The sequence below is a fragment of the Thamnophis elegans genome, chromosome 4 (genome assembly GCF_009769535.1).
Source record: "Thamnophis elegans isolate rThaEle1 chromosome 4, rThaEle1.pri, whole genome shotgun sequence".
Classification (NCBI taxonomy): Eukaryota; Metazoa; Chordata; class Lepidosauria; order Squamata; family Colubridae; genus Thamnophis; species Thamnophis elegans.
In genome coordinates this window covers 85,809,822-86,314,882 of record NC_045544.1, presented here as the reverse complement: position 1 = coordinate 86,314,882, position 505,061 = coordinate 85,809,822, and the positions used below count along the sequence as shown (strand labels likewise).

At 39.0% G+C, this 505,061-nt stretch overlaps 4 protein-coding genes across 6 annotated transcripts; 2 read left to right on the top strand and 2 right to left on the bottom strand.

Annotated features, from left to right (window-relative positions):
* The first annotated feature begins 11,934 nt into the window (after window positions 1-11,934).
* Window positions 11,935-72,882, top strand: CNIH3 (cornichon family AMPA receptor auxiliary protein 3). Its single transcript, XM_032216983.1, is given in 6 exon segments — window positions 11,935-12,015; window positions 38,805-38,876; window positions 42,269-42,316; window positions 69,265-69,377; window positions 70,438-70,581; window positions 72,855-72,882. Coding segments are annotated over 6 exon segments (486 nt in total).
* Window positions 72,883-135,722: 62,840 nt separating this feature from the next.
* On the top strand, window positions 135,723-362,740 carry DNAH14 (dynein axonemal heavy chain 14). Its single transcript, XM_032216059.1, has 86 exons — window positions 135,723-135,731; window positions 136,181-136,345; window positions 140,088-140,217; window positions 148,446-149,315; window positions 149,957-150,067; window positions 150,623-150,786; window positions 157,563-157,694; window positions 159,898-160,154; window positions 160,791-160,902; window positions 161,362-161,650; window positions 165,163-165,338; window positions 165,380-165,619; window positions 169,267-169,482; window positions 177,311-177,504; window positions 178,572-179,008; window positions 180,027-180,643; window positions 182,747-182,912; window positions 183,646-183,818; window positions 185,134-185,481; window positions 189,098-189,439; window positions 191,628-192,021; window positions 196,853-197,043; window positions 203,802-204,047; window positions 204,340-204,461; window positions 206,306-206,477; window positions 207,706-207,810; window positions 208,000-208,118; window positions 216,309-216,383; window positions 216,857-216,944; window positions 218,204-218,451; window positions 220,049-220,277; window positions 223,372-223,425; window positions 225,351-225,496; window positions 234,365-234,433; window positions 234,961-235,147; window positions 235,440-235,451; window positions 239,727-239,782; window positions 240,674-240,830; window positions 242,046-242,168; window positions 242,338-242,363; window positions 242,983-243,184; window positions 244,622-244,691; window positions 250,390-250,607; window positions 258,307-258,559; window positions 259,561-259,612; window positions 262,666-262,895; window positions 264,103-264,219; window positions 264,867-265,019; window positions 273,681-273,850; window positions 275,532-275,660; window positions 277,353-277,493; window positions 280,786-280,953; window positions 282,254-282,424; window positions 282,665-282,832; window positions 285,426-285,512; window positions 285,966-286,163; window positions 286,518-286,679; window positions 287,322-287,510; window positions 289,070-289,251; window positions 291,711-291,819; window positions 295,283-295,408; window positions 297,696-297,790; window positions 298,200-298,359; window positions 299,156-299,287; window positions 301,732-301,827; window positions 304,196-304,336; window positions 308,903-309,118; window positions 309,383-309,613; window positions 313,942-314,063; window positions 315,681-315,925; window positions 317,469-317,887; window positions 317,995-318,190; window positions 325,446-325,655; window positions 327,435-327,538; window positions 327,925-328,081; window positions 329,869-330,079; window positions 331,278-331,380; window positions 331,927-332,154; window positions 334,718-334,915; window positions 342,993-343,186; window positions 344,344-344,522; window positions 346,154-346,350; window positions 352,131-352,243; window positions 359,293-359,423; window positions 360,591-360,739; window positions 362,543-362,740. The coding sequence occupies exons 1-86, from the start codon at window positions 135,723-135,725 to the stop codon at window positions 362,738-362,740; spliced, it is 15,687 nt and encodes a 5,228-aa protein (XP_032071950.1).
* Window positions 362,741-366,162: 3,422 nt separating this feature from the next.
* LBR (lamin B receptor) lies at window positions 366,163-406,436 on the bottom strand. Its single transcript, XM_032216360.1, has 14 exons — window positions 406,275-406,436; window positions 393,094-393,271; window positions 386,274-386,468; window positions 378,767-378,850; window positions 378,082-378,262; window positions 377,665-377,861; window positions 375,678-375,732; window positions 373,890-374,084; window positions 373,644-373,747; window positions 373,182-373,307; window positions 371,269-371,437; window positions 370,295-370,375; window positions 370,044-370,166; window positions 366,163-368,931 (listed from the first exon to the last, which is right to left on the bottom strand). Exons 2-14 carry the CDS (start codon window positions 393,256-393,258, stop codon window positions 368,771-368,773), a joined length of 1,836 nt encoding a protein of 611 aa, XP_032072251.1. The 5' UTR covers window positions 393,259-393,271; window positions 406,275-406,436; the 3' UTR covers window positions 366,163-368,770.
* A 19,172-nt stretch (window positions 406,437-425,608) lies between these two features.
* Window positions 425,609-497,074, bottom strand: ENAH (ENAH actin regulator). Of its 3 annotated transcripts, none has more exons than XM_032215366.1 (14): window positions 496,632-497,074; window positions 461,104-461,269; window positions 455,327-455,504; window positions 453,340-453,424; window positions 448,610-448,965; window positions 437,469-438,230; window positions 434,167-434,453; window positions 433,760-433,893; window positions 433,396-433,450; window positions 433,131-433,179; window positions 431,624-431,690; window positions 430,980-431,058; window positions 430,490-430,547; window positions 425,609-428,523 (listed from the first exon to the last, which is right to left on the bottom strand). In XM_032215366.1, the coding sequence occupies exons 1-14, from the start codon at window positions 496,634-496,636 to the stop codon at window positions 428,486-428,488; spliced, it is 2,319 nt and encodes a 772-aa protein (XP_032071257.1). In that variant the 5' UTR covers window positions 496,637-497,074; the 3' UTR covers window positions 425,609-428,485. The 3 variants fall into 3 exon arrangements, with proteins under 3 accessions (XP_032071257.1, XP_032071258.1, XP_032071259.1); XM_032215367.1 differs by having other exon boundaries at window positions 437,469-437,579; window positions 496,632-497,070; XM_032215368.1 differs by lacking the exon at window positions 437,469-438,230 and having other exon boundaries at window positions 496,632-497,068.
* Window positions 497,075-505,061: the final 7,987 nt, after the last annotated feature.

Sequence of the window (505,061 nt, the reverse complement as noted above, 5' to 3'; positions counted from 1 at the left end):
ACATGTTCTTCTTGCGGCCTTCAGAAAGGCCCGTGAGGTCATTGGCCTCGAGGAAGCAGTCAAACCATAGCATATATGAGTCCCAGTGCTCGGTGCCTGGGTCATATGGAGTTGGTGGGCGTGCCTGGCCATTTTGTGTCCTGCGGGCGTTTTGAGTTTGCTGATCAAAAATGGCTGCTCGAAGCCGCACTGAGCTCCGGGCTGGATGTACTTGCTGGATTGCTACACTCTTTTTGGTTCACCTAGTTGCCAATTCCACCCTCCTCGCCAGTGTTAGATCAGGTAATGGATAGGCACACACAGGCTAATGGTAACAACAGCTCTTTATTAAATGCAACAAGTGAGAACAATCCAGTGAAGGTTGAGTCTGACAGCAGCCCTTTTATAGAGAGCTGTCAGACCCTTTGACCAATGAGATTAAACCTCTGTTCCCGCCGGACAGAGGACCTTGGTGGAAACCACTATAGTTGAAGCTACTATGTAACAGTGCTAGTACAAATAAATGGCTTAGGCTTATGGGAAAGAAAAGTCTTATGCCTCCTAACTATGGAAGCTGAAATTTCTAAGTGTGCACATGAACATTACTGAGAGCAGGAATCTGAAACTTTTATAACTGTAATAGAACGTGATTTATTTACAAACCATGGATAATAAGAATAGATATAAGAATAATAATAAGAGTCTAGCACTTGAGGTAATTACATAATGAGTTTCCAGAAGAAGAGTCCAAGAGCATGTGCCCTGTATGTGACTGTATATTTTTGGGAAGAAAAACAGAAAGTAGTGGAATCATCGATCTTGTGAAACAAAAGAGCAGCATGACAGACAAAATGGGGCTCAGAGAAATTCTTAGCTCTGTATTAATACCACTCTGTCCCCTTACAGTCACTAGGTCATGAAGTATTGAAATATCAGTACTATTGGATTCACACCTCCAACAGTTAGAGAATGGAATGGAATAGAATTGATGGAAGACAAGACAAAACTTTATTTGGCCAAGTGTGACATACAAGGAATTTGTCTCAAGAGCAGAAGCTTTCAGTGCAATGCAAAGCAGCAGCAGCATCGTCGTCGTCCCAATATGAGGGGGTACTAAAGAAGATAAAAAGGATAATAATAATGCCATAGCTATACAACATGGGCATATAGATACTACACAGAAACTATCTTACTAGAAAACTGTTTTACAAAGGAAAGTTATAGCTAGAATATCAACTACGATGTTGCATATAAAGAGCTCACTTGTTTAAAGCTACAATCAGCATCCATGAGGCTATCTAGTCCAAGAAGCACTCTCAGGTTTCAGATTTATTTGGTGAAAATGGAGCCCATCCCAAAACAATAATTTATGTCTCTGGAACTGTGTGGAAATTATTGTTGTACTCCATCCTATGTACAATCAGATACATATTTAGTGAACTCATGTTCAGAGAACAGTGTTACTGGAATGAAAATGAACTTGGTCACATTCAAAAACTAGATTAGAAGCCAGATGGGTTGCCTGGAATTTTACTTACAAAATAAGGGAATGTGAGCTTAGGGAATATCTGAATCTATATTAGTAGGACAACATTGTTACAATAAAATCCATATTTTACTATGAATTTTCATACTTGCAGTACAATCCTATGCCTTCTTTGCGGTTTTAAAAAAAGTTCCTACTGTCAATATATTAAAAGAGCTTAGTTCCTAGCTCTGACAATGTGTAGATACAAGAGATTACATTGCATTTCACAAAGTATAGCCCTTTTTAGGAATTTAAACAAGACTCAGTGAATATACAGAAAGTACCTTCCCATGGACAGCTCTGTGATTCTTCTTACATAGCTTATGAAAAATTAGTGTAGGGAATAAAAGAAAGAAATGGCATTGTTCAAACCTGTTTGGAACTTTGAATTCATTATATATAAACTCAAGATAAAAAGGAAAATAGATGTTGAGTGAACAAGATTGTAGACCCCTGCCTTGAGTAATATATACTTGAATGCCTCCATAGAATTTACAGAAATACATTGGTATGTGGATAGGGCTGTATCTCTACCACCAAGAGTCTTGAAAATGGTGTTAACTGTATTCCTTGATGTTTTCTGCATATTATTCAAATAAATAAATATAATTCAGAAAGCAGAAATAGTTTGCTATTTGGACAATCATAGTCAAATAACATGCTTATTTAATATCTGTAAAAGGCAAAAGAAAAGAAAAACTCACATCCATTCCAAATAAATGCAGCAAACAGAAGTAATGTTGGAAGTGACAAAATGGCGGACTCTGGTGTGAGTCATGTCTGATTGAAGACATCTATGTGAACAAGTGGAGATGATAACCGCTGTGAAGATAAAAGGCTGGTGAATACACCAGTCCTTTGATTCTCCCTGGAGAAGGGCAGACTGGTTGTAAGTATTCTGTGGAGACTGTAAAACAGCCGTCTCCTGCAGTTTTGAGAACCATGAAACAAGGAAGAAAACATCTTTTGTCTCAACAGCAGGAATGCCTTTTATAAGGACATTAAACCAGCCTCATTTTCTGATCACATTCAGAAATGTTTAATTTCATCTCTTAGTGAGCATTATGGACCTTCAAAATAGTAATCTTAATTAGACATCTGGTTAGTTTTAAGAAATATAAATAATATACAATTGGCAAAAAGCCCAAAATATTTAACAAAATTTTAAATGGTTTGGGAGACTAGAAAGATTTGTAATATTAGTTATTTTTGTTGAAAGATTTGAAAAACTAGTATATAATTAAATAATATGTACTGAATGATTCAAATAGAACAGAGGCTTGATGGAAATTGCAAATGGACACTAGAGGGAACTAAAGAACCAAGCAAAAATGGCTAATCCAGTAATAATTTATCTTAGTTGTTTTAAACACGACTTGAAATATTAATAATTAATATCTTAGAAAAAATAAAGATTTTTTTAAAACTGACACATACTTTATAGAGTTTGAAGACATGGAAAATAACAAAGCTGAGATTATCAGAATGGAAATACAAATGACAAATTACTATAGGAAAAGAATCTGGATGTTTAACAGTTACAACAAGAAAGTCAGGATGATGCCTTTTTTATGGAAATTCAAAGTCGACTGATGAAAGTTTTGAACACTCCTTTTAAATGCCAGAGTGATAAAAGATCAGATCCCAAAATGAAATAGGAAATATGGATACTGAGCAGAGCAAAAAGAAGGAATATAAACGTGGATTATTTGACCAGAGATAAACTGTTTGATACTTCTGATAATTTTTAATGAATTTTTTTGCTGAACTAAATTCAAAAAAATGGATGCTATCTAAATTGTATATATATAAAAATTAGGCTATAGGCAGAAGATGTTTAATTTACTTGGTTACTTGTAATTTTTAAAAAGTGTGGATAATTACAATATTAGCTTATGCATAGTGTGCTAAAGGTTGGCAGCAACTTCTTTATTTTGTTTTTGTTGTCTTTTTCTTTCCCACATTTTTCTTTTTTTTTAGTTTCATTTGTATTATTTTTACTAAGTTTGCTAAAATCTTCAATAAAATTATTATATAAAGGAAAGTGACAGGATAGAGAATTTAATTGTATCCTGGATCAGATAGGCTTTTTAACTAAAAATAACTGGAATTATCCATTGATAAAAAAAATATTCACTTGTTTTAAGTGAAATGACAGAATGAGAGCAATAGAGAGGGGACTTGATTTCAGAGGAAACAAAGATATAGGCTTATACCAAGCTATCATAGTTTACTAATAAGAATGGTTAGTTCATACAATATGCTTAGTCCTTTCTACTCGGAAGAATAAGTGCTCTGTGTTATGTGTGACCCATGCCAAAGCACAAAGCACTAAATGTGATTTATTTTTATATGTCAGTTGGGTGTTCTAGATCTAAATCTTTTATGATATCCAATTGTTCCACATTTAAATGGTTTTAAAGGGCAATGGGGCATCAAATCTGTTTGTTTGGTCTACATTTTTTAAAGTCCAGGCATGGAACAAAAAGCAATGATTAAACAGTAGTGCATTGTCGCTTCTGGATTCTTTTGCTCAAATCAGGGGAAAAACTCTTTTGATTTTAAGTTTTGATGACTAGAAAAATCTTGTTGTTATAGAAATGACTTCAAATATTTAGAAATGTAAAGCAAAAGGTTGAGATTGCAATTTTCTTTATATTTATTCTACTGCACTGTTATAAGTCAAAAGTCGCTACATAAAAATTTCCAATTATTTTAATTCAAACATTAATGTATTTAAAACTATATGCAGGGGTGAAATTGCCCATATTTTTAAAGGGGGACCAGTGGTGGGTTGCATGCGGTTCGCCTCAGGACGGGCATACCGGATCTTGCCCAGAGCACCGGGTACCGTTCCGGTATGGTGCTCCAGAGGGCCCGCCTGCGCTACTTACTGTGTTTTAAAGCTGTCGGCGCCTCCGCACACGCGCATGCTGCATATAGCACCTGCACGACCTTCCACTGAGCAGCTGGAGCATCGCGGAGGCTTGCAGAAGCGTCATTTGACACTACAACGCATGCGTGCGCTGCACGCGTGCATGTGGGTAACGCCCACCACTGAGGGGGACCCAATATTATAAAGTGCCAGTCTTGTAATTTTGAATACAAGTGCTAATATTGAAAGAAATAAGAATAGGGTACTGATTTTCGTAAAGAAGATTCTTAAGTTTTAAGGCTTGGCTAAACAATAGTTGGTATCAGTGGCAGAAACCTTGAGATAAAAATAACAAGAAGATTGCACCATTTCATCTGAATGAACAAAATAGTGTATAGGCGATCATTATGCAATTCTTGGTAATTCAAATAACAGCATACATATGCAGGTCTTTATAACATTTCTCCAGGCAATGGTATTTATTGTCTCTTCATACTTCTAAAACTGACAAGTGTTATTATTCTGATTCAGGTAATGAATAGCTGTAATTATATTTAGCATATTCATTTCTCCAGAAATGATATTCCATTGATCTTCCAATCAACGTTTCCTTGAGAATTTAGAATGGAAAAACTCTTTAAGATGCTTTTAGAAAATTATTCAATATACATGCAGAGGAAAAGAACATGATGAAAAGAGATGATATGTCTGTGACAAATCATGAAAGTAAGACCTGTTTTCAACAGAAATGAAACAAAATCATACAAACTATTAACATTTACTTATGAAGATAGGTAATCATTTAATAGTTTTACTCAAGGTGTTTAAAACAAAACAAAATGAGAGGCATGGAGAGAATCATATTCCATTTGCATGGAAGGAATGATTGTGCTACATATAGACATAATGTTTATAGGTATCTGGACATTCTAAGAAAAGATGTGATTGCTTTGAATTTATGTTTGAGCTGTCAGATGCTCTAAAGCACCTTTCTGAAATTAAATCCAAAAATTGTATAGCATTAATAATTGGTAGAAAACTCACTGTAAACATTTTGGAGAGAACAGAGAACATCTGGATTTCCTGACACTCCTTTTAGTATTTGAAAAGTGTTCTCATTTCCCCCCTCTAGAGAAAATATTACAAGATAGTAAATAATATATTTAATATGTTATTAAAGTTTATAGTACTATCTTTTCTTGAGATAAGTATTTCTGATACTTCTAACTTTTCTCAGAGGACTTAATTTCTAATGCCTTGATTATCTATTGTTGAACCTGCTCCTGTTTGTCCAAAGCCTTCTTTAGATTCAATATCTAAAACTTGGCACACAACTTCAAGTGAGATCCGAATAGTGAAATGGGTTTTGTGATTTGGAAACAGTGCTTCTACTGGTACAGACTAAAATAGCATTTATTATTTTTTAGCAGTTGAGTTTCACTGTTGTAGTTCAAGATTCTTTTCACAAGTAGTACAACCAGATCAAATAGCCCTCATTCTAAACCAGTGCATTTGGTTTCTTTTTCCTAATGAAGAACTTTGCATTGTCTCTGTTAAGCTTCACTGTCTAATTTTGGTCCACTTGTCTAACTTACAAATTCATTTTGAATTATGTTTCTGTCTTCAATGGTGTTAAACAGCCCACTCAGTTTTGTGTCATCTGCAACTTTAGTAAGTCTAGTCATTAATAAAAATGTTGAATAGGACATGGGAAGACCAAACTATGTGGCATTCAATTTGATTCCACACTTTGGTTTAACATTGTTGGTTTAAACATTAAATAAGAAGGCATAATATGCTACTGGAATGGAAAGTAATGGATCTGAAGATACTTAAAGACATTTTAAATTTTAATTTAGTTTTTGCCTCAATCCACAAATTATTTATTTTATGGATATGATATGGATATTAGGGAGCCACTGGCTTTGTTTTCTTTTTGTCTGCTATGGCTTTATTTATCCAATTTTTCTCTCTCCAAGCTATTTGCATCAAATTAGAACAATGTTTGATTAAATGGCAAAGAACATGCCATATTGTTAGAATTAACCTTTCCATCTAACAGCAAAGAGTGCTAATTCCTTATGTGTACCAAGCAGTAACAGTTTCTGATTAAATGCACTGTATCTATAAGCCATTATGCAGTGAGTCAATTTGGTGTAGTAGTTAAAAGCACCAGGCTGGAAATTACAAGACTATAAATTCTAGTTCTGCCTTAGACATGAAGCCAGCTGGGTTGACTTTGGGCCAGGTTTTTTTTTTCAGCCCTAGGAAGAAGAAACTGGCAAGCCACTTCTCACTAACTTTGCCAAGAAAACTGTAGGGGACTAGTTCAAGCAGTTGCTACGAGTCCACAATAAGTGAAGAGTACACACATGTACAAGACACATATTAATGTACAAAAACTCAGCACTGCTACATATTTTTAAAAAAATTAAGACCCCCTACTTTTTTGTCGTGATATTTTTCTTTGCCTATGCAGGGCATATTGAAATTAAAAGAGGAGCACTGCCTTAGATAAAAGGAAACAAGATTGCATTCCTAAGAGTTAGAAGTAATGTGTGGATTGTTTGGTTTCTCCTTTAATTCAAATCAGGCCAGTATTTCTCTGCAAAAGTAAAGGATAAGAAAAGACAGAAAGTGTCATACATTTAAGCTAGTGACTTGGAGGTCCCATCAAGGGCTGGACTCAGTGTTTGGAGGAAAGTCAGATGAGGAAACCAACTCCACCAATTTGATTGGAACTCTATTCAGATTACCACACAGCCCATCAGAATTTCTTCCTCTTTTTTTTGTTAACCAGCTGTAAAATATATGTCTGTACATGTTTTTGTAATTAGTGCTACATAGTTTCTTCAAGGTAATTTCTCTGTAGCTGGGCTCCCACTATAAGCCTGGCTGATTTAGGGGCAGAAGATATGAAAGCCCAGCATTCAACAGGATTCTCACCTGTCCTAAAAGACGGAAGAAAGAAAGTAGTTGTAAAAAGAAATGAAATAAAACTGCAGAGTCTTGAGGAAAGAAACGTCCTTCTGGGTTCGGCTCCAAGTGGGGAAAAAGACACTGGAGACATGGAGGCTGCTTGGAAAGATGGTTTATTGGTGGACAGGGCTGTGTTTTGAATCCAGGTTTGGTTGAGTTCTCAGATGCCATATGGTCAGTTGGGGCCAATATTATCATGCTTTCCTGTAGCTGAAGTGGAGAAATCTTTATTATGTAAAATGGACTAGCTTGGCCTTCTTAATGGCCCATTAACAAAGTGGGGATGGGCAGGAAGCTACAGGCAGCTATTCTGTCTTTTAAAACATGTTTCTTTCTTTTCACATCGAGAAATATTGTGCCTTTTCAATATTTCCTAGGATATTTCATTTTTCTGGGAGAGGGCTGGATGATAACTTCCTACAATCTGACCTCATGAATTGCCCAGCAGGTGATTTAATCAAAGACAGAAAAAACAAATAAAACTGACCAAGTGTAGTTTGAGAGTGCAACCACTCATCTAAGGACTATCCGTCTGTTTTTATATGCTTGAAATTTCGGAAATGGAACAATATCTGGTTTCATCTCATTGTTGACATGTAACTATCACCAAGCTTTTATCCAAAAGGAAGGCAAAGAAAGGAAACTTTTTGACAGAAAAAATAGAACTTTCTGCAGCTATTATAAAATAAGATTGTAAGGACTTTTTTTGCATAAGTGGAATCAAAGTCTGCTTGATTCCATTTTTCACTCCTTTAAAAAATGTTCCGAAGTAATGTGAAGGATGAATATATGAGAACTAGTCAGCAACACCTACATTTTCTTTGTGCTTTTGGCCCCAAAATAAACAGAATATAATTTTTTTGGTTGTACCTTCAATTAGGGCAGGAGAAATATTTTGGTCCAGAAACAATCACTTTAATGTTTATTATGAGATATTTCCCAGCTGATATTAAGTCAAACAATGGCATGTGGGTTTTTCTTCCAGCTTTTTACAACTTAATGAGGATCCATGGTCAGATGCCCCTGGCCTAGCTCCAAGTTTGTTCTTTGCTTTAAATAATCTGTGTTCCTTTACCTTTTAATTGCTATACCCTGCTGGCAAAATATGCAACTTTTTATCCTATTTATCACAAATATTATGATCTGCTGGGGCTATATTTATTAATTACATTTATGTCCTTTTTCATCTCACACAAAATAACACTGGCTGGCTTACTGATAAAACCAAGGGTTAAAACAGTATACATAAAAGGATAAAAACAAATATAAATGCATTTATTAGATAGCTGAAATCTTATTTGGGCATAGTTAACTCTATTTGCAAAGATGAAGGGTAGTTTAAAGGTGATTTCAATAAACAAATTTACAAATTACAAATAAACTATGTTTATAGAGAGTCAGCAAATAACAACAACTTTCATACTAGTACATTGCTCTCATAACCTATATATTATATTTTAGTTGTACTATAGATTTACTTCCAGACAGAATGTTTATCCACAGCCCAGCTGCTGTTTTTCATTCATATTAATGTGGATGGTTATTATTTAGGAACTGATGGAGGTGTAACTTAACACTGTATGAATGAAGATTGTTTCTTTGAAGGCTGTATTAGAGTTCTTTTGAACTAAAAATGTAGTGTGATGCACATTTATGTCAATTTGCATGAAACAAGATGTAAAGATGTTTGCAGATATAAAGAAACAAAAAGAACTCTATGTATTGTATACATAGTTCTAGGTTTTGTGGTAGTTACCACAAAATAGGATAATTGTTAAAGTTCATCATATTTGTAATACTTAGCCTGCTATTTGGAGTTGTTTAATAATGCTGTTTTCAGCAAACAAAATTCTCTGGGTAAGTATTAATTTGTTGATTTTACCAATGAATCAATCAATAATATTTATCCAATCAATGACCAGCACAATTGGAGATGAAAGTAAGATATAGTTCAGGAGTATCAAATTGGCAGCCTATGGGCCAGATGCATCATGCACAGGCCAAAACCACCCCAGTTCTACAAAGGGAAAAAAGTCATGAAACTTCCTGCTGACGCCATGAGTTTGACACCTGTGATATAGTTGGTTAAGATGTAATTAACATTGTTTAAAACATTACTTTTAGTTGGATACATCTTAACTAATAAATTGACCTTCTCAATGAATTCAGATGAACTCTATTCTATTAGACAAAAATGCTGTCAAATTTGATTATTTGAGATCAAAGCTGTTAGAAGGAGGTAACTTAGAATCAGGTGATACCATGTAATGGCTGAACTTGATTTCTCTATACTGGTTTAGATCTAATTGCTAAATAGTTAAGTATTGAGGAAATTAACCAAAGTATAACTTTAGTAAGGAGTAAACAAGTAGAATAAGACTAGAGAACTTGAATACTTTTACTGCCATTCAGGCCAATATTCTAGTTTTGCCAGCGGTATTAGCTGAAGGGTGATTCCAGCACAATTTGTCCTATTCAAAACCATAATTCAGCTTATATAACAATTTGTCCCTCTGCCATAATTTGTTGCTATTGTATATCTCATTTAGTTTTAAATTTATGTAGCTTGTTTGCTGCACCTAGAAGGTTATACGAAATAGAGTCTATTTAAGCTCAAACTAAACAACTGGAATTTTTTTGTGAACAACACAGAATTAATTTTTGACTGCTGCCACAATTTGATTGTTCTGGTATGTTAAATTCTAGAGCATAATTTATATAATATAAAACTTTAGTCTTGTAATTTTTGGATCTTGATGATTGTTTGAGAGGAAGTCCAATAAGCACTAACTTCACAATCCATGCAGCCAGAGCTGAAAAATCAGATTTATGTCTGAATCCAAGATAAATAGATTCTGTAGAAGCACAAGCAAATATAGAAAAAAATTAATGAAGATCTGTTTCGAGTCTGAAAAAAATGGAGGAATTTCAAGGCATCTGTATTTTGGGAAGCCCAAAGATGAACATTAGATGACAAAGATGTACGTTGAATGTGGTGGATCCAAGCACAGTTGAGCATTCTGTGTGACAGATCCTTTTCCATGACTATATTTCTGAAAGTTTAAACAAAATAAAACATTGCTAGCAACAAGATCAATAATTAGTAAATAATTTAATAAAATCTACTTTTACTAAAATCCCAATGCAAAGTCCACTATGATCAGTAAGGTGTGCCATGGAGCTTTCTTCATGAATTAATTTACTTAGCAAAGGCAATCCACTACAATAACATCTGTTTTTTTAAAAAAACACTAACCAATGTCCTAAAAACATAGAAAAATAAAATTTCCGTAAAATAAAACGTTAAGATGTTTTCTTCCACCCGAGCCTTAGTCTTAGTGGGTCTTGACATTATTTTGCCTACTACATGGAGGAAAAGAGCAGCCTTCAACAAAGCAAGTTCCCACTTCTCTCTTGTCTGCCAAGAAGGATGTGTGAAACATCGTTTCAATCCACCGTGCCCTTGTGATTCCCCCCACCCCCCGAGGGACGGCGGCAGATGGCCTCGAGTGGGTAGAAACCAAGAACTTGGCTCAGAAGCCCATCTAGGCTGGCGCAATTTCCTTAGCCGTGTGCCAGAGAGAACGGGCGCGAGTTAAGTTTCGCCCCTCTGGAAGAGAGCGAGAAGCGGAGTCTCGCCTTGTTGCTTCTTTCGGACTTCCGAGAAGAGGCGCCCACCTGGAGGGGACCCGAGCAGGGTCGGGCTCCACTTCACGGCGTCCTCTACTTGCGCCGCGGCAGGTGGGAAGCGAGGAGCCGCTCCTTTGGAGAGGCGTTGAGGCATCCGGGAGCAGCAGGTGGACCGGCTTCCTTGCTTTCTTGCCAAACCGACGGGCATCCGCTGCCGGTGGTGCGGGGAAGATAAGACGTCCCTCTCACCACCACCCCCTTTTTTCCCCTCGTGGTCCGTCGCGGAGGCGATAATGGGGGAGGGGGGCGGATGACGCCACTGAACCTCTTCGCTTCGTGAATGTCGAACAAAGGAACTTCTGCTGAAGGAGAAAAGGTGGGAAGGGAACCGGTGCCCTTCTCCTGCCGGAGGCTCCTGCCATGAGCGAGAATGCGCGCGCTCCTTCCGGGAGATAAAAGCCACGAACGGACCGGTTTTCCGCCGCTCTGGTCGCCTTGTCGCTCAGATTCCCTGGCGGGTTGAGAGAAATTGGGTGCTCGGGACCTCCCCACTCCTGAGTCCATTCGTTTTCCATTGGGGAGAATTGGCTTTTGGGTTGCCTTCTGAATCATCCCTCCCCCCTTCTCTCTCTCACTGTCGCGTCCTCTTGGGTGGTTTCGAAGTGTCACCCATTTGGATGCGGAGGTGCTGGAGGTGTCCTATTTTCATGTGCTTCTGCCTTATCGGAAGGTGTTTAAGAGAGAAAGGCAAAAGCCAGAAACTACGTCTCACCGGACTTCGTTGTGCTCCGATCAGGGCAGTTTTGTGAAGTGAATTTGTCTGGAGCTCCCCTTTCATTGGGAAACAAGAAGCTCTTCGCGCCTTGCTTCGAGAATCTCTGGGCTTCCCAAAAGTAGGCTGGGAGGCGCGCCGCTTCCACGAGGTTCTTCTCCTGGTCCAGTCATGGCCTTCACGTTTGCTGCCTTCTGCTACATGCTCTCCCTGGTCTTGTGCGCTGCTTTGATCTTCTTCGCCATCTGGCATGTGAGTAGATCGTTTCTACAAGTTCCCCCAAGTCCATGCATTTAACTTTCCTCCCCACTTAGGACAGAGAACTTAGAATAATAAGAGTTGGAAGGGACCTCCGAGGTCTTTTAGTCCAATCCCCTGCTGGATCAGGAGTCCTTGTACCATTTCAGACAAATGATTGTCCAGTCTTTTTTTTTTTTTTGAAAGCCTCCAGGGATGGAACACCCTCAACTTCTGAAGGCAAGCTATTCCATTGGTTGATTGCTCTCACCATTACTTAGTTCTAGGTTGCTTCTCTCCTCGGTTAATTTCCAACCATTGTTTCTTATCGTGCCTTTTGGTGCTTTGGAGAATAGTTTGACCTGCTCATCTTTGTAGGAGCTCCTCAGATATTGGAACAGTGCTATCATGTTAACCCTAGTCCTTCTTTTCATTAGATTAGACATATACAATTCCTGTAACTGTTCTTCATATGTTTTAGCCTTCAGCCCCCCTATCATTTTTATTGTTCTTCTCTGCACTCTTTCCACAGTCTCAACACCTTTTTTGCATTGTGATGATCAGAACTGGATGCAAAACTTCATTCACACATAATAGTTACCGGTATATAGCTGGGAGATCATTCTGGGATCTGACCAAACTGGAATCTTTTAACTGCCAGTCAACTCAAGCATGACATAGATCAGTTAGAAATTAAAGGTCTTCTCCAAAAAAATGTTTTTCAGTGGAGAAGCTCAGTTTTCAGCTACAGAACACACCTTCCTATTCAGTACATGAGAGCAGGCAATAAGAGAGTGCTTTCTAGTTGCACTACCTAAGTGATTGTGTATTAATTTGGAACAACAGAAGCATGAAGCAACATGCAGACAGATGTACATAGAGTTTCTCCTTGTCATGTGTATGCAAATGCTGGTAGGGCATGGTTCCTTTTTACTTGAGCACACACTTTGGCATGAAAGGCTACATAAGATCCTAGTATATTTGTCACAAACTCATTCTTGATATGTCTATAGAGATTCTTGGTCATCCAGGTGATGGTTGCTCCAAAGATGCTTTTCCAAAGGGCAAATGAACTTTCTTGGTTTCTTCCTTGAAAATGTTTTACTTCTCATCCAAGAAGCTTTCTCAGTTCTGACTGAATGATGGGAAATGGAAGGATTTATATTCTTTGCAGATTTTCAGTCATTACCACTCTGAGAGACATTGAGGCCACTGAGGTTTATCAGTAACCACAGAGTCACCTGAATCACAGTGCAAATGGATGTGGAGCCTTCTTGGGACTGCTGAAAGGACTATGTTGTAGACAGGAGATAGATGGTGTTGTATGCCTCCCCCTCTGTTGAGAGAGGGTTGTTCAGTTTTAACATAGATGGCCTTTTTGACCCCCCCCCTTTCATTCTAGAGGTCCTCTATCCAGAATGTGAACTTTGCTGTCTTCAAAATAGTGACCTTTGTTTTTCAGATGCAGATGGACTGCTGAATCCGGTCTTGATGGTTTTTTTCTCCTATGTTATGCCATGCATTTGTGAAGAAACAACCACTTATTTATGAATTATTAAATTTCAAACCAGGACAGTTATTACTTAGAACAATCCCCCTTTCTTCTTCTGTTATGCTTCTAATGCAGCTCTCTATTTCCTTTCTCATTTCAAAGTGGCTGTTAGGGCCTTAAGGTATGGTTACTGAACAGTCAAGGTAATTTGGATGTCTTGGCAATACCTTATCCAGACTTGAATTTCTGAAGCTCTTCAAACAAGTTTGCTTAAGGAGGAAGGGGACAAATAATAGAATAAATAGTTGGACCTTGGATGTCTAGTGTTGAATGGATGTTCTATCCCCCACTCTGAATTCCAAAATGAGAAGTTAGTTTGATGCCTATTGTGCTAGCTGAATTATAATTTAGAAGACTGTGTGGAGTATCACTCGGATTTATCAAGAGATTACTGAAAACGAAACACTATTGTCATTCTGAATATGGTGTCACATTGCTTTTTCTCCTTTCTGCTGTATCAAGTGACTTACTTATGGCTGACTTACATTGCCACTTAGATTAATAGCTCTTAGGTTGTCATTGTAGTGTTGTTTCTCCTCAAGGTGTTCTAAACTACATCCACCACCCCCTTTTAATGTGATTGAATTAACAATTTCTTAATTAGCTATCTGCCAACTGTTATTTTCACATAGAAAGTTGGACAAGGTACTCTTCATATCAGGAAATGACTAAACACTAAATGTACTTGCTTTATGTTATCACATAGAGTAAGCATTTATATGTTCTGAATGACATGTGCTTAAGCCCTATAAATATCTTTGAATAGGGACATCTTGTTCTGACAATTGATACAGGCAGTGAGTAGGCTGAGTATGTTCCGCCTTTGCCAATTCTCGCATTGATGCAGAATTCTCAGAATAAACAACATCTTTAAAGAAATCATTTTGTTTGAAAGTAAAATCATAACAGAGACCAAGCTTATTTTTCTAAAATTTTATACTCGTCCATTGTATAAGTATATTGGAACATCTTTCCAAATAGCAAGTCATGATGTTTTAATTTCTGCTTTTAGATCTATTATACTTCAGCATATTCTATAGCAATTAGCTACTCAAAATTTTAGACAAAATTTTCAATTTCACATTTGCTACTGAAAAGGAAAAGTGTAATGTAAAATCACAGATTTGGAAAACAGGTGGACAGTAAAGCCCTATGAAGCGGTATATAAGTCTAACTGCTATTGCTATTGCTATTAATATATCATTCCACAGTGCTTTACAACACCGTCTGAGTGGTTAACAACAGCATATTTCCCCCAACAACCTGGGTCTTCATTTTACCAAGTTTGGAAGGATAGAAGATTGAGTCCTCCTTGCAGCTGTCAGGACTGATTTCCTGGCTGTGGGCAGAGTTAGCTTGCAGTACTGCATTCTAACCTGTCCTGAAAGGAGGCACTGGGCAATTATTTCAATATTGTTGCTAAGAAATGTGTATGGCGTAGATTTGGTCAACAGAAGTTGAGCAGCACCTAGCCAACTTTGGCTGGTTTTAAAAAGTGAAGGAGGGTTAGATCTGATTAGTGTTTGAATGGGTGATTATTAGAAATATCAAGAATGTAGACTTGGTTGCCAAGCAAATTACATATACTGTACTGTAATCACCAGGAGTCATGCTTGATTCAAAGCAAACTTAATTATTTTAAGGCAGTAAGTCATTTATTTAATACAATATTTTTACTCATTGTCCTATTTGAGATATTGAAATACTTCAAGTGATCTCCAGAGTATAAAGGGGAAAGGAGCAAACATATGACAGATACAATGGTGGGTTTCAAATCCCGTTCCAACCGGTACGGTTGGAATGGGGATGGCGGTGTCCTCATGGATGCGCGCAGTGGTGCGCACACACGGGCAGTGCATGTATGCATTCTAGCGCCTTTGTGATGCTCCGTGACACTCCAGCTGCTCCGTGGAGCATCATGCAGGCGCTGTATGCACCATGCATGTGCGCGGCAGCGCAGAAGCTTTAAAACACAGGTAAGGAGTGCGGGCGGGCGGGTGGGCCCTCCAAAGCACTGTACCGGAACAGTATCTGGTGCTCCGGGATGGCTCCGGTATGCCTGTACCGGGGCGTACTTCCAGCAACCAAGAGCTAGTGGGATTTATATCCTCTAGATTAACCTAGGCTCTATACAGGTTTCTCCTTTTGATGCTAGGAAGGGTATAGTGATCCACAAATGAAGCCATTCCATTTTGTTTTCTATTATAGCAATTCAGGGATTTTGAATGACAAAAAGGCTCTGCCTCTTTTAGCTACTGAATTTTTCTTGCAGTCAAAGAAGTAACATAATAACTGAATGCTTCAAAATGGCACTATACAGTATCTATGGGAATGAAAGCTGGACATAATAGGAAAGATATGAGCATCGTGGAAAGTAAGCAGAGAACTGTAAGAATTTTATGGTTAATAGATGTGCTCTTAATCGGTGCTCTGGAGTTTGAAGATCTACTTGCTTGATCTCCATTTGGTTCATGTGTGCTACCAAGTAAAAGCAAACTCACTGCTAAAGAACTATAGGGAAAAATGTAGCAACACTAAATTAATTCTTAAAATGAAAACTTGTTTTATAATGTAATTTATAATGGGACAGATGTTCCATTACTGCTTTTGGGTTCTTCTGAAAAATAATCTAGGATTGTAGGCCCATACTGACATCTAAATAGTACAAAATAATGTGCTCTTGAAATAATCTGCTTGTTGAACTGAAACAAAGTAAACACTTAACTTGCTTTAAATAATTTTGTTTAGTAATGTGCTGCCTGATTTCTATATCACATTTATAGTAGAATTCTAGCACTAATAAGACAATATGCAAGCTCTCATAAAATAATTATAGATATGGAATATAATGACCCAATTAAACTCATAGTGTCACCCATAAATACCAAACAATAACAGTTAAAAACTGCACTTACATCTTATAATTATAATTTTATAAAAACTAGATGCAAGTGCTATAAATGGAGACATTTTTTGCTTTAAGGAAGATGACATTAGTTTATTTATGCAGTACCAAAGCAAAGAGATATTTTTGGAAAAAATGGCATTTTAGACAGCTTATAATTGCATAGGCGTTCTGTGTATGTGTGTTTGTGTGTGTGTGTGTGTGAGAGAGAGATTTAAGTATTTGTTTTGCAATGCTGTGTCCCCTGATTTGTTACCTGTCAAGCTATCCTAATTTTTGAAATTTTCTTTCTCAAGTTTTCCACTTTCAACTTCCTTGTCTAATCTGAGCTTTGAACATATTTCCAATTATTCTTCTGTACTGTAACATAAACGTCCCTTTCTCATTACAGGTAGTCCTCGAGTTATGACCATTTGCTCAACAACAGTTTGAATTAACAACAGCGTTGTAAGGGGTCCTTTACAGCCTTTACAGCTTGTAAAGCACTCCTGACTGTTGCAAAATGTCACAAAGTCCCCTCTTCCCCTGCAGTCATGTGATTGTGATCTGGGTGCTTAGCAACCTGTTTATACTTAAAATTGCTTGGCAAATGTCCCATAATCATATGCTCACCATTTGGAAACTTCCTGACAGTTTCCACAGAAAATCAATGGTTGCAAGCTGCTGCCTGCCACCTGCCCTTCTTATCTCTCAGGGGTGGCTAAAAGAGCTTCCTGCTAAAGGATGATCACTTTGTGCCTGCTTGCATGGTGCTGAAATCCTTCATGCCTGCTTGCACAGAACTGAAATCCTTTAACGGGGAGCTCTTTCAGTCAGTCCCCAAGACAAGAGGGAGCTGAAATGCAAGCAGAATTTTAAACCCCTGAGCATAGAGGCAGTGCAGTAAGGAGTGCAGGATGCCGTGGGTGTGTGTGTGTCTGTAGGGGTCCCAGTGTATGTTAAATGCTAGTATCCAGGGGCTGAAAATCCTGCTTGGATCTTGGTGGGGAGAATAGCATGCAACCTATATGAGGTTTCCCAGCGTTTTCCCCAGTCCTTTGAGGCGCTCCACACTCCTTCCTTGGGATTCTGTCTACTTAATGGCCCGCAAGATCATTTAATGACTGGACTTGGGAGTGCTAAGAATGCGGTAGTTGAGCAAAGCAGTCATATGACCTCGTGCTTAACAACTGCTTCAGTCAACGACCAAGATTTCGGTCCCACTTATGTTCATAAGTCAAGGACTACTTGTATTATGATGAGTAACTTGTATGACACAATTAATTATACAATAAGAGAAAATGGCATTTCTGTTCAAATACATTTTTTCTCTTCACCATACATTATGTGTATTTTTCTTCAAAACACAATATTTCTTGTTTGGCAATTTTTAGGTTTATCCTTTTGTAACATGAAGCAGCATTGAATCTAAAGAAATAAACCTACAAAATAAGTTCCATCATTTACTTGTTTAAACTGTATATCCTGATTATTTGCTACTAAGATTGTGTACCAGACTGATATTAAGGGTGCCAAGCATACAGATTTAACATAACCTGAATATGTCTCTGGAGGCATTTTTCAGAATATGTAGCATGTACAGAGACACTAAATCCTTTTTGTGCTTTTATGAGTTTTAAAAGCTGCAACTTATCACAATACCGCATACATTGTATGAAAAATATTGCTCAAACTTACATTAGAGTGTGATAGGTGACTTTCTACATTTTCATTCTCTTTCACATCATAGAACACATATAAATGTTGCATTTTTTTAACTGCAGCACTCGTGCAACCAGTTCTAATGAAAAATATATAGAAATGTTGCTACATAATTAGAATGTATTTTAAAAATTAGTTTTATTGAATCCTAGGTTGCTTTTAACACAGCCATTACCTTTTGTCCAGCCTTTTGTAGCTATAGATTCCTTTTGAAATTAATAACAAGTAAATAAAAGTTCTTATTTAAATAAATTCTTTATTAAAACCTCCCTCTCTCCCTCCCTCCTTCATTTACTTATTTACTTATTATTTTATTTCTTCAGTAAGCCCTAGTCATCTCTCATCACACTATTGGGCTATTGCAATGCACTCCACATTGGGCTATCCTTGAAATCCATTAGAAAGCTTCATCTAGTGCAAAGTGCAACGAGAGCTGGCTTTGGGGCCACTAAGATGGCCAATACTCTACCTCTGCTCCATGAACTTGACTGGCTACTGGTCTACTTTTGAGTGCAGTTCAAGATGTTGGTTGGTTATGACCTTTAAAGCTCTTAATGGCATAAATCCAAGCTACCTGCTGAATTGTGTCATTCCGCTAACACAAGCCCATCATAGTCACATTACCGGAAAGGGCCAACTACAGATCCTGTTGATCAAAGAAATCTGACTATTGGAAATGATTATCCAGTGACTATCCAGAAGAAGCGCCTTCTCCGCCACAGGACTTGCCCTTTGGAACATTTTATTCCCTATGGTAAGATCCCCCCCCCCCATCCTATCCTTCTTCAAGAGCCTGAAGAGCTGCTGGTTGGCCTGAGGTCCAAATGAGGAAGTTCCACCCTAGAGGTGGCTGCTGGCAGACTCCCCCTCCCCCCTGGTTTCTGTTCTCTCAACCCATCCATCTTTTTATTACCATATTGATGTATTATCATTTTCTTTTCCAATACTGCTTATTTTATTGTTCTATTATTTTACTTGTGTTTTGCTTACTCTCTTTTCATTTCTTCCTTTTTATTGTTGTAAATTACCTAGAGTAGACCTACAGTGAGATACACAGTGAATAAATAGACCAAATAATAAAATAAATAAATTAAATTTCTGGGTATTTAAGTATATATAAAAATAAACTACATACTATCTGCAGTCCTTATATTTTATACGTTTGATTTTTAAAACTGCTTTTTGAAACATTGTAGTTTTACTGAATATACAGAAATACAAAGCAAATTCTTAAGGGGGGGGGCGATATTGTGTTAGTGTGCATAGAAAGTTATGTCCAATAAGTAACTGAGTTGGCCTTCAGTTCAAGTGTATGTGACTGCATAATTAAGAACAAGAAATCAAACAACAATGCAAGAAAAAAATTAAGACACTGCAGCCAAATTTTTCATTTTATGTACCCAGTATTCATTAGCTTCCATCCATTGCTGCTTGTCTTGCTTTCAAATGCTTTGGAGAATAAATTGACTCCCTCTTTGGGGCAGCCCCTGAGATATCGGAACACTGCAATCATGTCACCCCTAGTCCTTCTTTTCATTAAACTACTAGACATATCCAATTCCTTTATATGTTTTAGCCTTCAGTCCTCTAATCTTCTTTGTTGCTGTTCTCTGTTCTCTTTCTTGAGTCTCAACATCTTTTTTATATCATGGCAACCAAAACTGGATGCAGTATTCCAAGTGTGGCCTTACCAAGCCATTATAAAGTGGTATTAACACTTCATGTGATCTTGATTCTATCTCTCTGTTAATGCAGCCTAGGGTTGCATTGGTTTTTTTGGCAGCTGAAGCATACTCCTGGCTAAGTTATCGTCCAATAGGATTCCAAGATCCTTCTCACAGTTATTACTATTGGAGCCAGGTGCCACCTAGTCTACATCTGTGCATTTGTGGGGGGGGGGGGTTTGCCTAAATTTAGAACCTTACTTTTTCACTATTGAATTTTATTTTGATAGATAGTGCCCAGTGTTCAAGTCTGTCAGGAGTTTTTTGTATCGTAAACCTATCTTCTGGAGTGTTGGCGATTCCTGCAAGCTTGGTGTAATGGTGTAATTTTAGGACATGTCAAAAATGCTTGAGTGAAATGATTATTAGATAGCACCAATCTGAAAGCACTTCTTCCCTTCTTTACTTTCTAGAGAACTAAAGAGGTATCTTTCTGAGGTGTTATAGAAAAAGTTTGAAGATTATTTCTCAATAATTAGATATGAAAATGTATTGTCTTTTATTTATTATTTAAGCTTATAGTATATGCTTGATTTCCAAAGATTTTGAATGGTTGTATAGTTGCATAGGATGATTTAGGACATTGTTACTTTATGCCACATTCATTAGTTAAAATAAAAAAGTTAAATAAAAAATTGGGAGAAAAAAGTTAAATAGATAGATAGTTTGCAATCAAGTATCAAAAACCTCTGCTCCTACCATTTTTACCTAGATGATCTGAAGTTAGAGGGGAAAACAGGATCTGAAATACAATTGCCGCTTATTATTGTCCACATATACAGCCAGTATATTGCAATAGACTTTGGCCTGGACAAATGTGTCATGCTTACCATTACCAGGAGAAAAATAGTGAAAACAGAAGGAATCAAGATGCCCTATGGAAATACGGGCTTCTCCTGATGAAGTGGACAAGGCCATGGGAGCGGTGAGTGCCTCCACTTGTATACTGGACCCGTGTCTCTCCTGGCTGGTCTCGACCAGCAGGGAGGTGACACGCGGCTGGATCCAGACGATTGTGAACACCGCTCTCCGGGAGGGAATCTTCCCACCCCTCCTAAAGGATGCGGTGGTGAGACCCCTCCTGAAGAAATCGTCTTTGGACCCAGCCATCTTGAGCAACTATCGTCCAGTCTCCAACCTTCCCTTTGTAGGGAAGATTGTTGAGAAAGTGGTGGCCTCACAACTCCGACGGTCCTTGGATGAAGCCGATTATCTAGACTCTTTTCAGTCGGGTTTCAGGCCTGGTTACAGCATGGAAACTGCTTTGGTCGGGCTGATCGATGATCTCTGGCGGGCCAGGGATGGGGGTCACCCCTCTATCCTTGTGCTTCTTGACCTCAGCGGCCTTCGATACCATTGACCATGGTATCCTTCTGCGACAGTTGCGAGAGGTGGGGGTGGGAGGCACCGTTTTGCGGTGGTTCTCCTCCTACCTCTCGGACAGGTCGCAGTCGGTGTTGGTCGGAGGGCAGAGGTCGACCCCAAGGCCCCTCAAGTATGGGGTACCACAGGGTTCGGTCCTGTCCCCCCTCCTATTTAACATCTACATGAAGCCGCTGGGTGAGATCATACGCCGGCACGGGATTAAGTATCACCAATATGCAGATGATACGCAGCTGTATCTGTCTGCCCCGTGCCAACTCAGCGAAGCAGTAGAAGTGATGTGCCAGTGCCTGGAGGCTGTTAGAGTCTGGATGGGAGCAAACAAGTTGGCACTCAATCCAGACAAGACCGAGTGGCTTCTGATGTTCCCTCCCAAAGATTGTCCAACTGTTCCATTTCTCAGGCTGGGGGGCGAAATTATACGCCCCTCAGAGAGGGTTCGCAATTTGGGTGTCCTCCTGGACCCACAGCTGACTCTAGAACACCATCTGTCAGCTGTGACCAGGGGGACCTTTGCCCAGGTTTGCCTGGTGCACCAATTGCGACCCTACCTGGATCGGGAGGCCCTTCAGACAGTCACTCACGCCCTTGTGACCTCAAGACTGGATTATTGTAATGCGCTCTACATGGGGCTGCCCTTGAAGAGTGTTCGAAGACTCCAATTAGTCCAAAATGCAGCCGAGCGAACGATTGTGGGTGCGCCACGGTGCACCCACGTTACACCTATCCTCCGCGAGCTGCACTGGCTACCTATTAGTCTCTGAATCCGCTTCAAGGTGCTGGTCGCTACCTATAAAGCCCTACATGGCATTGGACCTGGGTACCTGAGAGACCGCCTCCTGCCGATTACCTCTCTCAGACCAATTAGATCGCACAGGTTGGGTCTCCTCCGGATTCCATCTGCCAGCCAGTGTCGGCTGGCGACTCCCCGGGGGAGAGCCTTCTCTGTTGCAGCTCCGGCCCTCTGGAACGAGCTCCCTGTTGAGATCCAGATCCTTACTACCCTCCTGGCCTTCTGCAAAGCCATCAAGTCCTGGCTGTTCCAGCAGGCTGGGGGGAGCTGAGAAGCATCTACCTCTATAGAAATTGTGAATGTTGGTTTTGTTTTTAATATGTTGTCTTTGTCTTGTTCCCCCCTTTCCCTTGTCTTTTGTGAGCCGCCCAGAGTCCTCCGGGAGTGGGCGGCATACAAGACAAATAAATAATAATAATAATAGTAATAATAATAATAATAATAATAATAATTATTATTATTATTAAAAGTTCCGGGGGCTTTGCAGATCATCCGCCCCTTCTGCCCCCCCCATGTCTGGTACCTGGAGAAGACCCTCAGGAGCTGAGCGTTGAGGGGCGTGGCGAATAAGTCGATCTCCGGGTGTCCGAAGCACTCTGCCAGCTCCTTGAAGATTGCTGGCTGCAGCTTCCGCTCCAAATTGTCCCCTTGGTCCGGTTGAGCCAGTCGGCTCTGATGAACCCAATCCTGCTATATGTTCTGCCCTCAGCGAATGTTGTCTAAATTCATAGGCTATCTGAGGTGCTTCTGCGATCTCTCATAGTCGGGCATCCCATTCTGAGTTTGTGGTGGGTTCTGGCATGGGGACCAGCCTGTCTGACCCTTTTTTTTCCCCCGGCCATAAGGGTGCTATGGTTCTATGGCTAGGATTAGCGCAGAGATATTCAGAATGTAAACACAGACGGAGTTTAATGCCCAAGAACTGGTTGAGAAAAATAAGGTCACAATCATAGACATCGCAATACCAGGTGATAGCAGGGTCGCCGAGAAGGAACATGAAAAAATCGCAAGATACCAGGACTTAAAAATCGAAATTCAACGATTATGGCACAAACCAGCAGTAATAATTCCAGTGGTAATTGGCACACTGGGTGCTATTCCAAAAGCACTGGAATTACATTTAAAACAGTTAAAAATTGACAAAATCACCATCAGTCAAATGCAAAAAGCCGCACTGCTTGGATCTGCACGCATATTACGAAAATACGTTACGACGTCCTAGGCCCCTGGGTGGGGCCTGACTAGTAACCAATGCCAAATCCGGCGAAACAACTGGCCGCTGTGATACAATTGTACAATAATAATAATAATAATAATACCACCATCAAGTGTCTGGATAAAGAAAATCATTACAAATATTGACAACATCAAATATATGGAAGTCAAGAAAAAGGTTAATACTGAATATATCAGGAGACTGAAGATCTTAAAATCCAATCTCAATGGAGAAATACCATCAAGTAATTAACACTTGGACAATTCTAGTCATTAGATACACAGCTGGAATAGTGGGCTGGATTCAAATAGAACTAAAAGTCCTGTATTGCTTGAGCTCTATTGAGGAAAATAAAACATAAATTTAGTAAAAAATAATCATGATACATTGACAGTACCTTCAACATGATGAAGCCAATGACCCAAACATTGAAGGCCCAAGCATTTTTTCTGTCTAATATATCACATACTTGGTTTCCAAGTCCCTATAATATCTTAAATTATATTATCCAATGGAGACAAAAATAATTAAAAATATCTTATTTGCTATTGCTGCAAGAAATCAATAATTTTAAAAAAGTTGTAAGTATGTCATTTGTTCAGAAATGTGATTTTTCTGAAACTTAATCCTATTTAGCTTTACTTTATGGCTATAATCTTGTAGTGTACCATATGTTATTCAAGACAATGGTTCAAATTAAAAATTCACTGTATACTGTTTATAAAACATAATTTATTCTTGATATCAATATTATTATAATGATACCTGCACAAAAGCCATGTATTAAAATTAGAAGTATGATAACTAGGCTGCAGAGTTTGAACAACCAGTAGATGACAGTTAACAAATACAGAAAAGATTATTTTTGTTATATAGAGGTAATCTGGATTACTACAACCCAGCAAGGGAGCTCTACTGAATATATTTAACTCCCTCACCTTGCTCCCATTTGCCATAAGTTATTAATTATGATTAACTATGATGTACACAACTTATTAAGTAGTGTATGAAGTTCCTTGTAACCTTGGGAACAACTTTACCATAAACAGGTTTCTGCATTCGTCTGAAAATAGTTCCAGATGTTCCAAAAGTCTGCATTTGAAACGAACCATGAATTTTCTTATAGTGTCATGTCTCTTTCATTGCAGAATATCAGCCGACACATTTTGTTCAACTCCTTTTATCTTGTCAGCAGTAAAAATGTGTTTACTGTTGGAGAGCTACCCCCAAAACTACTTTTAAATAAAAGTAAAGGTTTCTGAGTATAGAGAGAGGTATAGTAAGTGAAAAAGGTAAATCTGCAAATATATTCAATAACATCATTTGTATCATTATTTTTGTATTTTTATCTGCTGTGTCAATGTCAATTTTAAATATTTTATAATTACCAAGATGCATTTGGAACAAGAGAATATGAGGATGAGAAAATATAACATGTTTATTTTAACACAATACTTTTATAATTAAATCAGCTTTATCATCTGGTCTTGTGGTTAATCTTTATCAGAAATTATATAAAATCATTGAATCTCTGTTTTGATTGTTCTGACTCTTTTGAGCTATTTTCAATATTGTCTAATGCAGTACTTCTAAGGTTACTATTTAAAGAATTCTAGCATTCCTGGAGCTTTAGAGAGTTAGAGACCGTTCCTTCTTAATTATTCATGGGAAACTGTGTGGGGATGAGAAGCAAGTGATGAAACATACATCATAACATGGCAATGCAAACTATGCCCTTTGTATACTTGCACTGCAATGTCACAAAGCAAGTGCAAAAGGGTCTTGCAACATGTTCTATCATTTTGGCTTCAAGTTAAAGAACAGATGCCAATATAATTACTGCTGTTTAAGGACGAGAATGTTAAGAAATGGTTATTGTACCTACTATAAATCTTTCCAGATTCTCAGGAAAATATTGTTAATAAATTGGTACCTTGAGATATGGAAAATATCCATTACAAAACATTCTGATTGGATGCTTAGTGTGCTTCAGGTTGCAATCCTATATTCATTTGCTAGTAAGCCTCAACTTGGTGACATTTATTTTTAATTGGACATATATAGGATGGTGCCGCAAGGCTGTCTTGCAATTATTGCAACTGGCAGTAAAGGATAAATATGAAGTGAAACATATTTCATTTCAATGAAAAGGTGACAGTATGGAGGGCTCTTACTCCATGTATCAGTCAGCTGTCCCACTTCATGGTACTCCATATCATTCATTGTCAAAGCCTGGATTCCATAGCTATTTATACAACATAGTTTTTTATTAACCATTTGGGGATTTTCTCTCTTCCTGCTGAAATTTATTCCCAAATAGACTTGTTGAACTTCTAGAAAGTTTTGCTCATTTTCCCATGTGTGTAATCATTAAACAGTACATCCATAGGCTGTATGACATTACAATGATATCCAACTTCTTTTGGCTAGAGAGCTACAAGAGTATGGAAGGGAAGATATTGTAGAAGCATAGGCAGCAGCACAAACAGGCTGAAGAACAGTTTTTATCCATGGGTGGTCAGACTCCTGAATGAAAAATAACTCTACAACAACATAGTACGACTGACTTGCAGGGCCGGCGCGATGTGCAATAAGTTCACATGGTGCAATAGGACTGGGTGTTTGTTAATAGGATTCACTGGGCTAGGGATTTTTTGTCTTTCACTGTGAATTGCATTGTGTTGGGCACGAAGGGAGGCTCAGCCAATCTCATTGTATACATGTACTCTGACAATAAAGGTTTGAATTGAAATACTCCTTATTTATGTTTGTGCATGGAATACTGGCATTTAACACTGTTAAATTCCTTCCTCTGTAAATAATCTGAAGTTCTTTTCTTTATTGGTAACGGCCCTGGGACAAAATCCTTTTTCAGCATTTTAGTTCTCCTTTCTGATAAAGAGAAAACATTACAGCCATTTCTTGCTTTCCTTTTTTTTAACAGAAGGAGAAAGCTACTAAAGTAGAAGGGGGCCAAAGACCTGTTTACAATGCATTTTGAATAGTTTTGATCAGTGACGTGCGGTGAGGGATACCGTTGGTGAGGCAAGAGCGGTGAGTCCCTCCCCAGCCAGCCAGCCATTCCCCCCCACCCGACCTGCTCCCTGCCTGGCCGGCCAGCCGGCACAAAGACAAACCGCTCTTCTCCTCCCAGCCAGCCAGCCACCCGACCTGCTCCCAAGAATGCCAGTGGGGACGGAGGAGGTGGGGGGCGAGGCGGCAGAGCGCGGCAGCGGCAAGAAGCAACACCCCTGCCGCTGTGTCCGACAGGCATCTCTCCAATTTTGTGTAAAATTCTGGAGTGTATGTTTTAATTTCCTAATAGAGTTCCTTTCATTTTTTAATTTTCTATAGGTCAATTATTACTAATGCATTAAGCCAGATAAACACACTTTATCACTTCCTGCTAAGAAAAGTATCCATTCTTTTTTACATCTTTCTTCTACCTACAGGGGTTACTGATGTCAATAAAATGTATGTGTAACATCAATGTAGGCATTTAAACAGAAATGTAATGGATGTAAGGGGGAAAGAATGGATAAAAATCTGAATTAGAAAGAGTAGAAATTATGATGCTGGGAAGTACTTTAAAGGGCTTACTAATAAATATTTTTGAAGAAATTTAAGACAATTTGGCAAAAATTAATATTGCATGTTCATATTGTGTTTTTTTTTTGCAAATTTGGAATTAATAAATGAAGCTCTTACATGAATAGAAGTGTAAAACTCAAGCAATCTACTTCCTTTTAAATTATAATATGATTATGATTCAGAGTCACAGTGGTGCAGTGGTTAGAGTGCACTACTGCAAGCTACTTCTGCTGATCACCAGCTGCCAGCAGTTTGGCAGATCAAATCTCACCAGGCTCAAGGTTGACTCAGCCTTCCATCCTTCTGAGGTTGGTAAGATGAGGATCCAGATTGTTGGGGTTGATATGCTGACTCTGTAAACCAGGGCTATAAAGCACTGTGAAGAGATATGTAAGTCTAAGTGCTATTGGGTTAAGACTAGTCAATTGGAGTCAGTAAAAAGCCAAAGATAGCTGAGAGTTTGAAGTGATTTGAGATGTTTCATCTATGATTATTAGTTATTTTATTTTTAATAAGGCATTTTGTTTTAGTATTAGAAAATAATATTACTGTAAAATATAAAGTACAGGACTGAGTTGGGTATATGCTCCATGATCAGCTACTCTTAATTAAAATGCTGATTCAAAAGTTCTGCTTCTTGCCATTTTGTTAAAAATATCAAGTTAGAAATGACCAAATTAAAGCAAATAATCACAGTGGGTGAGCATTTCATATATTTAAGTATTCTGTATTTTCCATAAAAAACAGAAATATCCTGAAATTATTAAAACGTAACATTATGGTGGCTGTAATCATCCAATAGTTTCTTCCGGTGTAGATAAGTAACAATAGACAAACTCCCCTTGGTTTCATTTTAAAATAGGTCACTAAACTGTATGTTCTGTTAGAGAACTTTCAAGAATAAAAACTAGACTTTGGGGAGGAGGAATGTTCTAAATAGAAATATAAGTTCTACTATCTTAATTTGTTTTTCATTTTAATCCTTAGACATGTGCAAAGTTTACTGCTCATACAAAAGCTATGCAACTTCTGCAATTAACTTAAAACTGAAACCATAAGAATGTTTTTTTTGTATGTGTGTAGCAGTGGTGGATAAATGAATTTGTGTATCTCTAGAGTCTTTTAAAGCTGGTTTCAGTTCCATCCCCTGCCAGTTTTAAGTCTCCGGCAGATGGCCTATGAGTGAGTGGTCTAACAAAAAAAGTGAAGCACCCACCCATACTGAGGAGGATTATAAAGATTTCTGAATCAAGAAACAAGGTCTAGAATTACTAACTGGGACATGTACTTACCAGTGCTTCTAGAGAATACAATTCATTTAAAAATATTTGACAAGCATATTGACTTGGTGGCCTGGGAAATAAAATGCTGGAGTCTAATTGCTTAACAACTCAGATGATTTGTGACAGTAAAGAAATGCAGATAGAAAGAGAAAAGTATGAATGTCAAGATGGAGCTTATAGCTACCATCATATAATTATCTATTTGGGAATAAGCTGCATGAATTTAGTAAGGTTTATTTATAAGTAGACGTGTACTTGGGCAAAAGCTTTTCATGAACATTTATGCTGGGTTCTACATGCTGCATTAGAACATAACTGATACAAGGTGGAGTTTGAATTCTGCTTATTCCTAGAGAATCTAATAATAGGATTAACATTGGTAACATAGTGTTTTATATTTAGTATTTTGAGGACCACAACTGATCACTGAATAATATCTGGAAGCTATTATAGTTAGATGAAGAGAATGGTTGTTTGTTCTATTATAAGCATAGCATGAATACAATACTGCTTGTTCTTTTCCTGCTTGTTTTAACAATCTGCCCTACCATATCCTAAACAGTATGTCATTTTTGTTACCAGAATTCTGAATTAAAATTTCACAAACCAGAAAAAGTAGGGATGCAGATTTATGTTCTGTGAGTAGCATTCAAATGCCCCCTTTGCCCCCAGATGACCTTGGTTGTCTTCTTCCTGCTGGTGGCCGAGGATCATGGGGAGAGGGTGGTTGCAGATGGGTGCAGTCAGTGTGGCAGGGTGGTGGAATTTCATCTGCTGAAGAGAGCTTGCCAGGTACAGACAGAGAGAAGGCAACTAAGCTAATTATACATACATAAATTTGTCTCTTCAAATGAAAGGACAGCTTGAGTTCAGTTAAACCATACCTTTAGACTATTCCAAATTTAATTACTGTAAATAATCCCATGACACCATAGAATCTGATGCTGTTTTAGGGAAGCAAATAGGCAGTGGCTTTTGTTATTTTTTAGTAATAGAATCCTTTGCTAGACCTATTTTGATGGTGAACTAGAAGAGGGTTCAATTTGCTTCTAAGAACTGAAATGGTATAAAATTTTAGAAGGGTCACTTTCCCATTGGGGGGGAATGCTTGGTATTTGCTCTATCTTGAAAACATACATGTTTTTGCTAACTCTTGATTTCACTTGTCAGCTTCATGGATAATTCCATGGTTATACAAGGCATAATTCCATAACATAATTTCATGTTATGTTTCAGCATTGAAGTCCACATCCTGAGCATACAACCAGGTTACTCAAGCACATGTACAAGGCACCAATTCCTACTTCAGTGCATGTTATTATCCTTTATTCAATCTCAATATGCTAGGAAAGCAATCCATGCAATCTTTTCTTGTTAAAAAAATAGTTTTTCCAACTTGAGATAACTCATATAGAAAGGTAGAAAGATTCTTCTATCAGTTTTAAAACCTGAAATCCAATGAGATTATGTAGCACTTCAAAACTCTACAATTATGTTGAATTTATATTTACCAACAAAGAAATAAAGGGAGACTAGTATAGATCTAGGAAGACCTGGAGGAATGTTGTTCATGGGGTCACGATGGACTAACAACAACAGTATAGATCTATTTCAAGCTACTTAGTTCTTGTCAGCTAGCCATGCTCTTCTGGGATTTGAACCCAGGCTACTTACATATTAGGTAGATGTATTAACCTTTAAGCCATGGGCTCTTTCTTGGTTATACCAGAGAAACACATTAAGTGCTTTTTCTGGTGAGACCGATCTATCAGGGCAACTTGGTCTACCCAAATATGGGACGGAGCATACTGCTTCCACTTTCGCCTTTCAACCCCAATCCAGGAGCCTTTGCAGCAGTGGTGAGTTTCAAAAATTGTTCTAACCTACTCAGTGGGTGTGGCCTCCTTTATGGGAGTGGCTTGCTGCCCATGTGACCAGATGGGAGTGGCTTGCCGCCCATGTGACCGGATATGAAGATGCCGACGACACTTGTCAGAACCACGTTAAATTACCTCACACACAGCACTGGCATGCATAAGAATATGATGTAAACTTGTTTTTTAAAAGGCATATTTGATTTGCATTAAAACAACTTCAACACACGCAATGTTCTGATTGCACCACAAACACAGTAGTCATCTTTACCTTTCACAGAGGCATTGAGTTTTATAAATATGAGCATGATAGTATAGAATAATCATATCCAAGGACCAGTGGTGGGTTTCCAAAAAATTTTGGAATCTCTTCTGTAGGTGTGGCCTGCTTTCCGGGTCCACTGGTGGAACCTCTTCTAACCAGTTTGATAGATTTGACGAACCGGTTCTACCGAATAAGTGCGAACTGATAGGAACCCACCTCTGCTTTGCAGGCAGTTGCTTTCGCAACAACCTATTTTTGCCAGAAGCAGTGTGGAAGCAGTTTGCTCTGTCCTATATTTGGGTAGACCAGATTGCCCTGATAGACTGGTCTCACCAGAAAAAACTACAATCAGACATTTTGAATTATAGAATTCAATTTCTATAGAAATAGACTAAGCATTAGTAAAGCTTGCTCTAAATGAATTAAAGCAGATTATGAGATTTTGATACAAGGAAGAAATTATAGCTATATTAAACTCTTGTTGTCAAACCAGAATTTCAAGTGGAATGATGGCTTACATCCAGCAACCTCTTTTCTTGAGCTAGCATTTCATTATTCTTCCACAATAAAAATAAAATTCAAATTGTCAGTTCAGAGACATAGCTTTGCTGGGAGAGTGCCAAGAGTATCACAGACTTATGTTCCTCATCTGTGCATTCCTGACACTGTTAATATCTACCCACAAGTATGTTTTAAACAAAAAATGCACATTAATTAATTGCATTGAGAAAAAAGACAATTTGACCATTTGAAATCATCCACGACTTCCCATCTTCACGATCAGCTCATGCCATAGGAGATCAAGATAGAGGCCCTCTTTTTCAGTAGTAGATGTGTCATTGTGGAAAAGCTTGCCCCCATGGTTGATTTGGTTCCCAACTTGTTAGTTTTTCAGAAGATGTTAAGATAAGTACCTTTTGTGGTACTAGTGGGAGTGTTACATTACTTTTTTTTATTCTGGTCATAGCCTCTATGTAATGAGTGCTTGGATTGTATGAAGGGTTAGAAGGTGGCTGAGATTTGTTTTATTGATTGCTGTGCATTTTATTTCATCTGTTTTTGTAAACTGCTTTCAGTTTGTGTGATTGGAAAGAATAAAAATAATTGCTGCATTGGTCTTCAACACCTGCAATTTTTAATGAGTTGGGAGGGCACCAGATTGAAGAAAGTTTAATAGATGAGGCATGGTATTCAAGGCCATGAATTAATATTATTAGCAGCATGGATCAGATATCTACCTTTTCTGGTAAAACTGTTAAAAGGCTGAATTGTGCTGAAAATGGGAGGGTGTGATTCAGTAATACCATGCTTGGGTTTGTCAATTTTTTCATAACACTTTTTATGAAAAAGCTCAAAAGTTCACAGAAAGTTATACATGACAACCTACAAACTAAAATCTATGGGGGGGAAGCAATCTAGTTACTATGGAAACCAGGAATTTTGCATTGAACTGGCTAAGTAAGACATGGAATTATACATGAAGCTGACAAGTGAAGTCAAGAGCTAGAAATTAAAAGGACGAATAAATAGTGTTGCCAAGTTCCTCAAATCCGGGGACAAGAGGAGAGAAGCATAAAGCACAGGAAAGATTGTGATGAGCTAAAACATTTTATGGTAAGATTTGGGAAACATGAAGAACTTGATATTTACCCAAAATTGAACTTACTCATGTTGTGGGAGTAGTGGCACTCTTTAATTTTTCATTTTTGTTCCAACTCCAAATTAGGTCCAAGCTGATCTATATAAAAACAGTCCTTTTACCTCTTATATAATTGCCTCCTCATAAATGACAATGTAGGATTTCAGAAAAGAAGCTGGATCTTTATTGAGCAACAGTAGTGTGCTAAATGCCCTGATCTGCCCAAAACTTCGAATATCTTGCTAAAAATTAAAAAATAGTGAATATTATGGGTTGTCCTTGACTTACAACCAATCTTTTAGTGACTATTCAAAGTTACAATGGCACTGAGAAAAATGACTTATGATCATTTTTCACACTTATAGCAATAGCAATAGCAATAGCAATAGCAGTTAGACTTATATACCGCTTCATAGGGCTTTCAGCCCTCTCTAAGCGGTTTACAGAGTCAGCATATCGCCCCCACAGTCTGGGTCCTCATTTCACCTACCTCGGAAGGATGGAAGGCTGAGTCAACCTTGAGCCAGTGAGATTTGAACCGCCGAACTGCAGATAACAGTCAGCTGAAGTGGCCTGCAGTACTGCACCCTAACCACAGCGCCACCTTGGCTCAATTGCAGCATCCCCGTGGTCACATGATCAAAATTCAGACACTTGGCAATTGGTATTTATAATGGTTACAGCAGTGGTGGGATTCAGCCAGTTTGCAACTATCCAGGAGAACCGGTTCATAACTTTCTAAGAGGTTCATAGAACTGGTTGTTGGAAGAAATCTTCTGGTGTTTTTCCGCTTTATAGGGCTAATCCTGTAAGGAAGGCAGGAAGGAAACATTCTGGTGTTGTTTCTAGCTTAATCTTTATTGCCCTGCTTACAGAAACTGCCTCTCTGGTTAACCCTTATTACATTGTAACAGCTAAGACGAAGCGCCTATCAACATGAGTGATGTTGAGTTGGCCACGCCCACACGGTCACATGACCACTAAGCCCCACCTACCCACCTGGTCATTAGGAGAGAGAACCGGTTGTTAAATTATTTGAATCCCACCACTGGGTTACAGTATGCCGAGGTCATGTGATCCCCTTTTGCAAACTTCTGACAAGCAAAGTCAATGGGGAAACCAGATTCACTTAACAACTGTATCACTAATTTAACAACTGCAGTGATTCACTTAACAGCTATGGCAAGAAGGGTTGTAAAATGGGGCAAAACTCACTTAACAACTACCTTTGGGCACGATTGTGGTTATAAGTCGAGGACTACCTATTCTCCACAGTCAAATAACAGAGAGTCAGTGCAAGGTCAGCAGGCCCTTGAAGCATTTCTCAGGAGCAATTAGAGAGTAGCATCCTCTGTATGTTAGCTGAGTAATAACCACCCCAAAATTATTTTCTTGCTTTTCAGCTACTCTGTGAAATTGACGTATATAGTAAGCCAATGTGGACAGTAAATCAAGATATTTTCAACAAAGATTTGTATTGTATTTGTGCTTTATTCTGTATTTCTCTGTCATGCAGAATTGTTCAAGAAGAAAATGTCACTCTTCCTGAAACAGTGTTGGGTGCAACTGATGCCCTTAATGTATGATATAGCAATGTATAATACAGTCACATTCTTGAAAAAGAATGAAATAACTTTAAACGCTTATTGCCAAAATTTGAAGCTTACTCGTACTAGGAAGATACCTGAAATAAATTATAGATTTACATGCAGTTTACACTTCCAAAGGGAGACTAAGACAATTGAAGATTTTGTAACAGATACATGAGTATAGTTTGACTTTAGTTTGAAACATTCAGGGGTGGGTTTCAACCGGTTCGTGGCGGTCCCTGCGAACCGGTTGGTTGCCGAACCCGGAAGTAAGTAACTTCCGGGAACGGCGAAGAGCCCGCCCGCCCGCCCACGGTCCTTACCCGGTTTTGACGAGTTCTGCGCTTCCATGCATGCGCAGGACGCATACAGCACCTGCGCAATCGTCCAGAAGCAGCTGGAGCGTCGCGCAGACGCTAGTACGCATGCGTGCACCGCGCGCGTGCACGAGGACGCCGGCGGCCCCGTTCCAACCGAACCGGTTGGAACGGGGCGAGAAACCCATCCCTGGAAACATTGGTCCTAGCAAAGGTATTATTAGCAGGCAAAAGCATTTGAAAGCAGGGCACAGTGTATGTAAACAATGCTGCCCAAAAGGAATGAAGTATACATATACTGTAAAAGTCATAAGTGTTAAGTATAACCATAAGGTTAATATGCACAAAACAACAAAACAAGTCAAGAAGTATACAAAGAAGTGTCAAAGGACAATGAATCTGAATACAGTTTCTTCATAAGCTAAATTAATGTGGGTAGGATGCAATGACAGAAAGAAGACTGGGTTTGAACAATATCTCAATTGTTTTATCAGAGTGATGCTGGTGTGCAAGTTAATCTAATTGCCAAAATTGACTATAACAAATGGAATCCTTTGTCATGTTTATGCATGTATCTGAAGTCATGTAATGGGACCCAAAAGCTACATTGGGTGGCTATGAATATAAATGCATTAATACTGCTAAATTCACAAAGAAACAACCTGGGGCTACAATCAGACAAATTACAAATTACAAATTGTCTATCCTGTTTGCTCAATCAGTATAGAAAGACATCTTCATATCTACTTATCCATGAAGTTTTTTTTCCTGTGATAATTCCAATCTCCCAGTAAATTGTTTTCATTATTGTTAATTAAGATGCACAACCAGTAGCACATGCTATGAAAAATTTATCAGTGCTGCAGAATGAAAACAAAACTGGACTGAATGGAAATTCAGACAAATTTATTTTTGTCAAATTGAAAAACTAATAGATTTAAATCACAATGGAAGTCCAAGGTTTTGCCTGAAACCCAAAGTATTAAGTATGTGATTACAACAGATTTAAGCCTAAGCCAGAACTATATCTAGTAACTACATATATGAAGTCATATATTGTAATCATTTCAGATATACACTTCCCATAGACTCAAAGAGAACATTACTACACCCTAGCATCCTATGCTTAGTAGAATTCCAAATACAAAGATATTGTTCAGGGAGATGCAGTCAGGCTTTGACACAGATGCTGGATGAAGAAAAAAACATGTCTATGTACTTTTAATATGCTGTATCCTTAGTGCAGCTTTATTTATTTATTTATTTTTAAACTTTTTATTTGTTTATGCAAACATAACATCCTTGTAACATATTTCACTTATTTTACATAACTGTTGTGTTTCTTTTATCTGTACATGTAATTGTTATATAACTAGAAGCACAAAGCTGAGTAAACCAGCCTGAAGATGATGAATGAGACTTCGTTGAAACGTCGCCAAGACACTTCCAATTTTACGCGGGAGAAAACACACACAGTATACACACACAAACATTCATACACATATACAAACACATATTTTATTTTATATATCTTTTCTCTCCATTCTATATATAACAACCTTTATATACCTTTAAATCATCTTATATACATTTCTTATTGTTTATTTGCTACACTCCATTTTATATTTCTATCCTTTATTCATTTTCTGGTTTTGTAATTATTTTTTGATTTGTTGATCTTTCTTCTTTTCTTTTTGCTTTCCTGCTTTTCTCTCTCTTCCCTCTAAGCAATTATACCATAAGTCCATTCTAAGTAATATTCAGATTCTTCTTGTCTTTTAATTCTTTCGTAAGCATATCCACATTCCAATATTTTTTAAACTACATTTCTTCTGTTGGTATGTATTATTTTTCCAATTTTGCACAAATAAAATTTTCGCTGCAGTGGTTATATGTAACATTAAATATTTAATACTTTTCTTGTAATTTCCCTTTATAATTCCTAGCAGAAATAATTCCGATTTTAGCTCAGTTTGGTGTGTGGTGATCTCGTCCAGCCAGTCTTTTATTTTTTTCCAATATTTTTTTGCAGATGTGTATGTCCACCACGTATGATAGTACTTTCCATATTGTTGATTGCCTTAGTGCGGCTTTGAATGCATACTTCTGCTCCTGAAGTGTTTAATTGCATCATGGAACAACTGATAGAAGGCATCCATGAACCATGGATGATGTTCTTTTGTCAGCCACCAAAGAATAAAATCTTGATCTTCACTTCAGTTTTTCTAGATTGGTTTGGTTCCTCACCTGCTGCGTGTTGCTGCATTTTACATATTTTTATATTATTTTTAAATGTTATTAAGTCACACAAAGTTGTTATGACAGGGGTGGCTATATAAATAAAATATAAACAAATAAATAATAAAACTGATATCGCAAGAAGCCTGTTAGCGTTAGAAGGAAACTAGGCCATCAAAGAACACTGTGGCTAAAGAACCATCACTAGCTAGAGCATAGAAAAACTCAAAGAAATAGTACAAGATCGGAAGATGTGAAGAGGCATGGCCCACAGAATTGCCAAGAGTCAGACTCAGCTAAAAGGATAACATTACCACCTTTATCAGAAAAAGCCAGCTCCTCAAATATAAAATGAAAAAAGCAAATGTTTTAAAGTTCAAGAGAAAAGACAATATCTGTGTCAGCATTCCAAGTATCATGCAGAATTAAATCAGAGCCCAAGGCAAAACGATCCTTAAAGTTCCAATTTAATAAGTCAGACATCTTGGCACATCTGTGGAATCCCAATTCTGGAAGTTACCTAGGATTCCCACCCAGTTGAAAGTTCATGATCTTGTTCCCACACCCACAAATCCATCACATGGTCCAATCTTCTTCTTCCACACTGGCATCTCCACCCAGCTGGTTCCAGTCAGGTGCAGAGGTGTGGAGACAAAAGATGACTTGTGCTCCTAGAAAAGAATGACAACAACACATTCCACAATTCTACTCCTTTCTATTCCCCCTTCCCAACTACTACACTAATGAAACAGCATAATGAAATAAGAGAGATTATGGCAGGCCAAAGATCCTAAAAGGGATATAACTGCAGGCCTGACAATCTGTTTGTACGGAAATATCTAGCAAATTACTAATAAAGGATGTAATTAAACCAGGAAATACTAAAGTGCAGACAATAATAGATAAACCAAAACCAGGATGCCAGAAAAAAGTCCATAGGATCATGGAAATAGTAAATTATGTCTTGAAATGCATTCCTTTTGGGCTCAAATAACAAATTTGGGGACATTATCATGCAAAGATGTGTCTGCTATTGGGCTTTAGCATATAACAAAGGATATCCAGATGCCACTTTATATGTTACATGCAGCAGATGTGTAATCAAGAAGCTAACTGAACAGTGTTGACTATTGCACGAATAAACCATTTTGTTTAGGAAGAAGGATTCAACCAAAAGTTATGGTAAATAATGACAAGTTCCTTGCAATATGTTAAATTTCTTTTGTCATAGTCCAAGCTGATGTTAATAAACATAGTCAATTCATCTCTCTTTTCATTGCCTCCTTATATATAAGGAACACAGGAAATGGAGAACATTCTAGCAAAAGTTTAGAACAAAAGTAGGGAACAGAATCCTGATGGGCATTAATATTCCTGCCAAAATCTCTTCTGATGCCATTAAGCACCCTGCCACATCTGACTTTAATTGTCTGCTTCTTTTAATTAAACAAACAAATAAATCAGATTTTGGCTTATTGCAAACTAATGAATGAGTTTCCATCATCACTATTATTTCCATCAATACCTACAGAATTCACATAAATCTTACAGGAATTTTGAGAAAATAAAAAACAGATAATTGGCTACCGTCTGTGGAAATTTCCTCTAATATTTCTCCTATTTCCTTTTTATACAGGTTTTATATTTCCTCTTTCTGCAGTCATTCAGTTTTTTACACTAGTTATTTAACTTTTTTCTTTCATATTCATTTTACCCCCAAATCCAATAATAATATAATCTGTCTGCAATCACAACTTCTTTTCTTTGTATCTTTCATTATTTTCCTCAGTTTTCTAGCATAACCAAAAATGCAAGCATGTTTTAGGATAATTTCCTATGTATATACAAGACTTGAATAGATTATTTCATACTCTCTTATATATATTTTAGCCCTTTCACTCATAATTAAATCTACACCTTCATTTCCATACCTATATTCATCAACCCTGTTCCCCAAAATCAAACCAACATCAGTTGAATTTGTTACCTCATTCCTCTTTTAGTTTTATAACACAATATAACCATTTTCCTTTCACACATTGTATACATTAATTCATGTTGTTTACTGTGTACACCTCTTGCATTCCATGTCACAGCCTTACATATGTCACGGCTGTGCTAGACTGCTAGTTGGTACATCCTCATTGCCTATCATGGCTATGGTCAGTTGAGGCTTTGTGCACAATGGTTAGATACAAAAGATGTAGATTTGATTATCAGCCTTAGTTATAATGACGCCACATATAGATTAGTAAATAGGAGAGCCATGGCAATCAGTTTCATTACATTTTGGCTAATAAACAACAAGTACAACAAAGGTTTTACTTCAGATATCTATGCAAATTATATTGAAGATCTAGAAGTTAAATGCAGAATTCTAATACATGCTCAGGATTCAAATCATTTTGCATTGTGGATAAAAAAATAATAAGATGCAGTTCTGGATATTAACCAATGTTTGCAAGTATGAGAGTATTAGCAGACCCTAAACTATTAACAATATCACAATAAACCAATCTCCCCCCCCACACCAATCACACACACAAGTGTGTGTGTGTGTGTGTGTGTTTATATGTAAGATTTTTATGGCTAAAAAATGTAGCCATAAAATCTGTTTTTCAGACAGTAACACTGTGTGCTGCCTTGAAGAATTTTCACCACAGCAGAAGAATAAATAATTGTTAAAAGCACATATTTGAAAGTAGCATAATGGTTTGAATTTTGATTTTTGTAGATAATTGCATTTGATGAGTTAAAGACAGACTTCAAGAGTCCTATAGACCAGTGCAACCCAACACATGCGTAAGTACTATCTTTGGTTTAATAATAACCAACATTTAATTAAAACTATATTTCAAAAATGTAGTGTTAAATATAATCTTATGATTTTCAATACGCATTGAAAAATAGTATTCCTAGTGCCCTTCATGGACAGGCCATTATAGTTTTCTGGCAACCGTAGGCAAGTTGATTGCCATTGTCTTTGACCTCCCTGTCCAAACCTCTATAAGTGATTTTTATTTTAATATGTAAATATAGAGAGCCTGGTCTTGACATAATTATTTCTGATTCAGAAATGAAAGTTCCTGCAATAAAACCTCATAAACTAAAGGCTGATTCATGCAATCTATAATTGGCTAAGGTATTTATTGCTGGTTGTATGCTGTAGCTGAATGCTCTGTAATTCTTTTCAGAGAGACATACTTTCTATAGAAGCTATATAAATAAACATAATTTATAGGTGCACTTCTCAAGGAGAATATGTGGCCCCACTGTCTTCATTAGATTCTGAGATAAAAGCTAAATCAATCAATCAATCTTTAGAAAAGATTCCTTTGGAGGTCAAATAAAACCATGGTTTCCTGAGGATGAACTAGATACAATTATTTAACACTAACCTCTTATGCACTGAATGTTGAATGTTGACAAATGGCTAACAATATAAAAATAAAAATTAAAACATGATAAAAGCAGGCAAAGTAATATTGCAAGAGAGTAACAACTATAATAGTATTTTAATAATGTAAGGCTAGATGGGCATGCCTAAAGAAATGTATGTTGACCTCCCTAAATTCAGAGAGATGTATAGTATCAATAGCACACAATTTCATACAGAAGATATTCCATAACTTTGAAGTGATGTGGAACCTTGGTATTTTTTTAAAGGATACTAATAGCAGTCCAAGGCAGATAGTCTACAGCTATGTATTGAGAGAAGCAATTAACAGTCTGGCATACAAAATAAGTTTGGGAGCAGCCCAAGAGATCAGGAGTAGTTTGTGATTGCAGCAGGAATACAATAAATAGACAATAAATAGACAAAGAATGCAGATGTTCAGCATAATACAAGCATATTTTACAGTTCTTAAAATCTCTTCTGGAATTTCCAGGATGAGATTTGAATCATCCATATTCTGTTTTTAAGCAATCCACTGTTTCCTAGAATTCATGGAACTGTGTTGTTTAAATTGTAATGCACAAAACAGGATAATGTGCCATAGTTTGCCTTTGACTGTTTAACATAATTCGAGTATAAAATCTCCAGCTGAAATTAGTATCTTTTAATGTGGGATGTAGGAGTCCTGGTGGCGCGGTGAATGCAGTATTTCAGGCTGTTCACAGTCTGGAGTTTGATCCTCACACGCTCGAGGTTGATTCAGCCTTTCTTTCCTGATTGGAAAGGATCCTCTTCGTCCAAGGCCCTTTGAAGCTGTTGCACAACCATCTTCTCCACCACCTTCCTCAAGAAAGGGAAGAGAGAGACACTGGACAAAATTGTCCATTATGGTGGGATCCAATGATGGTTCTTGAGGAGGGGTGAACCAAGGCCTTCTTAAGAGATAAAGGAACAACTCTCTCACTCAAAGAAGACTCAATCTTCACCAGAACCCATTCACATGACACCTCCCAGGCCACTTTGACAAACAAGGCAAGGTATGGATCTAAAAAGCAGATGGCAAATCTTACAGTATTGAGGAAACCTGTCCACTTCCTCAGGTCTAACTGGTTGCAATATAACCAGCAAAGACTTCTCCCTGGGCATCTTCTCATCATATTTTTTTATCCTGATATGTGAGCACATATTGTCTAGCATGCACTAGATGAAAAGAGAAGTGGGAATGTGTGAGGCTAAGCCTTCCCACACTTTTTGCATGCAGTTGGGAATCTGTCTTCCTCGTTGTATTTAATAATTTAATGGCAAACTAGTGAGGTTTTTAAATTGCCTTGCACTGATCATTATCTTCCTCCTTTCTCCCAATTTTGTTTTCACTGACTGACAGCAGCTCTCAAATATTTCAGATATAGATCTTTATTAAAGCTGCGTGAAGCACCACAATTTCATTGAGTAAAGCATCTGTGTTCTTTGGAAAGCTTGTGCAGCTGGTTGTCTTTATATTTGTGTACATATGCTGACTACACTTTCTCTGGAATTACCAATGAAACGAAGCAGCTGCGCATGCATTCACACATGTTGACAGCCAGGGAAAAGGAGCTGAACAAGCCTTCCAAATGACATGCCTGCTCCAACATTTTAAGGATGGGGGGCTTTGCAATTTCTGATGTGCTTAGCAAAGCATTCTCTTTCAAATGCTTTGTGCAATCCCAGTGTTTAACATCCAGCCACTGGTTTTTTTAAAGCTTAAGTTGCCACAGATCACACTTGGATCTAAAACAGGGAAGCAATTGATCTGATTTGCAACTTTCCTCATAGGGTAGAGGACTAAACCTCTCAAAAGAATGTAATCTGGTAATCCCATCCATAGATATGGCCCTGCAGTTTGCTATGTAACATCTGCTCAAATTATGTAATGGGAAAACTGTTCTGTGAAACCTCAAGCAGCCCCAAGGTGATCCAGTTAAGATGTAATTGATATTGTGTATGCTTAAGTCTGATAATTATAATTAACTATAAACCTACTCTGCTGTTTCTAGAAAAGTACCGATAATTCAAGTTTCTCCTGATCTCTCATTTAGCCAACTGTACTGTACATACTAAAGAAGCATTTTTTCCCTTTAGAGAACATTTTTACCTTTAAACTCTGCAATAAAAGCTTAGCTACTTCAAGCAGCAGAAAAATACCTGCTAATCATGTAAGGAGAATGGTTGTTACATATATACTATATTTTGAGAAAGTAAGGTGGGACTTTCACAGCATAAGGAGAAAGTATAAGATAAAGCAAAATATGTGCCTGCACAAAACACACACTTTGCTTTTGTCTCATAATGTTCTTTAGTACCATTATGTGTTTCTGTCTTCCATAGTTCGTCCACTCTGTGGCAGCAAGCTCATCTTATATACTGTATCATCAAACTATAAGCTCCTTATTTTATCCCATGCATGAATTTCCAGGAATCAGTTGATAACTTTAAAGTTGCAGGAAAAAAATTGTAATTATCCAATCACTGCTGAACTACAGTTTCTAATATGCTGGGAGTTGCAGTTCAGAATTGGGGACTAACTTCAGTTGCCTTGGCAAAAGTAAAAAAAAAAAAGATATATTGATGTAATTGAAATATGTTTAGAGATGATCTCAGTGGATAACTAAGGCAGTACCATGTAAACTATACCAGAGGCAAGTATATTATAGGCTTTCTTTTGAGAGCAGGTAAAATATATGTTGATCCATGTGATTTGTTAATTTTAGGTCTCTTAAATGTATAGTTTTACTCAATCTTTTCCCACTTTCCTTTGACAGAGGGAGCGGTTGAGAAACATTGAACGGATCTGCTTTCTTCTGAGAAAGGTAAAAATTAATTCAGATTGGTTTTGTTGAAAGGAAGCAAACCATCATGTTCTTATGAGCAGCAATAAATTCTTTTTTTAATAGTAATTTTATTAAAATTACAACAACGATGATAAAAATGAATACAAATCAGAAGCATAAAATAAAAGGTTCAAAAAGAAAAAGAAAAGAAAAATAGAAAAGAAAGAAAAATAAATTATAGTAGAGAAAAATAAAATAAATATATAAATGACTTCCCTTCATCACAATATATAGTAGAAACTATTAAGTTAATGCCTTCTCTTAAAGTACAACAGTGATTCTTCCCTTATCACATTTCTCATCTATAAACTAATGCTTAAAACCTCATCATCTCAGTCCTGATGTCAGCAAAAGTCCATTAAAATTATCAGAGATAACAACAGATCTATTTTAACCTTGATCAAATAATCCACCTTTATATTACTTTCTTTTATTTTTAATGATTTTTAGTTCCTTCAAATAATGTTCTAAAATTTTATGTTGTTCCATTTTTCTTTGTCCCATCTCACAAATTCTCAAAGCTTTTATCAACCCTTTTTGTAGATCCAGTATGGGAAGATTATCCAGGTCATTCTCCTGGTTTGCTATTTATGTATCCCTTTTACTTATGCATTGCACTTTTGAAACAAACTTCTGGGTCCATTGTTCAAAAATACCCTTCAGTAAGTTGAATGTTATAATATTTTGCTCCATTCTGTATTAGTAAGTAAAATTTAAGTGTTCTTTTCTTTTAATTGTCATCTTTAGTTCCTTCAGTGTCCAACTTTCAAGGACCTAGACTTTTTTTTAAAGAATTCAAAATTAAAAAAATATTTCCCCACAGGAAGGATTCTTATACTTAATTTCAAAATCTTATTTCAAATTTATCTGGAACTCCTAGTCTGCTTGTAACGTTTGAAATCAAAGTTTTGTTCACCCTTGCTGTTTATTCCAGAATAATTTGTTTAAATCTTCTTTCACTGAGAAATGAAAGAAATTCACCCGGTATTGTAAAATTTGTCAATCCAAAAGTCCTAATAGCTAAAAAGCAGATAAGCAATTTCTAAAAATGATTAGAAAAGGAAATATGCAAACCCAGTGCCCTTCAAAGTTCCAAGTATGGGTTGAACAAGATAGCCATTCCCATATCTTGGAGAGCACTAAACCTACTGGAATGAAACTAACTACAAGGCACTTCCATTCAGTCTACAACATACCCACCCCAAACCCGAACTTTTGAGAATGTCATTCTGTTCAATCCCCTCATTTTTAAGACAATTTATAACTTTTAGAACATAATTGGTGTCTGACATCTATCTTTATCTTTCTGTACTTAGACATATGATTGGTGTAATGATCCTAAATTGGGATATAATAAGAGGAATAATAGATATATAATCGAATGTTATGCATGGTCTGAAGAAAAAAAAGATTATTTCCCTCATTTTCTCCTGTGGTTTTTAGTCATATAATGAAGCTGAGTCATATTATTTTTTACGAAATAAAGGGTTGCAAGGAGGCATGCTTCTTTTTTCCTTCGTTGTTTAACTAGCTGAATGGTAAATGGCCTTATTTTCTTCTGTTGTGTACTTTAATATCTGTTTTTCTGTATGGTTGGTTCATACAGCAATTTTGTATAACTGCAATGAAAAACAGCATAAGAATTATCTTTCCCTTCACACTTGTTGAAAATCTTTTGCATTCATTTTACACAGTGCTTGAACAAATTGGACACTCTTGGCTTACATGCCAAATTTTTAATAATGAATTGAGAAAAATACAAGGAGATTGGAGGAAATACTACATATATATAACACACACAAAAATACAAAAAATAAATCAGATTGTTTTTTTTAAAAATCATTGATTTTTTTCTTATTCACATGTGTCTTGCCATGAACACGCTAGAAAGGAAACCCAGGATCTATGCAAACATGGCTGAAAATAAGTGGTATTCCCTCCATCTCTCTTTGAACATTTTATATATCAAAAACCTTTTTTTACCTTCAGAAACCGCAAGAAAATATTATGCTGTATGCTTGCAAATATTTCTTTGAACCACAAAACATAACCTTTCTTCAGATTATATTTGTTCTAAAGGATTCTTTTAAAAATGGTAAATAATGTGGGCATATAAACACAGCCATAAGGATTTTTATACTTTCATTATGTATGTGGGGTCTATTTTCTTTTCATTGTGCCTCTTCCTTTTGCTTGTGAAAAAAATGACAAAACTTATATAAGAGTTTTAAAAATCAAGACAACTACTATATGGCAGAAAAAAATGCAAAAGACTCTTAATGCTTTGCCCCAACTGATATGTTTGCCTTGAGCACAGACCATTCTCCTTATGCCCCATTATGGGTTTAATTTGTTGCTACTTTTGGAAGGATTTGTTCGATTTAGATAAATCTGCTTTTGAGATACTCTGTTCTCTGCTTGGGTGGATTGAAGAGGCTAAGATGCCTTGGTTGGGTGGATGCTTTACCTTCGTTATAAAAATGGCAGACTCAGTATTAAACAAGTAGAGATTCTATCCATGTTCATGTCTTTTGTTTTTAGAATATGCCTTTCAGCTTTAATCTTCATAACTAGACAGCTGTATACAAACATGCTTAACATTTTTATATCTATTTAATCAATACAGTAAGATCTTGTTGGAGTTACACAATATGCTTGATAATCTTTACAATTCTGTTCAAAATGTAGTCTTCTACACTTCTTTATTATTGAAGAAGTGTATTTTCATAGTGACTTGTACTCCAATATCCACTTCCTAGCATTTCTACATTGGGCTTCAAGCTGCTTCTTGTCCTTGTAAGTGGTACCACCAATCACCTTAGTATTGAGATGAAGTCAAAAGCTCTTCTAAAAATAATACAACTGTTATTTGCTCAGCCACCTTTTGGTTTTAAGCTGTGACCCAATTTTTATAAAGCTAGCAACAGTCGGTGATCATTTTATTAATATATGCGCAAGGCATGGAGATGTCTTGCTGACATCAGCCTTTAATTTCTTTTGAGTCTAAATATCCTTACTTACAGCCGAAATGGCAGCTCTTGGCTAAAACAGACTAAAACTGTAGAAACAGCAGACTGAAAGGAATGAAGGATAGCATATATGTCATAAACTCATTGGTTAATGCAGCTTGTCTTTGCTGATAAGCTGCTTTTTAGTGGAGTTTTTTGCTTTGGGAAGAAAGGAAAACATGATAATTCAAGAAGCAATTGAATGGAATTGTTTTTGCCTACTTAGCAATTGTGAGGCATTCATGGTTTGGCAGCAGAGCTTTGGGGAGCAATTAGAACACAGTACTAATAAAACAAAAATTAGGACACATGCAGCTTTTAACAACTCCTGAAGATATCTGACCTCATTATAATATGGTTCCTCATGCCACCTCTGGTAGTCAGATAATTGTGTGTGCCTTTCTTCTTTTTAAAATGTTTGCCTGTCTGCCTACCTACCTACCTACCTATCTTCCATAATCGCAAGACTTTAAATGGCTATTTTTCCTTTCCCTGACTCAAGACATTATAGATTTTGAAAGGATCTTGGAGATCTTCTACACAAATAGATGTCCAATTTTTGCTTGAATATCTTCAAGGAAGCAAAATTAATGACTCCATGAGGAGGGCTGTTTTACTGCTTAACTGGTCGTGATCAGGAAATTATTCCTTATTCCCCCCTCCCTCCCCCTCCCTCCCTCTCCTTTCATCAATAATAATTATAATTCTTTTCACACTCTTGGGCATTATGAAAAATAAATCTACACTCTCAGTTACCACATCTACCCCAATTCTTAGTTTTCTCTTCTTTAGGCTAAATATTCTGACCTTCAAAAATGTTCTTTATGGGATTTAGCCTTGAAGTTCCTCACCATCTTTATTACTCTATTTGCACTCTTTATTATTCTATTTGCACTGTTAATGGTCATCAAGAAATTGATTGTGTTTTGGTCTTTTTGTTCCCTTTTTGGCTTGTTGATTGTCTCTTTTGCACAGTATGTAGATGTTGTTTATGTCTATGTGTCTATTGATGGCCAATATGTCAGAGTGCCAGGCTTCTAGGAATTCTCTAGCATTTTTTGACTTGGTTTGATTTAGGATGGCCAGAGTTTCCTAGTTGAAACTATGATTGATTTTGTCCATATGTTGTAAAATTAAGGAGTTTTATCATGTCTTCTGACTGCTAGTTGGTGTTTATGAATGTGTTCTGCTAATCTTCTGCCTGTTTGTCCTACATAGTGACTGTTGCAGTCTTTACACTTTATGTTGTATTTTGCTCCTGTTTTTGTTCTTCTGCAGCTGCTGGATCTTTTGGTTTATTTAGGATGCTTTGAAGGGCTTTAGTTCACTTGTGTACTACACTGATTCCATCTAATTGTTTCTGATGGTTGTTTCTAATTTTTTTTTATGGCAATGTTATTTTTACTACATGTGTCTTGGTTGTGCAATATGGGTTGAGTGGTCAGGCCCTTTTTGACAAAGTTGTGTGGATATCCATTTTGTTGGAAAATGTTGTATAGATGCTCTATTTCCTTTTTCTACAAGCTAACAACCAAGTTCAGAGAGCACCAAGGACTTCTCATTTCAACCTGAGCTACAAATATTCTCCTTTTTCACTTGAGAAATCCAATCTCACTATTTGTATTGCTAATATTTACTTAGGTGTTCAAGGGTTTTCTTAATTCATTATAGTCAAGTGAGGTAGGACTAAACATGTTTATTCAGAAATCAACATCTGTAGAATTTAATGGGTTTTACTAGTTTTAAATATATTTAGGATTCGGACTTATTTTTCCATAAAACCAGCCCTGTGCGAGACTCTGCGAGAAAGTAATAAATTTACAAACAAAACTGAAAATATGTTGAATATCCAAAATTAAAAGTAAAACCCTGGCACAACCTGTGTTATCCAAAGCTAATCCAAAGAGACTTTCTATCCTTTCTATGGAAAACAGTTGTGTGGACTAGTGTTTAATCAATTATCTGAAGTTCTCATCCACATTTAATTACTTAATTTCTACAACTGTTAAAAATAATCTTTTAGTCTATAGTGAATACATTTTAACTCTTTTATGAAGAATTGTTGGCTTTTATAGATATGAGCATTGACTCTGAGCAATGATGATAGTTCTGCTTTGATTAGTCATTCTGTTCTAAAAATAGAATTTGCGACAAAACACTGTGCAATGTTCTGCTTGGATGTAGGAGGCTGAGCATGAGGAAGAGGTCAAACACATCATCAGTCATGAATCCCTTCAAGTCGACAAGAGATCTAAGTCAGTCCACCTTGATTTCCTTATCTACCACCAAACTGCTTTGACTGTTAGTAGTTCAGATTCTTGTAGAGAGCTTCAGCTTGCAATAAATCTTTACATCCATTTGAATAGTCTGGATCCCCTGAATTCTCTGGTGCTTCATATTGGGTTTCCTATAACCATTTAATTCCAAAATCTTATTTTAAATTTATGTGGACCCTTAGTCCATTTATAACTTTCCAAAACTAATTTTCAAGCATCTTATGGCTGTTTATTCCCCAATACATTTTTACAAGTTTTTAAACTTATATTTAAAACTTATTTTGCTCATCATTGCTCGTGCAAGTTTAGATGCACACATATGCATGCTTGCTGACTGCTTCTGTGGCCTGGTTCTGAATGGACATGCCCAGTAGTGCATACTACTATATATACTATATGTAGTAGTGGCCTACTGTTAATGCCTGTGGGTTGGGGATCTTTGCTGTAAAATGTGTTGATTCAAAGGTTTCTAATAGCTGAAAAGCAATTAACAAGCATTTTCCAAAAGTAAATAGAAAAGGAAATATGTGAACTTAGTGTCTCCTTAAAGGCATTGACTGTGATTTGAGCAAGGTTGATATTCTCTTGTTTCCCAGAGCTCTAAACTCACCAGAGATACTATCTTGCAGTCTTCTCATGAGAAGCTGGTGTTTGGAGTACTTGTGAGTAATTTCAAGTCCTCTCCTTTTTTGGAGAGGAATTGTTGAAGATCTGGTTTATTTGAGGTAGGCTGCAGTACAGGTAGTCCTCAACTTGTGACCACATTTGGGGCCAGAATTTGCATCATAAGTCATTGTGGTTGTAAGTTGAGTTGGACCCAAATTTATTACAATTTTTATGACAGTCATTAAATAAAACTAGCTTCCTTTGCTGTTTTTGCTGAAAATTGGCAAAGAATGTAGCAAACAATGATCACATGATTGAAGAATGCTGCATCAGTTGTAAATGCAAACTGGTTGCCAAGCACCCGAGGTGGGGAGGAGGGAGAGAGTCTTAAGTACAGGTTGCAAATTGCTTTTTCCGAGGCTGTCATAACTTTGAACTATCATTAAGTAAACAGTCTTGAGGACTCCCTGTAACAGAATCTTGCAAGCTTGCCTGTGTTTTCCCTGGCCTTTTTATACCAGGGAGTTGTGGGGATAAATGAGTCAATTTCGCATTCTCTCCCACCTGCCTGGGCTTAATGCATGCTTCTTCTGCTCCTGATATTTTCCTAAAGCTTCTGGCTACTTTCTCCAAGGTCATCTCCATGGTTCCCTAGAGCATTTGAATAGCACTCTGTTAATTTCTGAATAATTCTCTACCTTCTCCTAGAGAAGTATGATGGTTTTTGTTTATTGCACAGGGATTAGGAGGAAGTTGTGATCATCCATGTTAGATAGGGTGAATGGATGAGGGAGACTCAGGCTTCAGCAACAAACAGCTCTTTATTAAGTGACAACTATGTACAATCCAGCAAAGACTCTGTTTGGCAGCAGCCCTTTTATAGAGAGCTGTCAGACCATTCAACCAATCAGATTTGAGTATTGTTCCCGCCGGAACAGAGGACCTTGGTGGAAACTACCATACTGATTGTCAGTATGTAAAACCCCTCCCCTCTTAGTTGGGCTTGTCCAGCTTGTAACATACTCACACAGGTAGGCGGGCTTTCTGGTAGCATGCTCAGTGCTGCGCAGTTCAGTTGGTGCTGGATCTTCGGTCAGGTCAGATGGATCTGTTGTCTCTCTGGCTTCGCCTGGTGGGAGCTCCTGGAACGTTCCACAGGGTGCGGCTGGAGTAAGTCTTGAATTGCATGGCTGCAAATTGAGGCCCATTGTCAGAGACTAGGACATCGGGCAGGCCATGAGTGGAGAAAAGTCTCTGTAGTGCCTTGATGTCCGCTTCTGCCGTGGTAGTGGTCATAAGGACTATCTTTAACCATTTCGAGTAGGCGTCCACAACTACCATGAATACTTGGCCATGAACTGGGCCGGCAAAGTCAATGTGCACCCTAGACCGTGGTGCTTGAGGAAGCTCTCACTCCTTAGCGGGCACCTCCGGGGCAGCTGGTTTGGACTCCTGGCACAATGTGCAAGTAGCCACCCATTCCTTAATCTCCCTATCCATGTTTGGCCACCACATGTAACTCCTGGCCAAAGATTTCATCTGGACAATTCCTGGATGCCCTACATGCAAAGCCTCTAATACTGTAACCTGCAGTTTGGTTGGAACAACAACTCGGTTCCCCCACAGTAGACAACCATTGACAACAGACAGTTCATCTCGTTTAGCAAAAAAATTTTTTTAATTCTGGCCCAACGGGTTTCTTGGGCTACCCCCTCCACACCCAGTTCAAATCCTGTGCAAGAGTCTGGTCTTTTGCTGAGTGGTAGGCAACTTCACTGGAGGAGACAGGACCAGCCTCAAGGCAGTCTATGAGTAGGATGGTGTCTCGGGTTGGATCGGTAAGCAGTTCTGATAGAAGGCACTGGCTGAGGGCGTCAGCATGCCCCAAAGTGGTGCCCGGTCGCTGAATGAGATGGTAGCTGCAGACCACGAGGAAAATAGTCCAACGAGTCATTTGTGGTAAAAACGATGTTGGGGTAGGCCGGTCCCCAGCCAAGAGACCCAAAAGTGGTTTATGGTCCATGATGATTTCAAAATCAATGAATGAAGCAGACTCAGGCTTCAGCAACAAACAGCTCTTTATTAAGTGACAACTATGTACAATCCAGAAAAGACTCTGTCTGGCAGCAGCCCTTTTATAGGGAGCTGTCAGACCATTCAACCAATCAGATTTGAGTATTGTTCCCACTGGAACAGAGGAGCTTGGTGGAAACTACCATACTGTTGTCAGTATGTAACAATCCATGTATTCTGTCCAGGGGTGGGTTGCTAATCCCGTTCCAACCGGTTCGGTTGGAACGGGGCCGGCGGTGTCCTCGTGCACGTGCGCAGTTCACGCATGCATCTTAGCGCCTGCGTGATGCTCCAGCTGCTCGCGGAGACTCGCGCAGGCGCTGTATATGCCATCCAGCTGCTCGCGGAGAATCGTGCAGGTGCTGTATGTGCCATGCTGCGTGGAAGCGCAGAAGCCTTCAAAGACCGGTAAGGAGCGTGGGCGGGCGGGTGGGCCCTTCGCCGTTCCTGGAAGTTACTTACTTCCGGGTTCACCGACCAACCGGTTCACGGGGACCGCCGCGAACCAGTTGAAACCCACCCCTGATTCTGTCCAACCTCTTTCTCATTTGCTCAGCTATGCAATAGTTGCTTAGAAGGATCACATATCTGACCGTTGAAAGGCTGCTCCACAGTGAGTGGGATTAAGATGAGGCTCCCTTTTCCTGTTAGCAAACGTACGTAGCTGTAACAACAAATTATGTTATTTGTGCATGATTTCATGAGAGGCATAAGCTATTAAAGTTTGAACTGAGCAAAGTCCTGAAAGGCCATTGCATAGTTTTTACAATGGTTACTTAACAAAAACTCTAGATTATTTATGAACAAGTTAAAAAGCATTAATACAGATGTCTGCGCAAAAAGCATTGTCCTTTATATCTGTTTTGCAAGAATAGTGTATTATTTTCATTCCCTGTTATGGGTTCTTTAATCAATTGCAGTAAAGTTTGGTTAAGGAGTGAAGGGATGTTTTCTCATATCTGATAACTGTCAAGCTTTTTAAATATATATTTTAAAGTAAGAAACTTTGTCTCCATATTTTCCCCTACTCTCTGTAGAGAGGCACTTCTAAAGATGAAAGGAAGGCCAGATTTAAGGATGATGCTAGGCATACATGGCTGAGTTGTTCATTTGGTTTTCTTCTGGTGTCATTTTGATATAAATCCTGAATTGTCAGCTAGTAATAAGTAAGGAAAATTGAAACTGTGGCAGTAGAAAGATGTATTTTGACAATTTTACTTACCACAGCATGGGAGAAATTCTTAGTTTGATAAATTCTGACAAAAGACATAATGAGAATAGAAAAAAAGCTCTCTGTGGGGCTTTTCAATTGACAGTGTCGAGTAAGAGAGATGGAGTGTGTGAAGTTTGCCACCTCTCATCATAGTCCAAATATGAGATTCATGGTTTTCAATTTGTCCTTTTTTCATATCTGAACTTTCCTTCCAAGACCATACTGAATCTGTCTTTTGTGATAGGAAAAAAACCTATTGAAGCCTTCTCCAACAGGAGCTAGTACCAAAAATTTGATCCAAGAGGCAACAAAAGGTTAATTACTAAGTAAAACTTATTAAAAACTGCAATGACCTTTCAGATGTTAGTTCAATTTATACTTAAATAGCTTAAAACTCCTATCAAATAATGCATGGATGCCAACATTTGTTTTTGCAGCAAAGGAAAATATGTACTCATTTTCAAAATAAAAGTCATTTATAATTAACTATGCAAGTCTTGTAACAATTCTCAGTGAAAAAGGAATATTGAAAAAACATTGTTATATAGAAGTTATATATTTTTTCCTGTGACAAGAAATGAAATGAACCTCGTGCCAGTTAAAGACAAATTTTGATTGATTGACTAAAATATTTAGTGACTCATGTTGGGCACAATTCTAATATTTTTAATCTTAAATAAAAAAATATTTGCTTTATTTTCTGTTTTGTTTGCCACCCACTCCAATAAGTTATGCTGCTGAACAAAGCAATGACATAGCTGCCTATTCCAATTGGCCAATATCCTGGAAGAGAATATCTATTGTTTGCAATGCAACTTAATAACAATGTATTTCTCAAGGCTGTTCTTGGAGAGAAAGTGTGAGTCCCTGTGAGCAACTTATCCAGCTTCCCTGAAAGTCTTCTAGAACTTTTACAACAATGTTAACTTGAACTTCAGAAATACTTTCTCCCTAAACTTCCAGTAATACTAAAAAAGCTACATCAGTTTGCTCCGGCACAGCAAGACTACTTAACTTGTGTTTCTGAATCTTTGTGTAAACCCATGGTTTCTAGAATAGACCACACATATATTGTGTGTGGTCTTTCATTTATATCATGAAGTATACAAAGTAAACAGGAGCCATATGCTAAATAAATAAAGTTAAACAGAAATAATTTGATTTATAAGACATTGACCATAGCTGAAGGTTTAATCAGTGATAGACAAGAGCAATTTAGTCACAAGAATAATGTAATCTCTAAGCTGACAGAATTCCGTGGGGAAATCAATAGCAGGGGTCTTTTCTTCAGAAATATAAACACCTACTTATGAAGATAGCTACTACACTAAAGGGGAGACATTTTAAAAAATCCACCCCTTTCTCTATTGGGGAAGAACCTTCAAAGATAAAGATAATCTTTGAGCAGGTTTTTCAGCATATTTGTCCCAGTTATTTTACAGACAATTGAGGCTTTATTGTCTGTAAACAATAACACAACAACAATAACAACAGCAGCATTAAAATCAATCCAGTGTAGTTGAATATTATCAGAGGTTTTTTTTCTGGTTCTTTTATCAAACCCCTGAATGTCCCATAATACTCAGAATAACACTGAGATTATTTTGGGAATGCAGTTTGTGACAGATAAGTTTCTTTCTTTTTTCTTTTTTTTAAAGGGAGGGGAGTGGGAGGCAAGAAAGAAAGGTCCTAGATGAGGTATTAAATAGAGTGCCTCCCTGGAGTATTGCAGATCCAGGTGTGAGACCCAAATCCTAGTAGCAAGGCTCTTTCTTAATGATGGCCCAGAAAACATCATTTCTTTTCTCCCTATTCATAATCCCTCCTCCCTTTCTGAGTGCACATGTTGTTGCTTGGATTCACTTGCCCTAGAAATAGCTTGAGAACATTCACAGTAAGCTTTTTCTCTGTGTACTTTACAGCTAGAGGACCAGCAGAAATGTTTTTAAAAAGTGAGTTTGAAAAGTGTTTATTATTTTTTTAATGCTGCTTTGGGAAAACAACAAATGTTCAGTAAACAACAGAACTTGGAGATGTTACTTATAAAATCTGATATGTGTGCTCAGTTTTATAAACTTATCTTATTTCATCATCCTTCAGAAATATTCTTGTGTGTTATCTGTGGCTATTTTCCTAATTTTGTTGTTAGCATTAAAATAATCCTTATCAAAAGAGGAATGTGGAACAGAGAGACATAAGCTTGAATAATGATAAAAATTGTTCTGTATTATATATCACCATTTCCCCTAATATGGATGAATTGAGAATATTGTATTAAAGACAATTGAACAATGTTAAATAAAAATAGATTTTTGTTGGAATAATTGGGTAGTACTTATTTTTAAGGCAAGGTACATGATTATATAGTATTTAGGACCAGTTTTCTCCTCAGGAAAACTACCAATCATTTTCTGTTTAAATGAAAACAGCATCTTGAAAACTGATGTGTGAAAACAAATACTGGTATTTTCTACTATTAAACAGTCTATAGTAAACTGCAACTAGGTCTGACTGATCATCAGTTGGGATGAACTTTATATTATTTGAAATGCTTCCAGTTTATATTCGGTTCTGTGATCTTTGCATTGGAACTTTAAATACTACTTACGTTCTACCAAAGTCTTGATTTTGTTCCATAACCTGCCCTAAGTTTGTTCACATTGAAAATTCAATTTTAAGCAATTCACTCTTTGCTGGTTATTGGAAATCCTTCCCTCCTGCATGAATAATTTATTTTCAGCCTATTTGGGGAAAAATGTCCTGCAGCTTGTCAGAGAAGAAATTGAATATTTTGCTCCCTCTTTTGGGTGAGTCATTAGAACAGGTTTCTTTCTCCCTTCCCCGTGGTTAAATGGATGGTAGCAGTGAAGAAGGTGAAACAATTCATTCTTGAAAGGCTTTGCTTTTAGATAGTTCAGCAATAACAATTCCCCTGTGAGAAGCTGTACTATGTGCTTTTCTTACTTTCTTCAGGACAAGCATTAATTCCAGTGTTAGAAGTAGCATTTACTTTTTAAAATATGTTTGGCAGATTATGGAAGTTTCTTTTATCTTGAGAAACTTCCCAGTAAAGCTACAAGAGACATGGACCAAGTTTAACAGATCATGTGTGAACCCTCTATTATTATATATAAATCATAGATTATAATCTATAGCATGATATAAAAATCATTTACTATGGCATAGTTAAACCAGAGTTAGCAAACTCATAATTTTTACCATATGTGAACCTTGCCAAGATTTAATTATGGCAATATGAAGCTTTACTAAGAAGAATTTAGTCTTACTTGAAAGTATTTTCTACCCTCTCCGAAGGATCGGATGTGTGATTAAGCAACATTCTTGGATTCAGCATTGGAAGTTGCACAGAACATCTTTTATCAACTGAGGCTGATAAATGAGGTTGTGAGGGACTGCTCAAAGCTTTAGAATTATTGAGCCTTAGCTAAGGATGAGATACAGTAGTTTTGCTACAATTCTGTGCTTGGTGCTCCCAATTTGATTGTTACACTTAAAAACCATCTGTAAACTAGATTCAAAATAGTGATGTAACAGAAGCAGGTTATCAACTTCTTTGGCCATCTTACTGATCTTCTGTTTTTAGGTTCTTAGAGGTGGTCTGATTATGTGCCAACCATTATAATTTATGTCACATGACTTTCTCCAGTGACTCAAGTAATTGTCAACTCTTAATGATCACATAAATAGGTTTTCTATATGATGAACTGCCCCTAACACGGTCCTTTTGGTCTTCCATCACTACATGCATCACTATTGTGACTATCCATCTTGCCAGTGGTCACTCCTTCTTCTCTTTCCTTCCATCTTTCCCATCATTAGAACCATTCCAGAGAGTTTTTGCATAATGCATACAAAGAAGGATCATTTGAGCCTGGATATTTGTGCCTCAAGTGAGAACTCTGGGTTGATTTGTTCAATGAACCATTTGTTTGTTTTCGTCCATGGCATTCAGAGGAGTCTTCTCCAATACCAAAGTTCAGCAGCATCAACATTTTTCCTGTGTTGCTACTTCGAGTCCAACTTTAGCAGGTCTTGCCCTGGGGAACATTCTGTTCTCTTAGCCTTTCATAAAGCTTTGAAGACTTAATTTTCTCCCCAAGCACTGGAATAAGATTGGATAATTGCACATTAGAAGATTGACCTGGCACAAGGTCTTTGTTGTTTTTCATCTTTTAATGCTTTAATCTATTTAGTTTTATAGTTTTAGTATTTTATATGTTATTTTAATTTTTTATTGGTAGCTACCCAGATTTTGTTGAAAGATAAGTGGCTGTATAAATTTCCTAAATAAAATAAATAAATGTTCATTTCCATAGACTGTCACATGACTTGCACAATTCCAATCCTTGTATGTGTTGAAATATTACAGTATTTGAGTAACTTACTAAATTCATTTTTAAAGCTCAATATTCAAATATTTTACTGATACCTTACTGTTTCATTAATATTTAAAGCTCTGAGAGACTTGGGCTCAAATTACATAAATGATTACTACTTTCTATATATCCCTACCCGGAATACAAGACTATACTCTGAAGCTTCCCTTTTTTAATGATTCCTGAATGAAGCATAATAGCTAGCTGACAGCAAGAAGGCAGTATCAAAATAAATGAATGAATAAAAAAACTGATATCAAACAGCTGAGTAGACTGGCAAGAGATAGAGGAAATACATTGATAATCACCAACAGAGTCATAATTTGAATGTTTACTACTAGAAGCTATTTGTACCCTCTGCCCTTGCAAAGAAAAAGTCCACCAATAAAAGCCTTAGCTTCTCAAATAATGTGATTGATTTTATGCACAAATAAAGAGGCTAAACAATCATTTGCAAGTATAATAGATTAGAAAAGTTAACATTGACTGGCTCATTAAACAAAGTATTAAAGGTATTTTCAGGAAAGTCAAATCCTGCCTCCAACATGGTATCTTCAGATGTGAAGGATTGTATTCCTTTCCTTCTCAGGCAAAATGGAGAAGAGACTGTGGACTTTACATTCTGTGCTAATAATATTTTTCCCTCTCTTTAAGTTGATAGATAGATGTTCTGTCCCCCTCCTCCGTCCAGTAAGGAATGCCGAGACAAGCTTAGCTGAAATGCCACAACTCTTTATTAACAGAAAACACAAATCTTGGTGGCTGAAAGTCCAGGCACAAAGAACAGATAAGAACCTTGGCAGCAACCCAGACTCCGACAGATACAGATAACAGCTTCTCCAGCGTGAGAATTAAGTTGAATCCTGCAAACCAGACTCCTCCCAAAATATCTCCTTAAATACTATCTTGAGAGGAGCCTAATTACAACCACCTGGGTCCAATTATCTTTTGTATCTGCGTAGCTGTTCTCTATGTTGGTCTGCCCGTCGTTGCCGAGCATCCAGGATCACCTCCCTTGTCTCCTCACCACTGCTCCAAGGCCTGAGGTCAGGAGCACACTCCCTTTGGCTTTCACCACTGATCCATGTCTCAGGCGCCTCCTGGTGGCCAACCAGCCTCTTTGATCCCTGCTCGGAGTCGGAACCCTGTCCAGGGTCCTCCACATCTTCCAGAGCCAACTCATAAGGCCCCTCGCTGTCGGAGTAGGTTTGCAGCTCCAGCGGCTCCTGCTGGGCCACAACAGATAGATATCTTTTCTGCATTTCCTTTTCCCCCGAGAAATTTTTTATTTTTTTATTCTCTTACATATCATTTTAAGTGTACATTCACATAATTATTTTTCTTCTTTACATTTATCATTCATACATTTATTATTCCATTTTATAGTTTATAACATACATATACAGTTTGGTTTGCTTTGTTTACAATCCCTTCCTCCTGTTGTAATACCACCTTATTTTCCCTTTCTTTTCTCCTTCTCTACTTTCCTCCTTCCTCCTCTCCTTTCTCTTCCTTCTTCCCTTACCTTTCTCCTACTCCTACTCCTCCTCTTCCCCCACCTACCCACTCTCCTTCTCTTCCTCTCCCTTCCATCCTCCTCTCCTTACCTCTTTCTACTTTCCCCCATCTTCCTTTCATTTTCAAGTTTCAAGTTTATTAGAATTTGTATGCCGCCCACTCCCATAGGGACTCTGGGCGGCTCACAACAGACAAGAAACATTTAAAATTAAAAAATAGAAATAAAAAATAAAAATACAGTATTAAAATTCACATCACCCATTCCATCTAAGCGGGGCTGGATATCAATCAACAGCCCCAGGCCTGCCGGAACAGCCAGGTCTTGACGGCTTTACGGAAGGCCAGGAGAGTGGTAAGGGTCCGGATCTCTGCAGGTAGGTCGTTCCACAGGGCCGGCGCAGCAACAGAGAAGGCCCTCCCCCAGGGAATCGCCAGCCGGCATTGTCCGGTTGACAGCACCCGGAGGAGGCCCAACCTGTGCGATCTTGTTGATCGTTGGGAGGTAAGTGGCAGGAGGCGGTCTCTCAGGTAGCCAGGTCCTAAACCATGAAGGGCTTTAAAAGTAATGACTAGCACCTTGAAGCACGTCCGGAGACCAATAGGAAGCCAGTGCAGCTCGCAGAGGATAGGTGTAATATGGGTGTATCTAGATACACCCCATATCGCTTGCGTGGCTGCGTTCTGGACCAGCTGTAGTCTTCGGACACTTCAGGGGCAGCCCCATGTAGAGCGCGTTACAGTAATCCAGTCTTGAGGTGACGAGGGCATGAGTGACTATTCGAAGTGCCTCCCGGTCCAGGTAGGGCCGCAACTGGTGCACCAGGCGAACCTGGGCGAAAGCCCCCCTGGTCACAGCCGACAGATGGTGCTCTAATGTCAGCTGTGGGTCTAGGAGGACACCCAAATTGCGGGCCCAGGCTAAGAGGTGGAATGTCTGGACTAACCTTGGGAGGCAGCATCAATAGCCACTCGGCCATTTTCTCCTCCTCTCTCTCTTTCTTTTCTATTATTATAGGTGTCTCTTTCAGGTCTCAATTTATGTTTCCTTGGGATGATATTTCAGCAAACCCAAATATAATTGGTATCATTTCTTGTTCCCTTATTTTCGCTAATCTATCCTAACTACATTCCCCTTTATATCACTCCATTGTATATATACTTATATATTTAATATTTTCTTTTCTGTTTTTCCCTCCCCCCCCTTTTCCATTTAACAGTGCATTGCTTGGGTTCTATATCTTCTTCCTACTTTCTTTTCTAGTTTCCTTTCTCTAGCTAATCATAAAATCTTCCCCATGTCTTGAAGTACTCTGATTCCTCTTTATCCTTTATTTTCATTGTTAACCTATTCATCTCTGCACAATCTAATATCTTTTTTACTATCTCTTCATCTGTTGGTAACTTATTTAATTTCCAATTTTGGGCAAATACGATTCTTGCTGCTGTAATTACATGTATAATCAACTAGGTATCCTCTTTCTTGAATTTCTCTGGGATAATACCTAGTAAAAATATCTCTGGTCTAAATTCTGTTTCTTGTTGTTAACATTTTCTTTAACTATACTCTTATCTTAGTCCAGTATTTCCTTGCTTCTGCACATGTCCACCACATATGATAGTAGGAACCTATATCTTGTTGACACTTCCAACATTTTGCTGATTTGTCATTAAACATCTTTGCTAATTTTTCTGGTGACATCTGCCATCTATAAAATATTTTGTATAAGTTTTCTTTGTAAGCTGTTGACATGGTTAATTTATAGTTCCTTTCCTATAGTTGTTGCACTTTTCTAACTTAATCATGTGGCCAAAATTCCTTTCCCAGGTTACCATTGTATCTTTAACCACCACTTCTTCTAACCTTTTCTGCATTTCCTTGAAGAGTTTAAAGTGATGTTTGTCATAGCCTCCAGTTTTATAGACAGATGCTAAGAAGGAGCATCAGCTTACCTTTTCCTCTATCCTATTAATGCATTGCCAGCTGTGACCTGGGGAAAGTATGCTGAAAGTTTGCCTTTTGTTTTTCTGCCAAATAATTGGAAACTGGACTGAAAGCTGCCTTTCCTTTTCTAAGAATTTTGGAAATGAGTTAAGGTGCCAATGGCTGCAAGCATTCTTGTTAAAAATAGAGATTTGCTAGAGTTACTCAGTGAGTGAAATGGGCAGTCTCCAGAGGTGGGATGCACTTACGTTCACAACAAGTTTGCTGGTTGTTAGTGCGTACAATTTATAGTCCTAATTAAGAGCAAAGACAACTATTCTTAATGATGAATAGATATTTTATTCATGAATGCATTCCATGGTCATATTATGTATTTTATATACTATACTGTATTACTATTGTTGTATATTATACCACTCATATGATCTAAGCTTAGGGTACATCCAGATGGAATTTTTTCATTAAAACATTGGATGAATGGATGACATTTCTGGATTGTAAATGAAATTTTTTAAATTTATTCTTGATTATGTCTCATGATAATTTTTCCATTAATGTTAGTTTGCATTATTTGTTCCTGCTGATACATAATATATAATTAGGAAATGAATGTACAACTCATATATCCATCTAGCTTATATCAGTTGCAGCTGATTAGGTTTCTGCTTAATTCAGCGATATTTTAAAATGCTTTTAATTGTGCATGTATGATTTTCCCTAATAAAGGGGAAATTGTTTTATAACAATTGTTCACAATATTAAACTGCTTAGTCCAAACAACCCAAAGCAGATCTGACAAGACTTTTCAGCACTTCTTAAGGAAGATATTGATCTAATTTGACATAGGTTTTCTGTGTGTTCAACCCAATTTGGATAGATTTTAAAGAAATTATTTGCATTAATGTTTAAAGGATCATGGGAATGGATCTCTCATGTAGAAAATAATTAATAATAAGATCTTAGACATAAATGTCATTTTCAAAATTCTAAGCACTGCCTAGAATACAAGAAGTCTTTTTTGGTAATGGGGCATTGCTGAATTAGCATTGCAGCGATTTACCCCATATTCAGAAGTAGTTAATGCTTTTGTGATTTGTCCATGCAGAATTTATTTGCAACAGCACAGTATGACAAATACTCCAGTAAAATTTGAGCCTATACAATTTTGAAAATATTGTCAATAATTTTGGGAAAATAATATTCTTAATGCTTATAGGCTATGAAATGTGCCTATTTTGTTGGTTATCCCAGATTTTTGCCAATAACAAATAGAGATGGATAGATTAGTATTTTATCCTATTATTTCTTGTAGATGTATTCTGTAGCATTTTAAGATCTACTACATAGGGAGGAAGCTGCCACCATATGTGCATCCCAGCTGGAAGCCTATTCCAGTTCATTGCACACATCTGAAAATGCTTCTCCATCTTGTATCATCCTGTCCTTTTGCTTCCCCTTGTTTTCTCTAAACCATCCTGCTTGTGCTCTATAGCTTGCAATTAACACCACTTAATAGCTGTTAAATAGGGTAATTGGCTGTTATCCTTGCAGAGGTGTTCCTTCAGAGCTGATATCTCTCAGTGAACCCAGGCTAACAGCCCTTGAGCTGCTGGAGGAACTGAAAGTGAAATTAGCTTATTTCCTTGCTCTAAAAAACAAGGATTCCTTTCTGATCTGTAAAGTTGCGGCTGAGGGCTACAAAGGGGTGAAGTGATTCTTTCTTTTCCCTTCCTTTCCTTTAATGTAGAACAAATAACAGTAGAACACAGATCTCCCCAGAGCTTTCGAGCTCTTTTGAGATTTCTAAAAAAAAAAAGAGAGATAAAGAGTTAAATGTTGCTCCTTACAGCTTGTCCTTCTATACTTTTACTATAAGTGAGTGGGGGGGGGGAAGCGGAGGGAAGTACAGCATCCTCCATGTATGATCTGAAGGGAAGTTTTTGCTTTTTGTATAAAAATTTTTTGCATGTCAGGTAAACTTAATCACATATCAATCTTCAAAATAACTTTAACAAAAAGGTTTAATCTGCAAGGAAAACATAATATACCAGTATATTCTCCCCACCATCTATAGGCTGTTACTGTAAGCCCTTTAAGATAGGCAAGCTCAAGAAGAAGTTGTAGCAGAAATTCCAGAAATGCTCTTTATTTTTGTAGAATAGAATAAGAGCATTTTGAATGTCTGCTCAAGTGTTTCTCTCCCCATTTAATGCTAAACAGAGGTAGAGTTTTTTTAAAAAAAATTCTCATGTTCCTTTCTCATGACTGAATAAACTTTTTCTCTTAGTTTTCTTGCAGTTTTCAGTATTAAATAAAACCATAAGCCAGATCAAATGCCTATTATATGTATAAATGCTTAGAAACATTTTGCTTTCTAGGAAGATTAGTTCATCAAAACTGAAAAAAAGATGGGTGTCAGGTGCATCCCAAGTGTCAAAATATTACTATAACACATTAATACAAGGAAATCCAGATCTTTAATGGTGAGATGTCTATCTAGCTCAAACTAAACTACTCTGTAAATGTTATTAATAGTACTATGCTGACACCAGGGACATGGTGGTTCAGTGGCTAAGACACTGAGCTTGTCGATCAGAAAGGTCAGACGTTCGGCGGTTTGAATCCCTAGGGCCACATAATGGAGTAAGCTCCCATTACTTGTCCCAGCTTCTGCCAACCTAGCAGTTCGAAAGCACGTAAAAAATACAAGTACAAAAAATAGGGATCAACTTTGGTGGGAAGGAAACAGTGTTCCATGCACCTTCAGCATTTAGTCATGCCGGCCACATGACCACGGAGACGCCTTCAAACAGCGCTGTCTCTTCACTTTTGAAACAGAGATGAGCACCGCCACTAGAGTCAGGAATGACTAGCACATATGTGCGAGGGGAACCTTTACCTTATGCTGATACTATGATTAAAGCATTGTACTTTGTCTTTCTATTTTTCTTTTTGATGAGTGCATCTCCAGTATGTTCTGTTTTTACAGGTCATAAATCAATGAATAGTTTCATGAACTCAAACCACTGGCAAAATTTATAACAATTGGACATTATTTTTCAGCACTGATTTATAGCATAACTCAGCAATAAAAATTAATTATGACCACAAATTTATTAAAAAGTACTAATATAAGAGAATCATTATTAAATAAGTATTATTACATGAATAACTAATTTAAAAATATTAAAGAATTAAATAATTATTATTCAAAAGTGTTTTAACATTTATCAGAACAAGCCACTCAACTTTCAAACAATTTAAGCAAATAATGTTTTTTTTTTTTTTGTTCCATTCAATTTTGTCCAATTCTCAGAGACTGCCTGAAGTTTTCTTGGCAAGGTTTTTCAGAATGATTTAGGGCTGAGAGAAAATGACTGGCCCAAGGTCACCCACTACCTTTTTGCTAAAAATGGGACTAGAACTCATTGACTTCCGGTTTCTAGCTTGATGCACTACATCTGATATAAACACTATACCGATTGTTTAGCAGTGGCTAAATGATTGCAAGACAGGAATGTCTTTTGGTATTGCTGGAAGAAAAACTCTGGAGTTTGTTCGCAGCAGGGACACATCACAGAGGCTGAGAAGAAATGGATGCAGAAGCCAGCTGCCAGAAAGCAGAATTCTTTTAATGTAGGAAGGCAAAAAGTGACACAGCTCAAGCATTTCTGGCTTGCAAGCAGATTGGGGAGGAAACCCATCTTATACTTGATTTTCCTTTGAAGCTCCTACAGTTTAATGGGCTTTGATGTGTGCCTTTGGTTGAAGTGGTTGCCCTGGATCCTGTCTTCCTGCTTTAATGGGTTAATCCTGTCCCAGGACCGTTATCTTTCCTATCCCGGGGGTTAATCCTGTCAAGGGGCAGGAAAAATGGAGTTCTGGTGAGTTATTTTTAGTTTTGAGCATTTTCAAGATCTCCTTTGTTATTTCTAGTAATAGCTTTTGGCAGTCTGCCCAGAGTTGCAATTGTCTCCTGAGCGCTTCCCTCCAGGTCTTTACTCTGCTAAGGGAAAAGACTGTTTTTATTTTCTGCGCTGTTTCAAGGGTTCCTGGTACTGTCTTCTTTGGGGTGCACTTCCCACAGAATAATGCTTTTGAAGAAAGCAATGTCCTTCTGGGTTCGGCTCCAAGTGGGGAAAAAGACACCGGAGACACGGAGGCTGCTTGGAACAGAACAGCCCTGAACAGAAAAGGTGATCACATGCTTCAATGTTGGTGGAGAAAAAGAGAAGGGCTGAAAGAGGGGCTTGCTAGGCTTTTTATAACTTGTTTAGTCCTACCTCTCTATTTCCTGTTCCTGTGTAAGAAATGTATTCTGATTGGTTGTCAGACTCCCATAGGGCCATGCAGGGGCAAGTCTCTGGGCTGTGTTTTGAATCCAGGTTTAGTTGAGTTCTCAGATGCCATGTGGTCAGTTGAGTAAAGCAGTGTTTTTCAACCTTTTTTGTGCAAAGGCACACTTTTTTCATGAAAAAAATCACGAGGCACACCACCATTAGAAAATGTTAAAAAAATTTAACTCTGTGCCTATATTGACTATATATAAAGTGTTTTTCCCACGGCACACCTTACACTATGTCACGGCACACTAGTGTGCCGCGGCACAGTGGTTGAAAAACACTGGAGTAAAGGACCAATATTATCATGCCTTTACTCCCATCCCCCCTGGGGCTGCAGTGGAGGAGTCTTTATTATGTAAAAGGGACTAGTTTGGCCTTTTTAATGGCCCATTAACAGTGGGGATGGGCAGGAAGCTACAGGCAGCTATTCTGTCTTTTAAAACATGTTTCTTTCTTTTCATATCCAGAGAAATATTCTGCCTTTTCAATATTTTCTAGGATATTTCATTTTTCTGGGAGAGGGCTGGATGATAACTTCCCACACTTTATTTAAAATGCAGTTCATAGAAGGCTTTCAGAAAATGGCCGAATAGAACTGTAATCAAAAAACATTTCAGTACTAAATACCTGATGTGATTATTACATGAAGTAGCAATTGGTCATTTGAGAGATTTCCCTATCTCCTTTCAACCATTAATTCCAGCATACTGAGTTGCAAAACTAGAAAATAAGATTTGAAAAATTAGGCTCATTTTAAGGATTTGCTAGGTAAATTATATAATTAGGCATGAAAAGAAATAAAATATTAAACCAAAAAACTCCAGAAACATTTTTTTAAAAAAATAAGGACCACCTTTGTATCAGTTTAAAAGGAAACTGTAGATTGAATTTTTGTAACTACAAATACCATATTGTAAAAATCCAGAGAATTATATGGTGACAGCAAAGAGTTGATGCTTGGTTTTTGCAGCCCAGCTATGGAAGTCTTAGGACTGCAAAGTGTAGCATTTCATATAAGTCAGTTACAGAGTACAGGACAAGATTAATGCTGGAGGATAATTTTATTAATGTTTTTGTGGAACAGTCCTGGAATTATACAGTCCATAGTCACTGTTCCCTCTAAGGTGCGCGGCTGCGTGGCCGCGCATGTGGCAAGAAAACACCGCGCAGCTGTTTCTAACTGCCACGCAGTGATTTCTGTCATTTCTATCAGTCACCCCGTGTTCAGCAAAGCAAACGCGGGGAAGTCCTTTGCAGGCGGCTAGAACTGGCTGCCCGCAAAGGACCTCCCCAGACTTGTTTTGATGAGCACAGAGTGACTGACAGTAGTTTGCGCTGGCCAAAGCTCCCGTCAGCACCCCCGCCCATGGCAGTGGTGCCTCTCCCTCCACGCGGGGCACCTGAGCTGGGCCCTGCATTATCCCTCCCCCTTCTTCCGCTGCCGTGCTTTTGAGGAGCCATGAGGCCGCAGGAGTTAGTAGGAAGGCGGCGGAGGGGGTGGGAGCAGGAAAAAAAGGCCTCATGGCTTCTCAAAAACATGGTGGAGGCAGTGGCAGGGGTAATCCAGAGCCCAGCTGAGGTGCTCTGAGGGAAGGGGGAGGCACCGCCACCGCTGCCATGGGTGGGGGCGCCTGCGGGACCTTTGGCTGCTTCACCTCGGCTGCAGCGCTGGGCAGAAAATGTGTTGTTGATGTTGGAGGAGGAGGAGGCGGCGGCGGCAGCAGTTATTCTAGTGGCGGCGGGGGCTCGTTGGCATCTTCAGCAGCAGCCCTGCCCCCTGTGAAAAAAACCGAAGATGGAGCAGATCCACGCAGATGACATCACCGCAACATGACTGGAGGAGGAATTCTGGGAGTCGAAGTCCACAAATCTTAAAGCTGTCAGGTTTGAAGACCCCTGGGGATTTTTTCCCTAAAGGGTTATGGGTGCAAGGATCTTGTAACTTGACAGCTTTAAGACTTGCATGCTTCACTGCCAGAGTTTCTGAGCCAACATGACTGGAGGAGGAATTCTGGGAGTTGAAGTACACAAGTCTTAAAGCTGTCAGGTTTGAAGACCCCTGGGGTTTTTTCCCCTAAAGGTTTATGGGTGCAAGGATCTTGTAACTTGACAGCTTTAAGACTTGCATGCTTCAATGCCAGAGTTTCTGAGCCAACATTTTGGTTGCTAAGCAGGAGTGTTGTTAAGTGATACTGATATTATATAACACTTTTAATTAAGCGGGTACCTTGAATAAACATAACTTTGAGTTTCAAATAATACTGATTTCGTTGTTGTCTTAGGTGACATCTGTGAAAAAAATTCAGGTGCTCAGGCATGAAAATATGCCGCTCAAACACTATACTTTTCTGCTCACACTGAAAAAAAATTAGAGGGAACATTGTCCATAGTTTATAACCTTTACCTCCAAGTTTACAGACTGAACCAGTAATGCTTTCACTACGTTTACCAAAGATTTATAAGGGACATGGCAAACTTTTGGTTGAAAATATCAGAAAGAAAAGGCAAGAAATAAAAATGAAGCTGGTATAGATTTGCAACAAATTGCAATCTAAGATGGATCATCTCTGAAACTATGGGAATTGTACTCAATGTGACACATTGGTAAGATTGTTAGACTCTAACCAAAGAGGGCCTAGTTTGTGGCTGTTCAGCTGTGTATGTTTTTGGCTTTGCATAATGTGTGTTCACAGCCATTATCTCTCCCTGATTGTTGGAAGGATAAAATTAGAAAGTGTTCAGGATGCAGCTTTGAGAATTAGGGTATGGGGGGGAGTAAAATATAAATGTAATAAGTTAAATAATCTAGTATATCTAAAAATCACCAGGCTGAATTGAAGATCTCTTGAATCAGCTGTGAAGATTGACTCTTGATGGAGGAAAAATGAGACTGCCAAATCATTCTTATGCCAGCAAATGCAAGCAAAATCACCTCTTGCTGGTTTCCCCAAGTGGGCTTCAGTAGTGGCCTTTATATGTCTTTATAACAATTAGTGCTTGGATTTGCTTGCTTTTCTGTTAACTCCATATCATCTCTCCCTCTTTGTCATCTTTGTATGACCTGTAGAAAATATTAGGCGTCTGATAAATGAATCATATAAAAGAAAGAACTCCAGGAACTTTTCATAAATTTTTCAGTAGACTTCTTAAGCTTGATATGGAAATCCATTTGACTTAAGGCCAAAAATATTTTTGTTATCATAGGTCATGTGTCTGTGCAATGCGCATATATTTTTCCTACTTGCTATTTGTTTACAAGGATCTGTTTAATATATAGATATGTCATAAAATTTTACATTTAAGCCAGAGCTGAGACCTCAGATTTTGGTAGGTCCCCTGAAATTAAAAAGAGTTTTTAAAAAATCTTCCATTTGTGTCTGATTCACAGAACATACTGCTGGCATGCCACCTGTTGAGAGATTGCAAAGCTGGCTACATGCTGTGCTGCCAGGTGGGCCAAGTGAAGTCACACACTGTTTATGCAGGCATCACTACTAGGTTGTGTTTGACAGATGACCCAATTTTCTTCACAGTAAACACTTCTGTCCCAAACATAAACAAATGCTGCAGATACAGCAAGCTATAGAAGCATATTTCAAATGAACAAGATATGGGATCAGGCTGGACCTACTGGCAGTGTCTAGGAGGTACAAAATCAGTTGCTGAGAGAGAAGAAAGGACTTTAGAGATGGGATAAGTTAGGAGGCAAAATTGAGATTCAGAGTCAGAATCAGAGAACAACTGACTCTCTCCAAACAAACCAGGCTAAGGACATCTTCGGGAAATGGCACTTTTCCCAAACAGCCACCTCAAATTGTTGGTTCCCAAAGGCATTCCTTGCTCTATCTTTCTTAATGGAAAAATTGAGGGGTGAAGAAGTGGTGGGGATTTCTGTCTCAAAAGCCACCTTGCAGCTTCAACAGAATACTTTCTCTGCTGCGGTTGGACAGTTGGCTGAGCAGCAAAAAGAGAGGTATGAGAGTAGGGAGTCACAGGAGACCCTTAGCTCCCTATTACTGGATACAGTGAAGCAAAGGCTGAACAGTGATGCTTATATTTGAGTTCTTGTTCTGAATAGGAAGTGGCTCAGTGGTCTAAATAGTTCCTTTTAACTTGGTGATGCTATGGCTTTCTAGCACTATACAGTACAGCTTATCATGCTTGCAACCAATTTTCTCTTCACTGTTGCTCATCTGTTGCCAAAAATTAAGCTATTCAAACTTTTTCAGGTTTTAATACTAACTCTTCATCTCATATCAGTTCTGGATATAGGCCAGATATATAGAATAGAATAGAATAGAATAGAATAGAATCATTGGAATCAGTGCAGATATAATCAACTTTATGAGTTCTGGCTCTCATTTTTAAAAGCTCAAAAAGGATTCATTTTAAGTAAAAAACACCAGTTAGTATTGATCATCCTCCAGATAATCATGTCATTTTTTAATCACAAATTGTAAGTTTCTTACTTATATTTCCATATAAAACAGAGGCAAAAATTAAGCATTTTAAATGTTTTTCTAAATAGTGAAAAAAATCCCTGGGTTATGTACAGGTAGTCCTGAAATACAGGTAACCTTAATACAGGCTTAAATACAGATAGTTACAATGGCAATTGGGACCAAAATTTCCATCACTAATTAACGTGGCAATTATGTACAACTATATCACTTTGCAATGCCAGTCACTGCAGTCTCAATTTCTGTCATTAACTGAATTGCAGTGGTTGTTAGGTGAGGGCCTCTTTGCAATTCCTGCCAGTTTTTCACAACTAAAATTATTGGGGAAGCCAGCAGGAAGTAACAAGACATAAGTGGCTCGCAATCAGGCTAGCATTCAAGTAAATGACTGCTGCTGGGTGGGGGAGAGCATGTGGGGTGCAGAGGTGGTGAAGGGTGAGCGCAGCTAGAGTGACTGTTGCCTGGCGGGGGAAGGAGTAACATGAAGTGGGGAAGGCATGGCAAAATTCAGGGAGAATGTGTGAGAGTGTGAGGAAGGCACAGCGAGGCTCAGGAAGGGTGTATGTGGGTGCACGAATGGTGGGTTTGGGGAGGGTATGTAGGTGTGTGCAAGTAGCTGGTGTAAGCACAAAGAAGCTTGTGTGTGTGGATGGGGAGACTTTCCCCAGTGTCTTGCATCTTTTCCTGGCAACTTCCCATTGAGTTTAGAGAAAGCTGGCATGGAAGATTGCAAATGGCAATTATGTGATTACGAGATGCTGCAACCAGTCATAAGTGTGAGCCAGTTGCCAATGTGATACTGAAGTACCAGGATGGCTGGTTGTAACCATCATTCATTCAGCGCTGTCATAACTTTGGATGGTTGCTGAACGAATGGTCAGAAGTTGAGGATGACCTACAGAAAGCAGGATAAATGTGGCCTGCATTCAGGATTTATGTTGCTTATGTCACAATATTATACAATAACTCTTCAATCATAAAGACACACTGTTGTAATAGACTAAAGATTTGCAATTATGATTGATCTTCTGGAATTTTTATGTAATTTATCTTTAACCTTATAATCCTGTCTTTGTTTCCTTTCTCTTTAGTTAGTGTTGCCAGAATATTCCATCCATAGCCTTTTCTGCATAATGTTTATGTGTGCTCAAGAATGGTTAACTATGGGCTTGAATATCCCCCTGCTTTTCTATCATTTTTGGAGGTAAATCTAACTCTATTTTGATTCATTTGTGTTCAAAAATTTGTCACTTCTAGCTCCCTGGCAGAAGTTCTTGTGTTGTGAGTAGCTGCCAGACAGGCAGAAATGTAATAAATAAATATCCTTCCTTACATGGAGATGATGTTGTGAAGAGAAAATTGTATCTGCGGTGAAGTGTAAGATTGTATGTGTTAATTTTTCCACCTGACATGGGGATATCAAGGTACATCCATCATGTAAAGCATTGTCTTCTGATGTAGTGAATGATGCATAGAATAGGGCAAAGTCTCATGACTTGGTGATAAAGTCCATGTTATACTTATATGTTAAAGAGACCAGGAGTGGCTAAAATATACTGTCTGGCTCTCCTACAGCATAAACTGTAATGGACCAGAAAGATAATTTGTTTAACATTTCATAAAACAAAAGAGTCATTTTGTTTTTGTTAAGATACTGGACTAGGTATGGAGAAAATTAGTTCTACTCTTGCCTTAGAAATGGAAGCTAGCTAGGTGACATTGAGGTAATCTTTCTCAGCTGTAGGAATGATGCAATGGCAAACTGCTTTCAAAAATGTTTCCAAGAAAACTGCATGGACTTTTTATATCATTGTCAGGAATCAAAATTGAGTCATAAGTAAAATAATTATAAGGAAACTCCATAATTTTACTTTAGTTCTCCATCCGTGTATGAAGAGAAAGAAAAAGGCACTCTACAACATGCAAGAGACCTTATTCTTATCCCTCATTGTGCCTCACAGCTTTCCCATAAGGAGTTAATTTTCTATAGCATAGAGCCTGCTCTTGTGGTGTAGGCTCTTCTTTGGACTTAGAAAGTTGTGAGAAGAGAGTTTTCTCAATTTTGTAAAGAGCTTTGCACAAATAGGAAAAAAATATTGCCTGTACTTTAGCCTAATTGTATAGAGGTCTATGACGTTGTGACAAGAATGAATTAAGAAAAGGACAATGAAGCACTTTGTGAACAGAACACATGATTAAAGACCTTCTTGTGGCTTGATATAATTTTAGTGAGAATCTTGAAGATTTCTTGTGTTCTCTTTTAGGTATTTCCATTGTCCAGCAGACAGCACAGAGCTAGCCTACGATCCACCTGCAGTTATGAATGCAGATACCTTGCGTTATTGTCAAAGGGAAGCCTGGTGTAAACTAGCTTTCTATCTCCTCTCATTCTTCTACTATTTGTACTGGTAAGCATGGCCTCATTTCTTCTAAAAGGCAATTGCTAACATTTAGAAATCTTTCTTTCCTCTCAATGTGCTGCATGGATGTGCTGCCATCCAACCTGTTGAAGGTTCCTAGGGGGAACAGCTTCTACTAGCTCAAGAGCTATCATGTTGTTAACAGCATTACCTAAATGTTAATCATTTAGGTTGCTAACAATCAAAGTCAATGATTGCATCTGTTTTTGAATATTCCTCAGCATAAATTCCCTCTCCCTTTCTGATCCCTTTTTTTATATCATCAGTCACTATAATGTGATCCTGCCTGCCAAATCTCATTAAGAAAACTAACTGGATCATTCAAAAGATCATAATTTATATTATATATTCAGGTCTTTTTGCCATAAACAAAAGTAATTATTAATTTACAAATATGATACTTGGGGGGGAAAGCCACTAGTTTTATGGATGATTTTTTAACAGCAGAATTTGGGAATGCTGTTTTTATATTAACTTTATAATGTTGTACGTCAGAGTGATAATTTTATTTTTCTAGTTACAGATATGAGAGCTGCCTAGCACCAGGCCTCAATATTTGTTCACAAACAATTTAGTGAATGTCTGTATGTGAAGCAGCAGACTGCTCCAAATGAAGCACCTTTCTTACCTCCTCAGCCAATAACACAGTTTCTGTAAATGCACTATAAAAACTAGCATTGTATATTTCAAAGACGGCACTTTTACTACTAAGGCTATCCATTATTGCTGCTCTATTTAAGTTTTTTGCAATCTCATTGTAAGAGCATTATTTGGTATATATGCCAATATTAATTATATAATGCTTTATATTTACATATGGGCTGTTTTTAGAGAGCATGATTCCAGATTGTGGATAAAACAACACAACTTATGGGAATCATATAATAAATACTGTGTATACATTAAGTGATTCATTAATTTACCTATGCAAATTGTTTATTAGCAGTAATAAATGGAGAAAGAACAAAATGAATTACATTACTGTCTGTCCTGCATTTGGGAGGGCATTTGACATAAACTAGCTTTGCCATAAACTATAAACTAGAACCATTCACTCAGTCATAGCTTCTTATTGTTCAGATCTGATAGCATACAATCATACTAACCAAACTAGGGGTCACCATTCACAGAAATTTCCTCCAATTATTCTTCATATCTCATGAACAATAGAAGAGAATAAATGTAGCTCAGGGTTAAACTGTGATGTGTTTGATATTCTCTGAGCTTAGTTGTTTGCTTGCCAGATGTTTTATTACCTGACTAGATAACATCATCATTGCTAGTGAGGATGGGGTTTACTCCCTCTTTATATGCAATAGCTTGCTTTAGTAGTATTGGCTTTCTTCTTGGTATTCTTTGATTAGGGCACTGTTCTTGTCTTGAATATTTGTCTGGTATTAATCGCTGTTTATCTGGATATTGGTTGCTGGGGAGGATGTGTTCTGATATTTTTGTTTCCTTATATAAACCACATTTACACAACATTCAAAAAAGGCAATTAAAAAAGCTACACGTGTTACAGTCAGAAACAGTTTTTGCTTATCCTTTTCTTTTGAAATCTAGATCACTTATCTCTCATGTTCTAGATAAGTGTATATTATACATACAAAAATCTTGCTAAAATTAAGGGAATATGGACAATTTCACAATGGGATATGATCTTATGATTTTATGCATGCAGCCCTGAGCTCCATGGAAGAAGTAAATGCAAAATTAGATGCCATCTACAATATAACAACAAAGCATCATATTTATAAATAGTCCTATCTCATTTAACACTACTGCTGTAACATTGAGTGAATTTCATTTTGAATTGTTGTACAAAGCAGTGTTTTATAATTAAGGGCATTTTTAATGGACTCCACAGTATAATTATATTTCAAAAAATTACATTGCAGCTCTCTAAAAAAAAAAAAACCCTCTAATTATTGTTCCTTCTGTCCCAGAGGAAAAAAGAGAATCAAATAAAGAAGCAATATTTAAATATAAATTCCAAATTCTCAGATAAAAATTCCAGAGATAATCTGTTGCATAAGGAATGCAGTGACAGTGTCAGATTTGTGAAGAAAATGGACATTGTAAAGAAAAATATATTTTCTTGTTAGCAGTGTTGAGTCCTTTGCAATTTAAATATAGCCTGATACAATGGTAGCATACTCCCCAAGTAAAGAACTTCATAGTATAAAAATTTATAAAAATATAAAGGATATGCATCTTTAAAGGAATCTTTTCATATTCTTCTTTTTTCTGTTTATGTTCAGCATGATCTACACTTTAGTGACTTCCTAAATTCAAAGATTATGTAAAAGACTGAAAACAAAGGTGACCGTATAAAGATCCACCCTACAATGATGCCTATTACTAAAACACAGCAAAGAAATCGAAATTTTAAATCCAGGAACCATACAGGATATAAAAGAGAGAGAGATAAAGCCCTATAAGAATAACAGCTGACAGCACAAGTGGAAAAAATATCAAGTGATGGATGGCTGGGCAAGCTCATTTTCTTCTTTCCTCCCTTTGTTTTAAAACTTGCATTTTTTTATATCCCTGGATAAAACAAACTAGATATTTATAATATGTGAACTGGACAGTTTCAACTGCATGTGATGGAGTATGACTTTTATTATATTAATTTGTCTTCAGAGTGCGAGTTCTGCCACAGACAAGATTGTTTCTGTAGCGTTTTTCGCAGAGGGACTTGAAAGCAAGGCAACTATCCTCTGGACCTGTGGTCAAGTAAATGCAGATAATAGATGTGCAATATTCTGCATTCAAGCATATGCTGAAGAAAAGTTGGGAACCATTTGGCTTTTTATGATTTTGGTGACTGAATAAAACATATCTTGGAAGAACACGTTCAAACTACACTCAGTTATTCTTCATGGTTGATGCTAATGTTCCAATTATGTTGAATAAGGATAGGTAGTGCGGTAAAATAATATTACGTTATGTATATATAATAATACAGTTATGTCAAGCATTCTATAATATTGCATTCCTCTTACTGGAGGAAAAACATGTCCTAGTAATGTAATAAATACCTCAACAATGTTCTACCCCCTGCAGTACATATTAAAAGGTCCAATTTACTTTTGTCTGGAACTCTGTCATATCAAAGTAATTATTTCAGTTGAATTAAAATCAATAGCCTTCCTTCCTTCCTTCTACATGGTAGATGTTGTAGAATAAAATGCTGGTTGTTTTTCATTTTGTGTAGTGTGTTCAAATTTTGTTTTGAGATACTGTCTCACAAAGACAGTAAAGATCTGTGCTGACATATTTAATGCTACATTCCCAAACATATTGATTGGGGATAAAACCAATGAATTTTTCTTCTGAATTCGTACAACTAAGATTGCTCCCTATACAAAGAACTGCCATAGATTATGAGTTTTGAAGAGAGAAAAGATAAATAGTATAGTAGCCTAAAATCTCAGCAGGTGCGGCACATTTTCATTAATTGATATTTTATGTTGAACAGTGTGGAACAGTTTAATAGATTAATAGAAGGGACCTTGCAAGTCATCTAGTCCAACCTCCTGCCCAAGCCGGAGACCCTACATCTGCCTCTACCTAGGATCAAACTCACAACCTCCTGATTGTGAACTTATTTCTTCAGCCCCTCTTTTTTCCCAACAATGTGCCAACTGAAAACTGAAAACACAGAGTACAAATGACTTCCTGGAAAGAAGGAGAAACTGGTAGTGCAACATGTATGTTTTTTTAAAAATATATTTTATGTTATTTTATTTTATTATTTTATTTTATTTTATTGTCTGTGTACCTGCCAATTGTATGTAACATAACCACAAGCAGCTCACAAACAGTAGTAACTACAATAAAAAAACAAAAACTAAAATACAAGTTTGCTGAAGTACAAACAAATGTAGAAAGATATTATGGAAAGAAATACAAGATAACATATATTCGTGTGTAAAACACAATACCATTATATGATATTATACACCATTATTGTTTGTACAAACCACAATACCATTAAAAAGCAGCTCAATTTGAACAAACTGAATCTTGACTGCACAGTCAAATGGATAATCCTTTATGTCTTGAAAGGATCAGTTTAAAGGTGGAAAGTGAACTCATTTATTCAGTTCACAATTTTACACTTGAGCTTTCAGTGTCTAATTGTGTATTTTAAGTTGTTTACTACACCTAAGCCTAATAGATCTTGATAAAACAACACATTCTAAATTCTTAGTAAGCATGTATGTTTTATGTTCTCAAAGTCATCTGTGAAAAGGCATAAAACATACTAACACAGAAATTAGCTCTATTATATTCATTGGTTCATATTCCCAGATCTATGAGTATAGGATTGTTGTGTAAAATGATATCACTGTGTAAATTTACTTGAGAACAAATACTATTGACTTCAGCAGGAATATTTCTCTCATCACTTACTAGAAATAGGGTCATTTTGTCAACAGATTTTCTGACAATGCCACCCAATAGTCATTCTACATTCAGCCTACAAACGTATTCTTGGAACTGTCCATTTACTGCATTTTTTTGCCATATTTTTGGACTTCATTATTTATACCTGTGTTATCAAAAATAAGACTGTGTCTTATTTTCTTTTGGGTCCCCAAATAAGCACTATGGCTTATTTTTGGGGTGGGGGTGTCTTATTTTTTTCCCCATGTGCAGGAGGCCCATTTCTTCTGCTTGCTCGGGGTGGGGCAGAAGACCACACAGTATGTTACTTCCACTGCTGTGAGGTGGGATGAAGCTGCCCCATGTGCCCCACACTGGCTTACCTCAAGGCCCCCACAGCTGGGCCATCCATACCCTGACCCCTGCCTCACCTTGTGGCCATGGCACCAGCACGCAGCTTGGACTCCTGCTTCATTATGGCCATGAGCAAGCAAAAGAAGTGGGCTGGCGACCATGTGGGCTCCTACTGCACATGGCTGCCAGTGCTGCCACTGCAAGACAGGTGTTGGGGGCATGGATGGCCTGGCTGTGCGGCCCCTGAGGTAAGCTGGTGCAGGGCAGCTCCACCACTACCCCACCTCTCTTCATGGCCATGGTACGAAGAGCAACCAAATAGAATGGTTGGGTGGGTGGCTGTGCAGGCTCTTAAATAGGGCTTATTTGGGGGGGAGTAGGGCTTATATTAAACACACACATAAAAGGTTGCTAGGTCTTATTTTCAGAATAGGTCTTATTTTTGGGGAAACAGGGTATCTAGCCTGCATTTTTTTCTGATGAAAAATTCTAGAGACTGAATAGCTTGCTCATCATTTTGTATTATCTTCCTTGTATGCTATAAAAGTATTACTCAACTATGGATTTGGAATATTTATATAATATGCTATAAATTAATTTTTATAGAACTGAATAATATTAAACTTCATGCTTTCAGTGCTTATCTTCAGTGAGGTACATAAGGTTAATGGGTGTTTGGTAAAGTAAATTAAAACACTAAATATTTTTAGCAGATCATAACAATGACAATATTGTTATATTGTCAAATGCTTATTAATAACTGCTGAAATTCAAAGTTGGAATCTGTATAACTCTATGATTTATTAAAATAAATCTTTGCATTTTTGTAAGGTTTGAGCTATCTGTAATAATTTTGTTAAATGCAGTTGGAATCATTTGTGTTTTGTTTAAAAGTAAAGTACTCAATTAAAAGGTGTCTTACTGTATTGTGTTGTGCAAACTTCAGCCTAGATGGACTTGGGTGCCCAAATAGTCCAATATGTTAATCATATTTGAAATACTGTCTTCCTTTATATTGGTCTTATTTTAAGAATGGGGAGAAATAGTGATGAATGGACACAAACAAGCTGAGATCCAAGTATGATTGTCCCATTAAGGCATCTTCTGCTTCCTATCTTTGCCCTTAAATAGAAGTGAGAGAAAGCTGTTTTGTATCTGCATTTCTTTGCATATGAATGCTTATGACCTTATGATCAGATCTATCATGTGTTTGTGTTGAATAAACTTTGAAGGATCTTCTATTGATAATTGGATACAATTAATGAACAATTAATGCATATAACCATATGGTTTTCCATCAGTTGCGATATACCTCTTTGTTCACAAGATTGGAAGCAACCCCAGAACATAGAATAATAAGTTGGAAGGTACCTTGGAGGTCTTCTAGTCCAACCCTCTGCTCAAGCAGGAGTCCCTATACCATTTCAGACAAATGGCTGTCTCTTTCTGAAAGCCTTACGTAATGGAGCACCCACATCTACATTGATCTACAACCATCTACACCTCCGGCTAGAAACAACTACAGATCTACAACCAGATCTATATTGACCTATATTTAGACTACAGTTCTGTGCATGGGCACTCAAAAACCCTCAAGGTAATCCCACATCAGTCACATAAGTAAAAAATACTGAGAAATAGGAAGAGTGTCTTAGACAGAAGGAACAGTTTTCTTAAATCTTTCTTTATACTTTCAACCTGGGAAAATATCTCAACTAGTACTTCAGATGTTCTAAATTATTCCCTTGTTATTGCTTGAGATGGAAGTATTTCCAGTGTAAAGAATTCAATGTATACTATGAAGTTTTCCATTCTAAAAATGTATTCTATTGATATCTGCATTAAGCTGATGAAATGTCAATGGTTAGAAAACTGAATGGGTTTTCATGAAGATGGAAGTTTTTTATGTTGCTGAATCTCATTTATTACCTAAGTTAGTAGTTTAATTAAATTCCACAAAAAGTCATGTAGTATATTATATAAATGCTATCAATTCCAGAAGCCCTGCTCAATTTCAGTGTTATTTAATTGCTTTTGTTTCCTCTTCTGTTATGAGCTTTTGGAGAACCTCCTTTTGCTGATCTATACAACATTTTGTATGTGTTGTGTTCAAATACTTTTCTGTCTTTCTTGGATCAGGTGTCTGTTTACTATATAATCTTGAGTGATAGTTAACAAATCGAGCCATCACATCCATCATTGCGAAGATAGTCTTAGTTCTAGCCCAAATAAAAATAATTATTATTTGGTTCTTTACACTATAAGCTAGCTATTTATTTGACTTCTTGATTTTTCCATAATATTTGGGTTGAACAAAAACATGTTATAGCTCTCATTTACTTTTTAAAAACTTTGTTCTAAGCCTCAAACTAAACATTCTTGGGTTTTAATTCTAATAGCTTCAGTTCATTCACTAGCATTGTTTTTGTTTTTGCATTCCTTTCTTTTTGATGCCAGAGATATAAACAATTCTGTCTCATAAATGCTTGTTTGGTGTCCCATACTGTAGTTAAACAAAATTTATTAAGCTAACAGCAACACAACCTCCTTTAGTCTGGAGTTTAATCTTCTAGTTATTGGGTTGCAACTTCTGCATCTACGTCTGTAAGACTGATAGGTTTTAGAGCAAGTTTTATGGACTGAATTTTATTATGTATATTCTTTCTCTGCAGGGGTATTTTTATCACCATGCTTTGAAAAGAAATGTAAGGACATATTTTGAGGGAATTTATGTATTTATTTATCTAATTTATATCTTATATAATTTACACTTTTATATAAAGCAGATTTGTCTATGTTTGGAGAGGAAAAACATGTCTACAAAAATATATTCCTCTGCAATTTGAAGAAGTGATTGAAAACAATGTTTGGCAGAACTTTATTTTGTTGCTATTTGAAGGCAATTGTTATAAAAGGTAGTACAAATCTTCCCTATTCATCTCAGATTTATTTTTCCACACAGATTTTTTAAAGACCCTGAGTACAATTATTCATGTGAAGAGTTCATCAAAAAGAAGGGGAAGAAGGCAGATTTTGCCCTCACCATGTGCCCTTCCTTATCCCAAACTCAACAGATGCAATACTGGTTAGCTTAAGCAGGGCTGAACCTGGTCAGAACTTGGGTGGGAGACCTTAAAGAAATAGCAGTACTGCAAAGTAAAGAAAATTGCCCCAAGCCAATTGAAGTCTGTCGGCAGATGATGATGAATGATGATGAATGATGATGATGATGATGATGATATAACTGGGAAGTAAATGCTGACTAACCAACTATTCTCATACTGCTGCATGCATGCATCCATGAATACACCAGGGATCAACTTCAGTTTGGATGAGAAAATTTTATTGGAGATAAAAAAGTAGGAATCCAATATGTTCAACCAACCCTATTGGTTTTGATATGCAAAAGTTGTATTCAAGTCATGTAATTATCCATTTTGAACCAGAAATTTTTGCCACTTAGCAGTTTTAAACGCTCTAATTAGAAGCAGACTGACATGATCTTGTGATCTGCCAGAATTTGAATTTGAATTTCTTGATGTTTTTTCTAGTGGAATGTTTTTATGCTGCTGTTGCTGATTTGTGTATCTGTGCATCTTTTATCTCCTTAACTACTGAAGTATTTTTATGTTCCCCTTTCCTTTTTTTAAAAAAATTAAAGTTTTATTTTATTTATTTGTTGTAAGATTGGCAAGGGTGGACAGTGAAAAAAGAGGATAATTTCTCTAGTCACTCATTTCAATTTTATTTATTCATTTAATTTCTATAGCCACCCATCTGTGATGGAATGTGCAGCTGAAGTGGGGGGAAATTTGGTAGTAACACTACAGCTTCCAAGGGTGGTGGCAACACATTCTGGAGAGGGGCAGAAAACAATAATTGCATATTTCTGAATGAAAGGTGGTGTGCTGGAGGGAGTAAATATTCAGGCTAGCCACATCCTAAAATAGGGATATATTTGTTAGGTCAGAAGGTTACAGCTCTAGTCTGGCAAGATTCTATCTGTTAGGTGCAAGCAAATGAAGTTTTGGACTTGAGCGGATATCACATGTCATTTCTGGGGATTAGGCCTGACACCATCTCAAATTCTGAATAGCAAACAATTCTAAAACCATTAATACAATTAAAGCTGTACAAGATAAATACATATAGCAGTTCAAAAAATTATAATTTTCAGTAAAGCCAAGAAATGGCCCTTAATGCATCAGGGTCCCAGGCCTGAGCCCTTAGGTAGGTTTTTAAAGAAGGCTAACAGGGCTGGGATTACTCTAATCTCTGAAGGAGAGGTGTCAAACTCACGGCCTTCAGGCCAGATGTGTCATGTACTGGCCATGCCCACCCTCATTTTAGTGATGGGGGGGAGTTGCGATGCATCACGTGATGACAATGTAACAACGTGAGTTTGACATCCCTGCTCTGAAGGAAGGATGTTCCAAAGTGCAAGAGCTGCAGCAGAGGAGGCCTGTTTCCTAATCCCTACCAGCCAACATTCCTTGTTGACAGGACCCTCAGCACACCAACCTGTCAGACTGGATGGGTAGAAACTATTGTGAAAAATCACCTTGAATTGTACCTGGTACAACCTTGAATTGTACCTGGAAACACACTGGTAACTAATGCAGCTCATGCAGGAGCGGTGTTACATACATGACATATCCAACCACCATTTACTTGGTGCAGCCAAAAATTCAATATAATGTATACATTTTATCTTTTAATATAGTGATTAGGGAGATGATTGTCACTTCAGTACTATGATACCTCTTTGGTATGAAACAGAAATAGTACATGTTGATTGATCACTTCATAATAAGATATAGTTTTCATAGGAATACTTGACCTAGTTACTTCAGAATTATGTGGCTCTGTGCTTCCCAACTAGACAATAACATTTTATCCATGGACATAAAATGCTTTGTAATTAACTTGAAGATGCAACATTTATAATTATAATAATATTTCATTTAAAATATTGCCTAGCTTCAAAATGATATTTTAAAGTATGTTGCACAGTGAAAGCAAAAGCCTTTAGAACAGTAGTTTGGAAATACCCAGGGTTTAGGCAATTGGAAATTCTTAATAGCATGGCAGGATTAGCTTTAATTCAGGCCTATACTATTTTGAATAAAGGAACTCATGTGCATCTATTTGCTATGTGGGTGTATTTTAATACCGACTGTGTAACAATTGCATGATAATTGTTCTTAGTAGAACTGTTGGACAGCAGTCAGAATTACTGAGGGTTACTGAAGTCTATAGACTATTGAGGAAGGAAAAAATATCCATTTCAGTTGACACATAGTATGGCTTGGCTTGAGATTTGCTTTGCAAGCTGACCTGATTAGTTCTGCCATGCTGAAGAAAAATCACAGGCTCATTTAAAAGTAGTTGTTACCAAGCACCCTTTAAAAAATATAACACAATTGTGATTCCACTGTTTTAAATATGCTTTCTAAACTTCACAATTCTATCTCCCAGTCTGGAGAATATAATACAATAGCAGAGTTGGAAGGGACCTTGGAAGTCTTCTAGTCCAACCCCCTGCCTAGGCAGGAAACCCTATACTGTTTCAGACAAATGGCTATCCAACATCTTCTTAAAGACTTCCAGTGTTGGGGCATTCACAACTTCTGGAAAAAGCTGTTCCACTGATTAATTGTTCTGACTGTCAGGAAATTTCTCCTCAGTTCTAAGTTGCTTCTCTCCTTGATTAGTTTCTACCCATTGCTTCTTGTTCTATCCTCAAGTGGCTTGGAGAATAGTTTGACTCCCTCTTCTTTGTGGCAACCCCTGAGATATTGGAACACTGCTATCATGTCTCCTCTAGTCCTTCTTTTCATTAAACTAGACATACCCAGTTCCTGCAACCGGTCTTCATATGTTTTAGTCTCTAGTCTCCTGATCATCTTTGTTGCTCTTCTTTGCACTTTTTCTAGAGTCTCCACATAATTTCTACATCATGGTGACCAAAACTGAATGCAGTATTCCAAGTGTGGCCTTACCAAGGCATTATAAAGTGGTATTAACACTTCATGTTATCTTGATTCTATCCCTCTGTTTATGCAGCCTAGAACTGTGTTGACTTTTTTGGCAGCTGCTGCACACTGTTGGCTCATATTTAAATGGTTGTCCACTAGGACTCCAAGATCCCTTTCACAGTTACTACTGTTGAGCAAGGTACCACCTATACTGTATCTGTGCATTTCGTTTTTGTTGCCTAAATGTAGAATTTTACTCTTTTCACCATTGAATTTCATTTTATTAGATAGTGCCCAATGTTCAAGTTTGTCAAGATCCTTCTGTATCTTTAGCCTATCTTCTGGAGTGTTGGCTATTTCTGCCATCTTGATGTCATTTGCAAATTTGATGAGTTCCCCATTTATTCTCTCATTCAAATCATTGATGAAAATGTTGAAGAGTCCTGGGCCCAAAACATAGCCTTGGGGTACTCCACTGCATACTTCCCTCCATGAAGATGCAGTTCCATTGAGGACTACACGTTCAGTGTGGTTGGTCAGCCAGTTACGAATCCATCTGGTGGTGATGCTGTCTAACCCACATTCTTCTACTTTATTAACCCACATTCTTCTACTTTATCTCGTAGTAGGTTATGGTCTACCTTATCAAAAGCCTTACTGAAGTCCAAGTAAACTATATCGACGGCATTCCTCTGGTCCACTAATTTTGTCATATTATCAAAGAATGCAATAAGATTAGTCTGGAATGATCTGTTTTTGACAAACCCATGTTGGCTTTTGGCTATTACCCTTGTTTGCTTCTAGGTGTTTGCTAATTCGTTGCTTGATTATCTTTTCCAGAATCTTTCCTGGTATTGAGGTCAGGCTGATAGGTCTGTAATTTCCTGGGTTTGTTTTTTTCCCTTTTTTGAAGATGGGAACCACATCAGCTCTTTTTCAGTCCTCTGATAGTTGCCCGGTGCTCCAGGATCTCTGAAAGATATAGTTCTGAGATCTCGTCTGCCAGTTCCTTCAGAACCCTGGGTTGTAATCCACCCGGTCCTGGTGATTTGAACTCGTCTAGGGTAGACAGGTGCTCACTTACCATTTTCTTCCCTATTTCAACTTGTGTTCCTAATCTGATTTTTGTGGTGCTGTTTTTGATAGGTTGGACTGTTTTATCCCTTTGTGTAAAGACAGATGCAAAACATGAGTTAAATAGTTCTGCTTTCTCCCTGTTGCTTGTCACCTTCTTGCCACTTTCTCCCAGCAATGGACCAATTGTTTTCTTAACCTTTTTCTTGTTTTTAACATGTTGGAAGAAGCTTTTTTGTTATATTTTACTTTTGTGGCAAGCCTTTCTTCATTGTGAGCCTTAGCTTTCCTCACTTCATCTTTACATGCTCGGGCTATTTGCTGATATTCTGCCTTAGTTATGTCCCCCCTTTTCACTTTTTATACTTATCTTTTTTTGTCTTTCAATTTGTCAGAGAGTTCTTTATGCAGCCATGCTGGTTTCTTTTGGGAGTTGTTATTTTTCTTCTTCATTGGTATTGTGCTAGACTGGGCTTTTGTAATGTCATTTTTCAAAATTTCCCAAGCTTCTTGAGTTGTTTTCCCCTTGAGGATTCTCATCCATGGAATTTTTCCCAAGCTCTCTCTAAGTTTATTGAAATTAGCTCTCTTAAAGTCCAAGACTCTAGTTTCATTTTGTTATACTACTTATGTTTGCATAATGTTGAATTCCAATATTGCATGGTCACTTACCCCCAGGATTCCTGTGGCTTCAACACAGGGGTGGGTTTCGACCGGTTCGCACCGGTCCCTGCGATCCGGTTGGTCGCCGAACCCGGAAGTAAGTAACTTCCGGGAACGGCGAAGCCCCCCCCTGCGCCCGCGCGCACCCGCACACCCGCGCCCGCTCCTTACCCGGTTTTTACGAATTCTGCGCTTCCACGCATGCGCAGAACGCATACAGCGCCTGCGCGATCCTCCAGGAGCAGCTGGAGCATCGCGCAGACGCTAGTACGCATGCGCGTGCCACGTGCGTGCACGAGGACGGCACGTGCGTGCACGTGCGCGCCACGTGCGTGCGAGAGGATGGCGCATGCGCGCGCGAGGACGCCGCCGGCCTCGTTCCAACCGAACCAGTTGGAACGGGGCGAGAAACCCACCCCTGCTTCAACACCTTCTATCATTTCCTCTCTGTTAGTGAGAATTAAGTCCAACATGGCTGATCCCCTTGTTCCCTTCTCTACTTTTTGGGAAACAAAGTTGTCTGCTAGGTTTGTTAGGAACCTGTTGGAACTTCCACTTGGTGCAGAGTTTGTTTCCCAGTTGATGTCAGGGTAGTTAAAATCCCCCATTACTATTGTGGTGTGCTTCCTACATACCTTAGTTAGCTGATTAGCAAAAAGCTCAACTACTTCCTCTGCTTGGTTGGGTGGCCTGTAGTATAGACCTATGGCAATGTCATTTCCCCCCCAACCTTTAATATTGATCCAAGTGCATTCAAGATAGTTCTCATCATTGTTGTGCTCTATTTCTGTAGAGAGGTAATTATTTCTTATATATAGTGCAACTCCACCTCCTCTTTTATTTGGTCTCTTTCTTTTAAATAATTTAAATCCTTCTAACTGTATGTTCCATTTGTCGGTTTCATCCCACCAAGTTTCTGTAATGGCAACAATATCGTATCTGCCCTCTTTTACTTGAATTTCTAATTCGCCCTGTTTATTCATTCGCCCTGTTTATTATTAATCATTCTGGCTACTACTATAAAATGGAGGTCAAGGATGGAGGTAAAGGAAAATGGTGTAATGATGAAGAGCATGGAGATACTAGATCAGAATCCTGATACAACTCCCCAATCCTATACTGAACTTGAAACAATTGGAATTCATTCATGCTGCAAGGAATGTACTCCGAATAACTGCCACTCTAATATTGCTGATGCATTCAATAAGATTTAGTGGAAATGTTGTGCTGTTTTTGCTTAAGAAGTAAGAAAATTGTCAAGATCAAGTAGCTCATAAAGATTCAGTTGGACACCTGAGCAGAATAGGCTGATAGCTTAGCATTAACTGAAATTCCACAAATTCAAAAAGACGTTATTGTTTGCCTCTATTGAGTATAATTTCTCTTTCCCAAGCTCAAATTCACAGGGAACTTTTATAACACGAATAAAAACAATATCAGACAGCAAAAGAATAGGAACAATACTGAACAGTTGCTATTTTAAATCTTTCTCTCTGTGTACAGTGTCCAGTAAAACACTTGAGTGTTTTTATTAGTGAGTGTTACCAGTGTTGTGAGAAGGTAATACACAGGTCATAACTGCCAAATATAATTGAAGCAAATGCTGTCATTTTCGGTGATAGCCATATGTTTAATGTAATGCCATCTTCCACTTTAAATTAGTATAACATTCTTACTGATGTGCTAACATGAGCACTCATAATATTACATTGTCACATCACAGATTTATGGTGAGCTGGTCCAACATAATTGCAAATATATTTTGAGGTTAATGCTTACATACCTAATTTAGTGCACAACAATCTTATTTATCAAGAAACAAAAAACCTCTCTACACAAAATATCTCAGAGAAGTAATTGCTAAGCTAGAGGAACATTAATGAATTCAGGCACTTACTTAGATGTTCACTTGAGGAGTCTTACATTATAACAGCATGAGCTATTATATTAGTTGTATGACATGCTCATGCCATGAGAGTGAAAGAAAAGGAAATCCCAATGATTTGTTTAGATCAAGGAAGATTAGATGGGCATGCCACCCTCATCCCAATCTGCTGAAGATCATCATCAAGTGTGATCAATAGCAATAGCAATAGCAGTAGACTTATATACCGCTTCATAGGGCTTTCAGCCCTCTCTAAGCGGTTTACAGAGAGTCAGCATATTGCCCCCAACAATCTGGGTCCTCATTTTACCCACCTCGGAAGGATGGAAGGCTGAGTCAACCCTGAGCCGGTGAGATTTGAACCGCTGAACTGCTGATCTAGCAGTAGCCTGCAGTGCTGCATTTAACCACTGCGCCACCTCGGATCAATGCAGTCTCAGCTTTGTAATCTAGCCTGAAACCTTACTGAAAAGAGTCTAAATACTCTATTCTTCCCCCACAGTCCTTTGGATGTGCAAGCCCACACCTTCTGGAAATGAAAGTTGTCCAGCTCTGTTGGATCCAATGATCACTTCTTGAACAGAAGGCTGACTCCCACCTCCTTCAAAGTATATGGCACCATTCCCCTTTTCATTGCTAATGTACTGTTAGGTGTGCAGATCAAGGAATTTTTCTTCTGCATAAGCTAAATCTAGCATTCAAAAAAAATGCAGTGAACAAACCAGAGTGATTTTCTGCCAATTGTATTGGAATCATTTACAAAACTCACACTTATTAAACACCAGCTCAGCAATATTTCCTAAGTTCCCGAAGACATCGTAGGATATAGTGTTTAGTATGTATGAGAATTTAATTAGGAAAGGGACTGAGAGATAGCTAGTATGTTTTTGGGCAGTTTACATTTGAGCAGAAATGGGAGAAGCTGGAACTGTTTAGTTGTAAGCTGCCTGTAGATGAAGCACCTAGGAGAACATTTGCTCCTTTTTGTAGAGAATGAATAAATAAAAGTTTATTAAACCAGTATTGCAAAGAGACCACAAACATTAGTGTTTTCTCAACCAAAGAAAATTAAATTACCTTGCATAACTTACCTTAGACCTCTGAAAACTCAGGAGAACGCATAACAGTAATTTGTATGTTTATCTTAGTATCTAAATTCAATATTGTTTATCAAGCAAGTTTGCTCAAAAACTCAGAAAATAGTTGTTAATCTTATAGGCAGCACACTAAGTAGCAGTTATATTGGAATGATTGCAGGATGCTTATAGGGAGGGGTGCAGCATCTTTCGTTAAACAAAGAGTTGGACTAGGAGATTTTTACATCTCTTCAATATTGATAGTATTTCTGATATGAAATATCTACAATGGAAGAGCTGTCTAGTTATCAGGTTACATGATATATTATCTGCTTTGTGAACCCAGACATTACAGATTTAAAACTATATCTTGTGGATTAGACTATCTAGTGCTTTCAGACAATTGTGGTTTAATCCATAAGATTTGGTTAAGCAGTCCACTTTATTATATGCAAATCCTGTTTTAATCTTTGCTCTCTATTTTCTATTTTCTACATTCAGTTTATTTTGTGTTTTCATGCTGTTTTATTGTATTGTATTGTATTATTTATTTGCGAAGGTTATTTAATGCATCATGCATACCACTATTTGCTCTGTCAGTGCTGTGATGTAGAGCTTTGTAAGATTATTGCAGAAGGGAAAGACAATTAGAGCAATAAAAAGGAAAGTGTTAATATCTTAATGACCTTTTAATCAAATCTATGGTGTGAATGACATTTCCCTTTTGTATGAATTGTAAATTAATAAACAATCTAGAAAAGAACAATCAAAATTATCAAAAGTTTTAATTAGGGAATATATGATAAAATAAAATTTTCAAGAAATTTTGTGGAGAAAGAAAACAGGGAGGAAATCCCGCTCTCACAAATGGGCTACCTAATAGGTTGCATAGCAGAAGCTTCATAAATACTTTATATTGCAAATAAGAGTATTTGAATATTAAATTGGTCACAAAATTATATTAATTGTCAGATGAAATTACGTACAAGCAAGAGCTAGGGGTATTTACCAACTCCTATCAGTTTCATTACTGTTTTTAATGATGAGGTGGTACAGTGAACTTCCCATTTCAGCAATTCAACAACTAGATTGATTAAACGGTGCAGGGAGGAAGACATGCAATTCAGTTGCTTTTCTGTGTAGATGTTTCTATTACACTGACTTGAGCATACAGTCTGTTAATGGCTCTGCCATTTCTTGTTACTGTTAATGACTCTATCTAGTTATTCAGGGCTTCAGAAGTGGCATTTAAAAAGACTTATTTCATGTTGATGTATGGAAAAATATTACCATGCAATTTACTCCTATAGATGATTGTTTCATTCAGAAATGCTCTGCTGCAGTTTTAGCTTTGCATTTTGTTTTTCTCTGTTGCATCTGGTTTGATAGTTCAGCTCCAATAATGAATTAATTGATGAGTAGGCCAATGTAGTTGTAGGAATGGCTTTGTTTCCCTGCTGCTTTTATTGCAGTTCAGCAATATCCTGTGGCTTCCTTAATACTGAACTTCTAATATAAGGTTATTGCATCAGATTTTATATAAATGGATCAGGGAATCCATATCTTTATAGTCTCTTATTGCTCAAAAGCACACCTCTTTGAAGAAGAAGCTATTAAAGTGCCATTGGGAACAACAGAATTTTCAGTCTAGAGGACTTTAAAATAAGCAGGGGCCAAATTTTCTTCATATTTTTGTTTTTAATGAAGTGTTTAATGAATCAAGGCTTTGCTAAACAATTAGGCACAATTCCTAATCCCATTCCATAAACAATTCCATTTTAGAAGATGAACATGTCATTATGTTTATTCCTTTTAAATGATAATTGCACTGAGGGGTATGGAGATTTGCACCACCAGAAAAAGAAAACAGTAGCCTTTTATACTGTGCATCCCTTTTTAATAGCTTGGACTACCAAATAGCCTTTACTAAGTAAATGTTTAGAGTTTTCATGTTTTCCTTTATCAACAATTCCTAGTAATAATAGTAGTAAAAAGGCAGAATAAAAATCCAATGAACAAATAATAAATTATTGCATATTTTTGTTAAGTTACTGAACCATGAATATATTACAGGTAGCCTTCAATTTACAATCAGTTTTTTAATGTCTATGTGGAATTATAATGGCCTCAAAAAGGGTATTTTACAGCCCCTGAAAGCACTTTTAAACATACTTGCCCTCCTCCCAGCAGTCAAATGATTGTATTTTGGACATTTGGTAACTGGCTTGCATTTACTTTTAGGTTTGCAGCATCCTATAGTCATGTGATCATATTTTGCAATGGTTTCTGGCAAAAAAAAACAGTCTTTCAGGGAGGGAATTAGCTTAGCGACTGCATAAGTTGCTTAATGATAACACAATTCACTTAATGATCACTGTGAAAATAGTTGTAAAATCAGGTCCGGTCATGTGGGTACCTTGACTTATGACTGCTATGACTCATAACAGAAAATTCAGTCTCAACTATGGTCAAAAGTCCCAGACCAGAGGTCTGACCAGTTCAGCATGTTCTGACAAGTTCTGGAGAACTGGTAGTGGAAATTTTGAATAGTTTGGAGAAACGGTAAATACCACCTCTGACTGGCCCTGCCCCCATCTATTCTCTGCCTCCTGAATCCCAGCTGATTGGGAGGAAATGGGGATTTTGCAGTAACCTTTCCCTGGAGTGGGATGGGAATGGAGATTTTACAGTATCCTTCCCCTGCCACACCCACCAAGTCATGGTATGCCCACTAAACCATGCCCACCGAACCAGTAGTAAAAAAATTTGAATCCCACCACTGTCCCAGACTACTTGAAAAACTAATAATCTTTACAACTGCCTCAAGAGATTACTTGCAATATAGTATTTCAAGAGTACTATACAAAATGTATTTCTCAGAAGAGCTTGGTTTGTTTAATGTGATTGGGGGAGAAACTTTGAGAATAGTCTACATTTGACTCTTCATTACACAGAAATGGGGATTCATAAATCATATCCACAAATAAAAGCTTTATTGCTCCCTTCCATATTCTCAGCTTAACCAAACCTATAGTGAGATCCAATAAAAACTCTCTGTGGATGGAAGACTATTCACTAGTGGAATAAAAACAGTAGATCCAGCCTATTATATGTATGTATGTATGTATGTATGTATGTATGTATGTATGTATGTATGTATGTATTTATTTATTTATTTATTTATTTATTTATTTATTTATTTATTTATTTATTTAGTGTCACAACCCCTGGTATGCCCAAATATGGGAGGAGGCATACTGCTTCCTTTCTCTGTCTATCGGCTCATCACAAGAGACCATCCAGAGAGAAAGCCAATATTTTTACTGTTGCCTTTGTTATCAGCACAAATACAATATATATATATATATATATACAATATATACAATATATACAATATATACAATATATACAATATATACAATATACACACACACACACACACACACACACACACACACACACACACACACACACACACATATATATATATATATATATATATATATATATATATATATATATATATATATATGATGTTTATGCTGATAAATAAATAAAGGAAGACTAGTATAGATCTATTTCAAGCTATTTAGCTCTCATCAGCTAGCCATACCCTTGCTGGGAATCGAACCTGTGCTCTATTGCCTCTTAGGCAGATGTGTTAACCATTGAGCTACAGGGCTCGACTCCTTATCAGCCAGGCCAGGGTGAAAGGTATATATTTAAAGTCACAACCCCTGGTTGTTATATATATATAATCCATTATTTTATATGGAATATAGGAAGCTCCTTTTCTTATCAACTACTTTTTGGGCTGAACTCATTTGAATAAGCAAGATTACATGATTGCATGACTTCTCCAGATAGTGAAGGTTGTATGCACAGAACCCATGTTATCCTCACGTCAGTTTTTAAAGAGATCTCTTAAGCCCTTTGCCCATTTAAGAAAAGTGCAAATATTCCAAACCACTTGTGAGAGTCTCATAGTAGTTAAATGTGAGAAAGCAAGCTAATGAGCTTGTAATTGTGATTCAAACATTGTCCCATATTCCTATATGATTGAATAATGTAGTAGTAGTCCTCGACATACAACTGCAATTGAGCCCAGAATTTTTGTTGCTAAGTGAGACATTCATTAAGTGAATTTTGCCCTATTTTACGAACTTGCCCTATGGAACGATCTCCCCGTAGAGATCCGGACCCTTACTACTCTTCCGGCCTTCCGTAAAGCTACTAAGACCTGGCTGTTCCGGCAGGCCTGAGGCTGTTGATTTTATCCAGCCCCATTCTAAGCTGTATGCATGTTGTGTAATTTTAATGATTGTATTCTTATTTTAATTTTTTATTTATGTCCCCTGTCTTATCTGTAAGCCGCCAAGAGTCTCTAGGGAGTGGGCGGCATACAAATGTTAATAAACCTTAAACCTTAAACTTTTTTGCCACACTTGTTAAGTGAATCATTGCAGTTGTTAAATTAGAACATGATTGTTAAGTTAATCTGTTTCCCCATTGACTTTGCTTGTCAGAAGGTCACAAAAAGGTATCACATGACTCCAGGACAGAGCAACCATCATAAATAGGATGCGTAAATTGCCAAGAATTTGAATTTTGATCACATGACTACAGGGATGTCACAATGGTTGTAAATTTGAAAAACGGTCTTAAGTGGCACTTTTTTCAGTGCCACTGTAACTTCAAAGGGTCATTAAATGGACTGTTGTAAGTCAAGGACTATTTGTATCTTTATTCTTGTCCATTAGGCTTCTCCACTATTAATTAAAAGTAGAATACATTTCCTTTTTTTCCATTATTGGACACTTCTTTTTTTTTTCAGATTTAAAATATATTTTATTCATTTTCACATTCCATTTTACAATCACTTATATACAGGGTATTTGCTATAAGAAAAAAAATAAAAAAAAATAAAAAAAAATAAAAAAATAAAAAAGAAAACACAACTCATCATTCACAACCCCACCTGACACTTCCATCCTCCATACACCCCATCTACCCCCTCCAACTTTCCTTTCCTCCCTCTAACGCTCCCCTCCTACTTCCCTTTCCCCTCAAACCTTCCTTCTCCCCTTACTCCCAACACGCCCTCCTTACATTCCCCTTACTCCTTCCTTACTCCTCCCTCCTCTTTCCCTCTACCTCCCTCCTTGGTGTATTCCTTTATTCAAGTGTTGTTTATTATAATCTAATAAAAAGTAAAATAAACCAAGGAAAAAAAAATATAAAGAAAGAAAAGAGAAAAAAAAAGGAAAAAAAAAAAGAACAACCGTATATAAGTGCATTCTTGTTCTTATTGAGACTATGTTAACACCCACCCACCCACCCCCCATAAATCCCCATCCCTACTCCTCCCGACTTCCCAGGGCCCACACCTGGCACTGCCTTCTATCTAAAGTATCTTATATTCATATGGATTAAAAATAAAAGCAATATATTAAAGGAAAAAAAAAAACAAAAAAAAAAAAGAAACTCTTTGTGTTAAGCTCAGCCCCCCATCTTTATATATGCTTAAATAGTGTAAGTCATTCTATCTATATTTTATTCTCGTCTCTTGCTTCTTTGTTATTTACCCCGACCTCCTGTAGACTCTCCCATTCCTCTTCCTTAACCTTGTATTCAGATAAACATTTATCCAAATTTGTATAGACATCAATATACAATCTAACTCAAAAATAATCCCTTCTAGTAAAATTTAAGCAGCGTGGATCATTCCACATATTCAAATATTACTTTACAGAAGAATAATCAAACTTTCCCTTTCTTAACCTTAATTTCAAACAATAATTCAAAATAATCTGACCAGACTTTCCCTTCTTGGTAAAGTTTAAGCAGCGTGGATCGAGTATTACTTTACACAAAAATCAGTTTGCATTCTATCTTGAAATGATCCCGACCAGCTTTCCCTTCTAATAGGATTTAAACAACGTAAATCATTCCGCGTGCATTTTGCCCGGGAGGAGCAAGGTGGCGCAGTGGTTAAATGCAGCACTGCAGGCTACTGCTAGATCAGCAGTTCAGCGGTTCAAATCTCACCGGCTCAGGGTTGACTCAGCCTTCCATCCTTCCGAGGTGGGTAAAATGAGGACCCAGATTGTTGGGGGCAATATGCTGACTCTCTGTAAAACCGCTTAGAGAGGCCTGAAAGGCCTATGAAGCGGTATATAAGTCTACTGCTATTGCTATTGCCCTCATCCCTTGCTTCTCTGATATTTACCACTATCAAATTTATGCAGACATTAGTTTAAAATTTAGCTCAAAATAATTTCACCAAGCTTTCCCTTCTAATACAAATTAAATAGCATAGATCATTCCACATATTCAAATAATACTTTCAACAAGAATCAGTTTACCTTCCGTTTTAAAATTATGTCATCCAGCTTTCCCTTCTAACAGAATTTAAACAACATAAATCATTCTGCATTCATTTTACATATATACATTCAGTATCACCCCACCAATATACGTAAATCATTCCGCGTGCATTTTACCCTCATCCCTTGCTTCTCTAATATTTGCCACTATCAAATTTATACAAACATTAGTTTAAAATCTAGCTCAAAATAATTTCACCAAGCTTTCCCTTCTAATAAAAATTAAATAGCATAGATCATTCCACATATTCAAATAATAGTTTCAACAAGAATCAGTTTACCTTCTATTTTAAAATAATCTCTTCAAACTTTCCCTTCTAACAAGATTTAAACAATGTAAATCATTCTGCATGCATTTTACATATATACATTCAGTATCACCCCACCAATACATTCCGCTTTTTCTGCCGGAGAGAGGTCGCAAACCCCCATTCAATCCACAACTTTGGTGAATATTTTAGAATGTCTAAATCCTCAAACTCCGCTTTTCTGCTTCTCCGAGGGAGGGGGAGGTACCCCCTCCATCTTGCAGCCATGTGGTCTGTTGCTTGCCTTCTCCTTCGGCTTGTCTCTCCTCTTTTCCAAGTGAATCAGGAAGTCCCGCCTTCAAAGTCTTGTAATAGAAATCTCGAGCCTCCGAAACAGAATTGAGACGAAGTCTTTGATTCTCAAATGTGACCGTAATGCCGGCTGGGGCCTCCCATTTATATTGAATCTGATGATTTCTAAGCTCTTTAGTTAAAAAGGTATAGTCCCTTCTTGCCTTTAACATCTGGAAAGGTATTTCTTTGAAGACAATCAAGTCCTGGCCATCAACTCTCAATCTATTATTGTAAAATTTTTGCATGATCGCGTTTCTGGATTCTTTTGTGGAGAAATATATGATTATGTCCCTCGGGAGCTGTCGCTGTTCCGCTACCAACGAATTCTGGCGATAGATTTTCCGAATCTGCCAATCAAAGTTAAGTCCCGGGCTTCCCACCGCATGGCTGAGGGCTTCAACAAAGGTCTGTTTCAGATTCTCTCGCTCCTTTTCGCGGAATCCTCTGACTCTTATTGCGAATGCCTTCTTATTAAAGTTTATCATAACGAGCTGTTCTTGGGTGTCTCTAATTTTTTGTTGTAATATTTGAATATTAGTAGTCAAATTAGGATTAGCCTCCTCCAAACTTTCCAATTTATTCTCTATTTCAGCGGTATAATCTGACAGGGCAGACACGGCTGCAAACGTATTCGCCTTCATTTGGTCAATTTTAGACTTTAAATCACCATATAGCTCCAATACAAATTCCTTAATTTCTTGTTTAAAATCATTAAACATTTGAAAAAAAAATTCCTGTGTTAAGAATTCTCCAGTAGAGGGCGTAGGAGACAAGGGCTGCGATTCCAGTGTAAATTCTTTAAGCTCATTCACAGATTCTTTAGGCACATTTGTAGAGAGACGCTTCGATTTTGACCTGGGTGCCATTATAAATAAACAAATAAACAGCGCTTTCGCTCCCCTCTGTTTCCCAAAAAAACAAAAAAAGTTATTTTGTTAAGGAGCGGTCTGCAGGAAGGTAAAACCGGCTACGTACTTCCCCTATCAGTCACCAACGGAGAGAAATCGCCATTTTGAAGTCCGTTTAAACAAAGAAGCCTCTAAGACAAATGGTGCTGATATTTAAGATAGTAATAAAAGCATAAATCTCACAGGAGTGGGACCCGCCCGTATTAATCCTAGCTTCAAACAACTTTGCTTTGTCCTGGGGGGGGGGAATCGCCTGTCTAGGGCTGCAAAAAAAGGCAGCTGAGAAGAACTGGCTGGAGATAAAAGCTCCGCTCACGCTGGATCTAATCTCTGTCCACAGCCAAAAAAAAAGAGAAAGGCTGTGAATTACGAATAGACCCTAGCACACAGAGCTACTCCCTGCCCCTTTATAGTCAAAAAGGGGTGATATCTATGATCTTATTTAGATATACAGACCAGATCTCTGAGAGAGCTCGGTTGAGCCCTCCTCGGCGACAGGCTCCGCCCCCCCCCCCCGGAAGCCATTATTGGACACTTCTGTTAGCCCTCCAAATCCTTTGAAGCTGTTTGATGCAGCTCTATGTTTTTTAGCTTTCTGTGAATTAATATGTATTTCCTCCAATTGACCAATGGCAGGGTGTAAAAACAATAGCCAGCCAGTGGCTCACTGCTATCCTTTCCTTGTTTTTACCAACTTTACCTATTTTTAGGAAAAGCGGGGGGGGGGGGAGCTGTGCTTCTTCATTGAATTTATTAGAAAGTAGTGGCATAGCACAACAGGGCTTTTTAACTTTGACAATAAGGGATAGAATTCAAGGAGCCAGAAGATAGAAAAAGAATTTCCATCAGCAGGAAATAGCCTAACCCAAACTCTAGAGGAAACACTGCAATTCTATCTCTGCAGCATTTCTTGCTCCCAGATCAGCAAAATGACTTTATGTGTAAAGACTTAAGGTTCCCTGGGGAATTTCTTTTACTCCCTGTCAAAACAAATACTGTGTTGAGACACATAGAGATTCCTGCAGTTAACTGTGAATTAGCTTGAACTTTTTGTGCAGTTTTCCATTTATCTTAAATGAGTTAATTGAATGTTTTAATTATAATCCTGAAACTCACTGAAGAATTCTTGAAAACAAATACTGCTTCAACTCTTACTTAAAATTATCTAAGAAAAGCATTAAAAAGAGAGGAGTCCTTTATCTCAGTAAGGAGTGACCTCATCTTTAACTGCATCAGAATAATTTTGAGAATGCAAACTCTTTTCATGAATACTAGACCATGAAGATTATCTCTCAGCTTCTCTTGCTTCATAAAATGTAGGTTCACGTGTACTTTTAAAAGTACATTTGTCTCAGATCTTTCTTTCTGGGAAAGAAATCCAATTCTGGATATATTAAATATAATATGTGAGGTTGTAAAAGTCCACTGCAATATATATTCACACAAGTCAAGTTTCTGAAATAGTTTCTTTTATAGGAAAGTCTCTTTATTGTTCCTAGAAATGAGTGAACCCACACAGCCTTCTAAAGCTGGGGTCTCCAACCCCTGATCCATAGGCCAGCACTTGTCTGCAGCTTACCAGAAACTGGACCACACAAATAAGCAAAGTCCTATCTACTGGATGAAGGCAGCACATAAAACCATGCCCCCTCTGGGCCACAGAAAAACCTCTCTCCACAGAAGCGGTCCCTGATGCCCAAAAGGTTGGGGGCCACTGTTCTAAGGAAATACTGAAAAGTACAATTTATCAATTGAAGAGAAATTGCAATTTGGCACCCTGCAGGCTTTATGATGTTTATTTTTTATGATTAAAGGTGATGATCTTGGCAATGAAGGTATTTTGTGAAGGAATCTTTTGACAAAATGGGAATCTCAATACCTTTTTCATATTTGAGTAAACTGATGTCTTTTGCTAATTTCATCTGTCAAAACATGCTTTTGTCAATTTTAGCTTTGGTGTTAAATTGCCTTAATTAATCTTTTGTTCTGTTGCCTGGGATTCACTGAAAGGTTAGGTAAGAAGTGGGGGAAAATGACTGATGGAAAGCTTGGTATTCTTCTCATAATACTAATTTCATTTTGTATTTCAAGCATTGAGACCATAGATCAAAATAAGTTCTGAACTTTCTATTACTCAAATTTGTTTAAACTCATTATATTCCAAGATTTGTGGAAAAGGAGAAAGATGATTTGAATGCTGTATCTGTGCATCTTAGCACCAATGGGTTTAAATTGGTCCAACTCATTTTTGTATCATTTCTCAAATGTGTGTCATCTCCATTTTCAATCTGCAGAGACAGTTACATTAGAGATTGTTGGTGAAGAAGAAAACTGATAATGGTATCAATACAACTGAAATTTATATTATTATTTATATCACAGAAAGCCATTATTAAAGAGGACTGATTTAAGTCAGGGTGATCAAGACAATTTTAATTTCTTTCTTTCCTTCCTTGCGTAAATAGGAAATCTGACCTCTAACAATGAAAACATATTCAATATATATGTCTCATTTAGTTCAATAGTCATCTCAAAAGAAAAGTGGATAAGACTGCTGCCTGAACAATTTTAATTTGTGACTAAATTGAGTCTTATTTACAGAATGGAATAATTTAAAGCCATTCTGTGAACACTTTCTCAAGAGGCAATAGTTCTTTTACTTATCCATCATCTAAGACATGCTCTGGAGGGGTTCTTGGAATGACATGTCATGAAAGAGGTAAGTTAACTCTCTGTATTAAGCAACTTCATGGCTAAATTCTCAATCTATCATTGTGAAGATCCCTTCAATCAAGATGGTTGGTATGATTGTGTGATCAAACCCCTCTCTATTGTATTGTAAATTTATTTCATTTCATTTATTAAGATTTATAGGCCGCCCTTTTCCCTGAGGGGACTCAGGGCGGCTTACAATCACAAGGGAAGGGGATGCAGTATCAAAAGACAAAACAAAATGTGAACAAAGAAAAAAAAAACACAACTTTCGTTCAGCAATCAACACTCGGGCGGGTAACTTGGAAACCTATCCCCAGGCCTGCTGGGAGAGCCAGATCTTGAGGGCTGCGCGGAAGGTCTGGATGGTGGTGAGGGTACGAATCTCAACGGGGAGATCGTTCCACAGGGTCGGAGCTGCAACAGAAAAGGCTCTCCTCCGTGTAGTCGCCAGTCGACATTGACTGGCAGATGGAATTCGGAGGAGGCCCAGTCTGTGCGATCTAGTTGGTCGAAGGGAGGTAATCGGCAGGAGGCGGTCTCTCAAGTACCCAGATCCACTACCATGGAGTGCTTTAAAGGTGGTCATCAGTACCCTGAAGCGCACCCGGAGACCGACAGGTAGCCAGTGCAGCTCGCGGAGGATGGGTGTAACGTGGGCGAACCGCGGTGCGCCCACTATCACTCGCGCGGCTGCATTCTGGATTAACTGTAGTCGCCGGATGCACTTCAAGGGCAACCTCATGTAGAGCCCATTGCAGTATTCCAGCCTAGAGATCACAAGGGCTCGAGTGACTGTTGCGAGAGCCTCCCGATCTAGGTAGGGCCGCAACTGGCGGACCAGGCGAACCTGGGCAAATGCCCCCCTGGTCACAGCTGACAGCTGGTAATCAAAAGTCAGCTGTGGGTCCAGGAGGACTCCTAAGTTGCGGACCCTATCTGAGGGGTATAAAATTTGACCCCCCAGCCTAAGTGTTGGTACATTAGCCAAATTGTTGGGAGGGAAACACAACAGCCACTCGGTCTTGTCCGGGTTGAGTACCAGTTTGTTAGCGCTCATCCAGTTCTTAACGGCCTCAAGACCCTGGTTCATCACGTCCACCGCTTCATTGAGTTGGCACGGGGCGGACAGATACAGTTGCGTATCGTCCGCATATTGGTGGTATTTTATCCCGTGCCTCCGAATGATCTCGCCCAGCGGTTTCATGTATATGTTAAATAGTAGGGGGGATAAGACCGAACCCTGGGGCACCCCACATGTTAGGGGCCTCAGGGACGATCTCTGCCCCCCGACCAACACCGACTGCGACCTGTCCGAGAGGTAGGAGGAGAACCACTGCAGAACAGTGCCTCCCACTCCCACCTCCCGCAGTCGTAAATGCATCTTAGTAAGGAATCTTCAGGGTATACAATTGTTTAGCATCCTCTTCTGTCCAGTATTTATTTTATCCCACCCTATCTTGACACAGAAACAAAGACTGAAATGCTTTTGATTGAGATTTAAAAGTAAACTCTGTAGGCAAATTAAGTTATTTCATCATGAGATAAATATGAAATTGCCTAAATTGGAGACAGTAATGTAATAAAGAAGAAACAAAACTTGTGTTTGGTTAACAGCATGCAAGTTTTCAACTTTATTAAATCAATTCTCCACTTATGCAAAAAAGACATTTTCACTCAGTAAGATGTTTGCTCTTTTCAAGTCTTCAAAACTGTTTGAGAATGAGCAGTACAGAAAACAATGAATGGCAGAAGAACAGAGTAGATGATATTGTAAACGATCAGATTATGGATTTTGATTATTGTTATGTCTTAAATTAATGCAACTATTCCAAAAGAAAAGAATATATGTAGCTCACGGTTGAATTTGTTATGATCCAGGTGGTCAAGGCAAGGCAGGCCTCTAGGAGTCAGTGACATGCAGTCAGGGGAGGCAGCGGAAGCACAGCCTCACCACTGTCATCATGAAAAGGGGAAAAAATATAAAAGGAAAAAGGTGAGTGCTGAGGTGAGGCTAGCTAGCTGCTGCCTCACTGTGAATGACTGCCTAACTGTCTAAAAAAGCCTCTAAAAAGCGCCCTCTACTTTGAGGCAGGAGAACTGTGTGCTTCATCTAGTCTAGTCTGACTTCTAAGATGTTTTATGATCGCTCAAGCAGAGTTAAGCGAGGGTTAAAAGCCTAAAAAATCCCGAGGTAGGTGAGGCACACAGTTCTTCTGCCTCATAATAAAGAGCGCTTTTTAGAGGCTTCAACTCGGTCATTCTGTTTAAAGCTGCAGCGTCGCGCCCACTCTTCCTCCTCTCTTTTTCCGTTTCTGATGCTCCCCCCCCCACGCTCCCTCTTTTCCTTCAGATTTCCTTTTTTTCTTTTTTCTTTAATAAATGCAATGCCAGTTGCCATTTGGATTGAGTCTTCTCTGTTGAGTTAACCTTGCATGAATTGCAAAGGGAGGAAGATTGGGGAAGGGGGGGGGAATGTGAACCTACCAAAGCTTCTGACAAATAGGTGGGTTAGTCAGTGGGCAATGTTCCCTTTAAGGTGCGCGCCTGCGCAGCTGTGCGTGTAACAAGAAAACATCGCGCACCAGTTTCCAACTGCCGCAAAGTGTTTTTTAATGTGTTAAAATTATTTAAAATATTCCCCCTCCCTCACTCCTCTCTCTGCACCGAACTCTTTCCTGAAGTCAAGGAAGGCTCTGCCCAGAGACTGATGATGCTGCAGAAAGGAGAATTCCCATTGGTCCTCTGGGGCTTCGTTGGTTCCTGAGAAAATGCGATTCACTGGTTATAGCCTGCATTTCTCTGCACATCTGGCATTTCTCGGGCATTGCGTCAACTTCTCCCTTCGCTTTGTGGAGAGAGGGAAGCAGCGTGGAATTGGACTGCCTGAGCCAAAGTGGTCAACAGGATCTTGAGACTTGATTTTTGAGCATACCAATCCATTCCACTCTTTCCTTTCCCTTTCTGTCCTTCTTCTATCTTCCTTTCTCTTTTCCTTTCCCTTTCCTTTTCCTTTTTCCTTTCCTTTCTCTTTTTCTTCCCTTTCTCCTTTCCTTTCTCCTTTCTTTTCTTTTCCTTTCCTTTCCTTATTTCCTTTTCCTTCTTTTTGCTTTTCCCTTCCCTTTCCCTCCCTTCTTCATCCTTTTCTTTCTTCTTTGCCATTTCCTTTCCTTTTTCCTTTCCTTCTTTTCTATTTCCTTTCCTTTTTCCTTTCCTTTCCCTTTCTTTTTTCTTCTTTCCCATTTCCTTTCCCTCCCCCTTCCTTTCCTTCCTTCCTTTCTGGGGGTCTGAGGGAGAGGGAATGGACCCTTTTCCTCCTTGTCCCCCTCCCCAACATCTGCTCTGATGGCAAATGTGTTTTTTTGTGTGCTACAGTATGTGTAAAGAATGCTGATATGAGATCTTAAACATAACCCTTTAACTGCTGCCAATCAAATATTGGATAAGATAATTTGTAGGATTTAAATCTTTGTAAATCTGATTGTGATTACATCAATGCCTCACCAGCCATAAACCTCACCGCATGTCACTGCTAGGAGTCCTTTATTTCTCTCAACAAATAGCGCTTCAATTGGTAAGGCTCCATATCCATGCTAACCTGAAGGCAGCTACCCTCAGTCCTGCAAATAACAGCCTCTATAGTACAAATAAAGTCCACTGAGTTGGAGCATACTCACAGGGCAAACTACAGGGTTCCACATCCAGTCCACAAGGCAGAGTCCAGACTCAAGACAATGGCTGTCCTTAGGGCAAAAAAAGGGGGTTCAAGACAAATAACAGTTCCAAGGAGACAGCAAAGGGCAAAAGCAGTCCATAGGACAAGGGCAAGGTTCAAGACAAAAAGCGAAGAGCAATCTTTGAAGCAAGGCAAGACAAACAGCAACAGGCATGAGTCAAAGCTGGAAAAGTATAAGCCAATGCAAACAATTGTTCCTGGCAAAGACTAATTGCCCATGGCATCTCCTTAAGTTACTCCTCTGCAGGTGTTCCTTGTGAGAAGGGATGGGCAAGCTCCTCCTGAGCACTCTTGAAGACCTTCTCTGGGCTTGCCTACGCTCCTTGCCCTTGGATTGAGTAGAGGAGGCAGCTGTTCCACATCAGAGGATATCTGTTGCCTATCAGCACATCTGCCTGTCAGCAGTGGATCCTCCACTATTCTGTGCAGGCAGACAGCTCTCTGTCTGGTCGACCACCTCCCCCAATGCCTGAGGGACCCAAGACAGAATGTTCTCAGCCTCTGGCCTCTCCAAATATGATAAGAGAGATGTACCAACCCTGTCAGACAGTCCTGGTTCTAACTGCTTTTCCAAACTGGGCTCCGATGGGGCCGTGACAGAATTATGGAGTGTTACATGCTCTCTGAGCTTGGTTATTTATTTTCAGACATTTCATTACATAATTAGGTAATGCGATGTCATTTGATCTGCAATATTAGAAAGATTGGAAGAAATAAACTTCTAATAAGATAGTACCCATCACTTATCCCACAAGAAACATACAGAGAATTCTCTTCTTTCTGGGCCCTCCAAATTTTAATGCAGCAATCAAGCCTTCTATTATTTCCCAGAATATTAAGAAGAAACTATTCTTATTTTTGGAAGAAAGAGAATAAGATATTTTAACATAAAGGGAGCCTTTCTTTTCACTATATTTTATAGGCAACTTGTGGGATTTTTAGATGCATTTTAAAGTTTTGTTGCCACGATGTAAAAAAGATGTTTAGACTCTAGAGAGAGTGCAGAGAAGAGCAACAAAGATGATTAGGGGACTGGAGGCTAAAACATATAGCGAACAGTTACTGGAATTGAGTATGTCTAGTTTAATGGTCAGAAGGACTAGTGGGTGACATGATAGCAGTGTTCCAACATCTCAGGGGTTGTTACAAAGAAGAGGGAATCAAACTATTCTCCAAAGCACTTGAAGGCAGGACAAGAAGTAATGGATGGAAACTAATCAAGGACAGAAGCAACCTAGAACTAAGGAGAAATTTCCTGACACTTAGAACATCAGAACAAGATTTAACTTAAAATTATAGCTCCTATAGTAATATTGTAATATAGCAGTAAGACTTGTGTACAGTTGAACATTTGTATGCTATTGAAGAATAATCCCAGAATGAGCAGATCAGGGGTGGGTGCCAGTTTGTTCATGGACACACTGCGAGCATGCATGCTTGATGCGCGCAGCGTGCACATATGCAGTACAATAAAAATTGTCCTGTGCATGCGCAGAAGCGAAAAACAAGATGGCGACGCCTATGGCACCGCCTGGAGAACCGTTCAGGGGCATGGCAGACCTGGGTTGCTGCCGGTTCCAGTGACCCAAACATTACTGGTTTGGCTGAACTGGTACGAACTGGTAGGAACCCACCACTGGTCCAGATGTGAGGTGACGAGAGCATGAGTGATTATTGTGTATGCTTCTATTTTAAAGAATGTCTGTAGCTCACATACCAGCTGAAGCTGGGCAAAAGTTGTCATAATTTTCACTTGCTCTTTGAGCAGGAATCTGTAGGAGAAAAGCAGACGGACCTGGAGGGTGGAATTAAACACATCAGTTTAGAGTCTTTGGGCTACCACAAGAGATCCAAGCCTTTCTCCCCTTGAATTCTGTTGACCCTTATCAAATACCAATTTAGTGATGAACTTCAATTGAATATAATCTTATCTATAGTCTTGAATGAATCTTCTATGCTGCCACTTTGTGAATGGTCCTGATTCACTGCACCTTACAGAACCACAAGCAATGATTTAGGTAGCATATCTGATATATAAAGGAGATAATTTTTTTAACATTTTCCTCCTCCATAGTTGAAATCCAATTTGGTGTAATAGTTAAGGCATCAGGCTAGAAACCAAAAGATTGTGAGTTCTAGTCCTGATTTAGCCACAAAGCTGGTGGTAGCTTTGGCCCGGTCATTTCCCTCAGTTTCGGAAAGAAGGGATTGGCACATCATTTCCAAAAAAGGCTGCCAAGAAAACTGCAGAGGGTGGTTGCAGTGGTCAAAACAGATTCAAACAGACAATTTTTTTACTTCCATCATTACTATGGTATGACTCACTACCAAAAAGAGCATCTATGAAAGGACAACAGAAACCTAACTCCATACCCATTGATAACTTTCAGAAGCAACTCCTAATTGTCTGTACTCAGGGTGGACCACTCTCTTGCACTCTTCCATAGTACTGCACTGGCCACAAGTTTAGGAAAATCCAAATTGCAGCTTTGCTGTTTCCATGGAATATGGCCCACTTTCAACCTGTAATTGGTACCTTTCCAGAACCCCTCAGCCTTTAAAAAACAGCTTCTCTATCTTGCTTGCACTGAGTCTGTTTTTCCCCATCAAGTCCCGTAAAAGTTTAAGAATGTATATAATAACATTCATGTATTATAATTCTACCTACAATCACATTTACTACACTCAACATAATAGGTAGTGCAATGTGTGTGAGTACGCGCGCTTCAGGATTGTGGGGAAAGAGATAGGATTATATTGCTCTAAGAGCTTTAATCATAGTAGCAGTCTGAAAAACTAATATTTGGGAGATAACTTTTGTCAAGCTATGCTATAACACACAGATAGCTCCAACCAAATTTTTTTAATGCAAAAATTTCTTAAAACAAATATCTACTCAATTATCAGCAAAATAAAAACATGTACCCTACTTTTTACTTGACACACATGCCTTTTCACAAAACTATGACATCCCCATTCAGGTAGGCAGGGGGAAGTGACAGAATGTGTCATAATGATGTATGCATCATTTGTGCAGTAATACCATGACATGTGTAACATCATTGCAATTTCTGTCAGATGCCCATACTTGACTATTTCTGTATTTTTAGTTAATTAACAATCCCTGCAGTCAAGTCTATGTTTTTAAGGAACAACTTACTGTGCACTGACATTTAACATAAAATGTTCAAGGGTTTTAAATTATGTAACTCTGACATTTTTAGTTATTATGTATTCATTATCTTGTCTGTTGCTCCTGTCTTTTTAAAAACTGAAATGAGACATTAATGCAATACTTCTTATGATTAAGTCTCCTAGCAACATTGAGCTACCTGTAGTCAGCTCAAGAGGAGAAAAAACATTAGACAGAAATGCTTCTATGTATTCAATGTTGCCAGAAGTTTAATTTATGGCTATTTATGTACTCTGTTAAGCCCTATGGCTTATATAACTGGAATTTATATTAATGAGTCCATAAATTGCATATAGAGAAGTGCCATAAGCAGTTTATTATTATGCAACACAGCATGAAATTTAAGGAAAACTCTTTTAATAAATGACTAAGGATGTTAACATTAGGCACAGAGTCATAGATTTGGAAGAGATCTTTTAAGTCATTGAATCCAATCCTCTGCTTGATGTAGGATCCAAATTAAAGCACCCTTGATCCTTCCTTGAATAGTAGGTAACACATCTTTTTCAAATTAGTGAACTATGTAAGCAAAAAAATACATTAGCAAGAGTACCGTAAAGAAACAACATATATTATAACAAATAAAATAAACACACAGGAGAAAACAAACGAAGGAAAAAGGAACCCATGTAATAGCAATATGAAATGAATTCAATATTTAAACCTATTATTAGATCTAGATTTTATGGAAACATATTGTTCTATTTCCATTTTAAAGACATTGCAAAAATTGCTGAAGAGCACATATATTGAATCTAAACATTGTGTCAATTTTTTTTCACCTACATAAAATAATTCACTTTGCTAAGCCTTGGACTTAAGAATGCTAATGTTTTTCCTAAAATGTCAAACTTCAAATTTTAGGGGCGTAATTCAATATCACATTTACATCTCTAATTACTATATTTCCCCCAAAGATATTAACATTTATTGTAATTTGAACCCAAAATGTATCTATAATTCATCATGAACGAAATCATGTGAATTAAATAATCTTCAAGTTTCTTCCTATACAAAGCGTAGGAAGCAAGTCTTGATCATCTTCTGATTAATATCCTTTCAGTTCAGTATTTGAAGAGTGACATCATATCCACCCTGTTCACTCATCTTACAGGGAATTAAACATTCCCAGTTTCTTATATATCTTGCCACAAGCCCAGCTTCTTCAACTTTTCCTGTTTGTTTTTGTTTTTCTTTAACATGCATAAACAACAAGCAACAATACAGTAAGGGCAGTTCTTGAGTTACAACAGCTTCTTTAGCAGCTGTTCGAAATCACAGTGATGCTGAACAAGGGGGACTTACAACAGATCCTCAAAATTGCAGTCACATATGCAAATACAGCAGTGATGTGCGGTGAGCTTTATGGCTGGTGAGGCAAGCGGGCAAAAGCCACCATATGTATACCGGCCTATGTCTGCCAGCACCGGGGCTTCAGCGGGGCTTTTGGAAATCCCCGCCAAAGCTCTGGTGCGGCTTTCCAAAAGCCCCACTGAAGCCCCGCCGCTGTGTCTGCCATACAGGCAAGATGCGTCCCGCTCTATGGCGGACACAGCGGCAGGGCTTTAAAGCAGCGACAATGTCGGCCTCGGTGGCGGTGTGGCACTTTGCATCGCGGGAACTTCATCGGCCGCCGCTGCCGCTTCCTCTGCTGCCGCCACTTTCCCCTCTACCCTGGCCGCGGCTTATGCCATATTCGGAGTGCTGCCCTTTCGAAAAGCCCCACTAAAGCCCCAGCACTGTGTCCACTATAGAGCCTGCAGTCAACCCAGCACCATACCTGGGTCTGCAGCAAAGGCGCTTGGCAGCTCCCGCGATGCAAAGTGCCCCGCCGCCGATCCCGCCGCCCGCCCGCTGCCCCGGTCTGCAGCCAGCCCAGCACCATACCCGGGTCTGCAGCAAAGGTGCTTGGTGGCTCCCGTGATGCAAAGTTGAGAGTTGAACTTGCTCGGAGCATGAACTTTTCCAACACAGGCACGTTTTACAAGCAAGGCTCCTGCTGCTAGATTGTACAGTCGCTCAACTGCAAGGCATGATTCGCTGCTCCCAGATCAGGAGGCGGGAGAATTACGTGCCTCCTTTGCATACGATTTTTCACTTTTTAACCCTTGCTTAACTCTTAAAAGGCGAAAAATTCCTTATGCAAAGGAGGCCCATAGTTCTCTCGCCTCCTCCCCCTACAGTTAACACTAAGCAGACTCAAACTCACTGTGACTTGGAGTCTGGCTGGCAGCAATGGCAGCCTTGGCCTTTTTAATTATTTTAAAAAGATTCTTTGAAATTCTTTCCTTTTCTTCATGACTGGTGAGGCCACGCCTCCCCTGCCTCTAGTGACTGCATGTCCCTGAAACACAGTAATATTGAGATACGAGTGCTTGGTAACCAACTTGCAATTACAATGGTTGCAGTGTCCCACAGTCAAATGATTGCCATTTGTGACCTTCCATGCTGATTTTTCAAGGACAAAATCAATGGGGAAGCTAGCAGGAGGTTGTAAGTCGCTCCCTCCATTATTTTGCCCATACCCTGCCTGCCTATGTTCCATAGACCTTGCTGCCAGCCTGTGTTCTATAGTGCTTGTTTGCAGCACCCATCTGCCTATATTCCATAAGAACTTGCCACGGAACTTGTCCACCTTCTTCTGCTCTATAGTTATCTGCTCACAGCATTTGCCTACTTGACTGTAGTTATCACCTGTGATCTGCTTGCTTGGGACTCCCACCTCTTCCCAAAATGTGGTCATGTGAGGTCTTCCCTACATCGTCCTGAGGCTTTGATGGCAACTGAAACTGGTGGGATTCTGGTAATCACTGAGCAATGTGATTCCCTGATGTTGTACTTTGCAACCACATTGCTTAGCAACAGAAATTCTAGTCCTAAATGCCATCATAACTCAACAATTATCTATAAAGAGTGTGGTGTTATTAAGCTTACGATACAAATCTCTATAACAAATAATTTAGTGCAGATTGCTTCTCTTTATCAATACTACATTCAGCTTTAAATGTATGATTTAAACTTTATTAATATTAATTATAATTAATAATGAAATGATTATTATATTTCTTAATATAAGCAACTTAGAAACTATAGTTCATATTAGTAATTATTCCCTCTTAGCTTTAACATTTTTTATTTTGATTTATTTGACTCAGTGTTGATTCCTAGTGACTACCTGGACAAATCCCTGCTGTTTATTTTGGCATTATTTCAGAAGTGGTTTGCGATTGCTTCCTTCCCAGGGCTGAGAGAGAGTGAGTTACCCAAAATTATCCAGATTAATTTGTGCCAAATTGAGATTAGAACTCAGTCTTCCAGGTTCTAGCTAGATGCCTTAACTACTACAATAAACTTGATCTATTCTTTAAAGGTTTAAGTTGCTTAAATTATCATGATATTCATAACTTCTCATTAACACTGTACAAATAAAACTGCATCAAAATAATAACACATATTGTGTCTTATAATAATACAATAAAACAAAAATTAAAACTTAAAAAAAGATGTTGGGGCTTTTATCCTGCAGTTATTGGTCTTCCAAGAGTTTGTCAAAGTTATAGGTCTCTTCTCAAATAGAAGGACAGAAAGTATTATATTACTGAACATAGATAAGAAAATGAAAATTATAGATGCACCAGAGAGAAATTTTTGAACAACATGGAATTTAAATTACCATATGGAGGACTGAATCAAGCTAGCTTCATATAATACACACATTAATTAATTGGCTGCCTGACTCTCATATGACCTTGAGCAGCCGAACTAAGAATCAAAATATATAAAAAGACACATATAAATAAAAACCTGATAAAAGAAAGTAAACCAAGCCAGATCAAAATAAAGATTTTGACAAAGAATATACCATTAAGATAAAAAGAAGAGCTGGCGCAAGCTTTGCAGATTCAAGTCACAAACAAGGTTAAATACTTGGGGATATACTTATCAGGTAGATGCAGCACTCTTAAGGAGGATAATTATGCTAGACTAAAGCAACAAACTGCAACTGACTTGATGAAATGGGAAAACCTACAACTATCAATGATAGGAAGAATTTCTACAATTAAAATGAACATTTTACCCAGAATCTTATACCTGTTTCAGACAATCCCAATCAGATTGGGCAAGGACTTTTTTGAAGATCTAAATAAAATAGTTTTGAAGTTTATTTGGCAAGGGAAAAAAGCAAGAATAAAATCCAAATTGCTACAAGATGCCAGAACAAGAGGAGGATTGGGTTTACCTGACTGGGAGTTATATTATCAAGCAACAAGCCTGATGTGGATTAAGGAGTGAATAACACTAAAAAAAACCTCCAGATTATTGAATGTAGAGGGTCATGATTTATTGTTGGGATGGTATGCTTTTTTATGGTATAAGGGAACTAAAGCACATGGTTATTTTAGAAGACATTATATAAGGGAGGCTTTGCTATTAAATTGGGAAAAGTTTAAAAGATTACACTACTTAAAAACTCCAGTCTGGATATCAATCATTGAAGCATTTTCATATCCAATAATATATAAAAAGGAACAACAGTTAAATATGCTGAAATACTGAATGCAGAGGGTGAACTCAAATCTATCCAAAAGTTCAAACAAGAAGGAATAGAAATGAATTCATATGTGCAGATACAATCTAGATATAATGAAGATAGAAAATCAAAAGATCTTTACCACAAAATGATTGAATTAGATAAAATTTTAACAGGTACTGATGAAAAAGTAATTAAAAAACTATATTGATATTTATTAGATGTTAAATTACAAAAGGAACAAGTTAAAGAAACCATGATAGTTTGGGGGGGAAATTTTGGGCAGGGGATTGATTTAGAGAAATGGCAGAAACTGTGGTCTCAAAATTATAAAATGACAATGTCAACTGCATATAGATAAAATTTGTATAAGATGTTTTACAGGTGGCATCCACACCCAACGAGAATTGCAAGAACATCCAAGAATAAATCGGAAAAGTGCTGGAAATGTCATCAGATACCGGGCTCATATTACCACATGTGGTGGACTTGTATTGAAGCCAAAAGATACTGGACTAAAATTCACATGTGGTTGGAGAAAATGATACACAAACACATAGACCTTAAACCAGAGATTTTTTTATTGGGAATCATAACAGAAATTTATAATAAAGACTTAAAATATTTGATTGTAAACGTTTTAACAGCAGTAATGCATCTTTTAAAGCAAGCATAAAAATGGTAAAATAACACGCAGCGAGGCCAAGTGAGAGCAGTGCTTCAGGAAAGCAGGTTTGAAGCAGGATTAAAGACATTGTCACTTATGTAAGAAATATTTCATTCGCGTTATACCAGGGCGGAAGAGATTTGGTTATTTTCGATTTCCGGAGCTCTGGAAAGAAACAACAACCGTTATTATTATTGTTATAATCGCGCCGCTCATGATTCTCTCTCTCTCTCTCTCTCACACACACACACACACACACACACACATCTCCGCCCAGGATGGTGTTGAAACGAAAAGCACCGCTATTCAATTCGCTTTAAACCCTCTCAAGAAATCGAGGCGTGCCTGAAGACCTCCCTCGAGCCACAGCGCCTCCTCCGCCCGCCTCGCGACCTTCTACGGCTCGGGCTGGCGCCTCAGCAGCCAAAGCGGTGCGTGGAGGGCATAAGGCGGGAACGGGCGCGAGCCTCTCCCCCCCCCCCCTACCCCGCCACTTTCTGTTGGAATAACGGTCTCTCTCGCCCGTGGCGGCGGCGGCGGCAGCGAAACAAGTGGGACCGACCGCCTGGCGGAGGACACGGTGAGCCTTTTTCCATCTTTGAGTAGGATACTGCCTGGGAAGAAGCAGCGCGGTTTCACAGACGGGGATTGCGAAGAAATGAAGACGAGAGGCGGCGGCGGCGGTGGAGATAAATAGTTGGTCAGGTCGTGCGTTTGGCATGCGGAGTAGGAAATGGGAGCTTTGTGCAGAAGTATTACCACCTGTTGAACTCTTAGTTATTTTGCAGTTGTTTGAAAACCGAGGAAATTAAAATTAGGAAAACAAAAGGGGGGGGAGTAAAACTGCTACGTAATTTTAATATGACTTGAAGAGAGCTAGATTTTAATGTGATTTTAAAAGTATGTGTAATAAAATACATGTACGTACATATATGGATAAATTCATGGGTTCAATATACCTCCACCCTTCCAGATTAGTATTTTTCTGCTGTACTGCTAAAAAAAGTCCAACAGTGATGAAATTGTGCGGAAAAAGAATTCATTTAGAACTTCTAGCTCAGGTTAAAAGGAATATAGATAAAATTGGTTTCTTTTTTTAAACATAGTTCCTCTAAATTTCATGTGACTTTTACCTCAGGTTAAAGGGAATATAAGTAAAATTGGTTCCTTTTATTCAAACATAGTTCCTCTAAATTTCATGTGATCATTTAGGTAAGCCCATCATTACATGTTACAATAATGTCTTTAATGCTGTCTATCATCCATCCATCCATCCATCCATCCATCCATCCATCCATCTTCTATTTACTTTTTACCCTGTCTTTATTGCAACACAGATATATAATATTCCTTTCTCCTCCTATTTTCCCCACAACAACCCTGCGATAGGCTGGGCTGAAAAAGAGTGACTGGCCAAAAGTCACCCATTTGGCTTCCATGTCTAAAGAGGTACTAGAATTCAGTCTCCTGGTTTCTAGGCCAGCACTTTAACTACCATGAAACTAGTTTCGGAGCTAGGATTTTTTATTTGATGGATTCATTTAATTTTATGGAACTAACCAAATCAAGCTTCACCATGGTATAAAACTGTGGATATTGTATCCACATTTTTTTTTCTTTTTATGACCCTGTAATCCCTTGCCTTGGGATGGGGTCTAGGAGACTGAATGGAGTTGGACATTGTATCCATATGAAGCTGACAAATCATACATTGAAATCTGTCTGCATACCCTGAATCATCACAATCACAAATTTAGCAGTCTAGACCAGTGATGGCAAACCTTTTCTGGCTCACGTGCCAAAAGAGGGGGGAGCGCAGGGGTGTCGTGCCTGGGCAGGCCACACCCATAATGCTATGCGGGTGACCCAGCATGCATTGAAGGCGTTGCACACATGTGCGCATGACCAACACACTCCCCCCTGCTTTTGGCGTGCTTTTTTTGCCATCCCCAGGCTCCAGAGGCTTTCTAGGAGCCTGGGCAGGGCGAAAACACTTCTGGAAGGCCCTCCAGAAGCCAGAAATGGATCATTCCCAAACTTCTGGTGGGCCCGTTGGGCCCGTTTTTCACCCTCCCTCTGGAGAGGGCAAAAACAGCTTCCCCCTGGCCCTCCAGAAGGGTGAAAAATCAGCTGGCCGGTGCGCATGCTGACGACTAGCGTGCTACCAAATATGGCTCTGTTTGCCATCTGTGGCACATGTGCCATAGATTCGCCCTCACAGGTATAGGCTTTTATTTTATCTGCACAATTTATATTCTTGAGTGTTATCTACTGATGACATTATTTCTGTAGTGTTCTGTCTCTTTTCAGCAACTAGAATGGGTAGACAGCAGTTATTGGATAAGTCATTTTGACATATATTTTTAACATTGTTACTATAATTCCAAAACAGCCATAGAAATTGAACATGGAGTAAATAGAGGTTAAAAAAGCTTCTTGTTAAGATACAAAACATGTTTTCCTCTTCCTTGTTTTCTTATTTCGATAAAATAAGGGAAGTAGAATTTTGTTGGTTCTACTATGTAGAAAATTTACGATCAGAAGAAAAAATATCTGATTTCACAATATAAATAGAAATCTATCTTTTTTTAAAAGTGTCTTATTAAAAAAAAATCTAATGTCTTTTTTAATAAAAAATTCTGAGAAGTGAAAGCTCTTCTTTAATTTTTGTTAATTCTCTCAACATTAGAATAAAACTTACCAAGTCATGATGGATGAGAAAACAAGACTTAAACAAAAACCTCTGATTTCCCGTCTTGAACATGGACCAAAAGACACCAAAATACCACATATGGAGAAAGGAAAATTTGTCAAGCCTGAACAAACTTCTAGTTCTGAAGAAAATGAAAACCTACTAGTGAGAACTTTAAAATTTGAGAATTTATACGGAGAAGCTTGTTTTTAAACTTTAGTATATGCAATGAATGATCTTATTGAAAGCTACATAACTTTGATAAATATAATTCTGATATGAATTATATGATAAATATATGTTCTACTAGTAAGTATATATAAGATGGCATTAGGAGTAGTGAGACACTAGTAGTCATAGTAGTCAATGAATTTTATTTGATTTGTAAAATTCATCCTAATGTCTTACTATAGTTTTCTTTTATCTTAAATTAATTTTATTACTAATCTTCGTAGAGAAAATGGATTTGGTTTCAGTTATTAGATTGTACAATACATAATGTACTGGATATAATGTCATTTCTAAAAGTAATCTGAAAAATCTGTTTGGCTCCAAATGCAGACTTTAGTTTCAGTTAGACATGTTGTAGAAAAACTGATCTTGATTTAAAGATTTCTGGTATAAGAAAAAAAATGTTCTATGATTGCTTAATAGAACATAAAGACTACAGTATACTGAGAATCACTATTGGATTTTTAAAAAATAAATATTTGGTGTTTGCTGTTACAAAATATTTTAATTTGTAGTAATTAAATATTTTCTGATGTTTCTTATTTTTACATAATTTGTTTGAGCATGCTTGCTCAAAATCTGGGCCTAGGAATCTGCAGTTTGTGCTCCATATATATGCCCTCAGCATCCTAAAATTGTGCTGCAAAATTTAATAATAAAATGGTTGATTTCCTAGGCACAGTTTTTTTATTATAATAATTTTTTATTTTTATATTTTTTATTATAATAATACTAGTTGGTTGGATACCTATGCTTCACTACGGAACTATGTGATTGGGCTTGATATATTGACAATTAAAGCTTGAACACTCTCTCTCAGGCTTGGCCCACAGAAGCTTCTCCGCTCCTATCCCCCTTCTCTCCCTCAGGCTGGCCCCATTGATCCTCTCCTATCCCCTTTCTTCCTCAGGCTAGCCCCACAGAGGCCTCTTCTATCTTATCCCCTTCTTTCCCTTAGGCTGGCCCCAAAGAAACCTCTCCTATGTTATCCCCTTCTCTCCCTTTCAGGTGGGAAGGGGGAGTAGAATGTCTAAACTCCCAGGCCACAAGACAGATGGGTCATGTGCAGGCCACGCCCACACCCAAGTGGCAGTTGGAACAGAGTTCTTTTCAGGTGGGGAGGGGGAGTAGAATGTCTAACTCCTTAGCATCTGTATTAATAATAATATAAGAAATCTAATGATCTGATGGTCATTTTGAAAAATCCTTTCTTAGCAAGCACCTAGAAGTCAAGAGGAACATACGTGCCAAATTTCAAATTTAAGTCTCCCCAGACTGCTTTGAAGACAAGCAGTTTGGATTGCTGCTGTTTGTGACGTGTGAAGTATTTTTTTCTATTGTATTTGAAGTCAGTTGAATGGAAGATTGAAGGATTAAGAGTTTACTCCTTGATTTTGGAGATTGGTTGTAAGGGGAGTGAAAGCAATTTGCTTCCAAGGAAGTTGTTCTTTTTCCATTTGTATACTTAGTACAACTCCTCCAAATACACTGAAAATCAGTACACCCTCTTGTGATTTGAAGAAGGCTGGAAGGTACAACTGCAGCCGCCAGACCTCAAATGTTGTTTATCACTGCTATAATCTAATATGGATGCAAGCCAAACATACTGGAATTGACCTAATCACTTCCAAAGTATTCCAGTTCTAACATAATAAATTCTTACTTGGTTTTCTCTTCCAGGAATTCCCTGGAAACATTGCTTCTGATCTTCGCACAGCAGTTTACAGGAGGACAGGCACTACAAGAAAGCACAAAATAAAAACAGAAGAAAAAATGGGTTTTGGATATACGTAAGTGAATTTTATATTATGCCTATATTTAGTAAAGGATAAATGCATAAATGCTGAAATCCAGTGTTTTCTACTGATGCACCTAGGATGGACTAACAAAGATTGGATACTTTCTTTCTCTCTCCTTTTAGGGGAGAAGATGATTTGAGAAGTTGATGACTTCAAAAATTATATCGGCTTTTAAAGTCAAATGATACAAGCTTTTTACCCATGGCATTAGATATCACTTTAAATATATGAATATAATTAATGCATGTCTGGTTTAGTGTCCCTCAGTTAGGGTGAATAGATTCCAATAAACATGTTCATAATGGCCATTGTGGGAATTGGTTTAACACATTTGGCACTGGATTGGGAAAAACTGCTTCAGTATGTTGGATTCTTTCATGTAAATGACGGATTATAGGAATCTGGGTTACCTACATAGAAATATTGTTAAATTTCAACAAACTATCAGTTCCCACAATTGCATGATTTTCAATGCTGCTCAGCCTTAGGAGGGAAGATTTCTGATCATCTGAATCATTTGAAAAGGCAGCTAGGAGCAATATCCATAGCAGACGTGTGAGTCTTAAAAAGGCATTGCTGATTTAGCAATTTAAAAGGGGTGCTTTGAATGAGCCTTTAAAAAAACCTCTTTTGAAGGAGTTACATAGTTTTTACTGCTGGGCATGGCAGGAAGCAGGCAGCCTGGGACTGGGAGTGAATTGTTAAACTATGAACAAATTGGTTATAAGGTATTTTTAGTTAAGAAAGCTTTGTCTGGAATTTAGTCTGCTGTTTTTCTTCTATGTAATTGTCTGACATGTTTTCTCTTCCTCCTTCCCCCCCTATCTTTCGACGCAGTTTCTTTTTTTGGCTTTGGCAGGAGGATGATTAAACAGGATGAGTCTAAACAGTGAATTGTTCATTTATCATACTCTAGTAACTACTTTTAGGTTTAGTTTATATTTCTATTGCATTAATTATTTTTATAGCTGATATTCTCAAGTTAGATCAACTCTGTTTAAAAATCACTTTACATAAATTCACTTATACTACGCATAAGGAGAGATACTGCTTAATAGAAATACATGCATTTATCTCAGTCAGAAATTGGCAACATTGTAGTAGTCAAGGCAAGGGATAGAACAGTTAGAAGTCTACAACACGAGTAAGGTCACATTGTACATGTGGACCCGAGTGGGTTTTGGAGTCAGTTTGGTGGATTTTCTTTTTTCATTTTACTGTTTTTCAAGCCTACATTCTATTTTTTAATCTATATCCAACCACAGAATGGCAGGAAACTATGCAGTCATGACCTGAAACATTTCTGAGAGACAGAAAGAGGACTCAAGGAGTATAGGTTGCCCTGTTCCCAATTTTAGTAATATTTGCATAAAATTCAAAGCTAGCTCATAAAATTGCTTAAGTCAAATATTTATTTATCAGTTTAGCATGAATGTAGAGAGGCAGATTCAATTTCAGCATGAAATTTTAAGCGGCAGTGATATCCTTAGCAAACTACAAAGAGACCAAAATTATGATCTGTCTAATGATATAATTATTATGTACTTTTCACAGGCTGTGGAATACAAATGCATAAGTCAATTTATTGGCGAGATTGTCAGTGTAATAAATAAAATAAAAAATTGCAGCATTTTTGTAATTATATCATCATGTACATCTTGTTATTTCACTTATCATGTATATAGTACCCCAAAGAGGAAATCTAATTCTTTTCTTCTTAATCATTCTTTCTTGTAAGCAGCAGTGTCAATAAGGAAGAGAGGATTTAAAAAATTAAGATTGCAGGCATGGCCATGTGATTAAAGTTCACCCCTTCTATATTTGTATCAGTTTTGAATCACTCTAATCAGAGTATAAATGGATGTGGAACCTTCTTGGGACTGATGAAAGATCTGCATTGCAAACGAGATCTGTTGAGGGAGGGATGTTCAGTTTTAGCATAGATGATCTCTTTGACTCTTCTTTCAAATTAGTGGTCCTCTCTGTCAAGAATTTGAACTTTTCTGTTTTCAAAAGAGTGACCCTAGTTATTCAAAAGCAAATTGAGTGCTGAATCCTGCTTTGATGTGTTTGTTCTGTGTTGTGCCATGCATTTGTGAAGTGGTTGTTTTGTTTGTCCTGTTTATAATGCAGTCCTTTCAACAGTCTCAAGAAGGTTCCATACCCATTTACACTCTGATTAAACAATCAGATTATTGCAAAGAATATAAATATTTGTGATAGTGGTGAATATCTGTAACTTTGTTCTCCAAGCTTATGGTTGGTTTCTGAATGTTTTGTTACCAGGCTAGGTAATATCTTTGGTACAATTTAGGGACTGTCAGTGTCAGTGGTCTTTTGCTTACAAGGGCTTCATGTTATAAGGGCTTCAGGTGTGGGTCACATCAGATAAAGGTCTTGCAATGGGTATTGTGATAAGGAGGTCATGTCAGGTAAGGGTCATTGGGTAGTGAAGTACTGGTTGGGGAGATTGCGGTGCTGTCACTGGTTGGTTGTATGGTTAATTTGAATTCTCGGGTTCATAGCTGGTTGTAGGTTGATGTGTTTGTTGATGGAATTGCTTGTGGAGTGCCAGGCTTTGATAAACTCGTATGTGTGGTGGGTAGTGGCGTGGTCGATTCTTGTATTGCTCCAGTCTAATTGGTGCTGTTCGGTGTCAATGTGGGAAGAGACAATGTGGGATTGTGGTGATTGACTGCCAGCTGATGTTCATGGATTCTGGTTTTCAATTGATGTGATGATGTTTGTCCCATGTAGACTTGGTTGCAATTACAGTTACAATTGATTTTGTAAATTAAATTGTTTCTTTTACTCTTCTAAATCTTGTCTTTGGTTCTGGATAATTCCTGATGGGATGACCAATTCCATCAATGAACACATTGACCTACAAGCAGCCTATGAACTCCTGAGGATTCAAAACAACTGCACAACCAACCAGTGACAGCACTGACCCTCAACTAACCCACATAACCCTCAGAACCAGCACTTCAATTACCAGTGACCTTTGCCTGACATGGCCTAACCATTACAAGACCCTTCTCACCTGATATGACTCACACTTGACCTGTCACAAGACCAAACACAAGATCCATCCTAAGACCCTCACCTGACATCTACCCATCACAAGATCTTCACATGATGTGACCCTCCCATCGTAAGACCTACTGACCACATGAAGCCCTTATAAACAGAAGAACACTGACACTGACATTCTCTAAATTCCGTTGAAGATGTTCCCTTGCCTGGTAATGAAATGTTTGGAAACCAACCCCCAAGCTCAGAGAATGAACCCCTGTTCTCAATATAAATATTTCCATTCCCACCATTCAATTAGAACTAAAATGATGTTGGATAGATAAGGGAGGATAGAGAAGGGTGTCTTCCACCAATTTGCATAGTTTCATACATTATAAACATGTTCAAATTCACATGTTACATTATTGATAAAGCATAGAATAATCTAAATGTTTTATTTCTTTTCATTTTTAGTTTCTCAAGAATACATAAGGACAGAGCAAAATTAATTGTTGATCAACATGCTGAAATGATACAAGGACCTCAAACCACAAGTTTGGAAGATTTTAGTTTGGAAAAAATGAGCACAGAAAAACTTCCTATAATTTCTTCTCATGAAAAATCTGATTATATTATTAGTGATATTTCTGTTGAAAATGAAGGAAAGTATAACAGATTATTTAGTCTGGGTGGCAAAGCAAACCATTCTTAAATGACTAACTTAAAGAGGCTTATGGCCTCTTAAGAACTAAGAAAATTATGATGGCATAAATCTACTGTACATAGAGTACAATATATATCCTTATATACATTAATTATACTCTTTAAAATTCAATTATGTAAACACCTATGATGTTAGAAATAAGGAATTATAAAGAAAATGACTCTGTCTCTCTATTAAGGTATTTATTCTTGACCAAAAATATTATTTGAATATAATTCCATTTTTGTAGAGTGCCCATACCCTACCAATGCAGTATGTAAATAATGTAGATATTATTATATTGCATTGTATAATAATATGTTACTTCTCACTGTCCAGAACAATAGCAATTTTCTGTTATAACCCACACTTTTAGTTCTGCCAAATTTTAAAATAAGTGTGTAAGGGCATAAATTATAGGAGTACCAGGTATGGGCTGCAAACTCAAGGTTATTAGTAAAAAGCAGCAGAGACAGACAATGTCCTGCCATCTTATTGCCTTTCTAATTATAACTAATAATAATCATCATATTAAATCAAAATTCTCTGTCCCTGAGATTGGCAATTAACCAAAAATACTTATTCCATTCAGTACAGTATTATAAAATTAATAATTTTCCATAGTATAGGCTTTTGCTTTAATCCAAATAAAAAGACTAAAGTGAAGTAGCTCCTTCATGCCAATTAGACTGTTCATTCATTCATTCATTCTGAAAAAATCTAGCTTTCCACTAGATGGCAGTGAAATGATATAGAAAACTCAAATATGCAATTAGTAATATAAAGTTGAGCAACAGGTTTGATTGCTGTACCAGTTATTTTGCTGCCCTTCCAGCATCTGGAAAGATGAGGTTTTTAAAGATAAGCATAGTCCCACTCCTGCAGGACACAAGTTATTTAGGAGAAATGACTTCCACAAGTACGTCCTTATTCCACTTCTTCTTGTTATTGGTTTTTGAAGTCTGATATTCTTCTGTTTCTTTATCCTTTGACTATCAACCTGTTGCTTGTGATTTTATTTATTTATTTAAAGGAGATGATCATCCATATCAACATTATTATTAAGAATGAATTAATTAAAATAAATATTAACTGCCCACATAAATGTAACTGAACAACTATTTAAAATGCAATATCACAAAATAAAATGCAAATTTGCAGCTGAGATAAAAACCACCACCACTATCAATGGATTTCTGCCATGCATGCTGACCCCAATGCCTGATGACAGGCATTGTGGTCATTAAAGGCCTAGAGCAGATTTCATTGAGGGCTGCATCAGGGTTGTATTTGATCTTGGGGGGGCAGGGTGGGTGTCACTTTTGTCGGGGTGCCTGTGGTGGCCCAATTACTCTGCCAAGCTCTCTGCCAGTGAAAATGTGCTCCCAAGCTCGGTTTTGGCTGCAAAAGCCTTCTGCAAACCTCTGCCAGTGAAAATGGAGCTCGGGAGGGCAGCACAGAGCCCTCAAACTAAGGTTTTCCTGGCAGAGGCACTCTGGGCTGGTTCTTCACTGTCTCTGCGGGCCAGATCTAAGCACTCTGCAGGCCGGATTTGGCCCCCGGGCCTTGAGTTTGACACCCCTGGCCTTCAGGGTTGGGGACACTTTGCTGGTGATGTTCCCCAGGTCCGGTACGGGGACAGAAAAAGTTTTTGGGATCCCGGCTAGGAGGCCCTTTTTAATAGGAAAGATTTGAAACATTCCTCCTGCCAGTTACGATGGAGTGAATAGACACATGCAGAGACAATTTACCAAGCTCCATGAATGTTTTTTAGGTAACTACCTGCATCTTGAATTTAGACCAGAACCACTAACAACCAATACAGCTCATGTAGCAGTGGTGTAATATATGCTGATTGAGGAGCATGTATAACTGCCCCTTCAGCTTCATTTTCAGTCAGTTGAAGCTTTCAGATGCTCTTCAAGGGCAGTCCATATACTACATGTCAAAAATGGACAATTTTATCCAGGACTACAGAATCAGAGATGTTTGGAGTTATTCTGTCACAAATTCTGTTCTGGATTTGGATCTCAAATGAGGAAGAAGGTAAAATAGAAGAGAAGCAGGATAAAGAGGATAAAATATTAATATTGGTGCAAGGAACACTTGGATTTTAATGAATTGTGCAAAAGCTTCTGAAACAGCTGCTATAGCTATCTGGGAAACTTTATGAAATGACTTGCTGCTCACTAGATATAACAACTGTCAAACTGTTTATGCGTAAGCCACATCTGTTTCCATAAAGGTGCTGGTTTTATACTAAAAGATAATATTAGATTCTACCCCACATAACAAAGAGACTATTAAATGCAAGAGTGATAATGATTTTAGATGACAAATATCGTCTAGTCTTTGCCATAGCACAATGATTATAAAATTATATTGGCTATCTGTTACAGATGATAATAAAAAGAGAGGCAGTCAAGTTGTTTCAGCACAGCTAAGTTGCCATACAAGGACTTGCATGAAATTTCAGTTTGGTGGTGAATACAAACCTTTCAGGGTGAAAAAATCTCATTCATATGATAAAACTGGTACGTACACCAAAAGCCAAATATGCTTACTGTTATTGAATATTAAAATGTTAAAAATACCACCTATTCTAGGTTTATCCTTTGTTATTCAATTATATATGTATGATCACAAGAGGTTTATAGCATATAATCAACTTAAAATGTTATTGTGGTTTATTGCACAATCAGCCCCTATCAAAACCTTCCTAAGGACCTGGGATGGACAAACATTGATGTTTGATTATGTTAAAGGTATCATCACAGGATATAAACTGTTCCAAGTAAAGTTGCCTTGTGCAATTGATTGATTGTGATTTTGTCAAGGCTGATGGTATTCAAGTGGTGATCCAGTAGTCTTGGGATTGCACCCAAGGCACCTCTTACTATTGATACTACCTTTGCTTTCTTTTGATACAGTTGTTCTATTTCTATTTGAAGGTCTTTGTATTTGTTATTTTTTCCAGTTCTTTTTCTTCTATTCTCCTATCTGCAGGCACTGCCAATTTCACTATCCAGATGTTTTTATTCTTAATGACAATTGTTAAGTCTGGAGTATTATGTGGTAAGTGTCTGTCTGTTTAAATTATACAATCCAAAGGGCATTTTAGCTTCTTCATTTTCTATTTTTTTCTATTTTATGGTCCTGTCACTTCTTGCTGGCAGCTAAATGGTATTTCTTGCAGATCTTCCAGTACAACATTGTTGCTGCTTTGTCATGCCCTTGTTTCTAGTCAATTTGTGTGATCTTCTTGTAGCAGCTAACCAGGTTGTCCACTGTTTCTTCAACTTCTTTGCAGAAGTGGCATTTGCTGTGAGTTGCTATCTTCTCAATTCTTTATATTTAAGGTTTTTTTTTCCTTTATATTCTTTATATTTAATTCTTTATATTTAAGGTTTGGTCTTGTGCAGCCAGAATTAGCCTCAATGTCTCTTTCTTCAACTTTCCTCATCTTAGCCATTACCAGCTCTTGTTATTAACTGCTTGCTATTTTTTAATGTACTGACCATGTAATACTTTGCCTTGGCTATTCTTCATTTTGTTTTTCTTGTAGACCAGTCTGACCTCTCCAATACTCAGTAAACTTTCCCGGTATCCCACTTTCAGTTCACTGGTTAATTGTTTTCACTGTTAGGAAGTTTCTCCTTAATTCCAGGTTGTTCCTCTCCTTGAGTACTTTACATGCATTGCTTCTTGTCTTGCCCTCTGATGCTTTGGAAAATTAGGTGACCCCCTGTTCTTGGTGACAGCCCCTCAAATACTGGAATACTGCTATCATGACACACCTAGTCCTTATTTTCTCTAGACTATCCATACCCAATTTCTGAAACCGTTTTTCATATGTTGTTGTCTTGAGGCCTTTAATCATCTTAGTTGCTCTTCTTTGTACTTTTTCCAAAGTTTCAACATCTTCTTTTGTGACCAAAACTGAATGCAGTATTCCAGATGTGATCTTACTAAGGATTTATAAAATGGTACTAATATTCTATGTGATTTTGATTCTATGCCTCTATTTATACAACCAAGGTTTGTATTAGTTTTTTGAGCTGCTGTTGCTGCACACTGCTGGCTCATGTTTAAGTGATTGTCCACTGGGATTCCAAGGTTCCTCTCATAGTTACTGTTTTTGCCTAATCTGTACTTGTACCTATGTTTTTTTCTGCCTAGGTGTAAAACCTTGCTTTTCTCCACATTAAATTTCATGTTGTTGGATAGGGCCCATTGTTCAAGTCTGTTAAGATCTTTTTCTATCATGAACTTGTTTTCTGAGGTGTTGGCTATTCCTGTCAGTTTAGTGTCATCTGCAGATTTGATGAGTTTCCTTTCTATTCCCTCGTCCAAGTCATTTATGAAGCTATTGAAGACTTCTGGGCCTAAGACAGAATCGTGTGGTACCCCACTGTCTACTTCCCTCCATGTAAATCTGTACTACTACAGGACTACTTGTTGAGTATGGTTTATCAGTCAATTATGAATCCACCTGGTGGTGATGCTGTCTAGCCCACATTTTACTAGCTTATCAAGAAGTACCATTTTTTTGGAGTATAAGACACACCGGAGTATAAGACGCAACAAGATTTTGAAAAGGCAAATTTTAAAAAAGTAGGTAGGTAGATAGAGGGATAGAGAGAGAGAGAAAGAGAGAGAAATACAGTAGGTAGGGAGAGAGAGAGTGCATATGTAGGTAGGTATGTAGGTAGAGGGATATATAGAGAGAAATAGAGAGAAATATAGTAGGTAGGTAGACAGAGAGAGAATAGGTAGGTAGGTAGGTAGGTAGGTAGGTAGAGAGAAAGAGAAATATAGTAGGTAGGTAGGGAGAGAGAGAGTAGGTAGGTAGGTAGATGGAGAGAGAGAGAGAGAGAAGTATAGTAGGTAGGTAGGGAGAGGGTGAGAGTAGGTAGGTAGGTAGATGTTTCCAGGTGTATTTATCCATGTGCTGGAGAAGGAAATCGCTGACAATCTGCAGCACCTAAGACTTTGTTTCTGCTGGCACAGCACTTGATCAGTGTAATTCTCATCAATCAGTTAAAGAGCTTTCCAAAAGGAGAAAAAAATGTTTTGCACTCTGCAAACCTCCCAAAAACGGGCCCGTTTTTTAAAAAGGCATGAATTTAAAAGCTCTGGGGGGGCTTGCAGAGTGCTCGGGGAGGCAAAAACAAGCAAAAAATGGCCCGTTTTTCACAAAAACAGGCCCATTTTTCATAAAAAAAATGCATGCATAGCCTTATGGAGGCTTATAGAGTGCTGCTGGGGGCTGGGGGGCAAAAAACAGCTCATTTTTTGCCCATTTCTCCCCTCAGCCCCCAGGAGCTCTCTGAAAGCCTCCATAAGGGTATGCACGGCTATTTTTTGTGAAGGGGCAGGGCTTCAGGAGGCAAAAAAATGCTGTATTCTATGTATAAGACGCACCCGGATTTTCACCCTTTTTTTTTTAGGAAAAAGGGTGTGTCTTATACTCGGAAAAATACGGTAGGTTGAGGTCTACTTTGTAGGTCTACTTTGTCAAATGCCTTTGTGAAGGTTAAGTATACTATGTCCACAGCATTTCACTAGTCTACTAATTAAGTCACTTTGTCAAAGAATGATATAAGATATAAGATGATGTTGAACTCAGCTGGCACACCAGTTAGTAATTTGAGAGTTGTTGGTAAGAAGTTAGTTGGTTTGTAGTTGTCTAGTGCTACCCCTTTGGTTAAATCTTTCATTGTCAAATACATTTTTCCAGATGTTAACCACTCTTCAATTTCACCTCCTTGCAGTTAAATTGTTTGGCAATCAGTGGGTGTAGACCAGTTAAATCTTTCAACCAAAAATCATGCAGTTCATCCTCACTTAGTGCTGACTCATTCTTCATCTTCCTTGCTCTTTTTTCCTCCATTTGTGCTGTTACCATAATATCTTTCATTTCAGCTTCTTTACTATTCTTAACCACCTCCTTTAACCAAGCTGAATTCTTGCTATATTTCTTTGGATTATCCCATATCTGCACCTAGAACTGCGTTGTTTCTTCTTGCCAAGTGTTTACTTCACTACATTCTCTCTGTCGATAGATGGTAGACATGTTTCTGATTGGATGAAATTGGAGATTCTGCCTATAATTTGCAAATTGAGCTTCATATCTGCTGATGATTTTGACTTTATTTGCTGCGTTATTATTTCCAGTTCTTCCTCAGTCTTCCTTGTTTCTAGGTGATATTTCTTGATTAGGTATTCATTGACTGAGCTATTATAGGTTTCTGTAAATTATGTCTCATCATATTTTTATGGGAGAGACACTCTTCATCTGTATCCTCTGGTGAGAACTTTCCATATAGTTGAACTTTTGGTGTAGCTCTCATCTTCCTCAGAGCACACAAGCACTACAAGCACATAAAAGTAGTGCCTCATTGGGGGCTTATTATTATTTTATTCCATCTTTTTTGTACGTTTCAATTCAAGGTGGCAAATATACCTAATATTCCTGCATCCTATTTTCCACAGAACAACTATATTGGTGGGTTGGGCTGAAAAAATGTAATTGGCTCAAAGTCACTCAGCTGGTTTTCATGCCTAATGGAGGTCTAGAACTCAGTCTCCTGACCTCTGGGCCAACACCTTAACTATTACATCAAAATTCATACAGGAGCATTTATTTTAGCACTAAAAATAAGGTATTTTTTAAATGCATAGGATGACAATAATAAAATAGCAACCACCTAATGCTTGGTCAGCTGTTCATCCAGCTCACTATATATGCTTTCAAGCTTGTGTTGCACTCCTTTGCAAAGAACTCTGAAAGCTCAGTCTTTATTACTTCCCTGAATGACCTAAATGTTTCACGATGAGCGAGATGTGACATTCTCATTACCTGCTGGGAATCTTCAGTGTTAACTTTCAGCCTGCTTATATTGGGCAGGCTTATTCTATCTGGTGTAGATAATTGCAAGTTAACAAGGGCCCAAGCCATAAGGTTTAAGAGTCTTCTAGCCTAGAAATGTCCACAACTGGTAAATCAGCCAAGAGGATCAAGTTATATGCCACACCTCAAGAGCTGGGAGGCCAGGAAGTCTCCCAAATTGTACATCTGTTCATTGAAATGGAATGCTGTCCTATCCAAAGCTAAATATTGAATTATCTTGGTACAAGAAGGTTCCTGAATACATTGGAATTTGTGGTTCCTGAATAAATTGGAATTTGTTCTTACTAGTATTCATTCCAAGTCTGTTTCATCCTTTCAAATTCTCACAGCCTCTAGATACTTGATCAAGATGAATGGCATGGGATGGAGATATTTTTCTTATCCTTATAGCTGAAAAATGGATTATTTCAAAAGTGGCTCATTCTTAATAATTTGATTTTATTCAACTATGATGAAATTCATACATATACACTTTAATAGTTACACATATATGTGCATCAAAAGTCACTATATTACCTTCCTATGATATATTGACATAACCTAATGCTTACTTTCAGATGTTATGCTAAGTCATGTGATACAATTGAGCTCAACCAAATTCACAGAGCCTTCTTCACCTTTCTCCTCTTCATTATCAGAGCTAGAAACACTTGTTTCTCCTTTTAGCTATCTGGTTTCTATGTTTTCCAAATAAAGAAAAAGATATTAATATGCATTACAGTTTGTTTTAAAGAATTATATTAGAAAATTATGCTTTCAGTTTTGTTTTGATGGAGGAAGCATTTGTATTGTATATTAACTTATAATATCCTAATTTGTTGAAATTAATTAGCATTCATGAAATTGAAGTATAACTTCAGGGAGTTACCTTAGATCATGCTTACAGTATATGCTGATTGGTTTATGTTCTGTTCTAGGTCCCATTAATGATGATGCCATCTTGCATATTTTGAGACTCAGAGATAAACTGAGCTGGCAGACATTATTACCACCTTGTGAATTTGTTAAATCGAAAGATGTGGCTAAATTTCGAAAGACCCCATTACTGGTATTTTTCTTTATAATTCATGTTAATTTATTGTATTTGTTTAAGAATCAGTCTATTATTTGTATATTGTATATATTAGTGTAATTTCTTTATACATTTCCATCTACTATAAGGATTATTTATTGTGGTAATGCCATAGAGCATGGGTGTCAAACTGCATCATGGGCCGGATTGTGATATATCGCAACATTTTTTGCCTTTGTGGAGCATGGCCTGCATGTGACGTATCTGGCCCGCATTTGACAGGTCTTCCATAGAGATGTGCCCCCCTCCAAGTTTTCTTGCTGTTGATTTGAATTGTTATGTTCAAGTACTGTGGTCAGCATAGAGGAGGAGGATTCATTTTGCATCTGAACAACTCTTAAATCAGCTTTTTTTCTCTAATATAATTTCCTTTAGATATTTTGTACTATAAGAGTATTTTCTTTAAAAAAAAAGAAATGACATGTTCTATACTATCTCTTTAGCCAGCATTGGGACAGATGCTATAATTTGCTCTCAGGACAAGATGAAGGCCACAAATGATACCAGAAGAATTAACACGTAAGCTGATGCTTTTTCATTACCATGTAATGAAAAAGCATCAGTTTACATATTACAGCTTACAATCTTACCTCAGCTGGCAGCTATTAATTCCTCAGTACCTGACACTCCTCCCATTTAAAGGTATACAACTGATAATCCAAACGCTTTGACATAGTCTTTATACTTTTCCACAGAGTCAGGTTTTGTTAACATATCAGCTATATTACAATCACTAGAACAATGCTGTAATCTGATCAGTTTCTCCTTTACAGCTTCTCTTTACAGCTTCTCTCAAGTTATAGCGTTTAATGTCTACATGCTTATTTCTATTTCTGATGCTTTCTATTTCTATTATGTCCTCCCCTCCTGCTTCGGTTACTATTCTCACTGCTATAAATGCTACAAGCACCATCTACTGACTTTGTACACTCATTAATCTCCATTACATCCTGTTTACCATCTCTTGGCTGGATATCTTTACTTTCTCTTTTCACTAGCTCAATCTCCTTGGTTTGGTTTATCTGCCTGCCTGTCTTTAACTTGGGCTTCTTCCATTTATCTTGTTGTTCCTTAGACAATGACCATGATCATATCTCTTGATGATTATAGGGTTCATTATGAATACCATTTACTCTAACCCCACTTGCAGTGAACTGCTCAGGAGGTATATATCTTTATTACACCATTTCCTGAATTGTTCCAATATTTCAGTCTTATCTTTCAATAAATAACAATATCCATATCTACTGTAATTGTCTACTATGACTAAGGCATATATCGCTCCTCCTAAAAAGGATGTCATAGGACCAACCGAATCAGCATGAACTAATTGTAATACTGTTTGTAGTTCTTGCACTTTTCTTACTTTGGCTTATTTTGGCTTTTGATTCCTTACACATAGTACAATCCAAATATACAGTACGTTTCTTTAACTTCAGTCCCTCAGCTATGTCTGGCATCTTTTTCAATACTTTCAAACTTACATGCCCCAATCTTCTATGTAACAAGTGTATGCAATTGTCATGTGTGGGAGTATTCTTAAATACACCTGCACAATTATGTTCTTGCATTCCCAGAGCATACAGACCATCCTTTTTAACTCCTTGTGCACATACCTGTCCGTTTTCTTAATGGTACATAGTCCTCCAGCAAATACTATTTCATAACCCTGCCTATCTAGCATGGATATTCTCAACAAATTGTGCTCTAAAGCAGGTACATATAACATGTCATACAATGTATCATCTATTTCTGGTACATAAACATTACCTTCCCCCTTTACAGCAGCTCTCTGTCCCTCAGCCAGACTAACCCATGTTTGCCTTGTTAGTTTCAAACGAGAAAACACATGTGGATCATTAACAATATGCTGGCTCACTCCACTCTCCAACAACCACACATTCCTGGTGTGTTCAGTTGTTGAACTGTCACGGAAAATGACGCTGGAGAACCGTTCCACATTTGCTGCTTAAATCTGCTCCCTTGTCTCACTACTCCTCTGCTCCTTCTCACAGGACAGCGTCTCTGGAAATGCTCAGCAGAATCACACATGTAGCATCTCTTCACAAAATTAACTCTTTCAGTTGCTCTGCCAGCACCCTGGACTGGTGCAGATGCTGGTCTGTGCTGAACGCTCTCCTCCCTTTCCTGGTCTCCTCTCTAGCTGTTTCTGCTCCTCCTCCAACAACCGACCAGTTAAATATGCCATGGTTAAATCCTGTTCTTGCATGGACTCTAGACTTGGTACAAGAATGTCCCATGGACTGTCCAAGGAACTAAGCACCCCATACACTTTGTGTGCTTCAGTAAAAGTCTATCCCCTTTCCTCCAACTCAAGGGATGTCCTTCTCATATTCTGCAAATGTGTGGACATACACTCTCCTGGCTTCAGCTGTGCCTTATACAATTTCTAAGTCAGCAACACCTTACTGTCTGCAGTCTCTCTCTTATACACACTGCTTAACTCCTCCCAGCAATTTTTTATGGACTGGAGACCTCTTACATGTAGCAGCTGACTGTCTTCTAAAGCAAGGATTATGCTGGTTAATGCTTTTTTCATTTCTTCTCTCATCACCATAATCCAGGAACTGCTAGTGGATTGGTAACAATTGTCCACAACTCCTCCCTTCGCAGGTACAGCTCCATCTTCACACTCCAGGAGAGGTAGTTTGTCTCATTCAACAGACACCAGGAAACCTCCTCCCATTATGCCGACAGAGGCCATGCTGCCTGCTAACCACAATATAAACCACTTACTCTGGTGCAAGCTCACACTGGGTTACTCCTCTCTCTAAGCTCTCAAGTCACTCTAGCCCTCTCTTTGGACTGGGCCCATAACCTGTCAGAGTTTTGGCAGTGTGACTAGTATTATGAAATAAACCCAGCAGCAAGACACAGCACATAGCACACAGAGTTTTTAGACAATTAATAGTGGTTTATATATACATATATACAAACATACATGGTAGATAAATCCCTTACCACTGAGCTACGGATGCAAGGAGAGAAATGAGATATACGATGAGAGAGATTCACTAGGAGAGAGAGACACGCCCTCTCATGGCCTCCCTTAAATAGACAGCTTCTTAAAGGTGCAGTAACTCTGCTAATTCATTATCATTGCATCAGCTTACATATTACATCTTACAACCTTACATCAGCTGGCAGCTATTAAATCCTCAGTACCTAACAGTGGTGGTAAAGAGAAAGAACAGAGCTAATGGTTTATGACCCACTTTGGGGAATATTACATTTTAAGAAAGAATTAGAGCAGAAGGTCTCTGCAAACCTACTACTTAATCTTATTTATTCTTGATCAAAATACATACATTCATTGTTTTGAATCCTACATTCATCATGCTGCCTATGAGTCCTGTGTTCTGTTGTTTTTTTTCTGAATATCAATTGTCAGATGAGTATTCTTCAAAATAAGGGATTTAGGAAGCATCATATCTAATCTAATCTGAGAATAACCAACCATGAAACCAACTATGTTTTACTGAGATATTTGGAAGACTTGCTTGCATGTAATTGCAGCATCACCATCTCCATTTTTATAACAAACAAAATTGAAATTAGTTTAAAAAAATAAAACACAGTTGAGAATATTTTTACTGTGTATATAATTGCTGATATAATTGTCATGCCGCATTCCTTGGTTACTGAATTCTGGAATTTTAGTCTGCTCCTGGTTGTGTTTTTGAAAATTTTATCTGTTCTTTTTAATTTATCATGATATTGGAATTGTTGATTTTTTAACTCCAGCTTTGATTTGCTGGAACTCTCTATTTTTGATTTTATGAAATCCGGCATTGATCAGAAACTGTTGTGAGTCTCTTTTTCCTCAAAATATGCAGTTTGACTTAGGACCAAGTGGCATATCTAACACTAATAGTCTATTCTAATTGATGAGATTTACTGACGTAACTCACATAAAACATATTCAAATAATTTACATGTGAAATAGCGCAAATACAGTACATTCTAATTCTATTACTATAGTTGAGGAAATAGCAATCAGATTCTGAAGTTAAAATATTTGTGAAGAATAAAAATAAAATATATTCTAAATTAAACTCCAAATAGATGTAAACAATATGAATCTCAAATACTGTAGTAAAGGGACTGTCTAGGCTGAAGCTATTAGATTCAAATTCTATGGCTTCAGGCTATATGAAGATTGTAAGAGAAGTTTAAATTTAGCAAATTGACTTGCCTAAAATAGAAGTAGGAGGAAGAAAAAGATACCAAAAGGGACTTTTGGAAAAAGACAAGGCCTTGGGAGATTGTGAATTTTTTCTGTATTTTGACTTGAAAGAAACATAATCAAAATAAATTATGTTCTTTGTAAAACAAATGGGTAGGAAATAAGAGAAATAGTGAAAATAAGGAGGCAGAGGTTTGGGAGCAAAGAATCTAACAAATGTTGAAGATTTTGTGAAATAGTTGTGATGTGATTTTATGTCTGTCCTTTTTTTTTTCATTTTTTCCCCTAGAAGATATAAAATAGAAGATATAAGAAGCAAGGCAGTAATGGAAATCATCATCGCAATCATCTATGGCTCTGAGTCTTATTGTTGTTTATTACAGAAGGGCTACATTCTTTCATTTTAATAGTAAAAGAGCAAAATAGAAATGCTGTCTTTCTCACACACAAATCTTAGGAAGATCATTAGATTTGAAACCCTTGTCTATCTATTAGAACATCTAGCACAGCACTGCAGAGAAATCTTACTGGGTCATTCTATACCACTAAAAGAATGTATTAGCATGCAGCTCCTAGATTATTTTCCATCCCTTAGTGATGGCTGAGCTTAGAAGCATGTCTTTTATTGCAGTTCTGGATATTTGAAGGACTACTTTCTAGATTTTCATTATCTGCTTCTTGTATGAAATGTACTAGTTTGGCTATTTAAGTAAAAACAATTGAATAGGTGGCACTTTTGGCTTAGGGATTTCCTAGGATTCCTTACTAGGGACTCCTCCCTGAGACCCTAACACCTGTTCTCTTGATGGCTATTGTTTCCCTTGACAATAACAGTTCTGTGTTTTCTCTAGACCAGAATCTTGACTCTCTTTTTTTCAAGGAAATAATACAAAAACTTAGTGTGAAGTTTCCAAAAAATGACCTAATTAATTTATGAGCCTCGAGACAAAGTTAAAAAAAAATCCAGTCATTTATTAGGATCAACATTTTGGCATGTTCTGCGAAGCCGAAACTGATTTCCGGTTAATGGTCTCTGCACTTTACCCCTGTGACTCCCCTCCCCTCAGTCTGTGTCATAAATCATATCCACCAACGAGGTGCTGCAGCAGGCTGTGAACTTTGCACCCCAAATGCCGGCTGTAGAAATATGAGATCCAACTCTGGCCGAAGGTATGCATGGAATTCTCCCTCCCATGTCAAGTTGATAATAGTAATGGTAACGCTTTACAAGTTGACACTTAGGAGATATTGTGGTTAACTATACATTTTCTAGGTTGGATGTTAGCAAGAAGTTAGTCCAAACAAAGAGGTCCAAGCAAAGACAGTTATAGTTCTGCTCTGCCACTCATAGAATACAATAGCTGGACTACATTTGAGTGGCTTTATTAAATATTAAAAAATACTGCTCAAGTAGGAATGAAAGGGACAAGTGAGTGAAGAAATCAAAAGAAAATTATTAGTTGGAATGTGAATAGCCCTTCATGATTAAATTATTAACAATGGTACTGGATTTATTAATGCTCAATTAATGATCTTAACCAATTGATAATTGGTTATCAATTAACCAGATGACCAGATACCTTCCCTCAGGAAATGCTAACAGCTACTTATGTAGTTCTCCAGTGCACCACTTGGAGAGTCCAAGCGTGGGTTAACACAGTCTATCTGCCCTTGGACTGAGTAATGATTTTCTTGACCACGCCTCCCTTTGCCTCTCCATGTTCAGTTTAAAAACTCAGTCCGCCCGTAGGGACTGTTTTGGGAGAGCTCCAGTCCAAGAGCAGATAGACTGGGGTTTCCCAAGCTTAAAACTGACCACTCAACTCCATTTTCTGTATTCAGCCATCCTAATACTGCTTCAAGGCTACAGAACTATTGCTGAAGGCTTATTTCGCTGAGAGAGGCCGGGCCTTTATCTCCATTGTCGCAAGCGGAATGGCATGCGTGAGTCGCCCGTCCAGCATCAGCTGGCAGGTGGGAATTTGTAATTAGGCCGCCTCCTTCAAGGATTTGCCTGTCTGCCGGAGCGATAGCCTCGGGGGTGCTCCTCACGTCTGAGGCACCCGAGACTTTCCTGCCCAGCAACAGCGGCGGCCATCTTAATCTCTTCGCGTGCTTTCTCAGCATTGGACACCTTGTTTGCGCCCGGCGAATGCGTGCACAGCGGCGGCCATTTTGGATGACCGTTTTTCGCCACATGGGCTCATTTTGAGCTGCGAGCCAACCTGTGAGGGAGCAGTTGCGAGCTGGAGCGAGCAGAGCCACAAGGAGCGGAATAGAAGAGCGCGAGTTGCCCTGAGCCACCTCCCAGCCGCAGACACCCCTGGGAACGCGGCCTAGTCCAGGGCGCCGGCTAGGCCTATCTTTAATTGCTGGAAGACCTGCAGCATCGGAGCGCGGTGGGGAGCAGGAATCCAACCTCCAGGCAGCCCTTCCTCCATCGACGAGTCTTTAACCGCGCTTGAGCCATCAGGCCAGCGCCAGGTGCCCTAGTACTACGCACCAGCAACCAGCCACCTCATTCAGCCGGCAGCAAAACCGACCCACAGCTTAGTGACCTCGTGCCACTCCTTGTTGGGCAGCATGGCTGATAACAGTGTGAGGCCTTAGGAGGAGCAAGCAGGGCCCTCCAGCAAGCGTAGCAGGGCTGACCTTAATACTGTCGGGGGTAACGGGGGTAAGGGTGCTGGCAAGAAGGCCTCCCCGGGTCCCTTTGATTCCAGTGACAAAGCCAGGCAAGGCCCTGGCCACCACAAGCACGTGGAGGGCTCTGAACTTCAGCCCCAAGGGGCCCACCCTCCTTCAGAGCAGGCCAGACATTCATCTGTGGGCCCTTCTGTCAAGGAAGGGGGTGATGACTCCCCCTCTGTCAGAGACAGTGGTTCCCCATCTCTGGATAGGGAATCCTCCAGTCAATTCTGGATTGCTTGCGGGAGGGGGACCTGTTAACTTCCATAGATTTAAAGGTAGCCTACCTCCATGTCCCCATCCATGCTGCCCACAGGAGGTTCCTAAGGTTCTGCTCCGAAGGGAAACATTATCAATACAAGGCTGTCCCCTTCGGTCTCTCATCAGCGCCCAGAACCTTCACCAAGATCCTGGCGGTGGTGGCAGCCCACCTCCGGACATTCCCCATACATCTGGAATGTTATTTGGACGATATAATTATTCATTCTGTCAGTGCAGAGCAGGCTCGAGAAGATGTCCGCCTCACGATCCAGACGCTGCAGCAGTAGGGCTTCTCCGTCAACCTGGAGAAGAGCCAGCTTCGACCAACAACACACATTCAACATCTTGGCGCCATCATCGACTCAGTCACCAGCTGTGTGTTCCTGTCGCCAGATCGCCTGAACAATCTCAGGTCCAGAGTCAAACGTTGTCATCTATCCAGGTCAGTGCCAATCATTGAACTTTCCCAGCTGCTGGGGCTGATGATTTCTTGCCTAAATATCGTGCCCTGGGCCCGCCTCCATGCTAGGGAACTGCAGTGGTTTCTCCTGCCCATGCAGAGGGCTGAAAACAGCAACTCCCACAGGCAGGTGCGCCTTCCACGGAAGGTGGTACAGTCTCTAGCCTGGTGGAAATCCAAGGCGATTGTAAAGGGCTGCCTGTTCAGGGAACCAGAGCGAATCGTAGTCACCACCGACGCAATTCTCCTGGGTTGGGGCGCCCACTGCCAGAATCAGCTAGCCCAGGGTCAATGGTCCCAGAGGGAGGCTGCCCACAGCATCAACTGTCTGGAGCTGAGGGCAGCTCGACTTGCCCTGCGACGCTTCTCTCGCATGATCAAGGGGAAGCATGTACTGTTACTCACGAACAATGTGGCCACAAAGGCCCACATAAACAGGCAGGGTGGCACACATTCCAAGACACTTACGAGGGAGGCAGAAGCCCTGGGAAGGTGGGTGGAAAGACGTCGGGCTTCTCTCAGAGCAGATCACATCTCCGGGACCAGCAATCAAGAGGCAGACTGGCTAAGCCGACAGTGCATCGATCACGCAGAGTGGCATCTACATCCGGATCTGTTCCAGAAGATCGTGAGGAGATTCGGCAAACCGCAAGTAGACTCTTTGCCACACACTCCAACACACAACTGCCACGATTCTTCACCCGCTACCATTCACCATCGGCGGAGGGGACAAATGCACTGAGGTGTGAGTGGCCCCGAGAACTCTTATATGCATTCCTGCCTCTTCCCCTCATCCCTCAGTTGATTACAAAGATCCCGAGGGAGCGGGCAGAAGTCATTCTGGTGGCACCGTTCTGGCCCAGGACATCCTGGTACGCAGATCTTGTCAGTCTCTCCGTTCAGAGACTGTGGAGAATTCCTCAGGACCAAATCTCCCTCAGCCAAGGGGCCATCACTCATCCAGAGCCCCAGTGGCTACAACTAGCCATCTGGCACTTGAGGGGGTGTCCTGTGGAAGCAAAACATCTCTGACAAGATCATCAGAACTATCCAAGCGTCCAGGAGGCCTTCCACGACCAGGATCTACAATGCGACTTGGGCCGCCTTCTCTTCTTGGTGTAAAGATAAAGGCATTGTTGATTTCTCCGCCTTAGGCCCTCAGACTTTGGACTTCCTACAGGAGGGACTGGACAAGGGACGAGCACCTAGCACGCTTAGGCGTCAGGTTGCCGCTTTATCCACCATTCTGGATAGGGGTTCTTCTCGCTCTCTGAGTCAACACCCCCAGATCAAAAGTTTTCTAAAGGGTACAGTGAACATCAGTCCATCTGTAATCCACCATTATCCGTCCTGGGACCTTCCATTTGTCTTGAAGGCCTTGACGAAGTCTCCCTTCGAGCCCCTTCGGAAGACGAGCCTACGCCACCTGACTATTAAGACTGCATTTCTGGTGGCCATTACTTCAGCTCGGAGAATCTCTGAATTAGCGGCTCTCTCTATCAGGGAGGATCTGTGTGTGGTCCATCCCAACAGGGTTATACTAAGACTTGACCCTTCATTTATCCCTAAAATCAATTCCACCTTCCACAGATCTCAAGAAATTATATTGCCTAATTTTTGTCCCAGACCTTCTCACCCTAGGGAATGACACAAGTTGGACGTGAGGCATGCCATCCGTGTTTATGTGAAGAGAACCAGTGACTTTCGTCGTTCCGAGGCTCTCTTCGTCTCGTTCCTTCCGGGGTCGCTAGGTCACAAGGTGTCATCTCACACTGTGGGTTGTTGGCTGCGTGCCTGCATCAAGCTGGCGTATGAACATCAGGGCAAGCCAGTTCTGGGCAAGATTACAGCGCATTCTACCAGGAGCGCAGCCACTTCAGCAGCATGGGCAACCCAGGCATCTATTCTGGACATTGGCAGGGTGGCTACATGGGCTTTCCCGACTGCCTTCATTAAGAACTATAAGATAGACTCCTTTGCCTCAGCCGAAGCCTCCTTTGGAAGAAGGATTTTGCAAAGAGTCGCTGAGACTCCGGAGGCTCCGGTCCTTCCCCACGCTGGGACTTAATAGCTTGGGCATGTCCCACGCTTGGACTCTCCAAGCGGCGCACTGGAGAAAGACCATTGGCTTACCTGAACAGTCGTTATCAGGGTGCCGCGAGGAGAGTCCAAACCCACCCAGGGGGTCTTTCTTACGAATGTGACTGTATTATTGACTGTGAACTCTTACCTTACTTTTGTCCTTTCGTTTTTAAACTGAACATGGAGAGGCAAAGGGAGGCGTGGTCAAGAAAATCATTACTCAGTCCAAGGGCAGATAGACTGTATTAACCCACGCTTGGACTCTCCTCGTGGCGCCCTGAGAATGACCGTTCAGGTAAGCCAACGGTCTTTTATCTAAACATGTAGATCAGGGGTGTTAAACCGGCAGCCTGCGGGCTGGATGCATCATGTGCAGGCCATGCCCCCCCCCACTCCTTGAAGGTAAAAATCATTGCAAAATGTCTGTGATGGCAAGGCAACACCGCAAGTTGATATTCGTGATGTAGATTATTTAAGATTTAACTATCCACTACCCAAGAAATAATTGAGCTTTTCTTTGATTACAAAATTTGATTTTGCTGGAACAGCCAATGTATGAAAATATTTTATGGTTCAATATCTAATTGATTGCAGAACCATTACAAAGACAGCAATTATTTTTAAAACCATCTCAAAATTTTGGTTAAGATCTATGCTTAAATTGAATAAAGAAGTTCTTTATAAAATGGTTTCAAATGTTTTATGCATTATGGAGGGGAAATAGAATATTGATGGAAATTTTATTTTATTATACTGATAGCTGAATGAGAGGAAATATTTGAAAACACTAAAATTATTGAAGCTTCCACAGTGTAGTTCCTTCCTATTTCCTAAGTAGAGTTAGCTATGCTAACAGTAATTTATGGTTTTCCTTGACCTTTTAATCATTTTATTTAATAATCATTATATATAATAATCATTATATATATAATAATCATTATATATAATTATTTAATAATCATTATATAACGAACTACTTTCAGGTAGCGGAAGAGTACCATTACACTCTACTATCATCTTTCTGCAAAGCAAAAACATTTAATTGTTCTAATTTCACTTCATGGTTTCTAGTTCCCAATCATTATAAATGATCGGGATTTAGGGACCCTTTTCTGAACCTGTTCCAATTTTTCTGAATGTTACCTTTAAATGTAAAAATACATTTTATTTTACATCAATTCAACTTAAATAAGTACTTCAATTATAGCCTATATATTTTAACAAAATGAGTTACAATGTCTGGGTATTAACAATTTTAGTTTTTATAAATAATTCACATTTTACCATTTGATTACTGTTTCCAGGATGATGCATTAAAGAAGGATGATGGAGAATATATATACTGTCTTATAAGAAGTAGGGATGACCCCAAAGCAGCCTATAATCCATATGATCTTCAAGTAGTCTCTGCAAATATGGCTAGACAAAGTAAAGAATACTGGACTATTAGTGCCTCATATGTATCCAAGGTAACAAATCGCTTTTCACAGTCCAGAAATAGCAAATTACTGTTCCCTGATTATTTCTTATTTCTAGTTTTTCCCCCCTATGCTTCTGCAGAAACGTAAAGTAGTTACATGTCTTAGAATTCAATTGAATTGAGGCATAAAATAAAATAACAAAATAAAATAAAACTTGATCTGCATTTCCCCGAGGAAAGATATAACAACAAAACACAGAGAAGCAGTTGAAAAATATTAATTCACACTTGTGCTCCATAGATGTTTTTTCAGAAGGGCAGCTTGTACAAGAACATTATGGTAAGCACTGTCAACCTGGTTCTGACCCTTTTTCTGACTGCTTCTGAACTGTAGATCAAACAATGAAAAACTCTAATGTAAACTCTAAAAGAATAGAAGAACAGAATAGAGGAAGTGTTCTGAAAATATCAGCTCTGCTCATTTTATTTCTCACTCTCAACAAGGAAGAATGGATAAAATTTGCTTTTTATTCATTCTTTTGCCTTAGGATACCGTATCCATTTGAGTATTTTTTTTTCAAGAAAGTTTTTTTCTAATAAAATGCCAAGTGACTTCACCCTCCAGATCTTGTAGAGACTGTTAAAGATGGCTGATCCCCATCATATTGGGTATACTTATGCATATTATTTAATGAAAAAATTGATAAAAATAAAATGGTTTGAATAAAAAAGTATGGGTGGGTTTGCAAGCCACAAAGATATTTTGTGCACAGTATTTCCCCCCCCCCCGCCCATCCTTAAAAAGATAAGCACAAAGAATGATAGCTGCATCACTGTTATTCTTTTTGTAATTCACCAGCACCCTCTAAAGGTAAAGATATATAAACATTACAGTGCAATGGAGCAGAACAGATTTTTCACTTTTGTTTTTCTATCACTGCTGCCTATTTATCTTTCAGGAGTAGGTAATATTTGAGAAATTAGTGATCATTATCAATATTTAGCTTCTGAAATTAGAAGACTGTAAGAAAGTGGTGATATTGAATTGTTTATTATGTTTCTTGCATGGGGTAGAGAGGTAATAATGAGAATGGGAGCAGTAAGTTTTTTGTAGCCAAATGGCTTCCATCCTAATAATCACTTTACAAAATTCAGAAATAATTCTTAATTTTTGGTGCTGAACTTTGGTAGCATAATTATTAAACAGGATTTCTCCTCCTGCTGCTTTTTGGGTGAGAATTTAAGAATGGGAATTTAAGTGATTTGAATTGGAGCTCTGAGAGTTTCCAGCTTCTATCTCCATCCTTAATTTTGAAAAGTAAAAAAAAAACAAGCCATTTTCTCACCAAACTTTGATATAAATTTGAGGTGCTAAGATGCAGATGGAGTTGTACATAGTCTGTGGACCAGACACTACTCACTCTTGCTTTATACAAATATTATTGTGGTTTCCTTTGGCAGGATTGTTGAGGGAATGTGCTATAAATCTGAACAATCAGATTTGCCTTTATTTGAACATAAAAAAAAAATGATGATAGTGTAGAAAGTTAGGACAATCCCGCTCCTAGAAGAATGAAATGTTTTATGAAATATTAGAAAAGAAGAATATTATATTTCCCTAAAGGGAGAAATATGCTCTTGGAGACAAAGCAGCCTCCACCTTTCTTAATAGCCTTCAGCAGATGTCAGCGCTTAAGAGATAAAGATAAGCAAATATTCTCACCCAAGGTCCAACAAAGGTAGGATTAGCCCTCAGATACAATAGGCATTGCCAAAAGCCTCTTCATTGCATCATCTCAGCAGTTCAAACTCAACTGAACCTGGGAGTGCTGACAACCTCAGCTATGACCCCTACATAACCCCTATATGCCCCCATGGGAATCTGACAACAGTCAACAGAATACATGTTATTGCACAGGAACAGGAAGCTCAAGTGCAAAGCCCAAGAGAAGGTAAAAAAAACCCCTCTCAACTCTATGTGCCCAGAACCACCCATGTGCTTCTGCTTCATCAATAAATGGGCCATCTGCCCAATCAACCTTCGCCCTCCATTTTGTCTCCAATGTCTTTCTACCTGCTTGGAACTGAACCAGATGGATTTTTCTCCCAACAATGGAATGTAAATTCATAAATACTGAAATATAGTTAAATATCCTAATTAGCTTTTGCCTCATTTTCCAGTTCACTTCCATGTATGGAAAACAAGAAATGGAAATAAGTCCAGTAATGGAATGGTTATATGAAAGGCAACTTTATAATGTGTTACATAACATGGATTTGTATTCTAATTTCAGGTAAGAGATATTTATGGTACAAAGATATCTGTGCAATTATTTACTCAATCTGTAGTAGGTTATTTTGGATGTTGTGATTGGCTCTGTGTGACAAAACAGTTCAGTGTGGAAACTAGCCTTTTTCAGCTATACAGATTTTCTATATAAGTTTATTTCCACATATTCATTCATCTATAACTCTCTGTGTTGTGCATCAAAAGATGATTACCAACTCAAAGCATTTCCTTTTTGCACTTTTCTCTGCCTGAAGTGTTCAGAAAATTTTTTATAGGGTTGAAAAATAAATCTCATGACAGAAAATTTATAGTCAACTGTATTCAAGGAATTCATTATGGGGACATTTTTTTCCAAAGTTTTGCTTTCAAAAAACAAGAATCAATGTACACTGGTGGTTACCAATTTATAGCACCTTTTATTTCAGCATTTGAGATAGGACAACATAATCTTAAAATGCACAAATAGCAACATGGATAGACACCCCCCCCCCCCGGGATATTTCTTCTTGCACCTTAATATAAAGCTAGCTTCCTACTGTACTGAACATGTTCATTTCAAACCCATCAAAATACATGCAGTGAGATTTAAGACTACACAAAATGGTATGTCAGAATCATAGCGCTGGAAGGAACCTTTGAAATCTCCTAGTACAACCCCTTTCCCAAAGAGGAGACATTATACTATCCAGGACAAGTGATTGTCCTATCTTTTTTAAAAAAAACTTCCAGTGACTGAGTAGCCACAACTTCTGGAGGCAAGTTGTCCCATTTGTTAATTGCTCTCACGGTCAGAAAATTTCTCCTTAGTTCCAGATTGGATCTCTCTTTAACAAGCTTCCATCCATTGCTTCTTGTCCTACCCTCAGATGCTCTGGAGAATAAGTCGGCCCCTTCTCTGTGACAGCTCTTCAAGTACTGGAAAACAGCTGTGCTATCCCTAATTCTTCTCTTTCTTAGAGTAGATATGACTAATTCCCTTAACTGTTTCTTATACGACTTAACCTCCAGACACCTTATCATTTTCATTGCCCTTCTCTGCACACTTTCTAGAGCCTGAGCATCTTTTTTATATCATGGTGACCAGATTTGAAAGCAGTATTCCAAGTATGGCCTCACTAGTGCAGTACAGAGTGATACTAGCATTTCTCTTAATCTTGATGCTATGGCTCTGTTGATGCAGCTCAGGACTTCATTTGCTTTTTTGGCAATTGCAGTACACTACTAATTCATATTTTAAATGATGGTCTATGAGGACACTAAACTCCCTCTTGCAGTTATTGTTGAGTCAGATACCGTTATTCTATATCTGTGCATTTGGTTTTTCCTGCCTACAGTGCAGGACCAGGCTTTTCTCACCACTGAACTGCATCTTGTTTGGCTAGGGCCCAATGCTCATATCTGTCAAGATTGTTCTGAATCATAGTTTATCTTCTGATTTTATTTTCCAAGGTGTTGACAATTTCTTCCAAATTTTGAGTTACTCTTCTCTTCCCCCATCTAGATCATCTATGAAGCTTATGTCAGAACCTTGAGGTACCCCACTGCGCACTTCCCTTCTTGTAGATATAGTTTCTTTAACGACTACATGCTGAGTGTAGTTGGCCAGCCAACTATGACTCCATCTGGTGTTGGTATAGTCTAGAGGTCACCAATCGGTGGTCTGTGAAAACTTTTTAGAGGTCCATGGCACACTTGGAAAGGGGAGCTGCTCGGGGATGCCTGCCTGCCTGCCTGTCTGTCTCTCTCTTTGTGTCTGTTTCTCTCTCTCTGTCTCTCTGTCTATCTCTCTCTGTCTCTCTCTTTCTCTCTGTCTGTCTTTCTGTCTCTCTGTCTCTCTCTCTCTGCAACTGGCAACTTTGCAGGAGGTGCAATGTGCAAGGAGTAGTGCAGCCCTCGCCTGCCATAATGAGGTAATGTTGCTATTGTGGCTTGGAGGGTTTGCGGCTCAGGCAGGCTGAAGCAAAGGATGTTGGCAATTTGCGGCTCTTTTGTCCCCCTGCTACGGTTTCCTGTTGGCTGAGTCCTGCCCCTCCCAGTCACTCCTCGCCTTGCCTGAGAAGGGCAGGGTGGGGGATGGAGATTCACTCCATATTCCAGAGCGAGAGCGAAACTTTATTTCTTGTTGGATCTCATGGGCATTTCTTCCAGCCCTTGTTGGTGCTTCACAACTGGGAGATGCGCAACTTCCTCTATGCCTCAAGAGAGATGAGAGAAAGAGATAGATGAGAGAAATAAGAGAGATGAGACAGAGATGAGATGAGAGAGAGAAAAAGAGAGAGATAAGAGATGAAAGAGTGAGAATGAGAGAGAGTGAGCGCTGGATTCATATTAGTGGTCTGGGGGATTTAAAATTATGAATTTAGTGGTTCCTGTGGTCCGAAAGGTTGGTGACCCCTGGCATAGTTTATCCCACATTGTTCTCCCTTACCAAGAGGTAGGCTGTAGAAGAAGTAGTGTCAAATACCTTACTGAAGTGCAAGTAAACTGTGTGTCCCCAAAAATTTGACAGGGTCTTATTTTCTTTTGACTCCTGAGATAAGCGATTGGCCTTATTTTCGGGGAGGTCTTATTATTTTTGTGGTGCAGTCAGCAGTGAAAGTGGTCACCTCATGGTTGTTGCTATGTTGCGATATTTTCAGGGAGGGCTTATTTTCGGGGGAAGGCTTGTTTTAGCACATGCACTGAAAAGTCCGATTGGGCTTATTATCCTGGGAGATCTTATTTTCAGAGAAACGGTATATCCACAGCATTTCCATCATCTACTAATTTAGTCACTTTATCAAAGAAGATAAAAAGATTTGTCTGGCATGATTTCTTTTTTAACAAACAAATGTTGGCTTCTAGTAATTGCTTTTTTTCATTTCTAGGTGCTCACAAATCTGCTATTTGATTATCTTTTGAAAGGTTTTTCCAAGTATTGATATCAAGCTGATTGGTCTACAGTTTTTTGATCCCCTTTTTTCTCTTTTGAAGAGTGGAGTCATATCATCTCTTTTCCAGCCCTCTGGCAGTTTCCCCATGCTCCAAGAGCTCTGAAAGATTTTGTTCAGTGGTTCTGAGATCATATCTGCCAGTGTTTTCAATACTGTTGGGTATAAACCATCCGGTTCTTGTGGATAGGTGTTTTCTTACGTATTTTGATTTGTGTATCTGTTTGATCTCCCACTATGATGTTTTTGATGTGTTAGGCTTTTTTGTTGCTATTATTATTGGCATTTGTTGAAAGTCTTAGTCCTAGCCATCCTCCATCTCTGCAGATTCAGGTTACTTGCTGGTATTCTGTTTTAGTTATATATCCCTGTTTTCATTTTTTATACTTGTCCTTCTTGTCCTCAGCTTTTCAGAGAGCTATGCAACCATGCTGATCTAGTCTGGTGTCTTTTATTTTTATTTTTCTGTGGTATTGTTTTAGTTTGGGACTTTAATAGTTTGTTTTTGTCTGGGCATAGAATAGCTACATATAATTTTCCACGGGGTCAATATTCCTCTGACCTATGCCCACTCCCACCTCTACACAAATAGGCTAGTCAAAGCTAGGTGTCTGGTGCTTCTCTTAGCCAAAGATGATTGGTGTGCCAATGGCAGTACTGATGTTAGATTACACATATTGTTTGGTTAGCATTCTAGCCACTGCATTTTGGAATTTTAGTTGTCTTCATTTCATGTCCCATATAGAATATGTTTCAATAGTTATGTGGCAATGAAGTAATGAGTTATAGGTAATCCTTGACTTCAGCCAGCTGTTTATGATGGCCTTAGAATGGGTGCTTTACAGTCTGTAAAGTACTTCTAGCCATTGTAAATGGTCATGCCAGCCCTCCCTCCCCCAATAGTCATTTGACCATATTTTGGGTGCTTGGCAACTTTTTCACAGTTATCAAATGCCCTGTAATCATGTGATTAACATTTGCTATTTCCTCTGCTGGTTTGCTCAGCAAGTCAGTGGGGAAGCCATCAGGGAAAGTTGCCATATTCTGTTAAAATAGTTATTACATTTTAGTCATATGAAATTATGTTAAATATATAATATTTGTAGGTGATTGTTATACAAAATAAATTACATACTGGCTCAATAATCCTTGATTATACAGTGAAATTTGTTTTTCTCTTTCTCAGAAGATTTTTCTCTTCTTTTCAGAAAAAAGAAATATTTTAACCTCTGGAAAAATATTGTTAATTATTCAAAAATAAGGAGAAACCAGTAAGTATAAAGGCCAGATATTTGTACTGAGTGAGTTGATTACCCTTTTTTCAGGAGGCATCTTTTAAAAAGTGACAAATGTAAAACACAGGTCTGAAGAGGAAAAATCGAATGAAATATCACATTGAGGATATGTGCATGTTTTGAGGATAAAAGTGCATTCAGTCCAAGAATTGTTGGAGTTAAAAATACTTATGTGATTCCAAAAAGTCTTAGTTTTTTACATGGCCACCAGAAGGGATAAAATGTATTTTCAGATTGTATACATTTCCAATATGTATTTGACACATCCTTATACAAACCCTCTGACAATTTACTGGTGTTAAATGCCAATGATACATCATCTCTCTATTTAAGTTATTATCCAGTGTAAATTTCAGTCCTTTACTGCACATATTTTCTCATTGATCAAGGATTATGTTATAACCTTTATAACATAAAGGTTTCTTGCCAATTTGATTATACAATCAAAGTTTCTTGCCCATTTGATTAAACAATCTTTAACATTTCACCCTCATATTCATTTTAAATAATAATTTATGCATCTTAGCAATTACATGTTCATTATTAGTACATAAATCCAACTCAAAATCAGTTTTCCCATTGGTAACAACAAATTCTTCCATATCCAGTTTACATCTTTCTGTTAATTGAGCAATAGGCAAACCATTGAGAAAGATGGCCTTCCCTTTCCAATCTTCTCTAAACACTTTTGGTTTAGAGTCTCTTTCAGACAAAGTAAATAAATCCATATATGACGATCAAATATGTAGATAATGACTTTTAAGATGAATTGCGGAATTCCAAGGTATATGTCTAATTATATTTATTATTATAAACTGAAAACTTGTAGTAATTTAAAATATTGGTATTATTCTGTTTGCAGAATGATATTGTATAAGCAACTATTTTTTGCTGACGAGATATTGCAAAGTTGCTTATTTTATCTCCAAACCTTATGTGTAGATGTGAGTAATCCAGAGAAGCCTGGATCATCTGAAAAAACAACTATAAATTTCATAAAGGTGAGAGTAAATATTTTAAATGTTTTAAAAAAAGAAAGAAATAAGAGCCAGCTTGATGTAGTTGTTAAGACATCAGGCTAGAAATTGTGAGACTGAGTTCTATATTGTGCTCCTCTTAGGCACAAAAGCCATCTGATGACTTTGGGCTGGTTGCTCTCTCTCAGCCCTAGGAACAAGACAATGGCAAACCAAAATCTTAACAAAAAAGTTTCAGAATTCAACACTGACTTGAAGGCACAAATAATAAATATACATGTAGTTCTCAACTCACAACCATTCATGTAGTGACTGTTTTGAAATTACAATGGCACTGAAAAAAGTTTTCACACTTATGACTGGCACAGCACTCCAGGGTCACATGTTCAAAATTTGGGTGCTTGGCAACCAGCATGTATTTACAATGGTTGCAACATCCTGGGTCATGTAATCACTATTTGTGACCTTTCCAGCTGGTTTCTAACAAACAAAGTCAATGGGGGAAGCCTGCTGTGCTTAACAATATGATTCACTTAACAGCTGCAGTGATTGGCTTAATAACTGTGGCAAAAAAGTTGTAAAATTGGGTATGACTCACTTAATAATGGCATTGCTTGGCATGAGAAATTCTGGCCCCAATTGTAACTTGAGGATTACCTGAATAGAGAAAATATAAAGAAACATATAACTTAAATGTGTTAATGTACTGTTCCTTTTTCTTTTTCTAACCACCAATATTATTCTGAACTGTTAGTGTGAGACAAAAGGTTTTGTCATGTTCAGTTATTACCTAATGTTTTAGTTTTATTCAGGTTCCTGCTTTAATTCTGTATGTTACATACAAGTTTATAGCTTGTATGAGAAATTGGAAAATGTTAAAAGAAAAACAAATTAAAGGTCATGTTTTTATGTTTTTACCTTCATGGTTATGTTCTACTATAGAAGTATTCATTGTGACATTCCTGCTACTGTATATTCCTTATTAGTAAGTGACATATACTCGATCAACTATTAATTATAATCTTTATACTAAAATTAATAGTAGTTTGAAAGTGTGATAAACCATTCAATTTCTTCCTTGCTCCCTTCATACACACATATCTGGGCTGACTTGACTTTGACTTTGACTTTATTGGGATTTGTATGCCGCCCACGCCCTAGGGACTCAGGGCGGCTTACAGATAAACGGGGAAAGGGGACATATAAAAATTAAAAAGAACAAACATTAAAATTGTACAACATTCATACATGGGGCTGGATAAAAATCAACAGCCCCAGGCCTGCCGGAACAGCCAGGTCCTAATCGCTTTGTGGAAGGCCGGAAGAGTAGTAAGGGTCCGGATCTCCACGGGGAGATTGTTCCATAGCTACAGAGAAGGCCCTCCACCCGGGGGGTCACCAGCCGACATTGATCGGCAGATGGAATCTGGAGGAGGCTAATCTGTGCGATCGTATTGATCTCTGGGAGGTAAATGGCAGGAGGCGGTCTCTCAAGTAACCAGGTCCAATGTTCCCTCTAATTTTTTTTCAGTGTGAGCGGAAAAGTATAGTGTTTGAGCGGCACATTTTCATGCCTGAGCACCTGAATTTTTTTCACAGATGTTACCTAAGACAACAATGAAATCAGTATTATTTGAAACTCAAAGTTATGTTTATTCAAGGTACCCGCTTAATTAAAAGTGTTATATAATATCAGTATCACTTAACAACGCTCCTGCTTAGCAACCAAAATGTTGGCTCAGGAACTCTGGCATTGAAGTGCGCAAGTCTTAAAGCTGTCAGGTTACAAGATCCTTGCACCTCTAACCCTTTAGGAAAAAAAAAAACAGGTGTTCAAACTTGACAGCTTTAAGACTTGTGTGCTCTATTGTCTTTTGCTCCACTTTTTCATTCTCTATTTTTAGTTGTTGTTGCTCTAAGCTTAAAGTAGAACCCAAAGAAGAAGCAATTGTGATTTCATATTGATGCAGTTCCCATGTTAGTTGGGTAACCTCAAGCCTCATTTCTTCCAATTCTCTGCTATGACTTTGCTCTTTGTGGGATAGCTCTTCTTTCAGCTGGGCAAATTTGCAAATCAACATTTTTTTTGGTAATAAATTATGGAGCATATTAATACCAATCTCTCTGTAACATAATTTCCTCCTGTTACCTTCTAAGGAATCCCATACTGTAGCAGTGTTTCAGAAACCCATTGCCTTATGTTACAGTTAAAACAGTCCTGTCTGAAGTTGGAGTATTAATCATGAATCCTTGTATTCAACCAAATAACATCTAATTGATGATTTCCTGTATTTTCTTTGAAACCAGCCAACAACAATGTACAAATATGATCAAGTAAGGCTGCTTTTAGAAAATAGTTTGAATTGCTAAAGATCTGCAGGTTAGGGTACAAATTCCACAAAACAAGAACAACCTCCTAAAGCCATTCATAATAAACACCAGCATCTCTTACAAAGTTGGAATGATGGGTCTAATCATCAAGTAGAAACCTGTCAACCCTAAAAATCCCAATATAGATCAAACAAAGGATGGCATCTTAAGATAATACTCTCAACTCCTCCAGATTTTATACATTATTCCTAGAGGACCATCATCCATCTTGGATGGGGATAAATATTTGATATGGGCTGTAAGAGAATGTAAGACACTATGCTTAGATTGCCACATGCAACTTTAAATGGATAACTTCAGTTCAATTTACATGAAACAGTCACTTTAGCAAGCCACTCTGCTGGAACATGAACAAGCTTAAACACTACTGGCATTTCATTGTATAGAGTTATGTTCAGTTTTTCCTTTCAATCAAGGCTGGATGACTTTCTCTGCAATTCCTTGCACTCAACTACTCTTCTGGCATTTTGGAAATTATAATAATAATGATAGGAGACATAAGGGAAGCTCTTGTCATTTTTTTAGGAATATTCTGCAATAAGACCTTAGACAGCCCAAAATATAAACAGATATTAGTCTGTACTTTCTATAGCTACCTAACTTTACTTACATAACCTGAAATGGATACTGGGCTTTTTTCCATAAATAATTTACTTTTAAAATGGAAAGGTCATCTTTCAGGCATGAAGATAATAATGGAAGCAATGAGTATTGCTCATTGCAACAACTAGAATAACTGCTGCCATCTCCTCCTCCTCCAACAGCACCACATTTGCTGCCCAGCGCTGCGGCTGAGGTGAAGCTGCAAAAGCTCCCGCGGCTCCCCCTCTGCTCGGAGCACCTGAGCTCCACGTTACCCTGCCCCCTCCTCCACCGCCGTGCTTTTGAGGAGCCATCAGGGCTTTTTTTCCTGCTCCCGCCCCCCCGCTGCCTTCCTACTGGCTGGCTCCCGTAGCCTCAAGGCTCCTCAAAGCCGCAGTGCCGGGCAGCAAATCCGGCGGTGCTGTTAGAGGAGGAGAAGGCAGCAGCAGTTAGTCCGGTGGTGGTGGGGGCTTTGGGGCTTCACAATTACCATCAGTCACCCCGTGGTCATCAAAACAAGTCCAGGGCCAGTTGGCCAGCGCCTGCAAAGGACCTCCTCCCCAGCTCCGGAGCCTGTGGAAATCACTGCACGGGACTTAAAAAGTCCTGCACGGTCTTTTCTTTTCATGTGCGCGGCCGCGCAGGCGCGCACCTGTTGGAATTCATTCTGGATGTTTGCGTGCAGGACAGCTTCGGCTGTCTGAAACACACATACACAGGGATGCAAAAACATTGCCTAACGGTCATAACTCACTATGCAGCCTTTTGTAACAAGAACTGTGTGAGCCTACTCCCACACATGCCCTTCCTCCCCCCCTATGCTGTGCTATAGCTTTCTGTTTCCTCTCTCCCCCTCCCAATGCCATGCAGCTTGAAATCTTCTGTTCCCCCTTTTGCCCCCCTTTGCCCACCCTTTGCCATGATGTGACTTTCTATTGGTTTATTTCTGGAATGCTGTGAACTTTTCATTAGCTTACTTGTGCCATGTGTGATTATGACGCTGTAACTAACTTTTTCTAATAAAAGAGCCCTTCGAGGATCCTTCGAGGCTTTTGCTCATCCCAAGGAATTTCGTCTGGTGTTTTCCTTTTGATTAGGCAAGGACACATGAGCAGCCCACCAGTGTGGCGAACAACGCCGCAACTGGTGACCCCCGACGTGATCTTGCTGATCAAGCACGTCGTCTCATTTGGCACCCCCATTGCTTACCGGCGAAGGAACGCCCCTTGCATACCAGGACCGGCCGTCGCAGACGGAGCATCCTCCCAATCGTGAGTTATGGGGGCAGAATTCTCTAAGCCTCAGGTTGCGCACCTCCAAGAACTTAGAGAATTGGCCAAAACCTCAATATTAATCTTAAAAAACAATGGGAACTTTCTCCCCATCCCTTCGAAAAAAGACCTTACTGACCTTCTCAGGTATATTTATCAAAATTGTCCCACATATCCTGATAAGGGCTCAATTCGAATAGCCACTTGGGAAAAATTAGGGAAGTATTTCCATGACCCTCCAAGGGCACCAGGGAAAATACTTTCCACTTGGCGGATCGTCATGGAATGTTTAAAAGTTCATGAACAAGCCGTGATGGGGGGACCAGACACCCCCCCGCCATATTTGGAAACCTCTTCACTAAATTCACACTCTGAATCCAAAGCTTCTTCCTCCCTTGTGTGCCCACCCTCAGCCCCTGAAGCTCCTCAGCATTCAGAAACACCACTGGCTTCTTCTGTGACATCCTTTTGTGAGGGTGCCATAGCTGCAGCTGTAAGGGAAGGTTTTCAAAAAGGGGACATCCCTTTAGAGGACGCTTCTGCCTGTTTCCCAATTGAAATGATTCCGGACCCAAACAATCCGGGCCAAAATATTCCAAATTATGTCCCCATCCCTTACAAGGTTCTCAGAGACCTTAAGTCTGCTGTCTCCTCGTATGGGATCACCTCTCCGTATGCACAAGGGATGTTTGAAACCACAGCTAATACTTACACTATGACTTTAGAAGACTGGAAACTGTTGTGTGGTATGTTGATGACCCCTTCCCAACTTTCTATTTGGTCGTCTCAATATGCTCATGAAATTCAAAAAGCCATTCACAGGGGTTTACCTGCTCTTGTGACCGATGCCCATTTGTATGGCACAGGTGCCTTTCTCACGGCTCAACAGCAGGTTACCTCTCCAGCGGCTGCTTTTACCATAATTTCTCAAGCAGCCGTGGCAGCCCTGAAAAAGGTGGATGAGGCATCATCCGCCCCCCTTAAATCTTTTTCAAAAATTATACAGGGCTCAAATCAGGCATACTCTGACTTTGTCGATGACCTGCAAAAGGCATTGGCACGTCAAATTGAAAATGTTGATGCTAAAAATGAATTGCTCATGAAATTGGCTTATGAACATGCTAATTCGGATTGTCAAAAAGTTCTGCACCCTCTTGTGAGCAAACCTGATGCCACCATTGCCGACTACCTGAAGGCTTGTCGGGTGGTTGGCACTAACGCCCATAACATGGAAATTTGGGGCATGGTCATTCAGGGAGCTTCCCGAAATAATCCAAAATCAGGCAACTGTTTCAATTGTGGGAAGCCTGGCCATTTTCGCTCTCAGTGCCGTGCACCCGGGGGTGGGGCCGCTGTTGCAGGCTCTCGCCCACCGAAGCCAAAAACTGTCTGTCCTCGTTGCAAAAGGGGACTTCATTGGGCAAATCAATGTCGCACAAACCCCATGCCTAAACCTGACTCACAGTCGGGAAACTAATCCTGGGGCATTCAGCCAGCCCCACACAAAAGGCTGCTTCTTATCTTCCTTCTTATTTCAATCTCTTGGCAAGTGAATCTATAGATGCTCCAATGCTTGGCTCTTCCTATTTTCTTCCAGTGATCCCGGCTACCTCTCTTTCATTACCCCCTATGATGCCTCTTTTAGTCTTTCCTCATCGTGATTTCATGTCTCAAGGAGTTATTGCTACTCCCTTTCTTACTGACTCTTCTGATTTCTCTTCTGTTGCTTTGATTTTTATTCCTAATGTCCCAATGCATGTTCCCGAGGGATCCCTGGTGGCTACGGCCATTCCGGTACCCCTCGAGACAAACTCAAATGATTACCATGACAGCCATGAAGCCATGGCTATAGAACAAACAATGAAACATGCCCGCCCCTCAGCTAAATTTCAGATTAAGGGCCACTCCTTTCTTGGTATTTTAGATACCGGAGCGGACGTTTCGATCATCCGTGAGGAGGAGTGGCCACCTGATTGGCCTACTGAAGCGTCTCCCGCAGTCCGCGGCGTAGGCGGCATCCAAACGGCAAAAATCAGTAAGCATTGGCTATCAGTTGTTTCTACTGATTCTTCTGTAGTAGCCCATATCAAACCTGTCATTTTGCCCCTTCATATTAATTTGTGGGGCCGTGATCTTATGCACCAATTTAATGCCAAACTAATCTTGCAGTAACTGCTTTCTATTTTGTTTGTCATGTCTTCTTCTGCCTTGCTCTCTGATCCTTTGCGACTAACTTTAAAAACTGAAACCCCTGTCTGGGTTGATCAGTGGCCATTAACTCAGGAAAAGCTCAAGGCTTTAACAGAATTAGTGCAGGAACAGTTACAAAAAGGACACATTGAGCCCTCCCTGAGTCCCTATAACACTCCTGTGTTTGTTATAAAAAAGAAATCTGGTAAATGGCGTTTTTTGCATGATTTGAGGGCTGTTAATAAAATTCTCCAGCCCATGGGAGCGCTGCAGTGCGGCCTTCCCAATCCAAATTTGATTCCCCAAGAATGCGATCTCATGATCATTGATTTAAAAGATGCCTTTTTTTCTATACCACTCCATGAAAATGATCGCAAACTGTTTGCTTTTACTGTTCCAGAATTTAACAATTCCAAACCTGCTTCTCGCTTTCAATGGACAGTCCTGCCTCAGGGAATGCTCAACAGCCCCACCATGTGTCAATATTTTATAGATAAAACTTTGCAGCCGTATCGGAAGGCACATCCTCACTTTTTAATTTACCACTATATGGATGATATCTTGGTAGCGGCATGTGGGCCCCCAGGTACAGTTTTGGCAACATTACCTTTTTTGACTAACCTTCTCCATAAAAATGGCCTACACATAGCTCCAGAAAAGGTTCAAACAGCACAACCTTTTTCGTACCTGGGTCACAAGCTTTTGGCTTCTCATGCTGCACCTGCAATGCCAAAATTGGACTTGCCACACACTCCCACATTAGTACAGTTACAGCAATATTTGGGCTCCATTAACTGGGCACGCCCATATATGGGGCTCACAACCCCTCAATTGGCTCCATTGTTTTCTGCATTAACAATGGGCAAAAACCCTGCAGATGTTATTAAATTAGATGAAACACATCAGCAAGTTTTAAAAGAGGTAAATGAGGCACTTGCTCAAATTTGGGTGGATCGTCTTCAGGATAACACCCCCTTAGCTTTCATCATATGTAACACTCTTGGGCTCCCAACAGGAGCCGTGGTGCAAAAAAACTTCAAAATTATTAATTATTGAATGGGTACACTTGTCTCACACCCCAAAATCCACTATTTCTCAGAAACCTGCACTTTTTGCAGCTCTAATTACAAAAGCCCGTGTCAGAACAAAGCTGTTGGCTGGAATTGAACCTTCCACGATTTTTGTCCCTTGTTCTTTATCAACTTGGGAGACTTTGCTTGCTAACTCGGAAAACCTTCAATTCGCACTTGCTGACTGGCCAGGTGAGATTTCTTGCCATGCACCCCCCGACCCCAGATTGGCTCTTTTGAAAACTGTTCCCCTGCAATGGCACACTCCATATTCCCCTCTCCCACTTCCTCAGGCCATGACTATTTTTGCTGACGGAAGCAAAACCTATGGTGCTTGTGCTTGGCAGGAGAATGGTCGGTGGTGTACAAAAATTACTCCCCCGCAGACTTCCGCTCAGCGTGCGGAGCTTGCTGCCTCTATTTTGGCTTTTTCCACTTTTCCAAATAAACCCTTTAACTTGATTTTGGATAGCCTCTATGTAACTCAGATTGTGAAATCAATCTATGAGGCCTATCTTTCTCCCTCATTGGAACCACAATTACTCTCACTCTTTTTATCTTTGCAAAAGTTAATTTCTGCTCGCACCCATTTTTTCCATGTTTCCCACATTCGAAGCCATCAGCCCTTCCCTGGGCCTCTCCAGGAGGGCAATGATGCTGCTGATGCTGCAGCATCAGCCCCCCCACCCCATGTCAATGTTTGTTCTGCTATCACACCATGGGAAAGCCATTCTTACTTTCATCAGAACAAAAAAGCGCTCATAAAACAATTTGGCCTTACGTCAGCGGGGGCATCTGCAATCATTCAACAATGCCCAAATTGTAGTCGGCAATCTCATTCCCTCCCTATGGGAGTTAATCCCAGAGGGACAGAATGTTGCCAAATTTGGCAAATGGATGTAACTCAATATGCATCCTTTGCTCCTTGGAAGTATCTACATGTAATCATAGATACATTCTCTGGCTTCTTGTTTGCTACCCCACAAAGGGGAGAAGCCACAAAACATGTTATCAACCACTGCATTCGAACCTTCGCATCGCTGGGACGCCCAAAAGAGATAAAAACAGACAATGGGCCCGCTTATACTAGTGCAGCATTTGCTGCTTTTTGCAGCAATGGGACATTGTGCACAAATTCGGCATTCCATATAACAGCCAAGGACAGGCAATGGTTGAGCGCGCTAATCAGACTCTTAAGCATGCCCTTGATCGCTACATTGAAACACAGGGGAAAGCACCCCCTAGCCTCCCAGCTTTGCAAAACATTCTTAATCTTTGTCTCTATACATTAAACATTTTAAATCTCACCGGTCAGCCGCCTTCCTCAGCAGCAACTCGTCATTTCGCAGCTCCACCTTCTGCTGACACTCTTCGACCACCTGTCTACTATCGCTGCTTGCCTGACCTGACGTGGCGAGGACCTGCTGACCTGATTACCTGGGGAAGGGGCTATGCTGCCATCCAACTGAAAGACAAGGTTCTTTGGATCCCAGGACGGCACGTAAGACCATATTTGCCAAAACCACCTACACAACCACCTACACAAACACAGAAGCCGCCTGACCATGACCAACCAGCAGGAACCACAGCTTGAGGCTGTCTCTGTCTCTGACCTGGAGAACAGGGCAGAGCACCCTCCACCTTCCACTCCCCCGGAGGAAGTTTCCAAGCCTTTGGACTGCAGACCATTTTCACATCACATGATTATCTTTGCTTTATTGATGGTCATTTTGTTTTTGCTTATCTGGGTTGGGGAATGTCAGGCAGTTCCTGCTGGGGCAAAGGATGTCTCCACCCCACATCATCGGCCCAAACGCACAATGGATTGGCATGTAAATGAGTTTCATCTTCTTATACATAACCTTACCCGTATTAACAATCTGTCTGATTCCTGGGTTTGTACGCATGGCCCTGCCTCTAACATGCAGGGCTGGCCCATTCTAGCCTCTGGAACTTTAAACCTCACAGGCTGGAATGTTACTGTACTATATTCCACAAAAAGTAATCGTGCACATACTATCTACGATTCTGCCCAGTATATTTTGACACATCGGGTTTTACCCCCTCTTGCCCCCATCTGCATTACATGGTGGAATGTCTCGCATGAAGGTTATGAAGCAGTAACTATTGGTGGTATCACCAAGCAAATCCCTTTGCCCCGCTTTTCTGTTGGGGATTATCCCCACTGCAATGCTACTTTCAAAATTACAGAAACTGGCTACGATTGTTCACACTTATCATTACCTGAGCATTTTAAGTGTAGAAAAGAAGATAGTATAGTCATAGATTTATTCTCTAACAGGAGAGGGATGGTTGCCTTTAACAGAGTACAGGAACAAATCTGGGGCCATCATGGGTATTATTTGTATGGGTTACCACCTGGCCTGTACTGGCTTTGTGGTCATTGGGCTGGGAAGGTGTTGCCCCCTGTATGGAATGGTACTTGCACTATTGGAACTCTGGCACCTGCCGGAATCTCAGCACATCCCATGTCTCAACCCGATAGTGCCTGGGAGAAACAATTTGGGTGGGCCAGACAAAAGAAAGCAATCAATCCAGCTTTAGGTTATGATCCTGACAATACCTATCTGACAGAAGGTGAAAGATTTATTGCTATAGCCCTACCACTCTTGGGTGTCGCATGGAACATTAAACAACTGCGTATCTTATCTGCTCAAATGGAAACCCTAGCTAACACCACGATATTTGGGCTACAAGCCCTGCAGGCAGAAGTTGACTCTTTAGCTGGAATTTTAACTCAACATAGATTAGCTTTGGATTACTTGTTAAGCAAGGAAGGAGGCCTATGTGTTTGGTTGAATGCTACCTGTTGTCATTATTTGAACCAGTCCGGAGAAATTGAAACCAGTGTGGAAAAATTACATGATATTGTTCAAACAGTTAGACAGACATATAAGGCCTCGGACTCCTTGTGGGATTGGCTGACCTCTTGGCTACCTAATTTTAGCTGGTTGGGAAATACTGTCAAGACCATTATAACCCTTGTTGCTTTGCTGATACTGTTGTGCTGCTGTATTCAATGTGTACCCTCTTTATTTGCAATGTGCAAGAATATACTCTCTAGCTTGGCTCCACAGAAGAAAATTCACATTGTCAACCACATGGAGTTACATGAACAGGCAACCCCTTTCATGGGGAAAGATCCCTTCCGCATGCCCAGCGACGAAGAGGGAGACGCTGCTTTTTAAAACAAAAACAGAGGAGATGTTGGAATTCATTCTGGATGTTTGCGTGCAGGACAGCTTCGGCTGTCTGAAACACACATACACAGGGATGCAAAAACATTGCCTAACGGTCATAACTCACTATGCAGCCTTTTGTAACAAGAACTGTGTGAGCCTACTCCCACACATGCCCTTCCTCCCCCCCTATGCTGTGCTATAGCTTTCTGTTTCCTCTCTCCCCCTCCCAATGCCATGCAGCTTGAAATCTTCTGTTCCCCCTTTTGCCCCCCTTTGCCCACCCTTTGCCATGATGTGACTTTCTATTGGTTTATTTCTGGAATGCTGTGAACTTTTCATTAGCTTACTTGTGCCATGTGTGATTATGACGCTGTAACTAACTTTTTCTAATAAAAGAGCCCTTCGAGGATCCTTCGAGGCTTTTGCTCATCCCAAGGAATTTCGTCTGGTGTTTTCCTTTTGATTAGGCAAGGACACATGAGCAGCCCACCAGTGTGGTGAACAACGCCGCACGCACCTTAGAAGGAACAGTGACCAGGTCCTAAACTATGTAGGGCTTTAAAAGTAACGACTAGCACTTTGAAATGTGTCTGGAGACCAATGGGAAGCTAGTGCAGCTCGCGGAGGATAGGTGTAACGTGGGTGTACCTAGGTACCCCCACTATCGCTCACGTGGCTGCATTCTGGACCAGCTGCAGTCTTCGAACACTCTTCAAGGGCAGCCCCATGTAGAGCGCATTACAGTAATCCAGTCTTGAGGTGACAAGGGCGTGAGTGACCATCCGAAGGGCCTCCCGGTCCAGATAGGGTCGCAACTGGTGCACCAGGCGAACCTGGGCAAAGGCCCCCCTGGTCACAGCTGACAAATAATGTTCTAATGTCAGCTGCGGATCCAGGAGGACTCCCAAATTGCGAACCCGCTCTGAGGGGCATATAGTTTCGCCCCCCAGGTTAAGAGATGGAATAGCTGGACCATCCTTGGGAGGGAGCATCAATAGCCACTCGGTCTTGTCGGGATTGAGTGCAAGCTTGTTCGCTCCCATCCAGACCCTGACAGCCTCCAGGCACTGGCACATCACTTCTACTGCTTCGCTGAGTTGGCACGGGGCGGACAGATACAATTGTGTATCATCCGCGTATTGGTGGTATTTTATCCTGTGCCGGCGTATGATCTCACCCAGTGGCTTCATGTAGATGTTAAATAGGAGGGGGGACAGGACCGAACCCTGCGGCACCCCGTAATTGATTGGCACCGACTGCGACCTGTCCGAGAGGTAGGAGGAGAACCACCGCAGGACGGTGCCTCCCACTCCCACCTCTCGCAACCGTTGCAGAAGGATACCATGGTCGATGGTATGGAAGGCTGCTGAGAGGTCAAGAAGCACTAGGATAGAGGAGTGACCCCTATCCCTGGCTCACCAGAGATCATCGATCAGCGTGACCAAAGCAGTTTCCGTGCTGTAACCAGGCCTGAAACCCGACTGAAAGGGATCCAGATAATCAGCTTCATCCAAGGTCCATCGGAGTTGAAAGGCCGCCACCTTCTCAACAACCTTCCCTATGAAAGGGAGGTTGGAGACTGGACGATAGTTATTCAGAATGGCTGGGTCCAGAGAAGGTTTCTTCAGGAGGGGTCTCACCACTGCATCCTCTCCCGGAGAGATGTGTTAACAATCATCTAGAGCCAGCCACGTGTCACCTTCCTGCTGGCCGAGACCAGCCAGGAGGGGCATGGGCCCAGAATACAGGTGGAGGCACTCACCACTCCCATGGCCTTGTCCACTTCCTCAGGGGTGACAAGTTGAAATTCGCTCCATAAAATCCGCTCAAGACCTTCCCCCGGTACCTCGGCTGGTACCGTACAATTGGAGTCCAGGTCCGTCCGAATCCGAGTGACTTTATCCAACAAAAACTGGACAAATTCCTCAGCTCTATCCTGTAAATGGTCGTCCGCATCCCTCCCTTTCAAGAGGGAGCAGGCTATTCTAAACAAGGCGGCTGGGCGGGATTCTGCGGATGCAATAAGAGCGGAAAAATGCGCACATTTTGCCGCCCGTATCGCCATGAGATAGGTCCTGATATAGGCTCTCATCAGTGCTTGGTCAGATTCAGAGTTACTAGCCATCCAGCGGCGCTCTAGGCGTCTCTTTTGGCGGTTCATCTCCCGGAGTTCCTCGGTGAACCAAGGAGCCCTCCTGGATCCACTACCTCGGAGAGGTCGTAAAGGCGCAAGATATCTAGATATCTGGAGGCATCATATTTTGTATTGATGAGTTTTGCATCTGAGGGTCAGCAAGTGACAGGTCTAATATTAAATAAATTCATTCAGATGGACAACATTTCAAACTGGGGATTTAAGGCCACATTTTCCTTCTACTTGCTCCCTGATTTTAAAAAAATTGCATCTCAAGTTTTGACTGCCCATTAATGCAATTTAGGAAAATCTGTTAGCAGCTATATCAACTGTGATACATTAATAAGTATATTTGCATGTGTGTGTACTGTTCACTATTTACATTTTATTGTTGATGTGCCAATATGTATTCTTATGCAGATGAATGAGAAAAATACATAAGAATTTGTATCTGTGTCAGCCTCTGTTTTGCTGCTTGCTTTCGGCTGCCATTGAAACAGGGAGGGGGGGCATGGTATTTGGGTGGGGAAGTGTTCGGTGCAGGAGTGACTGTAAGAAGGGAGTTGTTCTCACCATCTACTGTGCATGTTGCAGATAGAGGATTTGCTGCCAAGGCCAACTGTCCGGCATACCAGCCTGATGATGCTTTTTGAAGATGTCTCCCACATGACACCTGTGGGGTGTACCGATTGGGCTATGGGATGGGGTTACCAAGGGGAAGGGGTTGGGTCACATATTGATATCTATGATTCCGCGCGCTTTTGCCTCAGATCTTGCTTTGTCTAGCTGCTATCTACTTATGACTAGTAAAAGTACTCTTAATTCTGCAAAATGGAGTTGAGTGGTTTCTTTCTTGGTTACTGAGGGAGGCCGCCGTGACATTCTGTTTCAGGAAAATTGTAGTTGCTTATAATATTTTTCTTTTATTTTTAGATAAATAAGTCTTATACATACACATTGGATAAATTTTGTGAGGAACAATATCAACAAAGTCAACATTCTTTATCTCAAATCCAAGCTTTTAAAGATAAAGTAATTAAAGTAATTAAAACCTGCTTTTTAAAGGTAATTAATGTATTTGTATATTTTCTTTGCATTTTTATCTTGAATATGTTCATACTTGAATATATTTCCAATATACTTTAATATTTTTCTTATGTTATATTGTTAAGACTTTTAACTCTCAGTAAGTATAACAATTATTTTTTCTAATCTGATGGAGGAAGTAATGATGAACAATATATTTTACTATCTGATCATAATTATCTTACTCTCCTTTTAACATTCTTAGCAGACTAATGCATGATTTTGAAATTAGATGCTTACATATACTATTTTCTCTCTTGAGGATACAAGATATTTCTGATGAATTAGTTCTAGTTTTGGTTCGGAAGTAACTAAAAACCATATTTTCTGGAGTTAAAAGGACCACAGAAATCTCTGCATTTGAAAGGACCATAAACATCATCTTATTCATTTATCTTCTTAGTGCATTGAATAGTGTAGTAATCTAACACTTCAGCAACAATGACCAATGCATCTCTCTATATCTCTCGTTGATAAAATTAAAATCAGGCATAGAGTATACGTATAAAAAAGTACGTAAAAATATAACTGAATAACAGAGTTGGAAGGGGCCTTGGAAGTCTTCTAGTCCAGCCAGCTGCTCAAGCAGAAAAATGTTTCCCATTTCAGAGAAATGGTGGTTCAATCGCTTCTTAAAAACCTCCAGTGTTGGAACACCTACAACTTCTAGAGGCAAGTCTCTTGGCTCAAGAATCCAGCCTGTATAATCATATATTTTTCATATACACTGGAACTTTTTATCACTGATTAATTGTTCTAACTGTATACATATAACTACAACTAACTACATATACAAATGTATATAAAATAAATTTAAAATACAAAAGGACTTGATGGTGGTCGATATCACCAGCACTTAGCACACCAGTGTGGATGTTCTTTACCACCATTACTTTCTGAAAGAATATAACCTTTTAGTCATGCTGGAAAAACTTCAGGTTTTCCATGACATGACCTATGGATGATTCTGTTGCATTAGAGGTCCTCTCTTAATATCAGATCTTTGCTTCCCTTACATAGTCTTCAACAATAAGATCAGGATCATCTAACAAGATGTTCCAAACTATGATCATTCTGATCATGACTTAATAAGTTTTCACCATTTCCATATCGCTTGCATATATGATGTCTATTTCACAGACACTGCTTTCCATCAGAGCATAATTGCTTATATTTTTGAAGAAACTGCAGTTGACTCACCTTTACTCAGGGTACATATTTCCCTATCATTTAATGGCTCAAGAATCCAGCCTGTATAATCATATATTTTTCATATACACTGGAACTTTTTATCCTTTATTATTCTTATGTTAATTTGAATAACTCATGTTCTATGATTAACATATTCTAATTGTGTCAGTTATGATTAGGTCCTAGCTATAGTTGTCAAATAAAATGTGTCCACTATTTGCATACTATAGTATTTCTCTTTCCCATTCCAGTACTTTCCGTGGAGCAGCCACAGCAAAACCTACTAGCTCTTTGAAGGCCTTCAATTTGGAAAGTTTATTTTCATATTTCATCCCTCCCATTGTTGATTCATAGGATTTATAGAAAATTGATATGAATTCTCAATCTTATCATCAATCTCTTTATTTTTAAACATCTGGGTATTTCATCTTCAATTGATATGAATTTCCCAATATTTTGATCTCTGTGCTGTAATTACACGAGGAGTTCTAAAATGTGATAGATAATTTTTCTCTCCAACTTGTTAATTTCATATACAAGCAACTGCAATGCTGCCAATTTTCTATATCAATGGATTGTGGAGTATAATTTCTACCATAATATTCTTTATTGGACTGTCTTGTTATGTTAGAAGTTCATTAGAAATTCCTGATTCTTAGAGGTTCTGGACTCCTTTTCAAAGTAAGGTTGGTTTTCAGTCCAGTCCTATTTGTCTTCTATAAGAGTTTCATAGATATCTGATATTGTGGTCAAACTTAGTCAATTTTCAATAGTCAAGGCTGTGGTTGCAGTTGTTATTCACTACTACCACCACCCTTTTTGCTATACGGCAATTCTGATAAGAAATTCTTATATATGAAATGTCTTCAAACTTTGTTTTCCTTGTTGAAAAAAGTGAGATAAAAAGTAAATAATACAAAATGTCTAAATGATGAAAAAATACTGTATATATTTATTACTTGTGCAAATTTATTATTTCATAATGCTGTAGGTGGCAAAAATGAAGGGAGCAGAAACACTTTTTCAGCATCCACTGCATGATTTCAAAGAGAAACCAAAATACTTTGAGATAGCTGAATGGCGGCATATTATGGAACGCTTTTCTAAGTTTGTTAAGCTTGTAGATAGAATCTTTCAAGAATTCCTTCGCAGATTGGTAAACAATGCCTTAAATACTCTTTGGGAGATATTTAAAGGTTCCAGTAATATGACAATTTCAAAAAGGAAGACAAATGAAAGCCTTATGAGGTTAGTTTTGCCTATTTCATGATTAAAACACTTCCTCTTATTTAATAATATTGTTTATAAAATTCTGTTTTAGATTCCTTATTATTATTTAGTATTATTGTTACTGTTATATTTCCTTTATTTTTAAACTTGGGTTACTTATTATAAAAATTATAAAACAATTCTTGGAGTAAACGCTTATAGAACATAAGTAAAGCACCAAGTATTTATATTTTAAATAAAAATGGATATAGTGTATAATTAAGTAAATGAATAATAATTTATTGCTCCTTTTTGTCTCTTGAGTTACATGTGCTAGCTTTATTCTGGTAAAAAGAAAATATCTATAACTAAGCTATAATATCTCTCACATGTGTGCATGGTTCAAGATGGTTCACCTCCTCTGCCTTCATTATTTGTGAGCCCCTTCTGACTGGAGAATTCTGGGAGTTGTCTATTCTATCTCCTAGTACTGCTACATCCCTACTATTTCCTAGTACTGCCACAGCATCTTGATGTATACTTTGCGGTATTGTCAGTTATTAAAATGAATTATGCTATTTAAAATATAAATTAGGATTTTCCCCTATTTTTTCACATATGCAGAGCATATAAAGATACAATTGATAAAGCACTTGGGTTATTGACTGAAAATAGATGCCAGTGGGTATATGAAAATGAGCATTTTGAAGATACTCGGAAATTATTGCACCGTTCAAAGAAATCAGAAGCACAACGTGAAATTGTTACTGTCAGTGATATAGATAAGGTGAATTGATTTCTAAATGAAGGTATCTTACAACACAGATTATCCAATATTTCATATTTATCTTAAAATTCAATATAATAATGATTAAATTTAATTTTTAAAATTTAAGTTTAAATACATGCTGAAAGCTATTTATTGTTATACCTTTAAAGACAAAATCTTGCCTTTAAATACAAAATCATTTCATGGTTCCTTATGAAAAAAACTTATGAAGATTAATTACATTTTCCATATTTCTCAAACATCTTTTTATGCTTTACAACAGATTCAAAAGCACATTATCATAATATAGTCTTCTCTATTGATTAGTATCAAGTCAAAAATAATGCTGTTTTCTTCTGCCTTTATTTGTTCCTTGTTTTAGATTGAAAATCTTTTGTTTTTAATACTCTCTAGTTCCATTTGCATGATTTAAAAAAAAGAATATTCAATTTTTGTTATATTTTCATATGACTTTAGATCCTAGAAGAAGTGAAAAGGGAACTAAAAGGAGAAGAGGAATATTCCCCAATATTTGAAATAAATATTTGTCTGAGAATTCCCTATGAAAAGGAGTATCATAGAAAATATTACCAAAATGATGACGATTATATTGCAGAATCTTCTGCAGAATCTTTGAAGGAAACACTAGACTTTGATGAAATTTTGAACAGCTCATTTGAAGATGATAGCAAACTTGAAGAAAAATCAGAAAGTACTACAGAAGATTTGGGTACATTCAGGAATGAAGAAGAAATAAAGCCATTGAGTAAGATTAATAAGGTTCTTTGAAAATAAGGAGGAATTTTACACTACAAAAGCACAGAGCCATAGCTCAGCTCATGGATTAATTAGATGTGCCATTATTCTATCTGTTCTTGCCATGCTACCGTAGTTTTTTGGAGTATAAGACATACTTTTTTTCCTCAAAAAAGAGGCTGAAAATCTGGGTGCGTCTTATACACTGAATACAGCATTTTTTGCTTCCAAAGCCCTGCCCCTTCACCAAAATGGCCAAAGATATCCTTATGGAGGCTTTCAGAGAGATGGGGGCTGGGGAGGGCAGAAATGAGCAAAAAACCAGCCATTTCTCTCCCCCCTGCCCCCAGCAGCACTCTATAAGTCTCCATAAGGTTATGCATGGAATTTTTTGACAAAAAATAGGCCTATTTTTGCAAAAAACAGGCTTTTTTGCTCATTTTTGCCCCCCCTCCCCCAAGAGTACCCTGCAAGTCTCCCTCCCCCAAGGCTATCCATGCCTTTTTTTTAAAAAAAATGGCCTGTTTATGTGAAAAACGGGCTATTTTTGGGAGGTTTGCAGAGTGCAAAACCTTTTTTTTTCCTTTTGGAAAGCTCCTTAACTGATTGATGAGAATTACATTGATCAAGTGCTGTGCTAGCAGAAACAAGTCTTAGATGCTTCAGATTGTCAGTGATTTCCTTCTCCATCACATGGATAAATACACCTGGAAACATCTACCTACCTACCTACTCTATCTCCCTCCCTCCCTCCCTACTGTATTTCTCTCTCTCTCTCTCCCTCCCTCTACCTACCTATCTATTTCTATTTCTATTTATTGAATTTATAGGCTGCCCAATCCCGGAGGACTCCGGGCAGCTTACAGAAATAAGAATATTAAGAAAGATTAAAAGCAAGTAAAACACAACAGATTAAAAGAAACACAACATGCACCCAGTCTAAGTGGGGCTGCACCTCAGTCAAGAGGTCAACAGCCCCAGGCCTGCCGGAATAGCCAGGTTTTGATAGCTTTTCGGAAGGCCATGAGAGTGGGTAGGGTCTGGATCTCTGGGGGTAGCTCATTCCATAGGGCCGGAGCGGCAACAGAGAAGAGTATCTACCTACTCTCTCTGTCTCCCTACCTATTGTATTTCTCTCTTCCCCCCCCTCTATCTACCTATGTACCTACCTACTCTCTCTCTCCCTACCTATCAACTGTATTTCTCTTTCTCTCTATTTCTCTCTATCCCTCTACCTACCAACCTACCTACTGTATTTCTTTCTCTCTCTATTTCTCTCTCTATCCCTTTATCTACCTACCTACCTACCTACCCTCTCTCTCTCCCTACCTACTGTATTTCTCTCTCTTTCTCTCCCTCTCTATCCCTCTATCTACCTACCTACTTTTTTTAAAATTTGCTTCTTCAAAACCTTAAGAAGCTTAAGAATCCATAAAGCTGGCAAAATAATCACAAACAAGCCACCTGGAACTCCAACCTGCTAAAGATCTGTTTTTACCAAACACATTCTTTTCCCTCGCTTGGATCTGTCAGAAGCTCATGTATTGAGTCACCACCATTCTACAGGGGTGAATAAAGACCACCTCCTCTCTTTTAAAGTTTCGTTTTCGGAAAGAAGTTAATTTCTGGGGTAAATTCCTCAACAGGACTTGGAAATTAAGAATAGTTCACTCAGATCACACACGCTGTTTTTGGCTCATCTCCTTTATTGCTCTTTCATCAGAGCTGTAACAGCCTCGGTCCAGTCAGTTTAATGGCCATCTAGTCCCCCCATCCCGCATCAGGATGAGAAGTTTTTCAGGATCAGACAGTGAGTTTGCAGGCTCCCTGTGATTGATGAAACTTCCCCCTTTGCCTGCACCACCTCTCCAAGGCGGCTTGGATCCAATTGAGTCCAATTGGACCTCATGTCAGGAAGAATACGGTGGCTTAACACAGAGCCCTGTGAAAGCTCACCATTCTTGCCAAGACGTCCGCTCTGCTTCTCTGCAATATTCTTTCAAAAGATCTTAAACTACAACTCTCTTATTATTATCCTCAAAAGATATTATTTTATTTTATTTCTGTATGCTAGCATTCCTTATATTTTTTTTCTTTGTATGAACATGTAATTCCTTAATTCGGGGTTGTGTCAGGTCAACTAGATGAAGCTGAGCATTTACTGGCTAGATGCCCTTCCTGGTGCCTATGTGGAGTTCACAAGTTATTCTCCAACGTTGGTGGAGACAGCGGTCATGCATGGGTTAACTCAGTCAGTAAACAATAGAACTGAGTCTACCAAAGTGATGTCATTGCCCCAGAGGAGTGTCCTCCCACATTTTCAGACTCAGTTCGATCCAAACTGGCTGTGCTAACTGCTTTCTCCTCAACTTTAATAATTATTTAAATTATATTTAATTGGATATTATTCTAATTTCATCTAAATTACACCAAATTGGAAGGAATCAGGGGATAGCTCCTCAGAACTAAATCTCTCAACTAGCCCCGGGGCTTTTCAGAGAGACCCACCAGGGCTCCTTTGAGGCTTCTGCCTCTTGAGCTTGCCAGTAAGAGGTGCGCCTGCAAGCAGCGCCTCTTTGCAATGGCTGTTGGAGGCCCCGTCTGCGCTGCTACCTCTGCTGGGCTCCAGACCTCTCCCTCGTTCCGCAGCCACTCCAAGCGCTGCCAAAGACCACCAACAACCTCCAGCAGCCCAGAACAGCCGCCAGCAGCTGCCACCATCACCGGGAAGCACCGCCACCACTGCTGCACACCGGTATGGCTCCTCAGCGTTCCCGCCCATCGCAACGCCGCCGCTGCTCCTCTCAACCTCCGCAGCCTCGCAGGACCTTCGACACCCTCACTTACCTTGCGGCCTCGGCTACCTCGTGGCACCTGCCCATAGGCTCTGTAGCCTCAGCGGCCATTTTGTTTTGGCATGAAGATCTCTGGTGGCCATTTTGAAAGTGTTCAACGAGTCGTGAGTACAGTCCATGGCCTCTTCTCCTGCCCCTGAGCCACAAATGCCTCTATCCTCCAATGAGACCCCTTCTGCTGGGACCCGCAAATGCAAACCAGCCCCAGAAGCATCCCCCATGAAGCCCTCTCCCAAAGCCCCCAGGAAGTCACAGAGGGGTATTACCAAGCCACAGGCCAGGGACAGTGCCACCTAGACTCCTCCATGCAAGGCCAAGGCCAAGACTAATCACACTGAACCCCATCTATTTCAGGCCCAAAGGCCTTTTCAGACCAGTCCCCCTCCTGACTTATCCTCTGAGTCAGAGGATGATCTCTCTCCTGTTGCATCCATCATTCAGCCTGAGGAGGCCAGGGGCCCAGGCGACTTCGCCTGCAGTGGGGATGAATCTGAGAGTGGCAGGAGCATCACTCCGGATGAGGAGCCCCTCTATCAGGAGGAAGATTCTCCTCCCCCCCCCGCCGCTCTTACTCACCTGATATGGCAGACACAATTTCTGAGGCCATTGAAAGTGGCATAGCAGTGGCCCTTAAACATAGGTCTTCTAATCACTCTACCCCACACAGGTCTGCTTCTTCCTCTGGTTCCAGATGCAGGGATGGTGATCTCTCGGCTTCGTTGTCACATGAGCTCCCTGGCACTTCCAACCATCCTTCGGTTTTTGGCGAAGAAGAACATGCGGCAAGAGATTCAGATCTCTCGGAAGATGGAGGGCTTCCCCCTGACCCACCTGCATTTGTCGGTTTGTTCAAACCTGCTGTCTTTTGTTTTCTCCTCTTTAAGGCCAAGAGAATCGCTGGCATACCTTCTCCTAAAGCACCTCAAGGGACAGAAGCGGACAAGACGGACACTACCGATCCCCTCTTCATCCAGCCTAAGGTTGAAAAGGAGGTGATTCCGTCTCCCAGACTCTTCATAGACTTGGTCCAGAACCAATGGGCCTCACCAGGTACAGATCCTCTCCCCAATACCTTGGACAAGCGCCTGTATAACGTGGGACCAGAACTCACCAAGGCCTTAGAGGTACCTTCTATCGATTTACCTATATTGGCCTTTCTTCCCCCAATGCAGCCTCAGCTGCTCCTGAGGAGGCTCTTCGCCCCGAATACAAGAGAATAGAACAAACGGTAGTCAAGAGTCACCAGGTCTCAGCTTGGGCCGTTAGGGCGGGTACCTCTGCCTCTTTCTTTAGTCGCTTTGCTCTTTTATGGCTGAGGCAACTGCAGGCTAGGCTTCCAGCCAGGAATTCCAAGGCTCGCAGGGACATTAACAAAATCAAAGTGGCCCTAGAATACACAGCAGATGCTTCCTTGGATGCGCCCGGTTTGTGTCCAAAGCCATAGCATCCTCCATTTCTACCTGTTGTCTGCTTTGGCTAAAGCAGTAGCAGGCGGAAGCCCAGGCCAAGTGGCGGCTTGCCTCCTCTCCCTATTCTCCATCCCTTCTCTTTGGAGCCCCATTGGACCCCCTATTGGTGGAGTCCAAGGATAAGCGGAAAGTCTTGCAGCTGGCCACTAAGAAACGAGGGCCGCGGTCAATCCTTTTATCGCAGACAGCCCTTTTGGGGTCAGGACAGGGTTTCCTCCAACTCCCATCTGCAACATCAGGCTCCGCCCAGGCAGGGCCCCTCCTTTACTAACAGATTGGGCAGAAACAGCCAGTGATTCCAGCTCAGAAAGTCATTCAGGTCTCGACTTGGGCTGTTAGGGCGGGTACCTCTGCCTCTTTTTTTAGTCGCTCTGCTCTCTTATGGCTGAGGCAACTCCAGGCTAGGCTTCTGGCCAGGGATTTCAAGGCTCCCAGGGATATTAACAAAATCAAAGTGGCCCTGGAATACAGAGCAGATGCTTCCTTGGACACGCCCGGTTTGTGTCCAAAGTCATAGCATCCTCCATTTCCATTTGTCGTCTGCTTTGGCTAAAGCAGTGGCAGGCAGAAGCCCGGCCAACCTATCCTACAAGAGGCAGAAGTGACTGCCTGGAGGATCTCACCATAGAGGGACATCTGTCATCAATGACGTGTGGGTCACGTCCACGATCAGATTCGGCCTTCACTTGGATTTGCGCTCCAGCCCTCTGAACCACTTTGTCCCGTCCCCCATTTCCAGGGATCCTCAAAAGAGACTCCTAGTGGAGCAGGCCATCCATCATCTGCTCCTCATACTGGCCATACAACCTAAGCCTCCAGGCCAGGTGGGACGGGGGTTCTACTCTTGTCTCTTTGTCGTGCTGAAGTCTTTGGGGCGCTGGAGAGCGATCCTCGATCTCACATTCTTAAATCGATTCATCAGGTACTGGAGATTAAAAATGCACTCTCTCCTGTCAATTCTAGAGAGTGTGCGCAGACACGACCTTCTAACATCAGTGGACCTCACGGAGGTATACCTCCATGTACCCATTCACAAACAACACAGACGGTTTCTCCGATTCATCTATGCGGGCCGTCACTTCCAGTATTGAGCCTTTCCCTTCGGACTATCATCAGCCCCAAGGGTCTTCACCAAGATCCTGTCAGTTGTAGCAGCTCACCTTCGTGCCAGACCCATTCGGATCTTTTGTTACCTGGACAACATCTTCCTGTTGTCCAGGTCACGCACCCAGGCCCTGCGGGATCTGCAAGATACCTTGCAGGTACTTCAGGAGATGGGGTTCTCCATCAATTAGGATAATAAAAGTCACCTTGCCCCCACCTCTCATCTAGTACACTTGGGGGCTCATCAACTCTGCCCAAGGGAAGGTCTTCCTGTCTTGGGAGCGACAGATCAACCTCAGGGAATTAGCCTTAGAGGTACGGAGGAAGCAGCAGGCACTTCTTCTCCAGCTGTCTCAACTGCTGGGGCAGATGGTCTCTTGCTTCTCCATTGTTCCTTGGGTGCGGCTTCACAGCCGCTGCCTCCAGTGGTTTCTTCTGCCATTCCAAAAGACCAACAGCAGCTGTTCTCCAGCGACAGTCAGGTTGACTCCAGAGGTCCTTCTCTCTCTGGATTGGTGGATCTCCCTGGCCATCTCTCAGAGAACATTCTCGCCTCATAATTAAAACGGACACGAGTTTGATGGGTTGGGGCGCTCATCTGGAGGATCAGATAGCTCAGGGTCTCTGGTCCGACTCCGACCTTTCCCACAGTATGAATTGGCTAGAATTGAGGGCCATTCATCTAGCTTTCCTTCAGTTCCAATCTTCGGTTCGCAATACACATGTGCTCATTCGGACAGACAACATGACAGCCAAGGCACATGTCAACCGCCAGGGGGGGACTAGAGCTGTTTCTCTCATGGAGTTCGCCTTTCACCGGGATCTGGTCGGAAGCCCACCTTCTCTCTCTCCACGCCGAACACATCTCGTGCTCCAACAACTCCAGGGTGGACTGGTTGAACCGTACAACAATCGACCCTGCGGAGTGGACCCTCAACCGTCACATCTTCAAACAGGTGTTGACCAGGTACAGGACCACGGTCCTAGATCTCTTCGCAACGGCATCCAACAAGCAGCTGCCCTGGTACCTGTCTCGCTACACGACACCAGGTGCGGGAGGGCCGGCGCCTTGAGGTGCAGGTGGCTCCACAGTCTCCTGTACATCTACCCTCCCTTCCCCCTGATACAGAGGGTCATTCAGAAAATGATAGAGGAAGAGGCCGAGCTTATCCTACTCACCCCCATTGGCCACGCCATCCGTGGTTTGTGGACCTAGTCAACCTCTCAGTGGGCCTCGAGTGGGGACTTCCCCTGATACCATCCCCCCTTCATCAGGGCTCCATCCACCATCCTGACCTATCTTGGCTCCGCCTAACTGCATGGAGGCTGAGCGGGAGTCTTGAGGGCAGTTAACCTTTCTGAGACTGTAATCCAAACAATTCAGTCTTCCCGATGCCCGGCCACTAATAGAATCTATGAATCAACGTGGCAGTCTTTCAGCACGTGGTGCCTCTCTAAAAAGGTCTCCCCCCTGGAGGCTTCGGTTCTCCAGGTTTTGGAGTGCAACAAGGATTAGACAAAGAACTTATGCCTAACACCTTGTGGAGGCAGGTTTTGGCTCTCTCTTCGGTTCTCTCTCTTCACCGAAATGAGCCTCTCTCCTTGCACCCTCATGTGCGCCACTTCATTAAGGGCGCGCCTAACCTCTGACCTCCTGTCATCCACTGCTTCCTCTTGTGGGATCTCACCAAGCTCCTTGACTCTCTCACTGGACCACCCTTCGAGCCTCTCAGGTTGGCTTCCCTGCATCACCTCACATTGAAGACAATCTTTCTGGTGGCTATCACGTCAGCATAACGCGTCTCAGAATTGGCAGCTCTTTCCATCCGTTCAGATCTGTGTACCTTTCACTCAGACCGTGTGGTCCTTCGGCTTGATCCCACCTTTGTCCCAAAGGTCAATTTGGCCTTTCATTGGTCCCTGGACCTCACCCTACAGAACTTTTGCCCTAATCCCTCTCACAGTCTCAAACACAAATGGCACAAGTTAGACGTCAGAAGGGCTCTTAAGATCTATATTGCCACGACGGCTGTCTTCAGATGCACTGAGGCGCACTTTGTCTCTTTCTATCCCACAAACAAGGGTCTAAAGGCTTCGCCATCTATTGTTGGGCACTGGATCCAGTCAACCATACCTAGAACTTACGTGGCAAACCACTTCTCTCCTCCATCCAACATCATGGTGTATTCCACACGCAGCGTGGCTACATCTGCAGCGTGGACAAGGCAGGCCTCGGTGGAAGAGATCTGCAAGGCGGCCACCTGGGCGACCCCCAATTCCTTTATCCTCCATTAGAAAATGGTCAGATACACGTCGGTGGATGTGGCATTCGGATGGCGAGTCCTCCAACAAGTTCTCCCTTCTTCAAACTCCTAGCCCAGTATCATTCCCACCCGGGGACATGCCCAGCTCTGGTATGTCCCATGCATGACCGCTCTCTCCACCAATATTGAAGAATGGGGCATTGGTTCTTACCTGATACGCCTCTTCTCGAGGCAGGTGGAGACAGCGGTCATCCCCACCCTTGGTTCCTGGCCTAGTGGCGGTGGGGATTATGGAGCTAGGTTGAGTTTCGGAGGATTGAAAGCAATCAACTAATGCACAGCAGTCTACTTATCTCCTTCGTCACAAAAGTGGGAGGACACTCCTCTGAGGTAATGAAATCACTTTGGTAGACTCAGTTCTATTGGTTACTGACTGAGTTAACCCATGCATGACCACTGTCTCCACCTGCCTCGAGAAGGGGCATATCAGGTAAGAACCAATGGCCCATTTTCCCTTTGAACCATGAGAGAGAAACATCTACTACTACCAGGGGTGGGTTTCAGCTAGTACGCACCGGTACAACTGTAGCCATTTGCCAAACTTAGTGTGTCTTCCCATACCTGTTCTTCTGGAGGTTGCATACTGGAATGCTCCCTCCCATGGCCTGCCCCCTTGCACGCTCCGTCCACCCACCCAGTCGCCACTCGCTCATCCTGCCTGTCCCCACCAGGCTTGCCCCGCCAACAGCCGCCTCGTTTCCAATTGGGGGTGGGAAATGCATGCAGAGAGAGGAAATCCCATGGATTCCCCACCCCCTCCATTGGAAACGAGGTGGCTGTCAGAAGAGGGCAGCGCATGTCACATGGGCTTGTCCAAGAGCCGAAGAAGGAACAGGAGGCAAGGATTCAGCTACTGCACAAGCCCACGGACGTGCACTGCTCTCTTCTCTGACAGCCACCTCATTTCCAATGGGGTGGGTGGGAAATCCATGTGATTTCCTCCCTCTGCATGCATTTCCCACCCACCCCCATTGAAAATGAGGCGGTTGTCAGAGGAGAGAGGAGCACACACCTATGAGCTTGTCCAATGAATTCTTCCTGTTCTTTCTTCAGCTGTTGGACAAGCCCACATGGCATGCACTGCCCTCTTCTCTTTGACAGCCGCCTGGTTAAAAAGCCATCCCTGCTTAAAAGTACCTGGCAGTGGCGTTTCTCCCCAGGGGGCTCCACAGAACATCCCAAGACTGATGCCACCACATCTGCCCTCTTCAGGGACAGGTCCTCTTCAGAAGGACAAGGCCCCCTCCTAGTCCCCCTCATGTTCCTCATATTCCCGCCCCCGTGGATGGGCTCTGGAGTCATTGCTGGTCGCACAGAGCACTTCCTGAAAGGTAGCCTCTAGTGGCCCAAAAGATGGCCATGGCCCCACCCCGTGGAAAACATAGGTGCACGCACACCCCACACAATTATAGCCCCAGAGATTCTCAGAGGGAAGCCTCTGTACAAGCCTGGGCGAGTGAGAACAAGTTCCTGCTGTTACGAAGGCTCCGGGATAAGGTACAGAATCTTTGCCGTGGGACAGTAAAGCCCCGTCTGCCAGAGGAAGCAGGACCAAAGCCCCTCTCCCAACTGGCGCTTCCTCCTTCTGGGGGCGAGGGACTGGGCTGCCTCGCTGCCTCTGGCAGACGGGGCTTTATTGTCCCACAGCAAAGATTCCGTCCCTCATCCTGGAGCTTTTGTAACGGTGGGAACTTGTTCCCACTTGCCCAGGCTTGTGCAGAGACTTCCCTCTGAGAGTCTCCGGGGCTATAATTGTGTGGGGTATGCGTGCACCTATGTTTTCTACGGCATGGCGCCATGGCCATCTTTTGAGCCAGTAGTGGCTACCTTTAAGGAAGCACTCTGCACAGCCAGCAATGACTCCAGAGCCCATCTGCGGGGGCGGGAAGAGAGGAATGCAAGGGGGACTATGAGGGCCTCGTCCTTCTGAAGAGGACCTGCTGAAGAGGGCCTGTTCCTGAAGAGGGCAGATGTGGTGGCATTGCTCTTGGGATGTTCTGCAGAGCCCCTCAGGGAAAAACGCCGCTGCAAGGTACTTTTAACCATATATTTTGGTCCTGTGACTGCAGAATGCTGCAAAAAACCATAAATGCAGGCCAGTTGTTGAGTGTTTCAAATATGATTGGAACACTCAACAAGGTGACTACAGTGTGTGTGTCTGTTTCTGAGTGTGTATGTGAGTGAGAGAGACAGCGATAGACAAGCAGACAGAGGCACAAAGAGAGGGAGGGAGGGAATCAGAGAGACAGACAGACAGACACAGAGAAAGAGACAGAGACAGAGAGAGTGATTAAGTGAGTGAGTGAGAGACAGACAGACACACACACACAGTGACAGAGAGGAAGGGAGGGGAGAGACAGAGAGGGAGAGAGACACAGAGAGAGAGTGAGAGACAGACAGACACACACACACAGAGTGACAGATGGGGGAGGGAGGAGAGGGAGACAGATACAGAAAGAGAGACAGACACACAGGGAGAAAGACAGAGAGATACAGGGAGGGAGAGAGAGCCAAAGAGCCACACAGAGACAGAGACAGACACACAGAGAGATGGAAAGAAAGAGAGAAAGAGAAAGTATGACAACAATTGAGCCCAAAATTTTGGTTGCTAAGCAAGAGCATTGTTAAGTGAGTTTCACCACATTTTCCAAGTTGGCCATGCCCACCCAGTCATATGACCACCAAGCCACTCCCACAAAACAAACCACACCTACAGAACAGGTTTTCCCCACAGGCAATTATAAAAATTAAACCATACTGAATGAGAGTACACTCAATACGGTTTATTTTTTATAATTTTCTATAATTTTAACATAAACAGTAAGTCTTTTCTGTCTTTTCTGTTCTTAACAATGGCCAAATAATTGCATAAGGAAGCCCACTTGTCTTCCAGCAGATGGCCTTCAAAGGTAGTCACACTTCAATCAAATCTCATAGCCATTGATCTTAATTTTCTTCTTCTTTGCATGTTGCAATAAAAGGTAATGTTAAAATTGGATTGCCATACTGCAATATTCCTTTTTATCTTCTTCATGTATTTTCTCTGACTGTATAGATCTCATATTATAGAGATAAGATTGTACTCATCCTTCTTACTGAACCAACAGCTGTGCTCATGTTTTACAGTTGTCTCTCGGTTTCACAATCTTGGTCATGAGGCCAGCCCTATTACAACTTAGAATGAAGCAGCAACTTTGGGTAGTTAGATTTGAAAGTGACTACTATACCCTTTTGATCATTGCTTGGAACTTTGTCTCATTACAATTTAGAAATAGGATTTTCAGAGCAGTATTGTCACACTGAATATTAACTTGGTGTGCATTTCTCTGAGAGGTTTTAATTGCAGTGCATTGTGCAGTTGGTGTAATATGTCATGTTTATAGACTAACAAGCCAGCAAGCTGATCAGAGAGTGAGTGGTAATTGTTCTGATGCCAAGGAGAGGATCAGAGAAAGAGCATGCAATACCAAATTTGAGAAAAAGCATGACAAATTAATAATATGAGAAAGAAAAATATACTTTTCTGTCAGATTTTTCTTTTTTATCAGTCAAGACTATACAATATTTGTAGCAGGTTAATATTAAGATTACCAGATTTTTATAGCTGGAACCAGAGTTTATAAATTCAGCTGAAATTGTATTTAAGGTAATTGGCTATTTTTCCTCATATAAGAGTTATCAGCTTTAAAAAGGAAAATGATATGAAGTTTAAATAAGGATTTTGATATCCCTTTCTGTAATATCAAGACCATATTCTTTTTTGTTCTGTTTTTTTAGGGACAATTTTAAAACAGGCAAGTTTCTGAAATCTTATGCTTTGCCAAGAGCAGCAGCTTATTAAACTTCTCTTTTGTTGCTGTTGCCACAGGCAAGCAGAATCCTTCTCCATAACAGCTGCTTGGCAGTGTTATTTTTTCTTTCCTGCAGAACTGTTCAAACAAGATACTTCATCTCAATATTACTGAGATGAAACTGCTAACATTTTAAAAACAAAAAAGCTGCTATAGTGCTATTCCAAGTTTCTGGAAATGTAAAGGGAATTGCAAATTAGACTCGAAGAGAAATTAGTTACAGTACTTTACTATCTTTGTGCTAATCATGAGAAAGACTCTGTTTATTATCTTTGAATTATTAATGTTTAAGGATTGCTTTTGTTTTTTTCTTTCTTTTCAACGAAAAGGAAAAGAGGCCATCTCTGATTCAAATAAACAACTAATCAAATATGAGAGGTAGGAATAATTTAAAATACATTTTGATTTCAACAATATAAAAGAAATATATATTTATTTTAATGGCTTATTGTGCTTTATATATGTGGCAAGAGTATTTAAAGTGCAAAAACAATATGCTTTCACTCTTAGAAATGATGTGATTTCTAGACCACGAGAAACCTGGAATAGTATTTCCTTCAATTTTTTCTTCTTTGCTCACAGTTTATTTCTTTTACTCCTTCAATCACCTTTGCCATACTCTCCAAGAAAAACAACTAATCCATCTGAGATAAACTAACTTAAATGAAATTCTTCTGATAAGATATCTCTTTCACTGTCCTGAAAACACATGCAACACACACCTCTTCCAAGTTTAAGAAACAGTACAAAAACAAAAGAAGTGACAATTTATTTCTGAACTACTTCAACTTAGGATATATATCTGATTTTGCATTACGTTTTTCCCCCAACTGTCATCTGGCCCATTGCAGGTTATTCAAGAAATCACTCAATCTTCCAAAGAGACATTTTTGAGTTTGGGAAAGAAGGAAAATAAGAACTTCTCATGAACTGTCTTATATTTATTTTAATATTCAAATTTTGATCCTTAGATGTCATAGTTTTATTTGATGCCCTTTGACAATATAAATGCAATTCATTATTTTCTAGATCTCTACAGTTCTCTGCAGATGTATTACTGATTCCTAACAGAAAAACATTTACAATACAGTTACAAGGGATTGTAGATGGATTAGAAAACATCATTGGTAAGTAATGTATGGACATAGTGGATGCTATTGATGCCCACTGGAAAAATATTGATATAATATAGATTATTTACTAGCCATCCAACACAGCAAAATAAAGATCTAACTGCCAGATCTAGTTTCACTAAAACAATTTCAGCTGGGTTGAAGCAATTTAGAAGGTTAAAAATGTCTGTGAAACCAATTTGTTATATATTAGTACTAGTCTCACATTAGATTCACACCACTTTATGATATTTCCTCCACTCAGAATTGATCTCAAGATTTTCCAGACTTGCTTTATATATTTTGTTTAAGTAGCTTCCTTGACTTGGTTGTGCAACTGGTCAGAAGCTTCCAAAACTCCTAAGTACTTGTCTTCTCCTTGCCCTTGTCCTTGTCCTCCTTCTCTTCCTCCTCCTGTTCCTCCTTCTCCTCCTGTTCCTCCTTCTCCTCCTCCTCCCCCACCTTTTCCTTTCTTCTTACTGTGCTTCTTACTGGAGACAAATTCCTTGTGTGCCTAATCACACTTGGCCAAATAAAGAATTCAGTTCAGTTAAGTTCAATTCAATTAACATGTTGCAAATAGTGGCTACTTGATAGTGCAGCAGCTGCTACCCCAAAGACCAGTTGTAAGTACTACTCATTTAGTATCATTGCAAGATTGAACAATCAGAAGCATCATGTACTGGGACTAACACTCTGCAAAACTAGCATCAGGCTTCTCTTACTTTAAAATATCATGTAAAATATTCTTCAAACATTAGTGCAACTCCCACATGTATGTATTACTTAGTGGGTTAATAGTATTTGTTTTCATTTGAGCCATAATATTCACTCGGTTAGCAAAGATAAACTTAAATATGAATTCTATCTTGGAACAAGCAAAAGTAGTATTTTAAAATAAGTTTAAATTTACCAATTCTGGAACATAACTATATGCATATCATTGTGTTCAGTTGAGTTTTATTTAAATAAATGTGCAGATGATTGCTTTCTTAATTTAAAATACTATGCATGGGACAGTGCTTCTGTTTGGTAATATAGTTCATAGTCTTTAATGAAAAAAGGATAGTTTTCAAAAATCTGTCTAAAACATGAGTGTCAAACTCTCTGCGTCACGTTGATGTCAAGTGACGTATTGTGACATTTTTTGCCTTTTTAAACCTGGGGTGGGCATGACCTGCACATGACACATCCAGCCTACGGGCCACCAGTTTGATACCCTTAGTCTAAATTGTTTATTTAAAAATATCTGTTCTAAAAACATCCTGGTCAGTATTAAAAATACTTTTAGTTTTAGTGTTCCAGATCTTCTAAAGCCTACATAAAGTATAATCACTTACAGAAATTTGTCAAGTTCCACTCCAATTTAATCATTAAACAAAAAAGCACATGCCTAGGACACTAAGAAAAAGGTCCTTGTATATTCCAGTGAGTTACTAATTCTCCTAAGTTGGTGGAGACAGCGGTCATGCATGGACTAACTCAGTCAGTAACCAATAGAACTGAGTCTACCAAAGTGATGTTATCGGCTCTGAGGAGCATGCTCCTGCTTTTTCAGACTCAGTTCGATTGGAACTGGCTGTAATTCGCTTTCTCCTAGTTATAATTGATTAGTTAGTTAGATTTAATTGGATAGTCTCTAAATTTAATTGGAAATTGTTCTTATTGATGATCTCCTGCCTGGGCTCCTTCAGACTCTCAATAGCCTCTAGGAGCTAGAGAGTTCTTGCCGCGCCTCGTGGAGGCTGGCCTCTAAAAGCCTTCGGGGTTCTGCCGTCTCGGATTTCAGCAGAGGGAAGCCCTAATCTTCACAGCAGGGGAATCCCCGGGCTGCTGCCTTGCCATCTTCGCTGCTAATCGACGCTGCCACCTACAAGAGCCTCCGGACACAGCGGGGAGCCCAATTAGGGCTGAAAAAAAATTACTAGCTACTAGAAAACACCGCTGGAGCCCCCGCGCCTCACAGATCATCGCGCTGAAGATTGCTGCACTCCGCGGTGGCGTCCCTGGCTCCTCTACCTTGCCACAGGGCCTAACCCACCCACGCTCACCGTGAGGCCTTCTGCTGCCTCATGTCTCCAGCCCATAGGCTCTGCAGCCTCAGTGGCCGTTAAAAATTGGGGTGAAAACTTTTGGCAGCCAGTTTGGAATCATCTAACTGTGAGTACTGGCCAAGACCTCCTCTCCCCCTCCAGATCCTCTGCCTATGGCCTCTGCCCCTAATAATGAGCCTCCTGCTCCTAGGGATCGCAGGCGTAGGGCTGCTCCTGCTGAAAACGTTGAGCCTTCTTCCAAGGACTCAAGGCCTGATCAAGGAGAAGTGCAGGAACCAGCCCCTAGGGAGGAAGACATGGCCCCTCAGGCCCCAGTTAAGAAGGCCAGGTCCAAGACCAAGCACGCTGAACCTCACATATTCCAGGCCCAGAGGCCTATTCATTCCAGCCCTCCCCCTGAATTTTCTTCTGATTCAGAGGATGATCTCTCTCCTGCTGCATCCATCTTGCAAACCGAGGGGGCTAGGGGAACTATTACATTGGCCAACAGTGGGGATGATTTGGATTGTGACAGGAGCGTCACTCCTGATGAGGATCCCCTCTACCAGGAAAACATTTCTCACACTTCACGCTGACGCCGTTCTTATTCGCCAAGCATGGCTGACATGATATCTGAGGCCATAGAGCGTGGTATTGCAGCAGGCCTTAAACACAGGTCTTCTAACCATTCTGCTTCTCGCAGGTCTTCTTCTTCCTCTGGTTCCAGGCGCCAGAGATGGTGATCTCTCGGCTTCTTGGTCACACGAACTACCCTGCACTTCCAATCAACAGTCGGTCTTTGGGGAAGAGGAACGCCCTGCAAGAGACTCAGACCTTTCGGAGGATGAGGGTCTTCCACCTGACACCCCGTCCTTTTGTTAGTTTGTTTAAACCTGCTGTATTTCGTTTTCTCCTGTTTAAGGCAAAGAAAATTGCAGGCATCCCAGCCCCAAAAGCATCTCAGAGTGCAGAAGCAGACAAGACTGACACCACCGACCCACTCTTCATCCAACCTATGGTGGAGAAGGAGGTGATCCCATCACCACGGTTCTTCGTCGACGTTGTCCAGAATCAATGGGCATCTCCAGGCAACCCTTCCCAATGCCTCGAACAAGCGTCTGTACAATGTCGCTCCTGACCTCACAAAGGCTTTGGAGGTACCTTCTATTGATTTGCCAGTAATTGCCCTCTCCTCTCCCAACACAGCCTCAGCAGCTCCGGAGGAAGCCCTATGTCCAGAGGGCAAGAGGATAGAGCAAACTCTGGTCAAGGTCACCAGGCCTCAGCTTGGGTTGTTAGGGCAGGTATCTCAGCTTCATTCTTTAGTCAATTCACTCTTCTGTGGCTGAGGCAGCTTCAGGCTCACCTTCCAGCCAGGGATTCTAGGACTTGTAGGGACCTCAACAAAATTAAGGCGGCCCTAGAATACATTGCAGATGCCTCCTTGGACGCGGCCTCCAAGGCCATTGCCTCCTCCATTTCTACCCGCCGGCTTATCTGGCTGAAGCAGTGGCAAGCGGAAGCGCGGGCCAAGTGGAGGCTTGCATCCTCTCCCTACTCTGCATCCCTTCTCTTTGGTCCTCCATTAGAACCCCTTCTGGTAGAATCCAAAGATAAGAGGAAGGTTCTGCAACCAGCCACTAAAAAGCAGGAAGGTCGGAACCAGTCCTTTTACCACAGGCAGCCCTTTCGTGGACAGGAAGGTAGTTCTTCCAATTGCCGTCCCCAGCGACAGGCCCCTTCTTACTCCTATAGATCAGGCAGGAACAATCAGAGATTCCAGCCCAGAAAGCCCTTCAAGGACAATTCCAACCGTTCCTTTAAGAGGCAGAAGTGACTGCCTGGAGGATCTCCCAATAGGGGGGGCATATAGTGACCTTCACAGATCGTTGGGACGACATCACCAATGACACGTGGGTCAGATCCACAATCAGATTCGGCCTTCTCCTGGACTTGTGCTCCAGCCCTCTGAACCACTTTGTCCTGTGCCCGATCTCCAGGGACCCTCAAAAAAGGCTCCTGGTAGAACAGGTCGTTCATCACCTTCTCCAGATTCGGGCCGTTCAACCTGTGCCTCCAGGCCAGGAGGGACGGGGGTTCTACTCTCATCTTTTTATCATGCCAAAGTCTTTGGGGGGCTGGAGGGCAATTCTCAATCTAAAATTTTTAAATCAATTCATCAGATACAGGAGATTCGAGATTCACTCTGTCCTATCAATTCTGGAGAGTGTTTGCAGACACGATCTCACATCAGTGGACCTTACGGAGGCTTACCTCCACGTGCCCATCCACAAACAGCACAGGAGGTTTTTCCGCATTGTCCGTGCAGACCTCCATTACCAATATCGGGCCCTTCCCTTCGGGCTGTCCTCAGCCCCAAGGGTTTTCACGAAACTTCTGTCTGTCGTAGCCGCACATCTGCGGGCCAGGCCCATCCGGATCTTCCGCTACCTGGACGACATCCTTTTGTTGTCTAGGTCACACACCCAGGCCCTCAGGGATCTCCAGGACACCCTTCAGGTTTTAGATGATGTGGGGTTCTCCATCAATCAGGAGAAGACTCACTTCGTCCCCACTCCTCGCGTGGTGCACCTGGGAGCCCTCATAGATTCATCCCAGGGTAAAGTCTTACTATCCCTGGACCGCCAGAACAGTCTCAGGGAGTTAGCTAAAGAGGTACAAAGGAGGCAGCGGATCCCTCTTCTTCAACTGTCTCAGCTGCTGGGAAAGATGGTCTCCTGCTTCTCCATCATCCCTTGGGCACGGCTTCACAGCTGCTGTCTCCAGTGGTTTCTTCTGCCATTCCAGAAGTCCAACAGCAGCTGTTCCTCAGTGAAGGTCCCCCTGTCCCTGGAAGTTCTGTTATCCCTGGACTGGTGGATCTCCCTGGCCATTGCTCAGGGCTCTCTTTTCAGGGACCCTCCACATCTTGTAGTAACAACAGACGCGAGCCTCACGGGCTGGGGAGCTCACTTGGAGAAACAAGTAGCGCAGGGGCTTTGATCCAATTCAGACCTATCACACAGTATGAATTGGCTAGAGTTGAGGGCCATCCATCTAGCTCTCCTTCACTTCCAGCCCTTTCTCCAAAACTCACATGTGTTGATCCGGACGGACAACACCATGGTCAACGCGCATGTCAACCGCGGGGGGGGGGGGGGACAAGAGCTGTCTCTCTCATGGAATCTGCCTTTCAACTAGGAACTAGGGCGGAGGCTGAGCATATCTTGGGGTTGGACAACACCGCAGGAGACTGGATGAGCTGCACAACAATCGACCCAGCGGACTGGAGCTTGAATCGCCGCATATTTCATCAGCTGTCGACCAGGTACGGGACTCCAGTCTTGGCCCTCTTCGCAACATCTGCCAATAACCAGCTGCCCAGGTACCTGTCTCAATACACGACACCAGGCATGGAAGGGACGGACGCTCTCAGGTGCAGGTGGCCTCACGGTCTCCTGTACGCCTTCCCTCCTTTCCCCCTGATACAGAGGGTGATTCGCAAAATGCTGAAGGAAAAGGCCGAGCTCATCCTGGTCACCCCCAATTTGCCTCACCGACCATGGTACGCGGACCTGATCAATCTTTCAGTGGAACCTCAATGGCTCCTGCCAATGATTCCGTCTCTCCTCCATCAGAGCTCCATTCACCACCCAGATCTACGCTGGCTACGCCTAACCGCTTGGAGGCTGAGCGGGCGGTCCTGAGGGCAGATAACCTTTCCAAGACTGTGATCCATACGATCCAAGCCTCACGCCACCCAGCTACCAATAGGATATACGAATCTACATGGCAGACCTTCGTTAACGGGGTGCCTGGGCGAGGGGAGGACCCATTGAAAGCTGCAATACCCCAGCTTCTTGAATTCTTGCAGCAGGGCCTTGATAGAGGACTTTCTCCGAATACCTTGCGGCGGCAGGTGGCAGCTCTCTCCTCAGTTCTCTCTCTCCACCGAGATGAACCCCTCTCCTTGCACCCTCATGTCCTCAAAGGGGCATCCAATATCTGTCCTCCTGTCATACACCGATTCCCCTCCTGGTATCTGACCAAGGCCCTTGACTTCCTTACAGAACTGCCCTTTGAACCCCTCAGGGCGGCAACTCTGCACCACCTCACTCTCAAGACTGCCTTTCTGGTGGCCATAACATCAGCACGGAGGGTGTCGGAGTTGGTGGCCCTCTCCATCCAGGCTGACCTGTGTGTCTTCCACCCAGACCGGGTGGTACTTCGCATCGACCCCATCTTTGTTCCGAAGGTGAATTCAGCATTCCATCGTTCCCTGGATCTCACCCTTCTGTCCGGCTCCTTTTCACAGTCTGGAGCATAAATGGCACAAGCTAGACATCAGGCATGCTCTTAAAACTTACATTATGAATACAGATACGAGCGTTTGCGGACGATCTGGTTGTAACTTTAACCCAATCCGGGAAATCAACTATGGCTTTAATGAACATAATTAATCAATATGGTCAGGTATCCGGGTTTAAAATAAATCTAGGGAAAACAAAGATGATAGTTAAAAATATGAACACAAATCAAAGAGAAGAATTAGAAAGAATAACAGGATGTGAGATAGTAAAAACGGTTAAATATTTAGGAGTTTATATTACAACTTTGAATGGGAAATTATATAAGTATAATTATGAACCATTATGGCATAGAATACAGGTAGAGATGAAGAAATGGGAAAAACTACAACTGTCTTTGTTGGGAAGGATAGCGGCAGTAAAAATGAATGTTTTGCTTAAGTTCTTGTTTCTGTTTCAAATGATACTGATACTCAAAAAAGATGTAAATTTGGAAGAATGGGAGAAGGGTATTAATAAATTTGTTTGGGCAGGGAAGAAACCGAGAATAAAACTTAAAATGCAAGATGTACGTGAGAGAGGAGGTTTGAAAATGCCAAACTTAAAATTATATTATGAGGCAGTAGTTTTATCAATAATTAGTGATTGGATCAACTCAACAGAGGATAAAATACTGAATATTGAAGGGTATGATTTAGTATATGGTTGGCATGCCTATTTAATATATGATAAGGTGGATAAGATTTTTAAAAGTCATATTTTAAGGAATGCTCTATTGCGTGTCTGGAAAAAATATCAACATAAACTAAATGATAAGATACCTATATGGGCAATTCCAGACACGCAATAAAGAATATAAGTATAGAACAAAAACAGGACGTAACCATATACAGACAATTCTTATCGTAGAAAGAGGTGTATTACAGCTCAAACTTTGAATGTACTAAAAGAGGAAAGGGTAATCCAAACCTGGTTTCAGTATGGAGAACTACAGGCCAGATGGAAAAAAAAAAAACAGAAAATTGGTATTACACAAAATGAGCACAATCTAGTAAAACAAATTAGGGGTCAAAGTCAAATGCACATAAAAGCTATATAATATATGATAGAAATAGATTCTGAACAGAATTAGTTAAAGACTGCATGATAAAGTGGGCACAAAATTTTGAAGAACCAATAATGATGGAAACATGGAAAAGATATGGGTAAGAAACGTAAAATTTACGCAAGCCCAAAATCTGAGAGAGAATTTCTACAGATGTTTTATAGATGGCATTTAGATCCTAAAAAATTAGCTTGTATGTATCTGAATTTACAACCTAAACGCTGGAGATGTGATTGTGCTGATGCTACGTATTATCATATATGGTGGACTTGTAAAAAGGTCAAAGATTTTGGATAAAAATATGGTGGATTATTCAAAATATTTTTAAAAAGAGGATAAGGTTTACTCCTCAGTTATTCTTGTTAGGTATAATTACAGACTGTACAGTTATAGAGACTACTTTGATTCTGAATTTAACAACGGCAGCAAGACAGTTGGTGGCGCAGTACTGGAAGAAGGAAGAATTGCCTACTATTCAAGAATGGACTTTAAAAGTAACAAACTTAGCAGAGATGGCTAAAATATCAGCAAATCTTAAGGACCACTCAGAAGAGAAATACAAGCTGGAGTGGAGAAGATGAATTGACTACACTCAAAATAAATATGGGACTAAGAAATTTCAGTTAGCTTATGAATGATTGAACAAGGAATGTTACAACTTATCTAAAGTTAGCTTTACAAAAGAGGAGTTAAAGTACAAGTGAGGGATGATGCTAAAGTTAGTTAGTTTATTTTAGCATATGGTTGTTAAATGTTTATATCCTGTATTTGCTCTGGGAGGTTATGGGGGGAGGGTGGGAGGGGATTTGGGGTTGGGGGGGAGGGAAGGTAGATATTTGTAAAACTCCTTAAAATTTTCAATTAAAAAAAAACAACTTACATCGCCAAGACGGCTGCCTTCAAACGCAGCAAAGCCCTCTTTGTCTTGTTTCACCCGACCAACAAGGGCCTAAAAGCCTCTCCGTCCATGATTGGACGTTGGATCAGATCTGCCATTGCTCAGACTTACATCTCGCATCATCTCCCTCCTCCACCCAAGATTACGGCTCATGTCACGCGCAGCGCAGCCACGTCAGCGGCATGGGCACGGCAGACCTCGGTGGAGGAGATCTGTAAGGCGGAGACCTGGGCTATCCCTAATTCTTTTATCAGACATTACAAAGTAGATAGGTATGCATCAGCTAATGTGGCTTTCAGAAGGCGAGTGTTCCAGCAGGTCCTTCTGTCCTCCAGCTCCTTGGCCAGTCTCATGCCCTCCCGGGGACATGCCAGCTTTGGTACATCCCATGCATGACTGCTGTCTCCACCAACTTAGGAGAATGGGGTGTTGGTTCTTACCTGATAGGCCCCTGCTCTGGGCAGGTGGACACAGCAGTCATTCCCATCCTGGAATTCTGGCCTAACTTACAGGGGTGTGCGGGGAGCATATTGTGTTGAGTCTGGAGAGAAAGCGATTGTTCACACACAGCAGTCTACTAATCTCCTTCGTCAAGAAAAGTGGGAGCATGCTCCTCAGAGCCGATGACATCACTTTGGTAGACTCAGTTCTATTGGTTACTGACTGAGTTAACCCACGCATGACCGCTGTCTCCACCTGCCCAGAGAAGGGCTGTATCAGGTAAGAACCAACACCCCAATCTAGATCTTCAAATATACGTATGAGGAATTATTGGGGAAAAAACTGAATTGATATTTCTGTTATATTTACATTTCAGTTAAAATAGTTAAACGTTCTGAGAGTATTTACCCATCCTGGTACTCAGCCAGCAATTTTATTTTTTTAAAAAATGTTTCATAATAGTCCTGATTTTGAAAATATTTTTAAATTACCATATTTTCCATTAGATCAAGTTACACCATTTTCTCAGGATTCTCGCCTTTCAATCTTCATTGATCAGTCATTACATAAAATAATGCAGCAATGTGAAGATTACACAGATTTTGAACCACGAGATTATCAATCAACATGGCCAAACTGTGATCTCATTCTTGGGACAGATCCAGATTACCAAAACAAAGTATGTTTCAGAAGCTGTACTATAAAAGGGTAACAGTTTGGTGCCAAATACATTTCTGAATATTTTTTCTTGATTCAAACATGGACATGTAATCTTTCAAATCCTTTTGTTGTGGCCTTCTAAAACTGAAGATACCAAAATTTGGCTGAACAAAATTTCTAAGTTTTGGCAGAAAATGTGAAAAAAATGCATACATCTCAGTGTAAGAAATTGATAAGTAGTCATTTCTAAAACAATTAACAAATACAGCCTGCCCTTTATAAAAATTTTAGGCTTCATTCTCTTTATATTGAAATGGCACAAGAAATATTATTTCTCCTATATGTAGATGCATCAGTTGATTAATATTACATTTTGTATTAATACTTCAATCTCTTATAAATCTTAATTATCAGAATACTAAGTGATCTTTTTTGTAATCTACTGCTTCCATTAAATTATTTTCCAAACTCCAATTCCTTCAAATTCACACCCCCAAAAAATTATTCCAGAAATCCTGTGTCATACCATTTGTGTTACATGTGGTATTAGTACATTTCCTTCTGTGTCCCTTACTTTCAAAAATAAGAAAAAAGGAAATGAAATTAAAGAAAAGAAAATCTGAGAACATGTGGTCCATGTTTACTAAGTGGCTCTTCTTTAGCCAAGCCTTTTCAGTATGCCTTACATTTAGAGCTTAACTTTTATGAGGTTTAAAAAAAAACATCATCATGTTTATGAAAATAAATGCAGGTTTATTTTCCACTGTTCTGGGTTTTAAAAATGTTATCATATCACATGATGTTTCTGTTTTGGTTTGAAGCCAATGTAAGCCCTTGACTTTTATGTTTATTTAGTGCTTGATTCTAATGCTCTTGTTTAAACATACAAATGGTATTGATTAGGGGGAATAATTAATAGTATTTCAGCAGGAGTATACAGGAATTTAATTGTTTTCTTTGCTGTAGACCTGAAGAAAATGTATTCTTCTATAATGCTGTTTGTATTGAAAGGAAATTAAATATACTTGTGGCAACTTGTAGGACCATGACAAGAACAAACATTAAAATAGCACCCACCCCAATAACTGAGACCTAGCTATTCCTATTTATTCCTGAGGATCAAGTTAGCAGGAAATGCTATTGGTACAATTTGATTACATAGGGTTAAAGTTGATAAGGTATGTCTGCTTATAGTTCCTAAAAGCTAATCAGAGGAAATCCCCACCATAATATGAATGCTATCAGTGCCATTTAATAACAATTTTGAAAGATTGTAGGATTACACCTATACAATATGTCTTTGATTTTAAATTTTTTCTATCTTAATTTTTTAGATTCTGGATCTTCTCTCTCTTCAGAGTTCTTCACTGGCCCGAGTAGAATCTTACAGCAGTAACTTTATGGATTATTGCAGTATGATAGATAAAGCAAAATATACAAATGACAAAATAGTAGCATTGCAAAGAGAGATGACTACAAACGAGTTTAGAAATATTCTAGAAAATTATACAGTTGATGTAAAGGAGATTGTATGTATGCTTATTGAAAAACGCATCTCTCTGTTTAGAGTAAATAGTTTGAACTTTCAGACAGACTGCCTGCCATATTTTGAGTGTCTGCTTAAGACTATTTATTTGAAATTTTATATAGCAATTGATACAAAGAATGTACATCTTGTTGAAGTAAGTATATAATTTTTATCTAATTAATTTCTTAAATTTCTATTCCAACTATTTCACTGCACATATTTAGGTCAAAGTGCATTATATGGAAGACATCATTAGCTGTAGTTGTAGATTTTTGTTTAGTTATATTGCAGTTGAAATGAGATAACCAATAGAGAGATTGTTGCATTTTGGTAAATTATTGCAAAGTGAAATGTAGACAGAGGGAAGGGTAATGGGTAGTCAGGCTGATTCAAATGTTGAGCTAAACTAAGATAGGCAGGGAATGTTATATCAACTTCACTGGATCACAAATAATTTTCAATCCTAATTCAAGGTGTCCCATGGTACTTGAAAAAAATGTTTCTTGTAAGTTCCTATTTGGAGCATTTCTCCAGATACTCCTCCATGTTAAGATATGGTTGGTAGCAATTCAGGAGTAGACATTTCAGTGCCAGTTTGTAGTCTTTGGAATGCTATCCCCGTGATCTATGAAAAATACCAACTTTTTCATCATTTCACTATCACGGCCAAGAAAAGATTTGTTGTTGTTGTTCTTCTAGGCCAGAGGTCCCAACTTGTGGGTCATGGCCTAATAGTGGGCCGTGAGGGGATTGCAACCAGGCTGCGGAAAGTTGCATGTGTGTGTGTGAGCACTAGCCAGCCGCTTACAGAACCATCCTCTGTTCCCCACCCACCCCCGCCAGTCCACAAAACCAGAAATGTTGGGGAACTCTGCTCTAGACATTTAAATCAAAATTTGGTTTTCTGGATCTTGTTGTTCACCATTCTGAACAGTGCTTATTGCCTCTGAGATTACAAGAAGCAGTTTTGTGATTTAAATGTTTTTAGATATAAGTAAGCATTGTAGTTTTGAAATAGTTTTAGCAGAGCTAATAGTATGTATAAATTGGAAACTAAGAAAATAAAGAGAGACGGAAAAAAACTGAGTACAGACCCTTGAGGACAGAAAAATCAGGGTTTGTACAATAGAACTCTTTAAACAGCTGAAGGCATAGCCAGAGAAGGAGACCAAAATGTGACCTCTTTTGTTTCCAGAGTACAGACTCTTGCAAGTCTTAAGTATAAGTTCCTGGTGCCACTTTAACTGTTTGATCCACTAGACCAGGTCCTTCCTAAATTTCTTTCTCTGACCTTCAAGCCACTGGAGGTTTGTCTGATTGTTTCCTAGGCAGCATCTCTTCCCCTCATTCTCCAAGGTCAGTCCCAACATTTCATCACAAAATAATGCATAAGTTCAGGGAAGATGGACTCTGATTGACAGAAATAAAATTCCTAATTGCAAGTGTGGATTGCCAGTGCACTCATTATTTAAGAGAAGTGCAGGCTCCTCGATTAGATATACTCAAGATGAGACTAGTTAGTTGACTGTTCAGACTGCTTGAATTTGGGATTCTGTCAATGAACTATGGCTGAATTTGAGGGCATAATGCACTCTTCCAACTGCACAACTCTATGAAATAATGACAAAGAAATTGTACTGCAACCTATGAACTCTTACAATCTGCGTACATTCAAATTTTATTTGATGGCACTTGTAGTACAAGAGGAATCAGTTGTAGAAAGACTGATTAATGTAAGGAGTACTTCATTATGAATGAAACAACTAAAATATAATTAGAAAGTATGCAATAATATTAACTGAATTATTCTATGAAATTAGAATTCATGGGATAATGAGAGCTGCATATGAAAGCCTAGTGAACTGTAGTGATGGGAAAAGGAAATGATTTAGAGTGAAATTTTGTAATATTTTGAATGAATACAATCTCAGGGAAAGGTTGTCAGCTGACATGAATGGATGAGGAAAGGAGAATAAGTTCAGAGAAAGTTATTGGATCATTCATAAACCAAAGAATAAATGAGACAGCCTGTGCCTCATTGGGCATCATTTTAGAGATATTCTTTACCCAAACACCTGATACAGAGAGATCAAGGGTGGTCAAAGGTCACAATAATGACAGTTTCAGAAGTATGCAGGTAGTTTTCTCTTTTTTGTATAAACAAAAAAATTAGTTCATAGTTGGATTTATGATTATTAGGATAAAAAAGTCTTTCTATTTTGGGTTTTTATAAGTTAGAACAAAGAGTCAACAAAGTTGTCTGATATGATTAGCTACCAATGGTCCATGGTGCTCTCTGTGATTGGTTGTATTTTTGCAGGATTTTTATTATCAAACTAGGTACATTATCAATAGGGAGTGGGGCTTGCTCTCATTTACATATTAGTGGCTGCCCTATCAGTGTTGGTGGGAGTGATCTTAGTGGTTCTTTGATTGGGACTGTTGTTTACTAGCACTTGTTTGTATGCATTGGAAATCCTTGATTGGGGTATTATTTGGTTCTTGATTGTTGGTCTAATGTTAATCTTGTATTAATCTCTGCACATCTGGGTATTGATTGTTGGTGAAGATGTATTTTGGTCTTTTAGTTTCCTTTTTTATTGTATCTTTTGAATGGTATGTAGATGTTTGTATCTCTATGTGTCTGGTTGATTTGTCTGAGTATTAGGCTTCCGAAATACTTTAGTGTTTTGGATTTGTTTGGTCTAGGATGCTCACATTTCCCAATTGAAACTATGGTTAGACCTGTTCATGTATTGTGAAATTAAGAAGTTTTCAATCATGTCTTATCACTGCTAGTTGATATTCATAGATGTGTTCTCTAGTATTCTGCTTGTTTGTCCTTCATAATAGATGTTGCAGTCATTATACTGCATGTTGTACGTGACTCCTGTTTTTCCTTCTGGGTTTGCTGGTCTCTTGGTTTGGTTGGGAGGGCTTTAATTGGTTTTATGTGCTGTGGTGATGCCTTGTGGTTGTCATAATCTGTTGATGGTTTCTGAGATGTTTTTGATGTATGACAGTGTTATCATTTTCCCAGCTTGTATTGATTGTGCTATACTGAGTTGAGTGATCAAGCACTTTTTGATGAAGTTGCATGGATGGGTATTCATTTTATTGGAAGATGTTGTATAGATGATCTAGTTCATCTTTCTGGTCAGGGTTGCTGCAGTGTGTTTGAAACACAAATAGATTTGTGTTTCTAATTTGCAATCACTACTTCTGCTGATAATGATATCCAGAAAAAGTAGCATGCTATTGCTTTCTTTTCCCTAAAGAATTCTATTCATTTGAGAATGTTGTTGATGGTTTCATATGTGGCCTGTGGTTGGTTCCTTTTTATTATGACGAAGTTGCCATCTACTTGCCGGCTATCAATTAGCTATCAATTTAGTATTGTATTGCAGTGCTATACTTCTGATGCTGATAAGAAAGCTTTTCTGTATACTGCAAATTCTTCCTTTCTGAAGAAAATCTGTTTCCTAAAGTGTAATTATAGTATAGGTACAATCATATTCTATATCATAATTGATGTCATTGTTTATTTTATTATTTAAAAAAATTTTTTTGTTATACTTCTAACAATATATAACAGTTTGAGTAATTAGTAAACAAAGTAATAAACTGTATCTCAATTGTGATCAAAAGCTTCAGGAGGTTTTCCAAACGTTAGAATACTACTGTAACAATAATAAATAGATATCTTTAGATATGTACTTTAATACATCTTTGGATATATCTTTAAATATTTACTATTTCATTACTTTTAGGTCACCCAGTCAGCGGTAACAAAGTTGAACAAAGAACTAGTAACAGTGGATGGATTTGTTGAACATTTGCTATATCTTCAGGAAATTTCCTTACAACTACCAAATATAAAGGTTGACTATCATTATCTTTCTCAGCTCCACTTCATTGCAAATGATTATAACATCTTTATTCCACATCAGCAGCTTGCTCTCTATCAAACTGTTGTGCGAACACTCCAGAATCTTCAATCAACTATCCTTATCTGTGAAAAAATGAAGGATGATTATGTTATAAAGTTTAATGAAACTTTGGGAGAATTTATGGATAATTTACAGATTGAAATGAAAGAATACAAAAGCAAGGTAATAGGGTAATAACAAATATATTTGCATCTGCTTCATAGAAGCAAGGTAAAAATCCCAAAGCAAATATATACAATTGCTATTACTTTATTTATTAGATTATTTGCTGCCCATCTTGATGTGGGGCTACTCTAGACAGTTTACAACAATAAAATGGAAAAAATGATTTTAAAAAATGTAAAAATAACAATAGTAAAGGAATCAAATGATAAAAATAAATAGCGGAAGTAGAATAATATGGCATGAAAAGAAGGGAGAGCAGGAAGTGCACGAGCGAGGTGGGGTCAGTAAGTGTAGCAGCCACCTCCAGTAATGTACTCCCTATTGGATCCCCAGGCCAACTGACAGAGGCCAGGTCTTCAGGTCCTTGCAGAAGAATAAGAGTGTGGAGGCAAATTTCACCCTAGGGGGCAGGATGTTCCAAAGGTCTAGCACTATAGCAGAGAAGGCTGTTCTTCTGGATTCCGTTAATCAGAGTTCCTCGACCAATGGGATCCTCAGTAGGCCTTTCTGTCAGCATGAGTAAGGCAGGTTTGTTTTAATGGGACAAGATGGACTTGTTCATTCCACAGGCCCCAAAGACTGCTAGTACTGCCACCTTGTACCAATTGAAGTTCTGAATGCAATTCAAGGATACCCCATGTAAAGGTGCATTACAGTATTCCAGATGAAAGTTCCTAAAGCTTGAGTAAATAGTACATGGAATCCTGATTCAAGAAAGGCCACAGCTGATGTACTAACCAAAGCTGTGCAAAAACTCTCCTAGCCATCACTGCAACCTGATCTTGAGCAGAAATCGTGAGTCCAAGAGAACCCCTAAGTTGCAACTGGTTCTGAACATGATAAAGATGTCGAAGTCATGCATCTGAACTCCATGCACCCAGTCACTCGTTCTTGCCAGAGTTCTGTCATAGTCCACTGCCCTCCATCCAGGCTCTTACAGTCTCTACCAGTAGATATCTGAGAGGGGTGTGGCAGCATAGAAGGGATTTATCTTCTAATCCCCAGCATTAGTCAGAACTGAGAAGCTTCTGTATGAGAAGTGAAACTTTTCAAGAGGAAAAAAAAAATCAGATAGTTTGTTTCCTTTTAAAAAGCACCTTGGGGCAAACCATGTCCTGGATGACTGAGAATATCCATAGACATTCAATATATTGATGATATTTTGACCCATGGTGACGGATGATCGTACCCAGTAGCTTCATGTATATTTAAACAGGAGGTGGAAAGAGGTATCAAACCCTGTGGTACACCATAAGAGAGTAGCTAGAGAATGACAATCGACACCATTGGGAACAACCTTTAGAAAGCAGCCAATTTAGCATAGTCCTGGGCACTCAGTCCTAAGTTCCATAGCTGGCCCAAAAGATACCAAGTTCAATAGTATGGAAGTTCTGAGAAGTCCAAGGAGAGTCAAGATGTTTGCACTACCTCCTACTCTTGTCAGATTTTGTTAGTGACTTCAGATTTTTTTCTATTTTTTAAAATGTCATTTAGAAATTATTTCTATTTCAGGTTTACACAGAATGAAATGCTGATGTTAACCTGAATGGAAATGCTGAGGAAAACCTGATCTAGGCTTAGAAATAACACTCATTAAGAAACAATTCAATGCAATAAGCAAAAACTGATTCATACTTTTTAACAATAATGAAAAAAGTTCCTGCTTCTTTTCTCCCATGTATGTCAATTGTTGTTCCATTATTCTTCCAATTACTCCCATCTTTTTCCTGCCTTGAGCCCTACAGCACATGCAGTAGTAATTGTGTGTGAAAGACAGAGAGTAGAATTTAATCTTCCTCTACTGTCTACTTTTGCTAATTGGGAAATTTAATGCAATCCAATTTGGGGGTGATGATTCTTTCAAATCCGTTGTCTTTATTTTAGTGTTTACAGTGGTAGTAACAGCAGCCTTTTATATGCAGTAGCACTGCATTATTATAAAATTAAAGTAGCAATCACCAAACTATGAGCTTTGCGTAATCCTGTCACACCCAATTATGCATAAAAGTATAGCCATCCTTCTCTGAAAAGAGAAAGAGAGAATGCATGGTGTACTAAAGGAGGGTATAGGCAACTTTGTTCAGTGTAATGGAACAATTTGGATTTTTTTAAAAAATATTTTCTTTAATTTTGCCTAAGTATAATTATTTCTTTGTCATTAATTGCTATTCATTTTGTTGTTTAGGTGAGAAATCCTGTCCTCCTCCTTAGTGAAACCCTGCCTAAGACAGCTAAAGAAATGATTGAAAATCTTATTGAAGAAGCAGGAATTATCAGTGAGAAAATTTTAAATTATGCAAATTACCAGCATGTGCTTGATGGTGCCATTGGAGACATGAAATCATTGTCTATGGAAAAACTGTCTCACAGAAGTCAGGCTGGAGATTCTCAGAGAGTGAATGCTGAACTCTCAGAAATTGAAGGTGAACTACAGTTGCGTAAATTGTTATGGGACTCGCATGAAGATTGGGCAAAACGTATCTTTAAGTGGAAACACACAATCTTTTGGAATCTTGATGTAGATGTAATTCAAAGTGAGGTTAACAGATTCATGCAGAGAATTCATATTCTTGAAAAAGGTAAATGTTTGAAAATTGCAATAATTATGAATTAATCAAAACAAAATATTTTATGAATTACAATTATTTTTAAATTAAGTAATGACCAATTTTGTTTTAGCCAAATGGTAAAACGTTATTACAGGAAGTCTATCTTTTTTGTTTTTAATTGTGAGATTATTTTGATTTGATGCATTGATAACCTAATCTTATTTATATAAATATCATACAAGTTACATTTTGCAAATTTTACCCCCTTTTTCATTGATTTATTGTATAAAAATACTTTTTAAATTTTGAAGAGAAAGATTTCATGTTAAAACTTTTTACATGCATATTTGGATTATAGTTATATGGAGTATTAGTAAATATTCACATGTTAACTATTAGAATTAATTATAGTTATAATTATGATCATAATTAACCATAGTGAAAATCTTTAATATAAAGCCAACAATGGATTGGTGTCACGGGGTTAGAAAAAGAAAAATTGGAGCATAGCCATATATGCACATTAAGTTTCAGGAAAACTATTTTCAATAAGTTTAGAGATGTACTAGGCAGGATCCTGTGAATAGAAATAAACAAACAGAACTCAGAAGAGTTGGAAACATCTCCAAAATTAGATACTGAAAGTACAGTTGGGCAACATGTCAATGGGAAAAATAGAGGTAGCTTACAAAACAGTTGTCGATGCATAGGAGCTTTTGACTGGGCTATGATTTTAAAGGAAAATGAATGAGAAATGGAGGTTATGTGTAATCATCAAAGAAACATGTTGCTAATATATGCAGAAAGAAGTCAAAAAGGCTAAACCATGTGCACAGCATGAAAAGCTTAGGCTTACAAAGGAAGCCAAAGACATAAAAAGAGTTTTAACTATATCAGTTATAAATGGGGAAAAATGAAGGAAAGGCCCCACTGGTTGAAAAATAAAAGGATAATAACAGGAGGGAGAGAGATATTGAGATGGGGGAAGGAATAGAACGTTTCTATTTTTGCTGTGCTTCAGTCTTCTTCCAAGAGAGAATTTTGTTCAAATGGCTCAAAGATAAGTAAAGGGAATATGAAGGAGTGTCTGGCTATCATACAGTATGAATTTAAGACACCAGGACCAAATCAAGAATCTTACAAGATATAATTTTATTTTATGGACTTAATCTTGGAGTCCTTTACTGTGATCTTCCAGAAATTCTGGATTACAGGGATATGACAAAGGATTAAATAACAAGTGTTCTGATCTTCAAAAAGGGTAAAAAAGAGAAAGGTAAGTTCAGGGGTGGGTTTCAATTTTTTTTACTACCAATTCAGTGGGCGTGATTAGATGGAGGACATGTGACTGAGTGGGTGGGACCAACTTGCCATCACTCATGCACACTCAGTCACATGACCACCACCCCAAGCCATGGTCACCAAAACAGTGGCAAAAAGTGTTTTTTGGAATGCGCCAGGCCAGGACTCTTTGCTGTCTTTTTTAGGGGGGAAGGATCTCCAGAGCGCCTTTATTTTGTTTCGTGGGCTCCCTCACAGGCAGCTTCTCTTTCTGGCCCACAAACAGGGAACAAGGTTGATACCTGACCCCCCTTCCCTCAATCTCTGCATGGCAGCCTGCCACCAACTCAACTCTGCGCAGCTCCAGAGGAGCTGTGGCAGAGGGGCTGTGGAGGGTGTCATAAGCCAGGTTGATCAGGGCGGCGTGCTGCTCCAAGAAGCCACGGTTGGCCAGCTCCCACCTGCGGTAGGCGACTGAAGCAGTCTGGTGCAGAGAGCGTTGCAGGGCCAGGAAGCGCTTCCGGAGCTGGACAGGTCCAGGGAGAAGCCGCGCAGGCAGCCCAGCACCCCGAAAAGGTTCGCATGGGGCTCCAGTGGTTGCAAAGCACAGCACAAGGGGCAGAAGCCCCCAAACCCAGCAAGGCAATGCAGCTCCAGCAGGAGCAGCATCTGGCTACCTGGGATCAAGTCCGCTGTGTGGCCCTCGCAGACAATGCCTGCCGCTATATCTGCTCCATCAGCTGGGCGCCCAGTCCCAACCCCTCTCTGCACAGCAGGAGCTCTTTGCTGTCCTGCTCGGGAGACAGAGCCTGGGGAGGAAGAAAACGGCAGTTCAGGCAGTGCCACTCCACATCCCTACCACACAGAGAGCATCCCAGGAGCCCTTTGGAGGCAACGGACTCAAATGTGTGTGCTCCGGATCTTGCGGCTTTTTTGGGGGGGGTCTTTAAAAAATGCTTCTCCAGACGAGCTTGAAAACTTCCGAGGTTGCTTCTGGAGGGGGAAGATGGGCTGCATTCCCCACTGGTCTCCGGGCACCTGCAGCCTTGGAGCCTGCAGCAACTCCCGGCCTCTGCACAGTAAAAAAAAAACTTCTCATGAGAAGTTTTTCTTTACTGTGCAAGGACCGGGAGTTGTTCCAAAGCTGCAGGCTCCAAGGCTGTAGGCACCAGGGAGGGTGGGGAAATGCTACCCATCTGCCCCCTCCCAAAGCAACCTTTGGAGGTTTTCAAGCTCATTTGGAGAGACTGAAAACCCAGAAAAAGTCATGAGATCTGGAGCTGCCAATCTTCGGTAAGATGCGTATCTCGTGGCCCACCCTGCCCCATCCCCCGCCCCACCTGCTACCTCCAAATTGCACCCCACTCCGAGCCATTGAGTGCAGGGAAAACCCTTGCACAGTAAAGAAAATATTCTCTTGAGTGCGAGTAACAACTTCTCGCATTCTTGGGAAGTTTTTCTTTACTATGCAAGGTTTTTCCCTGCATACAACAGCTAAGAGATGCTCACAGTGGGGCTCAATTTGGGCCCACCCACCTCCACCCCCCCCCCCTCAACCAGCTCTACCAAATATCCTTTTTGAGTCGGTCTGCTTTGCTGTCCGGGGAACAACCGAGCCAAATTGCTCCTGCACAGCAGTGCCCCCCCCAACTCCCCACAGCTGACCATTAAGCCAACTGATGGTGCGCAACCAATGTGCAAAGCTGGGGTGGCCACGCACCTCTGAGGTGCTCATGCTCACTCAGAGACCTCCTACCCACCCACCCAGCCCCTCCAACATCCCCCCATCTGAGCGCAGCCACTCACAGTCCACTGGAAAGTGAGATTGCCCACCCTCCAGCTTGCTCAGTGACCCCTTACTCACCTATCCCTTCCTCCCTCCCACTCCAACTCCACTGGCTGGGATCAGGCACTCACCTGCTCTTTCTTCTTCTGTTTCTAAACTGAGCCCTGGTTGGTTGGTTAAGCTGTGGGTTGGATCCTAATGTTTCATCACTGGAAGCTTTTAAAAGGGAGAACTTTTCGGTGGCCGGTTGGCAAAGAAAGGTCTCAGCCGTGCCAGCTGGGCAGGCAAAGGAAGCGAGCAGTGGCGGCCTTGGTCTTGTATTAGCTGTAGGCCTGGTCTGGGGAGGTGGGGAGCAGTTTGCCTGGATGGCTGCTGTGACAGCCACAGGAGGACTGCCCCTTCTTGCCTCTTGCAATCTGGAGTCAGAAGGCCAGATCGCCTGAATCCTAGAACCAGGAATCCATAACTGGAAGCTCTGCCTAGAAGAATATACAGCAAGGAATGTTTTTAGTATGAAGTAAAGGCAGGCAGATACTGAGGTGATTGTAATCAGATACAAATACAAGAACCAGTGAGTTCTGGGTTGAAGAGAGAACCAGAGAACAGCCATGCACTATAAAAAAATGAGAATAGTACGGAAGGCTCAGAACAGCCTGAACAATGCTTTTCTCGTCTAGGATCATGGGATCAAGATAGAAATAGGGAACATTTGCTAAAAGACTATTCCAGTAATCCAGATGTGAAACAACAAAGACATATACTAATGAAGCTGCTGTATCATCTGTTTTAAATTCAAAGATCCTATAAAATTTCATCAAATGAAAATTAGGGCTATTGCTATATTAATAATTGGCCAAAGAATCAGATGATCATCTATCAAAATCTCAGGCTGGAACAAAGGAAATAGGGGCAAGCTAGGTCTGGAAGATAATTAGAGATATACTACAAGGATGGGAAGAATGAGCAAGCCAAAATAATTATCGCAGTCATATTCATTTGTAACTTTAGGCGATGGGAGAACCCTCCAGACAAAATACTAATTAAATTTTCATTTATTTGAACACACAATGTCACAAAGGGCTACAAATGATTTATAGACTTGGAATAATAATGACACCCAAACTCTGAATCAGAACATTCAAGGGAAGGGTATAAAAAATACTCAGACTGCTTTTTGAGGCTATTATAAAGAGAAATTTGTGTAAGGAATAGTAATATATTAATATTTAGTATTAAAAAATAATAGGAATACAAAAAAAATTGAATCAGTCAAATACACAGTGAATTTTGTGTGTGTTATGGGTGGGGAGAGGGAACAGACTCACCTAGATAGCAATATCAAGAGTGGTTTCAATTGTTAAATATATTTAGCTGGGAGAAAATGAGGCTAAAAAGAGACACTATGCCTTTCTTCAAAGGGATGCCTTGTAGAAAATTGGCAGAATTGATAAGAATTGTTCTAGAAAACTGATCAAGAAATAATTGGTTTAAATTAGAAGTAGATTTTATTGCACAGCAGGACCATCTCATAAGACGGTGGCTTTTCAGTTTTTGGAAATGCACAAACAGAGTCTGAATGGTGTTGGTGGCACTAATGGATTCCTGCACTGAACAAGGACTTAAACAGAGTGGTTGATTTCCAAAGTTTCTGCCAAATCTGACATTCTGTGAGTCTATAATTTCAAGAAGTCTGTCAAAAATTCAAAACAATCTTATGTAAAGAAAGATCAACAAAACCTCAGATTTCAAACATTTTATGAAAAGTGTTCTGATGTAACTTTTTCATATTTGAAGGCTTGCCAGAAAATACTATTTTACCCACTATGAAGAAATCATTGTTGGATTTTAAGGAATCCTTGCCTATAATCATATCTTTAAGAAATCCTAGTCTTCAACGAAGGCATTGGGAAACAATACAGAATATTGTTGGAGAGTCAATTTCATGGGATAAAAGACTTACTCTGGAGAAGATCCTGGAACTCAATGTAATTTTATTATTTATAATTTAGAAATACCTCTTTTAAAAGTGTGTGTGTGGGTATGTGTGTGTGTGTGTGTAATTTGTTATTTGGCACACATAGTATTTTTGTAATCTGAACTTAACATTTTCTTAGATTTTCCATTTAATGTACAGCATTTTCTCCATGTTTTATTAATTTCATCAATTTGAGTTTTGGGTGAATTCTGGGCATTTTTGAAGGAAGTAATAGTGCATGATGATCTTGTACATGGGGAATATGTAAGGTGACCAGACGTCCCGATTATGGCGGGACAGTCATGATTTCGCACAATTTGTCCCGCGTCCCGGGGCGTTCTTAAAAAGTCCCGATTTTTGTGACCGGACCCAGAAGTAAGCCATCCCCGCCCCCAGCCCTGTATACCCATCCCGGCCGGATGGTATTTTGTCCCTTCTGTCTCCCCGTTGCTCAGAAAAGCAACTTTGGGAAGGTCCTTTGCTAGCAGGCAGGTTCTAGGACGCCTGCCGCCTCCAAAGGACCTTCCTGGAGTTGCTTTTCTGAGCAACAGGGAGACAGAAGGGACAAAGTACCGTGTGTTTTCCCCGTGCCACAAGGGCAGCAGGAAGAGTAGGACAGGGATCTCCTCTTGGCTCCAGCCTGGGAGAGAAGCAGCAGAGAAAGGTAAACCAGCATTTTATATTTTATTTGCTTTAGTTGCTTTTGGCCCGAGCGGGGCGGGGAAAACACCTTGCCAGAGGCTGCTGGAGAACTCTTTCCGAAGAGAGGGTTTGGGAACTGGGTGGGTGAGATTGGAACAGGTAGGTGGGGAGCGCACTTGCTCCCCTTTCCCATGGCCCGCCTTTCCCCACGGAGCCTGTGGATGTGGCTGCTGGTTGTGCAGGTGGCCTGGAGGGAAGCCCCAAACCTCCTGTTGTGGACCAGGCATTGGAGATCCGTGTTTCCAAAGCATAGCATTATTTCACTCCTCTCCTGTTTTCTGGGGGGGGGGGGCTACGAGAAGCAGATGGTGGCCACTTGGGGAATATTTGTGTCCCCGGGAGATCTGCTCTTCCCCGCCCCTTACCTCCGAAGGGGAGGCCAGGCATGGGAGAGAATGCTAATGATAATGACTGATTCCCTCCTGTTTCTGCGGGTTTGGGGGGGGAGAGAAGGTAATTGCAGAGCCTGGACTGAAGTTAGGAGGCTGACTTGCTACAATAAGCAGCGATCATTATTTGGAGGAAGAAAAAGCGTAGCCGTGCGACGGAGATTCGCTCTTTCAGAACCTGCATCATCTTTTTTTCAGATTTAAAAAAAGCCTTTTAAACATTCTTATTCCTAAAGGCAAAAAACCCCATGAGGCTTGTTGGAGAACGGAGCGGAGGTAATGTGCGAGGGGGAGACGGGGTGCCGTGGGGGGGGAGAAATAATTCAATCTGTCAGGAACTCGGAGGTGGGGGGGAGGTCAGTGGGAAGCCTTTGCTGGCCCGATGCCAGCCGTAGCTCTGAAGTTGCTTTCCTTTCTAACTGAAGCAACGAATGTTTCCCTTGCTTAACATCTTAGGGTTTTTTGCATCGGGGCGGGCTGCAAGAGGGAGTGAGTGAAGACCTTTTCTTGATTGCTGGTGGTGGAGGTGCCCCCGCTCAGCAAAGCAAGTCCTTTGTGCTGGCTAGAAAAGGTCTTCACTCACTCCCTCTTGCAGCACGCCCCGATGCAAAAAACGCTGAGATCGGCGCACTTGGGGCTGCTGCTGCTGCAACGTCCAGGGAGGCTCCGCTGGTCTGGAACCCATCCGCGGGGGGAGGGATCGCCCTTGTGTTACTCATCTTCCCGGATGGGCTGGTAAGGGGATAGAAAAGGGTTTTCTCCAGTCCCAGGTTTCAGCTTCTTGGCTTCATTATCTCTTTCCAGCTTCTTTTGTTGAGCCTGTAATTAAGGCTCTTTTTTATGTCTTAGGAAAGATCACCTGGTTAAAAAGAAGGAAGAGGCTCCGCTGGTCCAGAGCCCATCTGCAGGTTGGGAGGGAGGGAGGGAGAGACAACAGAAAGACAGACAGATAGAGACACAGAGAGAGGCATACACACAGAGTGAGTGAGTGAGTGAGTGAGTGAGAGAGAGACAGACACACACATACACACAGAGTGACAGAGAGAGAGGAAGGGAGGGGAGAGAAATAGAGAGAGGGAGAGAGACAGAGAGACAGAGAGAAACACACATTGAGTGATTAAGTGAGTGAGTGAGAGACAGACAGACAGACACACATACATACACACAGAGTGACAGAGAGAGAGGAAGGGAGGGGAGAGCCATAGAGAGGGAGGGAGAGAGCTTTCGATTTGTAGGGATGTAACCTGGCTGTTTTTGTCTGCTCTCAAAAAGATGAGCAGGGTTGAACCTGGCTAATAATTGGAGGGGAACCCACCTGGGAATCTCAGTACTGTATATTTAATAGGAAAATATTAAAAATTGTCCAAAAGCAACAACGACAATTTCCATACTACTGCTAAGAAAACTACAACACATCAATAAAATTATAGGAGCTGAGTTTAACTCAAGAGAAACTTTTCTAAAGATAAGACAGTTATATAACAATTCCACAATTCTGAAAGAACAAGCTTGTTCTATATGAAATTTAATGCTACAGCTGAATGAAGTAACATTGAAGATAAGTGCAGGTAGTCCTCAATGCATGACCACAATTGAGCCCAAAATTTATGTTGTTAAGTGAGAAATTTATTGAGTTTTGCCCCATTTTACAATTTTTCTTGCCATATTTGTTAAGTGAAAAAAAAAATCAATCACCCCCCCCTCCCCGGTCAATGGTATCCCTCTTTACCAATGTTAAAATCTGATCACTTTAGGAATATGTGTTTCTTAAATTAGGCTTTTATACATTTTTGAATACTGTGCATAATCTCAAATAGGTCTTAAGGGATTTCCAGGTTCCTTTTTCCATATTTTCAGAGTATTGTTCATCCCCTGACCCTATAAAAGAGTTTAAGATTTATGGCATTTAAGAAAAACTGCTTTCATTTTTTTAATATACAGATATCTGCTCCTGGAGAAGAAGTAAGATAGCAAACTTCCTCCAGTTCTTTTGTCCATGATGTGATACAATTGTTTTTGATAAAATTTATAAATATGCTACCACTGAAATATGTGGCCCTTAATCTTTTGCATCTCTGTAAAAAAAATATCTGCATGACTTGCAGTGCACAATGCCTTAGATCTGAAGGCAAAAAGTGTGTTGGATTGCACAGGATCTAAATATAGCATGCAGCTCCCCTCGTCCGGGACCTAATATTAGACGAGGGGGCAGACCTGGCATGTATTACTGAAATGTGGCTGGGCCAGGAGGGAGGAGTCCCCCTCACTGAAATCTGCCCAGAAGGGTTTCAGGTGCTCCATCAGCTGAGACCCCAGAGAAGGGGTGGGGGAGTGGCTGTCATCATCCGAAGGTCATTAGTTCCTCGTAGGATCCCTGCTCCGGAGCTTGTCGGGTGTGAGTCCTTGTTGGTGAAGTTGGACCTTGAGGGTCAAGTGGGCTTGCTGTTAACGTACCTTCCTCCCAACAGTGTTGCAACAGCCCTCCCCTCGCTCCTCGAGTCAGTAGCCGAGCTAGCGGTAGAGTTCCCCAGGCTTATGGTGCTGGGGGATTTCAACCTGCCTTCGCTCGGTGAATGCTCTGATGGGGCACAGGAGTTCATGGCTTCCATGACAGCCATGGACTTGTCCCAAGTAATCCGGGGTTCGACTCACTTAGCAGGTCACACACTTGACCTCGTATTCCTCTCGGAGCAGTGGAGACGTGATCTAGATTTGAGGGGCATTAAGATCTTGCCCTTGTCATGGTCTGATCACTTCCTACTGAGGCTTGACTTTCGTAAACCAATCCCCCACTGTAGGGAGGAGGAACCGATTAGGTGGTTCCGCCCCAGGCGCCTGATGGACCCTATGGGATTTCAGACGGCGCTTGGAGAAATACCTGATGCTCTCGTCCACAGTCCAGTAGAGTCCTTAGTCGCTGCTTGGAATACAGCGGCGGCGGGGGCTCTAAACCAGATTGCGCCTTTACAGCCTCTCCGAGGTAGTGGATCCAGGAGGGCTCCTTGGTTCATCGAGGAACTCCGGGACATGAAGCGCCAAAAGAGACGCCTAGAGTGCCGCTGGAGGGCCAGTAACTCTGAGTCAGACCGAGCACTGATGAGAGCCTATATCAGGACCTATCTCGTGGCAATACGGGCAGCGAAATGTGCGCATTTTGCCGCCCTTATTGCATCCGCTGAATCGCGCCCAGCCGCCTTGTTTAGAATAGCCCGCTCCCTCTTGAAAGGGAGGGATGCGGAAGACCCTTTACAGGATAGAGCTGAGGAATTTGTTCAGTTTCTAACGGATAAAGTCGTTCGGATTCGGACAGATCTGGACTCCAATTGCAGCCGAGGAACCGGGGGAAGGTCTTGAGCGGATTTTATGGAGCGAGTTTCAACTTGTCGCTCCTGAGGAAGTGGACAAGGCCATGGGATCGGTGAGAGCCTCCACCTGTATACTTCTCCCGTGTCCCTCCTGGCTGGTCTCAACCAGCAGGGAGGTGACACGTGGCTGGATCCAGACGATAGTTAACACCTCTCTTTGGGAGGGATCTTTCCCGCACCTCCTAAAGGATGCGGTGGTGAGACCCCTCCTGAAGAAACCTTCTCTGGATCCAGCCATTTTGAGTAACTATTGTCCAGTCTCCAACCTCCCCTTTGTAGGGAAGGTTGTTGAGAAAGTGGTGGCCTTTCAACTCCGGCGGTCCTTGGATGAAACCGATTATCTGGATTCCTTTCAGTCTGGTTTCAGACCTGGTTACAGCACAGAAACTGCTTTGGTCGCGCTGATCGATGATCTCTCGCGAGCCAGGGATAGGGGTCACTCCTCTATCCTAGTGCTTCTTGACCTCTCAGCGGCCTTCGATACCATCGACCATGGTTGCGAGAGGTGGGAGTGGGAGGCACCGTTCTTTGGTGGTTCTCCTCCTACCTCTCGGACAGGTCACAGTCGGTGTTGGTCGGAGGGCAGAGATCGACCCCTAGGCCCCTGAATTATGGGGTGCCGCAGGGTTCGGTGCTGTCCCCCCTCCTATTTAACATCTACATGAAGCCGCTGGGTGAGATCATACACCTCATCAATATGCGGACGATACTCAACTGTATCTGCCCACCCCGTGCCAACTCAGTGAAGCAGTAGAAGTGATGTGCCAGTGCCTGGAGGCTGTCAGGGTCTGGATGGGAACGAACAAGCTTGCACTCAATCCCGACAAGACCGAGTGGCTATTGATGCTCCCTCCCAAGGATGGTCCAGCTATTCCATCTCTTAGCCTGGGGGTGAAATTATACGCCCCTCGGAGAGGGTTCCAAATTTGGGAGTCCTCCTGGATGCGCAGCTGACATTAGAACATCGCTTGTCGGCTGTGACCAGGCGGGCCTTCGCCCAGGTTCTCCTGGTGCACCAATTGTGACCCTATCTGGACCGGGCGGCCCTTCGGATGGTCACTCACGCTCTTGTCACCTCAAGACTGGATTACTGTAATGCGCTCTACATGGGGCTGCCCTTGAAGAGTGTTCGAAGACTCCAGTTAGTCCAGAACGCAGCCGCGCGAGCGATAGTGGGTGTACCTAGGTATACCCACGTCACACCTATCCTCCGCGAGCTGCACTGGCTTCCCATTGGTCTCCGGACAAGCTTCAAAGTGCTAGTCGTTACTTTTAAAGCCCTACATGGTATCGGACCTGGCTACTTGAGAGACCACCTCCTGCCAATTACCTCCCTGAGGCCTATAAGATCACACAGACTAGACCTCCTCCGGATTCCATCTGCCGGTCAATATCGGCTGGCGACTCCCCGGGGGGGGGCTTCTCTGTTGCTCCTCCGGCCCTATGGAACGATCTCCCCGTGGAGATCCGGACCCTTACTACCCTTCCGGCCTTCCGCAAAGCGACCAAGACCTGGCTGTTCTGGCAGGCCTGGGGCTGTTGACCTTGTCCAGCCCCATCCTAAGTTGTGAATGTTGTGGATCTTTTAATGTTGTCTTGTTTTTGTATGTCCTTTCCTTTACCTTTTTTACTTGTAAGCCGCCCTGAGTCTCTTTGAGAGTGGGCGGCATACAAATTAAATAAATAAATAAATAAATAAATAAATAAATAAATCTATTACTGAAAACATATTTTTCTGGGATCAAATGGCAAATCTGGAGGGTTAGTTACATGACCCTGGGAAAAGGGATTGCTGCACTGAATTGCAGATTGTGTCTGTGTGTGTGTTTTCGTAGATTTTCATGGGTGTAGGTATGCCGGTCTTGTTGTATTCGGGGCTTTTCCCGTGTAAGATTGAGATTGTCTTGGCAACGTTTCGGCAAGATCTCACTCGCCATCTTCAGGCTGGGTTTTGGGCTTAAAGCACACAGTGTGTGTGTGTGTGTGTGTGTGTGTATGTATGTATAAAATTTATATGCTGCCCATCTGTCTAACGACTCTTGTTATTATGTTCATATCTCCACGCATTACAAAGCATCTTTTTGCCTATGAATTAAGAGTATGCACGGTTCCTCTAGAGAGCATGACAATGACAAAGTAAGCAGTGATCATGTGCTTATTTTCTACAAGACATGATTAATGTATATAATGGATGGTTCTGCATTTTTACATTTTTCTGAAAATTCTCATTTGCTTAATGTGCATCTTAATTATTTATATAATTTGTTTTCTTTACCAGCATACATTAGTAAATCTCCTATTTTTTTCTTTAGATGTTTCAGTATAGAAAAGATATTAATGAAATATCCATAAGAGCTTCCAAAGAAACAAATCTTGAAGTAATGTTGAAAAAAATCATTGGCCTTTGGAAGAATACTGATTTCCATTTATGTCCCTATAACACTGAAACATCTAATATTTTTATAATTTCATCCGTGGAAGATATAACTACTCTGTTAGAAGAGTCTCTGATGACAATCTCAACCATTAAAAGTTCTTGTTATGTTGAGTCGATTAAGGTAATCTTTCTTTCAGGATGTTTTGAAATAGTTTGAATATTGAGATGCTCAATTATTACAAATAGTTGGTTTCCATTTGGAATGTCTGAGAAAAATCAGAAATATTTTTTTAAAAAAAATCAATATAGTTTAAAATTTCATGCTTTGCCTACGATGGGGGCTAGTAAATATTTTAAATTATCAAATTTAAATTATCAAATTAAAAAATGTGTCCCACTTCCCCTTTTCTAGTTAAAGATCAGATAGTTTGCCTGCCTCAGATGATATTTATTCTGCTTTTTTTAAATGGTAGAATCTTGTTCATGCTTGGGATCATAAGTTAAACCTCATTTCCTGTACTCTGGAGGAATGGTTAATTTGTCAGAGACACTGGATTTATCTAGAACCAATCTTTCAGGCTTCAGAAATAAAAAGGTATGCTTAAGTACTTTGGTAATTAAAATTTAATATTATAACCCAAATAAAATGCAAATTGAATAAATATTAAAGTATTAAACATTAGCTGTAGATCAGCAGTTTTCATTTCTGTGCTGTGAAAAGTCTACATATGTGTTGCATCACTGAGTCACAAATAAATGACAGGAAATGTTGCACAGCCACACAGCCAGAACTCTTCTTCAATGACATCACCAGGGATGAACTGCCTCTTCTTCTTCTGAGTCCAATAACCTATGATATTATCTAACTTCCCCATGGGACATCATGGGAGTTCCGGAAATCCCTATGAGTTATGTGACAGCTCAAGTAAGCATTTTCTCAGTATGCTGTGAGATAAAAAAACTTAAAAGCCATTGCTGCATATTGTTGTGCTGAGGGCAATGCTTTGGAATGCAATAAATTACATTACAAGTATTCCCTCGTTTAATATAATTTATATAGTTGTTCATTCTTGATGATGTATAAAGATTAAAATAAAAGCAATAATAATATAATTTATAAAACAATATAACAAAACATTCCTGAGGAGATATAAACTAATCTGCATTTTTGTTAAATGTTGTTTTCTAATATGTGTCATTAGTAGTCATGTAAAATAATTTCATGAAAATAAGTTAAACCTATCACACTGTGTTAGTGACAGATGAAAAGATGTTTACTATACTAACAATGTGCAGATCATTTTGAATTCAAAGCAGTTCTTTTCAAAATAGACTATTTTGACTTTATTAGAATAGTGTAAAATTTAGTAATCTTCAGGTGAAGCTGGGATATCCCATTTTGACCTTGAACAGCTGCTTTGAGTTCAAAATAGTTTGCACACTGTTAATATGTATCAGTATACATTTCTGTAATAATGATTCTGCATTTTGAAAAGGCATTTAAACAATACATAAATGAACAGTGTTGTTATACATAAACTACCTCTAGGAGCAACTATTTCTTATATCTTTAACTTGGACAATAATCAATGTTTTTTTGGAGAAATTAGGGATTTACTTTAAACATTAAAATAATTTAAATATAAAAATAATATACGGGATCTCAAATGGCGGTCATGGATATTTTTGTGGAAGAGGGATCATGCTCACTCTTGCTTTTGCTGAACTACCTGTACCTGACCAAACCACCATAGAATCCAGGTAATGAGTCCCTCCTTAAATGCCCTTTGAGCATACAGCAATAAGTTCTTGCAAAATCCACTTTTGAGTACCATCCAAGGCAAATCAGAAAGGATCAAAGGACTCTTACCAAATATGACTTTCCCTTTTTTCCGAAACAGCTTTTCCTAAGGAATATCCCATTTGGTCCTGCTGCTCAGGATCTATGCCTGAGCATTATGCTACAGCTACTTCTTGCAGGAGGAGGAGTATGCATGTGCACATGTTTCTGCATATATGAAAAAGTGTTTTCCACAAAACACAGATACTTGTTTATCATTTAGCTTTATTTCTAGATCAGGAATGCCAGGATATTTTTAAATGACAGGTTCTATGGACTGAAAAGTTTGAAAATTCTGTTCTAATTTAATTACCCATGCTAGATATTGTTTGATTACTTTTACAAATAATTTTGTATTTTTTAAATTTCATATGTGATATTGCATGCATGTTACTATTGCTGGTTTTTATCTTTCTTTCTAAGTTACTTTTAGCTATGAAAAGATAGCATAAAATTTTGCTTCTTTATCTAAGCATATGGTTTAACATTAAGATTTTTTTCCCTAAATCTAAATTTGGGGGATTATATATATATATATATATATTGTGTGTTTATGTATGTATCACATACATATTCATACAAATATGATTTAATAACAGACAACTTCCAGGAGAAGCCAGTCTCTTCTCTGTAGTTGATAACAAATGGAAAGAAATCATGGCATTTGCAGCAGAGACTCCAAATGTTGTTAAGGCAACTACAACAAGTGGAATTTTTGAAATACTGCAGAGCAACAATGCATCACTAGAAAAAATACAGAAGGCTCTTGAGGTAAGTCAAAGAATCTCTAATGTCTGGCAAGGAATCATGAACCACAATGAATAACATTTTGTAAACAGGAAAAGGCAGGAAGCATAGACTAGCTTCAGCACCCTACACGTAGCATTCTGTTGTTGTAGGAACTATAGTTTAATTCCTCTTGCAAAGAGGAATGGTAGGAACTGGGATGCACTTTTAATATTGTGGCCTCTTTTTCTTAGGACATGCCCATAGACAAATGTATTATACACACATACAAACCTGTTAGTCTGCCTGTCTCTTTAGGATTGGCAATTGCTTTCAGAGTAAAATACAAAAAAAAAAAAATACAAATAAGAGCACAATACTGTAAATAATGCAATGATATAATTGTTAACATATTAAATATTAAATGTCTGCCAGAAGAATTAACTAGTTTAACTTAAATTAGCTTCTGATTATATTTTATCTTGAAATCACTAATTGCAAATTGCATTTCAGTACTTTTTAGAAAGAAGAATACTATTATAAAATTCAGACATCTGTGAAATTCAAATTCAACATTAGACTTTAATTTACACATTCATAAAAATGATATGGGTCAGGGTATTCTGGATTTTATAAATTTTAGATTTCTAACGTACTTCAATGTTTCCAAATTAAATAATGATCCATTTAATTTTTTTATATTGCTATAAAAAAGTTAAGAACTAGTAGATGAATAACAATTCAATAACAATATGAAAAGTTCTAGCTTATTGTGTCAACCAAAGAATTGTTAGTGGGTAAAGATGACATGTACTGCAGATACATGTTTTATATTGATATTGTATTTAAAAAAAACTATGTATCTTCAATATGAGCATTGGTGTGCTGGAACTGGCTCATAATAGCTTATAAGAGCTGATTGTTAAAATTCACACAGGCATTTTGTGAGCTGTCTGAGAGTATAGTTATACAGTTAGTTGAACTATAATGGCTGACATGATGACTAGCTGTTTGATGACTTGTGATATGGTGTGACTGTCTGCAATGGACCTGGACAGCTTGTTGTTAAATATTTGCCAGCACCTTGTCTACAAAAATTACATAGAACAAGAACTAGAACATAGCCGTACTGTCTGTTTTGAACTAGAAACTGCACTTAAGTGGTTCTGATAAAACTGAAGCCAGTGAAAAACAAGTTCATTATAGAACGTATAATTTTATTTCATTTTACTATTTTTAATTTTTTAAAATCTACTTTCCAATTTTTTGTCAGGAGTATCTTGAAGTTAAACGTATGATTTTCCCAAGATTTTATTTTCTCAGCAATGCGGAACTCCTTGAAATAGTAGCTGAAAGTAAAAGTCCTGATGTTGTACAGGTAATGTTCAATATCAATATATAAACTGAGTTTAGCCATTTTAATGCAATCATGTCTTTTTTAATTATGTTAATTACTATTAGATTTTATTGTCTTTCTAATATTTTAACTTGTGAACAAATAATCTTTATCATTACTTTCTAATTCATCCATCAAATAAATAATATTTGCTTCATATCTGTGATACAGCCTCATCTTATGAAATGTTTTTCAAATGTGAGGAAGTTATATATACGGCCACAACATCAGACACCTCCAGTGGTTTTAATGATTAGATCTGCTGAAGGAGAGATTCTTCTAATACCAAAGTACAGTATGCTATTATTTTAAATTAATCAAATATAAGTTAAATGCAGAAAGGAAATGTTTTCACAGACATGCAAGCATTTTTTCAATTTTACAGTTTATTTTTGATTTCAAGAAAAACAATTAATAAAATGCCAGTGTTATAATAACATGTAAAGAAGAGTATAGTATACAATACTAAATTTGTTATAAATGAGTGATATGGATAGAAACTATTTAAGATCATTCAATTAAATAACAAACTTCTGTCTATGTATTGTAAACCACTTAATGACTTGTAGATGTTCTTGAGAATAACTCAGTGCATGTGAAGGCTAATAGCTAAAGAACCAACAACAAGTGATTTCACATTGTTGTGAACAGATAATAACAGTAAATGTAATTTATATACCACCCAACTCCCTGCAACTCTGGGCAATTTACAATTGTTAAAATATTTAAAAACAAAGAACTATAGAAAAGCACAAGATGAAAGAATAATGATGGCCAAAAAAAAAAAAAAAGACCTGACTGAACAGCCAGATTTTTAAGGCACTTTCAGATCTTCAAGGGCCTTTGAAATACCAATAGGGTGGAAGCTCTTCAAATTTTGTGGGAGAATCTCATTCCAAAGGGCCAATAACTTTTAAAAAATGAAGTAGGTAGAAAAGGATACTATGTAAAGGAAGGGGCAGGGAATCTTGCATACAGAAGAATCTCACATGCTTCCATCATAATTAATTCTCATGCACAGTGCCACACTCAAAACTCACTCCTTCCTTCCTTCCGCCATTTCCCTTAAGATAAATTTGCATTTATCTTCCTGCTCAGAACACAGAGATGAGGGAAAGAGTGCTTGCTTTTACATGCTGTATGTGCTAACCGTTGTGGGTTAATCTCCAACCATGCAGATAGTGTTCTCCAGTGCACTGCTCGGAGAGTCCAATGCTGGGTTAACACAGCCTATCTGCCCTTGGACTGAGTGATGTTTTTAGTTGACCACGCCTCCCTTTGCCTCTGCATGCTCAGTTCGAAAACTCAGTCCGCCCGTTAGGACTGTTTTGGGAGAGCTCCAGTCTAAGTTCAGATAGGCTGGAAAGTTTCCCACTTTGGACCACGTTTGGATTCTCATATTAGAGAAAATTATATCTGTTGCAAGAACTGTCAAAGATTTGAGGTTTGTGTCGCTTTAAGAGGGCACCCGGGCTTCCCTGCAGCTGCTGGTCGCAAGCGCTCCAGGGGACTGTAATCCCTCGCCCAGCGGAGGCTGGCGAGCGGCAGGAGCGGTGGCAGACCTTCCCCAGTTGAGCCCCAGAGAAAAATTCCCTCAAACAGAGGTTTGGGAGCCTGCAGGCCTTCTAACTAGGGGCCATTCAGCTGCTCAATTCTGCCCAGCAACAGCAGCGACGGTTGGAACCTTTGTGCGCTTTTCGGGCTGTCAGGCTAAAAAGAGCAGGAGGAGGCTGCGCGCGCAGCCGCCACCATTTTGAATCGCTTCGGAGCGCGTTGAGGAGAAAGAGAACACGCGGCTTGTGTGGAGAGCTGATTCCTCCAGCCTTGCCTTCGGAGAAAGCAGAGAAGCGGAGAGCCCAGGCAGCCCAAGCGAAGCCACAGCCAGCCCTCAGCGACCGCAGAACGCGGCAAGGAGGCGGGGGACTAGCCTGGGGAGCCAGCTAGTCTCTCCCTCCTGAGAGGAAGATAAGTCTCGGGGAACCGAGGGCAGTGGGAGGAAGGAATCCGACCCCCAGGCGGCCCTTCCCTCCTGAAGATTCTGCGAGCGCATTTGAGCCTCAACGGCCAGCGCATGCCCATCCCAGCTCCAGCTATCTTCCAGGCCTCGTGGGGACCTGAAATGGCAGAGGAATGCAGGGAGGCCTTAGGGGAACAGGCAGGGCCCTCCAGCAAACGCAGCAAGCTGGATCCCTCTGTGAAAAAAGGCAAAGGGCACAAGGGCTCAATTGAAAGGTTTTCACCAAGAGCCACAGTGGATCCCAGGGAGGTTTCTAGCCCCCATCAGCCAGAACCTAGCCCAGACCATCGCAGCAGGGAGTCAGCTTCCCCTGATCGTGAGGCCCAATCCCCTGGGGACAGTGAATTCTTGTCTGGGGATGACTATAGGTCCAGGGATCCGTCTCCAGAAGCTTCTTGGGGGTACCCCGACTCCCCTAGCTCCTCCATTGGAGAGGAACGAGATTCTATCCAGGATTCCCAGTATGGGAAGGGTGAATCCAGCTCAGGCAGGCCTAGCCATCGCAGGCCCAGTAAGCAGAAACTGAAGAGGGGTAAAGGCCCTGCTCTTTCTGGTGAAATGAGGGAGGTAATTTCCTTAGCCATTTCCCAAGGGATAGCTGAAGGCATTAAGCACAGGAGCTCTCGCAAGGGCAAGGCCCCAAAGGAAAAGCGCAAGCCTAAGGCCTCCACTTCCAAGGAGCCTGTATCCTCCTCTCCATCTTCCAGCCCATCTCACTCTGGGCTTTCAAGTTCTGAGCAGGAAGAAGGGGAAATTTTCGTGCTTTCTGAAGACGAAAACCCTACCACTGACAAACCAGCATTCACTGGCCTGTGGCTACCGCCAGGCACGCTAACCAACCCCAGTGGGGAGGACAGAGCATTGTATGCCCTGGAGGGGAAAATGGAGGATATCCTGAAATTCCCTGAAGTAGATGCCCCAGTTGTGTCTCTAACTTCCAACTCAAACCTGCCAGCTGAGCTCCTAGAGGGACTAAAGGCAGAAGATAAGAGGTCAGAAAAGGCATGTCAGAAAACACACATGGCATCTGCCTGGGCCATTAAGGCATCCACCTCTGCCTCTTTCTTTATCAGGGCCACCTTATTCTGGCTGCGCCAACTCAGGTCTAGGCCACCACCCAGGAAATCTAGATGGCGCCATGAGCTAACCAAAATTATTACCGCTGTCGAGTATTCGGCGGATGCCACCTTGACAGCAGCCAAATTCTCATCCAGGGCTCTCACTTCCAATATCACTTCACGCCGCCTCTTATGGCTTAGGCATTGGCAAGCCGAAATGAAAGCCAAGTGGAAGCTGGCATCAGCCCCATTTAAGGGAGGCCTTCTGTTTGGAGAGGCCCTGGACAAGTTTGTCACTGAAACCAAAGACAAACGCAAGATACTTCCTGCAACCCTTAAGAGGGGTGACCGGAAAGGAGCGGGGTCTTTTCGTAAGAGACCTTACAGGAGTCAGGAAACAGGGCAATCCTCTCACCCTTCCTCCTACCGGAGACCCTTTCAGGCAGGGGGGGATAGGCACCAAGACAGACCCTTCGGTGCTCGTGCCAACCAATCCCAGTCTTCCTTTCGGAGAACATTCCGAGGAGGAGGAAACAACAGTGGTAGCTCCCGTCCTTTTCGTAAAGGAAAGTGACGGTCGCAGGGATCCTCCCATCGGGGGTCGGCTGCGGCTGTACGCCGACAGGTGGGAGGAGATAACATCGGACAAGTGGGTCCTCAACACCATTCGAAGGGGCCTTGTCCTGGACTTTCTAACCTTTCCTCAGAGAAAGTTTCTCCGCTGTCCTACCCCCAGGAACCCAGAGAAGAGGGAGCGCATGAGAGCAGAAATCCGCCATCTCCTAGAGATAGAGGCGATAGAGCCAGTTCCCAGGGATCAGCAGAGGAGGGGCTTCTATTCTATCCTCTTCCTTGTGCCCAAGAGTTCAGGGGGGTGGAGAGCCATCTTGGACCTCAAAAGTCTAAATCAGCATCTGGCTTACAAGAGGTTCAAGATGCAGTCACTCCACTCCATCCTGGACTGTGTGAGGGAGGTGGACCTATTGACATCAATAGATCTCAAAGAGGCCTACCTGCATGTCCCCATCCATGTGGCCCACAGGCGGCTCCTGAGGTTCTGTTCGGAAGGGAAGCATTTCCAATTCAGGGCACTTACCTTCGGGCTATCATCTGCGCCCAGAACATTCACCAAAATTCTGGCAGTGCTAGCGGCTCATCTCCGCAGTCATCCGGTTCGTCTGGAATGTTATTTGGACGATATAATTATTCATTCTCTCACCACCAAGCAGGCACACCGCGATGTTTCTCTAACTGTGCAGACCCTGCAGCACCATGGCTTCTCTGTCAACATGGAGAAGAGCCAGTTCCGGCCATTCACCTGTATACAGCACCTGGGTGCAGTCATCAGCTCCACCTCCTGCCAGGTATTCCTTTCTCCAGATCGGCTGTCCAACCTGAGACGCAGAGTGAAACACTGCAGCCTTGCCAGGTCGGTACCAATTATCCAGCTGTCCCAGCTCCTGGGGATAATGATATCGTGCCTGAGGGTGGTTCCCTGGGCTCGTCTCCATGCCAGGGAGCTGCAGTGGTTCCTGTTACCCATGCAGAGGACCAAGGTCAGCAACTCACACAGGCGTGTTCGGCTCCCGCGAAAGGTGATCCGATTTCTGGCATGGTGGAGGTCCAAGGCAGTCAAGAAGGGCTGCTTGTTCAAGGAGCCGGAAAGACTAGTTGTCACCACGGATGCCAGTCTCCTGGGGTGGGGCGCCCACTGTCAGGGTCACCTAGCCCAAGGCCAGTGGACTCAGAGGGAGGCAGCCCACAGCATCAATTGGCTGGAACTGAGGGCAGCTCGCCTCGCACTGAGAAGGTTCTCCGCTCTAGTCCAAGGGGCTCATGTACTGTTAATGACAGACAATGTGGCGACAAAAGCGCATATAAACCGACAAGGGGGCATTCATTCAAAGGCCCTCATGCTCGAGGCGGAAGCTCTGGGCAGGTGGGTGGAGCGTCATCTGGCTTCTCTCAGTGCAGATCATATCTCTGGCGTAAGCAACCGGGAAGCAGACTGGCTGAGTCACCAACGCATCGACCACTCGGAGTGGCGCCTGCACCCGGACCTGTTCCAGCAGATCGTGAGGAGATTCGGCAAGCCACGGGTAGACCTGTTTGCCACACACAACAACACACATCTCCCACGCTTCTTCAGTCGCTACCACTCGCCCCAGGCGGAGGGAACAAACGCACTGAGGTCAGTGTGGCCTCAGGGACTTCTGTATGCCTTCCCTCCACTTCCGCTCATTCCTCAGGTGGTGAACAAGCTCCTGGCCGAAAAGGCAGACCTCATCCTGGTGGCTCCCTTCTGGCCCAGAAGGCCCTGGTACGCAGACCTGGTCAGTCTCTCAGTTCAGAGACCGTGGAGAATCCCTCGGGACCAAATTTCCCTCAGCCAAGGGGCCATCACCAATCCGGAGCCCCAGTGGCTACAGCTAGCCGTTTGGCACTTGAGGGGGAGCTCCTGAGAAAGCAGAAGTTCTCTGACCAGGTCATTCGAACAATCCAAGCGTTCTACTACTAGAATCTATGATGCCACCTGGGCCGCATTCTCACAGTGGTGCAAGACTAGAGACATAGAGGCCTCATCAGCCTGGATCCCTCAGACCCTAGACTTTTTGCAGGAGGGTCTGGATAAGGGTCTTGCGGTCAGCACCCTTAGACGTCAGGTTGCAGCGCTGTCTACTATCCTGGCTAGGGGCTCCTCTCGCTCTCTGAGTCAACATCCTCAGATCAAGAGCTTTCTCAAGGGAGCTGCGAACATCAGCCCTCCAGCTGTTCACCGGTGTCCATCATGGGACCTTCCATTTGTGCTTAAGGCTCTGACAAAAGCCCCATTTGAGCCTTTGAGAAAGACCAGTCTGCGCCACCTTACCATCAAAACTGCCTTCCTGGTGGCTATTACATCCGCTCGCAGGGTATCCGAGCTGGCAGCTCTTTCTGTCAGGGAGGATCTGTGCGTAGTTCACCCGGACAGAGTAATTCTGTGGCTTGATCCGTCCTTTACTCCGAAAATTAACTCTCTGTTTCACAGGACTCAAGAGCTTATTTTGCCCAGTTTCTGTCCCCATCCTTCTCACCCTAAGGAGCGTGAGTGGCACAAGTTGGACGTGAGACGAGCCGTGCGCACGTATGTAAAGAGGACAAAAGACTTCCGCCGTTCATAGGCGTTCTTTGTCTCCTTCCTCCCTGCGTCCCTTGGCCACAAGGTCTCCTCTCATACAGTGGGACGTTGGCTACGCGCTTGCATCAAGCTGGCATATGAACACCAGGGCAAAACAGTTCCGAGACGGGTCACCGCACACTCCACTAGGAGCGCAGCAGCGTCTGCAGCCTGGGCAACCCAGGCTTCTATTCTAGACATTTGTAGAGCATCCCCCACGGCCTTTATCAAAAACTATAAGATTGACACCTTTGCCTCAGCTGAAGCCTCTTTTGGCAGAAGAGTTTTACAAAGAGTGGCTGAATTGCCAGAGGCTACGGCGCTTCCCCACCCTGGGACTCAATAGCTTGGGCATATCCCAGCATTGGACTCTCGGAGCAGTGCACTGGAGAAAGACCGTTGGCTTACCTGAACGGTCATTCTCGGGGCACTGCGAGGAGAGTCCAAACCCGCCCGGGGTGTTTATTCTATTGAACGATGTGACTGTATTGACTGTAACTGATTACAGGACGGTTTCCTTCGTTTTCGAACTGAGCATGCAGAGGCAAAGGGAGGCGTGGTCAACTAAAAACATCACTCAGTCCAAGGGCAGGTAGGCTGTGTTAACCCAGCATTGGACTCTCCTCGCAGTGCCCCGAGAACGACCGTTCAGGTAAGCCAACGGTCTTTCCTCACAAAGCTAGGGAAAATAATCTCCTGGTGAAATTTATATAGCCATCCATCTCAACTACATGATACAACACTAAAAATACTAAATATTAAAATAAAACAACAAATACATAGCAGCCAGATAACATATAAAGCCCTCAACATAGCTTTAAAAAATGACTCTGGCCCCCAGGCTTGGACACAAATCTGTAAATTGTTACCGTATTTATCGGCGTATAACACGCAGTTTTAAAACTAAAATTGCACGCTTAAACCCTGCCTGCGTGTTATACGCCGATACTCCGGGTGGCAGAAGCCCGGGACCCAGTCAAATTCGCTGCGCAAGGTGAAACGGCCGGCAGCAGCCCTGCTCTCCTGCTGCGGCTTCTGTTTCAATAGGGAAGAAAACTTCCTTTCGCTTCCCGGGCTTCTGCCGCCCGGCAGAAGCCCCGGGACCCAGTCAAATTCGGGAAGCGAAAGGAAGTTTTCTTCCCTACTGAAACAGAAGCCGCAGCAGGAGAGCGAGGCCAGCGTCCGTTTCAGTCGCTTCCCTTCTCCGTCTTGATTGCTGGAAGCAGTAACAAACGGCGCGTCCGCTCCGCATCGCCCTGACAACCACCCCAGCCTCCGGCTACCGGGCCTCGCTGGAGTCAATTGCAAAGCTGCGTTCAGCGCTTTGAGGACCTGAGGCATCTTGGGAAATGTAGTTCCCTATCAGAAAGAATGGAGTAGCTGCGAATTTGTAACAACATAATATAACTTGGTGCTTCGCAGGTTACGAAAATCTCGTTTGATTTGCACACTGTTTTTTAAAAGTTAGATAAAGAAATTATGCTGTGAAAGCGACTAGATAGCCCCCCTCCCCTTCCTGTGTGTGAGAAAGGGAAGGAGAGGAAGGAAGGAGGGAGGGGGGAGGAAAAGAAGAAGGGAGGGGGGGAGAAGATGGAAGGAGAAAAGATGGATGGAAGGAGAAAGAATGGAAGGAGAAGGAGGAAGATGGAAGAAGAAAGGAAGAAAAAGAAGAAGGGAGGGAGAAGGAAGGAGGTAGGAAGAAAAGGGGAAGAGAGGGAAAGAGCAGAAAGACAAAGAGGATGAAGTTGATAGGCAAGAGGAAGGGGGAAGGAAGGGAAAAAAGAGGGAGAGAGTGAAGATGAGGAAGAGGTTTTTGGTTTTCCAAAAAGCAGTGATTCTGATTAAGTTTTTTTGCTCAAAGAGGTGTTTTTTCATTTCATATTTGCCTTTTAAGAGGAGTTAATGTTATAATTCATGTTCTAATGTTATAAATTTTAATCCAACATTAAGTTCCGAGCTTCCAAGTCATTTATTTTTAATGAAAAAAATTTTTACTCAAATTTTTGTGTTAAAATGGGGGGTGCGTGTTATACGCCGGTGCGTGTTATACGCCGATAAATACGGTATTTGTTCTTGAAAAATTGGTTTAGTTTCAGGACAAAATAAGATTATATTCCCAAAATATATTTTTGTTTTCAAATGGTTGATACTGGCCATTGGAAGGTGTATTTTTATTAATGTATAGAACTATGAAACATTAAAATGTGTTTTTATTCCTGAAACTGAATTTTAAAATTCTGTTTCATAGAGGTGTCCGTATTAGAGGTTCTGTCGAACAATGGCTTAAAAATGTTGAGAATACCATGTGCAATATGGTAAGAAAGTAAGTATATGTTAATCATATGGAAAGCTACCAATATAACTATTACAAAAAAATCATCACTTTTTTTTTTAATTGATATGCAGTTTGTTCAAAACAAACTCATCGTTAAAACATTTATCGGCAATTGAGAGCAATCATGATCATTTCAGTGAAGAACCAAATTGAAGGGCTGAATAATTTTACAGGTCCCCACCCTGGGACCGGAATATATTAAGGAGATCAGAGTGCTCTTCATTTTGTGCTATTGGTTGCAATTCGTTGTCATCAGTATACTATAGCATATAGGATGCTAAATATTAATGTTATAAGGGAATTACATATTCTGAGCAATATATCCCTGTTTCTTGAAAAATATATGTAATTTTATTATCAATAATCTTCCTTTAAATAATCTGGAGATGATTTAGTAATTTGTAAGAAGTAATTTTTTTCAAAGATTTCATGTTTTTTCTGACTATATAATATACTTTAAGGTTTATAGAAGTTGGAATTACAGAGTGGAATCAAATGGAATTTAAAGAATGGTTTTTTACCCACCCAGGACAGGTGATATTGATTGTGGTAAGCAAAATAGAGTACTATTTAACTATATTAACTATACATTTACTTGGTTGGAAAATGTGTAGCTCTATAAATGTTTTAAATTAATAAATAAAATTAAAGCTAGACAACTTTAGCAAAAGTCTAGAGGCTTGCCAGGATCTAGCCCACAGCATCTGAATCTACTCCCATCTACTCTTGCTGATTTTCTGCCTGGTCACCCTTAAATGATTGATTGTGTGCTGTTTGTGGGCTGACAACTTGATGAACTAAGGTCCTCAGGTTGGAGTCAGATAAAGCCATATCAATGTTCCAGAAAAATTGGAAGAAAAGTGAGTTATAACATCTGTAAGATTGTTTTAAAAAATAAGACTGTAAGTATAGATAATGTAACTGGAGAAATAATAATATATGCATGTGGATTGCTTGGGAGTGACTGTATAACATGTAAGTAAAAACTGTCTCTGTCCTAAGGAAAGAATGCTGGTATTACTTTCCTATACAGAGGGAGAGTGCAAGAATGAATGCAAAAAATATTAAAGATTTAATTTGTTATGTGTGCTTGGAAGGATGACAATAAACAATATTTCAGAAATGTAATGTGATTTTATCCTGGTAAATGTGTGCAGAGCAGATTTTTGTTCTTTAGCAGATTATTGAGAATTGTATGAATATGAAAAAGATTATTCTCATTTGTTGATTTAAAGAAAGTACACATTACAACATAGATATGAGCCACTGTAATTTGCATCAATTCAAGTTTCTGAGTAGCCTAGGAAACTCATGTAAAGTATATTGCCAGGTGGAATTCCAAGTGTCCGATATATGAATGATTGCTAATAGGACCACCGATTTTAAAGAGCCTTGTAATTAATGTACCAACCACAACTTCAGGTTGTGGACTTGCTGTTTCAGGAGGAGTTTAACCCTACCCAAAGTAAGTACAGGAGTTAACAAACAACCAGATGTAGTTGTCTGGGGAGCAACTAGTTCTTCTGCCTTATAAGGATTCAACTTGTTTCTTCCTATCCTATGTTCCTCCACATTTGAAATTTTTTTTTTGTTCCTTCTATTCTTAGGACTTAATTGATTTATTTTCCTTTCCTCAAGTTTGGTTTAGGGAATAAGGGAAATACATTTTAATGTGACTTCCTTGCCATAGTCTAATGTGGATACTCTGAAGGATGTTTAAATACTCTCCTGTCTCAAGAATTACATTATTTACAAGTAAATACAAGTAATAAGTTATTATCGTTACTAATATAGTATTTCTCTTTTAGAGTCACATAAAGTTTTCTCAGGAATGTGAAGCAGCTATGTTGAGTTCTAATTCAAAAAAGGAGATGATAGAAGACCTGGATGATCTGATCAACGTTCTAGAGCAGCTTACAGAAATAGCATCAGATATTCTTCCCTACCACAAGCAAAGCACTTTAGAAGCTTTGATTTCTTTGTCCATCCATAATAGAGATATATTACATTTATTGATAGATCAAGATATTGGCATTAAAGATTTTGAATGGACAAGGTATAATTTTTCTTAAATGCTAAGATATATTTAAGAATAATTATTTTAAATAAACCAAAACGTAAATGTAATATGCAAAGCAGATATTTAATTTCAGATTCAATATTATTTCATTCCCTTTTATTTGTGTTCATAAATTGACTTCATGCATTTTACCCAGGGGATCCGAGTAGATATACAGAATTCACTGCCTTAGTCACCTTTAGCTGAATTACTATAACATACTCTATGTATGCCTGTTCTTGAAAACCACTTGGGAGTTACGACTGTGTGATACTTCTATTTATGTTCCCTAAATTTTCATGCTGGAATCTTACCCTTTAAAAGTGTAGACATTTTGTTAGCAATTTTGTTGAAGCAATGTTGGTTTCTTGTTGAGGCCGGATCTATGTTTCTTAATATGATCTCTTTAGTGACACTTTCAAATGTTGTCTCCATAACTGAGGTTAAGCTAACTAACCTTTTCTTGTTCTGTGACCTTTTAAAACAATCTAGTCACATTGCCTACTTTCCAGTCCTTGAGAACAGATGTACTTAGTATGGAACAAGTGGAAACGAAGACTTTTTTCCCTTTCTCTCTGAAAGTACTAAGAATCTCTTATTTCTTACTATTTTTAGCATAACTGTAACTTACCATAAACCATCCTGGCATTTTCCACTGGCATGAAAAAACAAAGAGCAATTCAATAGTATACAACTGCACTGCCTTTTCCAACAGATCATTTTTTTTAAAAAATCTGGCTTATGTTGACATTTGAATTTAAATGTTTCACATAAATAAGACATTTGAGGTAGTGTATTATGCATAAAAGCTTACTTTTATCTTGAGGTGAACTCATGCCAATGCAGGATATTTATACTTGAACAGAATGTTCACATCACTGAAATAAAAGCCTGATTTTAGATACTTTTACATCATTGTACTCTTTTCTTAGAGCTTGTCCTTGCTTGTTTTCCCCTGTGCTCACCTAGTTCATATGCAAAATGCATAATGTGACATGATTTCTTCTTCAGACATGATTTACAAAGTCTGATACCATTTAAGAGTGAGAGGGAATTAGTGGCCAAGATCATCCAGCTTGTTTTCATGCCTACGGAAGGCTTAGAACTTGGGATCAGAATAACAGAATAGGGAGGGGCCTTGGAGGTCTTCTAGTCCAACCTCCTCCTCAGGCAGAAAGCCAACCCTATACTATGTAAGACAAATAATTTCCCAATCTCTTCTTAAAAACTTCTAGGGTTAGAGCATTCACAATTTCTGATTAACTGTCAGGAAATTTCTCCTTAGTTCTAGATAGCTTCTCTCCTTGATTAGTTTCCATCCATTGCTTCTTGTTATGACTTCAGAGGCTTGGGAGAATAATGAAGAAGTCCCCACTCCTGATCTTGTATTTCAACCTTTATAACACACCAGTTCCCAGATACCTCATTTTCTAATCTTTTAACATAAATTTGTATTTAATGGATTTTTGGATTGCTTTTTGTATACTGAAAAATTCAATTCTTACAACACTGAATTTTTATCCCTGTACCTATACCTATAACATTTGATAATCCATATGAGTCATTAACTGCTATGTAAACATGTTTTATTTAGGCAATTGCGTTACAAATGGCATGATTGCAACCTGTGCACAGTTATTCAAGGTTATGCTTCCTTTGAATATGGTTATGAATATTTAGGCTGCTCTCCACGATTGGTTATCACGCCTCTTACTGATCAATGTTGGTTAACCATTACTGGAGCACTACAATTAAATCTAGGCTGCTGTCTTGCTGGGCCAGCTGGTACAGGAAAAACAGAGACAGTTAAAGATCTGTCAAAAGTAAGTGCTATATTCTATATCAAGATATGCTTTTTGTAAAATGTATACTGTGTTTTATAGAAAATTCGTAGCCAATATATATTTCAGGACAACACAGTTCTGCCACACCATTCAATTTCCCTTCAAACTCTTACAAACTGATATAAGTCCCACATAGTCAAACACTCTTCTTTCTGTCTCTTAGCATGTGCTCTATCTTCTCTTGCTTTAATAAGAAATCCTCAAGTGACTGTGATTGATCCACTTAATGGAACAAATTTTTCACAGCAATGGTAAAGACAGGAAATAAATTTGTTTACAGAAAACATATATGCAGCACTCAGGAAGATCCCTTTCCCTAATTTCCCTAATGTCAAGGCCCATTGGAGCCTGGGTCCGAGGAAGAGGATGAGTTGGAGATGGGGCCGACGGAGGAGGATGGGGTCGCCTCTCTGACTCCAGAGGAACAACTGGGGGAGAAGGACAAGGCAGTCCTGGGTCCCTTGGGCCTTGGAGGGATGGCTAGTAACAGAGAGAAGGAGCAGGATGACCAAGTGAGGGAGGAAGAAAGGGAAAGAGTCGACAGAGGAGCGCAGGAATGACAGAGCTCTAGGAAGGAGCGATTGCCTCCCCCACCGATCCTCAAGCTCAGAGGATGGAGATCAGCACAGGGGAATTGATGCCTCATCACAAGGCTCACCTGGGGAATAAGATTTAAAGAGATGCCATGAGGAGGGGCGCTTGTCGGGAAAAAACATTGCCTTTTTCCAGCTATGTTTGCAGTTGTTGATGTCTTGCCACTTTGTCTTACTGTGCTTAGCCTTGCTTTGCCTGGGTTCGACTTGCCTTGCTTTGCCTGGCCTGGCCGTGGGCAAGTACTCAGTGACACAGCTCTGCTTCAGGGTGTTCTGCAGCCTCTGTGCAACCAGAAGTCCCTGGAACTAAGTTTCCTGAACTGTGTTTGCTCTCAGAACTGACTGCTTCTCTAGACTCACAGCAGCCAGGAACTAGTGGAGGGGTGTGTGTGTGTGTGTGTGTGTGTGTGTGTGTGTGTGTGTTTGAGCGTTGTTCTTGGACTTACAGTGAACTGTGGGAACTTGGGAGTGGGGAGTTGGAACAATAAAAGGGAGTCAAACCTCCACTCTGACTGTGTTGCTTGTGTGCCCAGATGCAGGTCATCACACCTAGGCACTAATTATAAAGATAGCTTAGGATCAGTTAGTAAGTTAACCACAGAGTTCCATGTGTTACCACTCTTGACTGAAATAGAATATTCACTGCTCACATTTCCACTCTTATATACTATTCATTCTTCCGTTTACATATCTAATTCTTGCAATCAGAGCTGTTGAAGAGCATAAGGACTCTGCTCAGATATATTACACAGATAACTTTTGTTTCAGATCTCTTATAATATGTTGGGTGCTGAGTTTTGTGCAATACTGATTGACAAGCTGCTACCTAGATATTTATTTATTTGATTTTGTAAGGCTGTCTAACTCCCAAAAATCATCTTTAATTATAGCAATAGCATCTAGGCTTATTTACCACATCATAGTACTTTAAAGCACTCTCTGAGGACCTTTCAAGGCCATCATATTGCTTGCAACAATCTGGGTCCTCCTTTTACCAAACCTCGAAAGGTTGGAAGGCTGAGTCAAACTGCAATAGGTGAGGATCAAACTCCTGACTGTGGACAGAGTTAGCCTGCAAAACTGTGTTCTAACCACTGTGCCACCATAGCTCTATACATAAGTTCATCCAATACATAAATTTAAAAAACACGATTAAAGCAACATGATTGCCTGAATAAAAATAGCACTCTCAGCCTTCAGAAAAAAGACTGAACAGGGATTCTTCAGATACCATCATCCAGGCCTGGAAGCAGAGCCAAGTCTTTAGGAAATCCCAAAAGACTCCAGTCCTCATTTTTCTGGGGTGCACTTCTTATCTCCCCCTTTTATGATACTCAGGTATCCAATAAGATGTGGATGTATATGCCTTTTTCATTTTCAGATTATGTTTTATGCTCTCTTTTCTTATATCAGCGCTAGCTTTAACTTTTTGTCATAAAAATTCTTAGTTTTATTAGGTGCTTTAATCTGAAAATTAACATATAAAGATGAATAATAAACTTTGTAAGACATTTTAGAAAATGCTTAAGAATGAAGTAAAACTGCTTTAAATAAATAAATAATGTCCGTTTTTCATTACAGGTGACCTTGAATATAAATTTTACTGACATCTTTTGGCCAAATACAATTAACTTGTTAATCAGCTATTTGAGCAGATCAGCAATTTTACTTTGTTAGACATTCTATATATATGATAGTAGAGTTTAATTTCTTATCTTGCAATGTTAATATTCAGCTAACAGGCTAAACAGCATTCACATGTGGAAATGAAATGAAATTGCTCTCATTCCTTACTGTGCATTTTCAATGAATTGACGGTTGCTAGTGAAAGATACTTTATTTTGCTATGGAAGATTTATAAAGCTATGAAAAATAAACATGCAATTTTCATATTTAGATTAGAGGTTAGCTTGAATCCATAGTTAATATAATAGTGATGGGAGACTTCATTGTCTCACGACATGTTGTTTAAATATACTTTATCTGATCTGCAAAAAAGTTACGGTAATATTTATTTTTAATCCTGCATTTAGTATATGGTTTCTTTTGAACCTTCAAAATATGCAGAGATTTTAAATGTAGCTATATTAAACAAGTAGCTATATGTAAGTTTAGGATTGCCAAAAATATTTTTTTATATTAGCTTAAGAACCAGAGTATCAAAAATTTATAATATATTACAAAATTTACATTGTTTAACTACCAGGCATTCTGAATTAGCAGAATTTTTTTTTCTTTGCTAAGGCATTCCATATATTGTATATATTCTATGTTTTTGAGAGCCCTCTTTTTTTCAAAATTGTATTTCAGTTTTTAAATTTGAAAATGTAGATTACCTTTAGGAAAGGGGCAAAATAATGGAATGTGAGTGATAAATCTGAATCAAAGTATATAATCTTATTTGATATTTAATGCTTATTTGATTACAATTCAGTTCCATAGAACTTCTTCTATTCAATACTGTATTTTCTTACTTTTAGGCTTTGGGAAAATTCTGTCTTACATACAATTGTTCTGGAGATTTGGATGATAAGGTATGATAAACAATTTTATTTTAAGATACAGTGTAGAACATCAGTAGGCAAACCTTTGAGATATTGAGCATATTTGGAATTTGGAGAGCATGTTGTTAATATTGTCGCATTTTGTGTGCCATGGTGGACTTGGGCTATCATAAAGCATACTTTTATTCCAAAAGCAAACTAGTGAGATGGTTATCTTCCATACGCTGACTTTCAATATGTCACCTACCATACTAGCTAATCTTTATCTTTTCATTTAAGTGGAAGGAGGGAGTTCCAAAGCACAACTATATCCACTTCTTGTTTAAATTCTTTAAATTATTATTTGAATATGACTACTCATATGTGCCATGGACACTTTCCTGACATGGTCTCTGGCATAGTCCCATTTAATAACCCTATGCTTCTTTACTCTAGTAAGCTTCCCATAAAGGCAGTGAGAAATGACTTAGTGATGCTGAGAAGATGAAAACCCTGAGCATACAAGGCTGGAGCAATCAAGGCTAGTTGTAGGAGAAGAGCAGACTGAGCTGGAAAGGAGGAATAAATGTGTCATCAATTTGGAATCATTGAGTTGATTAAAGACCGAAGTCCAGCTCCCCATGAATTCCTTTGACCTTTATCTAACAGTGGTGGGTTCCGGATCCCATCACAACTAGTACGCTGCAATGGGGCCGGACATCCACTTCGGGCACACGCGCTGCGCATGCAAGCTCATGGCACCACCCTGTGACACCCTAGCTGCGTAGGCGCTGTATGCTGTGTGCTCGTGCGCAATTGTTAGTTTAGTTAGTTTAGTTTATTGATCTTGTATGCCGCCCACTCCCGAAGGACTCCAGGCGGCTTACAATAAACAAGGGAAGGGGATAAATAAACAAAACAACACTTTAAAATATACAACATTCACAGTTACCGTGGGGCTGGATATTTCACAAGCCCCCTGGCCTGCTGGAGCAGCCAGGACTTGGTGGCTTTGAGGAAGGCCGGGAGGGTAGTAAGGGTCCGGATCTCCACGGGGAGGTCTTTCCAAAGGGCTGGAGCTGCAACAGAGAAGGCTCTCCCCCGGGGAGTCGCCAGCCGACATTGGCTGGCAGATGGAATCCGGAGGAGACCTAACCTGTGAGATCTAATAGGTCTATGGGAGGTAATCGGCAGGAGGCGGTCTCTCAGGTACCCAGGTCCGATGCCATGTAGGGCTTTATAGGTGACGACCAGCACCTTGAAACGGGTCCAGAGACTAATGGGTAGCCAGTGCAGCTTGCGGAGGATAGGTGTGACGTGGGTGTCCCTGGGTGCACCCACAATCGCGCGGCTGCGTTCTGGACTAACTGAAGTCTTCGAACACTCTTCAAGGGCAGCCCCATGTAGAGAGTGTTACAGTAATCCAGTCTTGAGGTCACAAGGGCGTGAGTGACTATCTGAAGGGCCTCCCGATCCAGGTAGGGTCGCAATTTGGCTTTGACCATTACTTGACTAGATTTTTGTATAGAGGTAGCGATAATAAACTATTCTGTGCTTTGAACTCAACGAATACTCCAGGTGTTTTGTGCTTGACACTAGTTTGCAAAGGACTAAAACCATGGAGGGTGCAATATACCATTAGATGAGGACAATTATAGAACAGCTAACCAAGACAAGGTTACAAACGATGCTGGCAGAGGTCATGTCAATTTGAAGCAGAACCAAAGGCTCAGTGATGTGTGAAATGGGCCAAAAGCTATTCAGACTCTGAGTGCAATCTTAGAGACAATGCAATGAGCAATATTGGACAAAAAGCAGGCTTCTAAAAAGGACTTACTATGTATAAAACTTTTTTATAAGTACATTTATAAGTATTACAAAGGTAAATGTAGCTGTTTTACTCTTGAGCTTGGTGATAAATTGTACGAGACTTTATTCCTCACTTGTTATGCTTTATTTTTCTTTATCTGTGTAAGGTAATGGGAAAATTGTTCTTAGGGCTTGTTCAATCTGGATCATGGTGTTGTTTTGATGAATTCAATCGGATTGATATAGAAGTCCTCTCTGCAATTGCTTCACATCTTCAGGCAATTAAGGCAGCTAAAGATAGCCTCAGTGTCAGGTATTTATTTGAAATTGCTGTGAGATTTTATTAATAATAATACTTTATGTTCAAAGGTGTGTGCAGTTTTGGTCTGTGTTGTATCATTAATATAAGAAAGTTGTGAAAGAAAGATTTCATCTTTACAATTCTTGCCTAGAGCTGGATTGATGTCTTCTAATGATCTAAAAAGGCAAGAGCACAAATGACAAGTACCTTAGTTTGAAAATTTCAAACTACATAACTTTATTACTATATATTACTTACCAGATATTGCCAATCAGGTTTTATAAAAAGATATCACGCATCAGAAAACACTGGATTAGTATAAAATCAAATAAGGTGGATTTGGCAATAGATCTTGTGTTTATAATCAAAACTTTGATATTGTACAGTTTAATTTTTTAAAACGTGCCAGTTTTAAAACATGTGCCAATTATAATTTTACTTTCGTTTTTGCTTATTGTATTAAAAGGTTGTATTCTGACCTTGTTACCTGGCTATCATAATTGGAATAATTTCTTTGTTGATTAGAATGTCACATAGAACTGATCAATGTCCTATATTTCCTCCTTATAATTTGATTCAGGAATTGCTGGTCTATTTTATTAGGCAATTGAAAGAATGTGGGATATTAAGATGACCAACGTCAAACATAAATTCTTTTGTATGCTGACATTCTTTGCTTATTAATAATTCCTAATCATCTGAAGCACTTTATATTGGTACATTATATGGATGTTTGTAAAAAATGGGTCCCAACATTTTGTTTTAAAATCTTTAATAATTATTTTCAGAGAGATTTCTTTGTTGATAAAAGCCATTATTTCTAAATGTCCATGTCAAATTAATGCAAATAGACACAAATTGGTAAAAATAAGCATGAAGTTATGAGAAAAAATAGTGTTAAAACTAATGTTGCTGCAAGATTAATAAATATTCTTAAAGTTTTTATGTTGGTAAGTTATTTTAAGCAGTTTGATACATTATGGAGAACGTTCTTATGAAATGGAAACAATTTTGAGTTTCATATGAAGATTTTAACTTTGTTGATTTGTGCCATTGTACTTACTCTTTGACCTTGTGCTTCATGAAATTTAAATGATTAATTAAAAAACACTACAGACACAATTAGAATATTATTAATATCCTCTTTAATAACTTGGCCTGAACTTTCTTCACATTTTAAACGATGCAAAATATACAAGGTGTACCAAAACTCAGACCCTATAGACAATTTATTATATAAATTACATTACATGTTTAATTGGTTGTCATTTTCATCTAAATACTTCCTTAGTCTTTTGATGTACATTAAGATCAGTAACATTTTATTTGAATAAAAAATAATAAAATATATTGTGGTTGGTCTGATTTTTGGTAAACCTAATATATAGATGATGTTGGGAAGGAGCCTTAAATCTGATCCTACTTTTTACTAGAAACTGACATTATGGAATAATCATAGCTAGAAATTATAGGTAACACTTTTTTTGGAAAGTTCATAGGCAAAAGGTTCATAAGCAAAAAATGAGATTACAACTTGGATCAGTTCATTGTTCATCAACTGATGTTTTTCAAGAAGCATTTTTTTCCCTAAAAATATAGTTTCTAAATATATAGTCAGTTTTTATCTGTAACTAAAAAGCTTAGTTAAAATAGATGTGGGAATCTATAAATAAGTTTTAAAAAAAGGTTGGGTGAGTGGTGTATTCTGTTATACTAAGATCTGCCAATTAACATACCTTTATTTTATCAGAGCTTAGTCAATCTACATAAGCTGTCTTTGTATATTTTTTATTTTATTTTATTTGGTTTGTCAAACATATACAAGATAATAGGTATAAGTATAAACATGGAATGAACAAAGGAAAAGAGTAAAAATAATTGGGACAGTAGAAGCAGGGACTGTAGCACGCTTACGGCCTCTTAGGAATGGGCTAGGTCGCCGGGTAGACAGTTTGAAGTTGAAGCTGTGGGGGTTTGAGGATGTAACAACAAGTTGGGTTTCCAGAGCTTTCCAGGCGTTGACGACCTCTGTTGCTCAAGTCGTATTTTCTGCGATCGAATTTGGAGCTGTTTTATACTGAGTTTGTGTATTTATATGTGTGCCTGCATATTATTGAGTGTTGAGGTTGAAGTTGAAGTAGTTGTGACAGGGTAGGACATTGTAGCAGACAATTTTGTATACTATGCTTAGGTCAGATCATAGGCGGCATAGGTTCCAGGTTGCCAGCTCAAAAGTTTGAGCCTGGTGGCATAGCAATTCTGCTGTAGAGAGGGGAGGGAGTACCCTTTTCTTGCTGCTTTTTGCTAAATGAGCACCTCTGGACATTATTGTAAGCCTATATATGGACAATATCTATCTACATTAATCAAACATTGTGGCTTGGATGTCTGCACTGGGTCTTTGACAAAATAGTATATCTATATTTTATACATCAACTAATTGCTTCCTTAAGGAAACCTGCTATTTCTGCTATACATATAATATAGAAAAGCATCACAAAGAATAATGGCAGATTGCTTAGCATAACTGTACTACTTCAAATAGTCATTTCTGCAGGTACATAATATTCATAATCTGTTCTATAATGGTGCATTCTGAACTCCTGTGTTGGAATCAGAACTGAGCTCCGTTGCACTACGCTCCATATGGACATATATAGACAGATCTTAGTCCTCCCAACAAACTTAGAATCTTCCTAATAGTGTCTATGCAGATGCAACGTCATATGTGTAAATATTATCAATGTGTTAGGCTGATATGGTACCATCTTCAATTGTATCTGATTTTAGACTTACCTCAAGGTGCATACATCCTTTGCGCTTAGGACACAGTATTTACTTGCTGTTTTTGTATAAGGCAAAACTTGATCATTCTCCAGTGCACTCCTCGGAGAGTCCAATGCCTGATTAACACAGCCTATCTGCCCTTGGACTGAGTGATGTTTTTAGTTGACCACGACTCCCTTTGTCTCTGCATGCCCAGTTCGAAAACTCAGTCCGCCCCATTAGGACTGTTTTGGGAGAGCTCCAGTCTAAGTTCAGATAGGCTGGAAGTTTCCCACTTGGACACGTTTGGATTCTCATATTAGAGAAAATTATATCTGTTACAAGAACTGTCAAAGATTTGAGGTTGGTGCGCTTTAAGTAGGGCACCCGAGCTTCCCTGCAGCTGCTGGTCGCAAGCGCTCCAGGGGACTGTAATCCCTCACCCAGCGAAGGCTGGCGAGCGGCAGGAGCGGCAGGGGCGGTGGCAGACCTTCCCCAACTGAGCCCCAGAGAAAAATTCCCTCAAACGGAGGTTTGGGAGCCTGCAGGCCTTCTATCTAGGGCCATTCAGCTGCTCAATTCTGGCCCGGCAACAGCAGCGACGGTTGGGAACCTTCGCGCGCTTTTCGGGCTGTCAGGCTAAAAAGAGCAGGAGGAGGCTGCGCGCGCAGCCGCCACCATTTTGAATCGCTTCGGAAGCGCGTTGAGGAGAGAGAGAATGCACGGCTCGTGGTGAGAGCTGATTCCTCCAGCCTTGCCTTCGGAGAAAGCAGAGAAGCGGAGAGCCGAGGCAGCCCAAGCGAAGCCACAGCCATCCCCAGCGACCGCAGAATGCGCAAGGAGCTGGGGACTAGCCTGGGGAGCCAGCTAGTCTCTCCCTCCTGAGGGGAAGATAAGACTCGGGGAACCGAGGGCGTGGGAGGAAGGAATCTGACCCCCAGGCGGCCTTCCCTCCTGAAGATTCTGCGAGCGCATTTGGCCTCAACGGCCAGCGCGTGCCCATCCAGCTTCCAGCTAGCTTCCAGGCCTCGTGGGGACCTGAAATGGCAGAGGAATGCAGGAGGCCTAGGGGGAACAGGCAGGGCCCTCCGCAAACGCAGCAAGCTGGATCCCTCTGTGAAAAAAGGCAAAGGGCACAAGGCTCAATGAAAGGTCTCACCAAGAGCCACAGTGGATCCCAGGGAGGTTTCTTAGGCCCCATCAGCCAGAACGTAGCACCAGACCATCGCAGCAGGGAGTCAGCTTCCCCTGATCGTGAGGCCCCATCCCCTGGGGACAGTGAATTCTTGTCTGGGGATGACTATAGGTCCAGGGATCCGTCTCCAGAAGCTTCTTGGGGGGTACCCCAACTCCCCTAGCTCTTCCATTGGAGAGGAACGAGATTCTATCAGGATTCCCAGTGTGGGAAGGGTGAGTCCAGCTCAGGCAGGGCCTAGCCATCGCAGGCCCAGTAAGCAGAAACTGAAGACGGGTAAAGGCCCTGCTCTTTCTGATGAAATGAGGGAGGTATTTCCTTAGCCATTTCCCAAGGGATAGCTGAAGGCATTAAGCACAGGGGCTCTCGCAAGAGCAGGGCCCCAAAGGAAAAGCGCAAGCCTAAGGCCTCCACTTCCAAGGAGCCTGTATCCTCCTCTCCATTTTCCAGCCCATCTCACTCTGGGCTTTCAAGTTCTGAGCAGGAAGAAGGGGAAATTTTCGTGCTTTCTGAAGACGAAAACCCCACCCCTGACAAACCAGCATTCACTGGCCTGTTAAGAGCCGTCCTTATTCAAATCAATCTACACAAGGCCATGACGGCTACAGAGTGGCCCACTTCCAGGCCTGAGGCAACTCAGGCTTCCACATCCAGGGATCACAAGCATGGCTTATTCAAAGAGACAATAGAAACTCCTGAGGTTATCCCTGTGCCTGACCTCTTTATGGACGCTGTGCAGCGCCAGTGGCTACAGCCAGGCACACTAACCAACCCCGGGGGGGGGGGGGGGACAGAGCACTGTATGCCCTGGAGGGGAAAATGGAGGATATCCTGAAATTCCCTGAAGTAGATGCCCCAGTTGTGTCTCTAACTTCCAACTCAAACGTGCCAGCTGAGCTCCTAGAGGGACTAAAGGCAGAAGATAAGAGGTCAGAAAAGGCGTGTCAGAAAACACACATGGCGTCTGCCTGGGCCATTAAGGCATCCACCTCTGCCTCTTTCTTTATCAGGGCCACCTTATTCTGGCTGCGCCAACTCAGGTCTAGGCCACCACCCAGGAAGTCTAGATGGCGCCATGAGCTAACCAAGATTATTACCGCTGTCGAGTATTCGGCGGATGCCACCTTGACAGCAGCCAAATTCTCATCCAGAGCTCTCGCTTCCAATATCACTTCACACCACCTCTTATGGCTTAGGAATTGGCAAGCCGAAATGAAAGCCAAGTGGAAGCTGGCATCAGCCCCATTTAAGGGAGGCCTTCTGTTTGGAGAGGCCCTGGACAAGTTTGTCACCGAAACCAAAGACAAAAGCAAGATACTTCCTGCAACCCTTAAGAGGGGTGACTGGAAAGGGGCGGGGTCCTTTCATAAGAGACCTTACAGGAGTCAGGAAACAGGGCAATCCTCTCACCCTTCCTCCTACCAGAGACCCTTTCAGGCAGGGGAGGATAGGCACCAAGACAGACCCTTTGGTGCTCGTGCCAATCAATCCCAGTCTTCCTTTCGGAGAACATTCCGAGGAGGAGGAAACAACAGTGGTAGCTCCCATCCTTTTCGTAAAGGAAAGTGACGGTCGCAGGGATCCCCCCATTGGGGGTTGGCTACGGCTGTACGCCGACAGGTGGGAGGAGATAACATCGGACAAGTGGGTCCTCAACACCATTCGAAGGGGCCTTGTCCTGGACTTTCTAACCTTTCCTCAGAGAAAGTTTCTCCGCTGTCCTACCCCCAGGAACCCAGAGAAGAGGGAGCGCATGAGAGCAGAAATCCGCCATCTCCTAGAGATAGAGGCGATAGAGCCAGTTCCCAGGGATCAGCAGAGGAGGGGCTTCTATTCTATCCTCTTCCTTGTGCCCAAGAGTTCAGGGGGGTAGAGAGCCATCTTGGACCTCAAAAGTCTAAATCAGCATCTGGCTTACAAGAGGTTCAAGATGCAGTCACTCCACTCCATCCTGGACTGTGTGAGGGAGGTGGACCTATTGACATCAATAGATCTCAAAGAGGCCTACCTGCATGTCCCCATCCATGTGGCCCACAGGCGGTTCCTGAGGTTCTGTTCGGAAGGGAAGCATTTCCAATACAGGGCACTTACCTTTGGGCTATCATCTGCGCCCAGAACATTCACCAAAATTCTGGCAGTGCTAGCGGCTCATCTCCGCAGTCATCCGGTTCGTCTGGAATGTTATTTGGACGATATAATTATTCATTCTCTCACCACCAAGCAAGCACACCGCGATGTTTCTCTAACTGTGCAGACACTGCAGCACCATGGCTTCTCTGTCAACATGGAGAAGAGCCAGTTCTGGCCGTCCACCTGTATACAGCACCTGGATGCAGTCATCAACTCCACCTCCTGCCAGGTATTCCTTTCTTCAGATCGGCTGTCCAACCTGAGACGCAGAGTGAAACACTGCAGCCTTGCCAGGTCGGTACCAATCATCCAGCTGTCCCAGCTCCTGGGGATAATGATATCATGCCTGAGGGTGGTTCCCTGGGCTCGTCTCCACGCCAGGGAGCTGCAGTGGTTCCTGTTACCCATGCAGAGGGCCAAGATCAGAAACTCACACAGGCGTGTTCAGCTCCCGCGAAAGGTGATCCGATCTCTGGCATGGTGGAGGTCCAAGCCAGTCAAGAAGGCCTGCTTGTTCAAGGAGCCGGAAAGACTAGTTGTCACCACGGACGCCAGTCTCCTGGGGTGGGGCGCCCACTGTCAGGGTCACCTAGCCCAAGGCCAGTGGACTCAGAGGGAGGCAGCCCACAGCATCAATTGGCTGGAACTGAGGGCAGCTCGCCTTGCATTGAGACGGTTCTCCGCTCTAGTACAAGGGGCTCATGTACTGTTAATGACAGACAATGTAGCGACAAAAGCGCATATAAACCGACAAGGGGGCACTCGATCAAAGGCCCTCATGCTCGAGGCGGAAGCTCTGGGCAGGTGGGCGGAACGTCATCTGGCTTCTCTCAGTGCAGATCATATCTCCGGCGTAAGCAACCGGGAAGCAGACTGGCTGAGTCGCCAACGCATCGACCACTCGGAGTGGCGCCTGCACCCGGACCTGTTCCAGCAGATCGTCAGGAGATTCGGCATGCCACAGGTAGACCTGTTTGCCACACACAACAACACACATCTCCCACGCTTCTTCAGTCGCTACCACTCGCCCCAGGCGGAGGGAACAAATGCACTGAGGTCAGTGTGGCCTCAGGGACTTCTGTATGCCTTCCCTCCACTTCCGCTCATTCCTCAGGTGGTGAACAAGCTCCTGGCCGAAAAGGCAGACCTCATCCTGGTGGCTCCCTTCTGGCCCAGAAGGCCCTGGTACGCAGACCTGGTCAGTCTCTCAGTTCAGAGACCGTGGAGAATCCCTCGGGACCAAATTTCCCTCAGCCAAGGGGCCATCACCAATCCGGAGCCCCAGTGGCTACAGCTAGCCGTTTGGCACTTGAGGGGGAGCTCCTGAGAAAGCAGAAGTTCTCTGACCAGGTCATTCGAACAATCCAAGCGTCCAGGAGGCCTTCTACTACTAGAATCTACGATGCCACCTGGGCCACATTCTCACAGTGGTGCAAGACTAGAGACATAGAGGCCTCATCAGCCTGGATCCCTCAGACCCTAGACTTTTTGCAGGAGGGTCTGGATAAGGGTCTTGTGGTCAGCACCCTTAGATGTCAGGTTGCAGCGCTGTCTACTATCCTGGCTAGGGGCTCCTCTCGCTCTCTGAGTCAGCATCCTCAGATCAAGAGCTTTCTCAAGGGAGCTGCAAACATCAGCCCTCCAGCTGTTCACCGGTATCCGTCATGGGACCTTCCATTTGTGCTTAAGGCTCTGACAAAAGCCCCATTTGAGCCATTGAGAAAGACCAGTCTACGCCACCTTTCCATCAAAACTGCCTTCCTGGTGGCTATTACGTCCGCTCGCAGGGTATCTGAGCTGGCAGCTCTTTCTGTCAGGGAGGATCTGTGTGTAGTTCACCCGGACAGAGTAATTCTGTGGCTTGATCCGTCCTTTACTCCAAAAATTAACTCTCTGTTTCACAGGACTCAAGAGATTATTTTACCCAATTTCTGTCCCCATCCTTCTCACCCTAAGGAGCGTGAGTGGCACAAGTTGGACGTGAGGCGAGCCGTGCGCACGTATGTAAAGAGGACAAAAGACTTCCGCCGTTCAGAGGCGCTCTTTGTCTCCTTCCTCCCTGCGTCCCTGGGCCACAAGGTCTCTTCTCACACAGTGGGGCGTTGGCTACGCGCTTGCATCAAGCTGGCATATGAACACCAGGGCAAGGCGGCTTCGAGATGGGTCACCGCACACTCCACTAGGAGCGCAGCAGCTTCTGCAGCCTGGGCAACCCAGGCTTCTATTCTAGACATTTGTAGAGCGGCCACATGGGCCTCCCCCACGGCCTTTATCAAAAACTATAAGATTGACACCTTTGCCTCAGCCGAAGCCTCTTTTGGCAGAAGAGTTTTACAAAGAGTGGCTGAAATGCCAGAGGCTACGGCGCTTCCCCACCCTGGGACTCAAGAGCTTGGGCATGTCCCAGCATTGGACTCTCGGAGCAGTGCACTGGAGAAAGACCGTTGGCTTACCTGAACGGTCGTTCTCGGGGCACTGCGAGGAGAGTCCAAACCCACCCGGGGTGTTCATTATATTGAACGATGTGACTGTATTGACTGTAACTGATTACAGGACGGTTTCCTTCGTTTTCAAACTGAGCATGCAGAGGCAAAGGGAGGCGTGGTCAACTAAAAACATCACTCAGTCAAGGACAGATAGGCTGTGTTAACCAGCATTGGACTCTCCTCGCAGTGCCCCGAGAACGACCGTTCATGTAAGCCAATGGTCTTTTATCTGCTTTTGTAACTTGGTACACTACTTATTCCCTAACTATAGTATATTGGAGCTGTTTTTTATATTTAACACAGATTTGTACTGGAAGGAAAAGAAATTCGTCTGAAACCACACTGTGCAATTTTTATTACCCTGAATCCTGGGTAAGTGATAACTGTAGTTATCATTGTTCCATAACACCAGAACAGAAATAACCATTTGGGGGGGGGGGGGGAGTATATTTTACAAATATGTGAAGTTCTGTTGCATAAACTGGTAATTTTGATACAGTGAGTTTAATATTGTCCATAGCTTTGCACTTTCAAGATTTCAGAAAATGATATTTCTTAGTCTAATTTGTTGATTCAGGGATTGATCATGGAATTTTTTAAATGCAAGGAATATGTACTGCCACTGAATTATATTCCCATTTTCTAAATGTTGTAGTTTTAAATTACCACTATTATCAATTTCAGAAGGTTAAATAATTTTTCACTTGCAACTAACCATCACTTATTATCATAATTCGTTATCATAAAAGTAATAATATAATTATTTTCTAAACTTTAGTGAACTCTAGTTTTTCAGACTAGTATTGTATCTTTGTTGAAAGAATTTTTTATTTGTATGTGGTAAAGGTAACGTATTAAAGTGTTCTTATAAATGTGATGACATTAACTTTCCTTTTAAGATACAAAGGTCGTGTGGAACTTCCAGACAACTTAAAATCATTATTTCGTCCTATGTCAATGATAATACCAGATTATGAACTCATTGCTGAAATAATGTTGTTTTCAGAAGGTTTCAGATCAGCAAAATTACTCTCAGGGAAGATAATAAATCTTTACCAACTTTCTAGCAAAAGACTATCACGACAGGTAAAATGCAAGAATATAATTTTATTTTTTATCCTAATTTTCTTCTGGAATGGAGTTCAATGTAGCTACATAGCATCCCCAGGGGATGCCCCTTAGAGGCAAGATTTGGAAGAAAGAGTAATGCAGAAATCACATGTAAATATAGTATAAAATTACAGATAAATATCTGTGAGCCGAATAGAATGGCCTACTGTCCATAATGACAGCAAACTAGTTTAGGAGGTACAAGATAGGCCCAAAAACAACACAAACGCACACCTTCTTCGCTTGCCTGCCTCTATGAATTTTTTAGGACAAATATAATTTTTCTACAGGAAATGCACCTTTCAGTGAATATGCTCCTGAATCCAGTATAGGATTTTCCTTCAGTTTCATTTCAAGCACTATAGCAATGTTAGCTATCCAAAGTCAGTAGCAAGTGGATGACCTTAGGGGAGAGAGGGAGGTAGAGACTCTTTTCAGCACATTGGGCAAAACTCTTCTATTTCTTGAAAGGATTATATTTTCTGCTCATTATCCTTATATCATGCATTCCTATTCTTAAAAGAAAGCTTAAAAAGTAATTGAGAATTGGTGTCTTCCTGCAAAGCACTCTGGGTCTGTGGTTAGGCAAATGCCCTTGCACTAGTGCTTGATATGTAGGAGCAAAATTCCCAACTGACAGCTATACAGTACTATTACTTCCTACAGAGGGACAGAAATTTCTACTTTCAGCCATCTTATCTTCTTCCTGTACTCTCATTGATAAATATCCCACTGGATAATTAGTATTCTAGAGTTCTTTTGACAGCCTGTTAGGTTCAGTTAAGTTTCATTCTTGCACTCTGAAATGAAAGACCACAGGATTCTGTGTTTCTTTCAGATATTTGATATAATATCATATACCATCACAACTGCCTTTTCTAATCTAAACACATTCAGCTCTTTCAATCCTTGTTCATATAACATTGTTTCTAGGCGCGTTTATCTTCATTACTGTCTTTCTGTAAACCTCTTCCAATTTCTCTAAATCTTTCAAGTAGGGTGCCCAAATTGCATGTCATAAACAAATAGAGTTGAGTGCATTTCTTTTTTTCTTGCAGCCACACAAAACTGATGCATCATATTAATTTGTAGTCATTTATTATTCCACTGTCTTTTTTTTACAAATACTGTTATCAACCTAGTTATCTGTTATCCTGTATCTGTGCATTTTTATTTCCTAAGTAAAAAAAGTTGTGCTTATCTGATTACATTTAGGGTTGTTACTTTTGTTTCCCCATTTTTTTTTGTTTCTGTATTAGCTATCACCCAATTCTGTATCATCTGCTAAATTTATAACAGTCCTTCTACTTCCTATGATCACCTCTAGAATCCTGTAGTTTTCTGGGAACTTGCTTTTTTTTCTTCCCCACACATGTGGCAGTTCCCATAGTGTATTTTTAACTATCAAAAACTTTAGTTCTCCATAATTGATAGATAGATAGATGTGTGGCCCAGCAAGAGCCGTTGGAGCTGCCACCAGACTCCGACAGCAAGGGGCCCTATGAGTCGGCCACTGGAGGATGTGGAGGACCCTGGTCAGGGCTCCGACTCTGAGGCAGAGCGCAGAGAGACTGGTTGGCCACCAGGTGGCGCCTGAGCTTTGTATCAGTGGGGAGTGAGACAAGGGAGAGTGATCCAGACACAACAGTGAGTTGTGTTCCGGGATGCACCAACGTCGAAGACCTACTCGGCGTCAAGAAAACTACGTAATTACAGGAGGTAATTACGCTCAGCTGATGGTCATATAGGTTCCTCTCCAGACTATAAAAAGACTGCTGGTGCCACGCCCTTCTTGCAGAAGTCAACGCTTGGACTAAAGAGAACTAACTTGGCAGGCTGGATTGCTGCCAGAGTTAGTCTGAATTGCTGCCAAGGTTGTTGGACTTGCTGCCAAGGTTCCTTATCTGTTTGTTTATTTGGCTTTCAGCCACCAGATTCTGGTCTTGTTATTAAAGGATGTTTCATTTTACGCTTGTTTCGGCTTTCGTTACTGGACGGAGTAGGGGGTCAGAACAGATAGATATCACTGAACCAAACAGGACTTGTGTAGCATTGCCTTTTCTGAAAGATTGTTAGCACTTTGTCATCTTAATTAAACAATTAATACATATTTTTATTTTATTTTGTTTTGAATATATCTAATGAAATTCTTTCCAAATATCTTTGAACCTCAGATCATTAACATTCCTCACACAAGTGCTTAATCGGAGATTTAATATCCAACCCTGGTGTAATTTAAAGCTACTGTGCAGCTTACCCTTCTTTGACCAATCTGTTTTAACCAATCCTTTTTACGTACAATCCATCTCATGGTAGCAATCTATAATCCAGCTAACTCAAATCATGGTCCCCTACAGCAAATCTTTCCTTAGCCTATATAGCCATTCATTTATAGTGTTTTTCTTTCCTAGCAAATAAGATTTGACTTTATAGTGAAGGAGTGAGTATCAAAGGGTGCAGAAACACATTCCATGTTAGAGAACATTAGAAAAGGGATTGAAAATAAAAATCACAGTATTACAAAATTATATTTGCACCTGAACATTGTGTACCATTCTAGTAGCCATAAATAAAAGAGCATATAATAGAGCTGGGGAAAGTGCACAACCAGTTTAGTGTAATGGTTAAGGTCCTGACCTAGAAACCAGGAGCCTGAGTTGAGTTCAAAGTATTAAAAGGTTAATTACGTGCCACCTATAGACAAGATTCTGGTCTATTAATGGTCACGTCAAGCAGCATGATGTTTTCAGTGATTAAGATCCTGAGCTTGTCAGTTAGAAAGCTGACAACCCAGGTTGAGACCCTAGCACTGCACAATGTGGTGACTCCTGTTACTAATGCCAGATCTTACTAACCTAGAAGGCTCTTTCAGCCGAGAATCAAAGATGAGCCTTGTCCCCCTTGAGTCTATCATGACTGGACTGGGAAAACATTTAAACCTTAATGGTGCTAGATATCAAATTGGCACTAGGTCAGCAAAATTTATGGGCTAGACTTGGATCTCATGTGACTCTGCAGAGATTTAACCCTGCCCCTGGGCTCAGCCTGATCATCTACTACAATTCTAGTCTACCTTAGGCATGAAAGCCACCTGATGACTTTGGGCCAGTTAGGCTCCCATCTCATTGAGTGTTGTTGTGGAAAATAGGAAGAGGATGAGCTTTATATAAGCTTGCTGCCCCAGGTTACTTATAAAGTAATAACAGTGGTATTAAAAAATCTATAAATAAAATAAATAACAATAATTCAGTATGCCTCAAGGAGCTTTGTTTTTTTATCTGAAAAAGCTAGAACATTGGAAAGAAAATGACTAGTGGGGAAACACTATGAGGTATTTAAAATCATCATGACATAGAGAAAGTAGACAGAGAGATTTTTCCCCATTCTCAAATGCTAAGACCAAAGGTGATCAGCGAAACTAATTAGAAGGTGATTTAGAAAAAAACAAAAAATACTTTGCATAGTGCATAATTAATCTGTGGAACTTATTCTAACAAATTATCATGATGGTCATAGAGAAATTAGATAAATTCATGAAAGACAAATTATCCAGGATAACTTAGTGTTACTTCCAGTCTGGAAGTAGTGTGCTTGTAAATTCTGACTTTAGGATACAATAGTGAGAATTGCTTATGTCTCCATCTTCTGCTTGGAAGCAGCCCTGAAATATTTGCACTACTGTGAGAAACGAAATGCTGAAGTTAAATGCATTTTGATCTGATGTAGCGCGTTAATTCTTACCTTCCCTCAGCAATTTGGCCATGGTGTTTCTATTCATACCAAAAAGGAAGCAAAGTAGAAAGGAAGGAAGGAAGGAAGGAAGGAAGGAAGGAAGGAAGGAAGGAAGGAAGGAAGGAAGGTGCTTTTTCAAAAGGCAATTGGACTTCCTTTGTTTTTCCCTGAGACTTTTAGCTTCTCATCCAAGAAGCTTCTTCAGTTTTGACTGAATGGTGGAGAGTTGAAGGATTTTATGTTCCTTGCAGTTCATCTGGTCATTAGTACTCACTCTGAGAGTCATTGAGGGCCCATTGGAGGTTATCTGTGCTCTCAAGATCACCTGAATAGTGCAAATGAGTGTGGAACCTTCTTGGAATCACTGAAAGGACACATTCCTTACAATACAGCCCTTTTGGCAGTTCCAAGAAGGGATCTGGGATCCACATGCAAGTTTACAAGCCTCCACTACCTGCTTATTTAACGCGCAGTTAAAACATCAGCCAAACCTTGTACCAGAGCTTTGAGATCTATCCCAGGTTTCCTCTGGAAACCCACCTGAGCAGCTATCAAGCAGGGTAGAGGGAGCCTCAGAAAACTTCAAAGCTAAAGGAGATTATTTGTTCCTGACAAGAAACTAATAACGAATATACTATACTCTAAATCAGCATGATTTGCCATGGGAACAAATTATACATTAGCTCTGGAAGAGTTCAGTGGAAATCAAATTAGTTAAATTGATGATAATTTTGAAAAAACATGCTATTTAATAATTGCAAAGAAGATATCTGCAGTGCACAAAAATAAATTCTGTTCTTATCTTATTTTTAGGATCATATGATTTGGCATGAGAGCTATAAAAACTGTATTAATAAGAGTTGGTCAAAGGCGTCAAGAGTTGAAACTACAGTAAGTTTTCTTAAGTGGTTTATATTAAAAATAGAACATTATTATATCTCAATTTGTGATCTACAGGTTTTATAAAAAGACATGTTTTTAATAGAGGAGAGACCTGTTTTACTGTTATCCTATTTATATTTCTTTTTAGAGAAAGAAAACTAAATTCAATAGATTTATCTATGCATGCTTAACAATACTCAGAAGGACTTATTGTCTCATAGAAGTGCAACCTAAATTACAAAAATTCTAAATATTCCTATGGGAATATCTACATTCATTAACCAGCAAAAACTATCCATGAAATTAAATTTCTTGATCAGTTTTGTTTCTGACTTCGAAAGCATTCAAATTATAGTTCTGTCATATCATAGAATAATGTTTAATTTGTAAGGTCTACCGAGGGAGGAGGCAGAAAAGAAGGAAGGAGCTTTGACTGACAATTAATTAGCCATTGTGCGATTAAATATAAGGGAAAAATTGAAGTATATGGATTAATAAAATAATGTATTAATTTTTACTTTAGAATAGACATATTTATATCCACATTAGTGGTAATCTTCTACATACAATTTGGTGTAAATTTAGTTTCTCCAGGTCCTTTTTGCCATGTTTATTTACAAACCACACAAATTAATTTTTTTCATTTGTAGATGAACATTTTTACTTGTTTGTTTGTTTTGAACATGACAACAATTCAGTCTAATATGAATAGGAAAAGAAGCACAATAACAATAATATACACAACTTTAGCAATATGATCAAAAATATGCATATAAGAATATCTCCTTAAAAAGTGCAGCATGGGTGGGTTAATGAAAACAGGATGAGAGAATAACTCATGAAATTCTAATTATTAGTTTTCTTGTATAATAGATACAATAAAAAAAGGTTTCCTGCAATAGAAGAAACTCTAATCACAATTGACATACTGAAAGAAGTGAATTTACCAAAGTTAATTGCTGAGGATGTTCCAGTATTTGAACATATTATCAGAGATCTCTTTACAGAAATGGAAGTTCCAAAAGTAAATCCTAAACGATTAGAGGTAATAAAAATAAGAATAATTATTGTTGATATTAGCTATAGAAAAATATTTTTGAAATTAGGATTTTTTATTGTTATTATCCCTTCAGTTTGAGTGTTTCAGCGATTTTGTAAAGGAATTTAGAGCTGACCTTTGTGTATTTATGCGTGAGCCATCAAAGGGGGACTTGGACAAGAGTTGACAAGATCCAGAGATAGGACGAAGTGGGAGAAAGAAACTCAGAATAACTCTGCCTTGATTTTAGGATAAAATGGGACAGAGAAAAAGGTAGACAGACTTTAAGGATCCCATTAATATATGCTAAAAGAGTAAAGCAGTATGCCTGGAATCCCAGTAAATTGGTGTCGTCACTTGGCCTATCTTGAAAAAATGACAGATATTCAGGGAAGATGAGGCATATTCAGGTGTACGTTCAGGTATACTCAATGTCAAGACAATGAAATTGATTGTGCCTCTTTAATTTTTTTCCCTAATGTTTCCAGAATAGTTATATTTTTCCTTAATACTAACATTTGGTTATTTTACATATTGTCAAATTATTGATCAGTCATCAAACTTCTAACCATCTGTTTACGTTTTTTAAATAGAGTGCAATATCTCTTGCAATACAGCATTTATCTTTGCAGCCTTGGGAAAATCAAATAGAGAAGGTTATACAACTATACAATCAGCTTATGGTGAGTGCAGCGGGACAGTTGGGTAAAATATGATATGGAGGTTAAATATGATACAAATATGTAGAACTCAAAACTTTATAATGAGATGTTACATTACAGGAATTGTATTTCACTAAATGCTAGAAATGGATGTTTATGGTGGAATGTAGTCAGGAGTCGCAGGAGATAGGGCCTCTTTCCCAGAGAGCAGAGAGACATCAGAGCTTGGAATAGTTGATCAACAGGAAGAGAACGAAGTTGAAGCCTCCCTAGCAATTCAAAACTGTATCTATAGTTATTACAAGTAATTGCTTTAGTCTGGTAAGATTCTGTTGTAGACGAATAACAATAAAGGGACTATTCAGAAATAACTATATAATCATTCTTGGTTATTTGAGCCTGACATGTTGCAGCAATTGAGGAGTACAAAATCCCCATCAACAAAAGCTTATAAACATACACTTTGTAAGACCTTTAGTTTGTATTTACTAAAATCTAAGCATTAATCATCTAAGGAATATGAATGTTGCAGATTTGATATTTTAAAATACATTTTCAGGCTCGTGGTGGTGTGATGCTTGTAGGCCCCACAGGTGGAGGAAAAACTACCATCAGAACAATTTTAGAAAAAGCCTTGATAATCTTTCCATTAGTTGATACGGATAGTGCTTCCAAACTTGATGTTTTTCAGGTAAGGAATTTTTAAAGTTACTCTTATGGTATGTATAGTAATTGATCTCTTTTCCTGTAACCTTTCAGAGCGATAATCCATATGAACTTTGAAATTTTAAATATTTACTAGTTATTAAACAATGAGTAGTTGGCAGTCATGTTAAGGTATTGCCATAAAGTGTTCTGGTAAGATTTCTGACAGAAAGCTGAACATCCAACATTGAAAGAAGCTGTGCTTGATAGGTTAGCATGGAGAGTGCGTCCCTATAAAGTTGCCAAGAATTGGAAATTAGTGAATAGTTAAAACAAAAGCATTGGCAGTAGTCAGTCAACTTTCACTAATTTCAGAAAGCCAAGGAAGCTTTGATTTAGGTTGATACTTGAATGGGAGCATGCCAAGAAATTACAGGACAATATGTTGAATAGAAATAAAAAAATTATTCAGGAAGAAAGCAATGGCAAAATATGTCCATGCTGTTTTCAGAAGATTACTTATATGTGTTCATCAAATCACCAAAGATCATACTTGATTTGAAGAAGACTTTAGTAGGTTCTGTGATCATTCAAATTTAACATGGTGCTAAATAAGGGAGACTTATGATGGGTTCTTGTAGTTGGGGCCATTGCAGTGTCAGTCATGTGATTATGATTCGGATGCTCAGGAACCAAATTGCAGCAAAAATGTTGCAGTGTTTCCTGGCCATGTGGTGTACACATGTACACAAAATACACAAACCCTTTTATGGGTTTCTATTAATAGGAAATAAAGGTAATAATTGCATATTTAGAAGGATTTTTTTTCTATCTCAGAGTAATCCAAAGAGAAGCAAAGTGGATACTTTTGTTGTAAACCCAAAGTGTGTTACTATTGATGAACTCTTTGGACAGACAAATCCTAGTACAATGGAATGGTCAGATGGATTATTATCATCAGTAGTAAGAGGATTTGCTAAACTTGGGATCAAAAGAGCTAAAAGAAAAGATCCAAGCCTTGGTATTAATTCAGAAATGCAGGATTTATATACAGTGAGTACACAGTAATGTAGTAGGATATTGAGATATTTTTATTTCAAAATGTAGTTACATTTAGTTTACTAATTTATCATTTAGATTTTACTGAGTTTTTTGTTCATTTTTTCATTTAATAATTCACCAAACCCAGCACATTCTTCTTCAAAAGGTGGAAATGCTTTATTTATTATTCATTTAGCTTAACTTTTAAAATCCTCAATTTAAACGGTTACAATTATTTTAAATGCAGGATTCTGAGTTTTAAGTTGCTGCTCTTCTCCTGTTTATTTCCCAGGTAGTTTACTTTTTTTGTTGGGTGTCCTCTATTTTTATCAGCAATATGCAAATACTTTATAAAGCCTAGGTAAGGTCACACTTGGAATACTGCAATGCGTGACCCCCCCCCCCCAGTGCGCAGGCGCGCATGAAAGGCACTCCCCCCATTTTTTGCATTCTTTTTTCGCCTTCCCCCAGGCTCCAGAGGGTTTATAGAAGCCTGGGGAGGGTGTAAACAGCCTCCCCCCCCCCCCGGAGGCCCTCTGGAGGCTTCAGGGACCTTCAGGAGGCTTCCCTGAAGCCTCCGGAGGGCAAAAAATGACCCTCGAGCAAACCAGAAGTACCTCCTGAAGGTCCCTAAAGCCTCCAGAGGGCTTAAACTGACCCTACGAGCAAACCGGAAGTCCGTTCCCAAACTTCCGGTTTGCCCATAGGGCTGGTTTTTTGCACTCTGGAGGCTTCAGGGAAGCTCCTGAAGCCTCTGGAGGGCCTCCAGGGGTGGGGAAGGTTCTTTTTGCCCTTCCCATGCTCCTATAAAGCCTCTAGAACCTGGGGAAGGTGAAAAATGGCTTTAAAAAAAGCTGAACTCAGCTGGCCAGTGTGCACATGCGCGCTGGCCAGCTGACAGGGCAACTCCTCGCATGTCCTGACAAATGGCTCCATGTGCCACCTGTGGCACGCGTGCCATAGATTCACCATCCCTGTTATAGGGTTTCCTGTCTAGGGAGGGGGTTGGACTAGAGGACCTCCAAGGTCCCTTCCAACTCTGTTGTTCTATTCTATTCTATTCTATTCTACTTTCCTTTCTTTGGCAATCCACGAACCTCTATTTGTTTTGTTGTAAGCATATTCCAATGTACTTTCTTTTCTAGCTTCCCAGTTTTGCCTGTTTAGCCAACACTCTTATGGTGACTACAATTAGAAACAGAATTCACAGCCTGATTTTATTATGCTTTATTTCTATTTGTGTAAGATTCAAGAGATTTCATTTGATTGGGAACTTCCCAAAATTTCTTATAAAATTATTTTAGTATTTGGCTTTGTAACTGTAATCTTCCATTCATTTCATGATTTTAAGGAAATCCAGCTCTTAGTTATGTTTACCATTTGTAAGTTATGTGATGTTTACCTAATACTATCTATTACAGTATAATTACTCTCATTTCTGCTTTTTAGCTGAATACAGTGAATATAGCTGATGCAGTTGTGCCTGATGAAGTTGGACAATCAATAGAGAATATTCAATGTTAGTATAATCTTATCATAACAAATATGGAAATTATTTCATTATCGTGTGTATCTTAGTTAAAGATTCAACATAGACAACTTTTTGATATTTAACTAATTATGCTCCAGCTCTACTGTAATTAGTTTCAACATCCTCCCTAGGAACAAAAAGGTAGCAATGGAAATCATGTGATGGAAACCTGACCCTTAGGTTTCTTTCCATATGCATCTGGATATTAACATTCCATTGAATTAATACATAGCTATTACTTTGTTCTGTTGTGTGTGACTATGGAGAGAATGAATCAGATAAGAAACTGAACTCCACAGATCAGTGTGGGAAGAAAAAGAAATGTGAACCTAAAGAGGCAGAACATAATGAAAATCTTGAGAATATCAGGACATGCCGTAGGAGGTTTGTTAATGGTAGCGTTAGGCCACTCAGTTTTTCTCAGCCCAACTCACCTCACATGATTGTTATTGTGGAGAAAATAGGAGGAGAAAGGAATATTAGGTATGTTTGTCACCTTGAGTTATAATTTCTACATCTATTGCCTCTAGATGTAGAAATTATAGTAGGCAATACGTTTATAGATGATGGAAGCCAGTGCATGGCCACTGAATTCTAGCAAAATGGCATCTAAGATGAAATTCAGCTCTCCTACTGATTCTGTTTCAGGAGAGTCTGCTAGATATGTTGTCTCCAAAAGGTAGGGGGGTGTGTGGGGGGGGGTGTATACAGGGACCTTACAGGTGCTCTTCCATAACAGACAACAAAGAGAACAATAAATGAAGCAACGTTGTCATTCCATACATTGCAGAAATATTGGGAAAGCTCCAGGAGATCTTCAGCCAACACAACCTATGTGCACACTTCAAACCCAAGAATACACACTAAAGTCAAAGCTTGTCTATCCCAAGGATAAAACACCCAGACACAAACTAAGAAACATATGCAGTACAATGCAGTGATCCATGTGCAGATCTGTATATCAGGGAAATAAAACAACCACTTTATAAACGCATGGAACAACATAGGAGAATAAACCCATCAGGATTAGATTCACAGTCCATTTGCATTTAAAAGACAAAGGCCACTCTTTGGAACACAGCAAAATCCACAATTTGGACAGAAAGGATCGCTGGTCATATATGTCAAAATTGAACAATCTTCGCTCTGTGGGTGGGGGAGGAATATGACATCATCTATTTCTAGTCTACAACATAGTCCTTTCAACAATTCCAAGAAGGTTCCACACTCATTTACACTGCTCAGGTAACCCTGATGACACAGATAAACCTCCAGGTAGCCCTAACAACTCATTAAAAGAATGGAAATGACCAGCTGTCTGCAAGGAGTATAAAATTCTTACATTCCCCACAATCTAGCCAGAGTTGAAGAAGTTTCTTGGATGAGAAGCAAAATGTATTCAAAGAAAAACCAAAAAGTCCAGTTGCCTCTTGAAAAAGCATCTTTGGGATGACAAAGTATAGTACTTTTGTTCAATTGTAGGCGTCTTTTTTGCTTGTTAAGTCAGGTGATATAACTTTTGACTGTTGCATTATTAAATATATCAAATACAATGAAATAGTTTATATAAAACTAAGCAGCATTTTTCTGGGATGTCAGAAAGACTCAAAATTCACTACTAGATATCTGAAAAATATGCAGAGAAATGAATCAAAGAATAATAGCTCTTAAATTTTAATTATTTGAAGACTTTTTTATAAGTTTCTGTTATAAATTAGATGGTCAAGGGAAAGGTCTTACTTAATAGAATAATAGAATAACAGAGTTGGAAGGGACCTTGAAGGTCTTCTTGTCCAACCTCTTGATTAGGCTTGAAACCCTACACCACTTCAGACAAATGGATATCCAACATCATCTTAAAAACATCCAGTGTTGGATCATTCACAACTTCTGGAGGCAAATTGTTCCATTGATTAATTATTCTAACTCAGGAAGTTTCTCCTTAGTTCTAAGTTGCTTCTCTCCTTGATTAGTTTCTACCCATTGCTTCTTGTCCTACCCTCAGGTGCTTTGGAAAATAGTTTGACTCCCTCGTCTTTGTGGCAGCCCCTGAGATAATGGAACATTACTATCATGTCACCCCTAGTCCTTCTTTTCATTAAACTAGACATACCCAGTTCCTGCAACCGTTCTTCATATGTTTTAGCCTCCAGTCCCCTAATCATCTTTGTTGCTCTTCTCTGTACTCTTTCTAGAGTCTCAACATCCTTTTTTACATCGTGGTGACCAAAACTGGATGCAGTATTCCAAGTGTGGCCTTACCAAGGCATTATAAAGTGGTATTAACACTTCAAGTGATCTGGATTCTATCCCTCTGTTTATGTAGCCTAGAACTGTGTTGGCTTTTTTGGCAGCTGCTGCACACTGCTGGCTCATATTTAAATGATTGTCTACTGGGAGTCCAAGATCTCTCTCACAGTTACTACTATGAGCAAGGTACCACCTACAGTATACTGTACCTGTGAATTTCTTTTTCTTCCCTAAATGTAGAACCTTACTTTTTTCATCATTAAATTTCATTTTGTTAGATAGCGCCCAATGTTCAAGTCTGTCAAAATCCCTCTGTATCTTAAGCCTACCTTCTGGAGTATTGGCTATTCCTGCCAGCTTGGTGTCATCTGCAAATTTGATGAGTTCCTCATTTATCCCTCATCCAAATCATTGATGAAGATGTTGAAGAATACTGGGCCTAAAACAGAGCCTTGGGGTACTACACTGCGTACTTCCCTCCATGTAGATGCAGTTCCATTGAGGACTACATGTTGAGTGCGGTTTGTCAGCCAGTTACGAATCCATCTGGTGGTGATGCTGTCTAACTCATATTCTTCTACTTTATCTAGTAGTAGGTTATGGTCGACAGCATTCCTCTGGTCCACAATTGTGTCACTTTGTCAAAGAATGCAATAAGATTAGTCTGGCATGATCTGTTTTTGACAAACAAACAAACCCATATTGGCTTTTGGTTATTACTTTGTTGGCTTCTAGGTGTTCGCTGATTCGTTGCTTGATTATCTTTTCCAGAATCTTCCCTGATATTGAGGTCAGGCTGATAGGTCTGAAATTTCCTGGATCTATTTTTTTTCCTTTTTTGAAGATGGGAACTACATCAGCTCTTTTCCAGTCCTCTGGCAGTTCCCTGGTACTCCAGGATCTCTGAAAGATATAGTTCAGTGGTTCTGAGATCTTGAATGCCAGTTCCTTCAGAATCTTGGAGTGTAATCCATTTGGTCCTGGTGGTTTGAACTTGTCTAGGGTAGACAAGCGCTCACTTATTATTTTCTTCCCTATTTCAACTTGTGCTCCTAATCTGATTTTTGTGGTGCTGGTTTTGATAGGTTGGACTATTTTTTTTCCCCTTTGTGTAAAGACAGATGCAAAAAATGAGTTAAGTAGTTCTGCTTTCTCCCTGTTGCTTGTCACCTTCTTAATACTTTCTCCTAGCAATGGACCAATTGTTTCCTTTACTTTTTTCTTATTTTTAACATGTTGGAAGAAGCTTTTTTTGTTATTTTTTACTTTTGTCGCAAGCCTTTCTTCTTTGTGAGCCTTAGCTTTCCACATTTCATGTTTACAGGCTTGGGCTATTTGCTGATATTCTGCCTTAGTTATGTGCCCCTCTTTCCACTTTTTATACTTTTCTTTTTGTCTTTCACTTGAACTTGAAAAAAGTGTTACCCCTCTTCACTTACATAAATTTAGTCGCTTCTGTAACTTTTTAATTAGAATAAACTGATCTTCTATAACATTTTTTTTTTAAAAAGTCTGGTACCACAAATCCAAGAATTGTTTCTTACTGCACTTTAAGGTACAATTTAGGGTTCCTTGGCATTGTCAGTTTTCCCAGTAAGTCTGTGTTGTAAAATTAGGGGGGTCTTCTGTTGAAGTGGCTGTTGCAGCCCTTACACTCTATGTTGTAGATGATGCCTTTTTCCTGGGGCTGCTGGGTTTTTTGGTTTTCTTAGGATATGTTGGAGGTTTTAGTTGGTTTGTGTGCCATGCTAATCCATGTGTTTGTAATAGTCTGTTGGTGTTTCTTAGATGTTTTTGATGTATGACAGTATTATCCTTTTCACAGCTTGAGTTGGTTGTACTCTATCAGATTGAGTAGTCAGATGGATATCCATTTTGTTGGAGGCATAGATGATATGTTCCCTTTTTCTGATGTTGAGGATGCTGCAATATGTTTGTGTTGATCTAAATAGTTTTCTTACATAGTTTCTGTTGTGGGAAGTTGAGTTGTTACTTTGGTAGTGGAACACTTGGTGTGGGTGGCTTTTCCAATAAATTTGTATTTCCAATTTGCCATTGCTGTCTTTGCTGATGGATAACATGTTGTTTTCTTTTTCCCTTGTAAATTTTATATCTTTGAAAATGTTGTTAATGGTTTTCTGTGTGTTCTCCAGTTGGTCCTTTTTTATTATGATGACAAAGGTGTCATGTACAGATGACTATGGATGTGAGTCCTTTACAACATACAGTGTAAAGATTGCAACAGCCACTATGTAGGACAACAGGCAGAAAATTAGCAGAACAGAAGACATGATGAAAGCTCTTTAACCTCACATAACCATAGTTTTAAGTGGGGAACTGTGAACATCCTTGTCCAAGCCAAGGCTAAAAAACTAGAGAATTCTTGAAATCCTGGCACTCTAACAAATCAGGCATCAATAGGCACATAGACGTAAACAACATCAATGTACTATTCAAAAAAGCAACCAACAATATCAGTGCTAAAAAACCTCCTCATCAGCAATCAACACCCAAAGACTAATACTAGCAAATCAAAAAGGATCTGCCAAACAAGCTAATAGTAAAAATCACAATCAAAGAACCACCAAGATCATTCCCACCACCACCAGGACAAGCCACTAGAATATAAAATCAGAATAAACTCCACTCCCTACTAGCATTGACTATATTCCCAAATTGGGTAATGACACATCTGCAAACAACAATCAAGATTAGAAAGCACTAAGCAGTGTGTGTGTGTGTGTGTGTGTGTGTGTGTGTTCATTCTTAACTATTCTTACAATTCCAGGTGGCATAATGATCCCATAGCAGATTTTTCTATTGTTCCCAATTAACATATTGTAATGAACCATTTAAAAAGCAATAAAACATCATAATTTCTTCTCTAATTTGATTATCAGAAAATAGATAATTTGAGAATAGGATTTAAATATGTTTTTCAAAAAAACAAATGGATGTGTGATTTTTTAAAATAAAATGTGAATATTGTTTTAAATTACCATATTTTTTGGAGTATAAGATTCACCTTTTTCCCTCAAAAAAGAGGGTGAAAATCTGGGTGTGTCTTATATACTGAATACAGCATTTTTGGCCTACCAAAATCCTGCCCCCTTTGCAAATGGATGTGCAGAGGATTTGAGAGGTGTGCAAAGTACTCCTGAGAGCTAAGGAGGGCAAAAAAAGAGCAAAAACAGTCTGTTTTTGCCCCACCCAGCAGCCAGGGGCACTCTAAGAGCCTCCAAAAGCTCTGCATGTCCCCCCCCCCCTTTTGCGTGCAGAGGGCTTGGAAGGCCTGCAGAGTGCAAAAACTTTTTTCTTTTAATTTACCTCTTCAAATCACGGTGCGTCTTACACTCCGGTGCGTCTTGTACTGAAAAATACGGTACTATTTTACATTTTTAAATGTACTTAAACTAGATTTTTTTTGTTCTTTTAGGTGAAACTGCTGTTGACTGGCAGTGGATTATCCTGGATGGTCCAGTAGATCCACTTTGGATAGAAAACTTAAATTCTGTGTTAGATGACAGCAGAATATTATGTCTTGCTAACAGTGAAAGAATTTATCTATCATCAGCCTTCAGAGTGATATTTGAAGTGGACAGTGTGTCTGAAGCCAATCCAGCCACAATTAGTAGATGTGCCATGGTTTACGTGGTAGGTTTTGTTTAAAAAAGTAATTGTATATTTTCACATGATATATATTTTTCATTTGCCATCTCTAGAACAATAGCACAAAATAATTATATTTGCAAGGAGATGAGTGATTTAATGCTCACTTAATGAATTTCAGATGTAAAATGTGTGCACTTGACTAGATAAATATATTCCATAATGAATATTTCATAATACAGTTTCATTATGATTTTGTGACTATTCTGGAAATTAGTGAGATCAGACCCAACCAAGATCCCAAGAAGAATGAAGGCATTACAGATTCATTGCCCACCTACCTTCTCTTCTGCTGATTGTTGTTTGCTACAAATATACTTTTGATTTTAGTTTTTTTGGGGGAAAGAGGGATTTTTGGCATCAAAATAGATGATCCTAGCAACAACTAGAAACTTTTCTGAGTTTGCTGTTCTTATTCTGTTCATATTAAAACTCAGGAATAGATCTGAGAATTATCAGAATGACAGATTTGTATGAAAAAGATTTCAAGCTGCCCCAAGAAGATTCATTTAATCCTTTTTCTTAAAGAAGGTGACTTTCTACTGAGTCCAACCCATTTTTCTAAACATTTCTTCATTGCACTAAACCAGGGCTGTCAAACTCAAGGCCCATGGGCTTGATCTGGCCTGCAGGGTGCTTAGTTCTGGCCTGCGTGGCTGCCCTGAAAACAGTGAAGGACTAGCCCGTGGTGCCTCTGTCACTGAAATGGAGCTCAGGAAGGCTACGTGCGCCCCTCCTGAGCTCTGTTTTCACTGGCAGAGAGCTGCAGGAGGCCCTCACAGCCGTTCTCCCTGATCTCTCCTTCCTCCGATGGAGACAATGGATCTCCCCAGTCCTGAGTGGGTGCCTACCTGCACAGCTGCCCCTGACACAAGTGATGTCAGCTGACCATGCTCCACTCCAACCCACGTCCATCCCACCCATGTCTACTGGCCCCCCAAGATCAAACACAACCCTGATGCGGCCCTCAATGAATTGAGTTTGAAACCCCTGCACTAAACTATCTGAATCGTATCTTGTTAAAGTATACCGTGTTTCCCCAAAATTATGACATGTCCTGATAATAAGGCCATGCCATATTTTTCCTGTGGGCAAAAAATATATGCCCTCCCCAATATTAAGCCACCTGGACAACCCGCCCCTCCAACTGGGCAGAGCGCCACTCACCAACCTAGCGATATCCCAAAGGCGCAAATCCGTAGGAGCTGGGGGAGGGGGGGCAAAAGCACTCACATTGCTTGATGCCTTTGGGATACCACTAGGGGGTTACCGGACAGCTGCTCTCATGAGCAGCCACCCAGCAATGGCCCTTTCCAGCTGGGCAGAGCATCAGTCACCAACCCAGTAATATCCCAAAGGGGACTAAGCCACATGGCGCTCTGCCCAGCTGGAAAGAGAGGTTTTGCGAGCACTTGTTTTGCCTCCAGCTCGCGTGCTTCCCAGTCTCACCATTCCAGCTCTCCCTGCAGCGCCGGGCCAGGGCAGCGGTGGCACCCGCCATGGCCCTGCAGCCGCAGCCCTGCTGCCACTGCCGCCGTGCTCCAAGCATGACCGGCTTCAAACCTCCAGAGATCCACTGCCAAGTCTTCTGGCAGCGGCCGCTCTGGGACTATGCTTTATGGTTGTGGGCTGGCTGTTGGAAGACTCTGGTGGGACAGAGAGTCTTCCCGCAGCCAGCCCACAACCATAGAGCGTAGTCCTAGAGCGGTCGCTGCTAGAAGACTCGGGAGCAGATCTCCGGAGTTTGGAAGCCAGTTATGCTCGGAGCATGGCGGTGGTGGCAGCGGGGTTGTGGCAGCGGGGCCATGGCGGTGGCGGCACCCTGGCCCGGCCCTGCAGGAAGAGCTGGGCATGATGAGGCTGGGAGGCACATGAGCTGGAGGCAGAACAAGTGCTTGCGCAACTTCTTTTTCTAGCCAGGCAGAGCACCACGTGGCTTAGCGCCTTTGGAATATTACTGGGTTGGTGAGTGGTGCTCTGCCTGGCTGGAAAGGGGGGTTGCCAGGCGGCTGCTCATGAGCGTGGTCACCTCATGGCGGCTTTGTGGCAGCACAACACAGCCATTTGCCCCTGAGGCTGGGCCTGGCTCTTCGGGCGCCCGTTCACAAGAGAGCAGCCACCCGACAACCCCAAACCAATAAGCTCCCCCCAATAATAAGGCCCAAACAAAATGGGGGGTTCAAAATAAAATAAGACCCTGTCTTATTTTCAGGAAAACATGGTAAGATTTTAACTTGTACTTCACTCTCCTATAACTTAACAGGTATATGCTAATAATCATATATTCATTCTTTAATAAACCATATCCTAGGCATTATGAAAGAAAAGGTGAGTAGTTAGCTTTAGAAAGGGAGCAATGAAAAATACTTCTGGATCACATTGTGTAAATATAGTGCTATACAGGAAGTAGAATAATGAAGTAGAACAAATAGTAGCATTGACATAATTACATATCGTGGGATCATATTTTTTAAATCTTTGACTTTGAGCTCAAACACTAGCCTAATTGGCATTTGAATGAAATAAAAGTTTTTTTCCAGGAAGCTTAGTAAAATATTCCTCAGTTTCAGATGATAAAATCATAGGTGAGGTATTTTCCAGTCAGTTAGCACCTAGTTCTTTGAAACTTATTTTACATTCTTGGTAATGTTGTGAATAAAGCTCTAATTGCGTACTTTGAGTGGGGGCTGCATACAGTACATGAAACCTGCGCACATAGAAAAGGGCAAAACAATGACTTGGATCTAGAATAATTATTCTGTGAAGAGCAAGAACCTTTAATCCAGCCAGCAAGAAAAGGCATTATTTTAACCACTTTTCCCTTTCCTCTACAGTTTCTCATATTCCAAAAGATAATTAGAGCTATTTTTAATAATAATTTTAATTATTCTAAAAGTAGATCTATTTCATGAAAAGGACATTTTTAAATGAGAGATTTATAATTATCCAGGTAAAGGGCCTATACATGACTATAACCAATATTATTTAGTACTATTATCAGAGAGGACTATTATTTCACTATATTTGAAAATAAACTTCAGCAGGCTTTCTATTTGGAGAGTCCAGGGTTTGCTTTCTGTTACTCACTAGGCAGTCCCAACCACTCTGTCTACAAGGGTCTCTGCTACAGATAAATTCTCATATATGAAAGTATCTTTCTCTTTCTTGTACTTCCTTTCATCCGTTTCTATTCTATTTTGATGGGGGTTGCATCTAGATATGTATTTGGGATGCTCAAAAATAGGGTGTTGTTGTCAAATTATCTAAATTTGATAAATCAAAAGTGTTTTTGTCAAATCAGATTTGTCTCGATTCATGCATTTGAGTAAATTAGTTTGATGTAGTCTATTCAAAGTGTTTATTCAAATCATTGCTATGCATTTTTCTAAGTTTGGTTTGTGGTCACTCATTCATGCACATAACAACTTATTGGGCCATGCACATCTTATAAACCTCCCCTCCTTCACACTTTCTGTCTAGGTTTCCAGACAGCATACAAGATACACAGCCATGGTCAACATCTAAGAATAATTATATCCAAGTAACTTTCAAACCAAACACAGAGGTACATCAGGCTTTTTTTGGAATCCACAGAAATCTAATGAATTTAAAATAATAGCAAAATTTACTGGTTACAATATACACTCTTCTCACACAGTCAAAAACACAGACTTATCCCAGTGGTGGGTTGCAATTTATTTTACTACTGGTTTGCTTGCGCGCACACATGCACCCATGTGACGTATCTGCGCATGAGGAGAAGCATCCGGGCGCGTGGGTAGAGCTTCCCACTGCCGCCACTAATGGTTCGCCCACCTCTGACTTATCCCCACATCCCTACTTAGCCTCATGCCTTTTAACTAGGCTACTAGGCATTACCTAAAGGGATAAAAGATGCCAAATCCATATATAGAACAATGGAAAGTTAGGCGAGAGGAGGGAGTTCAGGACATATTTTATTCTCAAAATACTTGCCTTGTTGATTCTGGTATCAGTGATAGTTATCAGTGATATGTGAGGGGTGTTATTATATATATACTCAGTGCCAGTTTCCTATGTCTGTTTCTGATGACATTTCTCCTTCGATCTTTAATGACTTGCTCCTTTTTATCTACCTCTAGGAAGGGACCTTTCTGACAAGATTCCTGACATTTTGTTTTTGTTACATGCCTGCTTTGTTTTTTATGATGTTCACCATGATGGCGAACCTATGGCACGCATGCCACAGGTGCGGAGCCATATCTGCTGGCATGCAAGCCATCACCTTCAGTGTGCATGTGTGCACCAGTGGACTGATTTTTGGCCTTCCATAGGGCCGGCGGAGGCCCTTTTCACCCTCCTCAGGCTTCAGGAAAGCCTCTGGAGCCTGGGGAGGGTGAAAAATGGCCCCAACGGACCAACTGGAAATTCGGAAACCATCCATTTCTGGCTTCCCTGAGGGCTGTGGGAGGCAGTTTTTGCCCTCCCCAGTCTTCAGGAAAGCCTCCGGAGCCTGGGGAGGGTGAAAAACAGGCAAGTGCAGGTGGGCAGAGTGCATTGCATTGTGGTGTGGGGCACAAATGCGTGCATGCACAATTTTGGCACACGTTTACAAAAAGGTTTGCCATCAATGTTATAGCAGCTTCAGTGTAGTCTTACACAATATTAGTATGCTTCAGTGTTAGTTTCATTTGGTTATCATGTTAATAAATTATCTTAGAAAGCTTATTTATTATCAATATATACTGCATGATATTTATTCTATAATCCTTTAATTCTCTATGCCATTTTCTAGCCTGATTTTTAAAGCATAATTTTAGAATTTTGGTCCACTAATTTTATGTATGTAACCTTATATTTTATTACTAGAGATGGAATAATAAAGATTAAAAAGCAATTCTTTCTAATGCCATTAATGGTCACCTAATTGCTCTTAGTAAACTAAGTAAACTCAGCAAGTCCTTTTTAAAGTTTAAATATCAGTCTCTTAGTTTTAATTTCACTGTTATGTGCTATCAAATTATTTCCAATTCCTAGTGACCACTTAGATATAATTTTTTCCATGACAATCAACCCTACCCTGATCTTTCAGGTCTTCCAATGGTAAAATCATAGCCACTGTAACTGAGTTCATCCTTCATGCTACAATTCTTTTTCTTCTCTTAGCATTTGAGCCTTTCTAGAGAACTAGATCTTTGCATAATGTGTTGATAAGTAGGATAATTTGACCTGATCATTTGTGCTTCAAGTGAGAACCTCATAAGCCATTGTTTGTTTTCTTGGCTATCTATGATATTTTTAGTCCTGTTTTCTTATTGTGCCCATTGACTTTCAGTACTAAGGCTTGCAAATCCAGCTATCAAGTAGTACCCGTATCAGCATAACACAGGTTACTGATGTATCTTTCTTCAGTTTTAAACCATATTCATCTTCTTCCAATCCAACTTTCCTTAATGTATTCAGTATATAGTTTGAAAGAAATAGTATTATACCATATTTTCAGAGTATAAGACTTACCTTAGTTTTTGGGGAGGAAAATAGAGAAAAAAATTATGCCTACCAGAATTGGCTAGCATTTTTAGTCTGGTTAGCTTCAGCACATATGTTTGCTGGTTTGAGTGTGCATGCTTTTTATCCCCTGGACTACGTATTCCAAGTGAGGCCACACTGATTAACAACCACTTGCAATCATTACAAACAATCATTATTGAAGGCAAGTGAGAAGTCTATTTGGACCAAAAGGAGTACACTTTAAAATTAAGCAAATGTTTTGGAAGCATAACTAAATCCTTGTTCTCTGCTTTTTCTGCCCTTCCGAAGGGGGAAAACGATACCTCCCGCCTTGTAGTTGTGTATTTGTTGTTTCTCTTCTACTTCTCCTTGTCTTTCTCCAAGTCCGGGTAATTCAGGAAGTCCCGCCTTTAGGATCTTATAGTAAAAGTCTCGGGCTTCCCAAACAGAGTTGAGGCGGTGTTTTTGGTCATCAAATGTAACTGTAATACCAAATGCACCTCCCATCTGTACTGTATCTGATTATTTCTGAGTTCTTTAGTTAGAAAAGCATAGTCTCTCCGGCTCTTAACATTTGGGGTGGTATTTCTTTGAAAACGATCAAGTCCTGTCCATCAATTCGCAGCCTGTTATTGTAAACTCTTGTAGTATCGCATTCTGGATTCTCTTGTAGCAAAATATATAATTATATCTCTCGGAAGCTGTCTCTGTTTTGCTGCCCACGAATTATGGCGGTAAATTTTTTGGATCTGCCAATCAAAGTTGAGTCCCGGACTTCCCACCAAACGACTAAAAGCCTCAAAAAAGGTCTGTTTCAAATTCTCCTGTTCATTTTCACGCATTCCCCTAACTCTTATTGCAAACGCCGTCTTTTATAATTTGTCATAACAAGTTGTCTTTCTGCGTTTTCAACTTCCTGTTGCAATATTTCAATTTTAGATGTCAGATTAGAATTAGCTTCCTCCAAAAGCTCCAGTTTATCTTCCATTCCTGCAATATAATCTGTCATTACAGTTATGACCCCAATCATATCCTCCTTTGTTGAGCAATCTTGGCATCAAGCTTGTCACATAAGTCTGAAATAAGTTGCTTCATTTCCTCTCTAAATTCTTTAAGAGTTTCAAAAGAAATTCTTTCGTTAACAAATCTCCAGTAGAGGGCGTAGAAGGCAAGAGCTGCGGCTTATAGCAATTGCTTGGGATGTATTGTTAAAAAAAGTTTAGACTGCTTTGATTTGGGAGCCATTATAAAAAGGAAACAAACAAAGTCTCTGCTCACCTTGATTTAAGATAAAATACTTTCAATAAACTTTTGGCAATTAGTAAAGAGAAGTCTTCAAGAAAACAGGGCTGATTAAATATATCATATATCAAATGCGGAAGCTATAGAATCGCCATTTTGAAAAGCAGTTAAACAAAGGAGTTTTTTATAAAATTAAAGCTGGTATTTTGAATAATAATAAAAAAAGGGTTCTCAGGAATGGTCGCTGCTCGGATTGATTTTAAATAGCTTAGTTTTGTCCTGAGGGGGGGGGCGACCTGCCTTGAGCTGAAAAAAAACAGCTGAGAAGATCTGGCCGGAGTAAAAAAAAAACCTCAGCTTTTGTTGAACCTCTTCTCCGTTCACAGCTAAAAAAGAAAAAAGCTGTGAACTACAAAGAGGATTCTAACGACTGAGTTCCTCCCTGCTTCTTTCTTGCCTGAAAGAAGAGATATCTATAGATCTTGTAGATATACGAACCAAAACTCTGAGGGCAGCTCCGTTGAGCCACCGGCGACGGCAGGCCCCTCCCCCCGGAAGCCGGTTGGTTAGAATGTTTACTGAGTTGTCTCCTGCTACTTTTAGTTCTACAGATCAGTTTTCCTTGTATTAGTTTATTTAACTGCATAAATGTAATAATGCTGCATATATGTAAGAAACTGGGGTACTTTAATTATCATATTGGAAATATTTGTCTCTGCAGAAGTCTGATATATGTATATCATATATGAATTAATATGGTACATGTGTTCCTAGTATGTGTATTACCCTGTTGGATAAAAATATATATATGCTATATTTCATATACAAATAATTAAATGAAATCTTTATTTGTATGTGTGTGTGTATGTATGTATATATGTATATATACATACACACACACACACACACACACACAAACACACATCTCATTATGTATTTTATTTATTTGCAGGACCCTGCTGATTTGGGATGGGAGCCTTATGTCAAAACATGGCTGCAAGGAATTTCTGAAATAATACCCAAAAATAGTATTGAATATCTTGAAAGTTTGTTTCACTCAAGTATAAAGACAGGGTTAACTTTTCTAAATAAACATAAGAAAATGCAGGCATTTCCTGTACATCAGTTGGGGATAGTAATGAACATTTGCAGAATTATTGGTTCATTTATTCATGTAATAAAACTAAATCAAGAATCACAAGACAGTAAGTAAACTTTAACAAATGTTTATGGCATGATTCTGTATATACTAAGTACCTTGAAATATGTTTCACTTTGAACTCTTAGAATTCTCAGTAATGGAGATGATAACTGGGGAAATGCAGGGGAAGAATGAATCAGAAACCATATTTGATAATTTAAATAAGAATAGTTGTCCCATTAGAAAAATCCACTGACCATAATCAATGTTATTGTAAGTTAACTTTAAATTTTTATTTTTTTCAAAAAAGTTAAAATACAAAACTTCAAAAAATGTTTTTATAAAAACAAAGAAAACAAAACAAACAAGAATTTTAAAAGTCGTTTAAAAAGGATGGATGGATGGATGGATGGATGGATGGATGGATGGATGGATGGATACATACATACATACACACACACACACACACACACACACATATATATATATATATATATATATATATATATATATATATATATATATATATAATTAGCCCTACTTGAATACTGATTATATATGTTGCAACACTAGTTTCACACCCTTGTGAAATAGGAGGAGAAATTTTTAAACTTATAATTCTATTTGCAAATTATTGGCCTGTCATTATCTACTATATTAATGACAAAATAGTTAACAGATAGAACAACTACTACAATAACAACAAAAGATAAGATTAAAATTTCAAAGACGTCTGCTAACAAACTATTATTCTATCTATCTCATAGAAAGTTTACCATGGTTCTTATCTATCCCCAAATCATTCTGATAGTTAACTCTGATTATCTTGGATCAATTATCCTCATTTGCTTCTTAATAACATCTTAATAACATAATTGTGGTCTGGCTAAATATAATAAACCTATTCTCCAAAATCGATCTATCTTCCCAAAAAAGTCCAGAGGAAATTGTTTTCCAGTTGAATGTAGTAAATCCATTCCCTAATCTCCTTCACTCTTCTTAGAGGAAATCAGTTTATCACTTATCCATTCAGTCCTAAGTCTGTAAAATCCGTATTTCTTTCAGTCTTCCCCACTGAATCTGCCAGTTTCAAACCAAGTTCCTTTGAAAATCTGGTGTAACAGCTGGGCATTTTGTAGCCATTATTATTTTGTCAACTTTTAAAAAAGGTTTTCCAAAACTCTTCAAAGATAGAGATCTAATAGTGTTGAAGTGATATTCCTCAGAGTGAGAAAATAGAGAGAAGCAGGGAGAATTTTTTTTGAATATTTTGATCCAAAATTAAAAGAAAATTAACAAAATAAGCCCCATTTTTTTTGCAAATTAATAAAATGCAAAATCTCTTAGTTAGTAAGAGATTAAAGTCTTATATTAATGTAAATCAAATCAAAACACTTTCACTACCCAAGAACATGCTGTGACCTTCTTAGGGAGGAACAAGAGTTATTCAAAACAGCAAAATAAATCAAAAGAAAGAGACAAAAAAAAACCCCAGATAAAGTCCAGCAAGGGATAAAATAAATCAGCATTCAACAAGCTTGTTAACTTAAAAATAAAAAGTAAACTTCCAAAAATGTGGGTAATATTAAAATAAACAATATGCCAAAAGGAAAAGATGGATGGATGACTTAACTTTCCAGCAGTCCCCACTAGGAACTGCAGTCTTCAAGATTGAAACAGTGTTAGCTGTTAGCAGATCATGGGTAGGAGAAAAAAAATCTTCCTACCATTCAGCAGAAATTTTGGGGGAGGAGTCCCAATGTAACCAAGCATGAATGTTTTTAAATGGATAGTTAATATCTCAATCATATTCAATTTTTATAGCATTGCTCAATACAAACTTCCAGAGTAATATTTTTGCCAGCAAACAATGATTATGAGGGGAATCACAAATGTAAATGACACTCAGAAGAAGACCACGAGGAAAAAAAGATTGATAACCCCTAGTTTACATGGAAGAAGAAATTTTCAGAGTTAACACTTGAAAGGGATAGTTAATATATTATACATACATAACACATGTTAAAATTTATTCATTAACTTTCTTTAAATATAATTTAAAGAATTCTTTAAATATGAAGGAAGGTGGAATTTCAAGGAGCCCAAATAGCTAAAGTAATAGAGGAGGAAACAGGAAGTTTTCTTTTTGTGAATGTTATTCCAATCACCTTAAGACTTGAAACCAATTTAATCAACTTGCTCACATTTATGCACCTTGCTTTGGTTAAAGTAACTGGAAGATGGGATTTTACAGGATTTCCAACAAAAAGCAGAAAATGTTACTTATATTTTGTTACTATTATCCTTTATGTTTTATGTTACATGTTTCTTTAATATCTAATGCAAAATGAATTGTGGCAAAAATGGGGAAAATATAATCGTATGTTAGGGAGTATTTAACTAAACAGTTAGTGTAATCTATGTAAGCAAATTGCATTTTCTAATGCAACTGGACTAATCCTAATATGTTAGGGAAATCATGTTTGTGTATGTGCGTATATACGTGTGTGTATACAAATAATATTGAAACACTTTATATACTGAAGATGTATTTACATGACTTAATTTCTAAATTATCAATGACATTTTGATGTTTCCCAATAATTACTGTTTGAAGTAGATTAGAATCAAAGTAAAATGTATTCACTGTAATTCACTGTAAAATCAGTTAGAGAACAAAGTATAATTGAATTGTAGAATGTATTCAACTATTTCTTGAAAGAGTCAAATATATAATTAGAAATATATAATTAGAAACATTATATTAAAGGTAAGAAAAGACGACAAAGCAGCACAGTGAGTTTTTCCAACCAGAGGAATTCTCCACAATTTTTACATACATTCAATGGAAGAGTCCCATCAATAATGAAGAAAAGGTAAGTGAATTATGAGAACATAAACACTTATTCACATTCCTGTTGAAATAGGTTAATGGCTCTTCTAGTTCAGCATGGTGTATAATAGTGGTCAGCTACATGCATTCAGGAAGCTTGCAAATATGGGTTCTCTTCCACATTTGCTATCTAGCATCTGATGTTTAAGGAATGCTTCCCATGATTTAGAAGATAGTAATCAACCATCAGGACTAGGACTCACTGATCCTCCATGAATTTGCTTAGTTTCCTTTTCAACTATTTAAATCATTGACCAATTTGTTTGCCAATGTTTTAAATCTCTCTGCATCTAGTTTTAATGTCTAACACAATATTCTTATACAATGAAAGAGGGGCGAATCATTCCATGCATGATTTTCTACATCCTATTATCTATTATCTATATCTGCCTCCTCACCAACCTAAAAACTCTAAATCCTATTCATGTATATTCTTTTTTTAAAAAGATTTTTATTAACAAACATGTAAAATACACACCCACAAAAATTAGACGTACATCATATTTATACAATACAATACGAACAGGAACTTCCTGTTCTTTATAATAGCAATCATCAATCGATACCACTCACCTTATATTTTTCCTATTCATGTATATTCTTAATCACTTGAGATTTTTCCTTTTTTTTTGCACCCATTCATGTTTTATTGGTTTTTAAAAAACATAATGCTACTCTGTTCATTTTCTGCAAAAAAACGTAATACCAGTTAACTAACCCAAACTGCTTCATTAAAATAATGACAAAATAGTAAACTATCATATCAGACCAAAAATAATAACACTACAATAATTTATTAAACTTCTATGCCATTTGACTCTGAATGACTATTGGTAGCTCATAACAATCTAACCAATTACAATAAAACTGGGAACTATACAAGATGGCAAGCCTATCTTTATACCTTATGTCTAAGACACATAACTTACAAAAGTGTAAATACAGTGTCTTTTTTAATGATGATTTTGTTAATGTGTCTGATAATGATTTTGTCAATAATTTATAAAATTTGTATACCATCTGGCTCTCAGTGGCTGTGGGCAGTTCATAACAATCAGATTACAATGAAATCAGTAAACCACAAAAGATGGCAAGTCAATGAAGTGTGGAATCTCGCTCTTCCTCACCAAAAGGTTACGTAAAAAGCCAGTTCATTCATAACTAATAAAATATTCAGGATCTTTAAAAATTAACTTGCAAAAGTATAAATACAGTATCCTTTTTGAGGTTTAGCAACAAGTTTGTATTAAGATAACTTCTTTATTCATAAATTTCAGGGATGGTGAGATATGGTTTTGGGAAAAAGAGCCTAATAAAATGCTCATATTATTGGAGAAAATTTTCATATTTGCATTTACTTGGGCTGTTGGAGGAATTTTAAAACGAGAGGAAGAACATGAAGGTGAAACTCTCATTGATATAAACACTAGCCAAGATGAACTTGCACATGTAACATGTGACTTCAATTACCTTGTTCGGGAATTATTTGACAAAAAACCACCTACTAGTAAGTTCTAAATTTCTACTGCTTTCACAATATAGTTATTGTATATATTCTAATTGCATTAGTTGAATAAATATTTATATTAAGGAACAAATTAGTGGAACTGAAAAGGGCCAAATACATAATTTTATATTCCAATGAAGCTGAACTACATAGTTTAGTTTCCAAAATAATGCAGCTGACAAATATATATACTTTTCTATATCCTCATGTACATATGCATCTATGTGACTGTAAATTTTGAATACAGAAGAGATTCCAATTGAATAAGCTAGCTGAGAAAGAGAAGACATGCAGAAAATGTCGGATGTTTCATATAAGAGGACCTGGGATTCAATTTCGTTTTCTACAAAGATGTTAATAGGGCAGGGGGAAAGCCTTGGAAGTTGCTGCTTGTCAGCAACGCATAGACTAATTTAGTTAAATTAGCATTATTGAAATATGAATACACATATGAGAAGTCTACCAATTAGCAACAGAACCATTAATATAAATGTAATTAGATTTTTTTTAAAGAAAGTTTTTGAAACATGCTTATAGAGTTGTGAGTTTACTGTTGTGTCCTTTCTTTATATGCTTTTAGAGTAAAATAATGCTAATCTGAGGACACTCCTTTTTGCCTTTCTTCCCAGGCACATAGGCACAACAGACATGCTCTTAGATTCTTCTCCTGCTAGATTGTAGCAAGCTAGATGTTAAGCTTTGCCTATGTGTTTCCTAAATATTAAACTCCTATTTGTTGTAACATTATATAATTATATTGTGTTCTAATACACTTTTGTTAACCCTCGCTCAGGTCAGACTCCTGCTCTCAGGAATGTTCATATGCACACAGTAAATGTTTCACCCAAGGGTGGGTTCTGGCTTTTACTGCCAGTTCACTCAGAGATGCGCTTTGGGTACGTGCGTGCATGCATGTGTAGAAGTAAAAAGAGAACCCACCTCTGGTTTCACCTCCAAAAATCTGAAGGGGAGCTGTATTTGAGCTTGCTTGGACATAAGTACAGCTCTTAGCAGGATCTAAGATCCACATTTATTTGGTCTCCCTGCTTTGAATCTATATACATTCAAGCCAGTGCAAGGAGTGGGTAGGGTAGGGTTATATGACAGAAATATATCTGCTATATACTTTATAGAAAATATGCACTATTCACCCATTAATTTTACACTTTATATAATAAAACATGCCTTCCATTTTTTGAACTTTCAGATATTCAGATGCCATCTGGAGATAAAACTGTTTTTGATTATTTTGTGGATTTACAAACAGGAGAATTTGAACCATGGGGACATTTAGTTCCTAGCACACAATTTCTTATCCAGAAAGGTGAGTATAGTTGTAGCTGCTTCATTTTATTAAATTACTTTGAAAGTCCTGGAAAACATGGAATAAGTTTAGAGTTTAGAAACACACATTTCTGAGAGATTAAGTGAGACGCTCAGTGTTTGGAAGGAGAACAATGCTAATATATTCAGAGATCAATGCTAGATGCCAAAGCCTAACTCTAGAAACTAAAGCATAATACTGCATGATTGAGAATAGTCATCTAGACATAAAAGTAAATTTTGAGCCACTAAGCTGAAAATGTCATTGTCATCTGTAAAAAGAACCTGTGATGAATGTCTTTTCTATTCATAGACAGCCATTATGACTTCAGCAAATATAAGTGCCTCACAAAGATCAATATTACCTAATTCTAATTAGTAAATTTTTACTGGATTTATATAATTTCTCCATCTGGTTCTATTTATCTGTACTTTCAATCATCTCTGCCCTCCTTTTTCCTGCTTGTTCAGTGACTTGAAGGCTAAAAAGCAATATTAAAATACTTTTTTTTTTTGGCAATGTTGAATGACATAGCCTAATTGATCTTTCCAACCTGTCATCTATTTATTTTTTCATCTGGCATGATTTACAATATTTTAACAATTTTTGATATTTTAAAGTAATTATTGTAACCTTTTAAACTTCAGAGACATCAGATCTTTCCGATAGTGATAATAACATGTTAGAAAATCAAGAAAAGAAAATGGAGGCCTCCACATTTATTCCCAATATTGATACAATTCGTCACAGCTTCCTAGCAAGTCTTCTTTTATTGTCAAAACATCCAGTACTGATTATAGGTAAGTTTATATTTTAGTATTGAAAAACAAAATAGACTCTTATCTTGTAGTGAGTGATTGACCCAAAGTCACCCAGATGTCTTTCATAGCTAAGGCAGTACTAGAATTCACTCTCTCCCAGTGATTGGCTCAAAGTCACCCAGATGGAGTTCATGGCTAAAGTTGGCACTAGAAGGCGCCTGCACTGGGAAGATGGCTGCCTGAGCTTTTCGCTCCGGCTGAGAAGAGCGTTCAACTGTCCTGAACTGAACCCTCCCCCGCTGTTTACCAGATCTAAGCAGTGGGGGATCTAAGAGAAGAGCTTGGGCTGAGCCTGGGAGTGGTGAGCGAATTTTTTTAAAAAGCGAATTTAAAAAAAAAAGCATTACCCAGGGGCTTATCCAGAGGCTCTGAAACGGACTCCGGCGTTCCTCAGCATTCCTCAGCATTCTCGGCGTTTACGAACGGCGTTGCGAACGACCTTCGGCTTACTGGCCGTCTTTCCCCCCCCCCTCGCATGGACAGCTATTCCCAGCAGGAGTGGAGCCGAGCTGAGTTTGAGCTGTTTCCTGCCTTAGAGTGGAGAGTGCTCGAGGTGTTTGGGGCGGGTGTGAGGTGGCATTATTCTTTGAACTTTGCTTAAAGGTGCTAAAGACGCTGAAGACGCTGTAGCCAGCATTGTGAGAACTAATGCGGCTCAGCTGACTGGGAGACCTTGCCTGAGGTGTTATTTGTTCGCTGAGACTCTAGACTAGCTGGGAGCGTCGTGATTGCTGTGAGCGGCGCCTGAAAGACCGCTATAGCCCAGCTGCCAGGAGCGGGTCCCCTCACTTGATTGCTACAATTATCATAGCCACCTGAGAATGCCGTGGCTGGCAGGAGTGCCAAGGCTTTTCCGTGTGAGTTGCTGAAAATTGAACCTTTCTGTAGGCCACTTGTCAACATCATAGTCTAGCCGCTTGAAGATTGTGGCCTTATTGTTCTGGATGCTGTGGAGTTTGTGGGCCTTATTTTGCAAATCTTTGTTGGGCCACTTGTGGTGAGAGACAGGCGGTGGCCTCCCGACCAGTGGGGCCGAAGACACCCGTGGAACCTGGAAGAGCAGGCTGAAACCGTCTGGCTGCCGTGGGAGCTGCTATCGGTGACTGCTGGGGGGGGCGACCCCCCTGAGATTGCCTGACGCCTCCTCTGCTGTTTGTGCCGCTGTAGGGTCAGGCTAGGGACAGGGTAGGGTTAGGTTAGAATTTAGGGTGGGTTAGTTTAAGATATAGTTAGGATAAGGTTAGGATTAGGGTGAGGGAGGGGGTGGGGTCACTAGCCTGATGGCCTACCGATGGGCTGCTTCCACGGGTAGTGTCACGGTACAGCTGGGAGTGGGGTTCTCCCCCCCCTTTTACCGTGAGGTTATCCCTGGCTCCCGGGTGTTCTTTGCCCCCGATGGGAGGGAGTGCTGCTGGCCGCCGTCTCCTGCGGCTGGCCCTTCAACTTTTGCCGTTATCCTTTACTGCCTGCAGCCCACTTGACTTTCAGACTTGCCTGGATTCGCTCTGGACTACTGTGAATTATCATTTCATGTCCCACTACCCTTGGACTCCGGATATCTATTTCCTGGGAAGTTTGGACACTATTTCCCGGCTGCTTTGGACTATACAATTGGCTGGACTGTGCAGGCTCATAACCATAATCATAATCTTAATTTTTATACATTTGTAAATTTTTATTTAATTTTTATATTTATATGTATGGGGAGTGTATGGTATGACTGTGATTGTCTGAATGTCCCACTTCTATTATTATATTGCTGTTTTTTGTTTTTAACTTGTATTGTGGGGATTGACCGGTTGTATGCATGGGTGTGTTTGGTGGGCCGGGAGTTTAGCTGGGACCTCCTGCACTGAGTGCTTTGGCAGAAGTGCTAGGGGGCCCCGTGCCTGGTCCCGGCCCTTGGTTGTGTGTGTCGAAGGGCCTGCCGATGAACCCGGTAGCTGGGGGAGAGGGTGAAGGGACCACAGGTGCGGGAGTGGGCCGGAACATTGGGGTCATAATGGGGAGGGGCAGATATGGCGGGAACCAGGGCAAGCCATTACCGGGGAAGGAGGGTTCCCTATATTCGAGGGATCCCCCCTTCCGGCCCTGTGAGTTCCACTCCAAGGCCAGATGGTGTGAGTAATCAGGACCCTGGTCTCAGGTTGCTGTTGCTAAATGCCAGATCTGTGGTTCATAAGGCTCCCCTCGTCCAGGACCTAATTACAGACGAGGGGGCAGATCTGGCATGTATTACTAAAACCTGGCTGGGCCTGGAGGGAGGAGTCCCCCTCACAGAAATGTGTCCAGAGGGTTTTCAGGTGCTTCATCAACTGCGACCCCAGGGAAGGGGCGGAGGAGTGGCCATTGTTATCCGACAGTCTTTAGTTCCTCGTAGGATCCCTGCTCCAGAGCTTGTCGGGTGTGAGTCCTTGCTGGTGAAGTTGGACCTTGCGGGTCAAGTGGGCTTGTTGTTGACGTACCTGCCTCCCAACAGCGTGACAACAGCCCTCACCTTGCTCCTCGAGTCAGTAGCCGAGCTGGCGGTTGAGTTCCCCAGACTTATGATACTAGGGGACTTCAACTTGCCTTCGCTCGGCGAACACTCTGATGGAGCACAGGAGTTCATGGCTCCCATGACAGCCATGGGCTTGACCCAAGTAATTCAGGGCCTGACCCACTCAGCGGGTCACACACTCGACCTCGTATTTCTCTCGGAGCAGTGGAATTGTGATCTTGTTTGGGGGTTGTGAGATCTTGCCCCTGTCATGGTCAGACCACTTCCTACTGAGGCTTGACTTTCGGAGACCAATCCCCCGCTGTAGGGAAGAGGAACCGATTAGGTGGTTCCACCCCAGGGGTCTTATGGATCCTCAGGGTTTCCAGATGGCGCTTGGTGTTATGCCTGATACTCTCACCCGCAGTTCGGTGGAGACCTTAGTTGCTACTTGGAACTCGGTAGCGTCTGAGGCTCTCCACAGAATTGCGCCTTTACGGCCGATCCGCAGCAGTGGATCCAGGAGGGCTCCTTGGTTTACCGAGGACCTCCGGGAGATGAAGCACCAAAAGAGACACCTAGAGCGCCACTGGAGGGCCAGTAAATCCGAGTCAGACCGAGCACTTCTGAAAACCTGCATCGGAGCATATCTATCGGCAATATGGACAGCTAAGAACAATCACATTGCCGCTCTGATAGCGTCCGCTGAGTCTCGCCCTGCCGCCTTGTTTAGGGTGACCCGCTCCCTCCTAAATACGAGGGTTGCGGATAACCCTTTACAAGGTAGAGCAGAGGAATATGTCCAGTTCCTCGGGGACAAAGTTGCTCGGCTTCGGATGGACCTGGACTCCAATTGCGCAGAGCCAGCCAGGGTACCAGGGGAAGGTCTTGAACACCACTTCTGGACTGACTTTCAACCTGTTGCTCCTGATGAAGTGGACAAGGCCATGGGAGTGGTGAGTGCTGCCACGTGTGTACTGGACCCGTGCCCCTCCTGGCTGGTCGCGAACAGCAAGGAGGTGACGCGGAGCTGGGTCCAGGCGATGGTGGATGCTTCTCTTCGGGAGGGCTTCTTCCCACCGGCATTGAAGATAGCGGTGGTAAGACCCCTCCTGAAGAAGCCATCATTGGACCCAGCTAGTTTGAACAACTACCGTCCAGTCTCCAACCTTCCCTTCATTGGGAAGGTTGTTGAGAAAGTGGTTGCCTCTCAACTCCGACGGTCCTTGGATGAAGCCGATTATCTGGACGCCTTTCAGTCTGGATTCAGGCCTGGCTACAGCCCGGAAACCGCTTTGGTCGCACTGACCGATGATCTCTGGAGAGCCAGGGATGGATGTCATTCCTCCATCCTGGTGCTCCTTGACCTTTCAGCGGCCTTCAATACCATCGACCATGGTATCCTTCTGCAACGGTTATGAGAGGTGGGAGTGGGCGGTGGTTCTCCTCCTACCTCTCGGACAGGTCGCAGTCGGTGTTAGTTGGGGGAGAGAGGTCGACCCCTAGGCCCCTGAAATATGGGGTTCCTCAGGGTTCAGTCCTATCCCCCCTTCTGTTTAATATCTACATGAAGCCACTGGGTGAGATCATTCGACGGCACGGGATCAAATACCATCAATATGCGGACGATACTCAGCTGTATCTGTCCGCCCCGTGCCAACTCAGTGAGGCGGTTGACATGATGTGCCAGTGCCTGGAGGCTGTCAGGGTCTGGATGGGGGTTAACAAGCTTGTACTCAATCCAGACAAGACCGAGTGGCTGTTGTGTTTTCCTCCCAAGAATTTGGCCAGTATTCCATCACTCAGGCTGGGGGGTGAAAATTTATGCCCCTCAGACAGGGTGCGCAACTTGGGAGTCCTCCTGGACCCACAGCTGACTTTAGAACATCACCTGTCGGCTGTGACCAGGGGGACATTTGCCCAGGTTCGCCTGTTGCACCAGTTGCGCCCCTACCTGAACCGGGAGGCACTCGCAACAGTCACTCACGCCCTCGTGACCTCAAGACTGGACTACTGCAATGCGCTCTACATGGGGCAGCCTTTGAAGAGTATTCAGAGACTTCAACTCGTCCAGAATGCAGCCGCACAAGCGATTGTGGATGTACCTCGGTACACCCACGTTACACCTATCCTCCGCGAACTGCACTGGCTACCGATCGGTCTCCGGATACGCTTCAAAGTGCTAGTCGTAACTTATAAAGCCCTTCATGGTATTGGACCTGGGTACTTGAGAGACCGCCTGCTGCCAATTACCTCCCAAAGACCCGTCAGATCTCACAGGGTCGGCCTTCCGTCCACCAGCCAATGCCATCTGGCTACTACCCGGGGAGGGCCTTCTCTGTAGCAGCTCCGGCCCTTTGGAATGAACTCCCCGCAGAGATCCGGACCCTCACCTCTCTCCAGGCCTTCCGGAAAGCCATCAAAACCTGGCTGTGCCGGCAGGCCTGGGGTTGATGAGTTCCCCTCCCCTCTCGACTGGTATGGCTGTGTGATTTTCGTGTATTTTAATTATGTGTACTGTTGTTTATGTTCCCTTTCCCCTTTGAGTTGTTCGCCGCCCTGAGTCCCTCCTGGAGAAGGGCGGCATACAAATAAACCAAATACAAATACAAATACAAATTGTACAAATACTTGCAATTAATTATTGGATTACTCTAGTATAATATTTTCATTCTATTATTTGAAATAATAGAACTATAGAACTCTTGTGCAATTAAGTTATAATGCCTATGCTAGTTTACTGAAATTTTTAAATAAATCTAAGAACTGTAAAACATAGTATTTTCCATTGTCTGAGCCTAGTTGGAATTTAATTGTTATTTTCAACACATGGAAAGTTAAGATTGCCCCCCCCCCCCGCAAAAAAAATCTTAGCTAATTTCTATAGCAGATTTGACATATGGAGTCCAAGAGTTGTAAGCATATAACATAGTTATGAGTCACTTAATCCAGTCACTTTAAATTCCATTTATTTACAAGCTATATTTATACTGTCTAAATTTCTTGGGAAACTTTCCTCCTCCCAGTAAGTGAGCGGGGCTTGAATTGCTCTTCTTGAGCCTATTGATATTGTTAAGAGAATTGTTATATAATTCTCATGCAGAACATAGTTATCAAGTTATCAGGTGATTTAGGAAGTTAGAATCCTTTTTAAAAAATATAGTGTACAATATATGGAAAAATCAACACAAGATGAACCAATATCTAGCCTTGTTTGAAATCTGACTGATAATAATTCTAATTTTTAGCTTTAATTTTTAACAATTTAATTATTTAAAATATAATTTCATTATTTTAAAACACTTTAATTATTGTTAGTATTAGTTTAAATATTGTAACAACTTTACTTAATTAAAGGGTACCTTGCATAAAGTTTACGTGCTATAATGAGCAAACTAATAATGCAACAAGTTGCTGGATCAATTTGCTTATTTTTGGGCCTGTAATAGCATGTCTTCCAGTATATGCATTATTCAATCTTTGGGGGCTACATGATTATGATGAGGTGCTACATGATTATAACGAGGAAAGCCCATTATTGCTTGTGCCTCCTCATGCTGGATTGACTGAAGTTTCCAGGGGTCTTTAAGGGCAGTTCAATAGAGTATAGAGTATATTGCAGTAGTCAAGCTGTGATGTGACTAGGGCATCAATGACTGTCTGAAGGTCCCAATCTAGAAAAGGTCTCAACGGGTACACCAGATGGTACATAATTGTTCTTGGTCCAGCTGAATATCCACTTCAACCAGGAGCTTCGTCCAGGAAAACCCTCAAACTACATATCAACCTTAAAAGGGAAATTTCTATCTCATGCAAGATAAACGATGGAATATGGCTCAAACACCCACAACTTATATTGCATAATAAATGTACAAAATATAATGCATTTTGATCTTTTGCTTACTTGAAAATACATTATAAATTACAATGTATGCATACAATATTAATTTCCCATTAGTAATTCTTGTTAGAATAGTTTTCAATTAAGATAATTTTGCTGTTTCTTTTATTTGAAATGTGTTTTCTTAATTACAAATTATAAATTAATTATAAATCCAGCTGAATGTTTCTATTCATTGGAATTACAAATTTTATAATTTCTTCATCTCCTTCATTGTAAATAGAGAAGCCTGATAATCTCTTCTATAATTTTAGGCGATCCTGGCAGTGGAAAGACTATTATGATAGATAATATGCTTGAAAGACTCCAAAAAGATGGATTAAATATAAGGAAGAAAACAATATTAGGAGAGGTTTTTCACTACAACCAGTCTAAAATGTCAAGGTAACTGCTAGGAAATTTAGAGGAGAATGCAAGCTCTTTCTTGAATATATTGATCTTAAATATTTCAGCAATACCTGACTAGTATGTTAATGGTAAAACAAGTGAGAATATATCTTTTCTTCACAGTGGCATTTTTTTAATTGAGTCTGGTTGGGATCATAGTAGAGGACTGGAAGACTTTTGAATCCTTTATATCTGCATCTCTAGTCTCCAATTTTTTCTCCTTTTTTGATTTATGACTTTTCTATTCATGGGAGGAGTCACTGAGCTTATATAAAGCTAAATCACAGTCAGCCAATCCTGATATGACTCGGTATATTTTCTTTGAATAAATTTGTTAATGTTGATGACTTATCTATATAAATAAATAAACAATAGTGTAGTAACAATAGTTCAGATTTAATATACTGGAAAATTCTAGAAAGTAATAACTCCAACCACATTTTTGTTCGATGGTTTTGTGAGAGAACTAGCAATCTTGTGTTTTCTTAATCTGTGTTTATATTTTACTGTCTAGCTTGATGAGGAACAACAGTATGCTGAAAACAGATCAGTTTCGTAGCTCTTGGAAAATAACACATTCTTCAACCAAAGAATTACGTATGTAATTGATTTTAAAGAAAGAAGAAAATGTTTTAGGGATAGATTTTCTTTTTTAAATGATATATTACATTTTAAAGGAATAAGATCTTTAAATTCCAAATTATGCCTAATGTTAAATACTGAAATCACATCCTTAATGAGAAAACAATTCACTAAAGAGATTAAGATTGACCAAATGTAAATGAAAATAAAAAAATGGTTCCATAAAATAGCTAGGGATTTTATTCCTCTCACTTTATTTCATTTCTCTATGCACACCTGGATTTTTTAGTACATATAGAGAGCATGTTGGTGTCTTTCACTGCCAGCTTAATATACCAATTAATTTATAAGAATTTTTAATTGACTCCATAAGGTTTTAAATAGTGTAAATAAGATTAATAACATAATACAGTAATAATATAGAAGAGGAAATTAATTTATGGCATAATCTTTTGAACCTTCTTACAAGTCTTTTAAAGCATTGATATATTAGCTTAGGATACAGCCACCTGAATCAAAGGTGGTTGTTTTCCAAGCATGATTCTCAAAGTTGAGAATCTTGAAGAAGATTCATGACTGGCATGGACTAAGTTTGACTATTAAATTTTTAACTGATTCTATTCTTTTGCTTTGTGCAGAGTACCTTATTTATTTCTCAAAATCTTTCTGCCATTTCAGATTACAAATTTTAATAATCATAGGAAACAATATGTTTCCTATGCATGTTCTGAATACATATATGTCGGTATAAACCAGTCTTAACATTACTAAGAATTGAGTTCAACCTGTTTTACTTCTTTGGTTTTACAAAAAATGATATCTAAGTGGTATTCTAACAAGGAATTCTATATATGGTAGTTATATTAGCAAAAGTATTACGCATCTATTTTAACCAGGAAAATCAGATCAATAGCAGTTAAATTGCCTTAAATGCAATAGTAATGCAGGTGAAGTTTGCTGGTTTGGAATGCCTATTTTCTACTTGATTCTGATTCTTATTGTGACTGTTATTTAGTAACAGCTATAAATTCTATTATAGCTAATTTTACCTTGTTATTTTTTATGTAAATTTATGATAATAGTAAAATAATTTGAAATATGAAAAATATTTTAAACTTACAATCTTTCATAGTCAAAATGCTTCATTCCATCATTGACATATTTGTGTCACATTTGAACATACCAGAGGTGTTTCTAGCTTGAAATACCTTGAACAGAAAATATTTTGCATACCCCTAAAAAGATTTAAAATTAGGTAAAATTCTAACAATTCAATTTGTTAAAGTTTCAGCTCTCAGCTCAATAAGAGAGGATTCCTATGTTGAAGAACCATCTTCAGGGCCTATCATTTGTAAATTACAATTATGTGCCCATACAAGTGCAGCTCAAACGAAGAGTTTGATCACCCAGAAATTAATACTGAGAAGTAAAGATGTCATGGGTGCTCCACAATCTAAACAAGTAAGAACTTTAATGAAAGCTTATTTGTTAATCACATATATAATAAGCAGTTTATTCAGTCTTCATTTCAAAGAAAATTGATTTGACCACAATTAGTCTAAAGCAAAAAACAGAACATATTAACGTTTAAAAGTTTCAAGAACCTCAGATTCTCGTGGTCTCTAGAGGCAGTTTCATGATTACTACTCTTACTGGATAGGAGCCACTAAAACTTTAGAAGAAAAAAAACAAATTAATTCCAGTGCTCCCAATTTATTCTTTCTTTCTTTCTTTCTTTCTTCCTTCCTTCCTTCCTTCCTTCCTTCCTTGCTGCCTTCCGGCCTGGCGTGCGTCCGTCGTTCCTTTCTTTCTTTCTTTCTTTCTCTTTCTTATCTAACTTCCTACCTACTTATCTACCTACCTACCTATCTATTTTTAGCAAATAAAACTCATAGCAAAACAACTCTCAAAGTGCTTTAAGAACATGCTGCTTAAATTCAACAATAAAATAGACATCTTTGAGTAATGCAATCCTGACAAAAAATAATTGAATAAATGGGAATTTGAGGTATTTTTGAGATGAACCATTCTCATCCTTATTCCCCGCCAGCAGGGGGGGGGGGTGTTCCTAAAATTATGCAACTGGAATTTGTCAGCAAAATTTAGCAATGCAATCGGGACTCCTTTTGTGTGTTTTAAATATTGCATTGGTAGGAATTGTAGTGGGAGTACTCTGGGAGTAGTATTGCTTCTATTATCATTTTTAAATCCCTATACTGATTGTCACTAAATTGAAATTGCAATGGTGCTTAAGATCTTACTTCAGTTCCCCTTGCTTTATAGAACTGCAAAAGTCATAAATGTAGGATTAATTATAAAGTGACTTTTTCATCATAAAGTTAGTTTTTCGTCACTGTTGTAATTGAGGATATTTGCTAAATGAGATAGTTGCTAAACAAGAATTACATGCAAAATCCCTGAAAGCCACAAAAAAGTATCAAAAGTTTCAAACATCCTCCTTTACTGACAGCATCAGAAAGTTTAGCTTGCAAGAAGCAAGTTGTGTTCTCCAGCCTAGAACAAATTGTCTATCCCTGTGTTATACAGAAAGAAATGAGGAAGAAAACAGGACAAGAGTTATACAAAATAAACAACAATACAAAAACGAATTTTGGGAGAGGGAGAGAGAGAGAGAAAGAGAGAGGGGGGAGAGGGAGAGAGAGAAGGAAATGGATTGCAATTGGACATGTATTTCAAAATTTGTAGGCATCTGCTGAATTAGATTACCAGCTGCATCTGGAAAAGTGAACAAGAAATGGATTTACTTAATATGTTTCATTAGTAGTGAAAACTGAAACAGAATACATGCAAACCTATTACGTAGAATAGTCCCATCAAATGCAAACAATCCTAATTCAGATAATAATAAACTCTTTGTTGGAGCCAATTATTAGGATTTAGGGTGATTTTCTAAGCAACCTTTTCAATGACTGAATACAATATATACTGTAGAATAGAATAACAGAGTTGGAAGGGACTTTGGAGGTCTTCTAGACCAATGCCTTGATATATATGCATAATGGATCATACTTATTATATGTAAAAACAAAAATACCACAGATAAAAATTAAATGTCTCATGTTTTTGTTAATATACTTCAATTGTGATAAGCATTTTTGGTTTTTATTTTACTTATTTCAAGACACTATTGTTTATTGATGATTTGAACATACCAATCACAGAAGAATATGGATCCAAGCCACCATTAGAATTCATCCGTCAGTTTGTGGAGATGGGTGGATTTTATGACGTTAAACACCTTGAATGGAAAGTATGTTTAATATGGATATAATTTCTTTTGTTATTTTTGATTTTTGTTAAATTAAGATCTTTTCATTAAACATTTGTCATGTAAATATAGTATTCTGGATCAGTTGAAATTCATTCTCATGTTAGGTGGCCTAGATTCTTAGGCACATAGGTTTAGCAGAGAAATTAGGATTTTTAAATTCATTTTTAAAGTACAGGTAATCCTTGAGTTACAAATGTAATGGAGCCTTCTAATTACATTAATAATCCAAGGATTTGTTAATTGGAACTCATTAAATGAACAAGCCTCATCCTCCTCTCCCCAAAGCATTTGTTAATCGAATATGCGTGTCATTAAAAGCACATAGGGTACCTTAGGAGTGGGGAAGACCATGGGAGTCCTAGTACAGGAACCAGACCTCTGCCTCCAGCCACCAAGGCCTTTCCCCCAGCCACGTGTGTTCACAAATGTAAGCACACACGCCATGTGTGCATGCTCACTGCCTTCTGCGCATGTGCAGTATTCATGCATGATGTTGGGGAGAGTGGGCAGATCCTCCCGTAGCCTCCACTACTGATTTGCCTGAACTGGAGATAACTAGCTGAATACCACCTCTGATGTCCCCACCATCTTTCTCTTTGATGGGCTGTACATATTTAGCTCCCTCAACCATTTGTCATATGATTTAACCTCAAAGCTCTTTGTCATCTTTGTTGCTTTTCTATACACATTCGCAGGGTCTCAACGTTTTTTTGGGAGGGTGGCCAAAGCTGGATGCAGTACTCCAAGTGTGGTTTCACCAGCATGGTGTAAAGTGATGCTATCATTTTTCATTGACTTGACACTATCCCTCTGCCTAAAACTGCATTGGCTTTTTTGGCAGCTGCAGCACACTGCTGGCTTATACTTAAGTGGTGGTTCATTAGGACACCTAGGTCGCTCTCACAATTATTAATGTTCAACCAGTTACTGCCTATTCTTACCTATGCATTTGGTTTTTACTGCTGGCTTATACTTAAGCGGTGGTTCATTAGGACACCTAGGTCGCTCTCACAATTATTAATGTTCAGCCAGTTACTGCCTATTCTTACCTATGCATTTGGTTTTTACTGCTTAAGGGCAGGACTTTACTTTTCTCACTATTGACCTGCACCTTGTTGGAAAGGATAGGACTCGATGTTCAAGTTTTCCAAAATCCCTTTGAATCTTGAGCTTATCTTTTAAAATATTGAAGTATATCAGAGTTTTAAGTAAATTAATTTGTTGTGTTCATCTGATTTAGCTCTCAGAATTGCAGATCTTTTAGTTACTTGATTTTTCAATTAAGTTTTTTAATTATACAGTCAGCAGCTATCTTGAGATTCTGAGCTATATTAATTACATTATGAATTATACTACAGTTATATTACGGATGATTACATATACATTTTTTGGTTTTGAAGTTGATTTTTTTTTGGGGGGGGGGGGGTTATTGAATAAAAATCTTAATGAACCTAAAGGATTTCCTAGGAGATTTGTACTTTTGTCTATATTTGTGATGTATGAAGTTCTGTATTACCCTAGGAACAGATTGATTTCTTTTAATTGCATTAGAACTTTTTCATAAGAATGTATAGGTTCATTATCAGTCATTCTGAACTGGTAAAACAATATTATAAATATGTTGATTTATAGGGTTTTTTAAAAAAATGCTATCATGTATTTTTCTAACAGTATATTAAGGACATTGCCACAATTGCATGCTGTACACCTCTAAATGTAGGAAGTAATGAGATTAGTACTCGTCTTCTATCCCATTTTTGCATCTTAGTTTTGCCTACAACTTCCTTACAGTCTTTGCAACGTATTTTCCAGGTAATTATCACAAAACATTTATTTATTTACTTATACAAAGAGCAAAAAAACGTAATGAAACATAACTGAAAATTATAACTATAGCAATAGCATTTAGACTTACATATCACTCCATACTGCTTTACAGCACTCTCTGGGCAGTATACAGAGCCAGCATATTGCCACAAACAATCTGGGTCCACATTTTACTGGCCTCAAAAGAAGGAAGTCAACCTTGAACTGGACAGAATTGAACTCCTAGCTATGGGCAGAGTTAGCCTGCAGATACTGCATTCTAACCAGTGCATCACCAGGGTTTTTATAGAAATGCCCTTATATAAAAAAGGAATTGAAGATTGAAAAATTGCTGAACACTAGAAAGTTGGATAATGATGGCACTTAACAATCAATTTAGCAACCTTTTTGGAAGTATGCAGTTATTGTCAGCTAAGAGAAGAAGAATTACCCTTCTCTGAGTAGTTGTGAGAAATGGTTAGAAAGTACATTGTTAAGTCATCTCACCACAAAATCTAGAAGAGAGCAAAAGTGCATTAGGCACTATTTCTAGCAGTTAGTGAAGCAAAGTTTATCATCTGGAGTATTGCTGAATTGTCTTTCTAACAACAAAAGTGGCAAATAGAACAGGCAAGACTGGAATATTTGCTGCTTGAAATATTGCATTACATTACTTTTTTTTTGCAATATTTCAAGTTCACTGACAATGTTGTGTTCTTGTGGAAGACAGACTTCTTCAATTAATGGTTATCAGTTATTATGTGACTGTTGGGCCCTGAAAGATCCTGGATTGAAACAAACACTGATATTCTGCATGTCCTGTATGAAACAGGCTTTTGGGGATGAATAGAATAGGGCTATTCTCCCATACTATGTATTTAGCAAACATTCTCTGCTCATTCCATTAAAAAGTGTTTACTAATTATTTATTTAAAAGATTTATATGGCCATTTTAAGCAACTCTATGTGGTTTACAACACAATAAAACTAATTAACAAAACAATTCTAAAACAATAAAATATTGAAACAAAACCTTGTGCCATAATAATCCCTCTGGGATGCCCCACAGCAGGCTCAATTGCCCTCCTTCCATATTATCTTCCTATATAAATTTAGCTTACAGATTTCCAAAATCAAAATAATGAGCAAAAGAGTAGTCAGATGAAATCCAAAGGCAAAGAGCCTATAGTAATTTTGTCAGCCGTTCCAGGTTCAAAGTCACAGTCATGAAATCCAAGAGTCAAGGCACATGAACACACATGGTTGTCAACAGGGGGACTTGGGTTTGCCACTTTGTTTTAATAGTTGTTTCTTGTTTAGCAGGGTAAAACTCCTTCCTTGCAAGCAGTTTTGCAGAGCACCTTTGCTGTATTATTTTTGCATTGTTGGAGCTGTTTGTTGTTGCATTGGGATGGAGCAGTAATTCTGCATCTTCATCTTTGGAATACAACAGCAGCTGTGTCTGCTGGTATATTGGCCAATCCCACCTTCTCTGCCTGCTCAGACGAAATTCCACCTGGTGACTTTGAAGCAACTGCTCATGATCTGTTACCACACCTGGAGCTGGCTACTTGTCATTGGTTTCCTCCTTTAACTCTGAATCAATCATAACAATTCTATCCAGTGCCTCAATAAAGAACAAGAATTTACTAACTTTCTAAAAAGATAGAAGGGGGTGGGGCTCTTGAATCGCTGGTAAAAGAATGTTTCACAAGGTAATGGCAGCCACAGAAAAAGTATATTTCCATGGTCCCATTAGATGGCATGATTTCAGGGAGGGGACCTGGAGCATGCTCATCCTATCTGATCTAGTGGGATGGACATGTATCCTTAGGGAGAGACAGTCCTACAAATAATTAGGTCCTGTATTATGCAGAGCTTAAAAACTAATAACCAGCATCTTGAATTGCATCTGGAAGAAGCTGGGAGCTAGAACAGTTCGTGCAAGAAATATGTAATATGGACAAACCTATGGACACCCAATGCTGTGTGAGCTCCTGCAATTCAGACTAGTTGTAACTTCCAAATTGTCCTCAAAAGCAGCTCCATATAAAGCACCTACAACTGGGAGGTGACTAAGGTATGAATGACCATGAACAAAGCCTCCTGATCCAGGAAAGACAACAACTGGAGGACAACACAAATCTATACACTCTATACCCCCCCCCCCAACCACAGTTGCCACTTGCTCGCCAAGCATAAGCCATGAAACTAGGAGAACTCTCAAATTGTGCACCTGCTTGGTATGGGGGAGTATAACCATGCTCAAAATGACTAGACCCTGGTATCAAAAGCCCAGTCAAAGTTAGTTCATCCCCATCAAGAGCCTTAAAACCTCCAGCTGCTCAGGCAGCCCTGCAACAGCCTCAAATGTCCATCCAGGGTAGAAATATATAGCTCTGTATCACCAAATACCAATGATACCTTATCCCATACCATCAGGTGACTTCACCAGTGGTTTCATATATATATTAAAGAGGAAAAGGGAGAGACCAGTGCCCTGAGGCACCTAACTTTACAGTGACTTAGAACTCTACATCTCCTCACCCATCCTCACCAACTGACCATTGAGAAAGGAGGTGAACCACCACAAACCATGCCTTTCAACTCCCAGTACCAATCCTCAAGGATAGCATGCCAATATCAAAAGCCACTGAAATATCTAAGACAGATGCATGACCCCCATCCTAGGCCCACCAGAGATCATTAGCACACATAAGAAATACTGTCTCAGTGTTGTACCATAAACCAAGACTGAAAAGGGTCCAGATACACTACTTCATATAGGGCCATTGAAGCTGCATGTCAACCACGCTTTCAATAACCTTCCCCCAAAAGGAAAGGTTGGAGACTGGGTGAAAGTTGTCTAATGAAGGCAAAATATTAGAAGTTCTGCCATTGTTGAAGGCATTGAGGAATGTAGTAAGGAAATATCTCTGAATCAATGACACTATGGGTCATAGATTGTTCAGTATAATTCTGAACAATCTGTAGAGCAATTGATACTGCATCTAGACTGATAATTATAATAGTTATGATTGCTTGAATGTTCTCAAATGCTTTTTAAAGTGTACATTTAGACAGTTTATTACACATTGCTGTTTCCATAAAGCCTGTTTTATTACATTATGTAAAATTCTTACAATTTAGTTTGCAAATATCTAAAATAATGTAGTCTAATATAGCTATGTTAACAACAGTTTTTTAAAGTAATGTACATAATTTAGCATCTTTATTATTAAATTATATTAAATGGAAAATGTTTACATTTTTTTAAATGTATAAAATATTTTTGTAGGTACGTCTGGGAACATACTTTTACATTAATAGATTCTTGGTTGAAGTTCAGAAGTGTACAGATTATTTAACGTGTTGCTCTATTGCACTGTACTATAGAATGCTGTATAAAATGCTTCCAACACCTGCTAAATGCCATTACATATTTAATCTACGAGATCTTTTTAAGGTTTGTGTTTCTTGATTTTTCAATTGGTTAATGGTTAATCAGTGAAATATAGGTAGCCTCATTTGGTGACCACATTTGGGACCCACAAGTCAGTCATTGACAGAAGCAGTTGCTAAGTGTTTAGTGACTATGCTTATGATCTTATTTCAACCCTCCTTTGCTTTACAGACTAAAGAAGGTTGTAAATGCAAGGATTGGTCATAAGATTACTTTTCAATCATTATGGTTCCTGAACAGTCACTAAAAAGACTGTCTGTATTCCATAAATTATAGAATAGGAAAGCAAAAAGACTTTTAAATAGAAAGGTTGCTTAAAAGAAATACATAAATAGGTTATGATCAAAACTCTCAAAATGTGAAGGAGAGGAGGATTTTAAACCAGGATTATACATTTTACTGAACAATCACAAACCCCTTTTTTTTCTTTATTGTCTCTCTGCTTCCTTTTACTTTTCCTGCTATGAACCCTGCGTCATCATACTCAATAAAACATACATGAATACTACTATATAAACAAGGAATGTTCACAAGTGAATAATTATTAGTCAATATGCACATAAAGTATGGAGAAAGAGAAGAGAAAACTGGGTCTATGTTGGTTAAAGCTTTAGTCCTGTCCTTATCAAAAAGGGATAACTGAGGAAAATATAGCAGTTACTGTAGTTGTCTGAAATTTTCTAAGAAAGAAGCAAACATTTGCAAAATTATATGTAGCACTCTGTAATGACACAGGAATTCTGTAATTTTGTAAATTATTCAAAATATGATCCCTATTAGTAAAATAGATGTACAGACATAATTTTATGAGATATCCCAAGTATTATCAATTTAAGATTATTGCAAATTTTATCCATCCATAGAATCAAGTTCAGACTTAGTGCCACCTTTCTGAGTTGGATAAGAAATGCATTTCTACATATTCATGGACATAGTTTTCAGTGAATAATAATAGTTGGGATTTCTTGTTTGTACGAAGGTGATGCTGCTATTAACATTTATTCTGAATATGTTGGTGATTAAGGTTTATATTATCAATACCTGTGAAATTAAATTTCTTTTGAAGGATAATTCTGTCATCTAACAATGGAAATCATTGTTTCTTTTATTAATATATGAAATGGATATCCCACCCTTCAGTGCTATTAAGCACCATTGTAAAATACCTAAAGCAACTTTGGGGTAGCATAGCATGATAAAACATGAAATCAGTTCAGAAAGTATCTTAAAAGTTTTAGTAACTTCAATAGTAATGTGAATATAGCTTCAATTTAAAAAGTTACTGTTAAAATCAATATTATAGGTACTTGAAGGACTACTTCAAGCCCACAAGTCAGTCATTGTCTCAAAAGAAACAACAGCATTATTGTTCATACATGAATCTACTCGAATTTTCCATGATCGTCTAGTTGATCTAGCAGAGAAGGAGACATTTTATCAGTTTCTTTCAAATGAGCTCCACAATTATTTTAAAGTAAGTGTACTTATAGGTATGATGCATATACTGTTTATATATATGATGCCAACATGATCTGATATATATTTGTGTGCTCTTTCTCTTCCTTTCCATGAGGCAGTATTTGTATTTGAGAATTTGTATTAATGTATTTCATAATCTATATATCTCAAAATTTAGATACATAGTGACTTTTAGCTTGTCTAAGAAAGATCATTAGCCTGATAAAGATTTCAAATTACAAAATTATTCCTGTAGATTTCCTGGACAAAGGAGAAGTTGATGGAGGAGTCTCCTCTATTTGTAGATTTTCTAGATTACACTGTACCTTTAGATAGGAGAATATATAGAAATGTACCTAGCCGGAAGGTTCTTCATTCGACACTGGAAGACTATTATATGAGAATGCAAATAAAAGAGTCAGAGGTATTTTTTGAAATTCTATTTAATATTGATGTATTGTAATTGCTATGTGATGTGAGCCAATAGTGTATACATGTATCTTAGGTGCTAGATGTCCTTCGTAAAAATTCTTATGACACTGGACAATCTACTTTCCTCTAATTTTCCCCTATGCACAAATAGCAGGACACAGGTAGTTGAGCAGCTAAGTACTGTAGTTAAATAAAAATGTCATATGGCATTCCTCCTCAAATTCAAGTCCCAGCTATATTCAAGAAAGATGGGATAACAAGGAAAATTAGAATGGATAATTCAGAATTGATAAGTAGTTTCTTCTATCTGTTAGTTCAGGATCATCAATATGCAGATAACACTCAGCTTGATTTTTTAACTCTGTTGCTCTGTTCCGGAGATGCCATTGAAGCTTTGTGCCATCTCAAGGCTGTAGGGTTCTGGGTGTAATGACATAAGTTAAAACTTGGTTGATTGCTGCTTAGAATCAATTTATGATTGAAGTGTCATATATACATGAAAGATAAATTAGCAAAATTGAACCTAAACAAAATGGAGGTGCTGTTTGTTCACCAGTTTGTTCATCAGCTCTAATATTATCTCTCAAGGGATGTGAGTGTGGTGTGGTACTGTCCTAAAGGAGCAGGTGCTTGATTTGAGGACCGTAACACCTCCTGCTGGAAGTGCAGATGAAGACTGGGGCTGGAAGAACCTTTGCTCAACTATGTCTAGTACCTTGGTTGCCACCTTACCTGGTACAGGAGGATTTAGCTACAGTGGCTCATATCTTTATTGCCACTTGGTTGCACTTCTGTAATATATTCTATATGAAAAGCATTTGAAGATAATCTGATTGGAGCAATCAGCTTGATTGCTAAGCCAGATAGGATTTTAAAAGGCATACAGAAAGGTATTGATAGTCAGGGCAAGTCCACATATACAGTATGTGTATTACGCTAATAGTGACTCTGTCAGTCAATGTGGGCCACTGCAAACTGCTACATCTTGTAAAATCCTATCTGGCTTAGCAACCAAATTGCCAGTTCCAACCAGGGTTGACTCATCTGAGGCAATACTTTTTGGAAAAGCTATTGGTAGTATCCCATTTTCATGAGGTGATGCTGGCTGGAGCCAGGAAATACTTTTTTTTAGTTATGATGCCAATGCTTCAGAACCGCCTGCTCTGGAAATAAGATTGGTCCTTTCAGTATTAGTCTTGTCTGGAAGCTGGAAAGCTGATGAAAACACAACTCTTCCAGAGAGCTTTCATTGACTGATATAATGACAATATGTATTTATTTTTCTCCATTTATTTTATTTGGTTTGTGGGATGATTGTTCTATGTTGGGCTATATTTATTGTAGATCTATGTTTCTGTTTTCTTATTCTATGGCTTACTTTTTTAAGCTCCTCAAATCTGGGAAGATTGAGCAGTATACAAATCAATAAAGAAATAACTGAAATTATTTTTATGATGTAGTTCAATATTTCCTATTTCAAATTTCTATCGGCAATATTAATTGCTTATTTTTCATCTGCACTGAGTAGCTAAGAGATTCCTCATTTACAAAGATTGGGGATTGCTCCTTTTTCAAGCAAAATTCTCCATCCTATTGTGCTTTTGAGTGTTAAAAATAGAGAAAGAAAAACAAATGTTCTTATATAGCTCATTTCTGCTATACTTTTTCTAACTCCTGTTCTTTTCCAAATTTCATTGAATCATTCCATCGATTTTATATGGAATACCATTCAGATTTTTGGTAGCTTTGTAATGAAGCACAGTTAAATATGCACAATACTAGGTATGCATATGATGGGGTTTCTATATCTTCCAACCACAATTTCCTGTGCCTTGCCACAACACTTGGGGTGGGGGAGCCTTCTTTTACACTTGTTTACTTGAGAAGGGAGAGAGGCAAACCGACTTGACTTTTCTATTGCTTAAACTGGTTGCCAGGGCATATAATAAAGGCTCAATTATTTGTCAGAATGAGAGGATTGATTCAATTAGAAACGGAGGGCTTTGGTATCTATTCTTAGGTTAAGGAATCAGAAAGGAGTTGGAAACCCCCAAAAGAAAAGAAAACTAAGAGAAAATACCAATTGAGCCTGCAAAGTTTATCTCAGTTTATCTCAGGATGCTTTGTTACCCAGGAATATAGATAAAAAAGCACAAGACCAAGAATGGGACTAAGAATGAGAAAGTCAAACAACATACATCCATGAAATAAATCAAAATTCTAATTGACATCAAGCTTGCACAATTTGTATGTGACCAAAACTGTTTCTAGATCATCAATTACAGATCTCTGGGAAATGAGATTATCAGGCTTTGAACCAATCCAGAATATGTTCCAGCTACTCTTGTGAGAGAGAGAAAAAACAATTAAAATAAGCTAGCTGTTCTCTGTTTGAAAAACTTACCTGAGAGAGGAATAATCTTAGTCCTGAATGCATCTTTAGCATTCGTTTTCCCAGAATGTTTATGCCAGATCCCAAGATAGAAGGGTTAGATTTTGCTTGTCCTTTAACTCTTTCATGTTTGAAAGGTGTTTTGAAAGGAAGTTCCCCCCTATTTCCTACATTTCTGCTTTCTCTTCATTAGATCTCCATGGTATTTTTCAAAGAAGCAGTACAGCATGTAGTTAGAGCTGCAAGGGTTTTTCGGCAACAAAATAGTCATATGACACTGGTAAGAAACTTTATTTTTAATTGGATATATTATATAAGATGTCAAAATGGTTTGTCTCTATTTAAAAGTAGCACACCTTAAATCAGTGGTTGTCAACTTCCCAATGCCGCGACCCTTTAATACAGTTCTTCATGTTGTGACCCCCAACTATAAAATTGGTGTCTCGGTTCCTAAGACCATTGAAAATATGTTTTTTCTGATGGTCTTAGGCGACCCCTGTGAAAGGGTGGTTCGACTCCCAAAGGGGTCCCGACCCACAGATTGAGAACCACTGCCTTAAATCAAGGTAAATTTTAAATACCATATGTCATTAAAACACTTGTCACTAAGCCACAATTATTATTATCCTGCATTCTAAAAATTATTTAAACATTTTAATACATGAAGATTTGTTTTAGTAAATCATTTTTTCTTACCTGATGTTTATCTAACATTTTTAATATTTATTAACAGATTGGACTGAATGGCATTGGAAAAGCAACCTGTGTAGCCTTAGCCTGTTATATATCTGAATGCAGTATCTGTAGGTTATCTACTTCCTATAGTTACACCTTTGCACATTTTCAAGAGGATATTAAAAAAGTCTATAAACAAGCTGGAGCAGAAGGCAAGAGGACTGTTCTTCTTATTACAGATTCAGATATAATTCAAGTAAGCCTACACAGACTATAAATTAGTATACATATTAAATGTGTATCATGTTAATTAAATGCTTGTTAAAATTGACTATCTTGTTTCTCCCTTCTTTCTTAATCTTAATATATCTGGATTGTCATCAGAGGTTAGAGAAGTATTGGGAGCTGACTTTGTTTGCATTTTCACCAGTTTGCTAATAAATTATTAAAATAGGAACTATTACACTGTTGACACAAAATAACTTTAACTTTATAGCTGGAGCTCCAGTAAAAGTGTCTGTAAAAAACTGTCATTTTGTCAAAATGACAAAATCTATATTGCTCCAACCCAAGGCTTCTGAAGATACTTAATTGGTATTATTTTTCTTAGGAATCAATTTTGGAAGTCCTAAGTTGTATTCTGAAATCAGGACAAGTACCCAACCTATTTGAGAAGGATGAGTTGAATAACATTATTGAATCACTCACATCAGCTTCCGAAATGACTAAGGATTCCAACAAATTGGATGATATGTATTCCTTCTTCTTACATGTATGTACTAATTTCTTGTAATCAATATGTTCTCAGTGAAATTGCTGTATCCATTCCAGCTTGAGTTCTACATTAACAGCAAGATCCAGAGTTGTGCTCATTGAATTTAATTGTCCCATTATTAATAGATAAATCAAGCCAGGAATGGGACAAGCTGTTATTTATAGCTTTGAAGACATCCATGTCTGTTTGACTCTTGCAAAGGCAGAGTAAGAAATTTGGTTTAATGAATGATAGAAATTTTGATTATCTCCACCAAGGATGGTTTTGTATCATCTGGTCTGAAAGAAACCCGTTAAAAATGAACATTACATCTCACCTTTATGAGTACTAACTGATATCTCTGTGTTGGAAGCTGAATTAGTGAATTGCCTGAATCCTTGTTACTTGCATAATTGTTCAAAGTGACTCATATAGAGAAACAACCTGTCCTTTGAATTTGGGGGCAAATATTATCTATCATTTAAATATCTACCTGTATCATTCTATAATTTGCAGTGCAATTCTTATTTCAATGAAAATTATTTTTGTAAGTATGTACTATCATAGTCTAATGAATTATAATCTAAATATTAATGCATGTATATTTTCAAAGAAATAATAGTTTTACTAGAGTTTTCACACAGTATTTATTTTTCCTAGAGAGTACGCCACAACCTTCATATAGTTTTGACAGTAAATCCTACAGGACTGGTTTTCCGTCAATATATACAGATATATCCTGCCATTGTGAATTGCTGTACAGTAGACTGGTATGAAAATTGGCCTGAAGAGGCACTTTGCCATGTAGCAAAAAGTTATTTTAGCCAAAATGAGACATTGAGAAATGAGGTATGATGTGAATATATTTTATCAAAATGGAATCTATAATATATTATTCTCACTTATGAACTCAGGTTGATTGAAACTGTTCATGAATTGTGATAGCTCATTTTAAAGACTCTGGGAAAACAATACAATATAATAGCAGAGTTGGAAGGGACCTTGGATGTCTTCTAGTCCAACCTCCCGCCTAGGCAGGAAACCCTATACCGTTTCAGACAAATGGCTATCCAACATCTTCTTAAAGACTTCCAGTGTTGGGGCATTCACAACTTCTGGAGGCAAGCTGTTCCACTGATTAATTGTTCTAACTGTCAGGAAATTTCTCCTCAGTTCTAAGTTGCTTCTCTCCTTGATTAGTTTCCACCCATTGCTTCTTGTTCCACCCTCAGGTGCCTTGGAGAATAGTTTGACTCCCTCTTCTTTGTGGCAATCCTTGAGATATTGGAACACTGCTATCATGTCTCCCCTAGTCCTTCATTCTATTAAACTAGACATACCCAGTTCCTGCAACGTTCTTCATATGTTTAGTCTCCAGTCCCCTAATCATCCTTGTTGCTCTTCTCTGCACTCTTTCCAGAGTCTCCACATCTTTTCTACATCATGGTGACCAAAACTGAATGCAGTATTCCAAGTGATTTTTGATTCTATCCCTGTTTATGCAGCCTAGAACTGTGTTGGCTTTTTTGGCAGCTGCTGCACATTGCTGGCTCATATTTAAATGGTTGTCCACTAGGACTCCAAGATCCCTTTCACAGTTACTGCTGTTGAAAAAAGGTACCACCTATACTGAACCTGTGCATTTCGTTTTTGTTGCCTAAATGTAGAACCTTACTCTTTTCACCATTGAATTTCATTTCAAACATTTCAATCAGTTTCAGTAATCATAACTAGGTGGGTCTCTAGGGCTCATGGAGAATGTTGGGGAAATTGAAATGCCAGATACTACCACTGCTTTGGTCTGAGCAAGCACAAATTACCAAATCACCATTATATAAAACCTACAAAATTTGGCTCATCTACTCCTTTGGCTGGCTAGAAGGTAGTGATAGCAGCAGAAAGCTACTGGGATTAAGTATAGGTTCATTCTCATTCCATTTTCAGATATACTTGTTAGCGGGTAATTTGCAAAATCATCCGCTATAGGAATTTTATTTCTCTACTGAAAAATATACTCTACCTCCCCAAATAAGGCTATGACTATTACTATGAATTGCAACAATTCCTAATTTAGAAAAGATGCATTCAACTGGATTAGTTTTTTCATGAGTAAATGTTGATGGTATGCAAAAAAAAACCACCCTGAAAATCCCAAAATATTTATAACATATGAGTTCACACTATAGTAAGAGGAGAACACAAGCATCACAAATAAATCTTATCACCAAGGAGTTACAACTTTTAGACTCAGCACCCTCCCCTTCCCCTATGGAGAGAAGAAAAGGAACAACAAAAAAGAGAGAGCCAATACAAACTGATGAGCGTGAACAAGAAATTACTGAGAACATAATATACATTTCAATTCTTAAACATTGTATAAAGTGAGGTCTTTTCATTTGTCTTTACAGAATTTAAGAGATATTCTTATCCCCATGACTGTTAATATTCACAAGAATGTATCTATAATAATTGAGAAATACTTGAAGGAAACTAAAAGGCACTATTACATCACTCCCAAAAGTTACTTGCAATTTATAAATACTTTTTCCACAATATTGAGGACCACAAAAGAGAAAATGCTGAGTGAAAGGTAAATACAGATGTGTGTATGAGTGTGTAAAACAGCACTACAAGAAATAGTGCTGTCTGGAAGGATACTACTTTATAGAAATTTTTCAGGTGGATTAAAACATTTAACAATTCAGTTATTTCATTAGCATCCTAAAACAGCAATAATTTTGTCAGCTGCAACCATTGGGTGAGTTAATACACTCTTCCTGAAAGAGGAGAATTTTTCCATGAAAAATTTCCAAGCAAATTTGAGTATTTCACTGCCAACAGATTAACGATAAGGTGAACTTTAGCCACAGTGTGTTTTGATTATTGTGCCATTCATTCTATGGTTAATGTATATATTATACATTAATCTGTAGTTAATATATAAGATTGTTGAGGAGTTATTTTGTCAAATATCATAGAAGCAATGGACTTAATATCAATAAACATTAATTTTATAAATTATCTATCTATAAAGCATATATAAGATATTCATAATTCTGGGCACAGTGCTTACCATAGGTTTTTTATGATAGACTTCATAAAGTTGGTATGTGTAGCTTTACCAAAAGCTTCTATGCACTTAGCACTTAATATAAAGTAGTTTGTTTAGGTGATTGAACAGATAGGATAAGATAAGCTAAGGTAAGATGATATGATAAGATAAATATAAGATAAGATACCCTTTAGTGTCTTTTTTTTTACTGTGAGCATACTGGCCCACATTAAAAATGAAATTCTGTTGTCTGCTCTCAACAGAAAACATATATTACATAAGTATATACCTGCACCCATATACAGTGATGGGGGGAGTATTTGATGCCCTGGTGATTTTGTACATTTGCTCACTGACAAAGAAATGATCAGTCTTTAATTTTAGTGGCAGGATTATGACAGAATAACAACAAAAAAATCCAGAAAAATGCATTTAAATAAATAAATATTTGATCCCCTATCAATCAGCAAGATTTCTGGCTCCTAGGTTTCTTTTATACAGGTAATGAGCTGAGATTAGGAGCACTCTCTTAAAGGGAATGCTTCTAATCTCAGTTTGTTACCAGTATAAAAGATACCTGTCCACAGAAGCAAGCAATCAATCAGATTCCAAACTCTCCATCATGACCAAGACCAAAGAGCTGCCCAAGGATGTCAGGGACAAGATTGTAGACCTACACAAGGCTGGAATGAGCTACAAGGCTATCACCAAGCAGCTTGGTGAGAAAGTGACAACAGTTGGTGTGATTATTCCCAAATGTAAGAAACACAAAATAACTGTCAATCTCTCTCAGTCTGCGGCTCCATGCAAGATCTCACCATGTGGAGGTTCAATGATTATGACAATGGTGAGGAATCAGCCCAGAACTATACAGGAGGATCTTGTCAATGATCTTAAGGCAGCTGGGACCATAGTCCCCCCCCAAAAAAAAACAATTGGTAACACTTCACCATGAAGGACTGAAATACTTCAGCACCCACAAGGTACCCTTGCTCAAGAAAGCACATATACAGGCCTGTGTGAAGTTTGCCAATGAACAGCTGAATGATTCAGAGGAAAACTGGGTGAAAGTGTTGTGGTCGGATGAGACCAAAATCGAGCTCTTTGGCATCTACTCAATTCGCCATGTTTGGAGGAGGAGGAGGAATGCTGCCTATGACCTCAAGAACACCATCCCCACTATCAAACATGGAGATGGAAACATTATGCTTTGGGGGTGTTTTTCTGCTAAGGGGACAGGACAACTTCACCGCATCAAAGGAATGATGGATGGGGCCATGTACCGTCATATCTTGCGTGAGAACCTTCCCTCAGCCAGGGCATTGAAAGAAGGTTGTGGATGGGTATTCCAGCATGTCAATGACCCAAAACACATGGCCAAGACACAAAGGAGTGGCTCAAGAAGAAGCACAGATCTAGCCAGTCTCCAGACAATACCATAGGATTAAAATCTGTGGAGGGAGCTGAAGTTTTGAGCTGAGCTGCCAAATATCAGCCTCGAAACCTTAATGACTTAATGAGATGATCTTCAAAGTGGAGTGGGACAAAATCCCTCCTGAGATGTGTACAAACCTGGTGCCCAACTACAAGAAACATCTGACCTCTCTGATTGCCAACAAGGGTTTGCCACAAAGTACTAAGTCACGTTTTGCAAAAGGGTAAAATACTTATTTCACTCATTAAAATGCAAATCAATTTATAAGTTTTTTGAAATGCATTTCCAGAGTTTTTTTGTTCTTATTCTGTCTCTCGCTGTTAAAATAAATCTACCATTAAAATTATAGGCTGATCATTTCTTTTTAGTGCGCAAACATACAAAATCAGCAGTGGATCAAATACTTTTTCCCTCACTGTATATGTGTGTGGGGGTGTACACACATATGAATCACTGTCCATTTTGAATACATAATGGAAAGAAGTAAGTTGAATTAATATACTACTGTATGTGACTATGGCCTATGGTATAAGTAGATTTTAATTCTTGTTTTTTATTTTAGAGCTTGCTATCATTCTGGTCTGACAAAAATCTTGGATGCAACTTCACAGATTACAAATATGCAAGATGAATTACTTGTCCTTGGACCTCAAATAGAATCAAAATCAAAGGTATATTTAATTTGTATGCTTCCCACGCCTAACATATTGAATAATTTCTTATCAGATCTCAAGACATTAAAATTAATAAAATCTATTGACAGTGGTATAATTGTTTTATAAAAGTTAGAACAGTATAACTATTATGTGAATTCAGTTTAGGGTGCATTAGATATTTTGGTAAAACAAAGAAAAAGACTAAAGGAACCTAGGTTGGTGTAAAAGAAATAACATTTGGAATCCATTTATGATAATACTATGTAGTGGAACAGCTGATTCCATAATGCAGAAGTTTGGAAATCTCAAATATCTTCTCTCAGAGGGCCTCATGGTCTTCACATACTGTTTCTGCCTTCTGTTCTATTGTATTGCATTTGCTCATCTATTCCTACAGCTATCATCTATCATTTAGGAGTTGCCTTCCACAGCAGATTCTCCGTAGCCACATTTATTCATCTATTTATTTAGTTATGATACTTTCCTAGCTGCCCATCTACCAGAAGGAACTCTGAGTGTTCAACAGAATAACCACACAGAACACTAAAAAGATCTTTAAAACAGTTTAAAGTGTCGAGACACTGAAAAGATTCATATTCAAAATAACTGTTTATAACAGGCAACTCAAAAGAAAAGTTTACTACAAATTGTTTTTTGGCAGGAGATGTTGCAATTGATATTTCAGACTAGGTTGCCTCCGCATGAATAGTATTGCTGACCTAGACTGTGCCTGTCTCCTCTCTGTTCTATTTGTCCTTGGATCAGGAAGAGGTGTGGACTCTACCTCCTCCTCATTGATAATAAGTGCCAGCTATTCTTAATCCTCACCTGGAGCTTCCTGGCCAACTTGCTGCAGCTGTGGCTTGCCTCCCACAGCTTCAGTCTGTCACTTGTCTGATCCACCCAGCTGAGGCTGCTCCATCAAGCTAGCTTTCTTTATTGAAATTCAATAAAGTTATAAAAATAAATTAAAATGCAGAAATTCAGTAAAATTAAGATGAGTCCAGATGTGTAAAATAAAATTATGTCTACAATAAGAATCCAATTGGTTTTTGTATGAAATAGTATTTAAAGATTTAGTGAAAAGACTAAATAAATATTCCTTAGGTTAAGTGCTCCCTCTTGTGGCAACGGGAGCACTTTCTGATTTGCAGAATCAGAAAGATTCTGCAAAGCAATCTAGAATGAATAATATCCACAGAAGTAAAACATGGAGTTAAATATAAGATAGTATGTAATCTGAGCAAATGTAAGATACAACAAAATAATTGATGAAACATGTTAAAATAATTCTATACTCAATCACCACCAAGTTAGTATAGTCAAATATTTGCATAATTATTTAAGTCAGGAAAAGGAAATAACTACAACTATGATAGTTGGTCTAAACTTTTTTTTAGCCAGTCTCAGTTTCTCATTTGCACATAAATGCAAGCTAAAATATATATAATTCCCATTTAAACTATTCCTTGAGTTTTATTGACTTTTATAAACTGTAAAAGACCAAAACAATGGGGAGAAAAAGATAAAGTCTGTTTGTAGAGTCAGTAAAGCTGCTGTAGATCATAAATTGTAAATATTAAGCCACTAAATTCCAAAGTTGGGGAAAAGGCATGGTGTAAAAAGAAGTTAATTTTTACTGAGAAAATATAATGTAATAAAAGCTCAATATAAGATATAGTAAAACTCATATGTTTTTGTTTGGTGGCTTCTTGGGACCTTCTTGGGACTCCTATGGTCATCTGTAGAGAAGGATGTAAATTTTCTTGAATTTTCTTTATAAATCCATCAGGTCCACTACCTCTAAGGTGCCCCCAATTGATTTTTTTTTCTTCTGTCTTATACTCCTAACTGTTAGCTAAGAATACTCATTACATAATTAGGGTACTAAGATAAAGATAACAGGACCCGGATTGTTGTTGGGGGCAATATGCTGACTCTGTAAAACCGCTTAGAGAGGGCTGAAAGCCCTATGAAGCGGTATATAAGTCTAACTGCTATTGCTATTGCTATAACAAACTTTCTCTCTAGAGAAAGTTCCATTCCCTCTTTAGGGAGCTACCACAGAATCCAATCTTGACTTTAAAAAAACCCCTACAGACAGCATTAATGTAATTTTTGGAATTAATTTACATATCTGACAGTTGTGAAGGCTATACTCTTCTGTCATATTTTGCTTCTGGGTTTCTAATTTGAGCTAAGTAAGCCTTGAATTTCATTGAGAGCCATGCTAGACTGGGTCAAAGACCTTATTGGTACAGTATTTTGTTCCTACAATGACCAGTCAGAACTCAATGGGAAGTTCAGTAGCATATTCCATTTGTTGTCTAGCAACTATCATTAAGAAGCATACTACTAATGATACTACTACTGACAGCCATCATGACAATTGTCACTGAGAGCTATATCCTCCATGAATTTGTCTATTATCTTTTACAGCTATCCAGTTATGGTTATTGCGTGCTATATTTCCTCTTATCTGTCTTGCATCTCTTCAGTTTTTCTGAACCACTTTTTTCATATCATTTAAACATTAAGACCCCATCCCTACCCCCTGCATTGTGCATTAGTTAAAAATCCTAATGTTCCCTCACAGGGAAGACAACAATAATAAAATGGAGAGAAATTATGAATATTATTATTTCTTATTTTTCCAAATGAGGACCATTCTGAGGATGAGCACTTGGAAAGCTATACAGAGAATGATTATTTAATATCTAATTTTTCTTCTGAAATTGTACATTAGCTATAATATATGATATCATTCCAATCAGCTAAGATCTCTTTCTCTAGTATAAATTCCTGACAATGAAGATGGAGAGTAAAACTAGAGGTGTTCCCACTGCCACAGTGTAGGGCTCCAAAGTGTAATGTTTAATTATACTATATTAACTATGAGATTTATAAACTGCCACACTGTAGAGGTTCTAGGCTGTATTTGAAATAGGAAAAGTTGATGCTGAATTAATACCAATATTAGTTTGTTGGTAGAACACAGCATTGAGACAGTTATTGATTCCAATACAGTAATTTCTAGAATATATAGACAGTTATTGATTTTCATATAGTAATTTCTAGTATATATGGCCATAAAACATAGTGATAGAGATTAATTTGATAACTTTTTAAGAATATATATAAATGATAGATTTATTATTTTATTCCACAATAAGGCAATGTGCATAAAAAGGGGTCCAATGATAGAAAGTTTATTCTAATTATACCCAAAAAAATTGTGAAGAAGGGGTGTGGTTAAGAAGTGTAATAAAAAATAAACAAATCTTGTAGCCATCCATTGCTGAAACATTGAGCTGAAATAAAAATCTTTTGATCTGACCCATAAGAAAATCCTCATTTTCTTACATCTTCATAAAAATGGAAACTTGGAAAGTAGTTTGTAGGATTTATGTTGCTAAAGGTTTAGAGTCATGATTTTTTTCTGAGAGTACTATAAAATATTTGACTATTTTCTCATTAGGAAATAGAAGCACTTGTAGCTAAACTTCACAAAGATGCCTCAGTTGTAGAGCAAGTTCGAACTTTGGTTAAAAAGGATGAAGAAACTATGACTGCAGAAACTAAAATTGTGGAAGGGTATGCTAAGGTACACAGTTTTCAAAGTTTCTTCTTTTGATGATGTCATAACAAGCATTGCAAACAAATGTAATTTTCCTCCCAAAAAGCTAGGGCTACTATGTATGGAGTGCAAAAATCTGGAGGACCTCCACAGGTCAGCAAGAGATTTTTTTTTTCTTTACATCTGTAAAAAATGTATCAATCAATTACAGACAAGTTTTAGTACATTTCCTCCACGGTCAACAAACATAACTCATATTAACTCAAGCATTATCATATATCCATTTTCATTTGACTGTAATTATTATTTAAATATATTAATAAAAGTAATAATCTTGAACAGTACCCGCCCACGCCAGTGGGAAAAGAAAAAATCAAAAAGAAAAAACATAAAAGAAAAAAAAATAAGACAAAAAAGGACAAAAACGACAACGGACAAGGCAGGGAAAAAAAAACGAAACACAGGTATCTAACATAAAAAAGAAGAGGTATATCAACTGGTTACAACATGCTTTGGTGCTTCTCTTCCATTAACTCATATTAATTCAAATATCTTGGCTCAAATGTTTACCATATTAGCATCATTATACCTCCAATTTTAATTACCTATAGGTTATTTAAACATCCTTCCTCCTTAGCTATGCCAAAAAATTAATCCATAACACATGCTGACATTTCATTTGCTTACTTGTAAAATCCTCTATTAATATCAAATCCTCATATCCTATTTTAGCTGGACATTCATAATATTTAATCATATTATATATCACATCATTTTCCCAGTATTGATTAACATTTGATTATATGTATTTTATTTAGTTTTTATAATGGTGATAATTGTTGTAATTAATACTCTTTATGTATAATCCAAAAGTGTTTTCTCATATCCAATTATTATTTATCATATCGACTCCACGTTATATACATTACTATCAATATCAATTATTATTCAGCTATATCTATTACAAAAAGAGCAATTAGATTTAGCTAGTTTTCAATTGTATTCTTCAATCTATCAACCAATTCCACATTATATACATTACCATCAATATCAATTATTATTCAGCTATATCTATTACAAGATAAAGTAATCAGATTTAGCTAGTTTTAAATTATATTCTCCATCTGTCAGCCTGTGTCCCTCCAATAGCAAGATTTCCTCAAACCAATTGCCATTCGTTGGATAAATTTACCAAATATTTTTATAAACCAATCCAAACAAAGATATCTTCGCACCTTTTGGCTCTGAATGTCAGTGATGAAATAATGATGTTGTCCCAGGCTTGTAAAACTTTTCAAGTTGACTTTAATTCTCAAGGGTGGAGTTTCCATTTCTTCTGCACTCTGTCTCTTTAAATGAATCTTTTTTATAGCTCCCCCCCTCCTTTCTTTTTCTGAGATAGCCCAGACGCCATTTCTCACATTTTCCATTTGTATTTCAGGAACATTCAAACATTCAACGATCTCAGTTTTTCTTTCATATTTTGAAATCAGATGATCCAATTTTCTTTCCAACCTCTGATAAGAGTCAAAAAGCTCTAGACATGCGGAAAAAAGAATCTGGAGTGGGATCTTAGAAGTATTTTCCGACGCCATGATGTGTCGCAGTTAAAAATTATAAGTAAAAGCACACTGGAAACCGTGCAATCTTATCTGATCGTAAACACAGCCAAGTAATAAAAATGTCAGAGCGTGAAGAGCTAATTAGTAGGAAATTGACTTTACGATCCACTTAAAAAGAGTTAGTGGGGAGGGCTGCCGAAGAATTCCTTGAAGTATTTAAGAGATAGGGTAGCCACCAGCCATAAATCCATTAAAAAAATACCAATTCGCCGCTAGATTATTCTGTTCTTTGGTTTCAATTAGCTTAAGCTTTTAGTGCGGACAGTCTCTCTTGAATAATAAAATCAGCTTACCAGATGACATCACTTCTGCCATTCTTAGGGGCAACCTGCAGTTTCAGTTAGCACGGAGCTAATCCAGAAAGGAATTGGCACGAGGGGTTAATACCCCCCCCCAGAGACTTTGCGAACGTCTCTGAGGTCACTGGGTCTCCCCTCACCTTTCACTGTCGTCTATGGGACAGCTAGAGTTCAAAGAACCCGTCCAAAAATCCTTCAGTATAGAGGAATTTCAGGAATAGCCTGAAACTCCATCTTCTCACTGCTAAGCCCCGCCTTCTTCCCCCAAGAGATTATTTTTTCTATTAAAAAGACTCATGTTTGTTTTAAACAATTTTGTATATAAAAATAGTATTTGTACATGTATAACCTGTGAACAAAAAGTGACACTCTACCCTTTCTTCATTTTTGTAGCAAGTAACAGAAGAACTCAATTCTGTATTGCCATCTTTGGAGAAGGCCCTTAGTGCTCTTGATGCACTTGACAAAAATCATATTGCAGAAGTTAGGTAAATATATTGCTTATTTCCAAGGATTTCTAAGCTGAGGATTTCTTGTTATCAAAAGGAAATAATTTAGTGAACACAATATTCATTAGTCATATCAAGTTTACTTATCCCGATTCTTGCTAATGTAAGAAATTATTAGCAGGAATAGTAAGATACAGCCAAAGCAATATATTTCTCAATAGAAAATTGCTCATGGAATGTTTCATATTATTTCTCATTTTTATATTAAACTGCAATCTCCAAGGTCAGAAATACGCATTACATTCTTTGGGTAGGTTAGCATGTACAGTATTTTCATGTTGAGCATTAAAATTACTGTACCTTGATAACTGAACGTGAATCGGGTTGTTTTGGCAAAAAAATGATTTTGAATGTAATATATTTTATGCTCTTTTTCTGTATAACTCAGAGTATATACTCATCCTCCTCCACTTGTTTTAACTGTTATGAATGCCGTCTGTATTCTTCTTGAAAAGAAACCAAACTGGGCAACAGCAAAATTACTACTTTCAGATCCAGGATTCCTTAAAAAATTGGTTACAATTGACAAAGATAATTTACCAGAAAAGGTAAAAGAATTAATTTGCAAATAGATTGAATGATTTTTTTTGTTTTGTTTTTTAGATATATATAAATCTTCAAATAAGAGATTTAAAAAATGAAACACATTTCCTGGAGTCTGGCTTGGAGTTTCATTGCCACCAGAATCTGACTATTTTTTTCCTTACTAGATTGTAAGGTATCTTTTGGAAGAAACAGATATGAATAGTACATTGCAGTCAAATTTCCTCTAATCCTGCAAAGTTTGGTTTAATCTTTCACAGTCTTAATTATCTTGTGAAAAACTGGCTCCTGGTCCATTTACATTGCTTTTTTATTCATCACAGGACAGTTGTTTTTCATTCCCCTATGTAAATTAAGTTGGTGGGAGTTTGAGACAAAAGCCTCAGTGGTAGAATTCTAGTTCATATTTATATCTATAGTTCATATCTAATGAACTATCTCTGATAGCTTTTACATAGATAGTAAGATATTTTACTTTGATTGATTAATTTGAATATTGAAAATAAACCATTATTTGTTTTTGTGACTTTAATCTTTATTGAAATATTATTCATAGTCTTTTTTTGCTTCTCTTCCCTTTTTCTTTTGTTGTTGTTTGAAGATATACTATTCTCTTTATATTGTTGTGCAGCTTATAATTTCCTTTTCTTGATAAATTCAGTCCAATGGAATTATTTTAAAAAAACAAATAAATAGATATTAGTTATTGATTGAAGATATGGAAGAATTTTACATGTATTTGTTACACTTGTCATTTTATTATTTATTTATTTATAATTAATCATTTTGTATTCATTTTAGGTTTTTCTGCAGTTAAAAAAATATGTGAGGTCACCTGATTTCAGCCCAGTGAAAGTGGGACTTGTGTCTGTTGCATGTTGCTCCATATGCCAGTGGATTTTAGCTCTGGATCACTATCATATTGTTAAAAGGGTACATTTACATAGGTTATTTTCAATAGTTTTTAAAACAATCCATCATATTTGACATATTGTATTTATAAGGGGAAATGATTCTACCTAATTCTGGAATATGTTGCTGATTTCTGTTAAAGGCATTTTATTTAGAATTGTCAGAGGTAAAAAAAACTCAAATTGTCTTCTTATTTTCTATTTACTTTTCTGCTATTTTAATTTTCTACCATAAAACAAATGTAGAAATATACCTGGATTCAGGCAGCTCAGTGAAGGAATGCCTGGAAGAAGATCTGAAATATACAGCAATCCTAATTTAATATTTTATTAAACAACTAATTGAATTGTTTTTCTCATTATCTCCATTTCTCACCACCAGAAGATAGTTTAAAGTAATCTTCTAGTCTCTAGAAGATTGGTCTGACAAGAAATGGGTCAACTTATCTTTTCATTAAGAAAATAGTGTTAAAAGTAACTTTTCTCCTGTTTCAAGAGATTCAAACATGTCACTTTCATTTGTATGTCACTGCAACTATTAAAAATATTTAGTTGGTAATATCAATACAAGTAGTCCCTGACTTATGACCATAATGAAGCCCAGAGTTATCATCATGAGTTGGAAATAAACACTGGAAACTGGCAAAAAAATGTTATAAAGTGTTTGCAGGATGCTGCAAACAGCTGTAAAGGTGAGTTGGTTGTAAAGCACCCAAAATATGCTCACATGACCATGTTTTGTGTGTGTGTGGCTATTGTAACTTCAAAATCAGATCATTAATGCTTTTTGCAAGTCTGTCATAACTTCGAACAGTCGCTAAGTGACTGGCCATAAGTTAAGGACTCCCTGTATGTTCTTCTCTTCCAATCCTTGTGGAAAAGGCTCTCTGGCATCACTTCAAGATTCAAGAGAACAGGAGCTGATCTTGATACCTCCCTTAAAATAATTACATAGAATCTCTTACTTCTCTAATTTTCCATCTCCTGTCTGGATTTCTTCCCCCTAGTTTTCAAGGGCATTTCCCCTTTGCTTCTGTCCTGTCCCTGCAGGATTGTTATGAGGAGGATCACAGGAGGAGAATAAAAAGAAAGGTTGTGGAAGAGTTTCCAAGACTAAAAGGTCATTTTACCCTCAGGGGAAAAAAACCACCTTCCAAATCTTCCTTTTTGAAGCTCAACTGTAAAGAATACTTACCTACTAGCTTAATATTCCAAAACCATTTCTAAAGCAATCCTAAAAAAATTCCTTATAGATTTTCCTAAGTTTAAGGAAGGAAAACTGGTCTGTCCTTCCTAACCCATTGGGACCTAGAGAATAGGTAGAGAATACAATGTAGAGAATACAATGTTACTCAGATGATATGGGCGGTGTAGAAATTTGATAAATAAATAAATAGAAGATGTCCTTGAAGGACCAAGGAAAGTTTCATTAGCAAGGCAATGATCAGATAAATTATACAAGAGGAAAAGAACCACATTCAGACTTGCAAGATACTGTTACCATAGCTATTCTAATAAAAGTAGCTTTAGGTTTATACATTGTCTGTTTCTTAGTCTGGTCTACCTTCTAGGACTGACACTAGTTAATCAAAGTCTTTCCTCCGGGACAAGTTGGTAAATGATGTAATGACTGATCACAATTTCAGATTTGTGGGAAGGGAGAAGGAGTTCTGAAATAGGACAGCTTCACTTTTGGCCCCTATTCCATAATCAAAAATGACATAAGTTGTTCTGAATTAGTCTTGGTTCCCATGTCCAATAGGCATAGTTGAGGATTGGACAGATGAAACCACTCTGGATGCTCTGTGCAGATGAGTAAAATCTAGACAGACTTTCAGTATCATTCACATTCTTTTGATTCAGAAGAATCAGAATATTACCACCCAGAGATGAGAAACACTCATTATATTATGAGCAATGTGAAATGATTAGGATTCCTACTACATGACAGATGATATACATTTGCTATTCAAAGCTACCCCAGAACTTGTGCTTTTACTAAGGCTAATGAATAGTGAAATTGTGTTACCAATAACTGTATTAACACATTATCATTACATTACAAATTTGCAGAGAAATATAAATAGCCAAATTATAACTGATGTTCATCATAGAAAGTTATGATTATTTGGTCAATTTGCTCATGTTGTCATATCATCAGATTGTGAATTTCTCCAAGATGCATCACTGGCTAGTGATCAGGACAGGAGAACATGCAATATAAAGATGTCACAATACAAATATGGTAGAAAATTAAACAGAAGACTAGAAAGAAGTTCTCATAGAGATGCTGCTTTCAAGAAAATCTCTCAAATGCAGTTAGAAATATCAATATAATGATTACTAGTTGGTCATATGTAAATAAGTGTCTATATCAAGACATTAGTGACATTTATTTCATTTTCCTCTAAAGTATTAACTCTATCAATTTCATATTAAATTGTAAATATATCTTGTTTTTTTTAGTTTGTAGATCCAAAGCAAGCAAAGGTAGCAGAAGCAGAGGAATTACTGAACCGTGCACTTAGTAAATTAGCTGAAAAACAAAGATGTTTAGCCCTGGTAAAATAGATGTGTTTAACATATGCCATCATATTTACATAATTTGTTAAATAATAGAAAATGCATATGCATCTAAGTAATCCATATTGTTTTAATATCAATATTTCATTTCATGAAGATAAAGTCATCTTTATTAGCTAGAATAATATATTATCTCTCAGTGTTTCTATATTGTATATTAATCACATTGTAGCTCTAAATGACATTTTCTCTCACTATTGTACTTAAAAGTGTTTCAGTCTGAGTAGAGAGAGTGAAGAAGTAATAGTGATGGAAATAGTTTGTTTCTAGAATTATCTAAGAATCCTAAATTATCCTAAATAGTTTATAATACGTTCTTTTCAATGATCTCTGTACTTCACTTAAATTAATTCTGCACTTGCACTGAGTCATTCAGAAAATGTTGTAGAGCTGAGCTTTATCGTGGGAGATAGTGCTTCCTATTTCCTTTCACTGCCACAGCAACAGAATTGCTTGGTGCATGGTGCATTCTGACATCTGTTCAGAGCTACTTTTATTCATGGCCTTCTTTTTGTTCAACACCAACCATTTGGATTCCTCATTTTTGCATACCTTCTTCACTTTAATTTCATTTATCCTAATCTAAAATGTTAATTTCATGAAGTCTAGTCCCATGTTAAGCACAAAAAAACAACTGGGTGACTTTGGGCTAGGCAGTCTCTCAGCCCTTGGGTAGAATTCAGTGACAAATCACTTCTGAAATCGTGCCAAGAATAGCCTCCAGGTAGCCATCTGGAGTCAATGGTCACTCAAAGGCACACAAAAAAAGAAACAATATATAAAACTATAAATATTTAATGTTATATTTCATTATCTCAATAAACAAATAAATTAGTCTTTGCTAATATTGAGACTAAAATAGACAGGGTATTAATGCTTCTTGTTCCTTATCCTTTGCTTAATTGGCAAATATCTGACTTTTTGGAGGCTGACATTTACAAAGCTCCTAGGACAAACACTGCCACTTTTTAGTCAACTTCAGAAAAAGTTCCTGTAAAAGGCAGTGTCAAGACACTTATGTATTATTCCCAAGTAAAAGCGTCTCCGTAGATGATCATCATTTTGCCAAATCATGACTTTTTTTCATTACCTCCATACATCTACATGATTAGTATGCAATAGCAATAGCAATAGCAATAGCAGTAGACTTATATACCGCTTCATAGGCCTTTCAGGCCTCTCTAAGCGGTTTACAGAGAGTCAGCATATTGCCCCCAACAATCTGGGTCCTCATTTTACCCACCTCGGAAGGATGGAAGGCTGAGTCAACCCTGAGCCGGTGAGATTTGAACCGCTGAACTGCTGATCTAGCAGTAGCCTGCAGTGCTGCATTTAACCACTGCGCCACCTTGGCTCTTCATGTCATCAACTGTCTGTTTTATGCTGTACTCCATATGTTTTCATTATATAGTGAATTATGATTGTTTTGATATAACATGATTATGAATACAATCTTATTTTCCTCTCTATAAAATGGTATCATATCACTTGCAATTCCTATTCCTTTAGGTCATTCTTGGATGCTTTTTCATGTAATCTTAGAAGCAAACTTTCATCCTTTTCACTACAAAAAAAACTCTGAGTAGAATAATCAGTTGTCAACTTGATTGATGGAGGGAAGCCCGCTAGTGAAAACTCCTTCTTTACCATATTGATAGTTCCAGCAATTAGAATCATAGAGGAATACATATATGCTGTGTGCACTCACATATTAAGCTCCATGTGAATTAACTTGCCAATTAATTCAGGTTTAAAATGAATTCTAAAATAGACTTCTAGCTCTCAGCTAGAAGTTAAGAGTTCAGAGAAAAATGTTCATTTGGTAAGGTTGTGTTAGATTATCATTTAGAATGGGAAATTACTTGCAAAATAATGCAAATGATGCATAAGGGTAAAGTTGGGGAAACAAAGTTGCTTGTCTGTTCTGATAAAGCATGGGTGAGATTCCTTCTGTTTTTAAGTGATTAGAAAAGGAGACAAATTGATAACTGATAAAAGGGGGGGAAAGTAATAATAAAAAGTTAAAGTAAAAAAGTTCTTCAGCATATTGTTAGAGGTGGGTCTCTATTCAAATTGCACGGTTGATTACTAAAAATACTATAGCTATAGTTAAGCAAGCAGTCTTTATACACATCCTGCTGAATCTGCTCAGAAAACTCATGCATAATAATGTTTAAGTGGGCATAGTTTTGTTCAGAGTCTGTATAGTAGCCCTGTAAAAGCCTCATAGTAGATATTATTGAGTTTCTTTTTAAAAAATTATAAAAACATAGCAAGTAATACTGGTTCAGTAGTGTTTTTAAATAGATTTTCTCATTTGAATTTTAAAATTTTTTGACATTTTCAGATTGAACAACATCAACAAAATTTAGAAGCATTGTATGATGAAAGTATTGCTGAACAGGAAAAACTTGCAGCCCGAAAAATTCAAACAACTCGTCGTTTACATAGTGCATCTATATTAAGTGTAGCTCTAAAGAATGAAATGGTATTATCTTTTTAATCTGCTCTAATGCTTAAGTTCAAGTTTCATTCTTTATATTTTCAACTGCTTTTTCTCATTGAACCTTTCCCACGTTATATACTTAAGTGATGGGTTATATTCAGGGGTGGGTTTCAAATTTTTTTACTACTGGTTCTGTGGGTGTGGTTTGTTTGGTGGGTGTGGCTTGATGGTCATGTGATGGTGGGCATGGCTTGTTGGACATGTGACTGGACAGGCATAGCTGGTTAGTCATGTGACTGTGTGGACATAATTATGTGACTGGGTGGACGTGGCCAACTTGACCTCACTCACGTCAAGGGGTGCCTTACCTGGCCTCTCCTCGCCTCAAAGGCCTCAATGAGATACAATTTTTCTGTCTATTTATTTACTACTAAACACCCAAAATGTACTATTTAATCCTATGTATATATGCCATAAGTCTACATACATATTACATAGTATAGGCACACAAAAAGGTACATTATCTACTATATATACTGTATGTGTATGTACACACACAAACACACACACAATAGGTACACAATATTTGCCATAACTTCTCATATCTGGTAAAGAAGTCCATTGCACACAGAAAATGTTGACACTATTTTTATTTACTATTTAAACTGTGGAAATTTGGATAACACCAATAGACATCAGAGGAAAAGGAGGACAAGGAGGCGGTTTGCCAGTTTTAGATAGATTTGAGCCAAATATGACAAAATAATCCAGATGATATAGAATAGAATAGAATAGAATAGAATAGAATTCTTTATTGGCCAAGTGTGATTGGACACACAAAGAATATGCTCTCAGTGTACATAAAAAGGCTTCCCAATATAAAGTTTCCTGCTGGGGTGGGGGGTTGGACTAGATGACCTCTGAGATCCCTTCCAGCCTTAGATTGCTGTGCTGTTTCAAAGCGTCTTCTGAAGCCACGTCTAGTGCCAGGATTAGCGATCCTTCCTTCCTCTCCCTCTCCCTCTCTCCCTCCCGCCTTCTCTCTCTGTCCCTCTCCCCCTTTTTCTTCTCTCTCTTTCTCTCACATTTTAGGAATCATCTAAAGGACCTCTAGAAGTCTTGTTCAAAACTGATTGTACTCTGTGACAAAAGCTTTAGCTTGGATTCATTAACTTGACTATAAATGATCCCATTTAGATAATTTAGGGTTTTTTTAAGAATGTGGAAATGAGCAAAATAATATAGTACAAAAAGAAAGAAAGAGAAAGAAAGAAAGAAAGAAAGAAAGAAAGAGGGTGTTTAGTTCTTAATATTTGAATCTATATTCTTAATAAACATACTAGTAATAATGTATTAGAATATTTCCTTTCTCCCTCCCTCCTCTCTTCCTTAAAAACTATTTCTTAAAAATTGTTTAGGGACACATGCAATCCTTCCTTCCTTCCTTTCCTCCCTCCCTCCCTCCCTCCTCCTCCCTCTTTCTCTTCTGCAATTAAAAACCTCCTTCCAAGGTTTCAATTTAAAGTAGGGGTCTCCAAAGTTTGCAACATTAAGACTTGTGGACTTTAACTCCCAGAATTCCACAGCCAGCCATGCTGCTTTTGAGACTCCTGATTTAAAGCTACAGCATTTGTTTTTCTTTGCCAAGCGATCTCCTGGCTGAAAAGTGAGTCCTGTTTTTTTCCTTCTAACACTTCCCTCTTTCTTTCTTTCTTTCTTTCTTTCTTTCTTTCTTTCTTTCTTTCTTTTTCTTTCTCTTTCTTTCTCCCTCTCTCCCCTCCTCTGTTTTAGGCAAACCTGCAGGGGAAAACAACTTTAAAAAGTAAAAAAAAAAAAAGCTCCTGTGGATTGCACGCCTCAAGCCTTTTTTCCCTGCTGGTTCAGGCAAACCAGTTCAGGCATTTCACCCCTGCCTGGAACGCAATAAAGCCCACCCCTGACTCCTGCTGGCAGGCTAACTAATTAGGTGACTCGGAGAAGCTGGAGGGGAGCCGATCGGAGCCCTCCAAAAGAAAGAGGCTGAGGGAAAGAGCATGTACTACAGCATGCATCCCTCCTCCCATGGTCTCCTCAGTTCTTGCTCATGCACCCCCTCCCCAGTCTAGCTTGATTGCAGGTGGAGCCACATTGCCTTTTACAAGGCTGCTGTCAGTGAAGCTGGGTACTGGTGAGGACTGGCTTTTTGCATAGCTTTGTGCAGCTGTTGGGGAGGGAGGAATGGCTTCCACCCCAGGCCCAATCTATTCCCCCTCCTGACAACTGGACAAGGCAGGGGTGGGTTTGTGCCCGAAATTTTTTTTCCATGAAGATTGTTTTGCACATACACAGAAGAATCTTCATTAAAGAAAATAAAGATAGCGGTGCCCAGTATAGAGCCAAACCAGTCCAAATAGGTAGGAACTCACCTTTGGTTATATTTTATATACAATTGTGATTTTCCTCACTATTCTTATCTGAGATTCCTATGTAACCAATGTACTGCTAATTTGAAAACAAATACATTTCAGCCTGTCTTCATTAATGATATAGCACCCATTTGGTAGCTGGGTGATGTTATGAGTTATTATTCAGGCATGATGTTTCACATACACTATATACTGATAATGTCTGACCTAGTAGGAATTTACCAAATAAATAGTCATGAGGTTGTGACAACGGCTTAATAACAACACAAGAAAGTGATGTGTTTTTCAAGCATCCAGTTTTAATGCCCTTGTAGTTATAGTTGGTGCTATTATACTCAGAATAATTTCTATAGTACTATGGTCATTGTGCATCAGGGGAAAAAACAGAGACAGAAAAATACGCAAAAAAATAATATCTAAAGTCCCTTCTTTATTTCCCTGTGAAGAAAGTCTAAAAAAGGGGCACATAATAGAGATATAATAGAATTATACATGGCATGGGAAAAGTTCACTCATTATACTCGAACAGAAAATATTCAATGATTTAGTGTGGTAAGAGGTTTCAGAGAGAAAGAACTACTTTCAATTCAGAATAGAGCTGGAAGACACTTTGGGGATCTCTAGTCAAACACTCTATATCTGTGATGGGGAACCTATGGCACGTGTGCCACAGGTGGCACACAGAGCCATATTTAGTGGCACGCCAGCCGTCAGCTCTGGTGTGCATATTTTTTGCCCTTCCAGAGGGCCAGGGGATGCTGTTTTCAGGCCCAGGCTTCAGGAAAGCCTCCGGAGGCTGGGAAGGGTGAAAAACAGCCCCAACGGCCCAACTGGGAGTTCAGAAACGATCCATTACCAGCTTCCAGAGAGCCTCGAGGGGACAGGGGAGGCCATTTTTGCCATCCTCAGGCTTCAGGAAAGCCTCCAGAGCCTGGGGAGAGGTTCTGTGCTCATGCACGGGGGGGTCGCGCACACATGGGCAGGTGGAAGTTGCTTCTGTCTTTGATTGGTTTCCGTCCATTGCTTCTTGTCCTGCCCTCTGGTGCTTTGGAAAACAAGTTGATCCCCTCTTCTTTTTGGCAGCCCCTCAGATATTGGAATTCTATCATCATGTCACCCCTAGTCCTTCTTTTCTCTAGATTAACCATACCCAGATCCTGCAATCATTCTTCATATATTTTAGTCTCCAGGCCTTTAATCACTTTAGTTGCTCTTCTCTTCTTTTTCTAAAGTCTGAACTTCTTTTTTTTGTCATGTGGTGACTAAAACTGAATGCAATATTCCAACGTGGTCTTACTAAGGTTTTATAAAGTGGTATTAATACATTGGATTTTGATTCATAAAGCATTGTAGAACTTGCTATGGCAAGAGTACTGATGGACATCAAATTGGATAGTTTTGAAAGAGTATGGTCACACTCATGGTGAATAAAGTATTGCATATTGTAGCTACTTATTATGATGGCTACTTACTATTTTTCACTAGTAAAGGAATACCAGTGATCAGCAAATTGGTGTACTGCTTTTGAGCTCCTATTCACATCTAGTTCAGTAATAGTTTCCTCTTATTTTTGCTACCAGTTCGGAACCAGGAGCATGCAAGTGTGTGTGCTTGCTTCACTTGCACGTGGTGGGTCATTGTGATGACCTCTGGGTGTGTGGGTGGAGCCTCCTGCAGCCGCCATTACCAGTTCACCCAAACCAGGGCAAACTGGCAGAATACCTCCTCTGATCTCGTTGGAAGCCTTATAATCTTCTAATTGATATTTGGTTTGTATGGTGGATGAGATTTGGTTACCAGAACAGGCAAAGGAGGACATGGAATATTGGTAGTGATGACAATGATATTGTTGGGAGGATAAAATGTGTTACTGTTAGCCTCAGATACTAGGAAAATAAAATAAGCCCATTTTTTAAATAATAGAATGGAATTCCTTTAGAATAATTGGATGACTTTTAGAAGTTAATAGTCTGGTTTTCTTTGTTTCTGCTTTCCATTAATGTTTTCTTGATTAGATAGGGTAAGAATGCACTGTCTCACAACATTTCTGAACCTACTTATGGCACTTTCAGGAGTGGGCAACACAAAACTCCTGACTTTTGACTTCTCATTTAATTATGAGTTCTATACCATATAAGTTAAGCAAACTAGGAAGACTAATATTCAAATTTATGATACATAGCTATGTATTTTTCTTCCTTAGGAACGCTGGAAAGAATCTGTTAATAACCTCGATCAAAGATTGCAAGGAATTGTAGGTGATGTCCTTATATCAGCAGCTTGTATTGTCTACAGTGGAATTTTATCAGCGGGGTATCGTCAACAGCTAGTTGATGACAGTTTGAAACTCTGCAGTGATAACAATATTTTGGTCTCTCCAAATTACTCATTGGTTAACTGCATGACAGAAAAGAATGAGGTAGCAACACAGAGAAAAAATAAGAATGAAATTGTTTTATTTATAATTTTATCTAAAACTGTTCTCAAATTTAACATTTCTTTCTCAGATTACACTTTCTATCAGTTAAAATAATTAATAAATAATTGTAATATTTATTAGAATTTCTTTGAGAAAATATATTTTATGATTTACAGAATTGTTCATTATTTCCATAATTAGTGAATAGGGGGAGAGGGGTGAATATCATAGGCAAGATTATAAATCTATAAAATCATTTTATAGGTCCGCAGATGGCAAAATGCAGGCTTGCCACATGATCAATACACCACAGAAAATGCAATACTTGTTAAACATGGAGAACGGTGGCCTTTACTAATTGATCCAGAAAGGCAAGCTTACAAATGGATATGTCAAATGGAAGGCAGTAAATTGCGACAAACCAATGCTTCAGATGCCAAATACTTAATAACAATTGAATATGCTTTACAGTTTGGTGAATCAGTCCTTCTGCAGGTAATTCAACTTTAACAGACAGCACATCCAACATACAAATGAAGAAAAATGTAATGCAATCAGTGCAAAAGATGAGCACCTACACTATAACATAAGAGGTTTTGAAGAACTACAATTCCCTATTTACTATTAAAAGACTTTTTTAAAAAAATAGACAGGCCTTATTTTACTAATTATTATTGGAGATAAATTAAAAGTTAGAATTATGAAAACTATTAAACTCCAGGCTTCAAAGTGGTATAGGCAAGATCCTTCTTTCCAGGGTACTTTCCAGAATTCTTTCCTCCTTTCCAGGGTTCTTTCCAGGAAAGAATATATATTTGTTTAACAAATTTATAAGGCTGCCCATTTATCAAAAGGAACTCTGGATAACAACAAAAATAAAAACATAATATAATTATTTTTTTAAAAGCAAGAGACAGAGACAAAGAAAGTTAGGTTCTGGTAAAATTCATAACCATAAATCAACCACACTATGCCAGCTCCATTAATATCTTGGTCTCAGTCAACAGGATGAAAGCTACGTCTTCACTGCTTTCCTGAAAGAATAGAATAGAATAGAATAGAATAGAATTCTTTATTGGTCAAGTTTGATTGAACACACAATGAATTTGTTTTCAATACATAAGTTCTGAGTGTACATAAAAGCTATGAGTGATAAATCTTGATCATAGTCATCATAAAATCATCATAAATCATAAGATACAACACTTAATGATAGTCATAGGATACTAAATAAACAATATAAATCATTCTAGGAAACTAAATAAACAAAATAAATTGTAAAGATACAAGCAACAAACATAAGTAGAAAAGGAGATATGTAATAGGAAAGATGAGAAGAATAATACAGTCTTACTAAATAGTTTGACAATGTTGTGGGAATTAGCAGAGTGATGGAATGGGGGAGGGGAATTGTCCTTATGTGTAGTTGTTCTGATGTGCAATGCCCTATAGTATCATTTTGAGGGTAGAAATTGAAACAATTTATGTCCAGAATGTGAGGAGTCTGTAGATATTTTCACAGCTCTCTTTTTGATTCATGCAATATACAGAACCTCAATGGAAGGGAGGTTGGCAGCAATTGTTTTTTCTGCAGTTCTAATTATCTGTTGAAGTCTGTGCGTGTCTTGTTTGGTTGCAGAGCCAAAGCAGACAGTTATAGAGGTGCAGATGAGAGACTCAATAATTCCTCTGTAGAACTCTTAAGCTTTCCGAATTGTTGTAGAAAGCACATTGTTTGTTGTGCTTTTTTTGATGACATTTTTGATGTTAGAGGTCCATTTTAAGTCTTGAGATATTATAGAACCTAGAAACTTGAAGATCTCAGATCTGCTGTTGATACTATGTTGTCTAGTATTGTAAGAGATGATCGTATAGGAGGGTTTTTCCTAAAGTCTACCATCATTTCTATGGTTTTGAGTGTGCTTAGTTCACGATTGTTCCGGTCGTAGCACTGCTAGTTGTTCAATCTCCCATCTGTATGCAGATTCATCATTGTCTTGAATGAGACCAATCACTATTGTGTCATCTGCAAACTTCAGTACTTTAATAGAGGGATCTTTTGAGATGCAGTCATTGGTATATAGAGAGAGAAGAGGAGAAAGCACACACACACCCGGGGGGGGGGGGGGGCTGTGATAATTGTACATGTATCTGATGTGATTTTGCCTAGCTTCATCTGCTGCTTCCTGTCTGTTAGAAAGCTTATGATCCACTTACAAGTGTGGTCAGGCAGTGCTAGCTGTTTTAATTTAGTTAGAAGAATATCTGTAATGATGATATTGAATGCCGAGCTGAAGTCTACAGAGAGGACCCTTGCATAGGTCTTTGGAGATTCAAGATGTTGTAGGCTGTAGCACAGAGCAATATTAATAGCATCATCTGCCAATCTATTTGCTTGGTAGGCAAACTGCAACGGGTCTAACAATGGATCCGTGATGGTTTTCAGGTGGGCAAGCACTACCCTTTCAAAGGTTTTCATAAATATGGATATCAGAGCAACCGGTCTGAAGTCTTTCAGTTCTTTGATGGAGAGTTTCTTCAGCATTGGGAAGATAGCAGAGTGTTTGAAGCAAGAAGGAACATAGCAATCTCTAGTGATTTATTAAAAATGTAGGTGAAGATGGGGGCCAGTTGATCAGCACAATGTTTTAAGCAAGAAGGAGTTATCTTGTCTGGGCCTGGTAGTTTTCCTGGCTTTTGTCTGTGGAATAGACCTTATTTACTAAATAATCTTCCTCAAAAAAGAAAGATCAGAGATTAGACCCACATAGCCAAAGTTTAATTCTGAGCAATTCCAAATCTGACAGATGCTTCATGTAATCCTCACAGTAGCTCTGCAAAGGTTCTTGTAACCCCCCTCTATACAAACATAATGAGGTCCAATACATTCTAACAATTATTGATTGTAGTATAAGTTTAAGGTCCAGTGACACTCCAGGTATAGAAGTTAAGGCAATCTCCCATTGTCTAGGCAATATAGAAACCTCTAATTCTTTATTCCATTCATTCCTTACCATCTGCATATTAAATTGACTTACTGACAACAAACATTTAGAGGAACTAATAATTTTTTTTTTAGTTTTAAAAGATTTAAGCAGTTTTTCTAGCAACCTGGGTGTCTCAGAAGCAATGCAAACAATGTTGTTAGCAAATGTTGTAACTATAAATATTGCCAATGAATTATATTTGATAGATATTTGTCTCTTAGTACAGCATATGTTAAAAATTCATCCTCATCATCTTATCAATTGATTCAAAATCAATGTCCCCACTTTCACCCAATTTTTCCAAACCACCATCTTTCCCCCAATTTTTAATGTTGGATTTTTCCATAAAATCAATTTAGCATGGGGGAAAGTATTTAAAAAAATTTAGATTTTAAATTCCATGGCTTTTTAATTGCTATAAATATTTAGGAGATATTAGAGCTCTATTATATTCAGATCTTAATATTGTCCATCCTATTAAAGGTGCTATAAATGTATATTCCAAAGTTGTCCAAATCAGAAAATTAACATCAACTGTTGGTTTTCAGTATTTAATACTTGACAATAGGCAAGCATGATGATAAAGCTCAGATTTGGAAAACCAAGTCCTACCTCTGAATGAGGGATCCTTAGTACAGATTGATTTTTTAAACATAGGATTAATTTTCAGCAATTTGCCTGAATTTCCTGACATATCTTAGTCTATTCAGCTGGGGACTTCTCCAAGAAACTTTTCCTTCAGTCGAGCAACAGGTAAATAGAAAAGAGTGAAGAACATACCTTATACAAATCCTAAAATACAGGGGATAGTTGTGCAACAAAGCAATTTCACACTTAAGGAATGCTTCAGTGAAAAATTAAGTTTTTAAATGATATAGCCAAATCTTTACATAGAGCTACTTCCCCTAGGAAAAGGGGAAGCAAGAAAATTAAATCACAGAATTAAAACTAAAAATTTAAATGTTGATCTCACTAAACTGTTTCTATATTGTCTCCTTGAATAAAATCTTGGATTTTAGAACACTCATTGCAAACAGAATGGTTAGGAGAGACTGCATCTAGCTTTTTGCTATGATGTAGTATGGACAGTCTTGATTCTTCTTCTCCTCATATTGGACATTAACTTCATGGTTCTGTATAATGTAGTTTTAAGTGAAATCCTGATATCTTTTAGTTATTATTTGGATAATCAAATTAAACACTCCAACTCTAATAATGCAAGACAAGTTATCAAATCAGAAAATTAATTTATCATTGACATCACTTCCCTATCAATGTAATAGTTGAATAATAAAAACATTTCTAGTTTTCAGCTAAAGGCATTAAGAACTAATCTGGCTAGTGGTTAAGAGGTTAGACTCGAAATGGAGAATTTGATTTTAGTTCTGGTCCTGTTTTCAACTTTTATTTTCAAGTTGTAGTCCTCCTTAGGTACAAAAACCCAGCAGAGTGATTTTAGGCAAGTCACTCTCGTCCTCATGTTTGAAAATGTTGCCCCAAAATCCACATGTTCTATGTACCTGGCAAAAGCTAAGGAGGCTGGTTTGAAAGTATACCAACATGCATATAGACATCATTGAAGAATTGCATGAGAAAGACAAAGTGAGTAATAAAATATGAATTCTTGTTCATTCATGCTTCTTATATTGTGATCAATTTATAATGTTTTATGCATTGTTAAGCTGTAGCAATACATTAGTGTTCCTCACTCGAAGCAATTTCTTCATCAAAAAAGAGCAAAGCATAGTATCTTAATTACTGTAGGAAGTGCATTTTCCAAAGAACAGGAAAGTTACTTACTGTATGTAATATTGATTACAGTCTTGTGTTTTTTAGGATTTTCCTGAAACATTGGATTCAAATATAAAATCAATCTTAAGCAAGGATATCTACAAAAAAGGAGGACAAGAATTCATTAGAATAGCAGATTCTGAAATTCAGTACAATTCAGACTTTCGGTAATTGCTTGTATAAGTTGAATAACTTTAAGCCTGCATTTTATGTTCAACCTAATAAAAATTTGTACTTTGAAAGAAAGAAAAAGACTTCTAAATATTCCCAAGTCATGGGATATATTCAAACATTTGTTGGAGTTTATTCATGTGGATTATTTGCAAGCAAATTCCCAATAAGGGAATATAATGGCCACTAAGTAAAAATTATATTACTGCACTAATATTTGCACTATTATGACCAGAAATGCCTTGACCAGATTTTACTACTTTTTGAGGAATGTTATTATTTGAAAATTGTCTACTGCTAGATTAAAATTATTTTAAAAACAGTATCAAAGTATATAAAACCATGTGCACCACAGAAACCCATAATGAATTATGCACTATAAAATCCAGTGCAGTTCACAAGCAACAGAGCTACTAAAACTATCTAGCACCTTGGATTCTAGGAGAAAAGATGCCTCAGAGCATATGTGTATGCATGCATAGCATCAGTCAGTAGCTCTTTATACCTAATGCATATTTTCCCATGATTATGCATTTTATTATTATTTATGTGATTATGTTACAGAAGAAAATGAATCTGGGAAAAGATTCAGCTATTTTAAGGGGTTAACAATCAATACTGTGTGAGCACTCCTGTACATTCCAAAGCACTTTTCTCTTCAGGCATCTAATAGCTACTTCAGTGGCCACTCATAGATTACTTCTCCCGTGAGAGTCATACTGCTGTGTTAGAACTAAGTATCAGTTGAGGATCATTAGATCATCTGAGCATACTTACCTGGGAATATTTGGCCCTAGTGCTTGCCTTTCCCTTTTATATTGAGTAACATAAAAATACAAAAGGGGTATTTTTCTTTACAATTAAACATAGGTTTATCAAATTTTGTGTTACTTTTGTCCTCTAAAATTGAAAGCATACAGGATTTTTAGTCTGTCCAAAAATAGCAGGGTGAAAAAGAAACCTGTCCTTTCTTTGCAGCCCACAATTCATTTGTCCTCTATTCTTCTTCCAATAGAGAAGAAGTTAGAGAAAGTGTGGAAACTGATTCCACATCCCATATTCTCAAAAGTATATGCTTTAATTCTGTCCTGTTTTATAACAGGGCATATGAATATCTAATTAGTCAATAATTAATCAGTGAGGCAGAATGATCATGGGACTAGAAAATAAACATGAGGAGACGAGACATACAAAATGTACAGAATAAAAAGAAGAAACCAAGTAGGAAAGTGCCTGAAAAAATATTATTCAGAACACAGCCTAATTATTTCATCCAAGAATGTGTAAAATAATTGCTATGACTGAGAAAAAAGCAGATTGCAAATGCAATGTAAGAAAAATATTATTAGATAATTATTTTTACCTTGTTAGAAGTTCCTATTATTATATAAATTTATATTAGAGATACTTTAATTTAGACTTCTGTACACAGTCATAGTTTTTCCATTTTATACATTCAAAAAATCCCGTGCAGAGGATTTTTTCCTAATGGATATGAGTTATAATTAAAGATTATGACATAGATTGGTATTTTATATGAAAAACCTTTATGAAAGCTTTATAGATTGGTATTTTATATTGAAAACCTTTATAAATATTTGTGATTATTTCAGATTATACCTGACAACGCAGAAACCCAATCCTCATTTTCTGCCAGAAACATGCAATATTGTTACAATGATAAACTTCATTTTAACATTCCATGGTTTGCAAAATCAGCTTTTATCTGCAGTTGTAAATAAGGAAAAACCTGAACTTGAAAAACAGTACTGCAAGTTGATGGAAAGCATATCAATTGATCTGGTAGCACTACATGAATATGAACAAAGATCACTTCAACTTTTGCAAAAAACAACTGGTAAATACAATTTTGAAAAACTTTGTATATTTTATATCATTTTGTAGAAAGTATAAAATGTTATTAAATAGAATTCAAAGGCCAAAAAACATTTTTTAATGTTTCATTATCTGTATACAAATGCATATAATCTTCATTTGAATAGTAGAAGTATAAAAGCTAATACTTCCCAACTCACATGTTCTTCAACTAATATTAACATAATTCTGCATCATACTAATTATAATTGAAGGACACCTTCTTACAATCATTTTCATTGCAATATTATGATTATCCCCAAATGCCTTCCTATAATTCTCTACAGTTTCTGTTATATAAATAATAATGAGTTAACATTGGTAAGTGGAATTTCCATGGCTAAGCAATGGAGTTGTAAAGCATGTAACTACATCATTTAGGGCTGGCAAACCTGAATTTCTGATTGCCATCCTTAAGCAAGGGTCACTGTAGTTGCTGTATCAATGAGATGAATGGCATAGAAATTGAATAAATAAATAACCACAGGTCATTAAGCAAGGACTTCCTCACACTTTCCTGCAGGCTTCCAACAAGCAAAATCCCAGGGTCCAGAAGGGTGCACAAGGGACTGGCATTGCATGAGCATGGCATGTCTTACGAGAGCTGCTGCAGGGTTTGGGAGGATGCAACAGGGCACATGAAGGGCTGGTGTGGCATGACCACGTGTAATGGTATGTGGGAAAGACCTTGAGAGACAGGACAAAGAATTGTTGCTTAAAGTACATTCAGATAAGGAAGGACATAGCCCACAGCAAGGATGTGTGTAAAGCAATAGATTCAGAAGATATCCTCTCTTAACTTCTTGGACTGTAAAGGAGATGACAAAGGATCTGTACTTTTAGACTGATGCCAGTCTTCCCAGGTAGACAAGAAAGAAAACATGACCAAGAGAACTAATTCTACTTTATTAAATGGCTATACTAACACAATCATAGAAGTCTGAAATACAGTCCAAGAAGAATTTATTATATACCTTGATACAGTATAACTAGTATTCTTATAGAAAAAGATACACATAGAATGAACTGGAATCTTGTATTTAAAAATATAGACAGGGATAGTTCTCATTATCTTACACTTCAGGGTGTCCCTTTATATATTACTTATATATCTCTTCCAAACATGAAATGAAACATGCAGTTCTGACACTGTTCATATTTTCCCTGGAACTCCAAATAATACTTGTTGGTCATAGTCCCCCCCCCCCAACAAGAGACACCTCCATAAGTAAAAATATGTGTTTTTGACCAGGCAGGTATAATGTGAGCCCACGAAAAGGTGCAGCCTTTTAAAAATAGTTCCAACAACTGCAGCAAGGTTTCATTTTTTCCCTAGCACCTTTTCAGATCCAAAAAGCTATATAGTTCTAGTAATGTCACATAAAACTGTATTTTACTAGCTTCATAACTTCGTTAACAAGATCTCCTTCTTATACTGCTTTCTGGTATGTAAAGTGAATATTTAATTTTGAAAATATAATTATTTAATTTATTCTATTCTACAATTCAATTACACTTTTTTACAGGGCACCTTTTAGATGACCAAGATCTAATTGAAAATTTGCAGCAAACAAAAATTACCTCATCAGAGATTTTTCAGCGTGTAGCAGATTCAGCAGCAACAGAAGTCACCATAGAAGGATTGCGTAAAGCGTATATTCCTATAGCAACTCGTGGTGCTGTGCTCTATTTTGTAATATCAGATCTTATACACATCAACCATGTCTATCAGTTTTCACTGAACTGGTTTCATAAGATCTTTGTAGACTCTATAGATAATGTGAAGAAAAGGGAAATTTCTCTCAGTGATGATCTTTCAAGTACAAAAATAAGTGAATATAAGGTGCAAAGCAAAGAAACAATAACGGAAAGTGAAACTGAGATAGATCACTTCAAAATACATATTAATGATATAATTGAGACACTAACATATCATGTCTACGAGGTACTTAAATATTATAATGCATAAATTATTTTCGGCTAATAGGACTTAGATGTGTATTTGGCAAATGTGGCAATGTTAATGTGTTATATGTATTTTTTATTTTGCAGACAGTTTCTTCAGCTTTGTTCAATAAAAATAAGCTATGCTTTGCTTTCCTACTGTGCACCGCAATCATGAAAAATAATTGTGGTGAAAATGTATTCACAAATAAGCTTGGATTTATATCAGAGAATGAGTGGAATTTCTTCCTGTACTCTCGGATGATAGCAAACATTAAGCAACCATCAATCTCTGACTCTGCTGGTAAACAAAAAATATTCATATTTTCAGTAAAGAAATGTGTAAAGATAATAGTGTGCTCTCAGGAATGGATTTCATCATCCTTGAATAAATATGTAACATACATGTAAAATGATAGTAAGAATTGATCATAGAAAACTATAAGTAATCAACATACCATATTTCAATTGAGCTAAGCAATTACTTTTAGATTTTATAATGCTATCCCTGAATTTTTTGTGAACTATTATGGGCTGAAAATTGTCAAAATAATGAAACATGAATACTGAGAAAAATTAATGAAAAATTAATCAAAGCTTTATTTGTTTTTTTCTAATGTTATGGGCATTGATTAATGGTATAATTTTCTAAGTATAAGGATTTGTGTATCTATTGTGTATGTGTGCATATGTGTGTGCTTTATAAGTGTGAAAAATGGTCATAAGTAACTTTTTTCAGTGCTGTTACAACTTTGAACAGTCACTAAATGAAATATTGTAAGTTGTGAACTACCTGTACTATGTCACGTGACTTAAGATAAGAGAAAATGGAACAATTAAATGAATAATAAATGTTTATTTTTTCCCTTTTTTTCCCTGACATTTCTCAGATCAGATATCTATTCCTACAGATGTTTCTTCCAAAAATAAGTAGATATTTGCTTATTTAGCTCTTCTAGCCAAACCCATGCCATCAGACAACAGGGACTTGTATAAATTCCTTTTCTCTTAGCCTTAATTATGTTGTTTTCCTTCAGTTGCTTTATTATTTCCTTATCTATTTTAACAGTGGAGTCAGCAGAAGTACCTGCTATCTATTCCCAAGCAGATATTTGATTTGTTCTGTATTAGAATCATAGAATCGTAGCTTTAGAAAGCCATACAGGCTTTCAAGACTCACCAAGCACCTGTAGGGTGCTAGCATCCAAATTATTTTTGCCTATTTGACAACTATGGGCACTTAACTGAACGCTGCGGCGTTCTTGGCATGCTCGGCTTCGCAGACAACGCCCCCCCTCCCTCCACACAGACGGTGGCTTGCGAGAAATACAGCCCTGGAGGCTTGGGACGGGCAGCGGCATATCTGGCGGTTACGGGCGGCTTCAGCTTCGCAGACAGCTTCTCGGATGGCGCCCCCCCTCCGCGGACGGCAGCCCGCAGCATACATTAAGCTGGGGACAGCGCTGGCAGAGTTTTGGGTAAACTACCATTGTGCACTAGTGTAGAGAGTGCTTGGGGGGGGGGACTGAAGGGGCTGGAGAAGCTGGAAGAGTGCCGGGACTGCACTGCGACTGTGAAATGGAGGGTTACAACTGCCCTGGGCCATTATGGTTGCGTCTGCCTCCGTTTGAAGGACTATTAAACCACTATTAAGCCATCTAAGTGACTGAATTGCCACCCCATACTGTTACGCTGAACTGCTGCGCCTGTGGGAAGAGCTAGGGACGGCCTTGGCTGCCCCCTGGCTGACGTTCTTTTTTTTCCTCTCTGTCTCTGCTAAGACCGCGGGGAACGCTGAGAACGCTGACAATATTGAAAATGGAGTGAATGCTGAGAATATCCAGAGAGAGAGCACTGAATGCTGTGGAGCTTTGTGGGTGTCATTACTCAAGTAGCTGGGCGAATTGAACCATCTCGCAAACTTTGCTGTGCCGCCCGTGGCGAGAGGCGGGCGAGGACTTCCCGACCACCGGGGCCGAGGGTGCCTGCTTGGATCCTGGAAGAGATGGCTGAGACCGTCTTGGCTGCCATGGAGGCGGCTATTGGAGACTGTTTTGGGGGGACCCGACCCCCCCCCAGGTTGTCTGACGCCTCCATCTGCTGTTTGTGCTGCTGCAGGGTCAGGCTAGGGAGAGGGTAGGGTTAGATTAGGATTATAGGGTGGGGTTAGTTTAATTTAAGGTTAGGATTAAGGTTAGGGTGGGGGTGGGGTTGCTAGCCTGATGGCCGAGCGACGGGCTGCCTCCACTGGGAGTGTCACGGTACAGCTGGGAGTGGGGCTTTCCCCCCCCTTTTATCGTGGGCTCTCAGGTGTTCTTTGTCCTGGAGGAGAGGGGTGTTGCTGGCCTGCCGTCACCTGGGGCTGGCCCTACAACTTTCGCTACTCACCGCCTGTGGCCTACTTGCCTCTCAGACTTTTCCTGGCTTCCTCTCTGGACCATCGCTGGGTTATTATTATATGTCTCTGCTATTACTCCTTGGATCTCAGACACTCACGCGGGAGGTTTGGACATTACTCCCTTTTCGGCCTTTCGGATTATACAATCAGCTATATTGCGCAGTTTTATAATTTTTTATACATTTGTAATGTTTTACAATTTTTAATTGTATGGAGAGTGTGTGGCATGACTGTGGTTGACTGAATGTTCCCACTTTTTATTATGATATTGTTGTTTTTCTTGTTTTTAACTTGTATTGTGGGGATTGACTGATTGTATGTATGGGTATGTGTGGTGGGCTGGGAGTTTAGCTGGGTACCTCCTGCACTGAGTGCTTTGGCAGAAGTGTCAGGGGGGCTCAGGCTTGGTTCCGGCCCTTGGATGTGTGTGTCGAAGGGCCTGCCGGTGAATTCAGCGGCCGGGGAAGAGGGTGGAGGGACCATAGATGCGGGAGTGGGCCGGAATATTGGGGTCATATTGGGGAGGGGCAGATATGGCGGGAACTTCAGGGCGAGCCATTATCAGGGAACGAGGGTTCCCTATGTCAGAGGGATCCCTCCTTCCAGCCCTGTGAGTTCCACTCCAAGGCAGATGGCATGAGTAGTCAGGACCCTGGTCCCAGGTTGCTGTTGCTAAATGCCAGGTCTGTGGTTCACAAGGCTCCCCTCATCCAGGACCTAATTGTAGACGGGGCAGACCTGTCATGTATTACTGAAACCTGGCTGGGCCCGGAGGGAGGAGTCCCCCTCACCGAAATGTGCCCAGAGGGTTTTCAGGTGCTTCATCAACCGCGACCCCAGAGAAAGGGGCGGGGGAGTGGCCATTGTTATCTGACAGTCTTTAGTTCCTTGTAGGATCCCTGCTCCGGAGCTTGTCAGGTGTGAGTCCTTGCTGGTGAAGATGGACCTTGCGGGTCAAGTGGGCTTGTTGTTAACGTACCTGCCTCCCAACACCGTGACGACAGCCCTCCCCTCGCTCCTCAAGTCAGTAGCTGAGCTGGCAGTTGAGTTCCCCAGATTTATGATACTGGGGGACTTCAATCTGCCTTCGCTTGGCGAACACTCTGACGGAGCGCAGGAGTTCATGGCTTCCATGACAGCCATGGGCTTGACCCAAGTAATCCAGTGTCCGACTCACTCAGCGGGTCACACACTCGACCTCGTATTTCTCTCAGAGCAGTGGAGCTGTGATCTTGGTTTGAGGGGTAGTGAGATCTTGCCCTTGTCATGATCGGACCACTTCCTACTGAGGCTTGACTTTCGGAGACCAATCCCCTGCTGTAGGGAGGAGGAACCGATTAGATGGTTCCATCCCAGGCGTCTTATGGATCCTCAGGGTTTCCAGACGGTGCTTGGTGTTATGCCTGATACTCTCGCCCGCAGTCCGGTGGAGACCTTAGTTGCTGCTTGGAACTCGGCAGCGTCTGAGGCTCTCCACCAGATTGCGCCTTTACGGCCAATCCGCGGCAGTGGATCCAGGAGGGCCCCTTGGTTTACCGAGGACCTTCGGGAGATGAAGTGCCAAAATAGACGCCTAGAGCGCCGCTGGAGGTCCAGTAAATCCGAGTCAGACCGAGCACTATTAAAAGCTTGCATCGGAGCATACCTCTCAGCAATACGGACAGCCAAGAACACCTATATTGCCGCTCTGATAGCGTCTGCTGAGTCATGCCCTGCCGCCTTGTTTAGGGTGACCCGCTCCCTCCTAAATGGGAGGGTTGCGGATAACCCCCTACAAGGTAGAGCAGACGAATATGTCCAGTTCCTCGCGGACAAAGTTGCTCGGCTTTGGATGGACCTGGACTCCATTGCGCAGAGCCAGCCGGGGTACCGGGGGAAGGTCTTGAACAATATCTCTGGACTGACTTTCAACTTGTTCCTCCTGATGAAGTGGACAAGGCCATGGGAGCGGTGAGTGCCGCCACGTGTGTACTGGACCCGTGCCCCTCCTGGCTGGTCGCGAACAGCAAGGTGGTGACACGGAGCTGGATCCAGGCGATGGTGAATGCCTCTCTTCGGGAGGGCTTCTTTCTGCCAGCATTGAAGACAGCGGTGGTGAGACCCCTCCTGAAGAAGCCATCGCTGGATCCAGCCATTTTGAACAACTACCGTCCAGTCTCCAATCTCCCCTTTATTGGGAAGGTTGTTGAGAAAGTGGTAGCCTCTCAGCTCCGACGATCCTTGGACGAAGCCGATTATCTGGATTCCTTTCAGTCTGGATTCAGGCCTGGCTACAGCACGGAAACCGCTTTGGTCGCACTGACCAATGATCTCTGGAGAGCCAGGGATGGAGCCGAGGTGGCGCAGTGGTTAAATGCAGCACTGCAGGCTACTGCTAGATCAGCAGTTCAGCGGTTCAAATCTCACCGGCTCAGGGTTGACTCAGCCTTCCATCCTTCCGAGGTGGGTAAAATGAGGACCCAGATTGTTGGGGGCAATATGCTGACTCTCTGTAAACCGCTTAGAGAGGCCTGAAAGGCCTATGAAGCGGTATATAAGTCTACTGCTATTGCTATTGCTATTACTGCAGGCTACTGCTAGATCAGCAGTTCAGCGGTTCAAATCTCACCGGCTCAGGGTTGACTCAGCCTTCCATCCTTCCGAGGTGGGTAAAATGAGGACCCGGATTGTTGGGGGCAATATGCTGACTCTCTGTAAACCGCTTAGAGAGGGCTGAAAGCCCTATGAAGCGGTATATAAGTCTACTGCTATTGCTATCCTAGTGCTTCTTGACCTCTCAGCGGTCTTCGATACCATCGACCATGGTATCCTTCTGTGACGGTTACGAGAGGTGGGGTGGGAGGCACCGTTTTTCGGTGGTTCTCCTCCTACTTCTCGGACAGGTCACAGTCGGTGTTGGTCGGGGGGCAGAGGTCGACCTCTAGGCCCCTGAAATATGGGGTCCCACAGGGTTCGGTCCTATCCCACCTCCTGTTTAACATCTACATGAAGCCGCTGGGTGAGATCATACGACGGCATGGGATAAAATACCATCAATGCGCGGATGATACCCAGTTGTATCTGTCCGCCCCGTGCCAACTCAGTGAAGCGGTTGACGTGATGTGCCAGTGCCTGGAGGCTGTCAGGGTCTGGATGGGGGTTAACAAGCTTGCGCTCAATCCAGACAAGACTGAGTGGCTGTTGTGTTTCCCTCCCAAAAATTTGGTTAGTATTCCATCACTCAGGCTGGGGGGTGAAATTTTACGCCCCTCAGCCAGGGTTCGCAATTTGGGAGTCCTCCTGGACCCACAGCTGACCTTAGAACATCATTTGTCGGCTGTGACCAGGGGGGCATTTGCCCAGGTTCGCCTGGTGCACCAATTGCGTCCCTACCTGAACCGGGAGGCACTCGCAACAGTCACTCATGTCCTCGTGACCTCAAGACTGGACTACTGCAATGCGCTCTACATGGGGCAGCCCTTGAAGAGCATTCGGAGACTTCAGCTCGTCCAGAATGCAGCCGCGCGAGCGATTGTGGGTGAACCTCGGTACACCCACGTTACACCTATCCTCCGCCAGCTGCACTGGTTACCGATTGGTCTCCGGATACGTTTCAAGGTGCTAGTCGTCACTTATAAAGCCCTTCATGGTATTGGACCTGGGTACTTGAGAGACCGCCTGCTGCCAATTACCTCCCAAAGACCCATTAGATCACACAGGGCTGGCCTCCTCCGGGTTCCGTCTACCAGCCAATGCCATCTGGCTACTACCAGGGGGAGGGCCTTCTCTGTGGCAGCTCCGGCCATTTGGAACGAACTCCCCGCAGATATTCGGACCCTCACCTCTCTCCAGGCCTTCCGAAAAGCCGTTAAAACCTGGCTGTGACGGCAGGCCTGGGGTTGATGAGTTCCCTTCCCCTCTCAATTTGTGTGTCTGTTGGTTATTTTTTAAATGCTTGTATTTGTAGTTTTTGTGTTTCCCTTTCCCCCTTTGGGTTTGTGCGCCGCCCTAAGTCCCGCTGGGAATAGGGCGGCATATAAATAAAACTAAACCTAAACCTAAACCATATCAGACAGGTGGGTATCTAATCTTTGCTTGAACATATTGATGAAGGTACAGGGAAAATGACTCTTGGTAAATTGTTCTGCTGTAGGGTTGTTTTTATTTTTAGGAAGTTTTTTCTAATATTTATTCTAATATTCAACTGAAATCTGTCTTCCAGTAACTTAAATCCATTATTCCTGGTCCTTTCTTTTGGAATCAGAGAAAAAACTATCTTGATCTTTTTCCATCTGACATCTTTCTGATATTTGAGGAGTGCTATCATATCTTATCTCAATAATCTCTTCTAAGACTAAAGATATGAAATACTTAGGGTCATTCTTCATCGAATTTAGCTTCTAATCTCCTTGTCAAGTTTGTTATGGTGCCAAGAATCACCTACAGTTCTGAAGTTCTTTTGATCCAAGAGAGTAGACAAGAATAATTATGCCTTGTAATGTTCATCCTTTGTAGGATTTTATACAGATTGGTATCTTGAATCCATGAGCAAAATTGCTTTGCTCAACTTTTTAGCTTTTAGCCTTATGCAACACTGTCTGCTATTATCACAATTAGCATCCCGTTTTCTGGGTTATCTTGATATAACTCAATTGTGCATGAAGAACACACTACAAAGTACCATATAAACATAATATATCTTTAAAAAGAAAAGTTGCACATATTAAAACAATATATTTTATTGAAGAAATTTAAAAAACTTTATATCACTATAAATGTAGATGCATTTATGAGTTATTTTAACAAAGCAATCAAATGCATGTCTTTGCAGAACAAAATTCCTCTTTGTTCAATTATAATTGATGTGCTAGAGGAGGGTTGTGTTAGCCTTTGGTTAAAATTAGGTGGCATTGTCCAAGCTATCAGTTAAAATACGAAAGAGATATTCACTCACAGCAAACTGATTGTGTCCTCCTGGTGATTAAACCAAGTTTAGGTGCTACCACAAGATACAGCTTTATTGCTGCCTCTCAGATTGGTTTTTCAATCCACTAGTCAGGATAATCATGACAACACGAACATATTGCAGCCAAAATTAATAATTCAGTTATAAGTCATGGATTGAATTAAAAGTATAATACTTACATCTGTCCTAATTAAATGTTTCATATTATTTTATTAGACTCGTGTGTATTTAACAAAACTGCTCCATTCCACTGGATAAGTGAAATGATGTGGAAAGAATGTCAGTACATGAGTACTCAAATACCAGCATTCAACCTATTGTGCAGTTCTCTGTCAACATATCCTCAACAGTGGAACGATTTTCTAGATAGTGAGAATGTGTATGATTTGATTAGTACATGTTATAGACCATTATCACCAAAGCAAGGTAACTGGTAAAATATAATAATTTTCCTGGGCTTAAACAATCTCAAGAAAATGCAAGTTTGAAATATCTGTACATCCTTTACCTCTACCTCTTCCAAAACCACTTGGAAGAGGATTTATGCTAATTGTTTTTTCTAACTGGATGTTAGAAATAAATTAATTAAATCACGTAACTAAATATAGATGGGAAATGTATAGCTGTGCAAAAGTCAGCAAGTTGTATGCCTTGTGCATTTTATGTACTTTATGTAACTGTAATATAGATACTAACATGCCTTCCATATGGCATTAACCAAGTATAGATTGTTGATGTCCTAATAACTTGTTCTATATGCAGCCCATAGTAATTCCAAACAAATGAAACTCAATATTTTATAGTGCTTTTTTTCAAGATATAAATATTCAAATGCTTATTCTCCAAATAATCTATATAAGCAGTGTATCATCCTTTCCCCTAACTCTTATATTCAAATTAGCATTTCAACTCCCTCTTTAATGAACCGTGACATCATGTATATTTTAAATAAATAATTACATTTAAAAATGTTTTTGTTTTTTGTAAAGTAAGCATGTCCCTAAATACAATGGTATAGAAATACAATTCACAATAAAATAATTCAAAAAGTTAAAATATTTAGATTACTAAAATCAAGGAGAGTGAAGAACTTGAAGTCACTACCTTTAGTCAATGTTAGTCATATTGTCTGATCCTTTGAAGGCAAATGACCAGTTGAATTGCTACAGGGCAGTATACTTTCCCACATAAAATAAATCACATTTTCCATAAAATTTGCCTATTAATGTGAAACAATGATTTGCTGACCAATGAATAAGAGACTAATGGTTAAATGTAAACATTTATTCAACAATTGTTTGGTTTGTCTTGCAGGAAGTCATACTAAAATGAGATAATTACAGAACTTATAAACATGTATAATAAATATTCCACATTATATGCTTTTACCTGATATATTTTTGCACATATTGTGCCCTTTTTGTTCCTCATATGGCCTTTTAAACACTGATCACTTCTCTATCCTAGAACTTCCTGGATTGCATAATAATTTATTATCTACTTTCTTGTGCATAACCTTTAGAAATAACTAGGCAACCCATGCTTCATTGGATCATCATTTCAGAGATATTTCCTTACCTAAATAAAAAATAGAATGACCATGATGGGCAAATAGATAGTGGAAACAAATGACTTCTTTCCTTCCTTCCTTCCTTCCTTCCTTCCTTCCTTCCTTCCTTCCTTCCTTCCTTCCTTCCTTCTTTCCTTCCTTCCTTCCTTCCTTCCTTCCTTCCTTCCACATTTCGTCCTGTCCTCCCTTCCCAGCAGGCAGGTACATTGCTAGTTCTAGGTGGGTGAGCAAGGGATTATGAGACTGACTGGGAAACTGTCAGAACGTGGAAAATAAAGATCATGTGCAGCAGCCCAATAGACAGCCACTAGTAATAAAGCAGTTATAACTTTCCCAAATTTAATTCCCTTAGGAATCATGGGTTCCATATTTTTGATATGTTCTGTAAGTTAGCCCATTTGAGGTACCTTGATCAAAAAATATTTTCTATGAAGTATGATTTTGCCCATTTAAAAGTCATGACAAGAATTTTAGTAAGGGACATCTTGTTTGATCAAGGCAATATGCTTGGAAATTTTAATTACATTAAACAAAGTTTATAATACTGAAAAAGTACCAATTTGTTACAATGTTTATACAGTATAATTGTTAAACATTTCAACGTTTCAGTAATTATTTAATAATTACTTTAACAGAGTCAGAATCACAGCTAGGAAGAGAAAGTGAGGAGGAGGAGGAGGAGAGTATACATGTAATTTTTCCTTGGGAGAAGCTTTCTCCATTTGAAAGACTTATATTGGCAAGTAATGAAAATATTACTGGTTTAAAGTATTTTTTGGCATTTAGAAGAAGCATGTTTCTAGCTGATTTGAAAGATATCTGACAGTTAATGATATTGGCATACAAAATTCAGAAACTGTATTGTATTGGGAGAGCCAAACATTTTTCCTTGAGATTAGACTGTCATCTCCTGCTATTTCTGAGGACTGTGAAGGCATGATTTTGACATCTCAAGTGTGGGAAAGGATGAACTTTTCAGATTTTTTGCTAGTTGATTGGAAAGAGGGCTAAAGGAGGGGCAAAACTTATGTATTTGTGTTCCTCCGCTAAGCAACACCCAGAACTAAACATCACAACACTTTGTGTAAAACAAGATGTTATCATTGTCACTTTTATTTTTTCTAGATAAAAGTTCTTCGTTCAGAAATGTTAAACCAAGCAGTACAAATATTTGTAACTGAGAAATTAGGAACTAGGTATTTTCAGACTGGAGGAATTAATTTAAAAGGAATGTATGAAGGATCTGATTCTACAACTCCACTAATTATCCTCCATACTCATGGTGAGCATTTGATAGACTGTATGTGTTCCTTTGTGTTCAGCACATGTGTATATATGTATTAGTTTTTAAATTATTTTTTATATTTATTCTATATATGCAAATAATACATTTATCATCTATCTAACACTACTTGTTACTAACAAGATCAGCACATTCTGATTGCTTCCACCTATCTTATCCAATCCAGCAGGAGAGGAATACTGTGGGTACCATTGGCCAATGAATATCTGCTGGTGGGGCCCAGTAGGAGAGCCATCCCTCCATAGTGCCCACCTTTGTATAATATCATCCTTCCAGAGATTAGGTTAGGTCTCAATTGTATATTAAACTTTAAATTTCTCCAAATCAATATGTGTATTTGAATCCAGAATTTTCCACTGAATCCACCAAACATTAAATGCCCCTTCATTTTTTTTCACATTTTCACCATAAATTTGAAGTGCCTTTATAGTTTCTAGACAATTTGTAAGGTCTCCATTGTTCCATCTGTATATTAAAACCATTATTTTAGCCCACTTCATCATATGTACTTTCACTTGTTCTTTTGTGGTTATTGTTGTTGTTTTATGATGTTTTATATGTGCAACTTGCACAGAGTTTTGTGATTGGGGCAGTATAGAAATTGTGCCAAATAATTAAATAGATAAATAATAAACTATAGTCAATCTGTTTTGAGTACATTGCAGATAATTTATGCAATTTGTTCACAAATAGTCTAGATTGTTCTTTCCTCTCTTTTTTAAGCAGTTTTTTTATTTTTTGTTACATACGGTACTTAAAACTTCTTTATAAACAAATGTTGTCCAGGTTTTCCCCTCTTTACGTCTTCTAATTATATATAGTACATTTTACATCTTTTTTCCATTTCAGTCATCTCTTCATTCCATAATCTCCCGCTTAATTTGAATTTCTTCTTAATATATTGACAATATTATTATTTGCCTCTCCAAGTTACCGGTAATCACATTTAACATATCATTTCCATCTATTATTCTGTTTTACTGTTAATAACATATATCCTCAAATTTAATTTTTATATTAAACATTTCATCTGATTAGTTATTCACAAATTTTAATCTATTTCCCACACATTATATTAAACATAAACCTTTGGCTATATTCACTAAATTTGATTCTATTCTATTAACAAATCCTTCTCTTAATCATTTTCTCTTGGTCTTTCAGGAACTTCATTTCTCTTATGGTCGTTTCATCCATTTACTTGGCTTTTTCTTTTTCTTGATCTTGAAATTTTTATATTTTTTCTTTCAGATTCTTTTTCTCCTTTTTAATTCTATTGTTCTGATAGCTCTTCCCAATTTTTCCCTTCAACTTTCCCCAATATTCCCATTTTTGCTATTTAACTTTCCCTTTTTGGGGGGAAGATTGTTCTTTCCTAATTGTGCCATTTACATTCCAACTAATGATTAACAATCTCTTCAGGTTTCCTCTGAGAATACCTCCATTAGGTCTTCCTTAGATTCACTTGGTGCCAACTTTTTATATTCATCTAACATTACAGAAAGTACAAAAGTTTTCAAGTCAATGCAGCCAAATAATCAGGCAGTGTTCTTAGCCATATTGCGCTGACTGACTGCTCTATTCCCAGATTATTTGAACAACTGCCTTTTTACTGGATTACATTTACCTGTCCCATCAGGTCCATTAGGAACTGTATATTCTGGGTCCATACACATATTCACTGACAATATGTCACAGTAACATTGTTCTACGTAAATGTATTTTCACATGAAATAATAAAAGGTATTCTTTTGTATATTATATAGAGATAGACATTACAGCAATTGTCTTGCGCTTTGCCCAAGAAATAAAAACAAGTACACAAAATCTGCAAATGCTATCTCTGGGACGTGGCCAAGGAAGCAAAGCAGAGGAATTGATATATAAAGCACAAATACTGGGTGAACAGTGGGTATTCCTTCAGAATTGCCACCTCGCAACTTCATTTATGCCAAGATTGTGCAAAATTGTTGATTCGTAAGCACTTTTTAAAATAATTTCTATACATGATTTATTCTCAGATGGTGAGGAACCAAATTAGGCTAATTTTAGTTCTGTTCAGTTTTTGGTAGTCTCTGAGCTTGGTTAAAACCTAGAGATGTTTCATTATCAGACTAAGTAGCTTCATTGCTGTGTGAAAGAGTGGAATATGCTGAGTGGCCTACTAGTCTTGATGGGAATGTGGCTTCCCAGTTGAAACTGTGATTGAGTCTGTCCTTGTAAGGTTAGATCTTTGTCCACTTGTTTGATTAGTGTTCATGGAAACAGTTTGCCACTCATCTGTCTATCCAATGTAATCACAATTACAGTCCTTACATTGTATATTATAGGTAATTCTGTTTCCTGCTGCTATCTTCTCTCCTGCTATGGATACATTAGCAGAAAATGCCCACATCTGAACCCAGCAGGATCTCTGACAAAATCTCTTTATATCCTTAAATAATAACCTATAAAGAGATAATTAAACATCTATGCCTATAGTAGACAGTATTAACATTATCATTATTTGTCTATAGAGATTTTCAGTTATCCAGGTCATGATTGTCCGAAAGGTGCTTTTCAGAAGGCAACTGGACTGCCTTTGTTTTTTTTCCTTGAAGGCAAAAGAAAAACCCTTCAAAAAGCTTCTTCAGTTCTGACTGAATGGTGGGGAATGGAAGGATTCATATTCTTGTCTTTGCAATCACCTGGTCACTAGCACTCTGAAGGTTGGTCGTTGAGGCCACTTGAGTGTTTATCTGTATCCTCAGGGTCACCTGAATCAGAATGCAAATGGCTGTTGAACCTTCCTGAAACTTCAGCAGTTCCTAGAAGGTTCCACACCCATTTGCATTCTGATTCAGGTGACCCTGGACGTACAGATAAACCCCCAACTGGCTTCAACGACCAACCATCAGAGTGCTAATGACCACATGACTGCAAAGAAAATAATATAAATCCTTCCGTTCTCTACCATTCAGTCAGAACTGAAGAAGCTTTTTGAATGAAAAGTTTTTTGCCTTCAAGGAAAAAAACAATGAGAGCCCAATTGCCTTTTGAAAAGCATCTATGGGATTAACATTATTTCTTCTAATTTTTATGGGTTTTTTTGTAAAATAGAATTGATGATTGGGCACTATAATGTTGTATCACATTTCAAGTAGTAAAATTGTTATAAAAATGATTACTTCCATAGCTTTATCCTACCTGATACAACTATAAATCCAGGATTTAGACTATGGTTAAGTTCAACATCAGATAGATCTTTACCCATATCTATCTTGAGAAGCGGGCTAAAGGTAAGATTTCCAACAATCTGAGATATTATTCAGTAGTTTATATAATTGCTAATGAGAGGATTTTTTTTACAAAGGATAAAATATAAGCTAAAATGAGTTGAGCTATGGTGAATACATTAACTTATAATAAAAATGTAGAGACAGATAATCTACATAATCAAACATTGACAGAATCTTGTTGCTTTAGGAGAAAGTTGAGTGTTTCTGCTAGCCCAAAATTGCATCTACATGGACAAAAATAAATAGATTTTGGCAAATTTGATGTAGAGAGCAAACAAGGTGGTCTTGTCAAATGTATGAAGGAATTATTGCCAAGACTAAGGGGGCTGAAATATTTTTAAAGTCCAGAAGAGACAGCATTCAAAAGCATCTCAGACAGACACCTCCTTAATTCACTGAACTATAAGTAGGGAGTATAAGATGACTGGATTTAAAAGATTATGTTATTATAGACAATGTCAGTAAAAGTTCTTTGTGTGTTTATTTGTTTTATTGATACATTTCCTGTGAATGTTTACTCATAATCTGTTTGTTTATTTCCTCAAGATAGTAATAGAAACTCCACAAGGACTAAAAGGAACATTACTTCAAACTTTTGGATTTGGTGACACTGCTGTAGTAACAGAAACTATATTTAATAAAACCAACTGTGGGCCATCATGGAAAAGATTGTTGTTTAGCCTATGTTTCTTCAATGCTGTCATTCTTGAAAGAAAGAAGTATGGAGTTTTGGGCTGGAACATTCCATATGCTTTTAATTCTTCCGATTTAGAGGCAAGAGAAAATATTATATAAAATTATATTTGCAAATTAAAATGTATTTTGCTGAACCTATGTCACTATGGATCTTTTTTCAATTGGCTCTCCTCCTTTTTTATTATATTCAATTTTTCCCCTAACCCAGTGATGAACCCTAATCTTTTAAATATCAAGTGCCCAAACTGCGCTCATGCACATGTCCAAACTGAAAGATGTGTACGTGCGCGCAAACTCCCACATGTGCAGACATGTGTAGACAAGTGCACAGAGAGACATGAACATGAACAGACATGCACACATGCAAGTGCAGATATGCGCACCTGCGCAGCAGAGACCCAAAGATCAGCTGGCCAGCGGGAGGCGTGGCATCCCAACACTGGCAGTACAGCAAGAGGTAAGATCTTTTTCTTTTGTAACCTTCTGTTTTGTCGTTTGCAGAGAAACAGAAGCTCACAAAAGAAAAGCCACAGAGATCTGACCTGGGGAGATGGTGCACATGCCAGCAGAGAGGGCTCTGCGTGACACCTCTGGCACACGTGCCAGAGGTTCACCATCACGGCCCTAATCCATTAGTTTATGTACTTTTCTTTGCCTTATTTAATATACTTTGTATTTAACTTTGAATTGTGAGGTTGGAAACAGTATTTTTAATTATCTTTGGCTTTGTAATTAGGAAAATTATATGGAATTGTAAGAAATAGTTGTAATAATGATTACCAGGCTATCAATAATCCCCACGATGCCTTAGATATGGAAATCACATTCTAGGTATTTTTGCTATATAAATTATCTTCTCTGTCAAATGTCTAGTCTCCTCCTCCCACTAAAAACATACCTAGATATTTTAACCAGGACTTAATTCCAGACTTTTGTCCATCTTGATAGCCATGCTCTGAACTTGCTCCAGTTTATTAATGTCTTCTTTAAACAGGTATATGCAAAACTAAGCACAATACTGAAAGCATGTTCTGATCAAAGCAAAGTGCAGTGAGATGCAGATCATGTAGATCTGGACCAGTGGTGGGTTTCAAAAATTGTTCGAACCTACTCTGTGGGTGTGGCCTCCTTTGTGGGAGTGGCTTGCTGCCCATGTGACCGGATGGGAGTGGCTTGCCGCCCATGTGACCGGATATGAAGTTGCCGGCGACACTTGTCAGAACCACCTTAAATTACCTCACACACAGCACTGGCATGCATAAGAATATGATGTAAACTTGTTTTTTAAAAGGCATCTTTGGTTTGCATTAAAACAACTTCAGCACACGCAATGTTCTGATTGCTCCAAAAACGCAGTAGTCATCCTTACCTTTCATAGAGGCACTGAGTTTTATAAATATGAGCATGATAGTGTAGAATAATCATATCCAAGGACCAAAAATGTTTGGAACCTCTTCTGTAGGTGTAGCCTGCTTTCCGGGTCCATTGGTGGAACCTCTTCTAACCGGTTCGGTAGATTTGACGAACCGGTTCTACCGAATAGGTGCAAACTGGTAGGAACCCACCTCTGATCTGGACTCTTTGTTCCCTTAATTGCTCTTCAAGATTCCATTGGCCTTCTTTGCATTATATTTTTGGGACATATTCAACTTATGATTCACTAGTATACAAAACTCTTGTACTTCTCTTCAACTAGATTTTCCAAATTCTGTTTTTTAAAAAATCTTATTTACTTGCATAACTTTACATTTCTCCCTGTTAAATTTCAATATATTTCATTTTTACCCACTGTTTGTAGCTTTTTTGAATTTGCCTACCATACAAGGCTTTTTAAAATATTTTCCTTCTATACCCAGGTATTAGCTATCCCTCCTAGCTTTGCATCATATGCAGATTTGGTAAGCTTTTCCTCAACTCCCTCATCCATATTATCTATAAAAATATTGAACCAGGCTCAGGACAGAGTCTTGTGGCACCCCACTGAAGATGTCTCTCCAGATAGATAATTGATTTAGTCCACTTATAAATACTCACTGAGCATAATCCATAAGCTATCTGTGGATCCACCTAATTGTTGAGTAATAAAAACTTGGAACTTAGAATAATTTTATTGCCCCTTTGAATGTACACTAATCAGCATACATTAAAATGAAATTTCATTGCATGCAGCTCTCAAAGGGTCACCACCTCCAATATACACTCCATAAACATGACTAAATAAATAAATAAATACAAAATTATGCATATACCCTCATATATGACACAGAGAAAAAACACACTCTACTTTGGTTGTATATGTGTACATGGTGAGAAATCCATATTTGATCCCTTTATTAATGACACTAAGAGAGATTTAATTGGACCTTCTGAAGTCAAGCTATAACCATGTCTATAACATTTCTCCAATCTATAGCATGGTATAGCTTGACTTCAGAAGGCTCATAATAATAAAACAATAACTTTTCTAAACATCCAGTCTTATTTAATACATTGAAAATATTACTATGTTTAAAAAATGATTCGTTGGATTCATGAATCTGAAGTGTTATTCAGCTTATTCAACTAATAAGCATTCAGCTAACAAGTATTCCACAAATAAGTAATAAAAAAGTAATTCCTAATGATAACTTTTCTTTTCCAGTTTTCGATCAAAATATTGGAAGTGCTCCTTGAGAAGCACCAAAAGATTCCTTGGGTAGCATTGCATTATTTGACTGGAGAAGTAATATATGGAGGCCATGTAACTGATAATTGGGACCGTAGATGCTTGCTTAGCATTTTAGATAATTTTTATAATCCTTCTGTATTGGGAGAAGATTTTGTTTATACTGCTGATGAGGTATGAGAACTATTTTTCATTATGTTACTGTTTTAATATCACAAATTTACAACTGAGTGAACAGAGTAGGTTTACTCTGAAGGAGAGATGGTTTAGGAGTCATAAAAAGAATCTTCAACAATTTGTATTACTTATTTGGTTTGTCCTGCATTTATCTATCTTTCTATGTCTGTCTGTCTGTCTGTCTGTCTGTCTGTCTGTCTGTCTGTCTATCTATCTATCTATCTATCTATCTATCTATCTATCTATCTATCTATCAATCATCTATTGCAAAGACAGCATATAATGCATGAAATCCAGCTGGATGGCTTTGAGCCAGTCACTATTTCTTAGTTGAACTTACCTGCTATTATTCCCCCATACACAACCCTATAAGATGAGTTGAGCTAAGAGACTGGTTCAAGTCACCCAGCTGAATTCCTTGCCTAAGACAGGTCATGAACGTATAGCCTCCTTGTTGCTAGTCCAGCACCTTAGCTACTACATATTTATTCATAGAATATTTATATAGAAGAGAGAGGACAAATCAAAACTAGACTTTGAAAATCAAAAATAGATACTGAAAAGAAACAATTTCCATAAACATTATAAAACAACTTTTCCTGGGTGCGGCTCTGGAGAGTCCAAGCTTGGGTTAAATACAGCCAATCTGCCCAAGACTGAATTGAAACTTTAAGCCACGCCTCTGGTGCTGGCTATTCTTCAGATTTTTTCAATTCAGCTAAGCCCAGTGGACACGCTTCCAGTTTCTTGACTACTTGGACTCTCTATTTGTCTATTTACTTCAAAAAGATTCTATTCTATTTCCTGATTATTGGAGCAGGCTTTGTGAGTCTCCCTTAAATTTAATTCCCTGGTTCTCACCAATTTCAGCCTCTCCGGTATCCTGGGTTTGCTCAGGTGCCATGAGGCTGCAGGCAGCTGTTGGGGAAGGCGCATGGTCGGAGTGCCGATGCCAGCGCGATCGCAGTGATCCTGCTGCAATTATATCCCCACTGAGCCCTCCGTTGCTGCTGACCGTGCTTCTGAGTGAGCCGGCTGTTGGAACGGAGCCTCAGAGCTCTACTGTGTATGTGGGTGGCCATTTTAGGTGGTTCCCATGTGGCGATGGCCATTTTGAGAGCATCACACATGGCGGTGGCCATTTTGAGAGGGTCACACATGGCGATGGCCATTTTGAGAGCGTCAAACATGGTGGCAGCCATTTTGAGAGGGTAAAAGTTCCGGCTGCCATTTTGTTGACCTACTTTTGCCGCGAAAAGCAGCTACAGCAGCCTGATTGCCTGTCTCTTGCAGGTCGCCGCTAGAAGTCTTCCTGTCTGGACTTCTGGCAGGTTTGCCTACTCACAGCTCCTCCATCACACTGAGGGTGGCTGCGGAGGTTGATGGCCCACATGGTCGCACATCACATTAATTGACCTGTGTGAGTGCTGGGAGCTTGGAGCTCGCACCATTCTCCTTCAGAATCAAAGGACTGCTGAGCTTTGCTTGCCCTTGCCTTCAGTGCCTCTGCAATAGAGCACTACGGCTGTTTGTCTGAGTGGTGAGTGGGGGAAAGTTTCCTTTCATGGCTTACATCCCCACATTTAATCATGGCAGACAGGGCCCCTGAGGAGCAGCAGGTTAGTCCTTCCACCAGCAGGGCCAGTACCAGACAGGCTGGCAAGGCAGCCAGGGAGGCCATCAGAGCAAGCAAGCCTTACTCTAGGCAAGGGACTAAGCAGAGTTTGGGCCTAGACAAAATGCCATCAGACGCCAGAAGGCCTTAGAGAAGCAATTTTCTAGGGCTCAACTACAGGCCCAGACAGCTGGGCCTGCTTCCCCTGGGGATCACTCGCCTGGGGTTCAACCTGATCAGGATCTTCCAATGTTAGAGAGTGAGGATGAAGGCCAGGAATTATCCTCTGCTGATTCCATTGCAATGGCAGGCTCCCCTGGGCCATCTATGGGCAATCGAGCAGACCTCTTTGCATGTCAGTCTGATCTGGAGGAGGAGCCAGTCACAGTGGGGACCCTTGCACCACAACAACCGGTCATTCAGCCCCCACCCAGAGCTCTCCCTCCAGAAGACAAGGGACCCAATCTTTCCATAGAAATGCAGGATGTCATTGCCAGAGCCATTTCCCAAGAGATAGAGGCCGGCATGTTGCAACGGGCCAAGCGCCTGCACAAATCACGCCCACTCCCGACACCAGGATCTTTACAAGAAGTGACTCAGGCCCAGCCCTCTCAGTCATCACATTCTTCATTGGCCAGTGAGGATTCTGACTGGGAGGAGGACCTTGGTCCAGGAGTAGAACCAGAATTCTCAGGGGATGAGGCTGCTGTTCCTGACAAGCCAGCCTTTTCTGGCTTGTTCAAGTATACTAATTTCAAAACTATTCTGAACAAGGCCAAAACCTCGACCCGCTTAGGTACTATCACCCCAGCTCCGACTGCTCCTGCTCTGGAAGACCTCAGCGAGGGACTCTTTGAGGAGCCAGAACCTATTCAGGAAATTGTGCCAGTTCCAAAGTTATTTCTTAATGTGGTGCAAAAGCAATGGGTGCAGCCAGGCACCCTTGCCACCCGTAGTAGTAATGAGAAGAAATTGTACACGGTTGACCCAAGTCTAGATGACTTACTGAAATTGCCTCCCGTGGATGCGCCTGTAGTGGCATTCACTTCCAACTCAGTGCTCCCCCTGAATTATTAGAAGTGCTCAAGGTGGAGGACAAAAGAACCGAGAACGCTTGCCACGAGACTCATCAGGTGGTGGCTTGGACCATTAAAACTTCTGCTTCTGCGTCCTTCCTGTCCAGGGCGGTGCTACTCTGGCTGAGACAGCTCCTAGCCAAGCTTCTGGCAGAGGATACCAAATTGAGACAGGATGATAACAAAATTATCGCAGCAACAGAGTACATGGCTGACTCTACCCTGAACGCTGCCAAATTTGCTTCTAGATCCCTGGCTTCTAATGTCACCACCAGGCGCCTCTTATGGCTCAGACATTGGAACGCGGATATGCGATCGAAGTGGAAGATTGCCTCAGCTCCCTTTAAGGGCGGCAAGCTTTTTTGTGGGGGGCCTAGACCCCGTCCTGGTTGAAAACAAGGACAAAAAGAAGGTTATGCCTTCGGTCAACAAAAAATCTGACCGTAAGGGTTCACAGACCTATAAGAGGCAGCCCTTTCGGAACTTGGAGCAACCGTCTACCTCCAGTTCTTTCTAACGTCCATACTCTCAGTTCACGGATAGGTCTCAGGACCGTCAGCCCTTTCGTGGCAGGAACCATCAATGGTCCTTCTCCAAATGTTCCTATTGCGGAGGGTCCAATTCCAGACCCTTCAGATGCTATAAGTGACCACTAGCGGACGGCTCCCATAGAAGGGCGTCTACAGCTGTTCCACGCCCAATGGGAGCGGATCACGTCAGACCAGTGCGTCCTTCAGATGATATGCATAGGTCTAACATTAAAATTCATTTCTCCACCACCCCGACACTTCATTCGGTGTCCAACCCCTTCCTGTCCAGTCAAGAAGGCTCTCATGGAACAGGACATCCTTCACCTCAGAGACATAGACACCATAGAACCGGTTCCACCAGGTCAGGAAGGGACAGGGTTTTATTCAATACTCTTCCTTGTCCCAAAGAACTCCAGGGGGAGGAGGGGGATCCTCTATCTAAAAAAGTTAAATCATCACTTAGCATAACGGAGGTTCAAGATGCAGTCCCTTCAGTCAATTCTGGGTTGCATCAGGCCGGGAGATCTCTTAAGATCCATAGATCTCAAGGAGGCCTACCTCCACATCCCCATTTGCAAAGCTCACCACAGGTTCCTTTTATGCAGGCCGCCACTCCCAGTACAGGGCTCTGCCATTCGGTCTGTCCTCAGCACCTTGAACCTTTACGAAGATCCTAGCTGTGGTGGCAGCTTTCCTGAGATCTCGCCCAGTGCACCTGAATTGCTACCTGGACGATGTCCTCATCCAATCATTGTCACAGCAACAAGCGGTACAAGACCTGCAGCATACTCTGTGAACCCTCCAACATCACGGGTTCTCCATCAACAGAGAAAGGAGTCACCTGCATCCGACCACCAGACTGCAGCACCTGGGCGCCATCATCAACACCACCAGCTGCCAGTTCTCCCTGCCTCCAGAGCACTTGGCAAGCATTAGAAGCCAGGTGTTGCAGGTACTACACTCGTCACAGGTATTAGTGGTGCAGCTGTCACAACTCCTCGGCAAGATGATTTTGTGCCTGTCAATAGTTCCTTGGGCACGCCTTCATTCGCGACACCTACAATGGCTCCTCCTACCCTACCAGAGGGCCAACATGAGCAACTCTCAACAGCTGGTTCAAGTCTCTCCGAAGGTACATCAGTCTCTCTAGTGGTGGTTGTCCCCCGTGCTGGCAAAGGGCACCCTCTTCAAAGAGCCAGACCATCTCACCATCACAACGGATGCCAGTCTATTCGGCTGGGGCACTCATCTCCACAACTAGATTGCGCAGGACAGATGGTTACTGCCCGAAGTGTCCCACAGCATCAACTGGTTAGAACTGAGAGTAGTGCGGCTCGCACTCGTTCACTTTTGAGACCACATCAAGGGGCGTCACGTGAGAATCCTAACGGACAATGTGGCCACAAAGGCACACATAAACTGCCAAGGGGGCACCCACTCCAGGTCCCTGATGGAGGAATCAGAGCACCTGGGAAGGTGGGCAGAAAAACATTTGTGCTCGATCCAAGCGGAGCACATCTCTGGAGTCCACAACATCCAGGCGGACTGTCTGAGCAGGACCACGGTTGATCACTCCGAGTGGCACCTGCATCCAGACTTGTTCCACCAGTTGTCTCAGAGGTTCGGCCTTCCTCTGGTCGACCTGTTCACCTCCCCAGAGAACACACACCTCCCCAGGTTCTTCTCCAGGTTCCACGCCCCACAAGCCAAGGGGGTCAACGCTCTCCACTCTCTGTGGCCACTGGGTCTGATGTATGCCTTCCCCCTGTTGCCTCTTCTTCCCAGGGTGATTTGGAAAATTCTGTTAGTGGAGGCAGAAATTCTGCTCGTGGCTCCCTACTGGCCCAGAAGGACCTGGTTCGCCGACCTGGTGAGTCTCTCCGTCAACCCTCCTTGGCGGATTCAACGGCACAAGGTCTCTCTCAGCCAGGGGGCGCTTCAACATCCAGAGCCCCAGTGGCTACAACTAGCCTTCTGGCACTTGAGAGGGACCTCCTAAGTAGGGGTAGCCTTTCCACCAAGGTCATTCACACCATTCAGGCGTCCAGGCAGCCTTCTACAACCAGAATATACAACACAATGTGGAAGGCCTTCAACGAGAGATGCAGAGAGCATGAGGCTGAGGCTACTACGGCTATGATTTCCCAGATCTTGGACTTCTTACAAGACGGACTTGACCAGGGCCTAGCCCCTAACACTCTTAGACGACAGGTGGCGGCCTTGTCCACGATTTTGACAGTAGATGACCACTCTTCCCTTGGGCGTTAACCCATCATCTGCAGTTTCCTACAGGGTGCAACCAACTTGAGGCCTCCGGTTGTTCACAGGTACCCCTCATGGGATCTCAATGTAGTGTTACGGGCTCTCATTGCCCCGCCCTTTGAGCCCCTCCATTCGGCCAACCTCAAACATCTGACATTTAAGACAGCCTTTTTGATTGCCATCACGTCTGCATGGTGAATTTCTGAATTGGCAGCTCTGTCAATTCGCGAGGCCTTGTGTTTGATTCAACCTGGCAGTGTGATCCTCCGTTTGGACCTGGCATTTATACCAAAATCAACTCTTGGTTTCACTGCACCCAGGAGGTCATACTTCTGGATTTTTGTCCACACCCCAAACATCTCACAGAGAAAAGTGGCATATGCTTGATGTTCGTAGAGCAATACATAAGTACATCAAGCACACGGCTGATTTCCGTCGCTCTGAATCACTTTTTGTTGCGTTTCAACCGGCCTCCCAGGGCCCCAAAGTTTATTCTCAGACCATCGGTCGCTGGCTACGGGCCTGCATCACCTCGGCCCACATTTTTCAATCTATCCTGGTGCCACGCCATATCACCTCTTATTCTACGAGAAGCGCCGCCACCACGGTGGCCTGGGCTATCCAGGCACCAATAGAGGAGATTTGCAAGGCTGAAACATGGACTTCCTTATCTCCCTTTGTTCGACTCTGCAGAGGGGACATTTGGGAGGTGAGTTTTCCAGGGCATTCATACCAGCAGAGAGACCCTGGACGCTTCCGCTCCCCGCCCTAGTGACATTTAGCTTGGGTATGTCCCATGCTTCGACTCTCCAGAGCAGCACCCAGGAAAATGACCATTGGCTTACCTGAAGGGTCCTTTTCTGGGTGCTGCAAAAGAGAGTCCAACCCCACCCTGGGGTCTGCTCCGCCAGTTGTCATATGATTCTGCGGAACTATGGATATTTGTTTTGACTTCCTTGACTTTGTTCCTGAACTTCTCAGAGCACATTGTCCACGTCTTCATTGAAGAAAATCTGAAGAATAGCTGGCACCAGAGGTGTGGCTTAAAGTTTCAATTCAGTCCTTTGCAGATTGGCTGTATTTAATCCATGCTTGGACTTTCCTTCGCAGGACCCAGAAAAGGACACTTCAGGTAAGCCAATGGTCATTCTCAAAAATCTGACCTTTTCAATAATGGATTCTTGTGTCTCAGGAAAGATGGGCTTTTGAATAAAATTAAAAAGAGGCTGAATTTCCAAATTCTTCATTGAATATTGGCTTGGAATAGAAATCTCCACAGCATGTTTGAGCTCAATGATTGAATCTATAGTTTTACCCTTGTTGTAAACGGTTTGAATTTTTGTGTTTCATGTGTGTGTGTGCGTGCATATGTGTGTTTTACTCTTATCTTTCTGTTTATGTGAAATAGATTCTATATAATATTTTTCTATAACAACAGCTAATAATTAGTTTTAAGAAAATTCTACCCCAAAAATGCACATGAAATTTAGTAAATTATATATAATTACTGTGGATATATTACTGTGGATCAAAAGAATAATGCATATGTTAAAATATTCATTTACATATTTGAATTCTCGTGTATTTAATGTAAGAAAGTTATAAACTATTTGTGGAAGATGTGGAATATTTAGTTTACTCTTATTTCAAAATGCAAAATGCTTGCACTGCAATGGTGTGATGCTGGTTTCACCATCACCCCATATCAGATTTTTCTTCTGAGAACTTAGGCTGTTTATTTGTAACTGCATTCTTTAAAATGCCCTCCATGACTTAACACCCCTCCCCATGCAAAATCATGTAAGATCTCACACAGGGGATTACATCTGTTTTAACAAAGGTAAATAATAGTAAAGCATTAGGATTTGCACAGTTGAATGAGCATCATCAGGATTGCCAATATGCATCTTAATTCTATAGTATTCAGGGAAAGTCTGGCAGGTGAGAGAAATTTATATCTGTGAATGAAAAGACAGCCATTCATAGAACAAAACTATAGGTGAGCAACACATGCTTTTTAAGCCTATGTTTTACCTCCTCTTACTCTATGACAATTCAGCTTTTCTCCCATTCACAATTCACTCTTTAAAAAAAAAAAACGGGCATCTGCAGGAAGGATGAAAAAGGCAAGATGGTAGATTCAACCACAAGACTGAAGCCTTGCCCTAAAGGTGCCTCATGCATATCACACATACGTTTAGTGAGGCTTCCATTGCAGAATTGCATCCACCATGATACAATATTAGCAGTAGTATTATATAAATCTTGAGTTTATGGTCCCTGAAGTTTTCACTATCATTTTAGAGATGTCAAGAAAATCCACAGTACCTATACTTGACTTACAAAATGTATGGTGCATATTTTAGTCGTTCTATTAATTTTATTTCAGATCTTCATTTTTTTTTTCTTTGAATGCTTACACCTATGTTTCATATTTAGGTAAAGATAGCAAAAAATGGGGAGGAGGAACTTGTGGAAAAAACCACCTTTGGACTAAGCCAATGGGCTAACTAGAAAACCCTGGTATATAATACAATACATTGTATTTGAATGACCAGAGACAATAAAGCATTTAACAATAATTTTTTCAGGTGTACCGACCAATATCTGAAGTAGATAGTTTAGAAGACTGCAGAGCCTATCTACAATCTCTTCCAGAAGTGGATTCTCCGGAACTCTTTGGAATGCATCATTGTGTTGAAAGACAATACTTAAAAGCTCAGGCAGAATTATTTATTAATTCAATTGTCAGTACCCAACCAACATATAGCACAGATATTATCAGGTTATTATTTGAAGTTTCCTCCTCCTCTTCCTCCCCCACCCCCACCCCAATGTAGCACAAGTTGAAACAATTAATAGTTGCTTAAAGCCTAAAATATCTATGTATATCAATGTATATGTCAAGGGACATATAGAAACTTTCACTGAGCTTTTTTTGGCCTTGGGAACTACCTGCTTTTCTCTGCTGCACTGTACGGAATAAATGTTTGTTTTCTAACTGCAAAGAGCAATGAGAAAGTACCACATTAAATAAACTTGCTGGCAGGAGAGAAAACAATTTATATTATTGGAGTAAAACAGATATAATCAGTAACTTCAGCACCTCATGATCTGCTGCAAAATTATACAAAGGATGAAAAGCTTCCTTTCTCCTAATTGCTTTTTGTAGAATTCAAGTATAGGGATTTTGTAGGTATGATCCAGTGGTGAGTTTCAAAAATTTTTAGAATCTCTTCTGTAGTATGGCCTGCTTTGTGGGAGTAGCTTGCCCGCCATGTGACCGGGTGGGCGTGACCAACTTGTAAAATGTGGTGAAACTCACTTAACAACGCTCTTCCTATTGGCTCAGAAACTCGGGCATTTGAAGCATGCAAGTCTTAAAGCTGTCAAGTTACAACACCCTTGCACCCCTAACCCTTTAGAAAAAAAAAACTCCTTAGCAGTAAAAACAGTGAGGAAAAGGTGATATACAGATAGTCCTTGACTTACAATCACAATTGAGCCCAACATTTCTGATGTTAAGTGAGACATTTATTAAGTGAGTTTTGCCCCATTTTATAACCTTTATTACCATGGTTGTTAAGTGAATCACTGCAATTGATAAGTTAGTAATCTGGTTGTTAAGTGAATCTGGCTTCCCCAATGACTTTGTCAGAAGGTCACAAAAGGTGAGCACATGACCTTGGGACACAACAGTGGTCATAAATATGAACCAGTTGCCAAGCATCTTAATTTTGATCATATGATCATGGGGATACTGCAAAGGTCATAACTGTGAAAATTGACCATAAATAACATTTTTCAGTGCCATTGTAACTTTGAAACCTCACTAAACTAACTATTGCAAGTTAAAGACTACCTGTATAAATAGTGGGATATTAACTTGGTTACTTCCCATAGATAATTTTAAGTCTATCTTTGATCTCCCTGTTGCCTTAGTGATAGAATGGAGCAGGATAAAATAGTACTGGAAATGGTATCTGATATTCTAATAAAGCTACCATTGACTGTAGAGAATATGGAAGGGGCATCTAATGAATATGTGACTACAGAAAACGTAACCTTGAGAAGTTTCATGTCTGGACCAATTTGGGCTGCACTTGCAAAAGCTACAGAAGGTCAGAACTTCATTTCATAGAATTTTCATATCATGTCATCATTTGTTTATATATAGAGGAAATGATATCTGTGCATATACACTTGTATAGTGTTATATAATATGTACACGTAGTAGTTATACATTTGTGTTCTGACTCCCCTCGTCCCACACCAACACACTCTGAGCCAAAGATAAGTTACGGCATTTAATTAAAAGATAGACAGTTCCTTGGCAGCAAACTGGCACAGACAAGCTTGGCAGCAATCCAGCACAGATAAGCCGTGGCAGCAATCCAGCCTACCAAGCTCATAATAATGTTCTCCAATATTTGTTCCTGCATTGACTTCTGCAAAATGGGCATGCGCACAAGCAGTGCTTTTATAGTCTGGAGAGGAGCCTAATTACCACCAGCTGAGTGCAATTATCTCCTGTACTTGCGCAACTGTTCCTGACGCCGATTAGCTCTTCAGTGCCGGGCATCCAAGAACAACTCACTGCTGACATCACGATCACATTCCCTTGTCTCCTCCCCACTGGTCCAAGGCTCAGGCACCTCCTAGTGGCCAACCAGCCTCTCTGCGCCCTGCTCGGAGTCGGAACCCTGTCCAGAGTCCTCCACATCCTCCAGAGCCGACTCATAGGGCCCCTCGCTGTTGGAGTCTGGTGGCAGCTCCAACGGCTCCTGCTGGGCCACAACACATTTGTACACAAAGAGTGAGAAACACAATTTGTGTTCATGCATGCATGTTATGTATAATTACTAGCCTAAATCAATCCATTACAGAATAATGGCTTCTTTGTTGAAGGTTCTAGGTCTGAAACTCCTTTTCAGACCAGCCACAATGCAGATTGTTAGATGTATACCCGCACTAGACAGCATGCAGTTCACAGCCTTCAGTAAAGGTTCACAACCTTCAATAAAGAGATCTTCATTCTACAGTAGCATGTTTGAGGCAGTTAATGGTAAATATACAAATATCTGGAGACCTGATTTCTCCATGTTTATGCACCTTCCCAACCTGGGAACAGCCACCCCAGGCCAGCCATGCACTGCGCTGCAGCAGCCATATATCCACCTGCCAGCCTGTTTGTTGAGGACTCACAACTTCTGGATGGCTTCTTCATTAACTCTGCTTGTTGGAATCTAGAAGGAAGTCACAAAGAGGTCCTCAACTACCCACAATCTTCACTTAGCAACAGCAAAAGGGACTAAATAGATTTCTATTGCTAAGTGATGTCATCACATGATGTCATACATGATGCATTGCTTATCCACTAAATTCCAGCCCCAGTTCCTATCGTTAACCCAGACTACCTGTAGTATTCCATATTTCAGCTTTATACAAACCTTTGCTCTACTTAACAGGAAAGTCTGTTATGGTGCAAAGATTTAAAGGAATGAAAGTTATTTCTCCTAACTGATAAATGGAAGAGCAATTACTAAAACAATTGTCAAATATAGATTATCCTGCATCCCCAGAAAAAGCAAGTGCATTGAAAAGGCAGGAGAAAATGGGTAATTTTGCTACCATAGATTGCCTGCCTCTTATACAGATTATTCTTATTTGAAATTAGCATACTTGCTGGAATTCCTACATTGTAACCTTAGCCGTGTTAACCAGTTCTCCCTCTTTCTTTCTCTCATTGTAGATTTTTATTCTATTACCAATTCACCTTTGCTACCTGTCTTGCGCCAGGAGATTGACCATTGTAATAATTTACTATACTTAATAATTCAATCATTACAAGAGCTTCAGCAAGGAATTAAAGGAAAAATTATATTCACTAAAAGATTAGAAGAACTTTATAATTCAATATTTAAAGGCAGAGTAGCTGTTCTGTGGGAGGTATGTGAACAATTTCTTATTTTACTTTTGCTAAATAATAATAATAGCTGAAAAAATTTCTCATTTACTAAATATGGATGATTTGAAATGCTATGGAAAGTCAGAAATAGAAATCCAATCATTGACAAACACAGTCCAAGTATTCAGCACCGATATTTCAATGCAGTTTGGCATGGAAAAATGCACCACTGTATCCATAAAAAGGGGCAAAATCACTACATGTGAGGGAATTGAAATGCCCAATGGCCAACTAATTAAATGCAATGAAAATGAAGCCTACATATACTTAGGCATTCTGCAGTCGGATAACATCAAGCATGGAGAAGTAAAAACTATTGTCAGGCGAGAGTACATCAACAGATGGTCAAGATCTTGTGGGATTTTCGCATACAAATGGACAAAATACTGGCTCATAATACACCAGACATCACACTGGTTGAGAAAAATAAGGTCACAATCATAGACATTGCAATACCAGGTGATAGCAGGGTTGCCAAGAAGGAACATGAAAAAATTGCAAAATACCAGGACTTAAAAATTGAAATTCAACGACTATGGCACAAACCAGCAGTGGTAACTCCAGTGGTAATTGGCACACTGGGTGCTATTCCAAAAGCACTGGAATTACATTTAAAACAGCTAAAATTGACAAAATCACCATCAGTCAAATGCAAAAAGCTGCACTGCTTGGATCTGCACTCATATTACGAAAATACGTTACGACGTCCTGGGCCCCCGGGTGAGGCCCGACTATTAACCAATGCCAAATCCAGCGAAACAACTGGCCGCTGTGATACAATTGTATAATAATAATAATAATAATAATAATAATAATAATAATAATAATAAAAACAACCCGGATGAGAAAGGAGCAGGGTTGATCAGGTTGGCAACCTGACCCCATAAAAAAAAAAACGCCAACCCATATAACATGGTGAAAGAAACAAATAAAAATTCTATACCGCATCAGTCGTCACGCGGGTTAACAAGAGCCGCGGCGGATGTTGAGGTCCCTGGACATCCGTCGACAAGTGGGCTACAAGTGGACCAGCCAACAAAATGACAAAAATATAGTGCAGATGAAAATCGTGCCATAATGGCCTGTTATTACAACTCAGAGCCAGAAAAAAGAGGCTATTTAAGGCTAATGTATGGATTATGGAAACAACAATATCCAGATTCAAATGTTAGTGAAAAACGACTAGCAGATCAAAGGCGATTTACTATACAGAATAAAGTGTTTAGTGAAGTTGAACTTGAGGAAATTCAGACAATTTGCAAAAATAAAAAAACAACATCACAAGCAGAAACAACCAATACTCAAGACATAATTAAAGACATTGTAGTAGAACTCCCAGAAGAAAATGTCAGGGAGGAAATAACAACACTACCACCAGAACCAGATATCATTGAACCAACTGATGAACTAACTCAAAAACAAAAAGAATTGAAGGACAAGATCATGGAGCATTTTCTGTCTAATGAGGAAAGGCAACATTTACCATCATTAAAAACTGTGCCTAAGAAAATTTTGGCCCCTATTATGAAAATGGTTAATGCAGTGCTTTCAACAATCAAACCGGGATCCATCTTGGAAAGGAATCAGTTAATGTACAATGCAGCTGTAATAATCACTAAAGAACTAGGCATTAAAATCAAAGCACCTAGTCACACAATGGAAAAAGCATCAAAGCCAAAATGGAAAATCTGATTAGAACAAAAAGTCAAAAAATTAAGGGCAGATACTAGCAACTTAAAGAACATGCATGAGCAACGGCTTAAAAACAGCAAAATCATAGATCGGCTAATCAGAAGATATAGATTGGATACAAGAAACATCAATGAAGCTGTAGAGATTGTAAAACAGCAGATAACAACAACAACTAGAAAAATTGAAAGATATGAGGCATGAATCATCCAATATAAACAAAATCAGCAATTTCGATCAGACCAACGGCGTTTTTATCAAAGTCTTAATGTGAATGGTGACACCAAAAGTGAAAAACTAGAAAAGAAGGCCACGGTTGAATTCTGGAAAGAACTGTGGGGAAATGCAAAGGACTACAATAAGGAAGCAAAGTGGATATATGACTTTGAGAAAAGCATTGGCAACAAGCAAATGCAAGTGTTAGAAATAACAACTGAGATGGTCAAAAATTGAGTAAAAAAAGTAAAGAATTGGACATCACCTGGAAATGACCAATTGCATGGTTTCTGGTTCAAATAACTGACCAGTTTACATGCAATATTGGCCAGGCAACTGAATGAAATTTTACAAAATGGTCAAATTGATGAATGGTTGACAACTGGAAAAACATACTTGATTCAGAAGGATGCAACTAAAGGAACAATACCTGAAAACTACAGACCAATAACATGCTTGCCAACAACCTTTAAATTACTCAAGGCATTATTGCAGATAACATTATGGATTATTTGGAAACAAATAACATCTTGCCAGTAGAGCAAAAAGGCAACAACAGAAGGAGCAGGGGCACAAAATATCAGCTCCTAATGGATAAAATGATATTAGAAAATTGTAAGAACAGAAAAACGAACTTGAATATGGTCTGGATTGATTACAAAAAGGCATTCGACTCATTGCCACATAGTTGGATCATAAAATGCTTAGAAACAACTGGCATTAGCAAAAATATTACATCCTTTACTGAAAAGGCGATGAAACAGTGGAGAACTGAGTTGGCAGTAGGGAATGAGAAGTACGGAATGGTTAATATCAAGCGAGGAATTTTCCAGGGTGATTCATTTTCACCTGTTCTCTTCATCATCGCGATAATCCCACTATCAGTAATCTTAAAAAAATGAAATTAGGCTACCAAACAGCCAAAGAAGCTGAAAAAATTTCTCATTTATTATATATGGATGATTTGAAACTCTATGGAAAGTCAGAAATAGAAATCCAATCACTGACAAACACAGTCCGAGTATTCAGCATCGATATTTCAATGCAGTTTGGCATGGAAAAATGTGCCACTGTATCCATAAAAAGGGGCAAAATCACTACATGTGAGGGAATTGAAATGCCCAATGGCCAACTAATTAAATGCAACAAAAATGAAGCCTACAAATATTTAGGCATTCTGCAGTTGGATAACATCAAGCATGGAGAAGTAAAAACTATTGTCAGGGGAGAGTACACCAACAGAGTTAGGAAAATTTTGAAATCTAAATTGAATGGTGGAAATACAATCAAGGCCATAAATACCTGGGCAATACCAGTTATAAGATACACAGCTGGTATAGTTAATTGGACACAAGCTGATTTGGACATTTTAGACCGAAAAACCAGGAAACTAATGACAATGCACTACAGTTTACATCCATGTGGTGATACTGATAGATTATACCTGCCCCGAAAATCAGGTGGCAGAGGATTATTACAAGTGAAGCAAATAGTTGAAGAAGAAAAACATGCACTGGCTGATTATTTAAAAGAAAGTCAAGAACATCTATTAATCGAAGTAAAGAACAAAAATCTATTGAAGGTCCAACAGACGAAACAAGAATACAGAAAAGATGTGATAAATTCAAGAATGGAGTGTTGGCAGAAAAAAGCATTGCATGGCCAATTTCTGGAAAAAATAAAAGATAAAGTGGACAGTGAAAAAACTTGGTTATGGTTAACAGCAGGTACATTAAAGAAAGAAACAGAGTCACTAATCCTGGCTGCGCAAGAACAAGTTATCCACACAAATGCCATTAAGGCCAAAATCAAAAAACCCTTTGATGATGCCAAATGCAGACTTTGCAAAGAAGCTGATGAAACTGTTGATCAAATACTCAGCTGCTGTAAAAAAATCGTGCACACTGATTATAAATTGCGGCACAATTCAGTAGCACAAATGATCCATTGGAATTTGTGCAAAAATTATAATATTGAAACAGCAACAAACTGGTGGGAACATAAGCCTGAAAAAGTCACCGAAAATCAGATGGTCAAGATTTTGTGGGATTTTCGCATACAAATGGACAAAATACTGGCTCATAATACACCAGACATCACACTGGTTGAGAAAAATAAGGTTACAATCAGACATCGCAATACCAGGTGATAGCAGGGTCGACGAGAAGGAATATGAAAAAATCGCAAAATACCAGGACTTAAAAATTGAAATTCAACGATTATGGCACAAACCAGCAGTGGTAACTCCAGTGGTAATTGGCACACTGGGTGCTATTCCAAAAGCACTGGAATTACATTTAAAACAGTTAAAAATTGACAAAATCACCATCAGTCAAATGCAAAAAGCCACACTGCTTGGATCTGCACGCATATTACGAAAATACGTTACGACGTCCTAGCCCCTGGTTGGGGCCCGACTAGTAACCAATGCCAAATCCGGCGAAACAACTGGCCGCTGTGATACAATTGTATAATAATAATAATAATAAATAATTATTAATAATAATTGATGCAATAGATGAGCAGAAATGCCAAATGCAATCTAAATATCTGGCTGACTGTGACAAGCCATAGTAATTTATCAAATCAAACCAAGGGATTTCAATAAAATCAATAAAACATAAAGTTAAAAATGAAATATAGCAAGGATGATGAAGCATATAAATATAAAAAGAATTAAAAAAACAAAACATGTTTATGTTTATCTGGGTTTTTGTAGTAAAAGGATTTGAATTTTTGTTTTTTGTATTTTGTGTGTGTGCATGCGTGTGCGTGCCTTATCTTTCTGTTTATGTAAAATATATCTATAGAATATTATTTCTATAACAATAGCTAATAATTACTTTTTAAAAATTATACCTCCAAAATGTACATGGAATTTAGTAAAATATATAATTACTGTGGATATATTACTGTGGATCAATAGAATAATGCATATGCTAAAATATTCATTTACATATTTGAATTCTCATGTATTTAATGTAAGAAAGTTATAAACTATTTGGGGAAGATATTTAGTTTATTCTTATTTCAAAATGCATAAGAAGAATTAGATCTGGTTGGAACATGACCACTAGGAAATTCTGAAAGTATAAAATAGATTGCTGAATTGAAAGACAAGATGAAAGAAGATAACAGAAAATCACAAAACTATATCCAATCACCCACCAGTTTAGCCTTACAAAACCAGCACAGACAAAACAACAATGATGGCATACCAACAAACCCAGAAAGGAACCAAAAGGACAAAAGGGGCATCAATTGTCTTCTCCAAAGGCGTTGGAGAAGGCTTTTAACGTGTTTTAAAATAGCAGTAGGGTGGAAATCATTTGAATTTTGGGGAAAATCTCATTCCAGACAGTGGGCACTGCTACAAAGAAGGTGCATTTTAGGGAATCCCAATATGTGGCTTTGTTTAATTGATGGAACCGGAAGCATGCCAGTCTTGCCAGGTGGATTGTCAGGCAGATACGATGGGAAACAAGTGGTACCTCAAGTAACAAGCCCTGTGCCATGTGGGCCTTTATAGCTAGCAACCAGCATTGTGAGTTGGATCCAGTAGCAAACTCGCCATCACTGCTACTTGCAAAGTTAATTTTCAGCTAGAGCTTATTAGATAGGTAGTTCTGATCAATTGTTTTATCATGGCTGCCATTTATATATTTTATTTTGGTTGTTGGTTGTATTTTGCTGCTAGCAACCTAGAGAAGCAATGGTGAGATGGATCCAACAATGTCTGTTTGTTATTGAAGCAGAACAATTTGTCTATGTCATATTTGCATATTACTGTACTTTTTTAAAAAAAAACCGCAAGTATACTTTATCTTTTGTTACATTCTTTTGTAAATCTCTACAGCAAAGCTCTTTTAAGACAAATAAACCTTTAGGATCCTGGATTGATGATCTCATTATACAAGTGAATTTCTTTGCGATGTGGGCTGATCGAATTATCTCCTTTATGCAAGAAAGGTAATAGAAACAACAATATAAGCTCAACTTTGGGTGTCAGCCAAAGGCATTATAGTTACTTCAAATGAAGACAGTTTTCTTCCCCCCAAAATTCATTACCTTGAAGTGGATGGGATAGTCTTATACAAATAGACTAGAGGTTGGTTGCTCCTGGTTTGGACCGGTTCAGGTGAACCAGTAGTGGTAATTGAGCATGGGTCGCTAAACTGGTAGTGACAGCTGGCTGGCCACGCCCATAAACTGGCCTGCTCGGACGCTCGCCCTGCCTCGCCTTCACCACATGGATCCACAGAACTGCCTCCTCCTGCCTACACACAGGTAAGCACTAGCCTAGCCCCCACTCCCCACTGGCCAGAGTCTCCCAAGCCACTGGCGTTGCAGCCACCCCCCCTCCCTACTGCTTGGAGCTCCAGGCAGTGGGTGACGGTGAGCTCCAAGCGGTGGGCGGGGCAGCGGGGGTGAGCTCAGCACTTTTTTCACTGGCAGGAAAAATGCTGAGGGGGATCCTCACTCACCTTTTGCCAGCTGCCTGGAACTCCAAGCGGTGGGGGGGGGCAGTGGCAGAGAGTTCCAAGCGGTGGGCAAAAGGTAAGCAAGGATCCCTCTCAGCATTTTTTCCCACCAGTGGAAAAAGTGCTGAGAGCTCACCCCCGCCACCTGGAGCTCTAAGTGGAAGAGGTCCTTGGCTGTTGTGAAGAAGTGGCGGCTCTGGATGCACCACACCCGCTTCATCCTCTTTGAGAGCCGCTTTGAAAACAAGGTACAAAGCGGCTCTCAAAGAGAACGAAGCAGGCATGGCGCACCCAGAGCCACTGCTTCTTCGCAACAGCCAAGGACTGAAGAGTTCGCTCAGGAGTGACGACACTGTGGAAGGCAGCAGAGGCGGAGAGAGGCGTAGCCCAAGCTCTCTGGGATGGGTAAACAAGTGTGTGGAGATGAAGGAGAGAGAGAAGAGAGAGTGCTGGGCAGGAGCCACAGGAGGAGGAGGGCAGTGGCTCTTCCTCTTTGCCCCTGCCGAGAAAAGGATACTCCCAGCACAAGAAGACCGAGAGAGAGAAGCTAAAGGAGGCTCTGTAGCCTAACCCAGAGGCAGCTGGGGGTTGCTCTCAACCTTGGGCAATAGCTCCCCTGCCCCCTCCTCAAGCCTGGCAAGGAAGTCCGCTCCTCCCACCCTCCCATCAGCTCCACCCAAGGATGGAAAGAGAGAGAGTCACGGTGTCTGCACTTTTACTCCATAAAATGAAACATTTCTAGTTAGGAAAGAACCTTGTATAATAATATAATATACCACGGAATACAGTATATGTAGATATCTACAGCTTTGCGAAAAAGACCTGCACACTTTATGGTTTACGGTTTATGACATTTTTTGGATAGGCCATTGATTTTATGATATTTTATGCTAACTGCTATGCAAATATTGTTATATTTAAATAAATACTGGTGGTTTTTAAGTGAAAAGCATAAGCTTTTTGCAATTTGGTGCTGTTTGGATGGGGATTGTGAATTTTCTTGCATGCTTACAATGATTATGAAAACATATTAACTAATACATACCCATTGGCATACATGTTGCAATTACTAAGGCCGATGCTAGTGTTTGTTAACATTGTTATTGTTTGTGGCCCTAAAAAGGACCGTTTAGGTAACCAAACATGGTTACTAATATGAAATTGGTCAGCTCTTATTGCTTATCACCAGGGAGCATTGCTTCGGCATCAACTGTATTAGCCTTTGCATGTGATCTTTGGTGACAATGTGATGCCAGGCTGCAATAATGGATTCAATCAGCTCCTGCTTGGTCTTCGGATGCTTCTTGCTTATTTCGTAACCAATCTTGGCCTACAAGTTCTCAATTGGGTTGAAATCTGGGCTCTGAGCTGGCCAAACCACTGCTGGGTGGACTTGGCTTGATGACAAGGAGCGTTGTCATCCTGGAAGTAAAAGTCCTTCCCTACAAGTTGCTGAGATGAAGGAAGCATGGTCTTTTTCAGGACTTCAACATACTACTTGGAATTCATGATTCCTTGCACGATTTGTATCCGACCAATACCAGAAGCAGCGATACAACCCCAGATCATCACGTGCAATGGATGCTTCACAAATAGATTCAGGCAGTACGGCCTAAATTCTTCAGCTGGAAATCTTCTGATATACTTATTGCACTGATTCCCAGTCAAGTAGAAATTGCTCTTATCACTGAAGATGACCGTGCCCCACTGTTCATTGGTCCACTTGGCATACTTCTTGGCCCACACATGTCGACGAGAATAGTGAGCGTCTGTAAGCAAAAGTTTATTTCGAGACTTGCAGCCTCTGAGCCCTCTGGCAAGCAGTCTGCGACACACTGTGCTTGTGCACTTTTACATCACATGTTTCACCCCAAATTCCTGTAATCTGAGGTGAGATGAGCTTCCTATCAGCCATCGAAATGCGTTGCAGAGCCCGATCTTGCCGTTTTGTCGACTTTCTTCCAGAGCAGAGCCTGTCATCAACTGAACCAATTATTTGGTATTTTTCAACCACTCTGCTCACTGTGGTACAATGGTATTTCATTCTCTTGGCTATTTCTGTACAGGCATAACCCTCTTCATGAAGCACAATGATGCAATGCTGCTGCTCAATACTGGTGAAAGCAAAGGCCTTCATCCTTGCCCACAGCCAGAGCTAAATTAATTATCTTGATGCTTTTCATGCCTATTTATAGTCAGAGAGTATGACAACATTGATTGGCTCATAGATTTAGCCCCTGTGCAATTCGATTGGTCAGCCAAAGCTCACTGCTGATTGGCTACTTTAGTACCTAACATTCTCAAAAATTTAAATTGTGTTTGTTTTAGCACATAAACTCACTCAAGACCTTAAAAGACTTTGGTTATATTAATAAAAATTATGCATCTCAATCCGACTACAGAAATTTTCATCAAAGTATTAATTTTGCATGGTTTCTGAGCGAAAAGTTGATTAAACATGTAAATACAGTTTAAAACTGAAAGCATGCAGGACTTTTTCACACAGCTGTATATCCCGCCTGCATTCAAACCAGTCCACCTCCTCTCTCCCCGCACGGGCGCTTTGGAGGGGGAGGGAAGGTCTCTCCCAAGACCTGCTGCTTTTCTGTCCTCCTATGGCTTCAGTCCGTATGTGGAGGGCACGGACTGTTCGGTGCTGAGTTAGAAGCAACCGCAGCATGGGCATGTGCGTGAGTGATGTCAAGTTGGCCATGCCCACTAGTCACATGTCCCCCACCTAGTCACAGACACCAAACCAGTAGAATTTTTTTTTGAAACCTACTCCTGGTCCATGGTATAGGCAATAATTTACCCCAGCACAGTTTTACTGTTCAAAGGTGTCAATTCTTTGATCAGCCATTCTTAGTGTCCAACTCACCCACCTAAGCATCATTATAGGGAAGACTATTGCTCTAATTGGTCAGTTTTTTGTTGTTATAAAGTGTTTTATTTTTTTTTCATTTTCATAACATAATTACATGTATACTATTACATAGCCAACAACATATTGTATTATTAAATGTTTACATCGATTCATCTTACCATCAACTCCCAAAAACAATTATTGGCTCTTCTGCTCTCCATATACCATATTTGTACCTTATCCATCACTTTTTTCTCCCTTTCTCTCCCCCTCCCTACCTCCTTTCTTCCCTCTGTCATCCTTCCCTTCTCTACTTCCCCTTCCTCTCTCCTTCTCCTCTGTCCCCTTTCCACTCCTTATTTCTCTCCTCTTCCCTCCCCCTTGCCCTCTCTCCTATCCCTCTCTTCTTCCCACTCTTCATCTCATTTACTTGGTGTATTTCAGCTTCTGAGCAAGCTCCATTTTATGTTGATGGTATAATTCCTTATCAATATACATATTTAATTTTAACATGTTCTCCTTTTTAAAAAAAATAGAACAAAAAATGTACATATATAGTCATTGTAATTTTAAAACCCTCCCCCCCACCAGCCTAATTTTGGCTGAGATGTAGACCTGGTTACAGTTCCCAGCTATTCTCATCATTATCTTTATATATTTATCTTTATACATCCTTACATGCCCCCAATTAGTGATTCTGTCTTTAAATCTCAATAGTTTCCCATTGTAGATGTATTTCATGTTCCCTCTCCATTTTCCATATCTTAGATTAAATTACCCTTAGTTGTCTATAAATGGCAATCCTCGCTGTTCAATGTTAATTACAATTCCCTTATTCTATTATATAGAATAACAGCGGTAAACAACTCACATTGTTCATCATCTTAAAAATTCTATATATGTCCATGTTTCATATATTTTAACCCATGCTTAGTTGTCCTTCTATTGTCATATTCACAACATATTCAATTCACATCTCGGTTTAATTATCATGTATAAAAGTGAATCACAAACCTCTGCTTTACATCCTCCCCATATCAATGTCATATTTATCCATATTCCATGTATTTTAACCTTTGTTTAATTATCTTTCCATTATTATATCCAACCAATTGGCAACTCCATTTTATTGTCATATTTAGGAATAAGACCCTTATCTTGGCTTTATATTCTCCCTTATAAAAGTTTCTAGTTGTCTAATTTTTTCCTAGTAAGTCTTTTGTCCCATTTCTCTGTTCCTGTCTTCTCCCTTTTCTTTGTTTTGACACATCCACTCTCGTCAATTTTCCACAGGTACCATCAAAAGGATATTTTATATTTCTCTTTGTTGGGGCAAAACCTCCTACTTCAATTTTCCACTAACAGTCTCAAACCTTTTTGTCTGCTTTTTATTCCCTTTTGTTGGGACATCTCCTCTTTTTACAGTTTTCCCTAGACCACTGCCAAGACTAATGGAGTTTTTTGTCTGCTTTTTATTTTCCTCCATTTGTACCCCTTCGTTGACTTTCCCCCCCTTCTTCTTTAATTTCTTCTTTACATATCTGTTTCTCTGGGTTCAGAATTCTAGTGAGGCTTGATTTTAATGATTTTATTGATTTATGCATATTTTTTATAATTTCACGTAGTTCTTCAAATTCCCAGCTTTCCATGATGTCCAGTTCCAAAGTTATAGTTAGTTATACAGTTCTTATTTCAGAGTTCTGGTCCACCTTAAATTTATCTACTTCAGCTGCTGAGGGGAAGAGTGATGGGAGCCATTTAGGTCTTTTGTTCTTCCTTAATGTCCAGTTCCAAAATTGCAATTCGTTATACAAGTATCATTTTGGGGCTCTGGTCCACCTTAAGTTTCAACTACTGTGAGATCAGAAGAGAAGCCAAGGCCATCTTATTCTTTTGCAGAGGAAAAAAAAGGACGAAAGAGGGGGGAGAAACCCTCGCATTTCCCAGTTCTTAACTCTGTAATAATTATTTCCCCTGTCACCTTCCGTCTCTGATCAACTACAGCTGCTCAAAACATAATAATTGGAACAAAACTTGCAAACAGCCAGATTCGGGTACATTTATCTTTTGCCTCTTGCTTTTCAAGATGCTGATTTATGGCAGTTGGTTAATTAAAACTTCCTGCACAGTCAAGGTTAGGTTATCAGTGTTTTGTTTTTTTCTTGATTTTTTGGAGTTGCTTCAAAGTGAAGTAAATCCTTTGGAATGTTTGGCTTGTATTTCAAATCCAAATTTAGAGTTTATATATGAGTGGGTTGGTCACTTTTGTGCTTTCTCCTTTTCTGTCTGAATTTGTTTCTAGCAAAATAGCTTTTTTGGGGGGGGGGTTTCAACCTTCCCATCTTCTTTCTTTCCTTCCTTTCTTTCTTTTGGAAAAATCCCGGTCTGACCATCAATATTATGTATGCTCTCAAAATTTCTTTGCCTTTATCAGGTTTGATTTATGGCTGTGAGTTAGATAAATTTTCTTACTGGTCTTTCATCTCTTCCTCACCCTCCTGTTCATTTGCTTAGACAGGATGTCAGCATCTTGTCAGCCATATACAGGCTGCCACCCTCACTCCAATTCATAAGGCAACTCTTCGAACTGCGAGGGACCTGTTGCCTCCCTCTGGGTCTCGTGAGCACTGCCCCTCTTTGCCCCCCCCTCCAGGAGGGTTCTGATCCAAAAAAGGATTACTGGAGTAAGTTTTTCAGACAGGGTTCATGTGAGGCTCTCCAGAGCTCACATTCCCCACGTCTGTCCAGCTGGAGTTGCATTTGATTTCAAGAGAACTATTAACATGATAGTAAAATATATAAAAATTGGCATTTGCAAAATGAATTTTCTACTCATATCTGTTAGAATGTTCTACAAATTGGATGGCATTCTCAGGCATTTGGATCCTGCCTCAATATTATAGAACTGTAGATATTATCTCTCTCTCACACAACCACCCTATACAATTATATATATCACAGTGAGAGGTGGAATGTGCAACTGCAATCTTCTCTGTGGAATGAAAATCGTAACAGTTGGGCTGAGATTTTCTGATCCTTCCAGTCCAAGCTTTGAGATTATGAGCCACTTTGCAATGTAAGAATTAATTGCATATTGGTGTAGTTCAGTGGTGGGATTCAGCCGCCTCGCACCTATTTGGGAGAACCGGTTGTTAACTTTCTAAGCACTTCGGAGAACCGGTTGTTGGAAGAAATCTCATTTTGTTTTTTTACACTTTACTGGGCTAATCCTGCAAGGAAGGCAGGAAGGAAACATTCAGGTATTGTTTTTAGCCTGATCTTTAGTGCCCTGCTTACAGAAACTGCCTCTCCAGTTAACCCTTATTGCATTGTAACAGCTAAGACGAAGCTCCCATCGAAGTGAGTGATGCTGAGTTGGCCACACCCACCCAGTCACATGACCACCAAGCCACACCTACTCAGCTGGTCATTAGGGCAGAGAACCGGTTGTTAAATTATTTGAATCCCATCACTGGTGAAGGTCAGTTTATGTGAAACTGAGAACTCCATTGTGTCCCTAGAGAGCGAAAAATTGCTAGCAGAAATTATACAGTTGAATTGTATCAAAATTACTGGATTGTTTGGTTAGCTACTTAGAAATATACAGTAATACACTAATTTCATTTAGCTACTGAGAAATGTAATAGTCTTAAACTTACTAATATTTTGAACAGGTTTAATGATTTACTGATGCTTCAGAGACAAAGCAAAATACTACCTCATCTTGGTGAATATCCTGAGTTTCATGCCAGTTATCAAGGACATCCTAGCAGTTTTTGGCTTCCAGGTTTCTTTTTTCCACATGGTACATAATTTTGTAATTTATTTTATTCATAGACATTTATCAATTATCTATTTTAATTTATTAAAATGTGTGCTTCAAATTCTTGACATAGTTTGTAAGCTGTAGCTTTTATTTTATTTTATAGTTCTTGCCCAGCGACAGCTCATTCAATATCTGTTCAAAGTTACAACAATGCTAAACAAGGAGACTTACAATAAGTCCTTCAAGTTGTAGCTGCTGCAATGTCCCTGCAGCCATGTGAACATGATTTAGATACTTGGCAACTGACAAGCAATTACAATGGTCATAGCATTCTACCATAATGTGATCATCATTTGTAACTGTAACTGTTGGCTTTGGACAAGCAAAGTCAATGGGAAGATGGCAGGAAGTCACAAGTTGTCTTTACATGACATCATTATTGCTGGAACTGTCATCATAAGTTCGCATGGTGACATGATTTTCCCTTTTTTTGCTTAGTTGTCTGTTTTAATTTTTATCATTAAATGAAGTATACTTGTATTTCATTAAATTATAAAGAATATCTAGACTCTAGATTGTTTAGAGCAGGGCTGTCAAACTCCTGGCCTACAGGCCAGATATGTCATGCATTGGTCTTGCCCATGCCCATTTTAGCAAGGGGGGGGAGTCCCAATATGTCATGTGATGCTACCATGATGATGTGAGTTTGACACCACTGGTCTAGAGAATCCATAGAAGATTTTCCAGTTTAAATATGTGCTTAGAAGTTTATAAATAATGTCCTATGATAGATATGATAGATATGTGGAATGTTTATATGATATAAACTGGATTACAATATAATATAACCTGGATAATTATTGCTATTACTGCTTCCCTTTTTCCATATTTTTCTTGATCTCCCTCACACCCTCTTCAGTTTTTCTTGTCCACATAATTCCTGCAGATGTGTTTTGAAGTGAGAGCCAGGCGTTACAGATGAGGGAAATCTTGTATTACTTTGTAATCCTCTATATTAATAATTTAATGACTAAATAAGAAACTATTGTTTATTTATATTTCATATTTCTTCATTGAATTGGGAGTATATCAAATAGCAAATTCATTCACTCTTTGCAAAGAATAAAATTATTTTCATGTAATTAAAGAGTAAATGTAATTAATTTCTTAATAATGGTAACAAATCTGTGTATTTTGTTCTTGAAGGATTTCTTATTGCTGTGTGTCAGAATTATGCTCGGTTGAATAAAGTAACAGTGGATTCACTTACTTTTACACATAAAGTGCTTCCTTTAACTCAAGATGAAGATTTAAGCTTCAATAGAAGGGAAAACATATTAAACAAAGCTTTTGAGGTAAGAATGGGATTGAAACCAGTTTCTTTGTTCTGGTTGACTGTTGTTATGTAATCAAAATGCAGGCATCCATACGAATATCATGTATGATAGTTGTATATATGCCTAAACTCTGGCTACAGTTGAAAAACATCTAGAATATATTTATGAAATTATCTACAAAGAAATAAGATAAAGATATTGCAAGGAAAATTATAGGCAGGTAAACTCAGATAGGAAATGGATTTAGCATACCATTTATCTAAAGCAAATCATTTTATGAAGTAATGGGTTAAATGGATTATATGGACTTTATTTGCTTCTTTATTACTGGAATCTTTATGGCCACCTACTTAACACACAACTAATAGGTGCAGCAAGTAAATCATCAAAAGATTTAAGTATTTCCAGGCTATCTGTACTGTAGGTCTCCTCTTTGCATCTTGTCATCTGTCCTAACCTAGGAAGCAGGTCTTTTGGGGGGCAGCACCCACCCTTTGTAATGATTCTCTTATTCACAGCCAGAATGTGATTGGTTCCCAACTCTGCCAGTTTATTAATAACCTGGTTTTTCCTTTGGGGATTTGGATCAAGAAGTGTTTGATGACCAGAAGATGTGTTTTGTTTTTATTTCTTTTATTGTTGTTTTCATTTTAACTGCCCAGACTCACTCTAATGAGTTATGGAAGTCATACAAATTGAACAAATAAATAAGCAAATAAATAAGCAAATTGCAACATAAACAAGCCCATAAGTATTTTTCCACACAAAAGGGACAGATAGTCCTCAAGCAGCAAGTATTTTCCACTTCTGTGATGATCCAATAGACTGTAATGTTAATATATATCTGTGTCCTTGAATCAGGGAAAGGGAAATGTGTCTATCCTGATTTTTTTAACTCACTTCCATGCAGTGGCAAGGGACTATGAAATGTTAAGATAGCAACTGTGTCCACATTCCCTTTTTTGCATCACTGCATATGCCCAATTCCTGTGCAATGAGCTTAGTCAACTTCACTTTTAGCTCTCTGAAAAAGACCAGATTTTAATTGTTTAGTTAAATCTTCCACTTGTTTCAAGCAATGCACAACAATGCTAAGTAGAAAGACTATCTATCTTTTATTAGGAACATTCTCAGTATGAAACCGGAGTTAAAATTCACGGCTTGTACATAGATGGTGCATGCTGGAATCCCCATACACAGGCATTGGATGAACCTAAACTTCATAGAAGATATTATCCACTACCAGTCATCCAATTTTTACCACAAAGTGTGAGTAGTATAGTTTCACTATCTTGGTAGGACATTTTTTTATTTTGATTACCCAGGTTTAAGTAAATGTTATAAGTCACTCAGTGGTGGATTCAAACTTTTTACCAATGGTTCTGTGGGCGTGGCTTGGTGGGCATCGCAGGGGAGGGTTACTGCAAAATCCAAATTAGCTGGGACTTGGGAGGCAGAGAATAGATGGGGGTGGGACCAGTCAGAGGTGGTATTTACTGGTTCTTCAAACTAGAAGCCCAGTATGAATAATGACAATATTTTATACTATTGTTTTGTGTTTTAGAAGAATTATACTTACTACAACAGCTGCTTTTTAAAATATATTTGCGATGGGAGCATCAACTGATTTACAGGATGTTCCAAAGTTCTTGCAAAAACCTTAATTTGAATCCCAACTCTCAATGAGTTAATTTAAGTTGTTCCTTTGTTATAACACATGCTGGTCACAGATGACCACTTTAATTTGCTTCTTTACTGATCCTATGTATACAACTTATTTAATATGTAGAAATTGAGATTAATATTTTAATTATTTTTTAGATTACCGTTTTCCCAAGTTTCTGTGATGAAGACCAGCTTTTATATGTATGTCCTTTATACAAGACACCTCAAAGAACAGGAATGCTGTCTTCTATGGGTGCATCTACAAATTTTGTAACTGAAATTAATCTGCCAACTCTGGTAACTCCTAGCCACTGGATAATGAGAGGAGTTGCACTGTTATGTCAACTGGATTAGGAAATATAAATATTATTGTTCCTTATTTGAAATGAATATTTCACTGTTTCAGTCTAGGATCAGATACAACCTAGTTTTAATTGTTTAATGTTTTAGATTAATTAATAAACTTGTTTCCCATGCAATATGTGCAAACTCGGTATTATGGTTGTTTTTTTGCCTTTTTTCATTTATTTAATTATTGTAAATTAATTAAAATGAGTGTATGCAGTGATCAAAGATGGTACATGGTAAATTGGCATTTTGTCTAGAAATTTTTATTTCTAAGATTGTTCTACATGCCAAATAGGTTCAATAATCCTTCCTTAAAAATAGAAATGATTGACAGCTGCAGTCCAGTGTATTTTGATAGTGCCTGGAATAATGTAAAATTTAAGCAAGGTTAAATGCAGCTGACACAAGCTGGTACGCTTGTGTTTCTGAATTAATTTCCTATGCCTAGTATTTTAATACATGAATTGGGCAAGCTTCTAGGAGTAATTTTATAACAGGACTTGTATGTTCTCAAAATTTCATACATTCCTGCTAATCCACTCCAAAAAATTAGGATTGCTATCTTTAGTACATATAATTTTATACCTGTTCATATTAATATGAGCTAGCAGTGTGCCAACACAGTTCTAGGCTGCATAAACAGAGGAATAGAATTAAGACACGTAAAGTGTTAATATCACTTTATAATGTCTTTGTAAGGCCACACTTGGAATATTGCATCCAATTTTGGTTCCACGATGTAAAAAAAGGTGTTGAGACTCTATAAAGTGCAGAGAACAACAAAGATGATTAGGGGACTGGAGGCTAAAACATATAAAGAACGATTGCAGGAACTGGGTATGTCTAGTCTGATGAAAAAGAGGACTAGGGCAGTGATGCCGAATCTTTTTTGGCTCCGGTTCCAGGGGGTCACACGCGGGTGTGTCATACCCAAAATGCTATGCACGTGACTACCCACTCTTGCACGCATGCACACACGACCAGTGACTCCCTCTACTTTTGGCACATTTTTCTTGCCCTCCCCAGGCTCCTAGAAACAGCTCCCCTGCCCCTTCAGCTTCCCTGAAGGCTTCGGAGCACGAAATATGCTCCTACGGCCAAACCCGAAGTGACTTCCAGTTTGGCAGGGCTGTTTTTCGCCCTCCGGGGTCTTTAGGGAAGCTTCCTGAAGGCTCCGGAGGGCGAAAAACCGTCCTATGAGCAAACTGGAAGTCTGTTCCTGAATTTTTGGTTTGCCTGTAGGGCCGGGTTTTTTTGTGGTTTTTTTGCGCTCCAGAGTCTTCAAGGAAGCCTCTGAAGGGCGAAAAATGTCCTCAAAAAATCGAAGTCAGTGCCTCACGTGCTCTAACAAATGGTTCCAGGACAAGAGGGTGACATGATAGCAGTGTCCAATATCTCAGGGGCTGCCACAAAGAAGAGGGAGTCAAACTATTATCCAAAGCACCTGAGGGTAGGACAGGAAGCAATTGTTGGAACTAATCAAGGAGAGAAGCAACCTAGAACTAAAGAGAAATTTTCTGACAAGTTAGAACAATTAATCAGTGGAACAACTTGCCCCAACACTGGAAGTTTTAAAGAAGCGATTGGATAACCATTTGTCTGAAATGGTAGTTTCCTGCCTAAGCAGATGGTTAGACTAAAAGACTTCCAAGGTTACTTCCAACTCTGTTAGATTCTAAGTTCTAAATTCTAATCCTGTTTCAATCTAATCAGCCTTCACTGGCATTTTAAAAATGTGTAGCTTCAGTTTCCAAAGCTCTCAGCAGAGGTCATGCTGGCTATAGATTCTGAAGTGTTTTAAGTCTGAGGGACTTAATTTTGCTTTAGCTATTATTATAATTTGTAAATCATAATTTTACCAGTTCCTTGATATGCAATCAAGCTAATACTGTTTCTTAGCAAAAACGTAAGATTTTATTCACATCAATTATGTCCCTAATCTTTCAGGTTTCCCAACAAAGCACTATCACCACTGTAACTGAGTCCATCTTCCTTGCTGTTCTTTTTTCCTTCCACCTTTCCCAGCATTAAAACCTTCTCTATAGAGTTAGATCTTCACATAATGTATCCAGGGTAGGCTAATTTGAGCCTGGCCACCTGTAGTTGACTGAGAACTGTGGGTTGATCCATTGGTTTGTTCTTGGCTGTCCATTGTATTCTTAGGAGTCTTCTCCAACACCAAGAAAAGAATGTCATTGCTTTTTCAAGTGATTCTAGGTAATTATCCCTTAAGTTATATACCCACACCAGCAGATTTTCTCTCTTAATTCTGTGTGCTTGCAGTAACAGGATAATTGTATTGGTCCCAGGTGAGATATTGAGAAACACTAATTCCCATTCTAATGTCCTAGTCTGGCATGAATTATTTTTGGTAACTCATTATGGTTCCTGCCAAGCAGAAAATTTTCTCCTTTCCTCACAAAAAGGAATCTAAAATGTCCTTCTGTCTAGATTTCCCGGGCATTATAGACACTATCCATGACTTTGTGAATACTAGACATCTGCGAGCTTTCCATTATTTATTACCATCTAACAAATTTCTACAAGTAGATCCATCCTATTTCTTCCCCTCATTTGCAAAAAGCCTTTTTCACACCTTTTAGCTTCTCTTGTAAAAACGTATCTTTTGTGCCACTGAAGAAGGAATGCAGTATTACAACTTCAGGAATGTTAAGGAAGATTCATTACACAGTGAATCCTTTTGACAGGGAGCAGTCAACCAATACTTTTTATCACATTCAATCCTCACAACGCAGATCTTTGGAGATGGGAGAGTTAACACTGTAGGGATGGCAAATCTGTTTTGCAATATTGGGGATTGGCTTAAACAGTTATTGTTGAATGCAAGGCTATGCATGCAACCTTGTCTCTTATATTGCTCAAACTAACTTTGATACAACTGAGATTTGCTATTAATGAAGAATTGTGGCTCCCTCACTCCATCACATCTTTTAGATGTTCCAGTTTTTTTGTTTCAGATTTCAAAGCCATCTCTGCTCATTGTGATAACTTAAATACTAACAATTTATCTATCTCTACAATGTATGGCTACAAGAGTAATTCTAAATGCAGAGATTTTGAAACAGTGTGTTTACTATTCCAGATCTCCAGAAACATGTAATTTGTTTTTTTCTGAAGTTTTAAAGTTTGTAAAATCAGTCTTCCTCACCTATTTCTTAACTGAGGAAAGTGTGGCCACTGGATTCTATACCCTTAAAAATGGCAGGCAAAAAATGAAGAGAGGAGGTCTTGACAAAGTAGTTATTTCCTCTCCAAATGACCTACATCTCCCTTGAAAACTATCTTCCCATTCTGATGCAACTCTTAGCTACCCTATCACAAAAGAATGTCACTCCACAAGTCATATATCAAATTGTAGGCTTTAAGTGGCATCTTGTGAGGCACATGTCACAGAAGTATGCAAAAAATTAAGTGAAAGCAATTATTTTTATTCACTTTAACGACTATTATAATAACCATGCACCAGGTCATTAGAGAAATTTCACAAAGAGCCCTCCCTCCTCTATTCTTGCAAACTACACTTTTCCAACTCTTAAAAATGTAGTCTAGAAATTTTGGCAATGCAAATTACAATCAAATGCCTTTTCTTCACTAAAGTAACTGGGGACTATATGTCAAGTCTAACTAAGAAGATCATAGATTCTCCACTTCTTAAGATAAAGCAGAAAAGAGAACAGGGAATGCATTCTTAATTGATTTTAGTGAAGAGTATAAAAGGAGAAGAATATTACTATCAAGCCAGCATGAATAATATAACCAGTCTGTTGAAGATTATGCCAGTCATTTTTGATTTAAAAAAAAGAACAGCAAATATCCATTTAATTAACAAATAAATATTAGAAACATGTCAAGAAAGCGATGCAATTTTTGGACTAATGTTTAATTATGCAAGTTATTGTTCATGAAATGAAATCTAAAAGTACATTCTAAAGTAAAAAGAAAACCAATAATGATGACAAATTGTTGTTTATTTTAATTGGAACTATACTCCTGGGGCTATAGAGTTATCTTAAAAAATCCTTTCTTCAGAAAGTGTATGTAGAATACCTGAAAATCATGGAATGTCTATACTACCTATTGCTTATAGATATCAGCCCTGTTAAAAGTGTTCAGGGCCACAACCTCCATCAAATCTAGTTAGTTTAGCCAACAGAAATATATAAAATGTAGTTCCAAAGTTCCGGAGAGTGCTTGGGGGTTGGAGCATAATCATCACAGAATCAAAAATGCCATTATCATATGTGCAATAGTTATTGCCCCCAAACCCCAAATTTAATTACTACAATCTAAATTTAAAATAGTTTTGTTCAAAACTAAAACAGTCCTTATAAATATATAAGGAATAAAGATTACCAAATGCTAAATTCCTTCTATTTCAAAACTGGGCAACTTATTAGGTTAAATAGACTGAATCCACATTTTTATAAAGGCACACAATGCCCAGCAAAAGCTAGTAGATACATAAAATATAGTAGACGGAAGGAGAAGAAAAGAGGCTCTGCTATATTGTGTAATATTTCACAGTAATTATTGCTGCACAATATTTTGAAAGTAGTATTAGCTGCATTAAAATTAAAAGCAAAAGTTATAAAGAATATGCTACATATTCATATATACAAACTATGGGTGCTTTACACAGATATTAAATGGCTACCTTTTCTGACTGCTATAAAATTATGAAATCCACGGTTTGAAAAAAATATTTCAATACCTTTGCCTTCAAACTTTATATATTAAAATAGCAATTGTTTTGTCAATTACAGGCATTTCAATAAAAACTTTAACAGTAAAATTACTATTGTTAAAGCTATGAATTTCTTATATTCTATAGCTATAGTTAAGAGATATTAATACAAAAATATAAAAAAATGCATTAGTGCTTATATAGTTGATTTTAATTTCCATTTCTTATTTAAAAGCTAATTTAAAAAGCAATCTTTTCCCTACATAACAATATAAAAAGGCAAAATAACCTACTTTGAGGTAGTAATGCCAAGTTGTAAAAGTTGAATAGTTTCCTTTTTTCATAATGCATCACCATATTTAAATGAAGTCATTAGCTCTTAAAATATTTCACAATAATACAATACTTTACATTTTTTTTAAAAAATACGCAAATGGTTATAATTTAAAAAAATCCAAACTTGAAAAACAATTCCATTTTACAGCCAAATATTGTAAAACAAACTCTTTCAATATTATAAAGGAAAGCTGCAGTGTAAAGCAATGGTTCATAGGGGGAAAAGCTTTTTTCCAGTTTGTACAATATTTCATATTTTGCACTACTTTCTATTATCACTAAATAAATCTCTAATGTTTTTACCACTAATATTTTCAAACCTGAGATATTCCATAGAGTGGTATGGGACATTTTTATATATGCCCTTACAACTGCACTCAACACTCAACTACATGTTAAAATCTTGTCTACAACTTAAATGGAGCCTGTTTTTATGAGGCAGAAGAGTCATATTTATAACTCCGGTCTAACCTCCATCTGCCCAAATCCTCAAGGGAATCAGGAAAAATGAGTAAGAACAAATATAATTAGGAAGCTGGAACATAGTAAATGTTGCTTTTCATTGGATCTTAGTATACTGCTGTTTTATATGATGCTTTTTGACCAAGGTACTATGAATACTAAAAATACAAAATAAAATTATAAAGAAAATATTGGTAATTAAGCCCTAAATTTGGTTTTCTTTCTTACAGGACAAAAAATAAACATTACTCATAACCAGTTTATAAAGCATACAAATTACTTAATACTTTTCATGCACTATACAACTAGTTTATTATTTCTAAAAAAAAAAAGTCACTTAAAATGGCAAGTGGTTAAAAATTATAAGGCTGCATCAATTAGATGGCTGGTAAATATCTGGAAATGACCTATCAAAATGTATTTTTAAGAACATCCAGTACAATTATTATATATTCCAAGTGCAAAGGTAAGAGGTATGATGTATACACCAAAGGTTTCATTGCCGAAACTCTGTATCTTGCATCAGATGTTGCTCAATAGATGTATGGAAATATGCGGTACGGTACACGCTGACAGTATTTTTCCCATGCCAAACTGTATTTTTTCTTACATTGGTGTTCATCACGGGCTTCTCGGTGAATAAGCAAACCAGTAAAATATATGACATAGAAATATGGTAAAATATGATTGAATCCTATAAAAAAATATAAAGTATTATTACTTTTTCCTCATCCCATTAGTCATAATATAGTTGTAAGTGCAAATATATATACAAAAATGTAATGTGAAGTATTAAAATATTTTAACTGTATTTTTTTTTCTCTTGGTATTATGTTTAATAAAAATATAGGAAAGGAATATTGCCATGAAAGAAATCACATCATCTATGGTACATCTCATTTGTCAGAGTATAAGATGCTCTGAAGTATAAGACACACCTAGCTTTAGGGGAGAAAAACAAGGGGGGGGGAATCTGCCTCTGCCTCCCAGCAATTGGCCTCCTTGCAGCAAACAGCACAGATGATATATAATGTTTGTGGTTACATTTCAGACTATATTTATACAGATGCTGTTAAAATTGATGTGGCTTTCTGGAAGTATACGTTATTCTCTGCTGTTTAAAGAAGATACAATAGCACTGGGCCTCTTCAGATCAAGCATTTATTTTAAAAAGCTTCTCCATTTTGTTAAGTTGTCTTGAACAATAATAAAGCAGTCTTTAAAAAATAAGTCTAATAATTTGAACATCCTATAGGCATTTATAGTTATTGACTTAACCTCCTTGCAGCAAATGGCAAACACCAAACAGCCTGCTTCAGTTTACTGATTAGAAGGGAAAAAATTCTAACTCTGCCTTCCAGCAATTTGCTCCTTGCAGCAAACAGCCGTTTCACTTTCAATTTCCATTTCAGCATGGGCCTCATAATGATCAGCTGTTTCAGGCTGCCAGGATTGCCATAGCCTATTGCCGCCGTCACAGGCACCATTTTCCCATTTTCTGCAAGCAGGTAAATTGCTGGGAGGCCAAAGGGTGGGGGCCAGTGGGTGGGCAGGGCTACATTCGGTGTATAAGAAGCACCCAAATTTTCACCCTCTTTTAGGGGGGAAAAGGTGTGTCTTATCATAAAAAAAATACAGTATATTCTTTTTCTGTGAAAATTATCTTATTTCAAAGCATTTTATTATATATATAAATCTTTGGTAGTGGAAATCTTATATTACAGTCAGTAACTATCACTCCACCAACAGAATAGAGATTCAAAAGAAACAAGAAAAGTGTAAAGTAAAATTGCTTTATTAACTTACCACAAGGTAGGGACCAAGCCAGGGCCATAATGATATCACCTAAATAATTAGGATGACGCACAAAGCCCCACCAGCCAGATACAAGGAGGTTTTTTCCCGTTGCAGTAGGAATAACATTCAAATCTGTATAACAGACATACACACACTTATATATATATGCATATATATAATAGAATGCAGTAGAAACATACTTATGAATAAATTGTATGTAGACTATTGTTACAAAACCAGTAGGTCTAAACAGTACTTACGAGCAACTTTTGGATCCTTTGGATTTCTTCTAAATAAATTCTTTTGTGAGTTGGCAGCACGGAAAATGTAATAGCCAACAACTTGTGGGAAAAAAAATAAGAGTACTGATTATAAGATGATTTATTATTTATTATCATTTACAACAATAGTGATAAGGGTATCATTTATACAGATGCTTATATTTTTCAATTCTATTATCACTAAATTCAGTCTTTAGCAAACCAAGATTCTTTTACTAATACATCATCAATGTCCTACACCATACCCTATCAGGTAACACAATGCACAATTCTTAACGTATACAAAAGTTAGAATTCATATTGGCTTTCCCTATATCTGGTCCCCTTTTACTGCATTTCCTTTCCTTTCCTTGTTTAGAAATATTTTGAGGATAATTGGAGCCACAGGAACTGAAAATTTCTATTGCAATTCTACATCATAAAAATGAAGTGAATAAAAAAGTATTAAAATGTAAAGATTAAAATTTGAATAATGGGATACATGCATCTTTCTATATTCTTTATTGTATTATGTCAGTAATATTCTCATTTTAGGATTGAGTATATTTCCAAGCTAATTATTATGACAAATGTCATAATACCATCACTACTAGTGATAGTATTTCACTATCAAGCTAAACAATTCTTTAAAATATAAATATTGTAATCACAGAATTTAGGGGAAAAAACCATCTAAATCAAGGGTGGACTTTTATTATTGTTTGTTGGATTATAACTTCCACAATAATTGACAGCTGACATAAGGTAGAATTTGGATATATCATCCTCTGCAAGTTCACAATTTCCTCAATCTCATAATATCTCATCTCTTGCTGACCCTTTGTATAGTATTATCATGATTATTTCATTTCTTGCTCAGTGCTGAGTAAGGAGAAATGTTCAGTTGAAATCTTTTGTGCTGCTCTATGCATTAATGCAAAATAATACATTCCTATCATTAAGTCATAACTTACTATTTAGAGTCAGGATGGCAGAAGCTGCAGGCCATGAAATCTCATTTGGATTATTCACTAAATAGAAAGCTTGTAAACTGTAGAGAAAGGGAACCCATACTAAGTCTCCAAATGCTAGCATGAATCCAAACCCTTCATTTGTGATGTCCATTGTTGTTAAAATTGCTTCCTAAAATAGTAACAAAAGAATATTCAATTACTTAGTATTTAGATAAGAAATTTTCAAAGCAGTTGCCAACCTTGCTTTGTTAAATGCATGCCCCATTACACAGCACCTTTTGCAAGGATACTTTTTTTAAGCCATTGAGAAATGCCGATGAATTCTGAGTTCACACATCTCTAAATAAATACATTTATTTATAGTTCCCATTTAATTGGTTATTACTGCCTTCCCCAAAAAAATCTGTCTCTGCTACAATGTACTGTATGTGTCTAAGGCAAAACAACTTTTTGATCATGTAACTTTTAAAAGATAAAATATTATAGCCTTTTCTTGTAGATTCAATTCTAATAGTGAACTCAAAAAGACAGTGTAGAAATTTGAGGCAAAATTGGGCTAATTAGCAAATAAAAGGGATAAATTTCCAAACTGCAGTAAATTTCAATTATTTTTGAGATGTCTGGAAAGTAAAGTTTTTAAACTTCCTAAGCAAAGATGGTCAGCAATTGGGGAGCTTTCCAATGACGAATGCAAGTCCCCAAAAGGGAAGAGTAGAAAATCCTTTTAAATGCTTCTGGGTTATGAAGGCGATAAAAGGTAAAATGGTTAACATTATTAATGTTTAATATTAATAGTAAACTCCTATTCCGATCACTGTTTTCACAAATATGACTCCAAAATGATGCTGTTGAAATTCAGCCACTCTGCTTAATTAACCTGGTTTGGGCATCAGTATGCATATGTCAGTGTGAGAATGGATTAACTCATAAAGGCCTGTGTTCTCATTCACAATTGTTTAAAATAATAAAACAACAACCCCAAACAGAAACAAACCTTTCCCTCCTTAAAACAAAAACCCTGCTGTCATCATTCATTTGCCTATGAATTTCAGCAATGCAATCTCAAAACTCCTATAATAACTAGTAATGGAACAATGATGGACTGCATATGGTCTCTGAGTTGCCCATCCCTGTCTAATGAACAGGAAACATCCTCAGTGCTTTCTGGGTGCCACAGAAACCTACCTCCAAGTGAAATTATTGTACATGACATGTACAATAGAAATAACTGAGAGTAATTCTTAAAGCAGCATGCCTTGCAGTTTGGAAAAAAAAGTGTTTCATCTATGCTCTGACTTCTTGTGAAATATTTTCTCTGAACTCATTGCATAAGTCTAACATAATTTTTAAACTGAATTCCCAACACTTGAATATATTCATCACTTTTTTTAGGTACTAAATTATGGCCACCTTGCCAAAGACTTTGCCCAATTTGCTTCATCTAGTTCAAAATGAAGCTCTATAAGGCTTTATAAAGAACAGCAAATATACAAAATATGGATAAGTGCATACTAATTCTTCAAGGTTTAAATTATAGTAAAACTCGGTGTCACTTGATTTTCACCATTTTTTTTACTTCCTTTTACCCTTCAAATCCATTTGTTGGACTTAGGGTACCTATGGACTAGATTATGAATCAAGTTGTAGAAGGAAGAAGAAATTATCATCCCTTCTCTGTTAATTTATATGGAGTAGCAGTTAAATGGTTGTACTACAATAAGGAAGATGAAATTTAAGCCCATGCTCATCTATGGAAGTTTGCTGAAAGATTCTACATCAATCACTATCTACTTTACAAGCTTGCATACAGTATCTTCTTGAGATTTTGGAGGAAAGATATACAGGATAAACCTTACAACCACAGTTCTAAAAATTAACAATAATTCATTCAAGAACTATCAACTGCTAGTTACCTCATGCCAAAGAGAATCCACCACATAGATGAGCTGGAAACTATTAACAAGTATCATTGACAGAGAGGGCATGTTCCGATCTTGCACTTTCATCTCAGTGAAAAGCATGGCCAAGTTAATAACAGTCTTTGGAAAAATTAAATTACATGTTACTCACTTTTATCCTTACAAGTCTACAATGAGCTAATTCAGCCAATATCATCTAATGTAAACTGAATATTTCAAATGGTACCCTCCACTTTACAGAAAACAATTCAATTATATCTTAGTACAATATTATGTATTACATACCCATTTGTAGTTAGCTTATCTAGGAAAATTTCCAAATTTATATATTTTTATCCTTGTTGCAGCTATAATGCTGCATGATAATATATTTTCCACTACTTTGCCCATTTCTTCCTTATCTCATTTTTATTTTACTTAATATTGTGGAATGTGCAACAAGAGATTAATACTCACCCAACCAATTAGCCCTGGTCGTAACTCACAAAAGTATTTCAGATCAAAATTTCCAATGCGAGGATTTAATTCACGTCCCATAAAAAAATCATAAAAGATATTCCCTACAAATAAGAATATATGCATGGTTCCTATGAATTTTCTGTTGATATCCCCACAATAGATTATAAAACAACAAAGGAATGACATAAATAATTGGGGTTATTCTATTCTGAAATATTATTTTCCAATATTATTTTCACTTACCAGAATTTCCTCCATGGGATAATTCATGCTCAGGTGCTTTCAGAGAACGGGCATAGAGATAAATGCTCAACAAAAAACTAAAAATTGTAGCACAAATAGCAAATTGCAGGAAGTGGTCATATAAATAATAAAACTCCATTTCAAAGTATAGAGAAATTCCAACAGCTATAGCTGTTAGGATAAAAGCGTAGATTCCTTAAAAAAGAAAAGAAAGAATAAATGAGACACACTTTTTCAAAAATAGGAGGACAGGTACTATGATCTAATAGCTTGCCACCAAATTTTCTACTGCAATTTTGATGTGGAGGAATCAGATCATTTCCAAAATCTGCTTGGAACTGTATGCAGTCCATTGTCCAACTGTGGCATAGTGTCATGTCTGAAATGACACGATTCTTTATAACTGGCTAGAGAAATAAGAAATGCATGGCTAGAGAAATGAGTAAACATGGTTGCTCATTCATCACAGTTCAAGCAAGATATCCAAAAGGCAATCTTATCTATCCCTGTTGTGATTATGACAACAGTAAAAGAGCAGAAACAGGGCCTGTATAAATCAAATCCCCAAATAACGGTTTGGAATAGCAATAGGACTCAACCAATTATTTCTCAGTTAAATCAGAGACAATGGATTATCATTGCAGGATGTATTGCAGCCTACCAAAAACATCCTAGACACTTCCACCACCATCAATACATATTAACATGCCCTCTGTGACTGAAGAGAGATTATTCATTCTGCAGTTGCAGGAAAAAAATAAAATATTTTTTTAAAAATAATTAACAGTTTGAGTACCATCCTTTAGATTTTATGAGGACAATTTATGGGTCACTAATATAAAAATAATGTGATAAATAATAAAAATAGCAACAATTTATCTATTTATTAAGCATATGACATGATACATGGACTTGCAATATACATTTAACATTTCACCTAGATTTTTTTAAAAGCACAATAAAATATAAATGTTTAAAAGATATATATTTAGATACCAATGGGATCCCGCAGCCACACTGAGGAGAGGATACTACGCCTCATTGAGTCCCAGCATACAAAATATGAGATGCAAATTCTATTCAGGATTGTGCATTGCTCCGTGAAACTTCAAACCCTGGCACCTTTTATGTTATTTATATGTGCTATATCTGGACATTCAGTAACTCATTTGGCTTTCCATTGGAAATCAATGTCAAAGTTGTTGAGCAGAAGGTGTGCAAGTGCTAATAGCCACAATAGTTCACTTTTTAACAGTACATATAATTTATTCATTGATAAATTAAAATAAGTAAAAGAGTAAAATTATATCTGCCTGCCATCAAAAAGCAACAGAGTTGGCCACACATATTTTCATCAGGGATACCATTTCAGAATTGGGAGGTTATAACTGAAAAGGCCCATCCCTGGATAACATTTGTTATACCTCAGCATGGGAGAAAACTCAGAATAAAAGTTCTGAACATAATTTTAGATATGAAAGCACGGGAATATTCTGTAAAATATTCTGGTAGCATCTTTTCAGATGAACAAATTTTATTAAAATGCACTAACCCTTCATAAGGTATGGCTTAATTCATTTAATGTGTGGGTAATTAAATGATATAGGATTTAAATATGTTAAGATATACTGATCCTAAACAAGGCAGGTTTTTGTCATTTAATCCAAGAATGTTGAGTTGAGACCAGGAGCTCGAGAGCAAAAATTGCAATATGTAGTTGAAATACAGGTATTAATAGTATCAACATCAGATTAGTAAATTCCAAAGAAACTGTAAATACATATTTACCATTTATTCTATACTCCAGTCTAATTCCATTCCAAAGTGGTACCCCTTCTACAATCTAAAAAGAAAAAGATATTTTCATCTAAAATATTCACATTTTCATAGATCATACAATAGTAAAAGAAATAATAGGATTTTTAACACTCACCCACAACCCTCACCCCCCAAACACAGTCTTGAGATATAGGTAGCAGAACTCTGAACAGCACTATGAAATCTGAGCGTTTGCCAATATGAGGGTAAAACAAAAAGTAATCACAAAATAGTCCTCAACCAGTGACGTGCAGTCAGGGGAGGCAGGGCCTCACCACTGTTATCATGAAAAGGAAAAAAAATTAAAGGAAAAAGGCTGAGGTAGTTGCTACCAGTCACAGTGGATGACTCTGCTTAGTGCTTAACTGTTTAAAAAAGCCTCTAAAAAAGTGTCCTCTATAGGAAGAGGCGGGAGAACGACATGGCTCATCTAGTCTATCTTTATGATCACTCGAGCAGTTTAGCAAGGATTAAAAGCCGAAAAAATCCTTATGTAGATGAGGCATGTGGTTCTCTTGCCTCCTCCTGTAGAGGGCTTTTTTTAGAGGCTTTTTTAAATAGTTAAGCAGAGTCATCCATTGGAGACTCTGGCAGCAGCTAACCCAGCCTGACCTCAGCAGCTCTTGCCTTTTTCTTTTTATATTTTTACATTTTCATCATGGCAGACAAGAGCAGAGTTGAAATCCTCTGTGAAACAGCTGGAAAAGGTATGTGGGTCGGAGGGAGGAGGAATTCAAAATTAATGTAATTTGTAAGTAATTGTATTATTGTAAGTAGAGTGTGTGTGTGGGGGGACTTTTTATGTCAAACATGGCAGCAGGGCTTTTGGACACAGCGGCAGAGCTTTTGGACATAGTGGCAGGGCTTTTGGACATAGCAGCAGGGCTTTTGGACGCCCCGGCGTTGTGTCCACCATAGAGGCGGGACGCCTCTATGGTGGACATAACGGCAGGGCGTCTTTTGCCCGCTTTCAAGTGCCGGGGAGAGTGCTACGTCTTTCTTTTTGCCTCACCAACCATAAATCTCACCACACGTCACTGTCCTCAACTTATGACTAACCACTGAGCCCCCAATTTTTGTTGTTAAGTAAGTTAAGCGAATCATTCAGTCATTAAACAAATTTGGCTTTCCCCACTGTCTTTGCTTATCGGAGTCAGCTGGGAAGGTTATAAATGGTGATCTCTTGACTCTGGGACAGTGCAACTGTCATAAATACATGCCAGTTGCCAAGCACCTGAATTCTGATCATATGACCATGGGAATGCTGCAACAGCCGTATTTGTGAGAAAAGGTCAGAAGTCACTTTTCCACTGCTATTGTAACTTCAAACAGTTTCTACCTAAACAAATGATTGTAAGTCAAGCACTACCTGCACTAGATCTTTCCACAGTTATAAAGCCAATCTGGAAAAGGAAAGGACTAGAACTACTGTATCCATCACAATATATTATCTGAAAGAAGAATGCCATTTTGTTTAGCATCCAATCCCTTGAATCTAGAGGTTTTATTCTACAGGAGCGTCCCCAAATAGAATTCCAACCAGAATTTGGTAGAAAAGAATGAAAGCCTTGCCTACTCCCTTTTCCTTCATCTAGTTCAAAATCCCTGACAGATCCATTCTATACATTGAATGATTTGTAGAATTCTAATATTTCACAAGAAAAATCATTACCCTGGATGAAAATGTCGCACAAAAAGAATCTATAAAATGCTCATTAAAAAAGAAAGGCAAAACTAAAACAAGAACCCTCTATCAACATATACCCTTGGAACCTGATACATTAGCATTTCTCTTCACCTCATGTAACCATTTTATAATGGGAGGTTTCAAATAACATTTATACTACATAAAACAGGATTTTTAAAAATGCTAGTTTAGAAATATCAGTATTAAGTTAAAATGCTGTTTTATAAATTACATTTTAAAAAATCAAATTTTTACTTCTAAAAGTTTTACCTTTCCTATCGGTAGTAAGTAAAATAGGGCTTGGAGAAAGAACCAAAGAAGAAAGACACCAAACACTCTCGTCTCCCATAAATTTTGGAAAGCTGGTAGTGGAGGAGGAAAATTCAGAAGACTAGGGTCTTTCTGTGAGCACATTAACAACAGGCAGAACACTGTTCCAGGCAGAAGAAATATCATAAAGAAGGCACCTAAAAAAAAAGTTATACAATGATTAGAATCAATTCAATTCCAAGGAAGCTTTCCAGCAAGAAAGATAACTGGTATCAACTAAAACAGTAGCTGTACCTTCTCTTATGTTCAAAATCATTTTCTTTATTGATGTGAATGGAAAGTTTAAAACTTCAGTTATGCATCAAAGGCTTCAGACTATTATGCAACTATAGTTTATGACTTTCAAAACTAGCATACCGATTTTTCCTCCAAATTCCAGTTCTTTTGTCTTCCAGCATACTTTTTCAATACTTTTTGGTGTTTCAAAATTTTTCTCTTCTGAATACATCTCCTCTCTTCCCTTCTCCTCCTTTCTAGGATGCAAATTATATCGTTCCAGAATGCGTTCTCTTCTTCGCACAGATTCAATTCTTTGCCGCTACACACAAACAGCATAAAGGGGGGAGGGGAACAGATAAATAGCTATCATTCATTAATATGTACTAAAGAACCCTCCTCAGATCAAGTATTATTGCTCTCATTTTTTTTGTTGTTGGTCAATATTTCCAATAGTTCATTTCTTGGATTGGAAGCCCCTGCACTCAGCCACTAAAGCAAGCCCCTGGTCATCTCATGCTCTATACATGGAGCTACTCTTGAAGAGTATTTGGAAGCTAAAGCTGGTGTAAAATGTGGTAGCAAGGTCAGTTCTTGAGGCCCATGGGGTGTGTATGTCCATGTTACATCATTGCTGCCAATTTGCTTCTGGATACAATTCAAGGTATTGGCTATCGCTTTTAAAGATCTTCATGATATGGGCCCAGGCTATCTGAGGAACCACTGAATGGGACTGACCAACCTCACCCATGCTGCTAGAAAAGGCATGCTGCAGATCCCGTCAGCAAAAAAAAAAAAAAAAAAAAGAATATTTTATGTTTCATACCTCTAAAGTGGCATGAGTAGAATAATTCACTTCTGTGATATCTGGCTCCCCATTATACTGATTTGTATTATTTTCATGAAGCCTCTGGATTGAAAAAACAGGATATTTTAAAGAGAAATTATTTTATTAAAAGTTACAATTAAACTTTGTAGTTATAACTATATATTATATAAATATAATAAATATTAAGTATAGACATGAAAAGAAACCAGATTTATGGACAATGAATAAAGATTTGAATCATATTATATAGTAATTTTATTTTATGCTTTTTTTGTACTAACAATTATAGAAAGTACTCAAAAATGCACTAAATAATAATAATAATAATAATAATAATAATAATAATAATAATATTGAAAACCGTGCCATAATGGCCTGTTACTACAACTCAGAGCCAGAAAAAAGAGGCTATTTAAAGCGAATGTATGAATTATGGAAACAACAATATCCAGATTCAAATGTTAGTGAACAACAACTAGCAGATCAAAGGCGATTTATTATACGGAATAAAGTGTTTAGTGAAGTTGAACATGAGGAAATTCAGGCAAATTGCAAAACCCAAAAAACAATATCACAAGCGGAAATAACTGATATTCAAGACACAACTAAAGACATTATAGTAGAACTCCCAGAAGAAGCTCTCGGGGAGGAAATAACATCACCACCACTAGAACCAGTTATCACTGAACCAACTGATGAACTAACTCAAAAACAAAAAGAATTGAAGGATAAGATCATGGAGCATTTTCTGCTTAATGAGGAAAGGCAACGTTTACCATCACTAAAAACTGTGCCTAAGAAAATTTTGGCCCGTATCATGAAAATGGTTAATGCAGTGTTTTCAACAATTGAACCGGGATCCATCTTGGAAACAAACCAGTTAATGTACAGCGCAGCTGTAATAGTCACTAATGAACTAGGCATTAAAATTAAAGTACCTAGTCACACAACAGAAAAAGCATCAAAGCCAAAGTGGAAAATCCGTTTAGAACAAAAAATCAAAAAATTAAGGGCAGATGATAGTAACTTAAAGAACATGCATGAGCAACGGCTTAAAAACAACAAAATCATAGATCGGCTAATCAGAAGATATAGATTGGATACAAGAAACATCAATGAAGCTGTAGAGATTGTAAAACAGCAGATAACAGCAACAGCTAGAAAAATTGAAAGATATGAAGCACGAATCATCCAATATAAACAAAATCAGCAATTTCGATCAGACCAACGGCGTTTTTATCAAAGTCTTAATGTAAATGGTGACACCAAAAGTGAAAAACCAGAAAAACAGGCCACAGTTGAATTCTGGAAAGAATTGTGGGAAAATGCAAAGGACTACAACAAGGAAGCAAAGTGGATACATGACTTTGAGAAAAGCATTGGCAACAAACAAATGCAAGTATTAGAAATAACAACTGAGATGGTCAAAAATCGAATTAAAAAGGTAAAGAATTGGACATCACCTGGAAAGGACCAATTACATGGTTTCTGGCTCAAATATCTGACCAGTTTACATGCAATATTGGCCAGGCAACTGAATGAAATTTTACAAAAGGGCCAAATTGATGAATGGTTGACAACTGGAAAAACATACTTGATTCAGAAAGATGCAACTAAAGGAACAACACCTGAAAACTACAGACCAATAACATGCTTGCCAACAACCTTCAAATTACTCACAGGCATTATTGCAGATAACATGATGGATTATTTGGAAACAAACAACATCTTGCCAGTAGAGCAAAAAGGCAACAAAAGAAGGAGCAGGGGCACAAAAGATATCAGCTTCTAATTGATAAAATGATATTAGAAAATTGTAAGAACAGAAAAACGAACTTGAATATGGTCTGGATTGATTACAAAAAGGCATTCGACTCACTGCCACATAGTTAGATCATAAAATGCTTAGAAACAACTGGCATTAGCAAAAATATTACATCCTTTACTGAAAAGGCGATGAAACAATGGAGAACTGAGTTGGCAGTAGGGAATGAGATCTACGGAATGGTTAATATCAAGCGAGGAATTTTCCAGGGTGATTCACTTTCACCTCTTCTCTTCATCATCGCAATGATCCCACTATCAGTAATCTTAAAAAAAATGAAATTAGGCTATCAAACAGCCAAAGAAACTGAAAAAAATTCACATTTACTATATATGGATGATTTGAAACTCTATGGAAAGTCAGAAATAGAAATCCAATCATTGACAAACACAGTCCGAGTATTCAGCACCGATATTTCAATGCAGTTTGGCATGGAAAAATGCGCCACTGTATCCATAAAAAGGGGCAAAATCACTGCATGTGAGGGAATTGAAATGCCCAATGGCCAATTAATTAAATGCAAAGAAAATGAAGCCTACAAATACTTAGGCATTCTGCAGTTGGATAACATCAAGCATGGAGAAGTAAAAACTATTGTCAGGGGAGAGTACACCAACAGAGTTAGGAAAATTTTTAAATCTAAATTGAATGGTGGAAATACAATCAAGGCCATAAATACCTGGGCAATACCAGTTATAAGATACACAGCTGGTATAGTTAACTGGACACAAGCTGATTTGGACCTTTTGGACCGAAAAACCAGGAAACTAATGACAATGCACTACAGTTTACATCCACGTGGTGATACTGATAGACTATATCTGCCCCGAAAATCAGGTGGCAGAGGATTATTACAAGTGAAGCAAACAGTTGAAGAAGAAAAACATGCACTGGCTGATTATTTAAAAGAAAGTCAAGAACATCTATTAATCGAAGTAAAGAACAAAAATCTACTGAAGGCCCAACAGACGAAACAAGAATACAGAAAAGATGTGATAAAATCAAGAATGGAGAGTTGGCAGAACAAAGCACTGCATGGCCAATTTCTGGAAAAAATAAAAGATAAAGTGGACAGTGAACAAACTTGGTTATGGTTAACAACAGGTACATTAAAGAAAGAAACAGAGTCACTAATCCTGGCTGCGCAAGAACAAGCTATCCGCACAAATGCCATTAAGGCCAAAATCGAAAAATCCTCTGATGATGCCAAATGCAGACTTTGCAAAGAAGCTGATGAAACTGTTGATCACATACTCAGCTGCTGTAAAAAAATCACGCAGACTGATTATAAATTGCGGCACAATTCAGTAGCACAAATGATCCATTGGAATTTGTGCAAAAATTATAATATTAAAACAGCAACAAACTGGTGGGAACATCAGCCTGAAAAAGTCACCGAAAATCAGATGGTCAAGATCTTGTGGGATTTCCGTATACAAACGGACAAAATACTGGCGGATAATACACCAGACATCACACTGGTTGAGAAAAATAAGGTCACAATCATAGACATCGCAATACCAGGTGATAGCAGGGTCGCTGAGAAGGAACATGAAAAAATCGCAAAATACCAGGACTTAAAAATCGAAATTCAACGACTATGGCACAAACCAGCAGTGGTAATTCCAGTGGTAATCGGCACACTGGGTGCTATTCCAAAAGCACTGGAATCACATTTAAAACAGTTAAACATTGACAAAATCACCATCAGTCAAATGCAAAAAGCCGCACTGCTTGGATCTGCACGCATATTACTAAAATACGTTATGACGTCCTAGGCCCCTAGGTGGGGCCCGACTAGTAATCAATGCCAAATGCGGCGAAACAACTGGCGCTGTGATACAATTCAATAATAATAATAAATCTAATTACCCTTTGGTTGGTAACATTACTAACATGCAAAAACACAAAATTAACATTTAATTTATTGGCAAAACATAAAATCCAAACCTTCTATAACAATTTTAATAGTTTGTTTTAAAATGTCTTAAGTTACCAAGATGATTTTCCATGGGGGGAATGGTTCTACAATTTCTGCAAGTAAATCCTCAAAACTGGAAGCAATTTGAAGCATTGAAACCCCGAAACAAGCCTATTTCATCAGAAACATGTCCCAAACACTTTGATCCAATTCTATTTCTGAGGCTATACTTCCAAAAATATCAAACTACTCTCAGAACATTCTTTACTCTATAGATTGATCTGAACTGGTGTTTTGTCTTATATCTTAATCTCTCTGCCTGTACTGTATGTGTGCCTGATATGTACTTTGAAGATTTACAGCTAAAGTCTGAAGGAATCATAATAGTTTCTTGCCCTTCTCCTTTGTCCTCAACGACATTTAATTAGTTAACCTTAATAGGCATGATAAAGTCTTAAGCTTATTAATATCAAAAAGTACTATTACATTTTTATCTTTAAAGTTCTGTGATGCAGAGTATGTGCAACATTGGCAATCCAGGGCCAAGCCATTTAAAGAATTCCAGAGCATTCTATTTCTCTCTACACCACTTAGTGATGGAAATTCCGATCTCAATTACTACTTAAGGATTAACTGTAAACCATCTCTGCTAATTCAAACAATGAATTTGGATCAACTGAAACTGCATCAACTAAAAAGTTTTTTAAATAAAAATATTGTATTGGTATCAAAGAGTGATATTTATTCAAATACACTGCTGCTCTGATTAGAAGTCAATGCCAGGAATCCAAAGTGGTTTAATATCAATAGCATAAGGGCATCCAATCTCTTCCTAAAATAGGATGCTGTTATTGATGGTACATCTCTTCCTTATGGAGATGATTGGTAGGAATCTCTGGTGGTAGGAATCTCTCTTTCGTAGTTTCAGTGAAACCCGCATTTGCTTAAATGGTTCTGAAACCCTCAAAAACATAAATTCATATTGAGGACAAATAAGGCTAAATGCAGCCTTCTTGGAGGTTTTCAATAGAGCAGAACAGAGCAGAACAATTTATTTGGCCAAGTGTGGTTAAATACACAAATAATTTGTCTCCGATGTAGCACAACTTGTTTTCAATTAAAGTTTCACATGTTCTGAAAACTTTTTTTTCCTGATCAAAGGCACGCTATGACATAGTTGACACTCTAATTCTTAAAATATTATCTCATGGCTAGGACATATAAACCTCTAGCTGTAAACTGAATACTACCTAAGCTAGAATCAGCCAGAGGACTGCAGCCTTTCCCTAATTATTGATTCTTTGTCTGATCTCACCAAGAATGAAATCAAACAGCTGTTTCAACTACAGAATGAAAACCTGGCAAAAGAGGTGGTACAGCTGCTCGGTTATCTCCTGCAGAAGCTTTTCTGAGAAAGCTATCACCAAGCTTTTCTGAGAAAGCTATCATCATATGACCAGCTGTAATCTTGAGTGCTTTGAAATATCTTTTCCATCCTTAATAAATTTGCTGTAGACGCTAAGAATGCTAAGAGACTGTTATTAAGGGAACCTGAGAAAATCAAGGAATTCCTTCAACAGGAAAATGCACAGATCCAAAGAATTGGACTTATCCATTCAAATATTAATATGTTACCAAAAACTTCCAAAAAGGAAAACAGAAAATCCTAAGCCAACTTATATGTTTTGAAGAAAGAAAACCAGCATTTTGGAATTGTATAACTGTTCAATTGTCAATCTCCTCCTAGGTCAGTCACTTTCTTCCTTTCTGTTTGGCAGGAATGAGGGAGGCAAAACCAGCACAAAATGAATGTGGAGCATGAAAGCTAACCAGACTGGTGCTCCAGAAGAGTGAAACCAGTGGATTTGTTTTTAAGAGATGGAGGAATCATGCTATTGTAATCATAAAGGTTGGGAAAGAATACTTAAGAGGCTGAAAACCTGTGACACTTACATGCTGCTTATCTGTAAATCTGACTTCTGCACCCTGAAGTAAACAGTAATGCTAAAGCCAAAAGGGGAAATGGATAATTTCCAGGATTTTTGCTACCAAGATGGGAATCTTTAGAATTAACTTTTGATTCTTTCCAAACTTGAAAAGTGAAGCTGCAACTTCCCTGGGTGGCGGGGGGTTGTTTTCAAGAATTATATGCCTAGCTCAATTTCCAGATGAAGAAGGTTACTACTGATCCTAAGTGATGGAGAGATAAGCCATCTAATCTGCCTAGGTTCTGTCCAATCCAGTTCCCCGGAGAAGCATTTGTTTCTGACTGAAAGAAGCATATGGTATGTAGCCAACATTTCTGTGTTGACTACATACACCATAATACACCAAGGCAGGTGGCTATTCTACCAATACATTTGAATTCATTCCCTTTGGAGTTCTTTAGAAACAATCTTTCTTTTTTTACAAGATTTCTATTTGTTAGAAAATTGCTACATACTTAAATCAAATCTTTATTAGTTACAAAGACCAGTAATGCTAAACATTCTCTAGCCTTATTCTACTTAATGTAGCATTCTAATTTAAATTAGAACATTGGTTTACCATCCTTTTATTGCAACAATGCTTGAAGATTCTTCAGTCAAAAAGCCCTATACTGAAGCATAGTTACTACTGTGCCATATTTTCCTGTACTTCTCATTAATGTCAATAGCAGTTGGACAATGTCTAAATATAATGAAATATAAATACATACTGTGATGTTCAACAACATCTGTACTAAACTCCATCATCTATTTTGATGGACTTTTCAGATACTAGTGAACTGCGACAAATTACTTGAATTTGTGCACAAAAGCCATCATTTCAGAAATGGAACATTCTGGAAAGTTCTGAACTAATCTCTTCTAACCCATGCCAGTCCAGCCATCCCAGGAGTCATTAGGTAGCTTTCATGAATGGGAGGTTCTGTATATCCCAAGTTTTTATTGAATCTTATCATGTATTGCGTCTTTGGTTTAACCAAAGTAGAATGAACAAAATCACATAGAAGTCATCAAAGTAATTTAAGTATCAAATTTTAGTTAACATCGTTTACGACTATTGTTAGTATTCATTAGGTATAACAATAGGTGCAACTGTGGAGCATGGATTGTCTTGTAACAAGCATATGCAACGAAGACTAACAAGGTACAGGAAACTATAAGTTCCTGAAGTAACACCTAACCTTCCTTGGAAAACTACCAAATAATTCTTACCATTGTCACAGATGCATGCTCTGTTCCAATTCATTCCAACCCTTTCATACATTAAATTGAAACGTAAACAAATTACATTTCTAAATATGTTTACCATATTTTCCTTCAAAATAAGTATTTTCAATCAAAAACTACATTATAACATTTGAAAAATACTGAAAGTCAATGTGGTTACAGATTCCAATCTGTATAGGTATTAAGAGCCTATGTTTGAGTAGTGTTTTTTAAGCAATTAAACTTATTTTAAAGGTATCCTTAAAGCTGCATAGCTTTATGACAAATAGATTTTGCCAGCTGACAACAGATTACATTACTATTATCTCCCATATCTTATTATTTCATCTTGAAAAACGTGTACCTAGGTAAAGCTCCTATTTCATTATAATATCTAAGTTTTAGCAACATATAGCAACATAATTAACACAGCTTTTAGATCACATTGATAAACAATTTAATTAAATCTAAAGGAATTCAAAGTAATAGAAAACAAAATATGAATATAGCTTTGTAATACACCCCTCCCTCATCACAAGAGTTAAGAGAGATCAAATCAAATACCAAAGGAGTCAGATTAGGTTCCCCAATATTATTTTCATTTTTTGGTTCTCTGCTTCGGGAAGAAGAACGACGTTTGTGTTTTGCTGGTCGACCAGGTGAACGAGATCTAGAGCCTGATCTAGATCTGCTACCACTCCGTCTTGATGGAGAACCTGAGGAAGAGCTGCTTTTTCTAAATCGAAAAGATGAGACAGACTAGGAAAAAAGGAAAATAAAATTATTTTATTACAGCTTAGTTAGCTAGCAGTAAGTATTGATATCTATATTTTCATTTAAAAGTGGCACATTATTTTAAATCTCAAGTTCCAGAAACATCATCTAAGAGTGAATATAATAAACTGATAGGAAAATGCAACAACTGATTCAGAAAATATAATTTCTAATAACTGTGGCAATATGTGAATAATATATTGATATAAATCTATAAAAATATGTAGGAAATCCATACCTAATCATAACCTTCAAAACTTAATATGAACTGTATTAAAGACTGTTCAGCATCTAAAGGTAACACGGTACTTAACAGGGTTGCTCATTGCTTCCTGTACTGTTTAATTTAGTTTTGAAACGATTAGATACAATTTAAATCATCTTCCGATACAGATGAAGTAAAGGTTGATTCTTAAAATAAAAGATTTTTCCTTTTGCCATTTGATACATTTGTTATGCTTAGTAATTGTACTTCCTCATTACAATTACTAAAGAATGAAATTTAGTCATATAATTTTTAGTCTGGATAAAAAAATATTTGGGGTTAATCTAATTTATTTCCTTTAGGGTCAAATGTCGTAACAAATAATGGTACATACTGTATATACTCGAGTATAAGCCTAGTTTTTCAGCCCACTTTTTGGGCTGAAAAAAGCCGCCTCGGCTTATACTCGAGTCAGTGAAAAATTTGCCCGAAATGGAGGAGAAAAAGGGGCGGGGCCATGCTGCTGGGTGACACTCGTGAATGGCCCAGTGCCCCTGTGAGTTTCCCCTCCCTCTGTGTCAGTTTGCCGCGCAGCGCGCACCGCACCATCCCCCCTCCTCACGTTCTAATGTAATACAGGGCTGTCTTACGATTCCCCTTCCTCCCCCTCCTGCCGCTCTGCAACGATGTCCCACCTCCTCCTTGTTATGGCAAGCAGCCACATAGCGATGTCCCACCTCCTCTGGTACAGTGATCCAATGATAGGAATCACTGTGCCGTGTGTCATAGGAGGCGGGACATCGCTCCCGCGGCTGCACGGGACATCATCATCACAGCGGGACATCAGCATCATGAGGTGAGTGAAGTATTTCATTGAATACACCGCTAGTTTACTGTTTTTCTTTGAAATAAATATTCAAAAACATTATTGGTATCTATTTTTATTTTTGAAATTTACCGGTAGCTGCTGCATTTCCCACCCTAGGCTTATACTCGAGTCAATAACTTTTCCAGTTTTTTGTGGTAAAATTAGGTGCCTCGGCTTATATTCGGGTCGGCCTATACTCGAGTATATACGGTACATAGGATTTGTGAGTTTTACTAATTTTATTCAACATTTAGGGCCCTGATGGCGAACCTATGGCATGCGTTAGGGCACGTGAGCCGTTGCCCTATCAGCTCCAGTGTGCACGAGTGCACTGGCCAGCTGACCGTCCTTCTTTTGAGGCTGTTTTTTTGACCTCCGGGGGCTTCCTTGAAACCTCCAGAGTGCGAAAAACCAGACCTAAGGGCAAACTGGAAGTTCAGGAAAAGACTTCCGGTTTGGTTGCAGGACCATTTTTCGCTCTCTGGAACTTCAGGGAGCTTCCTGAAGCCTCTGAAGAGCTGGGGGGGACTACGTTCGCCCTCCCCAGGCTTCTAGAAAGCCTCTAAAGCCTAGGGAGGGCAAAAAAAATCACACAAAAAGTGGGGGTGGGGTGTCGAATGTGCACATGCGCACTGGGTTGCGCACATAGCATTATGGGTGTGGCACGCCTACGCACGACCCCTCTGCGCACCCCCCGCTTTTGACAGGGGAACCAAAAAAGGTTAGCCATCACTGATTTAGGGATTTATATTCCTAAAATATACTTTCACTTCACCTTCATTTTTTATGAATACTTCAGTCGGTGAACTCGTTCCTCCTATTTTCCCAGCAATAACTTTGTGCGGTGGGTTGAGCTGAGAGAGCATGACTGGCCAAAAATTACCCAGCTGGCTTTAAGATACCTTTGACTTGCTGGGGCATAATAAATATAATTTAAATGAATATAACTTCTAGGATTGTGTATATTTCAGGAGCAATAGCTATCTATGAGGGAGATAGATGGTTACAAAGTTTGATATATAAACAATCTTTATTCCAAAACAATATTTTGGTCAAATTGAGCAGTCCTTCCAATGCCATTTTTTGAATATTATTAGATTTTACATTGAGAAAATTATTGAAAAATACCTGGCTTCTAAATATGAGTATATTGCTGAATTATATACAATTACTTAAAATGTAATTATAGTAAAAAAAAGATGAGTTTTCCATGCTATAATAATACCAAAAAGAATAGTCCTTATGAGATGAAAAAATACTATAATTCTAAAGAATGGATTTCAGAAGATGTGGGATTTAGCAGTTCTGAGAAAATTAGATATTTGGTTAATTAGAAAATATCACATTATCTTTCTCTTTGAAAAAAATTATCAGGAAGTTTAGGGAAACATTGAAAGATTAGGGGGTTTATTATTTTAAAAAAGATTTACAAGATCAGGTGAATCCAGGTTATAATTGTAAAGATTGTTCTGTTCTTATCATGCATGTTATTATGTAACATTTCTCACTTTTGTCTCTGTGTGTGTATGTGTGTGTGTGTGTACAGAAAAGTGTTCGTTTTTATTATACATTATTTTATGTTTGTTTGAAAATGAATTAATAAACAATATATGGCAATTAGAAGAGATAGGAAAATGAATGATAATAATTGATGAATATGCCAATTGTGAAAACAAATTTTTTCAAGGTCAGTTCATCTACTGAAGGAGCATTTTTCATAGTACTTTGTTTTAAAAATTGAGAGTTGGCTTATCTTTAGATGGGCTATTCCGTGTACAATGCAAGTATAATTCAATATAATTGTGAATGTTTATATGTATCAGTATGAATATATTCCATAAGTTCAAATTTTATTTACGTTGCTTAAACAAAGTTTTATATTTTCATACTTCACTATGTGATTCCAATATTTAACAAAGATCTGGTATACATGAATGTACAGTAATCTCTTCATTTAATGAATCCCAATTGAACAGATTTTGGATTTTTTAGACCTATCAGATCTGGATAGCTGTTACATTTGATACAACGTAGCCCTAGTCAGTTGGTTTGTTTAGTCTCCAGGAGATCCTCTAATAGGCCTAATCTATTAGGTTGGGTGACTGTGCTAGCTCTGAAACGCCCAGACTTAGAAATCCCACTTTCATTTGACTCCTTAGCTCTGACCTGTCTTTGGTGCATCAACTTTATCAGCTGCCAGATCAATTTTTTTCCTCATATGCAAAACATGTTTTTTTTAAATCAAACATTCCATTTGTTCTTTTAGAGACATTGAACTTGAAAAGACACCCTTTTCTCCTAGATTTCTCCTAGATATTAAATCTAGGTTTTGCTATACTGAACAGCTAAAATTCTTATATAGAAAAATAGAACTGATTGGAACATTACATTTAATTTCCTTGACGTTGCTAAATAGATTCAAAAGCAAAAATAGCCATAAGGATTTTTCCTAAGTGAAATTCTTTAGTTAGTTCATCAGTTTGTGACACTAATAAGTATACATCAGAGTCTAGTCCATTTGCAGGGGAAAGGTGCTTCAAAACATTGCAAGAATCAAATGCAAAGTCAGAAAACCTATATTTAGTAACAATTACTGGACATCTGCAGGTTTTAAAATGCCTCTGGAAAGCAATGAACTAATCCCCAAATGATGTGCCTCAGATTTACACAGTTAAAACAACTGTACGTTTGTAAACTTTCAGATACAGAGATTAACTCCCATCATATATAACTTTGAACAAATTGATAGAATACAATATTACCTATAGCAGTGATGGCAAACCTTTTTTGGCTGCCATGCCAAAAGCGGGGGGAACACAAGGGGGGCATGCGCCAGCATGCCACACCCATAATTCTATGCGTGCGCACCTAGTGGACGCGCATGCACACTATCAGCAAGGCCCCCCGCTTTTGCCACGGTTTTTTGACCATCCCCACGCTCCAGAGGCTTTCTAGGAACCTGTGGAGGGCCAAAACAGCCTCCCCATTCCGCCCAGATGCCCTGCAGAGGCCTCAGGAGCTTCCCTAAAGCTTCTGGGGGGCAAAAAACAGACCTACATGTAACCTGGAAGTTCAGAAATGGTGACTTCTGGTTTGTCCGTAGGGTCAATTTTTGACCTCCGTAGGGCGAAAAATGGACCTACGGACAAACCGGAAGTCACTTACTGTTTGCTCGTAGGGCCACTTTTTGCTCTCTACAGCAGTGATCCCCAACCCCCGGTCCGCGGACCGGTGCCGGGCCGTGGAGTACCTGGCACCGGGCCGCGCAGCGGCCGGGGGCCATGCAACGGCCGACTCTTCACTCATGCAGCGCCGTCGCCGGAGGGGGGGAGCTGCGCGGAAGCACAGGAGCAAGTGAGGCGAAGAGGAAGAATCCCCCGCTACTACACCACCTCCGCCCCCTCCCCGAGTCAGCCGTCCCCTCAGTGAACGCCTCCGCCTCTTTCTCCTTTCTCGCCTCAGTCGGCTCGCCTGGAAGCGAGGCGAGGAGGGGGCGGACCATGCGCTGGAAGCGGAGCCCTTGGAGGCCGCTCTCTTCTTTTTCCCGCCCGGCCTTGGCTTGTGAGAAGGAACGGCGGGAGAGGTAGAGAGAGAGAGAGAGAGAGAGAACGTCGGGCAGCCGAGGGCGGGGGGGGGGTCTTTTGAGGGGAGATGGGGGTGCGCGATTTTGGCGCCAGATTCAGGCCGCCGCTGCCGCTATTGCAGCGCACGGTGGAAAAGCGGCAGTCTTGCCCACCCCTTCCCTGCCTCCCGCCCGCTCCAGTTGCCGCAGCCAGGGGTGGGGGCTCGGTGCCTGAAGTCTCTTGCCTCTCTTCCAAAATTTCGCCAACGGGCATCGGTGAAGCGCGCTCTTTCTCTTCCTCACAAAACACATTTCCTTTCCCCCCACGCGTAGTTATTGGCGATATGGACTCTTGGAGGCTGCCCTCCCGGGTCGCGTTTCCTTTTTGCAGCCCACGAGAATGCCTGGTTCTGAGCCTCAAAAAACGAGAGTTCTCTTAAGGCTGCAAAAAAGGAATATACTTTGGTCCTTGAAGCGCTTTTCCTGTTATTTGGACATTATATATATACGTACGTACATACGTACGGTATGTATATATGCATGTATGTATATATATGTGTGTGTGTGTGTGTATATATATATATATATATATATATATATATATATATATATATATATATATATATATATATGTCTGTAGTCCATAATATAGTGATGATTTAAAAAAAAATTAGTTGAGCACATGGAATCTTTTTTCTTTTAGTATATTTTGGAGGTGGGGGCCCACTTTGTTATTTAAGATAGTATCTCCTTTTATATATGGTAGTGAAGATACCTAATACTCCCACCCCCTATTTCCCCCACGACAACCTTGTGAGGTGGGGGGGCTTAGATAGAGTGAATGGGCTTAATACTGTATTCTTTTTACATTGCTATCCTCTGGCTTATTTAATTTTGCCCTTGCTCTTTTTATCTTTGACCTTGATTAATTCAGCTGTTTATTCCTTAAAATCTACATACAAAATGGAAGGTGGGATATGATTCAGGTGTTGAATTGGGAAGGTGGATTTAAAAAGTATGTTTGTATTCCCCCATTTTCGCCCCCCGACCCCTGCGCGCGCTCAGCGGGCCACGGTAAAATTATCAAAGGCTGACTGGTCCGCGGCGATAAAAAGGTTGGGGACCACTGCTCTACAGCATTCAGGGAAGCCTCCTGAAGGTCCCTGAAGGCTCCAGAGGACAAAAATCAGCCCTACAGACAAACCGGAAGTCACCATTCCCAAACTTCCGGGTTCCCCGTAGGTCCATTTTTTGTCCTCCGGAGCCTTCAGGAGGCTTCCCTGAAGGCTCCGAAGGATGAAAGGGGCCGTTTTTCACCCGCCGGAGCCTTCAGGGAAGCCTTCTGAAGGCTCCGGAGGGCAAAAAATGGTCCTATGAGCAAACCGGAAGTCCGCTTTGGAGGCTTCAGGGAAGACGCTGGAGGGTGAAAAATGGCCTCAAAATAAGGCCAAAGTCAGCTGGCCAGCTGACAGGTCAGCGCTTTGCATGCCCTGAAGAATGGCTCTGCGTGCCATAGATTTGCCATCACAGATCTATAGAATCAGAACTTGCCCACACTTTGCTTCACAAAAAAGAAACACTTTTAATATCATGATACTTTAAAGAAATAATGCTTCCCAGAAGAATGTATATGTGGTTAGTATTAGTAGGAGAAATTCTGATGAGTTTAAACTTGGACAGAAGGCAGACAGCAGGCAACAATCACAGAAGCTTGCTCACTACGACTCTTCTTTCCCTGCTCATAGGGCCATAAGTACCAACTGCTTTGTTGGACTGATTCTAGAAATTTGTCAATATTTATTGTATTTTATAATTTGTAAGCTGCTTTAGGGGCATAATCATAAAACAGGGAAAGATAATAAACAAAATAAAACTTAATTTTGGGAAATGTATGCAAAACTGTTTATCATTGACAAAAGCTTCACAAGAAAGCTAACCAAACTTTATATATTTACTGATTCCAAAGGTTGCTTACCCTCATATCATTTTCTTTCAGATTAAGTTCAGTTCCATCTTCATATTTAACTGTATAAAGATGTGTATGTTCATTATAGCTGATTACTTTTACTTCATAGTATAACACACTTCCAGGCCATCTACCCATTACCACTTCTTCATCTGCAAACTTTCTCCTGGGCATTTTTCAACCAATTCTAAAAAGAAAAAAAAGGATATGTGTGCATGGAGTAATAAATTAAATTTCTGTTTTAAAAACTGTGGACATTCAAGTTCTATCTTAACTTCTGTTTGGTAGATTGGAAAAATAAAGTTACATTTTGAACAGTAACACATAAAAATCAAGCAAATAAATCAGTATTCCCTCCGGTTGAATGAGGGGAACGAAACAGATGCATGGATAATGGTCAGATTAACTAGTAAAGTGTAGAGCAGTTAAAGGATTGGATGTGGATTCCATTGTTCCTACTTCAAGTAAATATTTGAAATTATGAAATTAAACACAATGTACACACGGTGATTTATATAATAACCTGAAACAGAAATTACAGACTCCATTTGATTACGTTACATTTTATTAAAAAATCATAGCAATTCAAAACATACACTAAACTCATCACCATCAATCTTTGTTTCAGTTGTTGACTAAGATTACAATCATCCTAGGAATAAAAATTTAAGGTAATTAACAAAGTAATAGCAAAGTTATAGAGACTAACAAAATTCTGTAAACATCATTTCAGAAAAATTACTAATTATTGATAATAAAACTATAAAGACTAAGATATAGCAATGTAGTACAATAAAACAGCAACATATCATAATTTAGAACAAAAAATTCATCAGATCAAGCAATCTACCCCAGGGATTCCATCCCAACCCCTAGGCCGCAGGCCATTCAAAACCAAGGTACAACAGCGGTGGGGAGCATGTGTACACATGCAGCCCTACTCACATGAGCACTCACAAATGAAGCTCTATGTCCGCGCGCATGCCTGCCCCTTGTTCAAAACCATTCCCTCCTTCCCAAAGCCTCCAATCAAGAAAGGTTGGGGAACTCTGATGTGAACTATATGTTGTAATAAACTAATAATTTACATTACTTCCACTATATAGTCAGTGTGTTTCAAGATCAAGCACTAAACTTTGGATTGAAAGAAATGGTAGACCTCCCTAGTGAAATATTTTTAATATCTTAAATTGATTTTTCCAGGCACAGTTAATATTAAGTGTACCATTCAAATGAACACACATTATAATTACCAATAACACACAGGAAAAAGTCAGTTTGGTGTAGTGGTTAAGGTATCATGCTAAAAACCAGAGGGTTATGAGTTCCAGTTCTGTCTTAGGCCCGAAGCCAGCTCAATGACCTTGGGACAATCACTTTCTCTCAGCCCTAGAAAGGTGGTAATGGCAAACCACTTCCAAAAAATCTTGCCAAAAAACTGCAGGGTTTAGTCCAGGCAGTCAAAAATCAAAAACTGATTTGAAGAGAGAAATATATGTATTTCCTATCTGAAGGAATAAAGGTGAACTTACAAATTCTATAATTAAACTCAAATTAGACTGCAATCTCAAATTTACTTTAAAGATTTTTTAAGCTGAAATAATTAGTCAGTTGTTATATGGTTTAGATTTATATATATGGGAGTGACAAAAGTTCTAAAACAGCTCTTAACATCTGTCAAAGCAGATATTTATAATAATATTGTATTCCATATGAGCATGCCCGCCCTTAGATAATTAATAAAAGATCACTATTCTTCCTGCCTGACAAATATGACTTAATGACAGGTATTAGACAGCCTCCCTAATCACACTAAATGCTTTGCCCTTCAAGTTACTTAAAGGAAAATACCATGACATTCCCAAAATAAAGCACATATGTCCTCATAGATTAGACTTTGCAGAAATAATGGACAGGTAGTATTCCATTGAGCTATGTATGCAGGTCTTCAAATTAATTTAATATAACTATAGGTTGTTATGTAACTCATGTTAGAGACAGCATATGTACATTTATTACGGAATTATCAGTTCCATATGTATGAAATAAAATTGCAAAATTTTGTTCAATCAGTATTTATAGTGAAATGGATAGAATTTCATATCGCCAAGAATTTTTGTATTTTAATAATGTAGAGCTATCTAGTTTCAATGGACAGAATCTTATCCCTTAATAGCTTTGCAAATGACTTATTTTCAGAATGTACTGCAAAAAATATTCATGACTCCTCAGCTTGATAGGAGTGATTTTTAAAAGACCTTTTTATTATGCTCCATGTAAGTCACTTTTTTATTATCACAGCCAATTGGCCACGCCTCTGGTCTCCTCTCCTTTGACTTCAGTTTTAATGCAGTATGCGCGCCGGAGATCCTGAAAACAAGTCACAAAGGAGACACCTCCACCCCACAATACTGTCTATCTAACCTAGGGTGGGAACTGGCCCATCCTGCAAAGACCTCTTAAAATAACAGTTCAGGTAAGACCAACTGTCATTTTCCAGAATGAGTTTGCAGGATGGTCCAGAGATGGGACATACCCAAGTTTCGTCCCAAGGGCAGGACCCTGCGGCCGAACACCGCATCGGAAGATGCGAAGGCATCCAGCCTGTAGTGCTGGATGAAGGGCGACGGGGATGCCTAAGTCGCTGCCCTGCAGATGTCTTCTATAGAGGTCTGGGAGACTAAGGCCGCCAAGGTGGCCGCACTCCTAGTGGAGTGGGCCGTGATGCCAGCCAGAACCGGCAAGTTCTGTGCCTCGTAGGTGAGGGCAATGGCCAGACAGATCCACCGGCTAATGGTGGACGGGGAGACCCTCTTCCCTAGTGACGAGGGTTGGAATGACACAAACAGAGCCTCAGACCTACGAAACTCTGCCGTCTGCCTTAGGTAAATCTGTAAGGCCCTTCTTACATCTAAACGGTGCCAACTGTGCTCCCACTCCCTGGTCGGGTCTGGGCAGAAATCCAGAAGAACCACCTCCTGCGCCCGGTGGAAGACTGTGTTCACCTTTGGAAGGAAAGCCGAGTCCAGGCATAGCACTACCCTGTTATTGTGAAATGTGCATAGATCCTCCCTGGTGGAGAGAGCCCCCAGCTCCGAGAGTCGCCTAGCCGAGGTGATAGCCACCAGGAACACAGCCTTACAAGTGAGGAGCTTCCGGCTAACCGTCCGGAGTGGTTCAAAAGGCTCAGCCATAAGGGCCCGTAGCACCATGGGAAGGTACCACGTAGGAAACCTGTGGACTGGTGGTGGACAAAGGTAAGACGCCCCCTTGAGGAACCTCTTAACTAAGAGCAAATGAGGTAGCGGAGTGGACCCCTCCCCAGGTAGCACCGTGGCCAGTGCTGCCAACTATCTCCTAACCATGGGTAGGGACAGCCCCTTGTCCAGACCCTCCTGGAGGAAATCTAGGACTTGAGGGACCGTGGCCCTGGAGGGGGTCACGTGGGCGGCCTGGCACCAGGAGACAAACATTTCCCAAGTGGAATCGTAAATCCTGTTGGTTGACTGTCTGCGGGAGGCCTCGATGGTTCTGATCACCTTTTGGGACAGGAGGGCGCCTCTCAGGCACTTCCGCTCAATCTTCACACGGCCAGTTGGAGCCACTGTGGATCTGGATGGACCAACTTCCCCTGTAGCAATCTCACCTCCCCCCCGGGGAATCCTCCACGGTCTCCCTGCCGACAGACTCAGCAGGTCCGCGAACCAAGCCTTCTTGGGCCAGTAGGGGGCCACTAGGATTACTTCGGCCTGCTCTCTGATTACCTTCCGACTACCCCAGGAAGGAGAGGTGGGGGGGAAAGCGTACAACAGCCCGACCGGCCACCTGGAGTAAAGGGCGTTGACCCCCTCTGTTCCCCGAGCTGGTAGCCAAGAGAAGAACCGTGGCAGCTAGGCGTTGGACGGAGTGGCGAACAGGTCCACCACCGGTCTCCCGAACCTCTGACAGATCCTCTGGACTCCACTATCCGTTGTCTACCGTCTCAGCCAGTCCGCCTGATGGTTGTCGACGCTGGTGATGTGTTCCACTCGGATGGAGCGCTGGTATTTCTCTGCCCAGTATCCCAGCGACATCACCTTGGTGTGCAACGCCCTGGATTGTGTGCCCCCCTGTCGATTGATGTGCGCCTTTGCGAGGAGGTGATGACCTTCTACTGAGATTTGGAACCGTCATAGGGCAAGGTGGACTGCCCGAAGTTCCAGCCAATTTATGTTGTGTTGAAGGTCGTTCTTTGACCACCAGCCCTGTGCCAGCTGGGAGCCTAGGGTCACTACCACCCCAACCGAACAGGCTGGCATCTGTTCTCAGTATGAGGCGCTCTTGTTCCCAGAATTCGCAGCCCTTGAGCAAAGCTGGGGACATCCACCACTTGATGTCGAGACATCAGCACCTGTGGCGTCGCTGGTACCTTGAACATCGAGTTGCTGGAATTGGTCCTCTGATATGGCAGCAGCCTCCATTGGAGCGTCCTTGCATGTAGTCGCGCCAACGGGACCATTTTGATGCATGAGATGAACTTTCCCAGCAAGCTGGAAAGAAGGGCTACAGAAACACAACGATCCTTCCGGATCTGGTTAATTAACTTCAACAAGTTGGATCTGCAGTCCGGGGAAAGAAACACTCGACCCAACCGGAATCAATCACCGCCCTCAGGTGTAGGATTCGGGTGGATGGGGAGAGAGTACTCTTCTCGAAATTAATCAAGAACCCTAAACCCTGGAGGGCGGGGCCAACGCTGTGACGAGATGACGTGCAATCTCAAAGCTCTAAGATCGCAGTTGACATTTTTATTACTGGGGGATCCCAACGGACCTAAATCATCCCGAAGAGATGGTGAATAGGAAAATTACGTCTTGCTGATCTCAGGGATATCACAAAATCTCCGAAAGAAGCAAGAAAAGGTCTTCGAGACGGTAATAAAAATTCCAGTCTTTTGTCAAGACTGAAAAAGTCAGGGCGGCCTCAGAACGGAACGATGTGAAAGAGAAAGTGTTTCCAGCTGGTGAAAAACTTTTGTTTAAAAAAAATACGGACTGCCTATAAAACCTAAAAACCAACTTAAATCAAAGAATAGAAGAACTTAGAAGCAAATTTTATCTTTGTAATGGTTCTGGACAGTGGTTATCTTACTTTTTAAATGCTATTTACATGGATTGAATCTAAGCAAACCTTTTTCAAATGGATGGATTAAACTTTCTTCTAACATTTCTTTGTGACTTTCTGCAAGATTGATTGTTTTAACTTCGACATTGCAAGGTTTTACTGCCTGGCTGTTTGGCTTAAGATCTGATAAGATTCCATAGCTGTCCCTTTGAAGTTTGTTTTCACTTACAGAGAGCTTGTGAATGTATGTTTTAATCTTGCTGACTGTCTAAGAAAAAAACAACTGCGTATGAATATGGCATCCGCAGTTTTTGAATTTGCAAGGAATACTTTTAGAACTGCAAAAATTATTAAATACAGAGGAAATAATTGAGAGAAGATTGGAATATTTGGAGCATTTAACAATAAAATATGATGAAAAAACTGAGGAGATTGAAATTCAAAAAACTGAAATGGAAGACGAATATAAAGAGATTAAACCTGTTGATATTCATGGCAATTGGTTTATTTCTGAAAAAAGAAAGAATGGAATATTGAAAGAGGAATTAAATGGAGAGAAAATTTATTTCAAAGGACAGGACATAGAAGAAAACATTAAAGAATCTATGGACTATGAAATACTATTTGCAAAATATTTGATAACACTGCTGATAATTAAAGACAAGCTGAACAAGGAAACAGAAAGAGGGTGTCAAGACTACATGAGAGATATTACAAGCAAGGAGTTGCTAAGAGGAGTTCACACAGATTTGATCAAGAGGATGTTTGGAGGACTGGATCCACAAATGGCAGAAGACATTAGATTGTTTTGCTATTGGAAAGATACAGGTTGATAGATGGAAGAGTATAATTTAAAACTAGCTAAGCTCAATTAAATTTAGTGACAATAGGTATAGTTAAATAAAATAATTGATAATGATAGTAATGTATACAATGTCTAGTGTTATGATAAGTAATAATTGGATATGAATATTTAATGTTACTCGTGAAGGGAAGGCTAGAAATATTTTTGGACTATATATAAAGGTTATTAATAACAATAACAATAAAAAGAACAAAATTAGACACAGCTAAGTTTTAATTATTGGGGGGGAAATGTTATGATATAGAATATAGTTAAATAAAGAAAGGATGATGATAATAAATTATATACATGTATGGGTATAAGGGAATTGGATGTAAATGGTAAACAGGGATTTGGAAAGGAGGATTAGAAAATTTTGGTATTAAATATGGATGTTTGGCTAGAATAGGATATGAGGATTTAATGTTAATGGAGGATTTTATAAATAAGTAAATGAAATGCCAGTATGTGGTTATGTGTTAAATCTTGGTATATTTTATGATGGACGTTTAAATAATCATAGTCAAATAAAAGTGGAGGTATGATGATGGTAATATAATAAATATCCGAGTTAAGATATTAGAGTTAATATGAATATATTTGATGATGGTGGAAGAGATGCACAAAAGCCTTTTGTAACCAACTGATACTCTTTCTACAGTATGTAAAGAAGGAGGATTTGTATGTTTGTTTTGAAAATAAATATATATATAAAACAAGAACCCTAAGCCCTGGAGGGTGTCAATGTCCTGCTGAAGGTCTGACCTAGTCTGAGCAGGAGACGCCTCCCCTGGACAAGGATGTCATCCAGGTAGCAGAAAAGCCTGATGGGAATCTCCCTCAGATGGGCGGCCGCTACCGCTAACACCTTGGTAAAAGTCCTGGGGGCCGAAGCCAATTCAAACAGTAGAGCCCTGTACTGGTAGTGAAGCCCTAAGAAGGAGAAACGGAGAAAACGCCTATGCTCGGGGAGGATGGGGATGTGCAGGTAGACCTCCGTGAGATCAATGGATGCCATGTAGTCCCCCTCCCGGATCCCTGCCAGAATGGACTTAAGGGAAGCCATCTTAAAACGTCTATACACTAAGAATTGGTTTGGAGCTTTAGGTCTAAAATGGATCGACATCCCCCTGATAATTTTAGCACTAGGAACAGGTTTGAATAAAACCCCTTGCCCGCCTAGTCCTCAGGGACTCTCTCTATGGCTGCAATGTCAAGCAGGTGCTGGATGGCCTGTCACATCTGCTTGCGCTTGTCAACGTTCTTGGCCGGGGGGAACACACGGAAACAAATGGGGGGAAGGGAAAGGAATTCCAGGCGGAGACCATGGGTCACTGTACTGAGGACCCAGGCATCCATGGCTAGCTCTGCCCAGGCGTCTGCAAACAGTGCTAGGCGGCTACCAATGGGTGGGGTTGCAGGTGACCTACTTGCCCCGGTGGAAGGGGCGACCACCATCTCCTCGAAAGGGTCATTTACCTTGAGGCTGGAAGTGGGCTCTGTCCCTATAGAATCCCCTGTCGGATGGCCTATCTGCCCCCCCCCCGGGTACCTGCTCTGGTGGGTGTCCTGTTCCTGTGGTTGCTGTGCTAATCTGCAATAATAGGGCATGGACCTCTGCTCCATTTTCTTGGTCGATGTTGGAAGCGCCTTCTTCTTGTTCTTATCCTCCACCAGCATGAGGTCAAGGGAAGTCCCGAAGAGGGAACCCCCCCCCCGTGTAGGCAGCTGTCGCTAGTTGCCACTTCGCCTTGTTGTCCGCCTGCCAGCCACGGAGTCACAGGAGGTGACGCGACGCGATGGACGATGCCATAGCCCTGGAAGCAAACTTCATGTCATTTAAAGTAGCTTCAGCTGAGAACTGAGCAACCGCCACTAACTTGTTGATGTCCTGGTGTAGGCGTACATCCTCCGGTGGAATGTGTGCCTGAATCGGCTCCATCCAAAGGATGGCTGTACAGTTGAAAAACAAGGCAGAGGCCGCCGCCTTAATGGCCCAAGCCGACAACTGGAAGGTCTTCCTGAGGATCATCTTAGCCTTCCTGTCCTCTGCCTTCAGGTTGTCTGCCACATCCTTGGGTACCAGCGATGCTGGGGCAGCCAAGGCCACCACCAACGGATCCACAGAGGGCATCTGCAATGCTTGGGAGAAATCTGGTTCAATGTTATAGAACCATCTGTCATTGCTGCCTGGGGTGGGGAAAGCCCCAGGTGTCTCCCACTATCTCTTAACTACTTCCAGGACAAGGTCAGTAGCAGGAATCTTCTCCTTAACCTCTTTGGGCTTGGAATAGACTGTGCCCTTGGGCTTCCTTGCTGGCTCACCTGCCTTGGTCCCCTCGCCCCCCCCTCAGCTGGGCAGTGGCACACGCCTTGCATAGGAGGGACCGGAACAAGTTAGGAGGGAACAATCCCGTGAAGGCTAGAGGTTCAGGCTCCAGTTCCTCCTCATTCTGAGAGAAATCCGGGTCACGCTGCTCCTTGTCCCCCAGGACAGACCGCTCACTTGCCAAGGATGGGGACCGGTGGAGGGGGGAAGGACTGGCTGGGAAGGGCCCCGTGGCTGGGCTGATGAAGAGCTGGGGATTGTGACCTCACCCTGAGAGGCAGAGCAAGGTCCCTGGCGCTGCATGCTTGCAGGCACCCCAGATGCAATGGCTCTTTCAATGAGGTTCTGAAGACCCACAGGCAGGTCCTCCATATCCAAGGAGTGCCAGCTGGATGCCCAGGCACCTGACTATGGCTGAGGGTAGGTGCCAGGGTTGGCCTGGATGGATCTCTACCTCCCAGCTGAGACTCTAGGGATAGAAACCCAGGCTGGATATCTACCTGGTCAAAATCCTCCATGGAAAGGGGAGGGGAATGGGCAACCCTCCCCCCACTGCACTCCCTTAAGGAATCTAGTGACCTAGGGGGAGAATCCTGTCTGGAAGGGCCTCCTAGGGGTGACCTGGACCTGGAGGGGGGGGACTGATCTTGCCCTGCAGAGCCCTCATCCTCTCTGCCCTGGAGAAAGTTCTCACCAAGGCCCTGTGGGCCCTGTGCCTCCTAGCTTCATCTCTTTGGCTGGCACGGGAAGGCCAAGTGTCAGCCAAGGCTTTAAGCCTCCTGGAAGAGGCAGTGGGACGCTGCCTGGTGGAAGTCCCCTCCTCAGGAGACATGGAGGGGAAGGGGATCTACCCACCATCACGCAACTACTTACAAACACTCCTCGTGCTTCCTGCGATTCGCTCCTCACCCCCACCTCTGTAGCTAGAATGGCAAGGTCCTCACTCCTTTCATCACATGCCCTGAATTTTAAAACACCGGCGGGGCACATTTCGGGGTTGCTGCGGCTTCTCAGGGAGTTTGCTGCTGACGCGCTGCTTCCCAGCTGCCTCTGCCGCCCCTCAGGCTTCCGCGGCCCACACACTCTTCTGCGCCCTTGCAGCGAGGCAAGCTCTCCTTTTAGGATTCTGGGCTGACAGGCTGGAAACCAGAGCCCTTTAGCCCCCATTGGCACTGATCTGCCCTCTCAGGGCTCCACGTGGTCACCGGCCAAAATGTCCACCGGGACAGCGACCCAGCCACAGGAGCCTCCCAGCCTTGAGATTTAACCCTTGAGTAGCTGGAAAAAGCCACAGCTATCGGCAGGGACTTACTGGGAGATGAAGGAAGGGTCATCTTGTGAGAAAAAAGCAAGCTGAGTCGAGGATGGTCCAGAAAAGTTGAATCAGATCAGGAGTCAAGAATTTACAACCTCTCTTTGACCAGACTGGATTGAAACTGGAGTCAGAGGAGAGGAGCCCAGAGGCGTGGCTTCAGTTTCAACCCAGTCTCGAGGCCAATTGGCTGTGATAATACCATCTCTGGACCATCCTGCAAACTCACTTTGGGAAAAAGGCCTGTTGGGACTAAAGGCATCTACATGTACATAAGCAGTGGGGTACCACAAGAGTACTTAGGCCTAGTACTCTTCAATATCTTAATAAATGACATAGATGAGAGAATAGAAGGGGAACTCATCAAATTTGCAGACAACACTAAGCTGGCAGGAATTGCCAACATCCCAGACGACAAGCTCAGGATCCAAAAAGATCTTGATAGACTTGAACAATAGGCCCTATCCAACAACATGAATTTAATGTGGAGAAAAGCAAGATTTTATACCTAGGCAGGAAAAACCAAGGGTACAAATACAGATGAGGAGAAACCTGATTCAAAAACAACTGTGACTGTAACTGTGAGATGTCTATGGAGATTCTCAGTCATCCAAAGGTGCTTTTTAAAGAGGCAACTGGACTTTCTGGTTTTTCTTTTAAAATGTTTCGCTTCTCCTCCAAGAAGCTTCTTCAGCTCTGGAAAAGCTTCTTGGGTGACAAGCAAAATGTCTTGAAAGAAAAATCAGAAAGTCCAGTTGTCTCTTGAAAAAGCACCTTTTGGAGTAACTGTAAGAGGGACCTTGGAGTCCTAGTGAACGATCACCTAACACGAGCCAGCGGTGCGCGGCAGCAGTCAAAAAAGCTAATACAACTCTTAATTGTATAAACTGAGGCATAGAAATCACATGAAGTATTAGTACCATTTTATAAATCCTTAGTAAAACCAACCTGGAATACTGCATCCGGTTTTTGTTATCACATTACAAAAAAAAAGATGTTGAGACTTTAGAAAAAGTACAAAGAAGAGCAATTAAGATGATTAAGGGCCTAGAAACAAAAACATTGCAGGATTTGGGGATGGCCAGTCTAGAGAAAAGAAGGACTAGAGGTAACATGATAGCAGTATTCCAGTATTTGAAGGGCTGCCACAAGAGGGAGTCAATATATTTTCCAAAGCACCAGAAGGCAAGACAAGAAACAATGGATGGAAACTAATCACAGAGAGAAGCAACCTGAATTAAGGAGAAACTTCCTAACAGTGAGGACAATTAACCAATGGAACAGCTTGCCTTCAGGAGTTCTAGGTGCTTCATCATTGAAGGTTTTTTTAAAAAAAGATTGGACAGCCACCTAACTGAAAAGGTACAGCGTCTCCTGCTTGAGCAGGGGGTTGGACTAGAAGACCTGCAAGGTCCCTTCCAGTTCTATTCTGATTGATTGATTGATTGAAGGTGCATGAAGTGGTGCATGGGATGTCTTGGGAGGACCCAGAACCTGCAGACCTAGGCCTGTACTAGGCCTTCAACGGCCTCCCCCACCCAGAAGGCACTCCATGCTCTGCACATTCATTTAACATTTCATTGGGAAGAGCAGGGATGGGGGTGTCATTGGGTGACACATTTTACCTAATGACTGCTGCGACATGTGACCATAATGGGCAGGCTTCATTCTGTCCGTATCTCAAGGACTATCTGTACTCTGTTCATGTTATATATTCTTACACTTGGTATGAATTTAAGAGCATCTAGAAAGCATCACTTAGCTATCATTATCAAGACTTAGCCATTTCTTAAGAGTAAATTCTCAACTATCCTGTGATAGTTCTTCAATGTTATAAAATAAATTATGCATTTTGATTGATATACCTTTTGTATCCTTTTTCTAAGCAGATTAGAACGGAGGAGAAATTTCCTGACAGTTAGAACAATTAATCAGTGGAACAGCTTGCCTCCAGAAGTTGTGAATGCCCCAACACTGCAAGTCTTTAAGAAGATGTTGGATAGCCATTTGTCTGAAACAATAGAGGGCTTCCTGCCTAGGCAGTGCGTTGGACTAGAAGACCTCCAAGGTCCCTTCCAACTCTGCTATTGTATTGTATTGCATATTCATCATCACTATTCTGTTTTATTCTTGAGTCTCTGAATAGTCTATTCACTTTTTTTGTATCTTTTTGACTTGTTACCACAGTTTTACCTGACAGAATAACTTTCTCCACCAAATGGCATTTATTTTAAATTTTATTTTTTCCCAAAATCATTTTTGGTATTTTTATAATCAGCATTCATTGGAAAGTAAACTGCAACTATTGATAGCCTATGGATATTTATTTTCATATGCACCCAATAATATTCTACATGACACCAGTTCATATTTTAGCCTTAATTAAAGCTACATCTTTACTTCTGTACAGGTGTCAATTCCTTAAGATAAGGTATTATGTCCTTCCTCTTTTTCTTAATTTCACAACATATTTGTGTTCAGTGACACAAAGTATCTATTTTTGTTATAATTTGATATATTCATTCAGACACAAAATACTTCTTATAATTTGATACATTATTTCACACTTTTCTTACAGAATGGCCCAAATCCTTATTATATTCAGCCCAAATTTTAGTTAAGAGCATTGCAAAACAATAACTGAAACCTAAGTTATGTTTACATCTATGCCATATTCAACGAACTTAAGTGACTTTCCTAGTTGTGATGTCCAATTATAAATTATCTCCACCTAGTTTTCAGTTTATTTTTGTGCCACTTCACACTCTTTGGAAATACCTTTTTTATTATAAAAATGTTTTATTTGATTTTATTGTAATTAAGTCACTTTGAAAAATGTGTTCGTTCAGATGTATTTGTTCCATGTTATTCACTGTACTAGAATGTATTAACTAATACCGATCAAAGTTAAAAATTGCAATAAAACTTCTACCATTCTACTATTTTTATCTTTCAGAAGCCGTTCTGACAAACTCTTCAGAATCTTAAGGTTGATTGTTTGAAATAGGAACTTGTAAAAGGTTGTCTTTTATTTGCTCCTCATTTGAAGCAATAAAAACTATCTGAAGGTATTGCAATACATACGACGCAATAAAACACATTCACATTTCAAGGACACGTGCGAACCCAAGCATATTAATTTCGAAATGAGTATAATCTTTGGTGGAATTATCCTCCCTAGTTACTTTACACTATTGCATTACAAGTCCCGCACCTCTTCGCGCCTCTGAAGGGAAGCGATAATATAGAAAATACGTCTCCTTACAACGAGCTCGGCGGCGCCCCCTCGCGGCCCCCACTGGAACCATTCTAAGGTTTCGTTCAAAAACGCTCGCTCACTTGAACTTCCAGGATTCAATTCGAGCGAAAACTAACGTCAGCGGGCGTGAAACTCCTGGAAGGAGGGAGAAGAGCGACACTCAACGAGAAAAGAGCCCAAAGACGACTACATGAAGTCCGCCGAGGCCTAAGAAAATGGAGAAGGGGGAAAAGAAGGGAACCGCAAGAGGCAAAGGAGGCGGCGACCGCCCGGTGCCCTCCCACCTTGGGAAAGGCGCTTGAAGGGGTGTGTCCCGGCCCGCATAATATGTACGCGCCCTCACCTGGCGGCTACTAGCCTCCCTGGTAGTTGGATACTGAGAGCGGGAGTCCTCGGAGACAAAAAGGGAGCGTAGAGCTCAACCGCGAGGCGAACTAACCGCTTTTAGCGGCGGTTGCAGGCGGGAGGACACGGCGACGTTCCAAACCCCTCCCTCCTGTCCTGCTGGGAGGCGCGAAGGCCGAGGCGCCAACCGCCGCCATTGGCCAAGGCAAAGCATTTGAATCGCTCTTAGTGCCCACTGATTGGCTGCAAGTCGGTGGCGCGTTCCTCCCTCTCATCCCTCCGACTTTCACACCAAGTTCTGCCTCCGGTTTACCCAATGACGTCGTTCACTCGAGAGAAATAAAAAAGGGAAGCCTCCGTGAATGAAGGCGTCCGAGCGCGTTAAAAACAATAGCGAGTCCCCTTGTTTCGGTCGCCGCTGATCCGAAGACATGCAGGAATCACGGAGGATCAGAGTACAAGCTGAGAGTAGATACGGTGAAGGTTCCGCTTTTTACTCTCGGAATGTATTCAACCGAAAACCAAATAGAAGAATGTGTGATTGCAGAAACTGATTTATTGAAGAGGTGTTTTTGCGGGTAGGCAGACAGTCGTGATTAATTCTGAAAATATTGTAAAGCAAGTCCTTTGTGGGATGCATGAATGCCATTGGGACACATGCGAACACAACCACTGTGACTTTATCAATCGTGATTTTTGAAACCTGATGTGTTTTATTTAAATGCCGCCATAGATTAGAATGAGACCCGTTTGGTGTAGGGATTAAGGCATTACGTTAGAAACCTGGAGACTGACCCAAAGCCAGCGGGTGAGTTTGGACCTGTTTCCATACTCTCAGCCATAGGAGACCAACAGTTTCTAAAACACTTTGCCAAGAAAACTGCAGTACTTGTCCAGGCAACCGTCAGTACTAACTTGAACTTAAAACAAAACAAAATCCGAATCTTCCTTCTGAAACTGTTTCATACTAAGCACAATTGAAAACTATACAACCTAATGGAAAAAAAAATACCGGCCCAAAATTTAGATCAACAAATATGCAATAGTTGCAATAGTCATAACTGATCTTTCAAAAGCTGTTGAAGACCAAACTGTTTCAGAGAGCCTTCTGATTTGCTGTTGCCATCTTTATGGTCCTTTTTAGCATGATTATTTAAAAGTACTTTGTGTAAGTTTTCAAGAGTCTTTGAGTTGCCTAAGAAATGTTTAATAAATAAACAAATCAGGACTAGACAAGAGTCTATGCTGGGTGTATGATGTCTTTATTCTTCTGTGTACAGAAAGCAACAGGAGTAGCAGCTAAACCTTTTAGCAACAGGGATGAGTTAATATCCTCTATGCAGACCTGTCAAGCTGGCGGCCCACAGGCCAGATATGTCACATACAGGCCATGCCCACCCTGGCTCTGCAAAGGAAAAAAACATCACAATACCTCAGGATCCGTCCTGTGACAAGATCAAGTTTGACCCCTGTGCCAGTCTATAGTATCTCACACGTCCAATCATTCAGCAGAGGATGCCCAGAGAATGCAGAATGAATAGTTGGGAGGTTTCCACTGCTGCCCCAGGCAATTGCTTGCTGAAGCAATGCTTCACTTTGGCCCAAGAACAAGTTTAACTTAATTTGTGACTCCACAAATTATTTGTATGTATTGCAGAATTACTGTGTTGACAATAGAAAGCTTAGAAGGGAAGCCTGTTTGCTTACATATTTTATAGTTTTCAGGAGCATCTGCACTGGCATGAGTTTCTACATGTTTTCAATAAAAAGTATAGCAGGTCAACTTCTGGTTAGAGCAACTTTACCTCAGCAATCTCTGGAATTTCATTTCTTAATAAACTTGAACTAAACCAGCAAAGCAAACAAAGACAATATTTGTTTATAGATGTTATTGCATTTTTGTGAATTTAGGAGGGATGGAAATAATCATATTTGAACTCATCCAAAAACATTCTTGACTAACAAGATACAAAGATATTTTTCATGTATTTGTAAGAAAAATAGTTTGGCATAAAATTATCCCCTAAACTCAGCTGAAGATTTTACCTAGCCTGGCAACAAAATGTTCAGAAACCAACCACAAGCCCTCATGCTACACCAGAGCGACAGATATTCATCACTATTGCAAATAAAATTATTGCAAAAGAAATGTAACAGTGTATTTAAACATCTTGGATATTCTACTTTCAAGTTCTCTCACATGTTCTGGTAGTAGAAAATTTGATTTTTATATTCCAAGGAAACATCCATAAGAATATGGAATATAGAAATAATCAGTTTCAGCAGAATGACAAAAGAAATGATGTAATGCAATCTCTGTCCTTATGTACATATATGCAATGCCTTGATGCCCATATATATTGAAATAGATCACGTGACCATGGGGATGTTGCAATGGTCGTAAGTTTGAAAAGTGGTCATAAGTCACTTTTTTCAGTGGCTTTGTAACTTCAAACAATCACTAAATGAACTATTGTAAGTTGAGGATTACCTTTATATCTCACCTCTGGTTATTCTTGAATTACTGGTAAAATACAGTTTGCTACAATTTTAGTATTTTGCTCTGAAAGGAAATGTTTGCTTTGAAGCAGAGCATTTCTTGTTTGCTTTCCTGTCACAGCTGCACACAAGCTTTTGAATATTTTTTTTGTTTCAAACTACATTTCCTCACTATTTTTTTAAAAAAAAATATTTATTCTTGTAGCCCAAGTTATTTTACAGACACTTAAAGCAAGTGTGGTTTTTGCTGTGTATGTATGCGCATGTGTTCACACGTTCATATGTGTATGAATAACATATACACTATGCTTGTGTGTATAACCCACATTCTTGTGTATTGTGTATACATGTTACCTTGTGTTCTTATCTTCTATATTGATCTTGCAAAAGGATGTCAGATACTTTCAAGTTCCTTCCATATGTGGAGAAGAGGACTATTGTTGTGAGCCTCCATCAATTTCCATCCCCACATAGACTATGTCCTATATAGTAAATGTGACAAGGTAATGAAAGTGCTTTTCAGTCACTTTACCAGCAACATCCAAGGAGGGGGTCTGCATTTTTTTCTTTGCAAGGAAGTAGCACATTGTGTCAAAGTTGATTCTCCCCAAGTGCTGTGTCTGTGTGCCATTATATATTTTCTGTTACTATTCAAAAGAGCAGTAGTATTTTGTACAGAGCAAACACAAAGTTTAGAGAAATATTTTAGATTTTAGGTTATGTAATTCTATGTTTCAGGAATATGAAAAATTACGTAATAACTAAGGAGCTGACTTGTAAAGTTATAAAGCGATAAGCAGTACTTAATGTTTTCAGATCATTTTTTTAAACTTGTGGAGTTTGCAAGGCTATTTTAACATTCTAGAGATTATCAGTGTGAATGTTTTCAGAGCATGGGGAAATTATTTTCTTCTTTAGAAGGCTTTTGTAAAACCGATTTTATAGTCCAAGCCTATGTTGGAGGAGGAACACAGATGCAACAGCACATAACACAGAAATTGTCAATTTGACATATTTGCTTTATTTCTTTACTGCTATATTGCTTTATAGGTCAAGCCTATAAAACTGAGGAGCATCTGCCAAGTATCCTCAAAGACAATTTCTGTGCTAAACACCTTTTATTTCAGCATGAGCAGCAGCCAGAGACGATGGGACCTCTAGTCTTAACTTCTGAAAGACCAACAATTTCCTGTGTCTATTTTTTTTTAAATTAACTTTAAAAAGAGGAAATGGCCCAAACAAAATTTATGTGCACATTTTTGCTATTTGTCTCCTGTTTTTCAGATCAGTTCCTTATTGAAGAATGAGATTTATTTTTTAAAAACATTTGATACTCCATTTAACATTTTAGAAAGTTAAAAAGAATACGTTAAACATGCAATAATTCTATTTTCTACAAAATTGAAATGGACAGAAAGAGTGAATGAGTCAGAGAGTATGAGTGAGAGAGAGAGTTCTGAAAGATACTACTGATTGAAACTTAAAACAAACCTTAAAATTGTCTCGAGATCAGTGGTGTAAATAGCACTATAGCAACAGCACTTAGATTTATATCCTGCTTCCTAGTGCTTTGCAGCCCTCTCTGAGCTGTTTACAGAGTTGCCCCCAACAATCTCGGTCCTCTTTTTACAGACCGATGGAAGGCTGAGTCAACCTTGATCCAGTGAGAATCAAACTCCTGGCAGTGAGCAGTGACTTAGCCTGCTGTACTACATTCTAACCATGGCACCATCACAGTAAATGTTGTTTTGCATTACCAATGTAGTACAGCTAGTCCTCGACATAACAATAGTTTGTTTAGTGACCGTTCAAAGTTACAACAGCACTGGAAAAAGTGACTTATGACCTTTTTTCACATGACCATTGCGGCATCTCCATGCTCATATGATCAAAATTTGAATGGTTGGAAACTATTTTTATTATGGTTGCAGTGTCCCAGGATCATGTGAACAGCTTTTGCAACCTGACAAGCAAAGCCTACGGGGAAGCCTAATTCACTTAACAATTGTGGCTAGAAAGGACGTAAAATGGGGCAAAATTCACTTAACAAATATCTCACACAACAACATAAATTTTGGGCTCAATTGAGGTCTTAAGTCAAGGATGAATGACCTGCATGCATTTTGAAACCATATTTTCAGATATGAATGACAAATATTATAAAGCAGTCAAGAAATATACTTTTTATAACAAAACAGCACTGCATTTTAAAAGAAGTGGTCTTCAAGCTTTGTATTGTATAGAAGAATCTACTTAAAATCCTATTTTCCCTCTTTCTCGAACTAAAGGATCATGTGACATAATCAAAACTGTTTTTGAATGTTGAACTAGGCAAATCTAAGGCCCAAATTTGGGTAACAGCTTTGGAAGGGAGAAGAAATCAAGGTCATGCCTGGTTTTTTTCTTTGACTGTATCAGATTTCTTTCTTCAAATAACTCGACCTGATTTGCTTGTCATCATACAGCCAATATCACATTCATTAATTCTTAAAATACATTGGCAGAGTGGACTGGATAAAGGAAACCATTCAAGTAATGATTTCTTCATTTGATTTTGAAGCATGGAGCCAAGGAAATTCAAACTATTATGCAATTAAAAGACAAGGCAATGCATCAACATGTAAGCGCATACAATATCCTGTCACCATTAAGTGTATTTCTATCCATTCAATGTATTAATAAATAATTTCTATGGTGAAGAATCCTGTTTAGATTTCATAAATTATTTTAGAAAAATGGAAATGTGTGCATTTTTTGATAGTTCCTGCAACTCCCCTCCATTCTTTTCAGTTTATTCGTCTATCTGAACCAAGTCTGAGTCTATATGTTTTTGAGGGTTACACAGGTATGGAATTGATTAAAAGTATATCCCATCTTTTCATGTTGAAAGAAACTTATCAAAGGAAAACTTTCCTTTAGATCCTGATGTGCTTGGCTCTACTCCCTGAAGCAGTACCAAATTGTGCCAGCATACTGTATGCTGCACTCAGTGCTCAATCTTATTCACACATTTAATTGCAGGACAAGTGATTCCCAAAGCTGGAGGGATTTTCCTATCCATGTGGAGAACTCCCTTCTCCCTGAACCAGTGTTGCTTAGCCACCCAAGCTGTCCACTATTAGAACAATTTTTAAATAGGCACAAGGCTGCTAGATGTGTTGAGTGGGGGTGGGGGGGAAGTTTCCCAAGTGACAGTTTGCACTGCAAGGAGTGCTAGCTATCTCCCAGGTCAGACATATTTTTGTGAAACCTATCACACATTATAGAGGCTGATGTAAGAGTAAGGAAGATGAGCTTGACAGAGATTTGCAGAACCTATTGCCTAGTCAAAAGAGAATGAAAAATGTTTCAACCCTGAACATCCACGTAATAGTCAGAAGCAGCTCAGTCACATATCTCCCTAATTTTCTGTACTGTAAGAAGGAGAGGGAGATATACTATAATCAGAATTCCAAGTTTCTGCTTTATAGCAGTTTATATAATCCCAATAAAAATAATTGTAACCTTTTTGCAGCCTCTGTAGAAACTAGGTGTCTAATTCAGTTGAAGCTATGTCAACCAATTCAGTGACTAGAAGTAAGAGTTCTTCAGCAGTTGAAAGTGGCCAATAGGAGCTAGACAGATCTCAGCACATATCTACATCAAGAATGACCCTGCACACCAAATATTTGTACAAACATGATTTGTGCTAGAAATGTGTTATGTTATACTACACATACACACACTATATTAACATCAGTTAATTGTGTCACCCTATAATTATATTGATTTATTATAGCATCGGTTGTATGTGTATGCATTTTGTAATCAGATGAAATTGGCAGCAGCCTTTAAGGTATATAATTCATTAGTTTTTAATTAATATAATTAATTGTTCCAACCCATAACTCTAACACTATTTCTCAGTCTCAGCAATTTTAAGATATGTGGACTGCAACACCCAGAATTTCCCAATCAACATGCTGGGTGGGGAATTCTGAAAGTTGAAGTCCACACATCTTATTCCTCAGATTGAGATGTACTATGTTATACATAGTATCAGGTGTTAAATAAAACAATAAAAAGTAATTAACTTTTTTTAAAAAAATGTTATCAATTTCTTAGCCTTAAGAATTTATTTCCCCACTAGCAACTTATATTGCTTCTGTGAATTTTACTGCAGTTAATTGTAGCTCAGAGGTCATTAACTGTTTTTATAGGACACATTTTCATGACACAGCAACCTTTACTGTATTAGGTGGCAAAGTGTGTGTCTAAATTTGTCTTTAGCTATCCAATTTTAAAACAGTGTTTTTCATCTTCCAGGCTTCTGCCTTGTAAAACAAATGATTAGTGATAACCTTATTTACAATCATAGTCATAATCATAATATAATTTATTAAACCTATGTCTCCTGCCTCTCAATGGTGCTAGATGACTCACAAGTCAAACTTAAAAAAAACACTGATATTGCAGTCAGCAGTTGGCCTTTGCTGACTTTTTATTGGCCAGTGGAGCCTGCTACCAGATGCACCCTCTAATCACTAGTCCCTGTCATGCAGGACCAATTTGCCTTGTGTTGCAATAGAAACTAGGAATCAGACCTAGAGGCCTGTCTACATCATGCCTTCCTGCACTTTACAAAACAGTACCCAGACATTGTTCATGCTCCTTATGAGCATTTATGGCTGGACTTGATACTAAACAAATACTAGATCTCTTAACAAGCTGCCTGAGCTCCTCTCACAATCCACCAAATTGTCAACTGGGCTCTTTCTTGCCACAAGTCTTGCAGAAGATGGCCAGTGATACAGTGAAGAAGCAGCAAGTCAACAATGGGGAGATTCTCCTTAAGACTATTTGTTATAAGAATTGAGAAAACTTAATGTGACTGAACATTTTGGGCAAATGTGACAACTTTATACAGCCCAACGTTCACTGAACTTTCAGATATTCATAACATATTGTCTGGGATTATACCATATGAACGCTGATACCATATTTCAGACATTATTTATATATCAAAATGTCCAGTCTTTTAGAATAATTAGTACTATTCAATATATTGCATCTCTAGAGAAACTTGGGTAACATCTTGTGAGAATTTGCAGATCAATCCAATTTCTAAATTTTGGAGATGAAAGCAATTTTCTTTATATACTTGTATATTCTAAAATTCTGTACTAAAATCCTGAAATAGAATATCTCCAACTTTCCTGTTGCTTGTTTTCTGTCTCAACCAGGAATATTCCTCTTGACAGCACACTAACTCATCAGCTCACCCAGAGCTGTGGTTTAGATAATTTTCTGTCAGTAAACTCTAATTAGCAAAGATTTTTTTTAAAAAATCATAGGCCTAACTTTGACAAATGAATTAGTCTTGATATCTTTCTCCTTAATTGCCAAAATAAATGTATCTACATTATTGTTTATTTGCCATAATATCTCAGATTTAAACCACACTGTAAACACTTGAAAAGAGTTAAAGATCTATTTGAAACAGCCCTTCCTATGCTATGGACCTAACTTGTCTTTAATAAAATGGAAATTTATAATACAAAGAGCTTGCATTTTCCATATTGCTTCTGTCAAAGAGAAACAGATAGATTCTGAGTACTTGCTTGTGTCTCTTTTCTGTTCCTTTCAACAGCACTCTGGAATCCAGATGTGAGAGACAGCTGTTACACCAAGTCATTAAGACTAGTTTTTGATCTCAGCCTTCATTATGCTTAGGCTTTAAAACAAACAATTCCTTGTTTCTTTTTAATAAACCTTTATTTTGAAAAGGTGCCGTAAAAAAGTCTTAAATCCATAAATAAATCAGGTTTGGATTCTCAGTTTTTACCATTCCCTGGTAGAAATTAGCATTGGCATTATTCTGGTATGGAAGAAGTGTGCAATGTGCATGCTTGTAAATCGTTATTGTGCCACATCTGAAAATCACTTTGACATTTTTCATCTCTGTGTGATAATTTCTATTGACACTTTATGCCAGTTTTATCAATTTCACATTTATACATTTCAATTCGCAGAGAAGAGAACTATAAGGCAAATCCACTATATTTCAAAATGAAAACTTAAGAATCAGATGAGCTGTAAGCAAGCTGAGGCTTAACTGGAAACTGGCACGCAACGTTTAGATCAGAAGAACATTTCTGCCCTCCAGAAACAGCTTTGCACAAACCACATTGCCCAGGAAAAGGAAATGACGGTCTCTTGGGCAACCTCTTAGGAAGAAGCAATATGCCACACAGCTCTTTGTTTAGGGTTTAGTAGCACAAGGAAGTCTTTTTAGTTGTAATTGTATAGTCTGATCTTTATCCTAAAGGGTTGAAATGGATCAGGGAAAAACTTCCTATGACATGCCAATGATAACTAAGAGTAGTAAGATCTACCACATTTTATATAAAGTTTTGTTTCCTCTATTCTTCAAAATGGTTTGAAATACACTGTAATTATGTTTTCTATTTATTATTAAAATTATTATCACACTGGCATTTACATTATTTGATAACCAAATTCTTAGAGATTTTTTAAATTGTGACAAGTAGAAATCCAATACATAAAACAATCCAAAATGAATTGAAATCCCCTTCTCCCCTGAACTTTTTGACCAAATTTCCAGTAAATGATATCTGTGATATCATTACTTCCTTTTGTTCTTCTGAACATATCTGAGAATCCAATGCCAGTTTTCTGCTATAGCAAGTACTCATGCAATCAAAATATGATGCTCTCTCATCTAGTCCACAGGATGGCTTTTTGATCTTGCTTTTAATCTACCTCATTCTTGTTATGGGTTTTGATTTTAAGTTGTTTTATTTTAATATTCTTTCCAGCTAGAATTTATTTGATTTCATCATCCCACACCTACTCACTGGGATTTTGCTATAACCACCATGTGATTGTTAATTTTTATGTGTTATATTTTAAATAGTATATCAGCCCTTTCAGGGCTAAAAGGAAGAATATATTTTTTTTAAAAAAGCTATAGATCATTGAAAGCTCTGTTACCCAGTTCCAAAGCACAGTTCTCGGGGTTTGATTGGTGATACTGGATTTTAAATCTCTCTTCCGTGTGATTTGCCAAGTATATTAGAATTTTTGGTCATGTCAATTTCACACTTGCCATGCACACTTTTTTGAAGCTCTAGAATCACAAAATACAGAACTGCTAATGGGTAGGTATTACCCTCATATTCTGGATGCTTTTTCCTGTGAAAGAAATGCATATCTATTTCTCCTGTTAAATATTAGCTTGTAAGCATATCAGGGCAGTGATTCTCTTGCCATAATGCCATAGCACTGATGGCTCTATAACAAATTAATCACAATAAAAATACTAAGCTTGATCATACACAGGAAATGTTATTCAAATATTTTACTTGAAAAATGTTTTGTTTAGCACAGAATCAGTTTCAGTATTTCAAACCTCTAGAATAAGCTCAATTTCATTGTAAATTACAGCCAACATAATTACTATTTATTACCTTTGATGCATGGAGGTTGAATCATGGCAACTTAGTTTTCTTTTTTGGTTTGAAAAGTTTCACTGATAATCCTGTAGCTTCAGTCTGAGTCTTTGATGTATTAATTTCAATTTAGCGCAATGTTAAGTTTGCCTCTCACTGACTGTATTTTTACAATACATAACTGATGTAATTCCAACATACTGTTTTAGGGAAGTTTATCTTTCTATTCATAAATATACCTTACTTCTCTCAGGGAAGTCTTAACAGGAGAGCTAGCTTCCCTAAACAAGAAGAAAAGCATTAAAGATTTCTGATATTTTTGCAATATTAGACAAGTTTTATTTACACATCTGTAAGCAGAAAATAATCAGAGTAATATGTATCCATATCCTGTGCAGCAAATTTCCTGCCACACATCACTCTTTCCCTACCCTAATTCTGCACACATGCTTTTACAATGTATCCTCAGAAATACCCTAAAAATGCAATTCATTTTATTATCATAATATATTTCATAAGAAACATGTGTATATGGAAGTTGGAAAAATAAAGTAACAAACTGCAGTTAAGCAAGCAAGCAAGCAACAAACTTGCAGTGATGTGGAACATTAATTTCTCCACCTGGTGGATTGTAGACCAAACTGCATGTTATCCTCCAACTGAGAGCAATATTAGCTAGAGAACTACAACTGTGTTCTCAGCAAAGTGTGGAGGCAGGAATAGTTTACAGTCAGTGATGAACATGGTAAAAGTTTTCACCAGGATATTGTCACAATGGAAAAACAATACAAAGGCAATTGGAATAATCTGTGCTGGCTGACAATTGTTCAACACTGCAGTGAGACTGATTACAAATGAAAATCACCAGCAAAAATCTTTTGGTTCAGTTGAACTTATGCAGTGTGTTGGGAACCAGCATTTAAATATATCATAGCCATTAAAAGTTAATTTCATATTTCTCAAACATGATACAGTCATTCTGAAAGTATATTTGTGTTCCGTTTGAAGGGGTGAATCTTAATCATTTTCAGAAAGGAAAACTTTTGAAAATAGACATCACACACAGTACTGTCAAAGGCAGATTCTTCAAATTGTAACACATAATTGTGGAAATCAGAATAATTGAAGCAAAATTGAATTGTGTTGCTGTAATCCAGATTTACCTGAGAAGTACAGTCAATTGTTAAGAATATCTTTGACTGCAATACTTGCTTTGAGCAGTAAAACCAGACTGCTCACTGAAAGCACCAATGAAACTAACACTTAAATATTTTGGACACATATGAAATGGCCTATTTAAGCCAGTGAGTCCAACCCCCTGCTCAGTTCAGGAATTCAAATTAAAGCTCTCTGGATAAATGGCTATGTACTCTCTGCTTGATCACATTCAATGTAAGAAGTCCAATGTCTGTCCCAGTAATTGGATCCAATGCTAGGATTTCCCCCAACATTTGATTGAAATTTATAAGCTAAACCAAATATTATATATCTTGTACTCTGGAACAATAGAGAACATCATCATCTCTGTGTCTTCTTTTCAGGAATTTGAAAAGTGCTGGCACATCCAGTCTTCTTTTCTCAAGGCTAAGCATATCCAGGTCTTTCAATCTTTTTTCAACAACCTAAGTTCCTAATTTTCTAATAATCCTCATTGTCCTTCCTTAAATCTGTTACAATTTCTCTGATTGTTTCTTGTAATATTGCACCTCAAAGTGGGCATGGTAACCATAATAGGTCTGACCAAATTAACAAAGTGGATTTATTCTGTCCTGTACACTTGTTTTCATTCGCCTGTACTAAATTTTATTGTTACTTTCAGCCCTTATCTAGCCCATCAAATTGTTCTGAATCTTATTTTTTTTCTTCTGGGATATTAGCTATTGTGTCACTTGCAAATTTGATAAGAATTCCTCCCACCTCATTAATTAAATATTGAAGAATGGAGGACTCACAACTTAACTTTGTGGTGCCTTATTAATATATCCACCTATCTCACATCATCCAGACCACATTCTATCATATTGTAATCACAATATTATGGGTATTTTCTATGAATTCTTGTTAAAATCCAGACAGAATGTTTGTATCTGTGTGTGTGTGTGGTGTATACATAGACACACACAAACACACAGTCCCACAATCTATTAAGAAAGTTTTTACATTAAAAATGGTACAAAGTTAATCTGACAAGATGTGTTTGAAAAATGCAGGTTGACATCTAGTAGTAACTGTAATGTTTTCAAGGTGTAATCTAATGGTTTGCCTTAGAATCTTCCAGTAGTAATAGAAAATTGATTTTGTACCTCAAATCCTTATTTTATAATTATTTATAGAAATTTGTAACTCATTACCTTCTCTGATCCCATTAGTGAAAACTGGCAGGTTGATTTTATAGCTTTAAGTGATTATTCCGTTCATGCTGAACTCTTATCTAGCTGTGCCTAAGGCGAAGTAGAGTTTTCCCTTCCTGCCAGCCAGTTTAGTATATGTAATCTCTGAGACTTCCTCATTCCAGGATTATGAGAAAGAAGACAGTGGTATTAAATTCCATGCTTATCTGTATCAGAAATAGAGAATTGGCTGTTGAGAATCCCTATCCCTATCCCTATTCCAGCAAGAATCAAAATAAAAGAATCTATTTTGACACTAAACACTGGGTTTTTTCATATATGTAAAACTAAATGATGTTGAAATAAATTCCAAGGTCTTCAATGCTCTTCATGGAGTTTGTTCAAATCCTCAAATAAGCATTAATTTTTTAAAGAAAACTTAAGTTTCAGTATATGGCATACATTTTAAGATAATGCATATGTAAACAGACTATGTGCTATATCTTAATTGAGGTATTTTTACAATGGATGGGCGCTTAGGTAATTATTTTAAAAACTATACAACATGGGGAACTTAAAACAGTCTTAAAATGAAGCTTTAATGCCAAAAAATAAAGAAAAACTAATTTGGTAATCTGACAATGATATTCCAGGACTGCAAATGGGTATTATTTGGGGGCGGGCTCTGTAGGTTATGACCACTAGTTCAGCAACTGTTCTAGTTTGCAATAATGCTGAATGATGGGGTGTTATAACTATTCCTTGGAGTTCTAGTCATTGCAGTATCGACATGATCACATGATCATGATTTCCAACATTCCCTGCTGCAGGAAAAATGGCAGGAAGTTGGAAGTCATTGACATGAGATGGTTGCTTAACAACAGCAACCAGAACTGCCATTGCTAGGTGATGCAGTCACATGGCATTGAACTTTACAACTGTGTCACTTGGAAATGACAATCCTTATCCTAATTTCCTTTGTAACTTGAACATTCCCTGTATAGAGGTTGAATAAGCTCAAAAGCTCATTATTCATGGTCATTTTCAAGAACCAGTTCTGAATAGCTATCCAGCTATTGCAATTACTGGTGTACATTAATTCACTACATTTACAGGAAATTTCCTTTAATGATGGTTGGTCATTTAGTCTAATGTAGTTTGACGACATTGTTTTGTTTCTGAAACTGCAATCTGGCAGCTTCATTTTTACCCCTCATGTAGAAAATAATTTGTTATATATCATATATTTGGCTTGGCAAGTATCCAGATTTTACAGATCTAGTTTAGATAAATCCATCCAGTCTTTTTCTATCAAACTTCTTGGTAGATTTTTCATGGAATCAAAACCATGTAATTAGCCAGTACTTGAACCACCAATACTAGTTAAAACATCCTATTTATCCTTGCATTGATCCCTTTTTACTTGTTATATAAGAACAACTATTTCACTAGGAAACTTGGTATCAAGAGGCATACTAGAAAAACATCAAAGCAAAAAAGCAGGAACATGATGGTAGAACCAAAGACATGGAAAAGCCAGTTTATATTTCAGTGATAACTATTTATGCTGACTCGCATATTTTTATGCCATGCACATTAAGTTTAGAAAATACAGAAAGTCAACATCCCTTTCATATAGCTTATTAATGTAGCTAAGGCACTTCTGCTTTATAAATAATATTGTTTGCACTTGCACTTTCTCCTCCCCTTTTCCATTTTATGATTGTAATTTTTACCATTCTATCTTTGGCAAATAATCTTTATCTCAGTTAATGAAATAACTGGAATTTAATTTATATTCAAAGCATTCATGGATATTTAACAATCATTTCATTACACTCAAAGTACAGACATAGATTTCAAGAGCTACAACTTTTTTTTTTTTACAAAATCAAGTGATATAGTATGTTTTATCAAATATTTGATATACTTAATATAAAAAACTATTGAAGAATTTATTAAACATCTTCCCATTGCTAATGTTAACATCCTGCTTTGTTTAGAATAGTTTGATGGACTGTAGTTGCTCCCATAAAAAATGCACATATTTAAAATTTATATTGTTATTAAGCAATGTAAGAAAACATAATGAGCCAGGATATTATAATTTAGATTTGTTTTTATTACAAATGTAAAGAGAGCAAAAATAAAATAGAATAACAGAGTTGTAAGGGACCTTGGAGGTCTTCTAGTCCAACCCCCTGCTTAGGTAGGAAACCTCATACAATTGTTATCCAATCTCTTCTTAAAAACTTCCAGGGTTGGAGCATTTACAACTTCTGGAGGCAAGTTGTTCCACCAATTAATTGTTCTGTCAGGAATTTTCTCCTAAGTTCTAGGTTGCTTCTCTCCTTAGTTAGTTCCCACCCATTGCTTCTTGTCCTGCCCTCAGGTGGTTTTGAGAATAGCTTGATTCCCTTTTCTTTGTGGCAGCCCCTGAGATATTGGAATACTGCTATCATGTCACCCCTAGTCCTTCTCTTCATCAAACTAGAATATCCAATTCCAGCAACCATTCTTTATGTTTTAGCATCCAGTCCCCTAATCATCTTTGTTGCTCTTGCTGTTCTATCGACATTGCATAACATTAAATTTGGATTGACTAGTTCATATAGGAATGCTAAATAGCAATAGAGCCAGATCCAATTCTCATAGAGAATTTCACAGCACAAAGCTAGTATGTTGTTACACAAGGAATCTATGAATTCTAGTAATAAATTTCTCTCAATACACCTTTTATTTGTTTGTTTTAAATATTTTTAGCATTGCCCATCTTAAGAAACAGAACTCCATGTGCTTCACAACAGCAACAAAAATCAAAGGCAACAAAAACAATAACATTCAAACACAAACCTAGTGATCAAGCCATTCAACAAGCCATCTCAAAACTTGGCCTCCCTCTATTCCAGTACTTGGGAAAAGAGCAATTTTTCAGAAGTCTAAGAGAATGGGGGCTTGTTGGAAGGCTGCCACAGAAAAGGTGCACTTCCTAGGTTCCATCAGATGGTAACATTTAAGGGATGGTATCTAGAGGGTGGCCATTTTATCTGACCTGGAATTGGCAGGGAGAAGTTATCTAGTAAACTTTATTCACAATAGGCAAGTTTGATTGAACAATTTCTTTTGAGCGCCAAATGACAAGTTAAATCTAACTACTGGAAAAAGCTCATTGAAGTAAAGACTGCTGTTAAATATTTTTAATTAATTAATTAATATAAAGCAAATCCCAGATTGCTGACACTGTTTTCCTCTCCCTGATGTCAAGAATTTATTAACAATTCAAAATTTCTTTCAATTCTGCCTTTAATGACTGAAGTTTCTACTAAGAAATTTCACTAATGATTGAAATGGATAGTATAGTTAATATAGTTAAAATATTTTTCTAGCATAACACTAGACCATGAAAATAATTTTAGACCTTTGTTCCACTATTTTTGTTACAAAAAAATACATTCTACTTTGCCATCCTTTTTAATGAAGTAATAAACTGGTGTATTTTAAAATTTGCTTTTAATTTTATATTGTTATTTATACTCTCAGCAATTAAGACCAGCTATAAGGTAATAAGCATAGTAAATATAGAATAAAAATCTATAATATAAAACTAAAAATCGTGCAGTGAAAGCAAATATAATAATAATAAATTATCTCATGATCTATAGTTTTCAAAAACTTACAGAATGTGATAGCATGATGTACTGTAACATTACGATTAAATCTGCAATTAAAACAAAGGTTTCCAAAAACAGTATATTTTCTTAGGTCCTTACACTCTGGATACATCTACTTACTGGATTTCTCATACACCTGTCTTCTTACACCTTCTTTTCATTTCATGTTTTGCTTTATATAACATCATTCCATTTTTGTCAAATTAAGCTCGGAAACTGCACTGTAGTCTAGAAATTTGGGGGTAACGGGATTTTCAAAAAATGGAATTTCCAATGTGTTCTAGTTAATCTTATAGGTTAGGTCTGTTAGTACAGTACTTATAAGGATCTCCAGAAAGACAAATCCTTTGTCTTCTGCAACCAACGTCTCTGATTGCTGAAAGTGCAGTCCCTTGTCTGCCATATTTTAAAGTTCATACTAGTATTTAATTTTTTAAAATAGCTATTAAAATAGATAATTGTCTCAATTTATTCACAGTATTTGAAGGCTCATCTTCCAGTGTAATGAAGAGTTTTTCTATGGGATGTCATGGCACATTGTATGAGCATAATGTATTTTATGGAGAAAAATGATCATGTAATAAATATTCACATCAACTTTTATTTTAAAGCAACAGCTAAGGCCATCACTTAGTTCAGTGCACCAGTTGGTATAATCTTCCAAAGAAAGATATGACAGCTTGAGGTGGTTCCACTATCTGCTGATTTAAAGCAATGTCCATCCATTTTGAATTGGCCAAAACTCATACTGGCATAGAATGTTTGACCCCTCTCCTATTCTATGTCTGCTTCCAGGTATTGCTGTTGATTCCTTCCAGGCACTTGGGTGAGCCTTGGACCATGTCAGAATAAGGAGACTTCTACACACAGTTAAAATTGATTTAAACTCAACACACTCATGGCTTGAGGATCAGATGAAAATAATGTCATAGGTTCACACTACCAAAAAGATGTTGTCAAGTTAGGTCCTTAGGTGCAATGTAAAAGTCCCAAAGAAGAGAGGTCAGTTGTGGGAAAGAAATATGGCATGGAAAATGAGAAATTATGGAAATATTCCTGCCAAATGAATCAGTTGTGTTCATATGCAGAACAGCTAATAAAACGGCAGCCTTGTGAAGGCTGGTTTTTTGGTGAAATAGCATATATTACAGATTTTTTCTTTGATTCTTAACAATTTTATCACTTCATTTAATAGTATTTTCCCCTTGAACAAACAAAATTAGAGACAAATAATGGGTTTTTAATTTATATATAGTCATCTAAATTCCAAGACAAATTTTAACAAAAATTGCTCTCATTGAAATTAGGAAATATTGTTTAGCAAACTTTAAATCTGAGCAAATAAATATAAAGTGATACTTATATTAATATAGTCAATTATTGTATGTGTGTGTTTGAAATTGCCAGAGATAAAGAAATGCCCACAGCAATCAGCAGAAATATGTATATAAAGTCATCAGAAGACTGCTTTCTGTGAGGTCAGTTAAGAAACTTATTGAAATGAAACAACTTTATTTAAACGAAAGGAAGACAACCTTGGATATAAGATGAACTCCTCCTGAAAAAAAGATTTGTCAGAAAAAGTCTTAAATATACAGAAAAATCTGATACATGGTCTGGCATTTTTACCTTGTCAACTAAGATTATCAAAACTATTGGAGACAGTTATTTTCCCTAAAAATATCTACATACCTGGAAGAGGAACTTTAGTAAGGCTATTAACACAATTGTACCAAGTGCTCTCTCTGAACCACTTCAAAACTTGTCCTATGGTACTGGGACTATCTGATTTTTAATTTCTTGATTCCAATAAAGGAGACTATTTGTAGCTCAAGGTTGAAATGAGGGGTCCTTGGTGCTCTCTGAGCTTGGTTGTTTTCTTGCAGACATTACCCAAACTAGGAAACATCATAATTGCACCAAAGACCCCTAATGTTCTGAGTTTTTTAAAAAATTGTAAACTGCTGAAAGACTATAGTATTTATTGTTAAAACAAGTTAAATAAATTTTAAAATAAAAGAGTTTTTAAAATGTGTGATGTTTAAACATTGTATTCAGAGCAATTAAAAACTTGGATATGTGGAGGAAAAATGCTTTCATTGGAATGTTGCAAACAGTAATAGATAATAGGCAATAATTTAACATTTTCATTTTAAAAAAATCACCTGAAATACCAACACCATACAACATTGTAACTGCCTAACATGATTGAAGAGGAAAATTTTAAACATGGAAAAAGTTCTATCCCATATCTCTTATGAGAATATTCAGGGGTTCCAGACCTCCTTTATTCTCATTTCTCCCCAAACTATTTGCTATAAAAACTCTCTGCGTGCATAGAGGCTCTTCAACTGAAGATCCTGATTTTCCAGGGTCCCCATTTATATGACAGGCCTCGGACAATAGAGGTTATTTCTGTAAACATTCACTTTTCTGATAGCTTACAAAACATTGCTGAACCAGTGGTCTAAAAAGGATTAGATGATACTACAATAATTTCCCCATTTTCCTCCCTCTAGTGCAGCTACTTGCTTACTTCTAAATATAAGAAACCTTCCCTTCTACCTCCAATTCACAAGTAGGCATCTAAATTTTTTTTAAATGTTTTTATACTACTTTTCATTAAAATAATGAAAAAATAAACCTCTGCTTTTGTAAATACAATACACTTTTAGTATTTTAGCAATTATTCAACACAATACCCATCCCCAGACAATAATCTACAAATTATCTCTCTGTGTATTCTTCAATGTAGCATTTTAGAACCTACCCATTTCATCACGTTATTCTGTTGAAATTTGGTCATACTCTCTATTTGACACTATGATAATAAAATTTCATTAATAAAATTTTAAATTCTGTTATTAATGTGGTTCTTGTGTTTTTAATTAAAACATGTTTTAAACACACAGGGCCTTTTACAACAGCCACTTTTTATAAGGATCTAGCTTGTCAAATCATATACATGGAATTATCTAATGTGATAAACAATTTTATTAGAAACCTGTTTCCAGAACAATTTTAACTGTACAATAACTTGACAAAGCAAAATGCTGGAAGAGGGAAAAAGGATGGAAATTATTGAATTACAACCAGGAAATTCACTGTGAAGATCTCAACAAAGGCAAAAGTCTTGAGCAAAACTCTGTGAGTGATTTTGTGGAGTTAGATATACATTTAGAGCATAAACAAACAATTTGAAAAGAAATCAATGTGGAGAAGCAATATGAACATGAACATTAAGCATCACTGTTGAATTATGAAATTTTTGATTGAGGTAGTACTTTTAATATGCTATGGATTCAGAAGGGTAATAAAGGTAATGTAAAGAAAACAGGTGTAAGTCCCTCCCCCCATAACATGAAGTTTCACAAACAATAGTAAGAGCACGTATATATTGCAATTTTATTTCTTCTGCTCAAACAAAACAGCGTTAGCATTTAAGAAATTTTAAAATGACACAATATGGTAAAAATAGCAGAGAATTAACTGAGAAACTCAAAAAGAAGTAAAACTAAATGCATGAAATTGTAACATTCATTAATGTTTCATCTTCAGTTTTGATTGACACTTGATGCTTGCAAACCTTTTAAACAATGAACTTTTTTCATGACAACTCTGAAGAGATTTCAGCACCAGCACTAAGATTTGTACATTCAGTTTGTATTCAATTGACTTATTAGCCATTTGTGTATGATAGGACAGGTTTATCACAGATCAGATCACAGTGTTGAGGAAAGCATTGCCTTCCTGGAATTAAAAGTGATCCCCTAAACCATATTCAGCTTAAGGCATCTACTTACAAAAGCACAGGAACCACCATTACATTTTCAAAGAAGAATTATTAAAAGAATCTAATAACCTGTAGCTAATTTTACTTACAGGATTATCTGGCAATGGCATTACTGTCACTATTACAGCCTGATTTAACAGTTTAACTAAACTGAGATTCCTGAAATGGTTCAGTTCAGGATTATGTTAACTATGCATGTTGAAAGAAAAGGTCTCAGTTTCATTTTTTCTTTTTCCCTTTACACAGAACTCATTAATTTTAGACCAAGGCACAAAACGTTTAGTGCATTAACCAGTTTCATTCATAATCTAGTAACTTAATGTTCTTACCTTTGGACCACTTACATGTTTAAGATTCTTGCGAGCCCATCTTTGAATTTTCTTTACAAACAAAATCAAACATGATTTCTGACAGGAATAAGCATTTTAGCTTATACTGCTTAAACATACATTACTTTCGAAAGATGAAAATGCCTCCTCTTAATTTCAAGCAATTATTTGCTTTGAGATTTAAATGCCTTCAATTAAAAAATATGGAAAAAATAATTTAAAGCCATGGCCACTGATTACATGTTATAAGCCATATTTCTGTCTTATACAAAGAGGGAAAACAAGACTGTTTGTCTGAAAACAGCCCAAATCGGCTGTTTATTTGCTTTGGTGTTCAATACTCAGGGAGGATATGCTAGTTAAAGCTTTCTTGTGAACTAATCTGGATGTTAACTGAGTAAATTAAGAAAGCAAGTAATTATACTCAAACATTATTTTGAAATCAGCATAGATCATAACTTCAGTATTCCACTATTGCCACAAGCAAAATTTAAGATGTAATCAGGAATACATATATTTTTTCAAAATCTCAAAACAGATTACACACAAAAGTTTAAAAAATTGTAACGCAAATGTATAAATGAGGAAGGAGATAAAACTGGATATGTGATTTTTCTTCCCTCTAAAACTAGATTGCTACATCAATTCTTAAGACTTTTTCCATTTTTTTCTTTTCTTTTTTCCCCACATGTCAATATTTAATTGTGAAATAAAATCGAATGCATGGTGACAAAATAGGAGAAACCCCCAAAATACCAATAGAGTAATATTTTCCCCCCAATCCCGTTTCTTCTCACTTTACTGACAGTGATCATTTACAAATTCAGGTTAAAACAAATTTTGTTAAGGTCAGTGATGGAGAAGGGTAGAAAAATAACACATGAATTATTTATTTTAGGATCATACCAAAATTTAATTAAATGAACAAATGTAGGTAGCCAATGTGGAAATAATATGCTATTACTTTTCATTGCCTGTTTTAAAAATTTATTCTAAGTATTATCCTGACGCTTAATGCTTAACTTTATATCAAGCTGAAAAAAGAAGCAAAAAGCAGGGTTTCAAGAACTGCTACTGAAACATTACTAAGTTTGAAATACAAATGAAATGATACAAAAAGTATTAAGTACCTGGTTCTATTTAACATGTTTACTGATAAATCACATTTTCCTTATTATTACACATGCATGCAATATAAGGAAAAATAGTGCAGCAATTAATACAAATTGTTTAAATAAAAAAGTTGCCCCAATTCCCAACCCAACACCTCCCCAAGTTTTGCCTGGGCATTAACTAGGCCTTATTGTAAAAAGGCTATTTAATATTTGTGGCATGCAAGAATGGTTTAAATTAAAAGCCAACTCTGTGGTTATTTATGTTACAAAAATGTCTGCATGCATAAATCTTAAAAGCTCAAAAACCTATGGTAAGTCTATAACAATCTAACAATTTACATTTGATCATATTGATTTGTATTCAGGAGAAGTCTCAGATTTGGTAAAGCATATCATTTTAGGAAGGCATCTATATCTTTATAATCTGGGCAGCATTTGCATTTTTCTTTAAAAAACTTCATGAAGGCTAATCAGAGAGGCTTGCTTATCCTAAGAATCCACTATTCAATTTACCATGATATTCTGGATCTCTCATTCATCAATATTCGGTTTTACTGTCTCTATGCTGTGAATTGAAGTCATGCTTTGTTTTTAATCAAGTAAATACCTAATGCGATAGGAAGACTACCTGAGATACAGTTGTATGTCAATCTCATTTGCTAAATTCTTTACTAAGAAAACCTCTCTGAAAAGCCTCCTTAAGTTTTTCTCCTTTTAAAAAACTTAATACACTGTAAATATGCAGCTTCAATGTTGATATGAAACATTTCAATGCACCTGCCTAACAGGCTTATGATTTTCTGCATAAATCATTGCCACAATTTAAGACTATTTTCCATCTTGTTGAAAGTCAGAAAACAGCAGCAAAAGGAAATAGTGTATCACCATATTGTTGTCTGAAAGTTCAGAATCTTGTTTTCTCCTTCTTTCAAGAATATTTTTCCATTATCTTCCAGCAGCTCACAAAATGTAGCTGATTTTGTGCAAGACCAGTGGTCCAAACATCTTAGTCCTAATCTTTCTACACTGTATTTGACTTGTTCAGTTCTTGTCGAATTGCTGATTTGAGCAATAGGAAGGAAAAGAGAACAGTCTGTTAACTGATGAAGAAAAATGTGAACTGATATATTTGAAAAACTTGTCCATTAAAATATTAAAGCTCAGATAGCACCCCAATATTACTCTATTATAGTGTTGGATTAACAATATTTATATGTTTGATTTATCAAGTAAATAGAAAATGAAGTGGGAAGATTGTAAAACACTGTATTTGGACAAAGAGCACTATTTGTTTTAGGGATTATGTTCAAACTGAAATCTGATAAAAACTGAGACACAAAAACTTAAAAACAATTATTTAAGATACATAATAAAGTGAACCTAGTAGAAGAGGCATGAAAACATGAAAGGTAAATTTGAAAACATATTTAGACTTATGTTACCTAAGAATAATTATGACTATATATGGGAGAAGGATTTTAGGGAATCTATTTATTTGCTACTACTATTCATAGGTATCAATGATAAAACTCCAACTGATTACTGTTGTTGCTTCTGCTGGCCTCAGTGTGGCTGCAATATAGTAAAATATAAAATGATCCATTAAAAGGATTGTTTGAGGGGAAATGATGCCTATAAAATCCAAGTGATGTAAGTGATGCAAATGTATATAATATACATTTTTGGGTAATCTACACACATTTCATATAAATTGCAGTGGAAATGTATTGCCTAATTTGCCAAAAATGGCATTTTTCCATTATTTCAGAATTAAGTCCAAACTTAATATTCTATCTACTAAACCAGAAGCAAAAATTGAGGTGTTTTTGTATTGCATCCCTTGTCTACCTTTCTATAGTTTGTTTGTTTGGTGGGGGGGTTAAAAAATGTTTCTTCCTGAATTTTCTTTTAATTTTTATGATATTGCCATATTTTTTGGTATATAAGTTGTCCCCCCCCAAACTGGGTGGAAATGTGTGTGTGTCTTATACAGCAAATGTTGCTGAAGCCCCACCCACCCGCCAGTCCCCACCCTTTGGTCTCTGCCGCCCAGTAATTTGCCTCCTTGCAGCAAACAGCAAGGTCAGCTTCAGCACAGCCTGATTTTAGCATGAGCAGCTGATTAGCAGTTGGATCTGCCACCCGGAATACTGCCTATCAGCTGTTCCAGGCTGTGGGGATCGCCGCCATTGCTTATCACCGCCGCCACTTATTGCCGCCTCCACACACCCCATTTTCAGCCTCCACGCATCCTGTTTTCGGCCTCCACGTGCCCCATTTTCAGCCCATTCCAGGCAGCGGGGATTGCCGCCACCTGGAACAGGCTGAAACTGGGACGTACGGACGCTGAAAATGGGGTGTATGGAGGCGGCGATAGGTGGTGATGATAGACAATAACAGTGATCCCTGCAGCCTGGAGCAGCTGATAGGAGGTATTCTGGGAGGCAGACAGCTCCAACCACCAATCAGCTGCTTGTGCTAAATCAGGCTGTGCTGAAGCTGACCAGGCTGTTTGCTGCAAGGAGGCAAATTGCTGGGAGGCAGAGGCAGATTTTTTTTCTTATTTTTCTCCCCAAAAGCTAGGTGTGTCTTATAATCTGGAGCATTTTATAGTCTGAAAAATATGGCATTTACTTTTATCTACAATTATACTTATAATTGTTTATATTTAACATGTGTAACTTCATGTGAGAATATATAAATATAAATCTGACAAAATAGATGATTACTCTATATTAATGATTGTTCATTATATATTTTTTTCCTGTTGTAAGCTACACCTTGGGAAGAGATGGTTTCTAAAGTCAGCTAAGAAATGAAGTCATTAAATTAAATAAAACAACTGATATGAAACTTGATGAGTTCCTACTGGAACTGAAAAATCATAACCTGACTCATTCAATAAAAACTGAAATTATGATACTGGGAAATAAAAATGAGACAAATGGAATTTTCAAACTTCTTTGTATTCCTAAAATTTCACAGGAACTCCCCTCCCTAAATCTTCACAAATTTATATACTTACCATCAATTAATTCTTCTTTTAGTTTTGTTAATTCCTTCCTCATTTCCTCTAAAATATCCTGTGATAAGAGAACAAGATTGTTTATTTTTTCCAAAGATATTCCAAACTGCCAAAAATAGTGTATGTTTTCGATGTAAAGTAAATGAATTAAAATTTATTGAAATTAAAAATTTCAAGAGTCTAGGTGAAATATTCTTCTTACTTTTACAAAGAATTTATATGCCTACAAATTTGTATGTTCACATGCCCAAATTGAACAAATGTTGATATCTAGTTAAAATATTTTAAAAGTCTTTGATGTTGGGGGCACTGTCTCTGTAGACCTTATGATTAAATATTTTAGGAGTACATATTGTGTATTCACTGATAATTGCAACATTTTCATTTTTTATCACAAGCATTGCTGATTCAATACAGAAATAAAATAATTAAAAAGTGGACAATAAGCTACATTAAGCTAAGAAATTTAATTCTAGCAGAAAATATCTACCTGTTTCAATCTATCATAGTCTAGTCCTTCAGACTGTACTCCATTAGTATTTGGTTGCCCAGAAGATGCAGATTTTGGTCTAAAAACAAAAACAGTATTCAAGTTAACTTCACTCGACAAATTATAACATTTCCACACTGCTTATCATGACTGCAATTTTTCTAAAACAATTGAATAGTTTCTTAATGCATATTTGAAATTGAACATGCTGACCAGGGATTATAGGGATTGAGGTACAAAATAATTGGAGGGCTAAAGGTTAACTTTCCCAGTTTCGACTAAAATAAGCTATATAAAACTGGTTATGTCATAAAAATAGAAATAAAAATACGTCTGGAAAAAAATCTACAACATTTGACTTAATCTTCAAGAAGGGCTTCATTCCAAAATTTCCAATGTTTCAATAGCTGGTTTCCAAGAAAACCAAGAACATTTTTTCCTTTCCATATCCAATCACATCACAAGGGATATTTTCTATGATTTATAAAAAATGTAAAAGACAAAATAACAAAGATACTTTATTCCTTCTCTTGTCTTTATGGTTCTAAATATACGAGCTACTAATCAAATCTAACTTAAAACTCTTCTATTCCAGTAGTCATTTGTGGGTAATATAAATGGCTTTTAAAATAAATGATAAATACCTTGAGATAATAGGTGATTTGCTTCCATTCATTGTATTTGTTCTTTCCCAAGGCTTTCTTGTTAATTCTGCAGGAAATAAAATGCCTAAGTTTTAAGCTTATATGCACTGGATAACTTGTCTACTGGCCACCATTTACCCAGTAACTAATCTTTTTACCCTTGCTTAAACTCCTTGATCCAGAGTCCCAGAACCTTGTACTCTATCAATCTGCCTTCCACCCCATCTCACTGCAATGACTCTGGGCATCTAAGAACAGGTAAGAATACCATAAAAAATAAAAAATAAATATATAAAACTGATGATGACTACTAAGATAGTCAATTAAAAGCAACCATGAGTTGCCAACCGACATTAATCCCTATGCCTAGACACTCTTTACAGCTTTTTGGAAAACCATCAGGCAATGGCAAATCTAAACTTTTAGGGAAGGGTGTCCATAGGGCAAGAACAGGGTCAGAAAACTCCTGCTTTCTGAGTTTTCAGGATGATATTTTTCAATGAAGGAATTTGCAAGTGTGTTTCTAATGAGATGTGTAGAAACAATTGGGAAGAAGCAGCTCTGCAAATAACCTTCCCCCATCCATTCTCCTCCAATCATTTCTCTTCCATTAAAACCATCTTCCTTTATTCCTCTTCCTTTTAACCTTTTTCTATTCCCCACATATATTTCTGCTCAGATCAAAAGTCTTGTTTTGTGTATTGATTCAATCAGGTCTTTTTGTTCATTAAGTGGTCCATGCAGGTTTTGTTGCTTGGGCCAGCCTATTTGAAGGACCACTTCTCCTCCATGACATAGAACTAGTACCCCAGATGGGAAGGCAGGATATGTTGTTCGCCCCATCTATTACTGGGACCAAGGAAAAGGGTCTGGTGGGACCATGGAAAAGGGTCTTCTTGCTGGTTGCCCTTTCTCTATGGAATATCATTCCCTCTGAGATATGATCAACCCCCAAATTTGTTTTTTTTCTGAAAGGCCCTGATGACATGGTTTTGTCCTTGAGCTGGGGACCAGGAATGGAGATTGAGTTGATCAAGTATTGATTTGATTTTGTTGCTGCTGCCATTGATGGTGAAGGAGGGGTATGGGGCTTTTATGTTGTGGATTTTTAATATTGTAATCCATCTGGAGTCATTTAGTTTGAATTGGGTGACTATATAGATTTGTCTAATAATAAAATAAATAAATTTTGGGAATGGGCCACCAAACCCAGTTATTGTGTAGATTAAATGGTTCATGCACTGAATGTTTGATAAATACAGAAACTTTTTAATAAATACTTTAAATATGTAAATGCACTGACTTAGAAGGAATACAGATGATGATTCTGCTTTCTTAAACCCAAATGAGCTCTGGACATAAGTTATGTATTTTTTTCTTAAATGAACCATATTAAAAATAAGCATAAATATCTCCCCAACCTCATGATTATTATGATGCAATCTATGTCACATATTTCAAAGTTGTCACCTATGCAAACTCATGTTACACAATTTATACAGCTTACCAGGTGTGCTTGTTGAAGGAGGCTTGGGAGCTAAAGGCTCTGGTTCTTCCTGTTCAATGGGACAAACATAATATTTTACAAACCTGCTTAAATTTGTGACTCAAGGAAAAAGACTCATAATTTCAGAATCAGCATAAAAATCATAATTATAAAATCTCAAGATGTATCAAATATGAAATATAGGTCATATTTTTCAATTACTTATATCAATTTCTTTGATTATAACAATTTAATTGCAGAATTTGCCAGAGTATTTTCAACTTACACTTTTTTCTTCTTTTGTTTCTGTTTCTGATGACCCCTTCTCAGCAATTCTTCTCCTTCAGGTAAGGATGAAAGAGTATTTGGTTACTATCTGCCAATATCTGACTTTCTTATTCATCTGTTCTAAGATAAATACTGATAAAAAAGTGATAAAAGAACAAGTCTAGGTCATATCACAAGACTTGGTGTGATATCACTTTTAGTTCTGTGACAATGTAGCTGGGTTCCAGTTTTGTATAGGGATTAAAGGCACTGGGAGGTAGTGTGTTCTAATCCTGCGTTGTGCAAACCAGCTATGTTATTTGGCCTGTTCATCTCAGCCCTAGGAAGGACATAATGAAAAAACACTATAGTTAAATTCTTACCTTCTTGCAAGTAGAGCACTCATTTCTTCCATTAATCCACTTCCTCCAAGTGGCAGTGGCCCATTTCCACGACTAGTATCTGTTTTGGGTGAAGCAGAATTTGTTCCTCCACTTGGAACAGGAGAATCTTCATTCTATAAGTGATATGCAGAAAAGGAGTGATGACAGTACCATTATTATTGAGAACATATAGTTGACACATCACATTTCAAAATAGCCCAGAAACATTTTTTTAAAAAATAATCTGGATTTGGCTGGAAAAAAACCCACAGCTGCCATTGTATTGTATCTGAACATCACATACTATACTTAACGTGGAGGGTTTATAGCCACTTCTTGCCATTGTGAAAATCTGAAACTAAGATTTTTAAACTGAATTTAAACACTTGAATTTGAATTGTACTTACCCGTGATACTTTTCTTAGTTTGGCTCCAGCAAGAGCAGCAGCCAGTCCTGTTAAAGGTCGATAATCTTCATACATCATTCCCATGGAAAAGCCAGTAGCAGGGAGAGGAGGTGCAGGAGGTGGAAGAGGCACCTGAGTAGGAAGGGGAGGTGGTGGAGGTGGCCCTAAAGATGGAAGAGGTGGAGGAGGTGGTGGTCCAGGGGGAGGTGGGACTGCTGATGGGGACTGAACAGGGCCAGATGGAAGTGGGGGAGGAGGAGGGGGTGCAGGTGGCCCTTGTGTAACACCTGGGGAAAAATACATACACACATATAGAAACCAAATACAGGAATTGCGATATCAAGTAAAATTTAAAAGAACTAATTCTCTATTATTTCAAATGAAAAAAAAAAACTTTATATATCCTAACATGGCTTTCATTAGGAAACTGGTCAATGTCATTTCAGAAAAACATCCAGCCATATTAATTCATATGCTTCAACTAACATAAAAAATTTAGTTTGGAAAAATTGCATTCAAAATTACTTCAATAAAATTATGATGAAAATAATATTTATGTCAAGTGTAACAATGGAAAAGCTTTATTTTTAAACTGAATTACAGTAATATTATAACATAATTTGTTCCTTCTTTGTATACTTAAAAAGTGCATTCTCTGTTCCTCCAATTCTATCACTTAATCTTGTTTTAAATACAAAATACCAGAAAGTAATACCGTATTTTTCCGAGTATAAGATGCACCTTTTTCCCTCAAAAAAGAGGCTGAAAATGTGGGTGTATCTTATACACTGAATCCAGCATTTTTTTGCCTCCCGAAACCCTGCCCCTTCACCAAAATGGCCGAGCATTGCCTTTAGGAGGCTTTCAGAGTGCTCCTGGGGGCTGGGGAGAGCAGAAATGAGCGAAAAACAGGCCGTATTTTGCTCAAATCCCCACCACAGCCTCCAGGAGTACTCTATAAGCCTCCTAAAGGCTGTTTTTAGTTCATTTTTGCTCCATCCCCCCAGGAGCACTCTACAAGCCTCCTAAAGGCAATTCATTCCCTTTTTAAAAGAAAAATAGTCCCATTTTCTCCAAAATGGGCAGTTTTTGGGAAGTCTACAGAGTGGGAAAAATGTTTTTTTTTAATTTGCCTCTTCAAAATCTTGGTGCATCTTATACTCCAGTGTGTCTTATACTCCAAAAAATATGGTATTTCCATTTCCATTCATATTTCATGCTTTTGGGTTTTTCCCAGAAGTATTAATAAAACATATTAATAAAACATATATTAGTGTGTTAAAACATTTCAATCTGTTGATGAAATTATTATTTTCCCCAGCAGCATCAATGAAAACAAAAATATTCTATAATTAGGATATAGTTTTTTTCCTGGAAATATGCATTATCACGTGGGTGTCAAACTTGATTACATCACATGATGCATCATGAAGGCTTTTGCCTTTGCAGAGCCAGGGTGGGCGTGGCCTGCGTGTGATGCATCTGGCCTGGGGGCTGCCAGTTTGACAACCATGCATGATCATAACTCTGTAATAGTTTGCCTAATCTTGAATTATGGCTTATTTGGAAAAAATAGATCCCTTATAATTATCTCAAAAAATAACCTCACATAGTGATATTTACCCGATAGGAATATGATCTTGTATTTCAGATATTTCTCCAAAAAAATCATTAAATGGCAGAAAAAACAAGCACCTGCAAACATTTTGGACATTTCACCATTTCCTTATTTTATTAATTAGAGTTACCAACCTCAAAGGCAAGAAATCCTGAAGATTTATTTTCACCAACAAATATGTATATATGACATTTGTGTACATACATACTGTATTTTTTGGAATATAAGACGCACCTTTTTCTTCCCTAAAAGAGGGTGAAAATTTGGGTGCATCTTATACACTAAATGTAGCCCCACCCACCCACAGGCCCCAACCTCTTGGCCTCTGTCTCCCAGCAATTTACCTCCTTGCAGCAAACAGGGGCTTGCGGAGGCTACAATAGGCTATAGCAATCCCTGCAGCCTGAAATAGCTGATGATAGGGAGAAATTGAAAGTGAAACTTGCTGTTTACTACATGAGGCAAATTGCTGGGAGGCAGAGGCAGATATTTTTTTTCTTGTCCTAATCAGGCTGTTTGCTGAAAGGAGGTAAGTCAATAACTATGAATGCCTATAGAATGTTCAAATTATTAGACTTATTTTTTAAAGACTGCTTTGTTATTTTTCTAGACAGCTTAACAAAATGAAGAAGCTTTTTAAAATAAATGCTTGGTCTGCAGAGGCCCAGTACTATTGTATCTTTTTAAATAGCAGAGAAAACTATACTTCCAGAAAGCACATCAATTTTAACAGCATCTGTACAAGTATAGTCTGAAATGTAACACTACAAGCAGTGTATATTGTCTGTTCTGTTTGCTGTTTGTTGTAAGGAGGGAAATTGCTGGGAGGCAGAGGCAGATATTTTTCCCTTGTTTTCTTCCCCAAAAGCTAAATGCGTCTTATACTCCGAAAAATATGGTACATACATACATACGTGTGTGTGTATATCTGTACTTCCTCTCCAAAATAAAAAGGAGCCATATTAATGAGTATTAATTAAATTTATCTGTAAAAAAGCTCCCCGTTTGTTAAATTAACTGATTCTCCATCCATACAATTCCACAAACACTCACGTAAACAAAAAGAATTTATCTGAAGAAAGCTATGTTTTATAAGCATAAGACTATGTATGTTCACCCTGTGGTAAATCCCATAAAGTTTAATAGTGCTATTTTTTTCTGGGTTATTTTTCGAAATCAGGGTATGAACTCATGGCAGGCAGGCTTCCCATTATATGCACTCTATACAGTGACTAGAACCTTCATACCTGTTCCTTTTTGAAGAGCTTCCTCTACCTCTATTACAATATTTACTGTAAATGTAAAATGGAGTATCAATGGAAAGGCTCTCAAAAGAAACAACAAAGTAAATCTAAACATTTTAAGGAATATTAAAATACCAAAACATCAATTCACTATCAGAATTTTTCATTTAATCAAGTCTTATGTTTACTTTCAGTAAGTCCCTTTCCCACAAATAACAGTTTAGAAACTATTTGAAAAAATACACAAACCATTCTTCCCAAGTGTTTTTCCAAAGTAAGACATTGATAAATTTAACTTTTTGCTAAACTTTGGTTGGATATATGAAGATTAGGACAGCTTTAAAAGTGTTAGTTCTTCAGGATAAATCAAGTTTGGAATGCAAATTAGTTTGAGTGCATTTTTTTTATTAGTTAATTAGTATCAACATCAGAAACCTTACCCTGCTGAGACGTAGGTTCAGCCGGCTGAGAGGCTGTCTGCAAGACTGGCTCAGAAGCAGAGGAGTCTCCCAGCACAGAGTTTAGAGAGTTCTCAACAAAGGCAGGGGGAGCTGCAGAGGGAGAAGGGAGAACACTAGGCTTGGATGAGGGAGCTGAGGCATTAGGGGAGGTTGGAGAAGAAGCTTGAAGTCCAGAGACTGAGAGAGGTTGAAAGGAAGATGGTGGTAGTTGTGCTGGACCTGAGGTAGGTGGTGAAGAAACTGAATAATTTGCCAATTCTGGAAGACCATTAGGTGCAGTAGGGGACATCTGAGATAACTGAACTGTAACAGGAATTGGGAGAACAGGCTTGGGGCCAGTGGCTTTGCCTGGAGGGCTGCTAATCATTACAGGAGGTGAAGGAGGAAGGGGTGCAAAACTAGAAGCTGACCAAGTAGTTGACTTGGTAGTTGGAGGCAAAGAAGGAGGGGGGTTTACAGGTGAAGGTGGTTGAGAATTTTTATTTACTGGACGAGGAACCGTAGCATAATGGGGAAGAACAGGGTGGAAGGCAGAGCCCAAAGATGTAGCAAAACGTGATGCAGGGTGCCTTAGTGGTGGTGTAGGGGGGGAGGAAATTGACTGTGCAGAAGTCACTATAGCATAGTCCGGAGTAGAGTCTGACATTGCTTTAGCATATGAAGGAGGTGGTGCTGAAGGAGGCTGGCAACTGGCATATTCAGGAAGTGAAGGATTATATAGGGAGTTGTCAAAAGATGGAGCTGGACAGAAGATAGCATCAGCAAAGGCAGGATAAAAGGAGAAAGAGAGAGAGAGAAAAAGGGAGCTAATGAAGCAACAAAACCAGCATTCAAACGATATTTACAATGCAGACTATAGTTAGTACCAGAGGATTAGGCACAAGTAAATCACTGTTAGGAGAGTTTATACAGTATCCATTTTTAATTCATTTTTGCCATTCATATTTGCATCAATATTTAAAATTACAACTTTGCTCTATAAAAGAAGCTGCCCTACAGAATATGCTTTCAAACTATAATCATAAAAATTAACTGGTTGGAATTAATTGTAGTGATTTCCTTCATTTATTTATTTACATAGCTGCCTTATATAGCACATAACTCAGGATGATGCACATCAATAGTAATGAATCAATAAAAACCATATAATGAAATGAAATATTAAAAACATAAAAAACAACAACATACAAGCACATAAATGCCAGGGGAAAAAAGTGATCCTATGGAAAATACCAATCCTGGACACTAAATTGGGTGGAGTAATCATGAAGGCACTGCATTGGTGAGAAGTGTGAAGACTGATTGTAAATGGTACTCATTCAGTACCATTCCAACTTTGAAGGGTTGCTGCATGAGTGGACAGTAAACCTGCACAATCAGAATCCAAATCCATGCAGTACTAAGCAATTTTATTTGAAAGATTCCATGAGAAATCCTGCCTGGTTATCAACCCTCACAGGTAAATCTAACAGGAAAAAACAGTAAGATGAACTAATTCTACTTTATTGTAAGACTACATTAACAGAATATTTTAAATCTGTTGCCACTTTTAATTTTTAACTATCTGACTGTTGGAATCCATTCCAGGTGTGTGTGTGCAGGGCGGGTTTTGCCTGCCTGAAACACACACACACACACACAGGGATGGAGAGACATTGTACCAAAAGCATCTTTCTGGCCTAAACGGTCAGGACTCACTATGCAGCCTCATGAACTATGTGAGCCAGCTATTCCCACACCTGCCCCTTTTCCCCCCTATGCCATGCAGCTTGTAACTTTCGATTCCCCGTCTCCCCTCCCTCTGCTAGGTTGTAACTTTCTATTCCTCCTTTGTCCACCCTTTGCCATGATGTGATTTTTCATTAGTTTACTTGTATCATGTGTGATTATATATGCCTTCTGATACGCTCCTTTTTGATGACGCTGTAACTAACTTTTCTAATAAAAGAGGTCTTCGAAGTTCATTCGAACTTCGCTCATCCCGAGGATTTCTGCCTGGTGTTTTCCTTTCAATTCGGCCAAGGACACATGAGCGGCCCTCCAGTGTGGCGACAACGCCGCAACTGGTGACCCCGACGTGATTTGTGGATCGAACACATCTCTTGGCACCCCATTACTCACTCGACTGGAAGAAGTCTCTGCAAACTAGGGCCGGTCGTCTGCGAAGCATCCTCCCTTATTCCTCCACCTTCTGCTGACACTCTTCGACCACTTGTCTACTATCGCTGCTTGCCTGACCTGACGTGGCGAGGACCTGCTGACCTGATTATCTGGGGAAGAGGCTACGCTGCAATCCGACTAAAAGACAAAGTACTTTGGATCCTAGGAAGGCATGTAAGACCATATTTGCCCAAACCACCTACACAAACACAGACGCAGCCTGACTATGACCAACCAGCAAGTACTACAGCTTGAGGCTGTCTCTGTCTCTGACCTGGAAAACAGGGCAGAGCACCCTTCACCCTACCACTCTTGGGTGTCGCATGGAACATTAAACAACGGCATATTTTATCTGCCCAAATGGAGACTCTAGCTAACACCACGATATTTGGACTACAAGCCCTGCAGGCGGAAGTTGACTCTTCAGCTGGAATTTTAACTCAACATAGATTGGCTCTGGATTACTTGTTAAACAAGGAAGGAGGCCTATGTGTTTGGTTGAATGCTACCTGTTGTCATTATTTGAACCAGTCCGGAGACATTGAAACCAGCGTGGAAAAATTACATGACATTGTTCAAACAGTTAGACAAACATATAAGGCCTCGGACTCCTTGTGGGATTGGCTGACCTCTTGGCTACCTAATTTTAGCTGGTTGGGAAATACTGTCAAGACCATTATAACCCTTGTTGCTTTGCTGATACTGTTGTGCTGCTGTATTCAATGTGTACCCTCTTTATTAACTATTTGTAAGAATATACTCTCTAGCTTGGCTCCACAGAAGAATATTCACATTGTCAACCACATGGAGTTACATGAACAGTCAACCCCTTTCATGGGGAAAGATCCCTTCCGCATGCCCAGCGACGAACAGGGAGACGCTGCCTTTAAAAAACAAAAACAGAGGAGATGTTGGAATCCATTCCGGGTGTGTGTGTGCAAGGCGGGTTTTGCCTGCCTGAAACACACACACACACACAGGGATGGAGAGACATTGTACCAAAAACATCTTTCCGGCCTAAACGGTCAGGACTCACTATGCAACCTCATGAACTATGTGAGCCAACTACTCCCACACATGTCCCTTCTCCCCCCTATGCCATGCAGCTTGTAACTTTCGATTCCCCATCTCCCCTCCCTCTGCTAGGTTGTAACTTTCTATTCCTCCTTTGCCCACCCTTTGCCATGATGTGATTTTCTATTGGTTTATTTGTAGAATGCTGTGAACTTTTCATTAGTTTACTTGTATCATGTGTGATTATATATGCCTTCTGATACGCTCCTTTTTGATGGCGCTGTAACTAACTTTTCTAATAAAAGAGGTCTTCGAAGTTCATTCGAAGTTCGCTCATCCCGAGGATTTCTGCCTGGTGTTTTCCTTTCAATTCGACCAAGGATACATGAGCGGCCTTCCAGTGTGGCGACAACGCCGTATCTGACCAATAAGAGAGGGCCCTTCCTAAATCTCTGACAATTAAACCAGTACTCCTCCCTCTCTTGTCTGATTGTCTCTTCCCCTCATTTCCCAAGATCATCCACACATTACACTGGTATACTGGTCATCACAGGGGTGGGTTTCAACCAGTTCGCAGTGGTCCCTGCGAACCGGTTGGTCGGCGAACCCGGAAGTAAGTAACTTCCGGGAACGGCGAAGGGCGCGCCCGCCCACCCGTGGTCCTTACCCAGTTTTGACGAGTTCTGCGCTTCCACGCATGCGCTGGATGCATACAGCGCCTGCGCGATCCTCCAGGAGCAGCTGGAGCATCGTGCAGACGCTAGTACGCATGCGTGCGCAGACGCTAGTACACATGCGTGCACCGCGCGCATGCACAAGGACGCCACCGGCCCCATTCCAACCGAACCGGTTGGAACGGGGCGAGAAACCCACCCCTGGGTCATCAGCATGGAATTGAGTCATCTTAAATAGAGCTGTTGGATGGCAATCAGTGGGTGCAGATTAAGAGTAGCAAAATATCTCTGTTATGCTGCTCACTGTTTTGTACCACAGTGTAGTACTTAACAAAGACTCTTACCTATATATATGTTCAGAATAATAATTATTTTTTCTAGCATTGTTCTAGAACTCTACTCTTCCATGTCATTTCATGGAATGCTTCTGAGAATCAGCTGGCTAAGACACACTCATTCTAAGTAGTGACTAAGGCCTTAGTTAAACAATATATCAGGAATACTGCCTTGTGCCCTCTGAAATGTAACTAGGTCCATCAGATATTCAAACTGACCCAGATGTATAAATCCCACCTCCTTATAGGGAAAGTAGATGACAAAAATTCCAAAGAGTTATTTGTTCATAACAAGAGACAAACAGAAACACTTCCAAATTTCAGATCATATCGCCATTGACTTGATATTAAAATGGATCCACAATGTATTTAGTCATTGATGAACTAAACAGTATATGGTTGCTGTTGTGGCCTAGCAGGAGCCGTTGGAACTGCCACCAGACTCCGACAGCGAGGGGCCCTATGAGTCGGCTTTGGAGGATGTGGAGGACCCTGGACAGGGTTCCGACTCCGAGCAGGGCACAGAGAGGCTGGTTGGCCACCAGGAGGCGCCCTGAGCCTTGGACCAGTGGGGAGGAGATAAGGGAGTTGTTCCTAGATGCACCAGAGAGCTAATAGGCGTCAGGAACAATTACGCAATTACAGGAGATAATTGCACTCAGCTGGTGGTCATTAGGCTCCTCTCCAGACTATAAAAGGACTGCTTGTGCACACATCCCTTTTGCAGAAGTCAACGCAGGAACTAATGTTGGAGAACATTATTGTGAGCTTGGCAGGCTGGATTGGTGCCATGGCTTATCTGTGCTGGATTGCTGCCCAAGCTTGTCTGTGCCTGTTTGCTGCAAAGGACCTGTCTGTCTGTTAATTAAATGCCGTAACTTATCTTTGGCTCGGAATGTGTGGGTGTGGGACAAGGGGGGTCAGAACAGGTTGCTATGGTGGTCATGAAGTCTTGAGCCACTCCGGTGCCAAAGGATGGCAAAATAAATTCCCCAGAACCATAGGCCTGGCACATTCTATCACCAGCCCAACAACTGAATTGAGCAGTTCAAACAAGTATATTGCAGAAATTACATCTATTTCCTAACCTCATAAATAAGATATTTAGATAACTATAAGTAGTTATATAGGGGGCAATGCCTCTGAAAGCAATAAAAGTCTCCTGGACAGCAGCCATTCTTTCATCCATGGCCTTGAACTAAAGCTGATGCTTGCATCCAAGGGAGACATGTTTATAAAGCAGGATGACCTCTTCCTATGATCCTCAAGTTTCTGTAATTCAAACAAGATTGGCCCTCTCCTTCAAAATAAGATATTGAATGAGAGGCTTATTATTAGTCAATCTGATAGTAAGCAGCAGTAGACTGAGACAAGACCAAGAAGCTAATGGCCAGGTCTTGGGGTTCATAACATGGAACCAGAAGACAGAAATGGTACATTACACCAAGGGTGCTTTCTCCATGAACAGCCCACTGCCAGTCTCCTACCATGTTTCAACTATCATCCTAGGTCAGACCTTAATATAATCTTATCTACCAGACTTTGATTTAGTTTAAAAAATGAAGCATGCAGGAGCAACTGCGCCTTTTTGCAGCCACAACTACTTTCAAAACTTTCAGGACTGCACAATTGCAGCAAAAATCCACAATGCCAGTAACCATAGAAACATGGAAAACTATTATTCTGTTTACATTTATCTCAGAAAGGTTAGGGGGTTATGTTCCAAAACAACTTCTGAATCAAGATAATGCAACTGTACTGCAATAGTGCTAAAATATTTGTAAGCCTTTTTGAATTTTCCATAGTTTTGCATAAATTTGAGCTAAACATGATCATTTATCTATATTTTAAGTGTGTAGAAGTGGTCATATTTGGTTCACATTCAGCTTTTGCGATAGAGAGAATTCAATTGAGCAAATGAGTCAAAAACATTACACCTATTCACTGATTTATTAAGGAAAATGACCCAAAGCTATACATTTTTATGTGGTAAAAGTATGTGAACCCCTAGATTATCAGTTCACTTGAAGGAGAAATTAGAGTCGGATGATTGATTCAATTGGATAATAATCAGACTGAACAATGGTGTACATGGTAGGGTTGCAAGGAGAAAGCCACTATTCTCCAAAAAGAACATAGCTGCCACCTACACTTTGCAAAACACTATATGGATAAGTCAGAAAGCTTCTGGAAGAATGTTCTGTGGATGAATGAGACCAAAATAGAACTTTTGGGCTTCAATGAAAAATGTTGTTTGTCAAAAGTAAACACAGTATTCCAGCCATGGAATCTTATCCCATCTTTGAAACATGGTGTGGTAACATCATGAATTGGGACAGCTATGTTGCCTCTGAAGTAGGATGGCTTGCCATCATCAATGAAACTATGAATTCTAAATTGTAGCAATAAATTCTAGAGGAAAATGACAGGGTATCAGTCTGTAAATTGAAGCTCAAGGCAAAGTGGGTCATGTAGCAAGACAACAACTTAAAATATGCAAGACCTATGACCAAAAAATGGTTAAAGCATATGAAAGTTAATGGTTTAAAATGTTAACCTTAATCCTATAGAAATATTATGGAAGGACCTAAAGCAGGCACTTCACACAGTGAAACCCACTATCTCCTCCCTGAATTGCAGCAGTTCTGTGAATAGAAATAGGCTAAAATTCCTCTAAGCCAATGTGCAGAGCTAATCACCAATTATCAGAAACATTTAGTTGCATTTATTTATTGCTGCCCAAGGGAGATATATCAGTTCCTGAAAGCAAAGGCTCACATTATTTTGCCGCACACAAATATTTGGATAATTTTCCTCAGTGAACTAGTATAATGTTTTTGACTGATTTGTTTAAGTGGATTCTCTCTATATAATTTTAGCAGTTGTGTGGAAAACAGATTGTGCTTTTTGCAAAAACACTAAAAAATCAAAAAAGTTCACAAACTTTTAAGCATCACCATACCTATTCAGAAGTAAATCTCACTGAGTCCAATGGAACTTTCTCTCAGATATCTACAAAAAATAAAGGCTCCTTTAGGATGTCACTTCCTAGTAAATATAGTAAACATGTCCATCTGGTTTACTTGGTAACAACATGACACAAATGATTTACTATTGCCTTTCCTCTAGACAAGATTTCCCAATCTGTCCTAAAGTTCTGTTCTTCCCAATGGTCTATCGTCCAGCTTCTAACAAGCTTTTAGCTTTCTTGGCTTTTTAAAATCAGACAAGGTTGGCTAAGGGTGGCCCACTATTATAGACTTGTGATGGCAAACATATGGCACACATGCCCAAAGTGGCACATGGAGCCATGTTGCCTGGCATGTGTGGCATTGTTCATTCTTCTTCTGGGTTTCTGGTGCGCAAACGCACACAACGATTATCTGGCTTTTGTGCGTGTGGCAGTGCCGGAACCCGGAAGAACTGGTCTTCCATTTTCTGCCATGAGCATGTGTGCTGCCAGTTGATTGGTGAATGCACATGCACAGCATTAACCAGAAGACTTGCCAGCTGGTGCACATGTGCATGCCAGAAACCAGAAATTCATTTTATGGCGCACACATGCCCCCTCTTCCTGGTTGCAGCCCAGATGAAATACTCCCTTTTTGACACTTGATGCTGCTCCCGCGCGCACTCCCTTTTTGGCACTCATTGCTGAAATGGTTCGCAATCTCTGCTATACTCCATACCAAATTGCTGCTAAAATCTCAGATTTCCTTTAAAGAAAGTAGATATCACGTTTCAAATAAATAATCTATGACAAGCATAAAAAATGAAAGCATTCTTCCTGAAATGAGTAGCTAGGACAGGAAATACAGTAGGGCAAAGAAACTGCTGCAAATTCAAAATGTAAAATAGTGTAGGTCTGCTTGTCAGGGTTGAGAAGACTTTTTAGATTAAAAGGCAGGAAGTATGTTTTTTCCAAAATAACTGATTGTTTTAAGCAGTTGATATTCCTGAATAATGAGTAATAAGTGTGGGAAGTGAAGCTAGAAAAATATTGTAAGCTAATAATAGCCATTTGCAAAGTTGCACAAATTAATCATAGTTTACTACAAAATGCTATAAGGCAATAGACTACATGTTTAGATTCATGATCTATAGTACAATGAGAATGAACTTGATATGACTTATTCTCCAGGTTTACAATCATGTGAAAAAAATAAATATATCCCATTGAATGTTTCAACATATTTTAATATACAGATATTTGATCATTTCAACAATATTGATAAAGGAGATATAAGAGAACAAACGTTACGTACCAATTTCACTTTGTATAATTTACACCATTGCCTAATTTAAATAAACATGCAGGTAATTTTTGTGTGTGAACAAAGTAAATATTCCCCCACAAACATTTATCCCTAGCTCACAGAGCTAAAATTAGAATCAAGTGCACTAGGATCAGGTACAAATTATATTAGGAAATCATTAGAGAGGGTCTAGACAAACCTACAGTAGAATCATAATGCTAGAAGGGACCTTGGAGATTTTCTAGTCCAATACACACAGGAGATCTTATATCATCCCAGTCAAAAGGTTGCCAGTCTATCTCTGAAAACCTACAGTGATGGAGCACCTATAGTTTCAGGAAGCAAGTTATTCCATTGTTTGGTATATAAGAATTTTTTTTTTTTACTTCTAGGATGGATCTTTCTTTAACAAGTTTCATCCCATTATTTGTTGTCTGCTATTTGGTGCTTTGGAGAATAAGTCAATCCCCTATTCTCTGTGATAGTCGACAGAGCTATAAAGCATAGTGGTGTAAATGTTATGATTTGGGTATGCTATGCTGTTTCAGCACCTGAGCAGCTCATTATTATGGAATCTACTATGAATCCTTCATTATATCAGAGGGTGCTCGAGGATGTGAGAGCAACTAAAAGAGGACATTGCAAGATAACAATGGCCCTAAATATTCTTATAAATCCACCATGGAATGGCAGGAAAAAAGACAAAGAAATAGAGGGTTCTCCCATTAAGATTCTATAGTGTGCATGCAAGAAACATGACACAGTTGGGGAAAAAATTCTGCATGGAGGAGTGGGGAAAAATTTATCCCAGTCAACGTCAGAGACAGGCAGTTGTAAGAAATGCCCACTTGAATTTTTTTCCTGTCAGAGAAGCAATACTAGTTGTTAGAACCAAGAGTTTACAGTACTTACTTTTTCCACATAATTAAATGATGTACCTGTAAATTTTTGTTGAATGATTGCAAAGTCAATTTTTCAGTTTTTTTGTTCAATTATTTCACCCCTATCTTTATATACTGTTTGGATGAAAACAACATATTGATATATTCACATATGTTAAAAAATAAAAAAAATAAATGGGGTGTACTTAGTTCTTCACATGACTGTATATTCAGAGATATTCATGGTAACAGCAAAAAAAACTCTGATTCTGTTAAGATTTATAACTGTCAAAATGAGCAAACAGTCATCCAAACATTGTGTTTTATTTTAGCTGTGGCTTTTAATTAGTTTTCACAATAGCTAGCTACTGGAGCTATTCTTATCATTCTAAAATGTGCATTCAATTTTGCACCACATAAATCCCTGAGCCATTCAACTTCAAAGGAAAATTCACACACACATATGCTTCTGTTGAAAACTGAAAATAGTTTTACACTGCAGATTTCTACAATAATTTTCTGAAATAGAAAGCTTTGAAAACATGCAATCTGCATAGTTTAATTTTTTGTTTACATAAAACATGTAATAATCAACTATGCACTGACAATACTGTCTACATGTCATACTTAACAAAATATCTATATAGCTGCCAAAAGATTTAAGAAAAAATCTTCATGTGATCAGCCTAATAACATTATTAAACTCTCATGCTGCTCATGCAATTACAGACAACTAACTGTTAAAAGTTATCTTTTGTTATCAAATTAGTGAATAAAACAGCTAGAGAATATAGCTACTAAATACATAGTATATATAGTTTCAGCTTGGTTTATAATTCATATTGCCTCATACAAGCTATGCTTCCCCTGTACATCCAGTTGATTTGAAAATAACTTCAATCATATGTTTCTCCTCTAGGCCCTGAAACTACATTGCCCAGACTGAAAGCTGCAAGTGGCTACCTTTTATTTGGGCATGAAAATGAGAAAAGGAATAGAAAAGCATAAACAAAGAGACAAGAACAAGAAGCCAGTAACAGAAATAAAACACTTGAAATGAAACAAAGCAAAAGATCTTAAATTCTGGCAATAGGATTAGTGCTAGTAACAGGACTACTGATTAGCAAAAACAAGGATTTATAGACGCTTTTGAAGGACAAGGTACAGATATTTTAGAACAAAGTGAATATTTACTTTCTAGTCTTACTGGAATTGTATCAGCACAGTAACCATGAAATTGTCCAAGTGTCATGTTTTCTTTTTTTCATAAGATTTTTCTAATTGCATGCCTCTGATTGTTTAATATATATAGAATGAAGCCAGAAAATTTGTGTTTATATTAACGAGATTTTTTTTTTTGCAAAATTGACTATTTATAAGAAATAAATTTGGAGAACATTGAAAACTGACACAATGCAAATACTTATAATTTTAATTCCCCAAGCAAAATAACAGCTCCTTCTCATTAATTAATCCTAATTCATTCTAAAGCACAGAATCTATAATTTTTGTGCAAAAAAGGTGAGACTAGCTTATTAAGTGAAAAGACTACTTGCTTACTAATTAACATTAAATAAGCATTTTTAAAGATATGACAATCCCTCCAGATACTTTACATTAAAACTCAATATGAATATAGTCACACTGACACACTTTATATTCCAAAAGCAGAATAAATTCAGTCTGAATATAGCTGCTTTTGTTAATTAGGTAATTTACAAGTAATTGGGAAATAATTTTAATCTTTGTCAAGCCAAGCTAATCAGAAAATCTGTATTTTAAAAATTTTGAAATTCTTACCAGCACTTGATAGTTTCCTCTCTCGTTCCCATTCCAGCTGCTCTCTTTCTAGTTGGTCTTGCCGCTCTCTTTCCTGTTTTTCCCATTCCAATCTCTCCCGCTCTTGTCTTTCCCGTTCTTGCCGCTCTCTTTCTAGGCGCTCTTGCCATTCTCGTTCTCGTCTTTCTCTCTCCTGACGTTCCCTCTCCAGTTGCTCCTGTTCTAATCGTTCTCGTTCCAGTCTTTCCTTTTCTAGCCTTTCTCGTTCTAGCCTCTCTCGCTCTAGTCTGTCTCGTTCCAGCCTTTCACGTTCCATTCTGTCCCGTTCCATCCTTTCCCTTTCCAATTCTTTTTGTCGTTGTTGTTCCTGCAATTGCCTAAAATAAAAATAAAAAAATAAGAAGAGTTAAATGAAGTATTTAAGTCAGAATAAAAGAAACTTGGTCATTAGTTTTTAAATACACAGGATGTTATGATAAAAGATTTGGTCTTCTATACCACAGTATTACTTAATTTACTATTTAGCTTGGTTTTTGATACAAAATTTATTAGTTAATGTAAATAGTATTCTGCTGCTATTTCCATAATATCTATGGACAGATGTTTGTCCACACAATTCAGTTGAAATTTTCATCAATCATATCTGCAATACTCAAAACGTCTCAGTAGGATAATGGATCTTCAGTAAATAGAACAAAATTCCAATTTAAACAGTCCTATTTTAAGGCTGGAGTACTATGAACAACTTCCATCTTAGAGGATTTATTTGTAGAAAGCCTCTGGACACCCCACAGAATAGCAGAGTCCAAATGATATGGCAGAATGGAACATACTTAAGTCCTAATTCCATATGCTTGTCAAAATATTTAAACACATGTTTGAAAAGAACATTTTTCCATGTTTCAAATTCTTTTTATTAGCTTATCAAAATATATAATACAAAGAAAAATGAAAATAATAAGAAACTAGAGGAAGAAAAAGGGAAGAGGAGAGTGTAGGGTTGTGGAGGGGGAGAAAGAAAAGGTGTGGACATCCAACTCTTTTTACCACAATATAAGATAACAACATTACAGCTTCAATGTCAGAAGCCTCAAGTCTCAAAAATGGTGAAGATCTCCAAAAAACAGTAACATGTGGCTAAAAAGAGCCTCTTTTACCTTAATAAAGATAATAATCTTATAAAACAATTAAGAAATGAAAGGCACGACTTATTGTCCATTTGATAAATGGCTGCTTTTTTAACAGTAAAGTAATTGCAGCTCCGCTCATAGCTCACACTGGCTGCTCTGAAGTACAACTACTGAGGCTTCCTGCAGACCACTGCTATATGGAGAATCTTGTGAGGTGATTCTAGGACTCTCCTTAACCCAGGAAAAATATATAAATAAAAGGAACATGGTTCCCTTGAGAAGCTTCAATCCAGAGGGAAGTCCCCTGTGACTGGGCAGTCAGCCATGTTCATGACTTCATATTCATGTTCAAAAACAGCTTTAAGGAGAACAGAGCTGAAGCATATTGTATTTTAAAATGTAATGGTTAAGCCAAAACATGAGAAATGCAAAATTCTATAATATGTCACAGTCCAAGTGATCTTGTACTGTACTGTGGTTTTTTCATTGTTTGAGATTTTTTTTAAAGTTGTAAATACTTTGTAGCTATCCAGGAAGACAGCTGCTTTGAAGCATGGTGTACCAGATAATAATAAACGAAAACAATGATAATAACTTGCCTTCAAGATTCTAAATAACATAAAAAATCCAGTCTCTCTCTCTCCCCCCTCTCTCCCCAAATAAAAGAGCAAATGTGGAAATTATCTGTCTTTCATTTAAAGTGTTTATACATTGTAAAGCAATAATTTAAGCTTCTTGGAGTGAAAAAAATAAATAACTACATCATGGAAAGTTAGAAAAAGATTTAAACAAAGCTTTGAATGTTAATGCTACATATAATCCTTTGGAACCAAATACTTTTAGATCTGGTAACTTGTGCTATATGTGTTCAAGTATTGAGTATTCCTTAAAGCAAATATATTGGGAACATGACAAAAACTAGTTAACTGCTGACTTTTTTGAAATAGATGAAACAAAGTAATGTAATGTCTCGCATAAGAGATTCTGTAAGGATGATCAATGCTTTAATTCTTAATATTCAGAGCTTTACTTAGACTTACATATTCAACAAATGTAGATATATCTATGGAGTAGATAGATGATTTAATTTTTTTTTGTAAATCTTCCCAAGATTTTAGAGCACATTTAAAGGATTTAGTCATATCTTTAGCTCTGCAGGAAATATTTTATACTTTTGAAATAATAAAAACCCGAAATGCTACAGGGTTGGAAAGTAGTTTTATCAAGTGGGGTGGGTGGGAAGAAGATTATCCTATTTTGTTAACAGTGATATACTGAAACTTTAAATAAAGGTATTCTGCTTTTATGTTATAATAAGGCTTATTCAGTGGTCATTCTAAAAAAGGGAAAAAAAGATATTTTGAATTGTGCAAGTTAATATTTGATGCTATTGTTAAATTGTCAGATTTTGACAAATTTTACAGAAGGTACAGCCTTCAAAAATTCATCCAGCACAATCTGGTTTAATGAAAGCTTCTGATAACATTAGATTACTGGTAACTGTTAACAAAGCATTGTATCCTGAAAATAATGAAATAGCCTATTTGCTTTGAAGGACTTTCATATGGTGTTCTGTCAACGAGCAATTGTTTTTTCTGCAAATTCAGAGATAATAAATATCAAAGATTTACCTGTCTTAAAGTTTAATAATATACACATACATACATACATACATACATACAATTATTTGTATAAAAATGCAAAATTCAGAGATATTGCGTAATATCTGCCAATTACACAAAAGGTTGTGTACAAATTTAATTTCTCAGACTCATAATCAAGAAATACATTACAAAAAATAAGAGGAAAAAAAACACAAGCAAGCTTTTTAAAAAGGTGGGTGCTATTCAAAACCTTAAACCTAAAATCACAGGCACTCTCTCAGCTATAAAAAGAAGGAAATGGCAAATCAGTTCCAAAATCTTGCCACAAAAACTTCAAGGACTAGTTCAGGAAATTACCAGAAGTTCCACTGATTCAAAAGTACCCCACAAAGGGGGGGGGGGGGTCAAAGTCAGTCTTGTGACTGATAATGTAAATTCACAATTTTAATCTACTATCATTATCAGATTATACTTAATGTCCAAGGATAAGGAACAAGACTTGCTCCCTGCTTCCACCTCGAAATGTAACAGCTCTGTAAACAATGTTGAGCTAAGTATAGATAAATATTTTCAATATATCCTTTTAAACATAGCCTTTAATCCAGGGTCCCTAGCCTCTGGGCCCACTACTGTGCTGTGGCCCATTGGAAACCAGGCTCCCACCACTGCCGGTTCACACAGCTGAAAAGTTTGGGGACTGCCATTTTAAACATCACTTAATCAGCATCATTGCTTTTTTGAAACTGTTCATTTTCTGACTTTTTTATAGCAAACTGCAAGCTAACAGCAGAATTCGGTAAGAGGAAGACAGAACAGAGAACAATGACCAAAAAAAATGTGTTCACAAATATCATGTGCTATATCATGAATATATCCTGTAAATAAGCAACCCTGATCCTGAATCAAAGACTATCAAAGGAATAAAAGACAACTAATTTTCTAGAAATGAGTAAAATTTGTGAAAAATCTAATAGAAATTACAAATTAATTATGTAACAACACAAAACACGATTACTTATGAGTGATATGGTTGTAAAAAAAGACATATTTTGCACTACAATAATTATTTTGTGCCCCTAGATATTACCTAGCAGAAGAGGATATGTTGTAATGGAATGTGATGAATGCATGACTATATTTTCTATTTATTATTTTAGTTTTTTTATATTATGAATGGGTTTGTTATTTGATTGCTAATTGCCTGGAATCTTTAATAAGGGTAGCATACAAATAAAGTAAATAAAGAAACTAGTGCCTAAATCATAATAATTAATAGTTTAATTTTGTTTCAGTGAGCACTACAACTTTTTAATTAAAAGATTAATTTGACTGCATATACTCAGTAAAAACGATTTCTGGGTAGAGGGGTGAAGAAAAAGAAGAAGATAAAAAATTATATACACTTTAACTGGTATCAAAATTTCTCTCAAGACTATAGTTGCACTTCTCCTTTGTCGTTCTTTAATTCCAGTGATTCAAAATGTCTACTACTTTAAGATGGATAACAGCTTGATATATTACCAGATCATAATGAAGTGATGTCCTCATTATTGTATTGATCATTAGAGAAAAAGGCAACTATTGTGAATATCCTGCTGCTCTCACTAATTCCAAAAGAAAGCTGCAACAAATTATTTGGACATATTGCAAAGAAACGACATTGAGGAAATTATCTGCCACCTCTCTCCTAGATGGAACTTCAAGATTTGGTAGAAGACAAAAGGATCATTACCACTGTCATACTGGAGCTGTAACACCATTGCAGATTCACTAAATTTCACACAGAATTTCATACCATTTTTATCTAAAATACTTGTGAAGAGAAGAGATATTTTCAGAAACTTTTGCTTTATTATTAAATTATTTACTTTTTTCATAAATGACCATTACATGGCCAATCGGAGAAGACCATTACAAAGTTTCTGGAAAACAACAAAAATTGTTAAATTTCAATAAAAACATTTAACTATCACCATAATTATTATAATAGTTGTATCCTTTTAAAAACTCAACTAACCGTCTCTGGCTTTCCAAATCTTCTTGTGCTGGGCCATTTTGCACTTGTGGGGGAATTTGTGCATTTTGTCGAGGCAACGTTGGACCTGAGGAAAATTAGGTTATAATTTAAATTTTATTACAATATCATTTGTAAAGATCCATTTTATGAAAAAAAAAAAGTTCCATCAGATTTTGACCTACTAATGTGTTATTTCTGATAATTTTAAATAAAACCATATTCAGCTCACCAAATTTAGCATCATTATAAAACTGTATCTTTGGGCAAGCAAAGTTTGAAGTCAAGTATTCACCTAAATAAAATGCTGTTAGAAGGGAGAAGGAAGTATGATTGCCAGAAGAATCAGTAAAAATTTCTAAAGGCAGATAAGGATACATTGCTTTTATTAGTATCACAAAACCGAATAAAAGCCTGCACCTCTCCCCTTTATTAACAGATGAACTCATTCAAGGAAAAATACCACAGTAGGCCAAACTTGCAGACATACACAGATTTGCATTTCAAGTTATAAACATCAAATGGTCAAATTTGTTGACCATTGTTTAAGAATCTAGTTGGATGATACGGAAAATGGAATAACATATTTTATGTAATCGATTTAAAATAAACAAATCACAATACATGTCACGACCATGCCATAGTCATAATGGAAACTAAACAAAAATTGCCTCCAGATATGCCTTTCAAGGGCCAAATATTTTTCAACAAAGTGTTCTTTGTTTCCAGAGACAGTAATAAACTTACAAATTTAAAAATTTGGAATGTTGAATAAAACCGTCTATTTTTCTCCAAACAATGGAAACATCTCCTTACCTCATCCACTAGACTTGTAGAATTTTGATGATTTTAAAATTGAAGGCTGCCCCATGCTCCAGTTCACATGGACTATAGTCGACATGTAAGTTAGGGCAATTTGAGACACACACACACACCCAACATTACTGAACTTAAAACCATCAGCAGCTGTAGCTGCTGCAAACAATGATATAAGATGCTAGAAATTATTGTGGTTCACTATGGTGACTGCCTGATCTATTATCTCAGTCCCCTCCCAATTTTGAAGCTTTCTGTTAATTTCAAAATGTTTGGTAATGTGTAATATTGTTAGTATCTTCTTCTTAGTTCACAGTTCTTTAAGAAGGAGATAATGATCCAAAATCATCCTGACAGGAAAAAAAACTCTACTCCTGCTTCACTGACTTTCTGAAGAAAGAAAACAATAAGAAGCTGTAGCTGCAACTAAAGCAAGCTGAATCTGTATCTAAGTTAAAAGTCCCAGTCTCCAAGGAACTTCAAAAAGCTATTTTAACTCTAGATTCCTCTGAAGATACAGAGACCCCAGAGAATCCATCTACTTTGGATGTGCTTGTAATTTTAAATCTGCTTTCTCATGATTTGAAGCAATTAAAAATTTATATAGATGCTCTTAATATGTCTTTTGAGACATAGTTTCTTCCTCTTAGATAAGAATGTGCTGGAGCTTCAAGAAACAGAAACTGGCTCTCATGAATACTGATTAAATCAACCTGAATTTGCTGATAAGTAGTACATCAAAGTTTTTGATAGGCTGTAGAAAAGAAATAAAGCTACCCAGAATGAATTATCCTATTTACTGATTTCTGAAGCAGAACTAATGTACATTGTTAATGTTCTTTATGATACCAAATCAAATCAATCTTGAATATTTGTTGAATCTAGGTAGGCCATATCTGCCTACATAATTAAATTTTTCTAACTATAATTGTCTCCAATAAGGAAAGCATAAAAAGGAGAAAGTAATAATGGTGAAATAGTTAGGTTTATTATTTTCCTTATGGAATTTCATATAGAATATGATGCATAGAGTACAGGGAACATCTCATTTTGAAAATATATACTTTCAGGTATAAATCACAGTTTATATCACCATCAGAAAGTTAAAAGTTTATATTACAGATATGAAATACACAAACAGAATATAGAAATGATATAGAAATAGTAACCTTACCAGAGTCTTGTGAATTTAACACTTCTAAGGCATGCATCATGGCACTTGCAAAGACATTGGCATCTTCTTTGCTGCCAAAGTTGAGACCATATACTTGTCTAGCATCCCTCCACTGATGAAAAGTCTGTGTTGCTTGATTGTATTTTAATCCTTTTGGAATGGCACAATTGATTACCACCTAAACAAGCAATGGAAAAGTTATGCCCTAGTTGTGTTTATTATGATGCACACAATTTTATCTTCTTGTTCCAAAACAATTAAATGGATTTAGTTTTATAGTTGAAAACGCTAAAATAACGTAATGATATTTTAGTATACAATCTTCCAAATAATTGCTAAACATAAATATTTAACTATAATTACAAAAAGGATGAGATAAATCATAAAAGACAAAGTCCATATGCTGAAGATAATAGAAAAAGTCTAGATCTGCATAAGATGCTGAAAGTTGATTGCAAGAGGTCCCATCCCTGCATAGTGAAAGTTACCTATTTTAATTTACATTTGTACTGCATTTTTACTATAAAATATTATTCTGTATTTTACTAGTTTTTAAAAACTCTTGTCTTATTTTTAACTTCTGATGGAAAATTTCTATTTTTCTAACTAACTACTTTTTATTGTGGGAAATTTTATCTCAATTTTTTTCTATGGTCATTCTGTTATGGTACACTTACTTCTTATCTTACTCTTATCCTTGAGAATGAAACGGTTTATGCTTTTGTCATGAAGGCTGAACTTCCAAAGAGTTTTGGACTATATTAAAATGTAAACTACAATAATTCAAGGATTTTGAATAGTACACATAATATATTTACAATGGCTACAAAAAAAGAGATAAAGCCCTTTGGGAAGCCTCTGAAAAAATGCTTTTAAACTTACAAGCTCTAATTGAAAACTCAGATAAAAGTTTGATAAACTAACAAAGGTTTTAAATCTACCATAGGACAACACCCAGATACAAATAACAGCAACTGAATTCAATTCACAATCAAATGGGCTGGAACCTAATCTGTTGTTGGGAATTGTGAAGGAAAAGGAGGCTGGTTTGAAAACTGCAAGCTTAGTGGAAAAGGCTGAAATATTACAGATCTTTGAAGATCTTTTGCATACAAAAAATTCAGAGATGACAGAACTGATTAGTGATGCACTAGACTTTCTTAAGATAGATGGAGTTTGGAGAGTGGATATATTATATTTAATCAGAAACCAATTGACAAGAGATGCTATGTTTTTATTTATAGGAAGCTTTTCTGAACAACAAATGCCGTGGAGGTACTTCTAATAGAGAAATCTGGGGGATGGGAATGAGAAGCAGTTGTTGGAAAAGATACCAATCCAAATCTTAAGGGAACTTTTTATTATTAAGAAGCAAACGAGGATATTTGCTACTGGATGGATCAGAGATAAGGATTGTGATTTGTGGTAGATAATAATAAAATGTCAACAGTGAGTTTGGTGTTTGACTTTGCTATTAGTTTACCTGTTAACTACCTTTTTAATATACAGTAGATAGCCAACTAGTCAAATTGGTTGCAAACAGACGTAGAAGTTTATAAATTGTGGGCCTGCTTCACAAGAGAGGAAATTATTATTGCTGCAATATACTTATCTGTATTCAACTGGGGGGACAATATAGGTATAGGTGTCTTTGTCTTTTTTTCTTTTCAAATGCACATTTTAATGTTTTGTTTAGCTTTGTTTTGTTTTTGTAAGATTTCTTTTTTTCCCTTTTTCTCTGGAGTTTGTATTCTAACTTTTTGAATAAAATAAAACATTTATGGGGGGGAGAAATACATCACAAAGTTGTACTGGAAAGTGCAAAGAAAGCCTTGGAAATGTAATACAGATGACATGGTAGGGGTCTATATCTACAAAGAATAGGATCATATCAATAATTGTTTTCTCTGTGCCAGTGTGCCACTCTATGGAAACAAAACTGAACTTTGAAGGAGCAGGATAGAAAGATTATTAATGCTTTTGAAGTTTGGTGTTGGGGAAGATCTACACAAGGGACAGCAAAATAAACTAATTATTACACTCAAAATAGAAATAACCAGACTTAAATCATTTGACTATATGCCTTTGTGGGGGGGTCACAGTTAGCAACCATAAAGATGAAGTTTCTCTATGGAAAACTGTTCCTAACTTGGTACTTCAGGTTGTGGTTATGATGCACTCATAATCTCCTTACACCTAGATGTTCTCTTCTCTTTCCTTCCATCTTTCCCAGAATTAGAACTATCTCCAGAGACCGTTATCTTTGTATAATGTCTCCGAATAAGATAATCTGAGTCTGCAAATTATTATTATTATTATTATTATTATTATTATTATTATTATTATTATTATACAATTGTATCACAGCGGCCAGTTGTTTCGCCGGATTTGGCATTGGTTACTAGTCGGGCCCCACCCAGGGGCCTAGGACGTCGTAACGTATTTTCGTAATATGCGTGCAGATCCAAGCAGTGCGGCTTTTTGCATTTGACTGATGGTGATTTTGTCAATTTTTAACTGTTTTAAATGTAATTCCAGTGCTTTTGGAATAGCACCCAGTGTGCCAATTACCACTGGAATTATCACTGCTGGTTTGTGCCATAGTCGTTGAATTTCAATTTTTAAGTCCTGGTATTTTGCGATTTTTTCATGTTCCTTCTCGGCGACCCTGCTATCACCTGGTATTGCGATGTCTATGATTGTGACCTTATTTTTCTCAACCAGTGTGATGTCTGGTGTATTATGCACCAGTATTTTGTCGGTTTGTATACGGAAATCCCACAAGATCTTGACCATCTGATTTTTGGTGACTTTTTCAGGCTGATGTTCCCACCAGTTTGTTGCTGTTTTAATATTATAATTTTTGCACAAATTCCAATGGATCATTTGTGCTACTGAATTGTGCAGTAATTTATAATCAGTCTGCACGATTTTTTTTACAGCAGCTGAGTATGTGATCAACAGTTTCATCAGCTTCTTTGCAAAGTCTGCATTTGGCATCATCAGAGGATTTTTCGATTTTGGCCTTAATGGCATTTGTGCGGATAGCTTGTTCTTGCGCAGCCAGGATTAGTGACTCTGTTTCTTTCTTTAATGTACCTGTTGTTAACCATAACCAAGTTTGTTCACTGTCCACTTTATCTTTTATTTTTTCCAGAAATTGGCCATGCAGTGCTTTGTTCTGCCAACTCTCCATTCTTGATTTTATCACATCTTTTCTGTATTCTTGTTTCGTCTGTTGGGCCTTCAGTAGATTTTTGTTCTTTACTTCGATTAATAGATGTTCTTGACTTTCTTTTAAATAATCAGCCAGTGCGTGTTTTTCTTCTTCAACTGTTTGCTTCACTTGTAATAATCCTCTGCCACCTGATTTTCGGGGCAGATATAGTCTATCAGTATCACCATGTGGATGTAAACTGTAGTGCATTGTTATTAGTTTCCTGGTTTTTCGGTCCAAAATGTCCAAATCAGCTTGTGTCCAGTTAATTATACCAGCTGTGTATCTTATAACTGGTATTGCCCAGGTATTTATGGCCTTGATTGTATTTCCACCATTCAATTTAGATTTCAAAATTTTCCTAACTCTGTTGGTGTACTCTCGCCTGACAATACTTTTTACTTCTCTATGCTTGATGTTATCCAACTGCAGAATGCCTAAGTATTTGTAGGCTTCATTTTCGTTGCATTTAATTAGTTGGCCATTGGACATTTCAATTCCCTCACATGCAGTGATTTTGCCCCTTTTTACGGATACAGTGGCACATTTTTCCATGCCAAACTACATTGAAATATCGGTGCTGAATACTCGGACTGTGTTTGTCAATGATTGGATTTCTATTTCTGACTTTCCATAGAGTTTCAAATTATCCATATATAGTAAATGCGAAATCTTTTCAGCTTCTTTGGCTGTTTGGTAGCCTAATTTCATTTTTTTTAAGATTACTGATAGTGGGATCATTGCGATGATGAAGAGAAGAGGTGAAAGTGAATCACCCTGGAAAATTCCTTGCTTGATATTAATCATTCCGTAGATCTCATTTCTTACTGCCAACTCAGTTCTCCATTGTTTCATCACCTTTTCAGTAAAGGATGTAATATTTTTGCTAATGCCAGTTGTTTCTAAGCATTTTATGATCCAACTGTGTGGCAGTGAGTTAAATGCCTTTTTGTAATCAATCCAGATTATTATTATTAGGTGGCGCAGTAGTTAAATGCAGCACTGCAGGATACTTCAGCTGACTGGAGTTCTGCAGTTCGGCTGTTCAAATCTCACCGGCTCAGGGTTGACTCAGCCTTCCATCCTTCCGAGGTGGGTAAAATAAGGACCCGGATTGTTGTTGGGGGCAATATGCTGACTCTGTAAACCGCTTAGAGAGGGCTGAAAGCCCTATGAAGCGGTATATAAATCTAACTGCTATTGCTATTGCTATTGCTATTATTGGGGGCATATTATGTAAACACCCAGCTCTGTTGAAAAAACTAAAATGCTGGGTATGTAGAAGGAAAAATAAGAGAATAAATAGCAGCAAAGTGGATGAGTGTACTTTTGGAAGATGTGAAAAACAAGGTTCAGGCAGATCACTTTGAAAAAGATCTATGTCATTCCAAAAAAATCAAATTCCAATTTGACAGCACATTTTTAAAAAATCAATCTCAGAAAACAAATGCAATGATATTTTTTTCACTTTAACAGTGTTTTGAAAAATCCCATTTTTTTCTATGTGAACTGAAACATCTGTGTGAACTTCTATTCTTCTTAGGCTTTAGAAGTATCTTTTTTGTGGATATTGGTATATCCAAGAAAAGTTAAGAAATGCCTAACACTTTATATTATAAAAGTCAAATATTTATTTTAAACATTTGTATAGCTGCTCATATTAAAACCAAACTTTGGGTGGCTTACAATAAATAGAAACAATATATGTAATCATAAAAGCAAAGACATGATAATAAAACCAAAAACAGAAAAAAATGGTATCATAATCGTACTGTATTTCCTTGATGCAAACTGCAACATTCTCATCAAACTTTGACTTTACCCTGTCCCAAAACAACTAAGTCTTAAGTGCTCTCTGGAAATAATAAAAGTGTGGGGGCTTGTCAGATCTCAAGAGGCAGGAATGTTCTAAAGGGTAGGGCCCAGGCACACTTCTAACAACCTGAAGTGGCAATGTTTAAGGGAAGGGACCTGGAGCATGCCTACCCTCTTCACTCTGGTGGGATAAACAGATACCCCCACATAGTCTGGTCTCATGAAGCACTTTTAAGGTGATGATGAGCACCTGGAAAGAAACTGGGAGCAAGCACACAACATATACTATGGGCAAACCAAAGGGCATCCAGCACTGCATGCATCACTGAATTCTGGCCAGTTGTAACTTCCAAGCGGTTTTCATGAGCAGCTCCATATACAGCACATTGCTGGAATCCAATAGGAAGTAACCAACACAACTGACTGTTAGCAAGACCTCCCAATCCAGGAAAGGGCACAATTGGTTAGTATGGCAAATTTGGGCTAAAAATCCTCTAGCCACAACTCCTACCAGCTCATCAAGCAGTATCTGTGAGTCTAGGAGGACCTCTAAACTGCACAAGAGCACTATCCAGAGAGCGCCCATTCAGAGTTAAAGATGCAATATCATCAGACCCTAACAGACCAAAAAGCCACTCTATCTTACCAGGGTTAAATCAAAGCTTGTTCCTCCCATCCAGATCCTCCTTACCTCCAGGCACCTGTTCAGTACTGTGATCAGTAAAAAGATTATTAAATAACTCACCTGATGATCCTGAATCTTCCTGCCAACTACTCTGAATGTATTGTTGCCTGTATGATGATATATATGAACTCTGCTAAATCCAGTAGATCCACCAGCTGGTACCCATTTCTTATTGGCATCATCATAGACCATTACAGCAGCTCGTGCTTGGCAGATGCTCTGCTCACTATTAAGGCAAAGAAAAATAAATGGGTAGAAAAGAGTATAAGTACAATTCTGAAATATTTTTCATGAAAATAGTATCCTATGACAAAGACTTTATTGTAGCATTAAGTTCAGCTCATCAAACTCAATTCTATAATTTCTTTTATTTGATTAAAAGAACTTATATCATACAGTTAAATTTTGGATCAAATGATATTAATAAGTCATTCATTATTTGGGGAATTATATTATATTTTTCTTAGAGAAGAAATTTTTAAATAAACCGTTCCTGAATATCTATTCTTCATGTTAATCTTACTTGACCATTATTTAGCCCACATAGGAATAACTAGTACCGTATATACTCGAGTATAGGCCGACCCGAATATAAGCTGAGGCACCTAATTTTACCACAAAAAACTGGAAAAGTTATTGACTCGAGTATAAGCCTAGGGTGGGAAATGCAGCAGCTACCGGTAAATTTCAAAAATAAAAATAGATACCAATAATGTTTTTGAATATTTATTTCAAAGACAAACAGTAAACTAGCGGTGTATTCAATGAAATACTTCACTCACCTCATGATGCTGATGTCCCGCTGTGATGATGATGTCCCGTGCAGCCGCGGGAGCGATGTCCCGCCTCCTATGACACACGGCACAGTGATTCCAATCATTGGATCACTGTACCAGAGGAGGTGGGACATCGCTATGTGGCTGCTTGCCATAACAAGGAGGAGGTGGGACATCGTTGCAGAGCGGCAGGAGGGGGAGGAAGGGGAATCGTAAGACAGCCCTGCATTACATTAGAACGTGAGGAGGGGGGATGGTGCGGTGCGCGCTGCGCGGCAAACTGACACAGAGGGAGGGGAAACTCACAGGGGCACTGGGCCATTCACGAGTGTCACCCAGCGGCATGGCCCCGCCCCTTTTTCTCCTCCATTTCGGGCAAATTTTTCACTGACCCGAGTATAAGCCGAGGCGGCTTTTTTCAGCCCAAAAAGTGGGCTGAAAAACTAGGCTTATACTCGAGTATATACAGTAATAAGGTTCATAGCATTAATAAAAATAATTATAAATCTCATAATAATTACTAGCCTTTTAAAAAGTATAGCTTTAGTCTTAAAAAAGACTGGTTAGAAAACAAACCACAAACTAAAAGTTAGCCACTATGGTGGTTTCTTTACTCAAATCCTTATTTTGTTTCCTTCTCCACTGCCTTAGTTGATATTTATTTTTCCTTTATTTTTCAGCAAATGTTGGGGACAGAGGAATGTGTCCTCTTTCTTTCTCTATTAATGTGGACATATCACATCAGCTTCAACTCTGGCCATCAACTTCTTTGGTCCAAAACATGAGACACATTTAGTGACTGAAGTTAACAGGTAAGGCTGAATACAATATAAACAGCACACATACTTGCTTAATCAATTCAATAAATTTCCATATATGCCAATATGGGACAAATGAAGCCACAACTTTGAAACACTATAGGATTAGTGAACAACCCCACACCAGCTAGACCTGTAAAAGACCTGTTTAGGATCACCCGCTCCCTCCTCAATAGGATGTGGGATGTGGGATGTGGGAGACCCCTTGCAGGGTAGGGCTGAGGACTATGCTCAGTTCTTGGCGGACAAAGTTGCTCGGTTTCGGTCGGACTTGGACTCCACCGCTGTAGATCCAGCCGAGACACAGGGGGATTACTTGGCAAACCATCTCTGGGTTGAGTTCCAGGATGTTGCCTCTGGGGATGTGGACAAGGCCATTCGAGCTGTAAGTGCCTCCACCTGTATTCTGGACCCGTGTCCCTCCTGGCTGGTTGCCAACAGCAGCGAGGTGACACATGGCTGGATCCAGGCGGTCGTGACTGCCTCCCTTCGGGAGGCACTTCCCCGCCGCACTTAAAACGGCGGTGGTGAGACCCCTCCTGAAGAAACCATCCTTGGATCCAGCCATTTTAAACAACTATCGTCCTGTCTCCAACCTCCCCTTTATTGGGAAGGTTGTTGAGAAGGTGGTGGCCTTCCAGCTTCAACGGGCCTTGGAGGAAGCTAGTTATCTTGACCCCTTCCAGTCCGGCTTCAGACCTGGTTACAGCACAGAAACCGCTTTGGTCGCATTGACCGATGATCTCTGGAGGGCCAGAGATGGAGGCCATGCGTCCATCCTGGTTCTCCTTGACCTCTCAGCGGCTTTCGATACCATCGACCATGATATCCTTCTGCGACGACTGCGGGAGGTGGGGGTGGGAGGCACTGTTTTGCAGTGGTTCTCCTCCTACCTCTCGGACAGGTCGCAGTCGGTGTTGGTCGGGGGGCAGAGATCGTCCCTGAGGCCCCTAACATACGGGGTGTCGCAGGGTTCGGTCTTATCCCCCCTACTATTTAACATATACATGAAACCGCTGGGCGAGATCATTCGGAGGCACAGGATAAAATACCACCAATACGCGGACGATACGCAACTGTATCTGTCCGCCCTGTGCCAACTCAATGAAGCGGTGGACGTGATGAGCCAGGGTCTTGAGGCCGTTAAGAACTGGATGAGCGCTAACAAACTGGTACTCAACCCGGACAAGACCGAGTGGCTGTTGTGTTTCCCTCCCAACAATTTGGCCAATGTTCCAACACTCAGGCTGGGGGGTCAAATTTTATACCCCTCAGATAGGGTCCGCAACCTAGGAGTCCTCCTGGATCCACAGCTGACTTTTGACCACCAGTTGTCGGCATTTGCCCAGGTTCGCCTGGTCCGTCAGTTGCGGCCCTACCTGAATCGGGAGGCTCTTGCAACAGTCACTCGAGCCCTTGTGATCTCTAGGCTGGAATACTGCAATGGGCTCTACATGGGGTTGCCCTTGAAGTGCATCCGGCGACTGCAGTTAGTCCAGAATGCAGCCGCGCGAGTGATAGTGGGCGCACCGCGGTTCGCCCATGTTACACCCATCCTCCGCGAACTGCACTGGCTACCTGTCGATCTCCGGGTGCGCTTCAGGGTACTGATGACCACCTTTAAAGCACTCCATGGTAGTGGATCTGGGTACTTGAGAGACCGCCTTCTGCCGATTACCTCCCTCCGACCGATCAGATCGCACAGACTGGGCCTCCTCCGAATCCCATCTGCCAGTCAATGTCGACTGGCGACTACACAGAGGAGAGCCTTTTCTGTTGCAGCTCCGACCCTGTGGAACGACCTCCCCGTCGAGATCCGTACCCTCACCACCATCCAGACCTTCCGCACAGCCCTTAAGACCTGGCTCTCCCATCAGGCCTGGGGATAGGTTCTCAATTTACCCGCCCGAGTGTTGACTGTTGAATGCAAGTTGTGTTTTATTTTATTCTGTTCACATATTGTTTGTCTTTTGGTACTGCACCCCCTTCCCTGTGATTGTAAGCCGCCCTGAGTCCCCTCAGGGAAAAGGGCGGCCTATAAATCCTAATAAAATGTCTAAATGTCTAAAATGTCTAAAATGCTTGAGCGGACAGGCCAAGAAGATGCAAATTAAACAAAATAAGAAATTCAAATAGATGTGTCATGACTTACATCTAAAATTCAAAGGATGCAATAATATTTTTTCATGAACTATCCCTAAAACCTTTATGAACTCATTTTTTTCTGAATATCATACTCAAACTTTTTCTCTAGTCATATATTTTATTTCAAGAAATCTACCATTTGGCAAAGCATTAGGATACTTTTACAGTATATTACCATGATGGCAAACCTGTGGCACACAGAGCCCTCTCAGCGGGCACGCCAGTTGTTGCCCCAGCCCAGCTCCACTATGCATGTATGTGCATCTCCCACCTGCCAGATGGTCTTCGGGGTGCATCCAGGGGACGCACATGTGTGGGATGTGGGATGGATGCATGGGGGGTGCTCACATTGCACTTTGGGAGCTCACGCCCCATTTTGGCTTCCAGGTTGGTGCAGGTGGCCTTCCAGGCACAAAATGGGGTGTTTGGGCCTGGAAAGGCTCCTGCACCAACATGGAAGCCAAAAATGGGTGAGGGAGGGGGGTCGCATGTGCATGGGGGGAGGAGCGCGGGGGTCATGGATGTATGTAGACGGGGTGAGACACACGTGGGGGGTTGTGCATACATACATGGGCGGGGGACATGTCCATTGCATTATGGGTTTCGGCAAGCAACGACAAAAAGGTTAGCCATCACTGGTATATTAGAAAACTCGTGATCCCCAAGTCATCATTTTAGAGATATTTTCTTACTTAACTCCTGAACCCCCCTGCCCCCCTGTCCCATGGTAACTTTTACACACCTTCGCATATCCTCCCCAATGCAGAAAGTGCACTGGGATGCACTGCAGGTTGGAAAGAGTACGCAGGCGTGTATGAGGAGCTGCAGGAGTGGGGGAGGGCATGCAGGGGTGGTAACACATATCAGGAAAGCACACAGCAGTGTATGAGTGGCCAAAGCACTGCAAGCACAGAAGGGCTAAGAAGGTTGTGTGGGTTGGGGAACTTATCCAAGCAACTTGTAACCTTTCCTGCTGCTCCCCTTGTTGATACTCCTTGCTAGCTTCCAAAAATCAAACACTTTGCTTTTGGGAAGTTGTCAGGGAGTGCTGGAAATGACCCCAATTGATTATGGCAGCATTGAAGCAGCCACAACTTTCCCAAATTTCATTCCCACAGAAGTCCCAGAATTTTGTAAATTTGAGGTATCTTGGTTCAAAAACTGTTGCTCTAAGATGCACCATTTAGCCCAATTAAAGGTTACAGACAGACACAAGAGTTTTAGTAGTATATAGGGCAGTATCTCTCTCTCCCTCTCCCTCTCTCTCTCTCTCCCTCCCTCCCTCCATCCACCTACCTAACTACTACCTATCTACCCATCTATCTTAAATATAACTCCAGAAACAGATTTTTGTGAATTTAAGATAGTGTAAGGAAAATGTTGACTGAAATCTAGAAAATTATTAACACTGTACTAAGCCAAGAAACAATATCACATCCCTCTGCATTTTTTAATATAAAGTACGGATTCAAGTTCTATTCTTCTAAAAGGAAAGCTTACTACTATGACTTTGAAGCATAATAAAATATGAACCAGAAACATTAGAAACAATGTCTACTTAATTCAGCCTCAAAGAAACTTCAAGGACATCTGTTGTGAATGAGAAAAACTAGCTTATGGTATTTGACACATAGTTTCCCACCTGTTATTTGCTTAGCTTTTTTTGGCTCTCTACAGTTTTGTCTTCCAGAGCAATAAAAATGTCCAATGTAGAAAGCCTTTTAAAAAGTTAGGTCATGCCATTCTTAAAGGGCAATGAAACCCATTTACATGCATCTTATTTAAAAACAACTATAACCAGCTTTCTACCTGCTCTTTAAAATTTATGCAATTGAGATACGGATTTCTACTTTGGAAATGTGCAATTTTAGTTAGAACATAATCATGCATTTCTCTGCTCAGGAAGGAAGGTCCACTCAGTTAAACAGGATTATTTTTATTTTATTTATTTGTATCCCACCTAATAAATAAATAAATAATAGGAGAAAAATGTGTGTTGGATATGTTTGCTGCCTTGAGTTATTTGTAAAAATAATAAATTTTAAAAATACCTCCAGGCAGCAAACAAATCCAACACACCTTCCTCCTATTTTCCTCACAACACTGTGAGGTGGCCTGGTCTGAGAGAATGACTGGCCCGAAGTCACCCTGCTGGCATCTAAACCCTTAAAAATTTCTCCAAAACATTCATCAGCAAATACATATGAAACATATATTATTATTATTTTAAGAATATAAAATTATTATTTAATACGTATGTAACATTGAACATGAGTATTGTTAATGTTGATAGTATTCACTATATCTGATTGTGTGCCATGCTTGGTATCAACTTTCAACTATCATCTAAATCTTATCTAGAATCTTCTGTCCCAGGGACCAGGTCTTCCAACAATATACAATATAATGATTATGCAAAAGTTTTCACTGCAATAGAAGGCAATGCGTATCAACCTGTGTTTCTACAAATTCCTAATCTTTCCAATCCAGGGTCTGCTCTCACCAAAGGCAAATAAGGGGAGGTTTCTGCAGAACTAGTATTCTGGATGGAATGATAGTCTAATATCACCACATTTTTAGTTTCATGACACCAATACCAGTCCATCCACACTGCTCAGAGTCTTGCTGGATTAGAGTGGCATAAAAATTTCTCCAGTCCAATTAGCTCACCCCCTTCAATTCTATACTTTTTCTTTCCAACAAACAAATTACTTCCTCAGGAAGATACCACTGTATTCTGATGCCCTTTCTAATTCACTACTCAATTCTTGCCTCAGTTCTGGAAAATAGGGAGCCTCCACTTAACTCCCCCACTAACACTTTGCTTGATGTGTCTTCTGAGGGAGCCAAGCAGCTGCTTGTTGACAGTCACACATGCCAGGTTCTATGGTCTCCTAACAAATGTTTTTGAAGAACTTCAGTATTTAACAGCTGCTGTATAATAAATTGCCAGCAATTTAACTGGTGCAATAACTGGTGCAGCAGTTTCCATACAGCCTCACCCATGAGTCTGAACCTCCTCTTCACTAATGTTAGCAACTTTTATACCGTATATACTCGAGTATAGGCCGACCCGAATATAAGCCGAGGCACCTAATTTTACCACAAAAAACTGGAAAAGTTATTGACTCGAGTATAAGCCTAGGGTGGGAAATGCAGCAGCTACCGGTAAATTTCAAAAATAAAAATAGATACCAATAATGTTTTTGAATATTTATTTCAAAGAAAAACAGTAAACTAGCGGTGTATTCAATGAAATACTTCACTCACCTCATGATGCTGATGTCCCGCTGTGATGATGATGTCCCGTGCAGCCACGGGAGCGATGTCCCGCCTCCTATGACACACAGCACAGTGATTCCTATCATTGGATCACTGTACCAGAGGAGGTGGGACATCGCTATGTGGCTGCTTGCCATAACAAGGAGGAGGTGGGACATCGTTGCAGAGCGGCAGGAGGGGGAGGAAGGGGAATCGTAAGACAGCCCTGCATTACATTAGAACGTGAGGAGGGGGGATGGTGCGGTGCGCGCTGCGCGGCAAACTGACACAGAGGGAGGGGAAACTCACAGGGGCGCCGGGCCATTCACAAGTGTCACCCAGCGGCATGGCCCCGCCCCTTTTTCTCCTCCATTTCGGGCAAATTTTTCACTGACTCGAGTATAAGCCGAGGCAGCTTTTTTCAGCCCAAAAAGTGGGCTGAAAAACTAGGCTTATACTCGAGTATATACAGTATTTTCCTAAAACCATCCCTTCATTGCTCTGCACAGGCAGTGATGCACCGATTTCTACTGATTTCTTTAGCACACAGGTCCCATTTATGCTTTCTCACTGTTTACTTTCTACATCAATCTCATACAAATAATATCCATTCTTTTGTCTATCTCTCTTCCATCTCTCATTTTTTGATGCATGCCAGACATCTACCTTTCTTCCTTCCATTTCAATTTTCATTCCCCATTTTTTCTTCTTTTCCATTTCTAATTTTCTTTCCATATTTCATTTTCTTCTACACATATTCTTGTGCTTCACTATCTTTATCTTTTCCACATTTAGAACTGTCCATTTAAATTCCTTCAAAAGATTCCTGGCCTCCAGTTCAATTCAAATCTTTCTCAATGTAGTTGAATCCTACATTCTATCATTTCCATTCATTCAAAACAATGAATGAAAGAATTTTGATTTTAGTATTTTAGAGGTAATATTAAGAAACAAGGGTAAGGCAATACAACAATAATAATATAATAAAAATAATGAACTGAAAAAAGAAAAAGGAAGAGAGAAAAGCCCCATATAACAAGTCCCAGCTAAAAATATTAATTACATTCAATTTAGGCACTCACCCACCCCACCCCCAATTCAAACTGACTCTGGGCATCTCACAATGATATATATTATATAAATTACTACTAGCAATGTTGGCAATTTATTATACGGCAGCTGCTTAATATATAGCAAGCTCAGCTCTTTTAACATATTACTAAATGTAGACCACATAAAAACAAAATACTATTTAAGAACATTTCAAAGATAGAGAATAAATGTCTGGAATCCACTCTTTAACATCTAAAGACTTAATTTATTTCTTCCCTCAAGCTCAAAAGAGCCAAAGTTCTTTATAAAACTTTCAACAAAGGGTCCACCCTAGCCCAAGGCCTGAGACTCAGATTTTAAAGACTTGTTTAAATAGGGTCCAACTAACAGCTCCATAAAACTGTCAAAATATCATTCCAGTGGGCTTAAATAGCAACAGAGGCCCATTTTATGGAGTCCCATCAGCTTATACCATTTAATTGATGGGGTCTGAAAACAAATGAACTTTACCCAATTATATAGTAGAGGTAGAAACTATGGAAAACAGAGGGTCTAATGATAATGAGTACACTGAATTTCATCCAGAAGCACACTAATAAGTAGTGCAGCTCACAAAACAGAGGTATTACGTGGATGTACTGTGGCTGGCACACCCATAAATTCCCATGCCACTGCATTCTGGACCAGGTACAGCTTCTGAGCAGAACTGAAGAACAGTGCCACATAGAGTACATTGCAACAATCCAAATGCAAGGTAGCCACAGCATGAGTGATTATCCTAGGAGCTTTTTAATTAAAGTATGGGATTCAACGTTTTCCCCAAAACTATTGTTAGCAAAATCACAGTAGGTCTTTGCTACCATGATGGTAGTTACAGTTTAAAATTATAAATTACTACGATGAGCATTGTTTAAGAGAACTGTATATTATATAAGGTAAAGGGGCTTTGGTCTTACCTGAGATGCCCTTTCTCATGATAATCAATGGGAGAGTCCAGGATGGGTTACTCTAGCCTGCTAGCTCTTTGACTGAATTGAAATTTTGAAGACACACTTCCCTGGTAGCGATTCTCAATCGAACAATGAAGACAAACTGAATCTCCTACTCCATCCAGTCCAAAACTTGTGCCCTTCCCGGCAACTGGACCAAACAGTCAACCAGGTGGGTCTGGACTTTCCTGTTGATCATCATGAGAAAGGGCATCTCAGGTAAGACTAATGCCCCTTCTCCATTTGATCAATGGGAGAGTGCAGGATGGGACAAGCCTTGGCAGTTCTATGGGAGGGATCTGTCTTGGTCTGGAGTGCTGGCCTCCTCATGCCCTCGCTGCAGAACACATCTGCCAAATGCTGCCTCTGCTGAGGAGATTGAGAGATTGAGATTTGTTTTACTTATATGCCGCCCTATTCCCTACAGGGACTCAGGGCGGCGAACAACTCAAACGGGAAAGGGAACACACAAATACAAGACAAACATTTAAGATAACCAACAACCACACCTGTCGAGAGGGGAAGGGAGCTCATCAACCCCAGGCCTGCCGACACAGCCAGGTTTTAATGGCTTTTTGGAAGGCCTGGAGAGAGGTGAGGATCCGAATCTCTGCGGGGAGTTCGTTCCAAAGGGCTGGAGCTGCGACCGAGAAGGCCCTCCCCCGGGTCGTAGCCAGATGGCATTGGCTAGTAGACGGAACCCAGAGGAGGCCGACCCTGTGCGATCTAATGGGTCTTTGCGAGGTAATTGGCAGTAGGCGGTCTCTCAAGTACCCAGGTCCAATACCATGAAGGGCTTTATAAGTGATAACTAGCACCTTGAAGCGTATCCGGAGACTGATTGGAAGCCAGTGCAGCTCGCGGCGGATAGGTATAATGTGGGTGTATCGAGGTACACCCACAATCGCTCACGTGGCTGCATTCTGGGCAAGTTGAAGTCTCCGAATGCTCTTCAAGGGCTGCCCCATGTAGAGCGCATTGCAGTAGTCCAGTCTTGAGGTCACGAGGGCGTGAGTGACTGTTGCGAGTGCCTCCCGGTTCAGGTAGGGACGCAACGGGTGCACCAGGCGAACCTGGGCAAATGCCCCCCTGGTCACAGCCGACAAATGATGTTCTAAAGTCAGCTGTGGGTCCAGGAGGACTCCCAAGTTGCGAGCCCTGTCTGAGGGGCATAGAATTTCACCCCCCAGCCTGAGCAATGGAATACTAACCAAATTTTTGGGAGGGAAACACAACAGCCACTCGGTCTTGTCTGGATTGAGTACAAGCTTGTTAACCCCCATCCAGACCCTGACAGCCTCCAGGCACTGGCACATCACGTCGACCGCTTCACTGAGTTGGCACGGGGCGGACAGATACAACTGAGTATCGTCCGCGTATTGATGGTATTTTATCCCGTGCCGTCGAATGATCTCACCCAGTGGCTTCATGTAGATGTTAAACAGGAGGGGGGGACAGGACCGAACCCTGAGAAACCCCATATTTCAGGGGCCTAGGGGTCTACCTCTCTCCCCCAACTAACACCGACTGCGACCTGTCCGAGAGGTAGGAGAACCACCGAAAAACGGTGCCTCCCACCCCCACCTCTTGCAACCGTCGCAGAAGGATACCATGGTCGATGGTATCGAAGGCCACTGAGAGGTCAAGAAGCACTAGGATGAAGGGATGATCTCCATACCTGGCTCTCCAGAGATCATCGGTCAGTGCGACCAAAGCGGTTTCCGTGCTGTAGCCAGGCCTGATGCTGTCCTGTTGCTCCTGGGAGAGAAAGACCTGTCCTGATATAGTGCCTATGAGTGCCTCCAAATGCACCAGTCTTGTAGTAGGGATGAGATGATATTTGTCCAGGTTTATAGAGAAACCATGATCCCTTAGGACCCAAATGGTGGTATGTCGGCGGGACGATGCCTGAATTAAAAGATTGTCCAGGTAACATTGAATTCAAATTGGTAAAGTTCTGAGATACGCAGCCGGAACAGCCATAATTTTGGTGAACATCCTTGGGGCCAACACTAAGCTGAACGGAAGGGTTGCATACTGGAAATGGCGGCACAAAGCCTCAGAAATTGTCTGCGACTTGGATGTATGGAAATATGGTGGAAAGCCTCCGTCAGGTCCACTGAAGTCAAGAGGTCCCTGTGCCAAATTCCCGCCAGAATGGACTGAAGTGAATGCATCTTGAACCTTCTGCAAACCAAATGCCTGTTGAGTCTCCTGTGGTTTATAATTGCCCTCTACCTGCCCAAGGCCTTTGGGATGACAAATAGGATGGAATAGAACCCCTGCCTCCATTGTTCTGGTGGAACTAGTTGACTGGCCCGAATATCCAACAAATGTCAGATTGCCAATTCCACGAGACCCCTTCTTGCTGGGTCCCTGGAAGTGGGACAGCGGAGGAAAAACCTCAGAGGGGGGGAAAGAAATTCTAAGAAAAGCCCTCAGCTTATGGTCCCCAGGTGTCGTTTGTGATCTTCTCCTACCTGTCTGAAAAGAAACTGAGACAATCTCCTATGGGAAGAGCCATCTCCAAGTCATTCTGGCATCTGTAAGGTTTACTGACACTGCCTCGAAAGGGCCACCTACTCTGCCACTGCTGCCTGCCTCTACCTCCAAATTCCAACTTCTCGGGTTGGTAGTTGGATCTAGAAAGAAAGGCCACTGCTGTTGGGGAAACCCAGACCCAGCCTTGGCAGGGGACCACCTAAAATACAGTGAAGCATGAAAGTCCACCCTCCTGCCCTGGGAAGGTAGCACCTTTCACACCTCTGGTTTCAACCAAAAAGGGCACTAAGGATTCCCCAAATAGGTCCCCTCTCCCAAAGGCAGCAGATGCCAGCTTCCATTTATTCTTGGTGTCCATGAGCCAATGGCGCAGCAACAGCATGCGACGAGCTGTCACTGCTGAGGCAATGGCTCTAGCCAAAAACTTAGCTGCATTCAACAATGCATATGCAGTGAACTCAGGGGTCACCATGACCTTGTAGCGGTCTTGGTGTGCTCAGCTATCCTCTGCTGGGATTCGGCTTTGCAGCTGTCTGCCTCGACGCAAAGATGCCCTGGTGAAAAAGGACACCACCGTAGTGGCCCGGATCACCCAGGAGTCAGCCTATGAAGGGCCATCTCCTCCCTTCTCTCCTCAGCCTTCAAAGCATCCTCTGCATCCAGTGGAAGTACCAAGGTGGAAGTCAGGGCAGCCACTGGAGCATCTACTTTAAGAACCTGTACCAGATTCATAAGATCAGTGTCAATGCAATAAAGAGTCTTTTCAGAGCAACTGGGTCTAGAGAAAACGGCTGGTGCAGTCACTGTCTTTTTATGACATCCATGAACATCCCTGGAATAAGGATAGCATCAGCCTCCGCAGTGTGCTCCATAAACAGGAAATCCTCCTGTACAGTGGAACCCTGGTTAGTCTCCTGGGCAACCAACTCTTTCCCCAGGGGAGCAGTTCTCCTAGCCTTGAGAGAGCAGGGATTTAAATACGGAGGGATTAAACAGGCCCTTGAAGGCCAGCAGAGATGGTTGTTCTCCTTCCCCCTCTGAAAATCCCCCCCCAATTTCCCTTCCGAAAGGGGAGAATGACTCCAAGCGGAGGGCCCTGGTAAAGAGGGCCTATAATATGGGTTTTGGTAGCTGGAAGCTTCACCCCCTGGGTACCAGCTGTCCTGCTGCAAGAATCGGTCTGCTGGAGGCCCAGTTAATTGCTGGGTTTGATGTATCTCAGCTATCTCCTGCCTTATAGCCTTATATCCACTGCCTCAGGAAGATGGGCATTTCCTGGCCATGAAAGTCCCCAGAGCAGAGCCCCGCTGCTGTGGGTGTGAACGTTGTCTCTGGAACATGCCTGTGTGAAATCCCTCTGTCAGGCACCATTCCAGAGGTCTGTGGCCTAACTGCAGTCTGAGAGCCCAACTGTTCTGTAGACCTAGCCATTCCAATGGCATCACCCTGCTCACTAAGAGCCCCTGGTGGCCAGGTCCTTGAAGGTGTGGGTTTGTGTGGTTCTTGTGGCCCCAATTGCAAGGTGCTCTCAGCCAATCTACTTGGGTGTGGATTGTCATTCTGTTTGGGATCGAACGCTTTTGCAGGTCCGATCCTTTCTTAACTCTATTGAACTCCTTGTCTAAGGCCTTATGCCTTTGCTTGGCGGCTTTCTCCTCTACCCTGGATGCCCTCTTATGCACCCTAGCCTTGGTGGCCGCTGCTAAGCTAGCACATCTAGGCTTGACAGGGCCTTGCCATTACTTTCATAGTCCATTGGAGATGAATCTCCTTGTCCTAGGCCAGAGGCTGCACCACTCTCTTCCATCTTGTGAATTCAGGACCAGGACTAACCTGATTCATATACACACAAGTACTATAAAGCCCAGCTGCTGGCACAGTGAAAATGCAGGCCCAAAATATAATTCCCAATGTAGTAAAAACTGTATCCCCAGTCAGTTTAAAAGGGGGTGGGGTTGATCTTGCAGTAGCTATAAGATAAATCCTCAAATTTCAAGAAAAATGCAGGAGAACCAATGCAAGCTGGCCTCTCCGCAATTCAGGCTGGCTTATGCGTATCACTGCTGCCACAGCGACAAAATTAGCAGAGCCTGGCCCAGCAACCAATGACTCTCTCCAAACACTTGGTGGTGCCTAGTTCTTAATTAAATAGCCTCACAGTGTTATATTGGAGTCCTGTGCGAAACTGTGCTCCACTAGCGGATAGGAAAAAAAGGCGCGAAAGTGACTTCCACTCTGTTGCAGTGTCTCGCAGTTCCTGCAACCCTGGATCTGGCTGCCAAGATCTTTGTTGCCACGCTACTGTCCTAGGATCCCAGGTCCTAGGGATTGCCATAAAATATCCTCAGATCGCCGTTGAAGTGTCAGAGTGGCTTCAAAATGCCGGGCACAAATTATGCATGTGAAAATAGCTGCCACTGCCTGATAAAGATATAATGAGACCTTGCTGGCTCCGACAAGTGCTCAAGCGCGTACCATGGCTTCCTAAGCTTAACGAAATATCTTCTAGCTTGTTTTACCTGCTGCTAGCCAGGGAATGTCAGAAAAGAAATAAATTCTCCTAAACTCAGAGCACAAAGCTGAAAGGTACATCGTACAAGGTGAAACTGAGTCGAAAGACTGAGAACCGTTACTAGAGAGGCATGTCTTCAGAATTTAAACTCAGTCAAAGAGCTAGCAGGCTAGAGTAACCCATCCTGGACTCTCCTGTTGATCCAATGGAGAAGCTTCCCCTCGCACATATGTGTTCCCGACTCTAGGGGCGATGTTCATCTCCGTTTCAAAGCAAAAAGAGCAAGCGCTGTCCAAAGACGTCTTCGTGGTCATATGGCTGGCATGACTAAAAACCGAAGGTGCACAGAATGCTGTTACCTTCCCACCAAAGATTGTTCCTATTTTTCTACTTGTATATGTTACATGCTTTCAAACTGCTAGGTTGGCAGAAGCTGGGACAAGTAACGGGAGCTCACTCTGTTATGTGGCACTAGCACTAGGGATTCGAACTGCCAACATTTCTGATTGACAAGCTCAGCATCTTAGCCACTGAACCACTGTGTCCCATTTACCATATATATATGTATGTATGTATGTATGTATGTATGCATGCATGCATGCATGCATAAATGTGCATAAATTGTAAGCCTGCTGCCAAGCACCTGGATCATGATTATATGACCATAGAGACATTGCAATGGCCGCAACTAAGAGGATCCATGGTAACCACCACCCCCTGTTGTAATTTCAAATGGTTACTGAAAGAAAATTTGAAGAAATTTGCATTTGAAATGTTCACATCAAATCAGGAAACATATTAATACATGAAGAACAGATGTGTTTTTCCAATATTGGAAATTTGTTTCAATTAAAAAACAATAAAAGCAAAAATATTGAGGATGAGTTTCTCAGTAACTTATTATTAGCTAACATGTTATTAAATATATACAATAACAAAAACCTTGACCAATGCACTTTGTCAAACCACTCAGAACACTGATCAAGCTAAGGACATAACGGATGAGCACCACCAACTCTTTCCAGATCCACCTGAGATCCTCCAGAGATATAGCAATAGCAGTAGACTTATATACCGCTTCATAGGCCTTTCAGGCCTCTCTAAGCGGTTTACAGAGAGTCAGCATATTGCCCCCAACAATCTGGGTCCTCATTTTACCCACCTCGGAAGGATGGAAGGCTGAGTCAACCCTGAGCCGGTGAGATTTGAACCGCTGAACTGCTGATCTAGCAGTAGCCTGCAGTGCTGCATTTAACCACTGCGCCACCTTGGCTGGAGCAATTACTTCTCCAAAATTAGCAATGAGGAATTTGACCATCCAAAGTGCTGATCCAGTCTCTGGACCTGTGCCACTAATTATCATCAACGAAGATGATGAAAAATGGGAAGACAATTAGCCCCAATAACATGCCAGTAGAAGTGTGGAAAATCCTCAGCCGCCAAGGTGCAAAGATTCTTGCTGCCCTCTTTAATCAAATCATCAAGGAGGGTGCAGCCCCAGCAGCCTGGACAACCAGTATTACATTGTCAATTTGGAAGAGCAAGGGTAACATGTCTGAATGCCTGAATTATCGGCCATTTAGGCTCCTGTGTTACACCATGAAAATATCTAAATATCAGATTTTGCAAGATTGTCTCTATCATTCCAAATCAATATGGCTTTGTGAAAGGGAGTAGAACAATGGATGCCATTCATGCTTTTAGAGAAACACCATGTTGCTTTTAGAGAAGCACCACAAGAATACCAAGCCCATCCACATGGCAGTCTTGACCTGGAAAATGCCTTTGACCACATGCCACACAAACTCATTTGGCATGTCGTATGATCACACAATGATCTGGAAGCCTACTTCCAGTGGATTCAACTATTGGTATTACTAGCATGGTCTGATGTGCAGTGGGAATATTGCCTCCCTTCAGCATCAACATTGGAGTACATCAAGGATCTATGCTTTTACTCCTACTATTCATCCTTTTCATGGACATTGCAACACTTGACCACCCATCGCCCCATCCATGGTCACTTCTGTATGTCAATGACATCTTCTTGGTGAATAAGCAACGTGAAGACCTCCAAGAACACAGGAATGGAATGAACAGCTTGGCGAATTTGAACATCAAGGAAATCGAGTATATGGAATGTGGCCACCAAACACTGTTCCCTCTAAGGTGCGCGGCTGCGCGGCCGCGCACATGGCAAGAAACCCCCGCGCAGAGGTTTCTAACTGCCGCGCAGAGATTTCTTTCAAAGCAAACGTGGGGAAGTCCTTTGCAGGCGGCTAGAACTGGCCGCCCGCAAAGGACCTCCCCAAACTTGTTTCAGCGGCAGCTCTCAGCCCACGGCGGCAGCGTCACGCAGGCTGTGGAAGGAGGGGGAGGAGGAGGGAACCAAAGAGAGGCTTTTGCCGAGTCTGCGCCCCACAGCCAGGACCGTCCTTGTGCCTCAAGCCGCGTTTCTTCCTGCAAAGCCCTTCTGGCATCAAGCGGAACTCTCGGGTTGCCCGAAGGGCTTTGCAAGAAGAAACGCGGCTTGAGGTGCAAGGACGGTCCTGGCTGTGGGGCGCAGACCCGGTAAAAGCCTCTCTTTGGTTCCCTTCTCCTCCTCCTCCTCCTCCTTCCACAGCCTGTGTGACGCTGCCGCCGTAGGCTGAGAGCTGCCGCTGCCGCACAACTGAGGGAGGGAGAGTGAAAGCAGAGGTAGCCTCAAATTTAATTTAAATTCTTTAAAAGAATTTTTGGATTTCTCCTCACCAAACCTTTAAGACTGAAAGTTTTTCCTAACATGAACTTGAGCTAATATACTTAATATGAGAAAGGTGCAGCAATTAACACTGCTTTTTAAAAAGAACAATATTTCTCAATTGTTTATCTGTATGAAGTCTGCCTATCTTAAGTTCCTACTATACAAAAGGTATTACCTTCTAAGGCAACCTGTATACAATACATTAGTGGCCAATGTTACATTGCTCCTAATGACAAAATTAGAGCTGTGTTAAGCCTATGAAAAAAATCCCAAATGAATAAAATCATTATTAAGACCCAATGAAAAAATTACAAAAATTATGCATAAACTTTCATGTTCCCCAAATTTCCAATCCAAAACTTAACCCAGATTCTTCAGACATAGATTTGTAATTCAGAGTCAGACTCGATTATTAGAATGAATGCATTAATCAGGGGTGAATAATGTTGGTGAAATCTCATCTAACCTTCCATAATAATAACATACATACACAAATAGCTGACAGCCACATCTCTGAAACACTATTAAATCTGAACTAAATGTTTATCTAGAACTCAAATAAATAGCTGCTTTTTGGTTTTTTTTTTTTAATATTTATCAGTCTCTCTTTTATTCCATACTTCTGGTTGAAAGACTATTCTATGTCATGCTAAACAAATGCATATTCTAGTGGCGGTGGGGGCTCGTTGGCATCTTCAGCAGCAGCCCTGCCTCCTGTGAAAAAACCCGAAGATGGAGCAGATCCACGCAGATGACGTTGCTGCAACATGACTGGAGGAGGAATTCTGGGAGTTGAAGTCAGCAAGGCTTAAAGCTGTCAGGTTTGAAGACCCCTGGGGTTTTTTTTCCTAAAGGGTTAGGGGTTCAAGGGTCTTGTAACTTGACAGCTTTAAGACTTGCGTGCTTCAATGCCAGAGTTTCTGAGCCAACATTTTGGTTGCTAAGCAGGACCGTTGTTAAGTGATACTGATATTATATAACACTTTTAATTAAGCGGGTACCTTGAATAAATATAACTTTGAGTTTCAAATAACACTGATTTCGTTGTTGTCTTAGGTGACATCTGTGAAAAAAATTCAGGTGCTCAGGCATGAAAATGTGCCGCTCAAACACTATACTTTTCCGCTCACACTGAAAAAAAATTAGAGGGAACATTGCCGCCAAATCCATGGAACCATCAGCATTGTTGGATAAGACTTCAAGAAAGTACAGCAATTCAAGTATTTCTGATCATCAATGGCAATAGCTCTCCAGATGCCCGTGCCCATGTCAATGTCGCCTGGATGAAGTGGCTGCAGGGCCCCTGCTTCATGTCAAAGATTTACATAACGGTAATGCACCCAGTCAACCTCTATGGATTGGAGTGCTCGCCAATTGGGAGTCATGTGGACACAATTTTGGCACACCTTTAGAAAAAGGTTAGCCATCACTCCCCTAAACCATAACTGAAACCCCATTTCAATAGTAATTTCTAATTATATTAAACAGTGAAGATATGGTTAATAATGTGCACCAATTATCAAATTTGGATATAGCAACAAAAGGCAGATACTGCATTCAGATTGTATATGATGGCAGCCAAGCAATACATTCCATTTAATGTGAATTGAACCAACGTTTTTCCTTCTCTTTAACAAACAAATGAATTGAATTAAAATTCAAACACTGTCATGCTGACCTGAAGAATAATAATATCATTCTTTTAGAAGTTGTTATCTGAGCTGTTAAGCAGATCTTGCTCATGTAACTAAGATATCTGAGATGTGATTGTAGATTATTAAATTCAACCCCTCTGGAAAACTTCACACTGGGGAAGTCTCCTATAAAGAACTTTAGAATTTATTAGGTAATCAAAATACTGAATTATAATGGCAAGCATTTTTTTCTGAAACAAGGTTAGCAATTACTGCTTAATGTCTTCTACAAAATATGCTTGCAAGCCAGCCATAAATCAAAATTAGGTATTGTTTGTTTTTAAATATTTCTAAAATTCTGTTTTACAAAGCGACAGCAAAAATCTGTGTTAAAGGTAAATAACCTGACACTTTGCAAAAACTCTGGATTCTCAACAGTTCTACCGACATGTCCAATAATTGCAAATTCAAGAAACAATGAAATCTTGATCTGATCAAGTTCTGCAGCTGTGCTCAGGGGATAGTAATTGGGATCATTGGTTGATTTATGTTAACTACACCAGTAGTAAAACTATATATTTACAATTATGCTTAAACATTTGTGAATCTATTTGAATTTTCAACATTTCTGCATAAATATGACCAAAAACATAAACCGCTTTGCCTTCAAGTGCCAAAATTAGAAAAAGATCATCCAAATTAGACAAATGAGCAAAAAACATTTGGGCTCAAAGTTGACTTAGCCTTCCAGCTTTCTGAGGTCAGTAAAATTAGGACCCAGGCTGCTGGGGGCAACATGTTGAGGTTGTAAACTGCCCAGAGCGTGCTATGAACCACTATGGGGTATTGTATAAGTCTAGGTGCTATTGTTATTATACTTATTTATTGATTGATGAAATGATACAAAGTTATATGTCTCTTTGTGGCAAAAGTATGTGAACTTTTGCTTTCAGTAACTAGTGTGATCTTGGGCAGCAATAACTGCAAATAAACATTTCCAAAACCGTTAATCAGTTCTGTACTACAGAGGAACATGTTAAGCCATACATCAAATGCAAATGGTCTGCTCTATGGACATTGGAATACAAAACGGCAGATACCAGTCATCTGAATCAGTTTCAACTTATTTCATGGCAAACTGAGATTCTTTAGGGGGAAAATGGGGTACCAATAAATTTGGCTACATCTTTCTCAGCTAAATGGTTAGAAGTTTTCACTATTGCTTATATTATATTATATTACCTTTCAAGGCTTGTTATAATGTTGAAATATTAAATACATATGTAATCTTAAGAACAAAGGTGCTTTTCAAAAGGCAACTGGGCTTTCTTGGGGTTTTTTCCCTTGAAGACATTTTACTTCTCATCCAAAAGCTTCTTCAGTTCAGTTCCCAGAAGCGATGAGAAGAGAAACATCTTTAAAAAAAAAAACAAGTCCAGTAGTCTTTTGAAAAGCCTTGACTTGGATGATTGAGAACCTCCATAGATTTGTTAAGCACAGAAGATTGTTCCAAAAACTATATAAGGACAATGATTTTTTTATATAAATTTTTTTATTAGTTTTATTACAGAAAAAAACACAAAAAGAAAAGCATCATCTTTCATCTTGTAGAAAGCGTATTCATTGGTCACAAGTACATTTCGTGCGTTCTGTCCACAATCACATATATTCCATTCAGTTTAAATTGTATGTTAAAAATTTATATATTTTACTATCACCGTACCACAATTTTCATTTCATTAAGATTTCAAAGACACAGCCACCTACAGGCATTTTTCCCCTTCCCCCAGTTCCAGTCAATCTGCCATGTCTTTACATCTTTATAACATATTCTAAGAAAAAAAAAGTCAATTAGGACATCTAACATTTCCTCTCTCTAACATATCTTTATTATTATTATAGTTAACTAGGGGTTATTTACATTTTCTCTCCTCTTCTCACCACAGACGCAAAAAGCAACAATCTCTAAATAACAATCTATTAATATGTGTTAACAAAATGACCATTTAAACTCTAAGACAATCTAAAGAGAAAAAGAAAAAAGTTGACATTTCTAGTTGATAATCACCAAAGTATATGCTAACCTTCCCTTTTGTTTTTATAGTTAAAAGACAGGAAAAAAACAATTGTTTGCCATTTCTAACCCAAATTAAAATTTCTAGTTGATAATCAGCAAGGTATGCATTAACATTCCCTTTTATTATTGTAATTAGAAAAAGACAGCGAAGAAAAAAAAACAATTGTTTGCTATTTCCGTCACATCACCTCTTATTCTAATCCAAATTATTTACAGCTTCATAACAAGGTCTGAAACACAAATTTATAGGCTTTATCATTCCATCAAATCTCAGTTGCAATTTGCGGCCTGGTTATTTATCCTAATTAAGGTTATCCTTTCATTGTTAATATCATGATATATTATATGTTAGCGAATAAACATTCAATGATAATCTATAAAAGTCTACAAAATACTAAAATCCCTACTTATTAACCATCAAAAATTAGCTAATTTTTATCATCAATTGGCATTATCAGCCAGTGTCTTTCTAGTAGCAAAATAATCCTTTCTCTCTCGCCAGCAGTTGTGTCATTTCTCTTATTAGAATCTTTTCAGAGTTTTGAAGTTGAAAGAAAGGCTCCAAGTTGTCAAAAACACTTTTCCAGCTTCCCTTCTTTTCACTTTCACTCGTATTTGGTCCATTAATGGATTCATCTGACATCTTATCTTTATTTTCTATGTTTCCATCCTCTTTTTTGATCTCTGGAACTCCAACCCCCTCCTCTTTAACTGTAGCACGCCATAAACTATCCCATTTCTTGTCAAATCTCTTAAGTTCTTCTGCAATATTTTGAAGTCCAGCCAGGATATTTTGGATTATTAGATTTTCTTCCTCTGAATATTGATCCATTTTTCAAAATGCAAAGAAATATAAAGGAAAAAAAATAGGAAAAGGAATCTGCCACTCTAGCCTGTCAAAATTTTAGGAAATGTGTCTGTATTTATTTTAAATCTTAAACACCAGTTCTTTCAAAGTTTTTAAAATAGGAAGGTTTTTATTCTTGCTTGTCTTTTCCTTCTCTTGCCAAAATATTTACCAGAAGCACTAACAAAACAAGTTTCGTGCTTTAAGTCTTATCGGGTTTTATAAGCGAATTCCAAACCCTTCCATTGCAAGGTCAGTGAAACCAAGAGAAGCAGACAAAGGATTGTATCCAAAACAGAAACAAAGTTCAGACTTTGGCTTCCAGGTGGCAGATTCAATAATTAGTCAATTGTTATTTTTTTTTGCTTTCCCTTAAATATCTTTCATATAGTTTTAACCAATAGAAGGAAAAATTTGTTGAAGTAAGAGAAGTTTAATTTAGCCAACAAAAAAAATTAGGGTAGTAAAAACGAAAAAATAGAAAAAAAAGATCAGTCCATAGACTACAAGCAGGGAGACAGGAAATGTTGCAATTACTTCAATCCACAAAACATCGTTACTAACTAGAGCAGGAAATCTTCTAGAAGCAGTCCAATAAGTGTCAAATTTGCCGCTTTATTCTTACTTTAGGGACTAATCGTTATTATTTTTTTTAAGAAAAAAAGTTTCTTAACACGGATCTTCTGAAAGTAAAAAAAGAAAAAAAACCTCACCAGATGGAACGCTTTCGCTTCGTCTCTTCCTTCAGGAGCCGTCTCCAACTATGCCAGCCTGTTTGTCCTCAGTTGGAAGCACTACCCTTGGGTCAAACAGGGACTTTGCGATGTCCTTGTGACCAGCAAGGCTTTGGCTTCCCTGTCACCGTCTCTTCGGGATGGTTTAGGTCCTACCGGACCGCCAAAGACAAAAGTTTCATCAACGGACCCGGACTGTCGGGTCCGTGCGAAGTGTTGGCTCCTCCCTCATCTTTTTTTAAAAAAACAAGTCCAGTAGCCTTTTGAAAAGCCTTGACTTGGATGATTGAGAATTTCCATAGATTTGTTAAGCACAGAAGATTGTTCCAAAAACTATATAAAGACAATGTTGATTGGTTGTTCAGAGATTTGCATTTTACATGATAAAAAAAATGATATTGGTAGAGTTAAGTTCATAATATATTCATGATAATGGTCCTTATCATGATAATGGTGCTTTGGGTTTAGATTTTGTTTAATCAATCCATAAATAATTATGGTCGAAGAACATTTGGATGATATAATGGAATGCACTGATGATCTTGCGGAAGAATGGGAAAAGATGCTGCCTAGGAAATAATCAGACATGAGAGGCAGGAGCTCCCAGTGGCTTAACAGAGAGAGAAAAAAACGAAGGCTGGACCACCGGAATTATTACAAAGTTAAAAGGGTGGAATGAAATCTGTACTTGCAATGTTCTGTTAATGTAGCTTTACAATAAGGGAAGGATTTTCAGCTTTCGCATAAATGGATTCCTCCACTTCTCTCTCAAACCATCTATCATCTCTGTTGAAAATATGACCATTATTATCTTAAAAACAGTGTCTTTTAAAAAAAAACAACCAAAGGTATACTGATGATTCAGAGTTCTTTTTACTCTTGCTTTTGGATTCTCTGCCCCACCATTTTTTTCAGAAGTCTTCAAGTTCAAAAATATTCCTGGGTTTCCTTGCATACACTGTTTGAGATCTTTCCACAAATTTTCAGTAAAAGAAAAGCTTGGGCCCTGTTAAGGCCATTTAAAACCTTTGTATTTTTTCCTATAAGTATTTCCTATAAGGTTGATTTGGAGTTATGCTTCCAATCATAGGCTTATTTTCCTGAACCATCAAATCTCTTTTCAGGTTCAATTTTCTCTCTGACTGCTGGACATTACCTTAAAAATCAATAATAATCTCTGCTTAAACTACACAAAAAACTCTAGATAAGAACCCAAAAAATTGCCTACATCTGTTTTGGAAGGCAGCTCCTTGCAATGACACTCACAGAACCTGGAGGGAACTTGCAGGTAACCCATAGGAAAAAAACACTGGGAGCCACAGAAGAAACCTCAGGCTCACAACCTCAAGCAGGACCTGCTAAACAACATTGACTTTTCCTAAACTCCACTTTTTAAAGCACATTTGCTTTACAAATAATTTAAAGCTACAGAGCTCTTCAAAGCCATTCGTCTCCAACCTTTCTGGAATGGTGGAGGCAGCAGCGGGGAATGATTTCGTGTGTGTGTGACTAAATGCAGCATTGTGCATGGACCATGCACTCACCCACCACTTCTGCAGCCCAGTTTTGAATCTGTGGCCCAGCAACATGCTGCAGACTGGGGATTGAGGACCCCTGTCCTAAAAGCAGCAAAGCAACTAGATCACCTGGTGAATTGTTTTTTTCAACGTGGGGTGCAATTAAAGTGAAACCGCAATAACTATTAGGATTTTAAAATAATTAAAAGAAAAAATCTACCCAAGATTTTGAATTATGAAAATTTAAATCTGATAAAAGTAAGGAAAATTGGTACTTTAAAGTATTTTTTAATTAAGTAAATAATACATACCACTAAGAAAAAGAAGACTGTTTAAAATTTCCAAAAGAAATGATTAGTTGAATTTTTGAAGCAAAGAGATGATGAAAATTGCAAAAAATCATAGACTGTAGTGCTACGGAGTCCTGAAGGGGACTAAAGAGTTAAGGATATAGAGGAAGGGTGGGGGAGGAGACAAAGAAAGAAAGGGTCTCTTTTGTGGCTTTTTCTTTTTTGATTATAAATTAAAAGAGATAAATTGTTATCATAGGGAAAGCAGCAAAATAAGAAAGGAAAGTATCATTAACAGAACAAACGAATTATACTAGAGATTCTACAAAGGATATTTGAAGAATTGGAATGTGTCATAGGTTAAATAACAACTTCAATGACCGAATCTGTTAAGAAAGACCTGCTTACACTTGTTGAAGGAAGAACAGAGGAAAGATTTGCAAATATGGAAGAAAAATGAATACCAAAATTGAACAAATTAAGAGAAAAGTAGAAATTTTGGAAACTTAAGATAGAAACAGTAAGCATGACAAAATTTGGAAAATGGATGCAAAAGTGAACATAGTGTACAAAATTAATACAAGACATTAAAGTCAAATGTTGTGCACTATGTCAGGAAGAAACAAGAAACCAGGCTTTAACAACAACTGAGTGAGAGAAATGAACACATCTTCCTGAATGATAAACTCAAACAGAAAAAGATACCATTCCAATGGGACAAAGTCAAAGCAATTACATTCAAACAGAAACAGATGCAATACTGTTGGGATGACCGGGGGTAAAAAAAAGATTGTCAAAAAAGATTGTCAACTTTTTATAGACTTTCCCTATGTTATTCTTCTGGTCCTTTTCTAGACAGATTAATTGAACATTGGAATTTTCATAAACATACAGTATAGGTTTATATTTTAAGTGTGCCTATTTAATAGTATTTTATATAACTGAAATAATCTAAAACAGTACTTCTTCATTAATAAGTTTACTACAATACAAACATTATTTTTCAATGTTTTAAATAAATGATCTTAATATTAGTTTGTTTAATTTCTTTACACACATCCCACCTAAAGTGACTTTGGGAGATTCACAATAAAATAATACAAACACATGAATAAAAGCATAGATATAAACAGTTAAAAACAAGATTAAAGTTTGCAAGTTAAAATAAAAGTCAAAGTCAGAAGGCTAAAAAGGCTAACAAGGCAGAAATGTCCTCAAGCCACCAGCCATTAGCCTTCCCCAGGGTTGCATCACTCTCTTAGACCCTCATGCTAATTGGCAGAGCCAGATCTTAACATTCTTCCAGAAAACCAAAAGCATGGGGTTTTGTCTCACTTGGAGGACAAGATATTCCAAAGTCAGGGGCAACAGCAGAGAAGACCCTCCTCATAGATTCCCCCCATCAAAACTCTTTGAATCATGGGATATGCAACTTGGCCTCCCTCCTTGACTGGATGAAACGAGTTGGTGCTGATTCCGGATTCTCTTCAAGGATAGCTCACATGCAGCACATTGTAGCTATCCAGATGACCAGGGCATGAATGACTGAAAGGAGGGCTCTTCAATCCAGGAAGGAGCATTACTGATCTACAATTTGAAAGTCGAGCAAAGACCCTCTTAGCCATAACTGCCACCTGCTCCTAGAGAAGAAGTCATGAGTCCAGAAAGATCCCCAGATTACATAACAGGTCCCTATGGGTCAGTGCTACCCCATCCAGAACCTAAGATGTTAAATCGCTAGATACAAATCAGCCTCCTATCCATAGCCATTCCATCTTACCAGAGTAGAGTTGAAGCCTGTTGTTCTTCATCTAGGCACTCACAGCCTCCAAGCATTATGAGAAGACACCCATAGCATTGCTTAGTTCAAGATAGAGCTGTACATTTGGATATAATCTCATACTGATACCTCATCCCATAACCACAGATGATTTTACTCAGAGGCTTCAGGTAGATGTTAAAAGGAGAGGAGAAAATACTGAACTCTGTGGTACTTCACAAAGTATGGGCTCGGGACTGAACCACTTGGTCCTTATCAACATCGAGAATAGTCCTGAAGGAAGGTGCAACACTGTGCCAGCCATCCCCAACTCCCACAGTTGACCCAAGATAATATCACGATCAATGGTATCTAAGGCTGTTGAGAGATCAGTAAGAGATCACTACCACAACTCCCACTCCCACCATGTGCCATTCAAGTGCCTGTGTTTCCATCCCATATCCAGGCCAGATAGTCTATTGCATAACCATATAATTTTTGCACTGCATATTTACATTATATTAAAGGAAAGAGATAAATAACAATTTGAACGTATACATTTTGTTCAAATATCTGAATGCATTTTTATTTCAGGGATTTATAACCCAGTCTTCAATAAAGTATAAAACTTACATTGTCTGCTAAACAAGACTGTCCTGTTAGAAACATGAGTTGGGACCCTGCCTATCCTAACTATCATAGAAAAATAGACCTAATTATATTATAAAGTTATACTTATTAACAAAACACAATAGTTTCCCATGTAGTTGTTCATATATTTAATATTATTTGAATAGGCAACATATAATAATGAAAATAATGCATACAATCTTCAGATTGTTTTCTGATGATCAATTGTAAATTACAGTCCATCAATTTAAGCATCGCATAAAGAATTTAAAATTCCTTATTTTCAGTTAGGTTTCGTTTCAAAGTCTACATATTCTATGTTGTACTGGGAGCCCAACCAAAATTGTGACTGCTACTTTATTTTGCTTATCCCTTTGACAAGATCAGTTAAAGAATTCTATGACTCCCCATGAAAAGATAGAACAAAGCAAGCCAAATTTAGCCATTGTTGCACAGAAATATCTAGTGCAGCAGTCAAAAACTATCTTATTGTCTTCCTTTCCTGTACCAAAGCATAAAAATATGGAACTTGACAGTTCCCAACTGACATAAATGCTCTAAATGTCTCTCTATTCTTCGTCCAAACTTGAAAAGTTTACCAGACAATCAAAATACTTTCATTCTTTTGTTTCAACACTGAAATAAAGTTTGCTTATATCAAATTCATCATAGAATGGTAGTTTACTTACCACAGTTAATTTGTCAGAACCTGCTTGGTTCAGAGATTACATTACTACATAAAATGATTATTTCTAGAGAATATATGTGTATCTGTAATAATGCACAATTCCATATGCAACCTCTTGACCTCTGTTCTAAACATCTCAAACTGATTTTTTTTTAAAAACATATCTGGAAATTTCTAAAATAGATGGCTGAAGACCACTTCTATCTATATATTTTATTATATACTGATCACAGAATTGCTGTAAAGGTGGTCTCAATTTACAACAGTTTGTTTCCATTTGAAGTTACAATAGCACTGAAAAAAGTGTCAGATGACCATTGCAGCATCCCATGGTCACATGATCAAAGCTCACACTTTTGGCAAGTGACTCATATTTCTGATAGTTGCAGTGTCCCAGGATCATGTGATCACCTTTTGTGACCTATTGACAAGCAAAGTCAATGGGGAAGCCAGATTCATTTAACAACTGTGTTACCAACTTAATGACTACAGTGATTCACTTAACATTCGTGGCAAGAAAGGGGCAAAATTCACTTAACAAATGTCTCACTTAGCAACAGAAATTTTGGACTCAACTGTGGTCATAAGTTAAGGACTACCTGTACTTTTGCTTCTTAAAAAGAAGTGCAATTATCAAGAGGTTAAAAAATGCCAAGTGACATGTAATCTTTTGTAATAAATGAACAAACATTAAAGACAACATATACCAAAAAACGACTATATCCAAAAGGCGCACTTTACACACTTAATCAATTTTTAAAGCAAATTGAGTTTGAGTTTTGAGTTGCGTTTATTTATAGGCCGCCCTTTTCCCTGAGGGGACTCAGGGCGGCTAACAACTTATGGGAGGGGAAGACGTACAATAACATAAAAACACAGTATATAGTTAAAATCAAACAACATTCATTCAACATTCGGGCGGGGGCAAACTATGGTCTTTACCCCCAGGCCTGGCGGGATAGCCAGATCTTGAGGGCTGTGCGGAAGGTCTGAAGGGTGGTGAGGGTACGAATCTCCACGGGGAGATCGTTCCAGAGGGTCGGAGCTGCTACAGAAAAGGCTCTCCTCCGCGTAGTTGCCAGCCGGCACTGGCTGGCAGATGGCACTCGGAGGAGGCCCAATCTGTGGGATCTTATGGGTCGAGAGGAGGTAATTGGCAGGAGGCGGTCTCCCAAGTACGCAGATCCACTACCATGAAGGGCTTTATAGGTAGTAAGAAGCACCTTGAAGCGCACACGGAGATCAACAGGTAGCCAGTGCAGCTCGCGGAGGATAGGTGTTATGTGGGCGAACCGAGGTGCACCCACAATCACTCGCGTGGCCGCATTCTGGACTAGCTGAAGCCGCCGGATGCTCTTCAAGGGCAGCCTCATGTAGAGCACATTGCAGTATTCCAGCCTAGAGGTCACGAGGGCCCGAGTGACTGTTGTGAGAGCCTCCCGATTCAGGTAGGGTCGCAACTGGCGCACCAGGCGAACCTGGGCAAATGCCCCCCTGGTCACAGCCGACAGGTGGTGATCAAAGGTCAGCTGTGGATCCAGGAGGACTCCCAAGTTGCGAACCCTGTCTGAGGGGTGTAAATTTTGGCCCCCCAGCCTGAGCGTTGGAACACTAACCAAATTTTTGGGAGGGAAACACAACAGCCACTCGGTCTTTTCTGGGTTGAGTACAAGCTTGTTAGCCCTCATCCAGTCCCTAACGGCTTCAAGACCCCGGCCCATCACGTCCACCGCTTCATTGAGTTGGCACGGGGCGGACAGATACAGCTGCGTATCGTCCGCATATTGGTGGTATCTTATCCCGTGCCTCCGAATGATCTCGCCCAGCGGTTTCATGTAGATGTTAAATAGTACGGGGGACAGGACCGACCCCTGCGGCACCCCATATGTTAGGGGCCTCGTGGTCGATCTCTGACCCCCGACCAACACCGACATCATCTCAAAAGATCATATTCCAAACATTTTCTTCCTAATTATGCTTACATGTGAGCATACTGGCTTCACATTATTAAAACCTATTATTAGTACTGAAAAGGAAAGGGATAAAAATCTTGACTTGTATTAACATTATTAGTTTCCCTACCATCTGGAAGGATATATTAAGCTGCCAAGACAAAATTGTAAACAAAGAGGTAAACAATCTGTCTCAGCAAATTTATTAATATCTGTTACTATTTAATCTTTCAATTTATGAGATAACTAGTCCCACAAATTGTATTTATTAGTTACCACCCTTAATCAGATTTCTACTCAGAAATCTTCCATAAAATTATATTACACTTGGAAGAAAATGGATGAAAATAGATAGAAAAACATGGAATTTGTTAAATATGACATAGTGTGGATCATTTTGATATCAAATATTTTTTTAAAAAAATAAAGGAAAACATACATTTCCAAAGCAAAGGAAGCATTTTGCTAGTTTGCTGAATTTAGAATAAATAATATAATCAATCTTTTTTCAAAGTAGAAACTAAAAGTATTTGTGTAATACAACCATCAAGAGAAACTGAAATTCTTATATTCAGAAGACATGTTGATTTAATTTATAGTTTTTACCTTGAGTGTATGACTTGAAATTGGCATTTTTAAATTTACAAATATTTATATATTTAGGTTCATTGCTATTGCCTGTAATCTCTTATTTAAATATTAAATAAATCAAACTGATCATAGTAATCCTGGTAAAATATAAAATCCTTGCCAAATCTGATATTTTCCAGATCTTCTAGCAAACAATTTCTATCATATGCAAGCAACAGCCATAACTTTCCTTAAGTGTAACGAAAGAAACACAGAACAAAGTTAACAACAGTCCATAAATAGGGGACATGCATAAGCACACCAGTTTGCCTACCATCCCTGTCTTACTGTCCCCATTTATCTGTATTTACTTCCTTTGTTCATGTTTATGTTCATACCTATACTTGTTATCTTGTAAATGTTTGACCAATAAATAAATAAATAAATAAATAAATAAATAAATAAATAAATAAATAAATAAAACCAGTGATATATTTGTTTAACAGATCCTTTCCTTACTGGATGTAATAATCCCTACAAAATAAGAATTAGCAAACAAGTAGCCCATCAAGTGAGTACTGAGTACTTTATAGTCATTAGGAAATGTAAAGTTATTTAGTTAAATCTGATCAAATAGTGATGTGGAATACCCTACAAACTAAGCTATCTGAATTGTGAATGCAAAGTTACGAATACAAATATATTTCTTTGCTAATTATATTCTAGTGTGAAAATCTGTCCAATCTCCAGTGAAACAGATCTTAAAAAGCCAAATATTACTTAAAGAAAGCACTGCAGGATGATATCAAAAGGATACAATAGTGGAAGAAAAACTGCTTTCTATCTCTATCACTACTTGATAATGAGTTCTTGCTCAAATCTGATTGCATTTGAGAAGTGTTATCTTTCATTTGCATTCCATTTGTATCCAAAGAGAAAACATTTATGATTCACATACAGTTTTAACAATATTAACCTCCCCCCAATTTAGATGTACTTATTTCTACTTCTCTCAATGCAAGATAAATTTAAGCAATGCTAGTTAACAAACTTGTTACAGAACAATACATTATTTTTCTAATTAAGGTAATGGTAAAATACTTTCTTTTTAAGAGTGGAAATGTTTACCTTTGGAAAAACTGTAGTGGCAATGTATACATTTATAGTGTTGCTTAGATTCCACGTTTAATAACTGTATAGAAATTATATAGTATTCTATATACTGTATATACTCGAGTATAAGCCTAGTTTTTCAGCCCACTTTTTGGGCTGAAAAAAGCCGCCTCGGCTTATACTCGAGTCAGTGAAAAATTTGCCCGAAATGGAGGAGAAAAAGGGGCGGGGCCATGCCTCTGGGTGACACTCGTGAATGGCCCAGTGCCCCTGTGAGTTTCCCCTCCCTCTGTGTCAGTTTGCCGCGCAGCGCGCACCGCACCATCCCCCCTCCTCACGTTCTAATGTAATGCAGGGCTGTCTTACGATTCCCCTTCCTCCCCCTCCTGCCGCTCTGCAACGATGTCCCACCTCCTCCTTGTTATGGCAAGCAGCCACATAGCGATGTCCCACCTCCTCTGGTACAGTGATCCAATGATAGGAATCACTGTGCCGTGTGTCATAGGAGGCGGGACATCGCTCCCGCAGCTGCACGGGACATCATCATCACAGCAGGACATCAGCATCATGAGGTGAGTGAAGTATTTCATTGAATACACCGCTAGTTTACTGTTTGTCTTTGAAATAAATATTCAAAAACATTATTGGTATCTATTTTTATTTTTGAAATTTACCGGTAGCTGCTGCATTTCCCACCCTAGGCTTATACTCGAGTCAATAACTTTTCCAGTTTTTTGTGGTAAAATTAGGTGCCTCGGCTTATATTCGGGTCGGCCTATACTCGAGTATATACGGTACTATATTGCATTCTAACACCTAAGCCATGGTGGCACAGTGGTTGGATTGCAGCATTGCAGGCTAATTCTGCTGGCTGCCAGGAGTTTGATTCTGACCAGCTCAAGGTTGACTTAGCCTTCTATCCTTCCAAGGTCAGTAAAATGAGGACCCAGATTGTTGGGAGCAATAAGCTGACTCTGCAAACCACTTAAGAGTGGGCTGTAAAACTCTATAAAGTGGCATATAAATCTAAGTGCTATTGCTGTATTAAAAGTAGAATTCAAAAACAATTATTAATACCAATATTTCAGTGTAAGCTTACATTTAAAATTATACACACACTACTAGCCCTAATCCTAATAACAATTCATATAAACTGGCCTACCTATAAATATTTCAAATTATTTATAATCATTTTCTCTTTTCAACAATGATTCCTATTTTAAAGCCTTATCAAGAGCAGCTAATAGATTGAAACAAAGTTTTGAAAGGCAGCAATAATAATTTTCTACAAATATGTGTTAATGGTTCAAAACTAATATTGTAATACCACCCTATTGTACAACTATTCCAAAGAAGTACAGAGCAATTTAGGATGTCTTTGATGCCTGAAGTATTGTCCTAAAATTCAAGTGCTGTATCACTCATCTCATATATAATTCAGTGCACTGAATTGAATAAAAGTTAGTGTACTGGATGGAAATGACTGATATGAGCCTGCCCCCAAACAATGGCCATCACATGACCCCAAGATGCTACGACTGTCATAAATACACACCAGTTGCCAGATGTTTGAATTTTGATCACTTGACCATGGGAATGCTGCATCATTGTAAGACACTTTTTTCAGTGCTGTTGTAAATTTGAACAGTTACTAAACAAATGGTTGTAAGACGAGGATTTTCTATAACAGTTTTTGTTCAGAGCACAGGTCATCCAGGACATGGTTGCCTCAAAGGTGCTTTTTCAGGAGGCAACTGGACTTTCTTGTTTTTCTTTAAGACTTTTGCTTTTCATCCAAGAAGCTTCTTCAGCTCTGACTGGATGGTGGGGGATGGCCTCAGTGACTCTCTAAAAGAATGCAAATGACCAGCTGTCTGCAAGGAATAAAAATCCTTCCATTCTCCACCATCCAGTCAGAGCTTAAGAAGATTCTTCGATGAGAAACGAAATGTCTTCAAAGAAAAACAAGAAAGTCCAGTTGTCTCCTGAAAAAGTACCTTTGGGACAAAGAAGAAAATAGCTATATTTCTATTTTTTTGTACTAGCCTGCTGTCTATCACAGCACATCAGATTGACTATAAGTACTATAGTCTGATTTTTCATGGTGCCTTGGTCTTAAAAGAATGAAACCAGAGTTGCTACATTACACACACACACACACACACACACACACAGGCAGGAGAGGGGATTCCATTATTTCCTGAGAAAACAGACAAATCTTTCCAATACACATTTCATATAAGCATATAATAAAAGTTCTTCTACATGTTAAAATTCATCAGTATTTTAAACAACTGTTCAAATTTTATGGGGGGGGGGGAGAACAGAACAAAATAAGTCATCCCATCAAGTCCAGTAATCTCCTCAACGTAGGAATCCAAAGCAAAGCACTCTAAATTGCTCCTTTCCCTTTGTTTGTTTGTTTGTTTGTTTATTCATGTCAGAATATTGAATATATTCAATATAAGGTAACCAACTGGTTTTCTTTATGACTTAACTCTGCTAATAGGTTAGGAAAATATCTTAAATTATTATTAAGTGCCCTGCATACTTCTTCTATGATATTGTTTCAAGCTATTTAAAAAATGCTATCATATCTCCCCCCAACACACACACAACAAGCTACATCCCAGTTGTCTTTTCCTAAAGCTAAATATACCGAACTTCTTCAATTTCTCGTCACAGACTGGAATTTTTAATTATCTTAGGTTACATATCAAAGGAGTGTCTGTCCTCAATAAATAGCAGAAAGGTGTATTGTTAAAAATCCAGAAAGGTGATATTGTTAAAAATCCATTTGACCACTTGGAGAATCAATGAGATAATTCACCCCAAAATAAGAGCTCTATTTAATGCTGCAGTTGGCAAAAAGCCATAAAATATCAGACCTTTGTTTGAATAATCTCTGTGTTTACCTTCTTAATCATACTTACAATAAATCCAATGAATTTACAGTCTATTTTTCACAGGCATTTAATAGAGCAAAACTTAAGAAAATAGGATGGTGGATTAACAGACTAATAAAGGAAGCCAATTTTGTATAGCCTATGTTGTGGTAATTTCTAAAGTCATTATTTACAAGGAATACAATTTGTTTAAATAAGCTGACATATACTTAAATACATGGTATTAACTGGAGCACATACTAATATTTCTTTTTACCACGTGTTCAACTCATTATATAGACACACCCTATAATTAATAGTGGCTACTCTATTTGAAATCTCAAAAGCAATACAAGTTCCTGAAAAAATAATTTTTGCAGTATCTAGTCATAGCCTCACAAAGTATTTTAAAAAATCAAAATATTCTGACTGAAATGTTTTAAAGATATCAAACATTTAAGATATAAATTCAATTTCAGTTAAAGCATAAAAATATCCTGGATTGTCAAAAAGTACAATACAGTTAATTGATTTTACATAATACTAAAAAAAGATAACTTGGAAAAACCTTCACCCTAAAGCACATACAGGGCAACCAATGGTAATCAGAATATTGCAGATTTATAAGCAGAAAGTAGGAATCAAGAGAAGTACCCTGGCATCTTGTTAACAGAAGTTTTGAAGATTATACAGCTCTCAGGGTGGGAGAAAGGGCATTAATTCCTTGGGAGAAAAAGTTTAAAAGGTAAAGTATTTAAATTTTATGTAGAATCAAATTCTTTTTGTCTCACCAACACATTAGGATGTATCATGTGAATCTTATTGTATTATAAAAACTTACCAACATTTCCATAAATTTTATAAAAATAACGTCAACTCTCTGGAAAGAAAGATTAATTTATACACAACCTACACTATTTATATTAAGAAGATAGTTTCCTTGGAGCTGATGTAGAGCCTAACAAGTCCCATTTCTAAGTATTGCGTCAAAGCCAGAGAGGTGGTCACAGAATGCAAAATACACAGGGAAAAAAGGGTTTCAAAATGAAAGGAATCCCGGCATGGTTTAAGGGGGAGGGGGAGAAAATCAAGAGAATGCCGATTAGTAATGACGCTTTGGATGGGGCCCCTTTAAAAATTCTACATGCAAATACATACCGTTGCTGGGGTATTATGTCAGTGACTTTTTCCTATTTATTGATCACACAAAGAAAAACCCAGTATGAGCTACTGCAATGCAACACAGTCAATTTGAGGGGAGGGGAAAAGGGGGGGGTATTACTTTTTAATTCTTCCATCTAATATTCTGAAGCAACGGTTACAATCTCAAAATGCGAATATTTTTCTTTTAAATGCACATAAAATCTCGGAAAATAGCCAGGGCCTCATCTTCTTTCTCCGGTTCCAATCCTTCCCTCCCCTTTTTAAAAACGCTGCCTTTAACTCCTTTAAATGCAATGACCTCACCTCCCTCCGTCTTCTTCTATCATCCCCTATACCTCTAGGACGACCCTGCTAAATGCAACAAAAGCGGTACATGTCAAATGAGCCATTTGGTCCTGGGGAAACACAGCATCCGCGCCACCTTTCCTTTTTTTCACCCGCCGACTAACATCCACTCACAAACTTCCCCCACTTTCGAGAAAGGAAGCCCCAACACAATACTGGGGAAACAGAAATTCATCGCCTGATACGGGTTAAGGGGCCCGGTGGTGGTGGGGGTGAATAATGAGCACGCGTGTCCAGCAGGGGGAGGAGTAGGGAACACCCCCCCCCCGCCCCAAGCCGACTCATGGTGGTCTTTCGTGCATCTTTCGTCTCAACAGAGGTACGTTATAGTAGTACACGAGGCTTCCCTATTAGGATTCTCCTTCTCCATTTCGCCGGGGTTTCCCAGTCAAGCCCTCGCTTCATTTTGAGGGGCTGGGCCCCTTCCTCAAACTTACCCGCACACGGTTTCCATCGAGCATTCCCTACCACCACCACACACAGAGAGACAGAAAGGACGAGCCCAATGCTGGGGGGGGGGGGCGAGAGACGTCTTCCCCACCCTCCCCGGTGATTTCTCCCGTTGGAATAAGCCCCTACTTCACCTCATGTTTGCTGCTCCAGGTCCGGGGGGGGCGTTTCTCCCCCCCCCCCACTTCCCCGTCGCTCCTCGGTCTTCTTTTATGAGCCGGTCCGGTTGCTCTCCGTAGGCGCCGAGGACAGGAGTAGGAAGGAGGGGGGGTCTCCCCTCAGGCGCCAGCCAGTCCCTGCCTTGGCAACCCTCGGGCTGACTCGGCTGCCTGCACCCTCCGGTTTTCGCTGCTTGGCCCACCCCGACCACAGCGGGGAGTCGAGGGAGGGAAGGAATGGCAGGGAGAGAAGAAGGGGAGGGGAAAGGGAATAAACCGACGCTGGAAGCGCCGCGAGGCTGGCGCGCGAGGGGCGGGGAGGAGAAGAGAACAAGGGAAGGTGGGAGAGTTGGGAAAAGCAGAAAATAACGCAACGCGCAAGCGGATCGCTCGAGACACACCGGCTCGGGGAGGGGGGGAAGGAGGCGCGGCGGCAGGCACGCAGGAGGACGCCAAGGGGCGGAGCGGGGGAAGTCACGCCTCCTTCGCTGGTCTGCATTCTCTGAGCGTTGCATGCGGCTTGTAATGCGGGACTGGCGGAATATAGAGATGTAGCCGGCTGGGAAGGTGTCAGTGGGCTGGCTAGGCGTATGTTTTTCGGGGATTGTCCGGGTTCCTTTATAAACTCCTGAGCGCATTCGGTGTTAGTAGCCCCCTTCCATTTCCTTCGTTGGCAGTCGATGGTCGCGGGCTACCAGCCCCCTTGCGCGCTTTTAAAACTACAGTCTGAGAGAGTGCTCCGGATCGGGCCGTCCGTGCGTTGAGATATAATTGTGGAGTGTTAATTATTCTTGTTGCTTATTCCCACAGAGTTGCGGTTCTGGAATGTCTCTTTGTCAGATCCTCTGCATGCATGCTATACTGTAATGCATTTGTTATTTGCTGAATATTGTTGGGTGGCATAATATTATTGTTTAAGCAATATGGTTGATATACTGTTACAGGTAGGCTTAGATTTCTTAATCATTAAATGTTACTTCATTTTCAAGCACCTTGTCATTCAGTCCACACTAGTTTTCTTTCTTACAGTATGTACTGGGTACGGATTTTCTAACAATAGAAAAGGCATTCCTGTTTTACTTCCTAAGCTATTCTAATTTTATTGGGGGGTGGACTCTTGTTGGAACTTTTCCCAAGTAAATTTGGTTATGGTTTCATGCATAATGACTTTAACTTAGCTTCACACTAGATAGGTTTCATAGGATTGGACTATACAGTTAATTGCAATCAATATCCCGGCTCAAGTCCATGTGTGCCTTTGGAAATGTCCCAATTGAATTCAATCAAATATGTACAAATAAGGATGATTTTTAAATTAGTGAAGACACAGATCAGAAAGATATGTGACTGACTTTTCTAATAGCAATGCTATTGTGATTTAGCTACCTGACAAGTCTAATTTTCATTTATATATCATATCTCTCTTCTGATTTGATTTAAAATAGAAACTGAACCCATACTGATGGCATTTGTCTTGTTTGATTGAACAATCAATGAAGATACTAGATTACCGTAATTAATTAAAAAGTTTACCTAATCTTACAATATTACTTGGCTGGCAAGCGTAGAAGAGTTCCAAAATAGCACTGAGGAAGGTATATAGCATAATCCAACCTATGGATCCAGCCTATGGGATGCTTAGATCTGGTCTGTGGGGCTGCCCTTGAAACAGGAAAGTGCCTCTGCCAGCGAAAACAAAGCTTGGGAGGGCTGCACGTGGCCTCCCAAGCTCCATTTTTGTTGGCATAGGGTTGCAGGAGGCTGTCGCAGCTGAAAACGGAGCTCATGAGGCCCATGTGCAGCCCTCTTGAGCTCCATTTTCAGTGGCAGAAGATTGCAGGAGGCCATCACAGTCAAAAATGGAGCTTGGGAGCCAGTTTTCACTTGCGGACCACTCGGACCATCACAAGTTCCCCCAACACGAGTGATGTCGAGAGCTGGCCACGCCCCCCTCAGCTCCCCCTCCAGGTCAAACACAACCCTGATGCAGCCCTCAATTAAATTGAGTTTGACACCCCTGACATAAACCTAGCCCAGAAAGATAAGAATGGCACTCAAAATTGACCCACCGTGATTCTCTTTGTTATAAGAGAAATGTGGTATGACTTTCAAGATTCTGTTATTACACCCTAGAGCAACAAAATAGAGTTCCAATAGTTTATCCTATATGTGTTTCTTGACCTGGCTTTCTTCAAAGAGTTGGCAAGGCTTCATTACTTCAATAATTTCTTCCCATTGTCCAGCCAGGCAGTACTTAGCCTGACTTGAATATTGCAAGTTTTGGAGGCATGTTTTATGGCTGCCATCTGTACCCCTTCCCTGACTTGGATTGTGAGCCACCCTGAGTCCCCTTCGGGGAAAAGGGTGGCATATAAATGCAATAAATTCAATTCAATTCAATTCAATGTATTTTTTAAGAAAGAGTAAGTTTATGGGAATTGTACTTTCAATTATCCAACATCAGACAACTGATAAGATAGGGCTTGGAATTGCCTCACATTTGAATGGACAAGTTAACTAACTGACTCTTAATTATGGCATACTGTGGAAGTTACATTAAGCTCCTCCTCCCAACTTGCTAAACATGGAGTCGAAAGTCCTTCAGCAAATAATGACTTACCAAGAAAGCAGTTGAGATGGCGTTTTCCTCCTGCACTTATAGTTTTCCAACTTCTTCCATCACAAATCTAGTCTGTCTAAAATGTAACATGTGGGATCCTTGGTGCTCTCTGAGCTTGGCTGTTTTCTTTCAGATATTCCATTACCAAATTAGTAACATCATCATTGTGCAGTTCAATCCTACAAATATTTTCTAAAATACATCATATCAAGGTAAGTTTAAGGATAGGTCACATACACACAGCAATTTCTAGGACAATTTACCATATTTTTCGGTGTATAGGATGCACTTTCTGCCCCCACAAAAGTGGGTTGAAATGCATCTTATAGACAGAGTGTTGCTGAAGCCCCGTTCACTCACCAGCTCCCATCCTTCGTCTTCTGCCTCCTAGCAATTTGCTTTCTTACAGCAAACAGCAAACAGCCTGGTCAGCTTCAGCACAGCCTGATTTAGCATGAGCAGCTGAACCACCTATCAGCTGCAAGGATTTCCACTGCTCATTGCCTCCATCACCAATGCTGCCTATCGTCGCTTCCATGCTTCCCATTTTTGGCCTCCATGCGTCCCATTTTCGGCCTTCGTCTGTACCATTTTTGGCCTGTTCCAGGCAGTGGGGATCATCACCGTTGCTGCCTATCCCCACTGCCTGGAACGAGCTGAAAATGTGGCACACAATGGCCAAAAACAGGATATGCAGAGGCCGAAAATGGGTGGCGACAGCAGCAATGGGCGGTGGTGATCCCCGCAGCCTGGAGCAGCTGATAGGTAGTATTCCAGGAGGCAGATCCAACCACCAATGAACTGTTTGTGCTTAATCAGACTGTGCTGAAGCTGACCAGGCTGTTGGTTGTGTGCTGCAAGGAGGCAAATTGCTTGGAGGCAGAGGCAGATTTTTTTTTTCTTGTTTTCCTCCCCAAAAGCTAGTTCTTATAGTCCAGAGCATCTTATAGTCTGAAAAATATGGTACCTCTTATTGCGAGGGGGAGTTGCTGTTCTCCCACTTTCCCCAAAAGCCATTTGTTCCATCTTTCTTGTTGAAGTGACTGGAAAAGTGGACCTTTTTGATGCATAGGAGGGGATATCAGGTGGCACTCTGATGGAAAGTTACTTTTGCAGCAGGAATGCTGGCTGCAAAACTGCTTATCTACATAGTATATGTACAGTACCTATCCAGGGAGAGAGGGGGCTTATATATACATGCCCACAAGACTACTGCACACATGTAAAAACTTGCTGCTTCAGTGAAAGCTGCAGGGGGAAACAGGGTGGAGAGGGTTCTTCAGTTGGTGTCTCTTTTGGTAAAACTGCCCTTGATTGACTTGATTGACTTGGGGTGCCAGATAAAGAACAGTCTTCCCCACTTCCTTTGTAGGAGAAGGGAAGCAAGATAGCACTCATCAGCTGCCTGACAGTGGAAATGCTGGTTCAAGATCTATTCACTCTTAAGCTGGGATTTTCTTCCAGAAGAAAAAAAGCAAAGGGCAGCAACTCTGTAGGGAAAGGGGACCCATTTCCCTTCCTTGGTCTCTTAATTTTTCTGCCAAGGCATAAGAAAAGGAACCACGTTGATTCTTCCCCCTCCCATCAGTATCAGGAGGAGTTGGGAAACTATGATTAGGAAACCTGCTTTCCCTCCCCCATCTTTCTCCTGCAACAGAAGAGGAAAGCAAAATAGAATAATCCTGGTCATCCCAGGTGATTGTTCTACGGAACTGGAAATTTGACTTACAAGTTTTGTGGACCTTTTACTGTCAGCTAATAATTCCAAAGGAAATGTTCCCAGGCACCCTCTTCCCCCAGCTTCTCAGGTAGATAATATAATACTCCTGTTTCTGGTCAGGGCAGAATAGGAGCTTGAACTACTGTTAGCACTTCATAAATCAGCTACTTTTATAATGGCTTTACTACCAGTTTATAGCTTCTAATACTTATTATGATGATATATAATTAATAATTAATAAGAATGCAGAAACTAGAAGTTATCTCACTGCTGTCCATCACAAGTAAGATCTTTGCCTGCATTCCCCAGAACAGCCTTGCCACTGTCTTGGAAAGGAACCTTCCACAGTCACAGTATGGCTTTTGTACAGCAGAGTTATGATATTTGCTGTGAGGGATATCCAAGATTGTGTTGTTGTTTTTCTATTCTTCGTTCTATCTCCATTGACCTGGCAAAGGCATTTGACACTATAAATGAGAAGGTTCTCTGGACCATCCTGAGACATTATGGATGCCTGAGGAAATTTGTGAAGTTGATTCAGTTAGTATACACAAAATGACATGACAGGTCGTTCACAACAGTGATATGTCAGCTGAATTTGCCACTTCCAATGAAATGAAGAAAGATTGTGTGCTAACCCTAGTATTGTTCAATCTGTTCTTTGCCTGCATGTTGTCACTTGCTGTCTAGGCTCTGAAGTAGGAGTTTACATTAAGTACTAATTGGACAGCTCTCTGTTTCCTTGCCACTTCAATACATGAATGAGGTGCCTCTATGTTTATTCACGAAACTCTCTTTGTGGATACCTGTATCCCCCTGGCACACAAGTTGGTGAACTATTGTACATTTGATGCTGAACAAATTCTTAGACATTGCTATCAGTCTGACTATCAGACTGACAAGACTGAAGTACTTCACCAGCCCATGCCAAATACCAAGCTGGTCGAAGCAATGAAGCAAAATCACTGTTGATTATACCCAGCTGACAACTGTAAACAGCTTCAAATACTTGGAAGTATCATCTTGAGCAATGAATCTTTGGAGAAATAATTTGACTCTATGGTCAGCAAAGGTGGCCAGGCTCTGGGGAGGTAGCATACTAGAATGCTGATTCAATACAATGCCCATATCGCCACAAAGCTGAAAGGCTCTGGTTAACCCTTCTTTCCTATATACATGTGAGTCCTGGATTCTGTACCAATAACACATCAAACAACTGGGGAAACTTCACATGACTCCTCTCTGCTCCATCCTTGACATTCTTTGGCAAGGCTGTCTCCAACCTGGAGGTCTTGGATTGGTCAAAATCTTCCAGCATTGCATCTCTCATTATCAGATCCCAGATTCAGTGGGTGAGATGTGCCATCAGAATGGATGACCACCCTGAATTGAAGAATAAAGATGAATCAGAATACTATAAGATCTGAGATAAATTTTATCGATGGTTGGAATATAAAAGGGAAAGCCCCAAATAGGCTAGGGCTAAGATTCATAGAATGGAGACTAGAATTACGTATGGAATGATAAATGCAAGAATGTACAAGAATGTACAACACAAACCAACATGGCTGGAAATAGAATACTCTTTTATTTGTAAATATGGTATGGATCAAATGTTAAAAAACAGGGTGGCTACAATGTATAACTTGATATCTTAGCATGTATGGCATAGATTTTGCCAGGATAGTTTACACTGTGCCCAATGTTTTTATTTGTGTTTAATAAACATCTTTTTATAAAAAAAGAATGGATAACTACCATATGTCTCATCAATTGCTTTATGGTGTACTAGAGATTGGTAAGAAACATCAAGCTTATCCATGCAAGCACTACAGAGATGCCTTGAAGGAAATCCTATACCATTATGACATCCAGCCAAGGGAAATAGAAGCTGCAGCTGCTGAGAAAACCTGTTTTGAATACAAGTACCACCAAAACCATAGAAAACCATGAAAAGCGTCACAGAATAACACCCACAGTTCTTATAACAATGGACTTCCAGTCCCTCCATTGCTCTAGAGTGCAGTTCCAAAGTGGGACTGCAGAACTGCCTCCATGTTCACAGATGAACTGCACAACTGGATACCTTCTTTGAATCCAAAGGACTACTTTTATAATACTAGATTATGGAAGATGCCTTTGAAAGTTGTATTGATCACAATTTAGGGTCAAAACACACAATACTCCAGTTGGCAGAGGTGAAAGTTAAAACATGAAATCTCAGTTCATTTTTACTGGCCAGAAACACGTTTTATTCTGGAAAAGTTGTTGGACCAGAATTGTTAAACCATATATCCTGTTCTTAGCAAAGAACTGAAAAAAGCAGTACTCTTTCTACTCCACCCAGTTTTCACACTTTATATTATATTTTGGATAGTTTGAGTAATGACTGACATATTACTTTGAATCAGTTCATACAAGAAAAAGCAACAGTTTGCTTATGTCATCATTATTCATGCTACTTGCTTTTAGCATGTAATGACACTGTCCTTTTTTAAAGCCTCTTATTTCCCCAAAAAGAACCATTGGCTGATGTAGGATTTATGAAGAGATTAAAGGCTTCACATCTCCATGTGAACAATTAAGGTAAAAACTGGATGAAGACTTGTCATGATAAAAACCAAAGAAGGGATATCTCAGCTTGAAGACATTGTGTCGGTTCAAAATTACTTTAGATGAGTTTGATCAAATGAAGTTGGCTTACTCGGAGAGCTAACTCAGCTTTTTCTGATTCCAGACGAATCTGGGAGAATCTGGCTAAGTGGCATTTTTACACTCTCCTCCTGATCATCTAGAGGGATGTTTGATTGGATCACCCTGATCTCAGCAAGTTCCCTTTGAAGCTGGCAGCCTCATTTGCAGGTCACTTACAAACTGCTTTGAAAATAATGGTGACATGGAAATGCTCTGAGTTTTCTTTACAAGTGAAATAAATGTTCTAAACTGAATGAATCTGAATAAATGTGCCATTAGCAATTTGCTGGGATATATGCTGTTAACCACACTTTAATCCCACTAAAATCAAAGGAACAGTTAATCATAAAGCCTAATTAACATATTGTGGAATCCACACCCTATGATTTAACTATTTTTATAAGGTGAACACAGAGCCCTTTTCAAGTTATTATCTGTCTATGAAGATATGAAAGTAAACGAGTAGAAGATAAGGCTACAAGTATAGTTCATGCCTTCTACTTTCTCTGACTATCCAGTCTAATTGGGATTTTGAAATGTACTACTAAATTTCAGGATGGCTGTATTGCAGATTGAAAGAAGTTCAGAGATTAACTGTAGTTAGAAAAGAAAGTGGGTCAATATTTTAATTGTAATCAGCTTTTTAAAAAATGCTCATAAATTGCTTTAAAATAATATTTTAAACTTTGAATCTTTACAGGACAAAAGCCTGAGAGATAAAAAGTATGAATTAGAAGGATTGTATTGAAAGCCCTTTGTTGTACAGAGGTATAAATAATATACTGTATCAATGTTCATATATAGAGAAGTTGTCCCTCTCCATAATAGACAGTCTGCTCTCCTCTAGATATGTTGTGACTACAACTCTCAGAATTCTGACTCTATTAGGGGAAGATGATCCAGGAGATATGATTCAGTTCACAATTTTATCCACTTAGAAGGAAAATTAGACATTTATATTTTATACATAGTCTTTGTTGATGTTTATTGTGTTCCTTGTTTACAATATATGTTTTGGGATGGAGGGTTGACTAGATAGTATTATAGGGAAAATAGTCTGAAAACAATAAAAATATGCTCTCTCTCCACTCACAGTTGTGTAGTTTTAAAAAGTATATATATTTTAATATCACAAAGAGGTTCACTTTATAGAATTCAGTCTTTTTTTTCTATTCCTGTGGATTATGCAGCTCTTATGGCTACTGTACTGGGAATATGCTAAGTATCATTGACACTTTCAGTTTCAAGTACCTTGAAGTTCAGCCTCCTTTTCAGAGTTGTAGCCAATATCTCCCTTTCAGGACAACTATCCATACTGCCATCTTCATGAAATTGCCCCTGGATGATCTTACTATTTTCCGGAATAAATTGG

Bases quoted from the DNA above. Each gene is read 5' to 3' on its own strand.
- DNAH14 (XM_032216059.1), top strand. The intron at 309,614-313,941 runs GTAATTCAACTT...TGTGTTTTTTAG, and splicing joins GTGAATCAGTCCTTCTGCAG to GATTTTCCTGAAACATTGGA. The intron at 315,926-317,468 runs GTAAATACAATT...ACTTTTTTACAG, and splicing joins ACTTTTGCAAAAAACAACTG to GGCACCTTTTAGATGACCAA.
- LBR (XM_032216360.1), bottom strand. From the start codon at position 393,258: ATGCCCAGGAGAAAGTTTGCAGATGAAGAAGTGGTAATGGGTAGATGG. The intron at 378,263-378,766 runs GTATGAAACATA...GTTTGTGTGTAG, and splicing joins CTACTCATGCCACTTTAGAG to CGGCAAAGAATTGAATCTGT. The intron at 374,085-375,677 runs GTAAATATGTAT...TTCTTTTTTAAG, and splicing joins ACTGGAGTATAGAATAAATG to GAATCTACGCTTTTATCCTA.
- ENAH (XM_032215366.1), bottom strand. The intron at 455,505-461,103 runs GTGAGTTATTTA...TTGCTTGTTTAG, and splicing joins GGAAGATTCAGGATCATCAG to GTGGTAATCAATTGTGCCAT. The intron at 433,894-434,166 runs GTAAGTACAATT...TATCACTTATAG, and splicing joins AACTAAGAAAAGTATCACGG to AATGAAGATTCTCCTGTTCC.